We start from the raw sequence: 548,220 nt of genomic DNA on the forward strand, positions 1-548,220 counted from the left end.
CACCACCTGCCTCATCTGCCTGGACCTTGTGGAGGAGAGAAAGTCCTACGGCACCATGGTGTGCCCAGCGTGCAAACACGCCTGGTTCCACAGGGGCTGCATCCAGGTAGGAGCCGTTCCCTCGCCCCCGGGATTTGCTCGCCCCCGGGGCACGGCAGGCGCTCGGCAGCACCAGGGCCTCACTCGCGCCCCTTACGTTTCTCCTCCTGCAGGGACAGGCTCTGTGCGCTGGCATTTCTTGCTTCCAGTGCCCACTCTGTAGAGATAGGGACCACTTTCTCTCGCAGATGCTCACCATGGGGATCCGAATCCCCTTGAGGTTGGTGTCCTTCTGGCCGGCTCACAAGACAGGAGGCTGCAAGCGCTGTGCCGCGCCAGGGGCTGCCCCAGCAGCCCTTCCTGGCCCTCCGCTGTCCTGCGAGTCTGGGCTTCAGCTTCACGGAGGAGCTGGAAACAGGGCGGGGGGGGGGCGAGCAGGGACGCCCTGCATCTCCCTTATGCCGGGGCAGCAGGGGCTCATCCATTTTCCTTTCTCCATCAGACTGCCATCATGGGAGAACAGGCGTGCATACGCAGAACTGGGCGAGAGGCACAGCCGCTGCGATGCCAGGGAGTGCCTTTGTCCCAGAGGCAGGGAGCAGGCAGAGCAAGAGGGGTAAGTTGCCAAAGCTGCACCCTGGGGCTCTGTACGAGAACCCTGTCTCACCAAGGGCTCGAGGCGCGAGGACCGAGACCGAGAGCTTGGCCAGACAATCCCGTGCTGCGGTCACTTTGTCCTCACAGCCATGAACCCGTTTGCTTCCCCAGGCCCTGGCAACTGCTCCTGTGCTGCTCCTGCGCTGCCGAGGGCACCCACAGACGCTGCTCCGACTTGACGAGCAGCACGGCCAGCTGGGAGTGCGACGCGTGTGCTGGCCTGGGCACCGGTAAGAGGCAAAGCACCCGGCTGCCCCTGGGCTGGGGCCAGGGGCCAGGCAAGGCCTGGCAGCAGGACCCCAGGGTGGGCCTGGCAGAGCCTCTCTGCTCTAGGAGGGCTGGGGGCACCGCTCTGGCCTATCCTGCCCCGGGCCTGGGGGCCGTGCCCTTGACCTTCGTGCTTCCCCTTACAGCCTCCAGTGCCAGCTCGGAGCTCGCCGGCCCCAGCGCTGCCAGCCAGGCAGGATCGGGGCAATCGCTCAGGTCTCCAGCACCGCAGACCAGCAGCCCCAGCACCGCCAGCCAGCTGCCATCAGGGTCCTCCTGCAGGTCCTCACCGTCGGAGACCAGCAGCCCCAGCACCGCCAGCCAGGCGGCATCGCGGTCCTCCTGCAGCTCCCCGCCACTTCAGGGCAGCAGCTGCTCCAGCCCCCCTGGGCCCGTGCGGATGCGAGACTGCTCCCGCTTGCAACGCCGGGCCCAACATCCCTACAGCGGGCCCGGAAGATGCCATGAGAGGAGCCGTGTGCCAGCACCAAGTGCTGAGAGCAGCACCCCCAGCCAGGCGGCACCGGGGCCGTCCCACAGCTCCCCGGCACCCGAGACCAGCAGCCCCAGCACCGCCAGCCAGCTGCCAGCGGGGTCCTCCTGCGGCTCCCCACCGCCGGAAACCAGCAGCCCCAGCACTGGGAGGCAGGTGGCATTCGGGCCACCCCACGGCTCCCTGGCACCGCAGACCAGCAGCCCCGGCAATGGGGCATCAGGGCCGTCCCAAGGCCCCCCAGTGCTTGAGGGCAGCAGCCGCTCCAGCCCCCCTGGGCCCGACCGCGTGCAAAAGAGCTCCCGCTCGCAACGCCGGGCCCAACACCCTTACAGCCGGCCCAGAAGACGCCGTGACAGGATCCGTGAGCCAGCACCAGGCACTGAGACCAGCACCCCCAGCCAGGCGGCGCCGGGGCCGTCCCACAGCTCCTCAGCACCTGAGACCAGCAGCCCCAGCACCGCCAGCCAGCTGCCAGCGGGGTCCTCCTGCGGCTCCCCAGCGCTCGACAGCAGCAGAAGCTCCAGCTCCCCTGGGCCCGTGCGGATGCGAGACCGCTCCCGCTTGCAACGCCGGGCCCAACATCCCTACAGCCGGCCCGGACGCCGCCACGGGACCAGCCGTGCGCCATCCCCGAGCGCTGGTCCTGATCCCCCTCCACCCGTACAATAAAGTTGGACGTGAATCTCTGCGCTGGTACATTCCACTCTCATTCGTCGGCTTCCTCCTCCTCCACCTCTCCCTTTCTTGGGGGGCAGCCTTAGGGGCTGGGCCCAGAGCGTTGTCTTCTCCCTGGTGCTTGGCAGCACCTTCCCCAGACCTCCCTCCTCGCGGGCTGCCCTTGGCCAGCTGCCCCGCGCCATGGCCGTGGCCTTCGGCTCTCTGTCCCCGCTGCCGGGAGGGTGGCCCTGCACGGCCCACTCGGCGCCACCGCCCGTCTCTGGCAATGTGGGCTGTGCCCCCCCCAGCCGGCATGGCCCTCACGGCTCGCCCCCCAAAATCACGCGCCCTGGCCCCAGCGACTTTTGACACGCTTCATTTCTGTCTCCTTCTCGATAAGGCTATAACCCATTTCCCATCCTCGTTGCCCAGGTGGGTCTGAACTGGGGCAAAGTGGCAAAGCTCCTTTTCTTGGAAAGTTGAGGTCGGTGTTGCGAGAGACTGAAAGAGTTAATGTCTCAAACGTTGGGGTAGGGCAAGTTCTGCTTAAAGACATAGCCTGCACAGCAAGGAACCAAGGTGAAAAGCCCATCAGCTCAGACATCAGCAACAGGAGAGGGAGGGCGTGCTGGAGGATGCGCAGCTCCCTCTTCTGATGAGCTCTTCTGATACAAAGATCAAACAGTGGCCCTGTCTGCAGGGAAGGAGAAGTTACTCCACAAACGACCCCCAAGCCCAAAGGCTCACAGCCTGCTCATTAACCTGACAAGTTCGGGTGCCTGCCCAAAGGAGGGGCAAGGATGATAAAAGGACACAAACTGAAGCCCCGGGTGCACAAGCCCACCGGGACTCTTACCGAAAAACTCGGAATAAAGAACTTATCAACACACATTTAGTGCAGATAAGCAGGCACTTCTTTATTGATGGCCGGGTGCGCGGGTGCGTCCCCTCAAAAAACCACGCACGCCTGAACACCAAAATCATACACCTTATATTGAACTTATTCATTCATATTCATTAGATTTCCGAGAAATGTTATGCATATTTATTAGATTTCTGGGAAGTTATTAGCATATGTTAATGTCCTTTACGCATGCGCATTGAAGGTCCCTGGTGGTCTTCTAGAGTCCTCTGGTGGTCTTTCATAGTCTTCCTCACTTGTCCGCTTCTTGACCTCCTTTAGGTGATTCTGCGCAGTTCGGCCCTTGGCAGGTAACTAACTGTTTCTTGGCGGATAACTACAAGTTGCTTCATAAAGAACTTATCAGTTTCCATTAATTTAAAATTCTGACATCTTATACATTCTTCTAGGTTATAATATACTCCTACTAATCAACACTATATCCAAATCATCTTCAATCTTAAGCTTGTTATCCAAGTTCTAAATGTTCCTACTAGATGATTTTGGCCAATTCCTCCGGCCTTGGTACCGGCTTATACAGAGGATTTCACAGCAGCTGTTGGTTGTTGGTTAAATGTATAAAATGCAATAGAGATACATAATTCTATATTCCTATTAACATTGAATATGATTAATTCTAACTAATAACAAATCAATAACAAATCAGTAACAGGACTAGACCCCTCGGCTGACCGGACACCTCAGCTGACTGAACCAACGCTGGACCCAGGACCAGTGAAATCTTTCTCTCTTCCTTTTTCTCTCTGTCTTCTTCTCTCTTCCCTTTTCCTTTGCCACAATCCCTACACCTCATCCGTTTCAAGATATAAACTGTTGACCAAGTCTGAGACTAAGAGTGGATCCAGCCGCCCCTAGACCCTTCTCTGAGGAGGAGTCTGGAAAGCAAGGGGGTCTGCTCTGAACCTCCTGACTCAACGGGAGGGATCTCCTTATTCCCTCAGTTGATGTATATGGTTACACGGTTTACAGAAGTAGTCTGATGCCAATTCCTGTTGTGAGAAACCCTGCCACCTACTACCACGCCTCCCCAGTTCAGCTGGCTTCGGTCATGAACAAAATCTCTAACCGATCGTTTGGTGTCGTTTCACCTTAATTTAGCCCGAGGGAATTTCAAATTAAACACGACTCCCTGGTCTGTCCAGTCTGGGTCGTGACAGGCCCTCACTGCTCGCCCCCCAAAATCACGCGCCTACCTAACCTAAATCTCCCTTGCCGCAACTTGAGGCCATTGCCTCTCGTCCTAACTCCAGCCACCTGACAGAAGAGACCACCACCCACCTCACTACAACCCCCCTTCAGGTAGTTGTAGAGAGCGACAAGGTCTCCCCTCAGCCTCCCCTTCTCTAGCCTAAACAGCCCCAGCTCCCTCAGCCGCGCCGGTGACGTGGCTGCCGAGGGCTCGGGCCCCCGCCTCGGCACTTCGCAGCCACCCCGGTGACGTGGCTGCCGAGGGCTCGGGCCCCCGCCTCGGCTCTTCGCAGCCACCCCGGTGAGGCGGTGGCCGCCTCAGAGCGGGCGGCAGGTGGCCGAGGGCGTCCCTGCCCGTCGTCGGGGCGCGCGCAGGCCAGCGGTGCTGATGTCACAGTGGCCACTGTGACCCGCGGGGGCAAGCCCACAAAAAGGAGCGCTGGGCGCAGGCCGCCCGTCAGTGCGACCTGGTGAGGTGAGGAGAGGGCAGGGGAGGGACGGGGCTGGTGCGGGGCTGCCGAGGGAGGAGGGGGGCCCCGGGCCTCGGGGCGCTGGGCCTGTGCTGCAAGCTCAGCCGCCTCTGGCTTCTCCCTCGCCCGCGCCCCGCTTCTCCCTCAGAGTCAGCAGGGGAGCATTTGGAGGAGACGCCCGGCGCTGCTGGGACAGGGACTCTCCAAACGCTCACCGTTGACGTGCGCCATGTCCGCAAGCAAGCAGCAGGCCCCCGACTCGATGGAGCAGGGTGAGAGCAAAGTAGCCCTCCCGCGGCGTAGCAGAGGGCTTGTCGGGGCGGTCGGCGTGGGGCCGAGAGCGGTGGCAGGGGGAGGCAGGAGCTCCCCGACCACCCCGGGGCAGGGCCCCTCCTGCCCTCAGCCAGCGGGGCCCAGGCTGGGCAGTGGGCACCTGCTGGGACCCCCGTGCCTGCAATGCCCCCTTCCTCTCCAAGGCCTCCAGCCCTGCCCAGCAGCCAGCTCGGCAGGGGCAGAGCAGGCCCTCGGGGGCAATCCCTCAGGGACGCTTCCCCCGGCCCCGCAGAGGTGCTCATTCCCAGTGGCGTTTGCTCTCTCCCCTCCAGCATGCCTGCTGTGTCGCCGGGCAGAGGCGGACCCGGGTCTCTGCGGGGACAAAGTGGAGAAGCGAGGGCTCTGTGCCCACGTGTTTTGCCTGGTGAGTTACGCCGGGGCTCCCTCCAGCTTGCCGACAGGCAGTCCCTGCCACGCTCTCCTCAGCACCTCCTCCTCTTTTCTCTGCTGCAGCTTTTTGCCAGTGGGCTTTTTCAGCGAGGGGCCAGGGAAGCAGGACTCGTGGGATTTCTCCCCGAGGATATTCGACGTACAGTCGCGCGGGCAGCGCAGAAGGTGAGCACCTGACAAGACTGGGGAGATCTGTGCCGGGAGAGGTTTGCGGGAGCCTAGCCTAGACCCGAGAAAGAAATCCCAGCCCTTCCAGCCGGCTCTGGGGCAGGAGTCTTGCTCCCAGCAGCTCCACAGAGGCTCCAGCACAGGAGCCTCCTCCGACAGGCGCATCTGCGGGGTGTGACCCAGCAGCGGCCACATCCTGCGCCCTGCCTGGAGGCGTGGGGCTGGCCGTGGCGGCCCTGGGGCTGCCGCTGATGGGGGCTGCTCTGCTCTTTCCAGCACTGCTTCGTCTGTGGCGAGAGTGGGGCCGCCATCTCCTGCTGGCGGGGGAGCTGCGAGCGCAGCTTCCATCTCCCCTGTGCCGTGGAGGGTGGATGCGTCACCCAGTTCGCTCTTCAGTACAGGTACCTCCTCTCCCCTCCTCGCTGCCACCTGGGGAAGGAGCCAGCCCTTCTCACCTCGCCCATCCCTTTCCTCTTGCCCCCAGGGCCTTCTGCTGGGAGCACCGCCCAGAGCAGGCAGTGGAGGCGGTTCCGGAGGAGAACACCACCTGCCTCATCTGCCTGGACCTTGTGGAGGAGAGAAAGTCCTACGGCACCATGGTGTGCCCAGCGTGCAAACACGCCTGGTTCCACAGGGGCTGCATCCAGGTAGGAGCCGTTCCCTCGCCCCCGGGATTTGCTCGCCCCCGGGGCACGGCAGGCGCTCGGCAGCACCAGGGCCTCACTCGCGCCCCTTACGTTTCTCCTCCTGCAGGGACAGGCTCTGTGCGCTGGCATTTCTTGCTTCCAGTGCCCACTCTGTAGAGATAGGGACCACTTTCTCTCGCAGATGCTCACCATGGGGATCCGAATCCCCTTGAGGTTGGTGTCCTTCTGGCCGGCTCACAAGACAGGAGGCTGCAAGCGCTGTGCCGCGCCAGGGGCTGCCCCAGCAGCCCTTCCTGGCCCTCCGCTGTCCTGCGAGTCTGGGCTTCAGCTTCACGGAGGAGCTGGAAACAGGGCGGGGGGGGGGCGAGCAGGGACGCCCTGCATCTCCCTTATGCCGGGGCAGCAGGGGCTCATCCATTTTCCTTTCTCCATCAGACTGCCATCATGGGAGAACAGGCGTGCATACGCAGAACTGGGCGAGAGGCACAGCCGCTGCGATGCCAGGGAGTGCCTTTGTCCCAGAGGCAGGGAGCAGGCAGAGCAAGAGGGGTAAGTTGCCAAAGCTGCACCCTGGGGCTCTGTACGAGAACCCTGTCTCACCAAGGGCTCGAGGCGCGAGGACCGAGACCGAGAGCTTGGCCAGACAATCCCGTGCTGCGGTCACTTTGTCCTCACAGCCATGAACCCGTTTGCTTCCCCAGGCCCTGGCAACTGCTCCTGTGCTGCTCCTGCGCTGCCGAGGGCACCCACAGACGCTGCTCCGACTTGACGAGCAGCACGGCCAGCTGGGAGTGCGACGCGTGTGCTGGCCTGGGCACCGGTAAGAGGCAAAGCACCCGGCTGCCCCTGGGCTGGGGCCAGGGGCCAGGCAAGGCCTGGCAGCAGGACCCCAGGGTGGGCCTGGCAGAGCCTCTCTGCTCTAGGAGGGCTGGGGGCACCGCTCTGGCCTATCCTGCCCCGGGCCTGGGGGCTGTGCCCTTGACCTTCGTGCTTCCCCTTACAGCCTCCAGTGCCAGCTCGGAGCTCGCCGGCCCCAGCGCTGCCAGCCAGGCAGGATCGGGGCAATCGCTCAGGTCTCCAGCACCGCAGACCAGCAGCCCCAGCACCGCCAGCCAGCTGCCATCAGGGTCCTCCTGCAGGTCCTCACCGTCGGAGACCAGCAGCCCCAGCACCGCCAGCCAGGCGGCATCGCGGTCCTCCTGCAGCTCCCCGCCACTTCAGGGCAGCAGCTGCTCCAGCCCCCCTGGGCCCGTGCGGATGCGAGACTGCTCCCGCTTGCAACGCCGGGCCCAACATCCCTACAGCGGGCCCGGAAGATGCCATGAGAGGAGCCGTGTGCCAGCACCAAGTGCTGAGAGCAGCACCCCCAGCCAGGCGGCACCGGGGCCGTCCCACAGCTCCCCGGCACCCGAGACCAGCAGCCCCAGCACCGCCAGCCAGCTGCCAGCGGGGTCCTCCTGCGGCTCCCCACCGCCGGAAACCAGCAGCCCCAGCACTGGGAGGCAGGTGGCATTCGGGCCACCCCACGGCTCCCTGGCACCGCAGACCAGCAGCCCCGGCAATGGGGCATCAGGGCCGTCCCAAGGCCCCCCAGTGCTTGAGGGCAGCAGCCGCTCCAGCCCCCCTGGGCCCGACCGCGTGCAAAAGAGCTCCCGCTCGCAACGCCGGGCCCAACACCCTTACAGCCGGCCCAGAAGACGCCGTGACAGGATCCGTGAGCCAGCACCAGGCACTGAGACCAGCACCCCCAGCCAGGCGGCGCCGGGGCCGTCCCACAGCTCCTCAGCACCTGAGACCAGCAGCCCCAGCACCGCCAGCCAGCTGCCAGCGGGGTCCTCCTGCGGCTCCCCAGCGCTCGACAGCAGCAGAAGCTCCAGCTCCCCTGGGCCCGTGCGGATGCGAGACCGCTCCCGCTTGCAACGCCGGGCCCAACATCCCTACAGCCGGCCCGGACGCCGCCACGGGACCAGCCGTGCGCCATCCCCGAGCGCTGGTCCTGATCCCCCTCCACCCGTACAATAAAGTTGGACGTTAATCTCTGCGCTGGTACATTCCACTCTCATTCGTCGGCTTCCTCCTCCTCCACCTCTCCCTTTCTTGGGGGGCAGCCTTAGGGGCTGGGCCCAGAGCGTTGTCTTCTCCCTGGTGCTTGGCAGCACCTTCCCCAGACCTCCCTCCTCGCGGGCTGCCCTTGGCCAGCTGCCCCGCGCCATGGCCGTGGCCTTCGGCTCTCTGTCCCCGCTGCCGGGAGGGTGGCCCTGCACGGCCCACTCGGCGCCACCGCCCGTCTCTGGCAATGTGGGCTGTGCCCCCCCCAGCCGGCATGGCCCTCACGGCTCGCCCCCCAAAATCACGCGCCCTGGCCCCAGCGACTTTTGACACGCTTCATTTCTGTCTCCTTCTCGATAAGGCTATAACCCATTTCCCATCCTCGTTGCCCAGGTGGGTCTGAACTGGGGCAAAGTGGCAAAGCTCCTTTTCTTGGAAAGTTGAGGTCGGTGTTGCGAGAGACTGAAAGAGTTAATGTCTCAAACGTTGGGGTAGGGCAAGTTCTGCTTAAAGACATAGCCTGCACAGCAAGGAACCAAGGTGAAAAGCCCATCAGCTCAGACATCAGCAACAGGAGAGGGAGGGCGTGCTGGAGGATGCGCAGCTCCCTCTTCTGATGAGCTCTTCTGATACAAAGATCAAACAGTGGCCCTGTCTGCAGGGAAGGAGAAGTTACTCCACAAACGACCCCCAAGCCCAAAGGCTCACAGCCTGCTCATTAACCTGACAAGTCCGGGTGCCTGCCCAAAGGAGGGGCAAGGATGATAAAAGGACACAAACTGAAGCCCCGGGTGCACAAGCCCACCGGGACTCTTACCGAAAAACTCGGAATAAAGAACTTATCAACACACATTTAGTGCAGATAAGCAGGCACTTCTTTATTGATGGCCGGGTGCGCGGGTGCGTCCTCTCAAAAAAACACGCACGCCTGAACACCAAACTCATACACCTTATATTGAACTTATTCATTCATATTCATTAGATTTCCGAGAAATGTTATGCATATTTATTAGATTTCTGGGAAGGTATTAGCATATGTTAATGTCCTTTACGCATGCGCATTGAAGGTCCCTGGTGGTCTTCTAGAGTCCTCTGGTGGTCTTTCATAGTCTTCCTCACTTGTCCGCTTCTTGACCTCCTTTAGGTGATTCTGCGCAGTTCGGCCCTTGGCAGGTAACTAACTGTTTCTTGGCGGATAACTACAAGTTGCTTCATAAAGAACTTATCAGTTTCCATTAATTTAAAATTCTGACATCTTATACATTCTTCTAGGTTATAATATACTCCTACTAATCAACACTATATCCAAATCATCTTCAATCTTAAGCTTGTTATCCAAGTTCTAAATGTTCCTACTAGATGATTTTGGCCAATTCCTCCGGCCTTGGTACCGGCTTATACAGAGGATTTCACAGCAGCTGTTGGTTGTTGGTTAAATGTATAAAATGCAATAGAGATATATAATTCTATATTCCTATTAACATTGAATATGATTAATTCTAACTAATAACAAATCAATAACAAATCAGTAACAGGACTAGACCCCTCGGCTGACCGGACACCTCAGCTGACTGAACCAACGCTGGACCCAGGACCAGTGAAATCTTTCTCTCTTCCTTTTTCTCTCTGTCTTCTTCTCTCTTCCCTTTTCCTTTGCCACAATCCCTACACCTCATCCGTTTCAAGATATAAACTGTTGACCAAGTCTGAGACTAAGAGTAGATCCAGCCGCCCCTAGACCCTTCTCTGAGGAGGAGTCTGGAAAGCAAGGGGGTCTGCTCTGACCCTCCTGACTCAACGGGAGGGATCTCCTTATTCCCTCAGTTGATGTATATGGTTACACGGTTTACAGAAGTAGTCTGATGCCAATTCCTGTTGTGAGAAACCCTGCCACCTACTACCACGCCTCCCCAGTTCAGCTGGCTTCGGTCATGAACAAAATCTCTAACCGATCGTTTGGTGTCGTTTCACCTTAATTTAGCCCGAGGGAATTTCAAATTAAACACGACTCCCTGGTCTGTCCAGTCTGGGTCGTGACAGGCCCTCACTGCTCGCCCCCCAAAATCACGCGCCTACCTAACCTAAATCTCCCTTGCCGCAACTTGAGGCCATTGCCTCTCGTCCTAACTCCAGCCACCTGACAGAAGAGACCACCACCCACCTCACTACAACCCCCCTTCAGGTAGTTGTAGAGAGCGACAAGGTCTCCCCTCAGCCTCCCCTTCTCTAGCCTAAACAGCCCCAGCTCCCTCAGCCGCCCCGGTGACGTGGCTGCCGAGGGCTCGGGCCCCCGCCTCGGCACTTCGCAGCCACCCCGGTGACGTGGCTGCTGAGGGCTCGGGCCCCCGCCTCGGCTCTTCGCAGCCACCCCGGTGAGGCGGTGGCCGCCTCAGAGCGGGCGGCAGGTGGCCGAGGGCGTCCCTGCCCGTCGTTGGGGCGCGCGCAGGCCAGCGGTGCTGATGTCACAGTGGCCACTGTGACCCGCGGGGGCAAGCCCACAAAAAGGAGCGCTGGGCGCAGGCCGCCCGTCAGTGCGACCTGGTGAGGTGAGGAGAGGGCAGGGGAGGGACGGGGCTGGTGCGGGGCTGCCGAGGGAGGAGGGGGGCCCCAGGCCTCGGGGCGCTGGGCCTGTGCTGCAAGCTCAGCCGCCTCTGGCTTCTCCCTCGCCCGCGCCCCGCTTCTCCCTCAGAGTCAGCAGAGGAGCATTTGGAGGAGACGCCCGGCGCTGCTGGGACAGGGACTCTCCAAACGCTCACCGTTGACGTGCGCCATGTCCGCAAGCAAGCAGCAGGCCCCCGACTCGATGGAGCAGGGTGAGAGCAAAGTAGCCCTCCCGCGGCGTAGCAGAGGGCTTGTCGGGGCGGTCGGCGTGGGGCCGAGAGCGGTGGCAGGGGGAGGCAGGAGCTCCCCGACCACCCCGGGGCAGGGCCCCTCCTGCCCTCAGCCAGCGGGGCCCAGGCTGGGCAGTGGGCACCTGCTGGGACCCCCGTGCCTGCAATGCCCCCTTCCTCTCCAAGGCCTCCAGCCCTGCCCAGCAGCCAGCTCGGCAGGGGCAGAGCAGGCCCTCGGGGGCAATCCCTCAGGGACGCTTCCCCCGGCCCCGCAGAGGTGCTCATTCCCAGTGGCGTTTGCTCTCTCCCCTCCAGCATGCCTGCTGTGTCGCCGGGCAGAGGCTGACCCGGGTCTCTGCGGGGACAAAGTGGAGAAGCGAGGGCTCTGTGCCCACGTGTTTTGCCTGGTGAGTTACGCCGGGGCTCCCTCCAGCTTGCCGACAGGCAGTCCCTGCCACGCTCTCCTCAGCACCTCCTCCTCTTTTCTCTGCTGCAGCTTTTTGCCAGTGGGCTTTTTCGGCGAGGGGCCAGGAAAGCAGGACTCGTGGGATTTCTCCCCGAGGATATTCGACGTACAGTCGCGTGGGCAGCGCAGAAGGTGAGCACCTGACAAGACCGGGGAGCTCTGTGCCGGGAGTGGTTTGCGGGAGCCTAGCCTAGACCCGAGAAAGAAATCCCAGCCCTTCCAGCCGGCTCTGGGGCAGGAGTCTTGCTCCCAGCAGCTCCACAGAGGCTCCAGCACAGGAGCCTCCTCCGACAGGCGCATCTGCGGGGTGTGACCCAGCAGCGGCCACATCCTGCGCCCTGCCTGGAGGCGTGGGGCTGGCCGTGGCGGCCCTGGGGCTGCCACTGATGGGGGCTGCTCTGCTCTTTCCAGCACTGCTTCGTCTGTGGCGAGAGCGGGGCCACCATCTCCTGCCGGGAAACAGGCTGCAACCGCAGCTTCCATCTCCCCTGTGCCGTGGAAGGTGAATGCGTCACCCAATTCTTTGGGCTCTACAGGTAAGGTCAGCTGGCCCCCACAGGAGACGCTGCTTCCTTTCAATCCTCTTCTGCCAGCATCAGCCAAACAGGGAAGGAACCCGCAGTGACATTTCAGAACAGCCAGTCTCAGGCATAGCCACAGCCAGACAAAGTCTGGGGCTCCTTCACACCTCATTTCCCCTCCTTGCCGCCACGCCACTAGGGAAGGAGCCAGCCCTTCTCACCTCGCCCATCCCTTTCCTCTTGCCCCCAGGGCCTTCTGCTGGGAGCACCGCCCAGAGCAGGCAGTGGAGGCGGTTCCGGAGGAGAACACCACCTGCCTCATCTGCCTGGACCTTGTGGAGGAGAGAAAGTCCTACAGCACCATGGTGTGCCCAGCGTGCAAACACGCCTGGTTCCACAGGGGCTGCATCCAGAATCAGGCTATGCACACTGGCTTCTCCTGCTTCCAGTGCCCACATTGTCAAAATGAATATCGATTTCTGATGCAAATGCTCACCATGGGGATCCGAATCCCCATGAGGTTGGTATTTTTATTTCACAGCTCAAAAGTGAGAAGGATGCATGCGCTGTGCCCTGCCAGGGGCTGCCCCAGCAGTCCTGGCCCTCCGGTGTCAGTCTGGGCTTCAGCTTCATGGAGGAGCTAGAAATGGGGCAGGGGAGGATGCGCAGGGACGCCCTGCATCTCCCTTATGCCGGGGCAGCAGGGGCTCACCAATTTTCCCTTCCTTCACCAACAGAGGACCATCATGGGAGGATGATGGAGCCTACGAACAATTATATGAGAGGCATAGCCGCTGCGATGCCAGGGAGTGCCTTTGTCCCCAAGGCAGGGAGCAGGCAGAGCAAGAGGGGTAAGCTGCTAAAGGTGCACCCTAGGGCTCTGTATGGGAACCCTGTCTAACCAAGGGCTTGAGGCACAAGGACGGAGACCAAGAGCTCAGCCAGATAATCCCATGACGCAGTCACTTTGTCCTCACAGCCATGAACCCGTTTGCTTCCCCAGGCCCTGGCAACTGCTTCTCTGCTGCTCCTGCGCTGCCGAGGGCACCCACAGACGCTGCTCCTTCATGAAGCATAGCACAACTAGCTGGGAGTGTGATGTGTGTGCTGGCCTGGGCACCGGTAAGAGGCAAAGCACCCGGCTGCCCCTGGGCTGGGGCCAGGGGCCAGGCAAGGCCTGGCAGCAGGACCCCAGGGTGGGCCTGGCAGAGCCTCTCTGCTCTAGGAGGGCTGGGGGCACTGCTCTGGCCTATCCTGCCCCGGGCCTGGGGGCCGTGCCCTTGACCTTCGTGCTTCCCCTTACAGCCTCCAGTGCCAGCTCGGAGCTCGCCGGCCCCAGCGCTGCCAGCCAGGCAGGATCGGGGCAATCGCTCAGGTCTCCAGCACCGCAGACCAGCAGCCCCAGCACCGCCACCAAGGCAGCATCGCAGTCCTCCTGCGGCTCCCCACCATCGGAGACCAGCAGCCCCAGCACCGCCAGCCAGGCGGCATCGCGGTCCTCCTGCAGCTCCCCGCCACTTCAGGGCAGCAGCTGCTCCAGCCCCCCTGGGCCCGTGCGGATGCGAGACTGCTCCCGCTTGCAACGCCGGGCCCAACATCCCTACAGCCGGCCCGGACGCCGCCACGGGACCAGCCGTGCGCCATCCCCGAGCGCTGGTCCTGATCCCCCTCCACCCGTACAATAAAGTTGGACGTGAATCTCTGCGCTGGTACATTCCACTCTCATTCGTCGGCTTCCTCCTCCTCCACCTCTCCCTTTCTTGGGGGGCAGCCTTAGGGGCTGGGCCCAGAGCGTTGTCTTCTCCCTGGTGCTTGGCAGCACCTTCCCCAGACCTCCCTCCTCGCGGGCTGCCCTTGGCCAGCTGCCCCGCGCCATGGCCGTGGCCTTCGGCTCTCTGTCCCCGCTGCCGGGAGGGTGGCCCTGCACGGCCCACTCGGCGCCACCGCCCGTCTCTGGCAATGTGGGCTGTGCCCCCCCCAGCCGGCATGGCCCTCACGGCTCGCCCCCCAAAATCACGCGCCCTGGCCCCAGCGACTTTTGACACGCTTCATTTCTGTCTCCTTCTCGATAAGGCTATAACCCATTTCCCATCCTCGTTGCCCAGGTGGGTCTGAACTGGGGCAAAGTGGCAAAGCTCCTTTTCTTGGAAAGTTGAGGTCGGTGTTGCGAGAGACTGAAAGAGTTAATGTCTCAAACGTTGGGGTGGGGCAAGTTCTGCTTAAAGACATAGCCTGCACAGCAAGGAACCAAGGTGAAAAGCCCATCAGCTCAGACATCAGCAACAGGAGAGGGAGGGCGTGCTGGAGGATGCGCAGCTCCCTCTTCTGATGAGCTCTTCTGATACAAAGATCAAACAGTGGCCCTGTCTGCAGGGAAGGAGAAGTTACTCCACAAACGACCCCCAAGCCCAAAGGCTCACAGCCTGCTCATTAACCTGACAAGTTCGGGTGCCTGCCCAAAGGAGGGGCAAGGATGATAAAAGGACACAAACTGAAGCCCCGGGTGCACAAGCCCACCGGGACTCTTACCGAAAAACTCGGAATAAAGAACTTATCAACACACATTTAGTGCAGATAAGCAGGCACTTCTTTATTGATGGCCGGGTGCGCGGGTGCATCCCCTCAAAAAACCACGCACGCCTGAACACCAAAATCATACACCTTATATTGAACTTATTCATTCATATTCATTAGATTTCCGAGAAATGTTATGCATATTTATTAGATTTCTGGGAAGGTATTAGCATATGTTAATGTCCTTTACGCATGCGCATTGAAGGTCCCTGGTGGTCTTCTAGAGTCCTCTGGTGGTCTTTCATAGTCTTCCTCACTTGTCCGCTTCTTGACCTCCTTTAGGTGATTCTGCGCAGTTCGGCCCTTGGCAGGTAACTAACTGTTTCTTGGCGGATAACTACAAGTTGCTTCATAAAGAACTTATCAGTTTCCATTAATTTAAAATTCTGACATCTTATACATTCTTCTAGGTGATAATATACTCCTACTAATCAACACTATATCCAAATCATCTTCAATCTTAAGCTTGTTATCCAAGTTCTAAATGTTCCTACTAGATGATTTTGGCCAATTCCTCCGGCCTTGGTACCGGCTTATACAGAGGATTTCACAGCAGCTGTTGGTTGTTGGTTAAATGTATAAAATGCAATAGAGATATATAATTCTATATTCCTATTAACATTGAATATGATTAATTCTAACTAATAACAAATCAATAACAAATCAGTAACAGGACTAGACCCCTCGGCTGACCGGACACCTCAGCTGACTGAACCAACGCTGGACCCAGGACCAGTGAAATCTTTCTCTCTTCCTTTTTCTCTCTGTCTTCTTCTCTCTTCCCTTTTCCTTTGCCACAATCCCTACACCTCATCCGTTTCAAGATATAAACTGTTGACCAAGTCTGAGACCAAGAGTAGATCCAGCCGCCCCTAGACCCTTCTCTGAGGAGGAGTCTGGAAAGCAAGGGGGTCTGCTCTGAACCTCCTGACTCAACGGGAGGGATCTCCTTATTCCCTCAGTTGATGTATATGGTTACACGGTTTACAGAAGTAGTCTGATGCCAATTCCTGTTGTGAGAAACCCTGCCACCTACTACCACGCCTCCCCAGTTCAGCTGGCTTCGGTCATGAACAAAATCTCTAACCGATCGTTTGGTGTCGTTTCACCTTAATTTCGCCCGAGGGAATTTCAAATTAAACACGACTCCCTGGTCTGTCCAGTCTGGGTCGTGACAGGCCCTCACTGCTCGCCCCCCAAAATCACGCGCCTACCTAACCTAAATCTCCCTTGCCGCAACTTGAGGCCATTGCCTCTCGTCCTAACTCCAGCCACCTGACAGAAGAGACCACCACCCACCTCACTACAACCCCCCTTCAGGTAGTTGTAGAGAGCGACAAGGTCTCCCCTCAGCCTCCCCTTCTCTAGCCTAAACAGCCCCAGCTCCCTCAGCCGCCCCGGTGACGTGGCTGCCGAGGGCTCGGGCCCCCGCCTCGGCACTTCGCAGCCACCCCGGTGACGTGGCTGCCGAGGGCTCGGGCCCCCGCCTCGGCTCTTCGCAGCCACCCCGGTGAGGCGGTGGCCGCCTCAGAGCGGGCGGCAGGTGGCCGAGGGCGTCCCTGCCCGTCGTTGGGGCGCGCGCAGGCCAGCGGTGCTGATGTCACAGTGGCCACTGTGACCCGCGGGGGCAAGCCCACAAAAAGGAGCGCTGGGCGCAGGCCGCCCGTCAGTGCGACCTGGTGAGGTGAGGAGAGGGCAGGGGAGGGACGGGGCTGGTGCGGGGCTGCCGAGGGAGGAGGGGGGCCCCAGGCCTCGGGGCGCTGGGCCTGTGCTGCAAGCTCAGCCGCCTCTGGCTTCTCCCTCGCCCGCGCCCCGCTTCTCCCTCAGAGTCAGCAGAGGAGCATTTGGAGGAGACGCCCGGCGCTGCTGGGACAGGGACTCTCCAAACGCTCACCGTTGACGTGCGCCATGTCCGCAAGCAAGCAGCAGGCCCCCGACTCGATGGAGCAGGGTGAGAGCAAAGTAGCCCTCCCGCGGCGTAGCAGAGGGCTTGTCGGGGCGGTCGGCGTGGGGCCGAGAGCGGTGGCAGGGGGAGGCAGGAGCTCCCCGACCACCCCGGGGCAGGGCCCCTCCTGCCCTCAGCCAGCGGGGCCCAGGCTGGGCAGTGGGCACCTGCTGGGACCCCCGTGCCTGCAATGCCCCCTTCCTCTCCAAGGCCTCCAGCCCTGCCCAGCAGCCAGCTCGGCAGGGGCAGAGCAGGCCCTCGGGGGCAATCCCTCAGGGACGCTTCCCCCGGCCCCGCAGAGGTGCTCATTCCCAGTGGCGTTTGCTCTCTCCCCTCCAGCATGCCTGCTGTGTCGCCGGGCAGAGGCTGACCCGGGTCTCTGCGGGGACAAAGTGGAGAAGCGAGGGCTCTGTGCCCACGTGTTTTGCCTGGTGAGTTACGCCGGGGCTCCCTCCAGCTTGCCGACAGGCAGTCCCTGCCACGCTCTCCTCAGCACCTCCTCCTCTTTTCTCTGCTGCAGCTTTTTGCCAGCGGGCTTTTTCAGCGAGGGGCCAGGGAAGCAGGACTCGTGGGATTTCTCCCCGAGGATATTCGACGTACAGTTGCGCGGGCAGCGCAGAAGGTGAGCACCTGACAAGACCGGGGAGATCTGTGCCGGGAGAGGTTTGCGGGAGCCTAGCCTAGACCCGAGAAAGAAATCCCAGCCCTTCCAGCCGGCTCTGGGGCAGGAGTCTTGCTCCCAGCAGCTCCACAGAGGCTCCAGCACAGGAGCCTCCTCCGACAGGCGCATCTGCGGGGTGTGACCCAGCAGCGGCCACATCCTGCGCCCTGCCTGGAGGCGTGGGGCTGGCCGTGGCGGCCCTGGGGCTGCCGCTGATGGGGGCTGCTCTGCTCTTTCCAGCACTGCTTCGTCTGTGGCGAGAGTGGGGCCGCCATCTCCTGCTGGCGGGGGAGCTGCGAGCGCAGCTTCCATCTCCCCTGTGCCGTGGAGGGTGGATGCGTCACCCAGTTCGCTCTTCAGTACAGGTACCTCCTCTCCCCTCCTCGCTGCCACCTGGGGAAGGAGCCAGCCCTTCTCACCTCGCCCATCCCTTTCCTCTTGCCCCCAGGGCCTTCTGCTGGGAGCACCGCCCAGAGCAGGCAGTGGAGGCGGTTCCGGAGGAGAACACCACCTGCCTCATCTGCCTGGACCTTGTGGAGGAGAGAAAGTCCTACGGCACCATGGTGTGCCCAGCGTGCAAACACGCCTGGTTCCACAGGGGCTGCATCCAGGTAGGAGCCGTTCCCTCGCCCCCGGGATTTGCTCGCCCCCGGGGCACGGCAGGCGCTCGGCAGCACCAGGGCCTCACTCGCGCCCCTTACGTTTCTCCTCCCGCAGGGACAGGCTCTGTGCGCTGGCATTTCTTGCTTCCAGTGCCCACTCTGTAGAGATAGGGACCACTTTCTCTCGCAGATGCTCACCATGGGGATCCGAATCCCCTTGAGGTTGGTGTCCTTCTGGCCGGCTCACAAGACAGGAGGCTGCAAGCGCTGTGCCGCGCCAGGGGCTGCCCCAGCAGCCCTTCCTGGCCCTCCGCTGTCCTGCGAGTCTGGGCTTCAGCTTCACGGAGGAGCTGGAAACAGGGCGGGGGGGGGGGGCGAGCAGGGACGCCCTGCATCTCCCTTATGCCGGGGCAGCAGGGGCTCATCCATTTTCCTTTCTCCATCAGACTGCCATCATGGGAGAACAGGCGTGCATACGCAGAACTGGGCGAGAGGCACAGCCGCTGCGATGCCAGGGAGTGCCTTTGTCCCAGAGGCAGGGAGCAGGCAGAGCAAGAGGGGTAAGTTGCCAAAGCTGCACCCTGGGGCTCTGTACGAGAACCCTGTCTCACCAAGGGCTCGAGGCGCGAGGACCGAGACCGAGAGCTTGGCCAGACAATCCCGTGCTGCGGTCACTTTGTCCTCACAGCCATGAACCCGTTTGCTTCCCCAGGCCCTGGCAACTGCTCCTGTGCTGCTCCTGCGCTGCCGAGGGCACCCACAGACGCTGCTCCGACTTGACGAGCAGCACGGCCAGCTGGGAGTGCGACGCGTGTGCTGGCCTGGGCACCGGTAAGAGGCAAAGCACCCGGCTGCCCCTGGGCTGGGGCCAGGGGCCAGGCAAGGCCTGGCAGCAGGACCCCAGGGTGGGCCTGGCAGAGCCTCTCTGCTCTAGGAGGGCTGGGGGCACCGCTCTGGCCTATCCTGCCCCGGGCCTGGGGGCCGTGCCCTTGACCTTCGTGCTTCCCCTTACAGCCTCCAGTGCCAGCTCGGAGCTCGCCGGCCCCAGCGCTGCCAGCCAGGCAGGATCGGGGCAATCGCTCAGGTCTCCAGCACCGCAGACCAGCAGCCCCAGCACCGCCAGCCAGCTGCCATCAGGGTCCTCCTGCAGGTCCTCACCGTCGGAGACCAGCAGCCCCAGCACCGCCAGCCAGGCGGCATCGCGGTCCTCCTGCAGCTCCCCGCCACTTCAGGGCAGCAGCTGCTCCAGCCCCCCTGGGCCCGTGCGGATGCGAGACTGCTCCCGCTTGCAACGCCGGGCCCAACATCCCTACAGCGGGCCCGGAAGATGCCATGAGAGGAGCCGTGTGCCAGCACCAAGTGCTGAGAGCAGCACCCCCAGCCAGGCGGCACCGGGGCCGTCCCACAGCTCCCCGGCACCCGAGACCAGCAGCCCCAGCACCGCCAGCCAGCTGCCAGCGGGGTCCTCCTGCGGCTCCCCACCGCCGGAAACCAGCAGCCCCAGCACTGGGAGGCAGGTGGCATTCGGGCCACCCCACGGCTCCCTGGCACCGCAGACCAGCAGCCCCGGCAATGGGGCATCAGGGCCGTCCCAAGGCCCCCCAGTGCTTGAGGGCAGCAGCCGCTCCAGCCCCCCTGGGCCCGACCGCGTGCAAAAGAGCTCCCGCTCGCAACGCCGGGCCCAACACCCTTACAGCCAGCCCAGAAGACGCCGTGACAGGATCCGTGAGCCAGCACCAGGCACTGAGACCAGCACCCCCAGCCAGGCGGCGCCGGGGCCGTCCCACAGCTCCCCAGCACCTGAGACCAGCAGCCCCAGCACCGCCAGCCAGCTGCCAGCGGGGTCCTCCTGCGGCTCCCCAGCGCTCGACAGCAGCAGAAGCTCCAGCTCCCCTGGGCCCGTGCGGATGCGAGACCGCTCCCGCTTGCAACGCCGGGCCCAACATCCCTACAGCCGGCCCGGACGCCGCCACGGGACCAGCCGTGCGCCATCCCCGAGCGCTGGTCCTGATCCCCCTCCACCCGTACAATAAAGTTGGACGTTAATCTCTGCGCTGGTACATTCCACTCTCATTCGTCGGCTTCCTCCTCCTCCACCTCTCCCTTTCTTGGGGGGCAGCCTTAGGGGCTGGGCCCAGAGCGTTGTCTTCTCCCTGGTGCTTGGCAGCACCTTCCCCAGACCTCCCTCCTCGCGGGCTGCCCTTGGCCAGCTGCCCTGCGCCATGGCCGTGGGCTTTGGGCCTTGCTGGCCCTGCAGCCAGCTCGGTTGCCTCAGGGGAAGTTCACGCCCACCCCCGGGACCGGGTGTCTCTGCCCCTGACCCCGGGAAGGCGGCCCGGCCCGGCCCGGGACGGCCTGATCGCGGAGCGCCGCCCCCGGCGCGGCGCGGCCCGCCCGGCGCTGCCGCCCGTCTCCTGGCAACGCGGGCCGCGCCCGCCCGCCCGGCATGGCCCTCGCCGCTCGCCGTAGCTCGGCGGCGGCGGCGGCGGCGGCGCGGCCGGGCCGGCGGTGAGTGCGGCGTCCGTCGGGCCTGGGCCGTCCCTGGCTCCCCTGGTCCCGGCCCGGGCCCAGGCCCAGGCCCAGGCCCAGGCCCCGGCAGCGCGGGTCCCCCACTGGGCCCGAGCCGGGCGCTGCCCCTTTCTCCGCGGGGCTGGGCTCCGGGCAGGGGGGTCTCGGGGAGTGTCGTCCTGTTTTGGGGGGGGGAAGGCGCCTGATTTGGGTCCTTCCGCGCCGGGCACGGCTGTCTGGGCTTTGGGGTTTGTGGGCAGGTGTAGGGGCGACCCGGGGTTTGGGGGTGTTTGTGGGGCATGGAGGGTGCAGCTAGGTTGGGGGGGGTGTCAGTGGCTCCAGGCAGTGCCGCCCAGTTTCGGGGGTGTTTCTGGGTTTGGGGGTGTCTCTGGGCTTGGGGCATGCCAGCAGCTTAGGGGGTGCTGGCGGCTGTGGGATGTGCCTGGTTTAGGGTCGGTTCCTAGATTTGGGGTATGCTGCCCGGTATTTCTGTTTTGGGGGTGCTGCCAGGCTGGGGGTGCCACAGAGACCTGCGCTTGTGATCAACGCAGAGGAGTTTCCCGAGCGGCGCGGGGGCCTCTGCCGCCCGGCTGGCTGGCTGTCTCCCCGCCGGCTTCATCCCCACTGCCCTGGCGAGAGCGGGAGGGCTCGGTCAGCAGCTGCTGGACGAAGCTGTGTTTGCTGGCCCAGCTGTCGGCCTCCTCGCCTGCCTCCGGTTGGCTCAGTTTAAGATCTGGCTTCGCCTGTGTTGTTTATTCGGCCCTTCTGCTGGAAGCTGCTTATCATTGCCCAGGGATGGGAGTTTAACCCATGGCCCAGCGCAGATCTGGGTGTCTTTGTCGGAGCTGTTGGGGCCAGTTTTGTGAATCGCGCATGGGAGCAATGAAGGGGCAGATGTGTGTCCCCCTGCTCTGCCCTTTCTCTGACCTGTTGAAAGCAGCATCTGCTCCAAGGGAAAAAAACCCTGGCACTTCAGCAGTGCCAGCAGTGCATCTCGTACAGTGCCCGTGTGGCAGTGCCAGTGCACTCTCTGCCTGGGCATTTAGGCTGTTTCAGCAGCACGAGTCAGGCCGGCCACTCTTGGGAAGAGCTAGGGGCGCTCCCCACCATCCTTGGGTGTTTTTATCTTGTGCTGACAGAGGTGAAATCATGTCTCTCGTATTTAGAGTACTTTTAGGGTAGTACACATTGTGCTGTCTGCTCTGCTTTGGTAGTAAATGATGTGTTTCTGTTTATAGTTTAATTGTTTATTCCTTGTTTTGAGTCTCTGATGCAGATCGTTCAGGGTCATTGATCCAGGCTGTTTTTTGCTTTGTTCCTGTGGTTTCACTTGGCACTGCTGCAGGAGGGACGCCGAGCAGTGCTGCTCCACTGCTGGATGCTGGGGTGGCCCCGAGGAAAGGGGCGTTAGGAAATCCTTTCCCAAGCCTAGCTGAAGCTCAAGTGATCTTCTGCCAGTGGAGTTGCCATGGCACTTGTGTCACTTAGCAAGTTCACTAACTTTTCTTGGGTTCACCTTAGTTTCTGCTCTGTACGAGACTGCCAGCAAGCATTTAATTCCCGCAGTCTTTACTCATGTTGCATCTTCCTGTCGCAAAGCAGTTTGTCAGATGGCTGTCTAGTGAATAAGAGAGACTTCCAGTGATGGTCAGCTATTGGGGCAATCAGAAGTAGAAGAGGGCTGTAACCTAACATTTTGAAGCTGGATGGAACTAGCAACTTGAATTTATTCTTTTTGTCCTGGCACATGTCAGATCAGCTCTCATAGCTTTCTTTGCACTCTAGTGATACCAGGAAGGGTCATGAATCTTTAGTCTCGTGGTAGGTTTTTACCTGTAAACACTTCTGCGTACTTCTACCTGCATCTGCTTTTATCCCTGTAAAACTGACAGCTGGCTCTTTTGCTTTGTAGTCAGTTATATTCTTTTGTAGTCCAGTTCATCTGCATTTGTCTCATTCCTTCTCCGTCTCTCTCTGTTTTGCATAGCGGAATAATCTAATAAACTTGTTAAACCAAAGATTAACCAGGTGCATATTCCTGTCTTAATGAATACAGCGTGGGAGAGAAAGGCGGAAGTGTCTCATCAGGACATGAGTAGAAGTGCAATGCTGTTGCCAGTTTCGGCGGTGGTTGGCAGTGGTGGTAGCCGTGGCCCTGTACTGGCTCAGTGTTTCTGGCTCAAACTTGGTGCAAAGGTTGCCTGTGTTTCTGGCTTGGTTCTGCCTGTGCCTTTGGTTGGAGTGGGGTCTATGTGGTTATCTGGAGTGTGGCTTAATGCCTTGTCTACTTTGGGAAGATTTTGAGCTGTTGGACAGGTGGGACTGAGAGCAGGTTGGCAGGAAGTTGGCTTTGGGCTCTTGTATGATGTTGCTAATGCGAGGTCTCTGGCTATTTTTTGGCTTCTTCTTGTTCAATCCAGGTACATCAATCTCCAAGAAAGGGAGAAGTCTAAAGGCAGCATCCTCCCCAGCAAGTTTTGTTTTAGGCGTTTGTCCATCTTATGTCCGCTCTGGAAGTGGTGCCTGTGAAGAATGACGTCAAGAGGTGCTGGGACTACTTTCTCGAGGAAGAACTACAGGCTGAGCACTGAGCCAGAGAAGTCCAAGGTCACAGGTATGGGCCTGTATGTGCCATGTAAAAGCAGGACCACTGTGGATCGGGTGAGCGCCCCTTGCCTCACTTGAGATCAGCTGCTTTCCAGTTGCAGTTACCTTGCTGATATGAGGTGTGGTGGGGCTGAAACTGAGTAAATCCCTGAACTGAGATGAGATTTTGGGAGGGATGTTCCTGTAGTACTAAGGACTCCAGAAGCTTATGTCACAGTGCCCTTTCTTTGGCATACAGCCCTGCCTTGTGAGGCTGGAGAATGTCGTGTTGCCTGCCTTTGTCCCATCTGATTCAGGGAGTTCCCCTTCCAGGATTAACAGTTTGTCAAGTTCTCAGATTGTCAACTTCCTTTTCTGGGAAGTTTTGGTACCTGCTAGGCAGTCTGTTTCATTTTGGGCTCACTAATCCAGCAGAATTGTGCTTATGAGACCATAAATCTGGCATTTGAGGGCACTGTTGCACCCAGAAATAAAGCATGCTGCATCAGTGTGACACAGGATTGTTTTGCACGATGAAAGCTAAAGTGAGGCATACATCATTAAAGAGGACTGTGGGTTAGATGACATGAGCTGCATCTGCAAACCTTTCTATTTCAGCATCTTATAGTGCAGTTAAGAGATGGAGGTACCTAAAATGTCCCCGGTATGAATAGGACATCAGGAATTGCAATAGTGATAAGATTTTTTTTTTTTTTTAATGAAACTGGATTCCCACCTCCGGCTTTTGAAGCTGCTTTATCTGTAATTAGTGCAGCAGAATTCCTGAGGATGTAGTTCCACCTGTGGATACCAATTTATAGTCTCCCATTTTCTATTGTAGAGCAGCTCAAATTGAAAGAGCCCTTGTTGCAGAGATGCACCCCATAATGCTGGACTCTTTGGCTGCTAGTGAAGACAGTAAGATGATGAATGACTTCTTGAAGCTGTGTTTTCCACTGTACTGATCTGCAGACTTGAACATCATCTTCCCATAGTTAACAGTTTCTTGCTTGTACATGAAATTAATGTTTGAGTTTACCTCCTGACTCCCTAAGCTTATTTCCTTTCTGTTTTTCACAAGGGATTGTGAACAGCAGGCTGCTGAATGATTATCTACATCGCGTCTTTACCAATGCTGATGGGAACCAGCCTGCAGCTGCTTACAGGTATCGGACTTCTTCTCATTCACTAGATGGCAAGCGATGCTGTATCAGTCGCCAGATATACAGCACTGCGGTGAAAGGAAAGATCTTTTAGTGCCACACAGTGATCTTTGTTAAAAGCACAGCAGCCCCGTGTTACAGAAATGACTCTCAGGTCTTGTGCTTTAATGGCTTTTCCAAATTGCAGGGCTTGCTAGGAAGGATTCTTCAGAATTTTTTGTATGAAAAACCCCATACACAAAATCACTAGGCAATATTTCTGAAATAAATAGGCAAGTAGGCGTTCACCTTATTATTCCTGTTCCCTCTTTACTTGTAAGGAAGTGCAAAATGCACAGGTTTTACGTACAGGAATGAAAAATAGGTTGTCAGTGCCCTGTAAGCTTAAAGCAAGGCTATTACTGATATATGGAATGTCATACATTTCTCAGGCTGTGGAACTGTTAGTACTTTTATTATTACGAGTCACCAAAGGAAAAGAAATGGAAAGTTCCTGGTTGGTGTCTGTTTTCTTCTATTTGTTTTCAGTTCTCCTTCATCTTGTAGCCCAGAAACTTGTAGCTGTGGATGAGAAAAATTTCCCTTGCATTTAGCTCTTTTGACAGAGGCAAGTCAGACAGGTTCAGGGCAGGTACGAGTGTGGTAGAGCAAGGCAGTCGTGTAGCTCCTGCTGGTTGGAAGTGCTGCAGAGTGGCTGGGGTCACATTCCACAGGCTATACTTAGTACTGCCAGCTCAAATGTGAGCTCAGAGCTGCTAAAAATAGCTCTTGGGCCTCTCCGCTCTTGGTGAGCTAGGGTTATGGCAGGGGAGTGCAAAGTGGGTCGTGTTACTTTGCCATGAGCTCTCCTGCCAGCCTGCCTTGGAATATTCCATCTACCTGACCGTTTTGGTTTTCAGTATTTCTAATTTCTTTGCCTGGTGATATTGATAGTTTGTTGGGCTGGTCTCTGTTTTTCCCTGCCTTCCACCCTTTTCCCTGGACTTGGCTATTTGGTAGAAAACCCAGCAGCAGTCAAATAGGTCTTGAAAAAAACATTGACCATATGAGAGCAACTTTTATGGTATGACATCTTGTCTTTGGAGGCCTAAATTCCTCACAGAGGAGCTCACTGCAGACATCTCTCTGGCTGCCTCATGTTCTTCTAACCTTCTTCTAGAACTCCTCCTCCATGCTAGCTGGTGATTAAGCTGCTTTGCTAAACCTATCCTCTCTCTGCCAACCAAAACTGATTCTTTGATTCCACTTCTGTGCATCTTCACATCCATCAGGCTTTCAAAAGGTCTTTCACCACAGTCTTGGGGAAAACCCTAGTCCTGGAGAAGTGGGAAGTTGTTCCACTGATGGCTTTGGAAATGGGAAGCAGGGATAGGAGCAACTAGCAACTCTTACAGTAAAAGGAGATCCTGCTGGGGTCCCTCAAAGACCTGCAAAACAACCTGTGTTGTTCTGTGTACCCTTGGGAGACTTGGAAAGGGAGAGAGCATGAGGGGGAAAGTTTGCTGCTGTTACAAAGCTATTTAGAGCAATGTAAGGGTAAAGTGGCTGTAACAGTGACTGGGTAGTGAAATGGTCTATGAAACTCAGTGTAGGGAAATGCAAAGTAATGTACTGAAAGGGGAACAGCCTCAACGTTGTGCATAAAATGATGGGCCCTGGGCTGATTTTTACAGCATAGGAATGAGATTGGGGTGGGAATACTAAGTCAGAAAAAGAAAGTAGGAAGTTAGGAATTGTTGGGAAAGGCATGTACAATAAGGAAAATTATTATGCCACTGAATCAATTTGTGGTTTACCTTCGTCTCGAGTATCATGTGGTTCTGGTCTTGCCAACTCCAAAAGGGTATTTTAGAGCTGCAGAGGTTTGGAGGAAGGGTAAAAGCAAGTCAGATGTATGGAATGGCTCTTGTACAAGAAACAGCTAAGTAAACTAGCTTTGGAAAGAGAGAACTAGTGGAGGGCAGTATGAAGAAGTTCTCTAAAATAGTGGCCCAGAGGGTGTGCATGAGAGACTTCTCCTCAGTGTGAAAACAAAGTGGGTTTGGTTGTTGTCAGAGAGAAGATGCTGGGCTAGCCTGACCTATGTCTGAACTGCTACAGCTGCTGGTATGGTCTTCTCTCTTCTTTTATATTATGAAATACTTGGGGGAAAAAAGGGATCCTGACTTATGCTGTGTTTGTATGATGCTGACTGCAGCGAAGTCGTGGTCCACAGTTGTTGGTAGTACAGCTGGTTTCTTACTGCCACTGTACCACAGTACGGTTTCTTACTGCCACAAAATACTCCTGAGCAGACTGAAGACTTTAAGATCCTTTGTTAACTGCTTTGCTTATTGACACTATATTTGGTTCATTCATTGCCCCAACATGCTGGGCAACAAATTCCTCGGGTTCATGACAAGAAACACAGATCGACAGAACTTCACGGTTCATGTCTCACAGCACAGGACTGTGCGGGCACATATATCTGGGCTGAAACTCTTTAAAACTTGGAGATGGAGTTTTGTGAAGAGTTCCTGTGCATGTTTATTCCCTAGAAAGCACCTGACGTTCCAGAACCTGCAGGAGCACCTTGATCGATTGCTAGCAGAGGAGAATGGCTCCGAAGACAGTCGAGGTAGGAGGCACTGAGTGTCTGTCCAATTTTTGCTGCTGCTTGTGCTGCCTAATTGGGAGGACAAGTTGTATCATGAAAGGCAGTTCTCTGAGTGAGCATTGTTCTGCCCTCCTGTGCTCTAATTTGTCATACCTTTAAATCCTGCCTGTGAGGAGCTCATCAGTCAGCCCTGGAGCAGGTCTGCTTGCAGATGGAGGAGGCATATTTCCAGGCGAAAATGCCTGGAAAAGCAGGTTTGGGCCAAATGTTGGAGATATTTCACTGATAATGATATGCAGAGCCATTGCTGTGACCAGCAGTGTGAAGTGCTGTCCTCAGTGGGAAGTGCAGAGGCTTGTTGTCAATTTTTACATACTGGTCCCCACTGTAGGTATTAACTTTAGGCCTCAGGCTGTTGCCTGTACTCTCGCTAGCGTCCGTTTCCCTGAATGAGTCAGGATGTGGCAGGATACAACCTAGATCCTCTCCTAAAAAGAATAATTTTTCTTGCTGGCTGCAATCAAAGTATGATATGTCGGCCAAACATTTGGCTCAGAGTTCAGTCTGGTCTTTGAATTTTGCGAAAGCAAAATTTTTGGGCGATGTGGAAAACTTAACATATGACCTGAATGCTGCCTAGCTAAGACCTTGTGTGTTGCTGTGAAAACTTCCTTTTAAATCTTGCTAGTGTCTCCTTTGCTGTGGTTCTTATGGTGTAATATGGGTAACATTATTTTAGTCTTCCTCCACTGTAGCAGAATCCAGGTGCTGTTGTAGTCTAGCTGGAGGCGCTCATCAGGTGTACTGTTAAATCCTGCATAACTTTCCATAACAGGTTTTCTGCAACTCTTGTTTCAGATCAGGTAGTAGAGGGCCGGCTTGGTCCCTCTACTGTGGTGTTGGACCACACGAGCGGTTTTGAGGGACTCCTGCTGGTCGATGATGACTTACTTGGGGTGAGTGTGATGCTGGGTGCAGCAGAAAGTGGTCTTTTGGGACTAAAAGCACTTTGGGCTTCTTGGTTTGTTCCTCATAACAGATCCCTGTCACTGGCTTTGTAGCATGTTGTAAAGGGAGTCTACCCAGAAAGCTGCAGGATCCTGGAGGAAATGAGCTCTCCTGGGAAAAGGTCTAGCAGTACCCCTCAGTCTCAGCCAGCTCTGAGTGGAGTTGCGATGAAGTGAAAGGATTACCCTGGCCTAGGGTCTCACTGAAGAGCTTCACTAAGCAGAGGAAAGGCCAGCAGCCAGCTTTCTTGTCCCTCCCTCCAGCAGACTGCCTCTTCCTTCCTTACTTCTGGTCCTCTCTAATGGTGGCGAGAGACTGAAGCTGAGGCTTTCCTTTCTCCTTTGTTTCCCCTAGCTCCCTGCTTGCTCCTTAGCTGATGTTCCTTATGCAGAAAATCAGCTGAAAGAGTCCACTGGAATTTAATGCTTTCCTACTTCAGTATTTTAATTTCTACACTCCTTTCACCCCTTAATTGAGCATGCACATCCAGTGCTCCTGTGCTCATTCCCTCCTTAATCTATGTATCCTTTTTTACCTCTACCGGAGGAGGCTGCCCTGGTCTCCCCTTTCCTGTTAACCACCCACTATAGCTTAGCTTGGCTGTACCTAGAACTTACCTTCATATCAGATCAGACTGGCTGGCCTGTGAATTCCTTGTTGCTACCTTCATCTCTTCATGGTCTGTCCTGAGATTGAGAGAGTCAGGATTTAATAGGGTTCAGTTTTTGGACAGCATGTTACCTGCTAGTCCTGGGCTTTATTCTGGGCACCCTGAACCTATAGTTTTGTTCTAACTTGTCCAGGATTCAGATATCTTTCCTATATGATAGTCACTTTTGTATACCTGTCACAATTCACTGGGAACCTGTCTGTCACCACGTTGCTTTTGTACTACTGTCGTGCTGTGTGCTTCACTGGGGTTTATCAGGTACAGATGAGCTGTGAGGAGGATCTGGATGGTTTCCCAGGGCCTGTTGGCTCTGAGTAAAGCTGCTGGGATGGGGAAGATGTCCTGTCTCTTCCCTACACTGTGCTTGTGAATAGCTCTCCATCTCGCTTTGGTTTTAAGGGCTAGGATGGAGGGAATGGGTAGGGCTGAGCAAAACTGTCTTTTGTCTGACTTTAAAATGTCTTTTTTTTGTTGGTCCAGGTGATTGGCCACAGTAACTTTGGCTCCATCAGGGCCACAACATGTGTGTATAAAGGTAAGGAGAAAAGCAGGCGATGCTTTGAGAAAAGACCCCAGGAAGTGTGTGAAGAGTTACACAACTAGAAAGTTCTTGAATGTGCTGTAGTTCCAGACCTTGAGCCCCCTCTTCCCCAGTTCATCCACTGGCTTTTTCAGGAAGTCAGAAGGATGAAGGATTGTGTGATGCCGGAGTGAAGAGGTGGGAGGGGAATGCTGGGGCTGTCCCAGAGCACCTTTGTGTGCCACATTCTTTTCTGCGGGAGCAGTGTCAGGTTCTGCTTCTCTAACAGTGAGCCAGGTGGCAAGGATTTACTGTGTGGCATCTCTTTTTCTTTCAGGGAAGTGGATTTACGAGGTGCTCATCTCCTCCCAAGGACTCATGCAGATTGGCTGGTGTACTCTCAACTGCAGATTTAATCAGGAGGTAGTGTAACTGCTGCGTGTGGCACAGGGCTGCTCTGTGTTCCTCCACTGCTTTTTGGGTCAGTGTGGAGCATCGCACTGGTGCTGTGCTCCTGCCCTGCTGGCATTTTGTGCCCAGCACACACACTGGAAATACCAGGTCTGCTGTTTTAAAAATCTTTACTAGACTCTCTGGTCTGTGTTCACAGAATGACGCACAGCGTGAAAGCCTTACACACTGGGTGTGTTGCTGTGCTCTTGCTGCATGTAGCCACTGCTATGTGTTGGCTTTCAGCTGGCGTTTTCTCTGAAGTGTGTGTGGGTCTGCAGTGCTGGCAGCCTGTCTCTTGGGATGGCCCTCAGCAGCTGGTGCTACGGGGCTTTTTTGCCCTGGAGAGGCAGACCCAGGCCAGCTCTTCTCAGGCACCAGGTGGGATGTTTGATGCTGGGAAGGGATGTCAGCTGCAGAGTTTCACTAACTTGCCATTCTGCAACGTGTGAGAGGGGAGGTGATGGACATCCTGGGGGGGTGCTTTGACAGAATTTGGAAGTGTAGGATGCCAGTACTCTTCTTCTGACCAAAAATTAGTAGGGAGTGGTGTAATTCTCTGAATCAAAGATCACAGGCCACTCGATTCACTCCTAGAGTGAGGGCTTTTCCCAGGCAGACCATGCATACTGTCAGCTGCTCTCCCTGTCTGCTGGTCTCCCCCTTAAAGCTGCTCTCGCAATGAGAGGTATGCTGTATGGTTGTTCTGGTCTGAGTCACCACTTTCATACTTCGGTGCAGGAAGGAGTTGGAGATACGCCAGATTCATATGCGTATGATGGAAACAGAGTGCGCAAGTGGAATGTGACTACTACCAACTATGGCAAAGTGAGTAGCTGTCCTCCCGGGAATGGGATGTAGAGTAAGGAGAAGTAAGCAGGTGGCTCCTTCTGCTCACTGGATTCTGCTGGGCCTTGTGAAATGCCCTCAAGCTGTCCTCCCTGCTTCAGTCTCTTCTTGGGGAGGCTATGTGCCAGCAATTGTTTGTACTTTAGGGGTGCTGGACATGCTATGTGGGTGCTTTGTTTAGCAGCCCCAGCAGACTGATTCCCAGCATAGTGCTGCTGTTGGTCTCTGGAAGGCTCTGGTTCTCTGTAGCATGTCAGAGGATCGTGTAGTGTTGGGACAAATACACGTTTGATCCCGTGCATGTTTCTAGTACTAGAGGGAAAAAAGATTTCTATCAGTGGCTTATGTGCAGCTTTCAGAAGTGTCTGAAAATGCTATGTGAGCTGCTGTGAAAATAAACTCTTCTTCAACCCTGAATCACAAGGGGTTGTTTGGGTTGCAGTGTTTCTTCTGATGTGGGAACACCCTGGATATATTTTTAACCTTTTCTCTCCCTTTACTGCAGTCTTGGGCAGCAGGAGACATCGTCAGCTGTCTGATAGACCTTGATGAGGGCACCATTGCTTTCTGCTTGTAAGCATCTTTGCCCAGTTCCCTGCTTTGTTGATGTCTGTCTGTAACATAAAGGTTTCCTCATTGTTGAGCAGGTTGCTGAGCCCTATTTCTGCCCTCTCCCCTTTAAGTTCCTTGGTAGTTCCAGTCTTTGCCTTTCTGCTTTGTGTTCAGAAACCATTTAAATGGGCTGTTGAGTCTCCTAAGTTCAGGTGAGAGCAATTGGCAGAAAGACATTCAAGCTGCAAAGCCTATGTAAACTTTGCTAGGATTTTGAAGGGGAGGGCATCTCGTGATGCTTAATACTACGGCTGGCTGAGCCACACATCGCTTTTGTGGTCAGTGTAGACCTTGCCTGTCCTAAATTGACAAGGAGCTGTGGAAAGGCCGATAAATCTCCAACCTCCAACTGCTGTGCACAATGAGCAGAGGCCAGCCTGAATAGGAATTGTTCCCTGGCCCTAAACTACAGCCTGTGACAATTCAGCCATAATGAAAAATTGTTAAATGCTCCATGTCATCTTTTAGAGATGAGTAGATTGAGAGCATTAACCTTCTATTTCTACCAACATCAAGTGGACGAGGCAAAAAATGTCCCCTGCCTTTAAAAGTGTCCTGCTGGTTAGTTATCCCGTAAGGATTTGGGTTGCCCTTGAAGCTGAGTAGGCTCTGCATGTTGTGCAGACTCCAGTGCCTTCCTGTGCTGTCATATGAAAATGGGAGTGCTGCTGTGCTTCCCATGGCTGCTACTCAGCAAAGCTGTGACGTTTGCATGTGTGCCAGGTTAAGAGGGACAAAAGGCATGACTGATGTGTCTGTGTTGGCAAGTTGCTGGGAGGGGAACGCAGATACCTGAATTGCCCAATTGACCTCAAAACCCTCCTACTGTGACTAAAGTCTTGTGGGTTTTTCTTCTTTCAGGAACGGCATATCTCTGGGAACTGCTTTTGATAACATCACAAGGGGCGCTGGAATGGCTTACTTCCCTGCCATCAGCCTCTCATTCAAGGAGTCTGTTGCTTTTAACTTCGGAAGCCGCCCACTCCGATATCCTTTAGGTGTGAAGGGAGAAGAGCCTGTCCTGAGACCATCTTTGGAGGCTGTAGAATATACATACCTGACTGCAGTTCACTCTCTTCTTTTGGCACTTGTGTGCAGAGCAGGGTCAAGGAGACAAGAACCAGATACCCTCTCAGCTGGAGTAGAACTGTAGGGCACACAGACGTCAGTGCTGGTCCCTGATAGTTTCTGAAATGAAATTTGCTTTCAGCTCTGAATCAGCAGCTATTGCTGCAGCTGGGGTCTGCCTGTTGCCTGGCACTCAGATCCTGCAAAGATCTCACTCTCCAGTTTTGGAAACCCCAATGCTGCCATGTTGCTGAGCCTCTTGGCCACTGCTCGCTTCTACCTCCAGCCGTATGGGACCTCTGACGTGGTATTAGCATTGCCTGCTGCATTCGTGTGCGAATGTGAAACCTGCAGCTCCTTGTCAGAGCAGTGCTGGGTGTGCCTGTTGATAGCTGTAGTGGAAGCTCCTGTCAGTCTTTCTGATGAGAGCAGAAGTATGGTGTGAAATACTTGCTGCTTGCAATATTGAGGAAGTGGAGACAAGAGCTTGTGGTTTATCATCCATTTAGAAGGCACTGTGGCTTGAACTGTGAGGCACATGTGGGTATAAAGTAAAATAGAGACACAGTCTTTTCCTTGCAGAAACAAAAGAAGTCCTGAAAGGATCAGATTACATTTTACCTTAACACTTGCCTACTTATCCAGTGGAAGGTTACCACCCCTTGCAAGATCCTCCAGTTGCAGACCTAGTGAAGGCTCGAAAGCTGTTAGGCTACTTGAAGAATGTAATCCATATCGGAATAGATGTGACGGTAGGCTAATGTCACTGGGTGGATCTGTGGGGCACCATGGTGGGAAATGTGGTTCTGCACTTCTCAGCACATGCTGGCAGCTCAGATGTTTTGATACACCCAAGAGGCTAAATGCTTACATGGTTTTGCATGGGGTATGCATGTCCTTGGAGCTATTCGGCTTGCAAAATGGGATTCCTGATAATTCCAGGACTTAAATTAAGTCATACTGGGCTTTGTTGTTCTCAGTGCTATGAAGTTTCATTCCCAGTATGCAAGAGGTGATGTTTGTCAGGGTCAGAACTGCTGGATTTGATTTTCCAGTCTTGAAAAGACCTTGTTCATATCCTAAACTTTTTACTGATGTCATGGTGCAGTGATGTGATGAAATTCTGGCAGGTCTGCCTTGAGAACTGTCTTGGCTGTGGCACTGTTTGCTAGAAACCGTTTTTTTCCACTAGGGTGAGAGATGATCTGTTTATGCCCAAAGCATAGGAGACGGCATCTGCTATGGTCTTGACTTGAATGGAGGCCTGCTTTACTAGTTGACCTCCTCTGTAGGGATTCCCATTTAAAAATTACTGTGTACACTTGAACCCTTTTGGAAAAACATTGTCAAGGTGCGTGCAGATGGCTGATAGTAACTGACATCTGGACTGTACTACAGCTCTCCAGAGGCATGGGCCTGGCTGCTTTGCCATCATAAATTCTCATATTCAAGGTTTTTACTGAAGTCAGGCATGGGACAGCAAACAGTGGCTGCTCCAGGCCTCTGGTTCATTCAGTCATTGGTGTATGGCTGGATTGGGCTGGATCCAAGCCGTGTGTTTTCTGGGTTTGTCATTGCAGGAGGGAAAGCTGGTGGAGAAGGACACGTCCGTGTGGCAGCTGCAGGGAGAACCCACAGTGTTGATTACATTAGCCCACATTTTCAACTATTTCTCCCCTCTTATGGTGAGTTTTGCCTTTGCAAGCTTCTGTAGGTGCCTGTTATGCTTGCAAGGGGAGGTAAACCTCAGCTTTCACTGGGAAGTGAGTGTGTCTTGGAGGACTGTTGATGTGGCTCTTCGTCTGCAGTGCAAGGTGTACCTGGTGGAAGATGTGCTCATGACCTTCCTATTGAGCATCCTTGAGAGAGGAGGGGCAGTGGAGGCCCATCCCCTTATTCAGCAGCTGCTGGATCTGATGTGGCTTCTTATGGAGGTGAGTTGCTAGGGTGGTGGTTCCTCCTCAGTGATCACAGGGAGACCCTGGGAGGTGCTGAGGACAGGAGCCTTCCCTAGAAAATGCAGGTAGTGATCAGCTTCTTTCCCTTTCTGGTGACAAGATCCCTTTTATTGCGGTAGACTGCCCTCTCACCTAGCTCATCTGGCTGCTGCTTCACAGCTGGGGAATGAGGGTTGAATGCAGAGTAATTGGTAATGGTGACACTGGCAATGAGCTAACAGGGCTTTTCTAAGCTTCTCCTACTGCTAAAGGAACTCGTGATGTTGAATAACTTCCTGCTTCTGGGAACATCAAATTTATCAATAAGAAATGAGTTGGTATCTGGAATGTTGTTAATGCTTATGTGACTGTGGAGGTCTTAAGTGCTGCCATGTGCCCCAAGAGATCGATCAGAGTGTGCAGGACTGGGGTGGAAATGAGCACTGCACTCTCACCACATCCAGCACTGCTGGGGAAAAACCTCCTCCAACTTCCCATGCCCCTTTGTGTCCAAGCTGGATGAGGTCATTCCTTCCTGGGACACTTATTTGAGGCAGCCTTTGATAGCCACTGGGAAGCTGCTGCTGCTGGAGTGCTGGGGTGGTTACAAAGAGCCAATCACTGCCAGGGATCTGCTTGGAGACAGCATGTCTGTCCTTTGTGGTAACAATTAACAGATATGGGCACTGGCCCAGCCAGCTGTCACAAAAAGTTTAACTGAAAAATGTTGTGACCCCCTCAGGCCCTTCATCTTAGAAGTGAAGCTGAACACCTTGGTGGGACTGCTGTGTTTGTGGAAGAGTTGGCTCTCATCCTGCTGGTTGGCTATGAGTTGGACTCAAAAAGACAGACAGCTCTTCCATCATCACATTTACACAAGAGTAATTTCTTTCCTTTCTGAGTTGGTTCTGCCAACACTGTGTGTTGGATAGGTTCAGGGGAGACGAGGATGAGTGACTCAGCCCAACTAAATAGGACCTGGGACTTTGACTTTTTGTAGGTGACTTTTGGCTTGGTTTTACTTGTCCAGAGACTTGTTTCCCTGTAGCAAAGTGATGGCACCAAATTCTGCTTGGACTCTCTCCTGTGGAGCCAGATGGACAAACACTGTGGGTTCAGAGCACCTGCTTTTTCAGTTCAGAAGTAAATGCTTCCTTCCAAAGTCACACTCTGGGAACTATAGCTGTTCCTGACTCCATGCTGTTGCTGTTCAATGTGTTTCTTATTTTCTCAGGAGTATGAAGTGCATGAGTGCCTCAAGCAGCTATTGATGTCCCTGCTGCGGGCTTACAGGTTTTCCCCCATCATCCCAGACCTAGGATTACAAGTAAGTTGCACTTATGAATCCCCAGGAATCTGTGACTAGCCAGCTTCTGTTATGTCCCCTCGTCCAAAGGTACACAACATTTTGGATTTTGCAGTTGTTTGATCCAGAGATGGCAGTTCTGTCACATTGTACCTATGGGAGACCCGTATCCTCTTCTGTAGATGGAGTCACTTTTACTTCTCCTGTTTCCCTAGATTCACTACCTGCGGCTCACCATTGCAGTCTTGAAGCATGAGAAATCCAGGAAATACTTACTCAGCAATGTTCTGTATCCTTTGTGCCTACTCTAGTCTCAGTTCTCCCTGCCCTCAATAATGCAGCCAAGGAGACTTCAAGGATCTGCAGATCCTGGGAGGCAGAAGCACCCTATCTTTGAGAGGTCATTTCTAATTTCTCAGGTCTCCTCTGCCTGCCTGACACCATTCTCTACAAAGTCCTGCTTTGAGGAGGGGGAGCAGTGTCATGTAGTTCACATCCTACTAACACAAAGGACTTCATTTCTACATGACCTGTCTAATGTCCGTAGAGCAAAACCACTTTCAGAGCAGTCTAGCTGCGATGCTAGCATTTGGGCAGCTGCTGTGATAACTGCGTGGAGCTTCTCCCAGGAGAAGGGGGCTCTAGATCTTGCAGAACTTTGAGTGGTTGTTTGGAAAGGGGTCTCTCACTACAGCTCTGGAAACGTGCCCTGTCCTTTCTCCTGACATAGTTTCTGTGTTTGCTTTAACTTGGCCGCAGCTTCGATGTGCTCCGTTCAGTTGTGTTCTTCTACATTAAAAGCCCGCTGCGTGTAGAGGAGGCTGGTTTGCAGGAGCTCATTCCCACCACGTGGTGGCCAAACCGCTTCACCAAGGAGGTGAGTAAGGGCACATCCACTAAGATGACTGAAGACGTTTTGTGGCCTGCTGTCCCCATCATTTTCTGGCTGAGGAAATTGGATGGTCCATCTTTCCAGCTGCGTTAGCACTGGTGGACCCTGCAGAGCTGTATGAGAGCTGTAGCTTCTCCATTGCCGTGTCATCTTTATTGTCCCCTTAGAGGAGAAGTTTGGGGTGTGTTCAGGACAGGGGAGAGGGACAGTTTTGTATGGCAACAAATTTGGAAGGGAACCTTACAGCATCTAAGGAATTACAGACTGACTTGAGTGTCCTCAGAAGATCTCCTGCCCTTTCTCGTTACAAGGCCAGGGAAGGCCTGTTCAGGTGTGCTGCAAGCTGTGGTCACATGCTGGTCCATTGTTTCAGGGAGTTTCTGCTCTCCATTTGGCAAGACATTTTCCCTGTGCAGTGATCTCCTACTAATCAGTGTTTGTCCCCCAACCAGGGCAAGGAGAGTAAGGAGGCGAAGGAGGAGAGTGCTGAGGAGAGACTGAGGCGGCGGGCATATGAAAGAGGCTGCCAGCGGCTCAAGAAACGCATTGAAGGTCTGTGAGGAAGGAGGGAAATTGCCAAGATCCCATACCTTTTTTGCAGCCAGGGGGACCAACCCTTGAGCTGTTCCCAAATCCCTTTTATGACCTGAAGTCCAGCTGTGTTTCTGCCAGGACGCTCTGCGCTGCAGAGGCGGCCACCCATGTCATTATCTGGTGGAGGGTTACAAGTGCTGGGACCCCACTGCACAGACCTGCAGCATCCCACCATGGGACATGAGCAAACTGAAACTCCTTCAGGGGCATTGTTTATTAGCTGTGGATGAATTTATTGCTAGGTGGCAGAGGAGAAAATTCTCAGTGATGGGATTAGTTTTTTACTGGCACCGGTTCTTCCTGGGCCATCTCTGCTGAGGAGGTAGCTTTTCTCCTGGGGATGGGATACTGCAGTCAGGGTTAATGTGGGTAGTTGCTCTCCAGTGCTTGTTTTCTGATGGCAGACGTGTGTCCCCATTTTAGTGGTGGAAGGTCTTCAGGTTCAGATTCTGAAGCTGCTGCTGAACAACAAGGACAGAGGAGGGGTAAGTTCTCTGTGGATCTTTTGCTACAGTATCTCCATGTTATAGGACTTGTAAGGCATAGATTTACAACCTGCTTTTCCTCCTGCCAGGGGGAAGCCTCCAGATACATATTCCTAAACAAATTCCGCAAGTTTCTTCAGGAAAATGCTAGCAACAGAGGGGTAAGTCAGAGGGCCAGCCTTCCTGCAAGCCTCCCCCTGAGAGCTCTTTGGCACCTTCAGTTTGGGAGCTCTGCCCTTTTGGCTGGGCTGCTTCCAGCAGTTGATCAGTTGAGGTCTAGATATGGCAGGGAGTGGGGAGGAGAAAGAAGATCTGAGGCTAGAAACCAGGCAGCTTATCCAAGTCCTATGCAGTGATTTATAGGAAAGCGGTCCTTGGGAACAGCCTTAGGTGGGAGCTTCTAAAACCCCTTGGGAAGCATGGCTGTGGAGTGCTCTGCCACAGCTGGCCTGCTGGCTTTGGCATCCTCTTCACTGCCTGGGTAAGGACTGTTGTTCTGGCCCTAGATCAGGCTGTTGGCCTGCAGCTTTGGCAGACAGGCATCCACTGTTGCAGGAAACCCTTTCTTCAACTGCATCTCTCTGTTTATGATCAGCCCCGTCTTTTGTGGTAGAACTCGTGGTATCCATCCACTTCTGTCAGACCAGCTTGTCATTTCAGTGCTCAGGACTTTCTAGAGATGGAAACTGCTGGCTACCATCAGGGCTGGGCTCTCTACCAGTGCTGGAAGCTAGAAATGCTGGCAAGGCTAAGAACACAAAGTTTCTGCCTGCCCCATGTGGCCACTGGGACTAAGATGGACTTTCACACCTGCCGTGGTGACTGAACTCTCATTCTTGCCCTAGAACTTGACTGTGTTGTGCCCACCGGAATACATGGTGTGCTTCCTGCACCGGCTTATCGCTGCCCTGCGTTTCTTCTGGGATGGCCACAAGGCAAAGACCCCTGCTGCACTGAGCAGTGAAGGTAAGGCATGGAGGAGAAGCTTTGAAGGCATTTCTGTGGTTAGGACAAGGTTTGCCTTTTGGCAATGCTCTCCAGGATGCTCGAAATTTTGTGTTTCTTGTGTTTCTACGGGTGCTTGAGCCTTCTGTCACCCTGTGTCTGTAGTTCCCAGTCACGCTGGGAAATTCCTGTGTGCAGATCTGTTCCAGTTAACACCCAGACCTGAGACTTGCAAAGGGGCATCTGTACTGTTTGTTATTTCCCCCAGTATGCTCTGGAGCAGAGTCCGGTGTTGATTATGGGTCTGTAGAAGGGCAACTCAGTGATCCCACAGTCAAAGTTTAAGGGAAGATATTTGTCTGGTTTTGTGGTTCCCAGGCTGGGATTAAGGGGAAACCAAGTCAGTGCCAGTTGCTTTCCAACCTTCAGACCCGGCCTTGCCTGTCCTGCCATGATCTGCTTGGCACTCCCTTTTCTTACTTTAGGCTGACCCTTGCTGTAGACTCAATAAGTGCCTTATGAACCCTGTGGGACTAAGTGATAGAGCTGGAGTAGCCAGGTGGAGAGCTGCTGAGTTTTCTGATGATCCAGTTTCCCCCAGTGACTGTGGCTGGGAGGGAGGAAGTGCTGGGAGGCTTGTTGTCGATGGCCATTGGTTGCTCCTGTTTCTGCATGGATCTAATGCTTGCTTCATTGTGGAAATCACTTGTGCCTTAATGGCTTGTGCTTCTATGACAACAAAAGTTGTCACTAAATGTTAGTCCAGGCTGGGCCTTGGGGTCTGTCTTAGGAGGGCTTACGTGTCTGCGTGGATCCTGTGCATAGGACTTGTGGAAAAAACAAATCTCTTTCTCTGCTTTAGAGGCATATGTCCCTCCTCAACTCTTCTATAATGGGAAGGTGGATTATTTTGACCTTCAGCGACTTGGAGGTCTCCTGTCTCATCTAAAGAAGACTCTGAAAGGCAAGTACTCTCATTTCCAATACCTGCATCCAGGTCCTGGCTGGAGTTCACCCAAGAGACATCCCAGGAAGGGAGCTGTGGGTAATGAACTGTGATTAAATTTGAGGAGACTTTAATTTTAATGAGGTGCAAATTACGTTGAAGAAGAGACCATACCTCTTGGGTGGAGCATCCTTTAAGTTAACAGTTTACTGTTTATATCCCTGAATGGGGCCTGTAGCTGGTGGAGGGAAGGGGGTAGTCTGGAAATACCCTCTGGTGTGGTGCTCTTGCTGCATCACAGCCAAGGGCTGGGGGCTGTCAAAGTGATGACTGTCAGCCTGGCTTTGCTCGGTGAGAAGGATGTCCAGGATTTACTTGCTGTATACCACTTCGGGCAAGCAGTAGCAGCCCTGTGTATGTACCGCAGTTGTGCGTTTGTATGCAGCACACTACTCTGGCAATAGACTTTCAAAGCCTCTGTTTTGGAAGGGTTAGAAACCCCTTGCTGTTCCATCAGACTTGGTTTGTCTCTCATTTCTGGCTAATGTGGCTCTTGCCTTTGGCTCAGATCTCTTCTCCTTCCCCAGTGTGTTTGCAAGATTAGGACCTTTTTCCCTGTCTCAAGTTGATCCCTGGCTGTTCAAAATTAGATTACTTAACTTGAGAACCATGTAATCTCCTCTGGTCTCTTACCAAGGTCTTCCTGGCCAGCTTTAAAGACAGGGCTATGGACTAGAGGACAAGTTCAGGCTTTGTACAGCATGGCCATCAGCGCAGCCTTCCTCTGGGCTGAGAATGGTTTCTGGTCTGAGTCTCAGTCCTAGTGACTTGGGGACATATCATGGGACAGCATTGAAGAGCTGGATGCTTAAAAAATGGTCTCAGGCCCTGAGTTTCCCTCCCTACACTAGTCCAGTTTGGCCCTGGTGGTTGTCTTCTGGTTCTTCAGTTATTCTATTTGTTGCTGGTAGGAGCTGGAACAGAAATAGGTCCTGGGTGAGCAGCACCTGTTGCTGCTTGGTCTCTGCTGTGTTAGCAAGGGCAGACCTATTCCATGTAAGGAAGCTGGGGGGAAGGTGAGCTTGTTCTGATACAGCATCCAACTTCACTGGCTGCTTCTCTACTGCTGGGAAGCGGTGAAGAGGATGAGCCTAGGGCTGCCTCATGGGAAGGAAAGGGTGAGTCCTGCATTCACAGCTGCTTTGCTGTGCTCTGTGCAGATGACCTGGCTGCAAAAGCCAATGTCCTGATTGACCCTGCGGAGCTGCAGGCAGTGACTATGGATGATCTGGATGAAGATGAGGAATCGGCAACATCAGCAGCACAGGTGAGCTGTGTACTGCTATTCGTCTGCAGAGGCCCTGGTGCCAGGGCAGCATGCTCAGCCTATGACTAGAAAAGCTTTGCTTTAGAGGAAGGCAGTGTCAGGGCCAGGACTGAAACCAGTCCATGGGCGACCAGGTGAACAGCTGCACTTGCATGAGGGTCGCTGGAGATCAGCAAGGCCTTGGATACACCAAGTTTGAGCAGCCAAATTTTCTTTGCTCTGCTCTCTCGCTACCCACTGCTCTGAATATGCCCTCTCACCTCCATGGCAGCTCTTGGTGCTTGCATTTGAAAGGGTGCGAGGCAACGGCAGACAGAGCAGCTTCTTGCTGTGCAGATCTGCTGCTTGTACCTGGCATGTGCCCTTAGCAGAAGGAATATCCATTTGCTAACCTGGCACTGCTGGCCCAGCCATGATAGGAAGGGTACCTGCTCACCTTCCAGTGGACACTGTGCATCTATACCAACATCCTTGCAGGTACAAGGGAAGAATAGCAGGCAGACAAACAGCTAGAACTGTTTCTCCCTTAACTTCTTTTCAGTCTCAGCGTCCCTCTGCTGCCCTGGCCATTGGTGGAGCTCTTGCCAGACCTGGCTGGCTCAGCTCCCCCACCCTGGGCCGTGCCAACCGCTTCCTCAGCACGGCAGCTGTCAGCCTGATGAACCCACGGCGGCCTCTTGGCACCCTGGAGAAGATCAAAGTGCGCACGCTAAGTGTGGAGCAGCGGACAGAGGAGGACAGTGAGTACTTCTGCTGAGTGCTAGCATGGCCCAGGTGGTCCCTGGGAGAATGGCATCTTCCAGGTCCCAGTGGTCTCAAGAGGAATGCAATCTATTTACTGCCAGCATTGCTCCTTCCCATTCCCAGGGCATGCTGACACCCACAAGTCCACAGTTAACCACTTTGCCATTCTGAACATGACACCGGTGATGCTGTCACTCTCTGTGTTTAAGGAGATGCTGCCTTGGTTCCTGCAAGTGCAGTGAGACTTTGCAGGGTGGTAATTCAGAGGCAGCTGTAGCCAGACTTGCTCTGAACATAGACCAGCCAGAGGATGATGTGTGCAGTAGCAGCATCGTTGCTGTTGGGTTGGGCCAGGCAGGCCTCTGAAGCATGTACAGGGCTTGAGGAAGCGGGACTTGCATGGCCTGGGTCTGTTGGAAGAGAGCTAGCAGGTCAACCTGATCCAGGCAGTGAGATGGGAACAGTGTGTTAGTATATCCAGTGAATCACACAGGCTGGGAAAGAGCACTGTGTTACAGAGGCACAGCAGGGCTTTGGCTTCAGAGAGGTGCAGGCAGAAGCTGAGGTGCCAACATGCTTTGCTGAGAACTTCTCTCATGTCTTGGGGATGCATTGCAGTTGAAGGCAGCCATGGAAATGAGGGTCTCTTACTGGGCAGACCCCCAGAGGAGCCGGAACAGCCTATCACAGAGAACTCCCTCCTGGAAGTCCTGGATGGGATAGTGATGATGTACAACCTCAGTGTCCACCAGCAGCTTGGGAAGGTAAGTGGCATGTGCTATGCAGAAATCCATTCCCCCAGCAGCCATGCTTCTATACTTGAATCTCTGTTTTCTGCTTATTTAGTGACTGTGCGTGCCCCTTCCTTCTCCCAACCCCTGGGGGGGATCTGACTGTGCGCTTGTATGTCTGGGCAAAAAAAGTATCCTCATTTATTGTTGGAATCTGCTGGTTTTCAGATGGTTGGTGTGTCAGATGATGTGAATGAATATGCCATGGCACTGAAAGACACAGAGGAAAAAATCAGCCGCTGCCCAAAGAGGGTAAGTGTCTCTGGACTCCCAATGTCCTCCTCTGGTAGAGCATCAGTATCTGGCAAAAAGGATGAAGCACAGTGGGTGATTTCTAGCCTTGGAGCAGCCAATATCTCAGATGGGGTAGTAACCCATGCCTGGAGCTGGCAGCCGCATTTCATACTGTGCCAACCCATTGTACAACTGCCTCAAGGAACAGAGGGACTGAAGGAACCCCTTCAGCTTCTCCCAGACAAGCCGTGGCAGCTTGCAGACCTCCATGTGCTGCAGACACCTCGGAGCTGGTCTCCTGAGGTGGAGACTCTCCAGTGCTGGACCAGGGACACATCTGTCCTACTGGAGCTGCCGGAGACTGAGTGTATCTGATGATGCATGAAAAAAATATCTGACAGTAGTTGACCCTAAAGCTGCTTCCCACACTGGACCAGTGTCTTCATCAGGCCTTGTGGGCTGCAGCTGAGACTGATAAGTGCTCTTTATAGCACTGATTCGCACTCCCTCTGCAGAAAGGCTGCTGACCCCTTTCCGTCCTGCCAGTACTCCCTGGTGGGGAGTACAGCCCCAAGGTGGTATTTGCTTTTGCATTGTTTGTCCAGCTCTAAAAAAGGATGCTATAAATGCCAGTGACATCTGCCCTCACACCTCTGCACTCTTTTCAGAGGAGAGACATCCACGAGGAACTGCTGAAGAGCCAAAAGGTCTTCTCTGAGAAGCTCAATCACCTAAGCCGACGCCTCGCTTGGATAAACGTCACCATTTATTCAAAGGTGGGCAGGAGCATAATGTGGGCAGCTCAGAGGAGACAGAGCAAGTGTGCTTCTGTATCTGTGCTGCTTGGCTCACATGTCCCAGGTGTCATTTTCCCTGGTGTTGGAGCAATGCCAATGATCTCTGGGGCTTGTTTTTCCTTTCTTGTGCATCAGAGACTCCTTCCTAGGCCTGGACCCCTCCTGTCCTAGGCTTGGTCCTATAGCGTTTGTTAGGACACAGCCCAGTCTGTTCTGAGCTGTGCGTGGTGCTGTAGGCTTTCCCTTGGGGCATCAGGCCTCTGTGCCGTGGAGAGAGGGGTGCAGGTCAAACAGAGGTTCAGTTCTCAGGGCATGTCTAGAGGACAGAGGCTACTGTGAACCATTTCCCTGGGGTGTGCATCACAGGGGGCTCTCGCTAGTGCTGCTCTTCCTGAAATCTGCAGGATCCAAGCCTAGGGGTTTTTGTTCAGATGTTCCCCCCTTCTTCACTTGGTTCCCACGTAGAGAGAGTACATTCTGCATTTAGTAATGCAGTGACTGTTTGCACAGGTTGTCCCTTTTTCCCTGCATTCACCGTTTTCCAGGACAAAGTCTCTGGTCTGTTTTCTCATGAGCAGTTTTGCTGTTATGCTCCGCTTATCTCCTCTTCCTGTCTTCCCTTACACATTGCCTTGCCCTATCTCTGCTTGTAGCTTTTTTTGTTCTGGGGAAAAAGACACATTTCCCTGAACGTGCAGTGACAGCAGGGTCTCTGCATGTGTCCCAGGATGTAAACAGGAAGGGGAAGAGTGGTAATTCCTGTGAACACGTCTGGCAGAGCTGCAGTGGCTGGTCCTCACTCATGAGCAATTTGCTCATCCCCTCCTTCACTCCCAGAGCAGGACTGCAAGGCATAGTCCTGTGCTGCAGAAGCTCTCCAGCTGCTTTAGCATAGCCCGTGCTTGCCAGAAAATAAACCTTTCTTCCTGGACTGCTCTTGAAAGGCTGAGGGACATTACCAGTGTGGCATTGCAAGTATTGCTGCGATGGCCCATGCAGAATCACTATTCATGTCTCTAGATGATCTATTGTCATATTAAATGCAGGTGCCCGCCTCCCGTCAGGAGTGCGGTGTCACCTTTCTGGATGAATCAGCAGCATCTGGGAATGAAGGTTACAGCCTTCCCCGCTTGTGCTCCTTCCTTGGTCTGCTTGGCAGGCAGGTCACTAGCTGGCTCGGGTTGTGAAATGTGTCCCAGGAGCAGAGTGCGCTTGCTCTGGAGAGGAATGTGGCTGAATGGAGGAGCTTGTCCGTACTGCCTGTACCTTCAGGGCTCCATCTCACAGCCGTCACAGATCCTTGCTGTTTCCCAGTGGAGACATCCACCCAGGGGACTCCTGCGTCCCTGGGACTTGTGTGCAATGGAGGGACACATCTGTATGAGTTGCAGGCACTGCTGATGCTGATGGAGAGAAAGAGACTGGCCCTGTCTAGAGGTGAAGTCCTGCTCTGTGCTGAGGTGTCAGAGCATGGGAGAGGCTGCTCCTTCCTCGGGGGAATTAGTCACTAGTTTATTCTGAGCTGAGGGATCCAAGGTTAGACAAAAGGGAGTGCTACAGCTTAAAAACACTCTTAGTTTTAAAGTAGATAATCCTGCATTCAAAACATCCCTGTGGGAACACCATTTCAGCTTATTTTATTACGAAGCTGTGTTTATCCATCACACTGTGGGTAATCACATCTTTGTATCCTCTTGGTGTAGGCTTTCTTCTAGCTTGGCAATACCTGAAATGACGTTTTGAGATTATCAAGTCTTAATAAAACCAATGGAGCTTTCTTTAAGGTAAAGTTGTCTGCACAATTGCTTTTTATCCTGAAAGCAACAGCTGAGCTGAGATGTGTGTCGGTGTTGAGATAAAGATGTCTTTTAGTCAGTTTAGTTGATTTGCACTAGTTCAGTCTAATTCGCAGGACAAACCCATGTGAATCTCCTAAAGATGGGAGCGACATACTTTAGAAAAGCCATAAGCAAATGAAATCACTTATCTGCACCTCTGACTTTAATTTTTTTTTTTATTAGAAATGTAACTCTCCTCCACTTATTTTTAAGCAAATTGTTGTTGCTTATGATATTTCTTGTTATTGCAGGATATGAAATAATATTTTCTCTTTTTATGGCTTTGTTGGTGCTGATTTTTATAGCTTAATATAGATGCCCCTAAATTTCCTGTTTTTAATTTAGGACCCCCTGAGTTTTGCTTAGAGAAGCAAGAGTCTGATGTTTCTCAGGACAGTAAATCTGGTTGAATGGCTAGCACAGAATCCGAAAGGCTGTGGCTGCCTATTGCAAAGATCTGAGCTGGTATCGGCTTTCAGCCTGTTCCCATTTAATCCCTACAAAGGACCAGCTTTCTTTCCAGCAGATTTATGCTGGGTTTGCTAGTGCCTGCTTTCCTTCAGCCAGTGTACTTGGAATAAAAAGTAGCAAGTTAGATTTTGCGATCAGGCCTAGGTGGTCAGATATGCCCTACCAAGGAGGGTTCTTGGAGGGTTTCAAAGTTCAGTGAGACAAAGCCACAGCTGATCTGATGTCACGTTGGTGATGGTCATGTTCTGAGCTTGAGGGTGGTGTAGAGATCTCTGATTGTTTCTTCCACCTGACACTTCCGTGGCTCTGTGAAAAGACAGAATGGCACAGATCTCATTAATGAACTTAGAGCAGTGGTCTGAGGCACAACTCAGACATGGAGATGTTTCTGAGGTCTAAGACTGGTGCTGATTGTTGTGTTTCTCCGAAGAGAAGCTGGGCAAAACTGAATGGGGATTGTTGTGTTCTCTCTGGTCAGGAGAAGATGCAGGATGTGTATTGGCTGCTGCGAGTGTGCATCCGCACCATCGAACATGGTGACAGGACGGGCTCACTTTTTGCATTCATGCCAGAGTTCTACCTCAGCGTGGCTATGAACAGCTACAGCGCACTCAAGAACTACTTCAGCCCTGTAAATAGCATGGAGGAACTTCCAGGTAATGGGATGGGGATGCCTTGCTAATTCTGGCCTGGTAAAGTCTAAAGCAAGCCACGTCCTTATGGTAAACTAGTGGTAGTTGGGTGTCATCCCTTCTGTGTCCTTTCCTGGTTGTGATGTGCTGCAGTATACTGTCTGTGTGCTGTGGGGCAGGTGCCAAGTGCTGTTCCTTGAGTAGGTACCCACTGGTGAGCTGTAGCCATTGCTGTGCTTGGGCAGGGAGCCCATACCTTGCCCGAAGCTATCGCAGTGTTGGCTGTAGTGAAAATCACTGGCAGCTATGGATTTTGTTTCCAAGGAGGTACCAGGAATGGGATGGTATGCTGGAAGATGTGATTGCCCCAGCAATCCGTGCCATTGCCTGCTGGTTTCTGGGTGGGAGATGTGCCATAAGTGCAGGAATTGGGACTGCTTTCAAACCCCCCTGGGATTTGGATACATTCCTATGGAGATGACCACCCACTTGATGCCAAGAGTCTGTGTTTAGGTGGATTCCCTCTGAGCATGTTCTGTGCTTTTCCTCACTAAGCGATCCCACTGAGCTCTTAGCAAATAGTTCTGTGCTTTCCAGAGCCAGTGGAGGTAAGAAGAGCTTCTGTTCCCACCAACAAGACATAGCTAAAGTGTTCACATCCATTAAGTGGGGGCTGTGCCTGCTGTTCTGAGAGCGGCAGAATTGAGCGGTAGCAGATTTTTTCAGGTCCTGTAGGCTGGACATGGCTTTTCTGCACAGATCTAGGGTGTTATTTGTGTTGCTCAGCCTCTTCTGCACTAGGCATCTCTCCCTTTCTGTCTGACTCAATTGCATGGTTTTATCTTTCTCTTGAGTAACTGTTTCACACTCTGCAGACTGAGGTGAGAGGTTCTGTTGGAGATGAGTGTGTTTTTCCAGCTGTCTGTTTTGACAACAAGACACAAAACAACAAAACAAAGCTGCAGTTAGCTGTAGCAGGAATGAATTCCATGGCCTGTGCTGTGTCCACAGGTATGCTGGGACCACAGGGCTGCCCATCAGGTCATTGGTGTGACTCCTGCTCCTTCCTTCTCTTTGCAGGCTATGAAGAGACCCTGATGCGCCTCGCTGCCATCCTGGCCAAGCATTTTGCTGACTCAAGGATCGTGGGCACGGGTAAAGCTGCACTCCTCTCCTTTGGGGTGATAATGGTGCAGGTCTGGCTGGTCCTGCTGCCAGTGGCTCACCAGACTTCTGTTGAGATCTATCTGCTGAATCTGTTGAGTGCTTCACGCCTCCACATACAAAGAGAGGCTGGACACTGCCCTTGTCCGGTGTTTCCTGCTTATTCCAGGGTTAGATACATGACCTAGGATACACTTTTGAGAGCAGGACCCATGTCCCAGCTACTTGCATGTCCAGGCTGGTGTTACTCCTTAGCTGCCTGAGCATAAGCACGCTTTCCACATCAGCTGAGAGAGTGTGCCTCTCTAAGGGAGGGTCAGTCCCTCCAGCCTCTGCTGTTCAGGTGCTCCCTGGTATACTGTGTGTCCTTGGGTGCCTGGCCTAGTCCTTTCTCATTCCTCTTCAGACATCCGTGACTCCCTGATGCAGGCGTTGGCCAGCTACGTCTGCTACCCTCACTCGCTGCGTGCTGTAGAGAGGATCCCAGAAGACCAGTAAGTGCTGCCCTGCCTGTTCCCAGGGAGCTAGGGCAGGGTTGGAGTGGTGGCAAGGCTGGGTGGGAGAGCAGGTGGACTGCCAAGCACTTCTGAGGGTCCAGAAGCTGCAGCAGGGTGCTGGAGTTGATTTGGGAGCTTTCTGTCACCCTTATACCAGTGGCTTTGCTCTGCCCCAGCTCCATGGGTCCTACTGTGTGTCCTGTTTAATCCCCTGTCCCCAGATCCTTTGGGCTGACCTATGTCCTTGTCTGGCAGGCGGATCTCCATGATGAAAAACCTCCTGGCTCCCTATGAGCAGCGACCCTGGGCACAGACCAACTGGATCCTTGTCAGGCTGTGGCGGGTGAGCATCCTGTGTCCCTGCCCCTGTCGACGTCTGGGGCTGGTTGGACACTGAGCATTTCACTTTCCAGTAGCAGCAAACCTCAACTGTTTTCCAGCTTCTAAGATCTTTCCTTATCACTTTTACCAGGGCTGTGGCTTTGGGTACAGATACACACGGCTTCCACACCTGCTGAAAACCAAGCCTGAGGATGCCAGCCTCCCCAGCCTGCAGAGTGAGTGGGGCAGGGCATGGGCACTCGGGATTATGGTGGGTGGTGAGGTAGGACCAGCCTCTTTGCTAGCAGCTGTCCTTACTTTGGGCCAGGCCAGCTGGTGAAATGGCTGCTGAAGTAGGGGGATCCTGGCCAAATATCCAGGCCTGATCTTTGCAGCCAGAATTTCCTTTCCTGGACATCTGCAGCCTCTCTGCACTGGCTGATGACTCTTTTGTGTGCTGGGTGGTGGGTTAGATCCATCACAAGGAGGGCTTCTGCCCTTCAAAGTAGAGCAGAGAGGCCCAGGGCTGCATCCTTACCAGAGCTTTACCCCAAAATATAAGCCTGGGAGAAGGCTCTCTGATGTCCGCAGCGAGCAGCTGCTGTGGGGAAGAGTTGGCGAGTGTGCCAAGCAGTAGGTACTCCTACTGGTAGGAGTAGGTGCCAAGCAGGTGCCTCCCTGTGAGAGGGAGAGGGTGCCCAAAGAGCAGGGTACTGGACAAGTTTGCAAGCAGGGAGTGTTTTAACCAGGCATCTCTGTCAGACCCTGTCAGAGCCTGTCCTGCCTTTGGCACTGCAGTTTGGTTCTCAGCACTGTCGCCAAACTGAGGGGTTCCTCAGCTCTATTGTGGCTGAGAAAGATGTGGGGAGGAGAAGGTACCTTTCCTGAGCTGAAAAACACATCCCCAGCTTCACCCTTGAACAGTCTGGGCCTGTCCGGATACATTCCTGACCCTCCTCTGCTGTGGAAAGTCTTTGTGCCAGACCTTGCTCCTGGAGAGCTGCATGGGGATGGGGGACAGAAGGTGATGCAGACTGACATGGCAGGCGGCATGTGGAGGTGTGCACTAAGCCTCATCCAGTGGGGAGAGCTGCCTGTCTCTGTCTTAACAGCACTCTTGTTCTCTTTCTCTCTCCTGCCTGTGGGTGCCCAGGAGATCTCTCTGTTGCTAGTTTCCAGAGTAAGTTTGTTGTGTGACCTTCTCTTGTCTGGTGAAGTAGCTTTAGAAAGCTCCCTCCTTCCCCTTTTCTGTCTGGAGAGACCCTTCTTTGGGGGCAGAGGGCTTCACACAATGATAGTTTTTCCCAGTTCCATCCCTGGGAGATGCCAGGCAGGCTGGTGCCCATGGTAGTCTCTGAGGCTGCGTCATGGACCCACTCTTGCACCTGTTTTGTCAGGGTTACCTCTGGGGTCACAGCCCTGCTGCAGGCTGTGCCAGCCTTGGGTTCCTCTCATCCTTGGAGGATGATGGGGAAGCCCTGGTACACATGCAGGAGGGACCTCATGACAGTCCCCTCATCCTCCTACTGCACAAGCCCCCGAGTGGCTGCCACCAGTCCCATGGGGTAGTGACCGAGCTCCCCCCATCCTGGGGAGCTCTGGGGCAGGAGCAGAGTTCCTCAGCTTTCGAGGCCTCTCTCCATCCATATCCAGTGGCTCCACACAGTCTGAGCCCAGAGTGGGCTGGGCTGGCTACTGGGGACTTGCTCCTGGGATTGCTATTTTAAGGTGGAACTGAATCAATAATGAATGCTGATTTAATTGAAGAGGGACAGGGGACTCAGAGGTGTCCTTGAGATGCTGCCCAGGGAAGGAGGAAGAGATGACCCCCCCATCTATCCCACCCATCAGTCTTCACCTTGTTGCAAATTTGAGCATTGGCAGGGACAATGGGACAAACTGCTGAGCTGAAGGAAATCCCTGTTTGTCTGGATCTGCTTCTGCAGGCCAATCTGAAGGGAGCTTGGGCAAATGCCTTTTCTCTGGTGCTCTAGCCTTGTCCTGCTTTGGGGATACTTCCTTGGAGGACTCTGCACAGGTAGGGAAGGCGTGCTGGCACTGCCTCTCAATATCTGTGAAACACACAGAGCACAGACCACCTGGTCTCCTATGCTGCCTTTTGCCTGTGCTCACCGATGGTGAGCAATGAGATGGCTGCCTGGGTTAGCCCAGGGAGGGGAAGAGGCTCAGAAAGGCCGTGTGTGTTCTTGCCTGCTCCCCGAGTTGTTCCTTAGCCCCACTGGCACCAAACAGCTCTCATGCAGGCAGGGCTCTGCCTCCAGTTTGGCTCCTGAGAGCAGGCGGGGGCTCTCTGCAGAGGTGGGGGCAGTTCTGGTTGATGGCTGCTGTAGGAACTTGCTTTGCTTTCGTCGTAGCTTGCAGGCAAGGCCGGGTGCTGTTACGGCACGCACACGGTGAGCAGAAGCGGTGGCCCTGTGCCAGGCCCAGCCTGTCTTGCTTTTACCAAGCTGCAGGGTGGCTTCAGGTTGCAGCACAGGGCCCCTCTGCTCCAGGCCTTCTGCCCACGCATCCATCAAGTGGTGGAGGGTAGGTGGATAGGACCATGAGATCATCTAGCTGAGCTGTTGTGCAATGTAAGCCAGAGAATTCACCCACGTCCCCTTCCCAAGTCCAGCAAATTGCCTAAGCTAAAGTTGTCTTTCAGGAAGAAACCCTGTCTTGATCTGACAACACTGAAAGCATCAGCTGGTGGCAGTTGAACTGTCCAAGCCCTTCTGATGGTGGTTCCTCACCCTCAGAAATAAATCCATTGCTCTTTCCTGATGGGAATGTACCTAACCTCATCTTCTGTCTTCCACTGCTGCTGCTCTGCCTTTCTCTGCTGGCTTAAACTCTGTGCATTAAAACATTTTATTCTTCAAAAGTGCTTGTGTACCAGGGTAAACTCACTTCTTGATCCTTTTTAATGGTGAAAAGAAACTGCAGCTTCTGTCTCTTATTCAGGAAGGGGTTTTGCTTTTCTGTGAGCCCCGGTGTTCACCCTTCCCATGTTTTTAGCAGCCCCAGAGGTGCCAGTGTCATGCTGTCTGGAACACCTCCCTGATCTGCCAGTCACGGAGCCAAAACTTGCATTAGCCTGTTTGCCAGCACTTTGCTTTGGAGGCATACACGAGTCCCAAGTGCACACTGGGGCATCCTGATGCCTTGCACTCAGCCTTACTGATATCTCATCCCCTGAATGCTGCTTGCTTTCCTTCTGCCTCACCCTGCAGCGTTCTTTTTAGTCCTCTCTAAATACATCTTTGAACGAGTGCAGTTTACTGGTGATGTGGATTGCTGCATCCCCAGCTTGCCTCTTTCACTGCTGCTTCATCAGTCCAACAGCTACAGCTACTGAGCAGCAGCTGTTTCACATCTACATCTGGATCCTTTCAAAAAGTTCAAATTAGTGTTTGGTGGAACTGCTTTACTTCTGAATCTGGTCCATTTGGGGCTTTCTTCCTCTATGCTCCCAACTCTACTGTAAATGCTGCACCATTCAGAGCCCCCCTTGGGCTGCTGACCAAGAATTCTCACAAATAGCCCTGTTATAAGTCTTCCTGGGTTATTAGCGAACTATAAAGTACATAATTATCTTCCTGTGATGAAAGTACATGACCCTGCTTCTTTACAATTATCTAGTAGGAGCACTTATTGAAGGCTTCCACTTTGTCTGCTTTATTAATTTTTAACTCTGTCTATTAATGGGCCTCTGCTACTGTTGGTCTTTCTCCCATTACTACTTTTTTTAATTTGCTAGAATTTTTTCCTATAGTTGAAGAAACTTTGCATGTAGCATGGTTACTCTTGGATGTTTCCTTTATGTCTTGTCCTTCTATTACCCCTTTTCTCCTTGTATTCATCAACCACTGGCTATGTTTGATGATGTTCACTTTACCTTTTACATTTTAACTTATGTCTTTGCTTCATTCTGGTGTCAGTGAACCTTTTAACCCAAGTGCTTGCTGTAGCACTGGGACTTTCTGGCTGCCTAATAATATTCTTAAAGAACTCTGTGTTTTTATTCACTATTATTTCCCCCCCACCTAGATTTTTTTTTTTTCCCTCTGACTGTTTTGCTTATATTTTTGTGGGGAAGTTTCTGTTGTGGAAACATTGGATATATCTATAACCGCTTGGGGCCACGCTCTGTTGCCCACATTAAATGTATTGAGGTCATAATTTCTGGCCTTGGAAAACCACCAATTTCTGTTCCAGTGACTGATCTTTATCTGTCATAATGAAGGCTAAGCCAAGACTGAGTGGCTTTTGTATTAGGGAGTTACAAGTTTTAGAAACACTAATGACACGCTATTGCCAGGGTCAGGAAAGTAACCACATCAGTGAGTATCCACAGACTCCCTATGAAATGACATCCCTGTCTGAAATGGCACACGTAAGGGCTGTGTCATTACCCAGGAGGGCAGTAGTAACTGGGATGTAAAGGAGGTGGGTGGAAATGCCTCAGCAAAGGTGAACATCTTGCAAATGAAGATGAACACAGCACCAGGGCTAGGTTTCTGGATACCACTAATGATTGCCCCATGGAGAACCTCATCTGGGAACTCTTGCAAGGGACAAAGCTGCTCTTGCTGTTTTCCAGGGCTGGTTCCTTATGTTGCTTTCAAAGAAAGAGTAGCAGTGATCTTTAGATTCAGAATCCTCTTGGGAGCAACAAAAGCCAAGGAAGACCACTGTTTCCTGGTATTAGCTTAAAACCTTAAAAAAACCCCTACATAACTGTGGAGAAGTTTGACAAGAGGCACCACTTTTTAATGCTTTTATAGACTGGCACAGTCTTTGCCAGTAGCAGGGAAGGCATTTAAGAACCTAGAATTGGAGGTTTGGAGCAAATTCACACCACTTATTGGAAAAAGACCATGAGGAAATAGTCGTTGGCTAAAAATCAGGGTAAAGCAAGTTACTACAAGCATAAGAGCATCCTTCAGAAAGCCAAAGCTGCCTTCAAATGAGGTGGACTTTGGCTGGGCGATTCATTTTGAGATCTGTCTTGACTTGAAACGTTGGTAAAAGAGGCTTTGGCAACAGACCAAGAGGGCAACCTGCAGAGCTCATCCATGAGGAGTGGTGATCCTTGCTTAGAGCTGCTTTGGTACTTGAAAGCTGGAAGGAGACTAATACGTCAGCAATTTTAATAGTCAGCACTTTTTACATGTTGAGGAGAGGCTGGGGGAAAGAAGACACAAAAAAAATTAACCCTATAAAAGGACCTTTCAGTTCTAAATGACTGGAAGAGAAAATGTAGATGGAATTCAGCATTGCCAGGTGTAGAGTGGTGAACGTGAAGTGAAAATGTGATTAAAAATCAATGGGCTGCAAGCTGAGCATAACCCTTAGAGACAAGAGTGCAAGGGTGGGGTCGCTGGGCCCTGTCTATGCACCCTGCTGAGAAAAGAGCCACAGTATTTCAGCTGTGACCTCCCCAGGGCCAAGTAGAGGTGTAACACCTCACCTTGATCTACTGAGCACATCCTCCTACCATCACCCACCTCGTAGTTGTAGTGAGAGCCCTTACTTGTTCCCCGTTCAAGCTGGTATCCTCCATAACCCCTTTAATGGTGCCCAGACCATTGTTTCCCAGCCAGGACTGATATTTGGAGTCATTCTCCCCCAGATGCAGAATTTTCTCCTTGTTGAATATGATCAGGTTTTTTGTCCCAGTCCTCAAGTTTTTCAGGGTGCCTCTAGCACATCAGACAAAGGCCCTCGTTTAGTGTCATCTTCAGATTTGGTAAGGGTATGCTGTGCCCCATCATCCCTCACTGACAGAGAAGACAACAAGGTGGGCTCCGATGTTTTCTCCTGGGCTTCTCCACTTGCACCTTGCGACCAGCAAGTTCCTGAGGATCTTCAACTGTAATTCTTACAAAAAGGTTATCCTTGAACTGTCATCCTATTGTATTCTTTTGGAAAATATCAGCTTGATGCCTAGTCAAAGGAACAAATTACACAACAGCAATTATGAGGAAAGGAAAACAGAGCAAAAACAAAACCACATTATGCCTTTGTGCAAATCCGCCACGTGCTTGTGGTTTGGATACTGCGTACGCTTCTGATTCTACCTCTCCAAAGAAAATCTGGAAAAACCAGCAAGGCTCAGGGAGGGATGGCAAAGGGGACAAAGATGTGACAGTTCCTGTATGAGAAACTGCACAGGCTGGGGCTGTTCCCATTTGAAAGACTATCATAAAGGTCTCAAATCATGGCTAGCTGGAAGAAGTGACTGGAGAGCAGCATCTTGCTGTCTCACCCAGCAGAAAGAGGGGGTTGTAGAGAATAAATGTCAAATAAAGTGAGTAGGATCCAAGCTCAAATCCAAATTCCTCCCGCCGCACACAACTGAGCTGTGAAATGTTGCTCTAGAACGTGTTCAATGCTAAAGTCTTACACAGTTTTAGGGGACACTGAGCAAGAGATCCACTGAGGACCACTAAATACGTAAAAAGGACATCTGGCTTGTGCAGTCCCTGAGCCACATGGAGCCAAGGGCTGGGAAAGTACTTTCGGGTGGGAGTAGGACATCAAAGACGTTTGTTGTGATGAAATCCCTCCCAAAGATGTGCTTTTAGGCAGGATCAAAGCCAGGGCACTGGCCTGCCCAGAGGGATTATGCACTGAGACATCAGCATGTGTCCTCCATAACAACAGAAGCTGATTGCACTTGCTAGTGGGTATTTACAGAATAATTTATCCTGTTCCCATTTAAGCTGATGGTCTCCTGCCATCCCTCTCTGGCTTTGCTAATCCCAGCTAGCAATCTGCTTGTAGTTATGCCTTACTCCTCCATCTCTAGGGATGCAATGGAGGTCACCCTGTGTTTGCTTTGCCCATGGTGGCCTCTTGAACAGGCTGCCACCCCAAAGACCTGCAGTCACAGCACGGCTTGTTCCTCTGGGCACCGCAGTGCTGGTGCTGCCAGAGTTTGCATCTGCTTTTACTTACTAATAGCTTCTAGTAGAGGGAAAAGTAGGTAGATTGGGGGTTTTCCCTATATTTGGTAAATCTGCTCAAGCTTCTTTCTCCAAGCACTGAATTTTAGCCTCTGGTTTGAACTCTGGTACCTTCCCTCATAGTGTTGAATGCTTTTGTGAGCATCTCACTGACAGTGGGTCCTTCTGCTAGTGAGAAGCATCCATCCCATTTGTGCCCCCTTGCTTTCCCTGCCTGTCCATGGGGACCAGTGCCCCACACAGCCCTGACTGTGTTTCCTGGCTGCTGCTGGGTTTGCTCCCATCTGGGCTCTTGATAGTGAAAAAGCCCAGAGGCAAGATGGCACATACAGCGAGGACGTGTGTGTGCTTGGGCTGAACCTGGCTGGGGAACACGGGCAGCTCTGCCTGAGCCTGCCGAGCGCAGAGCTAGCCCCAGCTCCATGCAGAAGCCTCTCAGGAGTAGGATTTACTAGGTACCTTCTTCCTCAGATGCAGGCAGACAGGCACGGCCACGTGAGGCCGGGGATGACCATGCTGGCTCCGGGCAGCTGCTGCCACAGTGGTATCAGGAGCAATTAGTGCTGAGCTGACGGTGGGCCTCTGCAGATCTGAGCAGGAGGGATGCTGAGCTGCAGGGCAGCACTCCTGTGCACATGGACAGCAGCGAGCACGCAGGGCTCTTCCCTGGTTAATTCAGGCTGGCGTTGCAAAAAAGTGCTTGGAGGCCCGACAGGCAAGATCGCTGCTCAGAATAGTCCTTGCACCCTGGCTCCCAGTACCCTGCCATCTCTGCTTACTGTAAGACTCAAGCCAACACTTACCAAGCCCAGGACCGGTCTCCCAGCCTGCCCTCGCCCCGCACCCACAGCCACTCCGGGACCAGGCCGCTGACGCTGTCGCTGTCTGGTTTCAGAGCCATGTCCCTCCACCTTGCTGCAGCGGCACATGGCAGACCTGCTCCGCAGCGACCGCGACCTGGCCCCCAGCTTCCTCAACAGCGTCCTAAACCAGCTGAACTGGGCTTTCTCCGAGTTCATCGGCATGATTCAGGAGGTGAGTGTACCACCCAGGGCTGCGGCGTCTGGCACTTGATGAGTGCCCATGTCCTACATGCAGCGAGGTTAAAGACACAACTCTCGGGGCTGGGCGTCTAGCGGTTCCCTGGCATGCATGGGAGCTGAGCTGGGCTGGGGGTCACAGCCCTCCTTTTGGGAAGGGGCACCTTGTTAGGCTGTCTCCATTGCTTGGCAGATCCAACAGGCAGCAGAGCGCTTGGAGAGGAACTTCGTGGACAGCCGCCAGCTGAAAGTGTGCGCGACCTGCTTCGACCTGTCAGTAAGCTTGCTCAGGGTGCTGGAAATGACCGTTACGCTGGCACCGGAGATCTTTCTCGACTGGAATCGCCCATCATCAGAGCTGCTCCTTCGGAGGCTTGCCCAGGTATCGTTCTTTAGTGGGGTGTGAAGAAGCATCCTCCGAAGGGGCGTGGGGGCCCCTCTGCCCTCTCTCCAGATGTGCTGTGAAGTGGGGGCTCCTGCTGCAAATGCTGTAGTACTTAAAGCTGCTACAGCAAACCTAGCTGCTGCAGAACAAGTGGTGCTCCCTAAAATCTCCACCTGTCAACTGCTCCCCTCCTTTGCAACTAGTCTGGCCACAGCTGCTTTCTACCTTTACTGGGAGGGAGGATGATGGCTACTTAAATCTTCCTTCAGAGGGACTATAGCCAGTTTCTTCCAGTCAGTAAATGCTGAGTTCTCCTGTGACAAGCAGTGCCATGAAATCTGGAGAGGAGGTGTAGTACACCTGAGAAAAGAGCTGTGGAGAGTATAACTGGCTTCACAGGGAACATGCCCCAATGTTTGGGCAGGTGTCTTGGTCCTTTATCCCTCAGTCCTAGAACATGGTACCAAATGTCTCCACTTCCCTGATGAGGTGACTGGAACAGCCCTGTTCCAACCCATAACACCCCTTAGGCTCCAGTAAATTAGTTTCTGTTCTAAAGCACGAGCAACTCTGGAAAGCCCTGAGGACAGGCTGCTCTTGTACGAGCCATCCTGGTGGGGAGCAGCCATATACCTTACCTATACCACAAGGGTTGGGTTGATCCAAGGGTTGAGGCTTGGGGCTATGAGCAGATGAGTCAAAGCAAGACATAGTGGGGTCTAGTACAGCAATCGTGAGGGAAGTTCTCAGCCTGGGATCCTGGCATTTCTGTAGGGATCACTGTGTGAGGAGGAAAGTGAGGGACCCTTAGCAGGTGCTTTAGGCAAGCTGGGGAACAGGCAGCAGAGAGCAGGGTGCTACAGCAATCCCCTTGCATCCTGGTGCTGCTATGAAGCTGTGCCCCACTGCTGAACGTGCCCACAGAGGGGTGCAGAGTTCTGCTCTTCACACATGAGGGTGACGGGAAGAGGAATGCTGCATCTGAGAGACAGTGCTCAGCTTGCAGTGGTTGTGTCAAACCTGTTCATCCTGCTGGGAGTTTGGGTGAGAGCTAAATGCAGCTAATTAAGTGTCTTTACAGTTGATTCCTTTTGTGCTGGTCATAGGCAGAAATCCTTGCCTGTGGTGATGCTCTGTCAAGCAGAGAAGCAGACTGTTCTCTGTGCTCATCCCGTACTTCAGGGCTGGTAGGTCTGTCCTGCTGCCAGCTCCAGGCAGGGCAGGACGTGGACTGTGCTTCACCCCACTGACACTGCTGTTGTGCACAGCTGCCAGCCTGCTCTTCCTAGGCTGTGGTTGTCCCAGGGACAGTAGCTGCTGCTTGCCAAGAGCTTTTATCCACACAAGTAGCTTGGCTTCTGTAGGTGGGATTCAGATTTAGGTGGAAGATGTTGAGATTCAGGTGTCTTGGCCTCAGACTGACTCTTCCCTGGGAGGTTTGGGTCTGGTACAACCGCTGTGGTGTGGTGCCACCTCCTTCTGTGCCACGGCCAAGCTAGGTCTGTGCTGTGAGCCTCCCTCTGTGCATCCACCAGCTCCCAGGGACTGAGCCCAAACTATAAGGACATGCTGCCCCCAAGTATGCTCTTCGGATGCTGCCCACAGGAAGGCCCATCCAGAAAATATAAACCCACTCTGCTTTTCCCTACACAGCTCTTGAACCAGGTGCTGAACCGTGTGACAGCTGAAAGGAACTTGTTTGACAGAGTGGTCAACCTCCGTCTGCCGGGTGAGTCCATGTATTAATTCTTTGTCCCTCTCCATTGAAAACATGCTGGAGGCATGCCCTTGGGAAGCGATGGGTGGCTTGTACCGAAGGTTGATGCAGGGGCGTATGGGATCAGACTTCTAGTCTGCCACATCCCTGGCTGGGAAGCCAGTCTGGTCTCGGAGACTGGCGCAGAAATGCTGTCTTCAGAAGACATGTAAATCCTCCAGGTGGATTTGAGCGTTGGTGCTCTTCCTAGGCCCTTAGCCTCTGTCTTCCCAGTAGCTCTGGTTCCCTCCAGGATCCCTGTCCTCACGAGGCAGCTGATGCATAAGGTCTGGCTGTCTGCCGTGGAAGTGGCAGCCGTGTTGTGCTTGGATGGGGAGGTGTCTTGCTAGACACTGAGCTGACACAGGTTATGTAGGAGCTGTTTGAAAGGCTTAAAGCCCTGGACAGACTGCAGTTTAGGTAGCAGGCTTGTTTGCTGTGCTCTGCATCAAGTAAAGTGTGCATTGAATTGCTGGGGGAAGCCATTCTAAGCAACATCAGCTGTCTTCCTTGTGGAGGTGACAGTGGGCAACTGAGTTGGGCCTGTTAGCAGAGACTGGCTCCAGGTGCTGTGTTATGGACATCCTATATTTCCCGTACAGCAGCTGGATTTCCATGCCTGCTTAGGAGGGGACAGACCACCTTCTCCTCTTGAGGTTTGGAAGAGGCAGGGATGCTCCATCATGAGAGCAGTGCCTGAGTCTGGGGTTTGCATTAGTGGGGAAGACTCCTCTGTCCTTCATGAAACCCATGGCCCCACCGGAGAACCCAAGTCATTGTGCCTACCTCCTGGACTGCTCTGCCACCAAGTCTGGAAGTAGCGGTGCAGCCCTGCTCTGCCTGTCATGAGGTGGCAGTGGCTCTATCTTTCTCTTTTGCTTCCATAGGGCTGGAGAGCGTGGACCATTACCCAATCCTTGTGGCCGTGACAGGGATACTGGTCCGGCTGCTTGTGGACACTGATGTTCAGGGGTGAGTGGCTTTTGACTTCCAAAGCATGGAGTCACTGCATGTGACATTGCTTTGTTCTGCTGCAGGAGTCAGTGCCATGGGTGGTGTTGCAGGAGTGATGTGGGTGCATGGGGACCAAAGCGAAGTGAGGTAGATCTGCATGGAGCAGGCAAAAGCCGAAGAGCCACATGTCCCTGCAGCAGCTGCATCCCAGTGCTACTGCTGGGTGCAAAACTCCTTCCTGTGGTGCAGGAAAGCCCTCGTGAGAGGTGGCTATGAGGTGCTGTACTGACAGCATATGTGCACCTTTCTCCTTGGAATGGGGTCTGGCATTCCAGGACAGCTGCTGTCACAGGTCATGAATGCCACATGTAAAAGAGCTGTGCTGATGTGGTGATGCAGGCGAAGTGCTGCAGCACACAGCGATGGGTGGAAGGGAGTTCATTAAAGCTCCTTCACTCTGAACCCATCTCAGGAAGGCATCAAAATGTGTGCAGAGCTCTCTGGCTTCCCAGACATGTGTCACAAGGGTGAGACAAATCCTGTCCAGGCACTTAGGTGATGCTGATTTTCGGATGAAGCAAATCTTGTCCTTATGGTAACCAGAGAGACAGCACTGGTGGTAGCTGAGCAAAGCCACAGCTGACCTGGTCATTTATGTGTGTCTGTGCCTGCTTGTACTGAGTCCTGCAAATAGGCTTATTCTGCTACCCTCTGCAGCCCTGCCTTTGCTCTCTCCCAGTGTCATTCATGGGTGTCTTGCCCAGCCACTGTACCCTGTAGGGTGCTGTTGGAGATGGGGCTCTTCTGTCCGCACTGCACATCCTGCTTGTTTTCACGTTTGGAGAACATGATAGTCTCTGGCTTTGCAGAGAGCAGAGCCCCATCTGGCCAAGTGGCTCAGCCCTGCAGCCAGTCTTTCAGCTTCTTTTCTCAAGGACTCAAAGATGTACACAAATATATCTAATTATATCCTGCCTCCCGTGGCTGTTGCACCAGTCACACAGCCCCGAGTGTGACAGTGCCAAGAGCTTAGCACAAGGTCATTGATCAATGGCCTTTTGGGACTGTGAACAGGGGTGGATTTTGCTCACGCCCAGAATCCTGCTCTGTGGTAAGGGCAAACATCATGAATTTGATGCCACAACTAGACATTTCTTCCTGGAGGGAAGCAGGGAGGTGATAAAGCAGTTCCCTGCATGCCAGGCAGGCTGAGAAGTCCTTCCCTGGCTCCCTGTCCCTTGAACATCTGTCTCGGGCCAGGTCACTTGTAGAGTCAAAGAGGGGAAGGGATAAAGCTCTTTCTCTGGCCCTCAGTTTAGCAAACGCCAAAGAGCACTGGCAAGATGGTAGTGTGATGACAATCACATCCTTCCTAGCCTGCAGGGAGTCCTGGGGAGTAAAAATCTTCCAGGCTGTGTCTCCTTTACCTGAAAAGCCATCTGTGCTTGGGGTTAGTGAAACCTGGGCAGCCGGTGTCAAAGGGGCTGTACATAACCAAGCGGCACTGTCCCCTGTCTGCCAACAGCATCCTCCATGCCTTGGCCAGCAGTGGGCTCCGCGGTCACAAACCAGAGGTGCCGTACCCTGTGGTGTGTGGTGGGGAAGCTGCCAGTCTCTGACTGATCTTCAGGGGCTTTGTAGTCACGTCCTTGGGCACTGGAAAGCAGAAAAAAAATGCAAAACGGGGGAATGATGCGAGAAAAGCATCATGTCCTCATGGTGGACCTAGCTGAGCAGGAGAAGCGCAAGGTGGTAACAGGAGGAAGCCCAAGGAAAAATGTCTATAAACCAAAATGCTTCTATGTGACTTTGCAAAGCCCTGCACTAAATCTGAGATTTGATACGTCACTGATTTATAAAAGGCAAGCAAACGTTTCAGGGGAGACATTGAGGTCAATCAAGACAAAAGAACCGAGGCTGGTGGCTTGGAGACCTTCTACCACTACCCAAGCAGAGGGGATGGGCAGCCTGATGGTAGAGATCAGCAGGGCCGCAGGCAGAGTACCTCACATGGAAGGGAAAACTGAGCCACCCACTTTTTTTGCAGCACTCTGAATTGAGGGCAGGGGTGGGAGTGTTGTACCCCACTTACAGAGTGGTTCTGTTCCATGCAAGCACATTGAAAAACAGCAAACAGGGACAGGATGGAGAAAAACAGCAGGTATGAGAGGAAATGCAGAGGCTTTTCTTCTGCCTTTGCATTCCTCGAGGGTTCAGTCCTGGTTTGATCCTGTGTGCAAGTCTCTTGGCACCATCGCTACAGGGTGCTGAAGACTGGGAGGTGCAGCTGGGGTGAGCAGAGCCCCATGAGGATCTCCTCCCACAGTCACTCAAAAATCAGGGAGGTGGTACAGGTCAACAACAGCTGGCCTGGAGCAGGGCGATGAGAAGCATCTGTCTCCAGTCACATGAGTAAGAGGATGGTCCGTGGAATGGAAAAGGAGAATTTAAACCTTCTTTGGGTCTGTACACTCCCATGGGAGATGATTGCCATGGGTTGTGTTACTGCCTGCAAGGAGTAACTGAAGACATTTGAAGGATCCCATATGTAACCAGGCTTTCCAGAGCAGACCCGTTTATATGAACTCAAGAGGTGACAGCTTTCCTTTTTCCTTTTTCCCTTCCTCTCAGTGCAGTGAGCAGGATAATAGGACAGCTTTTTTCCTTCCTCAGAAGCACTCTGCTGGAAGCAGGTAGAAATCTCTTCCAGGTGCCATCTGGTAACTCCCAGACTGCCAGAAACCATTAACAGAGAGAGGTTATCCAACCCACATTTGCATGTAGGAAGTTCTCTGTGGGAATTACCTGGGACACTAGCTGTTACCCTGACTGGTTCCCTGCAAGGAGGCTCTGTCCCAGAGGATGAGGACAGGGGATAGGACCTTGGGTGACTTCCTTGGCTTGGCTGTGTTTTTCCTGGTTGCCTCTAACCCAGTGAGCCAATGCTGTGCTAGGCACTTGGTTGGAAAGTACTGCAAGCTTTGCCCTGGGACAGAAAGGACAGGTTCATCTGGGAGTCGAGGAGTGAAGTCCCGTTTATGGGGACAAAACATTCCAGCGGAGAAGGGTGGGAGTAAGGAGAGCCAGGGCCCTGCCAACTCATCCAGCCGCGTTATCAGGATGCAGTTGGATGCCTCAGCTGCTCCTCACCCAGCACAGGACGCTCAGCCAGGCATCAAGTCCTCTTGCTACGGACTCCTGGCATCAAACAGAGCCATTAAGCACAAGAAAAGGGAACATTGCCCAGGCTGGGATGTGATGAGATAGTTGATACGTCGTACTTCTTAGTCCCTGGATGGAGCGGGCTGTGCTTTTGAGAGAGAAGAAATGCATTTCCTTGTCAGATCTGGCAGGATGGCTGGTGCTGCTCGTAGTGAACCAAAGCTTCAGTGCCCACCTCATGCAGGCTTACTGATCTTTGCAGCAGGGCCTGGGAATTTCATGGCTTGGCTCCCTCGCTGGGTGTAATGAACTTTGCAAACAGGGGCAGAGGAGAATTAGTGCAGGGCAGAGGTGGGGAGCTGCTAGCTCAAGCTAGGGTCCCTCAGCAGAGGGTCTTTTAGTTCCCAGCAGAGCAGCTGCCTGTCCCTCAAGGGCTCGCCGGGAGGGAGCTAAACCTTGTCCGCAGGTGAGAGCGGGGCAGCCTGGCACTGGAGCAGGCAACAGCTCCTTGGTTTAAAACTATTTTGGCCTCTGCAGTGTTGTTACGGGACTGCTCGGGCCTCCTGACGTGCTGCCCCCTCCCAGCCCTCGGGTCTGACAGCGGTTGGGCAGCACCTTCATTGCAGGGAGGCTCAGTGCCTGGCAGGGCTGAGGAGGCAGGGATGCCCGTGTGCTGCCTGTTTGCCAGGCCCTAATGTCTGAGCCTTGGTTTTGTGGGGAGGAGAGGGAAAGCAGGATCTGGCAGGCTGAGCCAGGAGTTGGGCTGAATCGTTGGGTCCATGCCAGAGACCCTGGCTGCCTTCAGCTGGTATCATCCCCCCGTTTGTCTGCTAAATAATTGAGCAGATTTTCTATTAAGCCTCCTTTGGAGTGAGCTAATGGAGCAAGTGTTGGCCAGAGCTTGTGTAAGGATCCTGGCAAGAGAGGGCGGCAGGGGAAGGGGTGAGGCCCGAAGGTGAGGCTGTTGGTCCCCTGCGTGCGAGGGCACGTTGTAATTAGGACTGGGCACATAGGTTGGAACAGGCGTTGTGGAAAGTGAGCAACCATCCCAGAGTGGGGGTGACCTGTGTTGTGCCAGGGTTTGGCCACCAGTCTGCTCCACAGGCTTGCCCCACGCACACCATCCCCTCAGAGACAGGGGGGGAGTGAGGCCAGGCAGTGTGTTCCCCAGCCCTGCCCGCGGCTGATGCTCTCAGTGTGAGTCTGGAGGGTTAGGGCACATGCAAGGAGCCAGCGAACTTGCCTGCAGTGCAACTGTACAAGAAAAGACCTAAGCAGCCTTCAAGGTGCATCTCCCAGGGACTTCTGCCTGAAAGATGGAGAAGACAGAGGGAAGAGCACTGTAGTCACCAGGAACACTGTGGTACCAGCCAGCAGAGCACAGGACGGGGATCCTGGGCCAGAAACAACCGTGCTGTGCCAGTGGGATGCTGAGCATGAGCCAGTGGGACCTGCCCGGAGGAGCAGCACTGGGCTGACGTGATGCTGGGGTAATTCTGGGGGATCTGCGCACTCCTCTCCTTTGCACAGTACAGATGGGTGCAGAGGGACGGACTGGCAGGAGGGAGGAGACGGAGAGTTTCCCTGGGCAGAAGTAACATGTTGGTGAGCCAGAAAGTGAGGAGGCACAAGGCCAGGTGGGGAAGGAAGACTAAGCCTAAGCAGACTCTGTTCAATTGCTAGATGGTGTTGGGGTCACCTCCACTGGAAAAGTCACAGAAGATCCCAGTCTGCAGCTTCCTAAACTCAGCCTGGCCACCCACCCGCATGCTCGAGCACCACTGGGACCCTGGGGATTTGACTGGTCCCCGCTGGACATGGTAGTTCTCTGCAGTCTAATTACCGATCACTTAAACACTAATGCTCCTTCAGCACATATTGATGAGAGCGCTGTGGTGGAAGGAGGTGCAGGAATAGACATTTCATGGACCGCTTAGTCTAAGGGAGTCCTTGTTACCTTGCTCTAAAAACTCAGAAAATGGGTGGTACTCAAGTCTTGCAGTGCGTAACATATCAGGCTGAGTGTGAGCCAGAGCACAGAGGAATAACTAGGTCAGACCTAGGTTTCATGGTTTAAAAAGGAGTCTGGCCTTACCTATCTTCGAGTTTTTACAAGCTGCTAGCTCCAAACACTGTGTCCTGAGCAGTGGGACTGCCAAGGCTTGGAGCTCCTGGCCCCCGGGGGCTGTTGGGCACTTGCTGGGAGGCAGGAGCAGGTGTTGTGCGGGCCAGCAACCAGGCTTCGCTGCTTCGAGCTCTTTGGAAAACTGTGAGCATCAAAAGGAAAGGATCCAGGTCCAACCATGTACATTGTGTGTCCAGCCCCAGCAGCAGGAGGACAGGAAGGGACTGGCATTCAGCGTGCCCACATTGTCCTGGCTGAGATGTGAAGTGCCAGGGGAGACAGGAGTCAGCGTTGGAGGCTGGTCCCCAAAGCTAGTCCTTATCCCCACGTGTGCAGGCACAGGTCTTTGCGTGCTGGGGATGCCGTGCTTTGTGCTGACCCATTACTTTACCAAGTGGAGTCAAGGAGCAGGAGGCAGGTTTGGCAGCGAGCCAGGGCTGTAATGGTGCAGAGAGGCTGCTGAGTATTCCTCGGGGACCATCCATTATGTTTCCCAACTCCTGCCTGTCAGGGAGGCTGTGCTCCTGGCTATGTTTTTCCTTGCTGAGATTATTTGCCTTTCAGGCTGCTTAATGAACTGCTACGACAGTTCAAACTGCCTTGCCTTGCTTGTCGGAGCAGCAATGTGGTGTGGGGTCCTTTTGGAGCATCAGAAAGGTGTGAAACGCAGCAGCAGGATTTTCCTGGGTAAAGGCAGCGGGGAGCCCTTGGGGGCAGCATTGATACAAACCTCAGATATTCTGTCCCCAGTGTAGTGGGGCTCAGCCTTCCTGTAGGGATAGGAGAATTGCAGCCAGCCTAGAAGAGCTCTCCTGGGCTTCTCCAGGCTGGTGTGCTCCCAGAGAGGCCCTCATGAGCTTCTCTTACACTCCAGTTGGCCTGAGCTTTCCCCGAGCTTCAGTCATTAGCCTCAGCTGAGGATGCAGGTTTGCAGGAGTGCTAATGCCTGGGAGGCTGATGTTGGCACTGGACAGAGGAAAGGTTTGCGAGGAGACCTACAAGGATGGCAACAGAAGAGCAGCGGGTGGGTAAACACCCACTCCGAGTGCTGGAGCCCGGAGCAGCACTTCACTTTTCCTTTTGGAGGAAGACGCAATGCTTAGATGCGGCGTGTTCTCGGGCACGGGCTCGGCACCGTCTTGGCAGGCACGGGCCACGCTCGGGGCAGTGCCCTCATAGGGTTTGGACCTGGGCCCTCTCAGCTGGGTCTCTTCTCTTTCCCAGACATGCCCAGGGCAAATTCAAACCATCCTTCCCATGGGATCCCTGCCTGGGTGCAAAGCCAGGGGATGGCATCGCTTCAGCTCCATCCTCAAGGGGCAGGGTGCCACTCACCTATCCGTCCGACACTAAAGCACCTCATCACCCCCTGACAGCACCCCAGCATGACCAGCTCAGCATCCCAGGCTCATCAGGAGCGCTGCACTAACGCGAGGTGACAGGGCCGGCAGCAGCGGGCGCGTGAGGAGCAAGGGCGCAGGCCGGCGGGGCCTGTCGCTCCGCATCCCGTCGCCTTCACCAGCCACCGAGCAGCAGCCGCAGGGTGCGCGGCAGCGGGGCACGTATCGCATGAAGCTGTGCGCAAGGTCGGTGTCAGGAGGCGTGCTGCGAGGCTGTGGTTGTCTCAGGATAGCTGCTCTCCCAAATGCTCTCCCCTCTTTGGATGGGTGGGAGGGTTCTGAAAAGTGCTTTGGGCATGGTTACTTTTTCCTGGGAAAAAAGCTGCTTGTTTCCCAGCTGAAAAAGTTGAAAGGATGGGTGCTAGTGCTGTCCCAATGCCGCAGGGACCTTCCCCTTCCACCAGTCGCAGGGTTGCCAGCAGCTCTTGGGGCCAGGGTGCACGGTTGGGGGGGCAGGTCTGCGAAGGGTCCTGGTCCCTGTTTGTGGTGCCCAGGTCGTGTCTGAGCTGGGCTCCTGCCAGCAGGGTGGCCTCAGCATTCCTGTACTGCAGGTGACAGCCACATGCGCCTGCTGCGAGCGGGGTGATGGTGGCTGGCAGATGAGGGGACACCCTTATCCCTCTGCAGGATCAGGCAGGCGTTATGAGGGGGCAGAGCCCCTCTCTATGCCAGGGTGATGCAAGGGCTGGGTGCTGGAGAAAGCAGCGCAGGTATCCAGTGAGGTGGGGGCTGTGTCTGCAAAGGGGACCGGGACTCGGCCAAAGACAGGACCAGCCCGATCCCAAGGGGGTCTCCCCAACGTGCCTCTACCCTGCATCTAAATCCTGCTCGTCCCTTTTGGGGGCTGGATGTGCCCTTGTGTCAGTTGGTGCTGCTCCCTCCCCAGCTCCCAGGCATCACTTTGGAGACCTGCCCTCCCAGGAACAAGCCACTGGATGCTGCTCTCATACAAGCCCCAGGCCACCAGCTCTGTCTCAGCACATTTAACCCCCTCGCCAAGGCCACCATAACACTGTTTGATGGGAACAGAGGCTGCGAGCCCAGTGCAAATCACCTGGCTCTGTGTGCCAGGCCAGTGGGAATTTGGGGCTCCCCCAGACTCCCAGTGCTGCGCCCATGGGTTGCAGGGTGGTTGCACGTTGCTGCCCTGCAAGGGCAAGGAGACACTCAGCCCAGCATGAGCTTAAAAAAATAGGCATTTTTTTATTCCAATGTAACTAGAGAATTACGACCCAAGAGAGGAGAGGATTACTCACATTTATCGATAGGCTTATTAGATTACTGCCTACATAGCTGTGCTTTAGCAGCGCATTTGTCCGCCTCAAGGAGAAGCAGCGAAGGAGGGTGGTGCATCTGAGACCTCATCGTCCTTGGTGGCACGGGGAGCTCTGAGCAATGCGGGCTGGGGCGCTGTATCACATCACCTAATCCTGCCTTGACTATTTACAGCTTCTCAGGAAGCAAAAGCTTGTAATGTTTGCTTGGCTGCATGGCTGGTCAGGCACCGAGCTCCATCCCTCCCGCATAGCCGTGTTTGGGGAGGGAGCATGTACACCCCACCCCCCGCCCTTGCAACAAGATCACACTCTGCCTGCTCCCAACCATGGCATGCTGATGGGGACTGGCATGGACTAGGAGAGGACGGTGGCATCGACATGCCCGGGGGCCCCGGCATGAGCGAGGAGAGCGCCCCACTTGGCACGGCTATTCCTTGGCCTGGGGGTCTGCGGCGGTGGTGTCAGACTGGGTCTCGCGTGCCCGGGGACGTGGCAGATCACCATCGCCAGTGTCACCGTTAGGGAGTTTGGCTGCCCAAATGAAGTGGGGGTTTCTCAGGCGTGCTGGGTTCATCAGCGGTACCCTTGTGCTAACGAGGCTGTTGCCAGTGGTTTACGCAAGGACCTCCTGCCAGGCACCAACGTGCCCCAGCCCAACACCCACCAGGAGCTCATGGCTGAAGCAGGTGTGGGTGATGCCGATCCCCCTCATGGGTCACAGTCAAGCCGAGAATTCAGGGTGCCCCGTAATCCTGCTGCTTCTAGCAGTGATGGAGGAGAACAGCTCTCGGGAGGCCCTGGCTCTGCTCCCAGCTCTGCCTCGCTACGACACAATGGGGGTGTCCGAAAAGACGGAGCTGATGGACTCCGAGTCTGACTTGAGCTGCAGGACCTTGGGATGCTTGGGGTCGGGGAAGTCCTCGCCGAGGGCCAGGCGGATCTTGCCATTCTGCGTCTCCCTGACGGGCTCGAGGAAGACCACGTGCTTGTTGGCGCTGACCTTGCGATTTGGCCCGTCGGTGGCGGGGGGAGTGGTACTGAGGATGGAGGACTGGGCGCTGCACTCCTGTGGAGGGCTGAGAGGAGCCGGCTTCTTGCAGCAGCTCAGGCAACGGCAGGGCGTGAGGTACAAGTACATGAGCACGAGCAGCAGGCTCACAATGCACCCCAGCAGGGTCGTGAGGCCAGTGCTGAAGGTCTCCCCGTCTGGCTTGGGGTAGTGGACCGTCACGTTGACTTCGCACAGCCTACTGAAATTGTGGGGGCTGTTGATGGCCAAGCCCACGTAGACCCCTGAGTGCCAGGGCTTGGCCGCCGCGATCTTCAGGCTGCCGTTGTGGTAGACCTCCAAGGAGCGGTTGCTGTTCCCCGGGTGTTTGATGGGCTCGTGGTGAGGGGAGATCCACATGTAGGTGGTGGCCGCGGCTGGCAGGCTGGCGTTGCAGGCGAGCAGGAGGGTCTGGCCCACCATCACGGGGAAGGGCACAGGGTGCGTGTCTTCGGGGCCTGCCGAGCAGTTCTTGAACATGTGGCTGTATTTGAGGAACTTGATCAGGGACCGGGGCACGTTGTCAGACACCTTGCAGGTGTGTTCCTCAAAGAAATCCTTCACAGAGCTGAAACCTCGCTGCTTCCAGCGCTGGAGCATCAGGTAGAGCGGGCAGCTGCACCTGATAGGGTTGTTGTGCAGGTACAAGCCGTTCCTGATGTGTTCGGGCAGAGCTGCCAGCTCTTCCACGGGGATGCTGCTCAGGCTGTTGGAGGAGAGGTCCAGCGTGCGGAGGCTGTAGTTTCCCAGCCCCTGCACCGAGTGGAAGGGGAAGGTGGTCAGGTTGTTCCAGCTCAGGTAGACTTTCCGCAGGCCGCTTAGTTTGGTGAAAGCATTTTCATCCACTCGCGTGATGCGGTTGTTGTAGAGCAGCAGCTCCTCCAAGCTCACCAGCGCGTCGAAGTAGTGCGTCTCGACAGCGTGCAGGTGGTTGGAGGACATGTCGAGGTGCCGCAGGTAGGAGGCATTGTGGAAAGCCTGCGGAGAAAGGTCCTTAATCTGGTTGTGGCTAATGTGGAGGGCTTCGAGGTGCGGGAGGGCAGCCAGCCAGCGGTCGTGGAGCTGGGTGAGGGCGTTGTGGCTGAGGTCCAGCGTGGTGGCGGTGGGCGGCAGTGCCCGGGGCACACGCTGCAGCGTCTGCCGGCTGCAGCTTAGCAGGTCGGAGGTGCAGATGCAGGCAGCGGGGCAGCTGCGGGGCAGCGAGGCGGCGTGGGGAGAGCGGCCGTGGGCGCACAGCTGGAGCAGCAGCAGCACCTTCACCACCCGTGGCCAGAGCGGGTCTGCAGGCACCCGCTGGGACATTGTGCCGGGCAGGAGCCTCGGGGCAGTCTGGCAGCACAGCTAGGCTCGACAAAACACAAGAGAAAAAGTGTCGCGGTCCTCCCCGGTCTCCCTGTGCTGTCTTTGGGGGGGGGCTCTACAAAGCATCCACAGACACCCCTTTGCACCCTACAAAGGAGAATCCCAATTCCAGCCGTGGGGCTTGAGGAGAGTTAAAGGACAGCATCACCCTGCCCAGCTCTGCCGCATCTCACGCGAGGCTGCCGCGTACCTGTGCTCTGGCCGGCCGTGGGCTGTCCGGCACCCGCTTGCAGGGAGGCGGATGGGAGCCGGTGTCCGGCATCAGGGGGCTGAGACGCTCCAGCGTTTCGGGGCTGTGTTTCGGGCTTGGCGAACGCCTCGCTGCCTCCCGGAGCCGTGCATTCCTGGAGCGCGAAGTGTCTCACGGCTCGGTGCTGCCGCGGCACATCCCCACGCTCCACTCCCTGGTGAGCCCCGTCCGGCGTCCGGCTCCCTCCTGACGAGCATCTCCTGGAGAGCCGGGCTTGCTGCGGGAATGCGGTCCCACTTCTGCCTCTATTTACGTGCTGGCGGTGTGCGGCGTGTGGGCCGGACGGGATCCCATTGGTCCCGGCGTGGGGAGTGGTGGCCACAGTGGTGGCCGTGGCCGTGACCCTCCCTAGCCGTCCTGCGAGTAGGCAGGGCGATGCGCAGCTGGCACCGGCCCTGCGTGGTCGTTCGTCCCCAGGAGTGCTCGGGGCCACTTTGCCGACCCTCCGGCCTTACCGGTGCGCAGCCGCCATCCCTCCCGCTGGAGAACAGCAACCTTGACCGGCTGTAATCCGTAAGGCAGCCACGCCGGCTGCTCCGCGACTGCCCAGCCGCTGGGAGGATGCTGGAATAAACCCGCCCCGCTGTCACCTCTGCAAGCCCCTCGTGTCCAATCCTGCACCCGGGCTGGGAGCGGGGATGGCGGTCGTCACCCCCCCCCTCGCTGCTTAGCACCCAGACCTCGTCCTTCCTGCTGCTCTCATCCTCAGCACCCCCTGCATGAGCTGGCAGGGACCCCCCAGCACCTCCAGCTGTGGGGGGAGCAGGGCCAGCTGAGCCAGCGGGGTCCCCACGGCAGAGGGGGGGGTGCTGCCAGCGGGGAGGGGGTGGCCACAGGGTAAAGGACGCGCAGGAATGTCATTACCCAGAGCCCGGGCGCCTTAGTGAGAAGCGGAAAGCTGGGCTGGGGAATTGGTTTCCATTAGGGCAGCAAAAAGCTAATTTGGCGGCTGCGGCTGCCGCGCATCAAGGGCCCGTTAACCCCCTGCACCCCGGCCCAGGCTCAGCCTGCGCCGCCGGGCTGCTCCTCCCTCGCCCCCGCTTGCCTCCTGCCGCTGGGGTGATGGTGGTTGCCCCAGGGCCAGCCACGGAGCCAGCTCTGCTCCTTGCCAAGGGCCGTGAACAGGCCACAGCACCGATGCCTGATGGAGATGCTCACTAAGGTGCCCTTTATCTGTCCTGGCTGTTACCGCTGATGCTTGAAGCCAGGGAGAGAGTGCTCCCTCCTGCCTTGTGGGTGCACCCGCTTGCTCTGGGGGCACCTTGAACCGTCCCTTTGGTGCAGGGGGGGGGCCGTAGCCCTGGGCATGAGGCCGCTGCATGGCATCTCTCCTTTTACCCTTGCAGTGCTGTGAAATGAGGGTAGCGCTGGCTGCTTCAGCCGCCCTGCAGCTCCCCGGGCTCAGCTGGGCACCGGTGCACAAGGGCTGCAGCCTCAGCAAGCGCTAATGCACCGTATCGATCCCCGGAGCCTCTGAGCGGGGTGGGGGTGGCAGAAGAGGAGGCGGGTTGCTACCCTTTGGCTGCATTTCAGCATGTTTTCCCCCCACTCCACGCTGCCAGGAGTGGAGGGACCACCAGCTGGGGACGCAGCCAGGTGGCCCTGTGACCGCAGGGTGGGTTGTACTAGGTCAGAGGCCTGACCGTCTCCCTTTGCAGGGCCGAGCGTGCGACGGCGGTGCTGCTGGCGGACCCCTGCTTCCAGCTGCGCTCCATCCAGTACCTGCTGGGCCACGCCGAGCCCTCAGCCCTGGCAGCTGCCGCCCCGGCCACAGACAAGCGCCATTTCTCTCTGCACACCTGTAAGTGTCGGCACTGCACCGGGAGCTGGGCTGTGCTCGCCACCTGGCCACAGCTGGGATGGGGGGGACAGGGCTGCTGGCGTCTGTGTCCCCTGCAACATGTCCCAGCCCCCTTAGCCTTGGGGACAAGGGGCCATGGGTCCCCCCCGCTGTCCCCCAGTGGTGGCACTTGGGATGGAGCTATGTCCAGTGCCTGCTTTTGGCAGCAGTTTTTTTCCCTTTGTGGTGCCCAACGGCCAGCTCGCTGCCCCCAGCATGGGGATCCCTTTCCCCAGCACCAGGCTCCCTGTCCTAGCTGGTCCCCAAGGGCAGCTGCAGCCCCCAGTGCATCACCCAGCAGCCTCAGGGTAGCCCGAGGGTCACATTCCTCCCACGCATATGTGGCTTTCCCCCACAGACACCGAGTACATCAGCGCAGAGGAGCTGGCAAAGGTGGACAAGATGCTGAACCACCTGAGCGAGGAGTCCAAACAGGCAGCTGCCACCACTCTGGTGAGTTCCCCCCCCAGCCCGGTCCCCGTGCTCGGCAGCAGCCCCAGCTCCCGGCACAGCTGTCCTGGGACATGGGGTTTTTGCTGCCACCACTAACGGCCTGGTACCCACCCACCCCCCCCCACAGCCCACCAGCGAGGAAGACCTGTGCCCCATCTGCTACGCACACCCCATCTCGGCCATCTTCAGGCCCTGCTCCCACAAATCGTGCAAGTGAGTAGCTCGTATGCGCAACCCCCACCAGGGCTACTGGTGCTGGGGGGAGCTCATGCTCTTTCCTCCTCTGTCCCAGAGCCTGCATCAACCAGCACCTGATGAACAACAAGGACTGCTTCTTCTGCAAGGCCACCATCACGGGGGTGGACGACTTCACCAAGCCAGCCAGCTCATAGCACCCAGCCCCGCTCCACGGGCTCCCCCAGCTGAGCAGGATGGGCCCCCCGCCACACACTGGCTTCTCCCCAAACGTCTGCCCTGCCCAGGGCTGTGGGACCCTCGCCCATAGAGCCAGGACCCAGCACAGGGCTGCAGCGTGGGGCAGGGGGCTGCAGGGAGGGAGAGGCTGGCAGGGTAGTGGGGGGAGGCCCAATGCCAGGCTCTGGGGCCAGCATCCCCCTCACCCGGCGCCTGGGCCGCAGCAGCCTCTCTGCCCCACAGGCCATTCTCAGGGAGGGAAGCCCGAGGCCTCAGCTCTTCTGCAGCACTCGGAACGTGTGGCAGCACTGGGGCCGGGGCAGGGGGGCTGGGCTGGGCATTCGGGCTGTTAACTTGCCCCTGGCTGGGGGCTGACTTCATGAAATGCAGCATTAAATTATTCTTCCTTATGTGGTGCCATGACACACGGGGAGGGGAAGCCAGGCAAGCCCTGGTGAGCGACCCAGCACTTGGGCCATGCTTAGATGATGCTCAGCAGTAGATGGAAATATAAATATTTAATCCAAGCAGAGCCAGGAGTGCAGAGCCCACCAGGGGCTGCTACATGATGATGCGCGGCTCTGGCACGGACTCGGCAATGGACTTGTGTGGCAGCACGTTGGCCCCGTTGAGGTAGAGCTCGTCGTTGACGATGACATCCTCGCCCAGCACTGTCACGTTCTCCATGCGCACCTGCCCCAGAGAGGCCCTATCACGCCTGCCCTGGCTCAGGGCTCAGTGCCAAGCTCCTGCTCCTATCCCTCCATCCCTTCGGCCGCAGCCCGAGGAGGTGGGAGGGCAAGAGCTGAGCCCCAATTCCCCTGCGAGGGCACCCACATCCTCACCCACTGCCCCACGGAGCAGCTCCAGCCCACGATGCAGGACTCCAGCCAGGAGTGGGAGCGGATGCGAGCCCCCTTCAGCACAGTGCAGCGTTTGATGCGCACCCCGTCCTCCACCACCACGCCGGCCCCGATCGTCACGTTGGGGCCGATGACGCAGTTTGCCCCGATCTTGGCACTGGGGTCCTGGAAGGAAGAGGGGCTGCGCCAGGTCCGGGAGGGCAGCCAGAGCTCCCGGTGCGGCCCGCACCACTCAGCCAGCGCAGGGACAGGAGGGCACAGCTTGAGGATGGCAGCGAGGACAGCGGTGGGAGGACGCAGAGAGCCCGTGACTCATGCCCAGGGCCAGCATGCTGGGGGCTGGCACTTACCACCAGCACATTACCCACGACACCGGGCCCCGAATGCAGCTTCTCGGGGTGCTGAGCCCGCAGCGCCTGCAGGTACATGCACATGCCCGTAAGGAAGTCCTTTGGCTGCCCGATGTCCATCCAGAAGCCTGCAGGGACAGAGCTGCAGTGACAGCCCCCACCGCGGAGGTGGCAGTGCGGGCAAGACCCCCTCCCATGCTGCCTGCACCGTGCACAGGGCCTTACCCTGCAGCTCCATCGCGTAGAGCTGCCCATCCTGCGCCATGGCTGGGAAGATCTCCTTCTCGATGGAGGTGGGGCGCAGCTGCGGGGACGGGGCACGGGGCTCAGCAGGGAGCCCGGACCCCCAGCCCGGCCCGGCCCAGCCCCCCAGCCCGTACCTGGATGCGTTGCAGGATGCCGGGGTTGAAGATGTAGAGCCCGGCGTTGATCTTGTTGGACACGAAGACGCGCGGTTTCTCCACGAAGCGGCAGATGCGGCCGGTGTCGGCCTCGCTCACCACCACGCCGTACTTGGCTGGCTCTTCCACACGGGTCACCACCAGCGAGCCCTCGCCGCCGTGCTGCCGGTGGAAACGGGCCAGCGCCGCGAAGGGGAACTCGCAGATCACGTCGCTGTTGAGGACAAAGAAGGGCTCCCCGCCCTCGGCCAGCAGGTCCCGCGCCAGCGCCAGCGGCCCCGCTGCCCGGCCGTGAGTGACGCCGCAGGGACGGGGTGAGCCCAGGGCACGGGTCCTCCTGGACCCACCCGTGTCCGTCCCAGCGTCCCTGCCCCCCCCCAAGCCCCGATCTTCCTCCATCCTCACCCGGCCCCACTGTCCCTTGTCCTTCCTGTGCCTGTCCTGATGTCCCCGGTCCCCCTCATCCTGCCCATGCCCATCCTGGCATACCTCTCCTGCCGGTGTCCCTGGTGCCCCCCCCCCCCAGTTCTGCCCATCCACACCCACCCACCGTGCTGCCCACGCTGTCCCCCAGCCCTACCCATCCCCACCCGCCCTCCTACCCACGCCGTCCCCCTCCCAGCGTCCCCATCCGGGTGTGCGACCCCCCCCGCAGCCCACCCCTGCCGTCCCCGGCCCTCCTCCGTGTCCCGCCTGCCCCCCCCCCCCCCCCCCGCCCGCTCCCCGCACCCTACCTGTGCCCAGCGGCTCCTTCTCGTGGGACAGGGAGATGCGGATGCCGAGCTGCGGGCACAGGGTGAGCGGCAGGCGGGGGGGAAGCGGGGTGTAGGGGTATGTGGGGGGGGGGTCCTTACGGGGGGGGGGGGGTCCTTACCCGCTGCTCCTGCTCCCTCATGGCAGCCTCCAGCGCCTCCGACATGTAGCTCACCGCCAGCACCACATGGCTGACCCCCGCCTGCGGGAGCGCGGGTCAGCCGGCGGCGGGGGGCGACACCCCCCCTCCCTCCCCGCCTCCAGCTCCCTCCCCACCTGCCGCAGAGCCTCCAGCTGGTGCAGCAGCAGCGCCTTGTTGCAGAACTCCACCAGCGGCTTCGGCCGGCTCAGGGTCAGCGGCCGCAGCCGCGTCCCGAAGCCGCCCACCAGGATCAGCGCCCGCATCCCCCCCCCCGCCCGCCGCCCCGCGCCCGCACCGACACGTCAGCGCCGCGCGCGCCTTCCGCGTCACCGACGACCGCCACGCCCCCCCCTTCTCCACACCCCCCCCCCCGGGTCCTAGCGTCCGCCGCCGCGCTGCACCCACCGCCCGTCTGCTGGACGCTGCGGGAAAAGCAAAGGGGAGAGCAGCAGCGACGAGCGGGGGCAGCCGCCGCGCTGCGGGGGAGTGGGGGGAGACACGGGGGGGGTCCCCGCTCGCCTCCCGCCCCGCCGCGGGAGCTGCAAGGCGGGGTCGTTGCTGCAGCCCACCGCAGCCTGCCCGGGGCCGGTGCTCCGCCCCGCGGTCGGTAGGGCCGAACCCCACGGCGGGTAGTGAAGTTCACGCCGCCTCCACGCCGGTCCCGCCGAGCGCCCCCCCCCCCCCCCCCCAAGCCCGGCTCTGCCTCCCCCCCCCGCCCCAGTCCCCGGGCTCCGACAGCGGGGAAGGCAGGCACAGCACACCACGGACAAAAACAGATCCTTTAATGGTTTTTGGTTCTCTGTGAAGCACAAACAGGGCGGTTATTCATGTAAAAACAAACGAGGGGGGGGGAGGCTATGTACAAGCTGGGGAGTCCCACCGCGGCGGCTCCCAGGCAGCGCGCCCCGTCCGTCCCCTGCCCGCGCCCGGCCTAGCGAGGAAGAGGAAGGGGGGGACGCCGAGCCGCTCCCCGCTCCCGCCCCAGCGCAGCCCGCCGGGGACAGGACCAGGGAGGGCAAGGCGGCCGTTCTCGATACCTGGGGCATCTGCTCGACCGGACCCGCTCCCCCTGGAACCCCGCGAGCCCTGCCTGGCGGGGCAGCCACGGCAGAAGTGATGGAGAAGTAACCCAGGGCAGGGTTACTCGTCGAAGGTCCTCGTCCAGAGAGCGGGAGGGTAAGGGCAAGCTTCGGAGTAGCGGGGAGATGGGCAGAGAGGTGCGGTCGAAGACAAAGCTGGCACAACCCCTGCCCCCTTCCACACCCAGTGCCGCAGACCTGCGCCCACCGTGGCAGCTACAGCTGGCTGCCAGCCGAGCACCGACGCTTTCCAAGCAGACCGTGCACACACAGAGTCGGCACACATGCTACATGCGAGTATTCCCCAAACAAGCTTTCCTGAAGTACAAAAAAAAAACCCAAACCAAAACAAAAAAAATACACCCAACCCTGGCTTTGCAGGTACCCAGGCAGTTTCTCAGGCAGCCAAGGTAATGGTAACGCCATGGAACAAGTCAGTGACACAGGGGAAGGAGCAACCAGGGGGTCCCAGCACAGAAAGGGGGGTGTGGGGTACAGTTCGGTACCACCAGGCCACAGTATCAAACACTAATGCCCTCATCAATGGAAGCCATGGGTAAAGCACCGACACCAGGAGGGAGCCCCAGCAGCAGAGCCCAGCCCAGCTGGCCGTTTCGTCCACAAACCACTCATTTATTTTGGGCAACAATGACTCCATGAAGCAAAAGCTAAACAGTCAGGCAATGGCACTCACCGCTCAGCCAGGTCCCCCCTTACCTGCCCCCCTGGGGCCCCTCAGGGACAAGAAGGGGGGGGGGGGGGTCACAGCCCTAACCCTTGGCCTCCCCTTCCACCATCCCCGTGCACGGACCTGCCGGAGGAGCAGGGGCTGTGGGGCAGAGGCCCGCTGGGGGAAGAGGGCAGCCTTACGCTGCAGGGACATACTCGCATGCAACCTGTGGGACCAACATTACACAACAGGAAGGGTTGAAATGGTCCAAAACACCCCGCTGCACAGCTGGGGTCACGTTAACTGCTACAGATACTATTGCTAGCCCATGAGCTGAGTTCTTGCTTGGTCAGTGGTCCAGGGCAGAGTTACTCTCGCAGAGCCCAGTGCCTGTCCATACGCAGGCCTGCCCACGCCACCCCATCAGGGAGGGAGCAGGCCCCGGGCTCAAGCACAACTCCAGGCATGCGGCTTTCCCTCCTGGCCGCAGCTCTGCCAGGGGTTGCATTTGGTCATTTTATTTCCACGTTTGGGTTGGTTATTCACAGTACCCAAACAGCAGAAAAAGGCAGCATCAAAAGCAAAGCCCCATCGGCAAAACCCAGGGCAGAGCTAGCGCCACCGAACACACAGACCAGCACCTGTGCTGCTCACCATCAGCCCCACAGATGCTGCCGACTGTTAGCTGAGCGCCCTTTCCAAATAACTCAAGAGAATTTCAAAGGGAAGGCTCTCCTGGGGGCTCCTGAGGCAGGAGGCTCCTCACGCCACAGCTCCAGCCCCCCGAAGAGCCCCAGGCTCTCCTGCTTTCCCTTCCCTACGTCCAGGTCCTCCCTCCAGAACGCACACGTGATAAGCAAAGAACCGGGACACCCAAAACCCAGAAGGCATCTACAGAGCCTCCTCCAGAAGGCAGAGCTAGTGCGGTCAGAACCGTCTGGTTGGCATGAGGAGCTCTTCCATCCTGCCTCCCTTCAGCTCTTCTATCCAAGTACATTTAAAAACAATGGAGCAATACAATTGTTTAAAACCAGAGTTGTCTGCTTTTTTTCCTGTGGTAGTAGGTGGTCGTGTCTGCTCCTGCCACCAGGACAAGAATAAGAGGCCGTAGCCCAGGGCTACTGGTTTTCCTCGCGCATCTGTTCCATGATGTTGATGAGGCTTTCCAGCCCGAATACATAACCCATGTCGGGTCCGTCATGCACAGTGGGGTCATCGCGAAAGCCTTTGAAAGTGCTATGCGCAAAGTCAATCATACGCACGTCCACCTTGGGCTGGGCCGAGGAGCCGGGCTCCGTGCTGCCGCCATCCTGAAGGCTCTCCGGGAGAGAGCTATCCACCCGCTTCAGGCGTGTCTCCGGCCGGCGCTCCACAAACATCCCTGCCCTGCTGTCCTTCCCATCGTAAATGATGAGAAGAGAGCTGGAGTAGAAGCGGTAGGAGGCCTGTCTCTCCAAAACCGCCTTCAGGCTTCGCAGTTTGGCAAGGACAGGCTCAAAGAGGTCCTTGCGCAGCTCAATGCCGTTGTGGAGATACTGGTAAAGGGCATTGCGGAAGCCCTCAATGGAAAGACCGCGTCCATAGTATTTATTCCTGCATAAGTAATGTCCTGTGTCCAGCTGGTAGACCTAGAACACCAAAGGAAACGCACATCAAGTGGGAGCAATGGGTTAAGTGCTCTGAGCTGTCCTGCACTGACAAGGCAGAGGGGACTTGTTCTGTCCCCACCAAGCCCAAGAGCGAGAAGGAAACAGCTCTGCCTGTTCCCTGAATCCCAAAGCGGCTCATGGGCGCATCCCATAGGCATAGTCAGGGTGCCCAAGCAGTGCTCTCTCCCAGGACACCCAAAAGCGGCTGACTAATCAGTCCAAGCGTTCCCAAGAGGCATGGCATAACAGACCGCGAGGTTTAAAAAGCAAAGCTGACAGCAACTGGGACAATCTTCTGGCAGCAGGAGCTGCCAGCATGTATTGCCATTATTATGTGGCATGTGCTAATGAGGGGCCCTCATTTGCTTCAGTGTCTGTGGGCAGAGATCTGGATTACAAGATCCTTCTGTGGGTGGGGAAAGGAGTGACTATTGCACAACAGCACCGGCAGCAAATCCTTGTGTGCAGAGCTGAGCCGCAAGAGGAAAGCAACTTCTTAGCTCTCAATACAGTACAGAAGCAAGTGTCAACTGATGCTTGGATGGAAGGACACCCCCCTCCCCAGGCACCATGATTCTAGCTGAACACTAAGCCACAAAAATCATTTTATCAGAAAATTGCCTAATTGTCTGTGAACAAAAAAGCTTCGGATAAAGCAGGCCATCTCAGAAGAAGCAGGTTTCTTTGTTCTAGGCTTAGAAATGAAGACAAAAATCATGTAGCATGAACACTGGTGTACCTACCTGAACTGGAAGACACTGTAACTCAGTGCTCAGCAGAAAACACTAACTGGGAGGTCTAACGGGGCTGCAAAAAAGAATGTGCAGCACCTGCAGCCTTGGCATCCCTACCTGCATCCCACAAACACGCACACCCAAGGTGGCTGAAGTGCTCTGTTCACACTTCTTCATCTGCCGAGCAGCCTTCTCCTCGGATGCATCATCTCCGTGCTGTCTGGTCCCCATCTTCAGATCAAGTACGCAGGGAAGCCTGAAGTGATGCACCACATTCTCCAGCAAAAGGAACTCTGGGAGACACGTCAAGGAGAGCTCACCTGTCAGAGAGACCGCTCCCCCGGGCCACCACAGACAGGGACTTGGGCCAGCATGAGGTAGGGTCAGGCAACAAAAAGATAGGAACCAAAGAACAGATGGAACGAACCGTCTGGGGAGGTGAGGAAAAGGACAAAACACAAATAGCGGTGCCCAGGCTTTGACTGTTGGTAGAAGTGAGCCTGGCAAGCAGAATGGCCAACAGTAAGCAAGGAGGTCACATGCGGCATACTGGGAACTCAGCAGGGGGAACCGATGAGCAAAACGCTAGTGTCAGGAAAGACACAGTATGCCAGTAAGAATTGCTGATATGTTAAGGGAGAGCTTAAAGTCTAATCAAATTAGCAATTTAACCATATGGATCAACAATACAATCCCCACGGACCAAAAACTCAAGGCTCAAGCAATAGCACAGTACTGTTGCTATTGGCCTGCCCAGAACAGCAAGACTGTGGGGAAACCGGGGAGGCTACAAAGGCAGGAAACAGAACAGTAATGGGAGCCTTCAATTACCAGCATGCACAATGGGCAAACCCTCCATTAGGGCACAGTGCTGAGAACAAACCCCACACAATCAGTGGAGCAGCTTGTCCCAAAGGGAAAACACAACCCTGAAGTTTGCCCTGCAGGGCACAGTTCAACATGTTACACTGAAATGGCAACCAGAGCACAGCTAGGTTAAACCTGCAAGGAAGTTTAACATTTCAAAAAAAAAATTTCTATCATCAACAATGTTTGATTTTGAAAGAGGAACTTCATAAAAATAAGGAAGTGTGATTAAAAAGAACAGGACAGCCAAAGAGAATTACTTCTCTGCAAGTGATGCAGACTATTTAAAAATAAAAGCTGGAGGCTCAAAGCACATGTTTGAGAATAGGAAAAGGAAGCCTACACAGTTAAAATGATGAAGAATACAGCTATTAAAAGTAAGTTTGTTTCTATGTGAGGAAAACAGAATCAAGCTCCAGTAGGTGAAACAAAAAAAGCCCCACAAGCTGGCAAGTTCGGGACAAAAGCATGAGGACTCATTTGTGAAGGCACAGAAAATAAAAAAATCCATCTTCAACCATATGAAGCCACCAGTCAGACTGCTCGAAGAGTTTAAAGACAAAGTACAAAAGGAGCTACAGAGGAGGGGGTTGGGATGGGGGGGGAATGTGAAGAGACACCCCCCCACCCCCACCCCAAAAAAAAAAAAGAGAAATAAGTTTAATATTTTGTTTCTTTGTTTACCAGGGAAAAGCTTACAGATTCCCAAGAAAGATCTCCGAGTTCAGAGAATTCTCAAACTGAAATGCCAAGAGAAGAGATCACATGCCAAACAGAAAATAAAGAGGTGTGCAAGTCATTTAGCACTGCTTTAATACCAGGAGACTGAACAGTGGCTACCACAACACTGATTCACAGAGATCTGGGGAACTACAAACTAGCCTGACTGGTCTTACAGCCAAAGTTGCCAGCAGGGTCTTTCTGTGAAGATCCATGCTGTTCAACAAGTGATCCATAAAAGCAAGTAAACAGAGAGATGACAAATTTGCTCGAAGTACCAAGCTACTCAAGGTTGCAAAAATGAGGAACAGTTGTGAAAAACTCCACAAGGATCTTACAAGACTGACTTGGCCATTAAATGGGCAGGCAAAATTCTCTAAAGTTTACAGGCAAGATGATAAACATAAGGAGAAGAAGATTCTTAATGAATAAAGCAATGTAGAAAACAACTATTACCAGTCAGGAATGGCATCTTGGGGTAACAAAACAGCATTTAGAACAAGAGAGTTTGTTAGGAATTATGAGGGAGGGGAAAGGCAACAGCATTCAATCTCTAGTTCACATGCATCTTCCGTATTGTCTGCAGTTCTGGTCACTGTCTCCAGAAGGATACAGCAGAACTGGAAGAGACTCAAGAAAGGTGACAAGGACAAGCACAGCTTGCTCCCAAGAGATTACCAAACAGGGTAGACTTGCATCAGCTGCTGCCAGGCAAAGCCTGACATAAAGAACTACAGTTCAAAAACACAAACCAACAAAGAGAAGGCCCAGAGGAGATAAAACACATGAAATCTAGTCAGAAACCTGGGTTCTCTGAGCATCAGTGTCAGACATTAGTGTCACTGTATGGGAAGCGGGAAGGAATAGTGAAAAGAAACACGTAATACAACTTTGGTTGTGTGAAGGATAGGAAAGCCAAAGGAAATGCAGGCCTAGCTGCCTCAGGCACAAATGTGTAAGGCTAGGGCAGCAACAGCAACCTTACACGCTCAGTTCTGCTTCCCAAAAGATACTGTAGAGTTTTCGGTCCTTGGATTCTGACCGCATGCGGCTCAGCTGCTGCTTATGACAGCGCAGGCTCCAGGGGTTATAGCTGATCTTTTCAGAGCTCAGACCGCTGTTCCCATCCAACATCTGAAATGGAACATCTGAATGGATGTGCAAGTCCACCCGTGGACTCTTCGTTTCCTGGATGCTGCTGGTATAAAGACAGAACAAACTTGCCTGTTAGAATGCATGCATTCTCCAGATACTTATGACTGTCACATCCCTCCCTTGCACACAACTATCTCCTGTTCCTTCTCCTGCTGCACACTTCACACAATACAAACCTTCTTAACAGCAAATCCTCACTAATACCCTGGGCTGTGGACCCATGCTCAAGGATCTGGTCTATCTAACATCTCTGCTAGGTTGTACTGTAATTGACAGAGTAAGCAGGAACACTTGTTTCTCAGGGAGCTCTGGCTGCTGTCAGGAGGCAGAGACCCATATTGAAAGTACCCTTGGAAGAAACCTCTGGATTAATAACCAGGTGGACTGAAGAGTGTTTCAATCTCCTCCACATGCTTTGGTTCCACATCCAATAAACTGCCAAGAGTTATCCTGTGTCAGAAGCATTTCACATGGATGAGTTTTTCCTGAAGCCAGCAAAACTCCTGAGACAGTTCGCAGTGCCATAGCGTGCCAGGCTAGCAACTGCAAGACAGCCTGGTCACTGTATGGAAGCACAAAATGTCCTCAACAAAAGAAGCACCAGAGCTGAAAGGGGAAGGGACTTCCTGCTCATCATATTGTCACTAGGCCCTGAAAGTTTTACCTTTCAGTGCTGTCACTGGCCAAGCCAGGCTTTTCCTCCTTGTGCTCAGTGCCGCTGCTTGATCTGTGAAGGCTCCGTCGTGAGTGCTTGCGCCGTGGCTGGTCCCTCTCTGGCATATCATCTTGCTCCAGGGCCTCGTTCTCCACATATGGATAGGCCACCAGGTTAATGTAGCCATCGCTGTCTCCCTCAAAACAGACAGATACCACACCTGCCAGAGAGAAGTGGCATGTCAGTTCTGTTTCCCAGGGGAGGGAACACACAACCACTAGCACCCAGATGTTCAACAGGAGAGAGGAAAATGTAGCTCACAGAGCAGCAAAGCAAATCCAGAGCAATGAAAGGAGGTTCAAGACTATAAGAACCCAGATGTTGTTAGCACAGCAGAGAGGAGAAAAGCCCAAATAGTGCTCTGTGTCGCTACCTGAGTGGACAGGCAGCAGCAGCAGGGTAAGCTCTGCCACCCACAGGAAATTAAGGACAAAAGCACAGCTGGTAGGCTGAGGGGTGTGATTATTTCCTTCCATTCAGTCTTGCAGCAAATGTCGTTGAACTGGAGAAAGTCAAGCACAGTCAACCAAGATGCTGAGGGGGGCAAAGCATACAAAACATATATCTAGTTCATTTGGATAAGTATCAGTGTCCTGCAGAAGCATTCCTGTTGTTGACATCGCTAGCCAAGGAGGAGCGTGCTTTCTCTGCTAATAGAGCTCTCCAGCATCTGAGCTATGATATACAGAGCTCTGAAGCTGAGGTGACACTTGCCACTCTTCTCACAAGTCAGTCAGTCTTGCAGAAAAGGGATCTGCAAAGGTCCCAGGGCTTCCTAGCAACAAAAACAGGGGGCCCTGGAAGTAAAACTACCTCAGCCAGGTGCAGGCAAAGTAGTACCATTTGCGTCCTGTCCCATTTGACCTTCTGAAGGCTCCTAGAAAGCACCATAGTCCAAGGGAAGGTATAGATCTTTCACAGCACAGACTTTAAATGTATCTAGCTGGCCAGCCACAGAGCAGGACAGCTGACACTTCTAGTTAGGGCTGACATCTTCATCTTTGGGACTTCCTCAGCCCTGAAAATGAGGTTATCAGCCCATCTCCTAACTTGCAATGACAAAAATCTTTCATTAGCTTGTCACTAGTATTGAGGAGCTGCCAGGAGTATCAGATACTAGATGCACCGAATCAAATGATTCGCCACAAACGTGAAGAAACCTTGCACTGCTTAGCCAATGCAGGCCATCACGTTACTGTCCCTCCTTTTTCCTTATTGCATATGACAATGCTAACAAGGTCCAGGAGGCTTAAGACAACTTCAGAGCAGTTGACGACTCCAGCACGTCACTACATAAATGCCACTCCAAGTACTTTGGCTGACTGGACAAGGTCCTCAAGATATCTCTGTGAAAGGCCAATCTTACAGTAACATCCAAATCCTCATACAGGAAATATCATCCCCAATAGTCCTCTCCCCCAGATCAGTAGGAACAATTTCTGGGACTATCAGAAAACTGCACGGGATTCTCAGACGAAATCCCACGCTGGGGTAGAGTTGCACATCCTATGCCTTTAGGCTACCAGGAAGTATCTGACTTCGAGATGACAAGTCTCCATCTGGACTATCAGTTTCATCACTTTTAAACACATCTCCCAAGGAAAGCCTGACACCATATCAATTCTAGTAACTGCAGAGGCTTTAGCTGGGATTTCTGATGGGTCACTAGAGCACCATATGGCCCCAGAGTGGCTCGAGAGTACAAGAGGACCTGTCTGTTGGAGACTGTATCTTTCATTCATGACCTGCATACAGACACAGGTAGGTAAGCTGACACTGCTTTGAGACCTTCAGGCTGCAGCCAGATCAAATGGCAAGACCCTGAACAGATGGTGGACCCAGCTGTCTGTGAAGCACCATCTTGCCAATGCCACACAGTGACAAAGAAGCAGAGGCAATAGGAACACTGAGTGCCCCAGAAGGCTACCTGAATACAAACACAGGGCAAAAAGCATATCAAGCTTCTGAAAGATACAGATGAGCTGCCATCCTCCTACAACAATACAGACAGTGGAAAATTCCATTCCTTCAAAGCAGCTGGGGATAAGGCTTCACCTCCGTGCTGGGTAAGAAACACTTCCTGCTTCAGCAGCTTTCTGATACAGGTCCATAAAAGTGATGGGATAAGGAAGCAATAAATTATGGGACTGGAATATGCAAATGATCAGTATACGATCTAACTTCATTTGCTCAAGGTCAAGGCAATTGTAATTGACAATAACGTGGTAGTAAAATTACTTCAGTTACAGATCCATAACCTTAAGCTTCAGACTACAACTGTCACACTGCATATTCTCTATCTGGAAGGAGAAGCACATTGAACTCCGCATGCCTACAAAAAAAGACTTCCTTCTTTCCAAGTGCTCCTATCAAATTGCTAGTCTGCAAGAGAGAATTGAAAACAACAAATAAAATGACACCAAAAGACAGCAAGGCATCAATAGCTGCAGGAACATGAAAGGTCAGGTTTTTGAAGCACATAACTGCATTCTGGAATGACAACAGGCCTCACCTTTGTACTCGGGTGTGAATTCCTTCATTTCCGGGGGCAGAGATTCATAGAAGCGCTGTTCTCTGGTAATGAGGGGCTTGCAGACAGTATGGTCATCGTAGCGCATCATGCTGCTGTGGCCACCCACCTGGTGAATGAAAGGCTCCAGCAGGACCCCCCGGTCTCCAGATCGAGTGGCATTCTTGCCATACTTGCCCACTTCCATGGTTTGACAAACACACATTGCGTTGGGCACCAGTTGCACTCTTGGAGCATGGGGAGAGCCACATGGGCTAGAAGGGGTAGCTCAGCAGCAGTCGGGCAGCCACAGGGGGGGAAGTCCTGGCAATCTGCTTCCTTACAATGACCTGAAAAAGCAAAGAAGATTCCTGTGAACCACTTGTATTCGCTCCCTGTTGGTTCAGAAAAGTTTTTTGTATTTATTTATATCCATAACCATTCCTCTTCTGTTCTCTGTTTACACCCCACTTGTTCCAGCATGCTCCTCACCACCTCTTTAATCCTGCAGGTAAACACACACTAATTCAGAGGCAGTCTCATCTAAAGCTTCTCCAACAGGGCTGACAGAGACAGGGAAAGGAGGAGGTATGAGTATTTTGAGCCTCCCATCTTTAGAAAATACTATTTCCTTCCTTTAGTTAATTTTATCAGTAAAGCAACGTGATAATGGAGCACCAACCCCAAGTTACAGCAAAATTAAAACCAAGCCCACACCAGCCTATCAGTAACGGTGACTGACACAGGCAGAACAAACATTTCAAGAATCTGAATTCCACTACCTTATGCCTCTGCATTTTTAACATCTAAACGACTAAATAATTCCTGCTTACCTCCTACTCTAACACTGTTTCCTCCTTTACTGACTCACTTCTCTTCAAGCTATGAAAGACCCTCAAAACAAGACAGTCATTCTGTCGCTGTGCATACGCTGTAAATGAATGGATTCCACTCAGATTCTCTCCTTTATTACTCTAAGCCCTTCAGGACAACAACTACTTCCTGATGCTTTCACAGCACCTACATGCACAACAGCTCCCTGATTTCTAGAGGTAGGCAAGAGAGATTACCAAATCCAAATGAGATTAAAGTGCTTTGGAGAAGACGGATGCTCTTTTAATGTTTGCAGAGTGCCCGGCACAGCCACAGGATGATGGAAAAGTAGAGCCATCCAAATTCTCTCCAGATGATTTGCCCTTTCCAGCTTAGAACATAGCTGCTCCTGAGGCTGCTGGGGAAAACACCACAGGATTTCCTCACAACAATGAGTTATCCAAAGTTTTTGGTTCAAGAACCATATGGTGACTACAGTTTCTGAATTTGTCAAATTTCTAGTTTCTTAGCACTGCCACAGCCAAGGGCAATACTTTAAGAACTGAGGGATCTTGGAGGCCTGAACAAGGGACACAGTTCAGGCTGTTCCTCATCTAGCCACTGGATGTCTCCACAGCTACACAACACTACCAGGCTGGGGGAAGTTCAGCATGAAGATGGGCTCTTCTCCCTCCCCTCCAATTCAATCATGCAAGAGATGCAGCTCAAGAGATTCAAAAGGAGGGGCAAAACTTCATAACATGTTTAACCCAACGTAATCCAAAAGCTCCCTGCAACAGGGCAACACTTCCTCTCCCTGTGTGCACTGGATTTTGGGACAGTATGAGTGTACGTACATTTGAGTTGAATCATCTCACTGATCCAATGGAAAACATTTCCTTTTGTGGTTACGTGACTACACAACTACATTCAGTGTCAGGGGAACAACGTGAATATTTAGCTGGCTTTTAAGGTGGGGGGCAGGGAATAGGAAGGAAAAAAAAGCAGCCCAACACCACAGATGGTTCCTCTCCATAGCAATTCATATCAAAGTCTCTTCAAAGTATCCTTCAAAGTCTCTGTCTCCTAAACTCACTCAGAGCCTAAGTTGTATTACAAAGACAAAAACATGCTGTGGATTTCTCTCCTCCCTCTTATTTGCTTTATCATCAAGAAGAAATTTCAGCAGCAGAGGCTTGCTTACATCACATATATTTTAGTTTGGTTTAATGACAGTTAATATACGAGAACAAGCAAGATGCCAGCATCTGCAACAGATCAGCACTTCACAGAATTCAGACAAATGCTTTACAAACTTAAATCTCCCCTGACACAGCTGTGTCTTGGATTCAGTTTCTTTTGTTTTGCCAATGCCTAAAGCTGAGTTCTCAGTTATTCCAAACAATATAGGGGACAAATTTAACTTCACACCTTCCTGTAGCTTAAGCTTCACAGAACAAGAGAAATAAGAGATTCATCTGTGTGATAACAGTAGTTGCCATACTCAGGAGACATGCATATGATGCTCAGGTCTGGTACTAGTCCCAGTTTTCACTGAAAGCCAATCACAAAGTGTCTCAGGGTCTCAGTTTTGACAGTGACAGAAGCAAGTACTATTATCCATACTTTAGAGAAGGGGGATTATCTAAGCTGACTCACTAGCCTCATACACCTTCACTAACTTCAGAGGGAGATCACAAACACCCAGGCAGACACACCCCCTGCAAAGCCCACAGAGGCTGTTCTCACCATCAGGAGTGCCTCACCTGGGGGCTACAGGCAGATTTCAGCCATCAGAGCAAGAGATCTGAACCCTTTGCCTACTTTCAGCAGCCTTCTTTCCTAAAGTTAAGCAACAACAAAGCATATGCCACCTGAATTACTCTGAGGACAGCAGCCACCCACTCTGCAGAGTCCCTCAAGCCTTCTCCACTGCATGGCCTAGAGGTATCCATGAGATGACTGCAGTCATCCAAGGGCTCCTGGGAAAGTGGCAATGAAAAACAGGCTGCAGCCACCAAGAAGTACCCCAGGCTCACTGCTAAGTACCCCACCGGCCCCAAGAAAACCCAATATGACAAGTTTCGGATGTGCATGCACACTGGAAGGGAGTGACAGCCACAAAAAAAAAAAAAACAACAAAAAAAAACCAAAACCACCACATTCTGTGGCTGTGACAGAAGAGGAACCAGGCACCAGTTGGGAAGAGAGTCCAAACCCAGTTAGAACTGCTCCACATATTCATCCGTGTGCTCTAAACAAAACAGCAATATAGCCAATATATTCCTACGTACAAATGAATGTGAGAAAAAAATATTTTTTGGCAATTAGCATTTCAGAGAACATTTTTAAAGATGAAGCTGTCTACAGAGCTTGAAAAACAGACACTTTATAGCTTAGATACAGCTTAGTGTTTTTCATCAGACTAAATCAAAGTAAATGGTTATTACTAAACATGCACTCTATCCACAAAAAGACAGAAGAATCCCAGAAGTTTCAAACAAATATAAAACAGAAAATTATCTGAAGGCCTAAATATTACTTATCCTTCCTCTATTACACAAAGGCACAAGTTCAACTATTTTACCTGGCTTATAAAATTCAGAGTCCTTCCAATTATACTGTAAAATGCAGTGCACAATCCACACAGCAGCTTGAGGGTTCATCCAGGCAGATCCTTTGGTATCTTCCAATACCACCACTATAGCTCAAACAGCAGTAAAACATTCAGGCTAGTTTAGCATTCCCCCTTCCAACAGGCTGAGCTATAGTCAGCAAGACAGATCACCCATCAAGCCAGACTCACAAGAAGTAGGGGGTGAGGTTCAGGAGCAGAGTTATTGGTGACTGCAGAAGGACATACCACATCCTATATTCCATTATCCTTCCCAGTACAAAATTCTTGTACTGGAAGAGAATTTGCTCTGCAATATTTAAGTCTAGATGCCTATTAGTGTATCTGCTCTCAATTTGTACTGCATACTTCACTGTTCAAACACTTACTTTTTAGCAGGATGGGCATAAAGAAGAGCAATAAGCTGTATTTTCTGGTAGTAACACAAAATATTTCCAAAAGTCAGGAATACACACAAGGTGACTCTGCTCTTCCTAACCATTAAGTGGGGTAAACCCTGCCCTCAATACCAACATTACCCTCCAGCCAGGAATATACACCTCCACAGAAACACTGCTGCGCTCTTGAAGACCCAGCCAGAGTACTCCTAAACATTACTGAACCCTGGCTGAAGACTACCAATGTCTTACCAGGCCACCACCAGAATCAAGGAGATGCCTGCTCCTGCCAGTTCACAGTGACAGAGCACTGCCACCTGAGGATGCCAGCACAGGAACAAGCGAGTGGGAAAAGCAGGGATGTCTTCTTTGATGGTGTAACTTAAGGTGACAGGGAAACTAGCCTCAGAGGTCACTACACACTTGAGAGGTGGGGGCAGAGAGCTGCACTGCAGTGGGTGCGAGAATTACTGCAAGCTGCACCACGATGCTGACGTTCCCACTCTTTATAAGCCATCTTGTATGGGAACACTGGCAATGCTTCATGACTCACTAGTAAAGCTATTTTCCAAAATAAAAAGGAGAACAAACATTTAAAATTGTGACGTATTACATGGCGAGAAAGCTGACTGCATTAAGCCCTGTTGACTCATGCCTTCACTGTAAGCAGCCTGCACGTCTGTCTTTCCAGCATCACCTTGTTGCGGCTCCTAGGACCATGGCCAGCCCTCAGGACCTGCGGTGATGAAGCCTAAGGCAGATGGCCACTGACGATTCTGGAGCCAGGCCACAGGAAAGGGATAAATACTGACCTCAAGGTCACACTGACAAAAGTTTGACTTTCCCTTAACAACCCCAAAGCAGTCAGGAACAAAGCACAGGAATACAAAATACCAGTACACCGGGCATCTGGACAGTGGGTGCCTGGTGACTGCTTCTTGTGAGCTAGTCTTGTCAGCAAAGAGAAGCAGCAGCTAGCACCCATGCTGAAAAGCACGGTGTCTTCTAGTCACGCTGGACTGGGTGACCCAACTTCTACAGAAGAAAATCCAGTCTAAGAAAAAAAAAATCTCTCACTGTGCTACGAGATCAGCTTCCCAGCACAACAGCTGACCCAGAGGCCTGAGATATGTCTGTCTAGTCAGCAGAAAACAGAGATGACCCCTGGGACCTGGGCAGAAAACAACTCTGCAAGAACCTGTGGCAACGTTTAGGACAACTAGAAACATTTCGCCAGCCTTGTATCCAGGAAGCTACAAACCCTCCTAGCCTGCTTGAGCACATAGCTTTGAATCCTGAGCTTTCCCCTGCATCTTGTCCAATCCTTGAACTATTACCAAATACAGCCCTTTTTGGACGCGCTGCCCTCACTAAGGCAAGTGTAGCTCTTCAGATCAAGGCCAGATAGTAGAATACAATCTGTATGCATGCATCAAAAGCAAAACAGAAATCTTAGGAAAAGCCGCTGAAGAATGCCACCTGAAGAAGAGAATGCCAACAGCGAGGCTGGTGGAGGAACTGCAATAAACAAAGGCCACTGGAGAGGACAATAACCACTAAAAAGGTGTGTTCCACCCTATGCCATGAGCTGAACAAAAGCATGCTTCCTTCGCCAATAGTTTTCCTGCCTCAACAACAGGTCACAAATGCACCAACTGCCGAAGTGTGCACAAGAGCCAAGCTCTACTTTAAGATAGAGCTTAACTGAACTTGGAGAAAGGACCGCATGGAAAATTTTTATAAATCAAGTTTGTATTACAAGTCCTTCAGCACACCCTATGCTTCTGTCTCCTAGAGATCTGAAGGAAGACTATTTGTACCATACTTGATCACACCAGTCAAAAAGCTTCAGCACCTCTGCCAGTAGCCTGCGAGACCAAGAATTTTCTCCTCTTCTCTTCCTAAGAAAGGAGCGGAAGCCAAGCCTTTTTAGCTCTTTCTGAAGCGAGAGAGGCTGTGCTATGCACTTTTAACTATGGCTGGAATGCCTAAACCACTCGTTAAAACCAGTGCCTAGATCCGGGGTTAAAGGCAGCTTTTTTCTTGGAGGCCAGATTAGCAGGAATTGCAAAGGCCCTTCTGCTGTCACCTACACATAAAGCATGGCATGCTTTCAAGGAGGGACGAGGTACTTGAAGTCCCTCTAGGGATCTAGACCCAGGGCACAGACAATACCTGTTTTCTCACACTGGCATGCTACAGTGGTAGCTTCCCTTTTTTTTTTTTTTAAGCCAAGCCTTAGCACACAACAGTGCATAGGGAACGTCTGCCACGTTTATCAACATATGGAGCAGGTGCTCTGCAACGCTTTGTGAACATCTGTCATGCAGCTGTCTGCAAGTGAGGGTAACCAAAGCCGGGGCTCAAACGGCCTCTTCCAGCTTGTATTCTTGTTCGGCCTGACGCTGCAAAACCTGGCACTACTGTGATAACATCAGGCTGGGGAGCAGGAGAGAACTGCACATAACAAGGATGATATAAGCTGATTTAATTCCTTTGCTACTCTTTTCTCCAGGCTTCCCCTTCTTCACTGGAGAAATGCAGCACATTGGCAGGAGGACACAGGCTGCCTGGGGACCTGCCAGTCCTTGTCACCGCTATCAGTGTCACTGCAAAGAGGAGGCTGGAGGAAGGTCCAGCCCTGGCCTGGTCATCACCACTTTCCTCTCCAGTAGGCAGGGAGGATGAGCGAGAGGGAGCCAAGCTGCTGAATCCTGCTGCACCTCACCACAAATATACCCTGCCTCAGTAGTAAAGGGCACCTTCCTTCTCTGTTCAAAAGCGCTGGCTTCAGTCCAAGCCTGAGTTTCCATAGCAGCAAGACCTGATCGAATACGTACATACATTAACAAAGGTTGCTTTATCAGTACCAGCCCAGAAGATTTTCTTCCAAGCTTGTGCCTAGGAGAGCAGGGTCATCCAATATCAGTTTTGCATTTCATAGGAGAGATGAGAATGACACATGCTTTCTAGAGAAGAGCTTAGGGAAGATCAATGCTTGCGAGGCCTCATCGCTTGGCTTTGTGTGAGCTAATTTCTGGCTTCTCTTCATCTCATTTACAAAGAGGAAAAAAGTCTCTGCTGGATACAGGTTATTTTTAAACTATTCCAATGCAAATGCTGCTGTTCAGCACAGCTCTCAAATCCAACAGAGACTGTTAGAAAGCAACTTACTTTCAACAGTCACGAACCATAAGGAATCAACCTAACCCACCAAGACTTTTCTTGAATTCACACTAGTGAAGGGGCTCAGAAAACTCAACATGCTCATCAGCAAAATAGTAGTCCTTGCATTCATAGCAAGGAGGGGGGCAAGGGAAAAAAAAAATTAAAAAAAAAAAAAAATCACATCAATCCCACTGAAGAGGTTTGGCTTAAAAACTAACTTGGAAAGAATTTGTAACTCGACTAACAGACTGAATAAGCAGAGGGAACAACTTCACCTCCCGCCTCATGCTGGTAATAAAGCATACCTGCTCTTCAGTCACAGACCTTGCCCTTCTTGCCAACAGTGAGGCTTAAATAAGCCAGCCACATCCCTAAGGAATTCCTGAAGGACTGCACAATCATCCAGGTAACTCCACCCAAATGCCTCCCTGGTAGGAAGATGATGGAATAACTATGCTGAGTTCAGCACGATGAGCAGTACGTTCAGAAACACTGCACTTTCATGTCAGCTGTGGGTACCAAATTCTACAACCTCAACAGCATCAGAAGGTGGGACAGATGAGCAGGTAAATGCACCACGCTAATCTGCTGACACTAAGAGAATGAGTCAGAGCTGGCGATGCTTATGCTGAACCAGAGGACAAACACACCACACAGCAAGCCACTGGCAGAGAAAAGGAAGGTGCGATTTTTGTGGTAACATACACAGAGCTTAGCCAGATGAATGGCACTGGGGAAGACTGCTCAGTGCCAGGGGCAGCCCCACCAAACAGATGAAAATCCACTGCAATCAGATGAATGGCAGTCTCAGGTTTGTGCCACAACAGGGGTGAAGAGAACAACTGGCACCTCCTAAATTCTTATCTCATCTTCTCCTAAAAATGCCCCAGAAGTCCTTGGTGGTGTCAAGGCCAGAGCCAAGGAAGACAGTTCAGTCTAATCACCTACAGAGTAACTGCTGGCCCCTGAGCTGGAAAGATGCTTTCATTTATACACGTGTGCAAGCACTTCTGGAGCTTGAGCTCCCACTCACACCTTCACACAGACTCGACAAGTAAAAAAATGGTTGTGCACCTTAAGCTTGTGTCCCTCAGGGCTCCTAGCCAGTACAGACACCTGGAAGGCTGGTGGGAAGATGGGACAAGATCCTCCCAGCTTGTGTTAAGAACAAGAGGAAACCTCCAGCAAAAGCACCAAAATCCTAGAAAAGGGAAGTACTTGTGCAGCAATAAAATCAGTTTTCAGGCTTGAGGGGGTGGTTGACAGGAACTGAAAGGAACAGTCGATGTGCTGCATCTTACACCTGCCACGCACAGAAAGCAAAGCACAGAAAGGCCAAAGTGAGGGTTCTGCAACAGGAAAAACAGTCAACTCCCCCAACTCAAGAGCAAGGGCACACACATACTCCACTTTCAGACCATATGTGGGCTGCCAAAGAAGAGAAAGAAGGGGTGTTTTCTGGCTCTTTGCCCTCCACCATTTCATAATGAATCTTCAGAAGATAAGGGAAAAACAAAAGAGAAAAAACAAGACCTAACCAGAAAAACAAAATATATAATCTATTTGAAATTAGAAGTCAAGCAAAAAAAGTTTCATCTGCCTACACTTCATAAATTTTTTTCTGCTTTCAGAATCTGTAAAAACACTGAATTAAGGAAGAAAACCTAGGTGAACAGCTAGGCCTCCAGCTGTCTCATAGGGGAATGACAGTCAAAAAACACACATCAAAAGCTTAGTCTGCACAAGGAAAAAGTTCATGTTGATACTTTATTCATCCACCACATTCTCTCTAGTTTGGTAAAACAGGGCAGATTTTAGGGTGGAGACAACCACTTGTCTTGATTGCTCTTCAAAGTGATCCTCCACAATGAAGCAAATTCCACCCAAATGCCTGGCTTTAAAAAAAAATCCAATATTATGTTCAGATTTTTTTCTGGCACTTTTGGCACTGATGGAGCCAAATCAGTTTTTAATTCCTTCTTCAGTTATTTCTTCAGACCATGGATACACAGGCAATCCTTCGATAGCTGCACCAGCATAAGCAGCACCCTCCCACTCAACTCTGCTGTGCTGGTACAACTGTTTGCAGTCTCACCATGAATCAAATTAGGAAACTGATCGCAGTTAAAAATAAACCAGCACTTTGTTTTGTTTTTCCTAAGGATTACTTTTCAACCCAGGTCAGATCCCCAATCTATTGTACAGCTGTACAAACAGTTGTATCAGCACAAGGTGCCTGAATTGCTGATGGTTATCCTTGTGCCTAAAGCCAACGTTTGCATTCCCAGCTCACCTCTTATTTCATGGCTGCTGTAGAACAGGATTACTTACTAAACTGAACACGTAGGGTACTTTATTGCCACAGCTTGCAACCACATGGAGGGTCTCTTTAATGAGACAAAATGAGGTCACACTGATGTGTATCCTACAAGTAAGGCATGGCTACTGAGCTCCCTTGAGCTGTTGCTTGTCCTAAATTATATGTCATTTTTGCAGTCTGCATGCTGAAATAAATATAAAAACATGACTAACAAAGTCACTGATGCGAATGAACAGCTTTGGGCCAAGTTCTGAAACAAAACTCTCCTAGAAATTGCATAACCATTAACTATGTTGGTGATCTTCCATTCAAAAAACTCAAGCCTATGTGATGCACAGATTCCCCCTGATTTGAAGACTGTGACATTGAAGGAGTGGGGATTCTATCTGGCAACTCTTCAATTGCAGCTGAATTTTGATTTTAACATGGAAATGCAAAAAGAAAGTGGAAAATCAAAGTAAGCACTGGGCAATGCTTTAGAAATGACCATGACAGAAACAGACTGAAGGTTCTTTTCCCAAATTACTGGCTCAAATACTGTCTGAAACACAACCAACTGAAAATACTTCCTATTTGATGGCTGCCTGGCAACCTACTGGAAAGGACTTGGTTCTCAGTTCTTTGCTTTCAGCTGGTGACAGGTACCCATATCAGACACACACCATTATATAAGGCTTTCTCATTGAAAACAAGGCACAAAAGATTGAATAACCATTAAGATTTGACTTCTACAACAGGGTAGGAGGCATGTTAATGAAACAGCTTCTGGAAAAAAAATCAGGAAAAGAGATTTCTACAGTTTCTGTTGTCTGCGCTCTAGAAGGCAAGAATCACAGTCTCTAAGCTGTTCATCAGCCTTGTTTTGTAGATGTTGTTAAATCAATCCATGAGGACACACAATACTAACAAAATCGGTATTTGGTAAATCTTACCCTTCCTTCCTTAACAGGCATCTCAGGGTATAGTTCCATGACAGCTTAAATCAATCTAAGTCAGCATTCTTCAAACCCATCCTCTCTCCTGAGTCAGCACTGGCACTCACCTGACCCTGCTCAGAAACAAGCCTGGCAAAAAAGTTAACCCAGAAAAAAAAAAAGTAGTTGTTTTTGCCAATGTGGCTTCCTGAACTGGTTTAGTGCCAGTGCCCAACAAAAGTAAAAGGGAAGAATCATCCAGCAGGGCAAGAGCAGGCAGAAAAGTAGCAGGGCCAATTTCATTCAGCTTCAACTCTCCTGCAACCATGCACACAGAGAAGTCTCACCCTGACTTTAAAGACACGAGTGTTGCTGCTCCCAGCAGAAAGATCATTCAACTTTTTCCCTTCTCTCCTGATGTCTTCTTTACACCAGCATCAGCACTCTTGCAGACAGCTAGATTAAGCACCCAATCTGGTAGGAAACTAAAACAGCAATATAAAAAAAACCAAAACAAAAAGCCTTTAGTTTTCAGCTGGATCAGGTCCCTAACAGATCAGACCATGAGGTTCAACAATCCCCATAGCACCAAAAGAAGGGAGACAGTGGGAACCTGTAACTAAAGGCAAAGAAAGAAAAGGCTAAAGTTCAACTTCAAGCAACTGCAAAGCTGCACTCTCACTCAACATAGACAACAACAGGACTATGTAATATTTATAACAAAACCACTTCTGTACAAAAGATCTAAATTGTACATAAAAAAATCAGCAATCTAATTCTTCATGTTTTAATTTTCCACAACACACCATTAATACTTAAAATGCTGTATTTCCTCAAAAATAAATCTTTGTTACCAGCATTATTTTCAGAGCAAAGGAGCTACTAAAAATATATAGGGGAGAGTGAGAAACAGCCTGTTGTGATTAACTAGGGCATGACAAACAGCAGCAGCATGTGCAAGCAGTACCGGGGAGCAAAGCCAGAAGGAACACTGACAACAACATTGATTCATGAACAACAAAGAATTCTTAGAAACTGCTCCCTGGGTCATGTTCAAGGCTCTCCTTACCTTGGTTAAACTATTAAGAAAGTCACTTCAGAAAGCTGACTACTTCTGCACAACCAAGCTTTTTTGGAAGCAAGAGCTGATCCATCTAAAGGGCTTTATGTAGCAAACCACTGCAACAATTACTGTGAAGTGATCCATAATCAAACACATTTCAGCAGTAATGCATGCAACTGAAGTGCAGGTACTAGCCAGAGTAGTTGTCAATCAATATACCAGAGCTCCCTATGTGCTGTCCTACTCAGAAGGGTGAAAGCCTCACCAGATGTGTTGCAGTGACACTAAAGGTGACATGAAGCTGGAACTGGTAATTTGTCCCCTGCCTCACCATGAAAAGGGTCTTGTGCCATCACAGCTCCGAAAGCTGCATGTATGTACCCCTCATCTGCTGGAGGCCGAACACTTCACCATTCACTGTGCACTGTGATACCTTAATGCTAGTGACATTATAGGGTCTTCTCAGGACTTCTTTAGGACTGCATTCAGACACCTGAATTTCTCACAACTTTCCAATACAAGTAAAATATACATGCAACAAAATAAGGCAAAGGTGAAACTGCGGTGAAGCTGCAGAGTGCTAAGCAGAAGCACATGGTCCCATTTAGATCAAAGAATGCTCTAAGTGTCTCATGAGTAATAGACTAGTATCTGTATAGAGTAAGACTTCATAACGCTGTCACATAAGATTATTAACCCATATACACACAGCTGTCTTCTGGCAGGTAGTCTCTGCTTGTGCAAACCTGAGGCAGTAGGAGCTTCACAGAGATCAAGACTCTTGCAAGATTCATCTAGATTTATTTTCCGCTGCTGTGAAGTGAAACATGAAAAAGGGAAATAAATTGATCAAAGAGGCAGAGCGTCACACAGGGATTGTTTCTCACCCTGCAAAAGGTGACCTCCCAAAGCCTCTTTGGCTCTCCTCTCCTTTAAGAGGATTATGAATCCTACCCTGGGGAGACCTCTGCTCAGCTACTGGCCCACTGATATTACACATTAATACTATGTCTTGTCTCTTTATTCTTATCAGCAGAGAGATATGAGAAGAATTTAAGGTCACTGCTCAAAGATCAGGACTTTAAATGGAACCTCTAATGCAAGCAGGGAAAGCCACAGCCAGTGGCATTTGGTGGGGACTCTGCTTTGTGGCTGCCATATGTCCAGCTGCAGGTCTGCTTAGTGCAGACCAATTCAGCTTATTTGCACATGCATGCTACTGACTACCCTTGGAAGCAGACATTTCATCAAGGAACAACTAAGAACCGGAGATCATCATATGCTAAAAAATTAGGGCAAGTCTAGTGAACGCGGTTCACATTCCACAGCTCGTGCACGGACTATACCAAACCAAAGAGAAAGTCTCAGAGAGCACCTAAGCCCAGGTGTATTTTCAAGAAGCGAGGAGCAACAATGCACTACAAGTACACATTGGCATCTCAAATGGAAAGCAAAGGAGTAGACTGCAGCAAATTCAGTTATATAAATCTTTTTTTTTTTTCCACAGACACCAGGAACTGAGAATTTTAGGACAATTTTTCCCCTGTTCTTTTGTTTTTTGCACCTTCCAACAAGCCACCATTTGGACACTTCTGAATGGAGTCTATGAAGCAAGTCCTGAATGATTGATCCCTAGACAACAGTAATCAAGAATCATTTCATTTGCCACTTAATAGCACACAGATGCGAAGTAATCTACGCTGCCATGCAGGTGAACATATGTGGGTTTTCCTTCACAAAGTAAATCAAAGTTAAAATGCATTACGAATTCCATAGTTACAAAAACTGTAAAGCCTAGACATGGAGAAGCCTTAACAGGTAGGAACACATCACCAGCAAGGATGCAGAATCTCTGTGGAAGGAGATTTAGGATGAGATTAGACACATATACAAGCTAATCCCAACAGATACAGTCAGTTTCAATTTGGGACAAATGGTAAAATGTTCAAGAAGGAGGGAAAAAAAAGTATGTGGCTAACAACAGAAGATCTTCTCAGATGCCTCTGTAAGAACACTCCAGTTTTTGGCCATTTCAGACTACACAGTGCAACAGCTAAGTGAAGCCAAGAGTTCAGAGTTATAACCAATAACTGTACAGAGAAGCGGCTATAGGGTTAACCACAGAAGCACAAAAGCCACCGAGAGCTAAACCCATGAAGAATTATTACAAAAGCTGTAAATGCAGAGGAGCTCAAATTACATTCCTTAAGTAGTTTTGATAAAATAAGAATGATCTACAGCTTTCCAAGAGACCGCTAACTGAAAGACAAACATAAGCAGCTTGTGGTGAACTTGGATTTTTAGTATCTGTTCTTAACTTTTGAATTATGATGCTTTTAAAAACACAAAAAAACAGCTTTGATTAAAAAAATGTCAGTTGCTGCAGATAATTGATTTCCACAGAAAAATCCACAACTAGGACAGAACAGAACTTCTAATTGCTATTTTTAATTCTGCAGTGGCAAAAAACCTCAAGACAAACGTTATGTAAGACCATTAACCTCTTTGCTCAAAACTGGCACCTTAATTTAGCACGCTACCACACTAGATAGCTTAAACTGAATTCTTAATGCCAAAGTGTACCACTGGCTGCAGCAAGACAGCAAGTGCAATAATGGAAAGGAAAAAAATTCCAAAGCAAGCATCATATACTGAATTTTGCAATTACAGTTCCTTGGGCACAAGTAGATATACCTGAGCCTGCCCAGCTCAAAAGAAACAGTATGCTTTCAAGACTGATATTCCCAAAAGATTATCAGAGGCTCCCTAGTATTTTAGGAACACTTAAAAGAAATTAAAGTACACAGTACATCTGGACTGATGGAAAACCTCCAGCTCACCTTCTATACTAGAATGTGGGTCAAACCCAAAGAGGCTGTAACCTGCTGAAAAGGAAATTACATTCTGAGTGACTGTTTTTCTTCCTTACAAACTAACCTCTCACCATTCTACACACATCCTCCAGGGCAGTTTAAGTCAGGTATGACTAAAATCTCCAAAATTGCCACGTATTGTACTTAACTGTAGTTCAGTGGCTATCACATATACACATACAACTGAGGGAAAAGCAAAACAAGGTAATCTTGAAGAACATTCATGTCAACCCCCGCACCCTTCCCCCAAGACAGATTAATCTTCTGCACTGATAATAAGAAAGACTGATGAATTTCAACCAGACAGCCTCTTAGATACTGTCTTCCATCCACTCTTATCACATTGTGGTAAAGAATGACGTTCAGGAGGAAAACTAAGACTGATTAAGAGCCTACTTTCAGAAGCTATCATCCTGCTGTGTAGAAAGAGCTCTCTCCATGAATCACCAGTTCATCCTCCTCTGATTCCATTTACTCTTCAGAATTCCCTGATGTGCTTGAATTCATGCTCTACCCATCCAGACTGTAATGTCCCAACTTGCATGCAAGAATATTGTGGGAGACAGCATCAAAACACTCAGTAAACTTAAGCTAAATGGCCTCTAGTGCTTCTCCTCATCCACAAATCCAATTATTTTATCACAGAAGACAATGAGGTGGATCAGACACAACTTACCTTTGGTAAATCCATACTGACTGTTCCCAGTCACATTGCTTCACATGCCCAGAAAGGTGTACCAAAAGGACGTGACCCACAACTGTCCCCAGGACTGAAGTGAGGCTGCCCAGCCTGCAGATCCCTTGATTACCCTTTGGGCCTATTTTGAAGACAAGTGCAACATTTGCCTTTGTCAACTTCTCAGAGATATCCCAGCATCTCTGTGACTTTTCAAAGATGACCAAGACTGGCATCACTATGACACAGCCAGCTTACCACCTTTGGGTACAGCCCATCAGGTCCCATAGACTCAACATGGCTCAAGTTCTCTCAAGTAATCTCTCACTCTGTTTTCATTTGCTTCTGATTGCTGTTTCCTCTTTGAGCCCTGCCTCTAAACACAGGGGCCCAGAAGACTTTACCACTGAAGACTTAGGCATAAAAAGCACTGAATACCTCAAGTCTGTGCCAACTCATTCAGCCACCTCATTCAGCAGATTCTTTGTTCAGCCTTTTACTGCTGATGTAGAGGTAGAAGCTACATCACCATTATCAGGGATGTTGTAATAAGCACTGTCCTGAGAGGAAGTAGCTGTTTCCACAATTCAAAGACAGAAATGCAGACTACCAGAGCTGAGTTTGTTCTGTCTGTATTCCAGGTTGTCAAAGAAACCACAGGTCTCTTTGCAGGATGTAAAAAACAACTTGCTGGAGGGTTGCATGACCCCATTTCTAAAACATTTGGCAAAAAAGCCTCCCTCTCACTGTGAGCCAGGCTGAGTGAATTTAACAAAGGGAAGTCAGGTCTGTAAAGAGCAAATGTAGGCCCTCCTGAAAATCCCTAAGAAAGTTTCATGGAGAAGCTTCTTTTTGGCTTTACTTAAGAGAAAAATCTAGTCAATGGAATAAGCAACTAAGATTTTCACCCAGTTAGATGCCAACTAGCCAGAGTGCTCTAGGTATAGAAAAGGAGATGCTTTATGATGACTCTATATTCTCATGGTTTTTACATGCATAATATCTCAGTGTATCAGACAAGGGGGAACAGCAAGAGAAAACTCAAAGCTGTTCTAATGCTCCCCAAGTGAAAGGAAAACCAAAGGACACAAAATGCTTGCAGCCTAGGTCATTGCTGCAGGCTTCTGGCATTGAGCAGGCATCTCATTGTGCCACGCTCACACTGCCAAAGTGACGGCAGTGCCTGCTGTGTCTGAAAGCTAGCACGGAAGTGTAACACAAGCAAACAAAAGTACGTTTTATGAGACTCCAGAACTCGCAAGTCTCCCCTGCCCCCTTCTGGGAACAAGGTGGATTTGAAAACTTCAATATCCATTTCCAATGATAAAATTGTTTACTTGGGCAAACAACCAAAAGAAAAGCAGGAAGAAGCTTTGCCTCAAGCAGGAGTCCCTTCAGCAAAGACATGGATATTATTAAGTACATGTCCTTCAGCAGCAGAGACAGACTCAAACTGGATTTTCTTTACCCGTACACTGAAGCCACTGACAGAAACTCAAGCCTCCCAGAAAATGGCCTGACAATTCACTACAGCTCAACTGTTGTGACTAAGCCAATTCATTTCTCAGGTCACAATGGAAATGTACAATGCAGACTCCCTGTCCTTTACTCCAGTACCTCCACTACTTACTCCCCCCCTCAAAAAAAGAAAGAAAAAGATAGCAACTACAGCAAAACTTGCATGATATGCATTAACTGATCATAACCTTCTCCACAAGTTACAGAAACCACATTCTATTAAGCTGCTGACTGAGACCTGACTTAAGCAAAAATATCTTTGCAGTGACTTGCCACCCCATGTATTTATGTTGAGATCTTAAATGCAAAAGACAAACAGACCTCATTAGGGCCAGGGGAGAAACATTCTCCTACCTGCCTCTTCCTCCCACTGCTAATGAGGAAAACATAGTGCTACTGTTTGTCCATGCATTTTTGTATTTCACAGCAGGGGGAAAAAAAAAAAAAAAAAAAAAGGTTGCACTTTCCTCTTCACCTCCAAAGTGCAGTCCTGCAATACTCTGCTGCTCAGAAAACTTAAGCAGATAGTCAAACACTTTTCCTTTGTCTCTACTTTGTATGTGGGCTACTAAGGAGGAAAGCTAAGCAAAGACTCACATCCCACTCCCAGCTGTGACAAGGAGAAGGGAATATCCAAAGGAATGGAGCACAGCTACTGTTAAGCAGCCATTTAGAATCTGCAAAGAGAAGTGGTTCTCATTTTGAAGGGACTGACGCCGCAGTAGAGATCCAGGAACTCTATCCAAAGAGCACATTGTGAGCAACGACACATTCCGTGCTCTCCCCTCCCTTTGCAAAGTCAGCTGGTAAGGAGCAGAAGCTGGCTCCCGTACTCAGGAAGCAGCACAAATGTTTTGTTTCCTAGGAATTAGGACAACATTTAGATTTAAACCTATCAACTCAGAGTTATGCATCAAAGCCAAACACAAACTTGCCATGAAGAACCATCACAAGCAAGCTAATCTCACCCTTAAGGCCTTTCAAAACCAGCATTTAATTTGTTTCACTTCAAGCTCACTGTAAAGCAGCTTTACAATTCTTGCAATATGCTGTGGGCTGTGACACCACTCTGATCCATCTCCTCCTCAGATCTATACATTGCCCTTTTTCTGAGCTGTCTGAGAATTAATTATATGGAAATGAACAGTGTTAGATAAAGGGATTCCAAGCAATTGGCTCTCTTAAAGGAACTGAGGACTACAGGATCTCTGCCTTCAAGAAATCTGTACCAATGCCCATTCAGTACAACTCATGCTGTTAGAAAGAGACCGAGCTTAAAATCCAAACAAGCAAACATCAGTACTATGCCCATCTTCTCACTTGTGGCCAGAAACAAACATATACTTAGCCATGGCATAGGTCCTACCTCTGCCTTGTCACCACTAGACCACATCAAGTAGCATCCTGACCTGAGGAAGTTCTGCCAAATCTGCAGGTTGATATACAAACAGCAGCTTTGAACAAAAAGATTAATACTCTGACTTCAATACATTGTCTGCATAAGCTCCACCTACCCCTCCACGGAAACAAGGCAGTAACAGTAAGCTTCACAGCCTTATTCGATCTGAAATTTCACTACCCAAGAGGACTTTATCTCACATATGCAGGCAGAGATATACTGGGGCATTTCAGCAGTCAGAACTGAGTTTGAGAGTGAATGGAGGGGCATATACAATAGAATTTTCTCTTTCTCTGTCTTACTGTGAAGATAAAGCTGAACAAACATTTTGCTTCAGCTACCCTTTTCTTTTTCTACACAGGGAAGCTGACAACACTTTCTTTTGGCAAGGCCCAAATGGCATCATGCAGTTTTACCGGACAGCCCAGCTTTTGTCTGAACACTGTTAAATCATTTGAAGCCAGGCAAAATATAGCAATTCTTACATCTCTCCACTGAAGTTTAACAGGTCAAAGTGCTCAGTTGATTTGGTTAAGAGATTATTTAGACAACCATAATCTGAGGTCATCCAAAGAAAGAGAAATCCATGGAAAGAAAAGAACTAGGGATAGGCTACTGGTTTTGGTGCTTCCGCTGAATGCTTCAGTGACCTTGGTCAAACCATTCAGTCCTGGTGTACTTTAGGCATCAGCAAAACAACATTTCAGAAAGGAACAGCAGGATAGTCAAGTAAATTACCCGTATACTGTTTTGAAAAGACTACAGTTTGGTGATCATTTTATTTTCCACGATCCCCTTGCACTCCATTTCAACTTAGTCTTACTTGATAATTAAATTCTCAAGATTTTAAGAATTTGTGTCCTAGTCCATCAACTGAATTGAGTTTGTTAATACAGACTCAAATTAGGGCACCTCTTAGGTGAATATGGTGCTTGTTTGGCTGAAGAACCAAACCCTTTAGCAACTTTTCTGCTCAAATGGCAGAAACAGAAAAGGACAATCAATCTAGGAGCACATCAGTTCCACAGAAAGACTCAAGAGCATAAAAGCAAGATTATCCAAACAAATTCACTTCACTCTAGTAAACAAATACTTGAGCCAAAAGCACAAGGAGCAGCTGTTATCTAATGGTTTCTTCTGCTAACACAGTTCCGAGACTCTGACATTAAACAAAATTTGGGGCTTTCTTAAGCATCTGAAAAAGGTCAGAGAGGCAGAGAAATCCAAGACAGTCAGATGTACAGTATTCCAATTTATATCAATGCTCAGAACACAGCTTAAGTTATTGTACGAGAAAAGGGAACTGCAGGTTACCCTGCAATGCCAAATAGACACCCATTCTAGAATAAGCAGAGCAAGGTTTGTAGGAATAGGTAAAATCTTTTATTAGACCAACTGACAGAGGATGCCCTCCTCTCCTGCTGCAACCCCTTCTATTTTTACACTGCTGATGAAAAAATTAATTCAGCTAGAAAAGACATATTTTGGGGCCCTACTTTTCTACCTAATCCTTCTTTCCTTGGAAAAAGCACTAGTCACAATGACAAAAAAACCACTCACATCACTGTGTACCTTCTCAATACCCCAGAAAAACAAGCTTTATTTTAAAAGTGCGGTTTTATCACTGTAACTGTATCTACATTAAGGGATTCCACTGGCAGAGCTGCACTAGGCAAGGATGAACATGCTGATTAATGCAGCTGTCCCAACCATTTGTAGCAGAAATGACCTTATAAGCACGTCCACAGGGAGTTAAAGCCACATAATCACGTTGCAAATCCATGCCCCCTACTTGATATCAGTTTAATTTTCCTAAGCAGATGACCCTTAAGGGTCACAAGGCAAGAAAACATGAGCTACAACTTCCCAACTTGACACTTCCTTGTGATTTTTTCCATGAGAAAGTACCAAACGAAGGTACATTCTCATCTACTGTACATTCTCTTGTATGGTCCACCCACTAAAAAAAAAAAACACACAAAAAAACCAAACCCAAACCACAAAAAAACAAACACAGAGGAGAACAAAAGAAAAATCTGAGCTCCATGTTAGGGGAAAAAAAAAAATCTCAAGTAGGTGCTGCAAGAAAGTAAATAATGTCATGGAAAAAGAGGGATAAAGTGCAACATTTTGGTTTTGAGGTTTTGAATAGGAAATAATAGAGTTTGTCATAATAAACATATTTTAGACAAAAACAGCACACTAAAGCTAGTACTGAATTTAAGTAAAATATATGATTTAGTCTCTGATGGCCCTTAAAGCTAAGGTAGAAGATTTAATTTGAAACTAGCTACAACTCTTTCATAAAGAGAATTTCATACAAGGATACTCTCACATCCTTTGTGACATTAAAAAAAACCAATATGGCAACACATACATGACACACAACTCAGGGTCACGGAAGGGATTTTGATCTGGGCCTTTTGTTATCCTGTTAACTCTTCTGGGGATCAGCATGATCTGCAAGACTCTCAATCACTCATACTAAAAATCTTAAAGCTGTTAAAATACCTTGGGGTTGTTTTGTGGCTTGCAGTATGCTCTGGAAGGTAAAGGGCAAAGAATTAACAGAGATGCCCCCAGCCACTTGAGTGAAAATGAAAGGCAATCTGAACCTAAGGCTATCTTCTCAGAAGATACATGAATCGGACAGTTAATCACAGCTTCAAGCTTGGCAAGATGCTATGCGTTTTGAAGGGCAAAACCCAAAATTTGGCCTTTAAAAATGTCTGCAAGATCATTTTACCCACCAGGAGCCAGCACTGCCATCCTTTGGTGCCTTCTTCTCTCAAACCTCACACCTCCAAGAGAGCCAATGTAACTTTGGCTTTGCAAAAAGAAATATCCAAGCAGAAGGGAGCTCCTAGATGCCAAAGCAGCAGTCCCTGAACACAATTCACCCTACTGTATTTCTTAAGCTCCTTCCAAAGGAAAGGGACCTTTAATATTCAAAATCTTTATTATTACTCTCCTTATATAATGACACTGGGCAGCAGGCCTCTTGGAATACTCTACCACACGAGCCAGTTCTGTTCTGAAGGTCTGAAACAAGAAACTCCTTTTCAAATTAAGTGAAGAATCAGAAAACAAAGCCTATATTTAACTTCCCATTCACTGCAGCTGTTGCAAACAAGTTCTTGTAAACATTCTACAGGTCACAAACTTCCAATATCTTATCTGAATGTTAAGATGCTGAAGTAGAGTCAAAGCTCTTTCCAACAGGCTTTCTAGAGTGTCACTTAGCCAGTGGCCACAGTTGTTGTAACAGAGCTGTAAAGCCAAAGCAAAAAGAAAATAACTTGTTAAACCTGATCTATTGTCAAATTGGTTTGTGTCTAATTATTAAGTGCACCACCTGCATGCAGATATATATATAAAAATAAATTACTTTTTCCTCATATGCTCAAAAAAGCACATCACACATTCATTTGGAAGACATACAGACTGTGGCAAGTTTGCTTCTAATAGCAGGTCCGTCTCAAGTGCATAAAAGCTACCTTGATTTTTCATACCTTCAATTCCTCTAAAGATACTAGAAGACTGTGCTGAAGCTTCTACAAAACATCAGTCTGCTAAATCAGATGTATTCTCACAGACATCTGTATTATAATAGATCATGGCCCATATACAGCTAGGGAAAGCAAATTTACTGTTCCGTTTTCTTCTCCAGTTCAAGACAGTATGATAACAGGTGCCAGAAGCATGCCCTCTCAGACTGAAAGACACAAACTAACAAGCATTATGGGTAGAAAACATGCAGTTATCTTCTTTGAGGATCGTAAGAAAAACTGCAAATTATAGCAAACCTGAAACAATAGAAACTGCTTTGCACTCACAAAGAGTCAACCTGCCAAGCTCACTACCGCAAGGCACCGACTGACCTTATTGAAATTTTTAAAAGGGTTTGAATTTTCTTCTGGTTGTCATGTCACAATAGCATGAAGTACAAAAACCACAACGTCTGGAAACACTTCACAACCTAACTTGTAACCTTTAATTGACAGGTTTTAGGAAGCTATATTCACTGCAGTGAATAAAGAGCTTGGTTTACTTTTGGCTGGTGAATGATAAAATACCCTTAACTATTTTAAGTAAGAATATTTGAGTCAAGCTGCATTTACAAAGCAGAATTAATTAAGATGACTGGGTTTTGTTATTAGGTGAACCAAGGCGTCGATAGGTTCACTGTATTCTCAACTGCTGAAATACATATGGAAGTGTCAGTCCTAACAATGCTACATGACTAATGAACAGACCACAGGAACAGAAATACCTGTGATCTTACTTAACTAAAGCTAATAATAATTCAGAGGAAAAACAGAAACCCCAAGTGCTGCTATTACAAGGAAAAAAATACCAGCATGCATAGCACTTGAAGAGTGAAAACTATTCAGATTCCACATGGTGCACAACAAGGGTACTTACTCAGTCTGACTAATGAAGTTAGAGGTTTTCTCTCAGTTCTGTAAAAAGAAAAGATGCATAAAGCATGCCTGATACTGCTTATTGGTTCAGATTTAGCTTACCTTCAAAATTTAGCAAGTGTATTCAGGTCAACAGTTGCGGTAAGAACTGCGAAATATTAAGACCTCAATTACATAAAGAAGATTTGTACCCAAACAAAGAAAATGCCACTTGCACAGCATAAGAAAAAACACAATACTTGGTCCAAATGGGAAATAAAGCAAACCATTCTAATATTTGCAAAAGTAAGGGTATCTATAATCATTTTGTATATGATCACTTTTAATCTAAGCAAAATCCACATATTCAAGATTAACCTGATGTGGGTTTTACTGTGGGAGGTGTGGGGGTGTTTAAGAAACTATCTAAAAAAACTGCACATACAGTGTTTCAACAAAAACTGAGCTTCAGACTGCTTTAACAATTATTTTGGGACAGACTCAAAGACTGGAGTTAAAAGGTCTTTCCCCCCCTCCCCTACATTTGTGGGATGAGAGAGTCAACCCCCCATGTATCTGACAGACACACTCTCCTCCGACCTGCCATGTAGCTTTACACGCAGACCACAGTTTGGAAAAGTGAAATATACCTTCCACCAGGCAGCAAGTGTTGTGAGGGCCTTCCAAAGCTCCAGAACTTTACCAGTTTTACTTACAGTCCACAACAGTACTCAAATCAACACATGAGCACAGTTACACCTCAACTTCTGCAATAACTCCAACTTTTTCACTGAAGTTACCCTTTGGTTCGATTCAGCCACTGACTAAGACACAGGACTATGTAGCCCCCTAGGCTTCTCTCCCAAATCCTTTCTGCTTTAAATAACTCACTGACATCTGCATTCACTGGTGCACTGATTTTGGTGCTCGAAGCTGCTTATCGCCTATAGTTAGCTGTAATGAGATCATGACTGCCTCCCCACACATGCTTAAGCTGCTTAGACAGTACTGTCAAAGGACACAGAACAAACAGCCAGCCCTATCTTCTTGTGCCTAAGATTTCTAAACTCACTTTTTGAAACGCTTGACAATACTTTCATACCAACAGTGGACAACGCAAATCGGAATTAAAGATCACATATTTTGCATAAACCCACTCTGGCAGTTTAAAAAAATAGGGAAAATGCAACAAGGGGGGGGGGGGAAATGTCACAGCAGAATATGAGCTATACAATAGTTCACCTTTAGATTAGCACTTAAGTCAGCTGTGACAAAGACATAGGAGCATCCCCTGCCAAGAAGGCACCATATGTCTCCTGTCCCTACCCCAGGAAGGTAGTTGTGGAGCTCGGCATCTTTGGTCATTACCTGTTGCAATTCAAACTAGAAAAGACCATTAGTCACACAGGTCAGGGGCCTCCCCACCAGAAAAGTGAACTGTGTGACACAACCACTGTTTAAACAAGCAGTGTCTCAAGAAAATTAGGTCATTCGAGTCTGCTGGCAAACAAACACTTATACCATAGGTAATACTATTGAGTCATATACTTGTTGATAAAGAACTGGGGGAAAACAGATATGCTAGAATCTCTTCCAAATTTAGAACAGTACAAAGTAACCCTTTTCACCATGGAAGACTATCAAGCCAGCCTATCATCTTTCAGCAAACTAACCTCATAATAGAAAGGAAAAAATAAAAACCAGACCATGACAGAGTTCTGAAATCAGCACAAGATAATTCAGCTACCTAAGTGGCCAGAATTGCTAGAGCATAAGAGTTAGCCTCCAAATCTTGGAAGTTTAGTTCTTATTACAAAGAACTGACACAAATTTGACTAAAAGTTAACAACTATAAAACAAGACTGAGCTTTTCACTCTGTTCTAGAGCACTTACCTGGGAGTTCCTGCAGTATCCTCCAAAGATAAAAGCATACCTCCCACAAACCATATCTACATATACTTACTTAAAGGGTAAAATTACAAAGTGAGAGGCAAAAAGCAAGCAACTTATTTCCCTTTGCATTATATTTAAGGTGGCTGCATATGTATTCTGGGCAAAACAGAAAAAAGTTACCTTACAGATGTCACCCAAGCTCTCTCTGTTGAGCAGTCACTGGAATATGGAGCCAACCTCTCACAATCAAGAGGGAGCAGGATGCCAGAAGCAAGTCAGCCTGCAAGATGTTGTATGGATAAGAGTTAGCAAGTGCTAAATTAGCTTTTGTTTACATCTTTACTTGCTCATCAATTCAGAACTGCTTTCCCTCAAGTCTGGGACCAGAATTCACAGCGAGCTCCTTCCAGGATGCAAATGCTCTCATTCATTCCTCCAGGCTCTGACAGAAGCTCTTTACCAAATGTACCACTGAGGCTGAGGGGACCACTGCCCCAACTGCCTCCTTCAAACCTCAGCTGAAGATTACCAACCAGCGGGTGGAGCAAAACAGGATGCATGCCTGTTCTTCATCTGGCCTGGCTCACAGGACAATGATGGGTGTTAATGAAGAAAGGTTGAAGCATAGTATATTAAACTGTGGCAGCTGAACAGGCACTGCTGTAGGCCCTAATACAAGGGAGGTAGCGTTTGGCAAAGAAGCAGGACAGCTGGCGGAGGAGATAACCTTTCTAACTATAAAAGCTAAATCAGAGACAGCTTATCTATCAGAGCTCTCAACCACGTGTAGTAACATCCTACCAGGACAGGCACATTACATCTCATAACCTTTTTTACTGCTTTTATCAGATTTGGTTGACACAGATCTTCTACTAATATAATTACAGCAGCTACGCCCATGTTATTTTTGAACAGAAACAATTGCACCAGTGTTAACTACCATACATAGCATTATACAGATAGAGAGGCACCTCAGAGAAGGGGATAAAATCATTCGTTGTGAATGAAACTGACCACATACTGACAGGGGTTATGCAAAATAAAAGAAAGCTTAAAGAAGCTTGTCTTTGATACACAGTTAATGCCACTCACAATACATATAGACAAGCCTACAGGAATAAATGAAGGCGAATGACTTGCACCTTTGTACTATTAGCAGAGTAGTTCACACCAATGGGGACTATATAGGAAGCACACACACACACCAATTAAGAGAACCACATCTATTAGAAAGTACATCTACACGAACAGCACGCTGGGAAAGCCGAAAATAACAGCTGCTGCCACATCAGAACAGCACAGGCACTGCGTACAGGCAATGCCTGCAAAACAGAAACTAAGCAGCCATGCACAAATGCTTCCTCTTCCTCCCCCACCACCCCTACAACAGTAGCAACAAACCTGAGATTAAACACTCGCCAGCATCCTGCTCTGCATTCCTGTCACATCAGGAATATAAAAGAGGAAGACTGCTAGCTGCTCCTCTGTATATCTGAAGGGTTCCTTCAGCTTACAGCAAGTAATACAAATACTTGGCATGATTCTTGCAGAGGTTTCTGTCGCATTTTCTTCTTTTCTTTCACTCCTTTTCTCTAGCTCACCCATTTCAGAGCTCACTAGGGACCCCTTGTATTTACTAGGCTTGGTTTTGATACGTTCCTTCTCAAATACTGAGAAGTCAGAAATAAAAGCGGTTGTTCCTAGGCAAGTCACATTATATAAACAAGCAAGCACAGAGCCACAGCTCTACTGAGCTGCCACACACAAACTCTGCAAGTCAAGTTTAAATCTAAACCCTGCCCAGCACCAAGGCTGACAGTGTGACACTGTCAAATGCAAGAGTAAACAAATCAGGCTGCAGTTTTCTGTCAATACTAACTTCTGAGACTGTAATTCCCAGCATCAATATTCAACTGTGATGCACGTCTCAAACAGGTTACAAGCCAATTCCCGACAGGCAGACTGGGCAAATCCGATGGCAGCAAGTGCCTGGGTCACCATGCAATGTCCAAGTAATTGCCCAAACAAGGCCTCTGTCAGATTTTCTATGGCTTCAAGATCTACATTTCAACCACAGATGGAAGAAACATACCTCCTCTAAAGCACAGGCTGTGAATATTGAACTTCGAACTTACCACCTACATTTCTTATTCCAATGGAAACCACAAGACAGTGCCACCCCATACCCCAGCGTGCCAGTCAGAGCTCACCATATCCACGACAACCTTCAGACACAGAAATCAATTAAAAACTGAAATCTAAAAAGACAAGTGATCAAACCTTTTTACAAACATTTGGTGATATGCTGAACCAAAGAGACTGTGTCCTGTAAGCAGATGCTCAACAAACAGCTCCGAGCTTGTACAGGGCTCGTCATCTCGCACTAGTCAAGCTCAACAAGGTCACATTTTCAGAGTTCAATAATTTTACCTGAAATGAATAAACTCCATACATGGGGCAAGGATATAGAAACAAACTACACAGCTCAGATGGGATGAGAATAGCGTGCAACTGCATGATTAAGAAGAAATCATAATGCTTGTTCAGAAGGCTAATTAGCTGATTAAGGGTGCAGGTACTACTTCAGCCTGGGCATTTTTCAACCTCTGGCACGCTTGCTATTCTAACTTTGACTTCTCACTATGTGCAATGCAATACAGAATAACTTGCAAGTCAGTTGACTTACACAGTCTGCCATGAGAGGGGATCCCAAAGCACATATAATTTTGCTTTCTAGAACATTTTTATAAGAAGGACATGCCCAATACTGTCATCCTGACGATGAAGCACTCAAATATACTATTCACAAAAGTAGTGGGAAAGAAGCATGGACACTACTGTTCCATTTAATTTTTAAATATATGTAAATATGTATTTTAAAATTATATTTTTATATAACTAAATATATAAAATATGTTGTTGCTCTGTTTCAGAGTCACAGTGCAGGTGACCCTAAACGAGAATAAGACTCCATTCCACCACCACTCCCATGTTCCCACCACTGCCCCTACACCAGCAAAATCATTTAAGCACCCACAAAGCTGGGGAGAAAAAAAAAAGTCAGTTTGTCTTCAGTTTGATCAGTTCATAAGTCAGGGAACTCTGATTCCCACCTGCACAAACACCCCAGCTGGCACCAGTGACAGGGCAAGAACCTCCGGTTGGTTGCGAGCTATACTTTCATGAGCTTAAAGTGACTGTGAAGCTACACATGGAAGGTTGCAGAACCAGAACTCCTGGTGACTGGAAGTGGATCCTAGAAACTGTCCCCTTTCTCATTGCAACAGTGAGCTGTGCTCACTGGCTCTTTTTCTAAACATACAAAGCTGCCACAAGGTGCCTACTGGATAACCAAAGTAGAAACTAAGCTAGGAAAGACACACGGACTGTTCAGAAGAGGGTCCTACCAGCATATCCTACTCTTTCTAGCCCTGTGGTCATCAGAGATTCCTATGATAACAACCTCGTATACATCAACTTCCCCCTCAGGGAGCCAAGGATCGCTTTCCCTGCTCTCCCAAAAGTCCTTATTAGACAGGAAACAAAGGCAATGCCATGAAAAGGACACTTCAGATCTACCTAACAGGCTCTAACCAGGATGGCATAAGGCTGTTCATGCATGCACCTGGAAACGGTTGTGCTGAAAAAGCCAGGGAGAGGATGAAACACTCTCTAACGCTATCAGAAGAAAAATTAGCATTAGGACAATTCAAAACATTGACAAAACAAGAATTTTTACACAGTTGAAACAGCAACCCAATGTTATCTTGCTATATACAGAGTTCACACTTAATCTTTTCACAACGTACCCCATTCTTTCCAGCTCCAAAACAAAGCACTTACCTTAGGTCAGTGCTAAACTGACCCAGTCACAGAAAAATATTTCTCAATCTCAATAACAAGGAACTGTTACACAGCACAGGATTAGCATGCCCCTAATAGACCTACTTAGAGTTACAGTGACAACACCTAATAACTGATATATCTACTTCTAAAACACTTCCAAGCTCCCGACAGAATCTCTGTAATAAGGAAATCAAAATCTTAGTTCACTGATAGATAACAAGAATACAGTATTTTTCTCCATCAAACATCTGACCATACGCACAGTCAGTATATCAGCTGCAGATGACAGTTCAATACAGAGACCTGCACAAGACATTATAGCGTATTATTTTGTAAGACAAGCTACCAACTAAGTTTACACAAATAGGCCTACCATCTGTAGAAATATTACATTATGAATGAACAGAGACCCAAGCTCGCACTGTTCTGGCACCATTCAGTGCTTCATTAGCAGAGGCCAATTTTGGAATTCAGCTTCAGAAGCTCTGAATACCAAGTTAAGCCAGGTGAACCTGAGGGGAGGAAAAGCAGACGGATCACAAACACAGCAAGACAGGCTGAAATGAGAAAGGCAGCACATACTAAAGCATACTGCTGGCAAGAAAAATGGGGGCCATGCTGATTCAGAGATGCAAGATGGAGGGACGTGGAGCCTGGCACCAGTTTAAATTCAGAGTAGCTGAAAACTGAACAGGAGTCAGTACCACCTCTCCTAATCCAAGTCCTACTTGGAAACCCCAGGGAAGGTTGGTTACGGTCCAGGTCTGCAGACCCATGAGCACATCTGCCTCCGGGGACTGCCAGGCACCTTCCTGTAACCACTGGGACTGCCAGCATTACCGGAGCCTGCCCACACCCCCTCCTCTGCTGGGGTGGCAGCACGTCGGGACGCAGGAAGGGCCCCCGACCCCACCAGCTTCCTCACCATGTTGGTTTCATGTTACCACCGCGGTTTGCCGAGTTCCTTCCTGTGCGCAGCTTCTGTAGAAGGGAAGGGCACAAAGGGAAGAGACGCTAGATCTGCTTGCCAGGCAGGGGCAGCACGGCCCTACCCAGGCACCGTGCTGCCCACGGGGCTGCCCTTGCCGAGCCCAGCTCCCGGAGCTCTCCCCACGCTGGAGGACGGCCCCCCCCCCCGCCCTACCTGTACCCCATACGGGCCTCGCACAGCGAAGCACCTGGGTCTCACCCCCACACACATCCCGCAAACACCGGGACGCGCCGGGCTCCCCCCTTCCCCTCCTCACAGGACCGCGCCTGGACAACCCCCCTCCCGGCACGGCGCTCGGTCCCCCCACCTCACCCCGACTCTTCTCGGGGCCGCGCCTCTGTCCCCCCCTCCCCGCGGGGCCGCGCCGAGCTCTCCCCCCTCCTCAATCGGACCGCACCGGGCTCTCCCCTCTCACATCTCCCCCTCCCCCCCTCACGGGGCCGCGCCCGGTTCTCCCCTCACGGCAGCGCGCCCAGTTCTCGCTCCATCCCCTCACGGCAGCGTGCCCGGCTCAGCCCTCCGCCCCTCAGCCTGCCCCGGGCCCTCGCCCGCTGTGGCTCACCGGGGCCGGCCCTGCCTGCCCAGCCGGGGGCTGGCGACACCGAGCCCCCAGCGCCGCCGCTCCCTGCCGCCCGCTCCCTGCCGTTCGAATCAACAACAAGATGGCGGCGGCCGAGGGGGCGGAGCCTCGATGCTGGCCGTCATAGCAACCGCGCCGTCCAAAGCCCGCCCCGCCGCCTCTTGCGGCAACCCAAAGCCGAACCCCACCCACCGGGCGCGCTCCGGAAACGCTGATAGCTCAAAACCGCCGTCACTCAAGCGCAGAGCCGCTCCTCCCCTTTCCGTGCGCGGACTGCCTCCGGATGGCCGCGCACGTTAGGCACACGTGACGCCCGCCAGTACCCCGCCTCCCCGCGGGCTGCGCCTCCTCATTGGCTACCCGCGGGGGGGGCGCTCACCCAATGGGCACGGGCCGCGGGCCCTGCTGGGCTGGGGCGGCCGTGTGAGGCGCGGCCTGGTGGGGATGCGGCTCCGCTCTCCCCGGGCCGGGGGCCGGGGCTCGGAGATGGGTCTCACGCCTCAGCCCGGCGTATCCGCCTTCCCCCGGGGCCTTGGGCGAGTGGGGCGGCCCCGGCGGGGCGGCCCGGCACGGCCCGCTTGGTGCGGTGCATCTTGCAGGGTCGGTCAGCCGGGCTAAACTCAGCTTCCCCCCCTCCCCGCGCTGCGGCCTGGCCTCAAACAGCTCCTCACGCTGGGCTGGCTCCCCGGAGCTGCGAGCGGAACGTGTTCACGCACCGATCCGGTGCAATAAAAGGTTTAAATCCTGAACGGGCACAGTTCCTGTGGGCTCAGGACAAGGGGGCCCCCAGGCAGAGTCACACAGGTGACCCCTCTTCACCGTGAAATTCCACGGCTGGCTCCTGCCATCCTCTTCCTCCTACTCCCCAAATTAGTCTCTTTCCTCTTATCCCGCCAGCGCTTCATTTCCTTGGGAGGCATCCAGTGGCACACTCCTTTGAAATTCAAATAACCGGTTTCCCACCTCGCTGGGCTGACTGACTCCTTCAAAGCGCTCCCGCCTGTTCGCCAGGCCCTGCTAACTCTCCTGCAGCATGTCGCGCTTACCTGCGCGCGTGCTAATTCACTTTTCCTCCCAATTAACAAACCCAGCCCCTCCGCCGATCTGCTCATCCCACCCGCTTGCAGCCGGGAGTGCTCTGGCAAGGGAGAGCTTGAGGCGAACATGGGACACAGGGCAAAAGTTTCTCAGAATTACCCACGATTGAGGTTTCTTGCCCCAGATCACCTCTCCGCGGAGGACTGCCCCAGCTGGGTTACATCCAGAGGCTACAGAGACGCTGCCGTGACCGGAGCAGGCCCCGCCAAAGCCCTCGGCACATTTTTTGCAGTGCCAACCCCAGCCCAGGGCTGGTGCTGCCTTAACTGCCATCCTGGTCCTGCATCATGCCACCCACATCCCTGACTGAAGACAGCGCCAATGACCGCCACAGCAGGACAGCCACCGGCGAGACTGCTCGGCCACAGCACTCCCTCCAGCAATCACGGCAGCGGGTGCAATCTCTGCCATTTATTGGGTCTAGTGCCGGCTGGGGCAGCTCAGGGGCTGGCTGCACCCCATGGGTGGCGAGTTCAGCCACAGAGGAGGGTTCCCCTCCTGTCCCAGGTCCGAGGGCTGCACCAGTGCTGCTGGCACCAGGTGCTTTGCCCGGCATGGCCCACAGGGAGCTGTGGGTCGCGGGGACCCCCTCACCGACTCAAGCGGCTCAGATCCAGCGCCGTGCCCCAGTCACGCTGTTGAAGAGATAGTCCCTGCCAGTGCCTGAGTTGGGAGACAGCGCTCAGCCGTTGCCCTGCGGGTGCTGCCCAGGCATCGCTGCCCAGCACCTGTCTCTCCCATCCCCCGGACCCCTCTGCCTCGAGGGATGCAGTCCGAGGCTGCCGGGGCTTTGGCACAGGGCACTCACGCGGGTCCTGGGCACGGCCGTCGAACTGCTCCTGTGTGGAGGAGAGATAGGAGAGGGTGCTGAGGGCCCCAGGGCTCCCTCCCATGCCCCCGGCAGAGCACCCACGCTCACCGTCATGGTACACACTTACCAGGCTGCTGGCGTGGGAGTGGCCCTGCTCCTCCTCACTCCCGCTCTGCTCTGCCACGTCCCAGGAGCTGCAGAGGGAAGAGGGGGCAAGGGGGGGGACATGCTGTTGGTGATGGGCCCCCAGCCTTGACCCCGAGGGATGCTGCCAAGAGCGGGTTGCCAGCCAGGCTTTCCGCTGCCAGCTGCGCCCCATCGAGCCCGTCATCCACCTACCTGATCGTCCCTTACCCAACCTGTGTGTCCCCTGGGCACTGAAGGGGATTGTGGCAGGGGCCATGCTCCCCCAAGCACCACCACCTTTCTGTGATGCCTGAAAGCAGCAAGCTGGTCTGCCACCACATCCACTTGTTTCCCAACGTGCCGGCACGTATCATTCTCGTGCTCGGAGGATGCTGCGCTGGGCGAGCTGCAGCCCTGAAGGCCCTCCTCTGCTGCGAGGGCCACCTGCAGGGGCTGAGCCCGAGTCTCCTCCCTTGCATGGCCACTACAGCCCCAGTGCCACCAGGCACTGTGTCCTCAACCTCACCAATGAACTTGGATCCAGCCGTGCATCACCCCGGGGCAGTTATGCCACTGGAGGTGGCTGTTATCCTGCCTGCAGGCTTGCCTGCCTCCTCCTCGCCTTGCAGACGCCCGGCACAGGCTGGGCCGGCTCCAGTGCCTCCTCAGGCTCTCCTCTCTGCCGCCCATCACCCCTCATTCATCCTACCAGGGGTGTGCAGCCTGCTCACCTCCTCCCAGGGAGCTTTCCCTGTCAAATCAGGGCTCCCCTGGTGAGGCACAGCAGCCCCAGCCCCCGTGCCGGGACCCAGCCCTGTGGCGGGCAGCAGCGGCAGCTCTGTGCCATCCCACCCTGCCCGCTGCAGAGTTTGTGCGCCAGCTCGGCCACCGACATGGCTGTCCCCCGGCCAAATCGCCATCTCTGCACCCATGGCTCTCATCAGTGCTGCACCCTTGCCCTGGGGCAGAGTCAGCTCGCCGCCACAGCAACCCACAGACCACAGCCAGACGCGGGGTACATTAAACACCTCCCACATGCTGCGTCTCCCCAGCTGCCTGTGAGGACTCTGTGAGAGCCTGTGCCAACATGCACGGCTGCCCCTCGCTGCCGATACAACTGCCCCAGCCGTGCAGCACTCACCTCTTGTCCAGGAGCAGCTTGCCAGAGTCTCGGTTGCTGCGGGAGGAGAAGGTAGCCGTGAGCCTCTAGTCTTGCTCGCCGCGCCGCGCCGCGGGGCCAGGGCTCACCTGCACAGCAGGGTCCGGGTCATGCAGCCCAGGGCGGCCAGCAGCAGGGCGCCGGAGACAGTCAGCACGGCCACGAACCAGGCTGGCGGGTGCCACACCGCCTCTGTCCGCACAACGACCAGCGGCTCCTTCCGCAGCGTCTGCGGAGGCGGTGAGGTGAGGGGGCATGCGACAGCCGGGGAGCCTGATGGACTTGGGAGCCCTGTCTGGCCAACAGGCTCTGCTTACCGTGCGCAGGGTGGTGGTGCTGGGTGGCACTGGGGTGCTCCGGGGGGTGACATGCACCACCAGTGCCACCGTGGTGCTGCGGCGGGGGGCACTGGGGCCTCCCCGAACCTCCACCAGCAGCACAAAAGTGCGGGGCTCGGCTAGGTCATTGGGGAGGTAGAAGAGGGTGTTTCCCTCCAGCTGAAAGCGCCCATCCTCGTTGCCTGGACAAGAGGGTCTGCTCAGTGCCACGCCGCGGTGAGGGGCTGGGTTGTACTGTGGCTTGGCCGCTCCTCACCTCCAGTGATGGTGTATGACAGCATGGCACCGTTGGGGCTGCTCTGGCACGCCAGGCGGGTGACAGACTGGCGGCCACCCGACCTGGCCGTGATCCGCAGCTCCTGCACCTCAGGAGTGCACACTGGCACCTGGTCCGGCACGGCCTGCCGGGAGTGGGGGAGGAAGTACGGCACCCGCGGTGCTTGCACCCACCATGGCTCACCCGATGGGCTTGCACTCACACCTGCAGGTGCACGGTCACTTCGCACAGGCGGCTCCGCCGCTTTGCTGGGTCCAGGTCATTGTGGATGTCCGTCAGCCGCACGGTCAGCCTGTAGCTCTTGTGCTGCTCAGAGTCGAGGGGTCCTACCACACGGATCTCGCCTGCGGGGTGGTGTGAGCTGCTGGGCACCCGTGGGTGCCACAGGAGGTGGCAGGGGCTGGGGAAGGGGCTTGGCACTCACCGGTGCGCGTGTCGATGGAGAAAGGCTGCGCAGGGCTGGGGCCCCCCTCCAGGCTGTACTCGAGGCTGTCTGGTGGGTAGTCGCGGTCGGTGCCGGCCACACGCCCAACAGTGCTGCCAAAAGCCGCCGTCTCCGGCACAGTGAAGATGGCACCGTTGGGGCACACCGGTGTGAATTCGTTGACGGGCGTCACCATCACGAGCACGGGCACGCGGGCTGTGGGGCACACAGCGGCTCAGCCACGCTGGCACCAGCCTGCACCAGGCTAGGCATGCTCTCTGCTGGGCAGGCTGGGGGACGTGGGGACGGTGGCACCACCCCTTGGGTGGGCATCTCTGGGACAGCAGGGGAGGAACATTTCCTCTGTGATCTGCTGGTTTTGGGGTCAGGAAGGGGCTTTTCCCACCTGCCCAGTGACGTCTCCCATTGCACCCCCCCCGAGCACTCACTGCTCCGTGGGGGCTCCCCTCCTGCTGACACAACGATGGTGGCCGTGAACTGGAAGCCCACAGCGGCCACGGCCTCCGAGTCGTAGTCCAGGGTGGTGTTGACCTGCCGAGCCAGGGCAGGGGGGTCAGGCAGAGCCAAGATGTCCCGCAAAGCTGGGGTATCCCGCAAAGCTGGGGTATCCCGCAAAGCTGTGATGCCAGGGGAGCAGGAAGGAGCAAGGGGGAGCACAGCCAGGCCTTGGGGACCAGAGGCTCCTGGGGAGCCCTGGCCCAGGGCCCAGCATGATGGCACATGTCAGAGGGTCCCCACTGTCCCGCTGGACTCCCCCAGCTCCGGGCTTGCCGGTCGCCTGGGCGCTGCCCACAGCCCCGCTCACCTGCAGCCGCGGCCCCTCCATGCGGAAGCGGGAGTGGGAGGCGGGGGGCCCCTCAAGGGCATAGTGCAGCCCCCCCTCGGTGCTGGTGGAGTCGGTGCACCTCAGTGTCACCAGGGTGCTGCCAGGGAACACTGTCTCAGGCACCTGGGACCTGCGGTGGGGCAGCCAGCAGCTCAGCTCCTGTCCCCCGTGTCCTGGGCACAGCAGAGCATCGTCCGCACCCCACTCCCCCCCCCAAACTGTACACGGAGATGGCTGGAACGCAGCTCGGTGCCCGCCGGTCTGTCCCCTGCACGGTGACATTGAGCGTGGCGGTGGCGTGGTCGGCGGGGTGCAGCGCATTGTAAGCCCGGACGAGGAGGAGTGCATGGCCCACCTCCAGCCGGCGGGTGCTGCGGATCTCACCCGTCACTGCGGGAGAAGGCACGGCCTCACGCCAGGCACGGGGACGGGGACAGGGTGGCTGTGGGGACCCCCGCCATCCCACTTACCCTCATTGATGGTGAAGAGTCTGGGTGCCACAGGAGCGAGAATGGCATAGTGGACGTTGTCACCACTGGCATGAACCCGCGTGACCACTTCTAAGGGGCCGGTGCCCTCCGGCACCGTCACGGCCCACTGCGGCTCGCTGCAAGCAAGGCAGGCAGCGTCGCATGGCCTGCTGCCACCAGCACCCCCTGCCCGGCCCGGCCCCACTCACGGGAAGGTGACACGGGGACGGTGCGATGGCAGCACCTCCACCCTCACGGCCCCGCTGCAGTTGTGCCCGTGGCGGTCCATCACCTCGATCTCCAGCCTGAAAATCTGCAGGGCAACGCCGGGGTGGCCGTGAGACAGCCCCGAGTGGCACCAGGGACAGGGATGGGGACAGCGGTGGGGACAGAGACAGGGATAGGGATGAGGATAGTAATAGATACAGGGACAGGAATAGGGACAGGATGGGGACAGGAACAGGGACAGAGACAGGAAAGGGAAGGGGGACAGGGATGAGAATGGGGGTTGGAGCAGGAACAGGGATGGGAAGAGGGGTGGAGATGAAAATGAGGACGAGCTGGAGACCGGAATGGGGACAGGAATAGGGACAGGGATGAGGACTGGGACAAGACTCAAGGTGCAGAAGGGGATGGAGCTTTGGACAAAGACAGGGCTGGAGCATTCCTGGGGCCGGGGGGAGATGGGAGCCCGATGGGAAGAGCAGGACGTGGAGACCTGCAGGCAGTACCAGTGAGGGGCTAAGCCCAGGCATGCCGAGATGTGGCTGTGACAGCCTGAGGACGCTGGTGCCCACCTGAGTGTCATTGCTGGGGTCGAAGCCACCGGCAGGCACCAGCACCAGGCCCCGGCGGGTGAGCGTGAGTGGTGTGTCATGGTTTCGGAGCCTGAACTGCAGAGAGACGGGTGGTGGGAGGAGGGTGGGCACCCCTGTCCCCCAGCTCCACGCCCACGCTCCACGTTCCACTGTCCCCAAGGCTGCTCCTGCTTGCGGGGCTGTGGGTCCCCAGGGCAGCCACCACTCACCGTCAGCCCACCAAGTGGCTGTGGCAGCACCGCATACAGGGGCGTCCGGGGTGCCACGTCCGCCAGCACCTGCACCACGTCTCCACCTGTGGCACAGCACGGCCGTGGGAGCCCAGTGCCGGCTGGCACCCGCCACCCCCGCTGCCCTGCACCCCCTGGCTCCTACCCGCTGTGGCAAAGGGGGTGTCACAGCGCAGCGCCTGCTCTGCTGTCACCTGGACAAAGAGCCGCTCTTCTACCTCGTCCTCGCCGGGACAAGCGGCCCGCAGGATCAGGTTGTACTGGTTCACCCGACGGGCATCGAGCTCCGCACCGGCACGCAGCGTCACCTGCCGCAGGGACGCGGCGCTCAGCAGGGCGCCCACGGGCTCCTGCCCTGCTCCCCGTCCCCCAGCCGCACCTCTGCCTGAAACGTGGCGGGGGCCGTGGGGTCAGCGCTGATGGCGATGGGGTTGAAGGGGTGGCCGGGCTCGATGCCGTGCAGGGTGACATTGGGGCTGCCGCTCACGTTGCTGCAGGACACGGTCAGCTTGGCCACGCAGGTGCCCGGCACCGCATCCTCGCTCAGGACCACCACGCGTGGCAGGTCAGGCAGGGCTGGCGGGACACCCCGGGGACCAGCCTCGCACCCAGTCAGTGCCACCGACGCTTGGCCAGCCGTGCTTAGGGAGCTCTGCTCCTGCACCCAGGCACCCACACGGGCACGGTTCTCCCTGCTGGGTGCAGCGGGGCCCAGGGCACCCTGCTCTTACCTGCTGCTCTGACGAAAGTCCCTGCAAAGAAGAGAGCGTCACCCCAGCCTGCCGGGTGTGTCCTGCCAATGCCCTGGGGAAGCCCCAGAGATGCCCCCGCGATGCCCCGAGGACACCCTGGCAATGCCCTGAGGAAGCCCCAGCGATGCCCGCTCCCTGCCCGAACCCAGCCAGGCAGCCGCCAGCCCCTCTGCCCATCCCGGGGTCAGCCCCGGGCACCTGGGGCAACCGAGGGGAGCCTGTCCCCCGTCCCCCTCCTCTCGGTCCCCACCCAGGCTCTGGCAAAGCGTGCCCTCGACGCCGCAAGCCTGAAGTGCCTACCTGGGGCACGGAGGCTGAGGAGGAGGAGGAGGAGGAGGAAGGTGAGGCGTCCGTGCATGCCCATGGCTCGTCGGCTGTTTGGGACAAGCTGGAGCGCGTTGCCAGGGGGGCCGGGCACCACCCCGGCCCAGCGTCACGCCGGCCACCCCCGGCTGCCCGCCCGGCCCCGGGGCAGGGCCGGGGCATGGGGCCGATGCCCCCCCGGTTCCCGCCCGTGCCCGCTCCCCGCCGCTCGCCGTCCCCCGGCCGGCGCGGGGCAGGCGGGCAGCGATGCTCCGTGGGGTTTCGCTGCCGCGGCACGCTCGGGAACGGGGCAATTTAGCCGGGAGGTGATTTTTGGCCGTGTTCTTCATTTGCAAGCCAGAGCCGCTTCTCCCGGAATTCCTATTAAGCGCTATTAGCTCCCAATTAATAGGCGGGGGCGGAGCGCGGCCCCTGCGGCCGGGGTCACCTTTCCCTTCTCCGACGCTCAAACCTATTTTGGCAGCCCGGTGGCCGCGGGTGCCTCCGCCGGGGCCCTCTAACGGGGCCGCCCTCCTTCCTGCCGGGGCTTCCCGGCCCCGGGACCCCCTCTTGCCCGCGGGGCCGGGGCGCTGCCGACCGGGGGCGGCGGGTCCTTCTCCTCCCCGCCCGGTGCCCCGGGGGTCTTGCCTCGCCCGGCGGGTGCCCGGTCCCGCGGTGCCCGGGCTGGTGCCCGGCGCGGGGCCCCGGGGCGGCGGGGCGGAGGCGGGGCGGGGCCCCGGGGCGGCGGTGCCGGTGCCGGTGCGGGCCGGGCTCACGTTACGGCGGCCTCATTGGCTGCGGCGGGGCGGGGCGGTGCCGCCCAGACAGCGCCGGGAGGCGGCGGGGACGGCCGGGCGCCGCGCCGCGCTCCGCTGCTGCTCCGCCGCCACCGGCACCGGCGGGACCGGGACCGGGAGCGGGAGCGGGGCCGGGCCGGGCATGCACAGCGCCCGCCCGGACGCCTGCCCGGGCCAGCTCGGCGCCGACCGGGTGAGTGCCGCCGCGGGCACCGGGAGGGGACGGGGCTACCCTGCCCGCGCCCCGCCGCCCCGCCCGGGCATTGCCGTGATGTCAGGGTGCTGCCAGTGACATCAGCGCCGTGACATCACGAGCGAGGCCAAGGCGGCGCGGGGGACGCGGGCGTCCGGTGGGACGCGGATGGCGGGGGGGGGGGTGGGGGGCGCGGGTGGCCGCGGGACGCGGGTGGCCAGGGGCCACGGCGTCCGGCCGTCGGGGTGCCAGCGGCACCGCCACCCCGCAGCTGCCACCCTCCCGCCCACCGGGCTGCCCCGAGGGGACCGGCGGTGACGGGGTGGCCCAGCCGGCTCCCCCGGGCCTGCCACACATCCACCCTGCTCCCCGCAACCGGGTGCGCCGGCGTCCCCGGCCAGCGCCGGGATGGGCAGCTCGGAGCGGTGGCGTGTCGCCAGCAGGGCTGGCTGAGGGGGTCCCAGCCAGCGCGGAGGGGGACGGGGACCGGGACGGGGACCGGAATGGGGACAGGGACAGCTTGGCCAGCAGCTCCGTCGGGGCAGGCCGGAGCGGGCTGGTTTACCAGGATGGGGGAGCGATCCCTCCTGCTCGCTCAGCTTCCCGCGGCTCCGGCGCGGAAAGGAAAGCGGACGTAACACCCTGCTTTTGGGTTCAGACAATAGGAATTCAAGAGCGAGGAGCGGCCCAGCTGCGGGAGCCAGCCGCCCCTTCCAGCGCCCGCCCGGCCATTGCCTCGTTCAGCCCCGGCCCCCCACGCTCCACGGCACTTTGAGGGGGCCCTGGCCCTGGGCACAGGCCTGGCTGCACCCTGACGTCACCCGGGGTGTCCCCGGCTGGAGGGCAGAGGGTGGGTGGGGTGGCCCTGCCAACGCATGGGGGGAGCGCCCCACCCTAGCACCCGTGGGTGCCTTGGGGCTGCAGCTGGCCCTGCGCCACCGAGCAGGGTCCTGCCGGTGGGGCGTCCCGGCTGGCCGTCCCACCGGCGCGGGGGGAATTGATGGGCCGGCGGGGGGACGGCAGGGCGCCCGGCTCCTACGTGCCGTGGCCCTGTGTCATTTCCCGCAGGCACGGCCGGGGCTGGGTGCCTGCTTGCTCACCCGACATGCCGCTGCACGCCGGCCGGCTCCGCGCAGGAGCCGCAGGAAAGCGGGGCCCGGGGCTGCAGGCAAGCCGGGACCTGCGCCCCACTCCCCGCACCCCGCCGCACGCCCGGGTCTGCGAGCAAAGCACCCCCCCAGAGCCGGGGCTGGGGGGCACAGGGTGCCGGGGGGGGGTGTGGGACGGGGGTTCGCGGTGCTGGCCGGGGCAAACGGGGACGACCGCGCTGACCTGCCCTTTCCCCCCAGCGGTGCCAGCGGGAGGCAGGGGCGGCACCGCGGACGCACATGCCCGGCACGCGGCAGGCGCCGCACCACCCTGGAGGGGCGCCGGGGCCGGCCCCCCGCCCCGCGTGCCCCCCGCGCCCCGGTTCGGCGGCGGACTCGGCCTGCAGCCTGGAGCCGGGGGCCGAGGAGGAGGAGGGCAGGGCCCTGGCCGCCCGCTCTCCCCCGGCCAGCGAGCGCAGCCTGGAGTTCGACTCGGGGTACTCGGAGGCGTCGGGGGGCACGTGGCGGGAGGAGGAGGCGCCCGTGCGGCGCCGGCACCCGCCGCCCTGCCAGCGGGCGCACCGGCTCTCCGCCGGCCCCGCCGCCCCGCCGCCCGCCCCTGCCCGCCGCGCCCGCCCCAAATCCACCTCGGACGCCTGCCTGGAGCAGTGGCGGGCGCTGGAGCCAGCCGACACGCGGGACTGGACCGTGGCACTGCTGTCACAGAGCCGGAACCGGCAGCCCCTGGTGCTGGGCGACAATTGCTTCGCCGACCTGGTGGAGAACTGGATGGACCTGCCTGAGGTGGGAGCCGAACCCCGGCACCGAACCCCTGCCGAGCCCTCCCGCCGGCTGGCCAAGCCCCCCGCCTTCCTGCTCAGCCTTTCGGGCAATGTCCGCCGTAAGCTGGCCAACATGGCCCGGCCCCGAGGGGCTGAGGGTGCCCGGCCGGGGGGCCGTGAAACCACCAAGCGTTTCTCCTGCCCGCTGGGGCTGGGGGGGCAGCCCAAGGGCGCCTGCTTCCACCAGTCCCACAGCAACATCGCCCAGCTGGCCACGGACTTCCACCGCTTCACCGCCCTCATGAACAGCCGCAGTCGCCAGCCCATCATCTGCAACGACGTTATCGGCTACATTTAGCCCTGCCCGCCGCTGCCCGCACCCTCCTCCGCTGTAAATAAACCCTGGTTTTGTACGATATGGGTGCAGCAACGTTTATCAAGGGGGGGCGGCCTGCACCCCGACTCCGGCCGGGCAGTTTTTGCAACAAGGGCCAATGCATTCTGCAGCTTTTATTGCATGGGGTGGGGGGGTGCCAGCCCCTCACTCAGGGTAGGGAGCAGAGAAGAGGGGGACGATTATCTTCAGCCTCAGCATCCTCTCCCTCACACACGTACAGCAGCTCCAGCTCCCGCTGCCGTGGCTCCCCGGCAGCCTCCAGGTTCTCCGATAACCTGTAGCAGGGAAGGGGGGTTGTGGGGATGCTGGCTTGTCCCCCGAGGCTGGCCGGGTGCCTCGGGGGGAGCCTTAGGCCCCTCTGGGGCACCCGGCCAGGCTGGGGAGACACGGGGGCCGGCAGCGAGGGGCCGGGCAGGGGTCCCGCCACGGGAAGCGCTGCCGGCAGGATGTTTATCCAGCAGCTGGCTGGGAGCTGTGCTGCAGCTGGAGTGGCTCAGGATGGAGGGAGAGGGGTCTGGCAGCCCCCCCCGGGGCAGGATTGGGCCCTGGGGAGCTAGAGACCTACCTCTGTACCCGCTGCTGGGCCCGTGTCTCTTCATCCTCCTCCCTGTCGTAGAGCAGAGTGTGGCCACGCAGGAGCATGGTCACGGTCCAGCCGTGCGTCCTCTGCAAGAGTTGGGTGTCAGGATCCAGCCCCGCACCCCCCAGGGGGACCCAACTGGGTGCTGCCCGCACCAGGCTCACCTGCAGCCAGTCCAGCACATCCTGTACCGTCATCTCCTGCCCGTCTGCGCCGACTGCCCGCATCTCCAGCCGGTCCCAGCAGTTCCATTCCCGCCCGCCGTACTGCAAGCGGGAAGCGTGGGGTAGCAGCTGGTCCTGGCACCCCAAATCCCGGCTGCCCAGCCCCACGGGGCAGGGACTGGCAGGGCATGAGGGCTGGGGTACAGCAGGGCGGGAAGAGGGACCGATCTGGGGGCAGGGGGATGAGGGCACCCCAGGGGTCCGGGGCACTGGGGAACACAGCCGTCTCCCTGGCACCGCAGCGGCCAGAGTTGGCGTGGGGCCGGCGCTGCCCCCAGCCCCGGGCCAGGAAGGGCGCACAAAGGGCCATTGAAGGGCTGTCCGGCCCGCACAATCGCCTCTTCTCACGCCTGTGGCCCCCCCGACCCCGGCCCTGGCCGGAGGGGGCCAGCAAGACTCCGACCTCGGGGCCGAGCGCCGGATGCGGCCCCGCGCCGTCTGGCACGGCCGCCCTGCCATCTGCCCTCGCCGCAGGCAGTGCCAGCCCCTGCCTTGTGCTGGCCCCGGCCCCGCTCGGGAAGGGGCGTTCGCACCTGGCCGCTCTCCCCTCCTGCCTTCTGCTGCCTTCTCACCTCCTGCCTTCTGCTGCCTGCACTTATCCCACCGGGGTGGAAAGCGCTTAACCCCATCCTCACCGGGGCGGTGACCGCCCAGCGCGGAGGGCACGCCGCTGCTCGTCCCAGCACCCCCGAAAACGCAGCCTCGCCCCCCCAAGGTGGGCTCCCTGGGCCCCTGTGGGAGCGCAGGTCATGCCAAGCGGGCCTCGGACACACACGCTCCCACCACGGCCAAGCGGCCAGGCGCGAAACGTCGCGCCGGGCGTCCTCGCTGTGGGACGCGGAGGTGCCGGGTGCTGCTTCGGGGACGCGAGGACGTGGCCGGCCCCAGCAGCATCCTCCACCCCGGAGACGGTGCCAACGCGGGGGGCACAGCGGCCGGGACGGCACAGGGCCAGGCGGCCTGTGGGGCGCGATGGGGGGCCGTGGGGCAGCCGGGGAACCCAAAGCGGTGCCGGAGCCGGTGCGAGGCGGTGGAGGAGCCTCCCTCCCTCTCTTCCTGCCCCCGGCCCTGGGCCCCCCGGGCCAATCTGGTTCCAATCGGCGCTTCCTGCCGCGCCGGAAGGGCTGCCTCGCACGCCATAAACCCCCAGACAAAGGGGCCTCTATCGCCCAGACGGTCCCAATCTGGGCCTGCCCCCGCCCCCGCTCTCCCTCCCCAGCAAAGCGGCTGCGGCCTGGCCCCCTGCTGCCGGGACCCCCAGCCCCGCTCCCCCCCGGGCGGCCCTTCCCGGCCTGGTGCCAGCTTCTCTCCGGCTGCTCCAGCTGGTTTCCATAAGCCAGATGTGCGCGGCCGCCACGGCCTCCTGCCCCCCCCGCCCCGGCCGTGGGGCTCTCCATGGGGCCCGCTGTGGGGCAGCGGGGCTGCCTCAGCCCCCATGGGCACCCCAGAACATCTCGGTTGGGCCGAGCGGGATGGCGGCAGCGGCCCTGTGCCAGGGGGGCGGCCGCAGGAAGAAGCCGGTTCCTCGCCGCCCGACAACGCGCCTGCTCCGCCGCGGCACCCGGCTCCGTTTCCGGAGCTCCATGGCCAGGGCTGCCCCTCCTGCGTGGCCACCTCCTCACTCCTGGGTCCCCCTGGCATTGCCCCATGGCGGCTGCCACTGGGAGCTCAGTGGGACACCCCAAGACCCCTGGGGGTCCCCCACCTGCCCTGCCCCAGGGCAGTGGGTCCTACCTGGTAGGTGGGGGGTGGCAGTGGCTGGACACGGAGCAGCAGGCAGTCGGACAGGCAGAGGTTGCTGTTCCGGTAGAAGCTGAGGTCCTGGCACCCCCACACCAGCTTGTAGACCTCCAGGCACGCCAGCCCGGCCACGGCCGCCGTGGTGGTGATGATGGCGGGCACGATCCGCCCGGCGATCCGCTTGCTCTGAAGACAGAAGGGGTGTCACCAGCTGCCCCACGTGGGACGGGGACCTGTGACCCCGTGGGCTGCCCCCCTCACCGTCAGCCAGTCGGCAGGGGGGATGCCATAGTTCTCTGCGCGCAGGTTGGACGCTGCCATGATGAAGTCCATGTGGATGTTGTTGTCCTGCAGGGAAGAGCGCAGGGACATCAGCCTCTTGTGGGGACATCGGCGTCCTGTGGGGACTAGCGGCCACCAACCCCCAAGCTGAGCAGGGCCGCCTGCCCGGCCCCAGGTACCTTCTCGAAGTGGATGGGCTCCATCAGGGGCACTTGTGCCTCCTCACCCCCTACCAGCTCCTTTCTCTGCTGCACCAGGTCCTGGGTGAGCTCTGCCAGCCGCCTGCAGTCTGGGGGCACAGAGACCCCTGGGGTGGGACCCCTGCACCGTGGCACTATGGCGGGGCATGACACGGTGCCCACCCTCTCGGTCCGGGTCCTCCCGGGTGCTGGGGCAGGGACGAGCAGCGCTGCAGCCCCACCGCCACCAGGCTGGACCTGGGGACATGCCCTGGGGAACCCACGGGCACAGGGAGCCTCACCCGCAGGCGCCTGTGCCTCCTCCTGCTCCTCCGCGAGGGAGATCTGGAGCCCCTCCTGGGGCGCGAAGGGCGGCAGGACCACGCTGCGGAGGATGGTCTGGGCGGCCGCCCGGTCGCTGCACGGTGGCACCTTGTGTGCTTGGGCAAAGAGGTGGGCAGCGGCCAGGATGTAATCCAGGTGGGCGTCCTGTGGGAGCAGAGGGTCCGGGCAGCCGGGGTGGTCCATGAGTCCACATGGCCAAAGGCTGCCCACTTTGCCCCAATGTGGAGATGGAGCTGACTCTCCTCCTGCAGCAGAGCATGTGTGAGCTGTCCCCAGCAGTGCCCCAGCAAACTAGGGGATGGGGACAGACCAAGCCCAAGACCTGGCAGCCCCGGACAGACGGTAGCAGATAGAGAACGACTATGGTCCGGCATCTACGGTACCCCTGGCACAGACTCGGCTCTCCCCCCACCCACACTGTCCCCAGTGTGGGGCCCCGCAGCTCTCCCCTGCACTCACGTTGTCGGGGTTGAACGTCAGCGGATGGGGACAGCTCCTGTCCCCTGCCCAGAAGGGGACACCCGGGCTGGTTTCCTGGCACAGAGGGAAAGCAGAGTCAGGCCTGGGGACACCGTCCCCATGACTGCAGTGGGGCAGCCAGCAGAGGGGAAAGGGGTGGCTGGCAGAGGGGAGAGGGCGTGGGGAGGTGCCAGCCCCGTGGGTGCCGGGCTCACGTGCTCCGGAGGGAAGGTGTGCAGCAGCTGGGCGATGGCATTGTGGTAGCGGCTCTGCCAGTGCCGGCGGGCCCAGCGCACGCAGTCCTGCCAGTCCCGTGGCCGCTCCCGCAGGCTGCCCCACACTTGCTCCAGGACCTCCAGGGCCTTCCCTGCCGGCAGCTGCTCCGGGAAAGCCGGGTCTCTGCAAAACCAGGCGCCGCTGCTGCTGGCCCAGGAGCAATCCCGTGGGACACCCTGGGCGGGATGAGTGGTCTGTCCCCTTCTCCCCAACCCCGGCAGCAGCAGGCAGCGCCCCAGCAGGGCCGGCAGCCCGTCTCCCAGTGCCACTGCCCTAAGCCCACTCACTCCATGAACCGGTTGACATGCTCCGCGGGCAGCTGGAAGAGCCCCTCAAACTCATCACGGGCCCACTGTGGAGGGGGAGCAGGGGTTGAGCACGGGGACCCCCACCCTGTGGCCCCCAGGACCCCCAGCCCAAGCCCAGGAGAGGGCAAGGCTGTGCTGGGGCTGGCAGCAGAGCTCAGGCTCCCAGCAGGAAGCAGCTGGGGTTGCATCCTGCCCATGGCCCGCTGCCAGGCCGTGGCCGGAGGGGGAAATGGGAAAGGAAGACAAAGGTCCCAGTACCTCCTTGCTGGGTGCTGGGGCTAGCGCGGCACAGCCTACCTGCAGTGTGTGCTGGATGGTGCGGGGGAAGAACCGCAGGGTGCAGAGGGGGAAGGTGCCATCCCCAGGGGCGCTGGCCGGCCCCAGCGGCTTGGTCAGGGGGGGCACCATGGCCAGCACGTTCCCCCGTGGCCCCTCCGTGCCCGAGTCCAGCAACGGTGTGAGGCAGCGCCGGCAGCGGCTTTCCAAGTAGGCACCTGTGGTGAGTCAGGGCTGCTGGGGAGCCGGGGGGGGGGACACATCCTGGGGCTCAGCCCCTTTCCCCTCCCTGGCACTCACGGGCCTCCAGCGTGTCCAGGGCGCTGATGACACCGTCCAGGCGCCGGAAGAAGTCGTCCCCGTAGAGTGGCTCGGTGGCAGGTCCCACCTGGTTCTGGTGAGCCGTCACCCTGACGCTGGGGTTCATGCGCCGCACGGCCGCCGCGGCCACCACCGACTTCGGCTTCTGCCAGGACAGAGAGGGGTGGGCGGCTCTTCGCCCACCCCGCGGCCCCGGGGAGCCCCCCTGGGACAGCCAAGGTGCCCTTTAGGGAGAGCTCGGCCCCTGCCTCCCAGCACCTTACCGATATATCTGCCGAGCGGTAGAGGAGCTGCCTATGGAGGTTGGAAAGGGCGACGGTGTCCATGTCGGTGACGATGAGGTCCCCGCCTGGCCCCGCTGCCAGCCCCATCATAGCAAAGTTTTTCAGCAGCTCGCAGCCGATGGCACCGGCTCCCACCTGCCGGGACAGAGCCGCTGCAGTTCCCCACGTGCTGGCCGGCTGCTCCACAGCCTCTCCTGGCACCGCGGCGCCCGCCCCAGCTCACCACCAAGTACTTCTGGCGGCCCAGCTGCTCCTGGAAGGTGGCCCCGAAGACAGCAATCTGCCCATCGTAGCGAGAGCCCGTCTGCCGGGACGGAGGAGCCGCGTGAGCGTGGGTGGTCGCGGCACCCCCAATGCCCAGGACGGGCTCGGCGCGTGCTCTCACCGGGGCGCAGTCCTCCTCCGTCAGCCGCGTGGCCCCCTCCAGCGCCAAGCACTCCAGGGCATCGAAGTACAACCACTGGTCCAGGGGCAGGAACTTCCTGGTGATGGCCTGGGGTGAACGGAGCCCCGTCAGCTTCGTGGCCAGCGAGGTTCCCCTGTATCCCACCCCAGCCCTGCTGCCCGGCCCTGCACCTGGTCGCCAAGTGCTACTGGACAGTCATGAGGAGCATGACCAGTGGGACCCCAGGGCCCAGGACCCTCGCCCCACTCACCTTCAGCACCTCCTGGGCCGCCAGGGCCCCGACGATGGCGGCCACGGGGCACAGGTCCCCCGCGCTCACGCTGGCGAAGGCTCGCACGATGTCTTCGTCCAGGGGACCCTGCTGTGCCTCCAGGCTCCGCGCCAGCTCCAGCACTCGCTCAGCATCCGCCTGCAAGCAGAGGGGGCGAGGGCAGCCCTGGGCAGGGTGGCAGTGGGGCAGGCAGGGGCAGGACAGGGACTCACCAGCGCCCTGGGCCGGGGCAGGCGACCCTGCTCCCCACGGAAAGCGTGCAGGGCCTGGAAGGCGGCGTGCAGGCTGTGGCTTCGCGGCAGCTCCTCGTGACTCGCCACCTGGATCTTGGGCTCTGCCAGCGCTCGGCGCAGGGGCTCCTGCCGGCACAGTGCCACGGCTCAGGTGAGCACTTCCCCGGGGCCGGGGAACAGCATGGCATGGCACGGCGCTGCCCTGGCCCGGGCGGCAGCACCGCGGGGCCGAGGGCGGACTTACGTAGGAGTGCACCTGGGGCAGCCGCAGCTGCGAAACCAGGCCGCCACGGCGGTAGGGCGAGAAGGAGCTGGTGTCGCCGATCTCCAGCCTGAAAGCATCTGGGGACAAGAGGGGGATGGACATCACGGTCACCACTAAGGACCCGGTAAGTTCTCCAAACCTGGGTTGGGGCAGCTGGGAACCCCTGGGCGGCTCACCCAACACGCGCACGGGGACAGGCTCCTGGCTGTTCAGCTCTGTCATCCCCTCCACGCCAGAAAATGTCACCAGGTCACCGTCGCAGAAGAGGTGGCCGTGGCTGTCCTCTGCCCCCATGCATGTCACCACACCTGGGTTGCCCTGAGGAGCGGAAGGAACATGAGTGTGGGAGACCAGAACCGGGTGGCATAAAGCCACTGCCTCCAGGCAGCAGTGTTTGGGGGGGAGCCGTCGGAGGCTACCCTGCTACCTGGGAGATGTGCTGCACAGCAGCACACACCAGGTCCCCTTCTGCCGGGTCGTCAACGACGAAGCGCTCCCCAAAGTCACAGAACAGCTGCCTGGAGAGAACCGATGGGGTCTGCCTCACCAAGCTGCCCGAGCATGGCTAGGTCCTGCCTGGGCCAAGCAGCCCCACCAGCAGGATGGGGATGCAGCCTGCAGAGCAGGGCTGGGGGCTCTGGGGACAAGGTGGCTCGGAGCCAGTGGCAGGACCCTGTGGCAGAGACCCCTTACCCCGCCAGTCCCTTGGCGTCAGCCACGATGAAGCAGATGCCCTGGGCATGGCAGAAGTCCCCGACGTAGAGCTGCTCCTCCAGCGAGGACTCGGTCAGCACCACCACCTGCACCGGGGCTGTCAGCGGGCACTGCCGTCCCGGGTGGGCCCAGGGCATGGGGGCACAGGCTCACCTGGAAGGAGGCAAGGAAGTCCTCCGACAGCTCCCCGATGTGAGCTGCCACCGTCACGTGGGGGTTCAGCTCGGTCAGGGCCCGCTGGGACGCCTCGGCACGGTTCCGGCCTACATCACTCTCCTCCAGGAGGAACTGCAGGGTGGGCATATGGTGGGGCACCCCATGGGTTTGGGGTGCTGCTCGCCACAGCGGGGTGCTCCACGGTGACCTGTCTGCGCTGGTGGGGGGCCCTCTGCTGAGGACCACCATACCTATGGCATGGGACACCCCGTGGGCCTTACCTGTGACGATGAGAGAGGCACCCTGGGCCATACCCATCACAGGAACCTCCCATTCCACACTCCTTAGCAGGACCCCCAACCTGTGCCTGTTACTGGGAGCCCCCCACCCTGTACCCATACCTGCAACAGGGATCTCCCAGCTACACTCAAACCATTGCTGTGACCTCCACCCACACCCGTACCTGGTACCGGGACCCCCACCTGTACCCGTACCCATTACCGGGACCCCTGTCTGTACCTATTACCGGGATCCCCACCCATATCTGCACCCGCCACCGGCATCCCCACCCGCCCCGGTACCCGTACCCGTTTCGGGGCCCCCCGCCCGGCCCCTCCGGTACCTGGTGGGCGCGGTCGGCGGTGCAGGCAGCGCCTCGGTCGTGCAGGACGACGCGCCCGGTCCCCGCCAGCACCAGCGCCGCCGCCACCTGCGCTCCCGTCCCGCGCAGCCCCGACACCAGCACCGCGGCCCCGGCCAACCGCCGCGAGCCGCCGCCTAGCACGTACCTGCGGGGGCAGGGGCCGTCAGCGGGGCCCGGGGGTCCGCCCCGTCCCGTCCGGGTCCCGGGTCCCGGGTCCCCGGTCCCGGTCCCGGTCCCCGGTCCCCGGTCCCCGCACGCACAGCTGCCGGGAGTACAGCCCCTCCTCGCCGCTGCCCGCCATGGCGGCCCCGCCCACCGCCCAGGCCCCGCCCCCATCCCCGCCTCCGGGAAGGGTCCATCTCCGAAGCCCCCGCCCCTCCTCGTGCAGTCCCCGCCCACCGCTCAGGCCCCGCCCCCATCCCCGCCTCCGGGAACGGCCCATCCCCGAAAAAGCCCCGCCCGCCAGGGAGGCCCCGCCCGCCGCTCAGGCCCCGCCCCACCCTCGCCTCTGGGAAGGGCCTATCCCCGAAGCCCCCGCCCCCCCAGAGGCCACGCCCCCACCCTCGCCTCCGGCAAGGGCCTATCCCCGAAGCCCCCGCCCTCCCCGCGGAGGCCCCGCCCACCCGGAAGCCCCCGCCCCGGCCGGCGCAGCCATGGCGGCGGCGGCGGCGGCGGCGGGCTGGCAGGCACCGTGGCGGGCCCTGGGCGCGCTGGGCCGGGAGCTGGCGGCCGAGTGGGCGGCGCAGGACGTGCGGGCCGTGCTGTGCCAGCTGCTGCTGCTCTGGCTGGGCCTCAGCCTGCTGGGCGTCCGCCTGGCCTGGCGCGCCTACGGCGGGGCGGTGGCCGCGCTCTGCTACCGGACGGGGCCCGCCGCCCGCCGGCCCCCCGGCACCGGCACCGGCCTGGGCCCCGGCCCCGCCTCCGGCCCCGGCCCCGCGCCCGGTCGGCCCCGCGCACACTCCCTCTCCCCCGCCGGCCCGGCCGGACGCAACGGCGCCGCCGAGCGGCACTGCCCGCCCCGGTGAGTCCCGACCGCGACCGCCAACCCCCCGGCCCCCTCGCCGCGGCCTCCCCGCGGCCCAGCCCGGCCCCGGCCCGCGCCCTCCCGGCTGCGCCCCCGGCCCGGGGCACCCCAGCGAGCGCCCCGCCCCTCCCCGCCGGCCCGGTACGTCCCAGCGAGCCCCCTCCCGGCTGCACCCCTGGACCAGTACAGCCCAGCGAGCGCCCCCCTCCCCAGCCCAGTATGGCCCGGAGAGCGTCCTCCGGGTTGTGCCACCGGTCCAGTGCACCCCCGGGAGGGCCCTGCTGGCCACAGCCCCAGACCAGTGCACCCCAGCAGGTGTCCCCCTGGCTGCATCTCTGGACCGGTGTCCCCCAGCGAACACCCTTCCATCCAATGACCCCAGATCAGCGTACCCCAGTGAGCACCCCCCCCAGCTGCACCCCCAAACCAGTGCACCCCAGTGAGCACCCTCCCAGCTCTGTCCTCAGACCAGTACACCCCAGTGTGCACCACCCCAGCCCTGCCTGCCCAGCACAGGTGGGTGGGTGCCCTCGCCCCACGCTGGGGTGCCACCCCAACCCTGCTCACGCTGCCCCTCTCTTGCAGGGAGGGCCTGGCGGCGGAGCCAGCGAAGACGCACCGGGAGTGAGGAGCGCCGGGACCGCCGGGCACTGCCCACACCATTAAAGCGCTGTGCCCCACCCGCTGCCCCTTGCTTTGGCACCCACCACCGTCACCGGAGAGGAGGCCAGGAGAGCGGGGCAGGGGCGTTTATTGGGGCCAGGGTGGCGGGGGCTGGCCTCACTTGGCCATGTAGTACTGGGTGGGCACGAAGGGCATCTTGGTGACAAGGGCCGGGTGCTGCTTCTTCCGCACTTCGACGGTGAGCGCGGTGCCGGCCCGGCTGTGCGCCGCCTCCACGTAGCCCATGGCGATGTTCTTGCCCAGGGAGGGTGAGGGGCAGCCGCTGGTCACCGTGCCTGGAGACGTGGGGACACAGGGAGGTGAGCGGAGGGTGGCAGCCTCAACACCCTCCCCTGCCACGGGCGCAGCTCGGGGCCGTGCCCGCGCCAGCCCCGCTGCCCCCACCTACCCACGGGCGTGCCCTCGGGGCCCAGGATGGCCGTGTGGGGACGGATGGGGGGTCCCACCGACGTCAGCCCCACGCGCTTGCGCTTCGGCTTCTCTTTCACTTGCGCCATGATGATGGCCGCGCCGGGGAAGTCCATGGCCACGCGCCGGCGCTTTCCTGTGGGGCAGAGATGCGCGAGCGTCAGCGATGCCCACCTGGTCCCCGTGGGGACGTGGGGCTGCCTCGCACCTCCGCCCGTCCCCCGGGCAGACGTGGCCCTGACCTACCCAAGGTCCACAGCAGCCCGGCCTCAACAGGCGTGGTGGTCTCGTCGATGTCGTTGCCGTAGAGGCAGAGCCCGGCCTCCAGGCGCAGGCTGTCCCTGGCCGCCAGCCCCGCCGGCCACACCTCAGGGACGCCCAGCAGCCGCTCAGCCAGCTCCACCGCCCGCCCCGCGGGCACCGAGATCTGCGGGGGGACACGGGGAGGGTCAGCGGGGCACGGCCTTCCCCTCCCTCGGTACCGTGGTGGGGAGGTGCTGGCGCAGCTCCCAGGGTACCTCTACGCCATCCTCGCCGGTGTAGCCGCAGCGTGTGACCCGGCAGTCCGGCACGCCGAAGACCGTCGTGGTGATGCTGTTCATGAAGGACAGCTTGGCCAGGTCATCCGGCAGCCCCGCCTGCAGCACCCGTGCCATGGAGGGACCTGGGGAGGCAGGTGGCTCTGGGGGATGGCAGTGTCTGGGGAAGGGGGGGACACGGGGACATCACTGACATCCATCGGGCAAGGACCCGGAGAAGGAAAGGCCCGCGTGGGCCCCCCGCTACCTTGCAGGGCCAGCAGCGCGTTGTCTGACACCTCCAGGTGGACATCGCCGCCAGCGGCCCGCAGCTCTGCCGCTCTGCCCTGCCAGGGTGACAGCGGGCTGCTAGCGTGGGGGCCGGGCTGGTGCCGGCGCCGCGCGGGGGCCACGGCCACCTCGCCCCGCGCAGCCACGGACGTCACCGAAAGGTGGGAGGACTCGTTCCCACCGCGCGTCCCCACCTCCCGGGGGGCTCGGGCGGCCCCGTACCCTCAAGATGGCCAAGTCCTTGTCGGCGCAGCCGGCGTTGGACACCACGTAGAGGTGATCTTCCAACGCGTTGGTGACGATGAGGTCGTCCACGATGCCACCCCTCTCGTTGGTGAGCAGCGTCAAGGTGCCCTGCGGGACGCGGCCCTTGGGAGCGTGGGCAGGCTGCCCACCCCTCTGCCCCCCCTGGGGCGTCCCTGGAGACCTTTGACCTGGCTGGATGCCGGGGTTCCCCCCCCCCGCCGCCCCAGTGCCCCGTACCTGTCCCGGCTTCAGCTCGGCGATGTCCCCCACCACCAGGCTCTCCACGAACCTGACGCGATCCCGGCCGTACACCCGGGTCTGGAAGAGGCCGGGGGTGGGGGAGAGGGGTGTGAGGCGGTGTGAACGTGTGTGCGTATGTGTGTGTGGTTCCCCCCCCCACCCCGGCCCCCCATCCCTCCCCGGCTACCTGCGGCATGTGGGAGACGTCGAAGAGGGAGCAGCAGCGGCGGGTGTGCAGGTGGGACTGGAGGTGGCCCTGCCCGTAGTGCAGCGGCAGGCTCCAGCCGGCGAACGGCACCATCCGCCCGCCCCGGGACCGGTGCAGGGCGTCCAGCGGCGTCCGTTTCAACCCCCCCTCCCCGGCCTCGGCTCCCCGCTCCCCCCCGACCCCGCTCAGCGCCGCGGAGCCCGGGGGGCGGCGGGGCAGCGCGGCTCGGCAGCCCGCCCGCAGCATCTTCCCTCCCTCCCTCCCTCCCTGGCACGGCCCGGTCCGGCCCCGGGGCGCCTGGGACATGGAGTCCGGCCGGCCCCCGCCCCGCTCCGCCCCCCGGCACCGCCTCCCCCGGGGAAGGGGAGGCGGAGGGGGGGGGGGGGGGGAATGCTGGGTGCGGGTCCTGCCCGGGGACGGCCATCGCCCCCCCTTCAAAAGAGACAGGCGGGCACAGGCGGGACCAACGTAGCAGCTTTTAGTCGCGACCGAGGCTCTCCCCGCCGCCCCCCCCCCCCCTCCTCCCCGGCACCGAGCGCGGTGGGCACCGGCCCCAGCACCCCTTTGTCTCCTTGCAGCGCAGGCAGGGCCGGGGTCCGCTCCCCGGGGCAGAGGTAGGGTGGGGGAACCGGGCTCTGCCCGCAGCAGCGAGCAGCAGCGTGGGAGCCACGGCGACTGGGGGGGCACTGGGGTGGGAGAGGCTCACTGGGGGGCTCCGGGGCAGCAGGGCTGCCCGCCGCTGCCAGCCGGCACAGGAGGAGTTGGGGAAGGGGCACGGGGAGGGCCTGGAAACCTCCCCGGGGCTGCAGGGACGCAGGCTGATGCGGGAGCGCAGGTGTCCGCTTGGGCCCCGGGAGTGCGGAGGAGCCAGGTCCCTCCGGCCAGCACCGGCGGGGCTCACGTGTAGGAAAGCAGGTTGATATCGTAGCAGCCGTCCACCTGCAAAAGAGCAACCGTCGGTCCCTGCACAGCACCATCACTCTGCCGGGACAGCCCACCCCAAACCCCCACCCCATCCCGCCGGGAGCAGCCCCCTCTGGGAGGGCTCCTCCAGCAACGTGGCGAGGCCGGAGCACCCACAAGCAGGGTGGCAGGACTCACGTCGAAGCGCCCGATGCGGGCAGCTGCCTGGCGAGCCCGGATCACCTCTGTCAGCACCCACATTTGCTGGACCTCCGTCGACACCTTCTCCGGGTCAGGGAGCTCCTGGAAAGAAGCGGGCACAACGCTGCGGAGTGGGGATGGCCCAGATGGGCTGGGACACCCTGGGCTCGGGCAGCAGTGTGGCCAGATGGCTGTGCCCCCCAGGGAGCCGGGAACTATCGCGAAGGTGCCCACACTCCCGACCTGCCCGTGGCTTCCCAACACGGGGCGAGCAGGGCCCCGCTCTAGGAAAACAGGCAGCTGGGGAAACGGGTGACCCTGAGGCCTGGGTGCCATGGTGCCGACACAGCCCGTCTCTGCTGGCAGGCATCCAGGGCAAGGACAGAAAGCAGATCACTGGCTAATGATTAAAAACCTAATCGCACAGTCCAGAGTTTCCCAACAGCCTCTCTTCGCCACGCTCCCTGGGCCAGGCAGCAGAAACCCCACTGCAGGCGCCGGTTCCCCGCAGGGACCTTTAGCCAGGCGGGACTTGCAGGCTCCGCAGCAGCTCTCCAGGCTGGGGTGAAGCTCCGCACCGCTTCTCCCCTGCCCCAGCATCCCCCCAGACCACCCCTTGCCAAGGGCGATGTGATCCAAGCAATCATCAAGGGATCAGGGTGTCCTCCCCAGCCTGCCAGACAGCTGGGCAGGGACCAGAGCTCCCAGGCCTGTCGTGGCTGGCAGAAGCCTTGCCGCCAACGCAGCGTAAGCTCCGTAGCACCAAAGCCTGGCAGCAGAACTGCCCCGGAGGTGCCGTGCGGCGTGGCCCCACTCCTGGCCCAGCGCCCGTGGCTGATTCAGCAGGTTTCCGTGGGCGAGCCAGCTGCCTGCCCCCGCCCTGCTCTGCCCGGACTTTGCTCACCGAAGGCCGCCAGAGAGGCAGATGTGGCTCGCAAGCTGTAAACACGTGCCATGGCTGTGACCTCCCTCCGCCTGCATGCCACCCCCGCCGGGCGATGCGCTCCCCGGGGCGCACCCTCCGCCAAACACCGGGGACCAGCCAGGCCACCCCATCCCCGTGCATCCCACCTGCCGGCTGAGCGATGCTGCGCACCCACCGCTCCCCATGGGGACATTCCTGTCCCTAGAATAGAGGGCAAGTAGACTTAAGTGTCACCTCAAATCACACATCCTCATGGAGATATTTTTCTTCTGAACACTGCAAACTACTTCCAGCACAAGGCAGGTTATTGTGGGGCTCCGCAGCTACTCCTGGTGGGGGTGTGGAGCTGACGGGGCAGGGATGGGGCCGGCAGCCTCACAGGGGACGCTCCTGCCCGTGGCCAGCACCCCATGCAGGTCCCTCCTTCCCCCTAATACCTCAGCGAGGATCACTCACCCCGTGTAGGCTGGCTGGCTGCTCCGGAGGAGTCAACTGGGAGAGCCAGGAGGGGAAATCCTTCTGGGGGCTCTGAAAGAGATCCAGAGGGTCACAGAAGAGTGTCCCCGATCCCACCTCCATCCCCGCCTGGCAGGGAGGCCAGCACCGGCCCCCTGCTCACCTTCTGTCCTGGAGGGAAAATCTGCAGCTCCTCAATGGTGAAGTGGAGCCAGACTGGCGAGGGCTGCCGCAGGATGAACCGCACCGCTGTCACCTGGTCCACGTCGCACAGCATCTGCCGGGACGAGGACGAAGGGAGCTGTCACCTCAGGGGCCGGCCAGGCTGGCGCCGCTCCAGGGCAGCTTGTGGGATTTCCTCCAAAAAAGCCCCAACCCGCCCCAGATGGAAGGAGCCCAAGGGACGTGTCACCTCACGGTGGCTGGCTGGGCAGAGCCAGGCTCGGGCCGGACCAGCACGGGGACCCTCGCTGCTGAGAAGGGCTGGCAGGGACAGGAGAGCCGCTGCCGTGGGGGCACGGCGGGGCATCGGCACGGGGCCCCAGGGCCCAGGAGCCGTCCCGGGGCGTGGGCAAAGAGGGGCGAGCTCCGGAGGCGCGGGCGACGCCACGGTCACCGTCCGGCCATGCCGACCTGGTGGCGGCGGAGGGAGAAGTAGTCCTGGGAGCCCTCCTCGGTGTGCGGGCAGGGCATCAGGCAGTAGTCCCGCAGGCAGGTCACCCACCGGCGGGAGCCGCTGGGGCCGGGGCGCTGCACCCGCACGCTCAGGAAGGCCGTGTAGAAGTTCCTGAAGACGATCTCCTGCACCTGCGGGACCGGCGGCCTCAGCCCCCGCACCGGCAGCCCCCCCTCCCCGTACCGGGACCGCCACCCGAACGGGCATCCCCCTCCCGTACCGCTGCTGGCACCGGCATCCCTCCCGCCCCGCACCGGTCCCGGCACCGGCACCCACATCCCTCCCCCCCTTCCCCTACTGGGACCGGCACCGGCATCCCTCCCCCCCCCCCCCCCCCCGTACCGGTAGTGGCGCTGGATCACCCCCCCACGCCGGTACCAGCACCAGCACCCTCCCGCCATACCGGTACCAGCACCAGCACCAGCATCCTCCCCCCTCCCCCCTACTGGGACCGGCACCGGCATCGCTCCCCCCATACCGGGGTCCCGGACCGCCCCCAGCATCCCGCCCAACACCGGTACGGGTGCTGCCCCTGGTAACACCCCGGCACCGGCACCCACCCCGGTACCGGCACCGTCCTCGGCATCACCCCCCCACCCCGGTACCGCCCCCGGCATCCCCTCCCCATGCTGGGACCGTTGCCGCCCCCGGCGTCCCCCCTCCCGCACCGGGACCTTCCCCGCTATCCCCCCACTCCACGCCGGTACCGCCCCCGGCACTCCCCGGCCCGGCGCGGCCCGGCCCGGCCCGGAGCCGCACTCACGTCGGCGGCGGCGCCGCGGGGGAAGCGGAGGTCGATGACGGCGACACCGGGCCTCGCCGGCTCGGCCCCCCCGGCCAGCTGGAGCGCGGCGGCGGGGCGGGGGGCGCAGGGCAGCGGGGAGCGGCCCTGCCCCGCGGGCGGCCCCGGCCCCGGCCCCGCCGCTCCCGACATGGCGGCGCAGGGCGGCCGCCCCTCCTGGGCGGAGCCGGGCCGTGCGCGGTGGCGTCACACGCCGCGGCCCGCCGGAAGCGGGAACACCCACCCCGCCCCGCTTCCGCCACCAGGGGGCGCCGCGCTCCCGCCGCGGGTCCGCCGGCGCCCGCCCCGAGCCCGCCCGATCCCGGCGCGGCGGCGGTGGCAGAGGCAGGGCCGTAGTAAAGCACACGGTTTATTGACTCGATAACGTTTTCTTTACACAACGCGGAAACCGACCCCGCGACGCCGAAATCGCAGCGCCAGGCCGGGGAGGCGGGGGGGGGGGGGGGGGGGGAGATGGCGAGCGCCTCATCACCGGCACTCCCCCGGCCTTCCCTCACGGCCGGCACCGGGAGAGCCCCCCCCACCCCGCCCCCGGTAAGCAGAGGCAGGGCCCCGGCCCACCCAGCCGCTCGCCCGGCCGCGACAGCGCACCATCCCCCGAGGGAGGGGGTGGGTATGGCTTCGGTGTGCGCTGGGACACCCCCCCCCGGCCCCCCGCCGCACAGGGGTTACTTCTCCTCCCTCCCCAACGCACCCCAAAGAAGGCTGAGGGAAAACACAAAGTCAATCCATGCTGAAAATGATTTAGCGCGAAGGAGAGAAAAATAACAGCTCTGAAGTGAAGGAAGAGGCAGCCGAGGGGCAGGAGGTGGCCGGGGGCGGCCCCCGAGAAGCGGGGCCTGAGCCGGGCGGCGGGGCCCAGGGAGCCGGCACTAGGAAGCTAAGCTCGTACAAACTGCTGGCAGCCGTACACCGGTTTTTAAGTCTTTTTTTAATAAAACAATTTGAGGCTGTATCAAAAATTTAGTAAAAAATTAGATTTCGAGAGTTCACTGATTTTTTTTTTTTTTTTTTTGACTATCAACTATTCCTGGCACTTTTTTTTTCTTGGTTTTTTTTTTCTTTTTCTTTTTTTTTTTTCTTTTTTCTTTTTTTTAACTTTTTATCTTTTCCAACAGCATCCGGGCACAGAGCAGCCGTGAAGAGGCATGCGGCCCGGAGCCGGGGGCTGGCCGCGCCGTTCCGGCACCGCTCTTAAGGAAGATTTGAGGCAAAGAGACAGCACCGCGCTATGGAGAAAACACCCCACCGTCGCCAAAACACCTCGCGGGGAGGGGGTTTTGCTTAAAAAAGACCACCCCAACCCCGGCGCTTGCTGGGAAGCAGAGAAGCCGTCGCAGCATGGGGCCCAGCTCACCCTCCTGCGAGCTCCCCCCCAGCACAGCGCTGCACCCCGAGGTGCGGGCAGCTGCCCCTGCGCTTAGCCATAGGTACCCCAAGCCAGTCTGACTCAACTGATGACTATTTTATGATGTGTGAGAAAAATAGGATTTCTTTGATTAAAAAAAAAATAATAAAAAAATAAAAGAATCAAACCCCAAACCAAGAAGCCAATCCCCCCAAGGAGGAGGAGGAGGCTGGCTGTCCTTGAGGGCCTCCCCCTAAGCAGCCCCAAATCGCCCCTGGAGCTCACCTGCAGCACAGCACTGTCCTCCCCCTCCCCAAAACTACACATCCCAGTTTAGGTAAACAGCAGATTAAATGTAAAAACTTAAAACATCGACTTCAGAAAGTCCCTTGAATTTAATTATTTTTAGGCTACCTTTCATGTTACGTCCTGTAGCTAGACACACGTGAATAGAAAAAACAGTACAGTTAGTGTTAAAGGCAAACAGCGGAGACCCAGAGTGCTACCCCAGTGCTGCCTGCTCCTCCCGCCCCATCCCGTCCCGTCCCCCCCTCCCTGCCCGCCACCCCGGCCCCGGCCAGAAGCCCAGCCGCCGGGAAGGCGTGTTTGAGCCGAGAATTTTTTCTATGAATAAAATAAAACCAAAGCTTGTTAGGCAAAAATAAAACAAGTGTCCCCCCGAGTCCCACGAGCGCTCCAGTGCGGCGGGCGCAGCCGGGGAGGGCCTGCTGGGGAGCGGGCTGGGGTTTCGGGTTCCCGGCTGGCGAGGGGGCTGCCGGCCCACAGACAGCACTGGCGTGGAGCTGGAGGCCCCTTCTCCCCCGAGAGCCTCCCGTTCGTTAAGGGGGGACGTAGGGCGGCGGGGACCTGTACGGGGTCATGTTCTTCGGGCGGGAGCCCTTCCCCTCCATGGGTGCGGTGAAGGGGGGGGGAGGCTGGTAGGGTGGCGCGTTGGGGTCCTCGTCCCGCAGCGGCGTGTACTCCCCGATGGTGTCCTGGTTGAGCGGCGTGGTCTCCGGCATGCTCTGGTTGGGGTACTCCGGGGGGGGCAGCGGGGCTTTCTCCTCCTGGAGGATGAGGGGCATGCTGGAGGACGGCGGAGGCTTGGAGTCGTCCAGCTCGTCGGCGAAGATGATGGGCACGCCTTTCTTTATGAAGGTGGCCTGGTCTTCGATGGTCAGCTTCCCTTTCCTCTTCTTGCGGTAGCAGATCATGGCGATGATGCCGGCCACGAGGAGGATGGCGGCCACCACCACGGCAGGGATGACGGTGTGCAGGTACACGTCGTCCTCGCTGCTCTTCTCAGGGTCTTTGCCCGCCGCCACCGTCGGCGTCACCTCCGAGATCACCCTTCCGTCCTTTGTCACGGGGATGAACTGGATGTGCCTGCAGCTGCCGGAGCCGACCACCGACACGTTCAGAGGCTTGAACTCAGGCTGCAAGACGTTGGAGAAAGCCAGGCTCGGCCCGCCGGAGTCATCCGCAATTTTTTTGCTCAAAGTCCGAATCTGCTCCCGGGGACAGGGCTCCAGGGGCAGCGTGTTGTTTGTCCACTCCACTACGATGGAGCCTTTGGCGATGTCCTGCACTGTGATGGTGCTGCTGTTCCTGTCGCCGAATGCCAGAGCCAGCTTCTTCACCAGCATGATCTTCTTATTGATGTCATTCACCACTGCGTTGTGGTCCCCTTCCAGCCTGGCCTTGAACTTCACCGGAGACTTGTCTCCATGCGGGCGTTTGTGGACGTGGATTTCAAAGGCATCCACAGCAAAAAGCCCGCCTTTGTCGGTCGCGTACATGAAGTACTCGTGCTTCCCGATGTGGTTGTGGTCCGGCATGCCGTACATGAGCTGGCTGGTGCTGTTGAACTGCACCCACGAATTCTCCTCTATCATCTGCTGCTCCTTCAGCTTCAAGGTCAGCTGCAGTTTGTCAGTGGTGGTATCTTCCTTGTCGTAGAAAGTATCTGAGGGTATTTTAACCTCGAAGTAAGTGCCCTCCCACGCGTCGACCCTGTCTATGTGGTTCGTCAGCTTGGGTGGCTCGTTTGGCTCCCAGGGCCGGGGGATCCCACTAGCTGTGGTGCGTATGCGGGTCGGCGGGGAGGCCGTTGTCAGCTTGGAGATGGGGGATCTGGTTGTGCTGGGAGGCTTCGTCGGACGGGGCGTTTTGGGTCTTCGAGTAGGCCTTCGGGTCGTCGCTGTGGAGGAATCCGTCGTGGACGGTGTGGCTGGCTTCAGAGTGGAGACTCTGGGTTTCTTGGTGGTAGTTGTGGGTGGCGTGATCACCGCCGTGGGCTCTACGTACCCAGGCATCGTGGGGCGAATTGGCACGGAGGCCGTGCCGGTGCCTTCTGCTACCCTGGTTGGCTGGATCGGTCCCAGAGTGGGCGTCTGTACGATGGGGCCCCTCGTTCTGATGGTGACTGTAGGCTTCCTCGGCAGCGGTATGGGCTCCCGGACAGGGGGTGCCGTCGTCTCCGTGGGAGGCGCGATGGCGGGCGACGTCGGGGTGGGGACGATCCTGGTTGGTGGTTCTTGCGCGGCAGTGGTGGGCGGCCCGATGGCAGTCAAAGGCGTAGGAGTGGCATTGATCTGCCGCCGCATCCTCTTTGGGAGGTGAGGTTTCTTGTTAGCGATGTGCCAGCCAACAACAGGGTAGCCAAGGCGGGCAGACATGGTTCCTTCCTTAGCTGGAGCCTCCACCTTGCTGATGTTGGGGACACTGTTTTGGCTCAGAGAACATCCCAGTTTCCATGAGAGTAAGGCCCCATTTTCCACCACCTTCTTTGCATTTCCTGGTCCAGCCATGAAGGCTGACATGTCAAAGAGTCTGTTATTTACAACAGGAACCAACTTCATGTTATGAAGTTCCACCTCCGAGAAGCTTCTCATTCTGTTTAAGAGTTCAATCCTCTGCTTTGGTGTCATTTTTGTTAAGTCAGCATCCAAAATGACAGTCAGGATAGTGACCGGCTCTTCCGAGCCGCACACAAATGGTGCTGCATCACCTGTGTCCTGGACGGCTGCTCGCACCGACTGAGGCTCGTTGTGGTCTTCTTGGTGGACCTCCACAGAGAAGACATTTGCAGTGTGCGGCACGTAGCTCCCGTTCGGGAAGGGCTGCAGCGTGGTCACCGAGATGTAGTGGACGCCCTTGTCCGTGTCAAGGGGCAGCCCTTCCAGGGAGCTGCTTTCCACGTTCCAGTGTAACCAAGAAGGCAAGGAGTCCTTCCCAGCTTCGGAGATCTACCAAACAAAAAAAAGAACAGGTGCTTTTAAAAGTACAGCATTAGGACAGGTTTTAGCAGCAATAACGCTTAACTTAAAGAATTAAAGAAAAAAAGTCTGAAGTATAACAACTGGGGAAGGAACATCCTGGCCAGAGTGGGGCAGCCTGTCTCTTCTTCCGCATGGTGGCAAGGACAAGCTCTGCAGGGTGCAGTGGTCCCAAAGGGCTTAAGGAGCCATGGGAGGTCATGAAATCCTGCAACGGTCCCTTGCCTGAAGGCACTGGCTCCCTAGCACTTGCTGTGCAACTACGAAGCACAAGTGGTTCATTTTCTCCAAGGGCAGAAGGGGAGTTTAAGTCACGGGGACGGCTACAAAGCTGAGGTGAAGTTACACCATACAGCAGAGACGATCTAACAACTGTCCTCCTCCCGCTCCTTCCTCTCCCATCCCTGTTGTCTCGCTCCTTTCCTCACCTGATCACACCCTGCAAGCCCTTTGCTGCAGCAGCTCAGCAGAACATATATTTTCTCTCTTAACTTTCAGCTTCGTCCCGCTGCCCGCAGCAGCCAGGCTGAGCCAGAGGGGCCAGAAGCTGACAAACTATGGCTCAGAATCCCCTGCCTGGTTGGAGCACACCAACTCTCACCAAGCAGCAGCAAATCCCGAGAGCTATGCAGCCACTTAAAACACGGCGTCCTCCTGCGTCGCCAGAGGAACAGCAAGCCAGGCATGAAGGAGGGGAGCAAACCTGACATCTGGTCACCGCAACATAGCACTGTGATGGCCAGTGCAGGCAGGCAGGGACATGGTGCGTGGGCTGGGGCACTGCTGGACATCACACAGGATGGCACACCAGCCTGGCTTTATATGCAGAGTTAGCTTAAAATGAAGAATTTCACTTACATATAATAACTTGCTTTTGCAGACTAGAAACAATGGGTGGCTTTGGCCCAGACCGCAGTCTCCTCGGCACTCCAACACACTATTTACTACCTCTTTTAGGTCAACAGCAACACTTTTTTCTTTTTTTTTTTAATGTGACTTGTGGTGCAGATTAGTGAAGCGCAGTCCAAGAGCACAAGCCTCCCCTTCAAACTGCGTGGCTCAACAGCAGGGGCAGTGCACTCCATGGGGCTTTCCATATGCTCCAGAGGAGGAGCGAGCCTGCAAGTAACCTCACCAGCTGCCTCCTCTTCCCAGTTTGTCCATTTGTGCCTTTCCGAGCCCATCTTCCTCTTCCAACTTCACGTCTCCTTCCCAGCCAGCCTAGGTCCAGACCCTGAGGGTCTCCTGGCCATTTTGCTCATGCAGAGAAGACTCTGGTTCTCTCCAAAAAGTCACCAGCGTGGCTGACGCCCCACCAAGGTGCTCCCCACCCCATGCAGGGGAAAGTCAGACGTATCAGAGCCCGGGGGACTCCTGCCTCCTACCCTGGACTGTAGCCGAGGGTAAGGTTTGCAAGCCCCCAAACCCCTCATTCCCAGCAGCTGACGTCCACCCGTCTGCACTACAGCCGCTTGCTGATAACCAGGCACAGCAGAGCCGCTCAGGCTGCCTGGTGGAAGGGGTGACACTGCCAGCTTTGCGGGCTGTGACATTTCCCAGAGCCGTAGGCACTCCAGGACGAGTAACTTGAGCTTTGCCACCTCCCAGACTCAGAGGCGTTTGGAAAGTGCCCTGGCTAGGCTTTCCAGAGCTCGCCACAAGGTTTCTCCCTCCACCCACTCAAAGGAAACAGGACATTTTGGGGGCCATGGAGACACATTTAGCAGCCCAGTTGAGACTTTGGGCTTGCTGCAGTCCTATGCAGAGCCACGCTCCAGCTCTTCTCCTGAAAGGGTGCTTTGGTTACTCTGCAATTCTGTAACTCTCAGACGTATTTCATAATTTATCAAACACAAAGCTGGGGGAGAAGCTTCACAAGGAAACCTGCCTGGCAGGAGCGCCCTCACGCGCAGCAGCGGGTGCAGAGACGGGGCTGGACTCACCAGACCTGCCCAACCGCAGGTCCTGCTGGGGAAAGCCCCTGGGATGGACAGATGAAGAGCAATGCCCAGTGCTGCAGGCCTGGGCAGACCACGAGTCCTGGGGTACCTCTCCCACCCCTCCCTGCCAGCTGCAGGCAGGATTCAGGCAGGATTCAGGCAGCACACTGAAGGGCAGGGCAGCCAGGCTCACAGACTTCCCCCCCCCCTTCCCTGCTGTGGGTTTCAGCACACTGAAGGGTCTGGATGCACAGCTCTGCAAGGATAACATATGACCTGAAAGCTTTTGTGCAAGAGCTGCAAAGGGTTTTGGCCACGACCGTGGGGGCAACACCCTCATTCCTCTCTTCTGCAAAGGATCAGCCCCGCTTTCAGCCAGCCTGGACAAGCTGGAGCGCACATCATGAGACACACGCTGGGTACAGTTTATAGAGCAGAGTTTAAAGCTGTTAGCACAGCTTTTAGTTAACTCCTCAGCAGCAATATCCAAGAGCAGGAAATTGAGATTCCTGCTTACACCAGCTGGAGAAACCCTTCCCACAGGCTCTACACCCTGATGTATCCCACCTGAACCAAGGCACTGAGACATGAACATCCTTCCACTCAGCCTTGCTGTTTACCCGTGCGTCTGGCAGAAAACAGTGGGTTTTGGCAGGGCTGCTGCGTGCGCTTGCCCCCCCACCGCAGCAAGAACAGGAGCTGCTTTTACCCCAGCTGGCCTCAAGGAAAAGCAGCCCTTCACCTGAGACAGGCACAGGGAGCAGAGCCTCGCTCCTGCGGGGACAAAGGACCAAATTGTCCTTCCTTGGCATCTCTGCTGCCAAGGGAGAACAAAGGCAGGGTCTGCTCCTGCCCAGCCAGTAGAAGGGCTGACCTGCATTTGTGTTCCTTTAAAAAAAGTGCAATTTCATCACACCCTCTAAAAACTGAGATGCCAATACAGCACCCAGTGCAATCCAGCATTTACTTTAGCAGGAGCTGGATGGTGCCACTCTTTATCCCTTTGTGCCAAAATTAGCTGCTAACCTGCCCACTGGGGAGGAGGAAGGGCCAGACTGGGCACACATTAGGAACAGAAACATAAGGAGGCAGGACAAAGCCATAGCGTTATTGAGGCTTACACAATCAAGAAAAAATACAAACTTTAATAGTGAGTGGTTAAATGCACGCTGAATGTGTAATTTCAGGCTACATTTGGAACAAATCTTCCCCTTCCATCCGCTCTGCGAAAGCCCTTAATTACAGGATCACACACTCTGTACAGAGCTTTCCTGCGAGCTGGAGTTTGCTGCTGCTCCCTCCTCCCCGGGCATGGCCCACGACTTGAGGAGGAGACATAAAACAAGCGTTGCCTTTAATCTCACGTCACAAGGTAATTCTCTCTTCGATCATGTGTGCTCCTATGTTTGACAGCCAAACGCACTTAGGAAAAGTGGCCAACCCCACGTGGAAAAAGGACAGCGAGGGAGGCACAGGCCAGTCTCAGTATTTCTGCTTGGAAAACCATTTTTAACCTAGAGTTTACATGGGCCCTTACGAACGTGAGCTTACACGCAAGAAAATGAAACCGCAGCTAGGCAGATTCACACTGAAAACTAGGCTCTCCTGAAAAACAAAAACAGGCCAGGCAATCACCTACTGGGACAACTTGTTCTAGCAGGGATGTGACAGCTGCAAAACATTTACAAACCCACTTAAACTTGATTTAAAAAGAGCTGAGCTAGTTCAGCTGTATTCAACCTAGGAGGAGATGTGGACTGTTTCTACAGGTTCTGCAAGAGGTGATTAAGAAAATCAGATTTATGTGTATTACACCTATGAAACCCGTGAAGCTGCCTGTGCCTCCCCTGGGAAATCTTTGGGATGGCAACAAGTCACAAGCATTCAGTGCCGCAGCTCTGCTTTAAACACAGCTACTGCCCTGGCCGCAGAATTCATCCATGTTTGCATGACAAAGGAAAAGCCCAGCAAGATTAGAGTAGATAATCAAAGCAGTTATCGGGCTGAATAAAAATACTTGTTCCTAACTGAACGCTAACCAGCCCAGCCCTCAGCGTGGGTCTGTCCTGGTCACGGCCGTTGCTGTGTTCGTGGTGGCGTGAAACTGGGAGTGGGAAACGCCGGACTCTGTTCTAGCGATGTTTCCTTCAAATATTGCTTCAAAAGGGTATTTGTTAAGGCTATGCATAGTTAATGATTTGGGATCTCTAGTTTTCATGTTAAAAGTTTCCCAGTTTTCTATGGATGCATTACATATCAGCCTTAAGCCCTGCCATTTCCCTCCAGGGGTCTGGTTTCAAAACTCTTCCGTTGCTCAAGAAAAAAAAAAGGCTGTCTGTTTTCCCATTATTTGAGATAATTGTAAATGAATGCGCTTATCGGCTAAAGATTACACAAGACTGGCAGTGTATTGAAGACCGTTAAAAAATTAGCCATGTTTGCTATTTTAAATACATACAGTGGTCTGGCTGGTTTTGAAGACCTTGTTCACAAAGTCCTTTCAGATATACATGGCCTGTTATTTTTAGGCCAGCCAAGAGCAGTCAACTCATGAAAGAAGATAGCTCGGTTTGATTTGGTTTTTTAAACTTAGATCTTAAAGCCCTGTAGCCAACAAGACAAAGATAAGCAAAGGAACAGAGAGCAAAACTACTGCCTCTGAGGCAATTCAGGCAAAAAGCACATTTTTGCCTACAAGAGTGCCCTCTAATCCTCCAAGTATTTCATCCTCCTCCTCCTGATGAATCCTCCAAAAAGGAGGCAGCGAGTCCTTCAGCGGGAGACAGGTACCGTAGGATCCCGCCACAGGTCTCCCTTTGGTGCACCACTCTGAAATCCTCCCGGCCCTGGAGGTATCCAGTGGGATCTCCCCAGTCTATGGCACCAGACCTTCCTGTGGGCAGCAGCAGCCACCAAGGACTCAGCTCCTTCCTGCGCCCTTTCAAATAACTCCTAAAAAATCCCTGACTGCTTTTGGGCAGGGGTGAGCATGGAAACTCCTGCAGCTCTGCCAGATTTCCCACCACCCCCTTCTCCTCCCCATGTCCAGCTGTTCCTGAGAGACAGATGCCATGCCAGAGATTTCATCTGGAGTATAATTACTGCTGACAATTTACTGTACTACACACTCCCCTTCTGGGTTGCTCCTTCAGCATTACCCTAACACACACGGCCAATAACGAAAAGACCCTGGCTGAGCCCTCTCTACATCTGAACAGAAGGCAAGCTGAACGGTGCTCGAGCTGACTGACCTAACCGATGTTAAACCAAGTCTGCAGCGCTCAGGCTTCTGCAAGCGATTAACCAGCGGGCAGGGGAAAGAAAATGGAAATTCAAATGCAATTCAAATGCAAATATAACTGCAGAGAAAGAGTAAAACCTAAGCTGTTTGCCTAAGCCTAAGCTCCATCTTAACCCCCTGCTAATGCAGCAGCACCGGGCAGTTTTGGCAGCAGAAGCAACAGGCAGTCTCAGCCCCAAATCAGATACACGGACAGGCATATTTTGGGCTGCCTTGTCCTGCACAGGCCAAACGAGGTGCTGGTAGAGACATCGGTTTCGGATCCACCGCAGCAGTGCTGGAACTGTGGGCACTGCAGTCCTTCATGGTGGTGGTACAGCCGATCAGGAGCCAAGAGAAGCAATGAGAACATGGGGCCTGCAGGCTCTGAGTCAGAGGATGGAGTCCTTGTTTTGGGAGGCAGGCTCTGGCCGTGGGTCCGTCGGATGCGTTCCTCCTCTTCGCTGACACAAAGATGGAGCCAGCGACCGCAGGCGTGGGGTGTGCGGGCAGCCAAGCTGTCTGGGTACCAGTGCCCAGGGCAGCTCCTGCAGCAGCAGAGGCTGCTGCACTGGGTCAGGGAACACGATGGCTCAAGGCAGGAGCTGGACAATCCTCAGACAACAACAGCCATGAGTCTTTGACCCCAAGGAACAGCCCTGACAGGGAGGCTTGTGTGTAGGCAACTAGATGATGATGATGATACAAGATGGAGCCCTCCTTACATCCCCCCTCCTTCCCCCAAATACATCAGAACTGCAAACTAGGACATCAGATGGGTCTTGCCTAGAAACATAAGGCCCAGAAAACAGTGGTGAAAGGAGGATGGGCACCTCTCAAGAGCCTTCTGCTTGCTGGGCACAGCAACAGTGCCACTGCACAGTGCTGCGCTATGGGAAAGCTCAGTCTGAAGAAAAGGAAAGTTGCATTTACTTGGCACAGCGAGCAGGGAGATATCACAGCACATGCGTTTCCCTGCCGAGGGGACTATGATACCTGCCAGAGCTTTTAGGTATCCTCGGCAGACTGCTCATCTGAGCTGCTGCATGCCTTGGACAAAAGGCGCAGGAACTCACAGACAAAACCAAGCCGCACCAGGACATTTCAAGCAGATGCATCTGCCCCTGAAAGTCTAAAAACAGCCCCGAGACTTCACTGCCTCTCAGAAGTACGTCAGCCTTGGTGACCCGAGTCTTCATCACCAGCAGGAGCTCACCACCTCTGTTCAGAAACAGAAAGCTATATGGGAACAGCCAGTAATTGGTGCTTCCTTTGTGCACAGGGTAGGTCAGGACAGTTAAACTAACTCTGCATTTCAGCTGGTCCCAGCTAAAGCCCTGCAAAGCTCTTCCTGCATGTCCCCATACGCTGAAGCTGTTGCCTTAGAAAAATCAAACCTTTCAGCTCAGAAAACTGAGCTAAGGGACAGCAAGGCTGCAGAGGCTGTACACAAGTCCTGGCTCTCAACTTCAAACTTCAGTCCCTGAAGGACTAGGCGGCAAAGCTACTTGAAGTAGCAGCTCTACTTTTACATGCTCATGAAAACCCAAACGAGAAGTTTACATGTCTGCTGCTAATCTGCATTTTCCAGCCACCGAATGGGCAAGCAAAGCCTCACGCACAGCAAACAATCCTCCTCCTTTGCGGATGCAAACGTAGGGCTGTGTTGCATGGACGCAGCCTGCCTGCCCGAAGAGCGGTGCTTTGTCTCACCAATTTCTTTACAATCAGTAAAATGGCTTCACAACAGCGCAGGCTGGGCGGCTACGCCCAGCTCATGCCATCCTCGCATACTCCTACCATGACGGCTTCTTTTCCAGATGCGCCTCTGTGTTTGCTATAAGGGCACTATTCAGCGTCCCACTCGGCCTGGGCAAGGGAACACAACAGCTGTTTCACTGGGAGGTCACTACAAAACATTGAGTGTCCCAAGAAATCCTCCTTTCATCGGTCCATGCAAGCAGCTTGGAAGGATTTGTTTAGCCTTATTGTTGGAGCGGGAAGGCGCAGCCCGCCCGCGCCAGGGCTGGGGTCAGCACGGGCTGCCCACACCCCGCTTTCTCCGTTGTTTGGGGGGTGAGCACGGGGCAGGAAAAGCCTCAAACAGCTTAAAAAAAAAAAGTTCAGTCGGGCTCTTCTTTCAGCGCGACTTTTTATAAGTGAAAGGCCAAAGGGAAGCAAAAATACCACACAGCAGGGATGCCAAGTGCTGGGGTTTAGTGCTGCCGCTGCACAGCTAACCAGCCCTGGCAATTTATTCCTGCCATCAGCAGATTGCTGGAAAGCTGGCATTCAAGATTGCGGCAAGGAAAGGCGAGCCAAATCCCGCAATCTCAGGTCAGCTCCTTCAGAGGATTCTCCTTACCATCGCACTCCTCAGTCTCCCCGGATGCTCAGAGCAACAATCCATAAGAGCAGGACAAAACAAGGAACTTCCCAGCCTGTCTGAAAAGCTAGTTTATAATTAGATTGAGTCACATTTTCCACTCTTCCAAATTCAGAGCTTGTTACTAAGCATGTACTGAAAATGCCAAATTCCCTGACTCGGTCTCGCTGCAGGAAAAAGATAAGCAGCCCCCTTGGCCCCCCAGCAGAAATCTTATCACCTGATCTTATCACTAAGATTGCAGCATGGCAGCTAAGCAAAGCCTTGCTCAAGTCATCCTTTGCCTGGACCTGTTCCAGGTGCTGCCATTTATCCCTGCACACTCCCCCGTAAATAGCAGCTGTTGCTACACCTTCTGGTTACTACAAGTCCAAGAAAACTGGGGACCCCAGGGACGAGGTGAAGCTCAAAGCTTCAACACAGAGAGCCTTTTAAGATACCCAACTTAATGACAGAGCCCCTCAGGAGCGCTCTTTGCTTGTCTTCCTCCTTTGAGGAATGCCACTTTAATAAAATTCACGTTCAGTTAAAACTCTTTGAAAAAAATCAGTATTTTGTGTTTTTCTTCCCTGAAACTCAAAGTGTCCTGGCACTGCAGGCTGGTTGCCAACATCCAGCCCTTTGCTTCAGGGTCAGAGCAGGGCTGAGGCGTGCAGCACAGCCCGGACAGTAGGTACTCGATGTCACAACTCCTGCAACCCAATCTCTGCAGATCCTGTTTACAGAACAAGGTCCCTGAAGTCTGATGAGAGCCACCAAAAAGTGGCCAATAAAAACCACTTCAGCAGATGGCAAATAGAACAACCATTGGAAAATCAGGCTCCTGCAGGGAAGGAAAGACTCCTTTTTGCCCAGATTAATATCCAATGCTCCAATAACCCCACAAACCTGCTGCATAGCTGCACTGCGTAAATCAGCTACGTGAGTTAATTCAGTTGTTCTAACCACTTTGCCACCAGCTATGTTTGCATAGTGACAGCTTCTTGGGGTCCCCGCTACGTTTTATCTGTCTTCCAAACAAAGCCCTGGTGAGACCGTGCACTTTAAAACCAAAAATAATCACGAGCCAAGACACAGCCAAGAACGGTAAGAGTTAGCTGTGCTCACTTGAGAACTTTTCCTTAGCATCAGCTAACAAACCTACAGCAGATCTCCTCCGAGGGATCCATCCCATACCTAACACTACCAGGATGAAGGCAGATCAGCGGCTTTACATTATCTTCAAGGAAGACGCAGCAAATCACCTGCTTCCGCAGGGATGTGCCTTGGGAAGCAGCACACAACCAGGAGTTTCTCTCCTTCCAGCATGCTTTATAGACCCACCTTTAAACAAAAGCCATTAAAATGCACGTCTTTATGTACTGCGGGTATACACATTTAGGATATTGGACTGTGCAAGGGCTAAAATACCTTGTGGGCACACTTGTATTAATTAGAGGAAACTGGATTTATCCCTGCATCCCAAGGGAAAGAAGCAGGTATTGCTTCAGCAATGCCACTTTGTGACTGTATTTAATACTCAGACCCAAGTGCAGTGCCTGGTGTTTCTGGAGAGGCATTTGCAGCCCAGATGTCTCCTGTTCACTGCACCCAGCCTAGAGAAACACCATTGCAGCCTCCAGCCCCCAGCTCAGGGTCACAAAGGCCTTCTCACAGACTTGGAGATGCTTTCTACTGCAGTTTCTGCACCAAGTCAGATCAAAGTCCTGCAGACGGGATGGAGGTAGTCACCACATCAATGCCCTCTTTGTGTGTTTTTTCTTTCATGGGCTAAGGCCCATGTCAGCTTTCCCAATTTGAGGCAGGGTATCATCGCTGGTGGGATGAGCTGAGAGCCATACTTACAGCAACAGCCACTGTCCCAAATGCTGACAGAGGTGCTATCAGTGTTAGTGTCACTGTCCTCACCTGGACAGCAATGGGAGGCTTAGGTTTTCACACAAGAAAAATGGGACAACCTTAGAGATGGGACTAGCAGACCTCATGGATACCAAGATCAGCACTGCAAAATCAATGATCATGCACCTCGGCTTAATGTCTTTTTGGGACCTCAACAACTGGAAGCAGAAATAAACTAGACCTGGGTATCTCAGCTGATGGCAAGACGTCTGAGCCAAAGAGAGGCAGACATGAAAAAGCAAACAATTGTAGGATATATCAAACAAGGTTATTTATAGAAGAGAAAAGGAAGTCTTGATGCCTTTATACAAGGCTCTGGTAAAATTTCATCTAGAGTATTTTCTATAGCTGTGGTCATGCAAACATAAGAAAAATAAACTCGAGCTAGAAGAGGTGCAGAAGACAGCTGCAAAGATGAGAAGAGGAAAAGAAAGCTTATTTTATGAAAAAGACTAAAGAGGCTGGCTTGCTTAACCTAATAAAATCAAGACAGGGGAATATGCCTGTCACTTATAAATACATAAAGGGAGTAAATATTATGAAGGTAGAACTGATTTAAGCTAAAGGGCAGCACATATAAATATTTCTAGCCATCTCTGAATTTAGGCTAGAAGCTGCATTTTTAATCAGAGCAGCCAAATTCTGAAGCAGCTTCAAATGGAAGTGGCAGGAACAGGAAATCCACTTGGTCTTTGGCCCAGGTATGATCTGTTCTTCAACAACAGGACACAGCTGAGAGGTAATGGGTCAGATTCCACGCAGTCTTTGGTGGAAATAGGGTAAGGAGATCATCAGGCCAATGGCAACTGATCACGGTGAGGGTACCAACACCAACACCCACAGTTATCCTGCTCCCAGCCAGTGTCTGCCAAGATACAGTGGGAACCTGTGCACCCTTGCACTACCTGTCTGCATAGCAAGGGGGTTGTATCATATGTGGAGATTGGATGTTTTAACCCAACTCCTGTAAAAATGCCAAGGTTCTGGTGTCAAATGTGGCAGGAAGGGCTGCAAGGTGCCAAGCTGCTGTTAACCCTTTGGGGAAGGTGCAGCAAAGAGTTTTCATCTCCAAGACACCTTCAGACACCAGGAGAGCAATCTTGCAGTGAGAAGCCTTGCTGTAGTGAGGAAGCTAGGCAACAGCATCTGGACTGAACTGCCACCAGATTCAACAGCTGAAATACATGCAAGCTGCAGCTGCCCTTCAGAGGACACATTTATGCCTGACCAAGGCACCTGCTCAGGAAGACAAGGCACAGAGGAAGGGGGTTTTTAATTGTCAGCGGTGAGTTACAATGGCCACAAAGCCCTGCTGGCAGCTGGCTCTGAGCAACATAGAAACCAGACTCTGAAACTAAGACACAAGGTAGGCTTTTTACTTCTTTTCTATGTGTCCACCTTTGCAGCTTGAGCGCATTAGAATAAACTTGCTTTTGTACTTAACCATAAAATCTCACCTGTTCTTAAGCAGCTTGGGGTTGGCAGGGAAATACTGGCGACTGCTCCCAGGAGCACATACCTGATTACGCACAGAGCCCACATATCTGTGCGGGAGTATGTGCCTGCAAGGCACTCCTCCACCACTCTGCAGATGCCTGGCGTTGTTTCCATCCCACAACCGAGTTTGCAGAGAAAAGTATTTTGTCTACAGCCGGCTGGAATCTGCTAACAAGCAGGGAAAGGATCTGAGAAGCAGCTTCAAGGCGATCGCCACCACAATATAAACTGAACCTAGAAATAATCAGCGGGAATTATCTAGAAATGAAGCAATCACACCTTCTTCAGGCTCCAGATGGGAAGCTTCTGGGAGTTTGGGGACATCAACTGTCAGCTTTTTAACAAAAAAAAAAACAAAAACAACTGTAGCCAATTTCTTTGAAATGTAAGGGGACTAAGTATAGGCAACCACATCTCGTTGTAAACTCTGACCCACTGTTACATCTCAAAGGGCACAGCCCTTATTCTTTCTTATTAGGGTTTAAGTACACCAGTTAGCAAGATCCAGAAATACTATGTTTTTAATGCTCCAGCTAAGAAATGTGAGGCAGCCTGAGAAAAAGACCAGAGCAACTTGCCCTGAAACTTTCCAGTAAACCAAAAATGCACCCCAGCACCCAAAACTGCCTACGCAGTTCTTACTAGCCAGGAATCAAATCCCCATAGCAAAGGCTGGCTGTGCTCAGCAGCCAACATGCATTCTCTGCAAGCGAGCAACCTTCCAGATACACTGGCTAAGCAAGGATGCCAACAGTGCCCCAGAGCCTGCTGCACTTTTAAAATCAATTTCAAGGTGAACAGATGCAACACGCACTTCGGCAAGCCCACGGACGACCATGAAAATCGCTCCCAGCGTTTGCTGAACTACACGCAACCAGCAACTGCTAAGTCCTGCTCCAGCCCAGTCCATTTGAGGCTCTTCAGGCAAGTGGCAGAGGTATTGTTCGAAGCTATCAGGTGGGTGGAAATAATCTATCAGGATTTTCCTGCAGCTACTAGAGCTGTCACAGATGACTTTTGCACCAGGAAAAGAACACATAGGAAGCTGCAGTGTCATACACACACTGAAAATTATTCTTGCCATCAAAGTAGCTATTAGACAACACCAGAGCAAGCCACTCTGATGCAAAGTCCCAAACCAAAGTTGTCATTTTCATAACAGAAGATTCTGGTCTCACCGCACCCATCTGGACTCTTGCAGCACAGTGCTATACAGATGCCCCACGCTCAGAAAACAGGCTGTGGTTAAAGCAGGGCAGGCACCACCGCCTCCCATCCGAGCCAGTCTCCTCAGCCACAGTCAATTAAATGTCACAGCCTTTGCTTTGAAACCAGCCTGTCCCCTTCTTTGACTCCTCTAGCCAGGGGCTCACCCACCACCTTCCTCCTCCCCATCTGACCGTCTGTCAATAACAGATGCATTCTTCAGATTTTCTGCCTACCACCGGCACATCGCGGTCCCAGCACCCTCACTGAAGCCAGCGAGATCACATATCTGGATGAGATAATTGAGTGACAGTACGCAGAGCTAAAACAAACCTGCCTTCAAGGAGAAACTAAGATGTCAGACTTTCTCTCAACTTGTTCTCCATCTCCCTCTGATCTTCTGACACACACCAGAAGGTTGTCTTTTTATCATGTTTTCTAAAAATGGATTTTTACAACTATTTTTCAGTCTTACTCTCTGAAAAAAAATCCAAGATTGGAAGGTAACTCTGTTTTCCTTTAAAAACAGAAATTTCTGAACTTTCCATGATCCAAGCAAGCAGATGCTAAGACGACAACTTCTCAGCACCTTCCCAGGAAGGGACTAAAGATAAGCAAGCATGTGCTTGGCAGTGTGCCTACCTCCTCTACTCCTCTAGGCTATTCTGACACTTTCTTGCCCTCAGGACCAATACCACAACTCAGTTTTCAGGTGTCTGCAGTGCCAGTGGCATGAGGGTAAGTCAGATAAAGAGAAAAGCTCCCATCTTTCTCAAGAGGACTTCAGGACGAGGTCAGGAGAGACTATGTCAAAAGCAGCCCAGAGCCCTGCTGGCAGAACAAGGTCTCTGTCTAGCAATGTTTTGTTATCACAGTGAAGCAAAATCCCTGAGCCTCAGAGCACCAGTGTATGGGAATCTGTGGCTCCCCAGATCCCGAGGCAACGTCTCCTTAGGAATGTGCCCATCGTTCCAGGGGCAGAGTATCTCACAGTTTAAATACAACCAACAAATCCAATCAGTCATCCCTGAGGAGAGAAGTCTCTTCTCCATTACAGAAGAAAGGAACTTTGCAATGAGGTGAGGATTTTATTTATTTATTTAAAAAAAAAAAAAATTCTTCTCCGTAGTCCTACAAAACCTTAAGGCTGCCTCACAGCAACACTCATGACTCAGCATGTTAGTGGGGTGACTGCAAGAATATAACTGAAAACAACCTTCAGGGAATAGCATTTCTCACCTGCACAATTTCTCCATTGGAAGCAATTAAATCCGTGGGGATGGAGACTCTGAAGAAGCGTCCTACCACCGCAGAGCTGTCAGGTATGCCCACCACAGCTGGCACAGTCTCCCGGAGGTCCGAGAGCACCGAGTGCATGGAGGCCTCCAGCTGGTTTTCCCAGTCCCGAACCACTTCTGCTGGCTCACTGGGCCAGTGGCAGTGAGCAGAGGCCGCCAGCAGCAGCACAGGGAGCCAAGTCCTCCCCAGGAAAGGGGGCTGCAGTAGGCATCCAACAGTCATTCTTCCCGGCGGCCTCGGTGACGGTGCTCCAGCCGGAAAGAGGACCACAGGGAGTCTGCAGGCACCGCAGCGCAGGCAGGGGATCTGCCAGTCCTTCACAGCAGCCTCATCCTAGGAGTCCTGGGAACCTGGTTAAACATAGGAAACCCAATCAGCACATTAATTACGGTATCCAAGCTGGCCAGCTCACACACACAGACCTCCTTGCAATGGACAGAGGGCTACCTGCCATGCTACCCTCTTTGTTTCAGCGTTTTGATTTAACTGCAAGAGTTACCACTACCATTAAAGAGAGCAAGAGCTTCTCAGGTCCTCTTTTGATGTACAGCATCTCTGGAGAAACAAGATCCTCCTGCTTTTCCATGCACACAACCATGTTTCTGCTGCTCTGGAGCCACAGCATCCTGAGATAGCCCAGGTAGGGAGACAGGGAAGATAAAACCAAAGCTGAGACAGAGCACAGTGGTGATAGGTGTCCTTTCAAGGCAAGCTGAAGTCAGGCTGGGGCATCAGTGGATTTAAATACCAGTTACCCAGTATGAAGGTCGCAAGAAACCTTCAGTACTCCAAAGCTGGCATCTTGACAACTTGATGCATGACAGATGCTTCTGCTCCTCTGACCCATGAGCCTGGCTTTCAAGCCAGGTCTCCTCTCAGTTCCAGCTTTTGGTATTAGTGTGTTTAGACTTGATTTGGGGGCCAGCAATACGCACCCCAAAAATCAGACTAGAGTAAGCTATGCACACACTGAGTCCCACACTGCTGCCCACCATCCAGCCCCCCCACTGCTTACACAGCTCGCCCATCCCCACGTTCTGCCAAGAAGCATCCCCAGCTCTCCCTCACTTTGCAGTTGTTTTCTTTCACTTGCTTCCTCCCCATCCCCACACTCTCTCTGGTCCCCTGGATCACAGCTTTCCTTTCTCTCTCCTCTCTTCCTTTGGTACATTATTTCCTTTGCTTCCCCAGCTGCTTCTCCCTCCAGACTGCATTCAGCCACAGCACACAGGGGTCACGGATCTGTACACACCCCCACGTTCCTCTTCACAGCCTGTTTGCAGGAGAGCAAGTAGGTTCATGAAAGAGGACAGAGGCACTTGGGACCCCAGGGGAAGCCATACTGCCCACTCTGGCATCTCAGTTTGCAGCTAGCACAGCCCTCTATAACTAATCTGCAATAACAAGCGGGGCAGTGGGTTATGCAGGACTGGAGGACAGACGCACAGACCAAGCGGGTGTCGCTCAGCCCCCAGGAGCATATGAGACTGGGGTCCCTCGGGCCAGGTACTCTAATGTCTTGAAGCAACTCCTTTTTTCCAGGCTGAGAGAGAAATGGCTCCAAATTCCCAGAGCAAACCCAGCCCAACTTCTAACCACTGCTCCCCAGTCCTCTGAACACAGCTCCGATGTATTTTAGTCTGTTCCAGCTGCGTCGTGTGATGCACATCAGGCCGTCCCAAGAGACCCTGGAGCCAGACTGGGTGGGAAGGGAGATCCCACTGCTTCTTGCCCTTGCAGAGCTCCCAGGACAGCACAACAGCAGGACCACCCGACCTGCTGTGCTGCGGCCAGGCGGGCACGTGTTGCCCACCACAGGCTTGCAGAAGCAGGCAGAGGGCCTGTGCACGCAGGCAGCCAAGCCCAAGGTTACCACCGCAGGCTCTAGGAATAATAGGAGAGAAGATTTGGTTGATCACCCTAAGCCCACACTCTAGAGAAGCTGAGAGGCAGCATGCAAGGACTAGCACACCCTCACCCCTTGATAGGCCTTTTCGCAATAAACCACTCATGCAGAGGGGCCGACACCTCCCATCCCAAGGTAACGGGCCCAGCAAGCACAGTTGCAGCTAGCAAAGAGGGCTGTGGGCAGCAGAAATGATGAGCTGATTGCACTAACCTCTGGCTACAGCACCCACGAGGCAGATATCTGATCTGACTGTTGTCAGTTGTGGAAAACCTGTCTCAAGTGAAAGGCAAAAGAGACAGCAGAGGCACAATAACATTGCTGGAAACCACAAGACAGATGGGAGAACGGTTGGTGTGAGGTGCCAGCGCCAGAAGAAAGCCCATTCCCCTGCTGCTCTTGTCCTTCCAACTGCCTGAACAGACTAGGACAGGAATACACCAGACGAAATGACAGGGAAGCCAAGGCCAGGCTCTTCTCAAACACAACTGAGGTCATGGTGGTCTTCACCCGGAGTGAGGTGACTGAGCTGCTTCTCCAGAGGTTACCGTCATGAAAGATGGAGCAGCTGGACAGGTAAGGACAAGTCACACTTTGTACAGGGCACATCTCTTCTACCAGCTCCCTGCATGGTCAGAGGAGGATCTGACACACCAATTGATTTTGGACAAACCTAGAGTCACCTCAGCAAGTAGGCAACTACCACTGTAGATGTCTGGTGGAGAATATCCAACAGACTGTGTGAATGAGCTACAGAGATGGAGCAGACATCTCCAAGACGTACCGAGGAGGCCGCTGATCATCACAGCAGGAAATTGGGAGACTCTTTCTTATCCCTGCACTGTGCCTTAAAAAAGCAGAAAGAACCACCTTCACCCTCCATGGAGCCTGGGGTATGGACATGGCAGTGATGACGCCTTGTCCGTGAGGTGCTACTTCTGAAGCCTGCTCATCGGAAAGTCCTCCTGTGTGATGGACTAGAAAGCAACCCACATGGCAAGTACAGGCAGGATCAGAGACTTGCAGCCAGGGGAGGAATGCAGCAGCAGAGCCCAGCAGCCCCATGGCTGCTGAGGGGCCGAGATGCTATCAGCATGGAAACATGGCTGCCTCTCACAGCTGCGCTGAGCTCCACACCTGAGCAGAGGAGAAACACCCCAGAGAACCAGACAGACACCCAGCGTACAACCGCACGGAGCTATAAAGATGCCTGGAGAGGTTTGGTACCATATCTTCAGGCCAGCCCCTGCCCCTGGCCTGTCATGGCTGCAGGGCAGCTCGTGCACAAGTGTGGTGCAGCTCCGTGTTGCTCAGCCAAATGACGTGATCTGGCCTGGGGCATTTCTGTTGGGTGAAGAGGAGTATTTGGGCAGAAAGGAGCTGGTTCTTGATATCTGTGGCAAGCTGGAGAGGAAGATGAAGTCATCACCCATTTCAGAAACAATTACCGGAGCAGGCAACAAACACTGCATGACCGATATGTGCCCCTCAGCCAAGCAACTCGGGCACTGGCCATTAAGATCTTGTGTGACACTTGCAGGTCACACCAATTCAGAATTTCATTTTAGGGGAACTACAGAAGAACAGTCTCAGTATATGGAAGCAGAGCACACAGGAGGTATAGAAGGAATTCAGTAGCTGATAACAAAAAAACCCCAAAACAAACCAGAAGGGCTGAGAACAAACTTGCACCACTGAAAAAAATATCTCTTAACACAGCTCCACCTCACCAAACAATTGACAGAAGCTGAAACAGTGCCAGCCTCTCACACTGTGTGCTAAGGAGGAAAGGGAGGGTGGTACAGCTCTACAGATAGCTGGAACAAGGCATTGCCCCACAGTGCTAAGGTCCTCGTAGACTCGCTTCAAGGCAGAACGCTTTTTGGGATAGGAGGTCCTCTGCCTAAAAGCCAGCAAACCCACTGGATACCAGCACTGCAGGTCTTGATGCAGCTGCAGAAGAGAACAAATGTTACCTGCAGGGAGGCTGTAACAAGCACTGGGGGCCTGTGTGGTACCTCCGTCAAGTTCAAGAGCCCACAGCATTTCACATAGTACTACCATGTGCAAAACCCAGACCCACTTGTTTGAGACATCATCCCAGCTGCATGAGGAAAAAGTCAGTGTTCTGGACATTGTCTGTAACCAGCACATGGCATGGAGCTGGAGCTCTCTGGGAGCAAAAATCTCAACTCTCACACAGTTTCCCACAAGCTCAAAAGAGGGCCAAAACCCAAGCGCAGATGGCATTCTGCAGGTGGTCTTCTGCTGATCTCTGGGAAGCACTAGGCCGTAGGGCTGACTTAGACAGCACTTTCAAGTTATGAAGGAAAGCTAGACCACCCCAGCTTCTCTACATGGCACAGTGCTCCATGTACAGATCCAGCAGGATCTGTACTGCCCAGTTTCAGAGAACAAACACAAAAGTTCAGGTTAGTCCTGAATTTCAGGATGTTTCATTCCATCTGATCTTCTGAAAGAACCGACTTTCTCTTTATCTTCCTGCTTCTGAGAGCGCTCTTTTGGTCTCAACTTTGAGCCTCCAGAGTGTTGGATGAAACATCAAAGTCAGTATCAACATCTGCTTCAGTCCTAGCACTCAGTGCACACGCCAACATTGATGCCTGCTCTCCAGTGCCAAACCCCCCCATCTCAGACACACAGAACTGGGCCTGCTTAGTGAAGGTATGTTGATATGATGCTGCACTTGATATGATGCTGACTTGTCAAGACAATGCTGGAGTTTGCTCCTTCTCCATGCAGCTACAAGGCCCACTGACACGTTAAGGATACGCTCTACCTTCATTATTCAGGAATGCAGAACAGTGCAGACAGAAGATAGGACTGAAAGGAAGGACTGAGAGCAGGACAAAGTAGCTACTCCCAGCCATGCACCTTCCCAGAGACCTTTACTTCTGCCTGCTGTAGGAGCATGGGGCCAGCAGAAGCGTCCCAGCAGCAGGAACGTGGCTGCCCTAGAAATCACTCTTCCTCTGTGGCCAATTACACCACCACTTCAGCAAGAACCAGCGAAAGTGAAGTCTCCATCCAGCTGTGTCTAATCCAATTGCTCAAGCACACAATCACATCACTGGGCTGCGGTAATTAATCACTACCAGCATATTAATGCCACTGAGCCTAGCACAAAGAAAGCTCAGGTAACTGCCGTGCAATTCTCTGCTCCAGGTAAGAAGGTATTTAGGAGAGTTAAGAGGAATCCCACTTACCCGATTGCTTATTTACCAATACCCTCATTAAAGGAAGCATTAAACAAGTGGCCTTTCTCTAAGAAAGCAAACTTGGACTCGGCTAAAAAGGGTCAGTGCAACTTTCCAGAACAGAGCTATTGTCTCTGCAAAGATCTCTTGTACGTGTTTCCACAGGAGGATCTCTGGGCAAGTCCTGTCAGCTACTACACGTCTGCATGTCAAGGCAGCGAGCAGGAGGAATGATGAAATCCGGCGTCACCAGCCAGGCACACAAAGATGGCACTCTGCCGTACATGCTCCCCGATCCAAAACACGACAGCAGGCACCGACAGTGCCAGCCTGACGGCATGGTCCACACAGAGGCGACTGATGCTCTGTGCACGTCTGCACTGTGCTAAAGGAGTCTGGGAAGAGGGGCAGGAAGGAGAAACAGCTCAGAGGCAGCACGTCTGGGCAGAGCAGCCCATCACCAAGTTTATGAACTAACAGATACAGTCTCCTCAAGACTAAGAGCATGCCAGTCTGCAGGCTTGACACATTATATACACAAAGAACACTCCAGAGCATGAAATTTAAGAAACAGTAAGAGTTTCTGCACTTGCCCAGCTCTGGATGTAGCCTGAAACAAAGGCAGCAGCCCCTCCAACAGCCTATGTTATAAGTTGGGGGAACGTGCTGCAAATGACTCTGGGGGTTATTTCCAACCTCGATGGTTTCAGCCATGTACGTTCACAGAGGATGACCCACAGACAGTGCTGTGCTTCGGATGAGTTATGGAAAGGGACGTACAGAAGGGCAACTGCACCGAGGTGCACTTGTCATACACAGACTAAATGGCATGCAGCTGCTGCAAGAGAACAGGCAAGATAGAGGAAGGAACATTCACCGCTAGCCATAGCTCCTCGCTCAGCTGTGCTCAGAGCAACAGCATCCCATCCCGCCCAGAGCTAACCAGGCATCTGCAGGGATAGTGGCTTTACATGGAGGCTGGATGTCTCCCTAAAAGACAAGTCACAAGTTTCTGGCTTAACGCTGCAATCACAGCTGCCTGCTTATAGCCATGCATACATCAAAACCAAAGTAGCTTGCAGTCCGAGCTGCCTGAGAAAGCTGCCTTAGCGGAGAGCCCCAGATCAGTGCTCTTGAAGCCCCAGGAGCCCCTTCCATCCTCTACCCCCTGCAGCCAGTTGATAAGCTTGCCATCATTAGCTGGTCACCCCAGACGCCATCAGCCCAGGAGGTACAAACCAAGCTGTTCTTGATTCTTTGCCCTAAAATTGCATTTCAACATGTTCTTTCGCAGCTATGCCCTCCTTGTATTGTCACCAAATTAAATGCCCAACAGAACTGATACCTAGTTCAAAGGACATACACACACACAAAAGCTTTTTTCAGTCTTCTCCCTTCTTGTATTTCTGCATTGCTTGTCTCCAGCACATCTGGTGTCAGTAACAGGAAACCCTGATGCTGAAAAACAATCTAGGGGGAAAAAAACCAAAACCAAACAAACTCAAAACAGCAGTGCTAAAAATGTGTGCTGGGCAGGGAAACAAGCAGCACACTCCTGCTGATGGGGAACTCAGCAGCAAACTGTCACTGACTCGTTGCTTAAAGCTACACATGCCACAAGCAGCTTCGTGAAGCTTGTACGGGAAGTGGTCACAGCAATCGACACCTTGCAGCGGTTTTTATTCTGCTAGAGTAAGCACCAAGACACTTAACTTTCCTGTAACTAAGAGGAAGCTTTCTACTATCTTTCACTACCTTTTGTTTGAAACCTACAGTTTTGTGCCACCAAGAAGGCATGAAGCCTTCCCACAGCCCTCTCATTTGCATCTCATGTCTCCCCTTGGCCAACAAAACCTGCTTGTGGTTCTGCCCCAGTCTGGGACCAGAGACACCAACTCATGCCTCTGCTCCAACTGACAGACAGCAGAGAGCTGAGAGAGCAGCTAGGGGAAGCTGGACCGCTCAAGACACCGCACAGGTTTTGTGTTCATTAGAACGTGTGATCTCCAGCACTTCTTGCAGAGGGAACGCAGAGGCAGGTCAGAGAGAAAGAAAATACGCAAAAAGGCAGAATTTCCCTCTTTTTCCCCCTGTATTGCATTTGCCTGCCCAGAAGTTGGGCCACTATACTGCACTTTCCAACTGGGGACTCTGCTCCTGGGAAGACTTCTTGCCCTAGAAAAGGTAAGGTTATGCTCCTGGTAGCCCTTCCTCCAGCAAGAGCTATGGAGGGGAGGGGTGGAAGCAGCCCCAGCAGCCCCCCAGAACCCCCAGCCAGGGGCACTCCTGCAGAGGTATGTGCAAGCAGCAGTGCAGAGCAGCAGCAGAAGCACAAAGGACACAAGAGCCCTTCTGCCAGCTGGACGTGGAACATGTTTTTCTTTCCCTGCAGAGTACACTTCCCCTGCAAGGTGCAGCAATAAGACTTCTTCTGGAGGCAAGCACCTTCCCCAGCCTCCTGCAGCCCCAGGGAGGCAGGGGAGAGATGAGCATAGTGCCCACAAGCGCCTCTCAACTATGCACTTGCACGCTGACCTGACATTTGCTGGAAGACCATATGGATGCCCCTCTGCTTGTCAATCCTGCTCAAGTGGCCCCTCGCATCCCCCTGTGTTCTACTTGTCCTATGCTTGAGCTATGCCTCAAATGGCCGCTGTGCCTGACCTGCAGCAGTGACTGGCAGCCACAGATTTTGGCTAGGTAAGGCTTCTGACTCTCTGATGAAAGTTTCAGCAACCACAATCAATTCCTTCCTCCCACTTTGTTATTCCCAGACAGCCAACTCAGATCATATCTTCAAGTGCATTCAGTTGAAAGGAAACTCAGATATTATCTTCCCAACTATTTAGAAGGCCTCAGAGATCATTTTTTCCCTGTAATTACAAACATCGCAGCCAGGTAGAACTGCCATTTTCCTGGCTGCTGGCAGCAAGCAAATTAGGATATAAACACCCACCAACAAGCCAAAGCAGGGGCATGGCTTCACCAGTGCTGCCCCACACTGCTTGCATCCTGCGAGCAAGCCCCATCTCAAGGGAGGGCTGGCGGAGAAAGGTGATGAGGATCATCAGAGGTACAAAATGGATCCTTCCTGGACGAAGCTGGGAGGGAACAAAGTGGGATGCACTGGGACATGAGGATAATGGGGAACAAGAGCCCACACTCTCCTCTAATAAAAGGAATAGAAGCCAAACTAACTTGAATCAGGCTTAAACCCAAACTAAATGAGAGGAGCCAATGGGGTTGAGAACATGAATGTTAAAACTTCATGTGGGTTAAAAAAAAAAACAAGGGAGGGATGGAACAATTTTGTAGAAGGCAGTTACCAAGGCAGCGTTTCTGGCTCAAGCAGCACTTCGTGACAGATAGCAGGATCCCGGGACAGCATTCAGGGAAATGACGACTCACATTCCTCTCCAGCCATCCTCTCCCAGCTGTTATTGGAAAGGGCATATAGGCTAAATATACAGCCGTAGCAGGGCAGAGCAAGGGTCTGCCTGCCTAAGGGCGTGCAGTTTAACGTGGCTTTGGCTTCACTTGGGCTTCCAGTGCATAGCCAGCCAGAGCAAGCCCCTCAAAACTCTACTTGTAACTCCTGGGTTTATCTGGAAACAGGGCAAGAAAGTGTAAAAATCCTAGTATTTAATTCTATGTTTAAGGGAATGTAAGCTAAAGCTAGTACTAAAATCCACAGGAAATTAAACTACAAAATGGTAACAAAAAAAAAAGTTGGACTAAGAGCTCCTTCCATACAAATGCATGAAAATGCATATTTTGAAGATAAACACAACAGGCATGCACATATATACATGCACACAAACGCTTTATCAGTTTCCAAGATTTAGTAAAAAACAGAACTCAAGGCACCAAGATAAACTAGGTATTTTTGACTCTAAATTTCTCTTTTGTAAGGAAAGCTTTGTAAATTGCTGAATTTGTTTGACATTAATTCTGAAGTGAAGACCACAGCGTTACAGAAGAGCATTTTAGCAGAAGCCATCCTGCAGTAGAGCCCCGGACAGAGGACACCCGGGCTGGCAGAAGTGCCTGGGCAGGCAGCAGAGAGAGGCGGTCGACAGAGATGAGACCAAAGCACCACTCTGAAAAATTAGAGCAATTTTAATTTGGACAACGGAAGAGTTATCTCAGTGCTTAGCGTACACAAGGCAGACCAGTCCCCATGACAGTACACTGATTTGAGGGGCACTAATTGCTAGAAACATTGGAAGTAGAAGATGTAGGACTCTCGAGAGAAATTCCCCAGCCCTCCATGCGCTCACTGTGCCATAGCAGCTTGTGTTCACTGAAGTCTGATTCTGGACTCTCTAGAAACAGTTTACATGGGGGTCCAAGTGGTATACAAGTGAATTTGCAGGAACAAAGCTGAGTTTTATGTAGTTTTAAAACTAAAGTGGAAAACTAATGCAAGCCTTCAAGTACACAAAGATGAGCCCAGACTGTCTCTCAGCCATCCCCATCTGTGAAAGGCGCAAATGAAAATTTCTAAAAAAGCAAAATAAGCTTTGTTTAAAAGGCAGTCTAACGAGATATCTAGAGGACCCCTCAGCAGCTCTAGCCAGAAAGTACAGTTGAAGCATCTGACAACAAGACAAGAAAGCACACAAAAAGAAGCAGCAAGATACAAGATGACACTTTTTAAATGTGAGGACTATGAGGCAGAGTCCAATCCCGTATTCCTCAGACACAGGTCGTTCCCCCACTAGCGCCGAAGGACATGTGCAAGAGCAGCTGGCGTGACAGTCACCACTGTGTTCTGTCCCCTGGTATCACTCACCATCTACCAGCTGTTTCAAGTCTAACTCACACCAGCTAACGACCTTTGATAGAAGTCACCCAGCTAGGAAGCAGGTTTCTATCAAAGGTGCTGCTTCAGAAATGGGTTTAAATCAAGGCACCATCACTGACAGGTGACCACAGTCTTTCCTCCACCCCATGCTCCTAAGGGACAAAATCATCCACAAGCCTCCAGCAGCACCTGAAATCTCAGCTGAAGCCCAGAAAAATACTTCCTCCCTAAGCTGCCCTGCTGCACTACACAGGAGATGTTCTCTTCAGATGTAATCGTGAGTACTGAAACCAATGAGGCTAAAAAGATTTGCATCTCTTTCTTGATTTCTTAATTGAATTAAAGGCTGAACAAAACTCTTTATGAGGCTTCAGAGAATCCTCACAGAAAAGAAATGAAGAATATCCTAATCAGAGAGGAACTGGACATTTTGTCTTACTAAGTACTAAAGAGCCCACACAAAAAGAGAAAGACCCCGAGGGATAAACTTCCATGTCTAGCAAGGCACAAAATCTCACTGAAGTTTCTGCCATGGTTTGGCTTTCGGAGCACATTACACATTGCACAAGTCGCACAGGTGACTGGTGAGCTTTGGTGTGTCCTTTTAGCCAAAACTCTCCCACCTACCTGGCTGCTTACTTTTTTATTTAAAAAAAGGTATAAAGCTCTTTCTGTCAAATTAGCAAGCAGAAGCTATTAGAGTAGTGAAGGACAGACTGATGGCCAGTCCTGCAAATCCCCTTCTTAGGAAACCTGATCATACTTTCAAATTCTGTTCTGAAGGAAACCCTTCCAAGGCCTGAGCTCTGGCAGTACACCTGAGCCTGGCCAGAGGGACTTGCGGCAGGACCCTCGCCCACGTTTTGGCCACGTAGTGGCAGAGTACTTTTTTCATCACCAGCACAGCATTCAGGCTTCCCCAGGACATGCCAGCACTGCAGCCACCAGGTAAGCATTAGCTTTGTTAACGGTACTGAATCAGGCAGCAAAATGCAGGAGCATCCAGGAGCAGGCAGCTTGGGCAGGTGTTCCTCCAGTGAGAGGAGCAAACAGCCCAAGGGCTGCGGGCACCAAACCCAAAACTGCAAATAAGAAAAACCTTGACAGAAGTTTCATACTCAAGAGCCGCCTCAAAATGCTGTTTGGCTGGACTGCTTCATGGAGAGGCAGTGGCTGGACTGCTTCATGGAGAGGCAGCCACATTCCAAGGGTTTATAATCACCTTCTGGGTATTCCACAAAATTCTTCAGATAATGAAATATTTTGAGCAGGTCCTTGAATATGTTTAAGCACCATAATTTCCTATACATTGATGTCACAGCATCAGGGCTTCAGCACTAAGCACAGGACTGGAAGGCAAGGCTTAGGGTCGCTCTCCTACCTGCTGGGGACCTGACAGCCGGGCACAAGATCTGCTGCTACTACCAAAGGGAAGTAAAGCACAAAGAGCTGACATTAAGCAGACACACGAAACAAGGCAAGCAACATCAACAAAAAGCCATTTTCAGCACTTCAGTTATGTATGCAGCATCATTTATATTCTTTGTGGCAGCGTAACTAAGGGCAGGCACATTCTGTTTAGAAACATCCCGCTGTTCCATCAGCTTTACCACCCCACCCTACAACTCCAAGCCAAGGCATTAAGATTCAGCTTTATGGAGTTGCTCAGCCCTGATTTATTACTCAGCTAGCAAGACTGCCATAGCTCTTCATTTAAATATATTTACCACCCAGTGATTTATGCAGAGCAGCCAGGGCATCAGCCATGGACCTGCAACTTCCGATGTTTCTCAGGAAAACTACTCTAAATGCTTCTTGGCAGAATGAGATATAAATGTTCCAACTTTAACCATCAAGCATAAAATGGGAAAGCTGCAAAATGAAGCAGCATTGCTCCCATGCCACAGAGGCAGAGAAAGCTTCTGGAGGAGGAATTAACTCTCTGAAGATCAGTAGCTTCCAGCTGGGCAGCACATTCCCTTAAACCTGCAGAAATTCATGAGTCACCAAAACCCATCAAACTGATAACCTCTTCCTGCAGGTGCACATCTTCATAGGTGCCTTCTCTTGCTAGAGACCAGGGAGCAAAGGGCTGGACTGCTTCAGCGAAACTGTCTGCTCTTCACAATAACTTCTGGCCCGAGTTGGCCAGCCTTTCGTTCACATAGTAAGTCCAAAAGCAACAGATCACTGATGGCACAAGCTTACCGAGGCAGAAGGACAGTGCGTAGCTTCACAGGTCCATCTGCTTCCCAACTGCTCTGGTGCAAGAAGATTGATTTAAATGAAAAAGCAAAGATGAGCACCTTAAAAGACAAGACACCAACAGAGTCTGCATCACATTCCTGCAGCATTAATTTCACTGCATTATCTTACAGCTAAATTATCTTGTTTACCTGCACTACATAATTAAAAAATAACCCTCATTTGGTTTTGACCATGGCCTTAATGGCTTCAGCCAGGAGCAGGGAAGGCTGGAGCTGTTCATCACAGGTCCACCAACGCAGAGATAACTCCAGTTTTTCTCCCCACCCTGCTCCGGTATTAAGAAATCAGGAGACAAGTTGAATTATTTCAAGGCAAGACCAGACTACTTCACTGTAAGGAGTATCAGAGGGATTTAGGCTTTTTTTAAACACTAACATTCTGCCCCATTTATATGGATACAGGACCCATTCAGTCACAGTGCTCAAGCTCATTCCTTACACCAGGAACCATGCATTCAGGATCTGGCCGAAAAGGGCCAGAGAAAACAACCCTGACATGCATAATGCCACCATGCTCAACTAAATGCATTGCAGGGTAACATGCCCCTCTCCGCAAGCAGCATAGCACTGCACCTGCAACGTCAAAGAAGTTTCAAGGGTTGCTCCAAGCAATCCCCCTGCAGCAATTCCAACACAAACATCCTGCCATTCCCAGTACCCAAATTCCACAAACAAGAAAGTCCAAAGGACTTAAAAATACGATCAAACTGTCCTGCTCAGTCACCAAACAAGTTATTTAAAACTGGGACCCAAGGACAAACTGGGTAAAGGCAGAGTGCTCACAGGAAAAAGAGGAGGCAGGGAGACAGCAAGGACAAGATAAGGAAAACTGATGTTTTTCTTCCTAAGCAGCCACAAAGCTCGCATAGTGTAACACACTTGCAACAGTTAACTAGCTGGCATGGCATCTGGTGTCAGTCCTCAAAAAATGGTCCCAAGGTTTTGCCACAGCAGAAAAATCCAGTAATTTCTCCCTTCCTCACAGGAAATCTATCTTGTATGGATCAGAGAGGTTGGAAACAAGACCTGCATGTTTTTAATGGGACACCCCCCCCCCCCCCAAATTACAGTGTATTTCAAATAGGGTGAGCAGAGGCTGCATCCCTCTATTTTGACTTGCCATTGCAGTTTTTACACAGGAGACGAAGGACTGTGCCCTGCCTTCCCAGCACGCAGACACTGTGTCCTGCTGCTTCCTAGGTGAGAGTCCGGATGGCTGTGAAGAGACAGCAGCATGTACTCACAGCTGCACACAGACATGGAAGATGGCAACAGCTGTGTCCTCCTCCTGACTCAAGTGGGCAGATTAAAACATGAATTAAGTTGTAAAGAGAAAAAAACTGGAACAAGAAGATGGGACAGATCCTGTACCGACTTCCTTCCCAGTGCAAGGCAACACTGTGGAGCATGTGATGACTACCTACTCCCTCTGCAAGAATCCCAGGAATGGGGGCAAAGTCATCACAGCTCCAATGTTCGCCCCAGGAAAACAAGAGTCAGATGTCATTCTGAGGCAACAAGGAAAGTTAAACTAGCGCTCAGCTGGGTTTTGTACCAGTTTGAGCCTCTCCAAGCTAAGCATCATCTCTTCTTGCTCACCACATGTGCTTTGGACATGCCAAGTTAGGTGTACTCAGACTTTGTAATCCTTTGCAACAGCAGTGCCTCTATGCCCATATTTTCACTACTTCGAGCACTACTCCCATACAGCCATCTTCTCTGCCTTGTGGCACCCAGAACAGAGCAGAGCCCAGCCCTAGGCAGTCTGTGCTGACCCAGGGGAGAAACGAGGACAATCCTACTTCCCAGCCCAACAACCACCCCCACCACTCCAAAGTGTTCCTGAGAGCATGTAACAGTAGACAAATACATTTGTCCTTAATCACTCCAAGCCTTTTTTTCTGAATCCACCCCCCCAAGTCACTCTTGCTTTGCTTTCTGCTCAGCACTCACCTGATCTTCATTACTAATGCAACACCCAAATCCCAGCAACTCATTTAAGAGGGCATCCTGTTACCAGCACCCACTGGACTCTCATTGCTGCTCACATAGTCACATTCCTATGACTGTTATACCTAGGTAAATCTGAAACACTTCCCAGAAAAACCGGATGGCTCATTGCTATCAAACAGCATAGGAGAACATAAACAATTTAGCAAGAGCGTAAGAGCTGTATGAAGAGAGATGCTCAAGCGCCATAAGAAAAATGCAGTCTTGGAGTTGCAGAGAGGCCGTTAAGCTCTGAAGGTGTGTTCAGCTTGCCTTCGCTTTACAGTGCTGCCGCAGATGCGGGGAAACAATTAAACTGCTTATCACAGTATGTCCCATTCAGCCTCCAGAGCGGGAGAGCAATTCCAATCCCCAGGTGGCAAGCGCAGCAATTAGGTACCCAATTACATGCACCAAAGCTTTGCTTTGCTTATGTTATTTTACTTCAATGGTTATATAGTATTTCCTTGGCTTACTGTCATTAAAAGATTGTAGGTTCAGCGACGACCTGTAGGGTCTCGGCTGAGATCAGGCTGGTCCCGCAGGACTAAGCTGCACATTGTACCACATTTGGAGGATGTAGAATGGTCCAGATGTGGGCAGGTGACTTAAAAGTCATTCAGCAGAGCCAGTCACAAAGCCTGGCCACATCTGCTGTATCCTCACCTGGAGGGGCTAGGCTTAAAGTTTAAAAATAAAAAAAAAGTTACACTGCAGCCAGGGTTGTTAATCTCCAGCTCCACAACAGCCCCTCTAAAGAGCAAATCTGCATTGGCACTTGAGCCTCTTCTGGGCTTAATTACAGGTTGTAGGGGAAAAATGTGGGTTTAGCAGCTCAGTCCATCCCTTATAAAGCAGAGAAGCTATGCCAAAAATAACCTGGCTTACTAGTTACGGTCACCAAGCACTCACCAGGTCTCTGATCAGGGACCGCAACACTCTTTGCACCACAGCATCACCACCATCACACCAGCTGTGTGTTGGACAGGAGAAGATGCCCTCCCCACCACCACAAAGGTGTTTTACATAAAGCAGTTTGCGTTTTTTAAAACAGTAGATAGCATAGCCGGGACTCATTTGTCAGCCTCCCCAAAGGAAGCATTTTCTTCCAGCTCAGACAAGGTCTCCAGTGCAGTTTTGCTGTGTCTTCAGCCTTTCTGCTGGAGAGGCTGGACTCCTCAGGCAGTTTTGTACCTGGCACTTCCCAGAGCCATGTATGACAACAGCTACAACAGCTGGTCAGCAGCTGTAGCGAGAAACACACTTATAATGATCAAGAATGGTGCAGTTTGGGGACTTCTCAAATATAATCATAGATTCAGTGTTGTCCTCCAAAGGCCTTCACTATCTCTTTTGCAGCAAAGTTCAGAGCAAACAAAACCAGATTACAGAACTGAAGCACCTTCCACAAAAAAAACAGGAAAAAAATGCTTTTGAATGTAACAGCGGTGCCTCCCACCGCAGGGCAGCAGCAGCAGACTGCCTCTCATTTATTCCTCAAGACCTTTGCTCATCGCTGTAGGCTGAGCCTAAACCACTCCCCCCTCTCCCAACAGCATATGATGCTGCTCGAGGTAACACAGACAATACCTAAAACCTCAAGGTTGCAAATAATGAGTTAAAAAAGTCAGAATACCTGAGAATTAAGGATGTCCATGAGCTGGTCACAGCAAGCACCAAAATTCACTCCTGTTCTCCACCCCTATTCCAGCTTTTTATTCTCCTGCACTTTGAGACGCGCAAGCCCTTCAGCCATCCACGGCTGTCAGCAACCAGCCCAGGAGAGACAGGGTCCTGCTCCCAGCGCTGGGGACGGCCGGTGGCAGCACCTCCCTCCCATCCCCAGCACGGATTCAGCCCCTCAGGCCCCGGGCTGGAGGAGGCCCTGTATTGGCAGGATCTTTGAAAACCTTAACTTGGCAGATCAAGTCTACAAAGCACTGGTGAACGCGGAGCCTTTCAGACGCCTGTAACCTGATAAGATGCATAAGATACGGGGCATTTTTGCTGGGAAAGGAGATGGCACATCCCTTGCAATGGGGGGGGCAACCTTCCAGCCATTGTGCCAGACCAAGTGCCTCTCAATGCAAGCAGTTAGGTTCTGTTTGGTTTTTTTCAAATACTGACAACCTAAAGCCTTTTTATCCTTTAACTCTTGGAAATGGCTGAACAGCTTTTGCTGAAAACCTGAAACAAAGCCTGAGGCAGGGACACGGCATGGGAAATTCCAAGGTGAGCAATTAAGTTCAAGAGCTAAATGCAACTCCACCATCAGACAGTCTCTACAGCAGGTGGTGTGACCGGTGTCACTAAGACACTCACTGCTCCTCCACGCAGGCCTGCGGAGGGAAAAACTGCCACAGCAGCTAAAGCAGGCTACCCCACACCCAGAGTTTTAGACCGAATCCACTCCAAACAGGAAAGAATTCGGGAAAGTCCTGCAAGAGGGAGCTCTGGCCAAATCACTGCAACTGGGAGGCAACTTCTCGGGAATGTGCTAAGGGGCTTACAGCATCTGGACGTGCGTGCTCCCTGGTTACTGCCGCTACGCCCTGCTCCGTCCCAGCCTCTGCTTGATAATTCCCCTTGAAGGCAGCTCCATGGGAACATTACTCACCGGCTGACCCGCCTGCAGTCGTGAGCCAGGCAGGACTCCAGAGCTGCACACAGGGCAGCGGGAGCGGAGCAGCAGGGCGCAGTCCGGCCGCTGGCCTCCAACCCAGTCCATGGGCGAGGTGCTCCGCAGAATGCAGTTAGGTAGCAATGCAAATAGCACTGTGATTAGCATCACTGCTTAAATTGCTGCCTTTGCTCTAGAATCTGAACTACTTTAAAACCTGAAGGAAGCGCCTCTCAAATACAAGCCCTGTTTAGGCAAGGTGGTGCTGTCTGAACAGAGTTTGAAAATACCATTTTTGCTGCTGCAAAAAGTTATGTTCCCGAGGTCTTCATTCTGTGCCGTAGTACTGCCTTGCTGCTCCCTTCTTCTCACTGCTTTTCTTCCTCAGAAAAGCTATTTCCTTCTTACACTGCTCTTTCACAAAACCAAGAAACAATCTGAAGAAAAACTGATAAAAGAACTTGGGGTAAATGTGCCTTCATTTTTTTTAAAGATATCAACTATCTACATCAGCAGCGTCCCTATAAAGGCAAATCACTGAGACTGGAGATAGGTGCCCTGAAGCACTGCAGGCAACAGCATTATCCAGACCAGCTGAAGTAGCCCAGCAAAACACCCCACCAGTCATTGAAGGAGAGGTCTAATCACATCACCTACAAGTCTATAGCTTATTCTGGGTTTTGCAAGAACCAGCGCACAGAACTGGAGTAGATCTGAAGCACTGAGGCATCACGTATTCTGACACAAGCACATCAGCCAGAATGAAAGCTTGAAGGCTGGGAAAAACAACCATAATGTCATTTGTGACAGGAGGTTTGCTCTGCTTGTAACATACACTGCCAACACACCCAGGAAAGCTGTTCAGAGATCAACAGACAAAGGCTTTTCACCATTCAGCCTGTTATTTCATGTAAATTGGGTTGTCCTACCAGAAAAAGGTATCTCCCCATGAAGTGCAAGGTGCTCAAAAACCCAGGAGCAGCCACAGCAAAAAAACAAGTTCAAGAAGTACTCACACCGTGGCTGAATCCCTTCAGCTCCCCCCTGCCCCCCCCACCCCCATGACCAGAGGGTCCTGCTCCCCTATCTACAGGTGCAGTTCTGCAATCCAGAGCCACAGAGTCTTCCCACTTGTCAATGCAGTTGATCTCCTCAAAGTATCACCACCTTAAAACAGGGTTTTGTCCACTGAAATAACTCCAGACTCCTCTGAGATATGAAGTCATGTTTTGAAAACCAACAGTGCAGCAAATTCAATTAACTAATCAAGTCTGCCTTCTACTTGGGCAACCTGGAAGCAAGATTTCCCAAAACCCATCCCCAAGACGTAGCATGTTATCTGCCAGATACACTGCTGTGACCCTTCCAGTGTGATCTACAGGGTCTGCCTCCACCACCCCCTTCTTCTGGCCTCCTGGAGCAGGGAGTCCTGCACAGAGCACGCCATGCCCCAGAAAAAAAATGGGAAAACTACCCCGCTCTTCTCTTGAACCCTGATAGAGGCTGGAGGGGGTTGGAGAGGACACACGCAAATCAAGCCAGAGGCAAACAGTAGCTCTTTAGAGGAATAAACCACTCGTCAGCCTGTCGTGATTGATAAGTACATCTGCCAGTCCCCACCTGCTGTTCACATTCCTGGCATTTTTTTCTGCAGCATTTTCTCCCTGAGAAGGGACCGGCTGCTTATCAACTGCTGCAGAGGAGATTTAAAGGAAGGGAAGCAGGCCCCAGCTTAAACAAAACGAAGGGATTTCAGGCCCCGAGCATGCCAAAGACAGTTTTCTTGCATGAGATTGGGAAACCTACTGAAGGGGTTTATTCCAGGAGCCCTCACAGGTTCAAGAATTGTAATGAGCATTAAGTGCTCCCCTTTGGTCATTCCTGCCATCATACCTCTTCTAAATTCCTGGCAGATAAAGCAGGGGGCTCCAGAAAAGTCTCTGTAGCCTCCAGCCACTCACACCAAAGTAATTTTCTGCACCGGTCAACCACCCCCTAGAAAAAAAAGGGACATAAGGTGAAAACACACCACCCTCTCCAAAAGGGTGAAGGCTTCGCTGCCTTCCCCACAGCAGAGGGCTGATGAGCACGGACAGCCGGGAGGCTGGGCAGGACAGCTGTTCAGAGCAGCAACAGATATTTCTGGGAGTGAAGGAGCAGGAGTTTAGTTCTGGTTTTTAGCCCTGGACATGGGCTGGAAGTTCCTCCTTTTCTTCAAGTTAGTTTTAACACAGCAAGAAAGTGAAGGACAATAAACCAGTACAATTATAGCGAAGCCTCGAAGCCCAGGAGTGGAACATTAGCCTGCCTGTTGTCAGAAGAAGAAAAAAGCAGCTCCGAGGAGCTATCAAGAGCTCACTGTCTTTAAGATCCCAACCTCTCTGTCAAACTAGATCAAAATCAGCTATTAGGATCAAATTTATTAGAGCGCATACCCATACTGAAATCTTATCAGCCTGGCTGCTGCAGGGAGCCAAGGCAAAGCAGGGTTTCTGGAGTTCGGGTGGCCCAGCACCATCTAAAAGTGCCTCCCTTTCACTGAAAGATGAACACACACAACTGCAAACAAATCTACGAGTTTTTGCTTATTTGCAGTCTTTGGGGAAGGAGGGAGGCAGCAGGAAATAAACACAGCTTTCCCCACACCTGGAAGAGGAGTAAAATGCAAACCAGGTTTTTATTTCAGACCACAGCGATTATGTCCATCAACAGGCAGCACCACTCCTTAAGGCAGACAGCATAGCAGTGCCTTTATAAACCAAGGTGGAGGCAATACAAAATCTGACTTATTCTGGACGCTCCTGGGGAAGAGCCCAGCACGAAGAGCTGTGGCTCAGCAAGCAGGACACCCCAAACACCATGAGCACTGGTCAGCCACCCCTCTTTGCAGAGCAGCTTCCTGACCAGTTTTTGAGGGTATTTCCCAAGGCTGCCACACTCTGTCTTACAAAAGAGCCAAAAGTTAGCAGCAGCAAGGGGAAGGGGAGGGCAAGCCAGGTGTGAGCAGCATTTGATTAGCTGGCTAATGGGTGCAGCTGTCCTCCGGTTTTACGGCTCTTGGAGGAAATTTAAACAGGAACTTTCTATAAATTAACTGCCCATAAAACAAGCATGTTTTCTCAACGCACCAGAAGGTCGGGAGAGGTCTGCTCAGCCCCCCTTTCCCAGGACACGGCAAACAGCCTCCGCAGTCACAGTTTCTGCTTCTGAACCAGGAGAATGCAGATTTAGCCCGTGTAGTAGTAAGCTGGTGAGAGCACACTCGCAAAGCCATCAAAGTCATTCTCCATTCACAGCAAACTAATAATATATGTTTCCCCTAAAATCCCCAATGCAATCCAGATGTCTAAGTAGTCTTTGTCCCAGAAAGCAAACTATACAACCGCCTCAAAGACAGCCACAGCTCCGCTTGCCAAAGTCCTCACAAGGCTGTTAATTCTGCAGGAGCGACAAACACATTGATTTCAACTCCTCCCAGGTCTGGAAGCTGCAGGTGATAAGGTGGTTATAGACACTGTCCCCAACCCTTCTGGCTTCCTTGAGAGGATTATTTAAGAGGTAAGAGTTGCCTGTTAGGGATATTCTGTTGCTAAAAACACACCTGACAGGTCCCCAGTTTTGAGGGAACAAGGAGCATGGGAAAAGTCAGGGTGAAGCCAGTGCAGGCAACACAGGAAATAAAAGAAACAAAACAAATTGCTTAGGATGCATTAGGAGGACCAGAGCGTGTCATGGGGCGGTCATTCCCTGCAGCCACTCTGAGCCGTGGGAGGAAAGCCCCTGGCAGCGAGGACCCCAGGAAGGGCCGTTTCACCAGGGGACAGGCTGGCTGGTCCCAGAAAAGGAGCCAAAGGGCCAAATTCCTCCAGCAGCACAAGGATGGCAAGTCTGCAGCTGCACCTGTCCTGGGGTAAGGGACCCTCACCAGCTGGGGAAGGGGCTCGCAGCCCCCCGGGGCAGCCTCCCCAGCACCCTGCTGTGGGACCACCCGGGCAAGAGCAGCGGGTTACCTGTGCTGGGGGGGTTCAGCACGGAGCCCTCCCGGCACACCAGCTCGCCCAGCCTGCGGGCAGCAGCCTAGGAGCACAGCACACCAGGGAAAAGTTGTCTGAAACACCTATGAAAAGGTTTGGAAAAGTTGCAAATAGAGTTGGGAAACAAACACTGACCAGCCATACAACTCTTCCAGGGATATTTTAAGCATTAGTATAGTTGCATTCCAGTCCCTGAGTATATTTTCTATAAATATTTTAAGTTACTTTGTTTCAAAACTTATTATATTAGTCAAGTACAGTGCAATGCTTCAGATTTTAGACCTTCAGGCTGCCAGCCAAATTTGCTGCCGATTTTTAAAACTGTGCCATGTTACCTAGGGTATAACATCGGATTATCTCTGAGTTTTTTTCAGGTGCTTTTCTACAAAGACATTTATTCTGTGTTATAACATTAGGTCTCTACCAATACATCAAGCCTTGTGGATTAACATATCTTTATTCACAAACCAGTAACAGTGGTTTCATTTTCAAATCTACCTTTTTTCCCCCCCTTTTTTACAGGCCAATAAGCAAAAGAAAATACACCAGTAATTCTGCATGCAAAGTAACTCTCTCTAGAACTAGGTATTTTTGTCATTGACAAAGCCACAGTACATACAACTGGCAGCAATTTCTGGGAGCTCCGTTTGAGCAGTGCGCAAGGCTGCCAGGACCGAAGTACTGCACGTAACAAGCCAACTACACCACAGACATGCCAAAGCTCCCCAAAGGCCCTTCTCCTCTAAAGACATGGCAAAGCAGCATGCAGGCGGAAAACGGATCATCCTGCATCTTAACCTGGGTACCCTGCCTGCATATAGGTCTAGAGCCATACACTTCTTCAACCCAAACACGCTGCATTCACAGTGATATCTAACCTTCTCACCTGACAGGCAAAAAGGGAAAACCCAGACATGGCAGTCATAGTTTTGGAAGGTCGAAAGCACTAGCAAACAGCAGGGTACGGCTAAGGGCAGATCCTGCGCCCCAGCTCTGCTGGTCACTCTGCCACTTCAAGCTCCCATCCCATCAGGGATACATACAGGTTCTTGTGCACCAGAGATACCGACAAAACACAGCTTAACCTTCAGAGCACAGATTTCCACCAGCGCTTTACAGTACACAAATATTAATATTTGCAAATGAATCCAGGCCTGCTTGATCCAAAAAACACACAGCTGTGGCCAAGCATCTGTTTTCTTTGGAGAACAGACCAGACACTCCGAGCCTGCTTGCCTTACCCATTTTTGAAAGACATATTTAAGTCAACCAAACAGATACCAACCAAGCTGAAATACCAACCCTCACCACAAAGCCTCCAGTTCTTCAAGCTCTTGGTTGCTACTGAAAGGGGGAAAACACTCCCAAGGTACTACAGTCATCTCTACCAGCCCTGCCAGGGAGATGGGGAGAGGGCATGCCTGCTGGGTCAGGTACGTGGGGCAGGTAGCTGCCTGCCAATGTTCCTCATGAGTTATCAGCTAAATCAGGTTGGAGGAGCTCCGTGACTGTTCAGCAGGAATGGGACTAGATGACCCCTCTATCTCCTTTCCCATCCTTACAGCTTAGGCTGTAAATTCTTCAGGGACAGCTACAAGCAGGAGGTCCTGGCAGAGCACTGTTAGCCACAGCTAGCCGGGACCTCTGCAGGGAGCCACGGCAGCAGTTCCAAAAGCTCCAGGGTAAGAATGCTGGGTAAACCTAGAAACTGTGAAAAATGTTAATGCGTTGTACTGGTATGCAGACTGCACCTAAGAAACTGATTAATTGGACACAGGTAGAAGAATCAAGGCTAAAGTGGAATGATTTGTCTTAGGGAAATTTGTCTTAGGTGTAGGGTACTCAACATGCACCACATAACTATAGGGGAGCTTTGGGATGTGGGGACTTGCAAGGCCACCTGTACCAAGATGACCATAGCAGTGATACAGGCATATAAGGTTGAGGTTGCCTAAGTAACAGGAATGCCAGATGTGGGTATGGATGTAGCAGGTTGAAACCAGTCAGCAAAAAGTAGTAAGGGGCTGTTATGTGAGAGTCTGGGCAGAGAAAGGGAGGGACAGGGGCAATGAAGAGATGGGTCCTGAAATAGAGAAAAAAGTTATGGAGAATAACGTGTAATATAAAGAACAAAGGAGGGTCAATCTTCCTGTGGTAGGAGCAGGGGGAACCTAGGCACAGCCACGACCCCAATGTGCAGACTGAAACCCCCTGGGATGCCAAGAACACACACACCCACCCCACGGACAACCTACTGGACTCTCCACCCAGTCTGTGTCCAAAAGACTTGCCATAGGAGGGCAAACTGGGACAGACTTGCACCCTTAGAAGTGGCACGGGAGGGAAGGGCGATGGATTTATAATTTGGTAGTAGTGCAATTTGTCAGATTTAGCAGTAATAATTACCAGCTTTAGAGCTACAAGTGTGTAAAATGCTCTAACTGTAAATTACTATCAGCAGTGTTTATTAGTGAATCAATTAAATAGTCGATAACTTGACTAGTTTCTCAGTAGGGTATTGCTTCATAATAACCATCATAGCCTCTCAGATCAGCTACACCTCCAGCCTGCACCCCAAAGGGGCTGGGATCAGACCAGGGGCTCAGCTGGGATGTCCCAGCCTGGAGGTCTGGGCTAGCTGCTGTCTAGGTATCTCAGTTAAGCAAAGGAGCTTGGTTAAGCCTGTGTGGGCAGATGCAATCTGGGCTGCTTGTCTTACGTGTTTGTACAATGCCTGATATGAAAAGCCTGTGACCCACCACTGAAAATCGTGCATGCCACCACCACAGTGTGAACACACCATTGGCCACACTTTTAATAGCTTCTAATAATAAACCAGGATAAAGAGCTTAAAAGTTTGAGGTGCCTGTGTAAAGCACACCTGCAATTAAAAGGACACTCCTCAACCACACCACGTCAGCAAGACCAAAGGCCAGGCCGCACAGGGCCAGGGATGGGACCCACCTCGGGTCCTCCCACTCTTCGAGAGGGCTGACCTAAATCCTCCCTCTTCCAGACTCCAGTGGCAGGAGGAAAATGAGCTGGTCTCATTAATTTCACCTCCCACTGCCTGGTGAACTTTTCTGCAGAAAAAAAAAAAAAAAAAAAGATTCAAAGCTATGCTGGCAACCTGAATCTTCGCTGGAGCAGGAGGCGGCAAGCGACCTGCTGCAGCATCGCTCACCTAATGGCCAAGCTCTGCTTCCAGAGCTCCTCAAGTTATTCAGCTGGGGACTTTTTTTAAAATCCAGTTAGGACACCCAGCAAGGCAATGGTTTCTCTGCAGGGCAGTTTATGCAATAGAAGGGCAAGTAGTCCATCGTCAGCTGGTGGCTCAGCAAAGTCTCCTCTGATATGCAGGCGAACCCAAGAGCGGCACACTGCACGACAGGCGACACCACCAACTCCTCCCTGCAGCTTCCTCAGAGCCTCGCCAGAGCCAAGTACACCGGGGCACCCTATCTTCCTGTGATTTCCAGAGTTCAAATTTATTTTTTAATCTGATAGTAACAGTAGAAGACTATAAAAAACCCCACACTGGCCTGAGCGGCTCCAGAGTCTAAAATAAACATGCCAAGCCCTATTTGTGATGGAGTAAAAATAGCTTGTTTCTCATCCCTTCCCAGGACCTCTGCTTCATACACAAAAGCTTCACAGGTTAACTATAAAAATACCAGGCGTGCAAGGAATGTCTTGATTTGAGCTTTGCACTGTTTGAAGGAGTTCAGAAACCCACCTCGGCCCCCACAGCAAAGGGACACACCCTCAGAGCTCATATACCACCCAGGGCTAAAGGCCAGGTGCTGTCAATTCCCTTTAACAGAAACTACCATCCTTCAAAAAAAAAAGGAAAAACACTTCACTGGAATTACATCTTGTACTCTTTCTTGGCTGGATATTTTTTAAATGACACTTATTCCAGAGAGCGTTAACTATGAAATCTAGTGCAAAGCTGTGCTGCAGCCAGGACGGGCTCCCTGGGAAGTAGAGCGAGCACAATCAGCGTCTGCATCAAAAGGAGAAGAGAGACTGCGACCAGTCTGGCTCACTGTAAGAAACATCACTTCCTTGCAAGTTCTGCTAAATTAACTTTTTTTCCAAGGCTTAAATGTATCACACCTGGCACCTGCAATGCTCAGGCCTGAAGAGAACAGAAAAACAAGACCTAGGAGAGCAGCACCACAGGAAAGATGTCATGAAGCAAAGTTTAATCATTACATCATTTCTAAAGACAGATCAGCCGGACCCACAAGCGAGCACCAACCTATCTATGACTTGGGCTTAAAAAAGGACCAGAGGAGAATCCACAATGCATCTGAAACCTGCTGGTATTTATATAGGCACTAAAAGACACCCGGGGGAAAGCGCCAGGCGTACGCGTCCCCAGCCCCACCGGCAAAGCTCACAGGAGCCACCGGCCCCAGGAGCCTTCCCAGAAATGGCCGGCAGCCGGCACATCTCCCTACAAGGCAGTCCTGACAGCGGCACATGCAGCCGTCCATCTGCTGCCGCGCTCTCTCGCCTCGCCGCAGCCCGAGAGCTCGCATCGGGCTTTAACCCGCCCCAGACAACACATGGCAGGCACTGGTTTTGTGGCACCCCCAGAGACCACCTTCACCAGCACACCCACCTACAAACACCGCACTCCAGCGCCGGCTCCGCGTTCGCCATTAAAATTCATCTCCAGAAACCTGGGCTCAAACTGAGGCGGCATAAATTAAGCAGCAATTTGGGGCTTTGGGTGAGAGACAGCGACATCTCAGAAGAGCTCTTAGCACAGCCACACTCATTTTAGGTGACAGGGACAAGAAAAACAAATTTGCTTGCTAAAAACACATTTAGTTTAGCTGGTCATTTTGAAAAGCTCAACATTTATATTTTAGATTGTGTTCTTAAATATGCCCACATCACATTGAAGGCTAGCATCTAGCGAGATCTGTTACACAGGTCGCTAAAGTTTGCTCCTCGTGATTAAAGTCAATCTCGTACATTGTCTTGAGTCAAAGGGTTCAAGAAATGGGAAAGCCATAGTCCACCCCCCCCAGCTACTTCTTCCCATTATTAAGCATCCTAGTAAATAAATGAGAAAAAAGTGCACCTTTTCCAGATTTTACTTTGTCTGGCTTCCTCCTCCTCTTGTTATACACAGACTTTCATCATTTATGGTCAAAACCATTTCCGAGAACAAGGAGAGCGATCCAGCACTTTCTAGCTCTCTTGTCCCACCTGCCTACACATTATCACTGAAGAATCACCTCACCAGATGCTTCAAGGTAAAAATCACAGCTTGTCTTATTTACATTAATATTTTGTGTTAGCTGTTACATAAATACTGCTGCTCTTAAAGGAGGCTTCTCTCAAGTCCCCTGCTCTCCTCACCTGCATCGCTTCCCATTCTTTTAGCTTATTCTGAAAGGGCAGGACTCCTGGAAATAACTTTTCTTCTTATCTGGTAGGCACTGGTATAACAGCCCAGCCACCAAACACGTACCAAATAACTGTGACCACCAATAATCTCACCCCATACGTGCAACCCAGGATTTCAGCTCATAGTTCCACCCCCCAATGCATGCATTACAGCAATTCTCCCGTCCATGACACAAGGTGATTCTTGCATCATGCTTCCTTCCTACTCCTGTGCACTTTTCCTCCTATTCAATGGCCCACAAAGGTCTCAAGAGATCACGCAACACGTGCCCATGAGCAGCACGCATTCTCCCATGTTGGCAAAGACTTGGAAATTCAATGTTTTGTAAAGAAAGGAATGGCTGAACCTTCTCCCTGACTCTTCCTCACAAGGCACATGTGCCCTGGCCTGCTTCAAGGCCCACAGCAGCATCATGGCCAGCTTCATAGTCCTTTCAAGCTGGTGTTACTTCTAAAGGAAGCATTTCCACCTCTCCCATCCCACCTCTCTCTCCCCTTTGTGCCGGTACAAGTGTTACAGCTGCCAAGAGAAGTGGATGGGGGAGCTGACACAGATTAAAGAAACCCAGCAAGAGACAAACAAGAGGCCAGTTTCCATCTGGCTCAGCTTCCTGGCTGGATGTGGGGTCTGCAAGACCACTTCCCTTTTCCCTTGCGCAAGTGAAAGGCAGGACCTCTCCTGCCAGCAGCACCAGCTCAAACCAACCAAGAAGCTGGGCATGCCAAGTTTGGACACTGTAAAAAACTGTGCTGTGCAAGAGCACTGAGAAAGTCACCAAGGAAAACCCAAACAATTCCAAAAGATAAAGAGAAAAAGAAATTAAACTGGTTTCAGCTGGACATATCCCATTCATTTCCCACTATTGTCCTAAGCAGCATCTAAGCAGCACATACTGACAGCAAGGGCCACCTCCCACAGCCAGCTGCATCCTGGTAGCAGGCAGCGCAATTCACTTACAGCAGAAGTCTCCGAATGGATCTATTCCACATTAATAGTCCACTCGAGCACTTCTGGGCAAACCGCAGCAAGCAGGCAAGTGACCTGACGCAGGTTTCTTTTCAGCCACTAAGCCACTTTAAAAGACATCTAAAAATACATTAAATGCTTTTCTCATGTGACTTTTCTATGCAAGGGACTGCTCTAAAGCCTGCCAACAGCAAATGGAAGAAGACGCTGCTGCAAGACCTCTTTCCTGCACGAACAGCCTGTCTGCATCATCAACTTGTTTGAGTCCAGGAGACCAGCCTAAGATAAAAACCTGGAGCAATAAGCAGTCTGCTCAGCAGCATCAGCTACTGATGTAGCACCATTTTCTCCAAAGGGCTGCGCTTCCATTCAGAATCACCACCCAGATGGGGAGCTGCAATGTTTTACCTTGTCTCTGCTCCAGAATGATCTTTAACTAGTTACACACAGAAGAGTTCAAATGTATGCTCCTCCCAACCAAGCCTAAAGAAGAAAAATAACTTCCCAGCTCTGCTGACACAGGCAATTCCTCTCCATTGAGGAGAGGGAAGGTAAATAGGACAACTGTTTGCCTTCAAAAGTGCTTTGCAAATCAGCTTAGCTGGCAGCTACCACAAAGCCCAAGCAGGAGAACACCGGCCACTTCAATTACTCCAGCTGATCCTCAAGCCCATCACCTTAGAGTACATTTACATCACCAAGTTTCCCACCAAGACTCTTCCTCCACTCCCAGTGGGGAGCAGACAGCTTTTCTGCTCTTTTGAGATGCGGATCTGTGTGTTTACAAGCTTCTGTAGGTGCCTGGGTCTGCCTTGAACCGGAGCAGACACTGACACGCTAGGAAATGAAAAGTGTCTGCTCCTGGATCAGTTCAGGCTGCAGAGCCAAGCCATCTGCTTCTGCTGATACTGAGGGTGGCTCTTCCTCACTCCAAACCAGACACCCAGCCATGTGCCCAGGCAGCTTCTAGCTTCAGCTGACCTTTTCCAGTTGGCACAGCCTACAACTGCTGGTCCCAAACAGGGCTTAGAGTCAGCTGTGCAGAATTCGCTAAGAATCATCACCTTAAGTCACTGCTTAAAGAAGAATCCCAACCCTAAACACTTGGATAGGGAGTCAGCTTAGCCAGTCTGAATTCCCATATAAGACCAGAAAATAGGACTTCAGCATGTAAAGCACTCTTCCCTGGGCTCTCAGCTGGCATGACCAAGCCACATACTACACCAGTCCAAAAGACACTCACAAGGAAGAGCTCTGCACCCAAACTTGCTCTCCATGATCTCCCTCATGCTGGTGGTGGACAGCTTTTCCAGCAGGATCTGAGCTGACCAACTCATCACAAAATGCAGGTATGTGCACTCAAGTCACAGCGGGCAGAGGGCAGAACTGCCCCTATTTGCAGGACCCAAGTTTCATCTTAACTTCAGGAAAAATCAAATCCTAGATCTCACTGCCTCCTCTGTTCTCTGCTTTTCTTTATGGAGCAGGGGAGAAGCTGCCTCAAACGATCTCCTGAAGCACCATATCAAGGCAATGGTTTTCAACCAGCATGTGAACAGACTATAAGAAATCCATAAAAGGTGCAAAAAGGCTTACCTGAAGTCAGCAGGATTAAGTTCGCTATACAAAGTTATGCACCTCCAGGGGAAGCTTTAGGAGTCTGCAACTGAGGGAAGAGAAAAAGGCTGGAGGCTGCCGAGCTGGGTCACGCTGGCGCAAAGTGCACAGCGCCAGGATGCTGTGCGGAGGTCTGCAGGAAACAGCTTCTTCCTGTGACGGCAGGACAGTACCGCGACCCCTTTCCCCTGGGACGCCCACAGGCCAGGCGCCGTCGACTGCCAGACCGAGCTGAACACGCAGAGCCACATCCAGTTTGCAGATCAAAAGTCACTGAGGCGCCAGCGAGCGATGCATGGCCCTACCTGTCCCAGCAGGTCCCGGCTCCAACTCGCCGCAGCCACTGCTGGGGCAGGGCGAAAGCAGGAGGCGGAGGTGAGCAGCGGCTGCACCATTTCCACTTGACCCAACGACTAGGAACTTTCAGGAGCATGTCAGGCTTTGGTGTAGCAGCACAGGACCAGCATGGCAGAGAGAAGCAAGAGGAGGGTCAGGATTCCAGTTTCCAAGAATAAGGGGCATGCAGTACTATGGTACCAGTGCTGGGATACTGGTTTGAGGGGAGGGTGGTGACTGAACCACATCACAGGTCTGGAGTACTGCTTCTAGACTCCAGGAGCTCATCCACCTCTGATGGAGGCTTTTAAGCAAGCCTTCTCACGCCTAAATTAGCCATGGTAATCACCAAGTACTTCCCTCTGCCACGTTCAGCAGACAGAACTGCACGGAACTTTTATCCCGGCTTATCACCATTACCACACAGGGGAACACCGCTGCCTTCTCAATGCTTTAAGTCCGCAATATACAATTGTACATCTTTGCTGGGAGCAAATGAAGCCCTTTTTCACATTCGCTTTGATTACAAAGTTTTCATGAGGCTATAAAGCCCTGTTCTTACACTTTTCTTACAGTTTACTACCAAGGGTTCATGGGGTTTTGCATGCAGTACCATTACAACATGTTGCTTTAGCTTCCTCTGTACATTTCTGAAGGAGATTTGTATTTCTTTTCAGCAATTGTTATTCTCAGAAGATCAAACTTCTTACCTCCCTAAAGGCTGACCCCTGATATTCAAACAAAATTTTATGCTAAGATGTGATAAAGTGTTTCCTGAAATAGCAACCAGCACAAGGCTGCTGGCATATGGATAAACATAAAGCACCAGCTTCACAAACACTACTGGAAGCACAAAATTCCCCACACAGAGGACACGAAGTTTCACATTTTGGCCAAACAGCACACTCTGGGGGAACCGAATTCATGCTGTTTAAACACATACAGCACCATGGCACAGACCTTTATGTTAGATTACATGAGATCGTTAGTCCAAATCACTTCTGTATTACTGCCACCAACAAAAACATTAATGCCCAGCCGGAAAAAACACTTGATCTGACCTGGATGCCAGTTACAATAAGGTTTACTGCCCTATTCCTGATGCTTTATTCCACATGGGATGGACAGATCTGCATTGTGACCACACTCCAAAACTTGCAGGACCACTTACACACCCCATACCACAGCTATTCTGTGCACAAACACCACATGGCAGAAGCTTTAAATGAACTCAAAGTGAGAACTAATGAAATCAATGACAGAAGTTGTTCGCGCCTACTAAGTTCAGTTGTTGCCAGTACTACTGAAATTATACTTGCCAACACGTCTTAAAGCATGTGCTACTGTACAGCGTGCAGGAGAAAGGAAAGATGCTGAGGATTTTGGGGAGCAGATAGGCAAGAAGGTTTTGAATTTTAGGAAACATACTAGAGGAAGATTTGCCCTTTGAACCGGCGCAGTCTCACCCTCATCTCCAGCCAGTCTTGAGCCTGTGTCTGTAGAGGTAGAAGTCTAATTTCTGGAGGAGGCACAGCTACACTGATGCTATGTATCTTTGTGATAGGATCCTGCAAAGTTTAATTCAGAGAAGGTTTTAGAATAAGCACCTTTTATTCTCTAATGCAGGCCCCAGGCACTATCAGAAAAATTCCACTAGAAATACTTCCTTTGGAGTGGGAAAGCACCATGCATGATCTGTTATGCAGGAATCAGCTCCTACAGCACAGAGACCTCACACTCCACGATGTCAAGACCTTAGACCTTCTAGTTAGTCTAAGGGACATGAACAGGGAAGCACTGAAGCCTCAAATATTCCTATCATTGCAATCTCAATGTAAAAATCATCATGCCAGATTTTCCACTGGCATCAAACTCTGTATTTGTAGATGACTGCAAGACCGTCTTATTAGAAGAACCTCTTACTTTGGGAAAAGCAAAGTAGTTGCCCTCAGAGAAGGCAGATCTAGAGGGAGGGTCTTTTCCAAAGCATTCAGTATCAGCACACTCATCTTTTTCTGCCTCCTGGCTCAAAATGCCTCTTGCTATCCACCTAGAGGGCCACACCTAAGGTCTTCCTCTAGAAATCCCAAGAGACACAACACAAAGATAATGAAGATCTCACCTTACATTTCCACACATTATTTCAGTAATATTTAGAAAAGGCCTGATGAAACTTTTCCTTGCTGTAGAGGAAACTCTCAGCTAGAGACCAGTACTGAAGGGCTGCTTTAGAGAATAAGTTTACAGGAGAGGCACAGGAGCCATACTGGAAAAACCTAGCAACTATTTCCATTCTGATTAAAGCGGTATCTGAACAGCATCCTGGACTGCTGAATAACCAAGCACTAGAGACAGGGATTGTTTTTATCGACTATTCTTCTTTACTCTCCCCTGTAATCGAAAAGTCCCAAAGGTGGCACACACACAAGGAAATCCTTTTGGGGCCTCATGGAAGCTCTGGGAAAAGATGCATTTCCCCAAGAGCCTGGAAGAGTCCATTTAGGGGCTGACCTTGCACAAGAAAGAAGGAAGAAGCCTATCTGACAAGAAGCAAGCAGTGCCAGCCCAGCAAGGGACCAACAGCACAGACAGCCCCCACATTGTGATCTCAAGTTGTGACAGTGGCACAAGGCTTTCACATCACCTGTCGTAATTCAACACTCAAGTGGAAAACTGCTGGTTCGAACTATCACCCAGCCTTTTCTTACTCAAGCTCATCCAAAATCAATCCCCAGCCCTTGGGACTGATATAAAATGATCAGTATCTGCTACTGGAAACTCATCAAAATTACTGAATGCTAATCCCCACCCTTAAGGAACACACTTCACAGAAGATTAAGCTTTCTGAAGTCTAAATGTCCAATCTAGCTCAAAAAAAGAAAAGAGCCAGTGTGAATTCATCGCTTATATGCATTCGGCACTTGCGTGACCTGTAACTATGCTAGAGTAAACTGAAACCTCTCTCCTAATCACTTTTTCAGCCCCTGAGGAGGGAGGGGAGGAATGCCGCTCATCAGGTCCTTACCAAGGAGTATTTGAAACAAAGTATAGCAGGAAGAGGCTTCAAGCCAATTTGCTGGAAAGCTCTGAGGAGCCAGGATCCAAAATATTTCTGAAGCTGCCCATGTAACCCTCTATGAATTGAGCCCTTCTCAGAAAGCACAGTAGAAAATACACACCATACCCTTATTTGGGGTTGCAATGACGGCAAATGCCATAGCTGAGCACTTTGGTGAGACCACAATACAAGAAAAGGGGAAGAAAGGAGAACACATCAGCGGAAACCTTCATTCAAATGTAACTTTACAGGTCAGATGAGGCTAGGAGCCTGCTTTTCTAAAGAAAAACCCAAAACAAAGCTGACCACTGTCTGCCTGCGGAGCTGGGACAAGTTCTACTACTGTTTCCAAGCCCCACCCTCTGCATGTGAAGGTCTGCCAGAGACAGCATACTTTGAATCCCACCAAGACTTAACTCTGCAGGCCTAGAGGACACCTGCAGGACAGTGAAACCAGGGAGGGACAATTCAACCCTGAAGAAGAAAATATCTGTTACGGCTAAGAGCACCATCCCAAGAGAGAGCTCTGCTGATACAACGGCTCCCTGCCTCTGAGGACGGTCTGACTCTCTGACTCCCCTCCTGACCACTTTGCTAAGCCAGTGAAGAAAGGGTCTAGCTGAAAAAAAAAAAAGAACAATTTTATGCCAAGTTAACACAATCAGTTGATCAATGCATCAGCTCAGCACCACAGCTGGCACGTGGGAGGACCAAGAGGGCACAGCTGAAAGCAGGGAAAGAGAAGGGCCCTTTTAAGAACATAAACCCATGAGGCTGGCTGAGGCAACCACTCATCCTGAGCTAACCCACCACTCTCCAGCACAGGGACCATGCACACCTCTTCCTCCTCCTCCAGCCTGGGCCTTGCTTCCTCTCCACCTGCACTGCCACGGTGCTGACCAGCCCCTTCTGGCTGGGGCATTTACAAGCTCCTTCCATGGACAATCCAGGGTACTAAGTTGCAGAAAGTTAACCCAGGAAAAAAAAAAAAAAAAGATCAGCTCAGCAAGACAACTGCAAACACTAACTGCGTGTCTGGAGGTCAGATCTCTCCTCCCAAAAGCAGCGAGCCTTACACCAGCTCAGCCATCCCACACAACTTCACCCTCTGCTGCTCACTGCGCCTCGTCCAGGGACAGCCGCGGTGGCATGGGCATTGGGACTGATGTGGCCCAGCAGCGACACAGCTGAGGGGGCCACGTGGCAGAACACCATTTGGGTTAAGGTTTGGTGTGAGCTCTCCGCAGTTAGACGTATGCAAGGGCCACAGTAAGGAGCCGTGGCAGCACATGGTAGCCCAATGGCCCCCTCTGGCTCTCGGGTCCCAGCACACTGCCCAGGGATTGGACCCCAGATGTGGACAAGATGCGCAAGGCTGCACTACTGCCACTGGCAGAGATTCCAGGGAATTTTCTACTGTGCATAAAGCCTGGCGCCTAGAAACCAGCAGTAACGGGCTGAGGTGACCTTGAGCAGGACACAGCGTTTGGGAAACCACAGTGCTTTCCTAGGGTGCCTTACATTGCTCGCACCCCAGCTAATAGTTAGGGCAGAAGCTACCATTGGGCAAGAAGCTCCAGCTTTAATTCAGGACATGGTTTCAAGACATATCTGCCCAACTGAGCAGGTCACCACTAACAGAAAAGGGAGGCTCCCATTGCCTCCCCACACCCCGAAAGCAGCCATGCCACTCGCCTTGCCCCGTCTCCTCCTCACCAGACACCCAGAACAGCTCACAAACCATGCGCGAGAGCCAGGGAGCTTTCTGCTGGTCCCCAGGGGATCAGCTCATGGGCTAAGCAGGCACTCGCAAGAGGAAAGGAGCAGCCCTGCCCGGCCAGGGGACTTGGACCATCTCCTTTGGACAGTGTTGCACCAGCAGATCCTCTTGGATGCTCATGAAAAACACAATGCCAAAAAAAGTGGTAACATCAAATACATACAACCATCTTTCCCACCGGCAAGCTAAAATTTTATCCCAGAAAAGCTGAACCAGAGACAGTTTAAGCCAACAGATAAGTGCAGGGAGATACACCGACAGAAAAAGGCACTAGACTAGGAAGTGCACTTACCTAGCATATTCACACAGGTTAATATATTAACTCTGCGTCCAGCAGCACCTTAGTAGTTTGCTCAAACTTATTCAGTCTCACAGAACAAGCCCTAAAAGCACAGATTCTTCAGGTTGATCTTTTATTTTCCACAGCTTAAACATGGTCACAGTCCTCTGCAAATGGGGTTTAAGGTACAGAGCTCTCCAGACTGCACAAACATCCTAAGAACAAACATTTTCAGCATACCAAGAGCTCAGATATGCTAGGTCAATCCCACTGTGTTTATTTGTATTTCGCCCAAATCACTGCCGAAGTACTCGGAGCTCAAGGAGCGACAGCCTCCCACTGATTCAGCAAGAGACCAGAAGTAATTCGTAGACAGTCTACAAGCACCACAAAGAATGCTAGAGGCATTTATTTACATGACCCCTGTTTGCCCAAGGAGAATTCAGAGTTTGCAGTTTCCTCATTCAAATTAATCAATACTAGAATTAAATTCTCCATACTGTTCTTCAGCTAACAGGAGCAAAAGCACAAACCATCCAAAACCATCCCCACAACAAAACTTTCCAGCTAACTCTCATTGCTGAAAAGAGACAAGAGTGTTTTACTCCCATCAGCTGGAGTTCCTCCCCAGGCTGGCACAGCACCCTGGTATCTCTCTAGGACAGTCTCTCTCATTATCTCTCCAAGGGACATGGAAAAGGCAAGGAGATACCATTCCTACTGTTGAGGGACGCCAATCCTGCCAGGCTGACAACACGCTGCATCTCACACCTGTGCTGTGGACACTGACGCATGAAAATTCCCACAGAACCCGGCTGCTGCGACCACACGGTCCTCTCCTCCGTCAGACCCACGCAGGACCACTGGTCTTTAGTGGAGAGCACCAAAGCACCTCTCAGGCTTGTCAGCTGGCGCACTCACACAAGCCAGGCCGCCGCAGCGCTCCCTCCGTTACCCCCTTACTGCCGAAGTACAGCTCTGCCGACAAGAGACACGCGAGAATTCCTCCAGACCAGCCGTCCGTGGAAGACAAGTTACGGTCAGAGTTTTGAGCCAATTCCAACCATGCACTTTGCAGTGGAAGCCGGCAAAAGGTCTCACTCTACCTGTCATGCGTCCTCCTTCATTTCTCGTAGCAGCCGAGCCCAGCACACTGGGCAGTGAGAGACGAGAGGAGAAAGAAGTCGATAAGCAGCGCTTGAGCTAGCAACGAGTACCAGCCATTTCTAAAAGCAGAGAAGTGCTCAGGGTTAACAAATCCCATACAAAACCTACTGGTACACAGCGAGACGCAGAACACCTTTACTGGTATCAGCCCCACAGCTTTTGCCAATTCTCCAGGCCTAGCATCAACACTTAAGCAGAATTTACTACTCGGTTTACACAATACTTAAAGAAATGGGTATTTCTAAGCTAGCATGTGCTGTCAACAACATCTTCTAGTTATTCAAGAATTCGTGCCAGCTCCCAGAGAAGTGAGTGCAAACTCCTGCAGCAAGAAGACGGCACGACCTGGAATCAGCCAGGCTTTGCTGATTACTCCTCTGAGTAAACAGTGGTGTTCCCAGCACTTCAGCTTGCTCTCAAGCTTCTCCCGTTGGCATACTACCCTATATTTAGGATAGAAGAGCGCAATGACAAGCATCGGGAAGAATAAGTGGTTTAGGATGCTCGGTATAGCGGCAGAGACTGTGCGAAGAAACCTATGAATTAGAAACTCTTAAAGCGAGGAAAGGAATCTGTAAAGCTAAAGATGGGAACAGACAGCATTCCATATAGAAAGTTAAATAACAAATTTTGTTAAGAACAGTATTCCCAAGGCAAGAGATACTAGCGGTCCATCCAGTAACAGCAGTGAAAAGAAGCCCCTGCCTGGAGGGGCTGAGAAAAAATAGACAAGTGTTTGGTCTTTTTATACAAAAAGAGGTTTTTAATCTCTTTTTGGACAGGTGAACATCATCAGTGCCGTTTTCCCAAGCCTAGGAGCCCAAAGCTCCAGGACTGAGGGAGACGCAGCACCTCAGGGACCGACTGCGAACCCTGCCGCCCAGCTCCCACGTCCCACTGCCTGCACCTTCCCACCCCGAGCAGCAGAGACCAGGTTAAGCTCTAAGAGCACACACGGGGAGTTTGCGACCTGCAACCCTGCAGCAAAACTTGCTAAATTCATACTTGCTGACTTGATGGGTGCCGGAGACTCGGGGGAGCCGCTCCACAGCCTGTTGCTTCCGAGGAGCCGGGGAGGCCACAAGGAATATTCTGCGTTTATGCCTTTTTATGCAGCAGAACTAACTTACTTGCATTTAGCTGCCCGCCCCGATGACTGAAGTTTGCCTGTGGGTCTGCGACGCCCGGAACAGCCTCTGCTGTTACTCACGCTGGCAGCCCCAAGACCCAAGGTCAGCCCTCGGAGCCGGGGGGGCCCCGCAGAGCCCCCCGCGAGGTCTGCCCGTCCCGCAGCGGGGCCGAGAGCCGAGGGGCTGCCCTGCCACCCCCTCCTGGGGCTGCGGCGGGGGGAGCGCACCCAGAGCGACACCCAACTCCGCCGGGTACCTGGAAATCCGCCGGCGCTCCCACGGAGCCAAGCCGGTCCCGGTGAGCGGGGAGAGCCGCCGCGTTCCCGCACACCGGGCTGGGCCGAGCCCGGGGAGCCCACACGGCGCATCCAGGGACCGGCTGCCGCGGCCGCCGCCGCCGCCGCCACCCCCAGCACCTGGGCCGCTCCCACCGCCCCCGCCGGCGGCTGCAGCGAAGCCCCGCGCCTCGCCCGGTACAGCCCAACCCGGCCCAGCCGCTCGGTGCCCCGCGCCGGGCCCGCTCCGCTGCCCGCCCGCCCGCCGGCAGGGCCCGGCCCCGCCGGGCATCCCCGGGCGCGGCGCCCGCCCAGGCCCCGGCGGGGGGCCCCGGCGGGTGCCCGAACGGCTGCCCCGGCGGAGGCGGAGGGGGCTGGGCACCGGGCGGCGGGAAAACAACGAGGAGAAGGGAAGCGCGGCGAGCCGGGGGCAGCGACGCCGGGGCCGGACCCCGCGGTCAGCCCGGGCTGCCGCCCGCGCCCGGCCCCGGTAGGCCGCGGAGGGCGCGCCGGGGCTGAGGCGGCGGCGGGCAACCCCCGCCGGGCCGGGCCGCCCCTCTACCCGCGCACCGGGAGGCCCGGGCCCGCCGCGCCGCGCCTCTGCCCAGGCCGCGTCGCCGCTCCCGGCCCCGCTCCCGCTCCCGGCCCCGGCCCGCTCCGGTAGGCCAAGGGCAGGGCGGCCCTGCAGGTGCCGCCGCAGCCCCGCGTCGCCGCCACCGGGCGGAGGCCAGGCGTCGTCGTCCCCCCTCCCCGTCCCCGTCCCCGCGGCCCCTCACCGTGCGACGGCCGGGCCCGGAGGCCGCTCCCCGCCGGCTCTCGCCGCCAGCGGCCCCGACGCACCGAGCGGGCGGCGCGGCGCGAGCGCGACCCCGCGCGGGCACGTACCTGGGGGAGGGGCGCGGGGCGCCTAGCAACCGGCGGCACGAGCGCGCCGCGGCCAATCGGCGCCCGGCGCCCTCGCCCGCCCCGCCCCCTCGGCCCCGCCCCACCTGGCCGCGCGCGGCCCCTCCTCTCCCTCTCTCTCCCCCTCCCTCCCGCCCCCGCCCCCGCCCCCGCCCCGCGCCCTGCGGCCGTCCCACGCGGCCCCGCCCTCCCCGTCGCCCCGCCCCCCTCCTCTCTGGCCCCGCTCCAAGCCCCGCCCCACACCTCCCGTCGGCCCCGCCCCCCCGCGCTCTAGGCCCCGCCCCGCCCGCCCCACGCGTGGCCCCGCCGCGGGGTGACCCCGGCCCCGCCTGGCTCGGGGCCCGCGGGCAAATATTTGCCTGGGGCCGGCCCCGCTCTCCAGCAGCCCGGGGACGCGGGGCCGCCGCCATGCTGGCCGTGCTGGGGGTCCTGCTCGCCCTGGCCGCGGCCCTGGGCTCAGGTAGGTCCCCGGGGTGGGCCGCCGTGGGGCAGCGTGGGGTCTAGACAGGCCTAGGGGCCAGGCCAGGAGCCCGCAGACTACTGCCCTGTCCCGCGGCGCAGGGTGGGGGGGGGAGTGGGAATTAGGGGGCTGCAGCGGGGGCTCCGCACCCTGTAGAGCGGGGACCCTCCTGCTCCACGGGCCACGGATCCTGTGGTCTGTGGGGCAGGGGTCCCGCTGCTCCGTGGGGCAGGGATCCCCCGCTGCGCAGGGTCCGGGTGTCCCCGCTGGGCCCCCCGGGCACGCTGAGCTCCTGCCACGCTCCCCAGGCCACCGCTCGCCCCTCAATGACTTTCAGCGCCTGCGAGCCACCGAGCTGCTGGCAGTGCCCGCGGACCCACCGCCGCCGCTGCCGGAGCGGGGCTCTGCCGAGCAGTGTGCCCAGCGCTGTGCCGCCAGCCTGGTTTGCCGGTGAGCGGGACGGGTGGGAGTGCAGGGGGCCACGACACCGGGGTCACTCCGTACACGTGGGTGCTGGGTACCCACGTCTGTGTGTGCCCCCCGGGTCCTGGCCCCGGCACGGTGCCATGCCAGGCTCCCGCTGTGCCTCCCAGGGCTTTCCACCACGACCGGCAGAGCCAGCTGTGCCAGCTGCTGCCCTGGACCCAGCACTCGCCCCGCGTTCAGCTGCAGAAAAACATCCACTATGACCTGTACCAGAAGAAAGGTGGGCTGGTGCCACGGGTGGGCACGGGGACACCACAGACCGGGCATAGGCCACGCGGCTCAGGGCTCCCCACGGTCCACGTGCCCTGGCTCGGCCCGCCGGAGCTCTGATGTGGTGCCCGGCTCTGCCCAGACTACCTGCGGGACTGCATCGTGGCCAACGGCTCCAGCTACCGCGGCACACGGGCCACCACAGAGAAGGGTCTGCGCTGCCAGCACTGGCAAGCCACAACACCCCATGACCACAGGTGCCCCCGTGTCCCCGGCTGCCCCGCGGTGCCTGCCAGTGGCCCTGGGCAGCATGGGGCAACGAGGAATGGGCTGGGGACAGCATGGGGACAATAGGGACAGCATGGGGGCAATAGGGACAGCATGGGGGCAATAGCACCGACCAGGGGTGGCACAGCTTTGTGGCTGTGCCCGCCTCGGGGTGAGGGGCTCCTGGCAGCCTTCCTACCCACCCTGCTGCCAGCAGGTTCCTGCCATCCCCCCGCAACGGGCTGGAGGAGAATTACTGCCGAAACCCCGACCGGGACAAGCGGGGCCCGTGGTGTTACACCGTCGACCCCAACATACGGCACCAGAGCTGCGGCATCAAGAAGTGCGAGGATGGTGAGTGCCGTGACCCAGGGGCACCCTGTGCCGCGTGTCGTCCCCTCACTGAGCCTCCCTGGCTGTTGGCAGCCGTCTGCATGACCTGCAACGGGGAGGAGTACCGCGGCGCCGTGGACCACACCGAGTCGGGGACGGAGTGCCAGCGCTGGGACCTGCAGCACCCACACAAGCACCCCTACCACCCCGACAAGTACCAGCCCGCAGCCCCAGGCAGCACGCAGCCGCCCTGACCGTGCCAGGTGCCGGGGCGGTGGTGCCACCCTCAACCACCGCTGCCCTTCTCCGGCCCAGGTATCCCGACAAGGGGCTGGACGACAACTACTGCCGCAACCCCGACGGCTCCGAGCGGCCCTGGTGCTACACCACCGACCCAGCGCGGGAGCGCGAGTACTGCCGCATCCGCCCCTGCAGTAAGTCCCCACCGGTGTCACCGCGCACCTGGGACTGGGGGTCCCGGGTGCCGCCCTAACCCTGCCGCTCTGCCCCTCTCCGGCCACGCAAGCAGAGAAACGCCCACGGCCCCTCAATGTCACCACCGGCTGCTTCAGGGGCAAGGGTGAAGGCTACCGGGGCCAGGTGAACATCACCGTCTCGGGGATCCCCTGCCAGCGCTGGGATGCCCAGACCCCCCACCGACACCACTTTGTGCCCCAGAAGTACCCGTGCAAGTAAGAGTGGGGAGGGGATGTGCCTGGGGAGGGTGGTGGTGGGCAGCACCCATGGACGTGGGCTGGAGGGGGCGGGGGGCACCCACACGGCCTCTCCGCCAGGGACCTGCAGGAGAACTACTGCCGCAACCCCGACGGCTCGGAGGCACCGTGGTGCTTCACCGCCCGCCCCACCATCCGCGTCGCCTTCTGCTTCCACATCCGCCGCTGCCCCGACGAGCTGGGTGCCCAAGGTGAGCCCCCCCACCCCCCCGCCAGGCACCTGCCCCCCGGGGTGCCTGCCGGGGGTGCCAGCCCTCCCTGCCTGTCCCCAGAGTGCTACCACGGCCACGGCGAGCGCTACCACGGCCACGTCAGCAAGACACGCAAGGGCATCACCTGCCAACCGTGGGCTGCCCAGACGCCCCACGTGCCCCAGTGAGTGTGCGAGGGAGCGCGCCAGGCAGCCAGCGCGTGGGGACGGGGATGGGGACGGGGATGGTGACTTCCTCCCGGCAGGATCTCGCCCGTCACCCACCCTGGGGCACACCTGGAGGAGAACTACTGCCGCAACCCCGACAACGACAGCCACGGCCCCTGGTGCTACACCATGGACCCCCGCACCCCCTTCGACTACTGCGCCATCAAGCCCTGCTGTGAGCCCCTACCTGCGCCCCTGCAGAGCTGGGGGGAGGTCCCCAGCCACCCCCTGGTGTGGTTTTGGTCCCCCCAGGGTGCCTGGATCCTGCCCCGGTACCACCCTCTGCTTTCTCTCTGCAGCTGGCAGCACGGTGCCCTCTATCCTGGAGAGCGCAGGTGGGGGCCCATAGGTGCCAGGTGGGTGCCACGGGGTGGGTGCCAGCGGCACGGCACCGGCTGACGCCTGCCCTGCCCGCAGACGCGGTGGCGTTTGAGCAGTGCGGCCGGCGGGACGAGAGGCTGCAGTGGAAAGGGCGCATCGTCGGTGGCCAGCCCGGCAACTCACCCTGGACCGTCAGCATCCGCAACCGGTGAGCGGGTTCCCCGCCGGCACCGCTGCGTAGGCAGCGTCCCCCCGCCCCGGGACCTGACCCTCCCGTCCCCGCAGGGCCGGCATGCACTTCTGCGGGGGGTCTCTGGTGAAGGAGCAGTGGGTGATCAGCACACGCCAGTGCTTCTCCTCCTGGTAAGGCCGGGGCCGGGGTGTGGGGTGCCAGGAGCCCCCCCGCACCCTCACGTCGCCGTCCCGCAGTGACGCTGACCTGACGGGCTACGAGGTGCAGCTGGGAACGCTCTTCAAGGACCCCGGCCCCGGGGACCCCGACCAGCAGACCATCCCCATCGCGCGGATCGTCTGCGGCCCCTCCGAGTCCCAGCTGGTGATGCTGAAGCTGGCGAGGTGAGCGGCCGTGCCCCGGCCCCCGCCGTGCCCCACTGCTGGCTGGGCTGGCACCGCATCCCCGCTGCCCCTCTCGTCGCAGGCCGGCCGCTCTGAACAGGCGCGTAGCCCTGATCTGCCTGCCGCCCGAGCGCTACGTCGTGCCCGCCGGCACCGTCTGCGAGATCGCCGGCTGGGGGGAAACCAGAGGTACCTGCCGCAGGCAGCCCCTGCCAGGGTGTCCCCTGCAATGGCATCCCCTGCCCACGGCATCCCCCTGCCCGCAGCATCCCTGTATCCCTGGCATCCCCCTTCCATGCCATTTTCCTGCCCACGCCATTCCCCAGCAACAGCATTTCCCTGCCCACAGCACCCCCTGCCCACGATATCCCCCTTCCACAGCATCCCCCTGCCCGTGACATCCCCCGTCCGTGCCAGTCCCCACCAACAGCATTCCCCTGCCCGCGACATCCCCCGCCCATCATATCCCCCCGTCCGCTGTACCCCCGGTGAGGGAACTCCTCTTGCAAAGGCATCACCTTCCACGCTGCGTGTCCCCCACCCACAGCATCCACCCACCCATAGCATCCCCCTGCCGCGGCATCCCCCTGCCCGCTGCCCCGCGTGCTCGCTGCCCGCAGGCACGGCGGACGGCGGCGTGCTGAACGTGGCGCGGCTGCCCGTGCTGGCCCACGGCGAGTGCAACGCGGCGCTGCGCGGGCGCCTGAAGGAGAGCGAGCTGTGCACCGCCCCGCTGCGTGCCGGCGTGGGGGCCTGCGAGGTGAGCCGGGCCCCGGGACCGCCGCCTCAGAGAGCCCACGGGTGCCAGCACCGGGGGTGACGCCGCTCTCTGGGTGCCACAGGGAGATTACGGGGGGCCGCTGGCCTGCCTCACCGCCGACTGCTGGGTGCTGGAGGGGGTCATCACCCCCTCCCGCGTCTGCGCCCGCACCGACCAGCCCGCCCTCTTCATCCGCGTCTCCCTCTATGTCGACTGGATCCACAAGGTGATGAAGATGGGCTGAGCCGGCTCAGCCCCAGCCTGGCACAGCCGCCACCGTGCAAATAAAGGCCCGGCTGTGGCTGCGGAGGTTGGCACTGCACAGGGTTTCGTGTTTATTTAGAGCCGAACCCCGACTCCTGTCCTGCCCCAGCTACGTCCGCTCCATCCGCCTCTGCTCCTGGTGTGGTCCCCAGGGCCAGCGGTCACCCCAGGGCCAGCACAGCCGCCGGGCCACTGTGGGCACTAGGGGCTGTGCCGGCCTGTCCTGTCCCTCCGGGGCTGCCCCAGGTGCCGGAGGAGCCAGCGGGCGCAATTCCCGAAGACGTCGGCCTCCGTCTCCACGCCGGCCAGCGCGTGGCCGCCCTCCGGGTACCACAGCAGCCTGCGGGGCGGGATGGGACGGGGGGATGCTCGGCCGGCACCCCGGGGTTCCCTCCCTGCTCCCACCCCCCTGCACCCCACTCACCGCACCGGTACCCCCCTGGCCCGCAGCACCCGGTACAGCTCCAACGCTTGCGTGGGGCTGACGCGCCGGTCCCGGGCACCCACGCACAGCAGCACCGGCGTCCGCACCTGTGGCACAGCTGGCGGTGGGTGCCCGGCACCCTGCGCCCGGCACCCTGCACCCAGTCTGCCCCTGCCTTACCCGGGCTGCCTGGGCGATGGGCGAGCGCAGCAGCATGGTGGCCAGATCCTCAGCACGGGGCACCCGCTCAGAGGAGTAGGGCAGCCCCAGGGAGGTGTAGCGCCTGCGGCACGGAGGTGCTGGTGGGTGCCGTGGGGATGTAGCGTGGCACGGCAGGGGATGGGGGGAACGGCACTCACCAGTCGGGGATATCGGAGGTGCCCAGCAGCGCGGGCAGGTTGGAGACGGGGCTGCGCAGGGCACAGGCTTGGTAGCGCTCAGGGTCGCGGGAGAGGAGGTGGAGGGCGATGAAGGCTCCGTGGGAGCCGGCCAGCAGGGCCAGGCGGTGCGGGTCCAGAGGCTCGCTGCTCAGTGCCTGCTCCACCGCCAGCTGCACCCGTGGGACACCCACCATCAACACCCCACCAACAGCACCCAAACATCAGCACTGCCCCCCCACCACCCTCAGCAGCACCCCCTGACACCCCCCAGCCCAGTGGCCCTCACCTGGGTGTCCGCCATGTCCTGCTCACCCACGTGGGAGAGCAGGGAGCTGATGCCAGCCTGGCCGAAACCCAGGGATCCGCGGTAGTTCACTGGGGAGATGGGGGCTGTGGGTGCCTCATCCCCGGTGGTGCACGGGGGCCACGCGTCCCTGGGCTCCCTGGCACTCACCCAGGAGCACGGCGAAGCCCAGCCGGCACAGCGCGGCCATGCTCGGGCGCCAGCGGGCGTCGAAGACGGCGTGGGGTCCACCTGGGGCCAGTGGGGACGTCACCTGGGGTGCCACGAGTGCTGCCAGGGTGGCCCCCCTGTCTCCTCACTCACCGTGGGGGCACACGACGAGGGGATGCGGTGCTGTGCCGTCCGTCGGGCTCAGCAGCAGGGCTTCAAAGGCCTGGGCACCTGCGCCAGGGAAGTGGTCCCACTCAGCACCCACTACCCTAGGCACCAGGCACCCTGCCCACCCCCCGCACCCAAGGGCCCCCAGCACCCAGGCGGCACCCAGGTGCGGTGGGGGCCCCCGGGCGCTCACCGTGTGCGGCGGGGCTCTGCCCGCTGCAGAGTGGATGGACTGTCAGGGTCTTCCAGGTGACACCGGGCACCGTTGGGGCATCCTCCACCGGCACCCAGCGGAGGGGCAGCTCCCGGCCCGCCGGCGGCAGCACCGCCACCACCTGGGGATGGGCAGTGGGTGGCACCGGGTCACCCCTGCCCCAGGGCAGCCGGCCCCTGCCAGCGTGTAATCAGCCACAACGTGCCCGGGGTCCCGGTGCTCTGTGGCGCTGAGCCATCCTGTGCCTTGCATGGATGTGCCATGCCGTGCTGTCCTTGGCCATGCCATGCTGTACCTAGCCCTGGCATGCTGTTCCCAGTTGTGCCGTGCCACGCTGCACTGTGCCTGGCCATGCCAAGCTCTGCTGTGCATTGCCACACTGTGCCATGCAATGCCATGCTGGATCTGGCTGTGCCGTGCCACACTATCCTGAGCTGTGCCTGGCTGTGTCATGCCATACCACACCGTTGTGCCACACCACAACTCATCATGCCATGCCGTACCGTGCCATGCTGTGCTACGCCTGCCTGCGCATTGCTGTGCCATATTGCACTGTGCCGTGCGGTGCCAGGGCTCTGCTCACCAGGCTTGGGGGGCGGTGGGGGGCCGAGCAGGTGGCCACCAGCAGGTCCCACTGGAGGGTGAGCAGTTCCCAGCACCCTTCTGGTGACCCTGGGGACAGAGAGCACGCTGGCGCTCATGGATGCTCACCGGGGCACCGTGGGCAGCCCGGTGCCGCATACCTGCCGTCAGGTTGGTGACGGTGGCCGCCTCCGTGTCCACGAGCAGCAGGTCCTGCGAGGGGGCAGAGCACAGGCAGCCGTGTCACCACAGGGGGTGGGGGGCCACGTCCCCATCCCCTGTCCCCAGGGCTCACCGTGCGGCTCCGCTGCGGGGTGCCCAGCACGGCTCGCCGGCTGTCAGCTGCCCAGCACCGTGGTGGCAGTGCCTCCCCGTAGAGCCCGGTGAAGGCTGCCAGCGGGACAGAATGCCGGTGAGCAGGGGTCACGGGCACCTGGCACGGGGAGGGGTCCCAGCTCCCTGGCAGTGCCCAGCCCTGCCTGCCCACCATGCCACACTCACCCTCCGTGGGCTCCTGCACCACGTCGAGCACCGTCGCCGTCTGCCTCGTTTGCCAGGTGAGCTGGGGAGAGCCGGCGGTCAGGGCCGTGCCCCACCGGGGAAACTGAGGCAGGGGCATAGGGGGCCGAGCCCATTCCCCACCCTGGCTGGGCACCGTGAGAGGCTGTGACATCGTGGACCGGGTCCCACGCCAGCGGCACGGCCGTGCCCGGTGCCCGCAGGGCCCCGCTCACCATGCGCAGGCGCAGGCACTGCCGGTGGGGCCCCCCCAGGCCCCCCTCCAGGTAGAGCAGGCGCCGGCCGTTGGGGCTGAGCCGTGGGGAGCAGGCAGCGCCACGCTCAGCTGACAGCAGCTCTGTGGGCAGCGGGGGGTCAGCGCCCCGGGGGAACCCTGGGACTCAGGGAACCCCCCTGCCTTCCCGGTGCTCACCGCAGCGCCCACTGGCCAGGTCCAAGTAGAAAATCCCCGACCTGGGGAGGAGGCATGGGTCAGGCTTGGAGCCCTGCAACTGCGCGGAGCCACGCTGGCATGGGGTGGGCATCCTGGCACGGCGCTGGGTGCCGGCGGGTACCCACCTCCTGTTGGAGCAGGCGCTTAGCCCCAGGCGGAAGGGCTCGTGCCACCAGCCCACGAACACCACGCCGCGGTCATCCGGGGACCACAGGGCCTGCGTGACAGCCGGGCTCATCCCGCAGCCCCAGGCTGGCCCCCTCGGGGCTCCCCCCCTGCAGCCCATCCTGACCTGGCCAGGGGAGAGGTGCTCCGGGACGCCCTCCAGCACCGAGAGGCTGCTGCCCTCCAGGTCCAGGGCGCAGAGGACAGGCACGCTGCGGGTGCTCAGCGCCTCACCCCAGTCCTCGCGGTACACGAACTGCTCGCCCTGTGGCACGGCCCCGTCAGCCCCACGGCTGGCGGTGCCAGACACGGGGCTCTGCGCACAGCATGCTCGTGGGGTGCGTGGCACGCTTATGGGGTGCACGGCCTGCTCACGGGGTGCATGGCGTGCCGACGGGGCACGTGCCACGCTCGCAGGGTGCACGGCACGCTCACGCAGCACGCTTACGGGGCACACAACACACTCGTGGGGTGCACAGCATGCTCACGGGGCACGTGGCACCCACCTCCTCGTCTTCGTCCTCCTCTGCTGGCCTGGCCGTTCCTGGCACATCCCAGGGGCAGGGGGGCCGCGGTTTGGGCCGGCACTTCTCAGCCACGTAGAGCAGCCGTGTCTCCGAGCGGGACCAGGCCAGGCAGGCGAAGGGCCCTGGCACGGTGAGAGGGTGCCAAAGCCCAGCCTGGCACAGGCACAGCCGGGCACCGGGGCCGCTGGCCGTGCCACCCTTGCCTGTGTCACGGGCAGGGGGCATGGGGCAGGGGTCCTACCCTCCGTGTAGACCTCCCCGTGCTTCCCCAGCGCCGTGAGGTCCACACTGTGGCTGCGCCCGCCACTGCCCCACACCTGGGGGGGACAGCGGTCAGCACCAGCACACCATGGCTGTGGCGCCCGGTGCTGGCACTCCAGCCGCCCCGGTGAGCCCCGAGGCTGCCGTGACAGGGCAGCCCGCGTTACCTCCAGCAGCTCGTGGCCCTGCCGTGGGCAGCGGCTGAGCACGGCACGGCGCTGCCCCGTGGGTGAATCCTGGCTCAGGAGCCTGCGGGCAGGAGGGAGGGAGGCTGCAGTTGGTGGCACGCTGCTGGCACCGGCCATGCCACAGGCACCGGCCACGCCACGGGCACCGGCCATGCTGCCCCACCCCACAGCCCGTCCGTGCCGTACTGGTTGTGGATCTCGGCACTGAGCGCTGCCCGACTGACGGCGAGGTCGCCGCTGCCCGTGCGCCGCAGGCTGTAGTGGCGGCTGAAGCGCAGGAGCCGGCGACGGGGCAGGTCGGGGCGGCTGCACTCTGCGGGAGGGGGCCGTCAGCAACTGCCTGCGCCGGCCCTGTGGGCCAAAAGCGCCGGGATGGCCGAGCCCACAGCTCACCAGTATAGAGCAGGAAGGTCTGTCCCCCCGCGGCGGCCCCGAGGGCGGCACGGGTGATGGCAGGGAACCGGCTCAGCTCCCGGTAGCAGGCGGCGGGGCCGCTGGCCGCCTGGGTGGGGGAAAAGGCACGCTGGCAGGGGGCAAGCTCACCCCTCTGCCCGTGCCCACTCCTCAAAACGGGGCCGTGCCCACCCACACAGCCCCCCCCCAGGCCCCCTTGCCCACCTCTGTGCCCCGCTCCGTCCCCGAGGCCATGGGGCCTTGCTCCGCTGTGCTGAGCCGTCGGCGCCTACCGCTCGGCAGCAGGCAGGCTGCCAAGGCATGCGTGAGCTGGCGCCAGCCCTCCAGCTGCCCTGCGCTGCCTGCTGCGCCCAGGGCGGCTGGGCGGCGTTCGCCCTCTGCCGTGGCACGCCGCATCCCCGGTGGTACAAATGCCGAGCTGTGTGGGAGAAGGGTCCAGTGGCCACGACCTCCTGGGGCGCCGGGAGCAGAGGCGACACTGGTGTTGGCATCACCGTCAGAGATGCCAAGGGTACTGAACTACATCGTTTATTGGGGGGCAGCAGCAGCAGGGGGCCGTTAGCACCGCAAGTGCTTGAGCAGCCACAGCGCCATGTTCATGAAGCCGTCAGCTTCGGCCTCAACGCCAGCCAGCGCGTGGTTGTTCCCCGGGTACCAGAGCAGCCTGGAGGGGAGAGAAGGATTAGCGCCGTGCCTGCACCCCCTGACCAGGGCACCCAGCACCTTACTCACCGTGTGGGGACCCCCCGGACCTTGAGAGCACGATAATACTCCAGCCCCTGCTTGGGGGGCACGCGCCGGTCATCCTCCCCCAGCAGCAGCAGCACGGGCGCGCGGACCTGCAGGAGCGGGACAGCCTCAGTGCCAGCGCTGCTGGCAGAGACAGGGACGAGGACAGGGACGTACCCGGTCGACGTAGCACATAGGCGACTTGCGCAGCATCTCCGTCCACTGGGCTGGGTCCGGCAGGGCGTCAGGCGTGTAGGGCAGCCCCGTCTCTGTCAGGCACCTGTAGGCGAGAGGGACAGGGGCACGTGCAGGGCCGGTGCGGTGGGGGGACGGGGGCAGCAGTACTTACCAGTCGGGGATGTCGGTGGTGGCCACCATGGAGGCGATGTTCACCACAGGGTTGCGGACCACGCAGGCGTGGTAGGTGTCAGGGAACTGGCCGAGGAGGTGGCACGCCAGGAAACCCCCGTGCGAGCCGCCCACCAGTGCCACCCGTCCGGCATCCAGTGACTCCTCTTGCAACACCCGCTCCACGCAGAGCTGCCACCACAGGGGACACTCGCTGAGGCAGACAGCCCCACTTTCCCTCCTCGGGGCAACTGCGGGAGCACGGGGTGCCCCGGGACCACGTGCCAGGACCATACCTGCACGTCACGCACGTCCTGCGTGCCCACGTTGCCTGGCAGGGAGGCCACGCCATCCTGGCCGAAGCCCAGCGAGCCGCGGTAATTCACTGCGGCGGGAAGCAACGTCAGAGCCCCTCCTCTCCCCGCCCCGGCCCACTGTGGGCGCTTTGCCACCCGGCAGTGCCTGGGCTCCCCAGCACCACTCACCCAGCAGCACGGCGAAGCCCATGCGGCAGAGTGCCGCCGGGTACAGCATCCACCCAGCCGTGAAGACGGAGTGGGGACCTCCTGCGAAAGGCAAAGGCAAAAGGGGGGGTGACGCTACCCGACCGGGGTGCGGACACGTGGATGGGGGCAAGCTCTTACCATGGGGCATCACGACCAAGGGGGGCTTCTGGGCGGCGGGGCCCTCGCTTGGGCGCAGGAGGATGGCATCGAAGTCCAGGCCCCCTGTGGAGGTGGGGTGTGTGTGGGGGTCAGAGCTCAGCAGAGGCGGCAGAGACTGGCCCGGCCCCCCCGGGCACTCACCGTACTGAGGGTGCTCCTGTTCGGGTGGGGGCTGCAGGGTGCGGATGCCCCAGCTGATGCCAGGCACAGGGGGGGCATCCTGCAGGCAGACCCACCGCACCTGCGCCTCCTGGCCGGTGTCAGGCAGCATGGCCACTTTCTGAGCGAGGAGAAGGGTCAGTGCCAGCACCGAGGGGCTGGTGGGCGCTGAGGAGGGGGACGTTGCCTTACCAGTGTCGGGGGGCAGCTAGGGGTGGAGAACCTGGCCACCAAGAGGTCCCGGTCGATCGTGAGGACAGACCAGCTTCCCTGGGGCGCGTCTGGGGAGGAAGGGGGGGGTCAGACCTGCAGGGGTGACACGCTCCCTGGTCCTGGCACCAGCATAGTCCCACCGGCCTGACACTCACCAGCCGTCAGCGAGGTTGTGGTGCCCGTCACCGTGTCCACCACGAACACATCCTAGGGGCATGAGGGCAGAGTCCAGTGGAGCCTTCACCCAGCCCGGCCCTCTGTGTGCCCCCCTGCCGTCCCAGCACAGCAGCCCTCACCTGCTGGCTGCGCTGGGCCGTATCCAGCACGAGCCTGCGGCTGTCGGCCGCCCAGCACAGCCCCGGCAAAGCGCCGCAGTAGATGCCCGGGAAGGCGCCTGCAATGAAAGCGATGGTTCTCAGCACCCCCTCCTGCCCCCCACTGCCGCCCCCAGGGCTGTACTCACCCCATGCCTGCCGTGGCACGGCCTCCAGCACTGTGCTGGTGTGCTTGGTGTACCAGTCGTACTGTGGGAGACATGGCACGGGGCGAGTTTTGCAGGGTGTCAGCCCACCCGCCCCTGCTGCAGCCTGGGGAGAGGGCACCACTGCCCTCCTGCCAGGCCCTGCCCCGGCGCAGGCACCCCGCCACCTCCCCAGTGTCCCCCCCCCGATGCCGCTCACCATGCGGAGGCGGCTGCACTGCTGGTGGGGGCCCAGGGCCTCGTTCTCCAGGTAGACGATGCGGCAGCGGTCAGGGCTGAGCCGGGGGGACCACACGGCCCTGGTGTCCTCAGAGAGCAGCTCTGCATGGGCACAAGGGGACGGTGAGGGGCTGCGGGGTGCCAGGGCACCGGCAGGGTTGGGGCGCACGCTGCTCACCGCATCTCCCACCCGTCAGGTCCACGTAGAAGAGTGCTGACCTGCCGGCAGAGAGGGGTGTCACCATGGGGCCGGGGGGTCTGGCTGTGGGGTGGGGTGCCCCATGGGGACTCACCGGCGGTTGGTGCAGTGCCGCAGCCCCAGGCGGAAGGGCTCATGCCACCAGCCCACAAACACCACACCGGTGTCACCGGGGGACCAGAAAGCCTGCGGGGAGAGGCAGGGGCAGGCAGCTCAACCCACCACTGCCCCCCAAAACCTCTCTTCTCCAGTTCCCTGGAGCTCCCCATCCTGACCTGGCCGGGAGACAGGTGCTCCGGGATGCCCTCCAGCACTGAGACGCTGCTGCCCTCGATGTCCAGGGCGCAGAGGACGGGCACGCTGCGGGTGCTCAGTGCCTCCCCCCAGTCTTCATGGTACACGAACTGCTCGCCCTGTGGCACAGCCCTGTCAGCCCCACGGCCGCCCCGCCGGCCACTGCCAGCCCCGGGACGGGGGGACCCCACCTTAAGGGGCGCATCCTCCTTCTTGGGGTGCCCCGTGTCCTCGTCGGAGGCACCCAGCTCGGGAGCTTTGCTCTGGAAGAACGACTCAGCCTTGGGACGCTTCTTCTCCGCCACGTAGAGCAGGTGGGTCTCCGAGTGGGACCAGGCCAAGCAGCCAAACTGGTCTGTAAGGGCGGGTCAGGCACCTGCCACTCCGTCCCCCCAGGACCCCCCATCCCCCAGCATCCCCCGGCAATCCCCCAGCTCCTCACCATCGTCGTAGACGCTGCCGTGCTTGTCCAGCGCTGTCAGGTCGATGCTCTTCACCTTGCGGTTCTGATCCCAGACCTGGGGGCAGAGATGCCGGGGCGGCCCCGAGCCACAGCGTGGATCCAGCCCCCCGCCCCAGCCCCCTCCTCACCTCCAGGAACTGCTTCTCCTTCTCCTTCTCCTTGCCGGGGACCTTGCGCAGGACAGCCTTCAGTGCCCCGCTGGGGGACTCCCGGCTCAGTAGCCTGCGGGTAGGCGGGTGCCCGTCAGCCCCCCGCCATCGGCACCCTGAGGGGATGCCGGCACGGGGGACGGGATAGGACTCACTCGTCCTTGATCTCGGAGCAGGTGCCGGCAGGTCCCGAGTAGACGACGGAGACCCCATCATGGAAGATCAGGTACTGGCGGCAGAACTTGACGTTCTCGGCCCGCGCCAGGTCCCGCTGTGACCACTCTGCGAGGAGCGGGGTGAGGACAACTGCCGCGTCCCCGCCGGGCAGGCGGAGACCACCCGGACACCCCCGGGCTCCCCAGGGGGCCACCCCGTCCCCGTACCGGTGTAGAGGCTGCAGTACTTGCCCCCATACTGGGTGGTGATGTCGGGGCCGAGGCAGGCGGCGCTGAGCCCTGGGTGCCGGCTCAGCTCCCGGTACAGCTCCACCATCTCCTCCGTGCTCGACAGCACCTGTGGAACATGCCGGGGGGGGGGGCTGGAGGGCGTGGGGCCATGCCGGGGCGTGGGGCGGGGGGGGGGCAAGAACCGGGGAGCAGTGGGGCACTGGGGGCAGTTACTGGTGCACCAGGGTACACGGGCGGGAGGGGTTAGCAGGGTACTGGGGGCATTACTGGGGTGCTGGGGGCAGTACCTGGGGGCGCAGTGCTGGGGCAGTTTTGGGGGTACATGGAGGGATGAGGAGAGTACCGGGGGGCACTTACTGTAGTAAATGGGGGGGTACGAGGGCAGTTACTGGGGTACTGGGGGCAGTACGGGGGGTGCAGAGCCAGGGCAGTTACCGGGGTAGCAGTGGGTATGAGGGTACCGGGGGCAGTTACTGGGGTACAGAGGGGAGATGGTGAGTACTGGGGGCACTGCCTGGGGGTGCAGTGCTGGGGCAGTTTTGGGGGTACGGGGCGGGGGGTGTGAGGGCAATTACTGGGATACCGGGAGCAGTACTGGGGGTGCAGAGCCGAGGCAGTTACTGGGGTACGCAGGGGAATCAGGAGGGTACGGGGGACAGTTACCGGGGTGCCGGGGGTGGGGGGGGGGGGGGCAGAGCCAGGTAAGTCGCCGCAGCACCGGGGGCTGGCGGGTGCGGGGGTCGCCGGGCGGGGCGGGGGCAGTGCCCGGGACGGGGCTCTCGGGGGTTGCGATGACGGGGCGGGGGGCGCACCGGGACCGCGCGGGGTCGGGCTGCCGGGGCGGGGCGGGCAGCCGGGGCAGTGACGTCACGGCACCCCCCTCCCTCCTCCTCCCCTTCCCCCCCGCAGCCCCTCACCGGCGGCTCCATGTCGCGGCGGCGGGGCGAGGGCGCTGCCAGCGCCGGCACTTCCGGGAAGGAGGGGCGGGGCCGACGGCGCGCCTCACCTCCCATTGGCTGTGGCGCTCGGGCCACCGCCCGCGTTGCGGCGCCCCCTGGTGGGCGCGGGAGGCGCAGCTGCCGGAGGCCTCGAGGTTCGGGTCCGCGCTTCGCCCCCGCCGGGCCTCCCCCCCCCCAGCTCCCCCGGCGGCCGCTCCGGCCCGGAGACACCGGTTCATCCGCGGGCCCCCGTTTGAAGCCGTAGCGAGGGGCCAGGGCTCGGTCCCGCAGCATGTGGGCCGCCCTGGAGTGGTTTCCCCTGGCGGGTGGCTGCAGGACAGGGGCTCCGCGGGCAGGCTGGGGGGGGATCGGGCCCTTGGAGCCCCCTGGGACGCTCCCCCCCCCCAACCATTCCAGCAGCCCCGGGCATGGGCCGCAGAGGCCACCGGCGCTTGGTGCCGACCAGGCCCACGGGGCTCCCAGCCGGGCCACCCCCACCATGCCGGGGGTCCAGGCCCCCCCTCCCACCTCCCCTCGCCTGCTCCCCTCGCCGCAAGCAGGCAGGAATCGGGGCCAGTCTGTGGTTTGTGTCAAGTCCTTTTTTATTCTGTTCCCACAGAAACACCTGGTGAGGGGGCAGCTTCTGGGAGGGAGTCACGACACAGCGGCGGGGGCGGTACGGCACGGTACGGCACGGTACGGCACGGTACGGGGTCACTACGGGTGGCACAGAGCACAGCAGACACGCACACCGTCACAATGTTCAGAGGGAGCGCACCCGGCGTCGCACTTACCGCCGCAAACGGTGCCCGGGGCTCGGCCACCCTCGACGCCTCGTCTTTACAGCCCCCTCTGTCCCCCCAGCCCTGGCTGGCAGACTGCCACGATTTTGGGCTGGAGGCCTGGCCCGGCAGGGTGGGCTACGGGCCTCCGGTCCCGGCGGGTAGAGAGGCGAGGTGGCGGATGCGCTCGGGCGGCGAGACGGGCCCCGGCGGGGGTCTCGGTCCCGCGTGCGATTGACACACTGTACAAGTATTTACAGCGCGAGGAGCGGCGGGGGCCGGGGGCCCGGAGGAGGCACCCTCAGGCTATGCACTTGTCATCGGCGGGGAGAGGCGGCGGGCGTGCGCGGGGCCGGGGGTCTCCTCCGTGGGGCTGCCGCACAGGAATGCCGCGCTCCCTCCCCCCCCATCCCCCAGCCGCCGGCCTCTCCCCCAGCCTTGGGCACGGGCAAAGCCCCCTGCGAGGGACCTGCCATGGAGCGTGGGCTTCCCACGGCGACCGGGTCCTCGATAACAAGTGCATAAATCTGCTAAGAGCTTTCAGTACAGTGATGGACTGATGGAAAAGAAAAAAAGAAAAGTCCAGGCAAAGAACAGCAAGCACCGAAAGGTGGGTGGAACCGTGCAGAGAAGTAGCAAGCCATGCTCTACGACGGGACAGACGGTCACGGGCGCTAGGGCTGCCCTTTGGCAAAGTGGCCCTCCGTGGGTCGAACATGCCACGAATTCATACGCACGGGTGGTCGATAAAGAGTAGTTATCGGGTCGCTCGGCGGCACGCTTTGCGATGAAACCCTTAGGCGCGACATTGAACTGATTAGCTATTCACAGGTCTTGTTCTGGAGTCGTGTTATTTCGTTGCATAGAACATCAGGCGGGTGAGCGGGCGGCTGCCACCCGCCGCGGGGGGCACCGGGGGGGGGTGTGCCGCCGGCGCGGGGAGGCGGTGGGGCGCGGGTGGCGCGCGGCTGTACGCTGGCGAGCCCCCTCCTCGGGCTGCCTCCCCCCCTCCCGGGGAACCCCCTCCTGGCGGGGCGAGCGGGCTTTGGCCGCCGGCCGCTGCGCCGGCCGTCCCCGTGTCCCCGCGAAATGGCTTGAGAAGGACTTGGATTGCACAGTAAGAGGAAGGATACTGCCGGAGGCAAAGCTCTCCTGATCTTGTTCCACGGGATTTGTGCTCTTTTGTAGCCTCCTGCACTCTATTGCTTCTACAGACGACAGCCCGTGTGCTAACTCATCGCACAAAGCAAAGAGGGAAGAGGATTTGGTATAAAGTTTAGAAAAAAAACCAAACCCCAAACCAAAATAAAGTGAACCCAAAGAAACCGAGAAAAAAGGACCCCCCCCCGACGACGCCCACTGCCCCCCCCAGTGCGGATGAGGTATACACAGAAATCAAAGTGGGATGATTAAGGCTGTTCTCGAAAGAAAAGGGGTGCCCGGCGGCGGGCGCTCTGGCTGCGTGGCGAGGGCGAGCGCGGCCCTTTCAATGCTTCCAATGGCTTTGGGGCAACGCCGCGCGCCAGGACGCGCGCCCAGCCGGCGGCCACGTCGGCAAAGGCCGGCCGCACCGCCTGTCAGAGTCCTATGGCCTCGTATTTCGGTAGTGAAACAGTGTTAGGTCCTAGCTGACGCGCTCCGGGGGCTCCCTGGCGGGGCCGGGAGCGGGCTGCAGTGCGGGGGGCGCGGGGACGGCCCCGGCGGGGCGGATGGGGTCGGGAAGGAGGAGCGGCGCCCGCGGCACCCAGCCCTCAGCTCGTGGAGGGGGAAAAACCTATGAAGAGGCCAGAGCTGGGGTTCGGAGGGAGCAACTCTGCGTATAATCTTGAGAAAGGGCCACGGCCCACCTACGGGGCCTGACCCGATGATCCAGATCAGGCCCGTCCCCTCGGGGTGGCTGCCAGGGCTCGCCGTGTGCCGCGCCGGAGCTGCTCGCCAGGAGTGGGGGGCGTCCGCCCCGGGGTGTCCGCCAGGCCCCCGCTCGGCCGCTGTTTGGTCCAGCATCCAGGGATCGCCCTGCTTTCAAAAGCTTGCGAGAGACAGAGAGAGACGTGTTAGCCCGAGTGGCGATGTCCCCGCAGAGGGCACCCCGCCGAGCGGCAGTGCCGGCCTGAGCGAATGGGCAGTGGCGAGCCAAGAGGCGCTGCCGGCAGAGCAGCTGCTGCCGCCCCCGCGCTGGACGGACTCCCGGAGCAGGGCTCAGGCGGCCCAAACCTTCCCCGCAAACCCAGGGTCTGCACCAGCATCCGCAGGGCATCGGCCCACGCGGCGCTGCCGAGATCGGGGAACGAGGCCAAGCCCCCACACCTTGGCTTGGGGCCGGCACTTGGGGATGAAGACGGGGACGAGTGGCCCAGTGGGAAGGGGACGGGACTGCACCGTGTCCTTCTCACCCTGGAGGAAGGAGCGTGGCAGGGCAGGGCTCAGCGGGTGCCAAGGGGGGGACGGCAGTGCCACGGAAGCCCCGGGAATGCCATGATGGAGGGGACCGGTATGTGGCTGTGCCCTGGATACTCACCGTTATACTCAGAGTCTGGCGCTGCGTGCTGAATTCACTGGCTTCTTCATAGGTTTTTCCACTGCAACGACTCAATCTCCACTCGTTTCCCAAAATCCTGCGACAGGAGGGAGTGGGAGGGCGTCGGGCACAGCCGGGGCAGGGAGAGCCCGCAGCACAGCACCCGGAGCCAGCTGCACTCACCTTGTGCCGTTCTCTCACCAGAACGAAGTGAACTTCTTGCCAAAAGCCGACACCGCTGTGGGGAAGCCGGGAGAGGTGTCAGCACGGTGCAGCTGCCCTGGCCCCCCACCTCCCCGGGCCCCAAACGGTGGGATCACCGCATCCCGCCGGCTGCACCCCGCCACCCCCACAGTGCCCGACCCCGTCTCGTTGCAGAAGAGCATCGCCACCCCGTCCCCCTCCCTGGGAGCAGCCCTCACCTTCAGTCAGTTTGCCAGCTTGTTCCGCTGCCCCCCCCGGCAGGATTTTGGAGAAAACGCTCTCTCCTTCCCCCCCGGGCTGCCCTGTGGCCGTGCCGGTGGGACCACGCGGCCCGGCTGCCCTTGGACCGGCCTTGCTGTCTGCTGGGGGACAAACGAAGCCACCGTTAGCAGGGGACGGGCCCGGCCAGGGGAGCTTGGCCGAGCCCCCAGGGTGTCAGGCAGCAGGCGAGGGGTGGGATGGCACCGTGCCGCTGGGCCCACTGACCTGCTGCTCCCAGGGGCTGTGCTGCGGGCACTCTCCCTGGCTGCTGTGGCACTTTCGCTGCAGGTTTGGATGCGTCCGTCTGCTCCGCTTTCGGCTGGAACAGGGAAAACAGCTCTCTCAGGGCTCACCCTCCTGGCAAAGCATCCTCTGGGGGTGGCCCAGGCCAGGAAGCGACACCGAAATCCCCAAACACTGCTCCACAGCCCCAAAATAGGCAGCAAGGAATGCAGGGCACAGGGATGTCCTCTCCTGGGTCCCCTTGAGGGGATGGCTACTCCCATGGCACCCAACGGCAGCCGTAATAGGCGCATGGGTGGGATACAGCTTGGCCCGTGGTTCCCATCCCCAACCCTTCCCCTGCCAGCCCCTGGCCGCGGCCAGACAGGCTGGTCCCTGGCAGAGCCGTGGAGTCGGGAGGCAGCCAAGGCAGCTGAGCCTGTACTTACCACCGGTGCTGGGTGCCCACCCGGCTGCGCGTGGAGCGTGGCTGGCGTCTTCCCCGCCGCCTGGGCTGGCCCCGGCTGCTGCTGCGGTGGCCGGGATGATGGGGGTCCCTGCGTCCTGCCCCTGGCCTCGGGCTGTGCCGAGCCCGCCAGCTGGGCAGCCTGCCGCGCCGCTGGCTGCTGCCGCGCCGCCTGCTGCCCTGCCTGCTGCTGCCTCGCCGCTGGCTGCTGCGGATGCGCAAGGGGCTCTGGCTTCGGTGCTGGGGTGGCCAACCCGTGTGGCTGGGGAGGCTTCTGTGCCTTGGGGGTCTCAGCGCCGTGGTGGTGAGCGGCCGGGCGGGACGGCGGGGCGTACTCGGCGGAGCCGGGGCCGTAGGGCGCAGGCGTGCGGGGCTCAGGCTGCTGCACCTTCTTGGGGGCGGCCGACGGCCCGTGGCCGCGGGGCTCGTGGCGGCTGGGCTCTCGTGGGTGCTGCTTGGCCGAGCGGCGGGGGGGCTCGTCACCGGTGTGCCGAGAGGTGCCGGTGTGGCGCCCATACTCCCCGTGGTGCCGGTGCTCGCGGTGCTGGGGGTAGTCATCGTGCTGCCACAGGTCCTCGTCGGGGGGCTCATCGTAGTCGTGGTAGGTGTGCTTAACCGGGGGTCTCTTCTGCGAGGAAGAGTGGCCACCGTAGTGCCTGACCCTCTCCGCCCGTGCCTCCCTGGGCTTATCAAACCAGTCTGTCTCCTCCTGACCCAAATGATAGGCTTCGGAAACCAAAAACAAACCACAGTCAATCTCTCGCTCGAGGCCGCCCGGGTGGAAGCCATGCAATGAGGTGGGAGAGGCAAGCAGCGGGCACGCGCGTGGGGGACAGCTCGTGCCGGCGGGGACGGGACGCGGCGCGGCACGGCGCGGTGGGGCACCGCGTGGGACCGGCTAACACCGAACAACCGGGGCGGGGGGAGGAAGGCACGTGTCAAGCAAACTGAGGCGGTGAGAGTGTCTCTGCGTACGAGCGGATGGGCATGCCCCGGGGAAGCGCCATGCTCTGGGGTGGTCACCACGGGGAGCCGTTACCTTCGCTGTCTGAGACAACGCAATGGGCATCGTCCATGCCGTAGCCCTCCTCGTGCTTGTACGAGTGACTCCTTGGCACGTCTTTGATGTGCTTTTGCACATCAGGCAATGAGTGGCTGGAGCAGAACTGGGAGCAGGGGTCCCCCGCCGACTGGGGGCCGGGCCCCCCCGTGACGCGTGACCCCCCCACTGCCTTCCCCAGGGGGCTGACGGGGCTCTCCTCCTCTGAGGGCTGCGTGCGGATGGGTGCCCGCCCACGGCTCTGGCTCATGCTGAGGGATGACGGCTTGGAGCTGCCTTTCTGGGAGCGCTCCGCACCCTCCCGCTCGTAGGACTTGCTCCGTCCACCCGCCTCCCGGCTGGAGGACTTTTCCACCCCGTAGCCGGAGGAGCGGGTTCTGCTGCTGGCAGAGTAGACCCGCTCCTCTTCGTCCACCAGATCCCGGCTGGAGACGCCGTAGTACTTCTGCTGCTCATAGACGTTCTTCTTCAGGCCGTAGGTGATCTCCTCCTGCAGCTTCTTGGCCCTCGAGGCCACGTTGCCGCTGCCGACCGAGGTCGTCGCTGCGTAGGAGGCCAGGTCCGACTCCACGTCTTTGGCTTCTTCGATGGGGGAGAACTTAGAGATCTTCTGCTCCATGCCCTGCTTCCTGTGCTTGCTGCGCTTCGAGGAGACGACGGCGGGCGCCAGGTTCTTGGATGAATGCTTCGGCAGTGCTGCGCCAGAGCCGTGCTTGTCCACTCGCGAGGAGTGCCGGTACTCGCTGTCCCCGTAGTAGTAGGATGAGCTGGTGGAGCTCCCCAACACCCTGCCATTGCTCTCTGCGCCCCGGTGGTAGCTGTTCTTCCCTCGATGGTCAGGGCCATGGTGGTCGTAGACGTCCTCCTCGGACTCCTCCTCAGCTTTGGTGTAGCAGCAGGGCCGGCTGGAGCCCTCGGCGTCCCCCAGCTCACTCTTCTCTCTGCTGTGGCGGCTGTCGGCGCCCGTGCCCGCCGGCTCTGCTTTCTGCCCCTCCACCGCAGGGCTCTCCTTGGTGAGCTCGCTGATGTCCTCGATCATCACATAGTTACGGGGGATGTTCTGCTCCAGGCTGGTGTAGAGGGACTCGGAAGAGAAGCTGGCCGAGGGGCCCTGCGCCGCGCTGGCTCTCTCGGCTGGCCGGGCCTCGGGTGCCTTGTACTGCTCATAGCTGCCGCTCGCCGGCGTGGTGCTGAAGGCGACGTCGGGAATGGCAGAGGAGCTGGTGGCCGCACCAATGACCTCGTAGTTGGTGGGGATCTTCTGCTCCAGGTCAGCCAGCGAGGTCTGCCGTGGCTTCTGGTGCCCACCGGCTATGTCTGTCGGGCTCTGGAAGAGGGCAGGCTGCGCCACCGGCACAGCGGCCGCCCCAGCAAAGGCGCTCGGAGCTTGGTAGGGGTTTTGGGGCCGGAAGCCCGGCTGGCCTGGGGTGCCCAGCTCCGGGTATGCGGCACCAGGGGCCGGGAAGGCGCCGGGCGAGGCAAAGGCGGGCAGCGGGGCTGCCGGCAAGCCGTCCTGCGAGGTGCTGGCTGCGGGGTACTGGGGGGGCTGCAGGCGCGCTGGCGGGAAGGCGGTGGGGCCCTGCGGGGCGGGGTACGGGTAGGTGCCATAGGAGGCGGCGGTGGCGGCGAAGTCGGGGTACTGCCCCGTGGGCGCGGGGCGCAGGCTGGCACCGTCGTAGGCGGCGAGGTGCAGGCTGTGCAGCTCGCTGTCGGACAGGTAGTCACGGCGGTCCCCGGCGCAGCGCAGGTAGGGGTGGTCCCGCCCGCCCCCCCGCTCTTTCAGCAGTGACTCCTTGCGCTGGGTGATGCCCAGCTCCAGGTACTTCAGCTTGGCATCGATCTCCTTCTCCTCCTCGTCCAGCTCCGCTTGCTTCTTCCGCAGCTTGGTGGCCTCGTGCTCCACCAGCCTCAGGTCGCGATCCAGCTCCTTCAGCAGGCTGGCCTTGGTGACTGGCGCGGTGGCCTTGGGGGCCAGGCTGCTCAGGTAGAGCTGGGGGGTGGCCGGGCTGGCCAGGGGGACGTGGGGCTCCTCGGGCGGTGGGCTGGGCAGCGTCCGCTTCACCTTGCGCGCCAGCGGGCTCGACTGCAGCCCCCCGACCTGCAAAGCCAAGGAACAACTGGTCAGGCGTGCGAGTGGGTGTTCCCCCCCATGTCCCCCCACCCCGAGCACCGCGGAGCTCCTCCCGTGCCCCGGGGTTGCGGCGAGGTGGCCTGCCGTGCACGTGTACCCCCACACACCGAGGAAGCAGCTTTTATGTAAAAGCGCAATAAATAGGATGGAAGTAACAGGCAGGGAGCTTTCCGTGAGTAATTACCGGGGGTGGCAGCCAGCCAAGCGCCGGGCCGGCCGCGTGTGTGCCGCCGCCTGCCGCAAAAACTGCTTTCCGTCCTCGGGTGCTTGGCAGTGGGGCTCGGGGGAGCAGCTGGGGGCTGCTGCTGCCCTGGGAATTGCCCCGGGGCTCTTTGCTGGGCACTTGGCAACCTCGGTCCGTGGGGGCAAAAGCGGGAGCGAGAGCCACCGAAACCCACAACGGAGCTGCGCGTGGTGGTTGTTCCATGCAGGAGAGCAGGGGGACCCAGCTGGGGCAGGGGACAGGGGACAGCCCTGATCCTGCCACCCAGCAGCAGCTCCTGCCCGCTGACGGGCTCGTGCAGCCGGTGGAGCTCCAGGGCCTCCCTCGGGCTGCCGGCTCCGGCGCACGCGTCCGTGCCCACCAGCTGGCGCAGGAAGCTGGCCTTTTAAAATATTAATTGCCGCAGCGCTAATGAAACCGAAATGTCCCGCCGTGCCTCCCAGAGCTGTTCCCCGAGGAAAAGGTTGTTCCCCGCGCTGACGTACCTGGGTGCCGGGGAGCAGCGGGTGCTGGTAGAGGGAGAACCTGTCCTTGCCGGCCTCCTCGGCGGTGGGGCTGATGGGCTTGGGGTCGGAGAGGGAGCGCTGCATGGTCTTGATGGGCCGCGGCAGCGTCTGCTGGCGCTGGGCCGAGTCGGCAAAGTGCTTCTGTGGGGGGACGTGAGCCTTGTTCAGCCGCTCGCTGGTGGCGAAGGAGGACTCGAGGAGGCGGTGGGGCGACAGGGGGGAGACAGGCGAGTAGAGGACCTGGGGAGAGCGGGGCGGCTGGCGGGTCACCAGCTGGGAGAGGGACTCGGCCGGCAGATGGGACTGGTAGCCGATTTCCAGGGGATCTGGCTTTTTCTTCTCGAACTTGCCCAGGGTCTGCTGCCGGACAGCGTGGGGGTCCAGGGGACCCGTGCTCACCATCTGGATGTTGGTGGAGTAGGGCGGGATGGTCGTGGGCACCGTCAGCTGGGGGACCACAACGCCGGGCTGGGGGGCTGGCTCCGGCTCTGTCTGGCAGGCCAGGCTCTCGCCCCGCTGCGTCTTCTCCGGGGCCGAGATGTACTTCACGATCTCCACCCGGGGATCGTGGGTGGTGATGTGGATGGAGGGGGAGACGCGGATGAGCTGGTCGGGCTCCGTCTGCACCGAGCAGTCGCTGATGGTCTGGATGCCCACGCTGGCTGTGCCGCGGGCGGTCCCCTCCGGCTTGCCCTCGGCACCGGCCTCGGCGTGCCGCGAGGGCCGGGAGCGCCGGCGGCGCACGGGCTGCTCCCACTCCCCGCTGTCCTCCTCGTCCGTCTGCACGCTGCAGTCGGCACTGCGCCGCGCCCGCCGCCGCCGCGAAAGCAGGTACCGCTCCTCGCCGTCCTCCTCGTCCGTCTGCACGCTGCTGTCCGCCGTCTTCCTCGCCGCAAAGGCCTCCCGCGCCCCCTCCTTCTCGTAGGCGTCCCGCAGCCGCGGCATCGAGTTCCTCTTCTTGATGCCCCGGCCAGGCTCCCAGGGCTCCTCGGCTTGCAGCGACATGTCCGAGGCCGAGCTGCTGAGCGGCCGCTGCGGTGCGGGGTAGCGGGGGCCGGCGGGCCCCTCTGGCGGCACCTGGCTCGGCGGGGGCCATGCCTGCCCGTTGTGCGGCAGGCCCCGCGGTGCCTCGGCGGGCCCCTCGGGCGGGCGGGCGGCGGGCTCGGCGGGCGCGGGGAAGGCGGTCTTCTGCCGCTTCTGCTCCTCCAGCTGCTGCTGCAGCTGGTGCTGGAGCTGGTGGATGTGCTCGAGCTGGAGGCGCTGCTGGGCGAGCTGCTCCCGCTGCAGCGCCAGCTGCGCGTGCCGCTCCTCCTGCTGCTGCTGCAGCACCTGCTGCTTGATGCACTGCAGCTCCTGCAGCTCCCGCTGCACCAGCAGCTGCTCCTTCTCCCGGTGCCGCTGCAGCTCCGCGCGCTCCCGCTCCAGCTCCTCCTGCAGCCGCAGCTGCCGCAGCTTCTCCAGCTCCACGCGCTCCCGCTCCAGCTGCAGCACGTGCTCCTGCTGCTTGCGCTGCCGTTCCTCCTCCCGCTCCCGCTCCTCCCGCTGAGCCCCGTCCAGCGGCGCCTTGGCCGCCGCGGCCGCCTGCCCGCTGTCCTTGCCGGCCACCGGGGCCGCTGGCCCCTCGGCACGGGGAGCGGCTCCTGCCGGCTCCGCTCTCTGCAAGCCAGCCGTGGGGGCGGCGGGGGCTTTGGGAGCTGGACCGGCACCTGCTGCTGGCGGTGCCGTGCTGACGGGCTTGCCCAGGTAGACGGGCGTTTCCATCAGCGAGGCGGCTGGGGCCGGCCGGCTGGGGGCCGGGTAGCGGTAGAGGCCCTGTGCCGCCAGCGGGACACGTGGGGTGACGACCGGCAGCCTGGCCAGGCTGGCCAGCGGGACCGCCGCCACGCTGCCTGGACCGTAGGGTCTGTACAGCCCGCGAAACATGGGCCGCAGCACCGAGGCGGGCTGGGTGGTGATGGGCAGCGTGGAGGCGATGGGCGTGTTGATGGTGGAGTAGATCATGCCGTCGGCGGCCCGCACGGTGGCGGTGGAAGGGAACATCTGCCGGACGGCGCCCAGGCGGACGCCGGGGATGTTGTACTGCGCCAGGTTGCCGAAGCCCTGCCGCCCCTCGGGGAAGGTGGGGTTGTACATCCCGCCGGGTTTGGGGGGCGCGGGACCCTGCTGCTGAGCCGCTAGCCCCCCCGTGCCCCCCGGCCCAGCACCGGGACCGTAGGGCAGCAGGTCGGGGCCGTTGGCGTGCCGGCCCCCGTACTGGTCCATGGAGTTGAGGGCGGCGCACATGCGGCTGATCTCACGGGCCGTGGTGGCACTGTAGTGGGCCAGGCTGGACTCCTGGAAGCTGGCCAGGTCCCCCCGGGGCGAGAAGCGGTAGTCGGAGTAGATGTTGGAGGCTGAGCTGTACCTCCGCATGGGGAGTGGGTGGCCCAGCAGCTCTGCCGGCTGGCGGAGGTCGGAGAAGGAGCCATACTGTAGCCCCTGGCCCAGGTAACCCCCCTCAGCAAAGCCCACGCTGTAGGAGTGCTTCATGGTGCTGAGGTCCACGGCGGCATCGCCTGCCGGGGAGGGGAAGGGCTGATCCCCCTTTGTGGGGTAGTAGTTCATCCCAATTTCAGAGAGGTTTGTGTCCGACATGGAGGAGTAGAGGCGGCCAAAGGTGCCAGGGGGGTAAAACTTCTGCTCCTCGTAGAGCACGGGCGCCGGGGCAGGCTGCTCCCGGTAGGGGAAGGTCTCCGGCAGCTCCGGCTCTCTGCTGCCGTAGAGGGGCCCGCTGGCTTTCCGGCTGGGTGCCACTACCTCCCCGGCTTTCTTCTCCGGCATCTTGGAGGTGGGGTTGAAAGCGCCGGTGCAGCTGCCGCCAAAGGGGAACTTGTAGACCACGTCACAGCAGGCCACCTGGCTTTCTGGCTTCACGCCCGTGAGGTCCAGCACGTTGGCCGCCGGCTCCTCCTTCAGCACTTTGGTCACCGGGCTGGCTGCTGCCTCCTCCATCTGCACCATCATCACCTGGGACTTCTTGCTGCCCAGGGCAAGGAGAGGGCTCTGGCTTTTCAGCTCCACTGGCACTGCCCGGTACAGCTCTGAGCCTGGCTCCGGTGGGAAGGGCTGCGGGAGGCCACCGACACTCTGTGCCCCACTGGTCTGCGTGATGAGCACGTCCTTCTTCACCATCTGGCCCGGCACGCCGTACCTTGCAAATTTAGTCTGGGGGGCAGCGGCGGGCTCAGGCTTGCCACCGGCTGCCCCGCCGGCTCTGACAGCGGCCGTCTGGACGCCCTGCTCCACCTGCTTCACCTGCGCCAAGCACACCGGGCTCCCGGTCCCCTGCCCAAAGTCCACCCTGCTCTGGAAGGGGTCTCCGTAGACCACAGGCTGCTTGGGCTGCGAGAGGAGCATGGGGGAGGCGATGGCCAGGCCGGCGGTGCTGGCTGCCGCGATGATGGCATGGGGCTGCTCCTGGGCATTGAGGTTGATGATCAAGGGCTGGATGGCCGTGGACTGCCGGCTTGGGATGTGGTCCAAGGTCAGGCAGTACTTCCTGGCCTCGGTGGCCAAGGAGGTGAGGTCCATGCCTTGGTCTGTTATGATGATGGGGGCAGACTTCAGCGCAGTCCGTAAGTCCACAGCGTTAGTGCTCGGTGCCTTGGGCCCTGGCTCGACCCGGGATGTGCCAGGGACGGAGGAGATGCGGCAGAGGGATATGTTTTCCGCAGGGAGCGCTCCCCAACTGTACAGCCCCGTGATGCTGTCGGCGGCTGAAGTCACAGCGGGTGCCTTCTGGGCGTGCTCCTTCACCGGCTGTGCCCTGACATAGGCACCCGGCGGCTGCTCTGGCTCCGGCGCCTGGCTGTAGCCGTGTGCTGGCAGCTGCCGGCTCGGCCTGGTGGGGGACGAGGTGGGGGACGTCAAGGAGCCGGAGCTGGCTGGCTTGGTTTGGCTGGCCGCGTCGGCCGCCAGCGTGATCAGCATAAAGGGGGCATCCTGGGAGGAGGGCTGCCGGGCCAGGCGCGGCGAGCCCGCCCGGTGCGGCGTCTGCGTCCCCTGTGCCACCATGGGGGAAGAGGCGGCAGGGCCGGCAGCGGCGGCAGCGGGACTCTCGTAGGGGAGGAGGGGGCTCTGCGTCTGCGTGGAAAACTCTGCTGTGGCCTTTGTGGTGTGGGTAGGACTCTGCGTTGGGGAGGTGGGCGAGAGCGGAGGACTGGAGCTCTTGAAGAAGGGGTACGTCTTGGGTGGCAGAGGCTTGCCGTCGCTCGCAGCCGGGAGCTTCTCCCTGGCCGTCTGCACGCTGATCTCCACCGCCGCCTTGCTTCTGCCCGTGTCCTCTGTCTGCGAGCCATAGCTGACAGTGCTTTTCACCGGACTGTAGCTTCTGCCGGCTACGGATGGGGCCTCTGGAGCCGGGGAGCTGTAGCTCCGTGGCGCACTCCCGGGGCCGCCCGCAGCTGTGGTCACCGTGCTGGCACTTTTGCTGTAGGCGTAAGGAGTGGTGGTGGCCTTGGACACCGGGCTGGGTGCTGCCGGGGCGCTCTGGAGCTTGGCTAGGTCTTGCCCCTCTTTTGCAAAATGCTGGGTGACCCGGACGTCGGGAATGGCCTTGCCCGTGCTGCTGTCAGAGGCAGCAAAGGAGACGGGAGCGGAGAGCTGCGTGGGGCTGGTGCCAGGGGTGAGCGGGCCGCCGTTCTGCTTCATCAGGTCGGCGTAGGCGCTCTCAGCATTGAGGAAGCGCTTCTCCTGGTACACCTCCTCCTGCCCCTTCGCCTTTTCTCCCTGCTCGAGGGCCAGGTCGAAGGAGGAGGACTGGTGCATCCTGGAGATGCTCTGTGAGGTCTGCAGTATCTCCTCGTACACTGCTCCTGCCTTCGGCAGGGTGCTCGGGTAGCCGGGCTGGGAGGGGCGCGCAGGGCCGCCATCATACCGGTACTCCTCAGCATACTGGTACTCAAAGCCGTTCTGACCCTCGGTGCCGCGGTAGCTGACCTGCTGGTAGGTGCCGCTGTAGGAAACGGCCGGCTGGGCCTGCTGGACCTGCTGCTTCTGCATCATCTCCGCCTTCCTCATCATCTCCTCGTAGGCTTCCTCAGCACTCTTGAGGGGCTTGCTGGCAGGCTGGCTGGGGCCACTCTCCCCCTTCTCCGTCGGGGAGTACAGGGACATGAAGGTGGGCAGGTTGTACTCACTGCCTGACTTGTACAGCTTGGAGGTCACGGCGTCAAAGCTCTCAGCCTCTGAGTCGATGGAGGGCGAGTACTCAGAGCAGGAGGAGCGGTGCAGCTCCTCCATCTCCGCCGCCTGCCGCAGCTCCTCTGTGGGGGAGGCGTCCTCGATGGGAGAGAGGTTGCTGGGGGGGGTTTTGGAGCGTTCCCTCCTCCGCTGGGCCCTCAGCTCCTCCTTGTCACGCTTGGTCTTGCGTGCCGTGCTCCGGATGCGCTGCTGCTCCACCTCCCGCATCTTCTCCTGCTCCCGCAGCAGCTCCTCTTCCTCCCGCAGCTCCTCCTCCTCGGATGAGTCCTCGATGGTGGGCAGCAAGGGGCCATGCGAGCGGTGGCGAGCCTTCCTCTGCTGCTTCACCTCCTCCAGCCGCTGACGGCGGCTGGGGCTGCTGTCGCTGTCCTCCTCCAGGGAGGAGATGGAGGTGGGTGAGGTGCCTGAGGTGTAGCTGGGCGTTGTGGCCGGCAGGGTGGAGGAGTACTCGCCCCGGGAGCGCTCCTCGGGGGAGCCCGTCAGGCTCTCCATCTCCAGCTCGGGCTCCCGGTCCAGGCTGGCGTCTGCCTCCTGGCCCATCTCCATCTCCCGGCCGTAGCCGGTCGTGCTGTTCAGCTCGATGGTCTTGAAGCGCCGCAGCCCGCCCTGGGCCGTGCTCAAGTCATCACCCTCCCCAGCCTCCAGGTCCTTCCTCTCCTCCTTGTACAGGCTGCCAGGACCGTGCGGCAGGCGCCGCTTGCCTGACGCCGGCTCTTTGCTCTTCTCCACCTCGGCCTTCTGCCCGGCTTTGGGGATGCCATACTTGGGGCGCCTGTAGCCTTCCTCGTCCTCCTCTTCCTCCTCCTCCAGGTTGTCCTCTTCCGCGCTCATCTCCAGGATCTGCCTCCGCATGAACTCCTCGTCGCTCGCCTCTGCCTCTCGGCCCTTGGGTCGGGGGGGCACCGGGGAGAAGCCCCCCTCACTGCTATCCTCCACATAGTCGTGCCGCAGCTTGCTGCCAAACTCATCCGAGGACTCCGCGCTCTCCCGCCGCTCCCGCTGGTTCTCCCACTCCAGCGAGTCCTCATCCTCCTCCAGGATGTCCTCCAGCTCCTCGTCCGAGTCGAAGGCTTCGGGGGTGATGGAGAGGTACCGTGGCCGCTGCCGCTGCCGCTGCTCCTCCCGCGGCTCTGGGCAGCCTTTGCCGCGCTCGGCGGGCTCCGGCGGGGCGCCCCGGCCTTCCAGGAGGGGCCGCATGCTGCTCTCCAGCTTGGTGAGCTCTGAGGGGCTGGGGGGGCTCTGCCCGGCCAGCCCAGTGCCGCTCAGCTTCTCCTCCTCCTGCTGCACCAGGCCGGTGATCTCGCTCTGCGAGCTGGAGATGCCGTCGGAGGAGTAGCCGGTGTCGCTCAGGCTCTGCGGGCTGCGGGACAGGTCCGGGGGGTAAGGCTTGCTCCCATCCTGCGGGCGAGCGAGAGCACAGCATCAGACCTGGGCGGCTCCACAGCTGCTTCCCCCCAAATCCTCCCCCGGGGAGCACGCAGAAGATTTGGGCAGCATTGAGAGCCAGCCCTGCAGGAAGACTGGGGGCTGCCCTGTGTGTCCCCACTCAACGGCTCGTCAGCAATTTGTCTGCGCGCTAACGAAAGCAGGTGATGGAGTGTGCTGCAAGCAGGGGATGGCACAGCAAATGTCCCTGGGGGCAAAGGCATCACGGGACTCATAAATATGTTTAAAAAACTGGGCCCCATCAGTGTTATCTCTCCGATAACTAACATGAGAAGGCTGTCTAATGGCAATATTGATTTTTCTACTACCCACCACTTAGAGAGCCAGTGGTGGCTGAGGCCCAGCCATAAGCCTCGGGGTACCAATGGCCACACGCGCATCCCTGGGGAAGGGATGCAACGGCAGAGCTGCCTGCCGCTCTCCCCAGGCAGGCAGCTGCCTGCACGGGGAGAAGCCCAAGCACTGGTAATGGGGTGTGGGTCTGGGGAGGGGGCAGCCCTAGTGCCAGTGGTGCGGTGGCACTGACGGGACAGGAGCTTTGCCGGCGGCAGCCATGGGGGACGGCAGCCTTTTAATGAACTTTAATTTCCCTGACTGACAGTCCTGCAAAGCAGCCTTTAGAAGCAGGGCGGCCCCCAGGATCCTCGTTAGATGCCAGCAGAAATAAACAGGCCTTTTTAACTGACATTACCATTAGGCAGCATGGGGGCAAGCCTCTGAGCCGCAGGGAAAGCACCGTCACTCCTGGCCCCAGTGCTACCGGCAGGGCCCATCACCCCCACGGGAGCACCATTGACCTTACTTGATTTCGGAAGCCAGCAGACTGGGATGCGAGGTGCCTCTTCCCCGGGGCAGCCATCCCCTCCCAGCTGGTGGGGGACCTCCCACCACGTCCCCTCCCCGTGGGGAGCTCTGCTGGCTGCTGCTGGGATGGTTGCTCATGGGGGAAAACCATCCCAAAGCAGCCAAATGTTTCCCCAGATTGTACTGAATTTTAAAAAAGGTGGGATGAGGAACTTGAAAAATGCCCGCTGCTGCAACATGAAATGTGAAATGAGTTTTCCATTTAACAACAAAGTCAACTGCCCTGATATTGTTTTAAAACAAATCCAAAGGCCAAAGCCAACCTGAACCATTGTGTTATGCCCAAGCCAACCTGAACCATTGTGTTATGCCCAAATTGATGTAATCGTAACAAAGAGAAGCCAAATACCAGCGTGCTGCTACAGAGCCTGCAAAGTTCCTAAGCGGTTTGGAAGTGCCGAGACAGCAGTGTTTTGAACTCATGGTTTCCCAAAAGGCCATTTCCCGAGGCAAATGGCCTCGAGGACACCGTTTCTGCTCTGACTTGGAATAAACCTCCCTGTTTCTGAGCACGGCTGCTGGTGAAGGCATGGCTCAGTGCCACACCAGCCCTGGGCTGGATACGGTCCCCAGGGATGCTCGGAGCTGGACGCACCCTGAGAGCTCACCTCCTGCTCCTTCGCCCGCGGTGCCTCGGAGGGTGCCCGGCTCTCCTTGCTCTCCACCTCTGGTTTGGGGGTCACGCTCTTCCCCTTCGGCGCGGTGCTCTCAGGAGCTCTGGAAGGCTCTGGGGCAGCTTTGGGCAGCAGCTTTTCCTCTGTCGGCACCGGGGGCTTCTTCTCTGCTGGGGCAGGGCTCGGGGTCCTGCTCTGCTCGGCAGCCTGGAGGCTCTTTGCGGGTGAGGGCTGCCGCTCGGGGGGTGCCGCTGGCTCGGCGGGCACTGGTGCAGGCGGTCTCTGCTGCTGGCCAGTGGCTGGCGGCTGGTGCCGTGGGGAGCCGGTGGGCGGTTGCTTTGGGGCAGGCAGCGGCATCGGAGCAGGGTCGCCGAGGCTGCCTTCAAGCAGCCGCTGAGTTTGGCAGTTCAAGCACAGCCATTCGTTCTTCTGCAAAAGAGAGAAAAGTTCTGTTCAAACTCTGGGAGCTTCGTCCCAGCAGGGACATCACCGCGAAGTTCAGCTGATGGGACACATGGCGATGGTGCAAAGGACTCAGCCCACCCAAACCAAATAACCGGCTTCAGAGAGGCCAGGCAGCGAGCAGGCAAGCACTGAAACACCAGCGCAGGCTGTGGAGGGGCTCGCGTGGCACTGAGCTGTACCATACAAACCATGTAGAAGAAGAGACCAACCATCCAGCTTAAACCTACCCCTACCCTTGTCCAGACCTTGGGGGTCCAGCCAGAAGGACCATGGCTACAACACAGGGATTTCAAACTCTTCCCCACAACACCTCAGCATCACTGGCTCTTTTCGTCTCCAGTCTTGTGGTATTTCGGTTTTAAATGAAATTAAACAGTGAAGGCAGATTGCTCTTGTAGCATAACACTTCTCAGGCTCCATACAGTTTCTTTCTCACACTGATTTGTTTTGCTCGATACAATAAAGGTTTAATAGCATAATCATAATACTTAAGGATCTTTTTTTCTAGGTTATCAGAAAGCACTGGGTACACAAGTACGCAAAAATTTCCCAAAGATATTACCCAAAGTACATGCTGTGCGGGAAAAGAACAAGACAATCTCATCTAGTGAAATTCTCAGCAAGAGCCATCATTTTATGGCCTGGAAAAAGCAGCTTGCAAACGGGGCTGTGAGTGGCAGAGAGCCCACGGGGCTACGGCAGGGGCTCTGCATTAAGAGACCAGAAGCACTTTCCCCCCCGGGTCGTCCAAGGACTATTTTTACTCACCCAGGAATGTCCAGGGATAGGGGCCTGACATTTCCTTCCCTTTTGATGTTTCATTATCTTAAATCTTTTTTGTTTTGCTGCTAACAGCCTGATATGCTCCAGGTCCTTTTGCCAGACTCCTCTTTTGCTGATCCATTACTCCCAAATCTCGGGGTGGCCAACCTCGGGGGGCGGCTGGCCCCAGAGGACCTGTCACGCTGTTAGAGAAGTAGTCTTGGTCTTCAGCTGGACCAGCCTGGGACTGGGGCTGCAAGTCAGCTGCATCTCCTGGGGCCACAGAGGCCATGGTCTCCATGTAGAAGATGAGGTTCATCAAAATGGCCTCAAGGAAATGACCCGAGGTTGTGCCAGGGGACGTTTAGATTGGATATTAAGAAAAATTTCTTCACTGAAGGGTTGTCAAGCATTGGAACAGGCTGCCCAGGGAAGTGGTTGAGTCACCATCCCTGGAGGTATTTAAAAGACATATAGATGGGGTGCTTAGGGACACGGGTTAGCGGTGGACTTGGCAGTGTTAGGTTTACAGTTGGACTCGATGATCTTAAGGGTCTTTTCCAGCCTAAATGATTCTATGATTCTGTGCTACGACTCTGCGAGCCATACCTACGGGACGGCAGCAGCATAATGGGCTTGGCACCTGCAACCCACACCCAGGAGTCCCCCCGTTTTGATGGGATGCTGGAGATGCTTTGCAGCTGGTGGTGGCCGGGAGTAGTGGGCTTCCCCACAGACACTTCTTTGCTCACACAGCAATCTGGACCAGGAGCAGCCACAGCCCACGCTCTCCGGGGAGCAGAGGGGCAGGAGGGCTGCTTCTGTGGGGAAAGGGCAGGCGTGCAATGTCCCCCCTCCCATCCCCACCACCCTGCAGCAGCCCCTGCTCTTCACACAAACATCTTAAGAATATATTAGGGCTTTGGAGGGCCATAAAAAAAATCCCTTTCAGCACGGTAATATTTAATTACTGCTTAATCAAAAAGAAAGTCTAATTAAGGGGCAAGTGCAGCCTATTGTATCTTAATGATTGCATTTGTCTTCTTTTATTTCAGAACTCGCTCTTGTCCCCGTGCCTCTGAATCAGATCTCCTCACCCTGCTCCGCTGTGTAATTATTTCAGACTGCAGAAGGAAATGTGATTGCGTGACACAAATTGAATCCCTGCCTCATGGAAATACGCGGCCTTTCATTTTTCTTTCAGGAATCCCATTTTTCTTTGCCAAAGCTCCCTCCTTGATGCTAGCAGCAAGGGGGAGGCATGATGCAGAGCTCAGCTCCTGCCTGTCCCTCTCTGCCACACCATCATGCCAGTTCCCAGCTTGGTCCTGCAGGAACCAGAGAAGATCAGCCCACCTGGAACTACCCAGCCTGCCCCATCCAGGGCCTTAACACACTCCCTGGATGGGGCATTGCTCATGCTCCTGATGTCCCACCCTGCCAGACCGTGGTGGCTGGGAAGCTCTAGACGAGGAGATGGGCACAGTTGCTTTTGCCCTTCCCGGGCAAAATTCAAGCCAAGGATGACCATGGAAGGCCAACGCTGGCCACCAAGTGCCAACTGCGGACACCGAGTGCCAACCAGGTCCCATCCAAGGAGGTGGCTCTTGTGCCCTTGGAGAGGCAGGAGTCACAGATGCTCTGGCCAGTGCCTTGCTGGGACAACCACCATGGCAGGACACCCTCCAAAACGTGTAGCCTCCCAGACGGATACACTCCTTTTGTCCAGGTTTGCCTGGGTACAGATGTACGTGCTTCCCAAGAGGAGAGGTTCAGGGTGGACATTAGGAAAAGCCCCTTTGCTGAGGGAGTGGTGCAGCCCGGGACAGTCACCGTGGGCTCTCCACCCTTGGAGGGGGTTCAAGACCTTGCTAGACAAAGTCCCTTGTGTTTGTGACTGCCATGCTCTGCATGGGAGGCTGGACTGGAGACCCCACACTCCCCCACCAGCACCTCCCTGAGCCCATGCAGGTAAGGGACAGCACCACGGTGCATGGCAGCACATCAGCGGAGAGGACCTGCTGGTGTCATCTCATCAGGATGAGGCTTAGGGGTCCTCCAAGACCAGGCGAGCACAGCACTGATCTGTGCCATGGGGATCTGATGGCTCTGCAGATTGGTCTGAGCATCCTCCCTCAGGTTCCTCCCAGCTGTGGCTCCGCAGCCATTCCTCCTGGCAGCTGCCCCAGTTTGAGCAGCTCGCCCCGCCATCCTGCTCTCACAGATGTGACAGCTTGACTCTTCATGGGACCGCACCGGAAAGTGGATAAGGGAACAATCTCGGGTAAAAATAGCCCTGCCAAAAAGATTGTGGGACTCCACTCTGAAATGCCCCTTGCCTTTCACAGCAGGCAGAAAAGTACGGGTACAGAGGGAAGGCAGAAACCTGGGAAGGTCACAGGGAGAGCTGGCCCTTAGCATTCACCAGCCGTGAGAGGTGCTGGCCAAGACCCGGGAGACGCCCAGGATGACAGACTGGCATATACTGAGTTTGCATTTTCTCTTCCTGGCTTTTCTTTTGGTACTTCTGGGGTCTTCCATGCCGGGGAGACCCTGCTGACAGTTCAGCACCCCGTGCTTCAGTCTGAACCCCTGTGGAAAATCACTATGTGGTTATAGCCTCGGATGGCAGAAAACCAGCAAAGGGATAGCTGAATTTTCCTGAGCTGTAGGAAAGCCCCCGGTGCCGTCAGCAGCCAGTGCTGCGTGGAGCCGTGTGTACACCGTGCCGCAGCAGCCAGCGCAGCATTTGCCATCACATCCTGGCACTTGCTGCAGTGAATACCTCCAGCAGCACGAGCTGCAAGCTGCCTGGCTCCTACATGCACGTGTGGGGGGCAAGAAATCCTGCCCATAGCAGCTGCAGGGAGACAGGAGGCAAGCAAAGCCGCCCGCGCCCGGTGGGAACATCTCTGGCAAACCTCTCCAAGCTCTTGGTGCCCATCTTTAAGAGATCTCTGCAGCCCCACTAACACCCAGCACTGACACCCGTCTTGCTGCTGGATGCTAAAAAACCAGGGGCTCAGTGAAGATGCTGCGCCTGAGGCATCTCACAGCCCTGTCCCAGTGCCCCGCGCTCTGCCGGCGACGAATGACCCGTCCCTCTCCCGTGGTCCTGCGGCCTTGTCAGTTCAGTGTTTGGCTGGTTATCCTGCAGCACCTCTGCTCCCTCTCAGAGGGACCGGCTCTGGAGCAGCTCCCCCGTATGTAGAACTTGGCCACGGGCATTTCCCAGCTAACGCGGCCAACGGGATTAAGCTGCCCCTGGAAAAATGCAAACACTCGATGACCGGCTGATTTGCTAACAGCTTGTAAATCCCCATCGAGATTAACCAGATCCCATGAAGATAATAATAATTAGGCTGTATTTAGTGCTTTACATGTCCAAGCTGTTGGATGCCCAGGAAGTCAGGGTGCCCCTCGCTGGGGCGGTAAGCGGGTAAGGAGCTTACGGCAAAGGCACAGCAGTGCCTGTCTGAGTCTCCATGCTTAAAGATGCTGGAAACCACGGCCCTGATCAGGACAAGGATGGGGGCTTGCTCGACACTGAGGTTTGCTGCCCGAGGGTGCACTGCGACGATGGGCATGGGGGGGTTTAATCACGCAGAGCGCAGGCGATGGGGAGCCGGGGCCGGTGAAGACTGCGACGTGCAGGGAAGACCGGCAGCGCACAGGCAATGCCACCGGGATGCAGAGCGGGCTCCAGGTGGAGAAAAGCATCAATAATTAAAAAGAGGGATGAAACCAAAGCTCGCCTGAGATGCCATCTTAAATGAAGAGGCGCTGGCACGGCAGGGCGCACTGGAAACCGGCCAGCCGGGCAGGCAGGGGGGCGAAGGTGCTGGGGGGCTGCCCAGCCCAGCCAGGTTATCAGCTTACACCCCAGGAGGGTCACCGTCCTGACCCCTCGTCCTCCCAGCTTTCGTTGCCCCCAAACCACTGGGATTTGCAGAGGAGTTATGGGAAAAGTAGGTTTCTAGAGCGAGAAAGGGAGCTCCTGCGGTCATTAGGGGCAGGACAGAGCCCCGGGTGCAAGGCAGCCCCAGCCAGCGACCGAGAGCGGGTGGCTTCGTTCAAGGCATCGCATCCGAGCGGTGACAACGATCCCGGTTATTATCTGCACACCACGCGAGCAGCATTGGGAAATGCAGGACGCAGCCGCAATTCCTGCAGGTTTCGCTGAAGGGGCGGTGATTGCCGTGCCGATGGCTGCCCGCGCTCCCTCCCGGGGGGGCGAGGGAGGATTTGCGGCAGCCCTGCTCGCACGGGAGCCCCCCGGGGCTGCTGCTGCAATGCTCCAGGGCGATACGCGGGGAGGGGACTCGGGGCTGGCGTGCATCGGGGGGCTGCGTGCATGGGGGCTGCGCCCGGCCCCCCGCCCCGAGCTCTGGCATCCACTGGCAGGTGGCCACAGCCGCGCTCGCCAACCTCTGCCAGGTTTTACCCTGCAATTGTTTTAATTTACTAATGGGCAACAACAAAACCGTAATTAACTAAAATAGCAGTCTTCCCATGTAATTTTGGTCAACGTTACCGCTTGGCAAGTTAATTAAATGCTGAATCCCCCAGCGCCGCTGGTTTTTTTTTTTAACGACGGAGCCAGCGAGCTTCAGCATCACGGTTGCACACAAATCCCCTGTTCAGCAACTCAGAGGTCTGAGAACCTCGGTGGAAGCTGGCAGTCCCAGAGGCTTCCCAGGCTTCCCAGCTTCCCCAGTTAGCTCCTGGCTGCCAGTCCCACCATCCCCATCACCCCCAAGACCCTCGCTGCAACCTCTCCGGCTTCTGGGAGATGCACGGCCATGGTCTTCATCCCAGCGCAAACCGCTACCCACAATATCATCCCTAGGACTCTGCCCGGTTATTTATGTTCTAGTGTATTATTTTACACAATCAGAACCAGAACGATATCTATTAAAATACCAGGACAAAAATCTGTACAAAATAAGATAAGTAGCATGAGGTACAAGTATCTCACAAGCCAGATCTCATCTCCCAGCATTAAATGCGGTGAATCTCACAAGAATATTTCATTTATTTGCTGACAAGTGCTGTGCAGGGCTCATCACTGTGACAGATGGGTGCCTGGAAAATATGGAAAACACTTCTGGTATCTGAATCAAGATCCAAATTAACAACAAGAACCTCACCAAATCACTTCTCAAGCACTCCTCTCAGCCCTGCTTGCAGATAGCCTCCCGTTTAGGAGGGCTCCTGACATCCAGACACCTTCTACGCACCGTTCCACAGCAGAAATGGGGGCATCTCACTGTATGATCCCATCTCCCATCCTTCTCCTAAGAACACCACAGCTCTGTCTGTTCTGTAGATGGGTTTTAGCAGTTTTAAAGGAAAGGGACTGAGTCATGCTTGATCATTGGACGTCAGGGCTGTCTCAGACCCATCGTGGGCAGTGCCTGGGGTCTGGCTGGCAGGTTTTCCATCCTCTAAGAGCTCCTGCTCCCTTCCCTCCCCTCAGCGAAGATGCTCTCTCTGCCAACAGCCTCCCCGGGTGAACGCTGGTGCTCATTCACTTCAGATGCCACTGCCCGAGCACTGGCTAATGCTTGTTCCCCCGTGGTTTCAGCCCATTCTCAGAGCTGAACTCTCCTGAGCCCCTCCAAATCACCTCCCCACGGCTGGAGGCACCGCACACCTCTGCCAAACCCCTTCGACCGAGCCGCTGCGGTTTTAGGAGGTGAGGGGCAGTGTGCCGACCCGTGCCAACCGACGCTTCTCCAAGACGCTCGCCTATGGAGGGGAGGACGCACGTCACGGTCCCGACCACAGCACATTCACGAAGGGTGTTTTTAACTTCGTGTGCCGTCAGCAAATAACCACGGGCCTGGTTTTACCTCCGCCCCAGCCCTTATCTCTCCTAGAAGGCTGAGGCAGTGATGGGATTTGAAACGAGGGCGAGGAAACGCGCAGTGACGGCGGAAGCACCAGAGATCGGGAGGCGAGATGGAGCAAACGCAGGAGACGTGTGTCGGAGCTGCGCCTGCGGTGGGAAGAGGCCAGAGAGGATTCGGGTGGCCCCAGCACCAGGAGGGGACCGAGACCAAGGAGGACCAGAGGCGGCGGGCAGGCAGGGGCAGCCCCGGAGAGCCGGGGGGACAGGCAGGGCTGGCTGTGCACACACACGTGTTCGCACACCGCCGTGGGACAGCCGCCTCCAGGACAGGGCAGAAAGCGTGGGGTGTGCTATTGCCCTGATCATGCCTTCCTTCCCTGTAAAAACACCCTCAAAATCCCATTCAAGCTAGATGTGGAGCTGCCTGCACTTGTGCTTGCTAGCTGCATTTATGCCAGCATACGCGTGCTGCTTCTGAAGTTTATGCATGCATATATATATATATAAATCTGTAAATAAAAAAGGAGCGCTAAATGCAACTCTCAAATGCCGTTCAGCAGAGCAGGTTGTGTTTCTGGAGCCCAGCCGGCCACACGCTGATGTCTACCTGGCTGGGGGAGCGAGGGGGGCTGGCGGGCTCTCCGGGGAGCTGCTGCGCATCCTTCCCGCTGCCTCGCGGGAGGCTGTTGTAGGCAGAGCAGCAAAGAGCCAGCATTCCCCCAGCGTAAAGTCATGGGCTCCCGGGACCGTCTGCAGGGAAAGGCAGCGAGGGGACCGCACACATCTCCCACAGCCGAGTTTCCTTGGCCGCTAACTGCTCCGCACTAATTGACTTCATTACCATTAACTGGGCAAGTATTAGTACAACCAGGGTTCACAGATTAGCCCAGCTGAAAACCACCACAGTTATTTCAATCCCATACTAAATATAGCATTTGACTAAGCAACTCGCTGATGTGTTTTCCAGCATCAGCCTATTCTTATCTGTTCCTGTGGCCTCTCTCAGGCTGATGGAGCTGACAGTCCCTCCCCAGCTCTATTTTAGATATGTGCGATGTATCAGTGGCCTTCACACTGCAATAATGTGATTAAAAGCAGCGCAGGGTAATGAGCTCACTGCAATGAGCTCTGCATCACAGGGCTCGTTTTCTGCCTCCCATCTGGTCCGCTCCATCCCTCTTCCTTCTCTGTCTGAGACCTCTCCCAGTTGGAAAAAAGACACAGAAAAAGAAGATGGGAGAAGTTGCACACGATGGCTGAGCACTGGGGCTGCCATCAGCCATGCTGGGAGGGAAGGGAAGGACGTGGGCAGAGGCAGCTCCTCACCCCAGCTCCACGGCAGCCGCAGGGGAGATGCCGTGTCTCGCACCAATGCTCCCTCCCTTTGCACCCAGCTGCCGGCCAAAGCTACCTGGAGGGGACCTGGAGCAGGAGCAGTGGTGTCTGCCGTACCACCCATCCCCTTTACTAGTGCCACGGAGACGGGAAGGCAAAGCGGAGATGGGGAGCTGGACAAGAGCCAGGTGCCAAAGTGGCCATCGCAGTCTTGTTCCTACAGCACCCGGGAGCATCCTCCTTCCTTGGCTCTCCCTTCTCCTTCACCCTGCACATGCCTCGTGCTGGGGATTTTTTTCCTCCCCTGCTCCTGGCCACAACAGGGATGCACCAACCCTCCACGGCAGAGCGTGAGGGTCAGAGAAATAGCCCCCAAGGCATTCACAGCCTCCCACCCTGCGGCTCGATACACTGCATAGCCAGCGGAGGATTATTCCAGCTGAAAGTCTTTGACTGATGAGTAATAGCAACTCTCCCCTCCACTCGCCTTCGAGGAATAGCTGTGCTCTTGCCAAGTCCAGCTTATTCCACTGCAGCAGCCGAAGGCCGGGCCAGTGAACGCCGCCACGGAGGGGAGAAAGTGGCGCGAGCCTCTGTGGCTATAGGAGAGCTGCAAATGTGGTTTCCACCAGCATGTCCAGGCTGAACTCACCTGTGGCTTCTTGCCCAGCTGTAAATCCCAGCAGCCGTGCCCCGAGGACAGGGCATTGCCATCCTGGGCAGCCCCGCCTGCAGAGAAGTAGAGATCTGCAGAAAACTGATGGGCTTTTTGAGGCGCTAACCTGTGGACATATGCATATGCTGCTCTGCTGTCTCCTGAGCTGTCCCAGGGCTCCCAGCAAGGGTCCTTCCCAAATTTGGATTGAGAGAGGCTAGAGGAAAAGGCCATCAACTCCTCCATGTTATTAGGAATTGCGGTGTTAAGAGTCAAGCTTAGACTACTTTTCGATATTGTTATTTCACTGTCCGGCCCCAGTAATTTTACTCCACAGAGCTGGGAAAGAAGCTCACCTTGACCGACTTGAATGCCAAGAGGCCGGCTGGACAACCTGTTTGGATCATCCGGCTAGGACCCCAGAATAAAGGCCCCTGGCTCTGGCATCCAGCTGAAGCACCCAAGGCCAGCAGGTCCCAGCAGAGCCCAGCTTCGGAGCATCTCAGCACCTGCATCCTTGTGCGGCCGTAGCTGTGAGCCAGGCTCCTCGGCTAGTCTCTGGCCCCTGCCCACCTTCCACCACCTCCAAAATTAGGGCAGCTGCTGCAGCAGGAAGCACCTTCTGTATTTTCAGAGCTTTAAAAAAATCTTTTCGAATGGCAAGAATGTTTCTAAGTCAGAGGATTGAAACTATTTTGCAATCAAGGAAGCATATTTCCAAACCAGCCCGATTGCGAGAGCCTGGGTGCTGTGTGGGCTGTGTGAAGGGGCTGCTAAAAAAGGGTACACAGCTGTCCAAAATTTGGAAACCGGTGCTTTTGCAGAATATATATAGACATCCCTCCCCACTCAACATATTTCCTTCCAGTTCATTAGATAAAAAAAACCCCAACATTTTAAAAAATCAGTAGGATATTGAGGAGAGCACTTTGACGCTTTTGGCTTGTCTAAAAGCCATGGGACCAATTCCCAGGGCTGCGGTGAGCATCCATTGCCCTCGGAATGGTCTGTTGAGCATCAGAGCATCGGTGTCACTGCCATGCTTCTGCAATAACATAGACATCCAGCAATAACATAGACATCCAACAATAAACTAGCTGCCATCAGGAACGGGAAGCAGAGATGCCAGCTCCCAGCATGGCAATGGTGGTGGAGATGAACTCAAGCAGGTTTGCTTTGAGATGGTGAGGAGGTGAGACACGGAGGCCAACCACGCCTGGCTGGACTTGGGACATCCTCTGCATTACTATTTGAAGAAAAGGCTACTTTTGGGGCCAGACACGACCACCAGAAATGCCCATCCTCACTCCAACCCAACACGTTCACCCACCACCTTCTGCACCAGGTCACCTCTCAGCACTTGTTCAGATAAAATACAGCCTTGATTTCACATGGCTGCCACTGCTGGGCAGCAGCTTTGATACTCATTTATCTCTGTTGTTATTTCCAATCTGAATGTGCTCTCTTTTTTTCCTGGCCATTGGCTACCACTATGCATCTTGTGCTACCTTGACCATGACCTGATGTCCCCGATGGAGATAAAGCTGCCTCTGGCCTGGGACAGACTCAAGATGGAGTATCTTTTCAAAGAAGTGGGAGAAACAACACGTCCAGACCGGGCACCTGAAGGTGCCATCGTGGGAGGAAACACCTGAGCACAGCGCTGCATATTTAAGAAAAAGGAAAATCACGGAGAGTAAGAAAAATAGGAGGAACAAGAGAGCAAGTCTTAGACGCTGAAAGGGCTTTTCGTTTTCCTTTTCTCCGAACCTTACTATTTCTCTCTGTTTTATCTCGGCAAAAGAGCTAAATTAACTACCAGCTCCGTTCCAAGAGACTGGATCCAAATGGATGAAGAATTAAGAAGATTTTCTGTTCACAGTAAAATCCAGCCAACAGTATTAAAGCAGCAGAGGGTTTGGTCTGGTTTTCAAAGATTAGCTATGGCTGTCCCGAGGAAGACAAGCTCCAATTTTCCCATTTTGCTCCAACGTGACATTTATAAAGCTGTCTGGATCATTTACGGTCGTTACAGACCAGACTGTGATGACCATCATTTAACCACATAGAGAGAGGGACGTGGCTCGTGTCCTCCACCGTGTCGCAGCTCCCCAACCCCTCTCGCCCACACACAGACCAGTTGCTCCCAGTGCACCCTCCCTGAGGACCCCGCCAGGTTCCTGCTCCAGCGCTGCCAGGGATCCACCCGCTGAGAAACCACATCTTCTCAGCAAGCCCCACCACTAACATCACGACTCAGCTCTGCATCCAGCACTAAAACCCACCAGCACGGAGGCAGGAGTCTATTTTTCCCTTACCGATAAAGAAGTAATATATTGTTCATTTTTGTTTGAATCGATCCGGCCATGCATTGTAATTTACTCTGTGATGTAGTACTGCTTAACAAGATTTATCAGCCTGCCAGCCAGCCTTATCTTTAACAGTCCCCATTATCGGGATGTATTTCTCAGCCAAGGTTAGCAGCAGCAGGAGGATCTCTGAACGCCGGCTGCATGATAATAATCCTGCAATAATGCCCAGGAAACGTACGTCGGGTCCAGCGGAGCCCATACCCTGGTCACCACGGATCCTAATTTCCTTTGGTGCACTGGCATGGCGTATATGCAAGGTGTTTCTCATGGCCACACTGCTATTTCACACATACGTTTGATGAAATAACCATGTCTCTTCGGGAACCATTTCAACCTGTTTGCGGAAGATTTCAAGTTTGCAGCTTGCAAAGAGAAACCTGGCCAAACTGTGCAGAAAACAAATATAATATTCTATTTGTTTTTCCAACAGAACAGAAAAAATCCAAGAAAAGCTAAGTTTATCAGAGAAGTCTTATTTAATCAAAACCTTGGTTTTTCATAGGCACTAGTGTTGACTAAAATATCCAGCCATCCAACTAGTAATTTTCTGCATCTGATAAAAGCAGATTCAAGCTGTCTGATTGCTCTCTTTTAAATTGCAAAGAGCCCCAAGTGTCTATCAGGCAGCAGCCACTCACTTCCAAACCAGAAGAAAATCTGCCTCTTCAGGAGCTTCAGCTTCCTTCCCATTATCAGCTGATTAGTCCCCAGTCCCTTCACCCCCAAGCCAGTCTAACAGCAGCAAATGGGGTTTGAACCTATTTCGTGATCATGATGGATCATTTTCAAAGCAAGCTGGGGAGCCATCAGTTGTATGGCTTGGAAGCGGAGGACATCACAAACTGACGTCCTGCAGTACCTGCACAATCGTATAATGCTTTCAAAACTTTAAAGGTAATTACAATATTTTCCCAGGAGGCAACCCTACATCGGCAGAGACCAAAAACCCCACGTGGAGGTGGCTGAGGGTACTCAGGGCTGCACTACTGAGACCTACCAAATCCACCTTCCCACGGTCCTCGCATGTTGGGTAGATGCACCACCGGAGAAGACATCTGCTAACAGTTGTCCTCAGCTCTCCCAGGCCCTGCCAGAGAGCAGAAGGTCACCTCTGGGCTTTCCTGGCTGTTTAGCACTTGGAAAATAGGGCACCAAAGGCCAAGGGCTTCAACTTTGGGTGGAGAGCAGCCAGCGCTGCCCAGACACAGGCAGACATCTCAGGATAACCCGTGACCCCCCTGATTTCAGCCCTTTGCCTTCCTCTCTTTCTCCGTCCTGCTCTGTTTCTATTTCTGTGACTCCCTCCAGGATTTTTGCCCTGAAATACATGTATTCTCAGAGAACGTGAAGCTTTGGTTTCTGTGGGCAATGCTGTTTGACCCCATTAAATGACCGCTGCTCCAAAAAAGGCCATATACCCTGTTCCAGGCTTCGAGGTTGTGAGTCCTGATTTCAGCAGCAGAAATATTTTAATTAAATGAACTACCTTTATGGAATAAATCAAGTGATAAGCTTGAAAAATTAACTCTCATAATCTTTCATGCTTCTGTGCAGGTCAATAAACCATTACAGTAAAAGGCTGAGAAACGTTCTAGAAGCACGGGTTGTTACAACAGAGATGAATGAGCCATTTTACTCCCCAAATTATACTCATCAGCATCTTTCCACAGTCATGCCTTGCACACCCTTTTCCATTACCTTGCACACCCTCTTCCATCCCCTCACCCACTGTCCACAGCAAAGCTGGAGCAGCACAGCCAGCGTCTCCCACCCACTTGGATCCACCTCCCAGCCCTCCTCATCGGGAGAGTATCTCCCTCCCTTTCCTCACCAGCTGTCCTCTTCCCTTGCAATTCCTGACTCCACCAAAATGCCTAAAACGTGGACTGTAAGGGCACACTTGGCGAACCCACAAGTTGCCTACAGGGGGGGCACATGTCTTGGTGAGTCAAAATAATTTCCATCATCTTCAAGACTTATTTTAAAACTTAAGCTTATTTTCAGATAACCCCTTATTTTAACTTAACTTTAACTTATTTTAAAAATAGCTGATAGCTCCCCAGCTGCCATGTGGTGATTTGATGGTGACCCCAACCTGGATGGATGTTCCCACCAGCAGTGCCAGGTCTCTTCGCAGCCAAGAGGTAGGAAGTGGCTACAGGTGCCGGGATGGAAGAGCTGAGACTTTCAATCAGCAAGAATGAAGCTAAGAAGCCAAAACAAAATGAAATGGTGAAGTGCCCATAAAATGGTTGCTTTAAAAAAGATTTTAAAATCATGTGAATCTTTGCTCAGTATAAAATGCATCTGTGAAGGCATTTCCTTCCCCAGCTGCCCTTTTTGCAAAGACAGACAGATGCATGTGGGACCTCTTAGCTCCCTGAAACCACAGGAGGAACTACCTCATATAAACCCTTTAAGTAATTTAAGAAGCTCCACTTCAAGAGTAGTTCAAGGCCACTGTAGAAACCTGCTCCTCCGAAGGCTGGCAACACTCATCTGACTTCCAGCCTGAAGAAAAACCCAGATTTGTTAAAAATATTGCTGCCTGTCTCTAGTTTGCTCTTCTTTTCCTGACATCCGATTTGCTCTCGGCGAACAGATGACTGTTGGTCATACTTAACAGCTCCAAGTAAATCAGGAAATTATGTAAAGTTGGGAATTTCACAGTTCCTTTGCAGACAGCCAGCCCTTTCCATGCAGTGCGGGTGTTCGTTCCCGGCAGCTAGCGGGATCTGCCGCCGCAACCCCCTCGTCCGAGCCTGCAGAAGCTGGGGAGCGCCGGGATGGCACCTGGCCCCACTCAGCCCAGGCAGTCCAGCTCCAGAGCCTGGATGCAGCCTCGGCTAGGACAGAGCCAAAGCCTGCAGAACCACAGGCAAACCCACAGGGCAGGTCCTATCCTTACATCCACAGTGACGTTTTCAGGGGTTACTCCCAACCCAATACTTCATTTCTTTGCCAAACTAGGGGGGGGTGTGTGTGTGAGAATATTTCTTCTCTGAGTCAGCCAAAGCCCACTGAAATCAATGCTCTTCTGCTTCAGCAGGCTTGGGAGCCAGGTGCTTTTTGTGCTCCAAACAATTAAAAATATCCTAACCAAAAAAAAACCCAAACCCCAAAACCTCATGTCAGAGATCAGAGACTGCCTGCTGGTTATCTCCCAGGCACGGCACAAATAATGGTCAAAAGCTTCTGGGTGTGGCACAGGAAAACGCAAAGCATTCAGAGATATCATCTGAAGATCCCAAAGCACACCTCTAAATTACAAAAGTCCTCTTATCACTCCCAAAGGTGTCTCCATTTTCCCCAAATCCTCCCTCCAGGTTCCAGTGGTTTGTTGTACTCCTTGCTTCAAGTAACCCAGGGCAATGAGGTCTCTGGGCTAACTGTGCAAAATGCCTTCTCCCTACTTCCCAACCTCACCTTTCTTTTTGGTTTTGTGCTGTGAGAAACGTAAAAGCTGATGCAGGACCTCGCTCTGCCGTGCCGTTTCTGCTGCAGGGCACCAAGCAACTCCCGTCCCACTGCGTCCTAGGCATTTGCTTCGTCAGGTGCAAAGGGGCTCTCAGAAAATCTACCTTCAAGACTTTTAATTGTGCCAAGGAAGAGGGTGGTGAAGGTGGTCCTGTGTCCATTCCCCTACGGTGACTCCTCCACATGGAGAGCATGGGAGGGGGCATCAAGGGACAAGAGAGGCAGGAAGGACTTGGGCCGTTCTCCACAGACTTAAGGTCTCTTAATGTAGGGTTCATTTCACTTAACTGTCTAAAATTTGGGCAGCCAGTCTCAGCAAGTCATCATCTGCCCCAGGTGTGAGATGAGCATCTCCAGGATGAGAAGCCAAGACCCTTGCAAGGAGCCACCCTCGGTGGGTACCACTCTCTCCATCAGCGTGGACAGAGAAACCTGAAAGTGGGGGGGACAAACCCTACCCTCAGCAGCAGCAGCTTCCCCTAGGCCACGGCAGAAGATGCCCAGCGGAGGGTCCCTGCGTGCCAAGCCGTCACGCTGAGCCGGTGGTGGGGCAGCCCGGGCAGGGCGGCGTGGGGCTCCCCGAGCACAGCACACCTCATCCGCGGCACGCTGCCTTATTTTAGCAGACAGAGCAGATGGCAGTGGGAAGATAAGGAGGCAAGGCAGAAGCGAAGAGAAGGCTTTTGAAATAAAGCCCCGTGCTCTGCTGAGGAGGTTTGGTGCATTTTAACGGTCGTAGCCAGGATGAGCTTTGAGGCAGCTCAGGGGTTCCCTGGCGGGGGACCTACAGCCATGGAGAACAGAGACAGGGAGAAGCCTGCTCTGGTTCCCAAATACCGCTTGGCAGGGACAGCTGGCGTTGGCTCAGCATGGCCTTGGTGAGGCACAAACAGAACTGAAATAATCCTCAGCAAAAGGAGGCAGAGCCCTCACAGAGGCTTTCAGGCCTGGTGAAAAGATGTCTCGGCTCCACCGCCTCCTGCCCGTGGGGCTGGGGGGAGCTGGGACCGTTCTCTTCGCTGATGCCACCATGGTTTTCTGCAAGGCTGGGCCTGAACATCTCTCAGGGTTGCCACCCAGGATCTTCCCTGCCTGAAATGCAGGGGATGCTCTGGAGACCACCCTGGGTTTTCCTCCTCTCTGAACCCCTGCAGAGCCGGGGACCGTGACAGCAGCACACGGGGACCAGTCTAGCAGCAGGGACTCCAGGGCACGTTGAGAAGATGGTTTATCTCCCACCTGCCCCGTGCCCAGTGCTGGGCGGCAGCTCAGCCTCCTTGCACCCCAGAGACTGGACCCCACCAGCGCGGCTACCGGGATGCTCGGGGAGATGGTGCCAAAGGCTTTGCGAGGCAGGCACCATCCACGTGGGACCCGACGAGAGCCGTGAAGCCCAAGCCTCCCTGCTGTCCCCTTTGTCCAATTTTACATTCACCATGACCGGCAGGATGAAGCACCGTGGGGCAGGGCAGGGAAGGCCACAATAACCACAGCCACATCCTCCTGGATCTCTGCCTCCGCCTTGCCCACCAACACAGAAAATAAAACTCCAGCAGCTGCACCTTTAAAATGGTTTCTCTTCCAAATGCCCCAGAAAGTTGTTTAAGTTGCAAAGTATTACCTGGGGCTTTCGCATCAGGTTCTTAATTAGCTGAAACGATTTGCTTTGTCGGGGAAACATTTCCAGGAGCTCCTAAACAGCTTTTAAAATCAGCTCTAGGAACAGCCTCAGAAGGGAGAAGCATTTCTTCTGGGCGGCGAGTTGAGCACTGGGCTACACCTCTGCCCACCCCCAGCAAATTTCTTTCCACCACACAAAGACGTTAGGCAATCTTTAACAATAAGTTTCATATTCCCTTCCGCCAGTGCAGGAGGCTGAGCTTTGCAAGCTGCTATTTCCCTGGGTACCCCAAGTGCAGGCAGGGGACATTTAGCTGTTGGCTCCCTGGCATCACCCTTGCCAGGGATTTCAGCTCCCCGCTGCAGGCAGGTGCTCGCAGGGGAAGAGCGCCCATGTTTGGCTTGTGACCGCACCAGAAAGAGCAGGCAACTTCAGATCACATCAGGAATATAAAACAACCACTGCTTAGTTTGCAAACAACCTTTTACCTACCCAAAAGAAAGACTTTTTGGCGCAGAGAGAAGGTAATAGCATTCCCTTTAATGGGCTGCTTACTTATAATTGCTCATTTTGCATACTTTCTAGAAGATCTCACTTCTCTAGGTGCCGTTTCAAGCAACATATTTAGAAACTCCTGGCAAAGTACAAAATAATAAATAATTTTGGATGTCCTTTTCTGAGAGTGCAGGCACATCAGCTCCCGCTCACAGGAGCTAAGCAGTCTCCTGAGGGGACGGCAAAGCCGTGGCTATGCTCCCTCTTTAAACTTTCATTTTGCGTTCCATTTCTCATCCAGTTTCTTATGCCTGGCCAGGATTGCCTTTAAAATTGGGGGGATTTTGAATTAAAATTAATTGGGTGGCAGAGCAGCCATGCCGATGCCACTTGCAGGCAGCATCCCGAGTCATCACCCCCCGATGCTGGCGGTGATCAGCCCTGAGCAGACGTGCAGGGGGGCATGGGACAGGGAGAGGTGCTGGCATTCCTTCCCTGCCTGTGCTGGGATGTGGAGACATTTCCCAGCTATAGCCAGATCTAGCTGAATTTGGGAGAAAAGGATAATGGGTTAAAATCAAGGAACTCCAGAAAAATTATTCTAGCAAATTACCAAATAACTCTACAGATAATTTGGATGCAACAAAACCTTGCATCTGCTGTTTCACCAACAGTCTGTGACGCACCAAGCACTAAAGGAGGACGTTACCCAAATGTACCTATGCTAGCACATTATATAGCTAGCAAGCCTAAGAGGAGCCAAACAGGATGGCAGAAGCTGTCCCCAGGGTAGTTATTTTCTGCTCTTTGATGCTGGCGTTTGCACAACAGGAAAATTTTTTAGAGAGAAATACAGCTTGTATTAGAGCAATCAATAACCTTAGAAAGCAGGTGAGCCTCCAGAGGCACAGGAGCCCTCCCCAGCGCAGCCCTTGGGCCCCTCCTCTGCTTTGTGAGCTTCCTAAGGGACATTTCCTAAAAATTCCCCATTCTCTCAGGGAACGATCACACATTTGATGGAACGATTTATGCCCCGGGGCTTCTAAATATTGCCTACGTGATCAGATCCTTCTCCAACGAGCTCTAGGTTAACATGATTTATTTAACGCCAGAGCAGGGGCAGGGCGAGCAGGCAAGAAGGAAAAGCAGCCGCCTGTCCCTGCAGAGCCACATTTTGGCCCTGGGGGAGACGGGACGTGTCCCTTGCCCCAGGAGCAGCCGTGCCCACGAGGCCATTGCAGGTGCCAGCGACTCGGCTCGGTACTCAGCCCAGCTCCCGGCAGGGCTCCCCGAGCTCGGGCACGGCCACGTGCCAGCAGGATGGACGGTGGGGCCAGGGAGCACCCGACGTGCCGTGCGTGGAACCCCCTCGCCCGAACACCTCAGTAGAGTCATCACCAACATTTTGGGGGTCAGACCTCGCGGTGCCAGAAATAATGGGTAGGAACGGCAGAGGGAAGAGGGGAGATGAGGACTCCCCCGGCCCCAAACACGGGCACTGGCTTGCAAGTTGTCAAGCATTTCAACATGCAGCAGTCCAAGCGCTGGACGAGCCTTTCCACCCGCTCATGGCAGCAGAAACACGATAAAAATCAAAGATGGAAAAGAGTGCAATCATTGCAGGATCAGGCATGAGCATCTATGTTAATGCCTCGGCTTATAATTACAATCACTTACGTTAATAACTGCACCTCCCAGCTAATTCCTCCTACACTTCCGATTATTGGAAAGGAGCTGCTTTACAGCCTTATGTGAAAAATGAGACTATGGAAGCATCAGGCTTTATAAGAAATCCTGTATCAGCACCAAGGGAGCTGCAGCGCGGCTTTCAGTCTGCCCAACAGAGCAGCTGCTGCTAGGCACATTTTATAGCAAAAAAAAGACACATGTAGGAAAACGAAGCTGTTTCAGTTTAAATGGCAGGGGCAGAGATGATGTTCTGCACTGAACAGGTTCACTGAAAGCTGGGAAACAAATGGGGAGTGGAAAATGCAGGAATGTATCTTTCCCTCTTTTGCTCTGTGAATAAAATGCACGCAGAGGAGGCCAGGGTCCACAACATTGAGGAACCCAGATAACCACGACAGCCGGCGTGCAAAAGCTTTTAAGCAGATGAAGAGTCAGATGAACCCCCTGGGGGGGTCAAAGTGCCTGTAAAGGTTTGGCACCCAACTCCTCCGCACACCAGGATGAGGGTTCCCAGGACCCATCCCAAGAATTTCCTTTGGGAGAGCAAAAAATAAGTACAAATAAACAATAAAAACAAAACAGTTTCTAGCACCTGGGGTTTTGCCAGTCAGCACCTGCCCTGGGGTGCCACATGGGCACCCAGCTTCTGCGAGGATCTCAGACCTCCAGAAATCAAACTGTCCCTGTGAAACATTTTCCTCTCAAGTTAAGTGGCAAATGTCAACCAAAAAGGTGTCTAATCAAGTGTTTCCAGCCAGTTCCTGACCCCTACATCTGAAAAATCATTCAAAAGGTGGCTGCAAGGTGGCCATGGGCCATGCTAACAGGTCCACCACCAAGACTAAAAACCAGCCTGGATAATATAAGAATGAAACGTCGCTCAAAATGTCCAGAGACCTGCATGGGCTCAGAGCCTTGGTGTGCTTCAAAGAAAGAGCTTGCTTTCATTTTCTCTTTCACTTTTGCATTTATTTTTGCTGCAGGCTGGTACCATCCACCTTCCCCAGCTCATCAGCCCAGCAACCCGGCCAGGAGGAGGAAGCAGCCAGCCACTTGGTGCACCCCTTGGTCCATTCAGCTCTTTAGCTTTTAACATGCTGTGAGGTTCTATTTTTTTAAATAAAAGGCTGAAGTGCCCTGGGTCACGCTGCTTGCTCCTTGCTGCTGCCCACATGGCCCGGTAAGAGGATCACTGTGTGCAGGGCACATTGTACCAGAGCTCTGCTGAGTCTTGGGCACTGTGGCAGCGCAGAACCCCCAAACCCCGACAATATTAATTATACAAGGCTTCCCTTTTAACCGGGGAGAAGGGTCTCGTTTCACGGGAGACCAGAGTTTACGCTGCGATTCAGGGAGACTCGGGGAGAGGGGATGGTGATGGCCAGGGCTCAGCTCTTCATCTTGCACCTCCTGGGCAGTACCACTGCCCTGACAGGATCAGGCCGCGTCCCTTCAGCAAAGCCCACGGCCATTTAACAGAGAAAGAAAACGGACACCCAGCTGGCTGACTCCCAAGCGTTCACTTGTAACCACACTAATAATGCCATTTCTTTGCATAGATTTTCTTCCCTTGCCCAGCAGCGTTTTCTCCAACACTCAATATACTTCTCGGGAGATGGGATGTTACAGTCCTCACCTCGTGTAGCTCGCCCCAACACACGTGTAGTCAGGAAAAACAGGGCAACCCAGCACACAGCAAAAACTGAATGCTGAAGTACACGGTATGTGAAACGTTATTAAACCAGGGTGAAACCGTGCAGTGGCTGAGTTGTAGATACCATAAAACTGCCTTTCAGGTCCTGTTGGCCCTTGGAGAATGACGCAACCTTTACTAACACACACGTGGCTGAGGAAGGTTTGGGCGTGCTTCAGCAGCACGCTATCAACGCCATCAACGTGCCTCCAGCACCAGGAGGCTGCGCTGCCCACACAGGCTCGCACTGCCCTTGGGCTTTACCAGCAACAGTTTTGATGTGGGAAGGAGGGAACTGGCACAAGAGCCTGGCTTGAGCTAGCAATGCCCGTCCCCAACACATGCACACCCAGCTGGTAATCCCATCATCAGCATCACTGTTGGCTTCTTCCCAAGCATGTCCACACACTTCACCGTTGGCAGCTCCTCTCCTCACTCCAATTTTGTTCCATGGACCTTTACAGATGCTAAAGACTGTGGGATTCAACTGCAAAATGCCACTGAGTTCACTAGGAGAAACAATGCTGCCTTGGAAGGTGGATCAACACCAACAAAGTCAGTCTGAGATGCTCCCATCACAGCTGGAAAACCATCTCCACTGCAGCACGGCCCTAAAGCTGCCTCCCCCTCAACCCACTCAGAAAGTCAGTGTTACAAAGCCAATTAAACGCTCGATTAAATGTCCCAACATGTTCCCAAATAAAGTACTAACGTGGCATGTTATTAAAAAAAAAAAAAAAAAAAAAAAAAAGGGAAGAAGAAAGCTCCAGGTTGTATAACGGCCTGCAAGCATGTCAGGATAATCTGTGCCTGCTCCCAGGGGGTGGAAACAGGAGCTGAACAGCCAAATTCTCTCACCATCTCCAACAAAAAGAGCTATTTCTCTCTCTGCCCACTACATCTTCAGACCGAGACCCTGATTTTCACGGTCCCACCAACCTTGCCATCTGCTGCTGGTACCTGCCCAGGGACTGTGCGCCTCCACCGTTAGTCCCCACAGTGCTGCTCAGAGCCTGCTGCTCCACAGGTCCCCTCCAACCCAACCCCCTCCACAGACTTCTTGTCTTCCTAAGAGCAATGCCCACCACAGGCAGATGTTCTCCATCTCCACCAGCAGCCCCTGCTGTGGGCAGGGAAGAGGTCTCCTGACACAGGAGCCCACGCACCCCACTGAGCAGCCTGGATTCAAGGGTCAGTGCTACCACGTCCTACCACCCCCCAACAAGTCATCCCACCAAGCTTGAGCAACACAGACATGATCCAAGCAACACCACCGCTAAAGCGGTAGTCTGTAATCCTACACAGCATGTTTGGAGGCCACCGAGCGTCCCCAGCCCAGACCACTTTGATCCCACCACCACCTCTCCCAGGGCAGAGATGGTGATAACCTACTGATGCTGGGTGCCGGTCCCTGTGCTGAGGACTGCTCCTGAGCTTCTTTATCCACTAATTGTTCAATACAAGATACAGCAGGAGTAAGAATGAGGGTCCAGGCTGTCCCCATCCCGCTGAGAGCCCCCATGCCTCCCCTGTAACAACACACTCCTCCTCCCCTGCTTTCCTTCAGCATCTCCCGCTCTTCGTTGCATCTGGCACGCCTTTAGGAGGATGCCACGGGAACCTCTCGCGTTGCCCCTGTGCCAGCTGTGTGCCTGAACAACGTGTCCGCTGAGGTCTGCATCAACTCCCTGCGAGTGGAGCTCATCTGACGAGTTATGAGGACATCTCTTGGGTTGGTCCTGCAAGTAGACATCAGTGACACTGCCCAAAACAGCAGAACCACAGCGCTTCCTGAGGCATGGGCCTCCAGGGCTGCCCCACCAGCACAGCTGCTGGGTCTGACTTGAAGAGCAAAGGCAGAAAATTCTGTGCTAGAACCAGGTACACTTGAATTTTGTGAATGAACTGGGGTTTTTTTTGTCTCCAGCACTTATTTATAAAAACCTTTCTGATATCCATAAAACACTCTGGCAGCTTTAGCTTGTCCTGCTTCCTCTCTGTGCTTCTACTTTGCCTATTTTTGCTGCCTTCAACCTTTCATGTGTACAACAGTAACTCTCTTCAAAGCGTCTCAAGGTCAAGAAAGTCCCTAACAAGGTGCATAGGGCAGTTATTGATCTTCTCTCAGCCTTTCCCAGAGCAGCTCTGAACTGTGAAACCTCATTCGGGAGATGGAAAGTTACTCAGGCCTTTCCCAGGTTGGTGAATTTTAATATTCATGGCACCAAACTCGTGTGAATATCAAATCCTCTCCCAGTGATAGCCCCTGTATGTTTGTCTCCACGTCCCTGCTGCAAGGTGACGGTCCCCTCTGTCTACTCGAGGATGGCTTGGGTGGGTTTCTGAAGGACGAGTCTGTGCCTCAAAACTTTCATGGACACAATACCATCATCTCTTAGAAGCAGATTCGCAACACCTACCAAAATAAGCGTCTGCTGGGAAAAGCAATCAAAGCTTAGCAGGGGACAGGATCTGGCACGAAAACCTATCCATGTTACATGGGCAAAAAAGCGTTTCCCTGAACTATTCCTTGGCACTTCCTATGAAACACCACGATCAATGCCACATAGATGAAGTTTCGCCATCAATTAAAGCAGAACTAAATCCACACTGCTGCCTAATGGGCAATACCAGTCGCCCTTGGCATTCCCAGCCTGAACTGCGGCAGGAACCAGCAGAGCCTCCCTTCTGTCAGCTGCAGTCGCTGGTCCCGCTCAGCGGAGCCCGAGCAGCCCCCCCTGCTCCCCCCGGGAGCTTGCCAGGACAGCCTCGTGCCCACCCACACACAACGCTACCTTCTGCGGGAGCAACGGGTGGTGGTTTGCCACTAACGGCAGCGAGCGATGCTGCTACGACTCATGGCGAGATGTTGAGTCTTGCAGGTTTGCTTGCGGTACCCTCTTGGAGAATACCGTCCCGTGGGTCTTGTTTGCCCTGGAAGCAGGCTGCCGTGCCCGGGCAGCGGCTGGTACGTGGGGGCTGTAGGACCGAGGTAGCGGTGTGGGCAGCCACCCACCCTGCAGCGAGGTGGGGACTCCACCACGGCAGCTGCCTGCACGCTTTTGGGCTGTTGAGAGGGAAATCTACGGTGGAGACTCAGGTATCGTGTCTGCCCTGGTACCCACCTGACCTCCAGCACCACGGGCTGGCGCACAGCAGCAATACTGATGCCCCAAAAGCCAAAGGGCTCCCTGTTTTAAGCCCAAATCTTTGCACTGCCACGGCGAGCACGTGGGCTTTGCTCTTGACATACCTGCTTGCCTTCCCGGCAAGACAGCTCAGGAGGATGCCTTGGCACTGCTGGCCCAGGCAGCTTGCTAGCCCAGGAGCACAGCAATACAACAGGCAGCAGCTCCAAGTCCTAGGGCACAGCAAATATGCTCTGGAAAACCAGCCTGGCATTGGGGAAGCATCATTCACTTCAAATACATCTTCATTTAGAAGCGAGGAAGGCAGAGATCCCTTACCTCGCTCAGCCACAGTCACCCCTCTGAATATATAGTTTGGTTTTATGAACCATTGAAAACAATCTGCAGGTGCGGGCAGCGGCTTCCTCTGAAGCATTAATCAGCAGGGTTCACATACGGCTGACATTTGTCTGTTAATAATATAACTGCATCTAAAGGAGGAAAGGAATCTGGAGCTCGGGGGGGGGTGTGTGTTTCTGATTAAAGAAAGGAACAGCAGTTCTTTAGATAATTTTCTGAGTGGCCAGAGCTGAAAGCAGGCTCAGCAAGGTGAAACCCAGCATTTGGAGTAGTTCTAGAACCTCCAAAGACACGACCAGCAGAAGACAAGAGCCTGCAGCAGACACGGAGGTAACATCTAACAGGATTCTGCAGAAAAACCAGCAGCGGGGTCCAGAGGGGCTGCCAGAGCTACAGAAACATGGATTGCACAGGTGGGACACCCGTGGATGCTGTGCATCACCCATCTGATGGGACTCCACTCTTAACTCAGACTAGACTGCCAGGTTACACATCACCACTGACCCCCAGCCCCACTTCAGCCCCCCGTGCTTGCAGGAGGACCCAGCGGGGACCCCAGCATTGCCCGGCCCAGCAGCAGGAGCCGTCTTAATTACAGTGGGTTAAGCAGCGCAGAAAACTCCTGAGTCACAGCAAGCTGTTAATTACCAATCCGTAAAGGGATTTGAGGGCTCACACCGGCGAAGCCGGCTTCATCTTGCGCTGTCATACGCAGCGCTCTCGGTTTGACTTGAGTTTGTGTGACTGACAGGAATATTTATATCCCTGGGGCTGGGGTATTTTTGAAAAGTTGTGATTTCTACACAAAAATTCAGGAGAAACCCAGCAACCGCTGCACTCTATGGCCCATGTCTCTGGCTACTTTTTCCTCCTGCAGGGAACTCTGGGGTCTAACCCCCTGCCCACCCTTCGGCGTGGCACTTACTCCTCCCCCTGTCCCCAGAGAGGGGACCCAGCCATCTCAGCATCCAGCCAAGCCCCGGGGACCCTGCCAAGCTGTCATCGCAGGACGCCCAATTTCAGGGAAAACGGCCTCAAAGGGGTGACTGACAACAGCTGCTCCCTGCTACATCAGGGGCTGCAGAGCATGTCCGTCGGTACCCTTCGGCCCTCTGAGCCTGGTAGGAATAACAGGACCCGGACTCCTATGGAAAAATGATGCCTGCAAACTTTAAGCGCCTGTCTCCGCTCGTCACCCGCCCGCTCCATCACCACGCGCAGGCAGGCAGCTCTTTGGGAAGGGTTTCATACATAGAGCATCACACAGAGGAAGGACACAGGGCTCTGCAGGGCGGAGAGCCGCCGGATCCCCAACACGGGCACTTGCCTGCATTCCAGAGGGCAGAAGGCAGGTTTTTCTTAAGGCACCTCTGTCCTGCTTTCCCCCTTGGAAGGAGGCAGCAGGGCTGCCCAGGAGTCGTGAGTGGCCCCAGACGCCAGACTGGGGCTGGGATTTCCACCCCGAGACAGCGCTGAGCTGGAGGCACTCTCTTAACCTGGCTAATCCTCTTTGGCCAGGAGCTACCGGCTAATTACATTCCCAGCGACAGCGCGGACCCTCGGGAAGGGGGCAGGGAAGCATTGGCACACCGGGGGTCGAACATGGGCTCGTGGCTGCCAGCTCCCACCTGCAGCGAGGGCAGGCGAGGCAGGAGCCCAACGCTCCTCCCCGCTCACCTTTTTCCTCTTCTATGAAATCTATGTGCCGACACCAAAATAATTTCAGCACAAAACCTTTCCTCAGCCCCCCTTCTCTAACCCATCCTCCGGCTGCCAGCAGCAACACCCTGTTCTGCACAAAGGCTGATCTCATGGATCAGGTTTTTTTCCATGCAATTGAACTCCCTTTTTTGCAGGCGTTCCTCCCTGCAGCCAAGCGCAGGAGCTGCCACGGTTGCTTCTGCAAGTAGGGCAGGCTCGGCCCCATCCTCAGCGTCAGCATCCTCAGCGTCAGCATCTCGAACCTGAGCAGTGCAGCATCATGCCCTGGGGAGCTGTTCTGCTCAGAGCCCAACTTTGGCCAGCGGGAGGTCTTGGACCATGATGGAAAGAGAGGCCCAGGGCTTTCTGGAAAGTATTTGATACGGTGATTCACAAGCTCTTTGCAAGAAATCCATCTGAACAGGCTTGTTTGTACCTGGCTGCAGGTACAAGGGTAGCAGCAGAAGGGGAAGCTGTCCCACGAAGGACTCGAGCGAATGCTGCTCCTGCATCTTGTTGACTTGTGATATCACATCCAGGATAATGCATGTGATATACATATATTATACATGCATATAATGGGGAACCTAACAGCACTGACTGGTGAGACCAGATAGGGAGATGCAGTAGCATGCCTATGACAACACAAGTGTTATAACAAAGGATGCTTTTTATAATGCATGCATGCAGAAAGAAAACAAATGCCATTTTAGTATCTGGATGTGCTGTGGTGAGTACCACAAATCAGTAAGAAGACCCTCCTGAGGGTAAGGCACCCGTTGGAGGTCACAGCCTGGCACCCAGGGATCAGCAGCGTTCTTCAACGAAACTTGTCACCGCTCCTGTTTCAGGCTGGTTAATTAGGCAAAGGGGCATCCTGCCATGCTTATTTAGTAACACAACATGCATAGTTCATTCAGTCCTTAATACAAAACCCCCTGGAGTCAATTGGGGTCAATCAGGGTTACCAGGAGAGCATTGTGCAAGCGCAGGGCAATCATGCCGCAAGCCAGCTCTTGCCAGATCACTTGCTCCCTTAGCAGACTCTGCCATAAACAGGCGTGATTTTTTAAATCGCCAGTGAAACAGCCCAGCACTTAGTCTTCCTGCAACGGAAACCTGCTTCCTGCCTGCATGTCACCAGGCTGAGGCTGTAGGGAATTTGGGAGGGCCCCAAAGCACCAGCTCTGACTTGGTGGGAACAGCTTATGGTGCTGCTCCCAGGAGCCAGGTCCTGGAGGAGGTGTGATGAGGTAGGAGGAAGCTCCAGGCACCTGTACTTCTGGTAATTCACACAAACAACTTATTTAAAGCTGGGTACCACGTACCATGGCGAGCAAGCAAAAGAAGTGGAGGTCAGGCACGCTTTCGGGCTTCCTCTCTCTGCTGGTCATCCACAGCCCACACGCTTCTCCTGGGACGCGCTGCCAAAATGCCATGCTTGTACCTGAACTCTTCAAGTGCCGTAGGCTTCCAGTCCTTACCATCGTCTTCTGACCATGCCCACCAAGCCCCAGGGCCAAAGGAAAGCCAGCCTTGCTGGTGGATCTTGTGGGGGCTCTTGGCTTGGAGGCACTACCCGGCTGCTCACAGGCGGGATGCTCTTGGAGCAACCTTCACCTGGACCAGACTACACAAGCCCACCACAGTGCAAAGATAACAAGGGAAGTACAAGTTATCCTTTTCTTTGGTGGCTCGGCACCTGTGTAACTCAGACGGTGAGTCCACAGGAAAAAAGCACTTTTAGTATTTTCTTCTCTTTTGCTAGGTTTGAGTGCACTCGGCTGAATGAAACACTGGGGAGGAGGCAGCTCCTTGGATACCTCTCCAGGCGGCTGCAGAGGGTGGGAGGGGACGACAGGCACCCGGAGCCTCCGACTCCATCTTTAGATCAGGAGTGGGATGGGGATGAAAATACCATGGCTAAATAATAACGCATCTTTCCAGGGAAATCAGAAGTTTTAGGGGGCTGCAGATAGGGGCAAAAGCCTCCCCCACTTTCTGCATGTCACTCTCAATTTTTTTCTCCCCATTTTGTAATAGCAATTGTCAGCAACACCTGCCACATCCCCCCACTGCTGAAAGCGGCCCAGAGGTTTGACCAGTTGCGCCTCCTAATGTTGGCTATGTGTCCAGCTAGTTGGGACCTGTCATGTCCCGCTGGTCACCCATCCACATGGCAGAAAGACACACAGACGTGCAGCAGGAGGTGTGCTTCCAGTGGTGTGCAACAGCCTAACACGGTCTCACCTCCACCAGCTGGCTAGTACATCTCATGGGGTCTCTCTAACCATGCAGCTCCTCCATTCCTCTCTGTCCCCTTTCCAAAGATCTGCTCTGGCCACATGCTCCTTCCAAGAGCCACCTCAGCCACTTGCAGGCACTGTTCCTCAACACCCGCGATGAATTCAAAAGTCAGCACATGCTAAAGCACGAGGGTTAGCGGGTGTTAGGATGCTCTTCACCCTCAGCATTATGCATGATGCCACCAAGGAGCCAGGGTCCCCAGGGAAGCGGCGCTGCCAGTGTGCCCTCAGCTCCCGTCGTACTACTGGGGTCACCCAGCCCCCCAACAAGTACCAGTAGCAGTTTGAGTGATGCTTCCCACTGAGCTGAGACAGCCCGCACCCATATGGGGAGAGCAGTATCCCTCAGCGCAAGTTCATTAGTGCCTCCCTGGCAGGGAAGATGACCTCATTAGCAAAAATACTTGTCCTGTATGAGGATGCAAACATTATTTAGGGTTTTTTCCCCTGCCAAGTTGGTTACACGGTTTTGCTATGAAACTGTAATCATGTGCAGCCCACCGACAACACTGTGACAAAGCCTTGACTGCTTGCAGTGATGATACAACTTTATTTGCAGAAAATGCATTCTTTTAGCACTGTTTTGCTGCAAAACTCCATCCTTCCTCCAAAAACCAGGCCACCGTGGCCCATGCCCCCTCCCTCCCTGCGATTCACACCGTTTGAAGCCGGGGGTGAAGACTTTGCCCAGGCTCCAGCGGTACATACAGAGAGTGCTGTCTGTCTCACCCGCAGCTCATGCTCCTCTGCACATACCAGACTTGGGCTTAAATCTCCTCATTAGTTTTCACGCAACTTCCAAGGGCAGCTTACACTCCATGTCCTAATTCATAAAGCAATTAATGGATCAAGCCTCACTACTTCAAAGAGCAAGTTCTGGTATTTGCACAAGTCTTGGGGCTTGGGACAAGCTCATGTGAGCTGCAGGGGAAAAGAGCATCAGACCACAGAGCAATTTTCTCAGAAGATAAAGCACACCTAATGCCCAACTGTGTTAACAGATCTTGAAATGTTTTCCTTTCCTCAGAAAGTTTTTGTTAAGAACATTCACAGCTCAAGTGTTGCATTTCTTCCTCAACTCTTAAAAAAAATAAATCCCATAAACCATCCCATCCATTCTGAGCCAGATAACGATTCTGCGTAAAGGGGAAAAAAACCCCAAGACACCACAAAGCCCAGGCGGGACCTCACTGTGGGTCTTCACTCTATGTGAAGACACACAGATATCGCAGTGATGAGCAGCAGCAAGAAACCCTAAGAGGGACATAAGTGCAAGGGTGAGTTTGCCAAAGGTGTCTGAAGGCATTTACTCAAGAGCTGAGGGAGCCAAGAAAGAGTCCAGCCTTCAAAATCTGAAATTTAATCCCAGGTGTCAGCGAGTGACCCTGGAGACAAGCGCTGGGGAGACGTCACCTTTCCGTGGTACCTGCAGAGAGCACGACGTTATCGGGTACAACCCAATCCCAAATTAATTCTCTAATTAATTAATTAACAGGCGGGTGCCAAGGGGAGCACGTTAAAGCCATTTCACCAACCCGTGAGCTTTCTGAAGCCTGGAAACACATCGTTGCCCAAGGGCACACCAAAATGGGGCTTCAGCCCTACCCAAGGGACTGAACACCTGGACATCATCTTTTCTCGCCCAAGCCCTCCGGGTGGGAAGGAAGCAGTGGTAGGAGCAACAAGCAGATCATTTCCATTGCAAATGACATTATGCACAAGGAGGCGGCCATCTGATGGGTTTACACCTCCACACGCATGCTGTGCACAGCGCTGGGAGAGCGGCTCTCCTCCGCTGCGAATGTGATCGTGAACAGCAGCAGCTTCAGGAAGAGGAGAAAATTACTGGGTGTAATTGAAACTGCAGGGAGGAGCTAGGGACATAAAATGTAATTATCCACCATGGAACGAAGCCAAGATTAGCAATCCTACTTCTGGTCATTTAAAGTTTTCATTAACTTTTCCATGTGCTAATGATATCGGGTTTGTGTCTTACTGGCTGCGAGATGCAGCACTTCCAGAAGAAAGCCCTGGGCCTCCTCTTGTAAGGGTCTTGAATCACCGGTAGAGGAGGGGGTGAGGGTCTAGACTTTAACAGAGGTCTTCTCCAAGGGTCTGGAAGACCTCCCTCCCAAGGTGGAAGGGGTAGGAGGATGCTCCACCTGAGCCTCAGTTGTGCCACTGTCCTCTCCAGGCATTGGTGGCTAGAGTTGGCTAAGGTGCCTTTTTGGTGCTTGGGATGACGATGTGGGTGGGCATCCCAACAATTCAGAGAGCTCCTCGACTACAGTTGGTGAGACTGGGTGGACCTTGGACCACCTCAACCTCCCTTTTCCTCTCCTTGCACTCCATCTCAGCAGGCTTCAAGACACGCAGCCAATTCACATCCAAACGGAACTGTGGATGTCTCCACATCCATCCTATGCTCAGCCCATTCCCCTGCCCTGCACCCAGACGCAACCGAGCAGGGCTCTTGCCATCTGGAGAGGGCAGTAAATTCCAACAGGCCATTGCATGCCCTCAACTGATTTCAAATCCTCCTGCTGAAGTCCTGCCACTTTCCCCCCGTACCATTTTCCTTCCACCTTCACCATCTGAGGATGCAGGAGCTGCAGAATGTCCTTCACCAGCCTCATCCCAAGCCTGGCCAAGGCATCCATCCACAGTACCAGGAGGAGGTGACTCTGGCACCTGCACCCGCATGACCTGTTTCTATTTCCTCACCCTTGGACACCTCTGGGGAGCAGTGGGCACTGGTGGGGATGCCCTGAACAACAGCCACCCCTCGCTCCGCTCCTTGCATGAAATCAGTGTACACATACAAAATCCATGCCTTTGTCAAGAGGTGGAGGACCATGGCCGCCAGCCCTGCACCTTCCCCCAGGACGGACTTGGCTTCAGCAGCTTCTTAAAGGCTTTTTCAAACCTTTGAAGGAAAATGCACCATCTTTTCTCCATTTTAAGCGAAGAGAGAGCACCGACCCTCGGATTGGAAGGCACCCGCCCCTGCCAGCCCCCTTACCTCCACCAGGTGAGGCGTGGGGTTGAAGCCACACATGTTGCAGACCTGCTGCCGGCAGGTTGTGCAGGTGTTGTAGTTGGGGGGCTCGCCAGAGCCCACGTTGATCTCCGCCTTGCAGAGGGGGCACGAGACCTTTGCTTTCGGCACTTCCTTTGGCTTGACACCCTGCTCTGGCTTGCCCGGCTTCACGGCCGGTGCGGCACCAGCCCGGCCCTGTGCCCCTGGGGCTTTGGGACCAGCTTCTTTGCTGGCATCGCTGAAGACGATTTTTGGAGGCACTTTGCCAGGAGACGGCTGGCTTGGAGGGGGCGCCTCTGGCTGGGCGGACATGAGCGTGCTCGCCTGGGTCAGGAGGGACGCTCCAAAGCCGAAGAGCTTCCCTGTGAGGCCCTCCTGGGGCTGCTCCTGTGGTCCAGCCCCAGGGGCCGGGACAGCAGGCTTCGCCCCCGCGTCTCCCGTCGTCTTTCTCTGCTCAGAGGAGGAAGGCTTGGCTTGCTGATGCTGTGGGGAGGACCTGGCCGCCTCCTGAGGTTTTGGCTGGCCTTGGCCGTGCGGTTCCTTCTGCGGCGTCGCGGGTTGAGGTTTGGGTGGCTCAGGCGGCAGGGTGCGGGTGGCCGGCGGGGACTTTTCCACACCTGGGGGCTGCGGGTGCTTGGCCGGGGAGTGGGAGGGGGATGGCGAAGGAGAGTGCAGCTGCTGCTGACTCTTGGAGCGAGGAGCGGTGGTCATGTCCATCCCCAGCGCCCGCTGCATCTGGCAGTTCAAGCACAACCATTCCTTCACCTGCGAGACAAGGAGAGGACACGGGCAGTGAGTGGTGGGCAGGCTAGAGCTGCCCACAGGCAGCCCCAGCGCACCCTTAGGTTCCCCTAAACAAACCCTATGGAGCTATAGGAACAAGCCATCAACCCCTGAAAAACATTTCGCTACCACGTTCTTCACAAAAAGTATCTTGCAGTCTGGGCGAACAGACCCCATCTGTCACAGGTACCCACGGCACAACACGCTGGTGTGAAAGCAAGCTTTAATTAGCGTTGGTTTGCTTCCAAGGCTTCTGCTGTAAAGCTTCTGCTAGCCACGAGGCTCTGCCTGCAGACAGCGCTTCTCGTGCCTCTCTCAGCAGAGAGTGGCCTTTCTGAGGGCTCCCGGCCCCACCACCTCCCTAAAGCCCGTGTTTTTTCCTCCCATTTGGCAACCAGAGCTAGCACGGAAAACAGCCAGGGCCCCTCAGACAGGAGCAGGAGGTCTGGCGCAGCTCTAGAGGAATGCTGCTATAATGCATGTGCACAACTGCAACACTCCCCGGTGCCAGCATGCTGCCTACTGCCACTGGGTACCTCCCGGAGGAAAAGCCGCCGTGACATGCCTGATGCTTCCCCGGGGCCAGCAGAGATGGCTTTTCTGGAATCGGTGCAGTGGTTGTGATATCCCACCCAAAAATTTGGCACTACAGCCCATAAGGGACCAGCATGGAACAGGTTCTCTTTGCACGATGCATCTGTGCTGCTGGGCCGGCAAGGTGGTGACAGGGGATTAAGCGGTTAACTCGCACTCTCGCCACAATGAATTTTTGGATGCAAATGAAAAATATAATGTTCCCTGGCTAAGTGGTGATAAATGAAAGACTTCCCCCCTCGAGAGACATTCCCTGTGACACGCTAATGTCTGAATTAAGTTAATTAAAGAGGCTGTATAAAAGCTGTGAGCCTTCCCATATGAGGAAACCCCAGGATGCTCAGCGGCTGTGCAAATTTTAATATATAGCACAGTCAGCAGGACAACTGGGTCTGCCTGCAAAAGATTTCTCCGAGACAAGCAACTCAGGTGGCAAAAGACCAGAGCATTCCCAAAAACTGGATCAGCGTCCAGGACAAGTGGACCCAGAGCCTGGCACAGGCTGCTGCACGTGCAGCACCCGACGGGTCCCAGTCCCCGCGCTCTCCTGGGGCTGCCTGTCCCACGGGCCAGCACGTGCCGCATCGCCTCACCCAGCCCCACGTCTCCAGGTCCGCGTGGCCTTTTGGTCCTCCAGTTGGAGGCATGGGCGCTGCACACCTGATTCATAACCTGGCCGCAGGGGTTTTCCCCCTCTACTCCAACCGTAGGCACGTTTTAACCTTTTCCTGCTCACAGGAGCTGCCTGCAGAGATGCAGTCGGGTGTTTTGGCAGGTCCTGGGATGGGACAGGACGGCGAGTCCCCGAGAGGGGAGGCAGATGTGCCCTGAACCCCTCCTTACAGGTTCCCTCCCCGGGAAGACTCTCATAAAGCCCAGCCTTTAAATAATGACTTTTTAAAATAGAGGAAATTCAGATCAACTAGGAAAGGTGGATTAAAGTTAGAGAAGGGTGCACGAACAAACCTCCACCTGCCCACTGTGCCCCTTCCACTCTCTGCCCAGCACCTGGCTGGCTCGCCGGGTGGCAGAGAGCTCTGCATTGCCTCTTAGTCTCCAGCAAAGCTCTTCCCATCACCTTACAAGCCTGGTTGCACGTCGGCTCTGTGCTCTTCTCAGCCTTCACTGTGCTTGCTGAGCTCCCACGCCACTATCCCTACCAGCCTCTGCTCAAATATTTCACTCAGAGCTGAGCGAAAAGCAGCTTCAATTTTTCCCTAGCAACTTTGCATTACATCGTTGTTTCTCTAAACCACTCCAAATGAGCCACATTATATTTAGTTCCTGAAAATACTGCTGTAGCTTTTATAATTTCTTATGGTCTTGCTGTCTCTCTTCCGACATACAGAATTCCCCATGTTATTTTTGCTTTCACACCCCCTGGAATTTCTTCCCACTATTCTATTTCAGGAGAGTGTCTCCCAAAATCCTGTCAGCTTTGCCCGCCATCCCCATCAGCTCCAATTAAGGGAGAACCAATCCTTTCTATTCAGGTTCTCTCTCCCCGCAAAGTTCCCAGTATCCAAGAAATGCAAATCTTCCCTCTCTGCATAATCTCCTTACCTACACTTTAAGACCCTCCGGTGAGGTGGAAATTGGGGGAAGAGGAGATCTTCCCAAACCTGCCGTCAGGACTGTTTGCATCTAGATTTTAAGGGCCCGCAACCACAAGGTACGCAGCAAAGGACACGCTCCACGCTCTTGGTTTTGCATAGTCTGTTTTTATGGTAGCCTGGCACAAGATTTAGCTTATTTTCTGGAATAGGAAAAATACTTTGCCACTCTCCTGCATAAACTTCCAAACAATCAAACAAAATATTGAGGGAATTCAATTGATTGCTCTTGACTGTCTGCCAGCTTTAACGAGAAGCAAGCGTTGCTGGTGAATACTGAACAGCTCACAGCTCCGGCTTTGCTGGTTCACCCCTGCCTGCACCACGCACGGTGCCCGCTTTGCCCCGGCCAAGGCTTGTGCAGGAGAACTGCTGCCCGGGCACCGGGAGGTACCGTCCCCGGGTCCCGTGGCCACGCAAGCTGCATACGGCTCATGGACAAGCCCACCAGGACCTTCCTGAGCTGGGGAGGAACATGATCATCGGAGCTTTCCCACTTTCCACAATAAACCTGGCTTATGCAACCGAGACAGAAAAAAGCCAGGGGGCTTTCAGATGGCATAGGAACTATCAAATTGTTCTCAGTGACTTGACGAGCAGCTGCTGAGGAACGTCTTGTCCTGAGGATCAGGAGAAAGCTGCAGGGAATACAGAGGGGAGGTGCACTCCCAGAGCAAGCATTTGAAATGTAAATTTAGTTGGGATTATCACAAATTGCCTGACTGGCCTCTACAGATGCAACTGATGACACGTGTGGATTACACAGATCAAAGACAATTTAAAGGATTCTGGAGGGAAGATAGTAAAGAGGAAGGGCCAAGCTGTCTTGCCAAACATCCTTCCCCCAAGAAAGAGAAAGGAGGATGGAAAAGCCTGGGCATAAATCTTTATTAATCCAACCCCCGAAAGTTTTGATCTGGTGGAAAACTGGACAGATAAGACAGAAATAGATGAAACTGTGAACTATTCGGTTGGCTTGCATTGCCATCCTCTAAACACTCCTCTTCTTGCCTGCAGACTCATCATGCAGGGGGAAGATGCTCAGAAAACAGTAGAGAAATAGGGGGCAAGAATATGAAAAGAATAATTTATCCTACTACTTCTTGATCACTGCTAACGCTGTGGACAACTAGCAGAATGAAACGTCTATCGGTGAGAAGAGAAAAACCCAACATTATTGAAAACTCTAGGTCCAGCTAACCTTGTGGGAATGCTGAAGTCACCGTTATACCCTAAAATAAGGGCAGGCAAAACTGCACTCTTTTGAACAGTCTGAGACTGGCTGCTCAGAGCACGCTAATCTCCTTCACCCCAGGAAATCTGCCTAGGGGAATTACTGAAAAATACAAAGAAAATGGGGATGTAGATGATAGCTCTGAAACCAAACTGATGCCTCAATGAAGAACAAATGGGGCCAGCTAAAAGTGAAGGTGGCTGCTGTGCAAAACAGAGGGCACCATTAGAAATATAAAATCAGCAAATATCACAGCTCAGCACACCGATGTCAACCGAGAAGCTGTGAAGTGCTTAAGCTATATGAAAACTAAGGAGCTTCAGGAAGCAGTCTCTTGGGGAGCAGTAGGAAGGATTGATTGAGGGCACTAGGGACAAAGGCCATCCTAGAAAGGACGGGGTCCATCACTGGGTGGAGATGGTAAAGCTGTTAATGAGACAGATATGGCAGACGTGCTGTAATTACTGTCGTTGAACATTTGGGAAGAAGCAGGATAACACTCATTATGAGGATGAAGTGTTTCCAGCTTATTAGCAACGAAGAAGAACATTCAACAACATCTACCAGCACCAGAAGATATTTAAATTTGGCAGATCTGAATAATTTTGCATCCAAGAGATCTAAGATTGCTAAGAAAACTGCTGCGTGCTGATGTTCATTTTTAAGAGGAAATTTTAGACGACTGGAAGGGTCTTCTGCTTGAATATCCAAGAAGGCAAAGGTATGGCCTGAAGGGGACAGCTAGCCAGACATCTGTCCAAGACAGAAAGTGCTGGATTCACACAGCAGAGACCTGAAGGGCACGCATATATGCCAGTCAACGTGGTTTTAGGAAAAATAGGTCACAGCAAGCAAACCTGATTTTATTCTCTGCACATTTGATATTAGTAATGCACAGAAGCAATATCCCTGATGTCCAAAAGGTGTTTTGACCTAGTAATGCATGACATGCCGACAAAAAAAAGCATTATAAAATATGAATAGTGAATACGCTAAATGGATTTAGGACTAGTTACCTGGCTGATCTGGGAGACAACAAGGATTCACCACTGCTTAGGTATCTCTCTGGTAATGTCTTCATCTCATTATGGCTAACACCATTCACACACGGCAGATTTTGGTGAAATGATAAATATCGGTGAAGACGCGTGTCTGCTGCGTGGCAAACCTGCGCTCGCTCCATGCGGGAAGCCCGGAGCTGGAGGTAGGAGTGAGGAGGTGGCTCAGCCTCCTCTTCCAGCACCGAGGGACTCCTTCCAGAGCCCTCAATGGTTCCACACCAACATTTAAGGAGATTAGTAAAACACTGCGGGAGATATAGACCGGATCTGTAAGAGTGATTCTAGGGATGCAGAAAATGTCTGAAATGAGAGAATTAAAGAGGTTGATCTTTTTCGTTTATCAAAGAGAAGATTAAGAAGTGACTTGATTACGATATAGCAGCACATTCAGGGGAAACAATATCAGGTACTAAAAGGTTCTTAATTAGGCAGAAAAAGGCATAAAAAGAACTAATGACTGGAAATGGAAGCCAAATATATTAAGCATCACTTTTAACAGCAGATGTTTCTAACCATTAAAGCAAATTATACACATGCTGTTGGGCTCAGCAGAAGACTCAGGGAGGTAAGGCTTGCAGGCCTTTCATCCATAGGGTATTTTATACCCATACTGATCTCAAAAGCTTTGAAAGTTTGAACTATCCCATCCTTACTGACATTTGGCATGTCTTCATACAATATCTGACCTGCCCCAGCCCAGCAAGCAGCGAACAATGCACCCATGACCACCAGCCTTACCCTTCCCATCGCAGACCCCCGCGACATCCCAGACTATTCCTCTAACCCCCTCCCCAAATCCTGCTATTCCCTAATGCATGGACGGGTCTGCAACCTGCAGCACTTGTGGGGTCACCGCTGCCAGATGTGCCTCCCCCTCTCAATGCCGTCCTGCAGCTGCGAGCACCAACCATTTGCAAATCCTATTAGGAATGAAAACTTTCCTATCAGCGTTTCCTTAAAAAAATTGTAGCAGGAACATACACAGCACATGCTGGCTGTGCCCAGGGCAGATTTAAACTCCGGTAAGAATTATAGACAGGCATAGGCATGGTGGGCCAGATCCTGACCCTCTGCAGAGGGGTGCAGTATAGGAGAGCGGGGTTTTGCACAGGCATGGGGGACCAAAAAGCATCCCTATGCGCTCCATCTTACCGATCCCTCTAGAAAAACACCAAGAAAAGCACCCGGTTAAAAATTATCTGAAACAATAGAGACAGCTTGAGTTTATAAGGCTTCTAAAGTTATTCTAATACCACCTATTTTAGGAAACTATATGGAAACAGCCCGTCCCTGGGATTTGTTACCAGGAGATGCAAGGGAGCGCTGGTAATGTGCAGGTTGTTTTGTTCTCCTGAGGTAAGACAATACAGCTCTAAAAGTATCTCAAGTATAGAGTTCAGCCTTTGCAGTAGACAGGAGAAGCTTTAAAATGAGCTGTAAGCAGAAAGACTTCTTAACTGAACATCCAAGATCTCTTCAAGCCAAAATTTAGGATTATAATGAAGAATAATTCTGTCTTTGCTGAGGGTTGGTTATTTTGAATCGTTTGGAGTTCACCCAGGATGCTATCCTACTACATAAATATAATAAAACCAAAAAAAAATAGGAAAGCATTAGATAACCGTGTTTAAGACTTTGCAGGCTTGAGACTAAATGGTTCCTCACCAGCTTTACGCATTTACAACACATCACTGCAGCCAAAGCCATCTGACCTTGCTAGCTATACGACCTCGTATCAGAGGAGGCCATTGGGCACTGCAGGAGCACAGTCCGTCTGACTTGCTTTAAATGATTATTTTAGGCCGGGAAGAACAGCTCCCAAGTCATCTCGAGTCAAGCATGATAAATCCCATCCAAAGTTGACCACTTTGAACAGGACGGAGCAAAGGAGCTTTGTTCAGCAGAAGATACAACCCATCCTCCTCCCCTGGCATGAGACAACAGGGCGCACAACTAACAAAACCAAGAAGCCAAGTTCATGGGAAATCAGAGGAGAAAAGGAATGTGGGTTTTCTCCGAGTTGCCCAAAACACGTATATTTAATATTCTACAAAACTGGAAATCCAGAAAAAATCCCCACATTTTTGGAAAGAGCAAGACAGCAAGCCTTCGCAGGAACTCTTCGACTCTGAGAGCCCCAAGCAGGCTCCTGCCCCAGAGCCACCTCCGACAAAGCCAAGCCCCAGCAGACGCACCCCAAGGCCACCGTTACAGCTCCCTCCTCTGCCTTTTGCAGGCACCAGTACAGCCAGAACTAGAGGAGTATAAAAATAACCAAAGCTGGAACTGGGTAATGAAGGTACTGTGTTAATCAGGCTAATAGGGAGGCTCAACGCCAAGGATTGCTGACTGGATGAAGAAGGGTTTCATTAATGGGTGCTACTGGCTTATCCTGGAGGAATACTGCAACAGCCTGGCCTCTCCTTAGAGCTGCGAGAGCTGCCAGTGACCTGCCTGAGAGTGTCCTTACGTGCCTTCAATTCATCAGCTCTGCCTGCAGATGAACTGTTGTCTCACGAAATCAGCCAGTCAGCGAAACGTCCCTTCCCCTCCATGCCTCCCGGATCCACTCTAGAGGGGCTCTCTGGGGAGCACGTCTTGCATTTTATATTGTCATGCTGAAATCTGCCAAAGCCACGTACCCTGCAATTAAAGCGACATCCTGATCCAAGAGAAGAGGCAGTACTAGAAGGCAGCCCTGGGCTAGAGAACAGAGGGAACAGCAAGCTGCGGTGGGGAGCTGGGGTACTCCTGGGAAGCCAGGAGGTGGGAATGCCTGTAGGAGAGCAGGGAAAGCTCAGCAAATCCTGGAAGAGCTGCTGATGCACAGAAAAAGCTAAAGGCACCGCATGGAGAAGGCTTCCCACACCATCTCAGACTGGCTGGTAGAACATGCGACAAATACAAATACTTGTCTTATTCTGAAGTTCTGGGGTCGTTTTTTAAAGCAGAACTATTGCCTATTTCTCCTACAGCAACGCAGGGACAGCTTGCCATGAAGCTTGCACGTTGAGGGTAGGAAAAGCAGCCCCTGTTGTTTGGATCAGTGCACAGCCTGCGTGCAAATGAAATGAGAATCCTGCAAAGCATCCCGTGGGAGGCTGCAACGTGGTGTACCAGCCAGGGTCTGATCTGGGGGGGGAACAGATAACTGACTTCATCAGGAGATGAAGTCTCCTAAGGCACCTCTGGAGGACCAGGAGCGGCCCGGGGTGCAGGAGCTGTTGTGTGTCTGTGGCCATGCTGCATGTCAAGACATCACCAAAATTCACGGGTGCATCCAGGCGGAGAGGAGGCGGACGCAAACATGCAGGCAGCGTGGGCTGAAGCTTCCTGGTCCAAAGCTAAAGCACAGTTTGAGGAGAACCCAGGGCTCTAGAGGAACTGTGCAATTAGGAGTGTTTTGGCACTTAATTGACAGGGGAATTGGTCACCGAGGCACTTCTGAAAAAGGCCACCTTATGCTCATCTTTATCTTCAAACATCTCCATACAAATAAAATCTAGTCCTTAGCACTCCTGCCCAGAAGGGGAAGCCACCACAGCCGTCAGTAATCACGCTGCCAATGCTTGCCAGAAAATAATCAACTTGCTCGCTTGCTGGCGAGCAAGAGGACCCAACCCCCAAACCCACCTCCCTCACTGCAAATAACAGATGGGAAACGGCGCTTGTCCAGAGAATCGAGCTGCGGAATAAGACAGTGCCATTTCATCCTATTAGTCACTTCTTAACCAGTTTTCTTTTCTCTAGTTAGCACTCCCCGAACTAACTGAAGGCTGCTAGAGCAAGTCTTCTCTTCCCAAAGGGCATGAGGAGGCATTAACCCACATGAGGCTCTGCAGACCCTCTGGGTTTTAAAGGCAACCTCCAGCTCCTGCGCCTCGCCGTTCGGATGATCTTTATCCACACCACACAGCCACCGATGCAGAGATGAAGGAAATATTCAAAGAAAACAAGCTTCGCGACTAACCTTGGTCTGCCATCGCACGTAGGACGGTGCTCCCCCAGTAGCATCCCCCTTGGCTAAGGCACCGATCGAGCTGCTAGCTCCTCGGTACGCGCAAGCATCCCGTTCTTCACTACTCGCCCTTGCTGGCAGAGAGAAGCGGATGGGCAGGAGGAAACCTTGCCAGTGCCAGACCCAGGCGCTCGCTCCTCTGCTCCCCCCGGAGAGTGGGTCCCCCCGCCAAAGCAAGGCGCTGCCTAGCTAAGCACGCCAGCAGTGCCGCCGCCCGAGGCGAAGGGACAAGTCCTTCCAGTTCATTAGGGAAGGTTTCTTGTGCAATTTGCTGCCTCACTAGCTCCTGTTTAGACAGCCTTTGTTCCCTGTCCGCAGGAGCGCATGAAAGGTTTGGACGTATATGTCTATACGTGCTCAGAGGATGCTGTCCCCCGGGCTTGGTCAGGGAGGATTGCAAAGAGCTCACCCCAGGTTTTAACCTCTCGAGCTTTGCACGTCAATGCGCTCTAAGTGCAGCCCCAGGTCCCCTTCCCGCTCCGTAATGCGGGACTTCCACAGGAGCCCTCGCGGTCAAGGAAAGCCTAATGGCTTGCTTTGCCTTTTTCTGCTGCTGCTCCCGTAGCCTGCCGCCAGCCAAGGGACGGATGTCCAGAGTAACAGGAGCCTCCGGTCCTGCTCACTTATTGTCTTCTGCAGAACTAAAACAGCAGCCTGGGAGGGAACGGAAGAGCTCAAAAAACTTTCCTTTCACCGGTACTCCTGCCCAAAGCAGAGAAATACATGAGGCCATGGGGTTTCTCTGGGTGCAGAGTGGCTACCCCATACGGCAGCGATGCAATTCATAGCTATAATGCTATAAAGAGCAAATAGACTTACAACAGATTCATTTAGAAGCAGCCCAGTTTCCTGTTGGTAACACAAAATAAAATCATCATTCATTTACTGCATGGCTCCACATTTACTCAGTTATGAGTGGTCCTGCTCCAGCCTTGCCCATGAGTTTCTGGCTCCTTTGGGAATCCTCCTGGATAATTACAGCAATAGGAGATAATGGCTGTAGGTCAGGGACTAAACTAAGCACGCTTGAATATTTGAAGGTCCTTTTCCACCCCAAACTTTGCATTACCTTGGCAGCATCAACATCTGAGTACAGCACAGGGCAGAGAGGATCACGATCCTCTGACCCAGTAGCAAGCATCTGGGACAGAAGTTTTAAACAATAAAGACAAACCTGGTGCTAGCATAAATAGCCCAAAGTATTTTCAGAGACAGTCACAGACCAGGTGTTACGGCCTCACATTTTCTCCACACTGAAGGAGCCAAGTTAGGTCTCATTTATCCTGGGCCAATAAGTATTTATGAGTGAAGCGGCTGGAGAGAACAACTTCTGCAAATTAATGTATCGGAGTGGATCAATGCATCAAAGCAGAATGTATTTTCTGCCTTTCTTTTTTATTGTTATTCTGGATTAAATATGTAATAAACGCTCTTGCAGGATTTAAGGCCTGAAGATAGACAAGCTATTGCACAATCTTTTTACATACCTAAACAGATTTAATTGCTCAATTATTCCAGATAAACACGATAAGTTCCCTGCCATGAATAATTTATAATCCAGCTAGCCACACAATCTATGAAACACAAATCTATGGCTGCGGCAAAGGAAAAGCAAGCAGATGCCATGATCCCGAGACATGCCGGCTTGTTACCAAATGCTGACCAAAGGAGCAATAGTGTAGGCTTCTCAGGGCAGGTCTGATCTTGCCTGAAATCACTTGGACAGCCTGTACCTTCGTTTGGGTTATTGTGTTACTTCGAGGATGCAAATAAATAGGCACAAAGTTTGGACGTGCACCTGGGAGGAGATAGGCACAGCACATACCCCCTTCTGTTCACGGTCCGGACACTGCTGGGTGTCCCGCACAGCTCTCCTCAGGAGCTGGCTGTGCTGGTTTCTCCAGGAATTTCATTAGATGATTGTGACGGAGCTTAAGAGCTGCAGTGAAGCACAGCGGGATGCAGCGCACTGGAGGACGGAGGCCTGACAGGGCTATCACGAGGGACGGCACTCAGGACCTCGCGGAGGAGGCAGGAGAAAGAAAGGTCCCGTCCAGCCAGGACTTACCACGCTCAGATAGGAGAGACCCGAGAGGGGGACCTGGAAGGTATCCAGAAGGAGGGTTAATCCTAAACCCATGACGAAGCCATCCCAGGCAGCCCCCTTCCCATGGCAGAGGGGTAACGAACCGCAGCGCTGAGCACTGCCCTGGGAAACCTGTTGTACCAACCACACATCGACCGGTAAGAGGGGCAGGTACAGCCTCCGGGCTCCAGTGACCCCGGACAAACACAGAATGCTTTCCCACGGGGCTCGGGGCTCTATCATAAACCTTGAGTATCTTTATGACTCTCTGAAAAGCAGATGAGAGGCACTGGGGGGTTTTCTCCAGCCCGGGCACCCAGCACTGCCTTTCCCTGCCCCACTCCCTCCTTTTTCCAACAGATGCTCCTACGCCTGAATTTTATTTACACTGCTGCTTTGTTCCAATAAATCCGCATTAAAGGCTTCGGGATTTCGCCCTGGTGTTCAGAAGCAGCAAGACAAGAGGGCTCTAAGGGCCTCTGAAAGGTTTTGGCTCTACCCTCTGCCCCCAGACAGGATCAAACAAGCCTGCATCGCTGCTGACAGATGTTTGTCTAGTTTGGTCTTTACAACTTCCCATCAGTTGTGGATTTACTGGGTGGGCAGCAAAAGGGAGAATAAAGGGGCTTTGGCTTAACCATCCTCACTGCTAGAAAACATTCCCTATATACTAACCTAAATCTTCCTTGCGGTCTAAGTCCATTACTTGCTGTCCTACAGACCACAAACACCGAACAGCGGCTATTCTATTCAGTAAAAACAGTCGGCCAACAGCTTCTCTGCTGAAGGCATCCACTGGGGGAAGAACATCCTGGCACCAAGGCCACAACGTGCAAAATGTCTCCTAGAGGCAACCAGCCACCACCTTCAAGCTGTGGAACTCTTGGTCTTGATGTCCCCTGGGCTCCATGGCACCTCCATGGCCTTCAGATCCAGTTAATGGGTTTTTGCGCTTCCAGGTACAGCTTCTGTGCATTTTTAGGAGCTGCTCGGGCAGCTTTGGAGGACTGCATGCTATGAAAGGAGCTCAGCCTTGCATGGTCCCATCAAAGCAGCCTACAGACCACCTGCCCCCAGACCCACCTCCTGTCTTGCCTTCTTCTGGAGAGATCCACTTGCGTGGCCCTGGCACCTGAAACGGGCTTACAAGCATAGCCATAAACACCAGAAACAGCTTGGCCAGTCACTAGCTACCTATTTTAATAAATTAGAATAGGCTTTCTGTGTTGGAATTCCTACCCCCATCCAAATGCACCTGGACCCAGCTCATAAGTCATCATCTACTAAGTAAAAAAACCAACTCTAACACAAAAATCTGCAAACAATCAGAATTTGAACACATACCTGTAAAGCCACATCACTGTGAATTGAGGTTTTTATAGCCAATATATACCCTCTAAGAAGGGGATACTTAATTGCAAGCCAGTCTACAATAGCAATCACCCTGTCTTCAAAAAAAAAAGCTAGTTGCAAACCAAGATTAAAATTGGTCATTTAAACCACCATTCTTGCTTGCTGATCTAAAGTCATTATTGCCATGGAGATCTAAACTGATACACCCCAGAAAGGCGAATAAACTCTTAATCAAAAAGAATCCTGCTATTCGAAAGGCTGCCTCTTCTGTCATCACCCAAGCCAAAATATGAAGTTACCCAATCAGGGGAGCTCTCTGCTGCCCTCCTGATGGGGAGCTCAAAGGATCACCATAGAGCAACCTGCCTGGGACCCCTCAAGCCCAGCTTAAAAGCCTGGGCAAGCTTACAAGGAAAGCTAGTTTCGTTCTGCTCAAACGAGGGGCTGAGTCCTTGATTACAAAACTAGAAACTGTTAGAGAAGAGAAAAAATTTCAAATAGAAATCACTCAGTTTTAAAAAATCAGCAGCAAATCTTTCCTCCACCTTTTTGGGCTTCTTAGCTTTTTTCTTTTTTTTTTAAAGATCTCCAAACAGCAGCAGCTTTGGGTCAGCACAAAAAAAAACCAACAAAAAAACCCAAACCCACCATGCAAGAATTTTTTCACAAACACCCTTTTTGTTCACACACACCACCGTCAACTGCTATTTTAAGGTTGCCATTAGCCCCTTATTGCCCGCACGGCTGGCTATTGCACCCCACGGTGCACAGGGAGCATCCCCCTTGCCGAGATGGCGTTCCCACTGCTGAGCTACAGCAGCATTTCTAGCACCGGTGGCTGCAAAGAGAAGATGGAAAGAGAGATGGAGATGTATTGGACACAGTGGTGCATGCAGCCCTAAGCAATAAATACCAGAGAAATAAATCAGGTTGCTCATTTGAACAAAGTATTTAAGAGCTCCTCGATGAGGGCATCTGTCCACACCATCACAGCCGACAACTCTGTCTGCAGGAGCGGACCAGTGTTTAATGAAATCTCAAATTAACTTGTCAGGCAAGGGGAAAAAAGAAAAAAAGAGAAAAAAAAAAGCTTCTCTTACTTGCAAATAGTGTATTTTTCGTTAAAGCATCACAGCTGTGACAGACAGCTGTCTCCAGGCAGCCATCCTATGCCTTTGGCAGGACATTTCTGAGAAGGTGCACAGTTTCTATAAAAGCATTCCTTAGTCCAGCCCTATAGCTCAATACATAGTCTATAGGTGCCAAACACGCCCAGCACCTCCACGCCACGTCCCTTCCACCGGTGCTGCCGCCGCAGCCACGGAGCACATTGGACCGGATGATAAGCGATGCAAGCTGCGGCGCTCCGGGAACGGCACTGCTCCATGTCCATGCAGACAGAAAGGAAACTACAGAGGAGCAAACCACACAGTTCAAGCTGATTTCACCCCCTTGATTTGCTCCAGTGCCAATTAGAAACCCCTTTCAGGGAGAAACAATAAATCTTGTCACAGTGCAATGGCCTCAAACCCAGATGACTTAAGTGCGATTACCAGCCACGGGACTGACTCTGATCTACAGGGCGTTTTTCGCAGGCGGGATAGCAGGAGCAGTCACTGCTCCCTCCGTTTTCAGGTGTACAGCTGGATACGTCTCACTCCTGATTTTCAAGTGTTGTGCGTCAAGACCTCTAGCAGAACAGCGGGAGCCATGCCAACTGCGAGCAATCAGACCCAAACTGCCTTAAATTGGGCAGATAAGGGTTGGATTGGCCAGCAAGAGGGAAGCAGCAAGACCTGTGCACCAGGGCAGGGAAAACATTTTACATCCAAATAAACACCACCTTCCCATAAGCTTTTTATCTGCCCACAGCCTCGTCTGTTGGTGTTAACCCCCTGGCTGGCTGGGCTGGCTCCTGGCACTCTGCAGAGAAGGAAAGGAGAAGCAGGTCTGAACCTCAGCATGCAGCAGGCATTGGGATGCGAAATGGCACACCGGGCATGACCAACATCACCTTGGGGGACGCTGCTTATCGGCACACAGCGACCCACTCGCCCAGGGAGACGGTCTCACCACGCTGAGACCTTTGCTTCCTGGTGGGATGCAGGCTGGGTGGCACGGGGCAACTGCCTGCAGCTGGAAGTCATGGGAAAAGGGGTTGGCTGGAGGAGAAAGGGGACATGGGGCAACAGCCTGAGCTGGCCAAAACCATCAGGAAGGGCAATGAAGCCTTCACTTTTTACAAAAAGTAATGTAGCGCCTAATGTTGGCTCTTGGTTGGGGTGGCATGGGTTTGAGATCACTTAATGCAGCGGTGCTGGAGCTGTTTAGAGCCCTTCAAAAGACATGTCCTTCAAACCTATCAGATCATGGGACTTTCCTGGGCAGACCTGTAAAAACTTTACACCCAGGACCTGCATAAAGCATTATTTCAACATGTCCTCTGGGTCTCAATGAGAATTTAGCACCTGGAATTAGTTATGGAAAACAATATTTCAGAAGCCGCTGGATTTTTTTTCTTCCTAATTCAATAAAGCAATAACGATCGTCTGCTGAGAGCAAGTAATGGGATCCCAGAAGCAGCTCAAAGACAGATGGCAGCAGCAGCATGCCTGTTTGGTAATATTTCTCAAAGCGCTCTCCAATTTGAAAGCCACAATCATATCATCTGGAAAATTAATATGGCAGGTCAGAACATAAGGTAGAGTTTGTAAAAACGGATTTCAGGGTATTAGCTGGCCTGGCCCAGCATCTCAGTACTGACTTGGGACTCCAAAAAAATCAGGATTCATGCCCCAGTCTGCCAAAGGTCCCTTGGGCAGGTTGCTCCAGACTAGATGAAAGCAACACATCTGGGTACGAGGGCTCAGTTTAACTGGGCTTCACCCTTTGGGGGCGTGCCCTCCTCTGCCCCAGCACCGTTGGTCTCACATTGGCATGCTGTGCCCCACCAAACACAAAGGGTATTTACTTTTCTCAAAGCTTGAAAGGTTTTGCAATATGTAGAGAACGTATTGCCCATTGCAGGCAAAACGGAGGCAGACACGCTCAAGGACAAGCCTCTCCCCACAATAAGTATGTTCATTATTACTGAGGAATCCAGAAATTCAGGTATTTCAACTCTTCCTCAGGTCCCCAGGGTAATTTTAGCACAGACCACTAGTTTTTAGCCAGACCTTTCCAGTAGACCTGGTATTTTATCTACTGGGCATCATACTCTGTTCACAGGGGGAAGGAGCAGCAAACAGTGCCTTCCAGGAGATCAGGAGAAATATGGGATATCTCCCAGGGAAGAAAGCAGACACGGTACATCTGAGAGGACAGGAGGGGCTGAGCAGAACCGATGTGCAGCCCAGAGCCACGATGAAGCTGATTTTGGGGGAACCCCACACCCAAGGAGTTGCAGGGACACAGCCTTTCCAGCTTCCTCCCCTCACCTATGTCTTTATGGATCAGGGTACTCTGCAGTTAAGAGAGACGGGGGGAAAAACCCCAAAACTATAATCCCAAGGGGAGTTCCCATTCCTAGAGCCAAGCCTAGCAGTGCCCCCACTCCAGCATGCCCAGCTGTCTGCTGCACGATACGTGCACCCCTATACATTTGCATCCTTAGCAGGCTTTTAATAGGGAACGCTCGCTGAGCCCATGTTTCTAGCAAAGCTGAGTTACGTGCAGCGACAAGCTCATTTGCTCTTTGGGGACGGGGCTTCAAATAGCTGCTCGCTTGTGGCAATTAAAACGGGCAGAGCGCTGCCACCGACTCTGCTAGCCTGTGCTGTGACTGATGCAAGTGCCGTCTGTAGCGCTCTGATAAGGATATTGGATGATTCAGAATAATCTGGGCTTTGCTGAACATATGAGCCCGGGTGTTTGTGCTTCTGTTTCCATCTAACAGGAATACTGTGTTATGCTCATTAGAAGGGGGAGAGGGTGGCTGGAGGTAGGTGGGCACCAAAACTTCCTCTCCATAAGACTGATGGGCACATCTGTCCTGCCCACCACTCAGGTCTCTTCCATGAAGGTCTTCAGCTCAAGGGTCTGGCCAGTCTAACCCCACGGCTTGGACACAGCCAGGGTGACAGAGCAGGCAGGGAGGGAGCAAAAAGTCAGCGTTAAGTCTTCTTCCCATCTTGGGGGATTTTCCTGAGCCACGACCTGGCAGCAGGGCTGCTGCACAAGCAGTCGGAGCTCAGTTAAGATGCGGGAGATGGGCATCAAAGTGGGCATGGCAGAGGGCAGGAGGAAGGGGAGGGACACACCGGCCCTTCCGTCTTCAAAACTGACTTCCATCTGGGTTAGTGCCATGTTATGTCCGTGCCTTAACTTGTTCTGACAAACCTTTAATCCCACAGACCTGCTGCATAGTCTACTCCCATCCCATTAAGACCACATCTCGCTCTCTGGATTTCCCTTTTGAGCCATTCCAGCAACTTGGCTTTGATTTCATCCGGAGTAGGAAGCCAAGCCAACGGCACAGCCTATTTACAACATGAACCGAATCCAGAACTGAAACATCCCACCCTTCAGCTGTCCTTGATCAAAAGGTTTACAGCCTAGATAAAACGGCATTTCAATCAGAGTTAAAATAACCAGTTTTCATAGTCCAATTAGCACCATACCCCCTCAGATAAGGGCTGCCCAGGAGCACGGCTGCATATTCAGTCTCTGAGATGAGGAGCTGGGTACAACAGAAGGGTGAGGTCTGGGAGCAAGGCTGTACGAGCTTGAATTAAGGTGGTGAGGAACACCTCTGCAGGCACGAACTGCTGTGCCACAAACACCTTTCTGCAGTCACAGGACTGTTTTCAGAAGTCTCTAATACTACTCAGTCTGCCACACTCTGTAAATCCCTTTGTAGCACCTAAAAGCGACCATGGCTAAGAAAAAGGGTTAGGAAGAAGCAAGCTGGTTTCTGATGATGGGAGCCCATGCAGGTCTATAAATAGCAATAGTGATCAGCTAAAACTCAGGTCAAAAGAGACGCTGCCGAGATGTCACCACCTCTGCCAAGCACCGCTATCTTTAAGGACCAGGCAGACCTCGAATGTCGTCACCAGCCAGGGCGAGAAGAGCCACATCACAGCATCTCCTCCCGCACCGGGGGTCTCCCACTGGGCACCCTTCTGCCACGACAGAAACATGGCCCCCAAGACAGCACCGCAGGGGGGTACAAAGTGGGTGCTAGTGGGGAGGGTCTGGCGCCCCCCATAACAACCACCCTGCTCTCCGCTGCTTTGTAGGAAGATGGTAAATAGGAATGAATTGGCCTGGGATTAACTCAATTCCCGTCGAGGCACTGAAAGCGCTTGAAGTTTCCTCCTAAGCGCTCCCTGAAGGCAGCGCAGCATTTCACCATTAAGCACATTGCAAAGACGACCGTACAAGCGAGGGCTGTAAAGCCTTGTGCAATTGCTGCTCTCTGGGATATTTTGTGTGCGGTGAGCGGGATGCAGAGGGACACTCAACCACGTGTGAGATTTCACGTGCTCGACTGGTAGGAAAACCTCGAGCGGCATCCACACGAGCAAAGTAGCTCCATCCACCACCACAGGCTGTAAATGATCTTATTCCTCTACCCGGGGACATCCAGAGGAGGGAACTGAAAGCAAGCAGCAGACACAGCAAAGCTTTCAAAAACATGGGGAGCCTCTGACTCGGTACCCCACTCTGCTTTGAAGAGCTTGACAGCCGCTTCCATTCCTCCGCTTGCTTTTCTTTTTAATGATAAAAGTGATATGCGAGTTGAAAGCCAGAGGAAAACCATGTCTCGTCCAAGCAAACAGCTTGCCGTAACTTAATGTACCGAGGGAAGGACGATGCAGGGCGGTGGTGGCTCAGCGCGTGCAGCTTGCTGGGCTTGGTATTTATCAAGAGACAGAAGATGCCAAGAAGAAAGCAGGCCACTTCCCATCTCTCAGGAGTATTTATATTTACTTGCAGTTGTTTTTATTACCCCTCTCCACCGCAGCGTCGCTCCGGCATGTGGGAAGCCACGCTCTCCTTTCCCCTCTGAACAATTTAACGTGTCACCGCGGACCTTTCTGTTTCCCTGCAGTCAGGTCCCTGCTGCCGCAGCTCACTGGAGCCAGCCGTCAGCGGAGGGGAGCATCTGAGAGCAACACCAGCCCCATTAGTCACCGGGAACCATTTAGCCAAGATAGTTTTTGACATTTTCCACAAGTGAATTTTGCATTATTTGAATCATCTACGCAGAGCGCAGCGAAAGGCGGCATACTGGGAGGAACAGCCAGAATTACTCATGAGCTTTTTTTTTTTGTTGTTGGCTCTAACTTAAATTGTGATCCGTTGAACAGACAAGTCGCACGTCGCTGCAGATGGCTGGGAGAAGCCCCTGCTCGGGCTGCAGCAGAGGCCAAAAAGGCAAACAAGTCATTTCTATGTAGAAAGCCTCAGCAAGTACAAGTATGCTACGCTCCAGCTTTGTATTAGTTGCTTTATTGAGTGCTAATCATCCCATTAAAAAAAGGTAGAGCAGAAATAAATAAAATAAAAAAGGCCCAACCAAGAGATAACAGAAGCGTTCTTCACTGCAACGCTGCAGATGCAGGATGAAATGAGGGCTGAGATACTTGGTGTAGGGATAAGGGGATTAAGAGGTGAAGGGCAGTGGCGAGGAAGCGCTAAAATGCAGGAAATACACACACACACACACGCAACCTGTTGGTCCAGGGCGATAAATTCAAGGTTCCCATCAATATTTTCTCACCATAAAAAATACAGAATATTCACTGCAATCACAAAGGGCCTATTTTTAGCGCCTCGCTCACGAGGTGCTCTTGAAGAGAGCTGTAGGGCGTCTTCAGGTAGGCACATCCCCAGCAAGCGCTGGTCCCAGCAGCGGGGACGGGAGCTGCCCCGTGGCAGAGACGGGGCCAAGCATCCCTGCCCCGGCGGGTGCTTCTCAGGGCAGATGCAGCCCGAATCGCTGCATCCTTATGAGAAGGCAGCAGCCATGACAAGCCCTGGCTCCTGCAAACAGCATCACATGCTGTGCATACAGGTCACTGCTGGCTGAAGCTCTGCTAAAAACAAACAACAAATTGGAATAAAACTCGCATTTCTCTCCTATTGCGCAGCCTGATCGAATGGAAAATTTCTCCTGGATCTGCAACGTAACACGAACGACAGATTTATTTTTACAGCTGTATCATGAAGAAGGATGATCTCAAAAGAGAAATCATTCTGAAATGGGCAACTTGACTCAGCAACTCAGCGGTCTTGATGGATATGGGGTGCAACATTGCCACATACAGATGCAAAGAGCTGTCTAACACCACAGCAGCACACAAATCCTGCCTGCCCAAAGGTTTCCTGGGTTTTGACTTGCCCACAGGAGGAAAAAACATACTCCTGAGCTTGCAGAAAGGTGCACAGAAGGGAGGACCGGCACCTACACAGCCTTACTTCCCCAGCTACCCACTCCTCCACCACAGCCACCACGAGCGTGACACCTGGGGGTGAAATCCCCCGGGGGATGCCAGACCAGAGAAACACATACTGTTAAATAGTATCCCACTATACGATCTGCTTTTTGAGATCCAGCATTTACACACCCAACACCCGTTCTTTAAGGGGAGGGGGGATTATAATCTCTAAATACAGCCGCACGTTTCTGCACGGGCACAATAATACATCCTCGAGATGCAGTGCTACACGTATGCTAACAGCTGAGGCTGGAGGCTGCTTCACAGCCAGGAAAATGAATAGCCAGCGAGGTCCCAAGGGCAGGAGAAAACCTTGTTGGCTTTGCCGTTCAGTAAGAGAAGAGACCGTGTAAATGTAATCTCACGGCTCCTCCCCTGCTGTCACTCCCATCGCAAAGAGCTAAATCAAACACGGAGCTGACGCACCCAGAGAAAACTTTGAAATTTAGGAGATGCCACGCCAGCATCACGCCACAGCTTCTGAATGAAGAGCCGAGAAGGAGAAGGACCGCTTTTGTTGTTTGAAAAGGCAGAGAGAGACAAGGGAGATTAAATCTCTCATAAAAATCACGTTTAACTATCTATCAGCAAGTAGATACCCTTTTTCATCCAGTCCTCCAGTCCTCAGCCCTTGGTGCTCCCCCGAGGTCGCTGGACACAGCCAGGGTCCCAGAAACAACCACATTAACACCCAGGAACAATGGGACAGCGTGTCAGAGCACAACATACTGTAAAACATGGCTTCAAGCCACATAAATGACAGAAACATAAATTATAGTTGTGCTCCAATGACTTCAGGGCTACCCGGACCACAAGGGACCTGCACCCAGCTACTCCCCACCAAATCATTTTAGTATCTGTTAGACCCCAGGGCGAAACCACCAACGCCAACGGGGATTTTGCCCAGACTTACACAGCGGCCATCAGAGACTTGTAAATGTTTGGATGTTAAATGAATGACAGGCACAAGATGAGATGGATGACAGGAAGAGATCGGGGATTTACTGCTATTAATAATGGCCATCGTTTTAATGTAGAACTAATAACCCCCCGGGATCCCTAAGCACAACCCTTTGCTCGCGCGGCTGCCGAACCAGTAGGCACTAGTCAAGCTAAAGCCTCCTAAAGCACAAATACTTCAGACTGGGCCCTTAATTCACAAAAACAGCAGGTTTTACTAAAAAAATCAGACACTAACACACTGCAAAGTATAAAATTAAGACAATGAACCAAATGAGAAAAAGCAGCATATGAACACCTTCACAGTTTCTGTGACATTTGGGTTTGGGGGGGAGGGTGTTGGGTTTTTTTAAATTTCTTTTCTTTTCTTTTTTTTTTTTCCCCTCCTTTTTCTGGAAGTCATTTGCTAGATGAATGAGGTGATCCTGTGGGCAGGCACTGCTCCTGCTGGTGGAGCTGGGCTGGAGAAGGCTTTGGACCAAGGCCATCCCTCCAGCATTGACGAGCCCCACTCCTACTGCCAGAGATGCTCTGCTGAGCTCTTTGTCATCCCTCTGCTTCCCCTAACTCCTTCTTCTTTGCTCCGCTTTACCCAAATTTTCTTACGCTACTGAGCAGAAAACCATCTACTGTTACATTATGATAGGATAACTACAGCCCTACACTGTACTTTCATACCCACACTATTTCATTCTCATTTCCTCAGCTGACGGTCTATTTTCCATCAATACCATTTAAAACATTTCTCCACAAAAATAATTTAAAGTTTTTAGGTATCTCCTCCTGCTGCAGATAACTCAAGAGCTGCTGAGAGGTTTTTGCCTCCTGACAAACGACCCCAACCACTGTTGGGAAACCAACCAGCAAGTTTTTAAACCTCCCTGAGATTTTTTACATTTCACTTGCTGAATGTCCGTGATCAAAGGTTGGTGATGATCTTACATGGCAAGGAGCACGTAGGGAACAAATTTATTCTCAGATATTTTAAATATTTCATATTTTCATATTACATTATATTCATAATGTAAAAAATGCAAAGGATCTCTTCAATCTCCCTAAGCAGAGCTAAAAACATGGGCCAGAACTGAAATTTAACAAGTATCACCACTTCATACAGTCACAAATACAGCAAATACATTCAAAATGGCTCAGGGACAAAAGCAGGGACTTCAAAAAGAAAGTAATTTGGTGAAGAACACACATGTATAAATATGCTCCTTTTATTCGGGGGGGGGGGAGGGGGAATCTATTGCGTGCATCTGAATACTTACAAAACTGCATCTGATGAACACGACTACGAATTGGAAAAAGCACAAAAGAAATGTAAGGAAGAACGCAAAGATTTTCTATAAAACGAAACAGTTCCAAGCAAACCTATTAGGCAGCCAGGCATTTTGGGTTTCACTTCAGCACTAAAGCACATATTTTAGTGCTGTGCCACTGCTCTTGATTAAAATCAAAATCAAGTTCTACATTTTTTCGGTTTAGCACTTAGGATGGGGAGGAAATGAATTAAAAGAAACTCAACAAATTTTAAAAGAACACTAAAGAAGAAATTAATTTATCAAATTAGCAATGCACAGTGGCACTTCAAAACCCCAGAGAAACAGAAAGGATGCCTGCAGGTTACTCCTTATGATACCAAACAGAGCAAATCCAATCAGATGAACATGCTGCAGGATCAGTCAGGCGAAAGCCACAGGAGCAGCATTACAAAGTGAAAGATGTACAAAAAGAGGATTTTCTAAACCTATTGTACTAGCTTGAAACCAAGCTATTCCCCCCTGGAGGAGATGACAGCATTGCTGGTACGGTCCTGCAGAACAAGCTGTCCAAAAAAATCCTCAAAGACAACACAGAGGAAAACTCGACAAAAGTTTTAATGAGAAATTAAAAATCCTACTAGAACGTTAGGGCTGCAATGTTGCGTTTAAAATAACACATCTCCATTCAAAACTCCATTTCCTACAGGGGAGTGTAAGCAAACTGTTACATTTTACCATGCTATTTCATAATTTCTTGTCTTTAATGGTGCCATCATAGATAGCTCCCTGCTTCACATTTCCCCTTGCTCAAAATAACCACCTATGGCAAAGGCACTGACCTTCAGGAATAAGTGAATGAATGAGAAAACTGGCACACCAGCACGCGACCAAATTGAAAACGACGGCAGCAGTTATTTTGGAGCACGGAGATGAACAGAGAGAAGAATATGATTATCTACACGTAAAATATTGAGTGACACCGACAGCAGACAGGAACTTCTGTTTGCCCAGTCTTGTGAAACAAGAATGAGCTGGTGCTCAAAGGAATAAAAAGACAGCAAATAAGAAAACCAAAAAAGATTTTTTTTTCTTTTTTTTTTCCTCAGCGAGTGACCAACTCAAGACGGCACAGGGGCCAACCGCTTCATCACGATGGAAATTTATTACCTGCCTTTAAGAGAAAATGACCATCAAGCCACATGAAAAGGAATAAAATAGACAAAGAAAAAGAATATTTCAAAGGCACGTACATGCTTCCGAGCAGAAGGTATCACCTAATTATCGAGTTAAGGCGTTTTGCTTTGCAGCACAGTTAACCTTCCTCTGAAAAATCTGCTCGTGGTATTTTTAAGTGGCAGGATGGAGCGTGATGGACTACAGCTCATACACTAAGTCTGTTGTTATTTTATTTATATATACAAATGCTATTTTATAGCTTTTATATGTATATAAAAAAGTAAAAGACACATCAAGCTTATATAAACACTGCATTTTCAAAACTGGGCTCTCAAAACAGTTTCAGAAACCGTCATGCCAAACAAGTACTTGAGTTCCCACCTCGCCACACCTGCAGTTTCTGGCAGTACCACAGATTGTGCAGGAGAGGATGTACCAAGTAAAACACAATTTTGGTTTTCTTGTGTTTGGTTTTCTTAGAAAATGTGATATTTTTGACTATTTAATCCTGCTAGAGAGCCTTGAAAACAGAAAGAGAAGTTGCAAATCCATGTCTACTGCAGCTCAAAGTAGAAACATCAACTATTCACATGAAAATATATTCATAAGGAAATGCAAATGGAAAATACAACCCCACAAATCACCTCATTAGCAACGCTGCGCAGCCACCCTGCAGCACCTGCTGGGTTCGAGGGACCAGACTGGACGTGTGTTTTTCCCTGCGAGGATGGTCAAGCACTGGAGCAGGCGGGACCAGCACATCCACCCATGGGAGTTTGCTTTGAGTGGAGGTTGGCCTGGGTGATCTCCGGAGGTCCTGTCCAATCCAGCTCCTCTCATCAAGAAAGAGAGCAACCTCCAAGCTGCGTCCCATTAACCCGTTTTAACACCACCAGACCGCTTCAGCCACCTTTCTATGTGACCCTGCAATAGCAGCACAAGTAATTATGCTGAGGAAAGCGAGTCACACTTCAACAAGGCAGTAACCACTGCTGCTCCCCCAGCCAGCCCATCATACAGGCTGCCGACACAAGCTGCAAACACTTCTCTTGGACAGCTGTTTTCATCCCCCAGCTCCTTCAACGACCTACTTACAAGTCATAAGGTTGCTTGCTGTTGAAATGCATATTAAACTCAGAACAAACAAAAAAAACACATCTTTTTTCATCCCGGGTCCAATTTTTAAGATTTGGTGTTTAAAACTGCTCCACAGTCAATCACACTTCAGAGGGCATAGAGACTTAGAGATGCTAAGAGATGGCCTAGAGATGCTAAGGAGAAACTCCACGTGCACACACATTTTAATGCGGGTATCGGCAAGACAGACTCGGGGTAGAGCCCGCTGTGGGAAAGCTCTTAGGGCAAGGCAGAGGAGACAAGTCCAGGCTGAGCAGAAATGGAGCAATTAGCGCATTTTTGCTTATTTGCTGGTTAACCGATACTATTCAGTGTAGTCAGTCAACTTTCAATGCAACGCTTGGACAACAAAATAAATGTTTGGCAAATCTATTTAAAAGTGAAACAGAGAAGTGACCCATGGCATTTCCTTACAGGTGCCTGAATTTCCACCTCAGGGCCCTTAATTAAGATGTGAGACCTTATACTGAGCTTCACAGGGGTAAATACCTCTTTACAGGGGTACAAAAGCAGTACCCAGCTAATTACATCTTCCTATACCAGGGGTATCATCTACTGCAACTCTCCTTCCGCCAGGAAAAGGGACTGGAAGGCAGGAGTCTCTCTCAAACAACGGTGTTTAGAAACCCCTGTGTCTGGTGTCAGGAGCGAGCATTGCACACTTGCTTACCAGAAACCCAGGGGACTTCAGTGCCCGAATCCTGTTTTCTCATGCACTGGAGCAGCACAGTGGCTTTCCAAAGCATAGCTTAAACTTTCTGTTACTAAGCCTGAGAGCAGGAATCCCCATGGTTTGGATCTTAACAGCTGCAAAAAAATCCGTGTCGCTTCCCACCCTGCGTGGGGGTCTCTGACCTGACAGATTGGCACAGGGAGCCCCACACCCCAGCCAGCCCCAGCACCCCCTGCTCACCACCACTGCTGGATCCGTCCCCGGGAACCCTGCACATCCATTTCACACATCCCACGAAACGCTCCCCCAGCGAGGCATCATCTTGTGCACGACTCTTCACACCTCTCCTGCTGCCGAGCTGGGGGAGACGATGCTGTCTGAAACTCATCCGCCACCAAAACATCACCACCTGGGATGAGTCAGGGTCTAAGATGCTCAACACCTTGGGGTTGCCAGCAACTCCCCTGTTCGCCTCCCACTGTTGAGTCCTTCAACTTCAGGACAGTTTGTGTCCACAGACCTCACCTCAGCCAAGCATTCTGAGGTCTCAGCTACAGAGACCAAACCTCTCCAGTGGTCTGCCATTTCTCCTTACCTAATTTACCTCCCTTGTCTCATTAAAGCTCACATTATCACAATTATCCCCCGATTAGCCAGCAAAGCCCTTGCTCTTGGTCAATGCTTTGCAGCCGCCAAAAGCAAAGGTGCAACATCTGTGCTCGCAGAAAACAAGAACTTCTCCTTGCAAACCTCGGCGGCGGCAGCCGCCCCACCACCCATCCGAACCGGCTGGGAAGGCTGCCCGAGGAAGAGGAGGTGTTACCTGGGTGAGGTGTGGGTTGGGGTTGAAGCCGCACTGGTTGCAGACTTTGCTGTGACACTGGGTGCAGGCATTGAAGTTCGGCTGGCCGGGGGAGGAGGTGAGCTCTGTCGTCTTGCATATGGGGCAGAGCGTGCTGCTGGGGAGGGGGGCGATCTGCGGGAGCGAGTAGGGAGAGGTAGGGGTGCTGCCCCGGTCCGGTGATGCTGAGGGAGACTTCCCTGAGCCCTGGCTCCTGGCATCCACCTGCAGCATCCTCCGCGGTCCCTCTGCCGACGGTCCGGGCTGGCCCCGGCCCCTCATCTCCCGGGGGCTCTGGGAGCTGGGTGCAGTCTGTGCCAGGGAGGGGGATGCCGACCGCTGGCCCGTGGCCTGATCCAGCTGCTCCGGTCTCCTCGGCGTGCTGAAACACCATTAAAAATACACATAATAAGCCCAGGTTTAGTACATTTAATGACGCCAGTCAATGTAGAAAACATCTAAAGCACCCTCTCTACCCCTGCAGGCCCAGCTCAGCCAAGGAGGCGCAGCGCAACCGCACTGCAAACCTGGGAAATTGTTCAGATCAGCAGAAGGATACGCTTTACCTTACGAAACGAAGCACGATTTCAGCTTTCTCTTATATAACCCAGCAGCAGAGACGTAATTGAATTATCCGGCGTATTCCGAGTTGAACTTTAGTCAGAAAGTTACACATAAATGAGAAGCGAATGAGAAGTTTGGGGCAGCTCAGCCTCCTGCCAGCCAAGGGCTCCCCGTTAGCACTTCTCCAGCACAAACGCGTGCTCGAAGAGGCGGCAGCAACTCTGGTTTGCAGATTGCGGGGCCCCTTCTGCACGGAGACGGCCAACGCGTGCTAAACCATCTTCTCACAACCTACTTTTATGAGTCGTTGTGGAACAAAAAGACTGCAAAGAGCCCTACTTATTGAAGGAAAACCCCTCCAGAAGCCCAAAGGAGGCAGGAGAACTACTTAGACTTTCTCGACGGTCTAGCTGCCTCCTCCCTGTGCAAGTCACAGGCGAAAGCAACCGAGGGCTTGTTTCCCAGGGGCGAGAGCTGTGGGAAATTAAGAGAGAAAGCATCAGCTCTGCCCTAGCCATCATCACTAAAGCGACACGTGTAGGGAACAGGGGCTTGCATGGGCTGGCTGCCCCCAGCTGAACCCTCTTCTGGGTGACGTGAGTCTTGGCTGGGCAGAAAACCAGCCGGGATGCATCAGGTGGCCAGGACAGAGCTACGAAACCTCCCTGTGAAACCCCAGCTACCCAGAAGGAGCAATGCTGAAGGTGGCATTGCACTCGCTGCTGGTCAGGCAGCGATCCCATAGCCTGCACAGAATACTCAGCACCCTGCAGCATGTGCTCCCTGCCACCCCAGAGCTCAGGGAGAGGGTCCGGTGGCCCCAGGGAGCTCTGGAGCAGCTTCAGCTGCAAGAGCTTTGAGTCCTTGTGTTGGAGAGCACGGCGTGAGTGGCCACGCACCCTACCTCCCGTGTTATTTCAGCGCAGGTACCCTGCAATGTGCTGCTGATGGGTGATGAGTGCACAAGAATGAATCTGCAACGGAAGATGTTTCTGTAATTACAGAATAATTTGGTGCACGTGCTTATCAATAATGCCCACAAATATTTCTCAAAAAGGCAGACGCCCTAATGCTCTCGCTACCTGTGATCTACAGCTGTTTAAGAAAAAAAAATTACCCAGAAACTCAGATTTAATAAATTGCTGATTTACCCAAGCAGGGTCTGACCTTATAAAGGTTTAAAAAGGGAACTTAAATGCATACAACTAATGAAATTCAAAGTGCATGTTGCCACAGTAATAGGAAGTCAGATGAAAATAAATATTAAAATAGCACTTTGGGAATATTTTTCAGCTGCAGATTGAAACCCACTTCTCAGAAGGAGAAATCGCACAATAATAATAAAGCAAAGCAATAAGGGAGTAACTGATCTGCTCCAGACTGAAGAGCAAACCGCACCTGGCCCTGCAGCAAGACACCTGCAGTAAGCCTGGTTTGCACGCCTTGCTCCTCCATCGTGAATACTGACGACCTTGAACTCAGAATTGGGATTTGCTTCCTGATGCTGAGGGCTGCAAAGCTGCTGCCCCATAAAACATGTGGCAGACGTAGCTGATGGAGATGGGAGAGCTCAGTCCCAGACACCAGCAGAAAGTACTGTCGGAAAGCAAAATGCATTTTCGCTCCTTAAATTTAATTCTTATAAAACCAGCAATATATATTCAAATACATACTAGACTAATGATGTATTAAACAACACTGAAATAACAGTATTGGAAAAGTTTAATCTATATAAGGTCAAATATCTGTTGTTCGGAACAAGAAAATGGTTATTCCACCACAAATTTCAATTTTTTTTTTATTTTTTTTTTGCCATTTGATATGGAAAAAAATGTTTGGCACCAAGTGGGAATTCTGACTCCAAACTGGCTCTGACTACCGAAATACCACTCAACCACAGTTTCACTTCCCAGCTCAGTGAGAAAAAGAAAAAACTTACAGCAGCTACCCACAGCAGAAGTGTTTAGCAGTATATTAGTAGTTACCACCTATTTTTGCAGCTGGTATTAGCAATACTAGCAGTCTGGCTTATTTAGTTCAAGCACCTTTCTTTAAATAAAGAGTGAATTTTTTGCAGCAAATCAACGTGAGAAGCGCAGTACCTCTGAGGCTGTGCTCCATCAAGATGAGCTGTCACACAAGGCACAGACAAGTTCACTACGTTTCCTACCCAAAATAGAGTCTGTGGTTCTCTTGAAAGACCAAAACCCATGGGAAGAAATACACGAGACGCTGTTATTTTGCCTTGAGCATCATTCCTGGCACAGAAGAGGGAGGAGGGCAGCTGGGCACTCGCTGCCCAGTGGGACAGTGCTGCTCTGGAGATGCTCTCCCAGCCTGGGATGAAGCTCCCACCCAGCTCCCTGCACCTTTCCAGGTGCAAAGAAATGCCTTGCACTATCTCTGTCCTGCTCCCAGCAGCGGTTTCGCTCTGTGCACTTATATCATCACTGCATTTATTTATTTTATAATTATGCAAGATGCCTCAGCCATTCCATGACATGGGCTGGGCTGTCTCTCACTTGCACCAGTTGAATGTGACTATGAAATTTTAAGACCAGAAGAAATCATCTGGTCTGTCAAATACAGTAACTAAATAGAGAAGAGATAGCCCAGGAAAGAACATGAGAAGAGTCATATGAAATCAGATGCAGGCCCATGTTTTTTGCATCTTTTGCCAGGACGCTCTGATGTTTACATGGCTTGTACCTATCTATGAGCCCTTTTGTTGTTGTTACGCAAGTCCCAACTGCAGCTCATCCCCTTTTTTCATTACAGCCTTCTTTACCACTGATAAAAATATTAACTAGCATTGGGCTGCTAACCCGTTCCAAAGGAATTCCCCCCAGTGCCACTAGATTGCTTGTTAACAATTAGACTGAGATATCTTGATAAGGCAGGATTTTACTCCTTTGATGGGGGCTGTATTGATTCTGCACCACCCTAACTGTTGAATTAGAAATACTGGGTGATGCTCAGTCAAACATCTCTGCAGGGTCCAAATTCAGCAGCGCTCTCACAATTACCAACAGAGTTATAATTTCATCCAAGTAAGGAATACCAAGTGCGTTTGACTAAGCTTGCTAACAATTATACCGTCAAGGTTTCCATTTATTATATCCTGTCTATTAAAGCTTTTATCAAGAGAAGGTCAGGCAGGCAGCTCGATTAATCTGCCCGCAATCACCGGCAGGTTGGGCAGCTGGGAAGGTGCCATTTGCTTCCTTTTTTTTTTTATTTTTAAATTGAAAAATGATGGCTTTCTTCTTGCTTTCTGAAACACCCTCATTTTCCAGCATAAAGCCAACATAGCGTCAAACCAAGCCACAACCAGCCTGCTGCCCTGGTGCAGCCCAGCCAGCCTAAGCAATGCCCAGCATCAGCCCTCTGCCCCTCAGCCTCTTGCCCAAGCTTCTCCAAGTTTGTTGGAGCTGAAGTCTGAGCATCCTTTGAACACGAGGCATCGAACCAGCCGTAGCAGCACACAGCACCAGCCTCCGCTTTCCGCAGAGAATCTAGCATTTCACCATCCAGAAGTACGCGGGGCAGTCCTGCGTCCGCAACATCAGAAGCCTGGGTTTCACTCCCAGCTCTGTGGCGTATCCCTGCCTCCTCTCTTACCTTCCCCACACAGCAAAAGAAGCATCTGCCCATCTCTCAACATGAAGCATTGCAGAACACCCACAAAAATTAACCCTCAGCTCCATGCAGGAGAGGAGGCTAAACTGCAGGGTTGCTTGCCACGTAGCCCAGAGCTAAAAAACACCCTGAGAGATTGATCTGTACCCAGGTCTGCTTCTGCATCAGATACTTCTCCTGATTAAAAAGGTGCAGAACTGCCGTTGTTCCACTCGGGAACGGGCACAGATATGAAACCAGCCTTTCTATTTAGGGCCGGTGCAAACGTCTTGGCAGGCTGGGAGGAGATGGAGAAGAACTAGGAGGGAAAAGCTGACTGAGATGATCAGAAACATGAACAGCATAATGAAAACCAAGGGTCAAAGCCATTCTCCACAAAATCGAGCTCAGCGGTGTACGATGTCACAAGCAACTCAGATTTTCTATGCGTGATTTTTTCCCTTCCATACAAATTGTGGGTTTTCATTGAAATAACAAGAATTGGGAAGGCTTTAAAAACAAAATCCTATTTACAGCCAAAACAAATGTTAGACAGTTTGCTGGTTAATGTTTAATTTCAGGAAAAAATGTTTTGTCCTAAACCTAACTTTTGATGGCATGGCAGTGCCAGCGAAAATATGTCAGCAGCTTTAGGAAAGATGAAAGCAATACAGTGACATAGTATTGGTTTACAATCCCGTTCCAGTAAATTGATACAGCCTTCTTATTTGGGAATTCCTAGGAAAAGTCAGGGCCTGTAGAAGGGAATGGCTCTGATTTAACTTAAGTAGGTTCACTGGTGGCACTAAATTTTACAGACAAGACCCAAGCTTGGAGCCAGCATCCCAAGAGATGTCAACGGGTCCTTCTTCACTCAAGATGCTAACTTGGGAGCAATAACTATCACAAGGTAAATGCCAACACCATTAACATCCTTGCTATAAAATCAAGTAATAATGATATTACCCAAAATCTACATGCATGGCTGGTAAATCAAGTCTTGTTCAGGCGTGGTGTGTGGAAAAGTTCATGAGAGAGCATGTGCACTGGTTTTCTCCTAAGTGGTTTTCTCCTAATTTCACGTTTCCCCCTTGAATGCACTGGCCACATCCATCTGCTCAGCTGCCCCCAAACCCCAGCAGTGCTCACATCCACAGGGGCTTGGCATTTTTGGTACAAGTAAATCTTTCAGGAGCTGAAGCCCTTTTATGCAACTGGGAAACACGGATTGCATCGCTTGCTCTGCTTGGTGACAGCTGAAATGGGTCCTGGCTCACGGGGCAACTGACCTAACTACTGCATTATAGTATATAAAAAGAACATGAAAACAAATGGCACCATCGCCATCATTTTACGAAAAGCATGCCCTGCTTAGGCTTTCCAAAGAAGAGCTGGGTTTGCCTATGGAAGGAGGGGTCCTATCTTCACATCCCTATCAAAAATAAGCAAAACGGGGACAAGCAAGTCTTTTCTATTAGCAGAAAAGAGTGAAAACAAATGACTGCTTACCTGCAGTAAAACCAAGGGTATGAGAAGCAAACAAATCAAGGTAAAGCATGAAAAGAGAGAAGCTGTGTAGACGCTCACACCCAAAAGAGGGAGGCTGGGTTAACGAACAAGAATTAGAGCTGCTCAGCTACGAGAAGAGATTTGACCTAGTTGGTTTGACTGAAACCTGATGTGAACATCCACATGACTGATTTTAAGAATCACTGAATATAACCTATTTAGAAAAAAAGAGGTAGCTAAGCAAAAGGGCAGTTCCACTCTAGGTCAAAACGGCACTGGGTTTGACTCAGAAAAACATAATTCCTAGTTGTTATGGGTCGGCATAGGAACTGCGTGGGACAGTATCAAATACTAGCTGGTATATACTGCCTATCAGCAAGTCAGACCAGAAAATAGGACATGCAACCTTTTAATAAATAAACAGAAAAAGAAGCCTCTGAAGTGGAGGGCCTCCAGTTTCAGCTACATGCACTGAAAATCTCTCACTAGCAATGCTAAAACATCCACTAAGCTTGGGAGTTTTACTGGTGGCAGCTCTGTAGCTCTAAAAGTGCTACATCCAACATGGGGAATCCTGTACTGCTTTGACAAAAAAAGAAGCAGTTACAGAATTACCTGCTTAAATCCAAGTGCCCCCAGCTTAATTACATTTATGTCTATGCAGGAAGAAGTTCATGCTGGAAATGTGTGTACTGGGTGGTTTAAAAACAGCAAATGCCACACAGCTGAAAACAAAATAGAAAATATGAAATGGTGACTAGAAACTGTCAGAGAGTATTTTATTAGATGGCAACACAAGCACTCTTCTGAAAGGCCACAGTGTTTAATGACTTGCTTTTGTGAGCAGTGGAAAAACCCTGTTCTCCTGCAGCTTTGTGCTCCAGGGTTGCTTTATCCCTGTCAAATACGATGCAGCTTCTGTCAGGCATTTTCCCTGGGACCAAGGCGTCCCTAATGCGCATCTCCTGACGCTGAACTGTATGGCTGAGCTCCTGCTCAAGGCTTTCACCCAACCTGGGCAACCATTCGGGTCCCTAACCTCCACCCGCCTACCTGTTCTCACCAGTATAGAGGAACTTGATATCCTTGAGGCCTCTGCCTCCCTGCTAAACCCCACTGGGGCTGGGGTTTATGGGGGGGCTGCCAGGCAGGCGGTGGCATAAGCCACGTGCACTTAACGCACCAGACTAACGACCTTGCCCAGAGGAACCACGTCCCAGCACGATGCTGCCATGCGGCCAACAGCACTGCGAGGCGCAGTGTGCCACCCTCCTCCTCTGGCCCCCGGTTTTGCAGAAGGGAACACACTTGGCACTGTCGACAACTTTTCCCTTAGTTTAAAATGCAGAAGTCTACGCAATCCATGGAAAGGTAACAAGAACCAGAAGTTTTCCAGTTTATATCCACCTTACAGGTGCATGACTCAGTATACTGCAAAGTCAAGATTAGGAAAAGCCTCAGTCCACCACAATCCAGCTATTCTCCATCTTATTAGCATCATGTCTAGTTCAACTGAGAATCAGCAACAGGCTAACACTCAATGTCACTCACACTGCTGTACGAAGCGAGGTTGTTGAGAAGCATCAGCCATCTTATTAGCTGAATCCTACGTACCAAAAGAGGGGTTTATGACCGATTTAAGCTCTAAATAAACATTTCCTTGCTAATTTTCATTCCCATGCACTGCCTTTTTGTAAGTGTTTGTGAATCATTATCAGTTCCAGTTGGACTAGATGATCATTGCAGGTCCCTTCCAACTGAACTATTCTATTCTGTTCTGTTCTAATTTTGCTACGTGGCAAATAAATACTTAATTTGCACCGAACTTGGCCCTGGCTGAGCTAAGAGCGATTCCCCCTAGGGCGCTTTGCAACATGAAATCAGAGCAAGGGCTGCTCACACCCACCAGCCCCGCATCCCCAAACTTCTCTCCAGAGAATCCCAGAGTCTGAGGTCTACTAGTCACCACGATGAACATCTGCCACTGAACACAAGGCAACTGATCCCCGTAGAGTCAAGAGCACCCTCTATGAACCCCAAGACCTGAACTGGAGTCAGGGGAGACTGTTGCAAATCTCCCACGAGCCCTTGCAAGCCAGAAGTCACCGAGTGACCTGCAGACCACATCAGGCTGCTCTGGGGAGCTGCTCTTTCAGCTGCTGATGCCTGAAAAGTGCAGCCACCGCTGTCAGGATCTTGGCCAAACCCCTCAGAGCCACCGGCAACTGGCATGACAGAAGAGCCTGCAGGTAATGATCTCTGTCCAATATATATCACAGAGATTTCTTCTGAGATAGCTTTACAGGAGCAGGCACACTGAAGGTTGAAAGATTTGAATGGGTCTCCTTTTCAAGTGATATAACTGTTGCTGAGAACATTTACGATCTTGAACTTCAAAGCATTAAAATCTCTCAGGGATAAGTGGGGTGTCCGATATCCATTCTGCTTCGGTGTCAGGAAAAATCTGTTTCCTCTGTGATAGCAGAAAACTGCATGTAAATCTTCCAGAGAGAGAGTAGAAGCCACTTCTTGATCATGATGCAATTAGCTGCACAGCGTAAGAGGAGCGGTACAGCTAGCTGCTGAAAGCCAGGAGGGCGCAGATGCAAAGCAGGAGCCCTGGCTCCGCTGTGCCTGCAGAAATGCCGTCCCTGGGGTGAACGTGGAGCTATTAGAAAGGTCCACAGGATTCCTGATCCAGCACCTGCATCTCTCTGAGCACTTAGGAAGGACCTGGAAGATATAAAGCAAGGAGGAGCAGTGGCTTTTCCAGTGAATGGGTGCGGTCCGTAGGTCAGCTTTGGACCATCGGTGCAGGTGAAGACCAGCCTCGAAGCCCTTGAGGAGAGCTGGAGGGAGAGGAGGCAGCGGGCATCCCAGCCGCTGGCCCCAAGGATACTGCGGAAGGGGAGGATGCTCAGCACGTCTGCCCGACTGCAGGGCTCATTAAATGCTCCCCCCCCGCCCCCATCAAGCATACCAACCTCCACATTAATTCAGGTGGAGCGCTAGGGTGGCCATGCTCGGGGGATGCTGCAGGCTGGATGGTAAAGTGGGCTGCTGCCTGCAGAGCTCCTTCCCTCTTTATTGCAGGACTTGGAAGGTCTGCAAGAAATGATGAAGAAGAGCCCTGCCACAGAGATACGGCCCTGCAACCAACACCAGGGAGCACGCAGAGAAAGGGTGGCTGAAACGGGGATAAATGTCCCCAGAAGTCACCGCGAAGTGCGGGCTGGAGCCGTCTCTTCAATCCGGTTTCCACGTAGCTATTCGATGTCTGGCTTCTGTATCCTTCCCCAGTCCAACCGATTGCTGTGAGCAAGTCATGTACGCATGTTAAAAATGATATCATTTATAAAGGGTCATGACAACCTTGAAAATACTGTGGGCGTCAGAAAGGACAAGTATGATGGGTAGAGTACCCCAGCCAAGGAGCAACCGGTCCCTTCCGCCTCCATCCACTTACATCTTATAAGCAAGCTCTAGCAATTAAACGGTAAGAGAGCTGATTGCCACAGTCACATTTAACTAAAGACCTTTGTCCTAGTAAATTTAACAGCACGAATTACTGTGCTGTATTTATGAAATGCCAGCAAAGCCAAAAGATAAACCACAGCATGAAGCTAAGGAATTTTTAAGGCACATGGTTAATGAAAGCTTGTCTTGTAAATCTATGATTATAACCCACCTCCCCTGAGAGCCTCTCTGATTTTAATTGGCAGCAACACAATTTTTTGTTTAGGTTGTTAACTATTCCCTAAAGCAATGCAGAGTACAGCTCCCTGCTCTTGACTTAGTCCTGCAACGTGCACAGCGCCTGCTTTGAGATGCCAAAATTGACGACAGAAACTTTCAGTAATGGTGACCATAATAGACTCAGCTTCAATCTATTGCAGGACTGGGAAAAACAAACAAATACACGACTACTATTTAGATTTAAATGGGGGGGGGATGATTAGAAAAAGTGAGAAAGTTTGTTAGAAAGAAATTAAAAGCAGCAGGTGGAAGGGGAAGAAAGGGAAGAAAGGGAAGTTTCCATGGCACCTGTTAGCATATTAGGGCCTCACACAAAACGTAACACAATCAAGAAAGGGTTTAAGACACGGCCATCACAAGGCAACATAATTAAGGGTGCAGCAAATAACGCTGCAGGAGTAAAAGGAAATCCTTCAAAAAGTAAAAATTGTATCTAGATGAGAAAAAAAAAAACAAAACAGAATCTTGGCAAATTAAATTTAAAGCCCTAATAAAGCATACAACAAAAAAAAATCTTTGGAGGAAAAACTCATAAATTGGGCCAAAAAAAAAAAATTCTAAAACTTTAGAAATAGGTAATCTGCCAAAGAATCTGGAAAAGTGAAAGAAGATTGAAACGCAACAGAAATATTTAAGGAATGCAAGACTGTAAAAGAAAAGATAAATCCAGCTTTTGCCATGCTGTTTGCTAAGGAGAGATTTATGAAGGTTCCCACACCAGAACTGTTTCATATACAGAATTAGTCTGAAAAATCACGTCAGAAGGAGAAACGTTAGGACAAAAATCTAGAAAGAAAGAAAGAAAAAAAGAAATAAAAAATGGTGAAATAAGGGGAAGCCTTCTTGTGGGTTAATAACTGATCACGATTTAGGGCGCCAAGGATAGCAGTAGATGGTCAGGTTTTCACAAATAAGAGTTGCAGGACCCTGCCATGCGATAAATGGGTTATATTCATAAATGGCCTGAGAAGGAGGGGAATAATGAAGGGACAAGTTTGCTGAGCCATACAAATTTATTCAGAGTATTCAAAGTAATGCAAAGAGCTTTGGAAGGCTCTCTTGAAACTGGTGTCTTGAAACACCGTGGCAGTTGAAATCCAAGGTCAAGAAATGCAGAGTAATGCACAGAAGATAAGACAACCATAGCCACGAGTAGCGATGGGCTCTAAATGAGATATTGCCACTCTGCAAAGAGTTCTTCGAGCCATTTTGGACAGTTCTCAGAAAATGTCAATGTAATGCTCATCAACAAATATAGAACGGTCTACAAAAAAATAGACAATTAAGTTATTTTGGGAAAAATGCATTCTGGAAAGCAATTCAAAGAGAAGAGCAGAGGCGGCCCATTCCCTTGACTTGCTTCTGGCTTTTTTTCCCCTCCGGAGAGTGGCATGAAGGTCTGGTTTTCCAAGGCTCCCTTTTGAGTTTCAGGCTCGATTCAGTCGCAGAGCTGGAGGGATTTCTGCAGCTGCTGGCCCGTTGTGGGTAAGTGCTCCGATGCCGAGAGCAGTCTGCTGCTGGCAGGTAAAAAGGGGTCAATCCCAGGGGTCTGGCTCTACCAGGACAGCGTTCACAGTCCTGTCCCCACCACCCACAGGTCCCCATGCTTCTATGAAACCTCCAGCGGCAAGAAGTTGGTATTCAACCATTAAGAAGCTGGGAAGACTGCAAGGCCCTTTTTTTGGATGAGTTCCACCCATGCTCCAAAATTAAAAGCTGATGCAAAAAAAAATGTATCATTATCCATCTCCGTGACAGCTTGAGTGAACCGAACTCAGCCCGGAACGAGGAATAACACTCATTCCAGGCATAAAAAATAGGAAGATCCATCAGAAAGAGAAGTGCTGTTAAAAAAGAGGTGGTAATGACATACCAGAAAGAAACCAGCTTATATTTTTAGAAAAAGGAAAGAAAAACCCAGTTAAAACAGCAATTTCCAGGAGAGGAAATCAGACTAACGTACTGTGGAGAGACAAACAGCTCCTGATGACTGCAGTGAACGGCAACAGAAAAATCCTGACTTTGCACCCCTATTTGTTTGAGCATGGGCAAATGAAACTCGAGACCTAATTTTTTTTTTTTTTTTTGCATTTCTGAAAAATTGTAGCATTTTTATCCATCCTGCAATTGTGTCTTTGCCCCTCACAGCATTTCGGCCATCTCATAATTGTCCCTCTAACTCCTCCCCAGGCCATTTAGGTCCTTAATTTTTTGTTGTTGTTGTTGTTGTTGCCTCAGGTTGCCAGGAGAGCTGACATCTAAGATGTGGAAGAGCAATCAAGAGAAGATCATTTGGGCAGGGACCGAGGAAACAGGAATCAACTCATGTCCTCCCCGAAGAGCTCTAAGTACTGCACACATAGAGGGGTCCATGGTAAAACTGATGAGCCCTCACTTTCCTGCAAGGAGGAGAGCTTTGTGTCCAACACGGGCAGATACCATTTAACAAAAACTTCACATCAGGTTGGGTTTGTCAGAAATACTTCTCAAGCTGTAGAAGTTTCTCCATCCCTGACGTTCTTCACACCAGCACACGTGGTCCAATAATGTTTGTTATTGGAGACAAGACCGTGGTTGCAAGTGCCTGCTGGGGACATTGCCCTGGGGCTGCCAGCCTACTGCCTTGTGCAGGACGGGGTCAATATAGTTGGTTGTGTGTCTTAGATTTGCACTTTCTGGTTTTTGGAGATTTGAACTGGAAGCTCAAATGTGAATGGCAAACTAAACTCAGAATTAATTACAGTTTTGTGCGTAGAACTTGTTATTCACAACAGGAAAGATAAAGCAAACCCAAAGAATAATACATTACCAATACTGTCAGAGACACCATCAACTTCAATATTTCAAGCTGTTCAGTTTAAATGTACTTTTGAAATAGGAGAGTCTGAAATTCCCCTGCCAAATTCTTTATAGGATCAAAGAAAAACACTTCGCCAGCGTCTGCAATTCTTTGAGGCGCCTTGTCCCTGCATGCATTTCCCTGCCACACATACCTCAGACCAGAACACTTGTCCCCAAAGAGACTGCAGATGCAGATGCATCTGCATATGTGATGTATCTGTCTTCATGGTCCCACTGAAAGGCTTAACTTGGCAGAAATGGAAGCAGGTAAAATTAAAGGCTGAGAAGTTTACTTGGTACGTGAACCAGATTTTAGATACGTTGATAAGTAGAAGGGATTTTATTACTAGCCAAAGCAGCTAGTTGATTTTGTTTGCATATTTCAAAGAAAAAGAAAAGCATGACAATTTGTTAATTCAGAGTGTTTGGGACTGTATTTTTAGTTAATAATAAATCAAAATTAAGTTGGCAATTATCAACATGAGTTGGATGAAACTGAGTTGTATAGCTAACAGGAATCATATCCTAATCCATTAACCAGCGCAGCTGGGAGACACTTCAAGGTAAGAAAGGCAGATAAAATAAAGTACAAAAGGGACGCCTGAGGAGATACTTCTTCAGAGTTTTCTCCCAGGGTGATGTTTCTGGATGCCTTATTTCTGCCAGGCTAAGGTAATCAATGGTATATAACGTAGTAATACAAACCATCTTTTCCATTCAAACAAGAACTGATGTTCTGTCATAATTGTAGCGTAACCAGTCAAAACCTAGTCTAATAAAGTGGTAAACGGGCTTTACCTGCTCTGAAAATCACCACCGCCACAAAAGGTTCAAAGGACAGCAAGGGACCCTTTGCTGCTCTTCTGCTGCTGAGCCCTGGGTGGCAGGATCTCACCCAGAGGGAGGAGGGCAGGCTGCGGGTGCGCTTGCAGGACCAGCAGACACAAAGATCTCCACTCCATAGAAATGGAAACAAGCTCTTTTCTATGTGTGCGCCCCAGCTACAGGATTCCCAGGCAGAACATCCACAACAACTTGCAGACAGGGGGGAAAAGGAGAAGGCTTGGAAATTTTCACTTCTTGGGACTACAGAGCTGCCCTAAACACAAAGGGACGGTCGGGGCAGATGCTGAGCGGCACGGACCGATTTACAGCGATGTAAGCAGAACCCAGCATCGCCTCCTCACGTACACCAGCGTCGGGAGTATTTACGGAAAGCTACCGATGCTGCCTGGCCCCGACACAATGTGCTCCAGCACTATCTGCTGCAGACATCTCTCAAGTTCGTATCGGAGCAGACGCAGCCCACGGATGTGTTTTGGGAGCAGCCTGACAGCGGTTTCCCCACCCTCCTAAGAGCCATTCCTGGCAGAAGAGTCGAGGAGAGTGGAGAAGGTCCGCAAGGGCAGCGGTCCAAAGTATCGCTACCAAAACCTGCCCACTCCTTGCCCAGATGACCATGCGGTTTTCGTATCGATAGCACTCCTGCTCAGTCCATCAAGAAGTCTTGCTGTCACCGGGTAGAGATAAACCCAAAATATGGTGGCTCACCATCGGTGGGCAGAAGATGCAATTCAGAGAGATGTGGGAAAGATCTATGCACTTCAAGGACACCACGTGGTTCACCGCATCCTATTGCTGGTCCTACAAGGACTACATTGATGGGCCCAAACTCTGAGCCCCACAATGAGGCCCCAAACTTGGAGTCAATAACACAACAGAAGTTACCGTAGACAAAGTACTGAAAAAGCATACTGCAAAATTACAACGGAAAAAAATTTTATTATTCCGTCCTGTAGACTTGGAGGTTATTGCCAAGTTGCCAAGCACAACGAGAACGGTTTAGGCTGTGACCACCTCAGGTGCTTAAACTACCGAGATCAAACCCAGCCTGGCCAGGGCAACACGTGCTAGGATCGCGTTGCCCAACTGCCGTGCAGACGTACCTGGAAAGGCTTCAAACCATCAGTGTTTACTCTGGCAGTTAACTGAGAGTTTAGTCTTTAAAAAAAAAAAAAAGAAAGAAAAGACCCAAGCAAACAATTTGTCTCCCTAAGAAGATTAATAGGTGCATTTAAAGAAATCAGTCTGTAGGCTTAATGAGAAAGAGGCAGCAAAATCCTAAATGTGAGACCTCCTACAGTTTTCAGTCCAGCTGTACAATCAAATAATAGTTTATGTAACTAGGATTGGAACAAAATAAATTAAAAGTAATTTCATGTTTCATCACAGGAAAAAGTACAGTTCAGAGTCAACGTGGAGAAAGATCTAGTTCAGCACTGCATTTTCCCCAAGCCTTTCATAAGCTTTGTATTATCAGCTGATTTGGGGGGTTTTTTCACAAGAGGAAGGCAAATTACCAAGTCCCTTAAGAACTTATTATACATTTCCAAATTTCAACTATTCCTATTTTATAACTCATAACTTCACATATCTGTAACTGAAATGTTTTCTTTAGGAGATGAAAGAAAAAAAAACCACGCTGTTTTTCCTAGGCTGCAATCTGTTTTTTCTGGTTAAAAAAAAAAAAAAGTGGTTAACAGCTACAACATGTCAATCTTTGAAAGTAATTCCCACACACAATTTCATCCTTTTGCAGACATTAAATATGGCAAAATCTCTTCATACTCCTCATGTCTAGACTGATGAAGGAAGGACACAAACCACAGACAGACTCTTCCTCATATTGGGGAGCTCATGGTGTATCCAGCTTGGTCTCACGTGGGCTGGCGAGAGGGGCAGGACCCCATTTAATAACATTTAATATCCATTTAATAACAGAAAAAGTCATGTCTAACATTCACTTCACGCTCATGTACAACTTCCAAGGAAGGAGCACCCTGAGACCATGTCAGGAAAGGTCACATACTCCAAGCATCTCCTAACAGAGCTCAAAATCCACAAATCAAGCCAAATTCCAAAACAAATCCCCACATTCACAATGCTACAGTCCTCAGGAGAGCACCGGTCCTGCAAAGGGACGTCCACTGGAGCCAGGCTCTGAGCTCGGCATCAGCCTCATGTCCCGCTCAGCAATTGGAGAAGCCTGTGAGCTCCCACTGCCAGGAAAGACTCAAAATAGTCTAAAAGGCATTATTCTACTGGCAGGGGAAAAAAAAAGGAAAAACGGTTCAAAGGTTGCTCTCAGTTATTGACATCTGGCCTCTGAAAGTCTCCCTACCCTGTAATACCCTACACAGACATCTGTGCCTCCGGCACCTGGGGTCGGATGGAGGAGGGTGTGCCAACCTCAAACAGACCGGCTGAAATATGGAATTTTGTCACATCTGTACCAGGCAACATTTTGGTCCAAGGTGACTTTTTTTCTCTGCGGCCTTCAGAGGAGCTGTCAAATCCTCATCTGAAAGCTATTCAGCATGGGAAACTGCTTTGACACGTCTGAGAAACCGTGGTCCCTGGCAGGTCCTGGAGCCAACTGAAGAACAGTTAGTCATATCTGCTCAAAGAAACTCAAAATTCACCACCATTTCAGGCAGCATGGATGCACTTTCCCTTTGAGCCATACAGTATCTGCTTGCTCTAGGTTGCGTTATAACTGTCAAAAAAGGGGGAAACCCTCTGAGAAGAGGGCAGGAGATGCTCTTCTTGTGGAGGGCAGCTAAGCATGCTCAGGCAGACAGCTGCGGGCGGCACAGGCAGCAAGCCACAGGCAGGAGACGGCAGCCTGCACCTCACATGGGGGTGCAGAAGCTGCAGGACATCGCCGGCTGAAGTCACAGCACAGCACTGAAGCCTGCTCACGGAGAATGAGAAAATGCCAAGAAACACAGGGACGGCCTCGAAAGTCTTCAGGGAGGAGGGAAACAGCTTCTCATTGGTCAGAGAAGCCTGTGCAGAGCTTGCTGCAACTCGGGAAGTCACGACATAACTGCGATGCAGTGAGAAGACTCGGTGTCCATAAGATGTCCCTTCCTTACCTCCTGTAGCACCTGCTGCCTCGCTGGCAACGTGGAGGAGAGGGGCATGGTGGACAAGGGTAGGACCGTCACATCATCTCCAAAGGCTCAGCTTCGAGTCCTGACCCACGTGCCCCTGCTGCGTCCCAGCCATGCAACATGCCCCATCATCTGGCTGCAGAACCAGAAATGGGTGAACATCCCAGTCACCATTGCTCCCTGCTGCAAAACTGGCTGGCCAGGATGGCCCAAGTCCAAGACTTTGAACGCAAGCCTGGGCTTGAAGGTGTGGTTATCCCTCAGGAAAGCATATGGAAGTTAAGCCACAGCTCCATGTCAGGAACACATGGGCTACCGCAGGCAAATCAAAGCTGCATTTTGGCTTTGCAAAGTAGAGTATCTCATTTAAGATCTCAGTGGTTACCTTGTTAGTGGGACTATACGACAGGGTGTCTAATGGTGTCTACCAGTAGGTAATGGCCCAGAGGTCTCCTCCGGCTCTGTGCTCCTGCCTTTGCCCACCAGTACCCTACACACCCCGTTACAGTCACTTGGCTCTTGGACAACTGAGCCCACCATCACAGCAAACACTAATGGTCTCCAAGTGGAGACGTTCATCTTGGTTGCTCTGGGGTAAAGGCTCTTCCTATGTCAGGAAGCAAGAGGAGGACAAGGGCAGGCTGCTGAGGCAACCTGTAAGCAATGGGTTTTCAAGAAGGACCGCTGCCACAGGAGACACTAAGGACAGGGAAAGGAGAAAGGTCTGGGGACTCTGATATTCAAGAAACAGACTGGGCAGGAGAGGGGTTTTTTTGTTGTAGCTCTTCTTAGAAGATGCCTAATGCACTTTACCACATTAAATATACACGCATTTTTCCTCTATAGACAATGACCTAGAAACACAACTAAATCATTTTCGACAAAAGAGAATGCACCAAACTATTTAATCACCTCTTCAGGGGGAATAAAGCCAGTGTGAACAGCTAATCTGCTGTACATAGCAGAAACTCTGTTTGGGGCTGAGGAAGACTATATTTTAGGAGGTGAAGCTTTTATTTAAGCTTTGTGTGATCATATATCCCATCACACCCTCTGGTAAACTGCTGCTACACTTATTTATGCTCACTGTTTACATACATTTCACTGCCATTGGGCTAGCTTGGACCTTTAAACTCCAGATTTTGTTTTACCTTTGTTAGCCATCATGACTGAATTTACCCCCCAGTGCCAGAAGTCAGGTTGGATGGCATACCATCGCTTTTGTCTCAAGCCAAACTATGTCACTTTTAGAGAGAGAGAGAGAGAGAGAGAGAGAGAAATTGCATTCTGAAGCAGCTTTTCTCGATGTGGTGGATGATGTTCCTATGCCTCTGAGCAGCTCAGCATGGGCAGGGAGCTGCTGTCTCCTGCCCCATGAACCCACTGCCCCCAGTCTGTTAATGGGGCCAGGGTCTATCTTTGATATCAAACGCATGCTAGTCAGCTACAAAGAGGCCAAAAGTCAGTGAGATACCATCATCAGCATAGCTAAGTCACCTTTGACATTAAATATGAGCAAAGTACAGGTGAGGAGCCCCCCAGCCTTGCTGTAAAGCACAGGCCAGCATTAATAGACTGCAACAATACTGCTCTCTCTTGTTGGAGTTGCTGGGTGTTCTCAGCAGGGAGCCAGCTCACTGTATTTTTAAAAACTTTTCAGCATCAGTGACATGAAAAGCAGTACAGCATGCCCAGCAATGACTGACAGGCTGCGCAGCAGCACTTTGGGGTCACGCCGAAGCTCAGCACCTCCAGGCACTAAAAAAGACAAAAAAACCCTGTTCGTAAGAAGAGTCGTGCCCATAGATTGATGCAAAAATAACAAATCTGTCATTCAAACAGACATTTGAAAACACAGTGATGGCTCAACAGCGACAATCTCAATCTGAAGAAAATACGTGCAACACTCATAACAGTTTACAATGTGTGGGACCGGGATGACCATCAGCACTTGCTGCCACTCACCAGCCGAAAAAAACCCAAGCAGCATCCAGGAGCAGAGGCGCTCATCAGCAAAGACGACGTGATAGTCTTATTTCTGCATTTAGTGAAAAAACAGAACGCCTTTGCCGTGGAGCCCATTTCACCCTACCAAGCTACCTGCTCTTAGGAAATGCTGTTTGCAGCCTGACTGCCTGTCACATCCTTCCAAAGGTGCATCTCATGCGCTAGGAAATGAGTTTGATATTGCAACAGGATTACTAGAAAAACACCCTCAGCCGACGGTGAGCCATAGTGCCAGCCCCAGCCGGGGAATCGGTGAAGAAGGCTGCACAGAGAGGCAGGGTTTGCGGCAGGCAGGCTGTATTTTTCTGTCAGGTAGGTGTCCAGATGCACATCGAGTATTCCCCAAACCAGTATGAACTGCAGGAATATGCCACAGCACTGAATACTTGTTTGCGGTGAATTGGAAACATAACGGGAAGCATTAAATATGTGCTCAATTCACACAGCAGAGAAAAGAAATGGTTTTATTCAGGCACGCTGGAGAAGCAGAAGCCAGCCCATCGCGCCGCTCGGCACGACCCACGGCGTGAAGGGACGCGCCGGCCCCAACGGATGCGGTCACTGGAGTTGCGGCACCACTCCTGAGCGTCAGCAGAAGAGGCTGACCAACAATACTGGGGATTTCAGCGCACAAAAAGTGGCCCTGCCGTAGCTGCAAATTGCGCAAGAAGGAGCTGAAGGGTCCTCCAACTTTTCAACCAGCATGAGCCAACAGAGCGAAGGAAACCGACCCTTCCAAATCCTTCCACATCTATCTTTCTGAGCAGAAGCAGACACCGTAGGTACCTCCCGGAGCCCCTCGCACAGCAAAAGCAAAGGGTAAAGAGGCATGTCTTCAGCATAGCATCCAGGTTGGTTTCAGCAGTGAGAAACCCTAACCTGTGAGGCGGATTGCAAATCTGTGTATTTGTTTTGGAAATAAAGGCATTAATATTTGATGACAAACATTTTGAATATTGATGAGCACATTCACAGAAGAGGTTTTGGAGTTACTTAAGCACCCAGAATTGTGCCATCTAAATTCAGTGGCCTAATGGCTGCTGTCAGAGTTATCAAAAGTATGTAAAACACCGCTTGCTGAAGGGAAGATGCGTTGCAGCTGACACTGCCTGCCCATCACGGGAGAGGAAGACAAATTGAAGCCCAGTGGGATATTTAGCACCGCAAATATTTTGACTTGATCCGTCAAGTAAGCCATTTTGTACTCCTCCTTTTACCTTTTATTTTGCTCACACAAGTTCTATGAGCTTGAAATGTTGCATAATTGTTCTTCCCCTTCGCACTTAAACCCAGCCTCAGCTCCCTCCTCACCCTCTTACAGCGAATAAACTAATACTTACTAAGCGTTGGGTGCGTGGCAGGCTTTTCCAGAGTGCCAGACCACAGTTCAGCAAAAGGCCAGGAAAAATCTGTTTCAATATTTGAGGAAAAGGTTTTCCAGCAATGCCTCTGACAGTAACATCTCTGCACTGTCCCGCTCAGGGCTCAGTCTCTTTGGAGACAGCAGCATACGGAAACAAATATGGAGCTGGCTCTCCAGACAAGTGCAAGCCCTGTCCATAGCCTGGTTTTCTATCACACAGTCTTGTTTTATTTCTAGCACGGTCATATGAAAATGGACATCGACTGCTCGTTTCTGCAAGCTTGTGAAAAGTGCCCATTTAAAAAGAAATGGGCAAACTTGGTGGTGTTTTTTTAAATTACTTTTATGTATATACTTATTACCTATTATTGCTATGGTACTTATGGCAAGAAAACAAGCCAATACCCAGCAAATGCAAGCAAGCTACCAAAAGGGCAGAACAGAGCATCTGAACTGCGCTAACATTTTTTCCAAAGTTACGTTATTTTCTCTAATTTGGAGGGCTGCTTCTTTCAGTCCTGTTTCTACTATACTCTTTCCTATCACCTGATTTTTTACTTCAAGCTCCACCACCCGCCAAACAGACTGATGCTAAATGTATAGCAGGGTAAACAGGATCAACACTTGACTTGCTGTTCCAAGCCAAGCAGAGGCCTCAGGGGAGCGCTCGCAGCACACGCGGGAGGTGCTACCGCTCAGTACTGGAAACTTCCCTTCTTGGTCACTTCAAGACCTTCAACTCGCAGCAAGCCTACCTTGAAGCTTGAGAAATTGTGGTGTATTCAGTAAAGCGGCTTCTTTCTCACGGAAAACAAAGGCCCCAGCGGTCTCTGCCGGCGTGCCATGGGAGAAGGCTTCCTCCCGACCTTGAAGCCCAGCAGCCAGCCCGGCTGTTTGCAACATGCATCTCCCAGCTTGGGAGAAACGGTGATGCTAAAAGCACTGCTGCTCCCACTGACAGCCCGTTTATTTGTGGCCGGTCCTCAACGCTTCCCAGGAGACCGACCCTCTTCCCCACCCTCCCATCCTTCAGCCTCAGCTCATGCATCCAGGCATCAAAAAAAGTCTATTACGAGCTCCGCAGCTGAGCAGCAGACAGACCGAAAACCTGAATGAATCGGACATAAATCAGGCACAGACAAATATGATCAGAAACAGCAATAAAGTCTCTCTTCGGGATACCAGGAAAACCATCCACGTAAAGCACCATGCTCCAAGCTACGTTTCTAAACTTGGGATCGTCCCTGCTCTGCCACAAAACCCCTTTTCATCAATCCATCAACTGCACCGTAAAATGAGCTTGTCCCTTTTGCTTAGGGGGTCTCTTTGGAGGAGCAGACCAGGACTCCACCGCCAGGCAGCTGGAAAGTTTCCAGTCCGAATGCATCCGCAACCAATTCGTGTTCCTTTGATCCTATGGGTTAATAACGCTCCATCTTTTCATCTCCTTTCAGGAAACAGAGGCTACATTTGTCGGGGCAGACTAGCAGCAACCCTTCCCTCCCTCCTCTGACTCAGCAGCACCTTGCTCAAGTACCAGAGCTGGGCACAACCCCCCTAGGTGAGATTCTAGCAGCGCCTTGCGCAAGGGTAAGGTCTTCTCATCTGCGCTGAAAATGCCTCGCCTGATGCAATCCTGCACCACGTTTGCCTTTTTCAGAGCTGCACCCCGCTGGCACAGCCCAACCGTCTCACAGCCGAGCACTGCACCCACCTTCCCTTCATCCTCCAGCACCGCCGCTCCCCGGCTCTGCTGCGCCTCACCCAAAGCACACAAGCAGAAAATCAAAGTTTATAAACAGTGGTAAATGTTGCAACCCGGTGAGAAGACGTTACTTCTGTAGGACATTTTCTACTCTCTGAAGCCTCTCCGCGGCGTACACGGTTTCTTGAAAACAATTATTACGAATTTAAACACTAGACCCCAAAATCCAATGTACCACATATATATAAGGTATTCAGACTATTTCCCTGTATAACACAAAGCAAGCCGTGAAAAACTACACAGAAAAGTAACGTCACTACGATTTACATTGACTTGCGTACAGATTTAAGTTACTTAATTCAGAAAAAAAAAAATATTACTGCCCAAGTATTGGGAGAAATTCACTTTTCCTTGTCACTTGGGATTTCTGGAGCAGCACTTTTTGCACCGCGCACTTGCTGCTCGGTCAGCACGAACCATGCTTTACTAAACCTTTTACAACATCTGGTCTATCTTACATGCCCACTCCTGCATCTCACGAAGACGACTTTCTTCTCGAGGCCTGTGTTTTGCCTTCACTTCCACTTTGTTACCCTGAATTAAAATCCCTCAGCGTTATCTCAGCTCCCCACACCCCTCCCACACTCAGTTTTTAAACACTGGTACAGATCAGCATCTTCCCCATCCCACCACCGCTCCGCAGCAGCCTTCACTGCCAGCCCGCAGAGCCTCACGCGGCCCACCTCTTTAATTACGTTAATTAATTGCAAAGGAGGGCAGCTCCCCGGCAGCAGCTCCCCTGGAGGGGCAGGAGCGTCAGCTCAGCATGCAAGGGCTCGAGCATGGCCAGCAAAACCAACCCGGTGTTTCTGGCAGGAGAGGAGCGAGAATGGTCAGCGCTGCAGGACTGTGCTCCTTCACCCCACCAGCCCCGTGTGCTCCAAGACCCCCAAAGCCGCCGGGACCCCCAGCCCTGGTACAACAGCAAACGCAGACCCCGGGCAGTAATGGGGGAGCCTCGCGGCAGCGCCAAAAACGGACAGAAACGACAGATCTGCACGGCTCCCTCGGCTGATCTTGTTACTCCGGCCTAAATAGCCCTGCAGGTATTTCATTTTAAATTGTTACGAGCAGACTAGGAACAACTTCTCGCTGGCAGAGTCCGAAGCAGAGGGGTTGGTGAATCTTTAGTAAGGGGAACTGGAAAAAAGGTAAAGGAAAACAGGCACCACTTCACTCAAGGGTATTTTTTCATGCTCCTTGTGTAAAAGCTAGCAGAGGTTTTACAAAGAGAAGCCTGCCCACAGCTCGGCCGCCTTCTAGGATCTCTGAATCCCGCCTGGATGCTAAGGTGCAGCCTGCAAGCAGCGATTGCAGCCCACCGGCTGGGAGCGAGAGGAAAGCACTGCCAGGCGAGACCGCAGCCTCCCGTTCGGGCTCCCGCTCGCGTTTTCCTCATTTGAAGTAACGCGACGGGCAACACAAGCAGAGCTCATCGCTGCACGGGCGAGGCGGAGAGCCCGAAACACCGCCGCCTCGGCCACGCACCGTAGGCAAACTGCCCGCCGAGTCCCCCGCATCCCTCTGTGCAACTTTCTGCTCCTCGCATTCATTTTTCCAGATAGGGTGATATTTTAAGATCAGCTTTTTTTTTTTTTTTTTAAAAAAGGAATATCTCTAATCCCACGCTCTCTTCCCAAGCATCTCCCTCCCGGCTGGCGCTGCCTGGCAGAGGGAGAGCGGTTCGGCGTGGTTCCCCGCGAGCTTTTTGCACCGACGACTCCTGGCAGGGCTGCACGTCCCTCCTGTTACATAACGGCCTTCCCCGTTTGGTGCCGGCTCCGGTTGGGGTGACCACGGTTGGGGTGGCCGCGTTCGGGGGGCTCGCTCGCACGCCCCGCTGCTGTCAGCCGCGTGCAGCCAGGCACCGTCCCCCTACCCTAACCGGGGCCCCCACGCCAGGCTCCCCAACCCCAAACCACATCCCTCCCGCCTCCTAACCCCGCTCCCCCTGCGGCCACCCCGGCCCTCGCTGCTGCACCTCCGCCCACGGGGCAGCACCCACCCTTCTCCTGCCCCCCAAACCACCGCACTCCTCACCGAGGGCAAGCCGTCCCTCTCCCGCCCCCAGCCCCAAACCACACCCTTGCCCTCCCCCCAGCACCCACGGGGGTCCCCGAGCTGCCGGCTCCCCTGGGGTGCGCCCCCCCCCCCCAGCCGTGACCTGCCCCGGGCGCCCCGCTCTTCTCCCCCAGGCCCCGCTCCGCCTCCCTTCCCTGCCCGCACCCCCTGCCTTCTCCCTGCCTGCCTGCCTAACACCCCCCCCGGCTGCAGCCCGCTCTCCCGTGGGTCCTCGCCCTTTGCACGCCCCTCTCCCACCCCACCTGCCCACCTCTACCCGCCACCCGAGCGGCAGCTCCCCCCCGCCTGCCCCGCAGCCGCCCGCCGCGCCCACCACCAGCGCTCCCGCCCTCCCACCCCCCACCCCGCCCCGGCACCCACGCAGCCGCCCCCTGCCAGCAGCCACAGCCCGCACCCGCGCCCACCCACCCGCAGCCCCCACGGCCCCTCTGCTCCCGCCCGCCCCGCTGCCCCCCGCGCTCTGACCTGGGCCCGGGCGCGGGCGCGCTGCCTGGGAGCTGTCCGCCGCCGCCCGGTGCTGAAGGCGGCTTGGCGGCGGCGGCGGCGGGCGGCGGCGGCGGGGCCCCGGCGGCGGCGGCGGCGGCGGCGGGCGGTAGCTGCCCGTCGTCGCCGCCGCCCTCCAGGCTGGCCTCGTTGCCCATGGCGGGCCGGGCGGGACCGCTCCCTCAGCGCAGCGCCGCCTCCGCCGCCATCAGCCCCGCGCCGCCATCGCCGCCTGCCCCCGCCGCCCCGCGCATGCGCCGCCCGGCCCGCCCGCCCGCCCGCCTCGCTCGCGGCCGCCGGGCACGCGCGCCGCCCGGCCAATCGCCGCCCGCCGCCCCGCCCTCTCCGTCGCCTCCCCCTCCCCACCGCCCCACCCCGGCTCCCGCCGGCACGTGCCCCCCGCCCCGCGGGCGTCCGCCGGGACGGCCAATGGCGGCGCGAGGCGACGGCGGGCGCGCGGGGGCGCCCCGCCCCGTCAGGCCCGCCGGCCAATCGGCGCTCCGCAGCGCCCGCGCCCGCCAGGGGGCGCCCCGCGGGGCTCCCAGCCCGACGGGCACCGAGCGGCCCGTCTCCCGTGAGGTCACGGCCCCGACGGCCAATGAGCGCTCACTCCCGCATGAGGTTACACCCCGATAGCCAATGAGCGCCCGCTCGCCCATGTGGTCACGGGCCGGCGCGGGATGTCACACGGCAGCGAGCGGGGAGGCTCCCCCCTCCCCTGTGAAGCCAGGCGCTGCCCCGGGACGTCACACCCTGCCGGCCAGTGAGCGTCCCGTGCCCTTGTGAAGTCATGGACTGCCTTGGGATGTCACGCCCTGCCAGCCGATGGGCCTCCCGCTCCCTGTAAGGCCACAGGCAGCCCCGGGGATGTCACACACCACCGGCCAAGGAGCACCCTGCTACCTCATGAGGTCACTCACTGCCAGGCGACGAGCGTGCGGCTCCCTGTGAGGTCACAGGCTCCCCACTGAGGTCACACGGCGCCCAGTGGGTAAGCACACAGGCTCTGGTCTGAGGTCACGGGCTCTCTGACGAGGTGACAGAGCCCTCGGCCAACCACCACCCAGTGTGTGTCCCCAAGGTCACCCAGTGCTCATCGTTGCTCTTCCATGATGTCACAGGGCCCAGCCAACGGGCTCACAGGCTCTCCCGAAGGCCCGGGCTCAGCCAGTGAGCACACAGCTTCTCCAGGGAGGTCACGGGGAGCTCAGCCAACCGGCGTCCCCGCTCCCCATTAGGTCACACGGCGCTCAGCCAACAGGCCCGCCCTCTCTGCGTGAGGTCACAGCCTGCCCGATGAGGTCAGAGAGCACACGCGCCTTTGGGAGCGCGCCCAGCCCGGCGCGGCGCGATTACACCTCACCCAGATCTCTCTCGCCCGTAATTAACGAGAAGCGGTGATAATTAAAGCAGCCGGCGCTAGCGCAGCACGGCTCCCCGGGGGGGCCCGCACGCCTCCTCCCGCCGCCCCGGGCCGCGGAGGGAACGCGCTGCCGCCCAAAGGCCACCCCGAGGGGCTCAGCACCCCCCGCCCGCCTGTCCCCTGCTGCCACCCTGCGGCCTACCTGCTCCTGCTGCCAGGATCGGGCCCGGCAAGCGCAGCGGGAGAAGGACACCCCCCTCCCCCGACCCCACAGACCCCCCCCCGGGACAGGGAGCTGCCTCCCCCCGGAGCTCCGGCCGTGGCCGACAGCCCCGCAGGGGACGAGACGCCGCTCCCACGATCTGACACGGACACCAGCCCTGCGAGCCAACACGCCCCGCTAAATCCCAAAACAAACGTGGAACCGGGTCCGGTCTCCGCTGCCAATTCCACAGAAATAGAAACTGGCTCCAGGGGGGCCCTGCGAGACGGAGCCTCTGCCCCTTCTCCACCGGCTTTTGTGCCCCCCCGCAGCGTCCCGCCAACCCGGGGAGCAGTCGTGCCTGCGGCTGGGGCTCGCTGCCATCCTGCTCGGGGCCAGGCGTAGGGTGTAAAGTGTGTAATTTAAGGAGCAAGGCAGCTTTTGAGGAGCCGAAGTCATCGCTGAGCAAGAGTAAAAAGGCTCTAGTTCTGGCAGGGGCAATGCGCAAGAGCAATAAACCAGAACAAAACCCCAGCAGAAGCAACTTCCAAGTGCAGCAAGTACAGAGGAAGCTGGAGAGTGCAGGAATGGGTGAAAGGGGATCAGCATTGACAAGACAGCTGGAACAGGGGGGGAAAAAAAAAAAAAAAAAAAAAAACCAACCAAAAAAACTTTTGGGTTTTTGTTCTGGTTTTGTTTGTTTGGGTTTTTTTTTCCTGGTAGCAGGTAGGGGGGTGTCCCAAACGCAGGAGACCCAAAACATCCACCTTCAACTCAGCCAAGGTTTGAGCAGCCGCCAGCAGCAGCCCCAGCTCAGGCAGTGCCCAGCAGCTGACTGCCCAGCCGAGGCACTCAAGCCCTGGCTTCAACTCGCCTTGATGCTAAAACCCAGGCGATGCCAGCTGAGAAGATCTTGGGAGATGGAGGAAAACGCTGCCCAAGCACACAGCAGGCAGAGCTGACACCAAACACCACCGAAACTCAGGTCCTTTGCTCACCGCAGTCTGAGCAAGAGAATTTTTTGGCCCAGGATAAGTTTATTTTCAAACTGAAATCAGATCAAGGTAACAGGGGACAACAGACCCAACAAAGTCGGACACAAAGATGCCAGCTCACGCAGGCACTGCTGTCCCTGCTGGAGGGGACACTGGGCTACACAGCCTGCAGGGCTGAGCTTTGCAGACAGGTTGGAGCCCCAGACCTGCCTGCAGGGTGGCCCTGGGGCCATAGCTGAGCAGGGGGCTTGATCAGGTGCCTATACTTTCCCCCTGGCTCTGACAGGTCCCCAAACCAGGGCTAGAGCAGGACAACCCCCAAAGCCCTTCTCAGTCCCTCCACTGCAGGCTGGGACTGGCTCTACCTTCGTGGGTACTGACACATCACCAGCTCTCCAGCACCCCACCATGGAAGCCCACGTCCCTCACCAGCCACGCACCCAAACCTTCACTGCTGCCTTCTTAGAAGGGTCTCCCTAAACGTGCTTCAGGCCAGAGAGATCTAGAGCAAGTCAGTCACCTTTTTACACACACAAGTACCTACCTTGAAGAGAGGAGCGCACCATGCAAAAGGGGTAGTAAAAGGCTCCTTGCAGAGCCTCTCTCCCAGGCTTCTCTTTTCCAGAATTAACTCTGCTTAAGACCCTCCTCCGTTCCCCCCAAGCTTGTTTTCCAGCCCTCTGAACCCTCTTCTCATTCTCCTCCAGACTCTCCACCCATTCCATGTCATTCAGCCGTCAGCCTGAAGCGACGCAGGCAAGACACAGCTCATGGTCTGCAGGCATTTGCCTTGCTCGCTGCCCTGGCGATCTGCACCACTTTCATCCCACCACTGCCTCACCCCACCACAGCCCTCCCCTGCAGCAGTGGCCCATCCCCTGAGAGCTGGCCCCAAACATTTCAGAGGGGTCAGGCACATCCATCACCCCAGGCTCAGCACCTGAGCTCAGCCCTCCACCCTGAGCTGCGATTGGGAAGAAAATGCTCAGAAGCCAGTTGTGTTAACAAGTGTGCTCAGCAGTATACTTTATTCCCTAAAGACATGTTTTTGACCAGGCCAGGTACTGAAGCTCCTCAGCCTGAAGCAACTGGAAGTTGGAAACACCGCAGATTTGTACAGTACAGAGTGCTGTAGCAAGGTACCTCACCAAGTCTGTTCCCAGCAGCTTGAACAGCCCTGCTACAGCCGTGGGGCAAGAGGGGAGCTCCTGTCCCGTGTCTCCAAGCTGAAGAACCCCAGACAGGTTCTGCCCCATCAGTCACCCCCTCTCCTGAAGGGGAGCAGTTCTCCAGCACTTCTTCAGGCCATTCCAAACCCTCAAATCACTAGGCAAACCAGTTACAAGAGAATAAAAAACCCTACAAGCTCATTTAAAAAATAGAAATTCATAAACGAGTTTCACACCAACACATGCCAAGAAGAGAGTTCACATCAGCACGCCAATGTCCCCATTTGCAAGCAGGGCAGGGGGTCAGCCCCAACACCCTCCTCCCCAGGTCACAATTTCAGTGCCAAGTCCGCAAAAATGAGCGGACTTCATGGCCCAAGCCAGGGCAAGGCAGAACATCCCCCAGGCTTGTCTGTGGGTCTCCCCAGCCCACACAGGCCTGCAGCAGAGAGAAGGTATTTAATTTGATGATGAACATACAGCCACCCTGCAGCAACACAGGCCAGGGCTGCCCTGCCCTGGGCATACTTCTTCCTCCAGGAAACCTTCTTGGAACTATTTACACCAGGCACAGATCTGGTCCAGGTACCTTCTCCCTGCTCTTGCTCCAGACTGACATCCCAGATATCCTTCCTACGCCCCTAGCTTGCAGCTGCATCCACGAAGTGCAGTTCCACCTGATGTCAGAGCAGTCAACAGCAGCAGCAAGTGTAGAGAGCTAAGCAGGCCAGAAGATGAAAAAACCTTGTTTATTCTTCATGAAAACAGGAGGAAGGAGGGGTAAAACAACAGGGGGGTAAATCAGTCCAAGCATTAGCCAGAGGCTCAGTCTCCTGTCGGCTTGCTGCAAGGCTGGCATTCTCCCCAGGGCAGCTCATCTCACCCACAACACAGTGCCCGTGCTTTGCAAATAGCCCTCCGCACAGCAGTGGTTGCACATTGCTTCGTGCCAGGCTCTAGGCAAGTTCTCTGCCCTGCAGCCGCCCTGCCCAGCTGCTCCCCGGGAAGGCAGGGGCTCTCACTGCAGGAAACTGTCCAGTCTGACTTGGCTGCTGCTGGAGGAAGATGCCAAGGATGCTGCAGACGCCGGCCTGGAGACATTCTTCTTCTTGCTCCTCACTGCTAATGGGCGGATTTCCGCCAGGTTTGTCTGAAGGTGAAACTGTCAAGGAAAGTACAGACCAAGGCCCTGGGGACAGAAGTGATCCAACACCTGCTGCAGACTAGCCTGAACCACAGACCTGGGACCTAGCCATACACTTGCACCCAAAGAAAAACTCCCTGCAGGATGGGCTGGGCTTTGCCCCCTACTCACAGCAGCAGAGCTCAGACACGCTCCGGTCCCACAAGTCAAGGAATGCTTCCCACTTCTACGCTACCCCCTTGCACACAAAACAGCATTTAAGCATATCCACCAGAGCTTTGGGATCTACCCTGCATGTCGGAGCCACGACACCATGCAGGGAAAGGCACAGCAGCCAGAGCCTGCAGCCTCCCACAGCAGAGTGACCCCAAGAGAAGAGCCCTTCGAGCAGCAAGTCCCTTTTAACTCCCACACCATTCACAGACACAGAACTGGCAAAAACTAAACCTGCAGCACTGAAAGGCAGGCACAGGCCATGCTAGCAGAACTGTGGTTACACAAACCAGCACACCTGCAGCACTCAGGCTTAGAGAAGTGAGCTGCTCCTCCATCAGCCATGTCTGAGGGGCAGCACTGGGATGGCTGCCCACCTTCTTGTATTGGGTCTGGCTGAGATGGAGTTAGTTTTCCCCACAGTGGCCCTCATAGTGCTGTGCTCTGTATTGGTAGCTAGAAAAGTGTTGGTAACACACCAGTTTTGGCTACTGCTGAGCAGCGCTGGTGCAGCATCAAGGCTGTCTCTCCAACATTTCCCCCACCTCACTCAGTAGGCTGGGGGTGGGCAAGATCTTGGGAGGGGACATAGCCAGGAGAGCTGACCCAAACTGACCAAAGGGGCTTTCCATACCAGATGGTGTCTGCTCAGCAATAAAAGCTAAGAGAAAGGAGGAGGAGAGGGGGCATTTGTTATTATAACACTTGTCTTCCAGAGCAACCGCTACAGATACTGAAGCCCTACATCCCAGGAAGTGGACAGACATTGCCTGCTGATGGGAAGTGGAGAATAAATCTTTTGTTTTCTTTTGCTTTCATGCACAACCTTTGCTTTATTAAACTGTCCTTATCTCAGTCCACAAGCCTTTTGTTATATTTTTCTCTCCCTGTCCAGCTGAGGAGGGGAAGTGATCAAATGGCTTTGGTGGACACCTGGTGTCTAGCCAGCACCAACTTGCCACCCTTCTCCATTCACCTCAGGCTGGGCAGCATGGGCACACCTGGCCCCAGAGATCTGGCTCAAGCATCTCCCTGCCATTGGGCACCTTCACAAGAGCAGCCACCTGAGGCTTCCCAGCGGGTCACATCTTCCAGCTAATCACTTCTCTGCTTCAGCCTCCTGGTTTTCTACAAAGAGCAAAAAACCCTCAAAACCAGCACCAGGAGCTAGAGCAGTGTCAGAGCCATAGCTGTACCACATACTGCCTGGGGAAGGCAGGTGAGGGGCAGCCTCCGCAGGGGACAGCACACTGCTCCTGCGTGAGGAGTGGGAGCCAGAGCAGCTTCCCACCTGCTGGGTGAGCTCAGCCCAGCCGCTCCTCACCTGCTGCAGGGCTGCCCACCAAGACAGGCACAGCAGGGCAGCAGCATCCCACAGGAACGAAGGCTTCAGCTGCAAGGGCTGGCAGGCACAGAGCCAGCAAGAGGCCATGCTACACTGCTGCTCAGAGATCCCAAGGGCATAGGCAGTCCCTGCAAACTGTACTGATTTCTAGTTGATATGCTCCTCTGAATGAGCCACATCTGATAATGCTCTCGGCAAGTTCAGGTCCTTGATCCCTTTGCTGAGCTCAGACTTGCTTAGAGTCAGATAGAGAGAAATGATTGTTCCTTGAGGATCCCAGCTCATTTTTTGATGACGGGGGGCAGGATTCCCCAGGATGGCTGAGACCAAAAAGGAAGAACAGAGATGAGGTCCCCACAGCATCACTACTGCCATGTGAGCTGCAGGAAAGGATACAGGCTGTATGAACTTTGTTCTGCCTCCCAAGCCATCATATCCCATTCTCACCTAGGAGAGAGAAAGAAATGAGTATGGAGAAGCAGCACAGAGCCTTGGCTACCTCTCTTCGTGCTGGTTATGGGGAAGGGGGGAGCCTTGCAGGCCACAGCTTCTGGGGCAAGGTTACAAGCACCTGGAAACACTCAATACTTGTGCTAAGCCCTCACCTTTGGAAAAAAGACAGACCCAAGGGTATTAGTAAAGTTTGGGTATCTTGGGCACTTTCTGAAGGAAGTCGAGCCTTCCAAGCAACAGCAAGGCTTTGGATTTTGTCAGTGGGACTGAGGAATACAAGGAAAACACCCAAAGCTCCAAGGAGGTGGAGGAATGGGACGTGGAGGAATGGGACATGGAGGGCCTTTTAGTCTGTTGCCAGGAAGGGAATGAGCATCTGTCATCCCTGGAGCTCTGCAGGACTGGGAAGTAGCCAGGTCGTGCTCCAAGATTTGTTTTCCACTCACTGTACATGGCAAGGTAAAAGCCTCATTCGCTTCCTCCTGCAGGGTCACTTCAGGACAGAGGTGTGCAGTGCCAGCCCTCGACAAGCTCACCAACTGGACAGTCATACTTACAGTGCCCATGTTCTTGTGGGGACCCAGCAAGCTACCCGAAGCTGGCTTCTTGGAGAGAACAGAGTTCCTGATGAATGCTGGCAAGAGTCCTTTAAGAGCATCATCCTCCAGATCATCTGCCCAGTTCTGTCCCACAAAATAATGAGAAAAGCCCTTTAACCAGCATGATCTGCTGAATTTGGTCCACATACAGAGAACACTAACAACACAGACAGCTATTTAGGGTAATGGTTACTGCTGTACCACATGTCAGGCCAAAGAACAGCAGCTTCCAGCCTCCCACCGGGGCTCATGTGGAACAGTGCCTGGAAGGCAGGACATTCCACCTAGCAAGGCTGGGAGAATGGCACCCTTAGCTGACCTCACAGCCCTTATGGTCAGCCCCACATTGAATTTGCCAAGCACATCTGAGGCAGGATAATCAGCAAGAAGCACATGGATCCCTGCCCTCCCTCTCCCACCCAATTCCAGGAGGCCTGAGGCAGCAATACAGTATTGCTTGACAGTCTCTTAGAAAAGCACTTTGAAGCATGTACTGTGGTTCTATAGATTGGACGGTCTACAGTCATACCATCTCTGACATGGAGAAAATGGGTCCTTTATCCCAAGCTTATTAACAGCAGAATCAAAAGAGTTCATACAGAAAATCAAGATTAGTCCTTTTACCTCCACTGTTTCCTTCAGAACTTTCTTTGCCAGATTTACCACGGGAAGTCTGTAAGAAGCCCAAGGAGTAAATCAGCAGAGATTTATTGTTCAAGTGGAGCTGGCAAGGACAGACAAGGCCAAGCAAATGACGACAAAACTTGCAGCACGACATCAGGCAGCTGGAGAGCTATCTGATCTCACACAGCAACTTCCAAAGAAGTGAGACTTTGATCTCCTTTAGAAGCAGAAAGAGGAGGGAAAACTCACGGCTTTTTATCCAGCTTCTGCCTTTTTGCAGGGTTGAAGAGAGATCTGCAGGGCTCGTGTTCAGGGGTGTCCACATCAAAAGTAGCATCCAGATTGATCTCATCACTGTGGGCCGGACGGTGGAGCTTCGGGTGCCGCATTTCTACGGGAGCGGGGCTACAAGGCCATGCAAAGTGTCAGCCATCAGGAGGCCACCGCCTGCCACCCAACAGATGAGAGGAAGACAGAGCTGCACACTACGCAACTGAGTTGCAAGACAGCAGTGGGACCAGGATCAGAGACCCATTCTGCTTACAAGTCAAAGAAAGGACAATCTGAATCCCAGAGTTTATAGTCAATGTCCCAAACTACTGTTCACCCTCAAATGGCGTGTGCTATAACAGCAGCACCCAGAGCACAGGCAAACATGCTGGCACACTGCTGCTCTGTGTACACAACCCAGCTTGCTGTACTGGGGTAATAGCACAGCCTCCTCACAAGAAAATTTTTCAGGCTAGGTTCCTCTGCCTGGCTAAGATCTCCAGGCACACTCACTAGAAGGCCAACTCCAAGGCAAATAGAAGAGCAGCTTTAGGGATACTTCCCTGGCAGGACATAGTGACAAAGAGTTTGTCAAAACCTAGCCCATTCTTCCACCCCATGCTGACCCAAACCCTCCAAAACACACACTTTTTCCAGGTAAACCAAACAGCACCTTGTCAGCAACAAGAAAAAAACCGAAGTAGGATACGAGGAGCAAAAAGACCATGCTACTGCAATGCCTGCCAGACTAGCATGTCTGTTTCCCCAGCTAGTTAAACTGTCAACTCTTACTTTTGATCTGCCATCTCCATCCTTGGCCTGTATCTGAGGATGCACTTCACTAACCTTTCAAAGACTAGTCGACTGAGTGTCTCTCTGGTTACAGATGGGACCTTCAGAGTATCCTGCAGGATGTCTATCTTTTTCTTCAAACTCTGGAGGGAAAAGGGAAAGCAGACAGCAAGACAAGGAAAGATTTAGTAGCAGATACCTTGCCCCTTTTCCATAAATCAGCATCAGGTGGAGCTCAGAGGGGGGACAAATAAGAGAGGTAAGGTGGGCTGGGTAACCCAGTCACTGAGCAAAAGCCAGCATAACTTCTGGCTTTGCAGCTGCAGGCCATGGCCAGCTGCCAGTTACTGCAGACTAGGGAATGATATTCTCACCAAGATCTCCTTGTCTGCATTCTTCAGATCCTTCTGGGTACTTTTTAACTCCTCCTTTGTCTTCTCCAACTCTGAAACAGTTTTATGCAGCTGCAGAATAAACCCCCCCCCAAACAGCAGAGTGCTGGTTACAACACATAGATAAGGGAGACTGCAGATCCCCTGTGAGAACAGTATGCTCTGCAGCACATGCTACTTTCTGCTGTTTAAGGGCTCAATTTTCCTGTGGCAGTCTGACCAATCTCTCCTGTATCAGAGCAACCGAACGCCTGCCCATTTCCTCGAGCTGCCTGCAGAGGGATCTCCAGGGCTGCTTGCCCAACACAAACCTTCCTATAGCATTTTCCAAGCATTTATGCCTGCCTGATGGTGACAGCTTTTCCCCGCTCTAACACTTGGTGGCTGCATTCTGAATTCCTGCAGGACTTTGGACACACCAGAGCACAGGAATTACAAACCACAGGCTGGAGGATGGTTATGCATCAGCAGTACTGGCACATGGACAAGCCTGATTCAACAGGGAAGCATGCCAGAACCAGGGGTCGAGAAGTGGACTGATACCACATCAGAGACTTGTGGGTTCAGGAGTCTGGGCCAGCCCACAAAGTGTCGGTACAGTCACCTCTCCGTCAGCCAAGCCTGGAGCCCTGAGTGCACTGACTCGTATCCTCCTGACCCAAGCTGGTGTGGTGATTGCAGCTTGGCACTGACTCAACCAGAAGCAGCCAGATTCCAGCAGCAGCACCTCATGTAAGGGGTTAAACTCACTTGGGGAGTAGCACAGCAATCTGAGAACCTCCTTCTCCATTTGAGGGGACCACAACAGCTATGGCTGAGTAAGAAAAATAGGCCAAAGCCACCCACAGTCTCTCACTTTGTGAGCCTGGACTTGGGGATGCTCCAGGGAACACCTGCGCCTTAGAGCAAGGCTACACACACACTTTTCATGGGGACTTGCTACCAGACCTGACAGAAAGCGACTCCTGACCTAAGAGAGCCCAGCCAGGCCGAGCTCCGCACCAGGTCAGGACCAGCCCAGGCAGGCTCTGTGCAGAGCCACCTGCATATCCTCACCACACTTTGGGAACCTCTCCTGCCTGGGCATAGCATCATGTGGAAGCCCTGGCCCAGTTCAGTCAGCTGAAGGCACAAGGCTGGGTGTGACCGTGGTTGTGCCAAGCCAGGGCTAAGCCCTGCTCAACTGGTGCTGCTGGCTCCAAACCCTTTCCCACCTTTCCCAGGGGCCTGATTCTGCAGCAGGAGAGGCTGGCAGCTGAGCTAGCTCATGCTTGGCAGTGGCAGGATGAAGGCAATGCTGCTTCCAGAACCCAGTAGAAGCAGCAGAGCACCTGCATGCTGCTGCCTTCCAGTCCAGGCTCCCTGCCAGACTCTGGCTGGCTCTGCACATGCTGCCCCACCACTGTCCCCAGAGGCTGCACTCCTGGCAACAGCCCATGAGCCACTCGCTGCAGCATCGCACCCTGACCCAGAAACCCCAGCCTGACACTTCCACACCACCTGTACCACCCAAGTAGTGCTCAGTGTGTGAGGGGGTCACTGCAGAGGGATTGGGCCACAGTTATTGACACATATCTACAGACTAGATATCAACCTGGCAACTCACACTCTCCCTTTACCGTGCTATTGACAGAAAACAGCTCCTTCTTCAGCTTCTCTGCCATCTCACTAGAGGTCTTCCGAGCCTCCTTCAAGTTTTCATATTCCCTTCAAAGAGACCAGAAGAGGCATGCTGTTTGTGAGAGGATTGAGCTAGAACTTCTCAGAGACAAGCCAAGGCCCTTAATTTGAAGCTCTGCAACTGCAGAGCCACCAGAGAAAACCCAGGAGACAAAAAGCCCTTTAGGGAACAGAGCCAAGTGTACTGACACTGACCAACAGTGTCTCAAACATACCGCTACACCACAGGGCAGAAAAAAGCTGCATGGGATACCATGCCTGAGAACAGGGCCTGAACAGATTTCACTAGCAAAATGGAAACTGGATCCAGAGACATTTCAGTTGCTGATGGAAAAGACAGACAGACAACAGAGCAGCCTCCATGCTGGCAGCAAATAGGGGACTCCGCTTTAAGTGGCTTTTCAAAGACTTCACAATATTGGCCATGCACATTCATTCCCAATTACACCACAGGGACACTTGCCTCATTTCAGCTGTGTATCAAAGCTGCAATTATTCAACTGCCATCAGAATGGACCCAAAAAAGCCGTGGTTTTGCCCAGCAGGACCAGATGGATTTCCAGGTAGGGGAGGGCAACACTGCAGATTCGCCTTGCCAGAGTGCACTTGAGGCCACAGCTGCACAGTGCAATGCAGCAGAGGGTACAACCCGGAGCTCCTCATCCACTCATTTTCCCCCAGGCATGAGAGGGGAACAGAGGGAATTAATAATCATCACCTCATATGTGCACTGACAACTCTGGAGATAGTTCCCATGGTGACATGCATGTCAACACAGTGACAACAGGAACAGTTCAGTGTGACAGGCTCCAATCTAGGTCCCCAGGATCTGTCAGTCAAAACCCAGTGGAGGCCCAAAGAGGCAGCAAGAGCCCCGCAGAGCCTGTGTGCCTGCTGATACTCAGCCAAGGGTTCTCCCTGGGCACACCCAAGACAGCACGAGCCAGCTGTGCAAAGTCTGCAGCACCTACTTTTTCAGCGAGACACAGTAGATAGCAAGCTGTTCCACCGCTGCCTGCCCAACTCCCGTCTCTCTGATCATCTCCTCCACTTCGGGGCGCTGGCTCTGAAGCAACAGCTCAATCCTGCACGTAAAGAAAGTACCATCAGAGCTGGGAAAGAGACTGGAGTCCTGCATCCCCCCAAGGAGCTGGTGCAGCCTAAGCTCCTGCTGCAGGCACTCTGGATGTCATGGGGTAAGAGACAACTGCCCCACCACAAGTAGGGCTTTTTCCTACGGAAGAGTAGCACTGCATGGACAAACTAGAGAAGGGGCAGCTGTACACACATACTGCACATGGGGCCAACATCCCAGCTCTCGGGCCCTATAGCCCCATGGCTGACTCTTCCTGGGCTGGGATTCTGCCCCAGTATCCTCTGATAACACAAACCACACATAGCCACACTCAGAGCGCTGGAGATGAGGCCAGCCTGCACACAGTACCACGCCTTGCTGCTTTTTAGGGAGAGCAGCCGTCTAGAAACATAGCAGGGGCAAGAGCATGGACGGTCAAGGGCAGGCCTGCTAATGCAGCCATTTCCAGCCATAGATGACCCAGCGTGTGGTGGTGGATGTTGCAGCAGGCACAGCAGGACCCCTCCCTCCCTCTCTGAGAGGGGGAGAGGCACGCAGCCCAGCCTGCAAGGCCCAGGGAGAGCCCGGGATCTCACCGCTCCATGGTTCTCAGCTTGTTTCGCAGACGGCGGGCCTCCTCCTTTGAACTTCTGTTATCCTCCTGCTGCTGCTCCAGGAATTTCATCTGCTTCTGCAGAGAAGCAAGCACACACAGACCGTTAGAAAGGCTCCAGGGATTGTTAGAGAAACATCCTGGCTTATGCGCACTGCGGGCAGCTGGGAGCATACATTGGCTCTTAATGCTATCACCACCTCAGCAGCCCAGGATTAAGGAGAGTTTAGCTCCCTCCCCGCTGCACCCCTAGCTCTGCTCCTTGCAAACGCAGCAGGGTCTCAGTGCTAATCGCAAGATGAGTCTGGCGCTGAAACTGCATCGTAGCTTCCTTTCTGCTGGGAGCGTTTGTGGAGCTGCGCAGTACCCTGTACACAGCGACAATTTGTTTTTCAAAAGCAAAGGAGTCCATAGCAAGCAAACCTTGCTATTGCTTTTTCCTCCATGCACAGCTGATCCCTTTACTTTAGCCTCCCAATTCACCTTGCCATTAGCTGCCTAGAGCATAAATAGGAATGCTGAGTGAGTCTCTTCTGGGACACCTCAGCCAAACCAGACACCCACCCAGGCACTTCTCTCAGCTGCCTGGAGAGGCTGCAAGGCTACTGCAGCCAGCACCTTTCCAGGCTCTCCAGCAGCCGGCAGCAGTATCGGAGAACCTCAGCTGAGCTGAAAAAGCACAGATCTGCAGTGTGGCAGAGGACAGAGGAAAGCTGGCTTGAATTAGCACTGTTCCAACACATCTATGTTGTCTAGGTTTGTGCATGCCTGGGCACCTCACACAGCACCTTCAAAAGGCTTTGGGTCTGATTTCAGCACAGTGCTGACTCCAGGGAGAGTCATGGCCAGAGACTATTGCCTCATAAAGCTCCTTCCACACAGAAGTGAAAGGATTTTAGCTGCTTCCTGCCACAGAGACCAAACAGCTGTGAAACTGCTGGGACTTTGCAGACAGGATAGTGTTGCAGGCTCACGTGTTGCTCTTGCTTAAGCAGAGCCCATATTGGGCTCTTCCTAAGCAGAGCTCTCTATACTTTAGATCCCCAAAGCAGTCTTTTGTGCCAGGTTGGAGCAGAGTCCCTAGCCTCAGACAGTCTGAAATGGCAGCAAACTCTCACACCGAGGTTCAGTAGCAGCTGACAGTGCTAGCAGGACAGGAACGGCTTGCAGTCCGTGGGCTTGACCTGCGTCACAGCTAGTTAAGCCTGTATTTTCACTGCAGAAGTTTAGCGCTTTAATCTTTAATGATGCAGTATAAGACAGTGCTTGGCATTCAGCTGGGAAACCCCGTACACCACAGAAAAGATACCTCCAGGTTCCTAATCCTGCTGCCCTGCCCAGTTTTCATTAAAAGGACTTAAGCATACACTGAGGGTTTTGCAACTGGCATGATAACCACAGAGCCTCCTCCTGAGGTGCCAAGGGAGGAAAGCCAAGAACAGAGATATTGAGCTGAGCAGCAAGCACTAGCTTCCACTATCACAATTATTTCTGCAGGAGCAAGGAGCATCAGAAGTATCCTGCTGCTGGTATACCTGGGATCCCAGAAGCACCTCTGGCATGACAAAGGCCCAAGCTGCCTTTACACCCAAGCAAATTGGGTATAAACCCCAAGGTCAGGCAAAAAAAGTTGTGCTGGCTCACAGCAAGGCCTGTCTGGCATTAATTCCTTACTATATCTCTCCTTCTGCCCTGTGACAGCACCACATTGCTAGCACCAGGCAGAACCCCCGGACTTGTTCCTCTCAGGAAGCGCCCAGCTGCAGGTGACATACAGAAAGATGACCCACAACCCATCTACAAGCTCTCCCTGGGCCACTTGGCCTTGCAGGAACACGATGCAGTTTAGGCTATTTGGTCAGACCCGTACTCCGGTGGGCAGAGATCTTGGAGAAGTGCAGTTGACCCCTACTCTGCCTTTCAGCCTGCAGCTCAGAACCCCACCTGCCTGAACCTCATCTTCTTGGGACAGGCACGTCATCTTCACACAGTGGAGACTGCCCATCCCATCCCACCACCAAGGCAAAGTTGCTCTGCTCACTACCAGACATCCCAACAAAGCAGCTCCTGCTCTTACCCTCTTCCACTTGCTGTTTATGCACAGTACATGATCACACCCTGAGTCACTGCACGCTGAAACACAACAGGAATATTTGATCCCTGGACTTCACATATTACTAACCTAACCAAAGGAAAGCCCTGGCAACAGAACAGAGACAGGAGAGTTAGCTGGATCAAATCCCACTCGGCTGAAGCTTGCAACTCCCCCTCCATATATTTCAGTTTGATTTCTCCTCCATCAAACTAAGAAACTAATTTTCCTTGAATCCCGCCTGGCCTAAACCCATTTCAGAAGAACATTCTGCCACAGGGAGCCAATGTTTCGGCAATAGGGCGCTGGGGCCAGTTCCTGCTCTCGGTTCATGCTGCTACCTTGATGATCAGCGCTGCCACTTCATTAGCAAGGCTCAGTCAGCATCCCCCAGGCTGGGCTGGCGTCCCTCCCCCACTCCAGCCATGGCTGCCTTGAGCGTGCAGCCACTTGTATGCAAGCCTACAGGCCTGGCTTTTACACCTCTGAATCACCCCCAGGAGGAGCACACTCAGGACCTCAAGACCAGCGACACCACTTGCTTCAGATTAATAAAACCAAAATGAAAACCCAGCTACACCACCCTTCTGTCATTCAGAGATCAAGCAGACAGGAGTCTCGAGGCACCAGATCCAAAATCCCACCAGCACAATCTCTTTATTAGCAGGGCCTGCAGAGATCTTCAACAAAACTAACACCGACTGTGCAATGGTTAGCGTTAAAGTCCTGCCGGGGACAGGAAAGGTACCTTGAGAGAGGAGCACAGCATCTCTGTCTCTCCCAGCACCTTCTGGAGCGACTCTATTGTGGCATTGCGCACATTCAGAGTGTCCCTCAGCCCATCCACAAGAGCCTGGCATTCCCGCTTTTCTTTCTCTGGAAAAGGTAAAAAAAGAAAAAGGTCATGGCCCGGTAACCCAGACTTCAGCTGCCCCACAGCAGCAGGAGCACAACAAACAGACACAGCTTGCAGCCTCAGGCTGCTAGGAGTTGGCTATTCCTGCAGAGAGCCATTTCCCTAAGTGCTGTCTGCACCAGGGACTGTACTGAGCAATTGCTTCTCCCAGTGCCAGCAGGCTTCAAGATTTTCTTTACTAAAGATAACAAGTTCCCTTTAATAGCTTTCCAGTGCCAGCCCTGCATTAAGCTGATGCATCTTAACTCTTGCATGCTCTCACAGCCGGGCTTGCACCAGGAAAACTGTTCTCAAGTTACACCAAGCTGTCACAGGGTTGGAGAGGTGACCCCTGAGCCCATCCTCTCCACATGGAGCGTTAGGTGCAGGGAAGCCCTTCAGGGGCCATCAGGCGGCTGTGTACAGTGATCCACCATGCTGCTGCGTCACCACGCTGCTGCAAGTACCCTCTCACCATGGCACCTATGTCGGAGGGCAAGAGGCAGTAAAGCAGAGCTCTGCTTGGCACTGGGGACTTTGCAGGACATGCGACAGCTTAAGTAGATTCCCCAGAGCGCCCGCTTTTTGCGGATCACAAAACCCGAGTCCTGCAGTCCCTCCCCAAACAGGCAATCCAGGAACAAAGCACATGCCTCTGACCACCAGAGAGAAGGTGGTGGAAAACACCACCAGATTTCAATTTGTTTTGTGGAGACGAGGCAAGAACAGCTCACAAAGCAACAATCATCATCGGGAGCTGACAGACCTAAGCCAGGAACAGCATCACTGGAAAGCTCAAAGCAGTTGGGCAGTGAGGGAAAGCAGCAACCTCTCCATCTAACCCTGCCAAAGGCAGGGTAAAGTCTTCAGCTCAGCATCTCCTGTCTTTGCTAAAATCGTCCGTGACTCCAGCCTGACAATAGTGGAGAGCCAATCAGTGCCTTTCCAAAAAGCTTTTCTCCTTGCAAACGATCCAGTTTCAAATTGTGCCACCACATCCCATGGAAGCATGACCTGCAGTGCACTTTCACTGCTTGATCAGACAGTAAAAGAGCCACGTGGGACTGGGGAAGAAGAGAGGAACATATCCCAGAAGAAGCATGCAGGTGGCTAGGGAAACACATTTCTTTCTTAGCAAAGCATTTTTTCTCTATTGATCTGAATAACCCTTCCTCACCAGAAGCAGCACAGCCTGGAGACACTCCCTTGCATTTGCAGGTACTCCACATCTAATAAGAGTTAGGGCTTCCCCCTCCTTCACTCCCAGCTGCCCGGAGGCAGATGGCAGGAGTCAAACCTCCCCATGCTGCAGGAGTGAGTTTTCAGCTCTTTCAGAGTGCCTCCCACAGCACCTGCTGGGTCTGCTCAGAGCTCAGCACCTCTAGAGCCATTTGCAAGCTGATCAGAGACTGGCAATTACACAGCTCCTCTACAGCACACAGCACAGAGCACATCTTTAAGTGAAGAATTTATACACAAGAACCACCAGAGAGCAGAATGCCCACAGCAAAAAGAGGCAGGAGGTGGAAAGGAGCTTCTCATTTCCAATATGAAAAGAGAATGGGACAAGGGAATGTCAAATCCAACCTCTACTCACCAGAAGCCGAGAAGATGAGCAGGCCTTCGAGCAGTTTTTCTTGGATAACATCCTAGCAAGAATCCCAGCCACCTTCGCCAGAAGATCTGGCTCTCTACCAAGTCACTAAACTCAACCAAGCTGGCAAGAGAATGGGCCTCAGAATAGAGATGTGCAGACCATCCAATTCTGCTCTCAGGCTAAGGACTGAATCCTCAATCTACTGGCTATTCATGTCTGTCTCGTGCATGTAGGGAAGGCAGAGGAAAGACAACTCTCAGGGCGTGGGTGAGCCCCCAGCATTCTTTAAAGATTTTTTTTTCCCCTTCTGCTAGTGTGTCTTTGGATTTCTGTCACTCAGACTGACATTTTCCTTTCGCTGCTCATGACTCATGTTCTGATGACAGGCTGCCTACAGACGATGCTTAAAACCCATCGACAAGTCTCCAGGGCTTTTGCTTTTCCTGCCTCCCTCAAACATCCTCTAAAATTAAAGATGGGAAAATGGAAGTGCGCACACACACTGAACTCCGTCTGCTCTTCGCGCGACACATGTGGCACTGCAACAGCCAAACAAATGCAAAACCTTCCCACTGCTGCTTTTGGGCACTACTTTCACCCCTTCATCTGTTAGGGGGAATGAGCCTTTGCCATATGCAGCTGTGAATTTCCCAGTGAGCAAACGAAGGGTTTTGCTTTCAGCAAGCCTGCTTGATATAGCTGTTCTGCAATTCTGTAGCTTGTGATTAGGAAGAGGGGCAAAAAAATTGCATATATATCTCTAAACTTGCATAGAACACCCCAGTTACAGCAGAGCTGGGCCAGACTGCGGACTCTGGCTCTGTCATACAAGCTTTGTACGGCTTTGGGTGGTCTCGCTTCAGAAAAAGCTCTGAAAAAACTGCTCCAGCAAAAGAGTTTACAGCCTGCTCCATGCCCTCAGCTTCAGAGGGGAGTGGGCTCTGCATAGGGTTTTCTCAGGCCTGGGCATGTCACCTAGCATAGACAGAGCCCAGGACCCACAGACCATGGACGGCTGATCCCCAGCAGGCAGCTGGCACTCACCTTTCACGGAGAGCTGAGCCTTCACCTTGTCCAGTTCATTCTGAAACACAACACAGAAAACCCGATTAGGAAACGCACTGCAGAGGAGCTTTCACCAGATCTTAAAAGGACCCAAGAGGTTTCTCGGCAGGACGTTTACACCAGCTAGGCGCTAAGAACGGAACACAGTAACAGCAAGCACCGAGTTACAAGCAAGTACTATCGCAGGGAATGCAAAGAGCACCTCCAACTGGCACTCTTCAGGGGGAGAAGAGAAGAACCCAGTTTCATCTTAGCCTTGTCAACCTTGTGTTTCTCACACTGTCAGTCATCTTGTTTTAGCTGAATAATTTTGGAAGACTCTCAGGGAAACACAGGAAATCAGACAGGAACAATTTTTATAATGTTTTACCTAAACAAGGCAATAAGGCAGGGATGTTGCCAGACTAACTGGATTGAGAGTTGCTTTGAACTGAAGTGAACTTTAATCAGGTGCAGGTGGGAGACAGGAGAGCACGTCCAAACATCTGAAAAGGTAACCAAGCATACAGTCAAAAGGCACCAGCTAGCATTCTGACACTGAAGTCACTGCAGTTCAGGCTGCTGGTATGAGCTAACAGCTCAGTCAAATGGCCATAAGCAGATCACCGATAAACCAATCCATACCATACCAGACTGAGGATGCATAACGTCTCCTGGGTGCCACAAGGGTCTGAGGAACATCAAATGTTTCCAACTCCTTCATTAAGGATCAGAAAGAGGCAGCAAATGCCCCACAGTTTAAATTATACATAACAAAGTGAAATGACTTATGAACACTGGCAAATAGCCAAAGGAAATGTAGAGAGGTTACAAAGAGAGGCTATCTATATATAATATATTTTTTAAAAAAAAAAACAGAGCAAGAGAGAAATATATACAGGAAAGAGTCAACAGAAGATGACTTAAAAAGCTGTGTTAGAGAACTGCAGAGGAAAGCACATAACAAGTCAGGCAGGAACTGCAGTGGAATAAAACCACAATAAAATGCCAACACAGTACTGAAGCAGAGCACACAAATCTGTGCAGCCCAGAACGCTACATGCAAATCTGAGCTGAGAATAGCACTACCAGTGACCATGGATCTGACTGGAGCAGAGCAAAGCTCTGCTAGTGACAATAAAGGCAGGAAAGAGAACATGGGATGTAAAGCTCGATAAGCAAAAAGGGACTAAACACAAAGCCTAGCAGAGCTGACTTGGATTTGCCCCCGGGGGTACAACAGCTGGAGGGCTGACATGGAATTAACTCTGCTGCAGGAGCTATTCTGGAGTAGCTTCCTCAGAGTCCTATTCAGGAACGATTAGTGAGCTCACAAGATGTGCTAATTAGCATGATAGCAAAGAAATCCTGGGCTACTGCGGGCAGCTATGTAACATTACCTCATTCATCAACTTAATCTGAAATTCCTCATCCTCCACCACAGCTCCTAAAGACTGCTCCCAATCTTCGCTCCTCTGATAGAAGCTCTCCTCTCTCTGCCAGCCTAAGTTACAAGACCACATTTTCCCAAGAGCAAATGAGTATATCCTGACACAAAGAGACAGCTGTCCTCCCAGGTTTCTACCCTCCCCAGCAGGTTTACAGGCAGGAATCCTCCACCTCCTGCCTCCTTTTCAGCAAGCTGAACAAACCAAAGTCTCCTAGTCTCCTTTGGAAGAAGGACTCTCAGCTCCCCAAATCACAAGCGACTGGAAGTGGCAGGTTCCAGATGGCCTCACTGAGGTGTTACCCCCCAAAACTCACACCTTTCTTGCTCTGGGCACAGCCACACAGAGACTGTTCTGACCACTGAGGACCATCTTTAAGAGCAACACAGGATAAACCCAGGCTCAGCACCCAGAAACACTTGGACGTATCACAGTGTTTAGCCTGTGGTCTGCAGCTACTCCAAGGAACCAAGTTCCCTCCAGTGTTTCAGTTGAAACCGATGCCTGGTGGTAGGAAGCAAAGCAGCCCCAGAACTCCTTTGACTTTAAACATTTCAAAGCAGGAACAAGAGTGAGGAATAGTACCAAGACAATTATTATGCAAAAGATAATTTAGATAATTCTGCAACAACAGGAAAGCTTCAGATTATGAGGGAGCTCTTCCAACCCCTTATAACAGGGTACAGAACACTGGTTCTCAGAAGAGCATCCCAAGCTTGTCTCTACAAGATGACAAGCAGACCACAGCTATGCATTTGGCTTTCTAGCACACTGAAGCACACTCCCTTACCCCAGTCCAACCTTTTCATGGCAGGAGGCCAAATGCTCATTTCAGGACATCTGCAGGCTGCACTGATACAGCTCTAGTTGATTATGGAGCCAAGTATCACTCTACAACCAGGCTCTTGGAGGGACAGGCAGTGGATGGGAACAAACCCTGAATTTGGGGGCTTTTTCAGGTGAAATCACTTCTGGCTGAGGAAGTCACCAATTCTTTTTGCTGACAGAACTCCAGTCTAAATGGACATTAAATCCCACCCATGATGGTCACCCGTGTTCTTAAGGTGCTCCATATCCTCCAGAAACAAGGCAGCACTCAACATGGAACTGGTGACAAACCAGCAACAGCCCAGCAGCAAACCAAATCAGTGCACAGGGCAGTAAATACCCAGGCAAACTACGCTAATCTATGCAGAAAATATTTGGTTCTTTCCCATTAGACAGTGACCTGGGCTCTCATTAGGAAAGCTGCACACTCAGGGAGAGACGTTGCTCTGACAGCCACACAACAAACTTTGCAGGAGCATGAGGAGTTACCATCAAGCTTGTTGTGCAGGAGCAGCTCCACAGACCGCCCCTTGAGCAAGGCAGTTCTTCAGCACAGCCTGCCTGAAGGGGAAAGCTGGGGGAACCCATCTTAGATCCTGGGATGGGGGTGAGAGGGAACAGGAAGCTTTTCTAGGGCAATTTTCTCCAGTCAACCCATTTCTGAGTCACCCATCTATTTACACTTGTGAGAACAGATCTGAATAGGTACTAAAGGCAATGTTTATCCGCTCCAAGGCACTGCTTTGCTTCTAGGGCACAGAGCTTCAAGTGCCCAGAGATGCTTTTTCATTTCCTCAGCACACATACTTTGGCCTTCAGTTTCTTTATTAGCGGTCTTTGAGAATGACAGTGCTACTGACATTACAGTCTGGCTGGCTTTATTTTAAAAACATATGATATACATATAGCATTGTCATGGCAACTGCTAATTATGGTAATTGCTGCACATGCTGATTCTAAACACAAGAGGGTACAAGCATCCCATTATACCAAGGTCAACCGATTACTTTTTTCTTTTTGGAACAGATAACTCCAAGACATAAGGAGCCATGCTTCATCCACACTAAACAAAAGAGAAGAACACGGAACAGCCACTCTGCATTCATCCCTTCTCACCCACAGCTCTCCACACCTAAGGGTGGTACTTGGAGAACATCACCCAGCACCCCAGCTCCAGCCAGCGTGTCCCCCCCCAGGGTCCCAGCCTCAGCACTGCTGGTGCAGCCTTCAGGCAGTCCCTTTCCTAATTTCTCTTGGGGAAATCACAACTTTAACACCACCCTGCCTCACTTCCTTACAGCCTGTGCAAACAAACCTACCTGCACCGAGGTGGCACTTCTCCTAACAGCCCCTTCTTTCCAGAGGGGTTAGCAGGGCTCGCACCCAACCAAGCCACAGACACTGGCACCTGTTCATTGCATTTGGGATTTTCCTTCTCCTGCCTTTTGGAAAAGCTGTGTAGCCTCATCCCTAGGGCTTTGAGACCAAAGGGAGAAGCAGCAATTGGATGTTTATTTGATGCTGCTTCAGGAGGTTTCTGGGTAAGGTGAGAACCAGAAGGAAGAGCAGTGAAGTAGAGGAGGCTTCTTGAATCACCACATGGAGACCTCCTTACAACAGAGCTGAGACTGGGCAAGGACCAAGAGGAAAAACAGAGACAGGCAGGAGACACTGATGTGATTCAGGTCTGAAACATGAGCACAGCACAGAGAACACCAGCTCAGGAAGCAGCTGCTAGCAGAGGACTGGCAGCCCAGGCCACGCTTCCAAGATGCTGAAGCATCACACAACGGAAGAACCCCCCAGTCAAATTACCTGCAAGGTCTCTGCATCCGGTGCTGCCTGCTCCTCCAGGGCAACATCAAAAAACAGCTTACTGATGATGTGTCTTTTGCTGACCTAAACATAGGAGACAGAAGAGGTTGATGGGCACAGATATGGAAACACAACGCATATGGAAGACAGATGGAGGGGAGAAGGTACCATCTTGTCACAAGGCCATGAAAGGCAATCCAGATCACATGCTCGACGCCATTAGTGACAATGCTCTGCTTTGGCTCATCAGCACAGCAGCAGACCCCCCACTCAGTTTTGGGAGCGCGACTCCAGCCAAGCTCCTGAGCCGCAGCAGAAAGATTCAGGCATTTCTGAATCAAGCGCAGTCTGTTCTCTGGCAGCTAAGGCCCAAGCAGCTGACGCTGAGCTAACATGATGCCAAATCCTAAGACAGAAGTACGTGCTGCTTTCTGCAGGCAGAAGGTGCTGTAATTGAATTTGATAGCTCTCCACACCTCCCCCATGCAGTTACAGCTTTGTGTTTTAAGTATTATATACAGTCATGACACCAGCTAATTGCATAGTTACTGCTACATAAGATGTTATTTCGCGATAACTCCATGGTAACCCAGAGATGTAAGAGGCAGTGAAGAACAGAGGGAATCAACATGTCAGGGAAGGAACAAGGGCCAAGACCTTGAGAGGAAGAAAGAAGCACGAACACGGAACAAGCCTAAGCTGCAGCTGGCTAAAAACCTACATCTGAGTGTGAGGCAACATCTCCTGCAGTCACTACATGCCAAGACCTACTGGCGGTGTCAAGGCTGGTGACACAAGGGACTTCCAAGAAGTTCAGGTCCCAGTTAAGCCACTGGATCCCCAAGCCTTGGCTTCCCATCTCAGAAGCAGAGCACATCCTTCCTTCCCTTCCCCAGCCTTTGCTTTTCTCAATGCAGGGCCGAGTGCTGCAAAGCAAGGACTCATAAGGACCATACGCAGCAGACTGGGCTGCTTACCTCACAGCGAGCAGCAGGGTACTCTAGAAACACAAGTCAGATATCCTGATTAACCCCTTCCAGCCCTTGCTATCATTATGCCAATACTTACTCAGCCTAATTAAAAGCCGTGAAAACCCGGACACCCTTTCTAGAGAAGCTACAATACAGACAGCAGCAAGGCACCCTCGGGACCACCCCTCTGATCAGAAGGGTTGCTGAGGGGACTTCACCCCCTAAGCCTTTGGGGAGAGCCGCAAGTAACAGAAAACTCTCTGCTTCATACCGTGAGCCTTTTCCTCGTATCAACAGAGGCCTAGGCCACAGCTCCTCAGTGCTGTTTGCAGAGCATCATGCCATAGAAGTAGAGAGGGGTACCTAGGCGATGGTTTTACCTGGATTCTGCACTGCGGGCAAGTCCGGCTTGGTGCTGTGTCAAACCACTGGATGAGACTGAGAAAGGAAAAGAAAACGTACAGTAAATCCTTAAAATCCGGAAGCGTTGCTCCCAGGGGCTACCCTCCAACTCACCAGGAGACAGCAGGTCACGACTCCTTTTTACAAACTAAAAACAGGAATGCAAACATTTAGTCCAGAGGTGCAGCTAACAGGAGCGCCATGTTCCAGCACGCGCACTCTACTTTTGCCTCTGAGACAATCCCCAGCTGAATTTAGCGTGCGAGCTTATCTTTGCCAGGGCAGAGTCTTTACAGAGCTCAGATCTCCCTAGGAGAGAGCCTTTGAACAACTGTATCTTCGCAGGAGCGAACGGATCCACACACAGAGCGGCACAAGAGCTGCTATATCAGGATATGACAGCTGAGAGACCCCCAGTTTGGTCAGCTCCAAAGGGTGCCACTGACACCGAACACTCATCCACACAGGGAGGCGGGCCGAGCCGGTCTCTGCTCCGAGATGATGAATGCAAACCTGTCGGGCTCCCCAGGAGAGCTACTAATGCGTTTTGCAACCAAGCCATCACGTCACACTCAGAACAGTTTATTTTTGGAGCAGGGTAACAATCTGGAGCTGGCAGGTTACCTTTGGAAGCTCTCCCTCCTCCGTCAGTTGTTAGAGGAAAGCGAGCCCGAGCTGCACCACTGGTGAAGAGGCGACCATCGCACCTGCGAGCGGTGGTCCCTCTCCAAGTTAGCCAGCCAGAAAAGCAAACGTCCGCTCCCTCCCCACACACAGAATTTATTTCCTCAGAAGAACCGTTTCCTTCCAACACAAACGCTCGCAAAACAGTTCCAGCAAAAGCATGAAATCGCCTGGGAGGCTTCGCTCGTCATCTAACACCGCTCCTTCCAGATAAACACCCTGTGTAGGAGCGATCTGCTGGCACCGGCCCTCCCGGAGAAGGGCGACCGCAGGCAGAGGAGTGACAACGCAGCCGAGGCTCCCGCGGCAGCTCCGTGAGCCCCTCTAAATCCCCGCGCAGCCGAATCGCTGCCGCTACGGCTGCCAAAGCGGCCAGGGCCTCCGCCGAGGCAGAGCCCTCGGCAACCGGGCCCCAGCGGGGAGCGGGAGAAGGGGGGGGGCACGGCAGGTACCGGCAGCCCAGCGAACAGCCAAAACCCTTCGGAGTTGGGGGGCGGGGGGAAGCAGCCCGGGGCCGGGGGGGGATATCTCCGGGGGAAGGGGCTGCCGGGCCCGGCCAGGGCACCCCCTCCCGTCCCCCCGGACCCCGCCGGCGGCGGGGCGCTCACCAGGCGCGGTGGAAGGTGTGCCCGCAAGGCACGGCCGCCACGTCCCGCTCGTTGTCGAAGAAGTCGGAGCAGATGGTGCAGTGGGCCCGGATGGGCATGGCGGGGCCAAGGCCGGGGCCGGGGCCGGGGCCGGGGCCGGTACCGGAGCAGCCGCGCGGCGCTGGGCGATTCAAATCCGGCCGCGCGCCCGCCGCTTCCCGCCCGGCCCGGAAGTGACCTCACGGGGCGAGCGCGAGCCCCGCGCCCCCGCCAAGGCCGGGGGCGGAGCCTGAGGGGGGGCGGGGCCGCGGCCCCGGGTCTCCCCGCCCGCCGCGCCCGTGTACCCTGAAGCCTAACGATGGCGGCCGGGCCGCGAAGCCGCCTCCCGGGCGGTGGCCGGGCCGAGCTGCCGCAGGGCCCCCCCGCCGCCCTTACCGCCTGGACAGCGATGTCGCTTCCAGCCTGCCCGGGCCGTCCCGCCTCACTCGGCCCCGGCAGGAGCCGCACCACGTGCCGCCGGCACGGGAGGCAGGCCGCCGGCACCCCGGGCCCCACAGAGAGACAGGGCAGGCGGCACTGGTGCTGTCTCAGTTTGTCCTCAGCGGGGTCTTTATTTGCCAGAGATACAGTGGGGGGGGCACGGGGGACTGGGGGGGGGGGCACGGGCACGCGGGGCGCTGGCGGCAGCCGCAGGCAGAGCCGGCCCTGCAGGCATGCAGCTGCGAGGGAGCGAAGCGGGGCCGGGGGGGGGGGGGGGGGAAGGCACGAGGGGGGCCTTTTGGGATCCTCCAGACACGATGTGTGGGGGGGCCCCATGCTCCCTCACCCCCCCTGCAACGCGCCCCCTCCGCGGCCCTGGGCTGAAGAGGGGGTGCCGGGTGCCGTGCCCACTGGGGACCCCCCTCCGTCCCACGCGGCCCCACCTGTGGTCCCGCACATGCACGCGTGTCCCGGGGGGCCCCGTGCGACGCCCCCCCGGCCCCGCGGGGCGTACGGCTGGGGTGGGCTGCCCCGTATCTCTGGGCATCCCCGGGGGGCCGGGGGGGCGCCGGCGGCGGGGGACAGACTGAGAGAGCGAGGGGGGGGGGACAGACCGACCGGCAAAGCCACCGAGGGGGGCCAGGAGGGGCCGGGGGGGGGCCGGGGAGGACGGGCTCCATGCAGGGCTCTGCCCCGCGGCCGGCTCTCCGTCGGGGCACGTAGAAAACGGGGCGCAGGCAGGGGCGCGGGGGGGACCATGCCGGGGGCTATGTACAGAGTGGGGGAGCACGGGGGCCACCGCCGCTCAGCCGGTCTGCTCGCCGGGGGCCTCGGTGGTGGTGGCGGCGGCGGCGGCGGCGGTGGCAGCCCCGTCCCCGTTACACGTGGCGGCGGGCGGCGTGCCGGGGGTCGCGGGGGCCGCAGTGTCCGTGGCGGCGGTGGCGGCGGCGGCGGCGGCGGTGGCGGCGGTGGCGGCGGTGGCCGTGGTCGCCGGGGCCGGGGCCGTCTCCGTCTGCTCGGGTGCTCGCAGGCGTTTCATGAGCGTGGTCACTCGCACGGCTTTCTGTGGGGGGAGAGGTGGGAGGCCGTGGGGCACGGGTGCTCCCCGGGCCCCTCACCGGGGCGTCGGGTCCCCCACCGGGGATGCTTGCCGGGGGCTGGTGGGGTCGCCCCCAGAGGCTGACAGCCCTGCGGTTGGGGAATGGGCTTGGCTGAGAGGGGAAACTGAGGCACGGAGTGCCTCCCCCCCACCTTCCACTTGGCCCGGGCAAAGTTCTTCTCGATCTGGGCGCAGACACCGTCCTTGATGTTCTTGTCAGAGGCGGCGTTGCCAGAGATCCTGGGGAGGCGGGGAGGGCTGAGCGGCCCCCGCCAGCCCCCCACGGCCCCCTCCCGTCCACCCCCACCGCCCCTCACCACTCGTGGGAGATGGCTTCCTCCGCCGTGATCCGCTGGTCCTGCTCCACCTCCATCAGGCGCGTCACCAGCTCCTTGGCTGGGGGCACGGGGGGGGGGGGGAAAGTCAGCGCTGGGGGGGGGACAACGCGGGACGCCGTGTCCCCCCCCACCGCCCCGCCAGCGTGGGGCTCACCGGCCTGCGAGATGTCGTCCCAGTACGGCGGGTCGAACTCGTAGTCCCCGGCCAGGATTTTGCGGAAGAGGTTCTTGTCGTGGTTCTCGTAATCATCCTCGTCCGCCTCCTCGTAGAAAGGGGGGTTCCCCGAGAGGCTGGGGGACGGGGCGGGGGGCTCAGCCTGGCCCCCCGTCCCCCAGCCCCCCGCGGCCGCCCCGGCCCTCGCCCCGCACTCACAGGATGTACATGATGACGCCGATGGCCCAGCAGTCCACCGGCCGCCCGTACCGCTGCCGCCCCACCACCTCCGGAGCTGCGAGGGACAGGAGAGCGGCCCTGCCCCGGGGGTCCCTAAACCCCCCGGCCCCTCACCCTCGGGGTGGCGGGGAGCAGGAGGGACCCGCCGGGAACCCCCCAGGATCAGCCCTCTGGGGTGATGGGGAGCGGGAGGGACCCACCGGGAGCACGCAGGGACCCGATGAGAGCTCCCGGGATCGGTCCCCGGGGTGGCAAGGAGCATCAGGGACCCCGGCGGGACCCCGGCAGCGCCGCCCGCCCCTGCGCACCCACCCGGCTGGCTCTCGCCCACCCACCCAGGTACTCGGGGGTGCCGCAGGGCTCCTTGATGAGCCCGTTCTCCAGCTTGGCCAGGTGGAAGTCACTGATGACGATCTTGGAGTTCTTCAGGCGGTTATAGTACACCAGGTTCTCCAGCTGCCGGCGCAGGGGTCGTGAGCATCGGGGCGGGGGGCACGCCGGCGCCCGCGGGTGCTCCCGCCTGCCCACCACCCACCTTGAGGTTCCTGTGGACGATCTTGAGCGAGTGCAGGTAGGCGACGGCCTCCAGCACCTGCCGGATGACGTTGCTGGTGTCCCTCTCGGAGTAGTAGCCCTGGTCCAGGATCCAGTCGAAGACCTCCCGGCCGGTGGCCCTGCCAACGGCAGCTCTGCCGAGACCCCCCCGCCCCCGGCGGGGGCACCCCCAGCCAGCCACCCCTGCGGCCCCCCAAACTTACAGCTCCAGGAAGATGAAATACTCCTTGCGGGTGATGTAGACGTCCACCAGCTGCAGGATGTTGGGGTGCTTCACCCTACGGAGAGACAGGGGCGTGGGTGGGGGTCCCCAATTTGCCCAGCAGCACAGGAGCACACCCCCTGCCCAGCCCCAGCACTCACATTTTGAGGATGATGATCTCGTTTTTGGCCGCCTTCCGCACTTTCCGCCCGTCCCGCTTCAAAAACTTCTTGCAGGTGTACAGCTTCCCCGTCGTCTTCTCCTTGGCCCGGAAGATTTCACAGAACTCCTCCCTGCAAGGGCACCCACAGCCGTCACCCCCCCTCCCGGGACCACCGAGCTCAGGGTGCTCGGGTGGTCCCCAGGCCCGTCAGCATCCGCCCCCCATCCCGGCAGCGAGGGGAGATGCCACGGGGGTGGAAGGAAGCTGTGGCTAAAAACCTCTTCGGAGCAGAGCGGGGGGAAAACAACGGGCAGTGAGAAGGAACTGATACGGAATAAACAAATCGATAGGGAAGGGGGAAAATTTGCTGATTAAAAAGCCCCCTCCCTGCAGCAGCCGGGGTAGGACCCGCTGCGAAGCCGCCCGTGCCGAGGCAGAACAGCAGCACGCCCCGACATTAATGTCAGCGCCACGGTCGGGAAGAAAGAAGGGGAGACGCGCCGGTTGCCTGGGAATGCTGCAATATTTCTTTTCTATTATAGATGATGCTCGAGCCCATCGGCCGGGCCAGAGCCGCAGAGGAGCCCCCGGGGGGCACCTGGCACCAGTCCGGCAAAGCGTTTGGCTTTCCAACCCCCCTGGCTGCCCCCAAATCCTCATGGCCGCTGCTCTGGGTGCAGGGAAACTGGGAGCCGTGGGCTTTGGGACAGGCTGCTCGGAGGATGGAGCAAAGCTTTGAGAGCACCCAAAAAGGTCCCCGCTGCCACCCAGCATCACCCCACCAGGCGTGACCCACGGCCAAGCGGTCCTGGTGTTTTGGAGGCTGATGGAAAAATTTCTGGGACATATTTTGGGGTCAAACCGCTCTCAATAGGTCTGAGGGCTTCACTTGCGGAGCGCTTCCTAACGGGTGCTCCAGCACGGCAATAAATTTTGGGGCGAAGCAGCAGCGCTCCGCTCCCCCCCAAGTGACATCTGCCCGTTCCTTTGCCGGACCAGAGCCCTCCCGCTTCCCGGAGCGCTCAGGGAAGCCGGGATCGTGTGGAATTGCTGCAAGCCCTGCAGATCTTGGGGGGAGGAGGGAGGGATACGGGGAGCCGCCGGGCCGCAGCCGGCAGCAGCGGGTAGATCCTCGCTGCCCTCTCGGCACCGGCGGTAAATACCCCACACGCCTGTCAGCGAGCGGGATTAATTAGGGGACAGCCACCCCGAAATGCGCCCTGCCCGTCCCAGCCGGGGACCGGCACCCCGAAAGCCCCCGCGGGCAGCGTCGTGCCGTTCTTCAGCCCGGGGGCACGCAAGCGGTTGGGGTCCCCGGCGCACCCGCGGGGCCGGGGAGGGACCAACTCACGTTTTGATGACCTGGCCCAGGTCATATCTGTCGGTCACCTCGGACGGCTGGTTATAATCTTTCTTGTCTCCCAGCGTCACGCAGCCAAACGGCATCGCAGGGCCCGGTGCTGGCAGGGCAGGGAGAGGCGGTGAGCGCCCCGGCACCGCCGGCCCCCCTGGAGCCTTACCAGCCCCCCTCCCGCCCGAGCCGTGCTAATTAACGTAAAACCTGACGAAGCACAGCGGTCGCTCGTGCTTCCCGGCCGCCGCAAGCCACCACGTGCCCAACCCCACTGATGTGCGTCCACCCCCGTGGCGTCCGGCCGCTCTGCCTGGGCTCGGGCTGCAGGCACGGCCGCAAGCCGGCCCATCCGGCCCTCCTTTGCGGTTCGTTAATGATTTATTAAGTAGCCAGAGCTAGCGCAGAGCCTGGAGCACCCGCTGGGGAGGGAAGTGGAGGCAAACGGACCCCTTCCCGTTGCGCAGCCCGGTTATGCCTGGGGGTGACATTTCTGTAGCCAGGGCTTCCCCAGGCAGAGCACTGTCACCCACCATCACGCGTGCACCGAGTTCCACCAGTCTCAGCTCCTTGTCCCCTGCCAGCCCTGACAGCCCCACCGCAGCACCGGGCAGGCGGGCACTGTGGTTTGGCAGCGCCGGCCCTCCTGCCGCCGGCAGCTGGCAGGACGCCGGCCCTAGCACGCACCGGCTCCTCCGGCCCTTTAGGAAAGGTGTTTTGCCCCTTGCTTTCCTGCTGGGAAACCTTTGAATCCAGACGCTGCCTGGAAGCTTCCCAGCAAAAAATTGGTCCCATAAAGTGTTTTTTTCCCCTTTCCCACCCCGTTACCAGGAGGAACTTTCAATTGGCGTTATTTTCTGACGGCTCAGAAGGAGACAGGGCTCCCCGGGCCCCCCCGGCCCTCTTGGACAGGCCCGAACCGGACCCCACGATGGAATGCTGGCGTGATGCTGGAGGCACCCATCGCCCGCTGCTAAAGCTCCTGAAACACCACACTGCAACGTGCCGGCCTCACCGGGCCGTGCCGGCAGCGCCCGGGGCCCGGCAGCGAGGGCCGCGGGCAGGATGGCAGTGCGGGATGCGGGAGCCGGCATCGCGGGTACCCAAGCTCTGAGCCTGTTGCTATGGCAATGGGAGCTGGAGATGCAGAAAGCGGCACATCCTTTGGAGGGGGCAGGGACGGGCAGCACCCGGCAGCACCCGACCCACCCTCAGGTGCACAGCCCCGTCCCCGCCGCACGGGCCCCAGGAGGACGCTGGTCTTGCCCACAGCACCCAGGGCACGCGCCTAAGCGCTCTCTGGGGTGATCGACCCCAAACCTGGGTGGGACGTGGGCGCGGCGAGCCAGGGAATGGGGCGATGCTCCTTCCTGCCTCCATCCCTTGGGGCTGCCCTGCCTCCGTGCCTGCCCAAGCAATGCCCGCAGGATGGGTGCTCCCAGCTCACCCGACACCCAGGCACCCTCCTGCCAGGAAAGACCGTGCCAGGCAAGAGCACCCGTCCCCGTCCCGCTCGGGCTGCACCCGCTCCCAAAAGAGAAGCAGAGCACCCATGGGACACCTCTCTCCGGGCTGCAGACCGAGTGAGACTTTCCAGCCCACGCTCAGCTCATCCCAACAGGCTCCCGGGCAAACATGACCTGCCCGGCACCTCCGCGTCCCCATGCCACACGACGCCGGCTCTGCCGTGCCACCGTGCCCGGCCAAGGGGACGAGGGCTGTCCTGGCAGCTGCTGGCTGGCGTGGCAGCAGCTCGGTGCCGCGGGCCGGCAGGGGCAGGGCTGGCCTGCGGGTGGGCGGGAAGGCTGCCAGCACCGGCGGCGTGATGCCAGGATTAGCTGGGAAGGGGACCCGGGTGGGATGATGTATCGGGATTTTATTGCTGTCTCTGCGAGCGCTCAGCTAATCTGCGCTCATAAAATTAGTTCCCGTTGGTTTAGCGGGGACCCGTCGTGCCAGGGCTGAGCACCGGCACCCTCCCCTGCCCTGGGCTGATTCGGGGGGGGGGGGGGGGGGGGCTCAGTGTACCTGGGGTACCCTGCAAGGGAGGCTGGCACCCAGCCCCACATTGGGGACAGCACCTGCGCCCCACAGGTGAGAGCACCCTGGCCATGGCAGGGGCACCCAGGCAAGGGGTGGGCAAAGGGGTGACTGTTTCCTCCCCGAGGTGCCGGGGCGGAGGGGGAGGCTGGGTGCTGTGCTAGCACCCGCACAGAGCCAGCCCCCCCCCCCCAGCATCTAATTTTGGGAGCAGAAGCAACAGCGGGTGTAAGACAATAGCGGGGAAGTGGGTGGCCGGGTGCGGACGGCACGGAGGGATGACGCAGCCGTGCAGCCCTCGCCAGCGGGCCCCCCCAGCCCCCCAGCCCTGCCCCATGGCATGGGGTGCTACCGGCCGGTGCTCCGTCTCCGGCCCTGCTTCCACCTGCAGCCGCCCTTGGACGTGTCCGTGGCGGGGAGGGGAGAAGAAGGGGGGGGGGGGGGTGTCCCCGCTGCCATCCCGCTCCCCCACATCCCAGGGGGGGAAGGATGGACCGGCGAGAGGCACAAACGCAGCCGGGCCGAGATGGCCCGAAATATTGCTGGTGCAGGCAGCAGGCAAGCAGCGGAGAGGCGGAGGGGCTGCGCCAGCCTTGTGCTGCCCACAGGAGCACCCGGGCTGGGGCAGAGGCAGGGCTGGGGGAGTCCCACCGCCCCCTCTCCCGGGGCCGGACCGGAGCCCGCCGCCCCCTCGCCCCGGGCCGGGGATGGGGGGAGCGGTGCGGAGGTGCAGCCCGGGCCGTGCACCGCAGGGGAGCTCTCGGTCGTGGCCGGCTCGGAGCGATGCGGCAGCGGGGCTGCGGGAGAGAGGGGCAGGGGGCCCGGGAGGGATGCCCGGCGGCGGGGGTGCGGGTGTCCGGCTGCAACCCCCCCCCCCCCCCCCGCCGCCATCGGGGCCGGCCCGGCTTCTCCGGGCTCCGCGCTGGACGCGGGGGCGGGAGCGGGCCCGGGGGAGGTTGGCGAGCAGGGAGGCGCGGGGGGGAGCCGGGCTCCGGTGTCCGGCCGTGTCCGCGGCGCCCGTCGGGGCTCGGGCACTGCGGGAATCGGGGTGCCGTCGGGGAGCCGTCGGGGCGCGCACGCAGCCCGGCACGGACCGCCGGGGTGTCCCGGGCCACCGGGGGTCTGAGGAGGGCGGCGGGAGGGGGTGGGAGTGGGCTGGGGGAGTGAGGGGGCAGCCCCGGGCCAACAAGTGCCAAATCCCAGCAACGCCCCCACCCCGGGCGGGCCCGGCCCCCCTCGCCCACGGGCACGGACCGGCACGCCTGGGCTCGGCTCGGCTCGGCTCGGCTCGGCTCGGGGCTGTCCCGGCGCGGCGCCGCGCTCACCTGCACGCCTCTCCGACCGCAACGGGGGGCCGCGGCCCGGGGCCGCCGCTCGGGGCGGGGGGCTGCGCGCCCCTCCCTCCCTCCCTTCCTTCGAGCCGAGCCGAGCCGAGCCGAGCCGAGCCGAGCCGTCGGTCCGTCGCGGCGCGGCCCCGCGCGCCCGGCGCGGCAAGTTGGGGGGGGGGGGGGGGGTGGGGGGGGCGGGACAGCGAGGCCCCGCCCCGCCCCCGGGGCGCCCCGCCCCGCCCCGCCCCTGACGTCACCGCCAAACTTCGCGCCCCGCCCGTCGGGCGCGGGAGAGACACCCGCGGGGACGCGTCACGCGTGGCGCTGGGACGCGAGTCCCCGGCAGCGCGGCGGGACGGGGCGGCCGTGTCCCCTCGGGGCGGCCCCGGCGAAGTCCCCCAAAGCGGGCTGGGGCGCTGCCACGCCTCGGGGACCGGGGGACCCTACGGGACGCCGCGTCGCGGTCCACGCGGCGGGGAGCGTGTAAATAGCCGCGAGCCCTCGCGGCTTGCTCCGCTCCGGCTGCTGCCTGCCCGTGTCCCCTGAGCCTGTCCCCGCTGTCCCCGTCTGAGCTCCTCGCCCCAGCGGGTGGCTGCCCAAAGGGAGGCTGTGCCCCGCGGGCCGCATCCTGCCAAGGCCTGAGAGCCAGGGCAGCCCTGGTGTCACAGTGCGCTTTGCTGAGATTATAGAACCGTAGAATCATTTAGGTTGGAAAAGATCATCGGGTCCAACCATCATCCCTGCCCACTGAACCATGATAGTGGGGACTGATGTGAGGTACAGAGCGCCGGGGTCCCCTGGGCTGTGCCATGGCCGCTGGCCCTGGGTGGGATGGGACAGGATAGAATGGGATGGGACAGGGTGGGATGGGACAGGATGGATGGGATGGGACAGGGTGGGATGGGATGGGATGGAACAGCAGCAGATTATTAGCGGTGCCGAGTGTGGGCCCAGCATCACAGGTGTCAGTCCCCCGAGGGCACTAAAAGGCACCATGGAGACGCAGGCAGGTACACGGTCCTGCCTCCGTGCCACGATCCCGTGGGAGCCAGGCAACTTCCCTCATCCTCTTTCCCCAGCTGTGGGGCCAAAGGCCCTGCTCGCTCCCCCATGGACAGCGATTGCCTGTGTCCCATGGCCCAGAGGCAAGAAAGGGGTAAGAAATCAGCCACCCCGATACCCTTAACTCTGCCTGCAGCCTGGGCATGGTGCCCAGCCCGGGGTGGGCAGCACGGCCCTGGGGGCGCAGCAGGGCCCCCAGCCCCTTCCCCCAGCCCCCGGAGCACCTCACTCCTCTCGAAACGCACCCGCGTGTGCAGAGCCTCCCAAATGGCTGCGTGCTGCGTGCTGGCATTTGCGGCCCATATGGTGCCGCTTCCGAGCTGCACCCCCTCTCGCCTTCCCTCCCACCCCTGCACCCGCCAAACCCAATTTCCCCAAAACCACCCAGCCCACGCCGGCCTGAGCTGCCATGGGGATATGGCCATCCTCTCCTGGGATCCCCGAGCCCGGGTCGGGCAGGCCCATGGACGGGGGACACTGGGGTCCCGTCCCCAAAGCCAGCATCTTCCAGCTGTGCACAGGGAGACCGGCCAGCACCCCAAGGTGGAGACAGCCCAGGGCACCCCATGTGCCCGTCCCCTGCAGGGCACCGAGCTGTGTGAGCCCCGGGCCCACCGCCACCCGTGCCGGGTAATTAACGCCACGTGAGAGCAGGGGAATTAGCAGGGCACTGTAGTTTGAGCTTCTAATCAAGAGTTTAATCATACCGGCTGGCAGCAGCGCGGCACCATTATTAATCTTTGCACCTCGCGGGAACCTGGAGCGTAACTCACAATTACCCGGCAGGCGCCTGGTGCGGCTCGGGGCTGCCCGGTGGCGGCTCGTGGCACAGGGGACGGGCCGGCGTTCTTCCAGCACCCCTCGGCCCGGCTCGCACCCATCACCTCCTGGCACCAGCCTCCTGCCTGTGGCAGAACGGCCCCGGGGTCCCATCGCTGCCCCCTGCTCCCCTCCTGTTCAGATCTTGGGCCACCCCGTGCCCCGTTTTGAGGTGATGGGCTCTGCTGAACCCAACAGCGTTCGCCCCTGCTGTGCCCTGCCCCGCTGCCCTGCTCACCACTGCCCCGTGCACCCACCGCCCCGTGCACCCGTGGCCCCATGCGCCCCCCACCCCATGCACCCGCTGCCCCGTGCACCCCCCGCCCTTCCCACTGTCTCGCAGTGAGCCCAGAACCGGGTGCAGGGTGACGTGGCCGGTCTGGGGTGACATTTCCCGCAGGACCCCTGCAGTGAGTAAGCCCCGGCTGCCCGAGGAGGGGGTGCCAGGGCTGGGGGCACCCGGCCGTACCCCTCTAGCTCGGGTGGGGGGACACGGGATGGGGGACACCCGGCCGTACCCCTCTAGCTCAGGTGGGGAGACACGGGATGGGGGATGCCCGGCCGTACCCCTTTACCCCAGGCGGGGTGGAGGGGGTGCAGGGCCAGCCCAGCCTGGCAGGCCGGCACCGGGGGGTTTTGCGGTGGGGGTGCGGTGGGGTGCGGCAGGGAAAGGGGGGCTGCAGCGTGTCCGTGACTCAAGCGCCACGCGGCACCGCATCCCTGCGTGCTCGCCATCGCCATGGCAACCGCCAGGCAATCAGCGATAATTGCGTGCGTTGGCCTGGCAACGGGGCCAAATAAACCCCATCCCTCCTTTCGGGGGGCTGGCGGGGGGGAACGAAGACAAAAAGGGGTCGCAGCCACCCAGCGCCGCTCCTGGCCTTTTATTTGGGGTCAGCAGCAGCGGGGGTGCACGGCGGCCGGGCCGTCCTCCCCGTAGGCGTCCCGTGGCACCCACGCGCCCTGGAAGGCGTCGAGGGAGGCGGCCAGCGAGCCGCCCAGCCAGGCGGCCACGCGGCGGCGGGGGGCGGCCTCGGGGGGCACCCCCAGCTCGGCGGCCAGGCGCCCGGCGAAGCCGCGCAGCAGCGTGGTACCCCCCGCCAGCAGCAGGCGAGGCGGGGGGCGGCCGGGGGGGCCCCCGCACCGGCGCAGGCTGAGGGCCGCCTGCTCCAGCAGGCCCGGCCCCGGCAGCCCCAGGGCGGCGGGAGCCAGCAGCGCCTCGGGGCAGCGGAACCTCTCGTCCCCCAGGAGCAGCCCCGAGGTGCCGGGGGGGGTGAGGGGCCGGGCCCCCCCGGCCCCCGGCAGGACGCAGCAGCAGGTCTCCTTCAAGCGGCGCAGGGGGTCGGCGTCGAGGTGGACCCCGCGGGACCCCAGCAGCCGGCCCAGGTAGAGGGTGAGGGCGTCCCCGGCCACGTCGAGGCGGAAGGTGGCGTGGGGCAGCGCGTAGCCCTCCTGCACCCCCGCCGCGTAGGAGGTGCCGGCACCGGAGCCCACCACCACGCCGGCGGTGTGGCCGTAGGAGTAGGCGGCGAGCAGGGAGCGGGGCAGCACCAGCATGGCCGGCACCCCGAAGCCCTCGAAGAGCAGCTCGGCCACCTTCTCCCGGTTGGCGATGGGAGAGAGCGGGGCGTCCGTGGCCAGCACCGCCACCTCCTCGGGGCAGACGCCCAGCTCCTGGTAGAGGATTCGGTGCCACAGCTCCTCCAGCCCGTCCCAGTCGGTGACCACGCCGTGGGTGAGGACGGGGCTGCCCCCCGCCCGGCTGGGCACCACCGACCGCGGCTGCTCGTCCCCGGCCAGCCCGCTCCTGGTGTGGCCCGTCCCCGTGTCGATGACGACGGCACACAAAGCCTTGTACCTCTCCACCGGCTTGGTCCCCATCACTTCCAGGGCTGGCTCTGGTCCCTGGAGCCCTGCCTGGTGGGGGGGGGTCAATCACCGTAGCAACTGCCTGCATCACAGTGGTGACATCATCCATTGCATGGGGGTTTGGTTCCCCTTCCCACTGGAAGACCTTTGGGGCTTCCCTGAGTCTCCCTGGGGCAGTACCTGCGGCCACAGGGACGAGGGCATGGGGAGGCTGCGCAGGGCGAGGAGTTTCATGTGCAAATTGAGTGGGGCTCCTCACTAGGAGAGAACTGGTCCCCAGCGAGAGGACCGGGACCAGGACCAGGACCAGGACCGGGATCAGGACCAGGACCAGGACCAGGACCGAGACCGAGACCGGGACGTGGCTGGCACAGGTCCTGACTGGGCACCGAGATGGGGCGAGCCTCCCCAGCCGAGGGCGGACGCTGTCTCGGGGGCAGAAAAAGGAGAAAAAGATGTGCCTTATAGGCTGGAAGGCTTCAGGATAAAGAAAAGCTGCTTGGGGGCCAGCAGAGCTCCCTGGAGGCCACCAAAGCTCCCCAGGGGCCAGCAGAGATCCCCACGGACCACTGAAGCTCCTCAGAGACCAGCAGAGATCCCCAGAGTCCACCAAAGCTCCCCGGGGGCCAGCAGAGTCCCAGATGGGTGCAGGGGTGCCACGGGCAGTGCGGGTGCCCCCCAGATACGGGTGCCAGAACCAGGTGGGGAGGACAGAGGGACAGGGCTGGCTGCCGGGGCCGGACACGCAGCCTGCCCGGGGTGCGGGCAGCGGGGGCTGGGGTACAGGCAGCCTCCCCCCGCCGCTCGCAGGCATCATTAGTAAAACTTGCCGGTTTCTAAAAATGGCGCCGCGGTGCCGCGGCAGCCGGTCTTCACGCCCGCTCCCCAGCACGCTGGCAGCCGCTAAAAACAGCTCGGCGCTGCCTGCTGCCTCCTGCCACCTCTTGCCGGGCCGGCTGACGCCAGAGACCACTGCTTCGCTCAAAAGCTGATTTGGCACAATTTTGCCCATCTCCGATCCAGCCCCCAACCCGGGCTGCCCGGTGGGTCGCGGTGGAGGTAAAAGCGGGACAGGCTGCCCACCCGGGTGGCACCCACTGCCGGTACCCGACCTTTGCACCCGCTTTGCCATCAGGAGCCCAAAACCGCCACCGGTGCGAGGTGCCATTGCGGCAGCACCGGCAAACGCCGTCGCAGCACATCCCCGGGCGCTACCGGCAGCGGGACCGTGCCTGGCTCTGCCTGTGCGCCCGCAGCCCTGCGCGCGGCCACTCATGTTTTATAGATGGCTCTGATTTTAATAATTAATCCCTGCTAACGACAGCACTTTCCCCAAATAAAACATTTAAAGTGCTGTGTGTGCAAGGCGCGCTGCCGAGGCGGGATGCCGGCTGCTCTGCCGCAGCCGTGGCGAGTGGGCACGGCACGACGTGGCATGGCACGGCATGGCACGGCGCGGCACGGCACGGCGGGGCCGCACATGCCCACGGCTCAACCAGGTGCTCCACCAGCCATGCCCAGCCATGCAGCACCTTAGGGTGTCACTTACCCATTGCCCACCCTTGGGTGCCCACCCGTGCCCAGGCAGCACCTCTGAGACCCCCCCCCCCAGCTGGGACAGGGGTGCCAGGTGCCGGGTGAGATGCCACCCTGTGAAGTCCCCCTGCCCGTCCCCTGTGCCGCGGCGGTGTGCGCCGCACCAACGCCGATCCTGGCTGGCAGCAGCAGGCAGGGGCAGGCAGGGGTGGGCACTTGCCAGCTCATGGTGTTAAAGGCCAGGCGCTCGCTCCTCACCTCCCACAGCGTAATTAGGGCAGGATAAATGCGTATTAGCATGAAATCTGTCATCTCTGCAAGCACATTTGGGGGGGGGGGGGGTGTGTGCAGCCTAAGGCAGGGGCCCTCCTCACGCACGTCACCGTAACCACGCGAGCCTCGTCAGCTAATGAGCAGTTCGCTGCGCCGCCCCACCACGGGGCACTGACAGCCCTGCTCATGTGGGGTGCCCCCAGGGCTGCCCCCCATGTCACCGGACAGCGAGCCTGGCACCCATCCATCACCCAACCACAGCCCTGGGCACCCACCCTGCCCTGTGCTGAGGGTGCCTGTCCAACCATCCGTCTGTCCGTCCATCCATTCATCCATCCCTCCCTGCATCCCTCCCTGCATCCCAGCTGCTGGTAGTGCCCAGCCGGCCACCCCAGCCGCACCCCTGGCACCCAGCATCTCCCAGGACCTCCCGTTTCTGATCCAGCCCTAATAACCGCATGGTGCTGGGGCCTTCCCGTTGCCACAGCAACTTGGCAGTGTAGCCGAAATGGTGTTGCTTGGCCTCATGCGGGCAGGGCCGGCACCCATGCCAGGGGGCATGGCCTCCCCAAAACCTAGGCCAGGGGAGCAGTTCGGCCCCACCGTGGGGAAACTGAGGCACCGTTCCGGCAGAACCCCTGACTGCAGGATGCTGGAACCCAGCTGCGCTAAAAATATCCTCCTGCAAGTAGCAGCAGAGCCATGCAGGTGCGAGGTGCCGGCGGAGACAGACAGCTTGGCTGATGGGAGCTGACGCGGCCCCGGGCTCCGGCGCCGCTTAATGAGCAGCCCAGGAGGTTTTATTTAAAGCTGGTGCTGGCTACAGGACCTGCGTGGTTGGCCACGGACCGGGGAGCGGAGCTGCCCACGGCTGCGGGGCTGGGGCATGTTTCAGCATCCCCTGCCCATCCCCAAACCCTGCCCTTGCCCCCACCCCAAGCTCTGGACGTGCACCCAGGGGGTGATGCCCATCACGGGCCCCCTCCTCTTTTCCAGTTTCTTGTTCTAGGGGATTTTTGCCCCAGAATTGGAGTGGAGGGGACATCCTCATCGGGAAGAGCTCCTTACAGATGTGACATCTGCCGCCGCTGCCAGCAAAAGGAGTGGAGAAAGCCGGCTCATCTGGCAGCGGGCATTGGTTGGGGGCTCAGCCGCTCTCCCCTGCTCCTGGGGAGTCCCAATTCCAGCCACTGGGCATGCCCTGGGGCAAAAGACGCACCATCCTCTGCACAGGCAGTGGCAATTAGGGCGCAATTAAGTGAGGCTGGTAATGATGCTTGGTCACCACGCAGAAGCCCCAAAGCTGGTTCAGTGTGCTGCGCCAGGACCCTGTGCAGGCAGGCAGGGTGGGTAGCGGTGCCCAAAAGCAGGCAGCACGGGGCTGTACTGTGGGCTGGGTGCCACCGTGTCCGCCGCTGTGTCCACCGCTGTGTCCACCGCTGTGATCGCATGTCCTGGGCACCGTGGTCCCACGGGCACCTCAGTGCCCGGGACACTGTAATCCCATGGCCAGGCACCCGTGAACCCAAGGGCACCCTGATCCCATGCCCAGGCACCCATCATCCCAGGAGCATCATGATCCTGTGGGCACCGTGATCCCAGGCACTCATCATGCCGTGATCCCGAGGCGCCGTGACCCACACCCTAGGCAGCGGGATCCCAGGGGCACCATCACTCCGTGCCCAAAAGCGTGGTGCTCCCCACACCATCTCGCGCCCCACAGCCACCCTGGCCCCACAGCCAGGCAGGTGCCTCGAGCCCACCTGGCTGGCAGAGCCCACGTGGCTGGCAGAGCCGTCGGCACAGCCACCGGGGCTATATTTAGCCACAGCTGAAGAGGGTGGAAAGGGCCGTACCCAGCGAGATGCCACCTCCCCACCATGGCCCCAACCGCCCAGGTAAGGGGGCAGAGGCGAGGGCCACGGCTTGGCACCCGCTGCCATTTGGGATCGCCTGTGAGCGGGGCCACGGGGGACGGTGCCCAGGGTGGCCACGCCAGCACCGGTGTGCAGGTGCCCTCCCGTGGCTGGCACAGGAATGGTGGGTGCACCCTCACCTGTGCCCCCCACGAGGTGGGTGCCCCGAGGGGGTGGGAACCCGGAGTGGGGAGCACCGCCCCCCCCCCCCCAGGGGTACAGGGGTGCTGCCAACCTGGGGCATGGCCCCCCTCAAAGACACAGCCCCAGCCTGGGAACAAATATAATTAGGTTTTAATGAGTGATTTGAGCAGCCAAGGGGCTGGAAACCCCATGGGACACCTGGGTGGGCCAAGCCGCCCCATGGCACCCGCTGGGGCTGAGCCCGGGGCCCCGTGGCACCCAGCCGCTGTGGGGCTGAGCCCCAGACCCCACGGCACAGCCTCACCGGCGTGGGGCTGAGCGCCCCAGCACCCAGCCAGTGCAGGCAGCCCATGGCGTGGGACCAAGCCCGGGCAGCACCCAGCGGGGTCCGGGTGTGATCCGTGGGAAAGCACCCCAAAGGACCCGGCTGCCTCCCAGCACCCATCCCATAGGGAGGGTGTCCCGTAACACCTGGCTGCACACCGCAACCCTCCTAGGGAGAGCGTGCCCGTGGTGTATGGGGGTCCAGGACCCCCACAGTGCAGGGCACCGCATCAGCACACGGACGTGTCCTCCTCCTCTTCCTCCTCTTCCTCCTCCTCCTCCTCCTCGTTATCCTCATCCTCGCCATCAGGCAGCTGCCCCAGGGGGGCAGGGGGGAAGGGGGGGCCACACTCCAGATTGACGTAGGTGACGGCCAGGTTGACATAGTGCTCACCCTCCAGCGTGGCCAGGACACGCTCCAGCTCGCCCACCAGCCCCGTGAAGGATGGCCTCTCCTCAGGCGCCGGTGCCCAGCAGCTCAGCAGCACCCTGTACCTGCCCCGACACCCCCGTCAGCACCAGTGGCCCCCCGGGACCACCCCACCCCGCCACCCTGCCCATCCCCAGCCCCACTCACAGGGTGTCAGGGCAGTGGCAGGGCTGCGGAAGGCGTCTCCCCCGCAGCAGGTAGCTGGCCATGTCGTAGGGGTCCACCCCGGGGTACGGCGATGCCCCCCGCGTCAGCAGCTCCCACATGAGCACCCCGAAGGACCACTGCCGAGCAGAGAGCCACCATGGGGGGGGGCAGGTGGGATGGGGACAGGGGTCAGGGGACAGGGACGGGGGTTGTGCCTACCACGTCCGACTTGGTGGTGAATTTTTGGGTCTGGAGGCTCTCCAGTGCCATCCACTTGACAGGCAGCTTGGCGTGGCGGTGACACTGGATGCTGTAGTACTCCTTGCCGAACACGTCCCGTGCCAGCCCGAAGTCGGCCACCTTCACCGTCAGTGTTTCATCCAGCCTGCGGGACAGAGTTTTGCGGGGGAGGGCGGCCACCAGGCAGCACCCCCCATGCCCACAGGGTGACCCCATGGCAGGGCTCCGGCGGGTACGGCCGCACTCACATGCAGTTCCTGGCCGCCAGATCCCGATGCACAAACTTCTTCTGGGCCAGGTACTCCATGCCCAGGGCCACCTGCAGCCCGAAGCCGATGAGATCCTTCACCGTGGGGCTCTGCAGGGTGGGAGTGGTGAGCGGGGTGACCTTGGCCCCCCAACACATTCCCCACCCCCAAGGGTACCCCCTACCCGCTCCTGGGCGCGGATGAAGTGGCGCAGGTCCCCATGGCGCATGTAGGGCAGGACGACGAGGGGCAGCCCGTGGCGGGGCAGGCACACCCCCAGCAGCGAGAGCACCTGGGGGTGGTGGAAGCTCTTCATGAGGATGCCCTCGCGTAGGAACTCCTCCACCTCCTCCACGTCCGTGATGCCTGCCGAGAGCCGAGCCGTGGGGCGCCCCGCCGCCGGGCCGTGCTGTGGGACCGCGCCGTAAGACCGTGCCGCAGCACCGCACCGCGGGAGCGGGCGCTACTCACGGTGCAGGGACTTGACGGCACAGTGGAGGTCGCCCAGCAGCGGGTCCGTGTAGGTGCCGTGGTAGACGCTGCCAAAGTGCCCTGCGGGGACAGGTGGCATGAAGCTGGCACCGCGCATGGCGAGCGGGTGACGTCAAAGCCAAATCGGGGTGCGGCGTCACCTTTGCCGATGACCTGGTGGCGGTGGGTGACGAGCCGCTCCTCGGGGATGAGGATGTCCTTCACCTCCTCCAGCAGCTCCGGCCTCAGGTCCTCCAGGCAGCAGGATGTGGCCCTGAGCAGGGGCACAGGGGAGCCACCACCCACCACGCCGGCGCTGGCACCGGTGCCGGCGAAGCGTGCCCGGGTCCCCACTGGGCCAGGACTGCCTGCCACGGGCAGCACTGCTGGGACAGGCGGAGGCAGGGTGAGGGCTGGGCAGGCACCCAGCACCCCACCACCCACCGGTGACCACCCACTTACCCAGCACCTCCCTGTAGTCGACGCCGGGCCGCTGAGTGGTGATGGGGGGATCGCTGCGGCCGGGCTGCACCAGCAGCTCCAGGTTCTCCGTCCCTGCGGGCAGCGGCGGGGTGGGTGCGGGGTGGCGTGGTGGGGAACCAGGGGTCAGCGGGGCGCCCGGCGAGCGTGGCACTCACCCCTTCTCTTCCTCCAGCGCCAGCGGAGCAGCACGGCGGCCAGGATGCAGCAGACCAGGAAGGTGACGCTGGTGCCCAGGGCCAGGCTGGCGGCCAGGTCCAGCGAGGCGGGGGGGGGCAGCACCCAGCCCAGCGCCTCGCAGGCACCATTCACGCAGATCTGGGCGAGCAGGGGCTCAGTGGGGACGGGATGGGGGACACCGAGGCTGGGGGTCGCCCACCCAGGGGGGTGCCTACCTCCACGGGGGCCCCGGCGGGGGGCAGGCGCAGGTCACGGGGCAGGCGGCACGTCACCTCATTCTTCAACACGTTGGGGTGGCAGTCCAAGCCCCCCACCGTCATGGTGATGTTCATGCAGGTGGCCACGGCATCCAGCCCCAATTGCTGCCCAGACACAGCGCCCTGAGCCCGGGGGTCCTGGCAGCGGGGGACCCCCCCCCCCCCCACCTTGGCTCACCCCGCTGCCCCACGTACGTCCACCTCGATCTCATCGTCACCGGGCTTGAGGCGGAGGCGCCCGCCCTCCTGCTCCCACTGGAAGACCTTGGGCCGGGGGTAGTAGCGGAGGCGGAAGAGCTGGCGGCCAGCGGCACCGTCCAGCAGCACGCTCAGGTTCCCCAGCGCCGTCTCCACCTTGCTCTCGAAGGGGAAGGCTGGGCTTTGGCACAGCAGCCGCTCCGGCACCCGCGGGCCCTCGCACTCCTGCGGGCAGGGGGAAGCTGGGTGCCAGCGCGGCACCGTGCCCGGCGCTGGGGAGGGCAGGGTAGGGCCGGGGTGCGGGGTGACGGCCTCCTGCTCCAGCGCTTACCGTGGCTTCGGTCCTCACGCCGCCGGCTTCAAAGTGGATCTTGGCACGATACACCGAGTCCAGGTGGGTGCCGATGACGGTGAGTATCGAGCCCCTGTGGCAAGCGGGGGTCAGGGCTCCAGGGTCCACGTGGTCCCCAGGGTGCATGTGGTCCCCGGGGTGCATGCGGACCTCAGCACCTCGTCCAGCCTGGCCGGGGCGGTGGGGAGGCCAGGGCTGTCCCCCCCATGGGAAGGGAGCCCACGCACTCACTCATAGCTGCAGCTGGGATCGATGGCCGAAACGAAGGGGTCGGGGCGGTACTGGAAGGGCAGAGGGGCCAGGAACTCCTCCCCGTCGATCCACAGGGCCACCTGGGCTGAGCCCAGGCCACCGGTGGCGGGAGTCGTGCACCGAATTGCCTCCTCGCCCTGCCTGGGGACACGGCAGCCGTGGCTGGAGGGGACGGTGGGGGGGGGTCCCTGTGCCCATCCCCGAGCCAGGGACCCCGCTGTGCCCAGTGGGGGCAAGGCAGGGGCGTACCTGGGCTGCCCGACCAGGGGGCACTCGGAGCCGTTGACCATCACCCGCCAGCTGCTCCCCGCTGAGAGGTGGGTGCCGCGCAGGGAGAGGTGGGTGCCACCCCCCCGGGGGCCAAACGGGGGGTGCAGGGCGCTGATGTGGGGCTCCTGGGCAGAGATGGTGTCGGTGGCATGGGTGGGTGAGCTAAACCCCCCCCCAAACCCCAGACCGCCAGCGCAGGGCCATACCACGAAGACGAAGCCGCCGAGAGTGGCGGAGCCGTGGACACGGAAGCTGGAGGGTCCGGTGGGTTCCTCCACGGTCAGCACCACATCAGCCGGGCCCCCCGCTGCTGTCGGGCCCCCCGGTTCCAGCTCACACACCAGCACGTCCACAAAGGCCTTGCGGCGGGAGGTGGGCAGGGGTCTGTGGGGCGATGATGGGGGGTCAGCCCCAGGCTGGGGGGGGGGGGGGCAGCCCCAGACCCGTCTCTGCTGCTGTTTCCCCCCGTCTCTGGCACTGCTGCGCACCTGTGGCTCTTGCTCTCCTCCGGCAGCACGGTGCAGCCTCGCTGGCCCACCGTCACCCGGTAAGCACCGGGGGGGCTGTGGCGGGGGTAGAGGTCCGAGTGGGAGCGGAATGTCATGCCGCAGAGCGTCACCCGCGTCCGGCCCCGCAGCGGGGCACTCCGGGGGTGGAACTGAGGGAGAGGCACCTGTGTCACCCTGAGCCCCAAAAGCCCGGTGACAGTTGTGGGTCCGGAAAGCCCCTTTGCCGGGGGGCACGACGCCCATCCTGGGGAGGGGGTCTCTGGACAAAGCAAAGGTCCCACCAAGTGCCACCCCATTTGCCACCTCCCTCCCCATCTGAGTGCTTGGGAGATGCGGGGAGCGGGGGAGACGGCGGCGCAGACCTACGTCGGTGAGGACGGGTGGGCAGCTGTCCTGGACCCAGGGGCCGGCGCACTCGTGGCGGCGCGTGCACCCATCCCCGCACCAGCCGCAGCCCATGAAGCGCTCAGCTCGCAGGCAGCGCTGGCACGTGGAGAAGTGGCGGCAGCCAGGACCGGTGACGTTCAGGCGCCACACCTGGGGACAGAGAGCGGAGGCGAGTGGGGCACGTGGGGCTCAGCACCCGCTCCGGACCCCCCAGGACCCCCGCTCACCTTGGTGCCAGCAGCGAAGAACAGCGAGTGGCTCTGCAGCCCCATGGCACCCCGCACCGGCGCTGGCTCCCCCAGGGAGAAGTTGGCCAAGGTGAGGAGGTAGGAGCTGGAGCGCTGGAGCACCATCTGCAGCGGGGCAGAGCAAGGGGCTAAGCACACACCACGTGCCGCTGGGAGCACCCCACACCGCCCGACCCCCCATCCCACCTGGAAGATGCGTCCCTCCGCTGTGCCCAGGTGGGCCACGGTGACATCCCCCAGGGCGGTGACGAAGATGGAGGTGAGGAGGACGCCGGCCAGGTGCCCGTTGAACAGGTCCACCTTATGGGAGGCAGCGGGGACGAGGGTGGGCTGGTCCCAACAGCTGGTGTTGGCCACTGGTGCCGAGAGGTTCACCTGCGGCCAAGGGTGGGGTGGGTGCCTTGAAGCCAGCCCCAGCACCTCGATCCCCCCATACCCTCGTGGGTGGGCACCAGCTCCAGCCACAAAATACTCTGGGGAGCACCCGATTGCCTAAGCTCCCTTCCAGGCTGGGAAAATTTTTGGGGAAAGAACACATCCGCAGCCCCTCCCGCAGCCCCCGCACGGCGTCAGATCCTGCCCTCCCCTCCCACCCCATCTGGATGTGGTTATCCGTGCCGGCACCTCTCGGCGAGCACCCCAAAACCAGCCCTCCGTGTCCCCAGGGCTCAGTGGGGGGCTGAAGATGAAGGGGGACCCCAGGCGCCAGGGGGTCCCCACTGGCCCCCCACCGATGCACGGGGCCAGGGATCGCCCCCCAGCTCGCCCTGCCAGTGGCGTGAGTCAGCGGCAGTGAGCCGTCTGCTCCGCGCACAGGAAGAGGAAGGGATTTGGCTGCACCTTGCCCCGCGCCTGGCTGAGAACTCCAAAACTCGTGTCACGGGTGCTTGCTGGGCCCCTGCCTGCAGAGGGGGGCCTGCTGGGGTGCCCGCCCATCCCGCCCATGCTGGAGCTTGTCCCTGGGACACGGTGTTCCTGCCCCACGGCTGTGGCAGACAAGAAACCCCGGTGACTAATTGCGCTTCCGCCCGCGGTTTATTTGCCCAGAGAAGGCGGTGGCCCCGGGGCCCGGGGGGGGCAAGGCAGGAGTGGCTGGGCACCCAATGCACCCTGGCCCGGGAAGCACCGAGGCCCTGTGGCTTCCCAGTCTCCCCAGAGAGGGTGGCCGTCAACGACCCAGCGCCGGGGACAGCCACCGCGGGGCCGGAGCCGGCGTTCCCCGGGGAAGCCACGCCGAGGAGAGGGACTTTTAGCCCGATGCACGGCAAGCAGCGGTGTGCCCATGTGCTGGGACATGTGTCTGCAGCACCCGGCGCGGGCGTGCATGGGGTGCGCGGGGTGGGGCGCACAACCGGATCCATGCCAGCACCCTGCCTCCTCGGTGCGGCCAGGGTTGGCGAAACACGGCGGGCCCTGCGATAGGCAGCGGGCGGCTGGCGGGGCTGACTCACACCTGGGCGACGCCGCTCTCCCCCCCCTCCCGGTCCACCCCGCTTTACCAGCGCTTCCCGGCATTCTGGATCGACCTTCCCGCATCCCAGTCAACCCCCAGGCCCACCGGGACAGACGCGGCACGGGGCGGAGGACTCACGTTGTGCGGGCAGTACTCCACCGGTTGGAAGAAGCTGAGCCCCCGCAGCAGCGGCTGGTGCCCGGTGCCGCAGCACTTCTCCATGCCCTCCTCTATGGCCTGGTTGAGGAGGCGGAGGGGGAAGGCGCAGACGGCCGAGTCCTCCCGCGGCACCCGGCTCTCCAGCCGGCTCTCGGCAAAGGCACCAAAGAGCACCGTGTCGGTGTCATTGATGCCGAGGTCGCGGGCCAGGCGGGCGCCGGGGCGGGCGGCGTGGGCTGCCTGCAGCACGTTGTAAGCTACATCCCGTTCGGCGTCCTCCTCGCCGCCGTGTCGCCGCCGCCGCCGCCGCTTGGACTCGAAGCGGCAGTCGAGGACGAGCTCACGGTAGCGGCGGAGGTCGCGCTCGTGGGTGCTGAGCCGTGCCAGGCGCGTGTGGTACGCTGCCGAGCCCGGCCGCTCCGGCTGCACCATGAGGAAGTAGACGTGGTCCCCGTCGGTGAAGGAGTGCACGTAGTGGATGGTGTAGTTGTCCCGGTATTGCGGCAGCACCGTCAGCCACTGGAAGTCGTCCGAAAAGCCGTCCAAGGTGCCCTTCAGCCTGCGGATGGACACCGACTGCGGGCTGTACCGTGCCGCCACGCTGCTGTTGATGGTGGAGCCGAGGTAGAAGAAAGAAGCGTAGGAGGTGGCCACCACGGTGGCACTTGTCCCCAGGGGGCTGGCCACGCAGTCGGGGCAGGACGCAGGGCTGTTGCCCGTGGCCGAGTACAGGCAGTGCGTGCTCGTGATGGCCACCTTGCCGTCCCGCACCTCCAGCTGGTGCTGGTAGCACAGCCCGTGCCGCGCTGTGCCGCAGCTGTACAGCCATGGCTCCAGCGGGTCCAGCATCAGCAGGACGTTGTCCGTGTCCTCGGGGCCGTCCGCGGCAGCCGGGCACAGGCGGCAGATCTCACACTCAGCGCTGCCCACCGGGCCGGTGACGAGGATGGAGAGGAGGCGCAGCTCGGGGCTGGCCAGCAGGATGCGGTTGCGGATGGCCACGAAGACGGCGGCCGGCCCGGCGGCGTCGGCGAAGACGGCGACATTCTGCACGGGGCTGCCGGCGTCGAGGCCAGGCAGTGTGTAGGGGACGGAGAAGTTCCTGGTGGAGCTGTAAGGGATGCGGGGGCACTGCCAGGTGTCGGCACCCAGCGGGGCCAGGGCGAGCGCCAGCAAGAGGCACACGCGGCATGACAGCCCCATGCTGCACGGTGCCGCCGGTGCGGGGTTATCGATGGTGCTCAGCACCGAGCGGGGTCGGGACACGTGGAGGACAGGTCACCATTGCATCTGCGAAATGAAAGGAGAAAGGGTTTTACCTGCCGTAGTCAGGTGAGGACCTTTGGGCACTGCCGCAGCTGTGTGTGGGGCAGGGGGTGCCGGGGTCCCCTGGGGCCAGCCGATGACAGGAGCTAGCGGGGAAGGATTCGGCCCCACCAAACCTCTTCCCAAATACCGCAAGCAGGAGATGAAGCCAAACTGCCTGCGGCAGGGAGGGACAAATCCTGCCCGCTGCCACCTCCCAGACCCTTACCTGTCCCCCGGAGGCATCCCTGCCCTGCAGGACCCCCCTCCTGGGGACTGGAATGGGGACCCTGCCAGCCCCCCCCCCCTCCCCCGGGAACAAGGACCCCGAGGGCTCCCTGGGGCCGGGGATGGGGACCCCTGCCAGCCCCCGGGACAGCAACGGGGGGACGGGGGATCCCCGCGGGACTGGGACAAGTCCCCTGCCAGCCCCCAGGGACAGGGACCCCGACGTAACCCCCGGGGTCGTGTCATTCGTCCCGTCCCGTCCCGTCCCCTCCCCGTCCCCGCTCCAGCTCACCGGGGCCGGGAGCGGTTCCCAGCCGGGATCCCCGTGGGGTCCGGCTGTCCGGGACTGCCGCGTCCCGTCCGGTCCGGTGCCGAGCCGTGCCGGGCGGTGGGGGCCTCACCTGGGCGCTGCCGTGCCGTGCCGTGCCGTGCCGTGCCGTGCCGGAACGGAGCGGAGCGGGGCCGTGCCGGAGGAGGCGAGGCGGGCCGGGGCGGGCCGGGGCGGGCCAGGGCCCTGCCCCCGGGCCGTGCGGGGCTCCCCGAGGGCCGGCACCGGTACACGCAGCCCGGGGGGGGACGGGGGTACCCGGGGGAACCGGGAGCCCGGGGGAAGCATACGGTGCCGAGGTTCCCGGAGGGTCCGCTGGGCACCCCGGGGGGACGAGCTCGGGTGGGCACGGTGCCCAAAAGGGACACGGGGGAGAGGCGGAGGCCCCCGGTCGGGACACGGCGCGATGCCTTGGTGGGCCAGCGCCAACCGGGTGGCCGTCGGAGGGTCCCCAGGGCCGAGAGGCGGCTGCCGGCATCCCAGGGCGCGTGTGGGGTCCGGACACGTCGGCACCCTTTGGCCCCTCTGTCGCAGCCCCCGGCCCCAGGGCCACCCGTGTCGACACCCCGACACGTGAAATCGCGGCTTCCCCGAAGCCGCCCGTGCTGGCACCACGCTTGCCACTCACTTCCAGGCCAGCGAGGCGGCCTTCCTGGGAGCGCAGCAGGCTCAGAACCGGGGATTCCACTGGGAAACAGGGCCAGGGCAGCCACAGTTTTGCGAGGAGAGCTATGGGGGTTATTTCTGTTGTGCCCGTTCTTTGTCTTGTGTCCCTTTTCACCCCCCTCATCAAGGGCTGCCTGAGGTGGCAGGAGCTGCAAGCGCTGCCGGGACTTGCTGCTGTTCCCAGGGATGAAGGAAGGTGCTTTACATCCCGATGCACCGCACGGATTTGTCCTCCCGGTGCCCTGTTGCCCTCGGGCAGTAGGGCTGCGGGGCCCCAGCTGCGCACACAGACTTTTCCTCCAGAGGAGCAGGGCGCTGCCTCGCACCGTCAGGGGGACTTTGGGCCCAGGAGGGGCTGAACACACCGAAAACGGGTTCCCCTGCCCTCATCACCTGGCCAGCCTCAGCCCTCCCAGGCTCCCGCCCCACGTTGTGCAAGGCCCGGCAGTTACGCTGGCCCCAGGCCTTACCCAACAGCTCCTTCCTCCGTCTCCCGCTCAGTTTCAACATTATCTGGCCCCGGCCAGCTTGTCCCAGGGTTTTCGCCACTCCCACCCCCCGGCTGGCTCTGCCTCCTGCCAGCACAGCCCCGGCTGCCTTGCACTGCTCCCCCTCAGCTTTCCCGGCCCCCAGCAGGTCCCTGGGGTTGGACTGCACCATGCCCAAACTTGGACCAAACTTCCCCCCCAGCTTGGCTCCCCCCAAGTGGACACCCATGAACACGACGAGACTTGACTTAGGGTCCAGATAATGTTTATGAGCAAAAGACAAGCGATTACACTCTGGCAGGAGCATAAATACAGGAGCAGAGTCCCTGTGCTAGCCCTGTCAGGTCCTTCCCGGCTCCCTCGGTGTGTGGGTGCCACCCTGGTGGCTCTGCCCCTCCTCAAACACCCATCCCAGTGCTCGGCTGACAGCCCCAAAACGTGGGCTCGGCCTGTGCCCGCTGTGCATTCACAGGTGCTCAGCCCCACACCAGTGCCTGGGGACGGACGGGGAGGAGGTAGCCCCCACGCAGCAAGCTCAGCATAGCTGGCTCGAGGGGCTGGGTTTGGGGGATAGATACCCCTGCGCCAAGGGGAAGACCCTCCTTGGGGCTGGGGGGGCACCAGGGCCCCATGCCAGTGTGGGGTCTCCAGGGGGCTGTGCTTGAGCCTCCCCCTTTAGGGTCCGCTGTCCAGAGCCAGCACCATGAGCCCACAAGCACCCCGATGGGCACCCCGGTACCCCAAGTCTCTCTGGGGCTGCTCTGTATCCCCGTGGGAAGGTGGGCAGGACCCTGCTGTCCCAGCCGGGGCAGGCTGACCCGCCACCCTGCCTGCCAGGGTCCCCAGGGACAACCTTCTCGAGGCCACGGTGGGAAGGGTCCAGGCTCACGCAGATACCAAGGGGGCAAACCTACCAGGGCAGGGCTTCGGGACTGCCAGGGGCTACCTGGCACTTGGGGGGCCTGGCTCCCCCAGGGCAGGGAGAGCAGTCGTGCATGCCCCAGGCCAGCCCTGTCCTCCACCTGGGTGGTGTCACCCACCATCTGTGGGCACAGCAGCACAGGGGTCCTCCAAGTGCTGCCACATTCTTCCCTGGGGACCCCCACCCTTGGCACAGCTGCAGGATGGCAGAGAAAGGAGGGTGCCAGGCACAGGCAGCAGGTCCCAGGGTCTCAGCTCTCCTCCAGCAACCCGGGGTACCAGTAGCCCCACTCCAAGACCCCCGCAATGAGGGATGGAGCTGGGGGCTGCAGAGGAAGGCCAGCCCCCTCAGCTGGGGGCATTGCCTGCAAATGAGAGAAAGTCCTGCTCACCCCTTCCCCTGGCAGCTGTGCACCCCATGTCTAACACCCAGGTTGGACAGTTCCATGGGTGGGTTTCCCCACGCTCTGGAGTCCCACCATGCCCTCCCCTGGACTCACAGCCAGGGATTCCCCAGGGGACAGGCTCCCTGGCACAGCAGGGGCTCCCCCAGCTGGCACCATGCCCTGGGCAATGCCTATCAGTACGTCTGGGGCGTGAGGATGAAGAGTCGGTCTTCCTCCTTGCGGATCCACTTCATGAGCTTGTTGACAGCACTGATGGCGCCAGCCTTGGTCCCCAGGGGACTGTAGCATATGTAGAGCTCGAAGGCGCTGGTTACCTGGGTGAAGAAGGGCACATGCTGGGAACATGTCTGTGCCCCACTTGGGGCTGGCACCGCATCTTCCCTCCACGGGCTACCGCAAACAGGCGCAGGGGCTCCGGTGCAGGGACATGTGGTGGCAGCAGGGTACCCTAAATGGAGTTTTCTCAGAAGTGGGAGGATCAAACACCAGGGTGGGTTTTCTCAGTGGCACTGGGGAGTTCATGGCAGCGCATGGCACAGCCCTTGCTGCTGGAGCTCACCAGCTCCTGCTGCTATCCCTGCCCGTCCCTCCCTGGCACAGGGGCGCATGGGAGCAGGCTCACCCACAAAAGGACCGTGCACGGCCTGGGGGCCACCAAGGGGACCATGGAGCTGGTGCTGCGTTGTGCCACCACCCCCTTACTCCACCATGCAGTACCAGAGAAGACGGGCTCACCCAAACCCTGCAGACAGCCCTTACCCACGCCAGGAGGTTCTCACGGGGGCCTGTGAAGTAGATGTTCTTCAGGGGGCGTGAAGAGTTGTGAGCCCGGCTGTGGAGGTACTGGTAGAGCCCCAAGAGCCTCTCCTTCTCCTCCTCCCGCACGTAGGGTGCCTCAATCTCAGGGCTGCAGGAACACAGCACCCCATTAGCCCCCAGGAGAAGAGGATTCGTGGAGAAGGTTTGCCCCACGCCCCACTCCATGGCCTTGGCCTGATGGTTCCCTGGGGGCCTCACCTGGTGAAGAGCCCGGAGCTCTTGGACTTGTAGATGAAGTGTCGGAGGTCAGGGATGCCCACCTGGGCGACGCTGTAAAAGGGGGTGCGCAGGGCCTCCTGCAGAGCGTGGTGCACCCCCCGCCGCCGCAGACGCTCCTGGAAGCGCCGCTTACAGTCAGAGACGGTGAAGAAGTCCTCGCGGTCGGTAGAGACCAGCAGGAGGCACAGGTCCATCTCCTGCTCCAGGTAGGAGATGTGGGCATGGAAGAAGCCGCTGGAGTTGAACTTTGGGAGACAAATAGGAGTCCAGGCTTCGCCCTCCCGAAAGGAGGAAGAAGAGCTGATGAGGTTGAAGAGCAGATGGAGGTCAATGGGGTGGAGGAACTGATCCTTCTTCCTCACGAGAGACACCAGCTGGTTCCCTGACAGAAGAATGGAGAAGACCAGGCTCTTGGCCTTGGCCTGCTGGAGGCTGGTGCTGACAGCGTCCCGGACACTGGCGGCCAGGGGCAGGCAGCGCACGGCGCCCATGAGGAAGCTGGGGTCGTGGGCCATGAGGTCCAGCAGGTTGTCAGTGATGCGCTCAGAGCCGGCCAGGAGCCTGCGCAGGTCGTAGTTCTGCTTCTGCTGGAAGATGTGGTTGAGCTGGGTCCAGGTGAGCAGGCTCAGGATCTGGTAGTAGATGTAGAGCAGCTCGTGGGCAATCTCCTGCTCCGACTGCCGGGTCCGCGCCACTGCCACCAGCACCAGCGGGCTCCTCCGCACAAAGACCACCTTGTAGCCATCTGCTTGGGAGGGAGTTCCCCGGGGGGGCCGGGGACAGACTCGTAAAAGCCTGGTTCCCTGGGGCTGCAAGGGGGAGCCAGGCTGCAGCCTCCCCCCAGCAACCAATCTGCCCCTGGGGACAGCTAACGTGGCCCACGGTGGCAGGGGCACGGCACTGGGCAGGCCATGACACCCACCCTGTCCCACTCCCCCCCAGGGCGGTACCTGCATGGATGGACCGGATGGCGTTTTTCTCAGCCTCCAGGAAGGACACCAGGGCCATCATGACGCCCATGGTGCTGGAGAGGGCCTCCTCGGAGCCATAGCGGGAGTACACGGGCTTGCCCGCCTCGCTCAGCACAAAGACGTGCTTCCGGTGCATGCGCCAGGCGTCCATGGTCACATCCTCCTCCTCCTTGCCCGACAGCACCGAGTCGCGGCGGGTGGTCTGCGGGGATGGCTCCAGCTTCCCCTCCTTGCTTTGCCTCATCTCCTCTTCCAGGTCGAGGGCCATGCCCGTGAGCTGCGTGCTCAGCTCGCTGAAGTCCTTGCTGATCTGCTCCATGCTAGTTGGCTCGGCTGGCTCCCCCCGCCTCTCCTCCGGGCTCCGTGCCGCGGCCGCCCCGTCCTCGGGACTCGTCAGGTCCTCATAGGAGCGGGTGTGCACGAACATGGCTCCCTCCTGGCCCGCCCCTGCGAACAATGGGCCGTGCAGTGTCCGTCTGCCTGTCCCCCATACTGAGGCAGCGGGTGGACGGAAGGTGCAAAAGGGACAGGGCTTTGCAGGGAGGGACCTGCCCTTCTCTCCCCATTCCGTGGCACCCAGGGGTGTGGGTCCTGCTGGTGGGGAGCAGCCAGAGGGCCCATCTCCCCCTGCCCGCGGGGTGCAAAGAGCCCAGCCTGCACGATGAGGAGCTGCTTCCCTCCCCCCGCCCCCCGCTTACCCCTGCGGTGAGCTCTGCCCCCGTACCTGGCTCCGTCCCCTGCGCCAGCCCAGGCGTGGGGCTCTCAGATCGCTCCGCATGCTGCCCATCTCCCGGCGCCAGGGACCCGTTGGGCACTTCCCAGCCTTTCTTCTTGTGGACATCTGCAGCCATTCCTCGGGGCAGGACCTGCATGTGACCCACAATGTCACCCCTCTGTTCCTTCACCTGCAAAATGGGTCCCGAAACGCTCCGCTCTCGAGCGGGGCCATGCCAGCATCGTTGTCTCAATCCTGCTGGCTCAGCAAGCACCACCGAGCCCTGGTGAGACGTCAGGAAAGCCGCTCTAATCCAGCAGGATTTCCTCCCTCCCGCGGCCCCAGCTCTTTCCAGCCTCCCGGCCCCAGCACCTTTCATCCAGGATTGGCCCCGATTTCCCCCGAGCGCTGGAAAAGCCGCGTCCCGGCAGCAAAAGGGAGATGGCCCTGGATGGGGCTGGACCCGCACACCAACAACCCCAGAGGCCTCTTGTTTGCCAAGGGCGGGTTTTATGGCCTTCCTTGGCCAGGATTAGGTGGCTGAGATGAGACCAGGCTGGTGACGCTCCTCCTGAGGCCACGGCTGCTCAGATGGCCCAACCTCCTGCGAGCAGGGTGCGCTCTCAAGCCCCTGCCCGGTGGGTCAGCCCTCCTGCGCACAGCCCGGCCGTGCCCCCAGCCCGCACTTTCCCCCCCACCCGGGAAGGGGAAGCCGGCCCAAAAGTGAAGGCAGGCACAGAAGCGAAAGCAACAGGAGGAAGGCAGGCTGGCCCAGCACCCTGCGCTTCCGAAACCAGCCCCGGCTTCGCTCCGTGCTTCGTGACACCTCCTGCCCCCCAGACCCAAGCCCGGCAGGTAACGCCGCACCTGGGGGAGCCGGAGCCCGACCTCAAAAGCCTGCGACAACCCAACAGCCCGGGACGGTGCCGGGCTGCGGATGAGGGTCCCGTCCTCGCCTGGCCGGCTGCACCGCTGCCAGCCCGCTGTCCTTCCCCGGAGCTCCCCCCCCCCCTCCCTCCGCGGGTGAGGGTCTCCCCGTCCCGGTCCCGGTCCCGGTCCCTCCTCCGCCCCGGGGAGGGTCACCGCTCCCCGAGCACCGCCGTGCCCCGTGGAAGCGCCAGCCCCGAGGACCCCAGCCCCGAAGGACAACGCGCAGGGACCGACCTTCGCGGCTCCTCCCGTCAGCGCCGGAGGCCCGGGCGAGCGGCGCGGCGGGGGCAGCCCGGCAGCGCCCCGGCAAAGGCCTAGGCGGGGCGAGGGGGGGGGCGACGACGCCGGCGGCGGCGGGCGGCCGCCTCCCGCCCTACCCCCGGCCCCGGCCCCCGCGGTGCCCCCGGCATCGCGGCACCCCGGCCCGGCGGGAACCGCCCCCCCGCGGCCTTGCCCGGGCCCGGCCTCGCCGCCCCAAGGTCGGCCGCCGGCCCCGCGGAACCATGGGAGCTGTAGGCAGCCCCCGCTTCCCCGCTCCTCGCCTCCGCCGCCGCCGCCGCCCCTCCGCGACTACAGCTCCCGGCAGGCCGCGCCGGCGCCGCCGCGCGGGGCACGCTGGGAAACGGAGTCCGCCCGTAGCCCTTGCCGGCGCGGGGCATGGCGGGAGCGGTAGTGCGGCGGCCGGCGGGGACCCGACTCCACTTCCCAGAGTGCCCCGCGCGCGGGGCGTCGGGGAGCGGAAGTTCCGGTTTCTCGCCGTGGTTGCGCTGGGCCTGGCGCGGCGGGAGCGGCGGCGGTGAAGGTGAGGGGCGGCCTCTCGCCCCGGTGGCCCGGCCGGGGCCTCCCGGTGCGGCGGGGGTCGTGGGTCGTGGGCTTCTGCTCTGGGGAGGGGAGGGCGGGTGCGGGGTCTGGCGTGGGGCCGCCGGGGTGGGGGAGCGGGGGCGGCGGCTCCCGGGGATCTCCCGGCGTACGGGAGGGGAGCGGGGACGTCTCCCGGCGTACAGGGGCGGGGCAGAGCTTCCCGTACGGCCGCCCGGAACGGGGAAGCGGTGGGTCGAGGGGGGTGTCTGTTTTTGGGGCGTCCCCTGGGATAAAGGGGGGGGGGGGGGAATCTCAGTGCCGAGAGAGGGCGGCGGGGCGGGGGTCTCCTGAGGGTCTCCCGGGATGGGGAGGTGTCTTCCCGTGGGGCTGTCCGGGGTAGAGCAGTGTGTGTGTGGGGAGGTCCTTCCTAGGGGCCACCTGGGATAGAGGAGCAAGGGGTTCGTCCTGTGGAGCCCATCAGGATAGAGGGGGGGGCTCTTTGTGTCTCTTCTGGGGTCGCCCGAGATGGGGGGATAGCCCGAGGCGGGGGGCTGCCTCGGCTGCGAGCTGCGAGGAAGTGGGTCCTGGCTCCGCGGCCGGCTGTGGGCTCAGTCTCCTCGTCAGAGCCTCACGCCCCAGCTGGGACAGGGGCCGTGGGCTTGGGCAGCTCGGTCCCGGTACGGGAGTACCGCGGGGTGCCCCGCACGGTTGTGCCAAGCGTTGGGGCCTGCCCTCTGTGTCGTTGTCAGTGGTTGTGGTGTTTCTGGGTATCTCTCTGTTATTGTGAGGCCCTGGTCAAAATTAGGGCTTCTTTCACACCATGTCATATGCCTTTCTGTGAAAAGCTTCTCTGAACACTCGTGTTTTTAAAAGGGATGGACAAAAAGTGGGCTGCATTCATGCTGGGGTGCAGAGAAAGGTGATTGGGGCTGCCGCTGGGAGCGTGTTAGCTGATAGTAATCTCCAGTGATGGGCTAAATGGGATTTTGGACTGTAAATAAAGGCTTAGGTGGAGGCAGGATGTGGCCTGGCTCATGCTGGAGGCAGGTAGAGGCCGGGTAACGCAGTGGTTGTGAACTACTGGGAATAATAATGCTGACGTCTCGCGTTTTGTTTTTTAAAACAATTGGCGCCACAAGAGTTTGGTGGTGTTGCTGATGTGTGGTATTAATTTTGGAAACACTGCTAAAGGTGGAATATGCTTTTCTATCCCAGCAGGGCGTTGGTGGTGTGAAAGTCTCTCCCAACACTCCCTAGTTGGGAATGTGCTCGTGAAATCCTTTGGGACAGGCAAGATCAGGATAGTAATGGGGATGGGAGTGTGTGTTTAGAAGTTCACCTAGTTGTTTCTAATACATGTTTTTAGAAGTATCATACAGCTGAAAAGCACACGCATCCCCTTTTTTAAGTCCAAACCTCCAGCCTGACACCTGGAAGAGCTGAAATAGTTCTCTCCCTCCACTTTCAAACTTCAGTGACACGGTTTTGATCTTTCTTCACTTCTGTATTAGACATCTTCAACTTTAACATTGGAAATAACAGGCTTTCTTGGCTACCTGCAGTTTCTGCAGCTTGGAGAAACGTTTTCTTTTGTACCTCCTGTAGTACTTGAATTTCACAGTGGCTTTTTCCTTTCTTCAGCCTTACAAAAACTTCACTAGGCACAGAAAGTTGTTCTGCAGCAAATTACTTCCTCTATTCTTTAAGCGTAGTCTTGTGTGTAGTTATGTGTTTGATTTTCTCGTGGTCTATAAATACCAAGTCTGGCAGTCTTGGCAAAATCTGTTTGGAGAGAAGTTGTGAGTATCGGAGTATTTTTCTGAAAATAGCATCTCTTTGAAACTTCACCTTGTCTAGTCCATCACCAATTTCTCCTCTCTTCCCCCCAGATTTGGAAAACAAGGTGCAAAGTTGGGTGTAATTTGGTGAGGAGATGCTCAAGGGCTGTGCTGGCATTCCTCACTCTGCCCCTTGCCAGAAATCTTTAATTATTCCTTAAGAAGGCCAGCTTCTTAGTCTGGCTCAGTTGCACAGTTCTGATGTACGATGCCATTATTTTACCATAGTATGATGCAAATTGAAATAAGAGATCCAGAAGAGTCTGCCGTCAGGCTTGACACGTGCAGTTTGGAAAGTGGAACTGGGAATGTCCCCTGAGCGGGAGTGCTGGGCTGTCTGGGAGTGCACTGAGGAGGGCAGGGGCACGGGCCTGAGGAGGTCCTTGGGTGTAATTGCCAGGGAGCGTCTGGAGCTCCATCAGTTCTCTCATGTCTGCTGAGAGGGCTGCGGGACCACCGGTTGTTGGAGGAACTAAGACCACAAAAGAGCTTCCTCTCCTTTGAGTTGTACCTTCTGTATCTTCACTGGAGCTGAGGCTTTGCCACCAGGAAATAGAGCCAGCTGGGATATGAGGAGGGAAACGTAATGCGTACTTTCAGGATGCATATCTGCCCTCCTGAATATTCAGTATAATTGTAACAGCTAATTATTGTCTTAAAAGAACTCTGAATCTGGGCTCTGTGAGTAACTGGACCACGCTGTGCGTTTTGCGGCTGCGTTATTGTGTCACTCTGAAATGTCCTTTGTTGCCGTCTCCTTCAGATGTGTGGTTGTGACTAAACTATGGCAAAACTAATTGATGCACAGTTCCTAGCACTTGAGGGTGGATTTTTGCTGTGCTTTGCTGTTGGCCTGGCCCCAGCCCCAGGCTCTGTTGGTGTGTCTTTGGCAAACAGCCTTACTCACACTGACCTGTCTCCCAGTGTCAGCCTGTGAGCAGGGAGATGGGACCTGAGCTGGCAATTACCTGAAGGGTCAGTCCTGATGGCGTCTTATCACAGTGTGCGCCTTTCGGAGCAGTTGTAGCAGGGTGTACCTTCAGGAGATCTTGGCATTGGTGGAAGCCAGTCTGAGAAGTTTCTGTCCCTGTCCTGCAGTTTGCTGTCACCTTGTTTTGTGGGGCTGGGTAGTAAACCATACTGCTGAAATAACCTGAGTTGAATATAACTCTCGTTGGAGGGTCACTTGTGGTGCAGACCCAGAAAAGCACAAGTTGGCACAACTATCACGTTGCACATTGCCAAAGGCAGAGAGGAGGGAGCAAATCATATCAGGCTGAACAGGGGACTGTCAGAGCCAGTGTTGCTGCCTGTGTTATTGAACCATGACCTCATACTCATGGATGTTGCTGCATGGCTCTGCTGATCTATGCCAGGCCTGATATCAGTCCAATGGTATTTTTTTCCCTGTCTGATAATTTGAACATTATATACAAACATTTTCTAGCTGGCAAAGGATTTCTTTTTTTTTTAAACATCGGTGAGCTTGTTGACTTAATGAGAACTGGAGAGGGGGAGGAAATCCAAAAAGGAAGAACAAGAAACACCATGTCTGCAGGCTGCAAAAGATCATAGATAAAAGGACTGGCTGATGACAGCCACTCGTAATGATGACTGCCATAACCACCTCTGTTTGCCTGTCCTCTCTGTGGAGGGCACAGTGGCAGTTCTCTTAGATTCACCTCTGAGAAAGAAAAAAAAATGATAGAGCTTGTGGAGGAAATCTTTGGGACCAGGGAGGTGCTTGTTGCATCAAGAGCCGTGCAAAACGTGAGCAGACCAGTGTTCTCGGGCTTGAGTGGCCAACTGAATGAACCTGTTTCTTTGGAAATGGTGTTACGGTGGATGGATCAGTGGTGGTTGTACAGGTTGCCTTCATCAGCCATCACACCCTTGCATGCTGAGGCCTGCCAAGCTTTGCTGTCCCTGGCTCCCACAGCTGGTGATGGACCCTGGCAGCAGTGGGTAGTCCCTCTTGGCAGGGCAGCTCCATTTAGCTCCTTGGCACAGGCGGCTGCTGGCAGCGGCATCTGGAATCGCTCCCTGGTGTAAGGTCTGTCATAACCTCTGTCAACCTGCCACCCATGTGGCAGCGCTGGCCTTTGGAAATAAGAAGAAACAGGATCTTGTGTGCTTTTCTTCAACATCAGCTGCTCTAGACAGGCCTGGTGCTGACTGTACTGTCTTCTGTTCCACCTAACCACTGCAGTTAGTTTAATCTTGCTTTTGAGCTGCTTTGTAAGAGCATGTGAGTCCCAGGTTTCCTAACCTTGGTCTGGTGGCATGGCAGCCCTCCTGAACAACTGCAGCTGGACTAGCCAGAGTAGGTTTGAGACCATCAGGTTGCTAGCTACCTCATTTTGCTTTATGCTCTACTGCAACCTTTTTTTGGGGGGGAAAGATGGAAGTAGTTCCCATTTCAAGTCCTGGCTTTGGCAATTGCCAGGAAATCCTCACCTTCTCCGCTGGTGGAAGTGGATGAAATTTTAGAACTCTCTTGAGGCAAGTGTTATTTGTGGCACTAGGCTTGATGAGGGCAGCGTTGGAGAACAGTGCCTGTAATGATTTATTGGCAAAGCGTACTCTGTTATCTATGTAGTTTTGAGGGCAGAGTAACCATAGTAGACCAATGGTAGTGATCGTTTCCTCGAACAGCAAAGAGCTTTTGGCAAAAATAGTTTGGATTAAACATTAATTACAAACTGTTGTTCGGCAGTGGTCCTCGTTGTTTATAGATTGTGGTGTTCTCACATTTCTAGCTGCACTCCAAATAGTGTCAGACAGCACAGTATGTTGGAAAGCTTTGTGTTAATCAAAGCAGATATCAAATTGTTTGCCCACCCGTATTGACAGTTTGATTTCAGAAGTCATTTGATGCTTGCAAATTTGAACATGGAGAAACGCAACAATTAAATACATTCATGCCTGAGTGTGGTCTTGTATATTTGTGGATCCTGATCGGATGTTACTCACGCCCCTTCTAACCAGCAGTGTTTTTCTTATGTGATATGTGTTTTTTGCCTTGTGGCTTATTGTCATGTTATTTATTCAGCAGGTTGTGCTGTCTTGGTGTTCTTAGAGTGAATTAACCATTTCTGGAAGCGTACCAGACAAGATAAAAATGTGGGGAGACCATCGACAAGGCAACAGAATGGGGTCTTTTCGGTAAGCATTTGAATGTACTGTTTGTTTCAGCAACATTCTTAAATACCATAAGCCATAGGAACTTTCTGTCTGTCAGTATTTCTGCGCATCGTCCCGTAAGCAGACTATTTTGGTAAAAGTTCTGAGGTCTGTGTGGAGCTAGGTGTGATTGCCAAAGAATAGGCATGTTAAGTGACAGTGTAACTTTCTGCATTTCTGTTTTTAATTTCTTTTTTTTTTTTAACAACAGCTGCTTTTAGTATTTCTATTCCTTCTCCACACCAGCTTTTCTAGTGATGCTTAGTTTAGCTGTTGTAAGCTAAGGTGATGATATGCCATATGGATTTTGGTACTATGCACTGTTAAGACCTAGAAGAGTAGTGCCTAATAGCGTGATGTTGATTCTCTTCAACCTTTGTGCTTGCCTTAACTTCAGAAATACTGTCACTTTCATTGCACACAGGATTTTATGAAAACTGTGAGACTTTAGTTCTCTCCATGAGTTTAAGTAGATCGTATATCCCCATGTTCTTGGTGCTACTCCTTCGTAAGACATTTTTGAATGTCACTGGAACTGTTTTAAAGATTCATATGCAACTGACTCGCACAGCCCGATGTTTTGCTTAGTTTACATTCTTCTGGTTGTTACTAGGCCCTGTGTTTGCAAGAGGGCTCCGGGTATAAAAAAAATAAATAAAAATGGAGGCACCAAAAGCTAGGGTTTTCCTCTGTTGTGCATAAATCTTTCATCCTTTGCTTACGTGTCCACCTCAGTTACTTGAACACCAGCATGATAAAGGTACTTCCTCATGGCATACCTTAGGTTTCTGCAACAAGAATACTTCAAATAATTGTCTAATTGTAATGTGTTGAGAAAGCTGATGACATTTGAGCTCTGAAAAACAGTATCCTCCAGAACATGTCTTAACAGTATTGATGAGGGAGTGATTGTGTTTTGTGACGATATCAGTAGTGCTGTCCTGTTGATTTTTAAGGGGATTTTATTGGCATCATTCTTTACTGTGTTGGGTGGGGAATTCTAACCTTGAACCAATTTTAATTACTGTTCTACATGGTGGTGAAACAGGGGCGTGTAGCTTAGGAAATCTGTATATGGTTTGATTAACTATGCAAATGTCACCTTGCATTCTGTTGGTGAGTGATTCTGGAGTGAAACTTGAAGAACAACATGACTTGCTGTAGTTGCTAAGGAAATGACCACTGATTTGGGTAGCATTTGGTGTTATTTTACAATGTGTTGATATTTTATTATTGTGTTTTTTTGAAAATGTATTGGAGCCTCGCTTAGATGAAAAATCAGGTAGCTCCATCTCAAAAGAAAAAAACCCAAACCTCACTGGGTTTTGAAAAACCTTCTTAAGAGGAAACCTCTTCCTGAGTGGTTTTATGCAGGTATCAGGAGAGCTCATAGCTACAGTGTTGTAAACTCGGTGTAAGACAGCCAGTCTGGAGGCACGAGCGCAGGATCATCTTGAATGTTGAGTGTTGGCATATTCCTGTGAGGCATCCTTGAAGTCTGAACTGATAGCTTTCAGCATTTTGCCAGTTTAGACTCCAGCACAAGGAAGCATAAATGAGTCTCTGTAGTATGTTAATAGAGCATGTTTGGTAACCTCTGCTTTTATGTGCCTCAGGATGACGTGTTAAGTTAGCTGTTTGTAATACTGCCCGGAGAGCTTAAGCTCAAGTGGTTCCTTGCAGGCGTGTGCTGGTGATGCTAATGAACAAACAAACACACCAGCTGGTGGAACCTTGAACAGCTGCAGAGCTGTGTGCAGTGCAGGACTATGTGGATTGCTACCATCATTAACCCATTAATATTGCAGGTATTCCCTGTTGAGTGCTTCTGGAAATTGTGCTGAAATGGGAGCACCCAAGTTTACTTTCTCACATCTGTCGTATGCTGCCTCATCTTAAACTGCCAAACATCAATATCTTCTGCGGATCTTAGACTGTTACACAACTCTATAAAGTTTAGAGAAGAATGTGCTGCTGTGTAGATTTCAGACTCTAAGCACGTTATGAATAATACTGTCTTTATTTCTACAGTGGGAGCCAAGAAGAAAGGTTTGCTCCCGGGTGGAACAGGGAATATCCTCCTTCCCTTGATAGTCTTGCTCAAGAAAGACACTCTGGCAACTTCTCTGGCAGAGAATCACTTCCTTTTGATATCCAGGCACTCACAGGCCTCCTCAATCCTCAGTTTGCCAACAGAGAGGAACCTTCTTTCAGCTTTGGAGCTAGAGATGGACCACGTAGTGACTTCAGAGGCGGGGAGGGGCACCATGATTTCAGGGGCAGAGATTTCCCACCATCTGACTTCCAGGGCAGAGATGAGTCTCAGATGGATTTCAGAGGTAGGGAGCCACCCTCTTCTGAGTATAGGGGCAGGGATATGTATTCTGGAGACTTCCGGGAGAGAGAAGGGCCACCTATGGACTTCAGAGGTGGGGATGTTCCTTCAGTGGACTACAGGAACAGGGAGACATTCCGTATGAACTACAGGGATAGGGAAGCACATAATATGGATTACAGGGGCAGAGATGAACCTCCATCAGACTTCCGGGGAAGGGGGTCTTTTGATCTAGACTTCAGAGGTCGAGATGGATCTCATGCAGACTTTAGGGCAAGAGATGTGCCTGAGTTAGACTACAGGGGCAGAGAGCATTCCTATTCAGACTTCAGAAATAGGGATGTACCTGATTTGGACTTCAGGGGTGTGGGCACCTCTGATTTGGACTTCAGAAACAGAAATGCACCATCGTCAGACTTCAGAAACAGGCACAGGTCCCGATCTGATCAGGATTTTAGGAGCAGAGATGTGGCTCCTCCTATGGACTTTTCAGATAGGGAAATGCCTCCTGTGGATCAAAACCTTGTAGATTTTAGGCGCAACCAATCTACTGTACCTTTAGCAGAAAGAGAGGGCTCTGGTTTAAGCACCAGCAAGAGAGAGGAGTCTGCACTTGGTCTAGATAGAACTCCCTTTGGTAGCCAAAAAGGAGAATTTCAACATTCAGAAGCACCAGCCAGAGAAGAGGAATCACTTGGACTGGGTCTTGAAGATGACACCTCACACAATTTTCAAAATAGCCGTGGACCTCTTCCTACTCTTCAGGACCAAGAGGAGCAACCTCAGACCTTTGCTAACAAGCAGCAACAGCAGCAGCTTTCTGGGGGGGAGCAGCAGCAAAGATCCGATTCTGATCTTGGGTTAAAGGGTGAAGGTGGCCTGGATTTCCTTGGAAGGCAAGATACTGACTACCGAAACATCGAGTATCGTGATGTGGATCACCGTCTGCCAGGGCATCAGATGTTTGATTATGAACATGGCAAGTCCTTTTCAGAAGGAAAACCCAGCAAAGATTCTAGGCCCTATAAGAGCCTTCAGGTAGGTAGTTTTGTCAATTGATGTTTCTATTAAATGCGTGTTGGCCAAAGAATGGAAGGAGCTGGGAAGGAGTCTTCTGTTCATATCCTATCAGTTCTATCCTAATCCACTGTCCTTCTCTGAGATCATCCTCAGGCTCCAGGTTGTTTTAATGGGCACCCTCTCTATCTCAGAAATACTTTCTTCTCAAGAGAAATGGGATTTAGCAATTGAGAATTGCTAAATACATAGAACCAGATTTGGTACAGGAAGTCCCCAAGTTGAATATGACCAGACAGAGAGAGGGTGTTGGGGGAAATAGTATACAGAATAACTTATTTTATTATATTAGAATTTACTTTATTGTAACCATTCTATGTTATTTTCTCCTGAACATTGCTTATGAGCACTACCAGAGAGAAGCTACTGGCTTGGGTGGACCTGTGTAGAACAGTACAGCTGTTCTCATGCATGCTTCGTTCTCCTTCAGAGCTAACTTTGAAATCTGAAGGTAACGGTAACTACTGAGTTAATAGCTACTATTGAATTTGAATCTACCACTGCTGGAAAGCAGAGAGAGACGATTTGCCTGTTTTATTTTCGTGGACCTAGATCTCATGGTACAGCTCAACGAGCATGTAAGAATCTAGCAATACTAAAGTCCTCCAGAGCTTTGAATCTTAAACAGTGCTGTGGTTAAAGATTTGAGCCAGTCTGCTTATGGGCCTTTGCCTTTGAATTATACCCTGCTTTATTTTGTTACTGTCTGTGTATCTTGTGAGCTAGCGTATCTCATTTGTAAAAACCATTTTGATTGTGTAAACTCAAGGACCAAGATTACCGGACCTGTCCCAAATACGTAAAGCCAAGCAAGCTCATTCGGCTAGGAGGAGTGCCTGAAACTGCCACAAAGGATGATGTAAGTGGGATGTTTTTAACCCAAAAACTTCTGTCAAGGGTTTCTAAATGTAACATTTTTAAGCCTGGTTAATGTAGTTCAGATGGTCTGTCTGTCATTTTCCTAGGGGAAAATCCAGACTTAGAAGTCATTGCAATGTTATCTTTTATCTGATTATTCCGGGTTTTGGGGAGTCTGGAAGTGATGAGTTTTTCTGCAGTCACGTGTGGGTTGTTGATGGCTAAAAGCCTTGACTCCAGACTCTTTTTAACATGCCTTACTTCCATCATTGCTTTATATATACACCAAATATTGTTATTAATTTGTTACTACATTTTGATAACTGTGTAGTGTCAAAGTGAACTTGTTCATTCTTAGTTACTTGAAATTGCTTAAATGAGGTCTTATAAAGATGGAAAAGATGTCTGGTGCTACTGCTGATTTTAGTAAAAAAAAAAAAGCCCCAAAATAATTTAGGCTACAAGGTGAAAGAAGCTCCCTTTCCAAAACCTTCCACTTTGAATTAGGATTTTTTTTTTGGTGGCATTTCCAGACATGAGAACTACTATGTGCAATAGTTTTTGCTGGGGTTAGCTGTTATGATCAGAGCTTCTGAGGCTTGATATCGGAGAACTCATGGCAGAAACTTTGTCCATCAGAGGATGATAAGACTCAGAACAATCACCCCATGTCCCTTGATTTTTCTTAAAGGCACTAAGATATCTCTGACCTTAGATCAGGATCAGAGGTGAACTGTCTGGCTGAGACCAGCATAATAAACCTTTGCACAGTTGAACTGTGATGTAAATGGTGCTTAAACACCAAAAATACTTCCCAAAACTCAATGAACAGTTCTCAGGTACTGCTGTAACTTAATCAGTAAAATGTGTTGGTTTGTAACTAGAAAGAAAAGAAGTCTTGGGGAGAAAGAAATGTATGTTAGCAAGTGCTTCACTTTTCGAGGTTTGGTTTTGGAGACTGAAGTGGATCTTGGTTTTCCTGTAGATTCTCAATGCTTTCCGAGGGCCTGATGGGACACCTGTGAAGGACTTGCGACTGAAAGATTACAGTTCAGGTGAGAATGCTTTTTCAGTGCTTCTAGTTTCAAGTTTACAAAAGGATACTTTTTTATACCGATACTCACTTAGGCAGTTTGGTTAAAATCTTTGGTGACATAATTGCAGGTATTTTTGAATTAAAATGCCCACTGAGTTTTGTAGTTTGTCCCCCTGTCTTCAAAACTGATGGCTGTGCTCACTGCTACTTTGGAGGTAAAGCATGTGTCCTGGTGCCTGTAGAGAGATGTAGGAGCAGCAGGAAAAACAGTAAGGCTGTTCTAATAGCCATCAAGAATAAAGTCAATACTGACATGGGACAGCAGGTTAATACCTCAATAGATTTTTAAAAAATTATTATTAAATCCTTTTGGATTGTTCTACATCTTGTTTTTGAGATGGTCTTATTGTGGAATGTCCTGCACAGTGTCCTCAGGAAACCTGATACATCCTAACATTTCTCCTTCAGTAACATGAAACTGTTACCCTTCTTAGACATGAAGACAGGTTAAAAAAAGAAAAAGTAAGTTTTACAAGCATATATCCAAATACTGGGTCTGGATGATCTTCCTCATTCAAAGGATAAAGTTTTGCTGTACTTCTGATCAGTATGTATAGGATTCTGAAGAAAGAAATATTTTACAAGGCTGCTTTGTGAGAAAGTTGTACTTGGAACAAAGATGTGCGATGGTAGGAAATGCAGGGTGAGTCCTGGGGATTGGTTTGGATAATACCGTAGGAAATACCTGGAAACCATTGGGGTTTTGGTTTTGGGGTTTTTTTGTGGTGGTTTTTTGTGTGTGTGGTTGGTGTTTGTTTTTTTTAAACATAGGAAAGCAGAGGCTTCTACCTTCATCAGTGCTTTTTCCTATTACCAGTATGGGTTGCATGTGAAGCAGCTGGAATTCTTGATGTCAATATATTATATAAAGGCTTCCTATGTGTTTAGTAGCTGGGGAGAGAAACTGGGGCAGTTGGGTATTTCTCAAGTATATTTTTGTTTCTGGAAGCTGTCAAAGGAGATTTCACAACCTTCTCGTGAACCTTTGAACTAAAGAACACCCCTGTGTCACATAATCTGGTCTGGCCCAACAAGCAGGGCTTAAGGGACACAGTCAATCTTTCTTGCTTCCTTTCCTCTTTTCTAAGCATAGTACAGCATGGCTGTCATCACCCGCACAACACTGACTGCAACCCAATAATTGCAACATGCTTGTTTTTCACCTGTGCTGATGTGATTTGTCAGGGGTTTTTTTGTTTTGTTTTTTTTTCCTGAAACACATCACATTTCAGTAATAAATCAACTTGAACTGGGAATCTCTTCATAGGTCTTTTCTGTATGGTATTAGGACTTACTGCCCTCATTAGAGAACTGTTGTCTCCTCCTTCCCATTCCCCATTTCAAAGGCTACTCAGGATGAGAAACAGTGTCTGAACTTACATGCAGAAGCCCTAGTATCTGCTGGTGGTCACATATAATAAGAGGGTTGCAGTTTTCTGCTATCCCTCTAAAAGCTGCATTTTCTTTCAGTCTGTCTCCTCGGCTGCAAAGTTGGGGTTTTTTTTAAGTTTTTCTGGCCATTGTGGGAGGGGAAAGAATGAAGTTAAAATTAGCTCATATTTTATGAGCTATTTAAAGCTGTTCTTTAACTCTGTCCAGTCAACATCAGTAATTTAAGCAGTGTAGCACTATTCTAGGTTATGTGGATGTTCCAAAGACTTTGTTTTGCATTATGTCCTGAGGCTGCAAATGCAGCTGCTAATTTAAACAGCTTTCTGATCCTTCTTACGCAAGATGAGTATGTCTAGGACAGTAAAAGCTTCCTGAATTGTGAAAACTTCTTCTTCAAATTGAGTAACTAGAAGCTGTAGTAAATTTAATCCAGCTTTTCGCATTAGGTCATCCTATAGAGAAGTGTGTGAAATTGAATTCATATTAACTTCTGAAAAGCTAAGTCTGTTTTGAAACTAGAGGCCAGTCATGGGCTAAACAATGCTTTTATGATGGGGTGTGTATGTAAATATTCATAAGAATTAAAAGCAAACTTGCTGGATTACACCTTGGATACACCTGGGCCCACTGACTGCATTGCTGTTATCAGCTCAATGGGACGACGGCAGCCTGGCTCAGAAGAGTGCGTGCTAAGCCTGTCTGAGTGGGTTGTATATTTTTGAGTGCTGTCCAGAAATGTTAAAAATAACATTAATCATGAGTATGCATGTTGAGTGTGTTTGAGAGAAGAATGCCTGCAGCTGTTGGAGAACAATAACAACCATAACAAATAACACGCAATTAACTCAAAATAAGTGAGGTTCGGATCAGTTTCACAAAAAGATAATGCTTATCATAAAGCTTATCTCAGCAGCTTCAACATGATGGTTCCACTGTATGAGCTTTCACAAGACTCTTTCTGTTTTGGGGGAAAAATATGGTTGATTTTTCTTGGAAAAAGCAGCTCAACTTCTTTATAAAGCCCTTTCTTTTTACATACTGCGTATGTGGTAAGGGAAGCATATTTTCACTGAAGGTTGTGCTGAGCATGGAACACTGTTCTTAATATACCTGGTGTGATTTTGGTACACATGCAAGCTGTTTGTTCTTTAGGTTATTTTGTCTCTGAACCCCACAGACTGGAGTGGTGGCTAGATTTTAAACAAGGTAGTGAAAGGAGAGATGTTAAGAAATGGCATAGTAATTCTATTTAAATCAAAAAGGCATATATTTACAGCCAATGATAAAATATCGAAGTCAGACTTTATAGTATTGTATACACAAGGTTAACTTGTAATTTCCGTCAGTTAGATTTTTGAATTGATGTGTGTATATTCAGACTGAAAGTATCAGATCCATTTGTGAGGAGAAGAGGACTTCTTCCAATGTAATGTATAAGCCTTGGCAGAAATAACTGTATTAGATTGTTGGCTTATCTTTCAGCTTGCCTTTTGAAGTGTGTTTCGTCATGTCTGTTCAATTAATCATTACAAAGGGTTAACCCTGAGGTGATAGTGGAATCTTCTCAAAGACCATCGACTGCTTTAGTATGCGGTATCTACTGGTGCCTCTTGCTGCCTCATGTGGAGGCAGAGCCGTGGATGTGCTGCTGCTTTGGTAGATACTAGTGGTGATGACTTGTCAGCAGATCTCTGAGAAGGGGTTGTCAGTAATGGCTTGTGAGCTCCCCAGTCCCATCTGAAGGTACTTATTTCTGCTTGCTGGGGTCAAGGCTTTCATGTGGCTTTACAGTCTGGGCCTCCTTCTGTGGAGCTGTTAGTGCAGCATGTAACAGCGCCAGCCTACTCGTGGCACGGTGTCTGTCCTTCCCCTATTACTGTCTGTGCGCTTGCGTTGGTGCTGACTGCCAGGAACTTGAAACCAATACCTTTTGGCCTTTGAGGAATCTAACGTGAACACACCTTGTCCTGGTTTTGATTTTGTTCATATTTTGAACTTACCTCCTGCCTGATTCTCATCAAGCTTTCCTGACTAATGTCAAACATAAGCCAAGTCTGAGATATCATCCTGAGTGAATGATATGCACAGAACTCTGGCTGAACACACACTTATGGCCTGGAGAAGAGAGCACACAGAGCTATCTTTATCTTAAAGGGCTGCTTATGGTGAGTCGTTCACCCTTAAAAGATGCTGCAACAATGTCCAAGTAATAGGTGAAAACATGAAGCATACTCTGAGCCTCCTGTTCAAATTATTCTCCTGGATGCAGTCTGCAGTGGGACAAGCTTGGAACATGTGTTTTCCAACCAGGATTCATGTTAGGGTTAGTACCACCAGTTGGGAAAAGCTGTTCAGGGAAAGCGAGCCTGAGAAATTGCTGGCAGCCCATGAGGCTTTCCTAGCTTACTCTACAAGCCCATCTGGGGAACCGAGAGGAGTTTTTGCTGAGCTGGGAGAGCCTGCTGGAGAATGGACACACTAACCAAGATGGAGAGCAGCATGTGCAGAGAGGAGCTCTGTGAAGCAGACCTGGAGGGACCAGGTGAGCTGGATTGCGAAGGAGTGGTGAGGTCTACCCCAGCCCCTTTATGTACCCTCTAAATTAGTGCAGCACTTCAGAAATTGGGAATTTGCGTTTGTTAACGCACTTATGACCCTTCTGAATACTCACTTTTGAACCCAGGGTGGGGATGTGGAGCGTGATGCTGCACTCCTGAGGAGCAAAGCCATGGGAATGGGATGACTGGAGCAGGGAGGAGTTCTCTGAACAGCAGTAGTGCTTGGGGCCAGAGGGATGTCCACATGGATACAGGTGGCTGATGCTAAAGGACAGGCATCCTCCTGTGGTGGAGGTAGATGCAGGAAATGTAGTTATCCTGAAAGTGTGACTAACCTAGAAGCTACTTCATGGCAGCTGCCTGCTCTGTTTTGAAAAGCTTTATTTTTAGCAAGTACTATTGGCACCAAACATACTTTATTGCTTGCTTGGCCACCTTCTTGCACTAGCATTTCATTTTTGTTCCATTTCTCCAGACCCGGCCCTTATGTGGTGCTTGGAACTGACCCCCTTATCCCTCCCTTTGTTAAACTTCAACTGCCTTGGCCAAGCCCTAGAAGAAACTGGATTACCTTGCTTGTTGTCACAGAGCTCTGCCACATTGCTGCCCTGTTAAATATTAATAAGGTCCTTAGATAAGCTTTTAAAAGGTGCTCTTTTTTTTTCCTCCAAGTGCTGTCTTATCTGCTATATCACAACAGTGAATTGTTAGTTTCAGGAATATTTCAGGAAGCCTCTGAAATTTAAAATTGTATTCTTTAGTGTTGCATTTTGCTAAAACTCATAATCTAAGGTCCAAAAGTTTACACTTAATGATGGGAAAATCAGTACAGATTTTTGAGTGATGCACCACCATACTAGGGATAAGTTCTCCGTTTTCCATGGCTGGAGTGCATCCTAAGGCAGTGGGATTTCCTCTTCCTTAAAGCAGAGCTCCTGCTGTGGTAGCAGGCATGGCTACGCATTTGGCCCACGTATAACTGAGTCTTAGCTCCCTCACTGTAGCTCTATGTATGGCTGGGGTTTGGGCTAGTAATGCTCTTGGAGGTCAGAAGCACTGGCGAAATACTGTGCTTATCCCCAGCTCCCGCATGACATGGGTGCTGTCGTGCTGCAGCTTCCAACCATAGGTAGGGCTGGAGGGCTGAGCTGCTGCTCTGCATGGGGAGGGGATGTTTCTGGAAGTGTGCAGCAGAACTGTGCTAAACTGGGACCTTTTGTTTCCTTTCAGGAGTGATGCAGTGCCCTAGGGGAAACCCCTCTGAAGGGTGAATTTCTGGCCAGCTAGTGGCTTCCTCAGAAAGAGGGCTTGGCACCAACCCTCTGGAGTTTAATTAGGAGTAGGTCCCACAAGGACTTAAATTCTTTGGTTTGGTACAAAAAACATGATGTGGGTTGATGTGAGATCTCTAGTACACACTGTGGCACAGAGGTGCATCTCACCTGTTGTGCTAATTATACAGAAGACAGCTTGGCTCACCACCAAGGCTGGTGCTGAGGCACCACAGGAAGAATAATCTGTTGCTGTGTTTGATGCTTTGCACAGTGAAGATTGTGCGGCCCACTCTACTGCATCAGCCACAAATAAGGGCGTGCTGATCTTAGGCACTTGTTGAGAGCTGAAGTGATCATCCGTGAGCTCACAAGATGCTGTAGCACACGGAGTTTCCTCTTGAGGCACGACCAGATCACCCGCTCATCAGCAGAGTTCTTCAGTCTGCAGGGGCTCACCTTTCAGAAGCTGGGGAAGTATCTTCAGCACTCATGTGCATGAAGCAATTGATTTTTTTTTTTTTTTTTGTAGCCAGAATAGTCTGGTGAGGACCTAAAAAAGCACTTAGTTGGAATTAGTCCATGGCCATCAATACCAGTCCTTGCCAGTTTTACCAGCTGTGTGGGCAGTAGGCTTTTGGCTAGTCTTGCTTGATTTCATGGCAGTAGTGCATTGTCTTTTAGAAGTAAAAGGCACTCTTGCCCTTCTTTCCTCATCTGTGATGTGGTAGCTTAGGAAATAGGAAGTACAAATCTGTTTTAAGTCGGTGTTTGTGATAGCGATCAACCTTGGTTCAGGGTTATAGGGCCTGTTCAACAGAAAAGGCAACAAACACATTCATCCATAAAACATGCTCACAGCCTTTTTGACATGCAGAATCCTTCTCCCTGTAACCATTTTTACAAATGTGCTCACCCTTTTTGCATCTCCAGCACAAAACTTCAAGGCTTTTCACAGTGTGCTGACATTATTGCATCGATTGCTTTTCTGAGTCATTTCTGCTAAATGACAGATGATACATCCTGGAGACCAGGTTGATATTAGCAGCACTTTAAAACCAAGTTTCTGTCTGCAACAGCTTCCCAAGTATGCAGCTTCCAGTCCTCTCCTGGAGTTTTGCGATGGCTCCAGCCTTCCTTGGATTCCAGGCGTCTGTACAAATATAATGTAATACTTTGTCTTTAATAAAGCTACAGTGTGTACGATCTTAGTGTTGTGGGTTTTTCCCCCCCTTCCTCTGTGCTGCTGTACAAACTGTCCTCCTTCTGGGCCAGGAAGGGTTGACAGCTATTTGGGGCTCTGCCTGTTGTAGTTCCTGTAGTTTATGGAGCTGCATGTGTCTGCCTTTGAGGGCATCTCAGGCAGATCCTTTCTGAATGGAGGGGGGAGGATGGACTGTGGTGCTCTACCTTTCGGAATATAGCTGCATTTCACATCCTGTGGTTTCAGTGCTGTTTTCTTCTGCAGCGCTGTCATGAATGAAGCGTAAGGATGTACTTTTTTTATACAAAGGGACAGTATGAAGTGACAGGCCTCTTTCCAGCAGCCAGGTGTGGCTTGTAAATGCTTGGCCTTTGAAAGGAATTGGGGATATGGCTTGTTGCAGATTGTCCTGTTTAGTATTCAACAGCAAGCTTTTCTGGTACAGCTCTTCAGCTTTAGTAGCTCTGAAGACCAATTTATCTGTGCAGTAAAGAGATCTGACATATTTATGGATGCTCAGAATCCACCAGCTGGTATCGAGAGAGCTCTCGGATTTGGCTTCTGAGCTTGTGTTAGCATAGATAGATTGCTGCCATTCCCTGCCGTGCTGCGGTGTTGCCCTCCAAGTTTTCAGACTGTGCGGACAGCTTTATTTTCTCTGCTCGCCACAGAAGGCACTACGCTGTTGCCCATCCTCACTGCAGTGGCAGGACTCACTGCGTAAGCACAGATACAGCCGCTACTGTGCATGTTCAGGAGCTCCTGGCTTCTTGGAAGCATCAAGTGTATTATGCCTGCTAATAATAGTACACTGTAATAGTGCAGAGATACAGAGAAGGCCCTGTGTTTTCCAGTATTTTCTTGTGCTGAGGTTTTCACTCTTTAGTATGGATGACCTACATCTGCATCTTTCCTTAGAGGAAACAGAAAAACTTGTGCATGGGGTTATGGGCATGTTGCCAAAACGTCCCACAGATGAGGTGGCTCTTACTGTCGACCAAGGAATAACAGATTCTCGAAGAACAGTGTGCAAATTTCTGTCTCCACTGCCCAAGCTGTGCAAAGGTCAGTGTGTGAGATTCCTTCAAGGGATGCAGGAGTCTTTCATATTCACTCCATACTTTATGCTGTAGTTGTCTTTGAAGCAATAGAACTTTCTTCTCTAACATGGATGAAACTCTGTAGAGAATTTCCCCACGTGCACTCTGCTCTGCCATGCTGTCTCTGGAGAGAGCATGCAGCAAGAATGTCCTTGCTTCAGCAGGCTGGCCATGGCTCTGCTTTAACGTGCTATCTTGCCGCATCCTAGGAGTGCCCAAAACTGCAGATGCTTTTCTTCTGTGGTAGTTCTGTCTCATCCTCCAGGAAAAAAACACAAGTGAATTGTTGTTGGGATGGTTGAGAAGCTCTCTGCCTCTGGAGACTCCATCGTTATCATCTTCTGCCCTCAGGCTGCTTGGCCCCATCTGGCAGATGCAGGGACCTCCACCACGGTTGCAGCTGGCCCAGCTGTCCAGTGTAGCATAGTGTCTTTTGGCAACCTGTTATACAGAGTTACTGTAATAGGGGGCCATCTTCTTACTTTCCAGGCCAGAGGAGAGAGAACATGTTCATATCGCACCACAGCAGACAGGGCTTTTGTAGCAGTTGTTTTCGAGAAGGCAGGTGACGGTTCACCATGGAGTTAGGCATGTAGATGTAGCACTTAGGGACATGGTTTAGCGGTGGACTTGGCAGTGTTAGGTTTACGGTTGGACTTGATCTTAAAGGTCTTTTCCAACCTAAATGATTCTATGACAAGGTTACCTAATGCCTTAAGCTTGTAGGGGTGGGCAGTAATGTGACTTACTGCATGCGTGTTCCTAGAATCCAGGAGCTGGATCACCTCTCGAATTGGATGCCTTTGTCATGTTGCCATCATGCCTTCTTTCCGAAAGTATCTTTGGTTTGGCATAGACAGAGCTGCTGTCGTTACGTGATCTTTTCATTTGGCCTACTAAAACTCCAAAGATTATTTTTTTTTTGTGTCTTCACACTGCTTAGAGCCGCTATCAGAACAACATTATGGTTTTCCTTTACTTAGATCTTTGACATAACAAACTATCATCAAGTAACACATTACTATGTGTCAGTTGTTCAGTAGAAACCATGTGTGTATAGAAACAAGTCTTATTTTAAATCCCAAGTCTGTGATCTTTTTTTCTGAAGCCAAACCCCAGTAATTTTAAGTCAGGCTTTCAGGATTTTTAGCCAAACGACGGCATGCTAACAGGGACTTGCTACTTGTTGTCAAAATTTACTTCACTAAAACACATCTGTTTCAGAGGCAAGATATTCCTTATTCAAATGTTTGCAGAACAGCTTCCTGGAGCTCTACATGTGTCCTTACTCCTCAGAATTAAGCGATCGTGCCCATTTTCAGTGCAGAAAACAACTGAGCTTTCTTTGGGAACATCCATAAAGAATTGTGTATACATAGAAACACTTAAGGGAAAACAGAAGTTCTCTGGATTTTATGTGCATGCTCTCCTTCTGTTCTCCTCCTACCCATCGTATACAGCCTGTGGTACTGTAGACTTGTGCAGCTGAGAGGAATTAGTTAAATAAGGTAGAGAAGTCCTTTTACACAGTTAACCTAAAACACAGGGTGAGATGAGGACATGCGTGTTTTATGGCTGTGCTGGGGCCAAAATCTGGATGAGTTCAGGTGTTGGAGGACTGTTCCTCTTGGAGAGTTCACTTGAACAGTGTAACTATGCTGCAACATGTTCAGAGGTTGTGTGTGGGGAAATACTGATTTCTTTCCTTTTTGACAGTCTGTGTTGATTACGTGTACTTCTGCCAAAACATAAAGCACTTCTTATTCCATTCTACTTTTTTGTGGATCCTGAAACTGTAGTATTGTATTAAACAGTAAGTGAAGGATCGCATTAAGAAGATACCAGGATTTACATCTTCACATGAAACCTTGCATATGAATTTGGGCCACCTTTTTGGTTGGTGATTTTGCTTTGCTGGTTTGATCACTTTGATTTTACTATTATGACCTGAAGAATACCACTGGGTGTCCGAGAGCTCTCATTCACAAGGGGAGAACAGTTTACCTTGGGATGCCTGTTGTGCCAGTTCCTGCCATTAAGTGCCTGGCCCCATGCCTCTGTCAAAATCCCCTGTCCTGCTTCTGCTAACAGCAGCTGAACTGCTACATTCTGACAGGCAAACTGCCCGAAGGCTACAGAAATAAAAATACGCAAGCTCAGCAGCTGACACAAAGAGCTGAACCAGCCCTACAGAGGAGGCAGGGAAGAGGCACAACAGTTGGTGGCTTCAGCTGCTTCCCCTTTAGAGCTAGCTTGAAGTCACTTGGTTTTTTTTCAAGCATTATGCTCTGTGTAATGTGATTATTGCAGATCATGGAAAAAATCAGCAAACAGTGCGTTTTGAAGGTGCTCTATAGCAGCACTGTTGTTCCACAGGCCTCCTTTCCATCATGGTCTAAAATGGAAGGAGTCTCTGGTGGAGCTGGGGGAAGGGGGACAGAGCAGGGGTGCCATACCATCCAAGGCTGATGTTACTCTGTAGTTCTCACAGAGTGAGCCTGCTTGTCAGATCTGCGCAAAGGGCTGGATCTGGGGGTGGAGGAAAATGTCAAGCCCCCGCAGATCTTCATCAGCGGTTTGGGGTGGAGCAGGGGCTCCAGGCTGTCCTCTTCTTGCATTACTACTTCAGTGCTGTCTGTGCAAGGACAGCTTGTAGTGAAATGCAGAACGCTGCGTCCCTCTGCAACCTGACCACAAGAGCTGAACATCTGGTCTGAAGCTGCTTTTTGGCAGGATATGGGGCCACAGTTTCTGGTTTTAGTTCTCATTGTACATGTTACTGCAGCTATGCTTATTAGGGCAGGTTGAATTTGGTGGGAGAGGGCAGAGGTAAGGAAGTGCAGAAGGAGAAATGTACTGGTCTTCCCCTTAATTGTCTCCATGTAATGCTTGGGACGATCCTCTAGTGTACATTCCTCCAAGCATCTCAGCTTTTCTATCTACATATAACATTCAGTGTTGCACTCTCAGTTGTGTCATGCTGGATTAAATCCATGTCTAAACCACTCGTTCACTTCACGAGGACTGGGACGTAAACTGCCTCTCGTTGTAGAGCAAATAGAGTGAAAAATTCTCCAATCTTGCTTTCTGTCTGTCAGGAGACCCCCTACTTCATATGCACATGGACATAAGAGAGCGCTCTGATCCTGGCTTGCTGATTGCAGCAGCTTTCAAAAATCCTCTCCACGAAGGGGAATCAGGAGCCTTACAGGCTGACAAATATCATTCATGCAGCCCTTTTCTAAACAGGAGGGAAAGAAGTGACTAAAGTTCTGGATTTGAATAAGACTTTAAAATGTACCATGTGAGTGTGCACGCTGTGTTGTGAAGTAGCAGAGGTGTCTGCCCAGAATGCAAAACAGTCTCCCAGCAAGGGGCAGCACTGCTCCTGGAGAGCAGCTCTCTTCTGCGGAGAGAACGGCTTCATTTTCAAAATGTGATTTAATGTGGCTGGAACTGCAGAGTAGAATGGATGCTATGGGAACAGCTGGGTGAATTTGGTTCTGTCTATCCCGCCAGCTGAAACCATACCTCTAGTTCCAGGTGCCCACTTCATGTAAGAAGGCTTTAGCTGCATTCCACCACAGATGGCGTCCTGCTGGCCTGTCTTTCACTGAGCTGAAAAGCACCCAGATTGATAAATTTTCCTCTAGTGTAATTATATTGACTAAAATAATATCGGGAAGGGGAATAAATTCCTATGTGAGGTAGAGGAGGAGCTAGATTCAAATTGGAGTCTCGTTTTAAAGGCAAGTGTGCAAAGTCAGGATTGTGTTGTTAGAACAGTATACAACGAGCTCCCAGAATAAAAAAAAATAATCGGTAGGGTTTGATGATGAAACAGTTTTGTGTGGCCTTATCTCTGATGTGGTTCAGTACAAAGATGGTAAAGAAACAGCAAAGGAAAAATTGGAGAGTGCAGCAAATGTTCTTTGGCATCGACATGGGGGAGATGGGGGCTGTTTTCCAGCAGACTGGAGTGTCTTGCCTGAAAGAAGTGTGCGTGGAGTTACCTTCCCATGGAAGGTGAGGGGCTGAAGCAGTAGGAACCAGATACCTACCTGGTGTGAAGATACTGGTGTTAAGACGTGCATCTTTAGGAGAGGAGACAAGCTCTTCAGCAGGACAGCTAGGTGCCTAAAATGGTACAGCCCACATGGAGACTGGCTTTCCTCTCGCTCCTAACCAGCCAAGAGAGCAGCAGGAGGAGGGAACCAAGCCTTTCCTTTTGCTCTTTGTCCGTGTAGAAGCATGTCAGCCCATGATCATCTGGAAAGCACTGTTTTGGAGTGAGGTGGCCTTGGCCTGTGAAGGGTGAGGTTGTGACTTTAAGTTGTTCCTCAGCACTTCAGTTCCTGGAGATAGTTTCAACATCAAGGATGGCTCTTAGGATGGTCTTATCTTCTATAGTGTTCACCCTGCACTTTGCTGCGGGACATAACGTTTCAGCGCAGGTAACCGGAGTACATAGGTGGATCAGTGGGTCCCTTCTGCCACTGACTGAGATGACAGCTTTCCAAGGAGTGAGAAGAGTAAAGGCTCTCTAGTTTCTCGCATCTAAACTTAAGCTCCCACACCATCTTGTTACACGTGCAATAACATCTATACCAAAATGAGAAAGTTGGAGTTCTCATTCCAGCTCCACTGCACTTTTTCATAATACAAGGGATTGAACTTTGAAAGTAAGCAGGTGTTGAAGGAAAAATAGCAAAGGCAAAGGAATCGTGTTAGCTCTTTCTGAAATACTGCCCAATTAAAATGCTGGCTATTCATGTAAAGTACATTTGGAGCAAGATACTTCAAAATGAGTTATCAATACTTGCTTTGGAGAGCACTGCCTCCAAGGTAGCACAAAATGTGGAACTAGCAATGGAAAATCACTATGCCTTTAAAAAAAAACCGAAGCAATTATTTCTTGCCCTAAGGAAGGGTGTGCCTGTCACTGGGTTGTGTAAGGGGAAGTGGGAACACTGTACTATTAACATTCATGATAAACTGCACAGTTAATCATCATCCAGCTAGTCCCTGATTTCTCTCCTTTTCATTCTGGAGTAGAGGGGTGGTGGTTAGAGGGTTTGTCATTGGAGGGAAAGGGAAATTGAATATTTAATGTGGCTTTCTTTATGACAAGGCACTAACATGACTCCCGTCTGTATTTAAATGCTGTCCCCAGGTTACGACTATGGCTATGTCTGCGTGGAGTTTTCACTCTTGGAAGAGGCCATCGGATGCATGGAAGCCAACCAGGTTGCTTTACACTTCGGTCAATGCTGCTAGAAGATTTTTAAATATTTTTTTTGGTGGGGTGGTGGAAAGCCAATGAGTTTTTTTGAACCATTCAAAGGAAGATCTGTTGTATTATACACAACACTGCGGTTTAAATGTTGTTTCCAGAAACTTGTAAAAGGCTTAGAAATGCTAGTGTGAAAGAGCTGCTGGACACCAAATGGTCTGCCCTCCTCCCTAGTATATGTCGGCCCACTGGCTAGAGTCAGAGGCTGGTGGCTGACAGACTCCTAATGCAGGTTTTGGCCCTGATGCTTTTGTACTCACACTGAAATCCAGTTGGAAAGAGCTCTGCTAGCATTAAATGCCTCCCCCGGTTGTGTGTGCACACACACATACACATGTGACTGTAGGTGAGGCCTGTGGTATGCAGCTCCGAGTCAACTATGACTTGCACGCTCCTCTTTTCCATATGCCTTGTGTGGGGGAGAAATTCTTAATTGTGTGTCTCCCCCATATCTATCCTGTCCTTAGGCAAGCTGGAGCTGCAAACACGAGGACTACCCTATGTGCAGTTGCACCTGGTAAATCTGAACATTTTCAGCCCTTAAAAGTGCAAAATGGCTTAAATCCCCAGTGAATAAGTACCCAAGGGGAGCTTTTACTCTGACCTGGTATTTGAGGCTAGAGCTGTTGTCCACCATACAAGAGCAAGATGCATAACATTTGTTAGATAAAACATAGATTCCCATCTTGCACCACCCTCCCTGTGCTTTGGAACTGCAGGTGACGGATCACTCAAGAAAAAACACTGAACAGTTGATCCCCCTTCCTTCACTACATCCTTTAAGTCTCCTTTCTGCTGCTGCCTTCCCTCCTAGTTGGCCTGAGTAAGAATCCGTGTCAATTATCTAAAGCCTTTTTACCTGAATCCCAAGTCTTGCTGTCATGAGAGGAGAGTCCTGAGTCAGATTCAGGGCTGTGGATCTGCAAAAATGTACTTACAGTTAATGAGTCTTCACAGCTGGGGTTTCAAAGGTCCCACTAAGCGCTCGCATTTGGCTCTATTTTCAGTTACAGAGGTATTGCAACTTACAAAAATGTTTTACAGAAATAATTCTGTTGTTGGGAAAGAGCCTGGCACATTCCCACCAGGGTGTTGGTGGTGAGCACAGAAGAGAGAAGGCTCCAGAATTAATTATTACTTTTGCCATCAGTGACAACTTTTATTTCCCCTTCAGTGTTGCTACAATTCCCAATTTATTTTGTTGTCACTGAGGAATCTGTAATTATGTATGACACTTCTTTTAACCAAATGCCTCTCCATATTCTCTCTGCAATTCTGCTCACATGAAACAATGTCTCCCTACGTGAGAGCAATTCCAAAATACCTGGGAATTTGGGAATTCCTCTTTTCCCTGTTGTTGATGCCTGCTCTACCTCTTGTCCTGTTTGGAGCATCCCTATGTACGTGGGCAGGTGTTTGACTTGATCAGATTCAGTGCGTTGCTACAGCAAAGAGCCTGTAAGCACCAGTCCTTAAACTGAACTGAGTGCTTAGAGGTGCCCAGTAAATTACTGTACGCACATGCACACGAAGAAGTTCTGGCTGAAGTTCAACTGCTGCTTACGTAGACCTTCCCCCGCAACAGTTATAACAGGCCTTCAGGCTGGATAATTTTTTACTGTGTTTCCCTTTCAACATTCAGGCAGGGTGCTGCCAGAACCCTGCTCATGGTGGGGGAAAATGGTCCCAGCTGCGTACTCTACCTGGGATGTGTTAAAAGCAAGATAGGGTATGAAGTCTTCCAGTTTTCCTTCCTGCTGTATGTGGTTGCCTGTGTGCATGTGCAGAAGAAAGCTGGAAGATGGAGTGGTTGGAGGGCATCATCTCCAAAGCTTGCATGTGCCAATCTTCACTATGTTTTAATACAGCTTACAGTACTTTGGAATTAGTGAAGCAAGAAATGTGCTTTTTGGGGTGACCCAAGCTATATGAATTTGGTCAGGAGAGTTGTAACCTCTGGATTGCCCCACATAGATTAACTTCTCTGATTTGCTCTTGACTGAAAATGGAAGAAAAGGCCTTCTAATTATTTAAATAATAATAATAAAAAAAAAGTAGTAAGGTCTGTATCTGACCTGCTGCAAGGGAGGGAGCTAACTTTTAAGTACTCAGTAAAAGCCAAATAGAGATACTCAGAAAGGGAGTTATGCAATTTAGTTGTCCTTAGACAATAGATATGCCATTTTAATATCTTCCAGGGTAGACTTGTAAGATCATCTCCTGAGACTGAGAACTAATCTGCATTTTTACAGCCTGCAAAAGCCAAAACCTGTGTTAGCTAAGACATAGATTCTTTGATAGTTATTTTCAGAAGGTTATCAGCCATCCCTGTCAAATGCAGTCGCTTGTGAGAGCATAAATAGCAAAACAGTGTCAGCCCACAGTGACATCCTAGTCCCTCACTAGTCAACCTGCCTCTTTCTCAGTCATCTGTAGGCTGGGAATAAATAGCTTTTGCAGAGACAGCATTTTTTGATGCTGTTTAATGCCTGCTTAACTGCCCTTGCCTGAAGAACAATTTGCTACATGCCTACGTTGTATAATTCCTATATTGTGAAATCCTTTTGTTTTACTCAGCACACACCTGCACCCACTTAAGATCATTCCCAAATTTGCTAACTACAGATTTACCAGGTCCAACTCCCTCCATTCAGTAAGTCTAGCATGTGTATGTGACCACTGAGATTTGAGGGGCGTTTCTGTTAAGTACATTGTGGTAAGGATACAGCCATCTTCTACATTGCCCTAATTTTGTAGGACAGTTTCATTCCACTTGTATTAATTGCTGCAGCTAAAGTAATGAAAATGCCCCCCTTATTAATTGCTTTGCTGTGTTGATTGTTGCGTTGGCAATTTATTACAGCTTAAGGGTCCCATCTAACATATGCGAAATATGATGGATTGCCTTTATTGCTAGTGCAGAGGTGTTGGGCGGCAGGTTTGGCTGAGCTAGGTGCTGGCTGCCAGCTCTCCTGCTGTCTTTGCGAGGCTTTTTGCCTCGGTAGGGCAGAGGGGCTGTTGAGTTGTTTTGCTGAACCTGGGTGCAGCCCTTGTTGCCGGCTGATGGTTTGGTGATGCTCCTGTTGGTCTTCTGTTACAAGTTTGTTGTCATTTGACTTTTATGAGAGGACATCTCTCTGATGAGCTGCTTTTCCGTTGGGGAGAGACAGGTGTTTTGAATGGAAAATGGGGTTTCTGTCTGCTGTGTCACATGGTTTCTCCTAAATAATCTTTCCCTCCTTTATTCTCATTTTTGAAAGGTTGTAGTGTGGTGTGGCATTTACTGCGTTTTCTTTGCATTCAGGCTTGGTGTAAGCCTCTGGTGTAGTAGTGTTCCTGTCTGGGGGCACCAGATTGGCTTCTTGGAGGCAGCTTTGGGAATATATCCCACGGCTCTTGTTCTCCATACGTGTTGCGATCTCTTTGCGCTCCTCCTTCATCTGTAGAAGAAACACACATAATAGGCTTGTTATTGGGTGCGAGAAGATCAGGCAGGAAATGAAGTACCCTTCGTGTACTGTTGCGTATCATAAAGGCAGGTGAAGGAGGAGAAATGGAGAGAGCCTGTCTCTGCTGCCTGGGTATTTTTTACTGTTTTCACTAAGAAAGAGATGGTTGTTATACATATGGAAGCAGAATGGTTTTTTTAAGCTTAGGAGCAAATGATCAGTCTTGACTGACTAGGTAGTATTGTCTCCAAATCTTCTCAGGCCTCAAACTTAGCAACACTGGCAGCGTTGACTATTTCCTAGCTTTTGTTGCTAGTAACTAACATCTTTGTAATCCTTTCCTCCTGTTTCTTAAGTAAGAGGGCAAAAATGAGAGAGAGCTATAGCATGAACTTTTAAAAGTACATACTACTTAAATTATTGTGGAGGTCTCCAGGCATGTGCTAGAGTGGTCGTTCCAAGACTTGCTCTTGTGCCTTCCCACACTGAGGCCGGCACATATCGGAGAGCAGTTTCCTTCGCAGTGCTGTGTGGTTCTGGTTCAGCTCGCTGAGCACAGTGATACCTCCATTCCCTGCTTGTTTCTTACTGGAGAGGGCAAGAGGGATTCTTACTGGATTTTGTGGGTGCTTGCTTTACGTGAGCACACCCCACCACTGTGCAACTGGCAGCATCAGCTGTGCGTTTCTCCTGCTCTGAGCCCATGCCCTTTTATTCATTCACTGCAGTGCTTTTCTGCATTTAGTGTGAACATAGCTTCTTGTACAGATCAGACTTCACAGGCTTTTCGCTGTAGCTGTTGGTGTTAAAATCCACAAGATGCTGTGACAAGCAGGCAAAGCCTGGGACTTTCTGTCCTGAAAACATTTGCAGTAACCAGTGTGGCTTCCCAGTTAAATACAGAAGGAGCTTGTGGTTATCCTGAGAATGCATCTGCTTTGGTGACCTGCAGGCTTGGAGTATTTATGGAAGTCTGTGGTGCAAGGAGTATGTTGCAATTTGTAAGAGAAAATGTGTGTCCAAACGTCAAAAATAATTGTTTTCCTTTTGGTAAGATATGCCAAATTGCGGAGTCTGGCATTTTTTTCTAGAATCTGCAAAATGCCCCCTGTAATGGAAGATGACACCCGCCTCAAGTGTATTTTCACGGGCTGTCTGGTATCCATCATTTACTCACTCGACAACGTCACTCCATCTCTTTAGCTTTAACCTGCAGTTGAGGGTGGTGGTGACAATTGAGTGTGTCCACAAAGACACTGAAATCTGTTTGCATGTTAGGCTAAGTGCTGGAGATGGCTTTGCTTCTGATATGTTCTCCTTGAATTATCAGCTGACATTATCTTCTGCTTTTCTTGTTGTTTATTAGGTGTGTGGATTTTGCTCAGGTTGTATCATTAGCACACATCTTTTTTTTTCCCTATTAAACCTGTCCTGCTTTTGACTGTGTGGATTTCTAGAATTACCTTTTGGAGTCTTCCACTTTGAATGTGTGTATAGAGAGTGGAAAGGCTTTTACACCTAGGCAGTGTTTCTTCTGTAAACATCCTAATGATTTGGGAAACATGCACATTATGGAGTAATTTTTATGATACAAGTGACCTATGGAATGTTCTCTCCATAGGGTACCTTGTTAATCAGATGAGTGGATTTCCAGGCAGCAGAGCTGACTTTTTTTTTTTTTTTACTTTTTTTTTTTTTTAATGTGTGTCTGATTCAGTGTGTGACCTTGTCACGAGCTCACCCTGGTCTTACATCACTGAGGCTTGACATGTTGAGTCAATCATTTGTTCATTCCCACTTGTGTCTCACTAATCACTGCATCATACCGTCATTTAATTGGAGTTGTGGGCCTCTGAGATCAGTACGGAAGTCTGCAGTGGGAGGCTCCTAGTGCTGGGCAGACGCTTGCCTGTGAATAAGCAGTTGGATCTGCCTGCGATGACCTGTGACAAGGCTTGGTGTGTGGGTGTGTACATGTGTATATCCTGCAGTGATGTTGTGAAAAATGCACTGTCTGCTTTTCTGTTCAGAGGACTGACTTAATCTCTGCGTGCTGCAGAGACCTTCCTTGTGCAGAGAAGGGTGTCGTCTTGTAAAACGTAACTGCCAAAAAATTCCGGTACTGAAAATACTTCTCTGGACCTTCCTCTCTTCTGTCACCTCAACTGCTCAAGCTGTGTGAATCCTCTTAGTCTCTCTTCCTTTGGCACAGGGGGTTGTAAGAGATCTTCTGTCAAAGACTTCACACACTCTTCCTTCAGCCAGTGGTAGCTGCCCATCAATGTGTTGTTTCTAGCCCTACCCAGATAAAAAAAAAATAGAACTTTCTTCTTGGCATCTCTCTCCTGCTTTGCCTCAGGAAGCACACCATTGTAACCAACGTATTTTAAAATAAGTGCACTTTTATACTGGAATAGTTGTGAAGCTGCATCTTCTTGCTCTACTTATGTGATCCCAGCTTGCCATGTCCCTCTACCTCCCTGCTCTTATTCCAAAATCCTGTCCTCCTTTTTTCTTTCTTCCTTTTTTTTCCTTCAGTCTCACCTTAGCCATGTGATGAGGATTGTATGCTTTTGCTGCTGCTGAACTGCTGCTCTGTGATGGGATTGTCCCACGGGACAGCTTCTGAGTGAGCTGCTTGGAACGTGCAGCAGATGCTTAACCAGGACTTCCTTAGTATCTCTGGTTGCTTCTGGGGATGTGTGGCCCAGCAGGGTTATCTCAGGACTCAAATATTGCTGCATACTGCAGAATCATCTATTCCGTGTGCTGAAGTTGGGCTGCTGTATAAATAGGTTGTTCCACGTAAAGCATCCCTCCCTACCCTTTTCTGAAATGAAACTGCTCTCCCCCAGCCCCTGGGCATTTAAGTTCTGGTTATGGGTTTGCTGGGATTTTTTGCCAGTTGACATTAGCAAATCTGTGTGATGATATATCTCTGAAATGTCCATTCTTTCCCTGTAGATTCAAATGCCTTGTTAATCAAGTTTTTCTCTGTTGGGATAGATATTCTATTTACAGCGCCAGGAGCTTGAGCTGGCAAACGTTAAGGAATAATTGTGATTTCCTGAAATTTGTTTAAATAACTTGATCCATGAGCGATTGCCTAGATAAGTGTCCAGTCCTCTCTGGCTGACTAATCAGATGATGTGATATACCAGTACTTGCAGTGCATCACTCACTCCTGTTGGGTACCGCATGCCGCTGTGCAGCATCTAAAGGTGCATGGGGGTGGATACTCCCCACACTGGTGGCTCAGAGTGAGGAACCACTGTTGGGCAGCTGGACCTCTGGTCATGCCCAGCATGGCTCTTGTAAAAATGGGGGTACTTGAAAACTTTTGCTCATGAATATGAAATGCAACGTGTACCCCAGATAAGTCCGCTCTCTGCCCCTTCCATAGGCCTAAAGTTGTATTGTAGAGCACTCATTGGCAGAGCACCACCTAAGAAATAGCTCCGTTTCAGTATTGTCAACATGCAAAGTGTTTTCCAGAGTGGCACGGCATCTGGCACACTCAACCTTTGAACTCGTTTGTAGGTGAGATTTTGCCTTGAGCTGGAAAGGATTTGAAGTAGTCCTTGGATACATATACAGGTGTTACCTTGTCTGTGTAACTATTGGGCCTTCTCCTCCTAACGTGTTAATGGAACAGTTGTGTGACAATGAGGAAATCTTAGTCACAGATGCAACGTATAGGTGCAGTTTCACCTTAAAATAAATAGCAATGTTTTACTGCTGGCTGCTCTTACTCACAGATTTTATGGGTTTTATTGTGTTTACCTTCATGATTGGTTGATTTTCTATGAAGATCTGTAGAAGCTCTAAATATATTCTTGTGTAACCATTTGGAAGGGACGTATCATTGTAGCATCAAAGTGCTTCAAAGGAGTATGCTAAATCAGCTATAGGACAGGTAGTATATTGCCAAAATTATCTGATAGATTGTGTACATGGACAGAAGGTGATTTTGGATTAAGATGTAAAATCCCCTGATCAAGCTCCTGTATGAAAATTAGTAGGACTCATGCCACTAATTTGCTTTGATGCTTTTGAAGTCATCCTTTAAGTAAGCTGGTGACTAACAGAACTGCAGATGCACTATCAGAAATTTTCTCTGTAGTCTTGGAAGTGGATGGTGCTGATGATATGACTGAAGTTACTTAAAGGAGACACAGATGCAGTGAGAGGGGAATGTCTGTATGGGTTCAGTTTACATGAGTAAAGGCATCTTGATGAGCACACCGTAACTTTCTTTTCCAGAGCAAGACCATTTTCTATCATGGTTTTGCCATAATGGTTTGCACAAGACCTGTCATTGTGGAAGAGAAGGCAGTCCTTCTCAGCCCAGTCCCAGCAGCGTTGAGGGGAACACCAGATATGTTTTACAAGCATATGAGCCAGATTATAGCGCTGAGACTCCATCTGGACTGTTTTGATGTGGGAGCACACCAAAATGTTGTTGCAGTTTTCACTTGATGAGTTGCTTTTGTTAGCTTCAGCATCAGAACTGTTCGTTCATGCTTTTATGCTATCTTGGCAATGATTGCTTTTTCCATTCCTTGATGCACTGTTCATGTTGGGTTGCTGGAACAGGAAGGTAAAAGGTTGAGTCTGGAAGCTGAAAAAAATGTCAAACTGCACACTCCCGATGGCTAAGGAAGGCAGAAGCACTGTTTCCTTCTCTTAGAAGAATGATGGTCAGACTGCTTTTCTGCAGAAACTTTTTTTTTTTATAACTATGAGTATGACAGATAGTGAGAGAGAGCAGGAATTCCCTTCAGATGTGGATTTTGGTCTGTTTTCGTCCCAGCTGAGTTTGTGTTGGACCTTTTTAATGTAAATTGTGGAAGTTTGGGTAGCTTGAATTGGGGTACATTCAAAAAGAGTGCCCTGAATTTGCCATTTTCTGCTTGGGTTATGAGAATTGCACAAGGAAGAGGTTAAATTCATATGTTTCAAGTTTTAAGATGCAAGATCAAAGCTATGGCAAACAGCAATTTTATTTGTGAATTTCTGTTTCCATTTGACTGTAACTGGGCTGTGCATGTTGTTGACTAGACACGAAACATGATTACAGTGGAAAGTGGGGGCTGGCACGCCTGAGTGGGCTATTGTGTCATTATCCATCAATCACAGGCAACAAGGAAACAGGTATTTAACACAGAAGGACACACAGTTATTATCCGCCCTGTTCCCCTGCAAGCCACAGGGCACCTTTGAGACTCTTATTAAAGCTTTAATACCTACAGAGATCACAAGAAACACTGTATGCTACAGGATCAGAGATCAGGAGCATTGCTGTCATTCTACATCTGTGCAGGACAAGAAAACACATTAGGTGGAAGAGCACCGAGGGTGCTGGCAGACAACAGCCCTCTGCACTTCTGAGGAAAGGCACAAACTTCCCCCGATCCTCTCTCATTTGAGAGAGGGAGAATTTCTTCTTGCATCGTATCTGGCGACCTGTTTAACCCAGCATGTGTGAATGGGACAGCAACTGAGAGGTCCTCAGTACCACTGTGTGACCAGCTTGCTGAATCTTTGGCTGTGCTTGCTCCCAGGAGAGGGCAATAGGGGGGAAATCCTGAAGCCATTTTGCACAAAGAGGCACAGGAGGGAGGTAGAAAGTTCTTCCTGGTTTCTGCAGCAACAAAAGCTGTACAATGTGCGGTTGACTTGTTGCAGTGAAGTGTCTGATGTAAAGTAGCGTTCTGCCTTAAGGTTTGTTTTGCTGTGATGTTGCACTCTGTGTGTGCATTGACAACTACCAGATGTTGTATCCAAGTGTCTTCCTGCATCTCCATCACTTCAGGCCACCCGTAAGTTCAGTTAGTTATGTCTTCAACAAACAGCTTCCAGAAGTAGATACCCCAAAGGACGGGGGTCTAAAATCAAGTGCGTCATGTAATGAATTACATTTTTAATGAGGATCAAAGCTATAAAGCTGTAAATATGAGATACAAGTATTTAATCTCTGAAACTGTCTTCTTTAGAACAAGAGGATGAAAGTAATTCTCTCCTGTTTTCATAGACAGCAGGGGAAATCTTAGGTTTTGTAATGTACAGTCCATGTCTTAGCAGGAGATTAGCAAATATTCAGATGGGCTCATGTACCAGATTTGAGCCAGGATGGCAGTAAAAGCCCAAGCAAACATTTGATGTACTTTTCCATCAAGGATCTCAGGAGCCGAGTTAACAGAGAAAGTAATTTTAAGTCCTTGGAATCCCAAGGTGTGTTTTCATACACATAAAATCAGGTTGAGAAGTCTCACTAAGAACCTGTCTCATGGTATGAAGCTGTACATTAATGATATGATGACTAAGGCATTTTACTGTTTATAGTCCTAGGTTTTTGAAAGCCTGATTGATTCTTCCCAACTTGTGATATCACTGGAGAAGAGAGCTGAGGTGGTTTGGTTGTTTTTTTCCCCTGACAAGGTGTTCTTCTGTGCTTGGTCCATGTGGGACGGGTGTTTGTCCTCTACCACTGCCTGCTTCTCTGCCCATTGCACTAACCTTGCTTGTCTGTTTTGCTATTTTCTGGGCTGTACTGGGCCCATCGTTAAATGTAAGAAGTGAATTCCAAAATGTTTAATAGACACCTCTTCGTGACAGGCAAATGATTGATCCATCTGCTTCTAAGAGGAGCAGCTGAAAGCATCGCCTCTCTGAGCGATGAGCAGCCGCACACAAGGAGCTGCAGGCAGTACCTCTGTGTCTGTCTGCCCTTGGTCTGCACCAGCCAGTCTCTTTACTGAGCCGCCTGTCGCTGCCTGGCTTGATACATCCCTGGGTATTGGAGTCCCACAAGAGGTTCAAGTGGCAGTACCTGAGCCACCCGCTACCGTGCTGCTTATCTGACAGTTCAAGATGTCTGTGCATGCTGTTTCCCCTTCCTGGTCCCTTAGGAATGCAGCCAAGCAGGGGCACTTGTGACACAACAGGGAATCGTGTTCTTTTCCTTCCTCAGTGTCAGGGCTACCATAGGAACTGCTCAGCTGCGCGCTCACCTCTGTGGCTGGACTCCCCTGAAGGGCTGAGTTCAGCTACTGGAGGCTCGGAGCCTGAATATTCACACAGGAGAGTCGCTTCTTCTGCCTCTTGCACCCTGACAAGGCACTAAGCTACTTTCTTCAGCAATTCTGGGAACTGGCCAGGAAGGAGGCATCTGGACGTACCTCTGGTTGTTGTGCAGTGCAGTTGCCTGGATGAACCTCTTAGACCTTAGTGCCCCTGTAAAGGAGGAGCTGCTGGGTCCTACGGGGAGCTGTGACACCCACTAGTGTTAAGTTGCACCCAAGCCAGGCTAGCAGGAGAAACTCATTTCTTTCCAAAGAGCTCGGACAGCTCTGTTCTCACGCTGTGCCAGTTTCTTGGGCAAATACTGACCAAAGAGGTTAAAGCAGCCGTTTCCCAAATCGGCTCCTAAGAAGAGCTCTCTTAAGAGGCAGCATCTGCTCAGATGTAGAAATCGGTATGGGTGCCAGCCTGAAGATGTGCCAGCTGCTTTGTGGTTCTATCTAGGTGTTAAGGATCTGGATTTAGCTTTTGGACAGGCCTCCTCAAGATCACAGTGACGTTCCGGGAACTGTCATTGCGATGGCACAGGTGAGTGTTGCACTGCTGGTGCATTTCCCCAGCAACTGGCAGGGTTATTTCTCTCACCCTTTGGGAGTCAGTATCAGGCACACACTTTTGCCATTAACTGGGAATTTAGGGATGTCTCCAAGGACAAACACCTCTTTTCATCCAGAGCTGCTCCCTCTTCCCAGGGTTTTGGGATCTTTTCCTTTTAGCAGACTGGCTGTCCTGCAGGGAGCTTGCCCGAGCACTAGCTGCAGAGAAAGCATTGCCAGTGAAGGCTCCGAGTGCTTAATTCAGTGGGCGCAGAAGTGAGTTTGGAGGCATGTCTGGGGGACGTGCCTCGGGACCGCTCTCTTCCCCATTTACAGTTGGCGTGTTCTTAGCGAATGTTTGCTGCTGCGCAGAACATCCTGCACTCTGTTCACCACGCAGGTCAAGCTGTGTCAGAATTGGTGTGTAATCCCATGGTTACCTGCTCCAGCAAAAGGACACGCTTCTGTTTGGGTGTGGGGACTTTAACTGCTTAATCAAATAGGCTGAATTTTCTCGGATTAAATTTACCCCTTTAAGGCAGAGCTTTCCAACCTGACTTTTTTCCAGCATGATTTTGCATTGGGATTGCTCTTCAGTGTTTTGATATTGTGCTTCGAATCTATGAGTAAGGAACTGGGCCTTTCCTCATTGTTCTCCTGGCTTCCTTATGGCCATTGCTAATTGTAAGGTACCCCTGGGGGAAATGCACAGGAAGGTCCTGGGGTGAATTAGTGCATTGTGCTAACGTGCTTAATCTTTATATTGTTTAACAGCGTTATGAGATGAGATGACCTTTGAGGAAGAAGGTGGCCATACAACAAAGTAGTGAGAAATGTGTCCAGGCTCTAGAGCAGCATTTTGGAGGGAGAGGGGAAATCCCTGTGTTGGGAGCAAAGGGAGTCTTTGAAGCAGCTGTTGGTCAAACACAGTGTCCAGGCAGTAGACCATGATGAATCAGAAAAGGAATACAGATGAGGCAGAGCCATGTGGACCCTTCCCTAGAGCTATCTATGAATATGCTAAATATTTAAATGCTCTTAAGTTTTGATAGTTTAAATATACTTTTCAAATAGAGGATTCAACCTGATTCATACTTTTTTAAGCATGGGAACAAGTGTTTGATATGCACGACCTTCTTAGCTTACCCTGTAATGAGTCCTTAACTATCCATGCTTCTTTTTAGCTGTGGAATGGGAGCGCAGCCAGTAATACCAGAGTGCAGAACTTGTCACCCTTTGAGCTGTTATCTCCTGATGCCCCCAGACCCTCACTGTCTGAACTCTAGAAATCCTCTTCTGACCCCTTCGTCCTGTATAGGAAAGGCTTTCATTTTAAAATTTCCGCATTTTTCCAGTGATCCTATAATGCTGATCTGCAAAGGTGCCCTCTTCAGAGGGGTGAGGGAAGCTGGATGTTAGAATTAGCTGGACAGGGAGACGTTAGGGCTTTCAGTGGCAGCTAAAATGTCCACTGCGCTTCGCTGGATCAAAGAAAACTTTCAGATGTGTTGAAATCTTCTTAAAGGGTGACATGGAGAAGCCATTCGTATTACCTACCACCCAAAGCTGGCCCTAGAGCGTGTGAAGTCCAAGGCACATTTTATATTTTCTCAAGCTGCGACACATGGCTGTTATCCTTCCTGGAGCCATAGTTGGGAGCTTGCCTGGACCAACTGTTTTGGTGGTGTTCTCAGAGCAGGACTGAGCGTGCTGACAAGTGAAGCAAATGCTGTGTTTAAAAGATAAGCATTTTGAGAGTCCTAACTTGGAAGTGAATTGGAGTTCATAATTCAGGCAGTAAAATGTAGAGAGCTGGCATAGTCTGAAAGGCAATTTCTGTGTATATTTGCAAAAAGGATGTCAGTGGGGGGAGATGAGTTGTAGAAAGATACTGAGACTTGCTTAAAAAGAGTATGGCTGGTATCCAGGGAATTTAGAAATCGTAGGAAGAAAACTGGAGGTGTCTCAGCAGGCTAGATTGGGTGTCTGTGGAAATGAGGTACTTAAAGGATGCAGACTGGTACCTTCTGCTCAAGGACAAATGACCTGGATAACCAGGCAGAAAGGGAGGCCTGAGGAGGGGTATCCGGGAGCAAGTAGAAATGGAAACGTGTGTCACGGTGGATGGTCCCCATGCAAGTAGGTAATGGGTTTTATATGAAAGGGGTTTGAAAAAGAGGCACTGAGTGCTATTTGGGATAAAATAATCCTTGTATAGCATCTCAATCTGTTATATTTAGCTACTACATCTTTAGGACTCTCTAAGTTATTGTCCTAGTGCCTCAGTTCTGGTTTAGGGCCAATTTTGTTTAACATGCCCATTAGTGATGTGCCTGAAATTATGTTCTGTTAACTCAGGATTGATGATGACATCTTTCAGCTCTCAGTCTTGGGCCTCCTCTGACCTTGAAGACCGTGAGCCCTGAGCGTGCCATGCTGGTTGGCATCAGATCACTGTTGAAACGAATGCCTTACTGCTGAATGGTTCAAAGGGATGCCACCTGCTCTTGAGCTCCAAGCATCACTGATGCTCAGGAGCCAAACATCCTCCTTTCCAGGTGACCACTAACACAACTGTTGTGCAAGATTCATCTCAGTGTTAGTCTTGATAAAAACCTGTAATAATAATAATAATACGCAGCAAGGTTGTTTGGATCCACTTGGTGATGTAACCATTCCCCAGGGATCCACCTGACCGTCTTTTTCCTCTGTATATCTTGAACCTTCTGCCTTGACTGTCAGCTACTCAGCAGTAGACTACTGGACACTGATAGATTAGGCCAATAAAAAGAAGTCCCTGAGCTGCAAATGGTTAGGGAGCTGGAGAAGGGGGCTGAGAGCCTCGGGGAGAGTTCCACTACACTAGGAATTTGCTTGTAATTGCTCTTCCTGTAGGAAATGCCAGATTGCTGCAGTGCCTGTAGCAGGCTGGATTGCTCTTGTTTCTTCATCTCTCCATGTCATGCTCTGTTTTCTAAATGTTTAATTACAGATGGATTGTGGTTTGTGAGTTCACAGCTTTTCTCATCTGCTTTTTGTCAAAGGTAAGCAAATGTACTGCCTGTTGCTCTGTAGAGTTGGGTCCCTTGCACAGCAGCTGCCAAGGAGCTTGGAGATAAAAACTTCAGCATATGGAAAAAACGGGATGAGAAGCCAGTTTCTGTGGCTGAAATGATCTTGTTTTGAAATATATCCAGCTGGTCTCTTAGCCTCCCAGGCATCTTGGTGTTGGCCCTCTGCTCCATCCCAGGAAGCTGCTGCCTCCTGAATTCCATGAGCAGCTGGGGATGTGTGGCTGAGAGGGACTTTTGGTGTTTGACCCTGTCTGCATGCTTTATCTGAAGATGAATACCTTAAGGGAGAGAACCTTGTGCTCTCCCTGCCAGCTTCCCTCCAGCCTCTGTATAGAGATGAGAACCATGCCAATGAAATAGGATGCGATTACGTAATTTACATTGTGTTGCAGTTGGGGTTGTTAAATTTGCATTTATAATCTGTACTCAAATAGGAGAAAAACCTGAAAGCAGTCTGATTTGCAGTTACAATTAGATAACCCGACTTCTGCTGTCAGCCACTTGTCTCCCTGTCCTGTGCCGTCCAGTGCATTTGGAGGCCAGGACTGGAAAATACCCTGAGCACTGTGAGTGCTTGCTGTCCTAGGAAGTGCTGCTGGGACCATGGGCTCCCTGTGCATTCCCAGGCTGCCTCCTGGGGTACTATCTGAGGCTCCCCAAGGCAATAAACACTAGTCATTAATCAGTTTAAATAATTTTTTAAATGATGGGTGTATAATGATTTTTTAATAACCATCCTAATTATAGTAAATATGCATAAGAGGGCTGAAATAACATCATGTAAACGAGGTTAATTCTGGTATTTTAACGTGACTGCTTTGCTGTGCTGCCCGTAAGCATTCTTTTGTCATGATCTTTGTATGCAATTTTATATCTGTTTGCAAATTACATTTTCAGTTAATTTTTAACATGTGGAACCATGTCAGTTTTCCAACTTGGTTATTAGTCAGCAAGAAGGATAGCACAACCTTTCAGTTCATGGCACGGATATTTTCCATTTAATCAAACTATGAACAATATAAGAAATAATTAGCTGAAGTGGTGTTTGGTTTTGTGCATGAGCCAGCCGCTGGAGGAGATCTGAGTATGGTTCGCTTGTGGTGCAGGCACCTCCTGCACTCCTGTGGTTGCTGCTCTGTGGTAGTAGCCAAGGAGAAAACTTTGGCTTATTAATCCTTGTGGATCTGGGGGCTCCAGAGCTGATCCTTGGTTCTGTTCCAAAAATGACCTGCGCCGCTCCAGCTGTGTCATCTGTAAAGCTGAGACTGACAATTGCTATTCCACTGAGTCAGGTACCCATGGCCTTTCTTGTGACGAGGGACGGTGGCGTGTGGTTACCATCACACTGGAAGAGCTGGAGCACACTTCCTCTGCAGCAATCCACAGCAGCGTAGGTTGCTACATCCACGTCTCCGTGCGGTTTGGCAGCCCCTGTGGTAACTGCTGAAGCATGACCCATGGGGTAGAATACTTGGAGAGCTGTCAGCTCATTGTTAAGAGGCTCTGAAGTGAGATTTTACTGAAGGTTTTAATGTTTGACCAAATTCAGTTAAAGCAGAAGCCTGGTTTGATTTGAGGGAGTGTGCTGTGCTCCAAAAGCTCTCCATGTTTCAAATTTTCTAGGTCGCTCTTGGATGCTCTAAATTTTTTTCAGAGAAACCGTTAGCAAAAACTTTGACATTGATGATTTGTATTCCTCTGTCATCTCGGTCTTGGAGAGCATAAAGATACTTTTTTGGCAAGTTCTCCCCCTCCTCAACCCCCAGTCATCATCATTAGAAGGCTGTCAACAAACATGAAAAATACCAGCATGCCAACTGTAAATGCTAATTGACAGATAAGCAGCTGAAGTGGGTAACTCGTGCTATGTCTGAACCGCAGCAGTCTGTCTCCTGGCCCTGTCAGTAGCTGCGTTGCTTCCCTAGGAAGCGTGATCAAAGCGATCTGTGCCCACATACCTGCACTACTTGGTAGCACGCACAAGTTCTCCTGTACCTCTGAGTTAGCTGTGCTCTGTTCAGAGCAGGAGGTGAGTTCTTTCCTTGCTAAAGTAGTCCGGTTGCGAAGAGGATAAACTAAAGATGAGTTAAAACCAACCTCATGAGTGGGCATTATGTGTGCTAGGAATGTGGTCTGGTTTTTTTCTTACAGTTGGCTTACCTTTACCTTTTAGATCTTACTGATATTCTTTTAATGCTTCTGGTTTAACTTCCTTTGGGGACAAAGAGCTTCGAAGCTGCTCTAGTAAAACTGGAGTTTTGTTGCCGAAGCCTTGTGCCCAGCTGACACAAAATCTCCAAAGTGCTTTTGGAAGGATTTCATCACCTGTGGATATCATGGCTAAGGGAGCTTCCCTTTTTCTTTCCTCCTCTTAAAGTAACCTGTTCTTGTGGGGTTTGTCCCTGCTCAATGAAGGGCTTTGAGACATTGATACTTGCTGTGTGCACTTTCTGCAGGCTTTACAGTTTCATGGCATCGCTCTCTAGGACCACGTCATGATGGGATTGCTTAGTTGATCAGAGTCTCCTGACAGTAACATTTACATACTAAGCCATCAACTGTTATTCCAGATGATGCAGGTTTTTTAGTAGCTTTAGCTGAAATGGCTTGTACTGAATTGTATCACTTGTACTGGAATCCAGTATTGCATTTCCAACAGACCTCTAAGTGAAAAAGCATGTATAACTGTGTTTGAAAGATATCGAACAGTAGCATAAATCACTGCTCCCAGCAGTAAAATCCCGATGCTCTGTTTTGATGAATTTGGCAATTCAGAAAAAACAGTAGAATCTGCTTGTGCCCTTGGAAATCTAGGCATTTCCGTGGCTGAGAGCTCGGTGTTCTAGTACTGCAAAGCTGTGCTGCCTTTTAAACCCTTCACTGGTGAGTCAACTGTGTGTTTACCGCTAGTTTTGAGGGGGAGGTTCCTGACTGGGAGGACCAGAGAGACATTTCTGTAGCATACTGATTTAAAAAGAAAAGGCCAAGCTGCTCAGAAGTGGAGGGTGTTGAAAATCCACAAGGAGAATTAACGGGATAGTGCAATTGAGTCGGTGAGAGAGGTCCAGGATAAAATGCGTGAATATGGAAGAGATTGTTACAGTCTGGTTACCAGACAGTACATGTGGCATACCTTGGGCTTACCTTTTTTTTTTCCCCTCTAGCACTGTTCCCTGAATTCTCAGAAAATCTTTGTGATTTCACAAAGGTCTGCTCAATTGAAAGTGGTGAACTGAAAATCAGAGTATTACTCAAAACATTTTGCAGAGAAAAGGAAGAAGATATAGATGAAAAAGAATAAGCAGTGACGGGGACTAGAGGAAATAAAGGTTCTGAAAATATTTGGGAGGGAATCTAGTAACGAGCGGGGGAATGAGGAATTTAAAGTCACTGAATCCTGACAATGTGTGTCCTAAATGAAGGACTCATTTTGGAGTGTTAAATGATGATTGCAACCTTGAAAATAACTTTATCAAGAAGAAATCAGTAAGAGAGAGCTTGCTGGAAAAATGAGCAGGCAATCAGCGGGGTGTTAAGGAAATTAAGGAGTAATTATGCAAGTGACACTTTCTGCAGTCTCCAAGAACTGAATTTGCAGTAGAGACCAGCACCACGTGCACTTAAAAACCATTTTCCATAAAACCAAAAATACTCCTAAGGCTTCTGGCAAGTTTTATCCTCAATGGCTGGTAGAAGGATGAAGCTGTATGATGGATTGCCCTACCTCAAATCTAGTTGTCCTTGTCTCCTGAGCTCCTAGGCAGGGCTGCAACTGCCTGCAGAGGAGCTGCTGTTTCTGAGGACTTCCCCGGGCTCACGGAGCGGCCACAGCTCTGCTCATGAGGATGTGCACCCTGCCTTCTCTCCCTGCCTGTGCTCGGTGGGTCCTGAGGCAGACGTGGGCATTTCTAGCCTGCTGTCCTGGCACTGCCCGTCTCTTGAGTGTGTGGTATGGTGTGATGTGATGGGTGCCCTGCCTGGGAGAGGAAGGATTTCCATCTCGGAGGGACCAACAGTCCCAGTGGCACAGCCTTGATTTCCACTTCCCTGTCTTTCTCACTTGTGTTTCCCCACGTGCCTTAAAGAAGGTGCAAACCTTCTAGACATGTGAAGTAGGCAATACTGCATGCTGTGAATAGACCTCGAGGAGATTCCTTGCATCTGAGGTTGCGGCACTGTACTCTGGGTGCTCATACCAGCCCTCCGCAAGGTCTAGGAATGGCTCAGCTTTCTGTGAGGCAAAGGCAAATCCATGTTGGAAAGCGGTGCTTGAACAGCTGGGCAGCAGAAAGGAAACCCCTTAGGCCTGGTAGGAAAGGATGGCCTTGGTCTGTAAAAGGCAGGCTGTGGAGAGGGGAGGTGGTGGAACCTGACCTTACAGGGCAGTGTCTTTGGTCTCCAACTTTCTCTGCTGCATTTTTTGGTAGGGATTAAAGGATTGTTGTACTGCTGCTGAGTGATTCCCTCCCATGAACTCTTCCCTCCTACTTTACATATTCCTAGCATCTCCCTCATGTTCTGCACAGCAATTCATGCATGGGTGTATCGTGACTTCTGAATAATAACTCTGGGAACTTGTTTTCTCATGTTCATGGTTTGCTCTGGGGGCTCTTGCATGACTAGGCTACAGGGTCAGAGTACCTAGGAAACTTCAGGCTCACCAGAGGTCTCCAAAATAGCTTGGGGCCATTTACAGTTCCCTGACATCTGTCTGTACCATCCAGCAATGGGCCAGAGGAGCAGCTGCTCTCCTGGGGCTTGGGAGACCTGGGTCTGTGTCTCGTTATTGGCACCGAGTCTCATATTGTGGTATTGGGAAATACAGACTGCGTGGTCTGGCAGTGCCTCCAGTGACATGAGATATCTCATGGCTCCATGCGTTTGTGGCTCGGCCTGCATCCTGCATGCCCAGGCATGGTCTGTTGTCCACGGCAGATGAGAGCCGCCAGGACTCCTTGCTGCTCACTGCTTTTATGGGCTGCTCCGGGCAGGAGCTGGCAGACTTGCACCTACAACTTCATTTCACCCGTAAATCATCTGCATTTCAGCAAAGCTTGTGGATTTGTTGGGCTTCTGACATCTCTCCAAAGCGTCATGCACGGAGCTGAAAGCAGTGTGTCTTTGTAGGCAGTGGAGCGGCTCTGCTGGTTGCGGAGCCAGGGGCCTTGCCACATGCTGGCATACTTCTCGGAAGGAAAGCCAGGGTTTCATGAGTGACACGAAGACTAACCCAAGAATGAAAATTCTCTCACCTTAGTGGCATTTTTCCTTGTATTCCTCCTCAAGTAGCTGCCTTGCAGCCAGCCTGGTGTGAAGGAGGCTGTCCAGCTGCCCCTTTCCAGCATGTGGACAAAAGCAGGTTAAAGCAGTTTCCCTCTTGTGCTCTGGTTACTCTACCTCTGCTCTTCCTGGGAGGTGGCAAAGCCTCTTCTGCCTAGTTCCTCTGGAGCTAACACGCAGCTTTGTAGCCCCGTGCTAGAGCAGGACACAGGCAGTTTCCCTTCCACTTCCATGGCAAAGCTCCAGCTAACTGAACCGGGAGACTTTCTCCCCCTTTCACCCTGTTTCACTTGCGAAACCTTTAGGAACCAGAGCTTTAACCCCTTTCTTTGCCTCTGAGTAATCTATGTGTGCTGGGCACATTCGTCATTTACCCCCTTGTCTCAACAGGGAACTCTTTCGATCGGTGGCAAAGAAGTGACCCTTGAGTACACTCCGTGCCCAGAGTTTTGGCGCTGCAAACGTGTAAGTATACAATCAGAGAGCTGTGTTGTGCTTCCCCTGCTGGCTCTCCTGGTAGTGGCAGCAGAGAGGAGTGTTAAATATTTGTTCAGCGGCTGAATATCCTTAAGAGTAATACCTGCCCTGAAGCTCTTGTCTCTTCTAAACTTTTGGGGTTTTGCCTACCTTGTTTTTCATACCACTTATGAGTGCATGTTGCGCTGGCACAGGTAGCCAGTGTTTTATGCACAGAGGAGTTTCATCCCTATGCAGTGATTCCCTTTTAACAAGTGGGGAAAATAGTGTGTGGATCCTTTCTCCTTAAAAACTAACATGAGACAGTGACTCTGCCAACTGGAATGGAACAGGCTTTCACTCTGGTTCATGTGTGTAACTGCAAGTGTCTTCACTGCCCAGGTAACCGGAACTTTCGTCAGTGTAAAAGTGCAAACCACCCCTCTGTCTCATGCAGGAACCTGTGATCTAGATTTGAGTGTAGTAAGTGCAGCAGGGAAGGAAGCATGGAAATGAGTCCAAGCCTAGGCAGCAGTTAGTACAGACTGGAACTGGCCTATTTCTGGGGAGGCACAGTTGCCCGAGGGTCAGCTTTGTTCCCATGCCGTTCCAGCCGTTCTCCCAGAATGGGCACTTTTGGCTGCAGGAGGCAGGGAGGAGTGCTGGAGCAAAGGGCAGGGTTGTTGCCTGCATTCCCACTGACTGCAGACCAAGAGGTTGCAGCAGGGCAGGAAGGGATCAGTTCTAGTTAAGACTCCCACCTTGACCGTTGGATCACACTGGGCTACAAAGACCTTCATCCAGGCTAATTGGATGCACTCCAGCTGCCAGCAGAGCTGTTGCTCAGCGCCTCGTCTGTGCTTACAATGCTCCAGAGATCAAGTAGAGACAGAAGTTTCAAGCAGGGGTTTCACAACAGCTCGGTGCAATGAGAAGTAGCTGGAAGTGTATGTCCCTACCGTTGCTGTGCGCAAGCATGGCCTGAAAGAGCTTTCTTGTGCCCCAGGGCATTTGCAGGGCTTTAGTTAGAGAAAAGAAAATTGCACGAAAGAGAAGCAATGCATTTACAAAGAGTTTGAAGAGGAAGTTAGGAATGCTATGTTTGGAGAGAGCTGTGAAAATGGGGCACTTGGCTCTTTCCACGGCAGTTCTGGGTGGGATAACCATCCAAGCCTGTACAGCTCTACCTCTTGGTTAGCAGATGCCTCTTCACTGATTCTCCCTGTGCAGCAAATTACATCAGTATCTACAGTTTAGCTCAGATAAGGACTTTGTCACTGCTTTAGGAGTGGGTTGAGATTAGAGAATACAAAGGTAACTTTGGATCCTTTGAAACAACATTGTGGCTAGCAGTATGGTGCCTAGCATGGAGCTTTTTGGTCCAGCATCACTTGAGAGGACTAGTGAAGTACCTCCATGGTGTGAACAAATCTGTGCTCAGAAGTTGTGTGAAAGTTCTGTTCCCAAGGCAATCCCAGTTGTGAGCCATGTGAAGTTTTCCCTTCCATTCCAGCCAAGGCTCCTGCGGCCATTACACATCCTGTCTCTTAAGCTCTCACTCTAACTTTTCCATGGCTGTTACTTACTTTCTGAAAAAGCACTGCAGAGTCTGGCCTTCTGGAGTAGGTTGTACCCACTGCCTTCAAAACATGACTTCCTCATGCTGTCCATCTTCCGTTGCAGTGTAAGGTGTGTACTGTGGGCTACAGATCTTCCTGCTCCTATTGCAAGCTGCCAAGAGATGGTGAGTATATCTGGTCCCCTGTGCTTGGTCGGTTAAGTTTCATCTGCGCTAACAAGTAAGTTTGTCTTCTGGCTTCCCTGTGGCATCCCTTTTAGTGGGCTAGCTGAGCACTGTGTTAGGAGGATTATTAGTTTTGCTTCATTTAGACCCTTTTCCCTGTCCACACTAAAGATGTTACATGCAGATGTGTTGCTACCAGGTTCTCTGTTCTTGTGAGGCTTGGTGGAGAGGTGTCTTACTGCACAAAGCCTTTCCTTCCTATTGCTCTGGTATTGTCCTTCGTCCACAGAGTTACGGGTTGTGTGTCCTCTAGGACTGTGAGCTAGCTCTGCTGGCCATAAGTGAGATGGCTTCCCCTCAACCCACCTTCCTTAGGAGATGCAGCTGCATGTTTTTAGTGTTATTCTTTTGAGGCTCTCAGATTAGAGGTGAATCCACGATTTGAATTGCTGAACTCACCTTGCTGACTGTAAGAAGTGCATGGAAAGAACTTCTGCTCCTCCAGGAGCTTCTCCTCACCCCACCAGCACCTCTGCTTTTTGGGGTGGGAGGGCATGAGAGCCAAAACACACTCCCTTGAGGAACTGGTTTCTTTGGGACGAGCAGGTATTCCAGGCACTTTGTAAGCTTTGACTCTGTATCTTCGAGCAGGCTTCTGATGTTCTGCATTTCTTACCTGCGTACCCCAAGCAGAAGGACATTAAAATAACTACTGATGCAGAACTTCTTATTTACTGAAGCACTGTCCCTGTGGTTGTGTTTTCGTTGCACTGTGGCTCCTCCATCAGCATTATGAAGGCAAAATTCTCATAGCTGGCCTAACACAACTGTGGGTTGTAATAAAAATGCCGAGGAGCAAATTAAACAGAGCCTTTAAGATGCTTTGAAGACAGATTGTGGTGCATGCTTCTTACTGACCTGCTTTTGTTGATTTTGAAAATGTGTAATAAGGTAACCTCTGTATGACTGTCCTTTAATTGCCGAGTGAAACAAAACAACTCTAGGCATACATATACAGTTGTTACTGCAGCTTTGCGTGAGTTCTTGCATGCTTTGTGACTCATGGTCTTGAAATGGACTTAAATATGCCTCTCTTACAGGAAGCAGAGCAGGCCCAGATTCCAGAGGTGGTTCTGAGGGAGAGGATGCATCAGCTGAGCAAGAATTCAGTAAGAGAATTGCTTTCCCCACCTCTGGGGTTGTGCTTATGTCTGTGTGATTTACATGGGCAGTTTTCACAGCTGCACATGCAGATTGGTTTCCTATGCAAATTTTACACGAGGTTCTGCTCATGAAGTGTAGCCAAAACTCTGCACGCTGCAAACTGCAGACAGATTAGTGTGGGCCTGTCCAACATGAGCTGTGCTGACAGCCAAGCAAGTCAGTGTGCAACTTTCCCAACGTTTACATGTAGAATCGTTGTGTGTTCTGCCATGCTGCCTGCTGCCCAAACAGAACGAGAGTGGAGAGGTGCTCTGGTGGGCATTAAAGAGTGAAGCTTCACTGTGCCAAGTCTTTCACTCTCATTTCTTTCTCTTTCTGGGAAGAGGCTTCAGCAGCAGGTGCAGGGCTGGTGATGTCTGACTTTGCAGCCCCACAGCTTTGGCTTCCCTTTCCAACAGCTTTAGCAGCTCAGGTAGGGATCTCTTTTGAAGTGAAGCCAGATGCTTCAGAGGCCTTCAAGCACAGAAACTTCATGGGATTTATATTCTCTGCATTGCATAACTAGGCTGGGGGGCAGGGTGTTTCCATAAATATTTGCCTCATTTGTGGTAAGTAGGCACCTGATCAAAATCAGTATTATGATTCATTTCACTTAGTGATCATAGGGTTCTGCACCCAGTTTTCCTCTAGCATAGCGGTAGGGTGACAGTTACTAGTTGATACTGCTCAGCTGTGGGTGTTCAAGAATACATCAGGCATAGTAAGGATATCACTGCCATGTAGGCTGTCCTGGACATGGGAGGAACATATCCAAACCCATCCCTGATTCACATTTGCCCAGGCAAGAGCCAATCATAAAAAGAGGCCAAAAAGCCTCTTGTCTCTGACAGGAGAGGTCAGGTGTCCTCCAGGACAGGCGAGCCCAACATGAAACAAGGCAATGGAAGGATGAGCGGTATCTAGCTTGTCCTTACACACCTTGTGTCTGCAGAGTGTTAAGACATGGGTTAAGAACAGGTTAGCCTTTTATAAGGGGTGCTACTGCAGTGGCCAGAAAACAGGAGGAGAAAAATACATGCTGAAACACTGTATGGGAAACCATTCCATTTCTCCTCTCTAACAGCCGAGACCAAGCTTGAAAAACCTGATCAAGAGTTATCAGGACAACCAGGATCTCCAAAGCAGCCTCTGCAGCCCTCAGTTCCTGCTCCACAGCAGGAGTGTCAGCCTCAGGAGCAGGAGCCAAGGAAGAGAGATGAAGGGAGAGAGCGGCGGCCCTCACAGGAGAAGAGAAGGGACATGGACCGGCACCAGGAGCTGCCTTCTCAGAGAGAAGCAGAGGAAGCCACACCACAGGATGGTGGAGGAAGCAGAAGTGAGTGGCACAGGGCCCAATTTTGGATTCGTCTTGCTTGCACTCCATGAGGCCATCTGCAGTAAGGGCAGCTTTCACTAAAACCTCTAGAGGCTCTTTCTATGTTGTGCAAATCCATGTATCAAGTGGTGGTGGGCTGTCCAGCTCCAAAGGTGCTGGCAGATTGCCTTTAGGAAACTTAATTCAGGGCAAGCTGGCTTCAGGATGGTGCAGTTGACTTAGCAGAGCAGCAGAAGTCTCTTTTGCCAGAAGTTATCCTGGGCTGAGCTCCTCTGAGGAGGGGCCTACTTTCTGATCTGTTTTCTGGGAAGGAAAAGTTAACAATTGGAGGCAGTACTCTGAGCATCTTGCAAAGTGGAGGGGAAAAAAAGCGATGGCTTCCAGTCTCGACTGCAAGAAGCCACGCTGTTGCTTTGAGTGGGTTTAGTTTTACCTGTGCTGTCACAATAAACTTAGATCTGAATTACCTTTTTTTACTATTTCTTTCCTGGCCACCTCCCTCATTGTGCTTCACAGCAATCATGCTGAAGCGTATTACTCGATTCACCCCACCAGAAGTGATTGTGGGGCTCCTGGCCCCATATGTGCGTCTCTCCACATCCAGTGTGCGCATCATGAAGAACAAGGCTGGAAGGATGGGGCAGACCTATGGCTTCATTGAACTGGATTCACATGCTGTAAGTAGTTTCCTGCTTTCACGTGCTCCCCCTGTCGGCGTCTATAGTCTGTAGAAGTAGAGAAATCACAGAAATACAAGAAATAGCTGTACTTGTGGTGCAGCTGTCCTGGACGGAGTCCTCTCTTCTGCTTGTCTGGCTAGGTACAGGGAATATCTGATACAGCTGTTGCTCTCTGGCTTTAGGTACCAAGATAGTCTGTTGTCACAAGCTGTGATGCTGAGTGAGTTTCTTGCCCAACACATTTCTTTGTAGACCCTTCTAAACTTGAACACCTCTTGCACAGATATTTTGTTTGCAGGGAACTTGAATTCAGTGGTTTCTGTCTGCAGAAGGCAAAAATCTTAATTAAGAGACAGTCCCATGTTGGAGGGTTCACATTTTCTGGTTCTGGGTGACTCCCAGACTCCCTAGCTGTGCTTTGGCATTGGTCCAGAGGATGTTCACCAAAACTCTTTGGGGAAACAGTAGCCCTGCGAGAATGTAGTCCCTAGCTGGCTGCTGAAAACAGTCCTAGGACAAGCAGAGAACCTAACAATGCATTTATCGTTTTTGTCACATTCTAAGTATCTTTCACTAATATTTAGACAAAAGTGTTGTGTTTCCTGTCCTACTGTGGTCATCATGTAAGCATAAACCCTGTGTTTCAGGTGGACTGGATTTGGGAAACGGGCTTATGTTTCCTTCTCATGGATGTGAAATCGTCTTTTCCTTTTACAGGAGGCGCTGAGGTTGCTAAAGATACTGCAGAACCTGGATCCCCCTATCTGCATTGATGGACGTACAGTGGAAGTGAATCTTGCTACAGGGAGGAGAAGGTATAGACAGATGAGGCAGTAGGCTCGTCCTTTGTGTGATGTGCTGCAAGGCTAGAGCTGTGTTGCGAAACCAGGTGCTTAAAGTAAAGGTTGGCACGTGAATTAGCACAGATGTTCCTGCAGCTTAAAAATGTGTTGGAGAGCTGAAGGCATCAGAGCTAGAAGAAGCTTCAGTGATTGAGCAGTATGGGATTAATCATCATATTGCATGGCCACTTGTTGTTATCCAGCCATCAAATCCCATAGTGAGGGAATTATGGGTTCAGCTTTTTAAAAAGCAGTTGGAGATATGCATCTTTACGGATACAGCAGAGAGTGTGGTCGTAACTTGTGGAGACAGTGATCTGCAAAGTCTCTCTGTCTCCTGGGATGGACACAATCCAACATGTGGCCAGTGAAGATGGTCTTTCTGCCTTTATTGGTCCTGCTGATCATTTTGAGTCTGCCGAGATTAATGTGAAGCCAGATTGACATTAACCTGCAACCTTTATTTCAACAGGAATGACTATGGGGAGCACAGTGACAATTCCTACTATGGCCCGGTAGGTCTGCACAACTTCCCTGCAGGTCACTGGAAAGGGAGGGAGCACTGGGGGTTATAGGCCTGACTTTGTTAGGCTTTTTCCCTTTGGGCTGCAGAAAGTTCAACACGTTTGAAGATGGGATGATAATGCTCAAGTGTGCTCTTCACTGCTACTCTGCCCCTAACACTGTGTTTATAATGTGTATAGAAGTGCAAGTCAGGGTGCGGATGCTGCTTGAGGGAGTTCTAGGCTGGATTACTCTATACCATGCTTTTACAGAGTGAATGTCTCCACGAATTTTTCCGGAATGAATGTCTCTTCTCTAGTGCTTGTTACTAGACTACTTCCCATACTGAATGAGCTGGACGCTTCGATACAGATTGCTGTTAGCACCGCATGTAAAGATTCATGGCAGCTACAGAGGTCTTGTGCTTTGTAACACTGTCCGTTGTTCTGTAGATGAAAAGCTATGTCTGCTTGTGCTCTATTCAGGGTAGCTAAGTGAGCTGTTTTCCTGAACTTTGGGCCTGTGAGGGGGAGGATAAGCAATATGATGTTTGTCAAAGAGTCTCTGATGTGTTTGTGTTGTTCACTTACTCCAGGGCAGAAGGGGCATGAGAGACAGGAGGGGCGGCGAATCACAGAGACGCACCAGAGCACAGTGTAAGTTAAGCTCTGCCTCACTCCTACTGTGGAGACTTTTCTTCCTTAAAAGGGCACTGACATGTAGGAATCAGCCCAAAAATATTTTTAAAGGCTAAGAGTAGGTTTGTTTGCTACACCCACTTCTGAGTTCCTTTGCCAACTTTGTTTAGTCACATTTTCCTATCTGATGATGTGTTTCTCTCTACTCTTACCATGCAAAACTACATGCAGATAAAGGAAACCTGCTGCGTGCTTTTCATTGTTGTGGTAAACTGATGGATGAAATCAGCCTGGCAATTACTAGATGAGACAGAAGAAAATACACTTTATGTAGCAGTGCCAGTAGCTGGAAGAACACTCCTGATTGTTTTACTAACTTGTACGTAGTATTGCTGAGCTCTGTCCAATAACACTTTGGAGATGAGAAGTATTCCTCACATTATGGGCCTACCCTTAAGGCCTTTGGCTTTTACTGTAGAAACAGTTTGCTTCCCTTCCTTGTTGGGATCTTTCATGCACCCATGGGGCGGAAAGGATGTAGGGAGTGTCATCACTTTAAACAGCAGACTGTTTTAAAGAGCACAGATCTGCCTTGTTCACAGGGGTGGGTGGACACAGAGCCTAGTACTCATTCTTAGGGAAATTACTGAATTACGTATCTTTGTCCAGTCAAGTGTTGTGGTCTGGTGATCTCAGTGCAGCCCCTATAAGTGTGTGTTTTGATGTGAAAGTTTTGCCAGAGTCCTAAACCAGAAGAATTGTGAAAACCTATCTCACTTCTTACTCCTTAAAGAAAAGAAGATACAGGTCGAGTGATGTGAGGATGCTCACACCTCTCTTGCCAGGAGAGAAGAATTCTTCTTTCCCACTCTTGATCCTTTCAGCATTGTAATATTTGCCTATGCTTTTGTCTTTGTAAAAGGCAAATTCTGCCTTTGGAATATTGTGGTGTTAACTCTTGTCTCTCTGTTCAGCTCCATCAGATGTGTCCACATACATTTATGATCCTGAAACTGGGAATTACTATGATCCCATAGCTGGGACTTACTATGACCCCAGGACTCAGGTGAGTGCATGGGAAGATACACACAGTATATTCTTACAAACTGCCCTTCTCTGGAAAGATTTTGCAGCTGGATCCTGAAGACAGGCAAGCATAGGACAGTAGAGAGGCTGAGAGTATTTCTTTCACTCAGTCCTCTGACCTGTGTAAAAGGGATACATGTTCCAAAGTATCAACTTAATGAGAGCCTAGGCATCCATTAGTTGAACCAGTTACTGTAGCTGCCTTTTTGGCCTCTGAAGCCCTGCCTTTGGAGGGGTTTTGGTCTCTTTGTTGAGTAGACTTATGGGCAGAGCATCCATGCTAGATTTTACTGAAGACTTGTGATATGTGACTCTCTGTATTAAAAGGTGAACAGGAGAGCTCTGTTTTCATCTGTGGTCTCTTTGCTCCCTGACCTCAGCCAGCAGTAGTTACAATGATGCTGAAAAAGAGCCATCTGCAGAGGTTCTCTGGGACTATCATCTTGTTTTCATGATACTGGAGATGTCCGTGTTTGGAGTGAGCAGGGTAGTGTTCTGATGACCTGAATGTGGTAGACTGTCTTCTGCCCCAGCAAAGTTCTGACACCTTTGCCCTCAGCTGACTGAGGCTCTGCAGTCCCTTCTTAGTGTGCTGGTCTCCCCAGCCCAATAAGGACAATAAGCCCAATAAGAAGCTTGCAGGGGTTTGGCTAAGTCTGTTCCAAATGCCTCTTTCAGAGAGAAGTCACAATAGACCGAGAAGCCTGCTCATCACCTACAGAGAGCAGAAGGCGGCGGCATGGAAGCCAAGAACGGACAAATGAAAGGAAGGAGCCACACAGCAGGGACAACAGGGACAAAAAGGAGAAAGGGAAAAATACTTCTGCTAAGGTAAATCCCTCTAGGCACCAGGATGATCAGAGGTCTGAGGCTAGAAGGTTGAGGTAAGAGAGGTTAGAAAATAGGGAGTAATTCATAGAGGATTCAAAAAGGGAGGTATAGTGAGGGAAAACAATGAAATACATGGGGTCACCAGCAGACCAGGTTGTCTGGCCAGGTGTGAGTAAGTTCCTGAAATTTTTCTCTTGTGACATTAAGTCAGGGCTTCTCATCCCTTCCTTATGGTAAAGGATTCAGAAACATCCAGGTAACTGAGACACACATTTCACTCATACTGGTGAAAGCACCCAGTATTGTGACAGAGCCAACAGAAAAATAGCAGAGATGTTTAAACATACCAACTCGGATAATGACGGAGATTCAGCTCTTCCCTAACCACAGTTCCTGCCCCCTCCAAACATCACAGACAGGCAGGAAGATGAGGCAGGCAGTGCAGATGGGCTGCAAAGGTGAACTGAGATAGAATGCAGATAGGAGTCTGTGATGGCTGTCCTGTACAATCCGTCCCAGAGTCCAGTCCCAGTCCTCGGCAGTGCCTTTCAGTGCTGCTCCCAGTGAGCAAGCACTGTCTCCCCAGCCTAGGGAGCTGCTGATTGGGAGTAAGTGCCCAAAGTGATGTTTGAGCGTGGGTGCTTGGAGCAGGATCTCCCGCAACAGTGTTGTGATACTGACTGGGCCTGAGGAATGCCAGGAGAGTTGATAGAAGTGATTTAGCCACAAATGCAGAAACTTTGTTTTCCTCCTTGCCTGTTGGTCTGGATACACTCTGTGGCATGACCAGCCCTGGGCAATTGGGACCCAAGGGGTGTAATTGTCCCTGAGGTTGGAACCAAGCCAGCCAAGGAGTCTCGTCTGGTATGGAGGATGCCTGCTTTCAAGGGCACTGACTTAGGACAAACACAGTGTTGTCTGAATGGGGGGTGAAAGCATCTCCAGTAGAAATCCTTCTGTCATTTTTACCAGCTGCCTGGTTTCTCTGGATGCTCAGAAGTGGCTTCCTGGCTGCTGTGTGCACTTTTGGACCCCTGTGCTGCTGATGGCCTAATGCCTAATCTTGTGTTTTTTTCAGAACGAGCCTGGAGAGGAGAGGTTCTTTGTAGAAGACGTTTTCAAAAAGCCGTTGCCCCCCTCTGTGAAAAAGGATGAGAGTGCAAGCCTGGTAAGATGTTTTATAGCACTTGTCTTCCCCAGTCAGGTAAGAGGAGCTAATGAACTGCTAAACTAGAGCATGTCTAGGGCTTCAGACCCATTTACTGTAAAGCATGTAGATGTGAAGCTTCACCCCAGCACACGCTTTGTGCTGCTGAGTGTACAAATGAGCATCACAGGCTCATCCTGCTGCAGTGCTGGGTGGCTGCAGTCTCTGGTGTTCTCTGTCCAGTATAAGGAAGATCCTGAAAACACTACCACGCTGGTTGAGCCTGGCCATATGTTGTGCAGCAGACACAGCAGAGAAAACTGGTGGTGTCCTTTCCCCTCCTCACCTATAGTACTTGTGCTTTGTCTCATCTCTCATGGCCAAGCAGGACTGTAACTCTTCCTGGAGTGATGGGTTTCTCTGCTCCAATGCTGGCTGGCTGTGGGGGTGGCTTTGCACCTGGTCTCTGTGTCCTCTGTGCACAGAGGTGTCCAAATGTGACCTGGCCCTGCCCCAGCTCCCTCACTGGTCTGAGGCATGGCTGGAGCTGCTGTCAGCATGACAGTCCAGCAGAGAGTGAGAGTGGGACAGGCTAGGACAGCATGGTGAGATGCTGCAGCTGTCCCTGAAACCAAGGGCATAGCTGCAGGAGAGCTATGGATTCCCCAGAATGGGAATGTCTGCCACCAAAACCACCACCTCATTTCTGCCAACTGCCTGGTTTCCTTGGAGGCCTGTTTAAATGGGTGCTTAGCTATTGCGTGCAGTGAGTCCATGCTATGGTGGTCTTAACACCTGATCTTGACTGTTTCAGAATGAGACTGGAGAGGAGAAGTTTTCTGCAGAAGATGTCTTTAAAAAACCACTACCTCCCTCTGTGAAAAAGGATGAGAGTGCAGCCCCGGTAAGCGGCTCCATAGGATTGGGTTTTGCCTTGTTTGAGCCTGGGTACAGGGCTAGAGAGGCTCACCAAAGCCTGGCCGTGATCTTGAGTGACAGAGGTGCCAGCCTTTCATGCCAGAGGAGGGAGCATTAGAGATGGAATGGTGAAGGTAGTCTGTTTTATAACTCTGAGATTGTTTGTGGGTTTCTAGCAGGGGGAGATTTAATACCTGCATTTAAGCAGGGTCTCCTCAGGCAGAAAACTCTTCCAGCTGCCTCCAGACTAAGAAAGGCCAAACTTCACTGATCTCCATTGCTAGAGAAAGTGACTGACAGCAGCTCCCTGCCAAATAGCCACTGCTTCAGTCAGCTTCTTGTGCTTAGGTGTGTGGCAGATTGGGAAAGCCTGGCACGAAAGCACGCCTGTCTAGAGAACAGAAGGGTGTCTACCCTGTGGTGTCCAGCCAGCTTCTTTCCATTCCCTGCCCATGCTGGTGGTATGCTGCTCTGTGGCTCTTGGGCTGGAATGGAGACAGAAGTCATGGGGAGGTTGGTTGGGGAAGCAGAGCCCCACATGGCAGGGCAGGCTTCATGCTACAAATTGTCACACTTTTCTGCCTCTTCCCTCAGCCCAAGGTGGTGAACCCTCTGATAGGACTTCTGGGAGAGTACGGAGGAGACAGTGACAATGAAGAGGAGGAGGAAGAGGAGGAGCAGTCACAGGTGCAGTGGCTGCCGCCTCCTCACCCACCAGCACAACGCGAGGAGCAGCAGAGGAAGGCCAAGGCCAGTGACGACAAGCTGACTGACTGGAACAAGCTGGCCTGCTTGCTGTGCAGGAGGCAGTTTCCCAACAAGGAAGTGCTCATCAAGCATCAGCAGCTTTCCAACCTGCACAAGGTATGGGGGAGCTGGTGGCTGAGGGGTTGTGCGTGAGCTGCAAGCTGCCTTTGGCTCAACAGCTTTGTGATCTGCAGAGAAAAATGCGACGGTTGGGTGGGAAGAGCTGTGCTGAATTTGACACAGTAACAGGCAAAGTTCCCATCATAGCTCTGTTCAAAGCATTGTGTGAGCTGCTTGTTTCTGCCACGGGAGTGCTATAACATCAAGGTGTGACTTTTTAAGCTGTAGCAAGATAGCTAAGGCTTGGGGAGAGTGGGGTGCTGGCACACATGGGTGTGATAGCAGTGAGAACTTAGCACATATCTCCCCATGTTCTGCATTGCCTTTGAGCTCTTGCTTCTAGGAGGGCCAAACTGCATGCCGGTTAAAATAGGACTGGTTGCCTTCCTTACTGTGGAGAAGAAGGGGTCCTGGCCTCTGTGGGGGAGCAGGTAGTCTGGGCTGCAAAAGAAGCTATTCCATCTGGTATAGTCCAGGTGCAAGAGCATGCCACTTTATTACCTGTACTCCTTACGGGTGGAGCAAATGACCCTGACAGCTTGTATCCTCTGCTGACACTGGCTTCTGCTTTCCTCCTTCCAGCAAAACCTGGAGATACATATGAAGATCAAACGATCTGAGCAGGAACTGGCATATTTGGAGAAGAGAGAGCGTGAGGTGGGTCTGCAGCAGTGGGGAGACTTCTGTTAGTGGTCCTGCATTAGAGGGATGTTGGTCCCAGGCAGACCCTCCGCTTATGCACCTGTATCTGCAGCCTGGACATTAAATGCCTCCCAGAAAGTCTTAGATTGAACTGTAGGCACACTCTGCATTTGGACCTGTAGATAGTGCTGTGGCTTGTAAGAGCAGGTCTCTCTCCTCCCAGAATAAGGTTCTGTTGCCCTGCAAGCCGTTGGCCTTTGGGCTAAGTAGCACCCAGATTTCCATCTAAAATTGATGCCTGGCCAGGAATGGAAGAGTTGTAACTGTCTGTTGTTCGGAAGGTGGCAAAGCTGCTCCCAGTGCTGTAGCTGGATGGCTGCAACCACAATTCTGGGTCAGCCCAACAGATGCCATCAGGACAGAATAAGTAGATTGTAGGTCCTAGAAACATCCAGGGTTTGTGGGTCCCCAGGACAGATTTGCAGCCAGCTGAGGATGAGATGAGACCTGGCTGCAGAGCAGTCTCCTGTGGGGTGTTGAATACTTAGTAGCTCCCGTATTTAATTTGTTCTTTCTGTTGTGAAGGGGAGATATAAAGACAAAGGAAACGACCGGAGAGAGAAATTCCAGCAGATGGATTCACCAGAGAGGAAACGACTCAGATACGACCGGGACTCAGAGGGGTAATGGCTGCTCTTGGTTAGATCTCTTTGGGGCAGCTGATGCCAGGATGACATGTGTGCTGCTGGCACACCAAGGCCAGTGGGGTGGATCTGCAAGAGTAACAGCCAGAAGGGCTGTGATTCTTGTGGGTAGAGTTCCCCAAAGTGTGAGCCTGTTGTGCTGTAGGACTTCTCAGAGAGGGCAGGAGAGGGCCAGGGGTGCATAGTGCAGGGGTGGAAACGAGGATTTAGGGGAGAGCAGAGATAAGCTGCCTGGGTGAGATGGGGGGTTTGAGCGTGCCTAGCCAGGCGCAGGGAGCAGAATGCAGCCTGTTCCCATCCACCTCATCCTTAAGGCACTTGCTGTCCTCCTGTCCTGGCATCTAGCCATTGAAAGAAAGAGCAAAGCTGTGTTTCATCTGTTCCACTGACTCAGAGGAACACTAGAAGCTGTTTCCATCTCATTCAGAGTAGGTGGAGGAAGAAAGTGCGTGCTATGTGGAGCTCTCGAAAGGCCTGCCTGCTGCAAGCTCGCGTGTTCCAGTGGGCAGAGGAACTGCTAGGCATGCGTTGAAGACAAAACTGGTTATGTGCCTGTTCCCTTCTGGTACAGCACCTCAGAAAGACACCTTTCCTCCATGTCTTGCAGTTTAAAAATCCACGTCTTCTCTTTCCTGTTTTCCTGGAATAGCTGTGGATAAACTAAAGCAGTTTGTGTGCAGCGTCAGCAGCAGCCAGAAAGTAGAACTTGCCCGAAGGAAGCTATTTTTGTGCTGAGTGGTTTGCAAAACTATGGGGTTTGGTTAATGGTCTTGGATGAGTAATGACCAGGTGGGAGAAAGGGTGTCCAAATCAACACTGCACCTATTGAGCTCAATGACCACAGCACTGGGAGAAAAGAAAGATCTAACAGAGCAGCAGGGATTAGACTTCACTTTCTAGCTATTGCTAAAATTCAGATTAAGAAGTGCAAGCACAGAATGCTCCTGGCTTGCTCGTACCATAAATATTTTGGAGTCTGAGCTCATTTCCTGTGCCCTGGTGTATTTTCCCCTGAGGTGAGACAAGGAGTTAGGCGGTCAAAGGTGTCTGACCCGTGCACACAGAATCCGCTGTGTTGGTTTCCTTGGGTGGTGTGCTTCTTGCAAGCAACTTGGGTATCCCTCAGGAGAGGTTGGAATGTCAATGAAGGTGCAATTAGCAGAGCTAAAAATCGCTGGCATGTGTTCAAAGCATTGCAAAACTGGACAATTGATTCTGCATCTCTTGCAGTGATTATGACCCAAGGATTGATAGTAACAACAAAGGGAACCGAATGTTGCAGTCCACGGGGTGGAAGAAAGGCTTTGGCCACAACCAGCAGGGCACAACATCACCAATGGAGGTGAGTCTTCCCTTCCTTTCAAAACACATCACTGTCCTCCAGCCGGTAATGTCTCCCAAGATAGCTGGAGGGATTTCCCAGCCAGAACAAGAGTCAGGCTGCAAGTCTCGGCACCCACTTGATGGAATAATATGTGTGTGCTAATTAACTTTGCAGGCTGGGAGGGGCTGCAAGTATGTTGGCAGTGGAAAAAGGTTAGGATTTATATGGATCTGGAGTGGTTGAGAATAGAGTAACAGTGAGCAGGCAGGGTATGAACATCTGATTAATACCTGCCCAAAGCCAGGCTGGGGTTTGAGCAGGTCACCAGCCCAGTGCTCTGGAGCCACGTGAGCTGGGGGAAAAGGTGAACCTCCTCTGGGGAGGTGTGAGTGTAGCCAAAGCCACAGGGCACATGGTACTATTTGTCTACTCTGCTTAGTGCTTGTGAGGCTCTTGCTGCCATTCTGAACTCGGAAGGGAATACCAGGGTATGTTGTCTGATGAGGAGGACAGTCCCCATCAGCAAAGGGCTTCAGGGACAGGCAGTGTTGGGGGACATCCTGCCTTCTGGGACAGGCTCCTCTCTCAGTGGACCTTAATTTGCTGCAGAGGGTTTATCTGACAAGCGGCCTGGGGTAGGGACTGCTCTCCCGTTGCCCAGAGGCACGTGAGCAGTGGCAGCAGGTTTGTTGTCTGGCTGCCTCGCTGCTGCGATGTCAGTGCTTCACCAAGGGGCAGGCAACTTGCAGTGCAGCTCATGTTGCGACATTCAGCTTGCAGTCGAGTATATCATTAAAGGCAAATATTTGAGGTTTTGTGACGTGTGTTTGCTTGAGCCCACACACACAAGGCAAGATTCCCACTTCAGTGCAGACAGCAGGAACCGGGCCCAGCTGTTGCTCCATCCTCACGGAGAGTTTCCTGTGACCATAAAACTGGCTTTGTCGAAGAGCCAGCAACAGCGATGCGCTCTGGGAGGTCTGACCTCCGATCAGGGCTCTGTGGACTGAATGGGGGGAGCTGATTGCAAAGCATAGCCCTCGTACAATTCCTATAAAGGCCTCCCAAAAGAGCCTTAGAGATGTACTTTCTTTTCACTTCCAAGTCATGCTGGGCAAAGCCGTATGCCCAGTTCAGCCCCACAGGACTTTGATCTCTCAGCCTAATTGATGACATCTCTGGGATTCAGATAAGTCGGACTTAAAAGCAAGAGAAACTTCCAGCCTTGGGCCTGCTCTCTTGGGCTAACTCTAGGCAGGTATGACTGAATAATTCAGAGAGTTAAAAACTGGTTGAAATTCAAAGTGAGCTACCAGAGCCCTTGGGAACTCTATTAGAGGAGAAAACAGCTGAGCTTGTGCAAATGCAGGCTAACTGCAAACAGCTCCCCGGGAGCTCAGCGCTCTTGCTGGCGCTTTCCTTTGCTGGGTTTGGATCCTCGCTCACACACGGCTGCCTCTCGTCTGCTGGCGCTGCCTGTTTTGGCTGCCCACTCCCACCCCGCCGTATGCTCGTGTTGGTCTCCACAGCCGATCCCTGTGGTTTGATCCTCGCCGGGCATTTGCTGGCAGTGTTTTTGTTGCCCGCAAAGGGCCAATAGTTTCTCCCGAACAGCTTTTGAAGGAACACAGTGCACTTGCTGTTCCTCCTCTCCCGGATCCACACGGGAGCAGTCAGCTGTCCTGAAGCAGCCTGGGGGAACCTTTTTTCTTTACGGGCAGCTGGCAAAGAGGAGAAATCGCTAACACAAGCTGTGTCTGTTTTCAGGCAGAAAATCGGAAGAAGGGCCCTGGCCTGGGGGCCCAAGGGAAGCCCAGCAAGAGGCAGTCCAATGAGACCTACCGTGACGCCGTCAGGAGAGTCATGTTTGCCCGCTATAAGGAACTTGAGTGAATGGTGGAGAAAACTCCAAGCCTGTCTCTCTCCATCTCCATCTCTTTCTCTCTGTGTCATGTTCTTTTGGGGGTTTGGTCTTTTTTTTTTTTTTTTTTTTTTTGAATTGTTACAGGTTTTGCTGCTAGAATTTTTTTAATAAAACTGAAAATTTGTCAGTGCTTGTCTCTTGCCTAAAATGGTATGTTTTAAAAGCATGTGATGCTTTGGAAGATTCCCATTGTGTTTTGCTCTCTGCTGATGAGGTTCCTGGGAGTTGCAGCCATGTCAGTAGGTCTGGGACAGGTTTGGTCACTTGGTGGCCCTGCCAGCAGTGCCGCTGTCCTGCAGTGTGTTCCTTGCCAGCCCACGGACAGATGTTCCCGATGCCGTCTACTCACGGGTCAGGATGTGGGCTGGGAGCAGGGACAGCCTGAAGGCCTGGGAGGAATTCAGGAGCAGGAGCGACCTGTGTGGGATTCATCCCGGCTGTGAGCAAGGACAACTGGGTTCAATTAATAGCAAGAGCTTAATGGCTAAAGGTGGTCTAATTAACACTGGGTGTCACCTGGGCTTCCCAGCCAGGGCAGAGCCCTCCTCTTCTTCCCCACAGAGCATGGGGAGGGCTGGATCTGGTCGCAGTGGTGTTGGGGACCCTTGTGGGGATGTAGCCATGCTGGGTGGCTGGTGCTGTCTAGTGGCCTGCAAGGGACTTTGTCAGAAGAAAAGCCATTCTGAGCAGGTGCTGCTTGCGCAGCGCAAGGAGGCGCAGAGGCAGCTCCTGGGCAGGGACGTGTGACGGGGATGGTTTGGCCGAGTGTGGCCTGTACAGATAAGGACGATGCTGATGGTGGTGGCTGGCGGGAGCAGATCCCGTGCCCAATGGGCAGGAGGATGGTGCCGGAGCTGCCTGGCATCCGCCGCTGCCATCCTGCTCGCCCAGCAGAGAGCGGGCCCCGACATCGCTTTCAGGTATCCCGAAGGAGGGAAAACAGGAGGCGTGGAAGCTGAAGATAGCAGGATTTGCAGGTGAAGGGCTACCTGCAACAGCTGACAACTTCTACAGGCAGCAGAAGACCTGTCCAAGCTGCATTTTGCCTGTCTGTGACACAGGCAGCCCCAGAGAAACGTGGGGGACTTGCTCGCTGGCACCCTGGTCCTTGGCGCTGCACCCAGCGATGGTGGAGGTGGGGACGACCACTGCGGTGCTGGTGAGTACGTGGGTGTGAGGGGAGGGAACGTGTGTGCCCAGGGCAAGTCGTCTTGTTTAGAAAGGGTCTGTAACAGCCCCCTCCTGCCAGAGAGCCCCTCCGTGCCAGGTCTAGGGGCTCTGTGCAAGCTGGGGGAGAGGAGCTGCTCAAGAAACTGGCTTTAGAGGACCATGTGGAAGTTTAGATGGAGGAAAGGTCACTCTAATGCTTGTGCATTAAAACTAAGACACTCGGGGACCACAAGGCACAACCAGCAGCCAGGAGCAGCTTGCCTGGGTCTATAGATTGGGAGGGTCTGGGTAATGACGATAATGGTGGTTTTAATGAGCGTATGGGTGATGACACTGAACCACAGGACCCCGATAGTTCTGTTAGAGTGGAAATACTGAGGAATTATTGTAAACTGGAGCCTGAGCGAGTAATGCAAAATCTCAAAGCACAGCAACCCTTCACGCTCCTCCTAGTGATCGCCAAAGGAGAGCGAAGAATTTGGAAAACAAGTGCAGAAGGAGCCCCTGACTGTTACTGAGGTCTGCAGCCTGGGCGGCAAGCTGGGGCTTCGGTCCCCGAGGGAGTCCTGGGCTCGCAGGGGAAAGACGGGGAAGATGATGGGCTCCTGGGGATGAGCCCCCTAAAAAGGGAACAGTCGTGGTGGCGTGAAGTCTGGAGGAGCAAACTGGTGCTCTCGAGTCTGGAAATTATTCACGCACAAAGGGAAAAGAAGCATGACTATGATGGGACATCATTTTCAGCAGCACTGGAGAGAAGTGGGGAATTTAGGAGCAGATCAGTAGCTGCTGCACAGGCTGTCCTGCACCTGGGGGTACCGGGCATCTGCGTGTGCCAAAAATGAACACCCACAGAGCATCATTCCCAGTCGAAATAGGAGGAAACCTTCACAACCACCAACTGCAGGAACCTCTATCTGATTTTATTAATTTGCTAAGTGGGTACATCCATCTTAGTGAAAACCTGTTAACGACTGATGATACGTAATTAATTAGAAGATAATAAAACAGATAAATGTAAGAGCAGTTTCCTTTGGACAGATGGACCTCACTAAATAATGTATGTTCCTTGGCTTAGCTTTGCGCTCGCTCGCTTGCTCGCTTGTAGTCAGCGTGATGTGCATATGGGAAAGGAGAGGCAACACAGCACTTTCCTTGTAGGCCAATTGCCAGGGCTTGAGTCAGGAGCAAGAGAGGAGCAGGAACAGACTGCAGTGAAAAGAGGGGGGAAAAGTTAATAAAAAAACCCCTAGTTGCAAAGTGCATCTGTCTCCAATCAAGAGAAAACTTTTTTCTCTCACTGGAGATAGAGCTACCTCCCGTTAGTTATATTAATCATAGAAATACTTGATTTGTTGGCTTCCATTATTTTAAGGATCATAGTAAATGGTTATGGGAAATCACAAATATTGCTGTGGCTTAAGCTGTTGGAACAAAGCCATGTCACTGACTAACAGAAGTGTGGGATTTCAAGGGGTTGTGCTGCATGTGGCATGAAAAACGCCACTCGCCCAGACCGAAGAGAGTATCCCAGTGCCAGCTGATGGGAAATCAAGGTAATCCCTGCATTTGATATTGGCTTAATTCCTCTGAATTCCTGTTCCCCAAGGTAACCCAGCAGGTACCTCTGTGTATTCCCTTGAAGACGTGCGTGTGTCTGTAAGGTGTGTACATGTACACGTAGGCGTGATGTCCGCCCATGCTGTGCATCAGCTGGGGGATATCCAGGATTAGGGAATGTGGAGGAGCCTTCCACTGGGGTTGGGGTGAGGTGACTGGAACGAGGTTATTAATGAACTGGAACAGATAAATAGAGTGAGAAGCTAAAAGCATTAAAAAGAAGCACCAAGCCAGAAAACGTCATATTCTCTTAGGAAAACAGCAGCATAGGTGGTGATGTAAAAACCCTGCCTATTTGTCACTGGTAGAGTGGCTTTGATGTCTTTAATATTTTTTTAAAGGATGGTCACCTAAAGCCACAGCTGTATTGTAACTACCTTTATATCTTATAATTATTTTGTTTGTATTTCAGAGATTATTCACAACCGTGCTAGTGCTGTTGCCATGTTCAGCATGGTGCCTTGCGTGCCATCCTGTGACGACGAGTACGACCGAAGATTACAATTTATTTTTTGGAAGAGTATTGGAAAAGATCACAAGGTGAATCCTGTGTTGGAGCAGTTGATGGGCACGGAGATGTTATTCACAGGAGGAGGGCTGGGCCGATCTGCAACCAGTACTAAGGTGGGTATGAATGGAAGTGTGTGTGCAAGGAACCCCACGAAGAGAAGGCAGAACAAGGCTTTAAAAAGATGGCCCGTATGGGTAAGGAAGGACACTGCTCCTGGGACGTGGCTGCTGGCAGCACTGGTGCCAGGCTGTGCTCGGCCCAGGGCTGTTTTTAGGAACAGGCAACAGGAGCCACGGACTTCATGTTGGCCGGGTTGGGGGGGAACCAAAGGGGAGGTGAAGTTCACCGTTTAGAGGGTGGGAGGCATAGGCAGGACACTTCTACTTGGACCCCTGCCCAAGGGAAGGGCCATCTCGGAGCTCCATCAGCCACAAAGGTTGGTATGCAGGAGGCTCCTTCGGACATCTGAGAGTCTCTGGAGCAAGAGCTGCTTTTCCCCACCTTTCCCAATGTAAAGCAAGTAGGCAGTCTTTGATTTCCAGTATTTATTCCTGTTAATATTGATACAGGGGTGATTCAGGACCTCGCAAGTGGAACATATTGATGTAAAGAGCTGGAGCTGTGCTTTCTAAAAAGAAAAGAGCAAGGTGGGATGAGAGAAAGCAGTGAATGTGCTTCCCTCCACAGCCGTAACCTGCCTCAAGGCGAGGAGAGGTGCAGCGGGAAGGAAGATGGGGCTGGGGTTGCCCCTCTCAGCTCCAACACAGCCAGGAAAAGTCAGAGGCAAGTTGTCCTGCAAGGTGGGAGCAGGACTTTTCTGCTGTGGGTTGACTGAAACAAGTGCTGCTTTATCTCAGTTGCGGCTCTCTCCAGATTTCATTCCCGAGAGCAGAAGTGACACAGCCTTTTGCTAACGTGAGGTTCCTGCTCGGCTTCCCCCAGGACCTCCACGGCAAGGGGGGCATGGGCTGCAGGGAGCAGAGCGAGTCGGCAGCAGCAAACACTCTGCAGCGAATATACACCGTGGGGCTGCTTCCCTCTGCAGCGGGACACCAAGGCGGGGGTCCACAAAAGCTCATGACTGCTCCTTCTGCAGAGCAGGCACACTTACTCTTTGCAGCTCTGGTTGGAGTGTGCAAAGATGGCCCAAAAAGCCAGCCAAGGGATGGGCACAGGACTAGGTACCTGTCCTCCTGCAGCATGGACCTGAGAGAGCAAAATGTGTCTTACTGGGGTAGCGCAAAGACTGAGACCAGAGCGGGCCACGTCGTCTTGACCTGGCAGGTCCATTTGGGGACCCTCTCTGAAATGCTTTACACGGTTTGGCATAGAAAAATATCACATCTCTACAGCCCAGGCACACCCACTCCATCAATGGTGGCATTAAACCCCCTGTTTTTCTCAAGCAGAGGCAAAACCTGATGCTCCACAAATTGGGTTTCTACCACTCAGCTGCAAGTGAACTAAAAAAAACCCAGCCCCCAGGGATTCCTGGCCTAATATCAGAAGTGCAGCTACGGCCGGACATCAGGGGCATTGCAGACTTGTGCAGGTACGGCTGGACTTCACCCTCAGGCAAGTCCTCAGCAGGCAAAGTTCTGCCAGGACACCCCCAAAAGCGCAGGACACCAGCAAGCAGAACATGAGTGGGCTACAGTTCTTCTACTGGTAAAATCTGTAGGAGTGAATACATTGCAATTAGCCACTTTTTACCTGTCTTTCAAACAAATCCATAGGCCTTCTCTTTGTTTGAAATGAAAGAGAAGAGCAATAAAAATTTGTACGTGCCTCTAGTTAAATATGGAAAGATACCAGCGGAGTATCATGAACAATTTTACTCATTACATGTTTTAAGATAAGAGGAACAGGAGTTCAATGTCCAGAGGAGATTGTTGCTCATATCATGCCCCCGTTTTAACTTAGGTTATATATTTCTGTATTTATCCATATACAAACAAGAAAGACCATCCTATTCTTTGCTCCTTCCACTGGGGACATTATGCTTTCAAATGTCAACAAGTATAATCTTTGTGAAACTGCACTTTCATGGACTTCCATCCAGTAGCACAAAGATTCAAAGGGAGGTGAGTGACACTATGAGAAGTCACATAATGACCAGGATAGCCGAGATAAGCACAGACACAAGCCCTTGTCCAAATTCTAAGTGGATCTTCTTTGCCAGCACATTTTGAAGGGGATACGGTTTGGCCAAGCTGCTTCTGGGGTGTGTGGGGAAGGGGTTGAATGGGACAAGATGGCACCAGGCTGCCCTGCAGCAGCACCCCTCACCATGGGTAAAACAGCGCTGGCCCAGAGAACCAACACTGTGAAAAAAACCTTCCCTACAGCGATGGGCAGCCGAGAGGACACGCACCTTCTATACTAACTTCCCAGTGCTCAAACTCTGTCAGGGTCCGGCTGCTGCAGCGCATCCCTCGACACATGTTCCCCACCACCCTGGGCGTGCCGTTGTCCACCGACTCGTGCAGCTTCCTTCCCTGGCACCCGCTGCCCTCCTCCCTTGGGGAGGTGCACGTGCTGCTGGGAGGAGAGTAAGTTGTGCCGGTTACTCCCAGCGGAGGAAAAAGGCAGAAGCAGTTGATAGGACAAGGGGTAATAGTTTTAAACTAAAAGAGGGTAGATTTAGGCTGGATATAAGGAAGACATTTTTTACAATGAGGGTGGTGAAACGCTGGCGCAGGTTGCCCAGAGAGGTGGTAGATGCCCCATCCCTGGAAGCTTTCAAGGTCGGGTTGGACTGGGCTTTGAGCAACCTGATCTAGTTGAAGAAGTCCCTGCTCACAGCAGGGGAGTTGGACTAGATGACCTTTAAAGGTCGCTTCCAACCCAAACCATTCTGCGATTCTATAGCATTTCCAGTCGTGGAGGGGAGATCCGCAGCTTGCCGTGATTATGCTGGTCTGTAACCGGCATCTGCTTCTTGCACTGGGGCACACAGGGCTGGCCCCATCCCCAGGGAGCTGAAGCGCATCAGCAACACAAAGACCAACCCAGCTGTACGCAGCGCTGCCGCAAGCACGTCTCATCGCTTCCAGGAGCGCGACTCTGCTCCATGCGCTTGTTCCTCAGCCCTTTTGCTGCCCGGAGGAGGCCAGTCCCATCCAGCTGTTAAAGCGCACCTCGCTTCCCTGCGGAGCGCTTGGACGTGCTGCAGGGAAGCTGGGGAACAAGAGCATCACACCCCCGGGGCACAGAGTCCCCATCCCACACACACTTGGAAGGATGGGCTGGTCCAGAAACGGCAGGGAGCTGGATAACAGCTTGAAGCTCACCCCCTGGAGCCACCTCCAGTCATCACCTTACAAACAGCGCTGTGGCAGACAGCCCCGGTGAGCAGCTCCCGTGCCGCAGGACGCCTCTCTGCCTACGTACCGTGTGACTTCACGTTGCATCATGCCGGGCTTGATCTGGAGGCGAGGAGAGGCTCAGTCTGAGGAGCTGGAGTGCCTGTGTTGGGGTGGTTTGGATTCCCACCAAGGAAGGAGCGGCAAGAGCAGGGTCCCCCCAGCGTAGGCGGTGTCCCCTCACCCACCGAGCGGGACCAGCGCGCTGGTAGTGACAGGTCCCACCAACAAGCTGGTGACAAAGCTGCCTGTACCATTGGTCCAAGGTCCATCCAGGAGTTGGGGCTGCCTACCTCAGCGCCAAATCCATCCAGGAGAGCAGTCTGGATGCAGCACAGACCTACCTGCAGTACAACTCGGGAGGGGGCTCATGGCCCAGGCCTGGGCTTAAATGGAGACCCCAGCCTAGCAGGCAGCAAGTGGGTGGGTGGGTGTCCAGATGAGGCCAGTTAGTGCCCCAGGGCCCCAACACCCTCCCTGGCCCCACTGGGATCTTGGGCAGTTCTTGGGTCCTCCCTATTGCTGGGGCTTAGGAGAGGGGCCACGCAGCTCTGCGGGTGTCGGGTGGTTAGGCAGCAAAGTCCCTTTTCTCCAAAGCCCTGTTGGGGGGTGCCTGCTTCAGCGCATTAATTTGGCTCAGAGGTGCGCTTTTGAAACCAATCTCCCGACTTTCCCCACTTTACTGCACTTTGGATTGTGTCCTGGAGCAGTTCTGGAGAGCTCAGGCTTGGGAGCGCGTCAGCTGGATTCCATTCAGATGAAACCAAATCAAATGCGCTCCAGGAATGCACCTCATGCTCCCCAGCCACTGATGGGCGTTCAGGCTACAGCATCAGCCCAGAGTTTGTCTAGAGTTAAAAAACCCAAACCCTTGTAAATGCATAGCACATACATTGGGTCCTTGGAGGCACGGGTCCGCTCCCACCGCTCTGTGCTTGTGCGCAGCCATCGGAGCCCAAACCCTCCCAGATTTCCCTTTCCGAAACATTCCACTCTCGAGTCATTTGTGAACCGGACCTTTCCTTTCAAAATCCCCCCTGCCAGACAGTAGTGGGCCGGCGCCTGTGTGCCTCCGGTCCCCATCCACCCCGCTGCATTTCAGTTTCCCAATTTACAAGGGGGGGGGGGGGGGGGGGGAAGAAAAAAAACCCAAAAGGAGCGATGCGCCCGATGGGCTGCATTACTATCCACCCCCATTAGGTGTGCCTTGAGTCGCAGGAATGAAATATTCCGGGGAAAAAGCCGAATACTTTCCTATGACTTCATGCAAGGCTCGCAACCCCCGGCCAAATAAATGCATTTACCGCTAGATGGCAATTGCTGCTCGCGGATCCCGGGCTGAGCACACCGGCAGCAACGGGACAGAGGGTTTTCCAGCAGCCTGGGCTGGTTTTATGAATGAAGGGGCTGCCCCCGGCTGCCATCCCACCCCCCCGGCTCCTCCCTGCAGCTTCCAGGTGCTTTGGGTTTGCTGGGGGCAAACGAACTGGAGGTTACTGGGCTGGCAGCAGGGCGGGCTCATCGCGGCCGAGATCCCGCGGGCTCCTTGGCCGGTGAGTAGCCGAGAGATGGGTTTCGTGGCTCGTAAGCTTGGCAGCCCAGGTTGCACTGGGCTGCCTTGTTTCTCGCCCCGGGAGAGCTGACTGGGGTAGGGTTCCCAGCTCAGCCCGGGCGGCCGAAGCAGGTCTGACCCGCTGTAAACTTGGCTGGTTTTAGGGTCCGCTTCGTCGCGTTTTATAGCTGTGCGCGGAGCAGCTCACGAGGGACTCGCCTTGTCCCGGCTCCTACAGAGAGAGCGGAGCTTATTCTGCCGCTCAGTTTGCCGTAGCATGCAATGAAGAGTTTGTGGTAATAATCTTTTATGGTTATATCTATTAATACCTTGACTTGGATCCCAGGAGGTTTTCTTGCTCTCTGTCTCCGGAGCTGCTTTTCTGGGGCTCCTTGACTGCGATGCTCCGCTTTGCTGCTAAGGTTTAACAGCCCTAAATCCCATAGTGGACAGATCGTCACTAAACGCCTAGCCCATGCTGGGGACTTTTCCACTGCTCAAAGACAGCTTTGTTGAATTTCCCCCACCCCCCAAATAAAAATCAATCATTTGCCCCCAAGCGGTTGTGACAGCCTTGGTCCGAGGAGAAAAAAGAGCCTCCGTGGGGGGAATTGTCCCCTGCTCACGCTGCGTGAAATCTGTCGGGACAGGGAAATCGTACTTCTTCAACTCCCTCTCTGCAATGCCTCAGCTCTCAGAAACCTCGGGGCGTACAATATAGCAGGCAGAAAAGAAACAGAGCCTGAGAAATGCCGGGTGCTCTCCAAAGGAGTTGTTTAACTAATGATCCTTCTGCTTGGAAGCATTGCAGAGCCCGGGGACGGGTGGCTGGGAGTCGGGAGCCTCACACGCCTCGAGCGTCTTGAAAGCGATGGGTGGATGTTTCAGTGCGATGGAGTTGTGATACTCAGGGTGAGGGCGGGAGGGAGAAGACTCCGTGTTTATTTATGTCTGGAAACAAAAAACAAAGCACTTGAGAAAATGAAGTTAAGACAAAGAGGGTTATTTCTTCCTATCCTCAATATAAGACCACCTCTGGCATGAATTACGGCTCCTGGAGGTATGCGGCAGCCCTGTCCAGGGCTGCACTGTCCACTGGAAATCATCAGGAGGCACCTCACGGGCAGGGTGTAGCTGGGCTTCGGCAAGCCTCAGGTTGCTGCCACGGCTATGTTTAGTTAGGCGATTTATTGCTCATAAGGAATCACTGCGTAAATCTGGCCGCTGAGCACTGGCATGAAATTGCTGCTGAGCTGGAAACCAGCGGTTTTTGATGCAGCCTCGTGCCCAAGGGAAGCAGGGAAAGCGCTGCTCTGGGAGGTTTGGTCGCAGAATTGCAGCTCTCCTGCACACATGCCGGCCACGCGACCCGCGCGCAAGCCGCGGGGAGCTTTCTCTTTGCCAAGTGGAGCGTGTCCCAGCTTTCCTCCGGCTGGGCCTCGCACAGCCTTCAAATGGAGGGGGGGTCTGGCAGCCCCGACGGGTCACTGACTTGACATGATGGGTTGCTGTAACGTATAGATTTCTCCTGCAGAGTCAACGGTATTGAAAACGACACAGACACCCTTGTGATTTATGAGCCGGGGATGGGGAAGTCAATCTGAAAGCCAGGGTAGAGATATCAGCTCTATAAGAAATATGGGAAGAATTCATCCCTAATCTAATCTCACCGAATTCCACAAGGATGCAAGACAGGGATCGTTTGCTCTGGTTCCTTAGGTTGAGATTTAAACAGGAAACCCCCAAGGATGCAAGTTGTTCTCCCAAATACCAATGTGCTTGTGCACGGAGGCCACGGAGGGGGTGCCACGCTCTGAGCCGGCTCGGCCGGCTCGGTAAGAGGCGATGCCAGGCCATGGGGCTGCCAAGCAGCGCTGAGCTCAAGCAGAGGGAGCGGGAGCCAAGCCCGGGGTCCTCGGCAGGACTCGCTGCTAACGATGCTCTTTGCCAAACCAAGCCCTTGAGCCAGCAGGACTGGCAGATGTTCTCGCCGGTGAGGGTTTCTGGCTGCCTCGCTCCCTGCCGTGCTCCTGTGACACCCTCTCGGGGGCTGTTTACAGCAAGGATGACGATTTATTGTAAACCTTGGCTCCTGGACTCTCGGAGCTGCCTCTTCCTCCAAGTTTGGTCTATCCCCACTCCAGCTGGGATTACAGCAAGAGGCGGCTTCGAGAGCATGGGGTAATTGGGTCTTTACAGGCACTCGCTCACGCAGTTACGAACCTGGTGTTGAAAGCAAAGACCTAGACATCAGTCAGCTGAGTAACCCCCTGGCCCTGGGGGCAGCTGGTGACGGCTTTTGGATGGGGAATGGGGGCCATCCCCAGCCTCACCTGCCCTTTTTGAGGAGCTCTCCTCTGGGAGGAGGTCTGCTCGGGAGATCCCGCTCCAGCCTGCTCGGGGTGGCCAGGAGCTGCTGCAGAGGACAGGCTGCAGTGGGAAAGAGGGCAAAACCAGCGTTACCTGTTCCGCACTGGGTCTCCAGCTTTGGTCCTCCCTGGCCCCTGCGAGCCACCCATCGCCTCCCCACCTACTTCTCGCTTCTGCCCTGCTCACAGGGGCCGGCTGTACCTTCTCCGACTCGTTTTGCCTGGGGAAACTGAAGCATAGAGTGGCAAAATGACCAGCATAAGGTTGCAGAGCTGGGCTCACGGCGCAGGGGACCGAGTCGTTCTGCCTGCCTGAAGACTAGATTATCCCAAATCGCAGCCATAATAATCCAGCACCTACCTGTGGCTAGATGCCAAGGAATGACAGTGATTTTGTGGTACCTGGGAGAGAGCACTCCATATTCCCGGCAGAGATAAGCCTTTATTATTCCCCGATGTGGGCACTGTAGGGTATTTGGGCTCTGCCATCTCCACGCTCAGCGACCCCGCATACCCCCCAATCCACCCCCAGCTCCGCTGTGCCTGCAGGCACGGCACGCCACGCACACGCTCCGGGCCGGCACAACCCGGCTCCGCCAGCGGGATGGCATGGCACGGAGCACAATTGTCACCAACGTCAGCCACAGTTGACTTGGGAGCCTGCCCAGGATATGGTTTCCCTAAAACAATGCCGTTCACAAGCACACGACCGTGTGGGGTTATTGTTCTTGTCTCGCGCGCTGGCGAGCTGCCATTTATTGTGCGCAGGAACTACTCTGCTTCTCCCACTGTCGAGTTCAGGTTTATTTCCCTGTTTTCCAGGAGGAAAACTGATGTCAGCTAATTTGGCCTGAGCACTTTGTAGCATGGAGGAAAAAAAAAAAAAAAAGCTTTCAGTTTCAATCTGTCCATTGTCCACTGAGAGACGAGCTGGTCTTCCCACGGTGTGTGTTCCCACCAGGCAGGTGGTGACAGCTCTGCCACCATGTATTGGAGGTTGACGCTATCTTGTGCACGGGCGGTGGTAGAGTCAGGCTTAGTGTTGAGCCGGTTTGTGCTGCAGGAGGATGAACTGCTCTTTGGAGGAAGATGGGACACTTGGGGTCAATCCCTGCCCTGCTACGGTTCCCCTTTGGCCACGGGCAGGGCACTTAGTCCCTCTGTGCCTCAGCTCCACACTGGAATAACGACAGCCACGGTGGCCTTCCATGGCTGGATGCTGTGCAGATGAGTACACGGAGGACTGAGAGGCCTTCACGTGAAATTGAGGTTGGACAGGAGGGCTGTGTCCTGGGGATGGTGCACGGTGGTGGTTGCTTCTGGGCTGTCCTGGCCAGCTGGGGATGCTGGCACAGGGAGCCGTGCCGTGAGGAGGTGCCTCCACTTGCGACCCTGCGCTGGGCTGGGTTATCTCTGTTTTGGCTTGCCGGTTAAATGCTTGCAAGGAGCAGAGCTGTCTGCCTCAGAGCGTGCTGCTGCCAGCGGTCGCCCTGGTTCCCCTCGCACAAAAGCTCCGGCAGCCGCCCAGCGACTGACCTGCCCCAACCCCTGACAGATGTGCCTTCATCTTCAGCTCAGCCTGGAGCTGACCTGGTGTCTCCTGGGGAAGAACGAACGAGCAGCCAGCTGGGGCGAACGGCCCCGCGTCCATCTGCGGCGTCTCTGCCGGTCGCTGATCCTAAGAAATACCCTGCGCAGAAGTTGCAGCCTTGCTCCAGACAGCTCCCTTTTTTGCCACAGCGGAGCTGCTGGGGTGGGGACGGCGAGGTCGCTCGGCCCCTCGGGAGCTCGCTCGGCCCCTCGGGACCTCGCGGCCGGGCGAAGCTGTGTCCCCTTTCTCCCCGAGCAGCGTGCCGGAGCAAAGGGCGGCCGGCTGAGGAGGCTGCGGGAGCGTGGTGCTCTGCAGGGGTCCGAGGCTCGCAAGCCAGAGAGCTTACCCGGCGATCCAGGCTGTAATTACCGAGGAGCCCAGCCAAGAGACTCTGAGAAGAAGCAGATAACAGTACAGGCACCCTCCATCCTCATTAAAATACTTTCTCCGGCAAAGCCCCCCACGCCTGTCCAGCCTGTTCCAATTAGCGCAGCGGGCCGGGGAGAGCAGAGAGCAGGGCTCCTGTTGATGAAAAGAAAACACTCCAGAGCTTTCATGTGTCGGGGGAGGCGGGCGGCCCCGGCTGGCACAGCGAGAGGCCCTGGGAGCGTGACCGGCAGCCGTGTCGCTGGCTGGTGATGGTGAAGCCGAAGGGCCGGGTCGCTGAGCAGCGGAGCAGGTGCCTCACAGCCAGCTCCCACCTGGAATGGCCCTGGGATCAGAGCTGGGGAAATGCAGCAAAGCCAACAGCTCTCCCAGAGGGGCTGAGCATCCCCGCCCAATAGGTCTGGAGGTGGGAAGCAACAATCCCGCTGTGAATGAAGTAAAACGCGTGTTACAGATTGTGCAGGTTTGCTGAAAAATGCCTTGGCAGCTTAAAGTAGCGAGATGCTCTGGCCTGGGGGTGCTGGAAAAGACTGCAGCCTGCCTGCCCAGGCAGCAGGGATGCTTCTGCGCTCCCCAGGGCTGGTTCTCTCATGAGACCCGCCTGGGGACAGAGCTGTCTCCAGCCCTTGGCTCTTTGCTGGGATACTTCAGAGAGGCTCCCTAGGATGTCGGTACGTCCCCGCCAGGACCCTGACCGAGCCCACCACTTCTTTTCCAGCAGCCCGTGACACTAGGTGATGGCTGAGCCTGCCCAGGTTTGAGCTGGTGACCCAGAGCTGGCAAGTTCTGGATGAAAACCCTGGGTGTCACCCAGCCCCTCTCCCCAGCAGAGGCTTTTCAGCCAGCCTGGGGCAAGAAGCATTAGCAAACCTGTCCCTGGCTAGAGTCCGTGCTGACTCCTGGCCTTGGAGCCCCTGCCAGGTTTTAGCACGTGCGTGATTCACTCAGACCCAGCCTGGAAAGTCTGAAGCCCAGAAAACAGGTCCTGAGCGAGGCAGAGCTCCCCGAGCCTGCCGAGGGCTGTTTTGAATGTCAGGCCATGTGGCGGACAGGTGACAAGGGTGGCTTTCAGCCGGCGGGCAGCCTCGTGGTATAAATGGCTCTGAGGAATGTGGTGCTGCCTCTGGGGACTCCTGAGGCTTTGGGGAGCTGGCCTGACAGCGGAGCGGGCAGCACAGAGCCTCTTCGCTACCTTATTTGGGTACTTTTTCTCTAACACAACATCAGAGAGTGGGCAAGGCCCTTCCCAAACGTGAAAAAAATTTAAGCTTCTCAATTTCATTAGGAGACAGGTTGGGAGTTTAATATGCCAAGTCAATCCAGGGTTTAATACACCAAGTTAATCTGGAGTTTAATACGCCAAGTCAACCCTGACTGGGCTGAGATGAGCTGTACGGCTGCTGCCCAGCATGAGACGGGATTGCTCCGTGCATGACCCACCTCCCTGACCCTCTGCTTTGTCTGAGGAGGACCCAGCCTTTTTTCTCCGAATTTGCCTCCGCGCCGCTGCCAGCTACCCTGCTCTGGGAGCCCTGGCCTGGGCAGCATCCCGCAGGCGCTTGCCTGAGCTGGGGCTTGGCAGCAGGACCTTAGCGCTGCTCTGTGCTGCGGACGCAGGCACGAAAGCCGTGAACAGAGGTGGGGAAATGCGGCACTGGTATGGCAAGGAGAGCGCCGGAGGGTGTGCAGGGTCCCAAGAAGTCCCTGCCTGCCTAGGTTTTCCCCAAGGTGTATTTGCCCAGACACAACCGTTTGGTGGCACTGGAAGCTGCCTGTATTCTGGCAGCATTTTAGGTGAGAAAAGACTTGCAAAGTGCAATTGCGCTGCGTCTGCATCGGGCTTTCTCTGCCCATTAGACTCGCTATCTCCCTGGTGCTGGATGCCCTTGGGGTGAATTAAAGGCAGGAATGGTGGAGGCTACTCAACTGGCACGACCCGGCTCAAGCAGCACGTTCAGGAACACCAAAAAGCCCCACGGGACCTGCTGCCAATCCAGCCCATCACCGTGCCTGTCACGGTGCAGTGAGACAATCCCGGCTGCTGGGCCACCTTCCCAGCCCAACGCCCGAGAGCCAAACCAGAGCAGGCTTCACCTCTCTCCCGCGGTAGGAAGGGAAAGGTAGGGGCTGAGGCAGCGGCCCCCCAAGAAAGGGGGATAAGTGAAGCCAGCTCCTTATCCTTTCATAAACAGTTATTAATAACATGGCCAGCCTTGGGCTTGGTAATTCCCCGTTTGCTTTTAGAGGATGCGCTCCCAAGGAGCGCGCCTTAAGCTACTGAAACTTCAGGGAGATGAACACTGTTAGAGAAGGTGCCCTATTTGCCTTTCCAAACCTAAAGGTTTACCCCCCCTGCCAAAGATAAGGAGCTGAGCTTGGCTCCCACCTACCAAGGCCCCAGGCAGAGAGAAAACTCCCGTCTGCACAGAAGAGCAGAGACAGGGGGGGCTCTGCCGGGGTCCGGGGCAGAAATGATGGGTGGGTTCACAGCCCGGGATGGACACTGCTTTGTCCGTGTGACAGGAGAGGAGAAAATCCAGCTGCAGAGGCTACGTAATGTCCGTGTTTGTGCAGCGGCACAGCTGGCATGTGCTTAATGTGACATGCCAGGTCTCGGGGACCAGGAATGTTTGCACATCAGCACATGTAAGAAGGAAAAAAGGGGGAAAAGCGCTCATGCTCTGAAGTGTCACCACAGGCAGTGAAGTCCCCCTGATACCATCCAGACCACAGAGCTGTCCCTGCTCCATCGCCGTTATCACCTGGTACCCACTAGCGAGGAGCCCCCCTGCCTGGCAGGGGTGACGTGCCGATGGCACGGAGCAAGAGCAGCCCGGCCGAAGGGCCACGGTGTGCCAGCAGCAGCTGGGACTCATTCTTCCGTGCTTGTGGTGCTTGGCTCCCTTCGGCAGTGGTGGTTGGCAAGGAAGGGTGATCCGGGGCTAATTGTGATTGTGGGCTTTAATCTCAGGAGGCGGGAGCGTAGGAGATGTCCCAGCTGGAAGGGAGCCCGCTGGCCAGCCTTGAAGAGAAACGCGGGCGAAGCCTGAGCAACCTCAGCCTTGCTCTTCTATTGACCAGTTCCTCCTTTCAAACCCTCTGAAATCCGCTCCTCCTTGATCTTTGGAGCTCTGCATGGACAGGTGTGACCTGCGTTACTGAGGGGTTCACTGAAACCCTGCCATTGCACGGGGCACACCGTGACACCCCGGTGTCGCTTGAGCTCTGGCGCTGGCTTTCATGGTCCCAACTTGTGTCATGCTGCAGGAGCGTCCCGTGCCTCCGTCCCCGTCCCGCGAGCAGCTCACCACTGCAGGCATTCCCGGCGCTGGTCCTGCCCTGGCCAGGCAGCTCTGGAGGAAGGCAGGGAGGGAGCTGAGGGCCCACCCCAGCGGCTTTGTCCTCCCGGTTGGAGAAGGACGACAGCTGTCTCTCCCTGCAGCTGCCGGGGCATCCATCATCCTGCGCGGGATGCAGAGGAACAACCAAAGCCCTGGGGCGAGCAGGGAGGGTTTCTGTGCCTGCGTGGGCAGGAAGGGGGACAGGCAGCGCTTTGGGAAGAGGGACAGCCGCAGGCAGGGGCGCACACCCAGGCACGCACCCAACACCTCCAGCCGTGCACGCTCCCTGCACGGGTGGCCCCACGTTTGCACGGCACTGACCGTACGGCGTGCACCCGACTACCCTGCAGATGCCCGTGCGGGGACGGGCACCCGGGTTGAGCCGTGGGAGAGGAGGAGACTCCCTGATGGCAGGGCACGGCAGTCCTGTCTGCTGGACCTCCTTGCCTGGCTTTGCCTCCCCAGTTTCTTTGCCGGGGCGAGACTCCTTTCTCCCAGCTCCCAAACTGGCAGAGGGGTACCTGCCCTCCCAGGCAGAGAGGGGACCACCCGCACCCAGGGCTTCTGCCGGGCAGGGGGGAGGCAGGACTGTCTCAAGAGCGTGGGGCTCGGGTCTGGGAGCCAGGGCTTGGGACCCTTGGGCAGCGCCAGCCCCATGGAGGGGGGGGGTCTCAGCTCCCCGAGGCCGTTCCCTCTCACGGTGAGGCCTAGCACAGCGTTTCCGTCCCCCGGTGGGGAGGGTCACTGCGGCTGAATGCTGACACCAGAGCGCAGCCCCTCTCCTCCCCCTCCTTGCTCCTTTCCCTTGAGGTCCCCCAGCTGCCGGGGGCCACCATTTCACCTCCTGCCCACGGCCCCGCCAGCCCCGCAGTGTAACTGAAGAAGGCACTAGGCTGCAAATGGTGTGTGGGGATTAGCCGGGACACAATCGGGGCCTGTGAAAGCGGCGGAGCACATGGCGGGCTGCGCCGGGCAGGGAGGCAGCACGCGGGGCTGCTGTTAGTGCCGCAGGATCACCGGAGAACTCGAGTTCCGAGTGCTCTTCCCTCTCGGGAGACAATCTGTGGCCTGATAAATCCACTGCCGTGGCCCTTCCCCCCTCTGAAATTTGGGCTGGTTTACACTATTTGCGGCATCGCAGCAAATAGGCATTGTCGGGAGGAAATTGGTGCTTTCACGGATAAACAACTCCCTCCCATACCCGCATGTCTCAAACAGGAGGGATTTGTCTTTTCCCTGTGCTGCTCAGTCTCTGGCAAGACTTTCAGGGCACTTTGTCTCTGAAGGAAAAATTCAGCACCATGCCGTGAAACGGTGACTCTAGATGACAGCCCAGAGCCTTAAACCTGCAGGTCACCCGTGGAAGGGGAGGGAGAGGAGGGCATAGGGTGACTGCTGGGACCAGGGCAACTGGTGGACTGCTGGGCACAAAGTCAGCCCAGCGTCGTGCTGTCACCACCAGTGCCGCCTACGCCAAGGCACTCCTGATGACTGCCAGCTCCCCCGAAACAGGGCTGCGAGCACCCACGTCCTCCCCCTCCGGCCCCATGGGTGCCCAAAGTATGAAATCTTGACCCCCCCCAGACATCCCCTCGCCCAGCAGCCTGCCCTCATCAGCAGTTCCCTCTCCTAACCGAGATAGAAATAGTTGCAGCTCCGGACAGTTGATTATTTAAAGCTGTCGGGCGTGTTTAATTTAACCCTGGATTCATCATTCGCAGCTTGTTTCCATCCTCTAGACACCCTCTCAGTGTAAACTCTGCCTCTGCCGAGCTCTTCACCTCCAGGCAGATTTGGGCAGAGGTTTACAGGCAGGGGACGTGACCCTGCCGCGTGTTTCCCCCGGTGTCCCCGCTCCGACTGGCACAGAGAGGGATGCCCCTGCGCCAGGGGCTGCGGGCACAGTGGGTCGGGAGCTGCCACGGGGATTTTAGCTGTGCGTCAGGAGACGGACGTGCCGAGTCCCTCACCGCTGCCTGGGCATGATGGGGGGGAGCCCCAAAGTCTTGGTGAAGGAATTATAGATAGGGGAACCTTTCTTACGGGAGGTAATCCTCCGACAGTTTTTTCTTTCCTTGTCCACTGCAAGCCCTTCCAGCAAGATCCTCGCCTTTTCTAACCCTGCATTCAGCTCTGCCAGGGCTCTGCATTCCTCCTGTGTGTGGCTGCGGCTCCTGCCACCATCAAACTTGCCTTTGGCATCCCCAGGCCGAGGCGGCCAAGTCCTGGTATAACCAAGCCGTACATGGGAGCGTGCACGCCTGCCCCACCGCCCCTGCTGCAGGCATGCAAAGCATCCCTAAAACTCACCCTGCAGCCATGCATGAGCGTGTCCTGGAGGCAGGAGCGGTGCCCTGGCTGCCATCCGCAGAATCCCAACCCACCCTGGCATCCCCTGGAGCTCTGGGTTGTGAAATGTTCCTCCCAGGGCTGGCTTAGCCCAAACCTAAGCCTAGCACAGGCCCTGCTCCATTTATGGAAAGCTGCAATTAGAAGCCAGTGTTTTCCCGAGTCCTCCAGCAACCGAATGCACATCGGCAAAGAAAAAAAAACAAATAACCCCTGTCAAATCCCAGGCACGTCCTTGCGATGACCCCCAGGATAGCAGTGCTCACTCAGGGCATGGCCACGAGTCAGCAGGACAGGTCTGTGAGACTCCGCTGCAGATGGCTGAGTGCGGGGAAGAGCTGAAATTGCTGGAGTATCCCCAGGAAAGCTGTTCCTCATCTCTGCCTGCTGGGAAAGTGTTTGTGGGGGAAGCGAGGGCAGGACTGCCTGTTAGCGAGTCCCCAGTGTGGCTGATGGGGTTCCTACCTCTCCACAATCAATGTGTCAAGCAACGAGCAATTTAAACCAAGGTAAACCCATCACGTTTGTTGGGTTTTTTCCCTAGGCAGTGGTTAGCCTGTCAAAAAGTCTGCCCAGGGAAGGAGTAGATGGGTTGAGAAAGCAGCCCCAAACCAAAGAGAGACAGAAAATGGCACAGCCTCCACCTCAGGGTCACATCCAGGTCCCAGGGTGGTGCCAGGTCTCCTGGGACTGGGAAAGGCTCCGGAGCAGGAGCAAGTCTTGCTGGCCAGAGCGAGAGCAAGGCAGGAGCGAGGGCAGGGAACGGGCAGGAGAGAAGCTGTGCCGAGGGGCTGCACCCCAGCCTGGCCACGGGCTCCTGCCTGCTCTCCGTCTGCCGGGAGGAGAGAAACCCCAACTCCGCAAGCCCAAAACCTCCTCCCTAAGCAGAGCCAAGTGCTCCTTCTTGTGGAAGGCAGAGACCAAGGCAGTTGGAAAGGCTTGGCTGCACCATCCTTCCTACAGCCCTTCACCGGGATGGCAGAAATCCCCTGCTCCTTCCGCCAAGAGCTTCTGGCCAGGATTGAGCCAAAAAGCTCATTTTAAATCTTTCAGCCGTGGGACTGGAAGAACTTAATATGCAGCAAGAGGGGGAGTTAGTCAGAGCTGCCGTTTAGGGACCGGGACATTTATAAGCAGGGAAAAAGCATCTAAATTGCCTGAATTAATTGCTGAGAGCTGGCACGCCAGCCCCGCTCCCCGCGGGAGGTGTGGGAGCTGGCGGACGAGGCTGTGAAACCCTGTACGCCTCTGAGGGGGTGTAAATGTAAGAGAGTCCTTCCAGCCCGCAGCGTCCCGGAGGCAACGGATGCTGGTGGCCTTGGAGAGGTCTGCGACGACCAGGCAATTTGCAGAGCTACCGGCCAGAGTGATGTATCATGTGCACACACAGCCGCAGCTGATGCTGAAGGGATCACAAGAGTGGCATTTATGGACAGTGCTCCAAAACATGAATTCCCCCTTGAGTGAAAGGGACAAGATTTAACCCCAGGCTGAGGTACGATGAATATTAGGGATCCCTCACCAGGCTCTGGCCAAGCACTGGGGTCTGAGCAGATATTTAGCAGAGGATGCCCAAGCTCTGAGGGCCTGTTGGAGGGTGTACTACTCCCCAAGTACTCCTCGCCTCTTTCCTCACATCAGTCACCTCCGGGATGCTCAAATCCAAGCGCTCCTGAGTACCACATGCCATGGGCATGCTGGCATCACCCCGCACACCTCCCCTAGCAGGCTGTAATAGCTGGTCTTTGGAAGTCCCTGGACATGAAACGCGCTGGAGCTCCCGGGTGGCAGCTGGTGCAGCCGGTGTGCGGGTCTCCCAGCCGCAGCTCCCTTTCCCAGTACCCAAACTGGCCCTGGGAACACCAGCTGCTCTGCCAGCTCCCAGAGGCGGAGGGCGCAGGGTGTCCCAGCGGGGACCGGCGCGGCTCACAGCAATGGAGATCTTCAGAAATCCTCCTCACCCCCTCCCAGGACCGTCGATGACTGCTGAGGCTTCGAGGACAGCCCAGCCAGCAAGACGCCCACCTCCTTGGGCCCCCCGCTTTCCCTCCCAGCCTGGCCGGTTCGGGCTGTGTGAGCTCCCCAATACAAGCCTTGTGTCCCGGCGAGCCCGTGCTCCCCGGGGAGGCGCGAGCCCCAGCCCCCTGCCAGCCCGCAGGTGCTCCGCTCAGATAAACGCCGACGAGGCTCTCGCGGCGGGTGCTGCGGGGTCCCCAGCGTGTGCCTGGGGTCCCCCCCAGCCTGTGCCTGGCCACCTTGGCCCGGCACAGGGAGCTCGCTGCGGCCGTGACCTCCCCCCCCCCCGCAGCAGGCTGCACAGCAGCCCCAGCTCATTTTGCAGCAGTAGCGTGGGTGTGCGGGGGGCTGGCCACTTGCTCTCGGTGGCTCCTCTCTTGTCAGGCAGCTGGCCTGACGTCTTCTGGGGGACGAGCTGCCTGCAGAGCTATCGAGCTGTCACTCGGCCTCCCTCAAGCACCCTCCCCAGCCAGGGGCCGGCGGGACGGGGGTCCCGACCCGCACGCAGCCCGCTGCGGTACAGCCTTCCCCCTTTTCTGCTTGCAGCTGGCGGCGGAGGTGGCATCGCGGCGCTGGACCATGGTGCTGTGAGGGTGAGCTGCCCCCCTCTCCGCTGCCAGAATGCAGGCTGCCCCCGGCCGCAGGCTGGCCCTCGCCGCGCTTCTCCTCTTCCTCCTCCTGCAGCAGCCGGGCAGCAGCGCGGCGTGGAAGCAGCACGCCCCGCGCCTTCGCCTCACCTACAAAGGTAAGGGTGGATTTCCTTGGGGTCTGCACCTTGCTCGGGCGGGCTGGGACAGCGTGCGCAGGCAGGGAGCGAAGGGGGTGGCCAGGGCTCGGGGGTGGCAGGCAGTAGCCCCACGGTTGTGGCCGCAACGTCTCCGCACGTTGGGGCCTTGGGATGTTTCACGGATGCAGCTTCAAAGAGCCCCTGAGGATGCTGGTGTTGGAAAAGGGGGCTGAGCAGGGAAAACCCTGCCCTGGTCCAGCACAACACCGGGACCAGAAGGGACATCTCCTTCTGCTCAGACTTGCTCTGGGCATCTTACGGTGTGTCCTGCGCTGGAGCTGACCTGGGCAGCTGCAGGGCAATGATGTCCCCTGTCTTCAAGTTCTCAGTGCAATGGGGACACTGAGCCCCAGGCAGTGCTGCTGGCCCCTTCCCCTGCCTCCCACCATCACGGTCGTGTCCCAGCTCAGCCCTTCTGCCTTTACCCCTCCTTTCCTGCCAAGGAGAGACTGATCCACTGTGCAGATCATTTAGCCTAACCCCCCCCCCCCCCCCCCCCCCGCATCTGTCTTGTCTGTTTAGATTATGGGCTCTTCAGGGGAGGCACAGTTTGCTCTTCTTGTGCCTGACACAAAGTGGGGCCTGCTTTTGGTGACCTGAAGATGCAATAAGAGCAGACTGACAGGTAGCCGGTACGCAGTCCAGCAGAGAAGTGCAAAAAGGGAATCTCTAGGGAAAGGGTCTCTGCAGGGGAATGACCGGAGCAGTTCGAGCAGAGCCCTGCTAGCCTGGCAGCTGGTCACCCTGCCATGGACCTGCAGCACAGACTTGGCCAATTCACCTGCTTTCAGCTTCTCCTATATGAAAAAGAGCAAGTTGCTTTGAAGGACAGGCAGCTCAGAACGTCCCCAGTGCTGGCCTGGACGTGGCAGTCGGCAGGGCTCAACCAGCCCTTCTCCACACCTGTGAGGTGGCAGTGCAGCTTTTCCATGGGCATTCCACTCGAAGCTCTGGGGCCATCCCCTTGGCCTGCTCCATCACCCTGAGAAGCTGCTCTCTAGGCAAGGGACAACCAGCAAGGTGGAAGATGCCCCCAGGTTGTGCCTGGAGAGGGCTGGACATCCCAGGGACGCAGGATATCCCTGCGGGGAGATGACCCCGCTGATAGCCCAGCTCGGAAACACGGTGCAGGGTCTGCCTTTCCTTGGAGCCGGCGGAGGCAGAGCAGGGCTGCTGGGGCAGCAGGAGCGCAGAGGGACTGCTGACTTCAAAGACCCACGATGTGCTGGGGCCAGACATGCCAAAAGCCCTCAAGTCTTGGGCAGAGGCAGAAGAGGAAGCTCCCAGCATCAGGAGGGCTCAAGGACAATGCAAACAATGGCAGGGGATGTGACTCATGGACAGCGCAAGGCAGGTTCAAGGACACAATGCCTTGAGAAGTTGAGGTTTAAAAACCCCTAGAAAAAAAAAAAAAAAAAAAAAAAGAAAAAAGAAAAGGAGCCTTTGAGAGTCCGTCTATGAGATCAGCCTTGCCCTCAGATCCCAGCACGGGGGAGGCAGGCAGAGCCCTTGGTGGGGTGGGGGGGAGAAGATGCAAGCGGGCTCGCCAGAAGGAAATGACAGCACCGAAGGCTGGGAGAGCGAAGGAAGGATGGGGCATGGGGCACGGGGCCAGGAACAACAGCAGCGGCTCCCACCCTGCCCAGGAGGCGAGGAGGAGATTTATAATAGCACGCTGGCAATCACGGCCACGCAAGAGGCAGCCTCCGGGTAAGCTGGGTCAGGCTGGGTCAGCCCTGACACTGCCCGGAGCTGAACCCCTCTGTTTTCTGAGGCCATACAGCAGTGCAGCTACGGAGCAAAACCGCAGCACGCCTCCCAGCTCCTCTTACTGTAATAATCCAGGGCAGGCACAGCTAGAAGTTGGCAAATGGGTCTTCTGCCAGCCTTTGATCCGCAGCCAGCCCAGCCGGGCAGGACCCAGAAGCCATCACCGTGCAGCAAGTGCTCGGGAGCGCGGCAGGCTGGTGGGTCTCTGGTTATCGGCACCAAAAGCCGCGCTGGCACCTCTCTTATCAGCCAACGGCAGTGAGGTGCTGAAGCCTGATTTAGCGCCGAGCTTCCCTTGGGCTTCAGGGATCTCCTCCGTCGTCTGCTCCGACCGATGGCTGGGGGAAGGGGAGAGGAGAGCCCTGCGGCACAGCCGGGCTCTGACCCCAGGAAGCCCAGGGTCGCCCTGCACTGAGGATGCTGCAGCTAAGCGGCAGGCGGAGATGATGGATGGGACAAGGCGGTTACAGTGGTCCTGACAACAAAGAAAAACACCGTGGCCTTGGGAGATAATGAACACAAAGGAGAGGATGTTTCTCTGGGCTCACCCATCGGTTTAGCCACCGCGCAGCTGCTGCGGAGACGGCCTGGTTCCCTGCCTCGAGGGCCGGGGTTTGGACCGAATGCCTTGTGGGTATAGCTGGGCTTGAGGGCAAGAAAAGGCTGATGTGTGCGCAGCAGTTTCCTGCGTAGAGGGTCTGGATCCACAGTGCTCGGTGTTGCCTTGGTGAGGGAGCAGAACCGCACCACAGACTCAGGCTCGGACCCTCGTGGTCATTAACCCTTCCAGAGGGCTCATGGTGCAAGTGCAGGGCAGCGAGTCCTTCCTGGGTCCTCCCACGTACTATCGCAGCGGCAGAGAGGGCTCCTCCATCATCCCGCCTAACCTTGTCCTCGGACGGGGCTGGGGCAGTTCACAGGGTGACCAGCAGCTGACGCTCCCTGGGACCACCCTTGTCCCCTCTCCGCTTAATTACACTCGTGTACTGGATGAACACTGACCTTCCCTCCCACCCCAACCAGTGCCCTGCCTGACATTTCCCCCTGGGTCAGGCAGGTCCTGGGTTAGCGCTGGCAGACACAGGAGAGTGGGCGATGCGCAGCGCCCTGCTGGGGACCCAGTGGTGACAGGGTGGCCAGCAGGCAGGGACAGGAATTCAGCTGTTAATCCCATTCAGCTGGTGGGAAATGGCTTGGAAACCGGCTCCCCCATACCTACGGCACCCAGAGGAGAGCCCTTGGGCACCCAAGGGCACGGGGGAGTGAAGCGGGGCCGCGCACAACTCTTGTGGGAGCAAGAGGAAGGCCAGGAGCTCCCTGACACTGCGGGGAGAGGCTCCTGGCAGAGGAGGGTTTGTGTCCCACAGTAGCTGGAGCTCTGATCCCAGTGGAAGAGGAGAAGGAAACGCTAGTGGGGAGCGAGCCTGGCTGCGGTGGCGTGGATCCAGGCAGGGACCCCTGCCTGTTGCCTGTGGCTCAGCAGGTCCTTCCCCCACAGGGACGAGCGACGTCAGTGGCATTTCCAGCTCGCAGGCACTGGCCCCGCTTCCCCTCTGCCCTGGAAATAGGGTGGAAGGAAGAGAGACGCAACCTCCTGGGTCAGCCGGTCCCCTTTGAACGGAGCCGTGCCCATGCCCACGTACACCCCACCTGCGCCCGGGGCCGCACGTCCGCCCGTGCTCCCGTCCACCCGGCCAGCACCGGCTCCCCCTGACAGCTTCCCTCCCTCAGTTCCTGACACGCTGCTTCAATCCACGTGATTTTGGGTAATTTCTCAGCCTGGGTCTTGCAGATCGCCCCGCATTTCCAGCCGCACTCCACCTCCCTCCAGTACCCATCCGTCGCCCCTTCCCATGGCCCTGGTTTTGCGCCTTTCCCTGCGCAGCACCAAAGCCAAGAGCAGCCTTGCCAGCATAGCCAGCCTTCGCCCTATCCCTAGCCAGATCCCGCCACTTCTGAAGAGGAAAGCAATGTGTTATGATCTCTGGAAGCTCTAAGGCCCGCCTCAGTGCCGGTCTCCCCTGCCTTGATCCCTGGAGCAGGCGCTTGCTGGGGTGGCAGCTGCTGTGATCCTGTGTCTGGTGCGGCAGCCGCTCCTGCCATGCTGGGGGATGCTCGCCCCGCCAGCCAGCCCCGAAACCTGGCGCTGCACGTCACGGACCGATGCGGGCCCCGGAGATGTTGTTTCAGGAGTGGTTAGCCACGAGACAAGAGCTTATTGTCCCTCTCGCACACCCACGTGTCTGCAACTGTGCCAGAGGGGCCACGCGAGCCGCCCCCGGGCTTCTGCACAGGACCTACAGCCTGACCAGCAAAGCCTTTCCCGCTGCCCTGTCTCCAGTCCCCACGGAGCACGCCGGGTGATGGCACACCTTCCCCCTCGGCAAGGTGGCTCTTCCCTCCAGCAGTGCTGAAGGGGTGCTCTTAAACAACCTGAGCCGGTCTAATGCTGGGTTTAGGCTGTGTCTCAGGACGTAGTGGGGGAAATGTGGGGAGGTGGATGCAGGGTCAGAGTGGTACCCGGGGCACAGATGGGGACTTCCCTTAGAAGCTCCTTAGGCCAGGGACGGGCCATCCATCTCTCTGACCCGCTGCAGCCATCCGCCTGCCTGAGGGCATGGGGTAAAGCCCAGCACCCAACAGACACTTCACAGACTAAGTGGCTTGGGGGTGGGCAGAGGAGAGGTGTCCAGACCCGGCTGTGGCAGCTGTGTTGCCATACAACCTTCCCTTGGAGGGATGCTTTGCCCCAGCAAATAGCCAAAATATTTTTGTGTAAACTCTCTTGATCTGAAGCCTGGGGAAAACACGCTAGGAGTTACAGCAAGCAAGTCAGTCTCCCCTGTTCTCAGCCCTCTCCCCTGTTCTCAGCCCTCTCCCCATGGTTTCGGGGTGCAGAGGCTTTGGGGCTCCAAGGGCTCCTCTGAAAGTCAGGCTGGCAGCTGAGCGACCTGGGCTCCTCCGGCTGGACCGCTGTCCTGCTCCGTGCCCTGCAAACCAGCCCAGCCCAGGGCAAGGTCAGGGTAGTTTTCCTCTTTGTAGAAGTGACTCACTGTTTACTCCAGGTAGGCTCATGGGAGGAGGCTTCGTGATGAGCTTTGGGGCACCGAGGGTGGTGGTTTTTCTGCTAAGGCAGTGGCAGGGAAGTTGCGTTCCCTTGGGGCAGGGGTGGGTAGGCAGAGCTGTCCCAGAGAGGGGTAGCACGGGGCGTCCGCCTGCTTGTTATGTCGCTCACGGACGGCTTTCTCCTTCTCCCACCTTGTGCTCCTCAGATCTGCTGAAATCTAACAGCTCTCGCCTGTTGCTGGCCTCCGGGGACGGGCTGGATTTCCAAGCCCTCTTGGTGGATGAAGACAGGGCCTGGCTGATGGTGGGAGCAAAAAACCACATCTTCCTGCTCCACCTGGACCATCCCAGCAGAGAGCCCGAGAAGGTCAGTGCTGGGAGGAGGGCGTGAGCGTGACCCCGGCCAGGCTGGGCTCTTCCTCCCTGGGAGCCGCTCCTCGTTCCAGTGCTGGGGCGTGGAGATGGATGTGCTCCGGGCTGGACTGCTCTAACGTCACCGGGGACACGTTTGCACCAGGATGTCTCAATCAGTGGGGTCAACCCGTCCCTGGCGGTGTTGAGCCCCACTGGGACAGGCCAACGTTGAGGAGGGACAGGGCAGCTTGGCCAGGAGAGGAGACCTGGGTGGACCCTGGGCATGGGTGGAAGGGCAGTGCCCGGAGCCCTGCTATCACACCTAGTCCCTGCTGCTGCTGCAAGAGCTAAAACAACTCCAGCAACGAGTCCGCTAATGTCATCCCAAGACATCCTGCTGGCGGGGTGCGCAGTTCAAGCCCAACAAAAGGAAAGCCCATTAAAGCGCCGCAGCCTGGCGTTCCCACGGGCTGGGATCCAGGAGAGCCTGCCCACCGACTGGGTGTGCCGTGGCCCACCCAGGCTATGTCCCCATGCCAGATTCGCTCCGAGCCTATTTGGCAGGCTGCCTGCCAAGCTTGGCCAGGCCCCGGGGACCCGAGGGGGTGTCAGACCCATTGCAGAGCAGCCCCGTGTCCTTACCATGCGCCTGTGCCTGGCAGCACCTTTTGACTGAGCCCGTTCCCACCGGTGCCCGTGGGAGTCAGCTTACCCAGGCAGGTGAAGGAAAGCAGGGTTGCACTGGCAGGGTCTCTGTGTTGCAGATTTTCTGGCCAGCCTCCAGGGAGCAGGTTGAACACTGCCAGCTGGCGGGGAAGAACGTGGAGGTAAGCAGGGCTGGCAGCCCCCGGCTCACGGCCTTTTGTGGTTTGCCATGGATGTTAAACACCCACATCACCCCAAAAGGGAGCACGGGGTCTGCCTGAGACAAGGGTGTTGAGCCAGCCAGAGTTAAGCTCAGCTTACTAGCTGCCAGGGGAGGATCTGGCCCGGCTCCTGCATCCCAAGCAGACACGCCACGGGGCCGGGTAGAAGTGCCCAGACCTGGGCTCAGACCACTAACAAACATCTTCCCTTGAGCAGACGGAGTGTGCCAACTTTGTCCGCCTCCTCCAGCCCTTCAACAGGAGCCACGTGTTTGCCTGCGGGACCGGCTCCTACCAACCCGTCTGTGCCTTCATCCAGTTGGGATCCAGGGGGAAGGTGAGGGACACCCTGGCCTGCCACATCCCCATTGCAGAAGGTGGCAAGAGACCCCCAGCACGTCCCCGTCCTCCTCCCCAGTGACTGGGGGTGGGAGAGGGAGCCCGCGGAGGGTGGCCGGCCAGCCTGGTGCAGTCCCTGACGCTTGCGTGGCTGTGCTGTACGTGGCGAGAAGTAGCCCTGGCCTGGCAGTGCCAGGGTGCCCCATGGGGACAGGACCCGGTTCTGGCAGCCCCCTCGAGGGACCCGCTCGATGCAGACCTGAGCACACCAGCTTCCTTCCCACTCTTCTCCACATGCCCGGCTTGTTTCCAGCCTCCCCCAGGGCTGACATCTCCCCTTTGGCTCTGGCAGGGTCCCGGGGCTCCCCCCATGCGGTTGGTGACCCACTCCTTGGAATCGGGACGAGGACGGTGCCCGTACAGCCCCCATGAACCCTTCACGGGACTCCTCGTTGGTAAGAGGGAGCGGGGAGCAGAGGTGATGCTGGAAGGTGGGAGCGCTGGGAATGGTCTGTGCTGGGAGGCCATGGCAGCGGTGCCTGCACCACAGCTCTGCTGCGGCCCTGGGCTGGTGCCCGAGCTGGTGCGAGTGAGAGGAGCCACCCCGCAGATCCTGGTCCTGCCCCGGCTCACCCCGACCTCGCGGTTCCTGCACAGAATCGCCAATGTAGGGTGTAGATGGAGTGGCACACACATGGGGGTGTGCGGTGTCACCAGCCTGCCTCATACTGGCGCTGTGGAAGGGCTAGGCAGGGTGGGGGCTAGAAGCCATGCTGGGTCACGGGTCTGGAGGAGGCTGCCAGCCAGGCTGTGCCTCTTCCACCCTCCCTGACCCGCCGAGGATGCAGGGGAGTCCTGCCAGGGTACCTCCAGCGGTGGCACCCCAACCCAGCGATGCCCCCTCTGACCCAGCAGACGGGGAGCTCTATTCGGGCACCTCCAGTGACTTCATGGGCAGCAGCGCTGCCTTTTTCCGGACCTGGGTCCATGGGGCCGAGCAGAGCTACATCCGGACGGAGCAGAACCAGGACCACTGGCTACACGGTAGGAGCGGGGGGACCCGTGGGGCACGAGGCGGGGGGGGTCTCCTGCCTGCTGGGGAGAGGCTGGGGCCAGCACTGGGTCCAGAGCTCAGTGGTCTGGCCCCCTTCTCCTCTCTGGGGGGAAGCACTGATGAAGCCTCTGGTGGGACCCACGCTCCAGCACTCACTCTGCAGCCTGAGCGCCAGGAATGGGGCTCTGCCTTCTGGATAGCAGGGTCTCCATGGGGCACCCCACGTACCCTCAGCCTCTCCCACTGCTCCCAAGGGCTGTCAAGGGCAGTACGACAGGGTCGGATCAGGGCACGGCACCACGTTGTGCCGCTCCTTTCCCCTGCAGAGCCTGCATTTGTCGGCGCCTACGCCATCCCTGATACCTACAACCCGCACGATGACAAGGTCTACATCTTCTTCCGTGAGACGGCCATGGAAGCCGGACAGTGGGAGAGGCGGCACATCCACGCCAGGGTGGCCCGGGTCTGCAAGGTCGGTCACCAAAGGCCAGCACGCCACGGCCGGGTGTCCCACCACACGGGTTTTTACCTCCTCTGGGCCAAGGGGCATCCCAAGCAGGTGCCAACAGCAGGACGTGAGGGTGTCACTGCACACCTACCACAGAGCAGAGGGCTCAGGGCTGGGGGGATGTCCTGCTGTGGGGACGGAGGACCACGCGGCGGTGGGGGAGGCTCGGAGAGGCTGGCCTAAGCCCGGCTGTTGGTGCCCAGCAGAATGACGTTGGAGGGAAGCGCAGCCTCATCAACCGCTGGAGCACGTTCCTCAAGGCCCGCCTGGTGTGCTCCATCCCTGGGCCCCAGGGCACCGAGACCCACTTCGACCAGCTCGGTGAGCGCACAGCCCGGTCTGCCGCTGGGAGCAACGCTGTTCCGCCACAGCTGCTCCTTCCAGTATGCCCCAGGGAGGCGGGCATGGCATGGTGGATGCCCGCCTGCATCCCCTGGACTGGCGCTCCGGCTCCTGGGTGCCTCACCTCCACCCCTCTCTTTGTAGAGGATGTTTTCCTCCTGCGCACCCGGGACCCCCAGAACCCCCTCATCTTCGGCCTCTTCACAGTCTCCAGGTGAGCAGAGCTCTGGCTGGCCCTTGCATAGGGCAGTCCAGCCCCCCCAGCCCCTCACCAGTGCTGCCCCATGGGGAGCCCTGGGAGGGAGAAGGACGGGCCCAGCACCCAGCTGGCAGAGGAAGGGCCACCAGCCGTTTCACTGCTTTCCCTGCTGCCGGTTCACCAGCCCGTCTGCCAGCCCACCGGATTTGGCATCGGCACAGCCGGTGGTCCCCCAGGCTGGACCGGCTGTGCCAAAGGGATTCTTGTCGCCTCCTGGGTGCCGTGCACTACTCTGGGGCTGACAGGGGACAGCGTGGGCTCAGGGGCGAGGGCATGCATACGCCTGGTCCCCGTGAAGCAGCAGGGACGCTGACAGTCCCGCGCTCCCCCCGCAGTGGCGTCTTCAGCGGCTCCGCTGTCTGCGTCTACTCCATGGCTGCCGTGAGAGCTGCCTTCAGCGGGCCCTTTGCGCACAAGGAGGGATTCGACTACCGCTGGGTAGAATACAAGGGCCGCGTCCCCTATCCCCGTCCCGGCACGGTAAGGGGCTGGGGAGCAGGGTGGGAGGGGGGGGGGGGGGGGGGGGGAGGCGGGACAGGCTGTCCCGACCCTAATGCAGCCCCCCACCGTGTTGCCACGCAGTGCCCCAGCGAGACGTACGACCCCCTCCTGCACTCCACCAAGGACTTCCCCGACGAGGTGATCAGCTTCATGCGCACCCACCAGCTGATGTGGGAGCCTGTATACCCGCAGGGCCGCCAGCCTGTCCTGGTGAGGGTCAACGTACCTTACCGGCTGCGGCGGCTGCTGGTGCACAGGCTGGAGATGGAGAGCCGGCACTACGACGTGCTCTTCCTCGGCACAGGTGGGAGCTCACCCCGGCTCTGGGGACGCTGTCACCGCAGGGCAGCCTGTATGGCACGCTGGTCCTGCTGGTTGGGTGACTCCTAGCCCTGACAGCTCCTTCTTCTGCTGTGTTCACAGATGAAGGTAAAATCCTGAAGGTGGGGCTGGCCGGTGGGGCGAGCCGTGGCACCGAGGTGATCAGCCTGGAGGAGATCAGCGTCACTAAGGTACGGGAAGCCAGGGCTGGGCCGCGGTGGCTGGACCACACAGCCTCCCCTCGCCCCGCGGCATCCTCCCTGCAAGATCCTGTGTCAAGTCACTGGCCTCTATCGAGGAGGTCCCTCGCCTCACTGCTGGGGACTCCCACACGCCCTGACTGGCAGGCGATGCTGGTAGCACGGAGGGGAGCCGGCCGGACCCCAGCCAAGTCATCTCCCAGCTCCCCATCCAGTCCCTAGGAAGGATGGGGGTGACACACCAGAGCCCAAACTAAGATGGGAGGGCTGAGCCCAGGTTTGAAAGCACGGCTGCCAGGCAGGGCTGCCCACAGCGAGCAGGGCCAGCCCAGGCAGCTTGCGTGGAGCAGGTGGAGCTGGGACCAGGGACATGGGCCGGGGTCCCAGCCCCCTGCCACCCCGGGGTCCCAGGCCCACTGGCAGGCTGGCACACCCCAGAGAGACCAACAAAGCTGCAGCACCGTCTCCTTCCCCTCCAGGTGCCTTCTCCCATCCTGGACATGAAGTTATCACCAAAGAGGGTGAGTCCTCTCTCCTGCTTCTCCTAAAGCGGCCAAGGGACAGGGAACAGAGGACAGCTGGCCCCGGCCCCTCTGCCTGGGTCCCTTGGCCCAGGGCTTGCACATTTAGGGAATGGGCTCCTGCTAGAGCAGCCCGCGCGATGGCGGTCTGTGCCCTGCACTCCCCCTGTCACCCAGCGTCCCCATCCCAGCAGGGCGCAGGGAGCTCTCTTCCCCCACTAGCCCCCGTCTCCAGCCGTGGGTGTACTGACTGCCGCTGTTCTGCTTGCCCGAGCAGCAGGAGCTGTTTGTGAGCAGCACCCACGGGCTGCTCCAGCTCTCCCTGTACCGCTGTGAACTCTACGGCAAAACCTGCACCGACTGCTGCCTGGCCAGGGACCCTTACTGCACCTGGGACAGCAAGACCTGTGCTCCTCACCTGCTCACCGAAAAGAGGTTAGCGTCCGCCCAGGCCAGCCCTGCTGTCCCTCTGCAAAGGGACGGCGCTCGGAGCAGGGAAGGGCAAGCTGCCGGCCCTGGAGGCTTTACCTGTCAGCCCAGATCCCTACTGCCACTCTGCCGGCCAGTCCCCCGGCCCCCCCTGGTCCTCCCCACCCTCCCCTTCTCCCCGGCTGCTCTGCCACTGAGGGGTCCCACAGCTCGGGGCCGATGCCACCCCACAGCCCCTGTCTGCTGTCCCACAGGCGTGCCCGCTGCCAGGACGTGCTGAAGTCTGACCCGCTCAGCCAGTGCCAGGACACCGCAGAAGGTGAGCGCCAGCCCCAGCCCCTCCGAGGACCCGCAGTGCGGGCAACCGGCTCTGCCCAGGGGCCAGGGATGCCCAGGAGGGTGGGCGGCACGGTGCTGGGAAACCAGTGCCCACCAGCTGCACCAGCATCATCTGCCATGGACCCTGCGCCACCCACCGCGTGCTGGATGCTCCGTGCCGCCCTCCCTCCTTGCCTTTCACGCAGCTCCCACGCAGGGTACTCACCCCTTCCCCTGTCCCGTCCCCCACGCAGGGACCGCTGCCACAGAGAAGCTAGTTTTTGGGGTGGAGAAGAACTCAACCTTCCTCGAGTGCCTGGCCCGCTCCCCGCAGACAACTGTCCGGTGGCTGGTGCGGCACGGCGAGGAAACGGGCCTGAGCGAGGTACAGGGATGGGGTGGGGGGGACGAGGCGCAAGGGTGGCTCGGGTCCCCGATGGCTCGGACCCACTGTGCTGCTTTTGCCCCAGATCAGGAACAACGGCCACTTCTCGGTGCTGGAGCAAGGGCTGCTGATCCGCCAGCTGGCGAGGGAGGATGCGGGCACCTACGAGTGCCAGGCGGTGGAGCGCTCCTTCTCCCGGCCCCTCACCCGATACAGCCTCCGCGTCATCAGGCACGAAGCCATGGAGGTGCCACCTTACAAACGGAGCAAGGGGGCTGAGCTAGGAGGGACCCACCAGAGCCCCCGGCCCCGGATTGACCCGCACCCAGGCTACAAGGGCTTCCCGCGGGCCCTGGGAGCACCAGGCACCAGCCTAGATGTCTACTGCAACGCCCTGCGGCTCCAGGAAAGGCAGCGGCAGAAATCCTGGCACCAGAAGTGGCAGCACCCATCCCCGGACAGCAAGAACGGCCGGGTGCGGAGGCACCCCCAGCCCCTCTGAAGGGGCAGAGGGAGCCGGAGCCGCCCGCGACTCCCTTCCCGGTCTCTCCGGGGCCCTTCTCACACGCAGGCATCAGCTCTGAGACACCTCAGCTTCCCGCGCAGGAACGCCTCGCTGTTACTACCTCAAACCCTGCCAGTCCCTGCCGCCTCCTCGTGTGCCCCACGGGCCACGCCGGGGCAAGGGCATGCAGCCCGCACCGGCTCTCTGAGACTCAAAGCTATTTACGCCCTGCAGAATATTTATTCTCCTTGTTTTCCCCCGGCCTTTAATGATGATTCTTATCAGCAGCAATAATAAGCACAGAGGACAGAGAAGGGAAACAGCCAGCTCTCACAAATGGTTCGCTGACACCCAGCAGCATCCAGCCCTGCCATGGACATCCACGCGCCCAGGCTCTCTCCCTTCGGGAAGCGGCAGGCTCCTCGCTGCTGCCCCGGCAGCACGGTGCTCACCTGGGCGGCTGTGGAGGTGCCAGCAGAGCCCAAATGCCGCTGGAGGCAGCGGGACACGGCCGCTTGCTGAGCCTGGGCTCCGGCAGCGAGGCACCTGGGGTTTGCAGAGATGCCCATGCCCAGCCCAGCTCCGATCCACTTCAAATCACACCGCTTTTTAAAATTTTGACATTTATTTTACCAAAAAAAGAGAGAGAAACAACAGGCAGTTATACCAACTTACAATTTATTATTTTTTTAAAAAATGACATGAAACACAAGTAAAAATAAATACATCATATAAACAACAAATTGTTCAAAGTCTCTGTTCTGGGAGATCAGGCGAGCACATCCCGTTTGACAGAGAGAAGAGGGAAGCACATGATCATGCGTGGGGCCAACCGACCAACCCGCCCTGCTAGCGATACTCCTCTTTCCAACCACAAAAAGACAGGCCACAAACTAAGGCGGTAGTAAAAAAGAAAAGAAAAAAACCCAAAGAACCCCAAACCAACAGAAAACCCAAAATGAGACTCAGTGATGGATTCCTTCAGGCTCCTGTGGATCTGCCAGAGACTCCAGCTCCGAGCTGGATGCCACCAAGGTGGGAGCCACAAAGCAGCAGCGGGTGGTGGTGGTGGTCCGGGAGGTGGCAGAGGTTGCTCTCCCTCACTCGCACCGTCGTCCCTTCGAAGGGAGCGCTTGCTCTGAGTTGCAAGGAGCCATCATCTCACTGTACTCTAGCTGGACTACGTTCCCCTTTTAACCTCTGCCCCCCGCCCCAGCCCTCCCCCCCGGTCATTCCAAGACTGGATTAACAAAATCCATCCCAGAGTGGCGAGAAACACCAGTTGTGAAGGTATTTGCTGTACTTGTCCCTGTTGGCCTGGAAGCCACCCACAAACCAACAGCAATTCTCTTGCATTCAGCCATTTGCTGACATCATTAAGCCAAAATATACATTATTTTTAGCAAAGCCCCCGTGGAAATCCCATCCTTTGCTTGCCGGAATATTTGCTTTCTGTGAGTACCTGCATCCACCCCACCAACCTCCCAGGCACTCCGGGAGGCCGACGTGCAGCAGATCCTGCCCAACGTGGGGCCAGGCTGGGCAATGTTTCCCCCACCCCGCAGCCCCCCCTGAGCCGCACCAGCAGAGGGGCAACAAGACCACCAAGACCAGGGCACACAGCAGCCACAGCGCTCCCCACGCCTGTGGCATCATGTCCCGCCGCGGTACCCAGCCTTCGCTCGACTGTCCCCAGGAGTGGAAACCTCCCACCTAAGGGAAGGGCTGAGGGCTGGGTGCGACACGGAGGGCAGCTGGCCGCCCCCAGGGCGCCTGCAGCTCTGCCCCAGCCTCAGGGCTGTGCTCAGAAATCTTCCTTAGTATCCAAAAACCTCAGCGGAGTCCTGCACTGCTGTCCTCAGTGTCACCCACAGCCCCACCGCGAACTGGAACTGGCAGCTGCTTCCATCCGGTCATTTGGAGACAGAAATTCAGCAGCAAAAGAAAAATTTAACCCGTGCAGGGAAAAGCCTCTGTTCCAGGCTCAGGAAAACGGAGACGGGACCCTCTGCAGCAGAACCATGTGCTGAAGAGGAGCAAAGTCTGGGGAGGCCAGATGAGGGGGAGAGGGAGTCCCATGGGAGAGAAGTTTTAGGGCTCAGAGAGGTCTCCCCACTTGGAAAGCCCCAGGATAACCCACACACCCTCGCAGCTTACTTGAACCAGTGCCATGGGAGAGCAGGTGCCGCCAGTCACCTTGGAGCAGCCCCAGTCACTGCCAGCCCCCGCCGGAGCCCCGTGGTCAGGGCATCACGGCTCTATCTGTGACCACCTCTCAGCCAAGGCTCCGAAGAGGCCCAAGGGACCCGGCCTCTCGTTAATGGGGCGCTCAGGGCTGGTACGTGGGGCAGAGAGGTGCCGCAGCACCCTGCTCTGCTCAGGGAGGGCTCCATGTGGGTGTTTGCTGTACAGGGGCACTGTGCTGCAGCTGCCCGGAGCTGCAGATGTTTGCTAGGGAGATGAAGCCCCTTGCGGCAGGTAGTATCCAGGGGCAGCCGCACCACGGGAGGGTGGTGAAGGGTCTCCAAGCTGCCACGGCCATGCAGGAGCCAGGAGAGCCCTCACAACTCACCCGGGAGCCAGGAGATTAACAGTCAGCCTGCGGCACAAAGCTTGCACCCTGCAGCAGCTGAGCACCGGCTGCTTCCAGCTCCTACGGCCACAGGGCTTAGGCTATGCCAGGGAGTCCCAGGAGGACATCAGACGGCAGCACGGGGATGAGCCCCAGGTGCTCTCCTGGAGAAGCAGGAAGCCGAGAAAATGGCATGCAGTCACAGGTACCGACCACTTCCAGAGCCGTGGTGCCAACCGCCCCCAGCCGAATCTTCATGCCTCATCCCAGCACAGAGCCACAGAAAAGCCCCATTCAGAGCGGACTTGGGAGGGTCCCCCAGATGAACCCCACTACCCTGACCACCACCAACGAGGAGGGGGGCTGTGGCAGGGCTCTGGTGAGGGTCTGCTCACACTCCGGCCTCCCACATGTGCCCGCAGGTCTCAACACTTGCTACTCTCGACAAGGAAAGCCCTTGCCTAGGTCCATTCCCCAAATCCACCAGAAAACTGACAGCCTCACAGGGATGCAACGGACATCTGGGCAAGCTCGTCATACAATGTCACAGGGTTGTGCATGAGGTGGACACACAGAGCACAGGAGGGCATGACTCACAGATGCAGCACTGTCAAGTCTTTGGAGAAACTTGCATGAACACCATCAGTTAATTTGCTTTGTTACTTTTGTGGGGGGGTTTGATTTTTATTTCCATGGTGCATCCAAAGACAAGTTGTCCAGCAGTTTGCTCAGAACCCCTCGGTTTTCAACTCCTAGGATATGTTAAAGAAGAAAGCACTATTTTAATGTTTGGTTTTTTAAAAAAAATAATTAAAATAATTTGCATAGCTAAACTGTTGATCTAAGGCTTCTATGAATGGTGTGGTTATGTTTGACAGACAATGTCCATTAAACAGAGAAAGACACTAGGAAAGCCCCATAACATTTTTTTATTATGTTTTTTTAACACACACGTGCACACACATCCCTCTCTCTCTCTCAGGAAGGGAGGTCCCCATCTTCCAGCGCCTTGATAGATAGAGGATGTAAAGACATCCTGCCCTTTCCTACACCTAGCTGGTCCCAGCAAACACCAGCGACTGCAGCTTCCACGGCCCGAGAGGTCCCCTACAAGCTACCACTGCTCCAACGTCCCAGCCACGCTGCAGGGACAGCCCACACAGGTGTGCACATCTGCTTGGTGACACCCAGATGCAACACAGAGGTTCCCTGGATTTCAAGTCTCCAACCTAACGCGGTCACGCACACAGTCACGCACACCAAGTCCAACAGCACTTGGGGTACCCCCACCTCTCCCTAGGAGCCCTGGCACCGAGGCGAGCAGCCAGCGTGTTCGCTGTCGGGGCTAGGGCCAGCCTCTGCAAGCACGTGGCAGAGCAGGGCTGGGCCGAGTGCCGCTCCCCGCGTGGGGAAAGGCGCTTCGCCAGCAGGAGCTCTGCCTTCCCGACTCTGCACGTCTCACACCCCTCCTCCTCACTGGGAAAGAGCACAGGAGGCTTCCACAAGTGCTCCTCCACCTGCCCCAACATGACAAAAGGACTCCATCCTCCCTCTGGCTGCTGCAGAACACCCAGAGCAGTTCCTCCCTGCTCTGGCATGATGCCCCGATGGGGCACATCCAGCCAACGCGACACAGGTCAGCTACAGGCAACCTCCGCAGCTGGCTCTGCTTCTAAGACTATGCTTTGGTCAACCGGCTGCTTCTCCCCACACAGACAACCCAACAAGCAACCACTGCATGATGGAGGCCAGAATTTTATTTTTTTTAATACGGAAATTAATTTAAAAGTAGAAAGAAAGAGTCCCCCAAACAATAAATATTACGCCTTCATGAAATAAATTAACGTAGAGGTTCTGTGCAGGGGGAAGTCGCTCCAATCACAGATTCAACAGCAACCGCCACTGGCTCCAGTGTCCCCTCCCAAACTTCTCCCCTGCCTGGCACAGTGGAGAAGCAGCAGCGAGCCCACCTACCCCTGGATCTGGTGGGCCACAGCGGGGCAAGATGTGGCCTTCACACAGCCTGGCAGCGCCACGGAGCCAGGGAATTCACCAGGATTCCCCTCCAACAGCCACCGAGATGTCTGGGATTGCTCCACTCATCTGGCACACAGAACCACAGGGCCAACCTACCTTGGATAGGACCCTCCAGAAGGGTCTGGGGGAGGACAGGACCTTCCAGAAGGGCCTGAGGGAGCCCCCCGCCAGAGCCCTGCCCTCTTTGCTGCGGCAGGAGCCTGCCTGGAGCCCTCACACTAGTTTCATGTGAATTTGAAGAGGATGACAAATTGTTTGTGGGGTGTTTTGTTTCTTTTTTCTTTTTTTTTTTCTTTTTCTTTTTTTTTTTTTTTACATCAATCCCTCCTCCCCCCCAACATACGTGATGTAGAAGCCCCCCAATTCCTCCCCAGTAAAAATGCTTCGTCCCCAACCTCTGCTGGAGTCGCCCCCCCACCCCCACCCCCCAGCCCACACCTCCCGGAGTGAGAGAAGTTCACAGATAAGGCAGTTCATGTGAGAGGGAGTTCAGCCCTGCCAGCGGTCAAGCCCATGCCTCCAGGCCTGAGAAGGGCAGGAACTCGCAACACCAAGCCTCCCCCTTCCAGACAAGACAGAGAACAGAGACAGACAGACAGCATGGGAGGGAGGCACTCCTATGGTTTGCATTGCTGCTTCCCTCCTCCCCTGGCTCTTGCACCCCAGGCCCTTGCAGGTCCACTCTATCTCCCTCCCATCTCCCAGCCCCTAATACAATTAAGATCCTTGACAGCTAAAAAACAACAAAACAAAATGAAAAGAACAAAACAACCCCCACGCCACACCCTTCGCATCCTTCTCCACCCGCTGCTGTGGCCCAGAGGGGAAATCCTGACTCCCAAAAAGGTCCTGCAACTTTTGCCTCCTGGCGGAGCTGAGACCGAGCAGGAGCTGGGCCCATTATTTCCCTGTGATCTCTATAACATCGTCGTCTTTGTCCTCGTCATTAGAGCTGCATCCCACCTCTGGGACCTCCTGGGGTTCAAACTGAGGCACCTGGGACCGAAGGAGGCCCCCGGCCGGGTAGCCCGAGTGAGGGGACATGTAGCCAGGGTAGGCAGATGCCATGCTCCTGGAAAGGCTGCTAGGCAAGACGGGGGCTGGGAAAGGAGCAAACATCCTGGGCTCGGGCAGGAGTGACTGCGTGAAGGGAAGAGAGTAATTGGGCAGCACCCCGGTCAGAGAAGGGTTTAGCATGAATGAGGGGACGCTGGCGGTGGCTGAGGTAGCAGCAGAAGAGCTGGCGGTGCCGGCTGTCAGCAGAGGGTCAGTAGTCACAGGGAACACCAGATGAGGGTCTGGGAGTAAATTGGGCAGCTGGTAATAAGAGGAGCCAGTGCCCATGTACAAGGAGTTTCCTGGTTGGGAGGCAAATGGATGGGTTAGGTTGTGGTTTAAAGAGACAGGAGGCATGGTGAACCCACCAGAGACGGGGTACCCGTGTTCGTACGGCTGCATGGACGATGGCAACTGGCGCTTCTTCTGCTGCCTGCGGGCTTGCTCCTCCGGAGCCGATGGCGAGGTCGACTTGCGCTTGTTGCCCCGTAAGTCCAACACCGAGTGGGCATCGACGTGCTGGCTGGTGGCCGGTAGGGCTGAAGACACAGAGGGAGCCATGCAGTGAATCCCCACATGCTGCTCCGCTCCTCGGGCTGCTAAGCCAGGCGCGTTGTCTGTGCGGGCAGGGTGGCCTTGCACTGCGTTGGTGCTGGGAGAACTGTGCCGGGACTCCCGGGCAGCCGCTGCCTCCGCATACTGCTGCAGCTCGCTGATGATCTCGGGGCTGTCAGGGGATATGGGCCGAGTGAGCTCCTCCGTGCTGGGGAGCTGCGGTGATGAGGCACTGTGTCTGCCATTGCTTGTGGACTCCAGTGAAGAGCTCTGGGAGCCTGGAAACAAGGAGATAGAGCAGGTGAGAAAGATAACCTTGGAGAAAAACCTGGGGACCAAGAGGCAACAGTGGAAAGGAAGGTGGGGATATCGTGGGGAGATTGTGGTGTCAGCTCTGAACACAGGCGTGATGCAATGCAGACAGGGAACACCGCCCCAGACAGTCGGGTAGGAAAGCACGTGAGCAAGCCCCACAGAGTGCTCACAAGTCCCTACCTGAGGCAGCTGTCCGACGGTCTTCATTGCCCTTTGGCTTCCCAGTGGTCCGGATAGCAAAAATCCGCCCATCACTGGTCCGGATATATGTCCCTGGAACAGAGGCAGAATGACTTCATTCATGTTTTCCAGTCTCAGCTTAGGACCTTGGATCCATGAGCCCACGAAGCTGCCCAGGCAGGAACAGGACAGCAGTGCTGCATAAGGCCAGCCCACAGGTCATGCACAGAGATCAGTGAGGGGCTTCTGCCCCCTTCCTCACTCCTCACTTCCACCCTTTCAGCTTTCCTGGGTTGGAACTCACCCCCTCCCAATGTGCTGCCAGTGGGAAATGTGGAACTTCATGCTTGGGGCTAAGTTTGCTCTGGGAGCACCAGGAAGCTTTTGGCTGCCCCAGTACATGCAGTGGGCGTTGTGAGAATGAGACACCCAGCCACAAAGTTCAACAGTTCCTCTCGGAGGCAGGAGCAGCCACAGCTGCAATCGCCCCGAAGCATCAGCTACAACAGCACACCCAAAGCATGGGCTGCAACAGAGCCACTGCACAGATGTCCTCCCCTTCTTGTTTCTTTTCCTCTCAAGGAACTGATTTCATGCTTTTACATACTTTTATTTGCTAATTAGCATTGGCTAGGACCCTATCCACAAATCTTTCCAAGACAGAAAGACTTACCTTTTGTCCCTCGGATGATGTGGATGCTCTCGCCAGCACTGATTCTTGCCTGTACATCAGTGGATGTGTTTGTACCCGGAATCACAATATCTGGCAGTGGGGGAAGAAATAGAACAGTGTCTGTGAAATTACACACCAGCCACAGTCAGAAGCAGGGCATGCACCACCGAACCCCTTTGCTTGCAGTGCAGTTGTCTCTCCTGTGTGCTGTGCTAGAAGCAAGCCCTGGGTTTATTTCTGAGCAGCATAAGACTCCAATGAAGCAAAAGCCACCCTGTTCTGGCACAGCATCTCCCCCATCCCAGCAAGGACAACTGGCAATGGTATGGCAGGCCCTCTCACAGGGAGTTCACTCCCAACAGCCCACCAAGCCCTCGCCCCTTGCAAACCTGCAGGGAAAGTCCTCTGGGTACAGGGGAACCACTCCAATGCAGACAGGCAGTATCAGTGGCTCTGATGCCCGTCTGCCCGCAGCCCGTGTGGGCATCAACAATTCACCCTGCTCCTCAATTCACCATGGGCATCACAACTCAACTCACTGTGAGCATCAGCAGCTCACCTGTGGTGGTGACAATCTTCTGCACAAAGACACCAGCTCGCTGTAGATAGTTGATGGGGAAGTTGACAGCGGGGTTGGAACTTGAGGTTGATCCTGCACTGCCCATGGGGACATGCCGGGGCATCATAGGAATGGGGGTGGATTGAACTGGGCGGACGCTTGCTACCGGCTTGTCCTCACCCTTGAGGGCTGGTCGCCTAGTGACAGAAGAGGAAGGAAAGTGCAGTGCCCCCATTGACAGGGCTAACCGACCTCTGCCCCTTCATTTCACGTCTACAGCATGGGAAGAAGGGGAAGACGCAGGTACTCACCAGTTCCTCTGGCTAAAGGCAGGGATGCTCGTCAGACTCTGGTCACTGGCTGGGTAATACTGTGCGTAGGACGGCCGGGTGTAGGGGACGGATGCTCGCTTTTCCTCCTCATAGCTCTTCTTGGCTGCTTTCTTCTCTGCCTTGGTCAGCTTGTGCTCCTTCCGGTCGATCAGCAGCGACTCATGCTGAAAAGGCTCCTGCAACCCCACAGCACTGAGGTTTTGACACCAACACACCACAAGAGGGAACCAACATGCCCCAAATGGCAGCCACCTGGTCCCTGCATCAGCACTGTCTCCATCCCAGGCTGGAGCAGGGAAGAAGGCAGTTGGGAGGCAGAGCTGGTATTGGCAAAGCACATGTGGGGCAACACTGTGGATGTGACCAAGGCCCAGCTTGAAGAGTCACGGAGTCAGCTAAGCCAGCACTCACCGTTTCTAAGAGCACACAGCAAAACCCACGAGCCAAAGGCCAAGCTAAGAGCACAAGCACAGACCCTGCCAAGATGTCACACAGTCACCAGAGCCCCATGGCACCCAGCCACAGGCCCACTCTGCAGCACCACCCTACCAGTGAAACTCTTCACAACACAGGCAAGTGCTGGTTGTCTCAGCTTTGTTTTAAAGCCACCCCAGGAAGAGAGCTGGCAGCAAGCTGGGATAGGCCACAACCACCTTCCTGCCCAGCACGAAGTTGAAAAAAAGGGTGCCCTACAACCTGCCCCCAAATCTGTCCAGGACAGTCGTGGCTCTAAATGTGTAGAAGATATTGCAGGGAAGGGCAGGACTCTCTGAGCCCTTGCTAGAGGATTTTTTTACCTATTCCCACCAGCACACAGATGTGACCTTCTTGCCACTATGTCCCCATCACACAGCCAGACTCCTCCAGACCTCCTCCTACCTGTGCAGTGCTGGGCCAGCAAGGAAGCAGGTTGGTCTTACCTTGGTGATGAGGTGAGGATACTTGAGACAGGCTAATTGTAGAACAGACTCCTTCATCTTGCTTGGATTGAGGGAGAGCTGAGCAGGATCAGATTCTTCTTCCACAAAATGCAGCAGGTTCTCCACCTCCCGCCGGGTGAAGTTCAGCACTGGGTTGAGATCATCTACCACCCGATCTGGAAAAGAGAGAAAACAGAGTGAGTGGAGAAGGGAAGAGATGGGTACTGCTGCCTGCTGTCCTTCCTACACTCCTGTCCTAACAGAGCTCCTTCCTTGCAATCTGCATGGTCCTCAGAAGCCTTCTGTAAATGTCAGGGCAGGGAGAAAAATCATCAGCCATGTTCAGAGATGAGCCTGTTTGACCAAGTCAGGCTAACCAATTCTTTGTGCTCCAGACTGCACAGCAATGCAGTGCAAGTCACTGAGCTCCTGGCACGCAGTAACATGAAGCTAGTTATGGATGGTGTCCCATCTCACATCACAAGACTGAAAACATACAAGCCCTGGGACAGAACTGCAGCCACATAGGCACGTGCTCTCCCACAAATCCCACCAAAAAGGCTCAAGTTAATAACCAGGTACTAAAATTTACAGAACTCTGTTGAGTCAAAAGCTCAGAAAAGCAGTCACAGTCCCTCCCTCACAAAAGCCTGGAAGTTTTCCTTGGACATTCCTTCCTGCACACAGGGCACATGGGATCACATGGAGAAAACATTTATATCCAGGACTCTCCTGGGAGCCAAGCCAGCTGCCAGGGGACTCCACCTCGAGTGCAAGACAGCATACTGAGCTGATCACACAGGGCTGTTGCCTCTGGAGTTGTGTTTCGAGACAAGGAAGGACACAGGCAGCAGAACTCTTTTTGGGTCACCACAACCCTCAGCTGCATGCTGTATGAGAGCAGCTTGACAGCTGGCACAAGCCAACATAAAAGATACTTTTGGTACAAGGGCAGGTCAGAACTGGAATGAATTAATTATTCTTGGCTCCTAAGTAAGCACTATTACCCAAAGGTATCAATATATATTTTAATGTCGCTATTTTCCCTCTCTTGCTGCTGGAGAAATGGAGGTACCGAGCTATTTAATAAGTAATGCCCAGTTTAAGACAAGTAATGCCCAGGCATGGGGGAAAACCAGATGTCCACCCCCTTAGTCTCCAGTCTCTTGTAGCAGCCAGGACAGTAGCAGGGAAGGTAAATGGCACTGCATTGGACTGGTAGCGCAACCCTGCTGCAGGGTGCTGTCTCTACAACCCCTACTGCTCTACCATGAATTTCTTATAGGATCTCATGTCACTGTCAACTCATAAACATCAAACACAGCCCTAGGACAGTGTCTCTGTCACTTCTTTGGCTATCTGATTTTCAACCTTAAAAAAAGAAGTCATGAAAACCACAGAAAGAGGATTTAAATGAACTAAAAGGAGTGAAAGCCAAGAGTGGAATGCCATGTCCATCCACACTTACCCGACATGCCCTGCTTGGAGATCTGACGGTCATAGATCTTCTTCTCAAGGGTATAATCAGAAACCAGTCTGTAAATGTGGCACGGCTTCTTCTGCCCATAGCGGTACACTCGGCACACAGCCTGGGCGTCATGGCACGGGTTCCAAGAAGCGTCAAACACCACCACTCTGTTTGCTCCAATGAGGTTGACACCCAAACACCCAGCACTGGAAATTAAAGGCAAATTTCAAATTGCTGCCTTGGCCAATTTTCAAAGCTTCTAGAAAGGGACAGCCATCATGGCCAAGAATGCACGAGGTGTCTATGGGAAGTCCCTCCAGTCATACAGGCAACTTCAAACCCATGTTTGGTTTCCAAGACTGTTGTAAGTTGTTGCAGAGGACTAAGGCTAAAATCCTACACCCCTAGGGAATTCAGAAACAGATGGCACTATCATCCCATAAAGTCTTGAGAGCGTGTTACAAAGAAAGTTAAGAACTGAAAACCCATATGCATACAGAGCATCAGTGCGAGTCCTCCACTGTGCCTTTCTGCTCCAGCCAACTTACCGTGTGGACAAAAGGAAGAGCCAAACAGAGGTGTTGCTGGGGTCATTGAACTGGTTAATCAGTCGCTCCCTTTCCGAGGCAGAGGTGCTGCCATCCAGTCCTGAGAAGGAAATTAAGGACATATTTAAAAGCTCAGTATGTTTGGGGGCATCCCATCAAAACAAAACCATTTCCCAAACACTGAGCTTTGGCACTGGATCCCAACCAATTCTAGCTCTTCCTCAAGCCATGCACTCCAGGACCTCAATGGGACCACTCTGTACCTCTAATTTGCCCAGCCAGGCAGGTGCAATGCAGCCAGCCAGGTTGGGATTTGTTCAACTGAAAGATAAACAAAATATTACTCAAGCTTGGCAAGGCCAAGACTGGGAGTGCTACAACACACCTAGCCCATTAAGGCTCCATATTAGGCAAAACAGACAGCAAGCAAGAGCAGCAGGCACAAAGGCCTCACATGCTGGAAGCTTGAGGAACAATAAGAAAGCAAAATTGTGAAAGCCTTTGGAAAAACCCCATAGGCTGGATCTGATCATAGAGGGTACTGGTCTAAAGGAGTGCAGGGGGGGTGTCATGTCTCTGTTCCTGAGCAGCAGCTTGCTTTTGGCAGCTCTGTAAAAATCGGGAACACCATATCCACCACTCCTCTCAGCCCTGGCCTGTAAAGTAGCCACACAAAGCAACAACCCATGCCAGAACAAGATTTAAAGCTGGGGAAGAGGGGAGGAGGAGGAATTCACAGCCCAGAGCTAGTGAAAGCATTCCACAGTGATTCTGGTTTGGGAAGCAAGATCTAGAAAACAGCCAAACAGGAAGCAGAAAGTATCTTTTACAACTCAAAAAAGCACTAGTGTGTGAGATGTCAAAGATGTCTAACATCTTCTGAGTAAGATGTCAAAAAAGAAGATTTAGAAATCATCAGTTAGTTGCTATCAAACTGACACTGTCTTCCCAAGCAACTAAAGTAAGAACAATCTGAAGGAGACTTCATCAGAAGAATGCTTCAGAACAGCGTTTTCACTCCCAGGGACAACTACAAGAAGATGGTGGGCGACTTTCAGGAATTAGTCCGTCACAGTGGATCAAACAGTGTCACACCAAATTGAGGAGGATTGGCTGCACTCACTGTAATAGTTGATGTTTCGGACCCAGTTGTGAACTCCTCCATCTGAGCCTGGAGGACTCGGCATTGGTCTCTTTGCCAAAAACTCTTCAATGACGGATAACGTGGACAAGCTCTGGCTGCAAAACCAAGATCTCTGTTCAGGAGAAAGCCCCCACAGCTGCAAAAGTGGAGTATCAGAACTCTTCCCAAACCATAACAGCACTGACGGTTGTCAAACCCTGTTTGTGGCAGCACACCTCTCACTAGTAAACTTGATGGTGGCAGAAGTATAAAATCCATGGAGGAAAACCAGGATCTAATACAACAAAGGAGAAAAGGGGAACTGCCACACCACTGACCCTGCTAACAACCTCCTAATACCAGGAGGGGTTCAGCTACTCCAGCATTTAGTGACTGTAGGATCAGCTGTTGATACTTTGCTTACCTGAAGACCAAGATCTTGTCTCCAAGCTTCACACTTTCCTCAATTAGGTGGAACAGTAACACCATCTTGGGTGAGTTCTCCAAGACTCCCGTCTGGTAATTACACAAGATGTCTTTGGCCTACCGAGAAACGGGAGACTATTACAGGTGGAGTTGTTCATTCCCTGTTTAGTTCAACAATCCTGTCTCAAGGTGAGAGAAATAAGTCATTGCAGAGAGGTTATATACATCCAGCCAGGTCGAGGTGACAATGTTAGTCCCAACTACTGCTGCTGCTGCCTCCTCCCATTCCAGAAGCTCCAAATGGCAAACTTCTTGGAGTATGGATGAATGAGCATCATCTTAACCTCTCATGACTCTCTATCTCAAGACCTCTCCTTCAGCCCACTAGATGTATCACCATCTTATCTGGATTAAACTTCACCCTAACACCTTTTTTAGAATAACAAAGTCCACAGCCTTTTTGGTCAGATGAAAACAATGGTATAAGAGTGCTGCCTACCCCTACCCAGCACCATGCAGACATGCTTATCAAGATGCTCTGTGGTAGGCAAAGTGTAAGAGAAATCCCCAACTCTTAGAAGAGGCTTTTCTTTGCTCTGATTCAGAAAACTGCCCTAACAAAAAGAGGTACAGTCTTTCAAAGTAAGTATCTAGCCTATGTTTATCATAACTCACCAAATGAAGAGTTTTCCGGCAGTGGTACTCACCCACTCATAAGTAACGACCTGATTTGCTCTCTCCTGAAAAGGGTTGAAGCCAACGCTCTGGAGGAACTTGCTATTGGTAGCTTCTCCAACTGGTGATGCCAATGCATTACTCTCTGTTTTGACTTTAATTCCCTGAGGCTGGCAGCGGGAATTAGTACTTGCTGTGCCAAGGTCATCCACATCCAAATCCTGCTCATTTGCCAGATTCTCCTTTTGCAGAGCTTCATACAACACATCTGGATGATTCCAGATCTGAAGGGGTAAGAAAAGAAAGCAGTTAGGCCTGTGCTGGCCTGCTGCTTGCCAATGATTGTGGACTGAAAGCCCCCACAGCTACTCAAAGGGAAGAACTAATATTTTGATCACCTCTTCACCATTCCCACATGGAACTGTATGGCACTGCAGAGAAAACCAGTCTGACTGCATTAAGGTAGTGAAAACAGAAGACGTAACTGCCATCACACAAAGTATAAACCATCTTAACCAAGGCTCTCCTGACTTTAAAACTGCCCAATTCTTTCCTTGAGAACAAAACAGAAGGCCGCTGTGCACCCCACACAGCACAAATACAAAGGAAGTTGCTTGTTTGCATAGCAGCAGGTAAGTGGTTAAGGTATCAGCCCAGTACTGCTTCAGCTGATGGCTGCAGGTTTCTTGCACAAATCTGAAAAAGAAATTTAACACCCCTGCACCCCAGTTCTGGAAGTGGGGATAACAATTCTGCTGGCCCATTGCAGAGCACTCTGGGGAGAGAAGATGTGCCTGGCCAACCACACTTTTACCTTCTGTTTCAACTCATATTCCCACCTTTTCCTTACATACTAGAATATGTCTTTCCATCTCCTGCCAAAACCTACCTTACAACAGACACAGAAAGCTTTGAGTGGGTTCAGTCCCAGCCAGCCACTGTTGCCTGCATCTCGGAACCGGTTCATGAACTCCGTATAAAGGGCCCGCTGTATCTTTGATAGACGTACCAAAATGACATGTTCTTCCTTAGATGGGAGCTGAACCTTCAGCACATTGTGGCCTCGCCTGTGGAGGAAATAGAGAGAGATAAATAGAGAGAAGGGAATTTCCAAATCTGATCTCTCTGGGGCTGCCTGTAGGGTAAGATTTTGACTTCTTGCCCGCCTGGCTGCAGGGAGAAAGACCTCTAGTTGCATGCTTCTCTAAAGCACAACACTTCCGAGATAGTCTCCCTGCAGCCAAATACCAACTGTAAGCACAGTTATAGAGATCTCAAATGTTACAATCTTCTAGTACAGGTCACAGGGTTAAGAGGGTGATGAAAGTTCTGTTTTCCACGGCAGTTGAAAAATAGAAGACAGACCTAAGGTCTCTTTTTAGCTCTGCATTGACTAATACACTCCATCCTAGACATTGGTCCAGCATCTTAGAACCCTCATCTGAGAAACAAAGCTGATTTGTTTCCAGAGTGGTGGAGACACTGTCGCTTTCCATAACTGAGGGTTCATGAAACACTTTCAGATCCTTGGGTAGAGGATGTCAAAAAGTGCACATCCAAATTAATTATTAAGACATCAAGATAAACCTGAGGTCACTCTGGTGAAGTTAGAGGTTTTCTCCATTATCAGTCTGTGGTACCAAAGCAAACCAACTTTACTTCTACCCCCAAGGCAAAACAGAGCCATAAGGACCATTTTGCAGTTGACAGATTGAGCAAGATAGAGATTCTGAGAGAAATATGGAGCTGCTAACCTAAGAATCTCCTCGGTGGTCTTCTATGTAAGCCTAAAATCCTCCCACAAAGACAGATAAGGTACCTGTTTAAAACTCAAGCCTAAGAAGCTGGAACGATGGGATTCAACAAGGCTCAGTGCTGGGTCCTGCACTTGGGTCATAACAACCCCATGCAGTGCTACAGGCTTGGGGGAGAGTGGCTGGAAAGCTGCCTGGTGGAAAAGGACCTGGGGCTGCTGGTTGACAGATGGCTGAATATGAGCCAGCAGTGTGCCCAGGTGGCCAAGAAGGCCAATAGCATCCTGGCTTGTATCAGAAAGCATGGCCAGCAGGACTAGGGAAGTGATTGTTCCCCTGTACTTGGCACTGCTGAGGCTGTACCTCAAATACTGTGTTTGGTTTTGGGCCCCTCACTACAAGACAGACATTGAGGTACTGGAGCACATCCAAAGAAGAGCAACGAAGCTGGTGAAAGTTCTAGAGCACAGGTCCTATGAGGAGCAGCTGAAGGAACTGAGGCTGTTCGGTCTGGAGAAAAAGGCTGAGGGGAGACCTTATTGCTCTTCACAACTACCTGAAAGGAGATTGTAGTGAGGTAGGTGGTGTTCTCTTTTCCCAGGACAAGAGGAAACAGCCTCTAGTTGCACCAGGGGAGGTTTAGATTGGATATTAGGAAAAATTTCTTCACCAAAAAGGTTGTCAAACATTGGAACAGACTATCCAGGGAAGTGGTTGAGTCACCATCCCTGGAGGTATTTAAAAGATGTGTAGATGTGACATTTAGGGACCTGGTTTAACGGTGGACTTGGTAGTGTTAGGTTAACGGTTGGACTCGATGATCTTAAGGGTCTTTTCCAACGTAAATGATTCTATGATTCTGTAAGGCAGCAAGATTAGTTCTAAATGATTCTATGATTCTGTAAGGCAGCAAGATTAGTTCTACTGCATAAACTCAGCAAACAAGCAGGTTAATTTGGGATGAAGGAGCTGTTTGCATAGACTACACCATTAAGAACTCCTTGTGGACTCACCGCTGCACAAAGCCTTCCAACAGGCTATGCAGGACATGACTGCGATACCTCATGAGACGGACATCTTGAGGGGTGCTGTCAATACACTGCCCATTCAGGATAGGGCGCTCAAACATGTTGCTGAATTCCTGCCGTGAGCCTAGAAAGTCAGGTCGGACAAAGTCTACCATGCACCAATACTCAATGAGGTTGTTCTGGAGGGGGTAGCCAGTCAGCACCACCCGCCGGCGGGAGCGGATGTTCTTCAGGGCCTGCGAAGTGCTGGCATGGCAGTTCTTTATCCGGTGTCCCTCATCACAAATAACCACATCTGGGCCAGGGCGAGACAAAGCTTTCTCAATCCCTGAGGACAAGGAACATTAAGTGTTAGTTAGAGATGAATAAGACAAAGTTCTGGTTTTATATGGTCACCAACTTCACAAAAAGAGGGGTAGTTCTGAAAGAAAAAAAGCAGTATTCATGGGTGGCAGAGAGCAAGGCTGATTCAGGAAATAAAAGGTGACTAGACACTAGCTTCGATTTAGCATAATGTGGTAATGACCAGACATGACTGTCCCTTGATTTCTGCTCAATGACCTGGCATTGCATCAAGTTGGGTGTCTTGCATCAGATCAGACTGGCAAATCTCACACAGACAAATCCCCAAGTTCAGTGTACTGACTTCTATGCTTACTTGCAGCTATTGCAAGAAATGAAAGACTCAACCAAAGCTCAACAACCTTCTGTCTCCACAGACACAATCCTGCCCAGCAAAGTTTGATCAAGTCAGGGATGCTCAAAGCAAGTTATAGGTTGTTTCCCTGTGCTGCCAGAGTTGATAGCCAGCTAGACAACAGGATCACGCTCTCTCTCTCTAGGACTGGCCTCCCACCTTTCAGAAGCTCTTGCTGCCGGTCTTCCTCATCCAAGTCAATAATGACAGGGCCAGTTTGTTTCTTTGTTTTCTTCTTCCTGCCAGTGGCAAAGGACTTCTTCAGTGAGAGGAGACGGTACATTTCATATCCCATAAGCAGCACACCACCTTCTATGACCCAGTCATTCACCACCTTTGCACGCGCAGCTGTTGTCCTGCAAAACAAACAGACAAACAAACAAATAAACCAACCAGCCAAATAAACTGTAAGCTTTCTCTCCAGTTTCTGTTTGAACCACTGGATTGGAGTCTGCAGAGAAAAAAGACACGTTCAATTAATTAAAGCACTTTCTCGCATCAAACCAGAGAGAGGAATATAATGAAATTGCTTTAGGAGACAATCTGGTACAGAGGAAAAGAAAAAAAGCCTTTTAGGTGTCATGGGTAGCAGGCTTGAGAATGACAAATCCTTACAGGAACTGAGCTGTAGAAGTTTGTAATGTACAAAAGCATATCAAACTCGAGAGCATCTTTTTTAAAGAGTTGTTGAGGACACTGCCTCTGCAAAAACCATTTTCAGAATGAGCTGCTAACATACGTGGTTGTAATCATCTAGTCATTTATACCTTATTGTTGTCTCTTCCAATGCTACTGTCCCTCAATTATTCCTTCCCTGCTAGCCTGCTCAGTATTGGTTCAGATCAAGACGTTGTCCTCACTCAATCCTCCCAGAGCACACTAGATCCCATCCAATAGTAAACACACGGCTGGAGCAGATTCAAAGTATGTTCCACCCAGAAGGTGAAGATCTCCACAGATAAGTGTATGAACACAGGTGGTGAACTGAGAGTTCCCTAGGATCACTATGCTGTCCTGATCCATACAAACAAAAAATGACCCAGAAAGAAGCAGAGATCCACGAGTCAAGAATACACTCCACGCCACGCTGTAACTGCAATCACTGATCTCTCCTTTCTGGAGAAGGAGGTTTTGTATAACTTGCCAGAATCCCTCAAGGACAACACAATTCACAAAAAGTCACAGTGTCAGGTAGAGGAATCCCTAAGTGTGTGAAAAATCTCAGGAAAAAAAACCAAGCCACATTTAAAATATGAGAAACACGTGGTATAGGGGGCATATGCCTCAGGAATCCCAGGACTCTGACAGCACTAGCAGTGTACCACCAGAAACAAGCCATGGCACTTCTGCTCCTCTCTGCAGAAGTAGCTATGGAAGAACAGAAAGGCCTGTTAGCAGTGTAAGAAAGAAGTACAAGATATAAATATTTAATGAAAGAGACAGTAAATCTCTCACAGGTACCCAAATCCTCCCCTTAAGACAGCATCCGCAACAAATGCAGAGTGGGAAAGATCTGGGAGTCGAGGGCATAGAATTAGCCCATACTAAACAGACTGCAACAGCAATTCTGAAAACAGTTCCATAAGATGCAGTCCAAGAGCTCAAAAGGCTTTTACTGACACCTACTTGTGTTCATCATTCAGGATGTGGACTTTGAAGGTGCGGGGCTGGACCTCTTTGGAGTTATAATCAGCAGGAAGGTTTTCAGGTGCTGGAAGCCACATGTTGAATTCTGCTAGCCAGTTTTGGAGCGTATTCACCTGAAAAAGTTAGCCATAGAAGGATTAAGAACCTAGTTGAGTCACTCAGGATTTTAAAAGCAAAAATGAGAATAGGAAATGACACCCAGCTGTGCCCAGACAGAAGGAGCAGACCACAGCAGGCAAACTCAGGGACACAGGGAATGAAAGAGGGAGAAGAGCAGCAAGGGTATGATAGAGCTTGATGTAAGACAGGACACTAACCAATATTCTCTACACAAAGAAAGAAGCAGTGTAAGGAAGCCCCTCAGCCAGCCCTTCATGTGGCTACTTACAGGTACAATGGCAAGAACAGTCTTTGCTTCCGTGTGCCGAAAAAGTACATCCAAGAAAGAGATGACCTGTATGGTCTTGCCCAGGCCCATGCTATGTGCTAAAATACACCCAAACCCACTGCTGGTTTTAAATCTTTCCAAGGACTCGACCAAGTTGTCATATAGGAATCGGATCCCACCAATCTAGACAGAAAAGTAGATAAGGTATTAGAATGGTGGAGAAAAACCAAGATCAGTATATATTTACAGAGTGGCAAGCACAGTAAGATTGCATAAACCATGAAGATATGAAGGGGGTGTTTCAAGTTCACTACAGTACTCTAGTCTAGGGAAGGCTCAGAAAGTCAGTGTTTTTAGGTACTCATGAAACTTCCTGAGAATATAACAATAAATCAAAATTCATTTGTAGCCAGAGAATTTGAATTGGGGTCAATTAGTTTGTTTATAAATATAATTTTATTTTTAAAATGTTCATTTAAATATACAAAGGTCTGATGATAACAATAGCTGAAATAATAGATAGCCCTGGCCTTCCTTTAATTTGTCCTTACCAATTTCACTGTCCACAACAGCTGCCACCACCACAACCAGGCTGGTCACAGAGCTCACCAAAGAAGTTCTGCTGAGATTACAAGGCAGGCTTGCCTGAATTCATTGCATTTTCAAGGATAACAAAACCTACCTGATGAGGTTTTACTGCATGTGCAAGCTGGGGAGCCAGGAAAATGTCCTCCTCGTTTGGTGGATGATTGATGTTGACAATGACTTGCCCCAGAGCATCTGACTTATTTAAGGCATCATTCACATGAGAGCCACTGCTCTCTTCACTGCCATCCTCCTCCCCTTCATTGCCAGAATCACTGCTGTCCACAATTTGGAGGGCATCATCCTCTCCTGAACTCAGCTCAATCACTTCTGTAAAGTAATCAAAACAGGAGAGAATAAGGGCAAAAGTTAACTTGACATCAAGGTTTATTATGCATTTAAAAAAAAAAAAAAGTCAGGAAAACAAGGCTACCACCTTTTGCAACTCCACACTGGCCTAATGACCCATTCTGAACAAGCAGGCGCAATCCGGGCACACATCAGGCCCCTCAGACCAGTTTATAAAAGCATGAGTTTCCCTGAGTTTCCCCATGTTTCAAGAGAACACTAATTTGGGCTTCCAAACAGAACATGAGACAGTTTCTGTAAGTGTTTTATGTTCTCCTCCCTATGTCCTCTTAATTCCCAAACCAAGATATGTATTTTAACTGTTGATACAATGTCGAAGGACCACCAAGGAAATCAGGCTGAAGTACTCTACTGGAGTGGTATAAAGAAGTCAGGTTAGATCCATTTGGGACAAGGGACACAAAATCCACTTTAAATTGTAGATCAGAATACTTAGATGCTCATTTTATACACAGCAGATGACACCACATCTCATGTAAGCATTCTTCAGCAGAGCACCAAGCAAAATTAAGTGCATTTATAAACCAGAAATAAATACAAGTTCTCAAGAGTGCCTGATAGGCCATTTTTTAAATGTCAGTTTAGGAGTCAAAGGCCAGAAGTGGCCATATATTTGGAAACCAATAGGCTTACAAAAATCTGAAGTGATTCACTACTGGAGCATCTGACTAGATGAAAACAGGAGACTTGTGGCTAAATAAACAGCATATTGTGAGAAGACCAGGCTGAAGCAATTGGTCACTTACCATCTTTAATACTATTTTTTCCTTTAGCATCATCTTCACTGCCACTGCTGGTACTATCTAGGCAAATCACTTCTTCAGCCAGGACCTGAGGGGGGAGCTGAGTAGCCTCTGCTGTTCTGAAAACGATGTCCTCTACAAACATAAATTACAAACAATAAGTAATTCATAATAATGGGGAAGGAGACAAAACTGTTCGGAAGCCAGACAGTATTTCCTTCCACTTTTGCTCCAGTAACTTAGCTCTGGAATTTTCCATAACAGACTCTCACTGTCTACAATACTGCTATGACTCAGCTTCCTGGGTCACAATCTCCTCCTTTCTCAATATGCCGAAACAATAGCCCATTGCACCCTCTCTATTGCATGCCCTGGCTGGGGCACACTGACCATGCAACATGCTGAAGTCCCTTTTTTAATTTATTCTTTTTTTTTGGAGGGGGTCTCGGAAGTAAAAGCTGGTTTTCAACCAGCAGAGAAAGTACCAACTGCTGAAGGGATGATAACTGCCCTTTGTTAGTAGGGACACTGTAATAATTACATCCCACATACCATAAACAACTTTTGCTGATCAAGACCATTTGTTTGTATGTTTAAGTACTGCCATGGGGGGGAGAGAGGATAGCTAACAGGGCCAAATAAGCACCACTGCAATGACGCAGCAAGCAATGATGTTCTTCCGGGGCTGCAACCTACTCTGCAACAAGTGTTTTAAATAGCTCTTACTCCTTTCCTTCTATGCAAAAATGTTTTGAACACTTGCACTTAAGGGAGAATATATATTTTCTCAAGAGGCAAAGTCAACTCAAGAACTCCTTGCCCCAACACAACTTCCAGCTGCACTTCTCTGCCCTTTACACCAGTCTGAGAGGCTGTGCCATAAACTAGATCATTGAAATGATCCAGGTTAGAATGCAAGATGACATATTCGCTGGAAGACAAGGGTGATGCTTAACCATTTATACTGCCTGCTATTTCACTGCTTGCTGAAACATGCAAGACAGGACAAGGTTACATCACGACCATATGTGCACCCAGTCTGTTGTTCCACTATCCTTCTTACCAGACCCATACATTACCAGATCATTCACAGTACATATATGATCTGGACAAAGGACATGGTATTTCTGTCAAGTCTGTTGGTTTAAGCTTCCATACCAGTTGGAAAGACAAGAGAGACCTGTTCCAGCATCCCGCTTACACACAATTGACTTGTCAAAATATCTTCCACAAAAGTTACTTGCCACCTTTCAGCATGCAGCCACAGCATCTTGATTCAGAACTAGCCCAGAAGTGGAACTGACTACACTGAACCAACAAGTGGTTTGGAACAGCCATTTCAAGAGTTTACACTTGAAAGTCCAAATGCAGCATAGAATCATAGATTAGTTTGGGTTGGAAGGGACCTTTAAAGGTTATCCAGTCCAACCCCCCTGCCATGAGCAGTGACATCTTCAACTACATCAGGTTGCTGAAAGCCCCATCCAACCTGACCTTAATGTTTTCGGGGATGGGGCATCTACAACCTCTCCAGCAACCTGTTCCATTGTTTCACCACCCTCATCGTAAAAAATTTCTTCCTTATGTCCAGTCTGAATCTACCCTCTTTTAGTTTAAAACCATTACCCCTTGTCCTATCACGGACAAGCATAGCACTTCTTCATTCAGCTTCTATCCTTAAAAATCTTGCTTCAGGTGGCATCTCCCGCTGCTTACCAGGAAGAAACTCTAGGGGTACAGTTGGTATAGTGGCTGGATAATCCTTCCGCTGCTGCTCTAGCCGTTTCCTTCTTTCCAACTCTTCCTGCTGGGCTGCTTTTGTCACGGCTTCCAGTTGGTCCTCACGCAACAGCTTTCTGAACACAGGAGCAGAGAAACATGATTTGGTTACACTCAATTTCTTTCAAAAACGTGAATGCCTGTACACCTGGCTCAAAAGATGACTGACAAGCTCCAGGTAGTCTGTCAGCTACACTGACTAGGAACATCATCGCCAAAAGCTATAGACAAATTCTACAGCTATTTCAAGACTGTGTTTCCCAACTACAAGTAACACTACTATTAGCAAGGAAAAGACAATGGTTTGACAGAAGCTAAATAATGAAAGGAGGAAAAACGTGAGCGGGTAAGTATATACTTAAACTAGGTTATCATAGACTAATTCTTCTATCTGAAAGGATGTTATTTATTACTATGCAGTTTATAAACAGAAATGCACAAAGTCACACAAAGAAGATGTATGGGAAGAAAAGGCATCAATTCGCCCACAGAAAGTCTTCACCCTGATTCTCGTCTGAAATAGCATTTTCAGGAACTAGAACCTCTAATGGCTTTAGCAATTGTTTCAAAGGATGCTCTCAAAGCACCTTACCTGTATGGGTAATTTTCATTACTTCCAAAAGTTGCTTTCCCCCCTCTTCAGTTTCACATGTGCAGCCCTGAAAATGAATGCTCTTTTGCCAGAGGAGAGGTGCAGTACAAGCAGTGGTAAAATCCAGCTCCCTCAAACTAGCCTTTAAATCCACCCAGCTCCACACTGCAGGGACATCTCCTCCATCCTAATGAGGCCTCAGTTTCCAAGGCCTACTCAACGCTCATTCCTTCAGCTTTAAGTAAATCAATCTGCACAAGCTTAAATGGGAACTAAGGACCACCAGCATGTTACACACAGGGCAAAAGAGCCACTTGCTGACACAAGAGTTCCTGCTCCATTATGACTCCTCTGAGTATTTTAGATGCCCTTGAACACAATTTCACAGTGAATTACCACCTCATAACTTGCCCCAGAATATATGTGCTTACATAATCAAGTAATACAGCTTTATAAAATTCAGGTGAAATTGATTTCCAACATTTCAGTCACCAGTCACAGCATCAGCATTCCTGCCAACAAGTACCCAGGATAGCAGAGGGAAGGACTATATTTTAGGCTGTTTGCAATAGGATCCTCATCAGCAGATATCTGAAACTGGATGTTTACTTAATGGTGGCACTGTTTTTCAACTACATTTCTTAAAGGCCAGCAGCAAATACATAATTTTTTCAAGATATTCCATAACCAAATATTCACTCTTCTGAAATGCCAAACAAGTTTGCACCCACATGCAGTACTCCAGTCTGAGATCATACTACTCCCACTGGTGAAATCCTAGGGTTTTGGAAAAGAAAAGCCATCTGGTTTGCCAGCAGTGGCAAAATGTAGCTCAAAAGCAAAGTCCAGAGATTCCATTTTTACCCAAAGGCTATACAGGACTCTAGCTTCTTCTATCCTGCTGCTGCTTACCTTATGTTCCTCCGCATGTGAGACGGTTTCTGAGCCCTCTTCTTTTTGGTGTCCTCAGAGGCCAGGCTCTTGTGCTGGTTCTGCAAAAGTCGCTCTGCCCGCTCACTCTGAGATGAGGTAGTTGAAGTAGAGCGCTGCCATTCTCCATCCTCTGCATGTTCAACATGGTCACCGCTGAACACAGCTTCCTGGGGTTGGTCTGAAAAGACAAGGAGGTAATGACATGAGAAAAATTCTGCCAAGCTGGCAGCTGGCTTTTACATGAGCATTCATCAGGATTTGAGCTGAATGGGAACCAACAATCCCTGTTCTCACGCGTTTGCAAGCATGTTTCTCTGAGGGTCAAAACTGGGGTCCTTTCTGACAGCCACTCAAAGAGTATTAAAAAGTTTTACAGTGAAGGGTCTGTTCCCAGTGAAAGCCAAGACTAACACCACTCAACACAGCCCAAAAGTATCCTGACAAGAAAACAAGGCAAAATTATTTCAGTCCATGTAGAGCACTTACTGCCCCTAAGGACCTGTTTTCCTACAGGGGCCCGATAAGCTCTGATTAAAATAAGGAACTCAAATCTCTTTTTCTTTGTTTCACATCATTCAAGTGGGGCAGAAATTTCCATTTATACGACACCTCTGTAACCACCTTCCAAGTTAACAGAACATACCACGCGAGAGGTTATCTGGTTCAAGCACTGGGCCATGGCTTAGCAGGCAGCTCAGTGGTTTTATCACCAGGCTCCACTCTCACGATTTAAATGGTACACGGCAATATTCTTTCTATATTATAAATCACACGCATTCCTTTTTCTCTTCATTCTCCTATTTTCAGACTTCCATTAGTGACTGATTTCAGTCTTAAAGCACTATGTGAAATGACACCTTGTTCTATGTGACATTTTGCTCTTCAGCAGGCTGCTAGTGACCAAGCTAATGGTTGTAGAGCACAGAAAGGAAACATTTCTGTTCAAAAGCTTCCCTAGAAGTAAACTGATTCTGACAAGCCTTGTAATAGCTTCTTTGAAGCATCTTGTTCCCTTGTGTCAGTCAAACAGATACCCTGAACCTCATCTCATAATCAGCTTTCTTGCTTATACTGTGTATCTGAGCTAATGACTGAAGTGACACTTGGACAGAACTTTGAAGAAAAGAAGGAAAGAAGACATGAGTGCAGAAGAATGTGGCAGATGAAGTAATACAGAACCGACCAGCATCACATTGTGACTCCACGGGACCTGAAGACAAAGCGAATCCCTTCGCAAAAAGCTGGGAGCTTAAATGAAGGATGCTTTAGTACAGCTTGTTGTATGTACAGGTACCTCTACAGCTGCCACATTAATATGCCTACTAAACTAACCTTACCACTAGCATCACCTCTTAAAATCAAGATGACAAGAACTAGATTCACACTGTGGTCAAAAGCACCAACTTTGCAAGCTTCCTCTCCAGACATCCCATCAGACCTGTCCCAGCATTTGCTCAAAGTCTCTGTGGGAATCCATTTAGGACTTCAGGGCTCACCCCACCTTGGACCAATACCAGCAGCAGCCCAAACATTTCAGTGGACATCAGTGCCAGCCAGTCCTACACATACTGGAAAAACACGTATCCACAACTTATGGGATGAAATGGATCTCATGATGAATGCAAGAAAGAGTTATGTTGCATGTGAAGATAAAAGCAAAGGGTTTCGCTGCTACAATCATGGCAGTTATCCTACCACAGCCAAAGTCCTGGTGCCCTGTCCTCCCACCACGCCTCCTTAAACTTACAAGCACAGATATGCATCACATTCACTTGCAGACAGAGAACTGTGCTGGGAATAAACCCAGTTTCCCAGGCTTCCCAGACAACAGCTCTGCTATTTGAGCTACAGACACATTTTAGTCACATCACCTGCAGTTCTTCAGCACTGTTTCCTTCCCCCCACCCCTCTCGCCTCCTGGTTATATAACTAGATCAAAAGATTGGATGAAATAGGGCAAAGGGAAGCGGGGAGGCTGCACACGTGATCACATGCTCCGGGATGAGTCATTAAAGCAGCGACTGACTATCCGGGAGACCAAACACTGCCATGGTTACACTGCTGCCATCTCACCCTGGGCCCAGGGGACCTTGACAAGGCACCAGAGAGCACAAAGTCAAGCTTGTTTGGAAGAGGAAGCACTTCTCTCCCCACAGCCCAGCAATTACCCGCGTCACCTCCTTTGGCAGCGACTCTGCCACCCGCACTGTGCTGGGAAAGGGTGCCTTCAGGACGAGGGTGATGCTAACAAAATCCAAAGGCTCAGCAGTCCAAAGTTGAGGCCATTAAGTGTCTCCTCTATATGGTTTTGTATTTGTTGTGCTATCCCTACATAGACTCATTCCACCTCTGCATTTTACCTTTTCTTTCTTAATAGTATGTAATACAAGCCCTGGTGAAACCTACACACAGCTGGATCAGACAGGCTTTTTTTAATAATATAATTCTCATCTGACCAGGAGCCTAAAGCCCAAAATCTGGTGATAAATTTGGTCCTGCACTGAGTACAGGCCCTCATCCGTGACAGCCATGTCTGCTCAGGCTGGTGTTTGTCCTGCCAATACAAGTTCTGAGGTGAGGAACACAATCTGTGCCTCAGCCCACATTCCTGACGCATACGCATCTAGACACTGAGATCTCTTCCACACTAGCGACAGTACCAAACATCAGACTGATTCAGCTGCAGTGGGATTCAGAGGACAGCCGGCTTCCCGAGGCTGGTCCTGCCCTTGCCACTACAATGAATAAAGCTGCTTTTCACAAAGCTTAACTAACACAATGATAAAATCACAGGTTTAACCATGCAACAGCTCCCACCACACCTGTGACATGAGCTGGCAGTTACTAGCAGGAATTGTTTTGTTGCTGTTTTGTATTAAACTCCTGATTGTGGAGACAGCCTAAATCTTACCACATATGAAAAGCGAGGATCCCCACTGCAGCCATGTGGCTGCGCTCCAGCATGGTGAGCTCCAAGCTGTGTAACTGGGACCCACACTGGGACAGAAACACATTGAGAAACAATAACTACACGCACAAAAACCCATTTTGTACAAGAACAGGTTTAGTCTTTGAGTTGGAGGGAGTGTGGGAACAGCCTCGTTGAACAGGTCCCATCAGGTGATCAATGGAATAATTCCTGCCCCAATTTTGCCAAACCTACATCTACAACAGAAATGCAATTATGGTTTTGTAACAGGAGCTCAACATGCCACTCTGACATGGCTATACAAGTAGCTTTTTACACAACACAAAAATTCATCAGCCATATTTGCATGTTGATAACTGCCTGATCATGCTTAAGCTGTTAGCGCACTCTAGGAAGACCTGGGCAGTTAATCCGCATTGCTTCAATGAGAAAAGCATTGCCACCACCCCATGGGTAACAACCCAGCACAGCCCCGCACAGCGCGATCAGCCACATATGTCCAAGCGCAGCTGGGCGAAAGAGCAGGCCCAAGTCTGCTCAGCAAAAGACAACCACGGGTCAGTTGTGGTCGCCGACAAAGATGTAAACCCATCCCATGCTTACACACTGTGGGCATTGAGAATCAGCTGGAACACCAACTGCCGGATTCACACCAGCTCTGCCGCATGTTTTGCACTGTGCCCACCAGAAGAGGCACCAGCTCTACAAAGAGGGTTTCCTGAGGGTAGTGGCGATAGCATCAATGCAGCCAGTGAGCCTGTCAAGAAGCTGCTCCTTCAGGTGGGTTACAGCTCTCTGAGAGGTCCCCAGGCAGTTGCCCCCGGTGCTTGGTTACAGACACCTGCACACACCCAGGCACTCCATCCTGCAAGGTACCTGGAATGCCAAGAGGGGCAAGACTATCCTTTCTCACGCACTTCAGAGATTTAAATGTGCCCGCACCGTCAAGACCCAATAGACCTGACTACAACATGGCTCTGGTTTGTGCTGCAGACCAGGGGCTGCCAGTTTTCTTCGCTCAGTAAGCAGCAGCAATCACTGCCCCCAGCTGTACATACAAGCAGGGGGAAGCGTTTGGCTTCTTGCCCAACACTTGCGTATTACAGTTTAGAAGGCTCCGGAAGTAAAAGAGTTGTGGCTGCTCTGTATAACTCTGCTTCAGATGCTCCCTATGTGCTGTGACTGTCAGAGCTGCCCCTAAACACTGCACACAGGTATGATTCATGATGCATAACATAGCAAAAGTTTTGTCCCACATTTGGGCACTTCCTATTGCACCCAAGCTTACTAAATTCACGTCATCACTTCCTTCTTGCAGAATACTCTCCAACTTTCCTTAAAACAGCATGGGATACAGCCTGAAGAATATTGCCTAGCATCATTGATTCAGCAGTGACTTGCTCTCGACACATACAGCCTGCTCTACAAAGAGGCTCAGGTCACTGTGAAATGTCGTGAAACAGCAGGTACATTTTTTTGAGGCATGAGATTTCTGTAACTAAGGCAGTCTTCTCCTGACATTGAGGTGTGTGAGAAACAGTGTTATAGCTGCATCCAATCTCCACGCTCCAAGGCAAACCTCAGTAAGTCCAAGTGTCTGTGCACACACAAGTAAACACTCACAGCTCTGCTCTAGCAACAGTCCAACACTCCTAGGAGTACAGAAATTGGCACTCAGGATAAGACCTAAAGGTCCCCTACCTGAGGCTGCGGCACAAGAAGGTCCAAGAGACCCCCTCAGTAGACAAAACACTGTGCAAGGTGGTTACTTCCTTGTCTCCTGAGTTACTAGCTAGCTAACGCATCTAACTAGGGGTACACCCTCTGCCTGGGAGGCCAACTTCTCTGCCAGGGTTAACACCAGTGATTCTTGGGAAGGCATACCACTAAAAAACAGACACTTGTTTATTTCTAAAATCATTTCACTACAGAAACTCAGGATACCAAATAGCACTCTTTTGCTTAGTCTTTGGGCATTATTTCCTACCCTAAGGACAGGGATGTGCACGCATGGTGAGGAAGGCAGCTGCCTGCAGAGCAGCAAGCAGTTAATTCTTGCTTTCGGAGCTGTCCTGGTTTCAGCTGGGATAGAGTTAATTTTCCTTCTAGTAGCTGGTATAGTGTTGTGTTTTGTATTTAGCATGAGAAGAATGTTGATAACACACTGATGTTTTCAGTTGTTGCTAAGCAGTGTTTATCCTAAATCAAGGATTTTTCAGCTTCTCATGCCCAGCCAGCAAGAAGGCTGGAGGGGCACAAGAAGATGGGAGGGGACACAGTCAGGACAGCTGACCCAGACTGGCCAGAGGGGTATTCCATACCATGTGACGACATGCCCAGTATATAAACTGGGGGGAGGTGGCCTGGGGGGGATTGCTGCTCGGGAACTAACTGGGCATTGGTCAGCGAGTGGTGAGCAATTGCATTGTGCATCACTTGTTTTGTATATTCAAATTCTTTTATTGTTATTATTGTCATTATTTTCTTTCTTTCTGTCCTATTAAATTGTTCTTATCTCAACCCATGAAGTATTTTTCCCGATTCTCTCCCCCATCCCACTGGGTGGGGGGAAATGAGTGCGCAGCTGCATGGTGCTTGGTTGTTGACTGGGATTAAACCACGACAGGAGCTCTCTTTTGTCCTGAACAAAGAACAAGGAGCAGTTAAATATTATTGCAGGCATGCTGGGAACTTCCAAGCAGTTTGCGGGCAATAGCTTGTCAGAGACTAGCTAGTACTAGCTAGTACTACTACAGCCAGTACTGAGCTGTCAAAGCAAGAATGGGAGGAGCACTGAGGGATAGCACAAGAAAGACTAATTGCACAGCTCCAGCTGCAACACTCACAGTCACTGACACACTGAACTACAACTGTGCCGAAGGCTAGAGAAGTGACTCTGCAGAGCAAGCCTGACTGCAAAGGCACCGTCAGGCTCGAAGATATTCTTTGGGGTTATGTGATGTTTTCCCAGTGCACTGGGCACTGGAGAGGTGTGCAGGTGATGCCAGAGTTCAACTGTACTTGGCACCTGAAGAACTGCAGTTCTTTAAGTGCAGCACAGCAATCACCTCAGAGGCTGGCAACAGCCAGAGTGCTCTAGCTCATCCTGTATTCAGCTGTGGAATATAAATTAAATATTTTCAGAATATTCTTTCTTTGTATGCAACTGCTGCAGCTGTTGCATCTATGCGATGCAAGAAGGGAGGAGAGGTGTCTGCACAGAGCACCCTCTCATAGAGGCGGCATTACAAAAATCCTTGAGCACCCCAAGGCTGGAGCCAGGAAATTCCTTGTGAAACCCCTCAAGGAGGGTGTAGGCGAAAGGGGGAAGCTCAGACTCCCTTCCTGCAGGCCCTACCTGTTGCAACATCCAGGAGAGCCACAAAGCCCCGCTGCCAGGGCTTGACACACATCAGCGCCTGGCTCCTTCCTCCCCAAGCACCAGCAAAGCCACCCCACAGGGTGGACAGAGGGGGACACAGCCCCTCCAGGGACTCAGGGCCGTAGCTACCCCCTGCAGCCGCTACCAGGGCAGCTAATTAGCAACAAGACTTTGTTCTCCTCGGAAAATAATCGGGCTCAGTCTTCGATGGCAGGACGCCCCTCCCAGCCACAACTGCTTAACAAAGCCCTAATTATGTAAGCATTATATAAGCCGGCACACCTACCCCCCCGCGCCGGCCGCGCCGCAGCACCCGCTTGGCCGAGCTCCCCGCCAGCACGCCGGGACCCAGCGTGCCAGGCGCCTCTTGGGCCTCTCCAGCCGCGAGCAGCCGCCCACTCGCTGACAACACGAGAGCCAGCGCCGAGCCGGCATCGGCTTTTTGTCTACACCGGGGGTTTCTCGCACACGTGGGGTACTCCTGCGCTTGTCTGGGTGGCCCTCGTGGATGTCCTCTCCTCACTAGCGCCACGGCCGCGAGGAGCTCCCAGGCCAGGCGTGCAGCACCCCGGCCAAGAGGGCAGCCACGCTGTGTGCCTCAGGCAGCGGGACCTGCGGCCCCCAGCCCCTCGCTGCATGCTGTCCCCGCTCGACTGGCTGAACGTAGCCTACTGATCAGAAGAATGACCAATTTCCACCACTGCTTTCACCCCAGCTCTGCTGCTGGCTGCAATGGTTGGTGTCCTGCTGAGTCACAGCCACGCTGCTGCGAGACACAAAGGCATCTTTCGGGCTGAGCCTGCCCAGCCCCAGAGCTTGCCTGCTCTCAAGGGAAGCTCCCCTCGCCTGTCAAACGGCACGTACATCAGCTCTAACATCTTCATTCCCATTGCTGATTTATCTAGGAGTTAACCACCTCAGGTCTGTCGTTCATACTTGTCACCGCAACCAGAGACAGAGACTGTCATATTGGTATAACAAATAGCTCTGCTTGAAGTCTGAGTAACACATTTTTCATTTCTCTAGGTATCTGTAAAGCAATCAGTCACTGTGAGTTCAAGACACCTACGTGAAATCTGCAGATTGCTGGTGAGAAATGGCAGGCTGCCTCCATCCCCAGCCCAGGACCTGAGGACGGAGGGGAGAAACATGAAATGAGCTCTGAAGAAAACACCACCAGCATAGGCTCTGCGGGCCAGGGCACGGGGAGGGAGTCAGACCAGGAACACACAAAAGCCAAACTCATCTCCAGCCTCCTTCTTGGGCAGGAAGTAAGTCCCAATCGATGGAAAACTTTAAAAGATAAATTATAAGGCAGCACTGCTTTTCTTTTTTTTCCCTCAGAGATCTTTCAGCATTATCAGTTACTGATGAGGTTATGCTGCGGAATAAAGCTCCTTTCCTGGCCTGAAGGAACCCTTCAGGAACAAAAGGCAGCAGGATTGAAGGGCAGGAGCAAGGAAGATACCACCCAAAAACCAAAGAGAAAGGAAGCAGCCAAGAAGTGCCGAGAGGCAAACTGGAACATCAAACAGCCAACTTCGGTGACAGGCAATATATCTTCTAACCCTGGGATTATGCAAGCAGAACCAGGCCCCAAATACCCAAGAGCTCTTGTTCTGGCCGGGCCTCAACACTGCGGACGCCGAGACCTGGGTTACATAAACACCAAAGAGCACTTATATAACCGTTGTATGGCACAGGCCTGCAGCCACCGGCACCTCGCGCCACCGGAGCGCGGCAGGTACCCGCTGCGGCCAGCCCCACGCCGGGGCGGCTGTGCCCAGCCCCGCCGGGACCTCGCTCCCGTCCCTGCACAAGCCCCCCGAATGCAGCCCAGAAGGGCTGCATTTCCCTCTCACGGGCACCACGGAGGAAAGGTTGATGGTTACTCCAGAGCGCTGGGCAATCTCGTGCCCGTTTCCAGCTCTGATACACTCAAAGGAGGGTTCTGAAATTTCAAATCAAACATTTTCATAGTGCTTTGAGATGGCAAGAACTGGAAAAAGGCAGAATGCTGCTACTTGGCATCCCTCTTCTAGATATACAATCAAAATTACTTTTCCCAATAAAAGTCCTCAAACCTAAGCCCCCCCACACACTGACACTGTGGGCATTAGTCAAGACCAGGAAACAAAGCCAGGAAATGCACCCGTGAAGGTAGCGAGTGAAGCAGGGATGGGTTACATGTGTCCTTTAGCTGGGGGTGTGCGAGAGCAACCAAGTTACATAAAACTGCTGCACTGGAGTCAGGAAGTGTTTCAGCCTCAAGTGCTGGGAAGTTTTCAACGAGCAGTGCGCAGGAGGGAACTGAAACCTCCCCTTTCTGGTTATCCCTGTTAACTAGTAACCCAAAACATAGTTTTCCAGCCAGATTACAAAAATTACCATAGGGATCTAAACCACAAGTAACCAGATCTAACAATCAGACCTTATTTATTTTCACAATAGTACAAAACTTTTTTTTAAAAAAAAAAAAAACAAACCAAAAAAAACTACTCTGTTCCATTAAGGTGGATAAATATTGATTTAGGTTAACGAAGATAAATTTCACCTCCCAACTTCAGAAAACAGATGCCTATGGGGGCTTGACATGTTCCCAGCACAGTGAATCCAGCTGGCTGCTACCATGACTCTTCTAGGGATAAATTTCAGGGACTAAGAAAAGAGGACGAGTAGGGGAGCAAGCATTCTGCATTATGCAATGATTACATAAGCATTAGTTTACACTAGGTAGCTGAGAGTTGTGGTATTAGCTTTACACCAGGATACCCTCAGAGCAGCAAGAAATAATAAAGAAGGGATTATTGCTGCCACACGCTTCCAAGGCCACCAAAATGGCAAACAAACAACAAGCACGAGCTGAACTTTGATCTCTGCCTCAAGCCCTCACCATAGCTTTGTTCAGGACCTGATAACAGGGAGGGGGGAGAAGACAGCTGATACTCCTAATTTAAAAGAGCAGCATGGGAAATAATCCCAGTGTAAAGCATCCTTCAGCATCCGAGTGCTCCTTTGTTGTTGCTCATGATGGCAACAGTATAAGAGAGGAGAGATTTCAGAATTATAATACCTGGCATTTGCACTCTAGTTCAGTGTCAAAGGAGCTCACAAGCACGATATGGTCCTCACAGTAACCTGTGAAACACCCTCCTGTTCATCACGCAGAGGAGGAAACTAAGGCAAAGAAATCAGGTAGGCATCAGTGCTAAGTAACTCCCAAGTTGCTGGCTTGCTGTCCTATGCTCCAACCAACAGGCTCTCTTTCCTCTCCTCAAATATAATTTCCTACTTGGAAAACCAAAACATAGTTGTGGATATTTTTTTTTTAGAACTGTAACAAAGCACAGAACTTCAGCTGCATTCCCTTTTTCTGCTTCAGTCTCTTAAGTAATTTCAGAAGAATTTTTAAGGACTCTGTTTAATGAGGGAGGCATCATTTGGGAGAAAAATGCAAATTGTTGAGTTTGAGCCTGTGTGCCACCGCATTCCACTGGCACTTCTGCCATCAAGTGCAGCCAGAAAAGTGACCGAGAGCACTGGAGAAAGCTAATAGGACCAGGATGAAACACCATCACTCAAAGAACAATCTGTTTCTAGTTTTCCTTTTCAAAATATTGGTGCTGCTTTGTGTGCTGCTAAAGGAGTTTGACAAAGGGCAGCAAAGTTGTTCATGGTAATTAGACTCACACAAATTGAAGCCACAATGTAACAAGGACACTCCCATCCAAAAAAATGTAACACCCCAAAAGCTCAGCCCATTACAGCCTGGAAAAAAGACAAGCACTGGCTCCTTCAGAAGGTTGCTAAAATTACAGCTACCTCTATGGTAAAAAAAGAAGCATGTGTGTATATGGGGAAGAAACAGGGCTCTTCAAATAAGAGACAATTTTCTTGCAGGACAGCTGCCTCTTTTCAAACAGGGGATAGGTAGTGTACTGCAACAAACCTTGATTTACTAGCTGGTGGGTGCTACCATAAAAATAACTAAAATCCTCTCTAACTCTCCAGAAACATTTTTAAATAATAAACAGATAGCACAGCACCGCATATACAAGCACTTGCTACTTTGAACACACTAAAGAAGTGTTCAGGCACCTAGACTGAGAAAAAGCCATGTAAACCAGAGGGAAAAAGAAATACTGATCAGTGGTTGAAACAAGGGCAGGGAAGAACATGATGCCTCAGTTTTGCCCCAGACTCACTCTGTGACCTTGTGCAGTTTTATCGTCTTCTCTGGGGACAAGGCAGTTATGGAAAAGTGGGACAGAGATCCTCCTGGATCCACCAGCCGGAGCACAACCACATTAGACCAGTTACAAATGCTTCCTCAAACAGAGATAATTTCCCCACTGGTAGAGCAGACTGTGATAAACCTTGCCCCAGACTTTATAACTTGACGAGCAATGCTGTACAAGGAAGAGCTCATTTGCACTCTCTCTCTCTTACATTTGTACAAGTGACCCCAAAATATCTTTCCACCCAAAATTTTTGGAGGGCCTCTAACCTTGCATTCTCCCTCCATATATGACCTACAGTCTCATTTCCAAAAGCATCTTCCCCTCCCCTGTCTTCTCTTTTTATACCTATTATCTAGACTGAGTTACATAAGCCACTTGTATCACCCAGATTCCTCATTTATCCAAACTCATTTTGTGTCGTAATTCCTTTCTCTTCTCAGTTCACACTCTTCCAGAATTAGCTTCTTTGTCCTGCCACCACAACCAGAGAAATAAGAAAGCAGGAAAAGGTTTTTTTTGCTAGAATCCACCCCTCCCACTAATGGACAACAAATACTGCATGGCTTATTTCTATAAAAACTCCTCATGAAGACCACACTGCACTGGACTCCTATAATAAACCAGGAACCCAGAGCTGGAACTTCTCAGGACCATTTTTGACCAGCCTATTAAGTTCATAGCATGAACTTTGGAGGTATTTGCCATGTGAATAAGGTGGAAGAAGCTTGGCATCCCTGAGTAGCTGACCTCAAAGTAACAAGTTAAATTACATATTTAGAAAGTTCTTCAAATCTGAACAAAGGTTTTTCTCCAGACAACATCCTCCCACTAGCAAGCAAACTAAGCAGCAGCCCCATCTTCCATTTGATGGGGGGGAGAGGGAACAGAAATAGCCAAGTAACTCTTAGTCTATTAGGCACTAATTAGAGGATCTGCAGCAAGCATCAACAGCTCTGCCTGGTGCCCACACTGCTGCCCGGTCAGCAAGTAACCAAATATTTCACTGACAAAAGAAGCTCTCAAAACTCTTATCGAGTAGGATGCTGGGGGAAAGTATACACAAAAAGTTGAAGGGGGTGGGGAAGAGGACACTGGATATAAAATCATACTGATGTTAACAGCTGCCTCCTCTCTTGCTAAAAATTACTTTTGCAGCGTTACAATATAAACAGCAGCAGAAATAATAACAGCCAGACCCAGAATGTCCTATCACCAAAGTCTTCAGAATTAAAAGCACAAAGAAAGAAAGAGCTTCCTCCTCATATCCACTCCATCAAACCAACAAGCACTGCAAGACTCTGACAATTCAACCATTTCCATCCCTGCCAAGTAGGTAGCAAGTTAAACTCCGTTCCTGATGCACTTTGCTAGCCACTGAGTAGGGTGCTCCTGCACAGGGGAGGGAGAATGAATGGTCTGTAACAGGAAAGCAAGAGGGAACAGAAAACAGAAGGGGAGGGGGGGGGGTCACAAAGAAAAAAAAAAAAAAAGAAGAGAAAAAACCACAAAAAAACAACCTGTGTCCTACCTGGAAACTGCTGAGACTCATCCAAGAGTAACATGCTGCTCAGTGCACTGAGGCAAGACCTCTGCCTGTGACTGCCCCAACACTTGTTCAATGTGGCCACACGCTTTCAGCCCCTTCTGCTATTCTTGTCTCAGGGTCTTCAGGACAAAAGTTTCCAGTCACTCCCGATAACTCTTTATCTCTGCCTGCAGCCCAGCAAGCACTAAATCCACTCTCACTGGCTGTTCAGTTCGCAACTGGGAAATGCTTCCTGATAAAACAGTCCAGGGTACAGGCAGAGAAACCTGCACTTAAGGTTTCTGAAAATAACTTTGGTAAATAGCTCCTAGTGCTTGAATCCACCCAGCCGGTGTGACGGGAATCAGTACGCATATATCCTCCCTGCACCCAGCTGAGACGGACCAGGGTCACTGTTATATAACTAGTTAAATATGCCTCGTGTTCAGCCTAAAAATTGTCATTATCTTCTCCCCTGCTTGGAGAGTCAAACAACACAGCCCTGCCCGAGGTAGCCGCTGCTCCACCAGGGACCGATGCCTGGAGCTGCACTGCCCGGTCAGTTTGGCTTCAGTACATGTCCCTGATCAGCAGGAGCAACCTCAGTTAAGCCTGGGAAAAGAGTTTTAAAAGAGAAGAGGAGCAGGGAGGCTGAGTGGGTGTGTACGGGGGAGGTCCTTCTCTCCTCTCGAGCGGCAGAGCTGCACGCCGTTTAGATCGGGTCGGATCCCATTCACTCAGCCCGTGATCCAGTTCAACTAGTGGCAGAGACCAAGACTGAGAATAAAATAAAAATCCTTACATAACCATTCGGGCTCCAGCGGGGCCCCGCACAAGGGGAATCCCAACAGACAACAGGACATTCAGAGCAGGGGACATGCAGGACCGTAACCCCAGTTCCAAGTTTCACAGCACAGAGGGGAGATGAGTTGCAAAAAGAAGTACAGCCTTTTTGGCTTTGAAAACAATCTTGATATCTGTAATTTTATGAACTATTTGCAGAATGCCTGCTAACTTCCAGGAAACCTCGACTGAAACCTGAGCAATTCGATGTGAGCTAGTAACCTGTTTGCACAGTAACAGGCGAAAAAGCATCCTGTTCGCTTCATTAAATCAGCAGCTCGTACAGCACTGCTAGTCTGCAGAAGGCTCTCAGTGCAGCAAATGGACTATGAATAAAATTTCCCACTTTTTAGGAAACAACCTGTCAGAATTTGTGAAGTGCAAGCTTATTCTGAGCGAGCCTTTCTCCACATCATCCCTCTGCACCAGAAGGACAGGTACAGGAGAGAGTAAGTACATGACAGAATAAGTACTTTAAAGCTGTGGTTGAACCCCTAAAGGCTAACCATCAGCCTAACCGTCTTCAGTGCTACAGAGACTTTTTCCATACCTGATTCTCTTCACAGGCATACCCACTGCCAGTAGCAAACAGCAAACCTGGGCTGATAGACACGTAATGAAATCAGCTCGCTCCTAGGGAGCATTTGTCCACATAATGAAGTCAGCTCTTTGCTTGAAACAACTGGCAAGTGAGAGTCAGGAAAACCAGGATGGACACAAGAAGCCTGAAGCAGGCTGTTTCTGAACAGCTCTGGCACAGATCTACAGGACTCCAGGACTATGAGCTGCACTTATAATGGTAAAGATTGATCTAAAGATCTCCAAACACAGCCAGGGCAGAGCCCGGTTACCTTTTGTGTGACTCCAGCCATTTTAATCAGACTTTTCATTTGAGAGGGTTGTAGGGCACAGTGAATGCTTGCTACCATCAAAATATCCTTGTTGCTTCAAGGTATATCACAACTTTGAAACAACCCAGAGGTGCTATTTTCATAATTAGAGCCATATAAATTTTACCAAAGAAAATATGAACTATATTAAAATTAAGAGGCTCAGTAACAAGACAGCCTCTCACTTATGTCACAGATTCGAATAGCCTGGCTGGTATACAAGAACATGCAGTGTTTATCAAGGGGGAAAAGAGGGACAAATATATTAAGAAAAGTACATAGCTGAGAATCTTGCAGCAGGCCTTATAAGGACTTTGTAGGGTTGGAATAAATAACCAAACACGACCTCAGCATCTGACCTAACAGTTTTATAAAACTGGGAAGCACGATTTAAAGACAAGTATTTGTGTAAATACAACTGGGTACTTTCCAAGGCATGCTTATTACAGCAACCAAGCCCAAGGAAAATGAAAGTTCAATACATTGGGGGAAACAGGTGACCTATACCTGTCCTTCTGCATGCAGCAATAAAAAGGGAATTTCCTTCTTCATCCCAGTATGCAAAATGGAAAGGAATTTTTCTAGCTTTTCTACTCACAACAGCCTACTGATGAGGCCAGCACTGTTAGCCACAATACATACATATTCACACAGCCAAGAATTAGATCTGCCAGAAACAGTCAGTTTATAAAATGATCTCCTCATGGAAGGTAATCTCGTTACAGATAAGCCCATTTACTGAATAGCTTTTCTGCGAGGCCAGCCTTGCCAGTAAGGAAGAATGTTCTCCCTCCCCTAGAGGGTCTGAAATCTTACCTAGCTGTCATACCTCACGTACCTCATGCTCAAACCACAAGCTCTTTGCAATTTTATGACTGTCCTATACATCAGAAGAGGCTTCTCAAGAAACTGTTGTCACTTGAGAGGTTTCCCTGCAAACAACATAGGAGATTCCCCTGTTAAGAAAAAAAGAAATCACTATAAAGTTTGTATTTTCAAGAATATCAAGATAAAGGCTCTTCAGAACACGTTTTTTATTCAACTGACAAGTCTTTTCAGCAGCAATGTCAGCATCCCTGAGCACTGCAAATTCTTAAGGGTTAAAATTCACACCTAAGTCTCCCTACACACACAGGAAGCTCGATCATAAAGTTTTTCAGGACACTAGCTCCTCTGTATAGCAGAGAACATTGGAGATGGGGGGGAGGAGGGAATCAAACTAAACTCAGTTCAACTAAAAAGCTTCAACAAAATATCCCAAAACATATCACAAGTGATTTTCCTTCCCTAGCCCTTCAAGCTGCAGTAGCTCCTTCCCCATGCCCATTCTCCACCTTGAAACCTGGTTCTCTCAACCCACTGCTCTCCTTGCTGAGCTCTGCAGTCTGAGCAGCTCCAGAACTGCTCAACATTGACCTAATCCAAGCCCACCAAGTGCGGCACAGGTGAGAAGCCCTGGATCCATAATGTCCCACCATGCTCTTGGTCCCTGCAAGCTAGGGTGGTTCCCTTCTCTCCAATGACTGCCCTGTATGCTGTTCACCCTCATCGCCACCCTGCGGAACAGAAGAGACCTTCCTTCCCCACCCTCGACTGCTCCATGCTGGCTGTGCAGTCCCTTCCCCATCCCACAGCTTTCTCATAGGCATGCTCCACATCCACCAGCTGCTTCTGCACACCCCACTGATCTCCAACACGTAGAGAAGCTGCCTACAAATCTGAATTGTAAGTTATTAAACACAAACTAGGCTTTGACAGCCAAATTTCACTCAATTATCAACCGCTAGTAGCACACACAAATATCATTAAGGCCACTTTCCCTGTCCTGTTTTCCATGTTTTAGCAACACGGAAAACACACAGGAATATCAAGTTTGAGTTTGTTGTGGTATAAGGTGGTGTTTATCAACCTAAAACAGTTCAGACAGAATCAAAGTCGAACTCCATAACACTATTTGTTGGCAACTGAGTATTGCCGGGCTTTGAGAATCATTTGCTTTTTAAACAAACACTGCACTGTAAATAAAAACTCTTTTTAAGTAAGATCTAAACCAACTATGGAAAACCAGAGAAGTCTTTCCATTGACTTTAGTGAGTTTTGGACTGAACCATAAAGCATAAAATTTGATCAATCTGTTTTTTGTCATTTTATTTGTATTCATATAAATCTTGGTTTATTTTCTTTCCCACACTCATCTATATCATAACTGGAGGGGGGGGGGGGGAAGTTGTACATAGCGTAACAAAAATATCATCACACAAAATACAGGTAGTGGTGAAATGCAGTACCTTCTGCAAATGCTTTTTAGACTGTCACTGTGGCAAAACATACAATGCTTCAGACTGCAGTCCCAGGCTTTCAAAGGTTGTTTAAATGTATTGAAGGAAACAAGCTGTTACTAGACAAGATTTTAAGTCAAAGGATTTATACCATAGATATTTATCATCATCTTAAAGCTAAATCCATTGAGTTACAATCCCAGTTATATTCAAGAAACTGTTTCTCATCTCTTCCTATAACTTGCTACATTTCTGCTGCTTAAGATGACACAATGTATTTGTGCACCATAGAAGAGTGATCTTGTACAACTTTAATTTCATTCCAGTTTTCATCTAAGTGAAAATTTGACATAAATCTCAAGCTGAGTACACAAAAGTACCATTTTAAAACTGCTTCTAACAGTTCAAGTATTTAAATATTTTACATAGATGATTACCTACAGAAGTTTTAATTGCAAAATTTGTTTTGACAGATATTTAAACTAGAAGTTTCTGTTCACCTAGCCCAAAAAGATTCTATCTTGTAGCTTTCCCCTGTCTCATTCCTATTTGCATATTTTCAAGTGAAAATAATGTCTTCTGACTCCTACTTAGAATTTTTTTGAGACTGAGTCAGTGAACTGCATGTTGAAGAAAACGTGAACAAGACATTTTCAACATCTGTAGTACAAACTACTGTTATTAAAATAAAAAATGGGTATTGCATGAAAAAACTTTGATCCAAATGATGAGCCGGACACTTCTGAAAGTTCAGTGTTGCAGTTTTCTATAAAGCCTAAGCAGGAAATTAAAACGACAAATAAAGCAAATAACTGTGATGCAATATTGTGTTTTAAAATCTGAAGAATATTTCTACTTTAAAAGAGTTCCCCCTCCTTCCAAACTTGCTGCTGCTTCTTAGCTAGAAGTATTACCCTTGTACAACATATAGCTACATGCACATTTTATTTAACCAGTCATTAAAAACAGCACAATACTAGACAAATTAAGAAAAAATGAAAATAAGGACCCCTTGCATAGTGTAAACTCAAATGCAAAACAGAGGAGCGTTTCACTTAGTACATTTGAAAATAAAAGGGGTGCTGCCTAAAATGTAAAGCAGAGGATTTTCACTTTGGCTTCATCGCACTCATCAGGCAACCTTGGCAAAGTCACTTTGCCACTCCTTACCTGTTCAAGAGGGAAAATACCACTTTACAAATTTGCTAATTAGTTTCCTTGTGATTTCGTCATTGTTTCAGAAGTTGCAGATGATGAGTAGGGCATCTACTAGTAATCACTAGGTGCAGTACAAAGCTGACTATTAAAAATGTACATGAGGAAAAAGGTTCCTAACGTGATAGAGAAGTGCAACTGTCCTTCGTTAGATTCTCTGGCTGCTTTGTGAAAAGAGAAAAACAAGGTTTTGGCCAATAAAGCACAAACCCCATATCCTGCAAAGCCTATCAGGAAAGCAGGAAGAAACAAGATACTTTTCTCCATGGAAGACTTGGAGCAATTCTTTGGTTCAGCTAATGACTGCTTGCTCATTGACCCTGCTCCCTGTGCATTCATGCTACTCTCACGTTTGTGGCAGCTTTAAGAAAAGAGCATGTAGCTACAGGTAAAAAAACATTTTAAAAAAATCCATATCCATATATATATATATAGAAAATGCAGAGCCATGGATAGGGGCTGTTCTTGAACCACAAAGAAGGATTTCTAATTTGTATTCCATCATATGCAGTAGATCAAAGGGAAGGAAGAAAAGAGGGAAAAAAAAATAGCATAGCTAGTTATAGTACCACATCATTTCACGAGATCAGCCAGTCCTTGCGCACAATCGGCGCGTCTGAAGGAAGCAGATCTCTGGCGTCATCACCTCCTTTTAAAGAAGTAAAGCAAGTCATTACTCCAGGTTATATAACACTCAGATTATGCCAGACTTTGTGCCACCCTCTCAAAAAGGAAGCTGCTGTCAGAGAGCCTGGAAGGGAGGCAGAGGAGTCACAAACGTTTTCATTCGGTGCTTCCCCCTGCTTAGGATAAGCAGAGGAGACCAGGAAAGAGTCCGCACTTCAGACAGAGCAGGCAGACGACGAAAGGCTCAGCGACTGACCTGCAACATCGTCAGTCTGTAATTCCCTGTGAAGGGGGCTGAGGGGACAGCACTCGTCAGGATCTCATCCCTCCTTCCCACAGCAGCCGTCAAGCCACACCTCACCCCGCTGAGAATAACCTAGTTCACAGGGTTAGTTAAAATGCTGGAATCAAATGCTGGAATCGGTCAATAAAACCCCCACAAACCCCAGGCACCACTCCTCCCACACTCCTCTCCATTCCTGTTACCTTCCCCTATTCCTCCCAGATTTACGGGCAAACAGCCTGCAGACAAGGGACTTCCACCTGCCTCTGTCACCCTCCGACAACCGAAACTGCCCGACACAAACAAAATGCCCAGCAAGGCAATCTGCAGCTTTGGGTTTGGCAGAAAGGGCGCCTAACAATGCATACGGTACTGGCTGTTCCCAGCAAAGCACCCAAGAGACCCAAGAAGATTTTTGGTTTTTTAATGTCACCATTTAGTGAGTCCAGTAAAGCCCCTTCAAGGGAGCTGGGTGCCTGCCACAGGGTCTGCACAGGCATTAGCAACTCCTGTTACATGCTGGGTATGCAGACGTTTGCTAGCTGGGCAGGTCCAAACCCCTCAGACTGCACACAGAAACACCATTTGTTCTGAAAGACAGATTATACTACAGAGAAACTGCCAGAATAAAAATAATGGGTAAAATATGCAGCCTTCTGTAACGAAGCAAAGTTCCCAGAGAAATCAGTGGGGCTTTTGCCTAAATGAGAGGCAAACCTTCTTCCCTGCAAGTTCAATGTAACCATTCTGCATTACTTGGTAACCAGGCTTGCTAAAACTGCAAATGCTAGTATCCAGTCTCTATTCACCTTTGATGCTAACTATATATTTTATTCAGCTGGATTGTGGAAACATAGAAGATGGCCAAGTCCTAACTTTCTGGATCTTAGGAAACCAACACAAGTCTCGAATGTAAGATTTGTGGACAGGGAGTATATGCTTAACAGACACAAAGTAACTTCAGAGATGCTCTTATCCCTTTCAGGAACTGAAAAAGTAATAAACCCCCCTCAACTTCTTAGTTATAGCAAGTCACCTGAGAAATGCATCCAATATCTGCAGTTAGACATGTTTGCCGAGTTATCCACAATGAGCTGACTTGAAGTTGAGCCCCACAGTCTGCACCTGTATGATAAAGCATATTTAAACACTCTGATCCATAAGGATCATTTTCTAAGGTAATGCAGTTTCCCATAACAATTAGAGAAAGTTTAAACAAATGCCAATATGCAGGATATTAATTTACAAGTAAATTCTTTCACATGTAGCGAGTACTTTTGTAGCTCTATGATACCACATATGCCATCCTCTGTATGCAATTATTGGCTTGGAAGACAGTCTACAAAAGTCACTACAAGCATTAAAATCTACCTGGTTGTTTAAGAACAGCAAAGTGCACATGGTACATGTGCAATGGTACATGGAAGTTCACGTTTGGCTTCCCAAGCTTACAAAAAATCAGGGCTATTACAGAGGCAACAAACTTACTCTTGAGGGGAAGTTTGCTTCCCCCTGTTTATGCCCTTTTAGCTTCCTTAGAAATGGTACTGGTGGACTCTGGAGGGAGCCGCACCCAGCCAAAAGTAACCAAAATAAAAGAATCAAGATCCCCTCAAGGGATCCCCTCAAGAAGGAAAAATTTGAAAGATGTCAATCACCACTCTTCCCTTCCTCAAGAAATTCACCTTGCACTCTGCAAACAGTAAATTGCAGATTAAATTGTAGGATTATTACTTACTGGCACCCACCAGTTTGGCATACATACACACAGAATACAGCAGAGCTTAAAATTAAAGGAAACCTCATGATTGCCTTCAGTGCTTTTCTAGATTTATAGAAGTCCTGACTTCTGTTTCTTTCCACACTTTCTCCGACTCATCCACTTTCAATCAACAAAGAGAGCCTCCCCTCTACCCCAAGCTTACTCCAACAGGCCTGCACCTTTCCTTAGCCCCTGCCACCAGCCTCCAGCTCAACAACAAGGACAAGAGATCAAAGCACGTGTATCACCAGTCTGAGGCAGAAAGCAAGAAGCAATCACATCCACTGTGGCCATGTACTGCAACAGATGGAAGCATCTCATTAAAGGCTTCCTCAAAGAGCAGCTATAGTCTCTGAGGCTGCCTCGACCTTGGGATGCCCATCTACCTTGATACCAACCGAAGACACAGCTGTGAAAAGCTGCTTTCTAAAAGGAGTTGAGAGATTAAAGAAATAAGTATGTACTTGCTCCTCCTCTTCTTAAGGAGTGCATTTCATTTTTTAATAGATAGGGAGGACAACTTAAAACCAATGTTTCGTAAGAGAAAATGGTGTGCAGTCTGGTCAGACATAGAAGGCAAAAAGAGTTCAGATTGGTGGAACTGATCTCCATTTACCAATACAAGCAGGACCATCCAATTCAAGTAAGAAGTGCAGGTAAATTACTTTCTAAACAGCAGCTCTCTTTTTTTTTTTTCTTCTTTGTTTCCTCCAACAGTATGGGCCTTTCTAAATCTGGATATAAAATAACATAGAATAGGATATCATTTAGCAGGGTATTATTCAAGAGACTGTCTCCACACTCTTCATCTGCTTCTCAGTTTCGTACAGGTGACTATAACATGACCTAATTTATAAGAATAACTTCAGATGAAAAGCAAAAACCAAAGACTTTCCTCTCTTCCCCTGTAAGGACAGAAATTTGCTCTACTTCCAACCCCACACATCCAGCTGGGGACTCCCATGCACACCACAGTTTTGTTCTGTTCCAGCACTTTGTTGGAGAGAAAAAAGATGAAACAACTTTAGGGTGGAAAGTACATGAATAACACAATCTCCCGAAATGAGCAACAGCTCCCTGCACCTCTAGGATGCATTCATGTATAATTCAAAAAAATATTAACCCACACTTCCACATGACTTTAAAAACAGATTTCCAAAATAATTTCAGCTTTAATAACTCCAGGTGCTAATGAACTTTCTAGTAAGTATGGCATTAACTACTGATTTTTCCCATCAGGTTAGACAAGGAAATTATCCAGGCAGCTACAAATTGATTTCACTTTCAATGTAACTGCAACCCTTGTTGCATGCACCATGATGATGAACCACAAAGAGCCACAAAGGAACATCACATTAAACAAAATCCATTCTTGCTATAATTTCATGCCAACATTTCTTTTCTCCAGCTACCAACTGAAAATTGTATGCAAAGCTGATCTAGTCGTACACCTTTAAATAAACAGCCTTTGCTCTAGCAAGAGTTCATGGAAAGCAAAGATCTCTTCAAACCTGAATCAACAGTAGCTGTCATCTGAAATCAAGTACTCCTGCCTTGGTATCTTGGGAAATTCAAAACTATGAGTACCAAGTGGCACACTCAAGTTCAAACAAAAAGCAGCCATTGAAATACATTCTGGATCATGTTCCAGAAACAAGGTAACTGTTTGAATCTGTCATGATACTACCAAATGTCATAGACAGGGATAAGCACAGTTTTAAGAGGCTAGGGTGAGGAAAAGGGTCTCTCTTTCCCCCCACTAACCTCCTGTACCAATCTTTCAGAGGTTCTGAGACTTGTCCCTGGTGCCTTCACACTACTAAGAAGCTGCAGTGCAAAATAGCACAGGCACCTGTGTGTCCTCCACTCTCCTGGGACTTGTGATTCTGTACCACCAACACAACAGTGCTCCTCATTTACTCCTCTTTAAGGGTCCTTATGTCCATAGAAACCCCCCACAAAGCAGTTTTGTTTTCCTCCAGCACTTTGTCAGGGAGGAGGAGGAACAGTATGAGTCTGAGGTGGGAAGAGGAAGCGCAGACTAGCTCTATCTTCTCCTATTCTCCACTAGTCAAACAGAGATGCCATGGAGCTAGCACGCCCCCAGCCCTGTGGAAAGAAAGAGGGGATGGGAAAGGAGAAAACAGGCTAAGTGTACAACACAGGATAGAAGATAAGGCCAATTGCATGGAGATTGTCATATCACAACCAGCTCTTTGAACTTTTACCCCTGAACTACACTTTAAAAAAAAAATAATGTTTAACCCATATACTCAGAGGTAAGAAAACAAGCAACTTGCCATCACTATTAATAGCAGAATTACAGCAATATGTATGAGTAAGAGATAATGAATTCCAGAGACTTCAATCGGAATAATCCAAAGACATTCAGAACATGGAAAAAAAGAGCACTACAGTGGGATTCATTCACTCAACAGCTTTCCTCAGGAAAGCTCTGAGGTATGAACAGTCCCTGCATTTGAAATGATCTGTAAAATCCATATTGGAGGTTTGTTTCCTCTTTGCTCAAATTAGCTTTTATTCCTATGGAGTTCTACGCAGCCCTGAGCAACTACCAGGATCAGAGAAAAAGTGCAGGACTTGAAACAGCCCTTTATCTCTACAGTCATCAGTACATGACATTTCTAGTGAAAAGGATTTAGGGAGTTAACTAAAAAAGTTCTTAGCAGTCACGCACTGATATCACAAAATCGAACATGATAAAACAAGTGCTGCTACCCACAAGTGATGAGAAAACAGATGCAGTGGGCAGGGATGACAAGGCTGGAAAAGCAGTGGAAGCCTCCAGCTGAGATTGAAGCGTGCTGCTAGGATGGGTGTGCAATCTGGCAGCCACTGGGAAGGGGTTATAAGTGTCAGGGTAGATACATCCTGGAAGAAGTGCTCTAGAAAAAAAGACTAAAGCTATAAGAGCTCCTACACATGATGCTAAGGTTCATTAACTGACCACCACTGAAGAAACATACAAGGGATGTAAGCTATGTGGTTATTAACTCCCACTTATTCAGAAATATTCAGAGAACTAGCTGCCTGTGCTCCTTTCTTCCTTGAGGGCAGGGGGAGAAGGTTTAAGAACTGCTTTCATCAAGACTGAAAGTTTGTACCATGGAAGTCCAAACTAAAATAAACTCTAGACCATCTATGGGACAGCCTATACTAAACACAAACAAAACTTTGAGCAGAAATGGAAAACTGCACCAAACCTGAAGATAGCACTCTTAATTACCAGAATGTAAAAAGAACTCCAAGAAAATTCTGAAACTGAAACCAACTCAAGTATTAATTCCACACACAACATATATCAAAAAGACAAAAACAGGTTAAATGTGCAAAACACAAGTCACTGCTAAGTCTGAGACTATACTGTCCACCATCAACAGATGTGGATAACATTACATTAACCCTGAAAGGTTCTTAAGTAATCTGAGTCACCATCAAAACATGGAAGACCTATGTTCCTAAAACAAAGCCACTATTTTGCAAGCAAGCAGTAAAAATGTTAGGTTTGTAACTGTTATCACTATTACTTAAAACAAGCATTCAGTTTCAGTTTGGAGAAAACATATATGCAGCCTGTTGCCCTTCCAAGGAAATAACTGTGAAAGATTAATAATCTTCTAAATCTTGTAGTGCTAGAAATATGCAAGAGCCCATCCATGAGGGCAGGATCCCCCCAGGATCCCCAATGGAACATAACAGAACAGCCACAGTACCAGGAGAGGAGGAGAACAGCACAACTGGGAACAGGGAGAACAAAGTTTTAACAGAAATTATTAAAACTAAGCTTTTAAAAAGCTTCATAGTACAAACATTAGAGTACTTTCTTCTTTCTTGTGAATAAAAGTAACTGTTCCTAAGATGATTTTTATGAACGAGGGTCATCTACAAAGAGACAGGACTATAAACATCAGACGGGCAAAATAAAATGATCCTCTGTAATTCTGAAGTTAGCTATATTTCATAGGCCAAATAGCAGAAGACTGGCTTTATATTAGATATAAGGTAATATAGATGTCAAATGACATTTCTGAGGCAGTATGTAGCTGTAAAAAGATACCAGGAAAAGCAGAGTGGACACCTCCACAGAAAACATAATTATACAGCTAAGCACACGGAAAGTATCCTGATATTCTGCCAGACAGAATTAAAGCTGAAACAATCTGAAACATCAGAGGCAATCTAGCTTTGCTCAGATTGTGTAAGAGAGTTTTTTCTGTACCTGATGAACAATTATAAAAACACTTTACGTTAGTTATATGTAAATTGTCTTTTTACTCTTCCTCATTATTTCCTACATTTGTTAAAATTTATTTTTAATTAGTCACTAAAGAAATATAAAGTATAAATATGTTTCTAGTGCTTTAAGATTAAAATAAACAGCTGTCATTAACGGCTACTGATGTTCTAATATACCTACGTTAATTTTGTTTGCTTTGGAAAGAATTATCCTGACAAACAACTGTGAGTATTCAGCCACAGTAATATAGATGTAAATGATAAAATACATAGGTCTATGATAAAATAACCAGGGAGAATGACCCACTTGGACACGACATACAGCCACTCTTCTCTGTTAATAAATGTTTGTCTACAACATCATGCTGCCTATTGCTCCACTGGGTGCAGGTTCCTGTGAACAAAGCGACAAGGTCACCGCCAGCCTCTTTGAGACAAAGTAATCTGTGGCCCTATAAGTATATCTCCTGGGAATTCCCTTCTTTCTTACCTGAACTAACACTTCCATTTCTGCTACTTTCTCATTAGAAAAAAACATCACATGAATAAAACCAGAAGTATTGTGTAAACATTTTATAATTTGTGTAAACATTCTATAAGCATTTTAAATCAAAACAGCATCTCCAAGTAGCACATAGTTGAAAGAATATTAAAAAAACCCAACCAAACAACACTTGAGGACAACAATGTACTTTGAAACCAAAACTACTTTAGTAACTAGAAGAGAGAAGTATCCATCTTTAATATATTCTACACTAAGAAAAGGAAGGCTATTCTCAGCAGGTTTAAGTAGGTGCATTCAAAAATCTGCACACCCTTTGAAATTATTAAAAATCCTAATTTTAAAGGAAGCAAATACAGCATCCCCTTAGGCTTGGGCTATAATTTTATGATACAAGGAGTTTGGTGGAAAATACAGTACAGGGAATTCCCGCCTGAGCCACGCACTCCTGTCTACATGCCCTAGAAGATCAGCCCTTCTACTGGGCCAACAAACATATTTCTAGGATCATGCCATGAACCAGAACAGCTACCTAATCTTGCTTAAATGTAACCTGCCCAGCACAGGTCCACTGACAGCTACATTGGTCCTAACTGAAGATGAGAATGGGGCAATTATAACTAGGTGAGGATAGAAGGTGACAATTTAGCACTGCCACCTTTCATGTTGTAAAAAAAAAAAAAACCAAAAACAAACAAACCAAAAACCCAACCTGTATGCTGTCAGAAAAGAACATTTTTTCAGTTGTTAAAGATGATTTTTGTAAGTGAGCAATAATCACCCATAGCATCCATTAAACTGTTTACCTATGGGCAAGCCAGTGATGTAAATGTATTTAATTTCACTGGGTCCTTTTAATAATACAAGTAATTGTAAATTGATTTATTTACTGCTTTATATAATTGCTTCCCCAGAATCTGTAGCTATTTTAAAAATTCTACCCTCCTTACAATTTATGCTTGTGGCCTGTTTTCATGATGGAAAGATTTTTGGCCAGGAGTCCAAATTTAACCTACATTAAATCCCTATTTAAATTAAACACCTACATAAGCACTTCTCCCTACCAAGCACTGGACAAATCCTAACCCTTGTGCTATCTACCAAGATGTCACTCACCAAAACTAGTAACGCCAGTTTTGTTTAACAAGTGTATGCAGAGATTCACAACCCCATTCACTTACCACTCTCATCAAGTAAGTCCTCCTCGTCATCCCCATCATTATCCTCCTCCATCGCCTCCTCCTCATCTTCCTCCTCCTCCTCTTCCATATCCTCCTGCTCCAAGTCCGGGTCCAGGTCCGGATCACTCCCTGAGATTGACTCGTCTGACATGATTCCCAGTGGTGCTCCTTGTGCATTACCTGCTCATGTTCTACCGTGAGGCAGCCCTGCAAGAAAAGAAAAGAGGTACATAATGAGCCCATTAAATCCCAACCTTTGAGCCTAAAGGCTCTAAGTCATAGCAGGATTACTGCATATAAAAACACAAATCTGTCATCAGTCTTTTAAGTAACAGTTATATCAGACTGTGCACAAAATCCTGAAATGGAGAAAATGGATGCCATAAGCAACGTATCATAATGATACAGACCCAGCACTGTAGAATCAATATCAGAACCAATATATTAACTAATCACTCAAAACCACTTCTTTCTTGGTATGTTTGGCATGTACACAGCAGAAAGATTCCTAGTATCAATGTCTGATTATACAAAGATGCAAAAATAAATAAATAATGTGAACAATTTCAGAACACTACTGTCCAAAGATGAAGCACAGAAAAAAGGATCAGTCTCAGAATCCCATACGGCTACCTGTTACTCTGATCCCTGACCACTGCAAACATCATTGCAGTATGCAGACCGTGGGTCGCAGACAGAAGCCACCCAGCCACCCTCCTGACTTAGCTGTACCTGCTGCGAAGGTCACCCAGCTACTCATCACAGCCTGTCTGAAGTCTCCGTTCCAACCAACAGAACAGAGACAGCATTACCTTATAACAGTACGGACAGAAGGCAACAACGATCCCATTTTTAAAGGTTATACGTCCCTTTGTAAAGCAGGATGAGAAGAAAAGTAAACACAAAGGAAGGGTGGATCAGAGAGAATTTGCATTTCCTTTCTCTAAAATACAAGAATTGAAGCTGGCTGTGCATAACTCCTGTGTTACACTACTCCAGGTCATCACAGCAGAAATCATGGTACAAAACAACAACAAAGCTTAAAGGGAGGGCCAGGGCAATCATGAAGTCACAAGTTTATCTGTTCAGATCATGGACTGTCACTTCTGGACAGTGATGGGTACTCTTCTTCCATACACAAAGAATTATCATAAAGGAGCTGTGTCAGATGGATGAAAAAAAAAGAAACACAACCAAGAAAGGAAAATAAAGAAGGCATCTTGATCTCAAGGAACATGAAGCAAAGGATGTGTTCAAAAATCAAGCCTCAGAAGAATTACTACCCACACATTCCCCAGAAAGCGTTAAAGAAAGATGAGGGAAACATTTCCTCGTCACTCATTTTCCACTGCTCCCTACTTACACCACATTTCCAGTGTAAACTATAAAATGTTTGAGAACTAATCAGGCACTTAAAAAAAAAGAAAAAAGAAACTTCTAAGCAGATAAGGCAGCATACATACCTACAAACACTTCAAGAAACAGAAAAATGTCATTTTCAGCTGTGTTTCAGCAGTAACTAGATGAGCTCAGAAACTTGAAGGTTAAAGACACAACTCAACACCCCTGTAGCAGGGCTGAAAATCTAACTGTCAAGTATGCTGAATTATTCTAGCTGAAGTCATCAGTTCCTGCTTTGCCTCTCTCAGCTCCTCAATAACATTCAAGAGTGTCTCAAAGAAAATAAACACAAGGGAAGAAGAACAGGCTTTGCGGAGATTGGTATTGGAATAGGAAACCTTTCACCACTAGGTCCCAGGAGCACTTTACCACCAGGCAGAGACAACTGAAGTCCCTACACTATTACACATGTCACACAAAATAAGTTGGCTTAGTCAAGCAGATGGTAGAAAAGGCCAAAATCTAAATCAGCTCAAGTGGAACTGTGCCAGTTTACACAAGCTAAAGAGATTCACTCAGCTTCTCCGGTCTGCTGGTAGGCAGGTACTGAGCCCTGTTGCTGTCAGCTTGCTGCAATTCGGTGACCCCTGGGCACTGCAAGGTCTGGCACCTGCTTACTTTCTGATGTCTGGTGACTTCAGTCAAAGACTGCAGACACAAAGCAATCTCTTATCAGAAGTTTTTCCAGACAAATGCTGTGCTAAAGTCTATGTGTATTTCCAAACAGTGGCTTATTTTTACTTTTAAACAGCAACAATGTTCCCTTCCAGCCGATATTCAGCCCTAAGGAAAACAAACATTGTTTTAGTCTTTACAGGTTGTATTCAAACCTGTAACTGTAAAGCTCCATGTGTTTCCTTACATTTCAGAAGGAGATAGCCAGTAGTGTTACCTTTGTGGGTCTCTGCTGGTCACCTGGGATTTCAAGGAGATTTATTTATTTCCATGTTGCCCATACTGTGCTCTAAAGCATCTCGCATGCTCTCTGCTGGAAACCATATCAACAGAAGCATATTAAAAAATTTCCCTGTTTTACTATCCCAGCAAACTAAGCACCAACTAAAAAACCAAACCAAAACAAAACCCCAAACAAACAAAAAAAAAAACCAAAAAGAAGAAACACAAACACTAAAATGGCAGGAATGAATTCTCATCTACAAATGGGAAAAGCAGAAGGGCTGTAATGGCACTAAACGCTCCAGGTCAAAGGACACATGATACAGTTTCTCCCATCAGTATTCTCCTGTGTGTCATCTCTCATATTTCATCATTTGTCCCAGAACCTTAAAAAAAAAAAACAAACAACAAAAAAACCCCAAAAACACACCACAAAACACTTTCTGAAAACTGTTTAAAGGAAAGGATATGGGTCCCTGTATTTCTATAAATAAAATCAAACCCAGTGGAGAGCAGCTATCTCCCAGACTGGAGTACAAAAGGGCTCTAATCTAAACTTTATTTTTGTTTAGCAGTAAGTATAAGTTCTTTATAAGCTAACTCTTGACACCCGTTCAGCAGCCTCAGCCATATGCAGGAGAGTTAAACAGAAGCCTTCAAAAAGACTTAATTAAATCTTGCAGAAGCTGGGTGAAACAAAGATGGTTAACTCCTCTGTGCCTATTGCCAGGCTGCTGTCTGTCTTCCTCCCTCCCCATCCTCCTCCCCTGCTCTTGCAGCTCCGCAGCCGCTCTCCATTGTGTAAGCCCTGGGTCTCGGGAGGGCTCCCACCCTGCCTGGTGGCATTGGGAGCACGCAGCAGGGACACGGCATGACAGGCAGGTAGGCATTACACAGCTGTGAGACTGCCCTCGTTTCTCACACCAATCTGACCCAGTTCAGAGCCTTCCACCAAGGGGAATTACACAACAGGGCCAGATTGTAGCTGTCGCTACTGTTTTATGGCTGAGTTATTCCATCCTGCCCCATCTCTTGCCTTTGCACACACAGGCACACTGTGCTCAACGTTTAATCGCTGTAGGAAGGGCACTTTGCAAGAGATAAACAGATTACCTTCAACTGATCAAAGTTACTGTTTGTCTGGACTTTCCAGCTGTCCCACATTAGATCAACCCACAAGCCTCCTGCCCTGCTGCAAAAAAGGGAAGCTGCACCCCAAGCGGTATGCTGTAAAGAGGGTTACCAGTACCAAGAAATACAAACCAAACCTGCTGCACCACGGTTTACAACAGAAAGCCAGTAGTCCATACAGTATTGTGCCCAGTTCGATACACAGTGAGGCCACTGAGAAAACAAGGTGGGCTATTAAGTGAAAACACTTGGGAAAATTCTTCTTGCTTACTCAGAGTGGAGAAAAGAGCTGTCATGTTTATCCTAACCAGGAAGCTAAACCCTACAATCAACTGCACATCAAATTAACATCCAAGACAGCCTCTCTCATGTATTATGTCCTGTCTTTCAACAAAGGTAAAAATAGTTCTGAAGTTTTGGGGGCTTTGCTTTTTGAAGGTAGAACATTTCAGATAGTAAGTAAATGCCATGTGGTGATGAGGCTGCCTCCTCCTCGGCCTGCACAGAAAGGAGGCCCAGTTCTGGATGAGGAACTTCGGGGGCTTGCAAATTTGGACATGTTTCCGTTGTCCTCATGTTTTTATTTTGCTCTGCAAAGGTTTAAAAATCACCATTTCTTCTCGTGTATGAAGATGAGAGAAATGTGAAAGTGAACTTCCCATCTGAACAATAGTTTTTTTACCACAAGGTCACGCACACCATGAGCCAAACTATTAAGGGAAACAGCAAACATCATGGGATCTGGTGACTTTGCCCATTTGTGTACAACACCATCACTTTCATCAGAGGACTCATCAGCACTATAAAAACTAAACTATTACTTAATTAACTATTACAAATGTAAACAAGTAAAAAGGAAGGATGCAGAACAGGGCAGGCTGGAGTCCTTCCCCACCTGAGTAAGGAGGAGCAGGATTCCCCTGTACCTCCAGGAAGCCACAAAAGCCAAAGTGTCTTTACAGAAGCTCTTTGTCTGCTACGACACAGGTGATTTAGGCACAGGACATGCTTGTTCCTGAGTACATGCGCATCCCATACAAATCCCCTCAGAAAGGGCAGGTTTAACACTAATGCTACTATGGTGCTGAATAGTAAAGAGGATTCAATCACCTCCCCAACCTCCAGCCAAGCCCAATATCTGGGACTCATCAAGATTTGTCCCTTAAAGCTTGTTTTGTAACCAAGACTTCACATTGGTCATTGTGGTGCCTGGCCATAGAAACAGGATAAAGCATGCTGGCAAATCACAAGAGGATTTGCACAGACAGTGAAATACCTGGTTTTATTAAAAAGTCAGTGCTACATAATGCTCTTCAGTTTCTGCTATACAGTCATGTTTTATGGTAATAATAATTTCCATTATCTTTTTTCTTTTTTGTTTGGCAGCAAAACAGCTGGTTGGTTGGGGCCATAAGATTCTTCTTACGCACTCAGCTCACACACAAATACTTCAAAATGGATGTGTATGAAGGTAACTGCTGGCTCCTCTGGAGAAATCTCATCTTTTTGCTAGATCGCTGCTAGCGCAGTTTTGGTACCTTATAGGTAGCCTTCAGTAACTACTGGAAAATTATTATAAAGCATACAGATGGATCACTAAAGAAGTCATGAGCTTAAGCTTCTCTGTACAATAAAAAAAAAAATCTTGTAACAGTTTGCAAGTAATAACTTGCAATGTTATTGCAAAATAGCAATGAATACTTTTCTGTTCAATTTAAAAATCTAATAAGAAATAAACCTGAGATCAGTGGGTTTGGACAGTTTGATTATAACAAATATTAGAACTTCTCTAATTTATGTTATGTTACATATTAACATTTGTATTTTAAATTATCATGTAAAAAACAGCAAGGGGGGAGAATCACTTAAAAGGATAAATGCTTTCTCGAGAAAGCCAACAGTGTTACTGACCAACACTAGTCTAGCAGATCCCCGATATGTTTTTAACAAAGCAGGAATTAATTTCCCCCAGCTATAACACCCAGAAGTTGCATTTAAAGCCATCGTTAATTGATTACTTCATGATTTAAATCCCTTCTTCCTTTGCAGTCTGAGACTGTTAAGACTCAGCAGTTTTTCAGCTGTGACTCACGGGTAACTGGTGGCTACACACTGCTAGCTGGGAAGGAAGAAAACAATTCTCCTCCTTCATTTCCTCTTGTTCAAATCACAATGAACTTAAGTGGCATTGGTCCCCTCTCTAAATGATGTGTTTACTACAGGAATATTGACTCAAGAAAGAAAAAAAGCAGCCTGTAAAATCATAAATTGCAGAGCATCTGCTTGCCCTGGACCACCCTTTTGAGGAAGGCAAGTATGCTTCTCCCCATCCCATGTAAACATAGGCACAACGCATCTAGTCTTCGCCCACATTTGATGCAAGTTATTAAAGAGCCCACTGTGATTTGTGGGAAGCAGGAATTAAGAGAAAAAAATAACAGAGTGCTTTAAAAAACACTTCCATATATCAGTTTTGGGAGACTTGCAGGACCTGCTCTTTTATTCTAGGTTAACAATCTCCTTCCTAAAAGGCACCACAACACTAAAAACGGCCTGAAACTGGTTGTTCCCTGACAACAAAAACAACAAAAAGCTGCTGCAAGAAGGGGTGGGAGAAAGCAAAAAAAAAACCCCTAAAATCAACCCACAAAGAAAGAAAAGGGAGAGCTAATCCTTCCCCTCTGCTGACATGACAGTGCTGGAACGGAGAATGTGACAATGAACATTACATAAGGCCTGGCTCCCACTGCGATCCCAAACAAAAAGAGCTAGCGCGAGTCAATGGCAGCATCTGCAGATCATTACACAACCTGGACTGGTGGCAGCGGCACACACCAGCATCATCCATCAACTGCTGCGGGAACCTCCTGCCACAAGGTCCTTTCGCTCCTGTGTTTCAGAAGGGATGCGGGTACACCCTACTGCTGACAGTGTCAACATTTTGTAACCTTTAAAGAAAAAAACTGAATATTCTTCATAAGATGTCAGCACTCACTTCCACACAGACTTTGTAAGGCACTGACAAGCTCTCTATCTCTGGACAGAGCCAGCAGAAATGGGCAAACTATTTTTGTGTTTGTATATAAGTATGTACATAATTATTTGCCTAACTAATGTTGCATTTCTTTTAAAAGCAATTTTATTTAATCATATTAAAGTAGAAATTGTCTTCCTATAAATCAACTCTTTCCTTTGAAATACTTGAAATTCCCTCACCGGTGAACCACGCTATCTAGAAAAGTGGTTTGTTTTGTACTGCATGAGATTGGTTTTGCTTCCAGTAATTACTGATATTCATTTGGATTAACACCATCACAAAGGAACAAAAATTTTGTCTCTTACTTCACAGAATCTCCATTTATGTTTTTAGCTCTGGCAACTTCTGTAAAAATGGCATTTGCATTCCCTGCTAAAGAAAATGTTGAGAAAAGGAAATTTTCCTTCCCTGATCACTGTTTCTGCTTTCAAAGCGAACAGCATTTCAACATAAAAGACACTTTCAAGCGTGCTTTTGCAGGTTTTGCCCATGGTGCTACAGCTATAGAAAAACAACCACTACCTGCGAGCGGAGTAAAATCCCAAGAAGTTATTTCAAATGATGGGGAAGACTCAATAATAGAGCATAGCATGTCAGGATTCCAAATTATATTCAATACATTTTATATAGCAGATTAATTTGGGGTAAATTTGCCTACCCTGCATTAACGATAACCATTCTCAAATTCCAAAAGAGAGATTTTAAAAGTCAGGTCATGGAAGACATGTGCCAAGCCTTCTCTTTGTGAGTACCAAAACTATGTCAAGATGTGAGCCAATTCCCACAAGCAGGGAAGATCCAGATAACTGAAAGATCCCTCTAGGAGTTTTAGCTCTTGTTATACATAGGTGCCAGAGAAGAAGTTATGTAATAAATCAAGAATAAATTACATAAACAGAAGCCGTGGAACAGAGAGGAGTGAAAAGACAAAGAGCTAATCCCCTCTCAAGTAAAGATCAGTCACTGTCACCCTATGAAGACAAGCTACGGCTTTGGTCATTGAGATATGCTAACATTATGGCTTACTTCCTTGACGAGTATCCCACAGAAACAGACTTACATAGCTCATAAACAATGTTTTCATCTTTCAGAATGAGGAAAATTGCATGTTTTCCCAATGCTGAAAGGCCTATTTGATCTATCCTGTTTTCTCAGTATCGCCCCATCAACACACTCTTCTTTCTTTGCCTCCCAGAGAAGCACATTTCATTACAGGAGAATGATTCACTGTTTTTGACTGCATCTCTGCTCAGGAAACAAGCTTTCCCATCAGCAGCGGTCCAGGGCAACCCACCATCCCCTATGAGACAGACGCCAGTCACATTGCACACTGTCATCAACAGATCACAAAATAAACACAACTCTTTCTTTGGTCATACGTCTGCATTTCACTACAAAGTGTTGCAGAGGTCTGGGAGTTTGTTTTTGATGCCTCATCTCTCTTCCTCTTCAGAACCAGACTTAAAACCTGAGGTTCTGGTTTATAGAGTTTTTAGAAAATGGAAGAATTCAACATGGTTTTGTTCCTCTTTATTCACTACCCCATCTCCAGCAATGATAATTACACTAGCAACGTGAGAGCATTACTTATGCCACCTACAGTTTACCAAAGAAACTAGAACACAAATGAAAAAAGAAAGAAAACAAAAAAATCCTGAAGTAGGAGGAAATGGAAATAAACAGTTTTGAACTCGCATGATGTGAAGACGACAATTAGCATATGTTAGACCCAAGTTGCTCCAGTCTGTCAAGCAATCAGACATTAAACTAATTTTTATTGGATTCCACTGTAGATTAAAAATCCATTAAAGGATTAAAAACTGTCAGAAACATGGTTTCTTTCAGAGTCATTCCCTCCAACAGAACATTCTACTTGCACAGTGCTGGGAAAAGCTTGCATTAAGTGCCACTTATAAAGGTCACTTTTCTGCTGGTTTTGAGAACAAGTCACCAAAATCTGTTGATCTTTGCCTTTTCAACTAAACAGGTCAAAATAAAACACTCACACCAATCCTTATCTATCCTGCACAAATACATTTGTTTTGGTAACACCTTAAGATTGACACTTAGGCAGCTCACATGGAAAGCAGCTGGATGAAATAGCCTCCTGTGGTTTTGTCCTTAGTAATGGAAGCGCCACTTTGGTTGCGTTTTGCTGGCTCAAAACCTCCCAATGGTTTGGACAGGCCTGCAAGGGAAAAGAATGCAGCTTACTCCCTCTCACCATACAGCACAAACAATCCAACACACTGATCAGGGGGTCATTTGCATACACACACAAAGAGCACCCCAATTAGAGCTAGTATTACTTCACAAAAGAAACTGAGCTATGAGTCTAATTATATACATATTACATTTTTAGCTTATAAAATTGTGCTTATATGACTCTACATACTTCAGCTTACTTTCAAAAGAGCTTTAAAAGCAGCACAATGCAAGTTTGGCTAAGGAGATACATAAATACTAACAGAAAGACAATATATCTTGCAGGTAAACATACCCTTCCGGTAAACATACCAAACTGTCCAGCCCCAGCATATGTTAAACAGGACACTAACTACCATTACGAATGGGCACAAGCATATCCAATGCTAAGATAGGAAGGTGCAATTGAAAAGGGACATATTAGCAAATTATTAAAAAACACTGTATGGTAAATAAGGACCACGACAGTCATCTACAGAAGTAGCTGCTGGCTACTAGACACAACTCTTTTAGAGAAAAAATGTCACTATCTCCCAAATGCATAAATTCACTTAACTTTCATAAAAGCTAGGAGTGTCTTTTGTAGTACTTGCTCTTACTGAACAGACAATACTGTATAGATATTCATACCCATGCAGAATCCAAATGTTATGTTTTCAAGATTCAGAATCAAAATGATAAAGAGCATTCAGCTGTGATCTTCAAAAAACCATAACCTTTTGGGTATTTTTTCTCTCAAAGTTAAGTGCAAGTTTCAGGCAACTGCTTTCCCCAGGTGACCACTTTTTCTATCAAAGCTCGTTTAGTGTTTGCAAATGCTGTTTGACTGGCAGCCGTACTCAGCAAGCCAGTACAGAAGGAACTGCAGGCAAGCCAGTTCTTCTAGTGTCCTGTTGACATGTTACCATCCCAAGCGAACGGGACCATATCACCTGCCGGTATTTCCCAAAATACAATAGGAATGGAATTTCTTGTCCCATCTCTACTCTTCCTCCCCTCTTCTTGAATTATTAGTTGGATTATTGAATTATTAGTCTTGAATCAAGGTTGCCAAGTCATTTTACTGAAAATACCTATTTGTCCAATTGTAGGAATTCTTGATCATTATTGATTTGGGCTGAACTCAGAAATCTGAATAGTAACTATAACTCTTCTTTTGATGCGAGCTCTTGGGTACAGTTAATAGCATTGTTTAACAGAGAAAACTAGTTACATGGCACTTTCAGAGCCGATTTACTGGCAATGCTGTAAAATCTCACTCAATTTCATTCATAGTTCTCTCTCTGTTAGGAATGAAGGAGGCAAATTATAAAAGTTAGACTTTCTAGAGGATGCACCTCCTCATCACAATGAAAGTTTTTTTGTTTTTTTGGGTTTTTTTCAAAAAAATGTTCCACGCTATCAGCGGCAGAGGCTAGCAACTCTGTATCTCATTCTGTTAAAATAAGCATTTCACTGACCAGAAGTATTGATTTAGTTGAAATACAAGATCTCCCCTCTCATTTTTCATTAGTGCTATGGTACATACAGGAGGAAGAAAAAAAAGCACCTCTAAACTTTTTTTTTTTTAAAGGAAGAGTAGGAAAAAAAACCCCACATTTTCTTACAGAGTCTGCATGACTAAGCAGATCACCCATTTCCTCAGTGTTCTCTACACATTATCTGGGTCTTATTCCTCTCAAGTAGTTAACTATTGTCATTACAGATTAAACAAATTCAGATCACATAATAAAGCCCTTAGCTACTCACTTTCCTTGGAGAACAGGATGTGAAGTTACAGTGGACAGAAACTTAAAAATGCTGGCTAGGGTAAATCTTACTATGCATTGTCCAGAGTTAAGAGCGCCGACCCCCCTCCCCCCCCCCCCCAAGAAAAAATAAAAAAACCAGCTTCCCCAGGAAATTCACCTCCAGAGATAACAGGACCACACTGCAGGACTGAGGGAAAACGGGGGGGGGGGTGGGGGGGGGTGGAATGGGGAACAAAACCAAAACTACGCTCTTTTAGGATAACAGCTTTTCCTCAAATGTCTCATCTCAAAAGCACCTAACTTCTTCAACCCTAAATCTTCTCTACTCTATGCAATAGTCATCTTGCCATCCAGTTTTCAAAGCAATTGCTCTACCCTGTTTAGAGCTTGTGGTATACTTCATACACTAGGTGTTGAAAGGCGCTGATTTTGTAAGGTTTCTTTTTTTGGTCCAGTTCCCTCAATTTGTTGACACCTATGGACAAGAAACTTAAAACCCAACTGATGACACCACTCCTACAACAACTTCTTGATTTAAGAAAATATTCTTTGTTCCTGTTATCTCCCACACCCCAACATCCCCTGCAAAAACAATCTGAGTTTTCTTATATCCTATGCCCAGAAGCTTGTGTTTGGTTGCAGAGGTGCACTCCATAACCCTGGCATTTTTTTTAAGGAAGGAATATACAACTCTTGAACTACTTCGGGACAGGAGAAGTCAGAGCCAGCCATCTTTTCACACAAGTGTTAAGTAGCCATGCTGCAAATGTAATCTAAACCTCTGGACAGTTACATTACACTAGGAATGCTGTTTCTTTCACCTTCATCAGTGAGTGATGCAAATAATAAATGCAAAGACTAAATAAAAGACAATGATAAACAGAAGATGGCAACCAAAACCTGATGCAAATCCCACCAATTAGAGAGACAGTGACATGCCCTGACACTGACAGACAATTTTCAGATTTCACAGGCACCACAAGGGTAATCAAGGCCAAAGGTTTATTAAATTACCCATTTTCCCTCTCGCTGATTGCAGCTTCTCAGGCCTCGGACACACTCTCTGCAGCAGCTGCTCTTTCCCACTAGCACACCACTCCCATATTTGCCAGCACAACTATCTGTGTGGCTGTACAGCAAACTGATTCAGCTGAAAAACAACCCAGAAGCAAAATTCAGTTCCCAAATGTAGTTTACTACAAAGTTGCACGAACAGCTACGCAGGCACAAAGCAAAAAAGTCAGAGGGTGGGAACAAGCAGCCCTGGGTATGGCCTGACTGAGCTGGCATCACTGTCCACAGGGCCATGGTCTTAGCAGCCAGAATGGTGCTCCAGCACGGCAGACAGACAGTGTTTTGACTTGAGAAAGCAAGATGGTCCTTGTGACAAAGCTTACCTTGCCAATCAAAAGGACAGTGCATGTATCCGAGGTGACACATGAACATTCTCATACTTAATCCTCTCAATTGTCTCTTTCTTTAAATAGTCATGGCATCACGATAAGGTTTGTGTAGAGAGGTATCTATTTCTGAAGTTCATTTTGTTGGGTTGTGGTTTTTTTTTTTTTTAATTGAAAAAAATCAATGCAATTGCCGCTCAAAGGGCAAAAGTACCATAAAATATATCATGTGGTTAGACACCCTTGATATGCGCATCTCTCTCCCCACAGCAAATACTTTTAAACTGCCCAGAGCTCAAAGCAAAATACCAATAGACCTCGTCATGCAAGTCCTTAACATTTAACATATTTAATGATAGCCTCTACGAACAGGTTCTTGCAATTACATGTGGGTACTAGCATTAAAGGGGCAAAGAAAGGACAAGGCTCTGTTCTAGGCAGCAGGAAGGTAAGCTGCCCTGACCTAGAGAAACTGGTAACTAGCACTAACAGAAATTTCTCCAATCAGGGCAGGTCCCCTCCTAAATGCACTCAAGTAGGACTCGTGAAAGGAACACCTCTATATGGTGACAAAGGGAAACGATGCAATCTGCACCATAAAAACAAAAGGGTAATTTTTTTAACCTCATGAAGAGGAATTTGCTTTAGCCATGATGCCCTTGCCTGAGATAAAGGGCTAATTTTTAGTACCTGAATAAAAGAAAATCACTTCCTTCAGCCCTCTACCTTTTTTTATTTTCATGTTGTGTCTTCTTATGTCTGGGATAAGTAGATATTCCTAGGCTGTCCTAGAACACAGACCTTTCCCCAAGATCTTCAGGGAATCAATATTTTATTTTATTCTTCATTTCAGAAACCTTTGCTTTGCTCCCAATCTACACTATACTCTGCTGCCTGCTTAAAAAGCATGGCTCCTGGCATGCACTGCTTTCTTCACGCGAGGACCAACCTTCCCACAAGAGCAGCGTCTCCCAACCCATCCTATGCAACCAAGAACCACTGTGGAGTTCTGGCCACAAATACATACTGGTATACATAGCCTCTCATGCATGTTGCCTGCTTGCTTTGTGCTCATTTCACTCAACACTTGAACTTCACCCAAACTGCTCAAGGAGGCATAACCATCTTTGTCATGAAGTCCTAAAAGCCTTCTCTCATCCCTTCTCCTGCTAGGAATGAAGTTGCCACTCCAGAGACTGCTACTTCTGACCAAGGCCACAGGTAACCCCTTCCAGATTTTACAACCTCATATTAAATAATGTCACAGACAAGTGAAGATATGGGTGATGAGAGAAGAGACAGGTCCCCTCAGCAGCCCTGAGAAAGACATGTGTCTGGTATAGGATGTAGGAGGAGTTCCAGCACAGTAGTACAAAACGAAGTAGAAAAAATGAAATCCTTATCTCCCGAGTTCTATAATCCTTCCCCCATCCCAGATTCATTACTTCTGGAAATCTAGAAAGAGTGTCTTTATTCAAAGCTGGGGGTTTTTGTACCAGTTTGGAGTTTCCTTAACGAAATTAGGAAAAAATGTTAGCTAAATTGAAGCTTCTTCATTTTCATCTCTCACTCTACTCCACTTCTTGTGGTGCAATTTTTCCACAATAACAAGAACAGTTGTAGTTAAAACAGCAAGGCTTGAAAAACTAGAGAATTCCATTAAAAGGACATGACAGTATATTTTAAGGAAAACTGTATTCCAAAACATTTAAAGACTGAAAGAGACCAGCAACAGATTTAGAAATAGGAGGAACATTACTTTCAGAACCATTCTAGTTCATAATGATTACCTTTAAGAGAAAAAAGCCTTGAATTTAAGCTTTGTGTCCTCCCAAGTCTTGTCTGCTGTGGAGGCTGACAGCCCTCCAGAATGACATACAGAGCTCAAAAATGTTGTCTAGACTATGATTATAACTCATGATTGCTGCCTTGCTCTTGCCAATCACCAAAATCTCAGGGCTACACAACAAGTTGTATTAACTCTCCAAAGCTTGCACTGAGGCATGAGACCCCAGGCCAGATGCAAGACTCCACCAGCCCTTCAGTGATGCAGCTGACTACAACAGCCACAGGCAAGGAGAAAAACACACGTGGGGAAGGACTTTCAAACTTAAAACACTCCTAGAGTAGAAGCAACCGTAAAGAGAAGCCAGAAGATCATTTAAAAAAAAAAAAAAAAAAAAAGGAGTCACTGCAAGACTGCAAGTAAAGACACTATTCACTTACAACCACTTCTGTCTCTCTTCATTGCCTTCTCTTTGTCAGCAAAATGGGTCAGACAAGATAACACAGTAAAGAGAACAAGAGATACAGAAGAAGGAAGGGGAGAGACACCCCCTCCAAGAGGCAAGGAAATTATTCAAAGATTAAAATATAAACAGCTTCCCTCAGCAAAAGGATTTTATCTCTAAGTCCTCCTGCACAGGACAGCCCAAGAGTGCAAAGAAAAGAATACAAGACTTTGCTTGTCTTGATGAAATAATAATATAAGCAATAAAGGGGAAAGGTAGCGCTTGGCTGGAAAATGCTCTGAGGAGGTTAACTTCTTCCAGGACAGTCTCTTTCAGAGATAAGAAAGCCATTTGCTATAGTACCTGCCCTTCCCCAAAGCCAGAGCTACTGAACATACATATTATGTCTGATGCTTGCTGCAAACATCTTTTCTGCACAAGAGCTGTTTGGTGTACGCACCCATTTCCTACCGAAGTCAAGGGAGCACCTGGGGAAAAGGCCATCTAGCAGCAATCTGCCACAAGCAAAGCATCCATGTCCTGCAGGCTCTATTTCCCACGGCCCTTCCTCCATCACATGACTGGCACGCACTTGTCCTGTGATGGGGAAAAGATCAAGATGTCTGGAAAGGTGCCTACCACGACTAAGCTGCTGTCATGACCGGACATGTTCCCAGAAGGATTCCCAGAATCACAATCCCAGAAGGATTTAGGAAAACATCCCAAACCAGCTGTCCTGATGAGCAACTGAGAATCCACAGGCAAATCCATCACCTCCATAATGGCCATGGCAGGAGAGGACTCACAGCTTTTTTTTTTTTTTTTTTTTTTCCCTCTCTACATCCTTCACCACTTTGGCAGATAGGACACAACAGAAACCATTCCTTTTGGTGGACAAGAAACACACTGATTTCATACTGGCAGAGAAACACAGGACACTGCATCCTTATGCAGTCACGCTCAAAACTACCTCTGCCACCATGAGCACGTGCAATTTCTTCCCCCAGTGAAAAATTTTTACAGAATGTAATGACTTAGCCCCCAACACCGACAATATAAAGTTTATCTCTCACTACTAGTGAGTAGACTTCTTGAGAACATGTTATCAAATTTTTGAAGAAAAAGACTGGGGCAGATATTCCAGTTTGTTCAGGAAATGAAACAGCCATCCCTGTCCTTCCCCATCATAAAAAACAACAGTGCTTCCCCAAAAAAGAGATCACAAACATTTGATTTCATTTGTGTACATGGTTCACACAAACACATTTATTTCCTTGACAGAAAATGTATATTTAATAGATTTAAAGGAGTGCTATAAATTAACAACTATCATAATCAGATCATTTTACTAACTCCAGTTTGGGCAAGAAGAGAGACCTAGTCTGAACACGACTGGGTGAGATCTGTTTGGCATGTGCAAATACTCCTGTACTTGTATGGTGGCATGCACACTCATACATTTAAAAGTACATGTACAGTGTACGTGTGCAAATATTCCTCATGCATATCTTTCAAATGATACTTCAACCTGACTTGATGACTTCAAGAGATAGAGACATCCTAATTTCCTTTAATAGTTACAAGCATCTTCCTAATGCCTTCAGTGGTTAATCACATTCATTGTTAACAATCTGTGCATTTTTCCTAATTTGAAATAATCTTTTTAATTTCCAGGCACTGGCTGCTATCATATCTTTTTCCACTAAGTTAAAAAGCCCTTCAGTACACAGCCTATTTTGCTCAAAGAAAACTAAGAAACTTTTAAATGCCTCACAATAAGCTAAACCAATAGGGCACTTTGAGAAAAAAGTTTTATAATGAGTGACTACATCATCTTCATTGCTTTTGAACATTTCTTTAAAAACACTATCTTAAAACCTGGTCAAAATATTCCCCAACTGATTTTACCTCTCTATCCTTATTCAGAATTTCCTGTTATTATGGATGTACATTAGTATTTAAAAAGCGATTAGCTTATTTTAGTAGCCCTCATATCTACAGTATTACTCTGAAGACTCACATATTGCCATACATCTGCTCTGCTCCTGCCATCCTTTCCAAGGTCACTGGTTTCTGGAAGCACAATTCTTTATTCTAGACCTACAGCTTCCAGTCTTTCCTACAACATGCATAACTCTGCTCCAGGTCTATAAAAACATATTTGGCCATATTAGACCCATTTACCCAAACAATTCCGAAGACACTGTACAGCTGCCATTCCTTCTTCATGCTTCACCACTCAGGGCAACCTTTACATAATCCACAAATTTGATCAGCTCTAATTTCATGTTTTCTTCCAGGCTACTGATAAAAATACTACAAAGCCCTGGACCTACTATAAATCCCTGAAAATTCCTCCATTCATATTCTGTTTCCCACATCTACTATTTTTAATCTAGGTTTTGGCTCACTGACCATACATGAAACCATATCTGTTGAAAAAGATTCACTTTACAACAACAACCTCACTGATTATCGTTAGAGGAGGCATGGGAGTATAATTATCACACAAATCCCATATGTAAAAATATGTTTGATACAAGAGCTTTAATTACAATTTTTTGATCTTCTAGAGCACTGGCACTCACCAGCCATGTAGCAGTTTCCTTTATTTCACTAATTTCGAGTAAATCCTACCACCAGCCCTCCTCAATCAATTCCTTTTTGAGTAACATCCCGTTTTCCAAGTTGACTCAGCAGGCTGTGTGAGCACCTCCACCACACAACTCCTTTCCAGGCTTTGTCAGGTTCACAGATTTTGTTTGGTTTGGGGTTTGGTTGGTTGGTGGTTGTTTTATTAGCCTTTGGGTACAACACACAGCTAGAGCAATTCACATGAAATCAATACACTTTAACAACCTACTTATTCTGAATTCAACAACTCCAAATATAATAACCCACATTACTTTATGCTGATATCCTGGATAAGACTGAGTTTCTCAGAGACTGGTGAAAATCTCTGATGAATTATCATGTCTCTAAAACATTAATTCCACGGTTCTGAAGGGCTAGAAAAGCTTTCTTTGCAAGCAAAAAATTTAAGTAAAAAATTTCATGCCAAAGGAAGATGTCAAAATTATTGCTACCTCCACCACGTTTCAATTATTTCCCACATTGTGCTTGCCCTACAAACTCTTTGTACCTGATCAGCCATATTGGCTAAGTAACAGAAAGGTCCTGTAGTTTCTGTTAATCAATTCTGCCCCTTCATAGCTCCAGTTCTTTGTTAATTAGATCAAGCTAGCTTTCCACAGAAAATGCCACAGTAAAGTTATCTGCCTGTAATCTGCCAAATCACTACAAAACCTCTTTAATTGTTTTTGTAAGTTTAGTGCCTCTCTTAAGGCTCTCATTATGTAAACTGCATTGTTTTGCACATTAGGCCTCGATCAAAGTCCTCCTCATGTTCAGTATAAGTTTTGATATATTTTTAACACAAGAAAGCATGTGGGTATATTGAGCTTTTCCAACTTTGATTTTCTACTTAACTGCCAGCAGAAGTCCACCAGCGTAGAACCAATTACAGTGGCAGAAGAGAGCTTCTGTTAATATGCTTAATCCTAGAAATTTCAGTTGTAGCAGTAGAAAGTGCTTTTGTGCCAGCGCACTGCATCTACTAAGGCTTCTACCAGTACCACTGTGTGTGCACATGTAGAGGAGGAGGAGGACAGAGTCACATCAAGTCATATCAGCAAGAAGCTGGTTCATCTCATCAACTCTCCTCTTTTGCAAATAGGTGTTCAAGAAGCTAATGGTAACCACACTTTGCAGCTGAAAAACTCTTCCTAGGATTTAGGACAATTGTAGAAGGCACTGTTTATAAGGTTTGAACACTATACTCCATGTTTATACTACAAACTACACTGATAGCATCTAACAGATTTCTTCAGCCTCATTTTGAGCCAACTGGCTAAAAGTCTTCCCCTTAAGATTTCTGCATCCTTGAATGATATCTTCAGTTGTGAAGTTATTCAGCACTTTTCTCGAGCACAGAATCAATACCTTCTCCAGACAGGTGCACACCAGCCTTTACATCTTTCTGCTGTTTGAATAACCAACTCTCACTAATATCTAAGTTGGTTCATTCTTCCTTTCTTTGTTTCTGCATTCAAACTTGCAGATACACCTGCAGAATAGCAGCTTTGGGACAAGCTGACAGGTCACCACAGAGTGCTTCAAAACACTGCTCCTACTTGCACATTTTAGAGCACGCTGAAAACACGGTTATTAAATTTCAGTGATGTAATACTTCCCCCCCCCCCCCAAGTAAGTTCTAGTTACCTTCAAGATGCCACAAGATTTTTAGACATATCAGACTGACCCCAACTCCAGCATTACCACTGAGCAAGAACAAGATTTAAATTATCACAGCTGCTCTGAGATTACAATAGCACCGAATCAGTCTCACTTGCAGGACCAAACTGACATTCTGCTATTTCACTTCAGGCATAAAATTGAGTCAATGGTATGTCTGACCTTAAAGAATTTCTAAGAGCCTATTTTATGTACTTTGAGGTATTTTTCAAAGCAACAGTTCTTGATAAGCTTTATATCTGTATGGCTGAAAGCAATATATACTTTTACACACACACCCCCTTCCCCCCCCCCCAAAACTTGTTTCAACTTCAAATATACTAATTTTGTTAGCAAATATGTGCAATTAGCATTTGCTGGTTATCACATACAAAATATTGATCAGTAACTTTCTTAGTATGACTTAGAATGAGAAGTCACCAGCTAGCTAGTTTAAAAGAACTGACTTAAATCCCAAAACAACAAAACACTACCACCATATCTCAGAAGTCCAACCAGCTTCTAAAGGTGCCTCTTCAACAATTTTTTCCCCTCTCATGGCTACCTGTAATTCCACCTTCTTCTTCCTCACAGTATGTAATGACACTTGATTTCATCAACTAATTCTGCCCCCTTCTCAAGCAACAAATGGTGTTACTTTATCATTCCCCTTCATCTTTAAGATTCTGTTTCTTAATAAGCATAAAATCCTAGAAACTAAACTTAAGGTTTCTAGAAGTTAACAAGAAATGAAGTTTTCATTCATTGTTTTAAATTACCTAAATATCAGATTCTACACATGCTATTCTAAAAGTCGGAACCTAAATATTGATTGCTACTTCTTCTGTGTTGGAGCAAATACTTATAAACACCAATTTGGGGGCAGGGGGAAACCACAGCTCTCTATAAATTCTTTTATTTTTATATAGCTAAAAATATTGCTTAAACACAACAAATTCCTGTCTTGCAATGAGCATTCTCTGAAACAAACCCAGCTGTAATTAACTCAAAATACTTGATGATCAGGAAAATGTTATGTAGAAATTAGTTTGTGTAAACAGAAAACACACATTTCAAAATTATATCTGTACCAAGTATCTAGGAATATCAAATGGTACTTAACCTCTGCAGGAACTAAGTTCTCCAGAATTAAGTTTAAAATAAGAAATTTTGTTAGCAGAGAATATTTATCATACAGGGTTTTATTTCCCAAAAACTTCTAAGCACCTGAAGGAAACAAGTTCAAAAAAATGACATGAACATAGTTGCACTGCAACTAACTGTATGCTTAAAAATATTGCTTCTAAATGTAACTCATACCAATCAACAACACTATTTGAACACACTTCCTACATTACTACATTCTGGATTTGCATTTGATCAAATGGGATTCAACTCAATCCTCATGGGAAAAGCCTCACTCCACTGCCTCTCCCTTCCTAGCCTAGTAACCGGATACATCTCAAAGAGGTATTTGAAACGATGAAATTTTGAAGAACAAAGTCAAGGCAACACAACAGGCAGACCTGCTGGCTGGGAGGCACAACCAGTCAGGGTATGTGCAACAGCAAAAGAGTTTGGAAAGGCCAGGTAGTCAACAGTCACCACTAGCAACAACTGGCATGTGTGGGAAAGGATGGAAAAACTACTGTTTGATACTGCACAAGGTATAATTTGACACATGTGTGTATGTATACACACATATATGTATACACACATATGCATTAACGAGGGTCTTTTCAGACATGCATGGCAGGAGGATGAGACAACGGTTGTGTGCGTGTATACAAATACATACATGCACATACATGTATATGTACACACAAACACAAAATGTAACACATGGTGAACAGCAGGCTAAACATGAGTCAGCAGTGCGCCCTGGCAGTGATGCAAGCTAACAGCACACTGGGCTGTATCAGCAGGGGCATAGCCTGCCTGATCAAGGGAAGCGATCGCTCCCTTCCACCTGGCACTTTTCACACCCATCTGAAACATCAAGCGCAGTTTTGGACACCCCCAGTACAAGAAAGACACAGATAAACCAGAATTAGTTCAGTGGAGAGCCACCGAGAAGCTCAGGGGGATAGAGCACTTGCTGTGCGAAGAGAGGCTGCGAGAGATGGAGTTGTCCAGACTGGAGAAGAAAAGGCTTTAGTGAGTTGACAGCAGATCTCCCATACCTACGCAGAGGCTATCAGGAAGATGGAATGCTGTGCACAGGCTTTGCACAGAGGCGTGCAGCAGGAGGACATGAGACAAAGTGCAACAATGGAGGTTATGACCTGACATAAAGGTTTTTCCCTGTGAGGACAGTCAAGCACTGGAACAGGGACGCAGAGAGGGATGAATCTTTGCCTTTGGAGTGTTTAAGACCTGAACAAACAAAGCCCTGATCTGAACTTGGTGTTGATCCCACTTTGAGCAGCAGGTTGGACTAGACACCTCCTGAGGTTCTTTCCAACCTGAACTATTCCATGACATCAACTTGGATCCCGGAGAACACTATAATGGCTTGTTAAAATTTTCTATCCCAGGTCATACCTTTCAAATCTTCATTAAAATGCAACTACTGTTGAGATGAGACAGAAAACACATTGTTTGGTTCTTCTTCTCAAAAGAGCACAAGACATTCCCATCCAGGATCTGCAATACTCTCAAATATCAAAACTGGAATTTCAAGAGATTTTAGGGATGCAGAAGTTACCAGTTACCCAGGTGTAGTACAAGTGGAACACAGTGGCTAAACATTCAGCTTTTTTGCGGCGTGGGGGAGAAGGTGGTATTCAGTCCGAGGCAGTATTAATCCAGAAAACATCATGCATCCACAACAGCTCTTCCTTAAAGCAGCAACTGCATTTTTCTTGGAAATTTCACATTCAGCACCTACTGTTAATGAACAACCCCTGTATTCTGATGCTGATACAGTCCCAGGATAAGAAGATACATTGTTCACTCTGTATATTCAGGATGTACAGCTTCACACCTGGGGAAAGAAGCCTCACTTAGCAAACCAAGGCCAGGCCAGAACTCCCATCAGAAGCACCTGCAGTGGTGTAAGCAGGCTGTTTTGTTTTCATCCCTCTGCTGGGTGCTACTGCCCCTAGAGCAGAACTACCAAAACAAAGGCTGCTTATTCTAAACTAATTGATTTTGCATTGAAGCAGACAGAGAGTGCTTACAAGGTCCATTACTCTAAGTCAGGGAGGGGAGGGGAGTCACCACCTTCGACCAGGCAGCAGGGAGATCTTAAACCAACAGAGAAGTTTCTGCAGCGATTTCCTATGGGCTAAGTGATTATTCACTAGGCACGATGCTTGGATAACCATACAAAGAATATCCAACATTAAGAAAGTTAAAAAGACAAGCAGATGTAATCATTAGCATCTTATTAGCATAAAAAGGAGGAAGAAACAGCTCTATTATTTCCTTCTAAAGATTTTTTTTTGCAATAAAGATTCCTCACCTGCATATAGACTAAAGTGATGTACTAAGAACTTTTTAAAGCACCAGTTTTGTACAAATCAGTGAAGGGGCAGGAGGGGAAATCAACGGAGTTTACGAGTGTCTCTCAAACGTGAGCACCGAAAAGTCCAGCCACCAATGTAACCACCAGCAAAAGTAGCCCATAAACTATCCCATGGAGGGAGCAAGTTAAAAAGCAGCGAGACAGGATCAAGCGAGAAGAGGCAACAGCTCAACACACCGAGGCTTCTCCCTCCAAAGCTCAACAACGAGTCTCACAGACACTAAATTATTACTTTGCGCGTCTGTTTACCGGTCCTACAGATCAGCGCTGTTCAGTCACAGCAGAAGCGTGACAACGACTGTTCGTTCCCAGGCACAGCCGGACTCTGTCAGGCCCCTCTGGCTCAGCACCCCCCCTTCCAGCACGGGCCGACCCCCGAAGAGCCACAACACCCCACGGGAGGCAGGTGCAGCCCCCCCCCCCCCCAGGCTGCCCGCCCACGCCCCCCAAAATCAGAAACTCGCTTAGGCCCCGAAACGCGGCGGGATGCTGAGGGAGGCGAGCCGCGCTGCCCTACCGGCCCCGAAGCCCGGCCTCGGCGGTCCTCGGGTCTCAGCCCGACCCGAGCCCCCAGGCTCAGACCTGGGCCCAGCCCGGCAGCCGCGCAGCTCCCGGCTCCCTCACACCGCCCCTCCCCCCGCCCCCGGCGCTCCCCCGCCGCTTGCCCAAGGGGCCGAGCCTTTGCCCCGCCGCCCTCCCGCCCCCTCAGACCCGGTGGCCATTGCCCCCCACCCCCACCCCCGGCCCGGCAGTCGTTTCCCCGCCACCCGCCCTCCACCCCAGCCCGGGTGTCCGCTCGCCGACCGCCATAGCCCCCCCCCCCCCCCACACACACAGCCCACCCCGGGCCGGGCGGCCGTCGCCCCACGCCGCTCCCCACACACCCCCGGCGGGGCGGGGCGGGCGGCCGCGGGCCTCCGCCGGCGCGCCCCTTCCCGGCCCGCTCCCATTGTGGAGGCGGCTCCCCCACCGCGCCTTCACCGCTGAGCTCTCACCTCGGCGGGGGGCGGGGGGGCTGCGGGCCGCGGCGGGCCCCGGGAGCTGGCGGCCGCCCGCCCGCCTCCGTCCCGGCCTCGGCGCTCAGCCGCCGCTCGGGGGCCGCATCACCCAGCGTCCGGCTCTTTTTCCCCCCCCCCCACCCCAACCCCCCGCTGGATCCCCCGGGCAGCAACAAGCGCCTCCGCCGCAAAGGTTCCGCAGGGCGGAGAAAGGTTCCTCCCCGGCCCCAGAGGGCGGGAAGACGGCGGGCGCCGAGCGGCGCGGCGGGGAACGGGGCGCCCCGGCCCTGAGGGGGCCCCGCTCCCCTCGGCGGCCGTCAGGGGCCCGCTGGCCGCGGGACGGGGCTGCTCCGCGCCGCGCCGCCGGAGCCCGCCCGCCCGCCGGAGTCCCGCGGGCCCCATCCGCCGCCCGGGCAGGCCCGGGAGCGGGGCCGACGGTGCCGGCATACGGGGCGGGGAGCCCACCTAGGGGCTGGAGCGGGTAACGGCGGGAGCCTCCCCGGCCGCCCGGCTCACCGGCGGGAGCCTGGGCTGCTTCTGCCGGTGCCACCGGCTGCGAGGAGAGCTGCTGCACGGAGCGTGGGGGTGTTCCCCCCCGCGCCGCGACATGCTGTTAATTAGCCACAGGGTACCATGGTAATTAAGGTTGAGGGGCCTCGGGGGTTGGGGGGGGCTGTCTCTCTCCTCCAGCCTTTCCACCTCAAGGCAAGGACAATAGAGAGCTGCGTTCCGGGCCTTGTCCTGTCAGGTCTTAAAACTCTCCACGTATGAAATTTGCCAGATCTTAAAACCCTCCACGTATGAAATTCCATCCACCTCTGAGCCCTCTCTCCAGCACTGCACTTCTTCACAGGAGAGAACTTTCCCCTCGCAGCCAATCCAATACAAGATGACCCGTTTTCGTTTCCAACCGCCGTTTCTCAGTCTCCTGCCACGAACCTGGCTCTGCCACCTCCACAGGTACTGGGCAACCACCATGGAACCCACCCAAACCCTTCTCCAGCTCAGCCCACCCACTTCCCCTCAGCCTGTCATGTCCTAACCTTTTCACAGCCTCCACAGGACTAGCTCAAATTCACCTCTTTCACATACGGGGTGGGGGGGGGGAATCCACAACCACACACAGCATTTCAGATGTGATCTGCTGACTAAAAGGGAAGCTCATCACTCACCTCTGCCAGCCGGCCGTGGTCCCACAGGCAGACAGAGCCCAGCATGCCGATAGCCTTCATCGCTGCCAGGACACGCTGCTGACATCGCACCGAGAGCATGCTGCTCATCCTGTACAACAGCAGGACCCTGGTGTTTCCTTTTGTTAAAGGGAAGAAAAAGAACAAGACCAGCAGAGAAAGTGCCTGTCTGGTTCTCCAGGCCAGTACTCAAATATCCAGAGCATGAAAAATAAAAGTGCGAGTCTGGTATCTGACTCCGGATATGTAGTGGCAGCCTGGGCACAATCACTGTAACTCAACCCTTAGTCCTTCAGGGATCTCCTGGATTTCAGGGAAGTCAGAGCTGACCCAGAACAAAAAGACCATAACACCACAGAGCCATCTCACACATGGTGTGCCCCTAGGAACTTTGCAAGGGCATTCCAGGTTTTCCTTCCCCGCCCCAGCCTGTCACACAGAGGAGACGTTCAGAGAGAGGGATGACAGCAGAGGCCTCAGAGGCAGAGTGGAACCAAGTACAAGTCAAAGCAGGCAGAGGAGCCCCCAGCAGAGCAGTGAGGAGTTCTTATTGGGTTTTATTCCATCTTGCAACATTAAAAAAAAGTCACTCTTCAGGCATTTGCTCCACAGTAGCATTGACAAGCACAGTCCAGCTAAGCATGCAAGGGCCACTCCTGTAAGCACTCCGGCAGCTAGCACCTTCTCCTTATTTCTATGAAGTTAACTAAGGCAGCCAAAACAGACCTAGAAAATTATTCTTGGCTTCTATAGGTTTATGGCCACTATCTTTTAAAGTCAATGAATCTTTGCAATCAGACATCCACATTGTCCAGTGAACGTGTTGGGCTGGGTTTGGCACAGGGGGGCTGCCCATGCAGTCCCACTGCAGTGTTTGCCCCCATCAGACAGTTCCACATCATTCATGCTTTCTCAGCAGGTAGCTCACAGGGCAGCCTCAGGACACCCACATTCACCACCCTGAAGCAGATGCCACCAGGAACTCTCACCACCACCAATATTCAGTCCAAGCAGCAAGTGCAAGTTATTACTGCTGGTTTGCAACACTAAGGCTGGAGTTACACCATCCAGATAGAACTGGGATGGAAAGCTCAGGTGTTATTCCTCAAGGAAACATAAGTACCCTCAAGTCCCACCACACGTGGCAGCTCTGGCTCCTAAAACAGTTACCAGTCCTTTACCACTACTGTGGAAGATTAGGTTGAAAGAGTGACCCCTCCCAGAGCAAGCAAATTAAGCAGCGGTCTGAAATCTTCCAGGTGGGATCAGTGGTTCCCACCCAACTTGAGTGAAACAGTCACCCGCATAACCCTCCGAATCCCTTCACGGCCTTTCACACATACATCAACCATCACCAGAAGTGTTATACAGACAAAAAGTTGATATGGTTCCTCGGACCAACGGCCGATTGCTCACCACAGCAGTGAGCCCTCTGCCTTTCCCTCATATCCTTTGCCTTGAGTGAATACTACTGGGCACCTGCAGCAGGCTGAGCTCTGAGCTGGGCAAGCACCCAAGCATGGGGAAATTCCCTTAGCTGGGTGTTAAGAAACACCAAAGCAAAGGAATGCAGAGCACCCCTCCTCCTTTGCCAGGCTCCTGCTCTAGCCTGCAGCAGTACGCCAGTCTCAGAGTTGACACAGAATCCCTGGCTTTTGCCAACCCAGCCAGTGTCCAGGCCCATAAGAGCACTTAATTTTGAGCTGGTCTTCTCATGACACAGCTGCACACCAGTATGCGGGGAACTCTGGAACATGTGAGCAGCAACAAATTATTTCCTGCCAGGGTCCCAGGCTTCCTCCAGCAGCCCACCGCACCAGCTCTCCTTTAGAGATCCCTGCGCATCCAAGGAACAGCAGACCCTCACCTCTAGGGAAAAACAGAGCAGACTGATAGCCTACTATTGGGGCCCAAAAGACCAAGGCAGTTATCTTAGCACAGGAAAGGCCATCAGATTTCAAAACAACAGCTTCAACTTCTCTCTCTTTAAATGCTCATATTATTTACAGTCTGAATTGGGTTCTCGGGTAGTATCAGTTACATGGATTAGGAGCTGTAGAGGACATTAATACAATTCCCCTTCCTGAGGTTTTTACAGCTTAATGGACAGGAAGTGTTGCTGGTTAGCCTCCAGCTTCTGACGCTCCAACCAGAATCTCCCCCAAAGTTTCCCATCTTCTCTTTGTGCTTTTTTCTATCCTAGAATCACTCTCAATTACCAGTACAAAAATAGAACCGATGTCATCCATCCCTCCCAAGCTGCACATGCATTATTCATCAACATGCCCTAATTGATTCTCTCATAACCATGAGCACTTCTGCACTTGGCTGTGTCATTCTTGTCCAGCAGAGCACAATTTACAAAGTTTTATGCCACTTGGAAAAGGCATTTTCAAAGTGTTACCTTTCACAGCTTTTCTGATCAGAGCTTCAAGTTAGGTCTCAACACATAGAGCCATCAGTCCTCGGTTTTGTGTCCAGCCAAAAGCATCCATCAACTAACTGCTGCACTGATGCTTAGTGGCCTGACTGGGAGGTGACCACTGCTCTAGATACACTGGGCCCTCTTCCCACAACATGGTCTTTAAAAAAAAAAAAAAAAAAAAAAAGTGGAAGGCAGGGTTTGAGAAGGTCTCCGCACATCTGAATAAATGCTCTGAAATGCGTAATCCACAAAACATGTAGGGACTTGAAATGCCCTTGCAAAAACTTTGTGAAAGTTACAGAAGCATCTCCTGAACCTACTCACCCTGCCACAGGGGACAAGGCTCTGTGAAGCCTGTCTCTAGTGCAGGAGAAAAATACATATCCCAGCAGGAGGACAACTTGGCTTTGCCTTCAGTGCCCTGACACTAGAATACCTCTGGATTCTTCCATCCTAAGATCTGTCCAAGAGTTCTGGAAATGGAAAGCCTGTGATGGGATGCTTAGAAACAGAGCGGATACTATCAAGGTGCAGTCCACAGACACAGTCAAAGGAGCAGGTCTGAATTTCTACAACCCAAGCAGCTGGGAGTCACCATCTGACACCCCATTCAAAGCAATTAATAAATCACAAACCTCACAGGGACAAGTGTGTTGATTTGATGGGACCATAAATCACAGTAATTGTTTCTCAAGTACTCTAGTGACAGCATTACAATTGCTACAGCACAATCCCTACTGCTGGTGGACATGCCCTTTCTTAGATCCTTCTCTTTCAAGTTTTGGGTCTAATCTGTGTTACTTTACCTGACATGGAGGAGGCATAGTCATCAGTGTGCCATGGTGATACTACTCATGTTTCCTGGAGACCTTCCCTGGCCAGCAGTGCTACACAGCACTCCGCATCACACCGCCATTCACCTGCTTAACCACATCTGTGTTGCCTCCTTTTCCACATGCCTTTACTTGTCTCTGGTTTTCCCCCATTTCTTCATTTGGTGCTTGCTCTGGATGCTATTCACTGTTCCATTTGCTTGCTGCTGAACTGTCCCACTGTGGAAGAAAGGAACACACTTCAGCCAGTCCCTCACAGCAGGCACATCCAAACTGCAGGATGGGAAACCTGCAGGCTCTGCCAAGCTGTTTCCATCCTCAGAGAAGGACTCAAGCAGTGAGAAGGAAATTAAAAAAAATGGGAAACAGAAGTTCACTCTATTTCTAACATCACACTTAATGTAACATTAAGCTTTGTACTGAAGGACTTGGTCATGGAGTTACCAGGGAGCCTGTTAAGTTTATGGTGGTTCAGCTTCATGGACATTTAACCAGCATCATGATATTCAGCTTGGATTTCACTTGCAACTCAACACTCAGTCTGCAGCCTTCTCCTTTCCCCACTAGAAGGGGCTGAGAACCAGACACTGGAGAACAGAAACAAGCAAGTTTTGCTGTGGACAAGTTAAAGGCAATCCTCATTACATGAAACAACTTGAACACTTCCTCTGCATGTTGGGCTCTGCACTAACCCAATCCAGAAGAGATTCAGCGTCGTTACAGAGCAAGATCTCTCTGCTGGGAGAGCAGGTATTTATTTTGTTTTCTTAACTCTATGTTGAGCTGCTTTGGGAGGGATTACAGTATTGAAATGCCGTAATACCATTGCATAACTCAGCACAGCGCTGCTCACTTGAAACACTCTTCAGCCTTCAACACCTCATTCTCCAAACACTGTGTGATAGAACTGGGTACAGCCACCCAGAACAGGCAGCAGGATGGTAAAACAAGGCACCACCTCTTCTAGAGGAAGGTGGAAGAGTTTGCAATTTCAGGTCAGGAAAGGGAATAACAAAGATGTGACCATATACAGAGTAACAGGAGGAAATGAGGGCAAGACAGCATGCTTTGCTCATAGGAGCAGCAGCGGTATATTTAAAGAAACAAAAGTTACAAGTTTAAGAACTAAAACAAGGCAACACCTTATTAGAAAAGGTCACACAGCTGCTCCTGGCAATCCCCCCAGCAGGATACCTGGCTAAAGGAAGGCTCACCCTGCTTAGCCACCTACTACCAGGACTGAGGCCAGCAGTGAAGCCCACAGAGACCTACAGTGCTCAGACATCCCACGAAGGGGGACAAAGCTAAACCCACAGCTGCAGCACACACAAACACATCATTGAATTACCTGTAAATTCACAGCAAAGTCAAAAACATTTTGAAGTTCTGTAGCTTCCTTCTTGCTTTGCTTAGCCAGGACTACATACCGTGCTACAGCTAAGAAGTAAGGAAACAAAATACAGTCTTACAATAAGGCATTACCAGATTCTTGTTTGCTTCTAAGCCCAGCCTGAGAAACCAGATACCTTCATGCTCCCTCCTAGGTTCAGCTCACTCTTTTTAAGCCCTCCTTCCAAGCCACTTGGTTACAGCAGGTGCAGCAAGGTGAGCACAACAACATCCACTCCCGCTCCACCCCCAAAATGCACTGGCCCTTTCCTGGCCAGCATGAGCTTTCTGCATCCCAAGACATTTCACTCACCTAGGACAAGAGGAGAGCACAGGGTAAAAAATCACTTCCTCACCTTCCTTAGTGGAAAACAAACTCAGTGGTGGGTCAGGACTACCTTGCTCCCAGCTGTGCTTTGGAAGCTACAAGGAGAAAACACCAAGGGGTTACGTCTTTCCAGCAGACAGCTCTTGGCTTGTCCTTATTGGAGGCACAACCGACTTTTATGCCACTCCAAAGAGACAAGGCAACCTCCTTCTGCCAAGAGAGAAGCTGGGCCATAGAGCCAGGGGAGGCTGGCGTTTGCTTTGCTTTTTGCCTATAGCCAGCTCTGCTTTTCCGTCATTAGCTGTGGGGCAGAGAAGATGACATGATCCATGACCAACGTGAATAGGTATTCATCACTACTCCTCTGCCAAAATCTCCTTTCCAATGCTACAGTAAGCTTTCTCCTGGGGAATTAACTTTGATAACACTCCATACAAGGGGGGTTTCCCCTGTGAGATAACATTCCCCCTGTGCTGGGCTGCAGATGTCAGGGCCCTAGTGGGCCTGAATGGCCCTGACCAGCCTCACCTGGGGCTTCCACTCACACCCCGTTGCCCATCGGCACAGGAGCTCTATTTAAACTCAACCCTGGACACTTAGTCTTGGGCTACATCAGATTCTGGCTAGTGCTACTGAATGGGGTCTGTAGGTGTGTTTCCTAGCTGAACTTTGGCTCTGCCTTGCTACTGTGTGCTTGCCTGATGATCTGGGTTCTTGGTTGATGCTGACTGCTGTTCTTCAGCCTGCCTGGCTCCTGTGACTCAGGTGTTGTAGTATGAGCACTGACTGGTGAGACCCCTGCCCTGCTGGTCCTGGGCTCCTCTTGGCTCCTAGTTCCTTGCCCCTTTAAGAGCAGCAGGTATTTGTTATTGATGGAGAAGTGAGGAACTACTTCTTAGTCCCTGCTCTTCTCCCTGTGGTTGAAGCTGTTGACCTCTACTCTGTTTGATGAAGACCCTGGGGCTTTACTGTGACTGTGGGCTGTGTATGAATGATGCTGATAGGTAGGATGGCTATAGACCAGCTAGAGATGGCAAGGTTTTTCTCTTTTACTGATTTCACAACTGCACTTTAATTGTTTATCCTGAAATGTATCCTCACAGGTGAGGATGGCAAAGGAAGGAGTTTGTTTTGGGAAGGGAGAAGGATATGTGCAATTAAATTACTACTAATAAAAGACTTTTTAGTTTTGAGCAGAGATATAACTGGCAGAAGGACTATGGGTGGATTATCAAGGTTTGGGAAGAGAATTTAGTGTGCTTTTCATATTAATGCTGGTAAGACCTACATTTGCTTCTTAATTCTGTAAACTCAGCCAGGGTTTACTATTAATCTACAACCATAAAACAAGATAGCTAGCTTTTCTCTTTGCTTTTCCCTATGCTTTCCATTCTCTTCTTTGTTCTTCCTGTGGGAGCTAATCCTTTGTTCGTTAGAACACCTGTAACCACTGCAAATTCTTTGATTTAAGCAGCCCCTATGTAGGGATTAATGGTGATTTCACTTTTCATTCATTAGCAGTAATGCTTCCTTTTTAGTAGCATAATCCTGAGGGAATGCACCATGTGAAACTCCCTGGTCATACACATGACTGCTTGTTCAGGCAATGAAGTGTTAGTGCCACCAGGAGCTGCTTCTTTCCTGACACTCCACTGGTATCTATGGTTGCATCCCACCTGGAGCCCTGCAGCCATTGCCCACCATCCAGAGCCTGTTGTACCAGAGGGGTTTCCTCAGCACCCTGTGTGCTGCAATTAACATGTTAATGTTTCAAACTCCATACAACTAAATGCAAGCCATAGCATCTACTGATTTGTACCTATGTTTTTTCTTTGTTGCTACTCTGATGTCTTCCCCTGTTTTATTACCAGTAGATATTAGTCACACTTCTTGTGATGCCAAAACATTGTTCTAAAACATTGGTGGAGTTGAAGATGAAAATAATCATACTAATGGCAGAAACTGACGTGCTTAAAATCCACAATTCATTATGTTCTACCATCCCAGCATCTCCGGTCTTCAGGAAGGGATCTTCACAGCAGTTATTCTTGCTTGCTCATTCAGTGGGAATATACTGGTATAATTCAGTGCTCTCTGCAGTCTCTGTCCTTCTGCAGTGGGTGGTATCTGAATTTTGGAATAATCTAACATCTTTGTAGTCTGCTTTTCCTCTACAATAGGTGATTTTGCTCATTTGAAAAACAGCCCCTAAACAACAACCATTTAAACTACATTAAAGAGCACTTCTCCCTTTCATTGGCTCTGGCTTTACAATTGCTTCTGAGGTTCAGGAGCTTAAGGAAGTATCTCTGTTTTAAAAGCACATTTTCATTCCTGCAAGGCTCTCAATCTCTGTAGCATGATTTAACAAAATAGTTTTGAACGTGGATGCATTTAAGTAGGGAAATTATGGAACTGTATTTATGAAGGAGGTAACCTTGGGCCTGCTTGTTTGCATAAAATGGGAAGCAACATTAACATATTATTTCTTCATCGGCGTGGCTGGAGCCTGGGCAGGTGAATGACCTTCCTTGCTCAAATGCAACATGACCTGCCCAGCCAGGCCATTGGCAGGAAGGAGGAGAGGACAATGCAATCAAGAGGCTGGGCAATTATTTTTGGAAACTTGCTGTTTACAGATCAGAATAGCAGTTAAGGTGACAACATACCTTTGGGAAGGGCTTTGAACTGCACAGCTCTCCCTTTCAGGCACTACCAAAGGGTTATGAAACAGCAAACGGTTGCCTTTGAACAGTTCAGGGACTGGAATGTGTGTTCAGCATGGAAGGGAACAGTACTCGGGTCCTTCCCTTTCTCCAGCTTCTGGCAGAGGAAGCAGCCTCTGGGATTCCCCTTACCGCCTTGTGAGGACCCAGCACAGGACCCATGTAGATGTCCAAATGTACCCTTTCTGACCTGCAGTTGTACTGTGCTACTTCCTTGCTCCCCTCTACCCGCCTTCCTCATCTACATGGCACTGGTGAGAACAAAAGTGGAGAGTAAATTAAGCCATACGGTTTATATTACTGTCCGCACCCTGGTCTAGACCACACAAAGGATGATTTTGAAAAAGATTAATTTGCTGAAGTTAATTACTAGGAGGGGAAAGGTATTAGTAATGGGTTTATTTTCAGTTTATTTCCAAGCATCCAAAATAACTATACAAAAAAAGGCAAATTAATCAGCAAAGCATCCACCCTGCAGCCAAGCTGCACACACCCATGGTGGGGGATTGTTACAGATGGCTGAGCATGGAAACACTGCATAGCAACCAGAATTATGTGAAGTATTAGGGGAAAATTAAAGAAAAACCACAAAAGAAGAGACAGAAGAAGGCAGAGAATGACTGGAACTGTAGCTGCAGAGGGTTAGAAATCAGCCGAGTAATAGGAGTGAAGTTTACCCAGACAAGTTTCCATATACCTGCAACAGCTTCCATGCACACAGCATCCCTGGTGTGCTTTGACATGGAGTCACAAATGGACAGGATGCGGGGCAGCGGTGACAGACCTGGTCACTCCTTTGCACAGCTACTTGCTCCACAGGAGTGAAAAGCAGTGGGCAGAGGTTTTTGCACTGATACAGACTCTTGGAAGACCAGCAGGCAGAGGAGGTGTTTCTGAACCTGAGTGCCATGCTCTCAGCTCTGCTGGGAGATGAGGTGGAGGCAAGGACTGTGGTTCTCAGGGTGCTTTGACGGAGATCTTTGTCAGGAGATCTGTGCACCTCTCAGGGCTTTGTGGGAGAATTGCAGAGCCCTTCAGCTGTTTCAGGCTGGAGATGTATTCCACAGCACACAAACTTGTTTTTCTTAGGCATCTTTTATTTTCTTAGGCATATTCAATTAGTCCACACCCTGGTCTTAAAATTGCTTGCATACAGTCTAGGTGCAGAGCTGAGCAGCAATGGATTGCTCCCAGCCGGTGCCTGCATGGCAAGGAGACTGCTGAATTCCCAAGAGAGGTTTGGGACACAAGTGCTCCCAGCAGTTCCCCACCATCAAGTGATCGGAGATGTGATGAGAGGCCCTGAGCAGAGCTTACAATCTAGATGCTGTGACTGGGGCAGAAGCAGAGGGTAAAGTCAGAGTCCTTCCAGAAAACACAGCTCAAGTATAAGGATGTTGCATCTGACACTTATATGGGGAAGAGAGGAGCCACAGCCCGCCCTCTAGCAAACCCCCCTCAGCCAGCTGCAAATCCCTCCTGGGGATTATTTCTAACTGAGCAAATTCCCACCATTGGGCACTGTTTCCTGAGGAAGGGAGATATAAGCTGTGGAGTATGATAGTGTCCGCAGGGTGACACATTCTCCTACATGCACAGGGTAAGGGGTATAACTCCACCGACTACAAAATCCATGTGTTACCAAAGTCTTGGAAAAGGTTCAGCCAGGGAGGACCAAGAGAGAAAAGCAGCATTGGGAAAAGGAGCAAAACCTTTTCTCTAAAAGTGTGGGGAGTCTCTACAGCCAGTCCAGCAAACTGGGTTTTGTGAACTTGTCTGGCTGCAAGAAAGCTAGTTTCTTCCTCCTCCTCTCCCATTTTGCAAGGCTCTTGGGAGAGTGATGCTGATCAACTCCAGGCAAGAAGGGAACTAATTCAGAAGAGCTGGAGCTGTGAGACATCAGCACTCCCTTTTTAGCTGCTTGCCTTTTGTGAAAGGGAGATAGAGGGAGTTGTATGGTTGAATCTGGAGATGCTGCTCTGAAGCAAGCACTAAATAGTCATCTCCTGGATGGTGGGTAACCACAACTGGTTTGTAAAACCTTCCACAGCGGGCAATGTTGTTCCCTGCAGTTCTCCCTTGGGGATTCATCTTCCAGGAGATTCTCCCATTGCTCACGGGCAGTATTCTGTAGCCCAGGAGAACATAACGTTAATTAACAGTAACTAGCACGAGAAGGTTGTGTATCACAAGGAGCTCATCAGGCAGGTACCGTGGCCTGGTGCACCTGTCTGCTACGAAACTGGCTGGGAACCATCCCAGCCAGTATGCTGGGAGAGGCTGGGGTGGAGAAAATTCAAAATGTCTATGATGAAATCTTGCCTTTATTATCTTAGTCACTAACATCCCACTTATTTCAAGGAGACCAGCATTTAACTCCCACCATCCAAAGACAAAACAAAATAAATCTTGGTACTCACAGCCACAATGCAAAACTCTACTTTATGGAAAATAGCATCCTCGCCTCAAAAAGTGGCTAAACACGCCTCCCTCTTCCTTCCTGGCTCAAAGCTTTGTATCTGTATTTCTAAAATCTCCTGTGAGTTCTGCTGTCCAAACAGCCTGTAGATGCCATAAACATCTCTCATCACTTCCTCCCATCTTTTTAACTTCTCTTTGGGCTAAAGCATTGTTTTCCTCCCAGACTACACTGAAGATTACTACAGACATTACATTAAATGTAATGTTGTATTATGATAAGCATACAAACATTACATTAAACACAAAACATAGATTATCAAATAAGGTAATACAGGGAAAGTTCTTGTCAGTCCTATCCAGTCGTACTGGTGATTTGGTATGTCTAAGAGCTCAGAAGGATCCTTTTCTCTGAAGAAGACTTGAAGCAGAAAGAGTCAAAAGAAAAAATCTCCAAAAAACCCCACAATAATTCTTCTCAGCGGGGAATGCCAAAATCATTCCTCCAGAATGTCCCTATTTCACATGTAGTTGCATTTTATCACAATTTGACAATCATATTGCAGCAGGTAGATATACACACCCAGGAGATGGCAATTAGGCCTAGAGTAATGCACTGATCTTTAGATGATATTGTTTGCCAGGTTTCAGGTTTGCCATGCAAATGCGACTTGCAATATTGTGGCAAGTCACGTGTACTCACAGGCTCTGAATGATATACACTTACATGTAAACGCTCAGTACTAAAATTGGTATTTTTTTTTTTTTTTTTTTTTTTTATAGTTTGTTGTTACTTTGTGTCCAGAAGTGGTAAAAATGTGTCTTTCTCAGAAACCTTTTCCATTATAGAGCAACGTGTGTGTTACAGAAAATATGCTGGGCATTCAGCTTGAATGATAATGCACATTTATCATTCATTCACATATCACACATATCACATCGCCCATTTATCATCATTTGCAGTTGTTACTGGACATCTGAACTGCTCCTAACTGCAGCTCCAGAAGCAGAGAGGACATTCAGATATTTTTCCGGTTATCATTTACCAATGCTGGTTTTAGAATAAGGATAAGGATCTGCATCCCAACAGTCACCGGCATCCCCAAAAGAATAGCCCACTATATAAAATACTCTGCACTCCTGCAAATGCAACTAAATGTTCACAAAGCTCCCTGGAGAGCAAAGCCCATAAGTATGTCTCTGCAGTTGCTAACACAGTGCACTGTGCCCTGGGAGGCAGTGGGATTTTTCTCCTTTGTGGGTTGGCACCAGATTTAATTCCTAAAAATTCACTGCTTTCCCCTTCCCCTTCTGCCCTATCATCAGGTCCTTCTGCTTTATTTGTGCAAAGGAATTTATGAAACTTTATTCTTGCTATGTTTCCCCCTCCCGCTGCTGACTAGGGCTATGAAGCACCTGGAAGTAAGAAGAGACAGCGTCGTCTGTCTACATGAGGGGGCGAGGGAAAGAGGGAGGAGAAGAGCTCTCGAGCCAGCACCGCCGTCTTGACCTGACATTTGAGTTCAGCAGAAGAACCGGCACTTTATGATGTCAACGACGGCAGGGATCTGGGCCTGCGCCATTAACACCAATGCGCCGAGGCCTGCCCCCATTTCCAAGGTTTGTGGGTTTGGTGGTGCTCCGTGTTTCAGTAAGCGGCCCTGAAACGTCCCTCCCTGTCCTGGAGCATTTCTGGGGCCACAGAGGCCATTTGGGGTCAGGACAGCACAAAGAGAGGTGTTGGCAGAGGAAGTCATTCCTTTCAGATGAAAAATCATGCACTGTTTCATGGGAGACAGAAACTTAGGGCAAGTGTCCTGGGTAAATCCGAGTGCAAGCTCCTGCAGCCTGTCCCTCTTTGCAGCTTTACGTTACCTCACTTCAGCTGATGATTTTTCATGTGTCAAAAGCTGTTGAATGCTTTATGCTGCTAGGGCAGCTTCAGAGCTTCTTCCTAGGCGTGGCTGAGTGTAAATGAGACTAAAGGGACCTGTGTTCAGACTTTACACTTGTTCCAGGTCCAAATGTCTTGGTAGCAATTGCAGTGGTACCATGCACACATGGCTGGTGATATCTGCAAAGCTTTGAGAGCTGTAACCACCACCACTGTCAAGTTAAAGACTAGGATTACCAAATACTGGAGAAGCTACATATGACAAACACCTCATAGTTGTTACTAAGACCCTTGATGGAATCCCTCAGCAACAAAACAACTCATGAATCCAAAATTAACAAGTTTGCACATCTACAGTGCCAGTAATCATTATAGCTCACCATCATAAATTTGCTTATTGTTTCCCCATGCATCAAAACTGTCACATACAGACACTTGACCCAGTTAACTCCTGTAGAGAGAAGTCATGAAGAGAACAGATATATAACCTGCACTTAAGGCCTGATAATCTCTCTTTAAAAAAAAAAGAGAAAAAAAAAAAAAACCAAACAAACCCCTCCTCCTCTTAAAAAGGATAGTTGTCTTAAAACCATACTTTTTTCCTGGTTTTCTTTAGTCTTTGTTTTTCAAAGCTGCTGTTGTTACAAGTGATCCCTAAGATCCTTGTTGCTGGAAAACATTAGGAGGAAATTGTTTATATTCCCTGTGTGTGTCTTGCAGGCATTTCACAGCACGCTGTGCATAATCTTTTCTTGCTTCCTCCTGTATGAAGAGTTTTCTTTGCTAGTTGAGTAGCTGTTTCCTATAGTAACGTAACAGATAAAAAAGGAAAACCCTTGTTACACCATAAAAACTAGCACAGGTTTTTGTGTAGTGTCTAAAATGAACTTTTAACTCATTCCCAGTTAGAGAAATCAATTAGTCAGAAAACCATGTCTCACTGCCATAATGCCACTTTCTGCTTACTTACTATCCCCTACTTTTTTCCTGTTCTCCCTTGTATATTCTGTGTACATGGTTTATCTGTGCACTTCCACTCTCCCAAAGGCTCTTTCCCAATTGCTGGATCATGGCTGCATCCCCCTGGGTAATACACAGCCCATATATCACAGGATGTATCAATTACCCCACTTTACAGTGATTTGGGAGAGAGGAGATGTATGAATACCTGCTTGAAGCTGCTAGATGCCTGTGAGAAGCTGAGCATAAAGCTCTGAGCAAGACTCTGCCCAGTACTAGCTACTGTGCAGCATTACTGCAGTGTGGTCAGGATTCAGGTGCCATGTTACTGGAAAGCAAGAGCCTTATGCCAGTGCATGAACCTCTACTTCACACAACAGTGATCACTTTGAATTATTTAACTGTCCTGCTGACTTTTAGCTTGTGAACGCGGATGTGCTGTCATTCAGATGCTCAGCTAGGCAGAGTTACATACTCTTGGCGTTGGACTGAGTGTCTGAATGGGGAGTTTTGGCACTAGCCTGTTGGGAAGAAAGCTATTTGCCTGCTCAAGTTCTCATTAGTATCTGAGCTGAACTGCATTCTTCTGCATTTCTATGTTCCTAGATATAGATCTGGCTTCTTTCTTCAGTCTGGGCTAAATTCTCAGCCAAACCATTGCTCAGAGAGAGCTGGCTGGTGAGCCTGTGTCTGCACTGCTGAATTCATGCAAACACTTGGAGAGCCTGAGGTGCACTGTCTGCCTGATGGCAAGTCCTGCAGACCCTGTGAGTGTCCAGAAGAGTTAGCGTAGTTGGTCATGATACAGTCCTTGATGCTTTCAAGAGCGAAACTGCTTCTACTGATCTACAGTAGCAGAACAATGCACAATGGTAGCTGGGCCTCTGCCAAAATGTACGTCTCTCCCTAGCCCCTCCTCATAAATACCTCAGCTGATTTTAGCTTGTGCTACTGTGTTAGTTCCAGCCCAGAGAAAAACCTGCCCCAGAAGCCATGCTATCACTCTTCTTCTATCACTCTTTTCTCTCTCCATAAATAACAACCTTGAACTCCTTTTGCAGTAGGTAATGTCAGCCTGCTGCCGCTGTCTCTCATTCCATCTCCATCTGGGAAGCAGAGAAGTTTTATCTGCTGCAAGAAACTTCTCTTTGCACTTTGCTTCGCCTTTTCTGCTGGAAGGAAAGCCGAAATGCTCTCTCCACACACAGGAGCAGGTTTAGCTCTCAGAAGAGGCGGTAACTGCATTCCCTGGGGCAACATCCACCTCTGCTGCACTCCGTGCATTGCCTTTTCACACTCCATTCATGAGTGGGTCTCCCCTGCCTTACCCACTCAGAAATAGCAAAGGAGAACAGGCAGAATTTGACAGAATGAACAAATTTTGTCTGCACTTTTACATTTTATTTCTCCACCCAGTTGTTGGATGTTTTTGCTCTATGTGTGTGCACACAAATGGCTCCTTCTAAGCACATCAGCCCCGGATGATTGCTTGTTAATTTGTGCTTTGGGCTATTTTGCTTGCTCTCCTCTCTTTCGACGAGGATGCTGGTCTGGTGTGATGATCGTGGTGTGCCACCTAGTGATGGGACTATTCCCTTGTCGCACATCATTTATCATGGGCACTGAGTGCACATATTTTGGCCCCCTTTGCCCCCGGTCACCTGGATTGCAGGTCACCTGGATTGCAGGTAACCTGTGGCAATGCCTGCAGCCCCTTGGCTCTGCTCAGTCTGTCCAGGCAAGGACGATCCCACTGCACTGCCTCCTCCTGCTTACTCCCACTATCTTTCTCCCATCTTTCTACATTAGTATCTGCCTTCTCTCAGATGTAGGCAAGAAGCAGGAGCAGACCATTTGCTGATGTGCTGGCTCCCAAGCTTGCAGGCATAAACTAATCCATCAAGCAATGTTTTTGCACAGCATGTGAAAATCTAGCATTATATACATGGCACACAAGTGTTGTTGGGGAGTCTAGACAGTGTTTAAAGCCCCTGTGGCATGAAGGATATCATTGCAAATATTAGCCGCCATGGCACTGCATCACGCCTCATAAAACAACTTCTGAGCTATCCGGGCAGATCAAGGCTGGAAGAATGATATATGGTACTAAGGCTGGAGCTGAGGCTTTCCTGGGAGAGCTTTGTCTGCTGCTCACTCCCCAGATACCCACAGGCCCTGCAGCAGACTGGCAGGGTGGAAGGGAGGAAAGCACTCCCCAGAGAAGTGCATGGCAGCCGAACTGGTGCGCAGGCAGCCTGACCTCCACTGCACTCCTGGAAGATGTCCTCCATTCCCAGGTGCAGCTCCACAGACGTCTGACCTCCCGCCTGGTTTCCGCAGTCCCCTGGGGCATGGGAGTTGTAAAGAAACACCCTTCAGTTTACAAGCATCTTAGCAGGGCAGGTTTAGACCCTCCCAAAGGTTCAGTACCTGGCATTGTACCCTTCCCTAGGTGCTGCCAGGGAATCCAACTGGGTGCTGTGTGTAGTTACAGTAGCAGTGTGATACGCACAAGTGCTGAGAAGGGACTGAACTCTATTACTGGACTTGCTATTCACCTGCTCTGAGTCATGCAGTGACATTATGCTGCAGAGGTTGGTAGCTGCTAAGTCAGTAACTACTGCCTCAGCTATCCTGCAGCAGAAACTCAACCGCAAGTAGAAACATGGTGATGAGCAAACTGACTCCCACAAGGAGATGGGGCAATTAATAAAAGGTGAAGTGTAGGAAGTCAATAAACTTTATCAGTGTAGATCTGTGTTGGAGGTCAAGGTAAGCAATTAACTCTCCTGAAAGCCTAAAGGGTCCTTCCTCTCTTTGTAGGGTAGCTGCGGTGAGGAGTCTCTGAATGTTGCGAGCTTCCTGATCACCAACTTTTTTCTCATCCTCAGAGCAAAGGACTGTTCAGGCAGGAAGGTGAAGCTGCTGCCTGGAGGCTGGGTCTGGGACTCTCTGCCTTTGTCAGCAGCTGTGAGTGGATGAGGCATCCCAGTCACATACTTCCACTCTTAGCTGTACTTGATGCATCCTTTGGAAACAGAGCTTGTGTCTTCCTGGCATGTCTTACCAGTGCTGTTCCTCCTCTGATTCCACAATTAATTGTCCTTAAGTCTAGAAGCTTATTAGAGCCTGGTGAAGTGGGTTTATCCTGTCTTCACAAACTGCTGATCTTACCATTGTATTGCAAGGTGATCTGGGATATGCCAGCAACGGGGAGAAGTGGTTATTTTGTTCAAGGGAGCTTGAGCTTTGATTCAGCCTTAAGTCATCATTACTATCGCTTGACCATCCTATGTGAGTGTGTTGTCTTTCTGGCTGGGGAGCCCATGGAGGTGAACATGCAGAGATAACCTGCCCCTCCTTGCACACCGCAAGCCCCTCTGCCACCTCTCAGCCACAAGATCCCACAGGGCAAGAGGTGCGAGCTTACTGCTGGCCTCTTGTTTTTATTGCTCTGCAATCCACAGCAATGTTTTGTTTGTTAGTTTTTTCTTCAATTGCACTATTAAAGCAAAGTGTTGGTGTGAGGGTGGAAGCTCACTCACTACATCCAGTGCTCAGGGGGATTTCTG

General features: G+C 53.1%; 26 protein-coding genes across 55 annotated transcripts; 9 read left to right on the forward strand and 17 right to left on the reverse strand.

Moving 5' to 3' along the window:
• The first annotated feature begins 4,925 nt into the window (after positions 1 to 4,925).
• LOC126049913 (PHD finger protein 7-like) lies at positions 4,926 to 8,535 on the forward strand. The gene is made up of 11 exons (XM_049827040.1): positions 4,926 to 4,968; positions 5,302 to 5,393; positions 5,483 to 5,584; positions 5,864 to 5,988; positions 6,072 to 6,234; positions 6,341 to 6,447; positions 6,670 to 6,783; positions 6,936 to 7,054; positions 7,238 to 7,284; positions 7,417 to 7,665; positions 8,056 to 8,535. Exons 1-11 carry the CDS (start codon positions 4,926 to 4,928, stop codon positions 8,254 to 8,256), a joined length of 1,362 nt encoding a protein of 453 aa, XP_049682997.1. The 3' UTR covers positions 8,257 to 8,535.
• Positions 8,536 to 11,053: 2,518 nt separating this feature from the next.
• Positions 11,054 to 14,143, forward strand: LOC126049914 (PHD finger protein 7-like). The gene is made up of 9 exons (XM_049827041.1): positions 11,054 to 11,096; positions 11,301 to 11,521; positions 11,611 to 11,712; positions 11,992 to 12,116; positions 12,352 to 12,621; positions 12,839 to 12,952; positions 13,105 to 13,223; positions 13,407 to 13,596; positions 13,921 to 14,143. The coding sequence occupies exons 1-9, from the start codon at positions 11,054 to 11,056 to the stop codon at positions 14,141 to 14,143; spliced, it is 1,407 nt and encodes a 468-aa protein (XP_049682998.1).
• A 2,440-nt stretch (positions 14,144 to 16,583) lies between these two features.
• On the forward strand, positions 16,584 to 19,996 carry LOC126049915 (PHD finger protein 7-like). Its single transcript, XM_049827042.1, has 11 exons — positions 16,584 to 16,626; positions 16,831 to 17,051; positions 17,141 to 17,242; positions 17,522 to 17,646; positions 17,730 to 17,892; positions 17,999 to 18,105; positions 18,330 to 18,443; positions 18,596 to 18,714; positions 18,898 to 18,944; positions 19,077 to 19,325; positions 19,716 to 19,996. The coding sequence occupies exons 1-11, from the start codon at positions 16,584 to 16,586 to the stop codon at positions 19,914 to 19,916; spliced, it is 1,491 nt and encodes a 496-aa protein (XP_049682999.1). The 3' UTR covers positions 19,917 to 19,996.
• A 358-nt stretch (positions 19,997 to 20,354) lies between these two features.
• RNF123 (ring finger protein 123) lies at positions 20,355 to 72,696 on the forward strand. Of its 3 annotated transcripts, XM_049826513.1 has the most exons (40): positions 20,355 to 20,391; positions 22,812 to 23,005; positions 24,059 to 24,143; positions 26,678 to 26,757; positions 27,595 to 27,692; positions 28,895 to 28,949; positions 29,272 to 29,357; positions 30,126 to 30,212; positions 30,739 to 30,806; positions 31,707 to 31,832; positions 32,551 to 32,665; positions 33,494 to 33,598; positions 33,722 to 33,847; positions 35,085 to 35,177; positions 35,372 to 35,445; positions 35,916 to 36,033; positions 36,501 to 36,600; positions 37,066 to 37,127; positions 37,217 to 37,288; positions 37,973 to 38,093; positions 38,935 to 39,036; positions 40,239 to 40,345; positions 40,887 to 41,085; positions 41,708 to 41,853; positions 42,049 to 42,132; positions 42,783 to 42,890; positions 45,699 to 45,876; positions 46,933 to 47,007; positions 47,423 to 47,510; positions 47,769 to 47,856; positions 47,986 to 48,070; positions 48,988 to 49,014; positions 55,701 to 55,840; positions 56,039 to 56,227; positions 57,884 to 57,959; positions 58,874 to 58,958; positions 71,223 to 71,365; positions 71,763 to 71,857; positions 71,985 to 72,070; positions 72,150 to 72,696. In XM_049826513.1, exons 2-40 carry the CDS (start codon positions 22,924 to 22,926, stop codon positions 72,247 to 72,249), a joined length of 3,954 nt encoding a protein of 1,317 aa, XP_049682470.1. In that variant the 5' UTR covers positions 20,355 to 20,391; positions 22,812 to 22,923; the 3' UTR covers positions 72,250 to 72,696. The 3 variants fall into 3 exon arrangements, with proteins under 3 accessions (XP_049682470.1, XP_049682469.1, XP_049682471.1); XM_049826512.1 differs by lacking the exon at positions 20,355 to 20,391 and having other exon boundaries at positions 20,814 to 23,005; XM_049826514.1 differs by lacking the exons at positions 20,355 to 20,391; positions 48,988 to 49,014 and having other exon boundaries at positions 20,815 to 23,005.
• Positions 66,806 to 71,195, reverse strand: AMIGO3 (adhesion molecule with Ig like domain 3). The gene has a single exon (XM_049826516.1). The coding sequence runs from the start codon at positions 69,252 to 69,254 to the stop codon at positions 67,728 to 67,730; it is 1,527 nt and encodes a 508-aa protein (XP_049682473.1). The 5' UTR covers positions 69,255 to 71,195; the 3' UTR covers positions 66,806 to 67,727.
• Positions 72,697 to 72,770: 74 nt separating the features above from the next.
• GMPPB (GDP-mannose pyrophosphorylase B) lies at positions 72,771 to 75,051 on the reverse strand. Its single transcript, XM_049826517.1, has 8 exons — positions 74,915 to 75,051; positions 74,760 to 74,840; positions 74,620 to 74,668; positions 73,865 to 74,166; positions 73,710 to 73,788; positions 73,485 to 73,612; positions 73,117 to 73,299; positions 72,771 to 72,964 (listed from the first exon to the last, which is right to left on the reverse strand). Exons 1-8 carry the CDS (start codon positions 75,041 to 75,043, stop codon positions 72,833 to 72,835), a joined length of 1,083 nt encoding a protein of 360 aa, XP_049682474.1. The 5' UTR covers positions 75,044 to 75,051; the 3' UTR covers positions 72,771 to 72,832.
• A 494-nt stretch (positions 75,052 to 75,545) lies between these two features.
• IP6K1 (inositol hexakisphosphate kinase 1) lies at positions 75,546 to 114,445 on the reverse strand. 6 transcript variants are annotated; one of them, XM_049826443.1, is made up of 9 exons: positions 114,331 to 114,445; positions 113,703 to 113,758; positions 109,112 to 109,211; positions 107,060 to 107,097; positions 84,882 to 85,228; positions 82,319 to 82,529; positions 81,513 to 81,697; positions 79,030 to 79,205; positions 75,546 to 78,157 (listed from the first exon to the last, which is right to left on the reverse strand). In XM_049826443.1, exons 5-9 carry the CDS (start codon positions 85,102 to 85,104, stop codon positions 77,648 to 77,650), a joined length of 1,305 nt encoding a protein of 434 aa, XP_049682400.1. In that variant the 5' UTR covers positions 85,105 to 85,228; positions 107,060 to 107,097; positions 109,112 to 109,211; positions 113,703 to 113,758; positions 114,331 to 114,445; the 3' UTR covers positions 75,546 to 77,647. The 6 variants fall into 6 exon arrangements, with proteins under 6 accessions (XP_049682400.1, XP_049682401.1, XP_049682404.1 ...); XM_049826444.1 differs by lacking the exon at positions 107,060 to 107,097 and having other exon boundaries at positions 109,117 to 109,211; XM_049826447.1 differs by lacking the exon at positions 107,060 to 107,097 and having other exon boundaries at positions 81,513 to 81,694.
• A 1,508-nt stretch (positions 114,446 to 115,953) lies between these two features.
• On the reverse strand, positions 115,954 to 122,108 carry CDHR4 (cadherin related family member 4). The gene is made up of 20 exons (XM_049826565.1): positions 121,999 to 122,108; positions 121,678 to 121,698; positions 121,326 to 121,522; positions 121,092 to 121,254; positions 120,926 to 121,011; positions 120,696 to 120,791; positions 120,108 to 120,211; positions 119,899 to 120,035; positions 119,653 to 119,818; positions 119,408 to 119,558; positions 119,031 to 119,133; positions 118,582 to 118,797; positions 118,362 to 118,501; positions 118,137 to 118,281; positions 117,860 to 118,062; positions 117,632 to 117,771; positions 117,525 to 117,560; positions 116,385 to 116,451; positions 116,255 to 116,285; positions 115,954 to 116,109 (listed from the first exon to the last, which is right to left on the reverse strand). Exons 1-20 carry the CDS (start codon positions 122,060 to 122,062, stop codon positions 116,054 to 116,056), a joined length of 2,322 nt encoding a protein of 773 aa, XP_049682522.1. The 5' UTR covers positions 122,063 to 122,108; the 3' UTR covers positions 115,954 to 116,053.
• Positions 122,109 to 122,839: 731 nt separating this feature from the next.
• Positions 122,840 to 125,279, forward strand: INKA1 (inka box actin regulator 1). Its single transcript, XM_049826846.1, has 2 exons — positions 122,840 to 122,991; positions 124,341 to 125,279. Exons 1-2 carry the CDS (start codon positions 122,941 to 122,943, stop codon positions 125,217 to 125,219), a joined length of 930 nt encoding a protein of 309 aa, XP_049682803.1. The 5' UTR covers positions 122,840 to 122,940; the 3' UTR covers positions 125,220 to 125,279.
• A 77-nt stretch (positions 125,280 to 125,356) lies between these two features.
• UBA7 (ubiquitin like modifier activating enzyme 7) lies at positions 125,357 to 133,537 on the reverse strand. Of its 3 annotated transcripts, XM_049826842.1 has the most exons (24): positions 133,481 to 133,537; positions 133,200 to 133,365; positions 132,575 to 132,709; positions 132,401 to 132,507; positions 132,135 to 132,225; positions 131,884 to 132,025; positions 131,687 to 131,784; positions 131,422 to 131,568; positions 131,189 to 131,347; positions 130,918 to 131,025; positions 130,756 to 130,836; positions 130,512 to 130,667; positions 130,228 to 130,393; positions 129,949 to 130,145; positions 129,631 to 129,695; positions 129,283 to 129,466; positions 129,068 to 129,142; positions 128,566 to 128,752; positions 128,264 to 128,373; positions 128,064 to 128,150; positions 127,797 to 127,988; positions 126,003 to 126,104; positions 125,824 to 125,924; positions 125,357 to 125,533 (listed from the first exon to the last, which is right to left on the reverse strand). In XM_049826842.1, exons 1-24 carry the CDS (start codon positions 133,519 to 133,521, stop codon positions 125,407 to 125,409), a joined length of 3,024 nt encoding a protein of 1,007 aa, XP_049682799.1. In that variant the 5' UTR covers positions 133,522 to 133,537; the 3' UTR covers positions 125,357 to 125,406. The 3 variants fall into 3 exon arrangements, with proteins under 3 accessions (XP_049682799.1, XP_049682800.1, XP_049682801.1); XM_049826843.1 differs by lacking the exons at positions 133,200 to 133,365; positions 133,481 to 133,537 and adding an exon at positions 133,366 to 133,433 and having other exon boundaries at positions 132,401 to 132,709; XM_049826844.1 differs by lacking the exons at positions 132,575 to 132,709; positions 133,481 to 133,537 and having other exon boundaries at positions 132,401 to 132,574; positions 133,200 to 133,264.
• A 312-nt stretch (positions 133,538 to 133,849) lies between these two features.
• Positions 133,850 to 134,924, forward strand: TCTA (T cell leukemia translocation altered). The gene is made up of 2 exons (XM_049826887.1): positions 133,850 to 134,241; positions 134,830 to 134,924. Exons 1-2 carry the CDS (start codon positions 133,874 to 133,876, stop codon positions 134,870 to 134,872), a joined length of 411 nt encoding a protein of 136 aa, XP_049682844.1. The 5' UTR covers positions 133,850 to 133,873; the 3' UTR covers positions 134,873 to 134,924.
• A 54-nt stretch (positions 134,925 to 134,978) lies between these two features.
• AMT (aminomethyltransferase) lies at positions 134,979 to 137,264 on the reverse strand. Its single transcript, XM_049826885.1, is given in 9 exon segments — positions 134,979 to 135,203; positions 135,317 to 135,472; positions 135,583 to 135,763; positions 135,855 to 136,000; positions 136,123 to 136,201; positions 136,368 to 136,499; positions 136,629 to 136,709; positions 136,819 to 137,217; positions 137,219 to 137,264. Coding segments are annotated over 9 exon segments (1,398 nt in total). The 5' UTR covers position 137,264; the 3' UTR covers positions 134,979 to 135,024.
• A 116-nt stretch (positions 137,265 to 137,380) lies between these two features.
• On the reverse strand, positions 137,381 to 140,946 carry NICN1 (nicolin 1, tubulin polyglutamylase complex subunit). The gene is made up of 6 exons (XM_049826886.1): positions 140,764 to 140,946; positions 139,958 to 140,131; positions 139,488 to 139,601; positions 139,325 to 139,396; positions 137,941 to 138,045; positions 137,381 to 137,778 (listed from the first exon to the last, which is right to left on the reverse strand). Exons 1-6 carry the CDS (start codon positions 140,932 to 140,934, stop codon positions 137,737 to 137,739), a joined length of 678 nt encoding a protein of 225 aa, XP_049682843.1. The 5' UTR covers positions 140,935 to 140,946; the 3' UTR covers positions 137,381 to 137,736.
• A 1,580-nt stretch (positions 140,947 to 142,526) lies between these two features.
• Positions 142,527 to 196,692, reverse strand: DAG1 (dystroglycan 1). Of its 5 annotated transcripts, none has more exons than XM_049826752.1 (3): positions 196,590 to 196,692; positions 158,876 to 159,285; positions 142,527 to 145,398 (listed from the first exon to the last, which is right to left on the reverse strand). In XM_049826752.1, the coding sequence occupies exons 2-3, from the start codon at positions 159,155 to 159,157 to the stop codon at positions 142,990 to 142,992; spliced, it is 2,691 nt and encodes an 896-aa protein (XP_049682709.1). In that variant the 5' UTR covers positions 159,158 to 159,285; positions 196,590 to 196,692; the 3' UTR covers positions 142,527 to 142,989. The 5 variants fall into 5 exon arrangements, with proteins under 5 accessions (XP_049682709.1, XP_049682711.1, XP_049682710.1 ...); XM_049826754.1 differs by lacking the exon at positions 196,590 to 196,692 and adding an exon at positions 195,539 to 195,937; XM_049826753.1 differs by lacking the exon at positions 196,590 to 196,692 and adding an exon at positions 193,254 to 193,472.
• A 322-nt stretch (positions 196,693 to 197,014) lies between these two features.
• MST1 (macrophage stimulating 1) lies at positions 197,015 to 201,603 on the forward strand. 2 transcript variants are annotated; one of them, XM_049826678.1, is made up of 18 exons: positions 197,015 to 197,176; positions 197,485 to 197,626; positions 197,770 to 197,882; positions 198,015 to 198,129; positions 198,357 to 198,493; positions 198,566 to 198,686; positions 198,788 to 198,906; positions 198,999 to 199,164; positions 199,267 to 199,397; positions 199,479 to 199,581; positions 199,663 to 199,799; positions 199,924 to 199,959; positions 200,042 to 200,153; positions 200,231 to 200,308; positions 200,375 to 200,521; positions 200,604 to 200,710; positions 201,142 to 201,281; positions 201,364 to 201,603. In XM_049826678.1, the coding sequence occupies exons 1-18, from the start codon at positions 197,125 to 197,127 to the stop codon at positions 201,523 to 201,525; spliced, it is 2,118 nt and encodes a 705-aa protein (XP_049682635.1). In that variant the 5' UTR covers positions 197,015 to 197,124; the 3' UTR covers positions 201,526 to 201,603. The 2 variants fall into 2 exon arrangements, with proteins under 2 accessions (XP_049682635.1, XP_049682636.1); XM_049826679.1 differs by having other exon boundaries at positions 199,002 to 199,164.
• Positions 201,594 to 206,682, reverse strand: APEH (acylaminoacyl-peptide hydrolase). Of its 3 annotated transcripts, XM_049826674.1 has the most exons (22): positions 206,479 to 206,682; positions 206,254 to 206,362; positions 206,047 to 206,173; positions 205,840 to 205,921; positions 205,653 to 205,728; positions 205,391 to 205,533; positions 205,012 to 205,149; positions 204,845 to 204,936; positions 204,699 to 204,739; positions 204,502 to 204,623; positions 204,269 to 204,329; positions 204,063 to 204,157; positions 203,929 to 203,980; positions 203,769 to 203,857; positions 203,165 to 203,306; positions 202,957 to 203,034; positions 202,804 to 202,884; positions 202,636 to 202,724; positions 202,329 to 202,519; positions 202,150 to 202,252; positions 201,970 to 202,076; positions 201,646 to 201,885 (listed from the first exon to the last, which is right to left on the reverse strand). In XM_049826674.1, exons 1-22 carry the CDS (start codon positions 206,668 to 206,670, stop codon positions 201,747 to 201,749), a joined length of 2,349 nt encoding a protein of 782 aa, XP_049682631.1. In that variant the 5' UTR covers positions 206,671 to 206,682; the 3' UTR covers positions 201,646 to 201,746. The 3 variants fall into 3 exon arrangements, with proteins under 3 accessions (XP_049682630.1, XP_049682632.1, XP_049682631.1); XM_049826673.1 differs by having other exon boundaries at positions 201,594 to 201,885; positions 201,970 to 202,252; XM_049826675.1 differs by lacking the exon at positions 202,150 to 202,252 and having other exon boundaries at positions 201,621 to 201,885.
• A 104-nt stretch (positions 206,683 to 206,786) lies between these two features.
• LOC126049749 (acylamino-acid-releasing enzyme-like) lies at positions 206,787 to 211,832 on the reverse strand. The gene is made up of 22 exons (XM_049826676.1): positions 211,518 to 211,832; positions 210,577 to 210,706; positions 210,349 to 210,475; positions 210,173 to 210,266; positions 210,024 to 210,099; positions 209,773 to 209,936; positions 209,563 to 209,700; positions 209,382 to 209,473; positions 209,267 to 209,307; positions 209,069 to 209,190; positions 208,852 to 208,912; positions 208,685 to 208,782; positions 208,544 to 208,595; positions 208,368 to 208,456; positions 208,158 to 208,296; positions 207,996 to 208,079; positions 207,837 to 207,917; positions 207,648 to 207,736; positions 207,353 to 207,543; positions 207,181 to 207,283; positions 207,007 to 207,113; positions 206,787 to 206,938 (listed from the first exon to the last, which is right to left on the reverse strand). Exons 1-22 carry the CDS (start codon positions 211,830 to 211,832, stop codon positions 206,833 to 206,835), a joined length of 2,499 nt encoding a protein of 832 aa, XP_049682633.1. The 3' UTR covers positions 206,787 to 206,832.
• A 295-nt stretch (positions 211,833 to 212,127) lies between these two features.
• On the reverse strand, positions 212,128 to 309,437 carry BSN (bassoon presynaptic cytomatrix protein). Its single transcript, XM_049826738.1, has 12 exons — positions 309,195 to 309,437; positions 285,251 to 285,650; positions 259,012 to 259,794; positions 228,071 to 228,505; positions 219,891 to 226,550; positions 217,031 to 219,149; positions 215,975 to 216,717; positions 215,529 to 215,622; positions 215,261 to 215,404; positions 215,022 to 215,076; positions 214,839 to 214,935; positions 212,128 to 214,349 (listed from the first exon to the last, which is right to left on the reverse strand). The coding sequence occupies exons 1-10, from the start codon at positions 309,368 to 309,370 to the stop codon at positions 215,036 to 215,038; spliced, it is 11,595 nt and encodes a 3,864-aa protein (XP_049682695.1). The 5' UTR covers positions 309,371 to 309,437; the 3' UTR covers positions 212,128 to 214,349; positions 214,839 to 214,935; positions 215,022 to 215,035.
• A 4,047-nt stretch (positions 309,438 to 313,484) lies between these two features.
• Positions 313,485 to 334,652, reverse strand: TRAIP (TRAF interacting protein). Of its 2 annotated transcripts, XM_049826964.1 has the most exons (15): positions 334,526 to 334,652; positions 333,212 to 333,269; positions 331,861 to 331,944; positions 327,770 to 327,809; positions 324,982 to 325,109; positions 322,125 to 322,219; positions 321,425 to 321,538; positions 320,393 to 320,480; positions 318,756 to 318,845; positions 318,436 to 318,524; positions 317,569 to 317,724; positions 317,320 to 317,368; positions 316,654 to 316,779; positions 316,040 to 316,090; positions 313,485 to 314,091 (listed from the first exon to the last, which is right to left on the reverse strand). In XM_049826964.1, the coding sequence occupies exons 1-15, from the start codon at positions 334,621 to 334,623 to the stop codon at positions 313,960 to 313,962; spliced, it is 1,398 nt and encodes a 465-aa protein (XP_049682921.1). In that variant the 5' UTR covers positions 334,624 to 334,652; the 3' UTR covers positions 313,485 to 313,959. The 2 variants fall into 2 exon arrangements, with proteins under 2 accessions (XP_049682921.1, XP_049682922.1); XM_049826965.1 differs by lacking the exons at positions 313,485 to 314,091; positions 316,040 to 316,090 and adding an exon at positions 315,335 to 315,426.
• Positions 334,653 to 335,170: 518 nt separating this feature from the next.
• On the reverse strand, positions 335,171 to 342,573 carry CAMKV (CaM kinase like vesicle associated). Its single transcript, XM_049826966.1, has 11 exons — positions 342,452 to 342,573; positions 339,087 to 339,195; positions 337,734 to 337,865; positions 337,574 to 337,648; positions 337,351 to 337,489; positions 337,151 to 337,271; positions 336,795 to 336,870; positions 336,576 to 336,712; positions 336,401 to 336,479; positions 336,236 to 336,323; positions 335,171 to 336,047 (listed from the first exon to the last, which is right to left on the reverse strand). The coding sequence occupies exons 2-11, from the start codon at positions 339,179 to 339,181 to the stop codon at positions 335,790 to 335,792; spliced, it is 1,200 nt and encodes a 399-aa protein (XP_049682923.1). The 5' UTR covers positions 339,182 to 339,195; positions 342,452 to 342,573; the 3' UTR covers positions 335,171 to 335,789.
• Positions 342,574 to 345,229: 2,656 nt separating this feature from the next.
• LOC126049916 (actin-like) lies at positions 345,230 to 346,216 on the reverse strand. The gene has a single exon (XM_049827043.1). The coding sequence runs from the start codon at positions 346,214 to 346,216 to the stop codon at positions 345,230 to 345,232; it is 987 nt and encodes a 328-aa protein (XP_049683000.1).
• A 3,989-nt stretch (positions 346,217 to 350,205) lies between these two features.
• Positions 350,206 to 359,254, reverse strand: MST1R (macrophage stimulating 1 receptor). 6 transcript variants are annotated; one of them, XM_049826659.1, is made up of 21 exons: positions 359,168 to 359,254; positions 356,658 to 357,968; positions 355,253 to 355,441; positions 355,046 to 355,171; positions 354,798 to 354,968; positions 354,411 to 354,580; positions 354,129 to 354,306; positions 353,902 to 354,047; positions 353,628 to 353,789; positions 353,380 to 353,473; positions 353,046 to 353,273; positions 352,809 to 352,955; positions 352,572 to 352,731; positions 352,396 to 352,488; positions 352,095 to 352,319; positions 351,934 to 352,014; positions 351,647 to 351,828; positions 351,463 to 351,572; positions 351,194 to 351,359; positions 350,975 to 351,111; positions 350,206 to 350,892 (listed from the first exon to the last, which is right to left on the reverse strand). In XM_049826659.1, exons 2-21 carry the CDS (start codon positions 357,879 to 357,881, stop codon positions 350,628 to 350,630), a joined length of 4,254 nt encoding a protein of 1,417 aa, XP_049682616.1. In that variant the 5' UTR covers positions 357,882 to 357,968; positions 359,168 to 359,254; the 3' UTR covers positions 350,206 to 350,627. The 6 variants fall into 6 exon arrangements, with proteins under 6 accessions (XP_049682616.1, XP_049682617.1, XP_049682618.1 ...); XM_049826660.1 differs by having other exon boundaries at positions 352,095 to 352,316; positions 353,632 to 353,793; XM_049826661.1 differs by having other exon boundaries at positions 350,206 to 350,886; positions 353,632 to 353,793.
• A 687-nt stretch (positions 359,255 to 359,941) lies between these two features.
• Positions 359,942 to 365,133, reverse strand: MON1A (MON1 homolog A, secretory trafficking associated). Of its 3 annotated transcripts, none has more exons than XM_049826665.1 (6): positions 364,910 to 365,133; positions 363,755 to 363,896; positions 363,010 to 363,477; positions 362,039 to 362,804; positions 361,781 to 361,928; positions 359,942 to 361,335 (listed from the first exon to the last, which is right to left on the reverse strand). In XM_049826665.1, exons 2-6 carry the CDS (start codon positions 363,879 to 363,881, stop codon positions 361,195 to 361,197), a joined length of 1,650 nt encoding a protein of 549 aa, XP_049682622.1. In that variant the 5' UTR covers positions 363,882 to 363,896; positions 364,910 to 365,133; the 3' UTR covers positions 359,942 to 361,194. The 3 variants fall into 3 exon arrangements, with proteins under 3 accessions (XP_049682622.1, XP_049682620.1, XP_049682619.1); XM_049826663.1 differs by having other exon boundaries at positions 362,039 to 362,807; XM_049826662.1 differs by lacking the exon at positions 364,910 to 365,133 and having other exon boundaries at positions 362,039 to 362,807; positions 363,755 to 363,902.
• A 276-nt stretch (positions 365,134 to 365,409) lies between these two features.
• Positions 365,410 to 425,066, forward strand: RBM6 (RNA binding motif protein 6). Of its 2 annotated transcripts, none has more exons than XM_049826254.1 (23): positions 365,410 to 365,477; positions 370,370 to 370,479; positions 372,529 to 373,870; positions 374,679 to 374,768; positions 375,753 to 375,822; positions 388,562 to 388,635; positions 408,494 to 408,568; positions 410,243 to 410,303; positions 411,404 to 411,472; positions 412,591 to 412,842; positions 413,359 to 413,519; positions 414,240 to 414,337; positions 414,837 to 414,879; positions 415,464 to 415,524; positions 416,481 to 416,572; positions 417,271 to 417,423; positions 418,502 to 418,591; positions 419,385 to 419,474; positions 420,083 to 420,352; positions 420,938 to 421,012; positions 421,583 to 421,680; positions 422,932 to 423,043; positions 424,793 to 425,066. In XM_049826254.1, exons 2-23 carry the CDS (start codon positions 370,436 to 370,438, stop codon positions 424,916 to 424,918), a joined length of 3,546 nt encoding a protein of 1,181 aa, XP_049682211.1. In that variant the 5' UTR covers positions 365,410 to 365,477; positions 370,370 to 370,435; the 3' UTR covers positions 424,919 to 425,066. The 2 variants fall into 2 exon arrangements, with proteins under 2 accessions (XP_049682211.1, XP_049682210.1); XM_049826253.1 differs by having other exon boundaries at positions 365,413 to 365,477; positions 370,367 to 370,479.
• A 7,899-nt stretch (positions 425,067 to 432,965) lies between these two features.
• Positions 432,966 to 461,238, forward strand: LOC126049882 (semaphorin-3D-like). Of its 2 annotated transcripts, none has more exons than XM_049826997.1 (18): positions 432,966 to 433,165; positions 445,764 to 445,962; positions 451,047 to 451,207; positions 451,959 to 452,021; positions 452,278 to 452,397; positions 452,752 to 452,854; positions 453,315 to 453,443; positions 453,780 to 453,925; positions 454,168 to 454,282; positions 454,448 to 454,517; positions 454,898 to 455,042; positions 455,145 to 455,367; positions 455,487 to 455,575; positions 456,064 to 456,105; positions 456,383 to 456,540; positions 456,789 to 456,853; positions 457,107 to 457,237; positions 457,323 to 461,238. In XM_049826997.1, exons 2-18 carry the CDS (start codon positions 445,839 to 445,841, stop codon positions 457,737 to 457,739), a joined length of 2,301 nt encoding a protein of 766 aa, XP_049682954.1. In that variant the 5' UTR covers positions 432,966 to 433,165; positions 445,764 to 445,838; the 3' UTR covers positions 457,740 to 461,238. The 2 variants fall into 2 exon arrangements, with proteins under 2 accessions (XP_049682954.1, XP_049682955.1); XM_049826998.1 differs by having other exon boundaries at positions 456,386 to 456,540.
• RAD54L2 (RAD54 like 2) lies at positions 460,958 to 530,603 on the reverse strand. 4 transcript variants are annotated; one of them, XM_049826995.1, is made up of 24 exons: positions 530,483 to 530,603; positions 516,158 to 516,266; positions 507,613 to 507,819; positions 481,676 to 481,874; positions 480,109 to 480,248; positions 478,396 to 478,527; positions 477,378 to 477,610; positions 476,696 to 476,878; positions 476,287 to 476,420; positions 474,820 to 475,016; positions 473,949 to 474,291; positions 472,071 to 472,248; positions 471,214 to 471,465; positions 470,505 to 470,623; positions 470,081 to 470,196; positions 468,958 to 469,057; positions 468,410 to 468,615; positions 466,942 to 467,117; positions 466,001 to 466,197; positions 465,690 to 465,886; positions 465,131 to 465,220; positions 464,458 to 464,550; positions 463,776 to 464,240; positions 460,958 to 461,066 (listed from the first exon to the last, which is right to left on the reverse strand). In XM_049826995.1, exons 3-24 carry the CDS (start codon positions 507,761 to 507,763, stop codon positions 460,999 to 461,001), a joined length of 3,969 nt encoding a protein of 1,322 aa, XP_049682952.1. In that variant the 5' UTR covers positions 507,764 to 507,819; positions 516,158 to 516,266; positions 530,483 to 530,603; the 3' UTR covers positions 460,958 to 460,998. The 4 variants fall into 4 exon arrangements, with proteins under 4 accessions (XP_049682952.1, XP_049682949.1, XP_049682950.1 ...); XM_049826992.1 differs by lacking the exon at positions 460,958 to 461,066 and having other exon boundaries at positions 462,781 to 464,240; XM_049826993.1 differs by lacking the exons at positions 460,958 to 461,066; positions 516,158 to 516,266 and having other exon boundaries at positions 462,781 to 464,240.
• Between the last annotated feature and the right edge of the window lie 17,617 nt (positions 530,604 to 548,220).

This window comes from Accipiter gentilis, chromosome 23 (genome assembly GCF_929443795.1).
Source record: "Accipiter gentilis chromosome 23, bAccGen1.1, whole genome shotgun sequence".
NCBI lineage: Eukaryota > Metazoa > Chordata > Aves > Accipitriformes > Accipitridae > Astur > Astur gentilis.

Coding starts and splice junctions, on each gene's coding strand:
- LOC126049913 (XM_049827040.1), top strand. CDS start 4,926: ATGTCCGCAAGCAAGCAGCAGGCCCCCGACTCGATGGAGCAGG. Junction 6,448..6,669: donor GGGATCCGAATCCCCTTGAG/GTTGGTGTCCTT, acceptor TTTCTCCATCAG/ACTGCCATCATGGGAGAACA. Junction 6,784..6,935: donor GAGCAGGCAGAGCAAGAGGG/GTAAGTTGCCAA, acceptor TTGCTTCCCCAG/GCCCTGGCAACTGCTCCTGT.
- LOC126049914 (XM_049827041.1), top strand. CDS start 11,054: ATGTCCGCAAGCAAGCAGCAGGCCCCCGACTCGATGGAGCAGG. Junction 11,097..11,300: donor CCCCGACTCGATGGAGCAGG/GTGAGAGCAAAG, acceptor TTCCTCTCCAAG/GCCTCCAGCCCTGCCCAGCA. Junction 12,622..12,838: donor GGGATCCGAATCCCCATGAG/GTTGGTATTTTT, acceptor CTTCACCAACAG/AGGACCATCATGGGAGGATG.
- LOC126049915 (XM_049827042.1), top strand. CDS start 16,584: ATGTCCGCAAGCAAGCAGCAGGCCCCCGACTCGATGGAGCAGG. Junction 18,945..19,076: donor GCCCCAGCGCTGCCAGCCAG/GCAGGATCGGGG, acceptor ACCGCCAGCCAG/GCGGCATCGCGGTCCTCCTG. Junction 19,326..19,715: donor AGACCAGCAGCCCCAGCACC/GCCAGCCAGCTG, acceptor ACCGCCAGCCAG/CTGCCAGCGGGGTCCTCCTG.
- RNF123 (XM_049826513.1), top strand. CDS start 22,924: ATGACGTCAAGAGGTGCTGGGACTACTTTCTCGAGGAAGAACTACAGG. Junction 31,833..32,550: donor TTCGGAAGCCGCCCACTCCG/ATATCCTTTAGG, acceptor ACACTTGCCTAC/TTATCCAGTGGAAGGTTACC. Junction 39,037..40,238: donor TCTAAAGAAGACTCTGAAAG/GCAAGTACTCTC, acceptor TGCTCTGTGCAG/ATGACCTGGCTGCAAAAGCC.
- AMIGO3 (XM_049826516.1), bottom strand. CDS start 69,254: ATGTCCCAGCGGGTGCCTGCAGACCCGCTCTGGCCACGGGTGGTGAAG.
- GMPPB (XM_049826517.1), bottom strand. CDS start 75,043: ATGCGGGCGCTGATCCTGGTGGGCGGCTTCGGGACGCGGCTGCGGCCG. Junction 73,789..73,864: donor GCATCCTGCAACGCATCCAG/GTACGGGCTGGG, acceptor CCGTCCCCGCAG/CTGCGCCCCACCTCCATCGA. Junction 73,613..73,709: donor CTACGCGATGGAGCTGCAGG/GTAAGGCCCTGT, acceptor CTGTCCCTGCAG/GCTTCTGGATGGACATCGGG.
- IP6K1 (XM_049826445.1), bottom strand. CDS start 85,104: ATGTGTGTTTGTCAAACCATGGAAGTGGGCAAGTATGGCAAGAATGCC. Junction 82,530..84,881: donor ATTCACACCCGAGTACAAAG/GTGAGGCCTGTT, acceptor TCTCTCTGGCAG/GTGTGGTATCTGTCTGTTTT. Junction 78,158..79,029: donor TGCGTGTTTGTGGGATGCAG/GTAGGGATGCCA, acceptor TTGGTGTTCTAG/GTCTACCAGCTGGACACAGG.
- CDHR4 (XM_049826565.1), bottom strand. CDS start 122,062: ATGGGCATGCACGGACGCCTCACCTTCCTCCTCCTCCTCCTCCTCCTC. Junction 119,819..119,898: donor ACTCTTCACCATCAATGAGG/GTAAGTGGGATG, acceptor CTTCTCCCGCAG/TGACGGGTGAGATCCGCAGC. Junction 118,282..118,361: donor AAGTGACCGTGCACCTGCAG/GTGTGAGTGCAA, acceptor CACTCCCGGCAG/GCCGTGCCGGACCAGGTGCC.
- INKA1 (XM_049826846.1), top strand. CDS start 122,941: ATGCACAGCGCCCGCCCGGACGCCTGCCCGGGCCAGCTCGGCGCCGAC. Junction 122,992..124,340: donor GCCAGCTCGGCGCCGACCGG/GTGAGTGCCGCC, acceptor CTTTCCCCCCAG/CGGTGCCAGCGGGAGGCAGG.
- UBA7 (XM_049826842.1), bottom strand. CDS start 133,521: ATGGCGGGCAGCGGCGAGGAGGGGCTGTACTCCCGGCAGCT. Junction 131,785..131,883: donor TGTCCCCGTGCGCGTGTTGG/GTGAGCCGCCCA, acceptor TCTTGTCCCCAG/ATGCTTTCAGGCTGGAGATC. Junction 125,534..125,823: donor GCCCAGCAGCGGGTACAGAG/GTAGGTCTCTAG, acceptor TCCCTGCTACAG/GTTATCGGAGAACCTGGAGG.
- TCTA (XM_049826887.1), top strand. CDS start 133,874: ATGGCGGCGGCGGCGGCGGCGGCGGGCTGGCAGGCACCGTGGCGGGCC. Junction 134,242..134,829: donor GAGCGGCACTGCCCGCCCCG/GTGAGTCCCGAC, acceptor CCTCTCTTGCAG/GGAGGGCCTGGCGGCGGAGC.
- NICN1 (XM_049826886.1), bottom strand. CDS start 140,934: ATGTCGGGAGCGGCGGGGCCGGGGCCGGGGCCGCCCGCGGGGCAGGGC. Junction 139,397..139,487: donor TTTTCCCTCCAGGACAGAAG/GTGAGCAGGGGG, acceptor GATCTCTTTCAG/AGCCCCCAGAAGGATTTCCC. Junction 138,046..139,324: donor AGCCAGCCAGCCTACACGGG/GTGAGTGATCCT, acceptor GCTTCTTTCCAG/GAGCTCCCTGACCCGGAGAA.
- DAG1 (XM_049826752.1), bottom strand. CDS start 159,157: ATGACTGTTGGATGCCTACTGCAGCCCCCTTTCCTGGGGAGGACTTGG. Junction 145,399..158,875: donor CCAATGGAGAAATTGTGCAG/GTGAGAAATGCT, acceptor TTTGTTTGGTAG/ATCTCCGAAGCTGGGAAGGA.
- MST1 (XM_049826678.1), top strand. CDS start 197,125: ATGCTGGCCGTGCTGGGGGTCCTGCTCGCCCTGGCCGCGGCCCTGGGC. Junction 199,582..199,662: donor CAGACGCCCCACGTGCCCCA/GTGAGTGTGCGA, acceptor TCCTCCCGGCAG/GATCTCGCCCGTCACCCACC. Junction 201,282..201,363: donor CCGGCGTGGGGGCCTGCGAG/GTGAGCCGGGCC, acceptor TGGGTGCCACAG/GGAGATTACGGGGGGCCGCT.
- APEH (XM_049826673.1), bottom strand. CDS start 206,670: ATGCGGCGTGCCACGGCAGAGGGCGAACGCCGCCCAGCCGCCCTGGGC. Junction 205,922..206,046: donor AGTGCCGAGATCCACAACCA/GTACGGCACGGA, acceptor TCCTGCCCGCAG/GCTCCTGAGCCAGGATTCAC. Junction 203,858..203,928: donor CGTCACCAACCTGACGGCAG/GTATGCGGCACC, acceptor CTCTGTCCCCAG/GGTCACCAGAAGGGTGCTGG.
- LOC126049749 (XM_049826676.1), bottom strand. CDS start 211,832: ATGCTGCGGGACCGAGCCCTGGCCCCTCGCTACGGCTTCAAACGGGGG. Junction 210,267..210,348: donor TGCTCCGAGATCAAGGACGA/GTGAGTCCTATC, acceptor GCCTACCCGCAG/GCTACTGAGCCGGGAGTCCC. Junction 210,100..210,172: donor AGGAGAAGCAGTTCCTGGAG/GTGAGGAGGGGG, acceptor CTCTGCCCCCAG/GTCTGGGATCAGAACCGCAA.
- BSN (XM_049826738.1), bottom strand. CDS start 309,370: ATGGGCAACGAGGCCAGCCTGGAGGGCGGCGGCGACGACGGGCAGCTA. Junction 228,506..259,011: donor CCACGCCTCACCTGGTGGAG/GTAAGGGGGCTG, acceptor TCTCTTTTGCAG/AAGAACGAATGGCTGTGCTT. Junction 215,405..215,528: donor ACAGCCCCTGGGAGCAGCAG/GTCAGTGGGCCC, acceptor TTTGTCCCCCAG/CAGACAGCAAGGCCGGTCCA.
- TRAIP (XM_049826964.1), bottom strand. CDS start 334,623: ATGCCCATCCGGGCCCACTGCACCATCTGCTCCGACTTCTTCGACAAC. Junction 333,270..334,525: donor CACACCTTCCACCGCGCCTG/GTGAGCGCCCCG, acceptor TTCCTTTCTCAG/TCTCATCCAGTGGTTTGACA. Junction 316,780..317,319: donor TTCTGAAGGAAACAGTGGAG/GTAAAAGGACTA, acceptor TTTGTGGGACAG/AACTGGGCAGATGATCTGGA.
- CAMKV (XM_049826966.1), bottom strand. CDS start 339,181: ATGCCGTTTGGCTGCGTGACGCTGGGAGACAAGAAAGATTATAACCAG. Junction 337,649..337,733: donor GAGATCATCATCCTCAAAAT/GTGAGTGCTGGG, acceptor GTCTCTCCGTAG/GGTGAAGCACCCCAACATCC. Junction 337,272..337,350: donor TCGTCCACAGGAACCTCAAG/GTGGGTGGTGGG, acceptor CTGCGCCGGCAG/CTGGAGAACCTGGTGTACTA.
- LOC126049916 (XM_049827043.1), bottom strand. CDS start 346,216: ATGGGGACCAAGCCGGTGGAGAGGTACAAGGCTTTGTGTGCCGTCGTC.
- MST1R (XM_049826659.1), bottom strand. CDS start 357,881: ATGGGGCTGTCATGCCGCGTGTGCCTCTTGCTGGCGCTCGCCCTGGCC. Junction 354,048..354,128: donor TCGGCGGCTTCGTCTTCGTG/GTATGGCCCTGC, acceptor ATCTCTGCCCAG/GAGCCCCACATCAGCGCCCT. Junction 351,829..351,933: donor TGCCGTCAAGTCCCTGCACC/GTGAGTAGCGCC, acceptor GGCTCTCGGCAG/GCATCACGGACGTGGAGGAG.
- MON1A (XM_049826662.1), bottom strand. CDS start 363,902: ATGCAGGTCCTGCCCCGAGGAATGGCTGCAGATGTCCACAAGAAGAAA. Junction 363,478..363,754: donor GGCGCAGGGGACGGAGCCAG/GTACGGGGGCAG, acceptor CATTGTTCGCAG/GGGCGGGCCAGGAGGGAGCC. Junction 361,336..361,780: donor GTGAGAACCTCCTGGCGTGG/GTAAGGGCTGTC, acceptor TTCTTCACCCAG/GTAACCAGCGCCTTCGAGCT.
- RBM6 (XM_049826254.1), top strand. CDS start 370,436: ATGTGGGGAGACCATCGACAAGGCAACAGAATGGGGTCTTTTCG. Junction 388,636..408,493: donor GATGCATGGAAGCCAACCAG/GTTGCTTTACAC, acceptor TTGTCTCAACAG/GGAACTCTTTCGATCGGTGG. Junction 423,044..424,792: donor GCACAACATCACCAATGGAG/GTGAGTCTTCCC, acceptor GTCTGTTTTCAG/GCAGAAAATCGGAAGAAGGG.
- LOC126049882 (XM_049826997.1), top strand. CDS start 445,839: ATGCAGGCTGCCCCCGGCCGCAGGCTGGCCCTCGCCGCGCTTCTCCTC. Junction 453,444..453,779: donor CCAGGACCACTGGCTACACG/GTAGGAGCGGGG, acceptor TTTCCCCTGCAG/AGCCTGCATTTGTCGGCGCC. Junction 456,854..457,106: donor GTGCCAGGACACCGCAGAAG/GTGAGCGCCAGC, acceptor TCCCCCACGCAG/GGACCGCTGCCACAGAGAAG.
- RAD54L2 (XM_049826993.1), bottom strand. CDS start 507,763: ATGTCAGACGAGTCAATCTCAGGGAGTGATCCGGACCTGGACCCGGAC. Junction 477,611..478,395: donor AAAAAATAGTATTAAAGATG/GTAAGTGACCAA, acceptor ATTACTTTACAG/AAGTGATTGAGCTGAGTTCA. Junction 469,058..470,080: donor CCGAAACATCAACTATTACA/GTGAGTGCAGCC, acceptor TTTCCTTCTCAG/GACTGGATGGCAGCACCTCT.